At 36.0% G+C, this 576,716-nt stretch overlaps 1 protein-coding gene, 1 non-coding gene and 2 pseudogenes across 3 annotated transcripts; 3 read left to right on the top strand and 1 right to left on the bottom strand.

Annotated features, from left to right (window-relative positions):
• The first annotated feature begins 3,203 nt into the window (after positions 1–3,203).
• Positions 3,204–286,179, top strand: CHSY3 (chondroitin sulfate synthase 3). Of its 2 annotated transcripts, XM_054684568.2 has the most exons (4): positions 3,204–5,446; positions 7,898–8,181; positions 151,560–151,647; positions 283,601–285,994. In XM_054684568.2, the coding sequence occupies exons 1-4, from the start codon at positions 4,645–4,647 to the stop codon at positions 283,618–283,620; spliced, it is 1,194 nt and encodes a 397-aa protein (XP_054540543.2). In that variant the 5' UTR covers positions 3,204–4,644; the 3' UTR covers positions 283,621–285,994. The 2 variants fall into 2 exon arrangements, with proteins under 2 accessions (XP_054540543.2, XP_001160577.3); XM_001160577.6 differs by lacking the exon at positions 151,560–151,647 and having other exon boundaries at positions 283,601–286,179.
• Positions 74,448–74,558, top strand: LOC112209358 (U6atac minor spliceosomal RNA; annotated as a pseudogene).
• Positions 239,101–241,213, top strand: LOC134810106 (heat shock cognate 71 kDa protein-like; annotated as a pseudogene).
• Positions 286,180–493,416: 207,237 nt separating the features above from the next.
• Positions 493,417–493,476, bottom strand: LOC112209320 (U7 small nuclear RNA). Its single transcript, XR_002944063.1, has one exon. It is a non-coding gene; the product is annotated as a U7 small nuclear RNA (small nuclear RNA).
• Positions 493,477–576,716: the final 83,240 nt, after the last annotated feature.

The following is a 576,716-nucleotide window of genomic DNA, read 5'->3' on the forward strand; positions in this document are numbered from 1 at the left end:
AAGGGTTTAGGAAAGACAGAAAATCAGTTTTGTAATTTTCTTTGTAAACTATTATAATTTTAGAAGGATTTTATTATTGCTTTTTTCTCAAAATCCACTATAGAGGTGCTTCACAGAGATTTTATGAGATGGTTCACAAGTATACTTATTGGCACATTCTTGCTTAGATAAGAACAGCAACTATATTAGACATTTTTTCCAGAGTTATTATTATAGAATTACCTGTATTTGTGTATTCTTTCCTCTAACACAGTATATAGATTTTTATTATATTTTGGTATGCAATTATGTTTATTTTTCTTCAATGTTAGTTCCATGAAAATTTCCTCCTCAACAACCCTTACATCCAATTGAAATTTTTAAAAATTATTCCTATAACTTATTACTTAATGTTTTGAAAATAAAAAAGTGAGTTCTTGATAGAGATTTCCCAGAAAATTACCTCCTCTAAAAGTCATGTATCTTCAGAACTAAAGTGAGATGAGAAAATTACTTCACTGACTTTGGGAAACGCCCACAAATAACACCCACAAATAACAGGAATCTGAATACATATAAAATTAAATTTATATAAAAATCTTTTCCAAAAGCTTCTACTTATTACAAATAAGGAAAGGGGCAGACGCTGTGCAGGAAGAAAAAAAAAAGAGGCTTGTTTTTTCCCTTCTATTCTCAAGTGATGAGGTCACTTCAATAAAGATTTAAATGTTTTCTCTAATTCTACCCTTGTCCCACTGCAGTTTATTTTCTCCCCATAGGAGCTAGAATGATCTTTGTAAACAATAAATAAAAACCAGATCACTACTCTACACAACAGCTTCATTGTCACTCGGAATAAAAGCCAAAGTCTTTATGAATGTCTGCAAGGATCTATATATGCACTGTCCAATATGGTAGTCCCTAGCCACTTGTGTCTATTGAACATTGGAAATGTGGCTAGTTTGAATTCAGATGTGCTGTAAGTGATGAGCACACAATGGTTTTGAAAAATTAGTACTAATAAAAAGGATGTAAAATATCTCCCGCTATTTTGGATATATTAAGTTGAATAAAAAGTATGAAAATCAATTTCACCTGTTTTTAAATGAGGCTTCTAGAAAAAAATTAAATTATATGTCTTGCAGTTGTGGTTCACATTATAATTCTATTCAGCACTGACCTAAATTATCAACAAGTCATCCGCTTCCTCCTTTTTCCAATCTACTTTGGCCTCTGCTGCGTCTCAATATGCCATGTCTGTGTCAAAGACTTGTGTTAGCTACTCCTTCTCCTTGAAAAGTATTATTTCAGATATCTTCAGGATTAGTTTCCTCACTTTTTTCTGTTTTCTGCTAAAAGTATCAGAAAGAACTTTCCTGACGCATCAGTTTTAAGTGGCCTCACCCAACACATAATACACTCACTATCCTTCTCTTTTTTTTAAATAAACACTTACACCGACATATTACAGATATTTCTTTATATGTAAAAATACTTCATATACACACATGCATGTGTGTGTGTGTGTGTATGTGTGTGTGTAATCTCCTCTTAGAATACAAGTCCCATGAAGTCAGGACTTTGTTTTGTCTACTTTTTTTTCTCAGTGATAGTGTCTGCCTCACAGTACATACTAAATAAGTATCTGTTAAATAAATGAAAAGATGAAATGTAATAAAAATGAGATGATAGATACCATGAAAGAGACGTTTTAGCATAAGGGAAGGGATTAGAAAATGAGAACATTTCCCAAGTGTTTACAATGAACTAAACATTATGTTAAGCACTTCATATAGTATATTAATAAAGCCTCACAGAAATGAATTTACAGATGAGAAATCAAAAACTTAGAATTTTCACAACTTGCCCAAGGTCACTTGTCTCATATGTAATATCACTTCAATGATTTCATTTTATCTGAATCTTTTCTAGTGGCTTCCCTGACTCCCAGACTAAATTAGATGCTCTTATAAATATTCTGAGTACTCTGTATTTCTATTCATATCATTTATCACCATTGTAATTCATTTCCTAGTGTGATGTTTAATGTGTCTTCTTCAATGCACTATAAGCTTCATGATGGGAAGCACTGAATAGTTTGTTGACATCTCCATGTCCAGAGCCTTCCACCTTGTCTAATGTTTAATCTCTAATATACACTTGTTGAATAAGTGAATGAAATTAACTTCCTCTCCAAATATTCCAAACAGTTGATGAATGGGTTATTTATGCCCAACGAGAATTAATGATTTTGTAGATCAACAATATGAATGGCATCCATTACCATAAAGCCCAGTTGAATACTGCAGGGGAGAGGGTACTGGTGTGTAGGTGGACTTATTTGTCCTTTACTGTTGACCATATGCAATAGGAAATCCTCTGTAAATGTGCTGTCCTACATGGTAACTTACCCCTAGCCACATGGGGCTATTTAAATAAAAAGTAATTAAAATTAAATAAAATGAAAATTCATTTCTTCAATCACACTAGTCACCTTTCAATGCTCCATAATTTTATGTGGCTACTAACTGTCTTATCAGCACAAATAAAAAAAAATTTCCATTATAGCGAAAGTTCTATTGAATAGTACTATTCTAGAAATTTTAAAATGCCTTTGACGATTTAAAAATCAGAAGGGGCCTGTTTGACTAGCTTTGTATTCTAACTAAAATTTAACTTTGAGAGAGTCCAGTAATCTGTATTCCCAAGTGTCTCTGGGCAAAACCTAGACATGGAAAAGGAGCTTCATTGTCCAGCAGATGAAACATTTAGTCAGACGTGCTCATGCACAGCCAGTGACCGGTGTGGAAAGAACCATTCCTCCAAAGGCTCCAGGCAGGCCTAGTGTTCCAGGGACGCTGCCAGCACCTCGCTGGATCGAGCCATTATGTCTAATGCCATTCAATACCATCCCTTTGCGTTTGATGTCTAAAACAGAAGACTGAAATTTGAAGAGAAGGAAGTACTTGGGATGCCAAATGCACCCCAGACTATAGCTTTATGCACAACCTTTAGACAGAAATTTGTTAATGCTCCCTTCTTCAAAAATCATATACCTTCAGGTAATTTCTTCCTAACGTAACTAAGGTACAATGATTTTGGCCAATACAGCTTAACTTTTTTTGAGATTCTGTTGCTGGACAATTTTCCTCCCTCATTGGAGAGGTAAAATTTTCCTGTCTTTGCCTTAGAAAATAAAACGGTTCATAGGCAAGAATAAAAATCATATCCTCCATTTTATTTTTTGATTAAGTTCACTTATTTTGTGGGGGTAAGAATTTCTTTCGTTTGGATCTTCAGGGTATTGGCCCTGTGAATGTGTGCCCATTTCTCCACTATTTGCCAGTCCCACTGAGCCAATCTTCTACCAAGACTGAAAATAGACCATAGTTCTCATTTCTTGAACAGGTATCATCAGGAGAGCCGAGGGGGAGACCATTAGGCAGCCCCACATTTTCCAACTCAACAGGTGGAGGACATGGGATTTTTACGTTCTTTGGGGATTGAACCCCCACACACCACCAACTCCCTTAGCCTTTCAGGATAAGTATTTCCAATCCCTCAGAGATTTTCTTAGGAGAGACCCTAACGACAATGGTGCTTCTGTGAAGGACTGAGGAGAGCTGGTGGAGGATGCAGGTAGGAGAGAAGTTAGGCTGAGAGGAGAGGTGCTGGGATGGGACGTTTGGTTTCCTGACAAGTGACCGACTAGAGAGAGAAGGCGCGGAGTGGCAGCGGCAAGAACAACGTGGAAAGGACGGAAAACGCGAAGAGTGGCGCCCTGGCGGACCTGGGGCGGGGCAGAGTGGTAAGGGTCACGCCAGGACGTACCCGGCTGTGGGCCGGGGGAGGAGAACCCGGAGGGACAGCAACGAACTTGCTGGGGGCTCCCGGACCCGAGCTCCGCCGATGAGGTCAGCGGAGGCTAGGCGCCGGGAGGAGGCCAGTAGAGCCCCCAGACACGAGTGTCGGGAGGCCAGCGGAGGGGCGGGACGGGACGGGAAATGGGACGAAGAGCAAGAGCTGGGGGAGGAGGGAAGAGGGGGCGTCGGCGCTGCAAGCCGGAGGCGGCCCGACAGGGATCGTTTCCTTCCGGAGAGGAGGCCGGCTCTGGACTGAGGCGCGGACGGGGGGCGTCCAAGGGCGGGTGACGGGGAAATACCGCGGCCCGCGCTTCTCTCCGGCTGGCAGCGGTGCCGCCTGCGGCTCCTCCTCCGGGCCAGCTCGGAGCCCGGCGGCGGGGGGAGCGGGAGGCGGGAGTGAGGGCGGGGGCTCGGGAAGGAGGGAGGAGGGAGGGCCCAGGCGCGCCACTGACAGGGTGGCAGCCTAGGAGCGGACGCGTTGCCGCCGCCGCTGCTCCTCCTCCTCCTCCTGCAGCTCCTCTCGCTGCCGCTGCTGCCGCCACCGCCGCCGCCGGGAGAAGTTTCACTCTCGACCCTTGCTCGGAGCCCCGGCCCAGAGCTGAGCGGGAGCCCGGCAGGCAGCTGCAGCCCGCGGCAGTCGAGGCGTCCGCGGCGCTTCGACCTCCAGCCGGTGTCGGCGCCTAGGCGGCCGGCTGCGGCCGCGGCTGGGGGCGCAAAGGCGGAGGAGGGGCGGGTGTGAGCCGGGGAAACCGCGTGCCGCGCCGCGACAGCCCAGCGAGCGTCCGCGCTCGGGACAGCCGCGATGGCTGTGCGCTCTCGCCGCCCGTGGATGAGCGTGGCATTAGGGCTGGTGCTGGGCTTCACCGCCGCGTCCTGGCTCATCGCCCCCAGGGTGGCGGAGCTGAGCGAGAGGAAGAGACGCGGCTCCAGCCTCTGCTCCTACTACGGTCGCTCTGCTGCTGGCCCCCGCGCCGGCGCTCAGCAGCCGCTCCCCCAGCCCCAGTCCCGACCACGGCAGGAGCAGTCGCCGCCCCCCGCGCGCCAGGATCTCCAGGGGCCACCGCTGCCCGAGGCAGCACCCGGGATCACCAGTTTTCGAAGCAGCCCCTGGCAGCAGCCACCTCCGCTGCAGCAGCGGCGGCGAGGACGCGAGCCTGAGGGCGCGACGGGGCTTCCCGGTGCTCCAGCGGCCGAGGGGGAACCCGAGGAGGAGGACGGGGGCGCGGCTGGGCAGCGGAGAGACGGCCGGCCGGGGAGTAGCCACAACGGCAGCGGGGACGGGGGCGCTGCCGCCCCGAGCGCCCGACCCCGGGACTTCCTGTACGTGGGGGTGATGACCGCGCAGAAGTACCTGGGCAGCCGCGCGCTGGCCGCGCAGCGGACCTGGGCGCGTTTCATCCCGGGCCGCGTGGAGTTCTTTTCCAGCCAGCAGCCCCCCAACGCCGGCCAGCCCCCGCCACCCCTGCCTGTCATCGCGCTACCGGGTGTGGACGACTCCTATCCTCCCCAGAAAAAGTCCTTCATGATGATCAAGTACATGCACGACAACTACCTGGACAAGTATGAGTGGTTCATGCGCGCCGACGACGATGTCTACATCAAAGGTGACCTCCCTGCGCCGGCTTTCCAGCCTGCCAGTCTCCCCGACTCCTTTCTCTGTAACCGGTCCTAGCCCCTGCCCAGCCCCTCCGCTGCTTCTCTGCCAGCACGTGCTTCGGGCTCCCACAGGCCCTGGCCCGCCCTCCCCACCCCTTGCATCCGCCCACAATTCGTAGCCCGTTCCTCGTCTTCTGCAATCTGGACCCTCCTCACACCTGCCTGGCTTTATTCGCCTTCCTCACTTGCTGTTTTCGGTGCCGCCTCGCGCTTGTCCCTTAGTCTTTACCTTGTCGGAGAGGTTAGAAAAGGAACCTTAGAGCTAAACCAAAGGCCATTCCCACTCTGCCCTCCTCTGAAAGCCCCTGCTGATGGTAGTTTCCCCAATCGGTCCAGAGGGGCGTGGTCTTTGGTGCAGGAAGGGAAGACGGAGGATGCTAGCTACAACTAGTCTGGAGATCCAGTGTTCTGGCTTTGGATCTTGCTCTTTTGTTTAAACTGGATCTAGCGCACTTTTGGAACTGCTCAGATTGAGGAATCGTCTTCGCTGTCCCGGACCCTTTCCTGTGTGTTCCCTTCCCTTTGGCTCAACTCTCCACATACTGGGAGTCCTTGGCCATCCCCACCGTGCCAGCGCGCTGCTCCTTCCAACCACTACAGTTCAGCACCAAGCCGTCCCCCATCCCCCCGCCACACCTCAATAAAACCCTGAGAGGATGGGCATGTTGTAAGGAATTGGTGGTGGGGGAAAAGAGGAAAGCACCCGCTAATAAGCCAGACCCCTGGGAACAGCAGACTGTACTAGCACACACTAGTATTGGTTCCTTTCCAGTGCATTTTGATGGCCGCGGTGATAAGCAGAGGCTGGAAGTCCTTCCCAGAACCACAGGCAGCCACAGCAAGAAAAAACTTTTTTTGTCAGTTTAAAAGAGGCGCGGTCTTTTCCCCGGAATGTGGGCGGCTCTGGACAGAGAATTTCTAAACTCAGCGGATCAAAGTTCTTTAGGTCAGAGAAGTGAATCTTTCCAGTCCAGCCAGTTGCTGAGATGGGGAGCAACGCAAGGGAAGCAACAGGGTTGTACCGAATGAGGTTTCTCTGTGCTTTCCACATTTCCTTGCTTCCCGGTCAAAGGGGGGCAGCCCTTCCTTATTTTATGCCTTTCTACTCGTAGCCTCATTGCTTCCTCCTGATTCGGATAGTACTTTTCACATAATGAAAGAAAAACGAACAAAAAGCCAAACAATAAACCCAAACTGTTGCATTTTGGCACAAGGAATTAGTGTAATCATAATAACTAGAGATTTCTTGGCTTTGGATTGGAAGGAGGGAAGTCACTCTAGAGCAGGTTGGAATAGAAAATACTGATAATTGGATATAAAAATAAAGAATGGTCTCATTACATTTTTAACAGTGGTATTTAGGATTGACTCAAAGAAGAAAGCTTCCTCTACTTTAAGTTCCTTGCCTTGGATATCTCAAAATTACAAAGGTTTCCTGGCAGAAGTTTGCCACATTTTGCAGGGAATTTATAAAATGCATTAACAGCACCTACTTCTTTCATTTGTTTTAATACTTCGAAAGATTGTCCTTCAGAACATTAAAATGACATATTATTTCAATTTCTATTAAGAATGAAATGTGTTTTGAATTAAGAACCCAATAATAGCTGAAACTCATTGAGATACACGGGGCAAGGCATGGGATCAAGATAATGACTGCAGATGCTGTGCTCATCAAAAATGGTAGTAAAGATGCTGACTGGGAATATGAAGAAGGTGACTCTCTACTTATTCCAGTGTATCACTTAGAATACCAAGTGCTTCTCAACTGTTTTAGCTGCAAAATTTTATTTTTAAACGTTTTTTCTGAACTTAACAAACTGCAAGTGAAACCAATTACACTAATTTTTGACAAACTTTTTTTTCTAAAAAGGTGCCTTCCCAAATTAAATTTCAAGACAGGTTTGAATCAAACATCCTCCAAAACTGTGTGGGTTGTATATGACTGAAGTTTAGTTAATGGCAAAACACTGAACTAAACCAATTATGAGTAAAAATAATTATTAGGTATTAAGAGTCAGCCAAAACAATGCTAAATACCAGTATTTAACATTATTTTATATTCCTGGGAACTTTTTGTTACTTCAAATGTACTAAGAAACCTGTCTTTACTTTCCTTGTCATTATTTCACTTTTTACAGAAAATTGATGATTGTCAGAGCTGTTAAGGTTTTTCAGTGACCTTAACCAGAAGCTGGTACAATTTTAATATGTTTAAATTAATAACTATGAATTAGTCTTTTAAAAATAATAGAGTATTGGAAGAGGCTTTTTCTTCTTTTCAGTTGTGTAAGACTGAGGATTTTAAGCACAATGTTGAAAGTTCTGTCCCTTACCTTGTACATGATAAGTGATTATGAAATAAGGGGACATAGTAATTGTTGCCTTTCTTTTTGTAGGTGATAAATTAGAAGAGTTTCTTAGATCGCTAAACAGCAGTAAGCCTCTCTACCTGGGACAGACTGGCCTGGGGAATATTGAAGAGCTTGGAAAGCTGGGACTGGAGCCTGGGGAAAACTTCTGTATGGGAGGACCTGGCATGATCTTTAGCCGAGAAGTTCTCAGGAGGATGGTGCCACATATTGGTGAATGCCTTAGAGAAATGTACACGACTCACGAGGATGTGGAAGTAGGAAGATGTGTTCGCCGTTTTGGTGGGACTCAGTGTGTCTGGTCTTACGAGGTAAGCATGGAGCTGTGATGAAAATGTTCACATAGTACATATACATGCCATTTTATAATCTAGGGCAGCGATTCTATTCATTCTCTCTGTATCTTTGTATTTACTTGAAAGTGATAGTAGCAGCCCTTAAGGGATACAAGAGTGGGAGATAACTTTCTCATTAGGTGTCAGGCCTGTCTGAGACTTTGTTATTAGCATGCCCCTTAACTTTAAGCAGTGGCCTATACTTATGGCCACATCTCTGGAAGATGCTTATATCCTCCCCTGCTTGATTTATTGGTGCTTATATACATGTGAATCTATTTCCCTTTTCTAACAAGAGGTTTAATTTTACTCTTCTCTTTAGCTGTAGCCTTTAGCATTTGGTACTGTGCCTTTTTATTTTATTTTATTTTATTTTGGTTAGGTGCGTAATGGCATCTCTTTGTTTTTAAATGGTTAAAATCTGAAGTTTCTTTGGATATTTTCCAGTGGAAATTTAACATATTTTTAAAAGTATCAGAAAAGTAAACTAATAGTGTATCATTTATGGTAGATGTATTCACAAAATTCCAATCACTGTATTTCCTTAGGCATACAAAAGGAATGAGTTGTCTGGAAAAAAGCAGAAGTTTAAATGGTGTGCAGTAGCTGCTTAGTATTTTTGACAGGTTCCCTAAAATTTGTTTATGTCTATTCTTATGCTATTTTCTGAAAAGGAACCATTATTTAAATAATCTTAGCTATTTATTTATTGCTGTGATCATTTTTATGAAATACTTAGAGATTTTTTCTTCAGAAATTGATTTTGAAATGTAATAACATTTTATTTAAAATAGATTTCCTAAAAGATAATTTAAGTAAAAATTTATTTAACGTTAAAATAATGTATTGTTTTTAGTATAGTTTGGTTTTCAAGTAGTTGGAATTTAGTATTATTTTAGCTACGGAGTGCACAGCTTTGTAAATTATATCTTAACTCCTTTGCTTATGTTTTCAAATTTTTCATGTCACTTAGTATAGAAGAAACATTTTATGAAAATACGTTCCCTGTGAAGTCACCAAATACACAGTTTCATTTGTTTTTTTTTTGTATTGTAAGTGTAGTCTCACTATAGTTAATTTTGCTTTCTCTTTCATACTTTGTGGTATTTATACTTTGGGGACATATTTTATACATTACAGAAAGTGAAATTTATTAGTCAGTCATTTGAAATAGGCATGAAAATTTGAAATGATTATGTTGCTGATTTCTTTTGATAATAAAATGGTAATTTGTAAAAACTATCCTACAACTACCCTTTAGGATAAAAATTTATGTAAAAACATTACAGTTTAGAGACAGGTAATCTAGAATAAACTCAATAAAATATTTCTTCCTTTGTTATAAAACAAAGTAAAAGACAAAAATATTCAATACAGAGAACACATTCAGTTGATTTTGTTTACATACTGTTATTGTTTTGCAGGTATTTACTTTGCATGGATAAGTAAAAAAATATTTGTGTGGATAAGTAAAAAAATCTCACCTGTAGTTAACAATATAGATGGGAAATTATTGTGTTTTATAGGATACTTTATTACCTTAACATAATATATAAAATTTTAACCAAGATAGTGTTTAGGTGTTCCTCTTTTCAAGTTCTCATTGATTCTGCTATGAAGGCCTAGTCTTCACCTAGCATTCCATTCATTCATGTTCAAGACAGTAAGATATGCACAAAAATTGGGAGCTCAAAAATTGATTTAATATTTTATTTATAATATAGGCCTTTGTTCTGGTTAAAGTGAAGAGAAGTTATATTATAGATGTGCACCCTGTCTATTAGAATAAGTGCAATCTTAGATCCTTTTATTAACTGATGTAAGAGCAAACAAAAGAGATTCCAAGTCTTACAGGCTGTAACCTGGTGAATATAACATTTTCCATAACTTTTCGTAATACATTTGAATTTAGACTGACACTTGACCATCACTGACTTATGAATCCGTATAAAACTAAACTAATTGTCTGAACATGTTTTCCTAGCATTATAAAATATTTTCTAGATAAGTACTGTTGACTTTATGTTTTGCTAAGTTATTATATAGAATTTACTTTGTATTGGGATTTCAGTCATTAAAGGAGCTATTTAAACAGTATTTATTTAAGGGAGGCATTGATTTAATTCTAATAAAAAATCTCAAAAGTCTTATATAGAGAAATGATGGTAAATTTTATTACCAAGAGATATGTGAAAAAGCATTGTTAGCAAAACTAGTAAAGATACATATACAAAGAGATTATATCTAAATTTTAATACTAGATTGTGTTCTATGTTTCATGAGACACCTAAGTACGTAACTTGGGGCACAGCTAAACTGGGTATAACATTCACAGATCCCATACTTCACTTTCTAATTTGGATTTTATGTTAGTGGAAATGGTGTCCATATATGATACTGTTCATATTATATAGAAAGATTGGTCTATTCTACTCCAGGTTGGCATTCTCAGTAAAGGTGAGATTTTACATCTGCTCATTAAAAAAGCTATGAAATTGATCATTACTTTTTTCCCATAGTTCTTTTAAAAGCACTATCTGCGATAGAATTTTGGTAAATTTTAAAATTTCTTTTATCTATGCCTTTCAAAAATTTTAGGATTTTTTTTTTTTTTTGGTTTATCCTCCTAACAAAAGTTCTTTCAGAGTTGAGAGTCCTGTTAAGGTGGCATGTTCATGATTTTTAAGTTTGAATAGATGAAGTGTTCATGATAGAATGTCATCTTTTAAAAATGGTGAACGTGCTTACAGATCTTATAAAAAGAGAATTGAAATAATTATTAAATAAAATATATAATTGTATAGTTTCCTTGAATATAAGTTATATTTTTTAAAAATCCAGGATTGAAGCTTCTAGTATTCTTAACTGCTAAACTGAAATGACTTTCTCTGTGTTTGTATATACTATTAAAAATATGTTGTAAAAGAGAAAGAGAGAGAAAGGTAATAGCGGGATTTGAACTGGGGTTTGAGCCACCATCCTAACACTTACTAGTTTAATTGTCTTTTGCAAGTTACTTCTTTAAGTCTTGTGTAATTCAACTGAAAGTGGAGATTTTAAGAGTGTTTATCTCATACATTTCAGGAAAGATTAGGTGAAATAATCCATGTAAAGCCCTTAATGTAGTGTCTGTCACATAGTAAATTTTCAATAGATGTTAGTTTTTATTGTTCTAATGTTATAGATATCACGTACTATATTATACAACATGGATTCATATATTTCACTTAATAATCATTAGTAATGGATGGGTGATTCATTTACATCAAAAGGGTCAAAATAAAAAATAAATTCTCAGAGAGTTAAGCTTTTTTTGGCAAAGAATAAGAAAGCAGTATGTTGCAGTATTTTAGAAATATGAGGAATTCAGTATTAGTAAAACTTACTATGGGCTGGGTGCGGTGGCTCATGCCTGTAATCCCAGCACTTTGGGAGGCTGACGCGGGCGGATCACTAGGTCAGGAGATCGAGACCATCCTGGCTAACATGGTGAAACCCCGTCTCTACTAAAAATACAAAAAATTAGCCAGGCGTGGTGGCGGGCGCCTGTAGTCCCAGCTACTTGGGAGGCTGAGGCAGGAGAATGGCGTGAACCCGGGAGGCAGAGCTTGCAGTGAGCCAAGATAGCCCACTGCACTCCAGTCTGGGAGACAGCAAGACTACGTCTCAAACAAACAAACAAACAACAACACAAAAAAAACTTACTATGAAATATGGACACCTGTTTTAAAAATGCATTACAAGTATCTGTTTCAGTCTTTGCACCTAATATGTATAAGATATATATAACTGAATTTGAGGATGTTGTGTGGAAAATACTACTTAACAAGTTATTATTTCATATACATATATAAAGAATCCCAAACAGATCTACATAAGGAAAAAAATTACAGTATAGATTTCTAAATTAATTGCCAGAACAATGGCCCCCTTTTTTGAGTTTCTCTGGCATCTTCAGTAGGGAAGGAAGTGAGTAGTATCTCATTCTCCAGTCAACTCATGAACACCCAGGGGCTTGTCTCTCAAGGCAGTGGGAACCTCCTCCTGGTGTACCTCAGGTCTTTGAGGTAATGATCTGCAGCTTCTGGCCTTTCTCACAATAAGGCCCAGGTGGTCTGGGGAAATATGTCTTGCTTGTTGGTCTCTTGCTCTTTTTCTCTGTCTTCTCTGCTCACTTTTTCTATTTCCTTCTGCTTGGTGATAGATAAAATAAATTTCAAATGTATTTTGATATGTACTGCTTTTCACCAGGTTCCTAGTAAATTAATGTGCTCATATAGGCCAATCCAGATATCTTAAAAGATCACTGGATGTGCACCCAGACCACAGTAGATCACAGTTAGGGCTCCAGCATGGTCTGACCTGTTCAGAATAAAGAGGCCTTTGGTTGAGGGTGAGCCTTATACAGACTGGTTCTTTGTGTGCCTGTGATCATTGGAGAGTCTAAATTGAGATTCTCCCTTTCCCACTTAGGATTGAGGCATCTTGTTTTAAGGCCATATGGCAGATGTTAATAACCAACAGACTTCATGGGTTATACCTCAAACTTTATAAGCAAAGATTACTAACTGAATGAAGCATGCATTCTATTCTATTCACTCTGCAAGTGTTAGAATTTATTGGCCTCTCCTGTTGGCAAAGATCACACTTTTGGTTGAGCTCTATCTTGGCTACTGCTTTTCTAGAGCTGCAATCTGGCAGTTTGGGAGGCTGCATATGGCTCTTAAACATTGTTTGGCACATAGAGTATTTTAAGGTTTTTTGCTTTTGTTTTTGTTTTTTGACACCTTTAGCAGAGGCAGGCAATCTACAGTTCCCTTCATGTCCTCTTATTATTTGTAAGACTCTTCTTTCACGTTTATTTTCCCTGCCTGGCTTACACAGGCATAAAAGTTTTGATCTTTTGAACTAGATAATGCACATATTGCAAGTTTCATGATAATATTCTGTAGAAAATGAAGTGATTTTCCAGTGAGACTGAGAGGCATATTTAAAATACTTTAATTTATGGAAGAGTTAATATGTTACAAATTTGGCCATTAAAATTGTATATCATATAACATAGTTACATTTTATTATAGATATGTTTTTAGTAAATAACAAAAATATTCTCACTGTTAAAAATTATTTATACATTCATGTTCATTTTGTGTATTAGCAGAACTGAAAGTTTTGTTTTTTGATTTTGTTTTTAACAAGATCACTTATATTCAATTCATAAAATAATTTTAATTCTGATTATTGTTCTTCTCCCTTTGAAGGAGTTTTGCATTTCTTCTAAGAGTCAGTTTAAGAATAGTTTGTATTTATCATTTTAATGTTTGCAGTAAAATAGAGCCAAAGAAGATATCTATTTCATTCAATTAAATGTTATTTCAAAGACAGTAGAGTTCTATGTTGGTAAAAATATTTATCTGTAGTTTTAAAAATTATTTCATAAGACTAACTAGATTTTCATTAGACTCCTTAAAGTGATAATTTTACACTAGAATGTTTTATGTTCAATCTTAGTTTCTTAAAGTCTGTAAACACCCTAGGAAATTACATTATTTCACAAAAGGATACGTTCTGGAAGTGTTTTCCTGAGCTTGTAAGTAATATCAGAAAGCTGTACCACATGAAACTGAACTATCAATAAGTTCTTAATAACATATTTTTAAGGTTAAAATATCTGTGTTATTCTTATAGGGCTGCTGCACATCCTTCTTAGCTTCCTATTCCATATAAATTTCCCTTTTTTTTGACACAGAGTTTCACTCTTGTCGTCCAGGCTGGAGTGCAATGGTGCAATCTTGGCTCACTGCAACCTCCCCCTCCCAGGTTCAAGTGATTCTCCTGTCTCAACCTCCCGAGTAGCTGGGATTACAGACATGCACCACCACACCCAGCTAACTTTGTATTTTTTTTAGTAGAGATGGGGTTTCTCCATGTTGGTCAGGATGGCCTCGAACTCCCGACCTCAGGTGATCTGCCTGCCTTGGCCTCCCAAGGTGCTGGGATTACAGGCGTAAGCCACCGCGCCCAGCCAAATTTCCCTCTTTTCTAATGTTGATTTTACTCAATCATGAACATGTTTATGCCCCCAAAGTATATTCATATATATGAAAAAGTATAAGACAGGGATTTTGATTTAAAATTCAGTCTTTCAAAATCTTTTCTTGGTCTGATTCAGTCACAATTTAGTTTTTAACTTTACTAAAAGCAGTAAGCTTCTCACACCTACTCTTCCCACTCCCATCCCACTTGTCAGATGAAATCATCATGCATCGATTTTGTAAAACTTCTTTTCTTCCACACTGTTTTCTTCATTATACAAAATAAAATTGCATTCTGAGTTGATGGAGAAGCATGATATGGTAAGCGTTGTAGGCTTAGATAGTTCATTTTTATCACTAACTGATGTCTTATCACCTAAATTGTGACAATTTATGCTTTCCAAGAAGATGATTTACTACAATTATGAAAAATGTTAAGTTTGGAAGATGCCTACAGGCAATTCGAAATAAGCTCTGTGATAACAAAAATACTCATATTAATTTAAAAACTTTGAATATTCTTTCTCTTTAATTGATCACAAACATTCTAATTTCCTGAAATAATTCCAGGTCAGTTTCCTACTTTCCCTTTCTTTGTTTTAGTCTCCAAAAAGCTATGTTTTGGGAAACATTTATTTTAGTCTCTTTTCTATTTAGTGAATTATGCTGAAATTACAGAGAAATATATTCTACTATATAACTATATTGCATTTAATTTTTATTATAGCATGTTATTTTTGCACCAGGTATAGCTGTTAATCAGGCATTTCAGTTAAAAAAATTCATTGAAATTAGAAACAAAATCAGCTGAGTTACATGAGTCATTATCTGATATTATTGAACCACAAAAAAGCCTAAGTAAACTGAAAAATTGAGGAGTTGCAGTTCTTCACAATTCTAATGTTCTCTTAAATACTGTCCTAACCATTAAACAACATTCTAGTTGAGGCTTAACTACATATAAATCGGTTTTAGTCGTGATCTGTGTTTAAAGATACTCTGTCTTAGAAAGTGTATAACACGTTTCTAAATTAACTGAATCAAAATAATGTGTTTAAAAAATAAGCAGGCACAATTTTTGAAGTAACAGATGAACAAAATGCATTTATTAATTTTTTGAAATTTAAAAAGTTTTACTCAACCTTTGTAATTTTGAAAGCTATGCTAATCATTCTTCACAGTCAGTGGTATCTGAACATGTCATTATCTCTTTCAGTTTCATTATTTTTTATTGCAAAGCTATTTGTTTATTTGTAGAGTTTCTGTGTCTCAAAAAGTGGTGGTTTAAAGAAATTAATATGTGTAATATTAATATAGATACTTTATAGTAAAATACAATTAAAATGTGAAGAAATAAGAGAAAAGTATGCAGAAAATATGATAAAACCATAAAAATACATGTTGGGTTCCTGTTTTCCTGGCATGAAAGAGAACTCTAACTTCTTTTGATACTGAGACCTGAGAAATCTCCCCCAGAGAACAGAAGGAAGTTGTGAGGGATGTAGCAGATCACATCCTTAGCACCACTTTTATAAATAGAGTAGCATGGTTTAATTTGGATGTTCCTTAATAATTCTCTCAATAGAAGCCAGGGCTACAACTCAAAAGGGCAATTCTACAAAAGAAATTCAACTTAGAGATAATACAGTTATGGTCATAGTGTACTATTATTTGGTTCCTTGCTTGATTTTGTTTTAAAATTTAGCATACTCTTCAAAGAGCCCTTCAAGGATGTTATGTCTCACTCAAATGTTTTATATGAGGTTGCCCAACAGCAAGTTTGAGATATGCATATTCTCTGGTGAGAACCCAGAGTGTGGCTATTGTATTGTTGATTAACGGCAGATCTATAGTTATGCTTTGCTAATCAAGAGGAGGGCAGACATTAAATATACCAACCACAAATGGAGGAAACCAACTAGGTAAGGACAGGATGGCCCCCCAAACCGCGGAGCACAGAAGAGGTTCAGAGAATTCTAAACAGCTTGGGTTAGAAATGTGGTCACCTAGCTACTGAGATGATTATTTAAAAGGTCTGCTTTTATAATAATAATTTAATTTTAAGGTAAAACTTTCATGTAAAAATTAAAAAATGGAAAAATCGGCATTTTAATTAAAACTGTATTTTAATAATCTGATAACCTATTGTACAGAAATAATGTTATATGAAGTAAGGATATTTAATATACGTGAGTATCTCATAAAATATGAAAAAATATGGTGTTAAAATAAATTGAAAATGTTCTGCCTTAGAATTCAGTCATTTCACATCTTATGTAGCTAAATGATTTTATTTGCTCAAATGTATTTATTGAGCAGTTTTTATCAGCAGTAAACAACACACATGCCTTCCTTGTCTTCATGGAGTGCATAAGAAGGAGGAGTCAGGCTTCCTACTGATCTCTTGGTTTCAAATCTAATATAGAGTTGGGTTTCTCATCTCTGACATCCTTCTAAATTGTTTTTTTTTCATTGTAGGTCATGAAATATCTCTAGTTGGGTCCAACTTTGGTACCTCTCTAAGAACTAGGACCAAATTATTCTTATTTGAGTTTTCTTAAGTAAGCCTCTTCTTTTGTTTATATATCTATCCCTTGAAGAGGAGAAAAATAAAGACATTTTTAGTAATTTTCTTGTATATTAATATATTTTATGCCTGTTGAATCACACAAATAACTAGGATTTTGTATTTTAAGTTTAGCACTAGATTACCTGGCTTCTTACTCTAGTTTTGCCATTCACTAGCTGTGTGGCCTTACACAAGTTATTTAACCTCTCTGTGCCTTAGTTTCCTCATCTGTCTACAATGGGTCAGCCCTCATATCTGAGGTGCATTGTTTCTAAGACCCCCATGGATACTAAAATCTATGGATGCTAAAGTTCCTTATATAAAATGGTGTAGAACAATAGGCCTTCCATATCTTTGGATGTGGATGTTATTACAACAGAGAGCCTGTTGTAATAACAGTGCTTACTCACTAGAGCTGTTATGAAGATTAAACGAGTCAATGCAAATAGCAGCATTCAGAGTAATGTCTCACAGTGTTAAGCATTCTACAACTACTAGCTATTTTTGCAGAAGCAGAAAGGCATGAAATAGTGCCAACTTCACAGAGCTGTTGTGAGGCATAAAAAGGTCAGTGTATTAGAAGCCCTTAGAATAATGCTTGCCACACAATAAACTCTGCATAAAGGTTAACTATTATTACTATTTTCCAGCTTATAATGTTTATATTATTTGTTCCCCTCATGGGAGTGGGATAATGTTGATTGGATAGGTTTTCATTGCTATTTCTTTTTGTATGGTGGGCTTTGCTGTAATAGGGAAGGTGTTCATTCAGAGTGGTTCCTGACAGTGCAATAGAATTTTCAATGGACTTTGAAAAAATTCTGATGCTGGACCCCACCCTTCATCCGTTATGTCAAAATCTCTTACAGGTGAGGCCTGCAGCATGGATAGTGTTTAAAACTTCTCAGGTGACCCTAATTTGGCTTCAGGGTTTCAACCACTGTGTAAATTTGTTTTATCAATTTTCCATATTCAAATATCAAGTCTATTTTAATCAAACTAACTATTTGTTAAAAGTTAGTTTTGCTTTGTTTTCCTTTTGGGGAATCACAGGAGAGTAATGAACACTTCTGCATTTCTGTTCTTGTCTGGCCTGTTATTCGTCTGTTCCAAAGAACTAATCATTGGACTTTAAGCCATCACTGACAACTCTATGTTTTCTCACGATCTGATTTTCATGGTTCATATATTAATTACCCTTTTCTTAAAAAATATCCAAGGTGGATTTTAAAACATTCTCATAAAGATATGTTTTTACTGTAGAAGGCTTAAGGTTTATAGTTGTGTTTATTTATTACATCTCAGTAATACGTAATAAGAGAGTTCTTAAGAGTGGAATGTCTACATTGGCTCGATTGCTTTAACATTGACTTAAATAATTTGATCTCTGATGGACAAAGGTATCAGAACTACATGTGTGATTAAATAATAACTTTTTAGATTTTTTAAAAGCTTAAATGGGTAATTTTGATTCTATGCCATCACTCTCAACAAATAGTTTTGAGCCCACTGCTATAGGTGACTGCTATGATGGCGGAAAGTACAGGATACACAGGAGTTTAAGGGAAGAAATGCCCGAGGAGAGCAGGAAAATGCCTCCTCCAAACTGGAAGTAACACATAGGGGCAATGCCAGGGGAGTGGGGATGCATGGGCAGGCAAAGATGGAAGAATAGTACACTGGATAATGTGTTTGGTTCCAGCATATGTACAGGCGGGAGATGTGAGGCCCAAAAGCTGTAGTTAGAATCCAATTGTGAAAGGCCTTTTATGTAATGTTCAAAGGTTTAGATCATACATTGTAGATCAGTGATTCTCTTTTTTTTTAAAAAAAAAAAATTTATTCTGCTAATATATTTTTTTAGAAGGTAAAATCATGATTCTTGCAAAAATATACACATTGAAGGTCTTATTTATTTCATCAATTAATAAAGAAATAATGCTACCAACTGTTCAGAGAAGAACCCAAAGACAGTTACACATATCAGTATTAGAGAATGCTGGGATAAATGTGCAAATAGATGCAAAGGTAGGAAAACTGTTAATATCTATAAGGTGTTGTCAACTAATCAATTGCACTCAGTGGACATAGTTGGTGTATTAGTCTTTTCTCACACTGCTGATAGAGAGATACATGAGACTGGGTAAATTATAAAGAAAAAGAGGTTTAATGGACTCACAGTTCCACGCGGCTGGGGAGGCCTCACAATCATGGCGGAAGGCGAAAGGCACATCTTACATAGCAGCAGGCAAGAGAGAGAATGAGAACCAAGTGAAAGGGGTTTCCCCATGTAAAACCATCAGATCTTGTGAGACTTATTCACTACCATGAGAACAGTATGAGGGAAACGGCCCCCATGATTCAGTTATCTCCCCCGGGTCCCTTCCACAACACGTGGGAATTATAGGAGCTACAATTCAATATGAGATTTGGGTGGGAACACAGCCAAACCATATCAGTTGGCATTCTGTCAATGACACTGATTTGTATAACTATAATAAAACATTTTTATTCTTATTATATATTAACAAGTTATAGTTGTATATGTATGTATAAGGTAAAAAGTGGTATAATGATTTTTTATACAGTGTGGAGTGATTAAATCAAGCTAATTAACCTATTCATCACCTCAAATATTTGACATTTTTTTCTGAAGAGAACATTCAAGATTTACTCTTAGTTATGTTGAAATGTACAGTATTCAAGTATTAACCATATTTACCATGCTGTGCAACAGATTCAATTAAAAAAACAAACTTTTTCTATCTAATTGAGGCTTTTTAATCTTTGATTGTCATCCCCCTATTTACCCCACCTGAAGTCCCTGGTAACCACCATTCTACTCTCCATCTATGAGTTCATTTGCTTTAGATTCCACGTAGAAGTGAGGACATGTGGTACAGTGGTCCTCCACTAATCCACAAGGAATAGGTTTCTTTTTTTGTTTGTTTGCTTTTTGTTTTGAGACAGAGTCTTACTCTGTCACCGAGGCTGGAGTGCACTGGTGCACGATCTTGGCTTACTGCAACCTCCGCCTCCCAAGTTCAAGCTATTCTCCTGCCTCAGCCTCCTGAGTAGCTAAGATTACAGACATGCGCCACTACATCTGACTAATTTTTGTATTTTTGGTAGAGATGGGATTTTGCCATGTTGGCCAGACTGGTCTTGAGCTCCTGATCTCGTGATCCACCCACCTTGGCCTCTCAAAGTGCTGGGATTACAGGTGTGAGCTACCATGCCCAGCCAAGGAATTGGTTTCAAGACCCCTGGTGGATGCCTGAAACCCTCTGTAGTACAGAACCCAGTTACCATCAGTTGGAACACATTTCTCATTGTCTTCTATCCATAAATTTAACGCCTTTCTATTATAACTAAGCACTTATCACACACTGTGCTTGTAACTTTTACAGTTTGAAGTATATCAGTAAAGCTAGCACTAATTTCTTTCTCCTTCTTTGTAATTTCATGGATAGAAGTGTCATTCTTACATTAGACCTTAGCAACCCCACCATAAGATTTTTTTTTCTTTTTTATTTAAGACTGTGTTTCACTCTATCACCCAGGCTGGAATGCAGTGGTACAATCACGACCCTCTGCAGCCTCGACTTCCTGGGCTCAGGTGATCCTCCAACTTCAGCCTCCTGAGCAGCTGAGACTGCAGGCAGGCACCGCCATGCCCATCTAACTTTTTAATTTTTTTGTAGTGACGTGGTTTTGCCACGTTATCCAGGCTGATCTCCAACTCCTGAGCTCAAGTGATCTGCCTGCATTGGCTTCCCAAAGTGTTAAGATTATAGGCGTGAACCATCGTGCATAGCCGATTTTTTTTCTTAAGTCCAGAACTTTCACCTTTTCACTCCTAGGAGACATTATATGGCTTCTCTTTGGCATACCAAAATTGCCAGCATCGCTACTCTTGCACTTTGGGGCCGTTATTAAGTAAAACATGTACTATGCACAAGCACTATGATACCTTGACACAAGCATTATGATACCTTGAGCACAAGCACTATGATACCTTGACAGTCAGTCTGAGAAGCGAGGTGGCTACTGAGTGACCACCAGGCAGGTAGCATCTATAGCAGGGATCCACTAGATAAAGAGATGACTCATTTCCTGGGCAGGATGGAACAAGATGACTCAAGATTTTATCACTCTATCAGAACAGTGTGCAATTTAAAACATATAATTTGTTTATTTCTAGAATTTTTCATTTAATATTTTTGGACCAGAGATGAGTACAGGTAACTGAAACCCTCCACAGAAAGTGAAATGGTGGATTAGGGAGGACTACTGTATTTGTCTTTTTGTGCTTGCTTATTACATTAGCATAACGTTCTCCAATTCCATCCATGTTGTCACAGATGAGAGAATTTCTTCTATTTTTACTTTAAAACATTTTTATTTTTAATTTGTATGGTATATGTTGTATATATTTATACAGTGCATGTGATTTTTTGATACAGGCATACAATGCCTATATCAACTCAGGGTAATTGGGATATCTGTCATCTCAGGCCTTTTATCATTTCTTTGTGTTAGGAACATCCCAATGTCACTGTTTCGGTTATTTTAAAATATACGATGAACTATTTTCATCTATAGTCACCCTATTGTGCTACCAAATACTAGATCTTACTCATTCTAACTGTATTTTTGTACCCATTAACCATTCCCACTTTAACACACTCTACCCACCCCCAGCCTCTGGCAACCATCATTCTACTCCCCATCTTCATGAGTTGTTGTTGTTTTAATTCCCACATGAGTGAGAACATGTGAAGTTTGTCTTTCTGTATCTGGCTCATTTCACTTAACATAATGCCCTCTTGTTCTATCCGTGTTGTTGCAAATGACGGGATTTCATTCTTGTTTGTGGCTGAACAGTACTCCATTGCATAGATGTAGCACATTTTCTTTATCTGTTCATCCACTGATGGATACTTAGGTTGATCCCATATCTTGGCTATTGTGGGTAATTCTGTAATAAACATGGGTGTGCAAATATCTCTCCATTGTACTGATAACATTCTCCTTTGGATATATACCCCAAAGTGAAAATGCTGGAACATGTGGTAGTTCTATTTTTATTTTGGGGGGAGCCCCCATATTGTTTTTCACAATGGCTATTCTAATTTACATTCCCACCAAAAGTGTACAAGGTTCCCTTTTCTCCACATTCTCACCAACACTTGTTATTTTTGATCTTTTCATAATAGTCACTCTAACAGGCATGAGGTGATAGCTCATTGTTGTTTTAATTTACATTTCCCTGATGATTAGTGATGTCTAACTTTTTTTTTCATGTATCTGTTAGCCATTTATATGTCTTTTCAAAAATGTCAATTCAGGTCTTTTGCCCATTTCTTAATCATATTATTTGTTTTCTTTCTGTAGAATTGTTTGAATTCCTTATATATTTTGGTTATCAATCTCTTACTAGATATGTGGTTTACAATCATTTTCTCCCATTGTATAGGTTGTTTCTTTACACTGTTAGCTGTTTCCTTTGTTGTGCAGTGATCAGTTATTCTTAGAATTACCTGGAGTGATATAATTTGTCTAGAGCCGTGCCCATGCATAGTATTGTTGAAAATCTTTCCGGATGATTCTAATGAGCAGTCATGTTGGAAAATCAGTTCTGTAGATAATGGGGAGCTTTGAAGAGTTCTGAGTAGGTGAGCACCGTGATCAGATTACCTCTTGATGGCTGGAGCATAGAAGGATGTATTGGAGGTTTTTGTTCTTAGAGATTGTGACAATTGACAGCTATTTCCCCAGACCCAGTGAGAGATGAATTTTAAGTCATAGTGGAAATGGAAGTGAGGAGATGGACTTAAGAGCTAAGGAGGAAAGAGAATTTGCAGAACTAGTGATTGATTAGAGATGTAGGAGTGGGATGTGGGAATTTTTAAGATGATGCCTAGGTTTTGGATTTGGATGATAATAATATTCCTAGAGATAGGGTATAAGAGAAGAAAAAGAAAAAAAATAATATTCCTAGAGATAGGGTATAAGATAGGTGGTTGTTGTGTTTGAGCCATTGGGAGAGGGTGAAGAGGAGTGAGTTTTGCTTTGTGAACATCGAGTTTCATTCATTATTCATTTACTCAACAAATACTTATCGAGCATCTAATATGCCAGGCACTGTTCCAAGTGCTGGAGTTGTAGCAGTCAAAAAAAATAGACAAACTTCCCTAACTTATTTTATAATGGGAAAGACAAAATATAAGCAGGGGAAATGAATGCAGGGTGGTAGGTGTGCAGTTTTAAATAGGGTGGTTAGATGGACCTCACTGAGAAGATGATATTCAAGCTATGCAGATGTCTGAGGGAGAAGCTTTTCTGCAGGAAAGAGTAGGTGGACAAGTCCCCTTGGAAACACAATTGGCAGATCAAGAACTAGGCAGAAGGCAAGGGAAACTAGAATTGAAGAAGGCACTTTGGGACAGTAGTAAAACGGGATGAGAGAGGAAAAAACATGGGATATGAGGGCAGATATCATGTATGGCTTTGCAGCCCTTTGTGAAAACTTTTTAGTAGAAAAGTAAGGATCATCTAGCTGAATAACTTTCCCAGATTAGGCAGGCAGGGGTACAAATCCATTGTGAGTATTATCAGACTGCATAAATGTATTTGTTTTAAGTAAATTATATTCAAGGGTAAAGTAGTTAATATTTAAAATTAAAAAATAAATTGTATCACAGCCATAGAATTATAAAGTTTAAGATTTGATTTATTAAACTTAGTAATTTGTTTGAAAATTATATAAAATTTAAGTTCTAGTGACTTGAACTAAATCACTAATATAAAATGGTTCAAACACTAAAAAGCATAAAAATACATACAATGAAAAATCAATTTCTGTTCTCTATCTTCCTAGAGAGCTTCCCCCAACCCCCTACTAACCACTCTTTTTTATATTTCCATAGTTTCTCTCAAACATTAGACAACTTGATACATATGTTACCTCCTCTGCCCTCAATTTTTGTTTATCTCAAGAGGTGACATATTACTCAACATTGTTCTGAATGCTTTTAAAATTAGAATTAACGGCCGAGCGCAGTGGTTCATGCCTGTAATCCCAGCACTTTGGGAGGCCGAGGCAGGTGGATCATGAGATCAAGAGACCAAGACCATCCTGGCCAACATGATGAAACCCTGTCTCTACTAAAAATACAAGCATTAGCCAGGCATGGTGGCATGTGCCTGTAGTCCCAGCTGCTCGGGAGGCTGAAGCACAAGAATTGCTTGAACCTGGGAGGCAGAGGTTGCAGTGAGCTGAGATCATGCCACTGCACTCCATCCTGGTGACAGAGTGAGACTCCCTCTAAAAAAAAAAAAAAAAAAAAAAAAGAATTAACTTTCTGTAGTTATTCTTATGCCAGTACCTAGATATCATCTTTATTCTTTTTTTTTACTTTAATGCTGCCTAGCATTTCAAACCAATTGAATTATTGTTTTAAGAGAAGTGCATGCACTTCTGTGAGAGCAAGAGGAAAATGCACTGCATAGCATCCTCCAATTAACACACAAATTCCCAGCCTTTTTAGACTACTAAAAAAATTTTTAAAAGAGGAGCAAATTCCTCAAATAATGATTATCCCTCTTTAATATGTCTCATTTGTTTATTCTACATTTACTGAGTATGTCTTGGAAAACACATACTTTGCTGGGTGGTGGGATAGGTGAGTTCTCTGTCCTTGTGGAATTTATATTTTCATGGAGGGAGATAAAAAATAAACAAGTAAACAAATAGATGATCACAAACTCTGAGAAGAAATGAGCTATATTATGCAGGAAAGATTAAATGCGGAGGCCACTTCAGAGTATTTCACGAGGGAAGGCTTCTGGGAATAGGTGACATTTGAGCCCAGAAGTAAAGCATAAGAATGAACCTGGGAAGAGTTGAATATCTAGACTAAGGCCTTACTGAGATGTGTGTAGAATTGGTTATGGGCTAATGTGGTTGATATATAAACATTCAGGGAGAAATGACATGAGAGTAAGGTTCCAGAGAGGCAGGAGCCAGATGATGGAAGAGAAGTTTAGTAAGAGAAATGGGAAGGCTTGAAAGATTTTAAACAGCTGAGTGATCTGCCTTATTTATAACTTCATGTTCTTTTTAAAATTTTATTTTTCAGTTGACAAATAAAAATTGCAAATTTCTGTGGTGTACAACGTGGTTTTGATATATGTATACATTATGGAATGGCTGAATCAAGCTAATTAGCATGCGTTACCTTGCATACTCATCATATTTTTGTGGTGAGAACACTTAAAATCTACTATTTTAGTTGTTTTCAAGTATACAGTATATTATTATTAACGATAATAATCACAACATACAATAGCTGTCTTGAACTTATTTCTCTTATCTAACTGAAATTTTCTATCCTTTGATCAAAATCTCCCAATTTTCCATTCCCCAACCTCTGGTAAACACCATTCTACTCTCTGCTTCTATGAGTTCACCATTTATATTTTTTTAAAGAAATGCTTAGTGTGATCTGAAAGGGAGAAATTGTAATATTAAAACACGTTTTAGGTATTCTTGAATATTTCTTATACTAATGTGTGTGTATATATGTGTGTGTGCATGTATATATATATATATGCATTTATATAAAGCATTTATCACTGCATGAGATTGTGAGGGCAGTTATGGATATTCTTTATTATTAAATGGCCAGTAAGAGGTTAATGGACATAAAGGATAATAAATCTCCAGTTGTAAATTTGAGTTTCTGTGTATTTTATGTGATTTACCAGACCTTGAATGCAATATATTCTGTCATTGAGAGTTTCTGAATTAGGATTACAAAACAAATTTGGGGCCATTAAATCATATAGCATGGAACTTGATCACACATTATTATTTGGTCACGAACCAAAGTTCTTTTTATTTCCCTTGAAAATTCAGTTTAGATGGCCAACTTATTGATTATTTACATGATATTATTTGTCAAGCCCACAGGTTATTTTTGTAATACAGAATCATTTAATAAAGTTTCCATCTGAAATGTCTTTATTTTGGTGTGCCAAATCTCTTAAGATATATGTCTTATTTTGTGTAACTGGAGTTTAGATTTATGAACATATAGTTTTATTTTGTGTCTTAATTGAGTTGTAGGTACTTCTACTGTAAATAGACTGAGAGCAGCATAACCTTGGATTAATTTAAAATATAAATCCATGATCATTGATTTTCCACCCATATAATTGGTTATGTTAAGATTCATGTGATTCCCCTACAGTTGTTTAAAATTCTGCATTTCTCATATTTGACCTTCATCTTGTTTTGGTTTCCCTTTTTTTTAAAATAATCTTAATGATTTATGCAGTTGTGGTAAATCAAATTTTAGCAAGAATGTCTTCTGACTTTAGAAAGTCTATAGAAACATTTACCATAATCAAATAACTTTTGTTATTGAGTGTTTGCTCTTCTGATGACATATTTTATAGTTTTGTTTGTGTTTTTTTCATTGGTTATAAGCATATAGTTGATAAATACTCTTGTTGGTATACATATTTGTTACCATAATATTTATATATTCAATTCACTAACTTCTGCATGTCGATTGTCTAACACCTGGTCAAGTGTATAAATAATTTTAAATTTATTGAAATTGATCTGTTGTTTTATTTAAAGAGCATTTAACAGTATACCACAAATTGGTTTTGTTGAAACCTAGGCAACCTAATGAATGATAGCGTATTAATAATAAAACAAACTTACTTGAAACAAACAATAAATGTAGATATTTTCATGAGGTCCTATAAGGCCCTGATTTACGTAAATTTTAGTATTCTGTTTTTTTCTTAACTAAGTTCTAATTTTTTTAAATTTCAACTGAATTTTCATTTTATGTTCTTTATGCCTCTAATATTTCTTTGTTTTCTGGTCTTCATATTGTTCAGTGCTATCAGCAGGTTTTATTTTGCCTCAATTCATTTTAGAAATGGTTCATTTTCTGTTAAATACTACCACATTGCTCTGGAATTCCTGGACACATTATGAATTTCGATTACATTTTTCTTAAAAAAAAACTTTTGACATTTTTAACAAATGGTCACAAGAACTAAGTTTTGTGTTTGGGACACTGTGTTTGTAGATTAAAAAATCAGCCTACCCAAAACCCTTAAAATATCCAAGCTTGTAAAACTTGAATTGCATTTGAATTACACCAAATATCCATTTCATCAAGTATGTCGTTTGCAGAATTGATTGAAACAGTTGATATCAAGTGAAATTGAGTTCATCAAATTTGGCAGACAACTGTAATAATTGAAGGAAAATGTCTGTGAATAATTGAGGGAAAATGCATTTCGTTGTATTTCAGGTTTTATTGTATAGTGGCACATATCAGTTTCATGTGTAAAAAAGTAATAATACTGACAATTCCTGGTTATGTAAAACATTTACACTTGAATTTTTTTTTAAAGAAACTGTATTTTCATTTTATTTTTTTCCCAAAAGATTTGTGGTTGAACACATTACAGGAACATTTTTTTAAAGGATTGGAGTGGTTAATCCCTTTCTTGTTTTCCATTTCTCCATATTAGTGTTAAATTCCAGTTTTTGTGTGTGTGTGTGAGTTTATAGGATATGTAGTTGACCTGAAGCCCCCACAATTCCTAGGAAAAATGAATCAAGAATGATAATTTTATGTGATTCTTATTGGCCAATTCATGTGTTTATTAATCATAAATTTTAGAATAGTAGAAAATTATGAAAATACATTTTTAAAACTTTTAAGTTCGGGAGTACACGTGCAAGATGTGCATGTTTGTTGCATAGGTAAATGTGTGTCATGGGGGTTTGTTATACAGATTATTTCATCACCCAGGTATTAAACTTGGTATTCATTTGTTATCTTTCCTGATCCTCCCTCTCCCCACCCCCCACCCTGTGAAAGCCTCCAGTACTCAACTTCACTGATCATTAGAAGGAGAAAATAAATTTTTTGTTAGTTCATATTTGTCATTTTTTCAGTAGAATAGAATTTACATGGCTTGGCCAAATTAATCTAGAGCTGTATCTAATAGTTTTTATTTTTAAATAAAACAAGTTTTTTTATTTAACAGTTTGGTAGATAATGCTGGCATCATTTTGTACAGCTGCTTTGATTAGCTTTGTTTCTTTTGGATGCTGTATTTACAGTTGAAGTAAATTTAGGTGAGTCTCTGCATCATTTTAACACTTAAGGTATCATGTAACTTGTGGAGGAAATGGCAGTTGGAACAAAGACATTGTAGCATAAAAACAAGTATAGATACCTAACTAAATGCTGATCTGTAGCTCGGTGTGGTTCTATTAATTTCTACCTTCTTTCATTATAGAATTAAAACTATGCTAAACAAGTCTCAAATATCTGGTATTTTATTATGCTGCTGATGAACAATAATCTAAATGAACATTTCTGAGTGTGTAAAATAATGATAGTAATAAGCATAAAATTGATTTATATTGATATGTAGCTAAAACAATATTGACCACATTTATGTACCAAGCTGTGTACTGGGTGCTTTAACACAGTTTTCTGAGCTATAAAGGGGATTAAGTGAGTTCTTTGCCCTATGCCACAAATGAGGGAACAGGCTCAGAGAAATTTAATAACTTGCCCAAGATCGCACTGCTAGAGAGTTGTTAGGGTCTTGCTTTGAGCTCTGGCTTATTTTATCTCAAAGACTATATATTCTTCTCACAATGTTACACTGAAATTCTGCTTATGAATTCAAAGAATGGCATTTCATTTGTATTTTAAAACTGCAATGTCAGATTGGAATAGACAAGGTCAAGTATATATAATATAAGGAAATGGGAAAGAAAAGAGGTAGGTGACAAAGGTCAGACAGTAAAGGCCCAGAATGAACTACTGTCATCCATTTTAGCATTCTCTCTACTAGACAGTTGGAGCTAGAGTCACTTTGTTGTTCTAGGAGAGATCTGTGAGGAGTGAAAGAGATCAAAATTGCTACATTTCTTCTAGTCCTTAGCATGTTTACAGGAAAAATATGTAAGAATAAAGTTTTCATTTTCGGTAGAAACAGAAAATTGTATCTTTTCTGTGCCTCAGGGCAAGAATAAAAATATAGGCTGTCAGTTTTATTTAATGTAATTGTTTTTCTTTCAGCTATACTATTTAGGAACAAAGTGCACATGGGACATGGGCACACACATCACACTAGAATTTCACTTGATGGGCTGTATTCTGAAAACTCATCATTGTAGTGGAACATGTTCCTTGTTCTGGTGATTAGTGTAGGTTAGAATGAAGATTTCTCATTTACTGCTCAAAAATATATACACATAGTGGAAATTTCTCAGGAATAGTTAAATAGCAAAAAAAAAAAAAAAAAACACAAACTAGCTACAACTTTGTTGAAATCCTTATTGCTCCAGGAATTTTTAACATTAGTGTTTAATAATTTTTAATTTCTAGGAGTGTCTTTTACATTTCTTTATATTGTTAGCAAATCCTTGTGAAAATCTCTATGGATAAATGGGGTTATTACCACCTTTATTAAAATTACCATAGTAAGCAAGTTTGTGTTGAATTTAGCCATATGCTTAGCTGTTGATAGAATATGAAAATGATGATGCTCCAGATAATCTCTTTAGAAAGGTACAACTATTTCTCGAGTTTAAACAAAATGTTAAGTCGTACAGTAAAAATATCAGGACATCAGAGTATACCTGAATGAATGTATTGGAAGTACTTACCAGGTATAAAATTCTATGCCTTCGGGCATGGTGGCTTAAGCAAGCATGGATGGAATCTTAGCACTTTGGAAGGCCGAGGCAGGCAGATCACCTGAGATCAGGAGTTGAGACCAGCCTGGCCAACATAGTGAAACCCCATCTCTACTAAAAATACAAAAATTAGCCAGACATGGTGGCTCATGCCTGTAATCCCAGCTACTCAGGAGGTTGAGGCAAGAGAATCATTTGCACCCAGGATGCAGGGGTTGCAGTGAGACAAGGTCTCGCCACCGCACTACAGCCTGAGCAGCAGAACCAGACTCTATCTCAAAAAAAAAAAAAAAAAGCTATCCCTTATTCTAAGCACATAACCATTTTTCTTGAAGAGTGTAGCTATGGAAACAAGATAGCCAAGTAAGAATATGAGTCACATAGAAGCTAACATGGCATTGATAAGTTATACATAGATAAGCACCATAGATGTTTAAAAGGAGGCATCACTGGCGGGGTATGAAGTTTTGCCTGGAGGACTTCATGATAAACTTTCCAAGCATAGAGAAGGAATGAAACAAGGTGAGCTGCACATGATGCCCTGAGGGGAGGACGGTCAGGCTAGTTTCACCTACATCAAAGCTGTAGATGAGGCAGTCACAGAACCAAAAGAGGAAACCCGAGACCCTTACCCCCATAAGGCTGACTGCATCAGTGTCTACCTAAGAGTCCCAGCTGTTGTCAAAAAGCCATGGGAAGACTACAGATGAGATGACAGCCACAGAGGGACCACGAAAAGTATGAAGGAGAATACTCTCCTACTGCTGGGGATTGAGCATCTCTTCTACCCTACCAATTAAAGTAACATCTTAGAATTCTGGGAACACATAGGTAACTAGGTTAATTTCATTTTATTTTGGAAACAGCTTTATGCAAATTTGTGTCTGGTGCACATCAGTCTTTCCATTTCAGTCGGTTTTAAATTGCCTTTGTCTCAGCCTCCTGATTTTATTACAGTCTGCCTATAGCAACAGTTGTAAGGTCATATATCATGCTAACTGAATATTTTTTTTGTCATTTTGAATAATGCACCGAAAATAACTCCTGTTTAGTGTGGCTTTGAAAATAATTTAAAACATGTATATTTGTGAAAAATATATCCGGCCTACACATGTGTCTCCATTCTTATTTGTTAGTGTTGTCCTACAACCATTTGTGCCATGGACAGACTGACATCCTCATCTTGTTTCATGGATCTCAGCTGATTGGAAGGGCTGGTTTCTTCCAGCGTAGCTCTAAATGAGAGCCTATTAAACACAGCCATTATTTAATTATTATAATTAAGGAAATCATTAAGTGCTTGATAAGTTATACGTGGGCTTTGAATAGTTCTATTTTCTTAAAATTATATTTTACTAACCTTTTAATAAGGAAAGAGATATTTACCAGCTGAATGCTATAGATATTTGATCTATAGATATTTGAATAGATGTGTATAAAGACATTATACAAGTTATTGTGGCAGTTAATAATGTATTTTACTAAAGAGAACAGAAAACTTGGCCACAGTGGCTTTTGCTTTTCAATTTTCCAGATGTATAGGTGATGTATAGGTGATGTATAGATATATAGGCCGTTACTAAATGATGCTGTTAGGGTCTCATACTTTTTTGTCTTTTTACTCTGCCTTTTCTTCAAGTGTTGGCTTTTGTTCTCATGCATATAGATTTCAGACACTTTTTAAGTATCTAATTCTAGTTTTAGGTAGGGAAGGGGAAAACTGTTTCCTGGCATGGATTTTGTCTTTTCTGCATGGATGAAAGTCCTCCCCATGGACTTCTCCCTAAATTGTGTCATATAACCAAGTGTAGCTGCAAGGCAGATAAATTGAGTATTTACATTCTAGCTTTCATAGCAGAAGAAGGGAAAGGAGAAGGATCTTGGGAAGTGGTGTTGATAAAGCTAATCTACTCTACTAGTTAGGGTTCTCTACAGAAAAAGAAATAATAGGATGTATGAAAAAACATGTATTTGTATGTAAACAGTAAAACCATATATTTATATATAAACAATAAAACCATATATAATGTAAACCATAAAACCATATATATATATATATATATATGTATATGAGAGTTAGCTATCTATCAGAGTCTCTGATAGTTTTTTTTTTAAGGAATTGATTCACACTGCCGTGGGGGCTGGCAAGTTTAAAATCTGCAGGACAGGCTGAAAGATGGGAAATTCTAGCAGGAGTTGATGTTGGGGCTCAAGTATAACGGCAGTCTGGAGGTAGACCTTCTTCTTCTTCTTCAGGAACCTATCTTTCCCCTTAAGACTTTCAATTGATCGGATGAGGCCTACATACAATATGATGGAGAATAAGATTTATTCAGAGTCCACTGATTTAAATGTTAATTATGTCTTTGAAAATACATTTACAGCCACATCTAGACTTGTGTTTGACCCAAAAATTGGACACCATAACTGGCCAAACTGACACATAAATTTACCCATCACACCTATATTATCTACAAAGGATTAATAATAATCAATGGTTTATAACTTTTGGATACTAAAGTCCAGCATCAACTTCTTAGGGTTGACATCTTCTTGATCCATGTATTAGTTTATGTATATTAAATGCAATAATGTTTCCGTGTTTCCCAGAAAGTTCTTATGCTAATTCTGAATTAGAGTTAAAATATTGACTAATATCCATTTTAAAAAGAGAAATTCTTTTTTTTTTAAAGGCATATTGAGAATTTCTAAGGCTCTTACTTTGTTTTCAGGCAGTAAATGACTTATATAATAACATTTTAACCAATAAGATTACTCTTGCTCAAATGGCCTGGAGAACGTTAGAAGAAATAAAGGAATGTTGACTGGCCTGGAATGAGGAGACATAGGTTTTTATATTAACTCCGACATTAGCTAGTTTATCACCTTGCTTTTCTGAACTGAAGACTGATAATAGATCCCCTACCTTTCCTCCCAGATTGTGGCAGTTACATGAGATAACAGATCTAAACAATGCTTTATGTAGCATAGAGTGATACAAATATATAAAGCAGCACTGGAATATAGAGATAAATGTCTCATCATAACCTCCTCCATGATTGGAGGATGGCATGGCTGATGAGCCATCAAACAAAGGTTAGAACTGAATGCAGACTCAGAAGTGACCCGGTGCAAACTCTGTTAGCCTGGATGGCCGCAAAGAAACATCCATTATCCATCCATTAAAAGTAAAATTCTGTGGAAAGGAGGGCCATTTCTGTCAGCTTGAGGAATATTTTGAAATTAGCATCAGGTTGTCAGGCTTAGTCAGCATGACAGCTCTTCCAATTCATGTTTGTCCAACCCCTTTCCTTGGAAATACACAAGCAGTTACTCTGCTAATGTTGGGGAAAATCCAATGTAAAAAATATTTCATTTTAATAACAAATTTCTAAATCTGAATATTATATTTAAAATACTAAATAAAGAAGGGTGTAACAGAAGTGTTTACTTGATGTATTTATTTTTAAGAAGATCTTTTAGTCAAAGTAATGTTAGCTAAGTTAATTTTACTTGTGTACAGAATCATTAGGTACCACTAAAAGTCATTGACAGTTTTTTAATTCAGTGAGACTTACTCAATCAGCAAAACTTCCAAAAATAGTTGATAATAAGTATACCCCTGGAATGGGATTTATATAACCCTACACTCATTTAACATTATCTCTAAATTCTTTTGTATAATTCTATTCTTTCATGTAATTTTTTCATATAATTCTAAATTATTTCATATAATTCTAATTCTAATTGGATGAATTTTTTAGAAGTTGTACCTAGCATTTAATTTCTTTAAAGATAGTAATTTTGAAACTCTTAAACACCAGCTGTTAACACTTTTTCTTGATGTTCATGTGAAATGGACACCTAAAATTTCAGTGTTGGTTTCAAGTTTTCAGTGTTGCTTATGCATAACCTATCCTTTGACCTAACAATGCCACTTTTAGTTATCTATCCTAAGGAAACTAGAGATGATTGTAGATTTGTGTGAAATTATATTTATTATGTGAGGCAACCTAGACAATAGATGGAAATGGGTAATAAACTACTGTGCATTTGTATTGTAAAATTTCAGACAAAATTATAAAAAAGATCTCAATATTTATTATATGAAATAGAAAAATGCTTATGACATAATATGTGAAAAGAATGAGATAAAATATAATTCAAATCATTATCTTTATTTAAGATATACTTTACAATGTAATTAGGGCTGTGGGGGCACTACCTTGAACTCTCCTATACTTGATCAGATTATGTTAATATGTATAATGGTGTGGTTGCTCTGTTTACTGCAATTTAAAGTGCTTATTTTTAATGTGAGAAAATGAAAAATAAACAAACATAGTGGTTTTATTGCCAGTTGATAGGCATAGAGTAAATATAGAAGAAATCATTTGAATTTAATGCAGTTTATCCTATGTTGTTCAGTAGTGTAGTTCTGTGATTATGATAGCCTATTAGGAAGGTAACCGGAGCAGCAGTCTGTAGAAGGTGCTGGAGGAGTAAGTCTGGATTTGAAAAGGTTAGGAGGAAGCTTTTGTTTGTCTGTCAGGATAGTCTCTTCATTTGCACTGGCATGTGAAAATAAGGCTGAGTACTGGTCCTGGATAGTGCTGGTAATTAAACATAGATACCCCATATTTTGTTTTCCAAAAATAATGCTGACATCTTTTTATTTCCAATAGCGGTCTGTTATGAATAAGATTTGGGAAAAGAGAAGGGAAGCAATGAGAAAACAGATTGCTTTATTAAAAGACGTAGGTCTCACTGAGAGGGACTTTGCAGAGTAAAATCCTACAAACTTAGGAACACTTAGTCTAAATTTGGCACTCCGAAATGCAGAAAGAAATTCTTACTCAAATAAAAACTCTACACTCACATTAAATGAATCAAAACGAGAGCTAGGTTATCAAAGAAAGACAAACTACTTAAAAGAGCTATTTTAATTGCCATACAAGAAGGACATTTCTCGTAAAGATAAACAAAATTTCCTTAGTTACATCATGTTTTCTCTTGGTAGTTATCTCTCATTATTGTGAGAAAATTTTAAGAATTCAAATTCACATTTCTGAGGTAAACATTCTGAAATATTATTTTGTTTTGAGCAGTCCCTTTAGTGTTTAAATAACCTCTCTTTCTGATCACAAACATGGAAGAGGTTTCTTTGTTACGTATCATCTTTTGTCCTAGTAGTCACATATACGTGAAATATGAAATAAGAAGATCAAAGACATTTTTTGTTTAATTTTGGCAGTCTATATTTTTACTCTGTGTCCCTAAATTAGAGTCGCTACAGGGCCTTACCTCAGAACACTCATGTTCTTCTGCCAAATAAATAAGGACAGACATCACTCTTGAGGCCTTTATTAGTCATCCCTTAGAAAGGTTGGTTCTTGACAATGTATCATTTAGACAAAATATTCATTTAGCACAGTTTGTATTTTCAGGGCGTATTCATCCACAACAGGGATAACAAATAGTTGCATAAGGGGAATTATTCACAAATTGAATTGCTTGAACAAAAAGGAAGAATAGATGGAACAGAAACCCCAAAATTGTTCCACTTAGAAATGAGATGTGGCTACTCTTTGATTCATCTTGTACCAAATTCTGAGTCAATCACATGGAAATATTGCATTTTAAAATAAGTGTTACAGCACAACATTTACAGCTCTCAAGCTCTAAACTGAAGCTGCCACATGTCAAGTGTTGACTTGTATGGCTCATAAATCACCAGCTGTTGTTTAGACAGTATCCATCTTCAAAGTTTGTACAGCAAAGGGGTCTATTCAATGCATTTTTAAATCAAATTTCTGCAGAGGAGTTTTGGACTAGACAGATCTGGGAACTACGCTGAGAACAACCTCTTAGTTGTTGATTCAAACACACTTTTGGCAAAATTTAACTCGGGCTGAAAAAAAATCTGAATTTCAAAGCTGTAGTAAAGTACTGATTAAATGGTAATCTATATTTATAGTGTTTTAAACCTTTAATTAATACACATGTCCTTATGTAAAAGTTTGGGGAACTTGAAAGACTTTATGAAATTCATTGGATGATAAAAAGAAATAACACTTCTAAATCAAAGTCAGATTTGGAGAAAACTAATTTGCCTCTAATTCACTTTTGTTTCAATGTATCCTATAAAATAAAGGCCAAGCAATTTTGCGTGGCATGTTAGGATTCTTGGTTGAAAGCAAAAGGAACACCTCTGGTTAATTTATATAGAAGGGAATTTTTTTAAAAAGGATCTTGTGCAATTCACAGAATCCTCACATAGCCTAAGAAACAGATTGAGTTCTAGGCTGACAGGGACAGGGCCTAGAGTTTTGGGTCAGCCCCTATCTAGTGTGATGTCAAGTGCCACTGCAAGGGCACTCACCAGACCTTGGTCACCAGGCACTGACCCTGGAAACATTTTCCCTCCTTGCTGCTTCAGTGGTCACCACTTTTGCAGGGAAGGAGCCTGCACTATTTTTGTTTCTCCATGTCACCAGCTTGCTGGGCAGCTGGGTCTGATGTGGAGATCCCAGGCTAGATTTCTGCACCATAGCTGTAAGGAAGGTTGTGAACATGACTATGTTTCATTTTTATTGTTTCTTTGAGAGACATAAGATAGGGATCTTGTATAGGGCATTCCCCATGTAAGAATGGGGTATAGACGATGACAGTACAGAAAAATATTAAAACATATATGGTATACAAGGTCTTAAACTACCATTCCCATTCATGTTGCCCTGCATTCTGGCCATAGGCTCCTCATCATCCCTTTGGCATTCCTTATGCTTTTCTGACACTGTGGTGCTGCTCTTGTTGTTCCCTTGATCTGGAATGCTCTCCTGCTCCATTTATATAGACTTTCCTTCAAGGGGTATCTTAAAGCTCCACCAAGTCTTCCTCTTTTCCCTAGGTAGAAGAATTAGCTTCCTTCATTTGGAGTTCTCTCTCTTTCTCACTCTCGTTCTCTTTTTGGTTTCTGTCTCATCCACTTGAAGGTAAACTCTTCCAAATGAGACACTATATTTGTCCATTCTCATACTGCTGTAAAGACATACCTGAAGCTGGGTAATTTATAAAGAGAAGAGGTTTAATTCGTTCATGGTTATGTGGGCTGTACAGGCTTCTGCTTCTGCAGAGCCCTCAGGAAACTTTATGGTGGAAGGTGAAGGGGAAGCAGGCACATCTTCACATGGCTGGCAAGAGAGACAGGGAGCTAAGGAACAAGTGCTACACACTTTGAAACAACCTGATCCCATGAGAACTATATCAGGAGACAGCAAGGGGGAAGTCCACTCCCATCATTCAATCACCTCCCACCAAGCCCCTCCTCCAACACTGGAAATTACAATTCAACATGAGATATGGGTAGAGACACAGAGCCAAACCATATTATTCTGTCCCTGGACCCTCCCAAGTCTCATGTCCTTCTCACATTTTAAAACACAATAATGCCTCCTCAACAGTCCCTGAAAGTCTTAACTCACTCCAGCATTAACTCAAAAGTCCAAGTCCAATGTCTCATCTGAGACAAGGCAAGTCCCTTCTACCTATGAGCCTGAAAAAAAAAGTCACTTCTAAGATATATTGGGGGTACAGGCATTAGGTAAATGCTCCTATTCCAAATGAGAGTAATTGGCCAAAACAAAGGGGCTACAGGCCCCATGCAAGTCTACAACCCAGCAGGGCAGTTATTAAATCTCAAAGCTCCATAATAATCTCCTTTAACTCCATGTCTCACATCCAGGTTACACTGATGCAAGGGTTGGGCTCCCAAGGCCTTGGGAAACTCTACCCTTGTGGCTATGCAGGATACAGCCTCCACAACTGCTTTCACAGGCTGGTGTATGGGGGCTCCAACCTCACATTTCCCCTCTTCACTTCCCTAGTCGAGGTTTTCCATGAAGGCTCCACCCCTGCAGCAAACCTCTGCCTGAACATCCAGGCATCTCCATAATCCTCTGAAATCTAGGTGGAGGCTCCCAAGCCTCAACTCTTGCCCTCTGTGCACCCAGAGGCTTAACACCATGTGGAAGCCACCAAACGTGAGGCTTGTACCCTCCAAAGCAACAGCCCAAGCTGTACGTTGGTCCCTTTTAGCCATGGCTAGAGCTGGAGCAGCCACAATGCCAGGAGCCCTGTCCCAAGGCTGCATAGAGTAAGGGGGCCTATGAAACCATTCTTCCACCCTGGGCCTCCAGACCTGTGATGGGAGGGGCTGCTGGGAAGGTCTCTGAAATGCCTTTGAGGCATTTTCCCAATTATCCTGGCTACTAACATTCAGTTGATGTTTACTTATGCAAATTTCTACATCCAACTTGAATTTCTCCCCAGAAAATGAGTTTTTCTTTTGTGCTACATGCCTGGGCTGTAGAATTTTCAAACTTTTATGCTTTGCTTCCCTTTTAAATAGAGTTCCAGTTTCAGATAATCTCTTTGTTCATGCATATGAGCATATGCGGTTAGAAGCAGCCAGGCCACATCGTGAACACTCTGCTGTGTAGAAATTTCTTCTGCCAGATATCCTAAATTTTCTCTCTCAAGTTCAAAGTTCCACAGCTATCTAGAGTAGGGCACAATGTCACCAGTCTCTTTGCTAAAGCATAACAAGTGTGACCTTTGCTCTAGTTCCCAATAAGTTTCTCATCTCCATCTGAGACCTCCGCAGACTGGGCTTCATTGTCCATATCACTATCAGCATTTGATCACAATAATTTAACACGTCTCTAGGAAGTTCCAAACTTTCTCTCATTTTCTCATCTTCTTCTGAGCCCTGCAGCCTGTTCCAGCCTCTGCCCATGGCTCAGTTCCAAAGTTGCTTCCAATTTTCAGGTATCTTTATAGCAATGCTCCAATACTTTGCTACCAATTTTCTGTATTAGTCCATTCTCACACTGCTGTAAACACATAACTGAGACTGGGTAATTTATGAAGAAAAGAGGTTTTATTGGCTCACAGTTCTGCTGGCTGTACAGGCTTCTGCTCTTGGGGAGCCCTCAGGAAACTTACAATCATGGCAGAAGGTTACAGGGAAGTAGGCATACCTTCTCATGCTGTCAGGAAAGAGAGAGAGTGAACAGGGAAGTGCTACACACTTTGAAATAATCAGATTTTATGAGAACTCTATCAGGAGACAGCAAGGGAGAAGTCTGTCTCCCCAACCCCCGATTCAGTCACCTCCTACCAGGCCCCTCCTCCAACACTGGGGATTGCAGTTCAACATGAGATTTGGATGGGGACACAGAGCCAAACCATATCAGATGCCATACTTTAATCATTCTGTGGAGCTTCAAGTCATAATGAAGATTAGGCTGTATTCACTCTTGTCAAAAGAATTTTTAATATGACCCTTTAAAACTTGAATTTTGTAATATTTGTATAGGATTTTACCTTTTCATTTATTTCCTTCAAGTGCCATTTCACATAGAGCCTCAGGTACTATGTTTTATGTATAATTTGAAAAATAAAATAAACTTAGAAATTACATACTTTGGATTTTTCTCTCCAAATAAGAAATGAAAACCTAGAATATGGAAAGTCTTGTCTATCTGAATGATGCTTTGAATTAATGTGATATAGTGAACTTTATTTCAGTGAGTCTGAATTTACATTTGGGATATGAATAATCTTCACTTATGTTGAAAATGATAGGCTGAAAATAAACGTGCTCATAGCTTTTTCATGCAGATCCTTTACTATCAATTAACATAGGAAATCTTTCTAAGTGCTGCTTAAAGTTTAGATGATAACTTAAAGTCTGAGGATATAAAGACATAATGATCAGACATATCTCAAAATTCTGATTATTCAATCTCATATTATATTGGGAGATATTCCCATTCACTAGGGAACATTGTATGTTATCTGAGTTATAGGACTGTTTAAACAGTATAATTTCCATATATTATATTAGATTTTAAGAGTGATTATGCTGATCAAATTATAACACCATTGAAAAAATTCTTTAAAGGCTTGTCATTAAATAGAAATGTTCTAAATTCCTTTTTCCAGTTTGGATTATCTTCACCCCTGAAAATATGAGGACACATATTCTCATTGCCTACATACACCATGCAGTGTCTCTACACAGAGTATAAGAAATTTAAACCCTGCACAATGTGCACATGTACCCTAAAACTTAAAGTATAATAAAAAAAAACAACAAAAAAAAAATAAAAAATAAAAATAAAAAAAAAGAAATTTAAACCTATTATCTAGATCTAAGGGGATATGAGCAGGCATCTACCTAGATTTTCTTAAAAAAAAACAACAACTGAATTCTTTGTTTACTACCTATATGAGTTGAAATTCTGATTATTGAGTTAAGATGTGATGAATCTTTTGATTCTTGTTAACTGAACTCATTCTCAGGATTTGTAGTGATGACTTTCATGTGAATCAGAAATTAAAGTTTTTCAAAAGAGTAATTACCAAAATCATATCATTATATTGTTGTACAAGTATTGTTTTTAGGAATATAACCTGTAGATGCTATGTTAACCTTTAAAAGATAGGCTGAGAACAAATCTACACATTAGTAATTTAATGTAGATTCCTAAATATGTAAAAATATGCTTTTTACATTTTGGAAAATTACATAAAATTGACCTTTTCCCTCTTTTTATAAACTCTGATTTTAAAATTTCACTATTATAAAAAATACTGCAGAGCCTATCTTTATGCATGTGTGTGTGTGAGTGTGTGTGTGTATGCCAATGTATGTATATATAGTATATACAGGTGTATAGATCTGTGTGAGAGTATATTCATGTGTGTAGACTTTATATATACATATATATATGTTTTTTCACTTTCAGGATAATATTCAATAAATTACATGAGATATTCAACACTTCATTATAAAATAAGCATTGTGTTAGATGATTTTGCCCAACTGCAGGCTAATGTAAGTGTTCTGGACGCATTGAAGGTAGACTATGCTAAGCTATGATGTTCAGTAGGCACGGTGGCTCATGCCTATTATCCCAGCACTTTGGGAGGCTGAGATGGAAGGATTACTTGAAGCCAGGAGTTTGAAACCTATCTGGACAACATAGGGAGAGCCTGTCTCTACAAAAAAAATACAAAAATTAGCCGAGCATGGTAGCACAGAGCTGTGATCCCATGTGGTCCCAGCTATTCCGGAGGCTGAAGTGAGAGGATTGCATGAGCCCAGAGATCACTGCAGCCCAGGCTGGGTGACAGAGAAAGATCCTGTCTTAATAAATTAATAAATAAATAAATGCAGTTTTAGCTTATAATGTTTTCAATTTATGGTGGATTTATTGGGATGTAACCCCATCATAAGTCAAGGAACATCCATATCTTTGTATAAACACATGCACAACAAATGTATTATTTAAGTAAATCAATATCAAAATCACAGACTCTTTATTCATTATATTAAATTATATGAGACAGGGCCATATTATCATTTTTTCAATTAATAAGTAGCTTTAATGGTAGACAGATTTATGCCAGTGTCTTAATTATGATTTTTATATGATGTTTCTTGGTATAAGTGGAAATTTCCCAAAGTGGCGTATACTTTTGATAAAGCAAAGCCCATTTAAATTTTCATACTATGAATACTAGCCTATAGAATCCATCTAACAAGTGAAGATTACCAGAGAGTGTCTGTCAGGGGAAAAACTTTCTCAAACCATGTTTTTCCTCTAATCTCATACTACCGTGACAGTCAACACAGAATACTATGACAAAAGCAGCAGACACCAGCTGGGTGTCCTCTAATTCAGTTCTCACGCTCTCTACTTGGAGGTAGTGTAAGATTGCATGGGTTGGAAGCTCAATCCCCAAGACTAACCACACACCCCAGACACCAGTCAAAAGTCCAGACCTCTGGAACTTCTGACCAACTGGCTTCAAGCTGGGGCTCCCACAACCCCCTCTTTGGATTTGATTAATTTGCTAGAATCGCTCACAGAACTCAGGGAAATGTATTTAGTGGTTTATTATAAAGGACACTGCAAAGGATACAGATAAAGGGATGCGTAGGACAAGGTATAAGAAACTTCTGGAACCCAGTCCTCTTGGGTTTTTATGGGAGCTTCATGGTGTCATCATTCCTTCCCCCAGGGTATAGGGCAGGACTCTGGGGAGGATCATAAAATCTACAATCAGAAAGGTGGGGAAAGATTAGAGTCTTGCCTTGAGATAGGTGAAAGGAGGGCAGGAGAGAGATTCTGCTTCCTGAAGCCTGTGACACCCAACATTGTGTCAAAAAACTATAACTAGAGCTTTTGGAGTTATGAGCCAGGAAGCATGGACAAAAAACAGTATATAGTACCACAGTAACACTTGTCAACACTGTAAGAACACTAAATTTGTTTTATTTAAATGAGTTCATTATTTTCTTATAAATGTTGATCCCTAAAATTTCTATTATATATTTGGAGAATTACATTAGTCAACTTTCATAAAATTAATTTTCTTTATATTTTTGAATATGGATTTTATTTAGATGTAATAACATCAAATATTTATCTCTAAATTTTCTTCCCAAAGGAAATAGTACAGATTAGCTAGAATGAAAGAAGAGATTTATATTTATTGTACCAGACACCCTGCCTAACATGATCTATGTTAGCTTGTTTCGTTTTTACAATAGCCTGAGTGTATATTTTATCTCCGTTTTATAGATAATGAAACTGCCGCTTAGGGGAGGTTAACCTAATATTTCTAAAAGTTTTCTGATTTCAAAGCCTATTATCTTTGCATTCTACCTAACCAGATCAAGGAGAGAGTGTACGCTTTGGTTTGAATGTTTAAAACTATGTTTTATTTGGTCATGGATTTGGGAGATAGAATTTACATTTAATGTTTTCTTCACTTATGACATGTTGCAAGTTGAGTAGTTAATGGATATATATGAGAATAGCTTTTATTGACTCATGTGTTTATCCTGCCTTCAACCAAAATTCTTCTTTAGAGTGTTTTCTTGGATGTAAAAGAGTGACATTTGCATTCATATGGGTCTGAAAGTTTTCCACAAAAGTTATTTTTTAATCTTGATGATAATGAAATAATATATATTGGCACATTAAATAGATTCTGCATCATTTTTATGATGCCATTATAACAGTTTTGGCATGCAGTAGTAGTATGCATATTTGTGTCCATTTTTTCTTTCATTTGAACTAAATAGGTCTCTCTTCATTATCATGAGCTAAGGTTAACAGAAGAGAGTCAGACTAATATGGAGCTAATGCATTAGCACCAAATGAGTATTAAAATATCATCAATGCATACTATGAGAAAGGTTTTGCAGTAATTCAGTTACTGAAAACTGCTGGAGGAATTGATTTATCAAATGTTGATCAAAAAATCATGCCGAACTCCAAAGAGCCTGTGCCATTGTATGCAATACTCTAAATAAATTGCAAAACGGCGATTGTCACATTAAATTAATGCTAAAATTTTCGTCAGTTCAAATTTTATTGGTTTGCCATGCTGGCATTTAATTTGTAAATTAAATATGTGTAGATAAAACTATATTATTATTGTCAGATATAAGCTGACAGATTTTGTAATTAGTGATATGTTTGTAGATATTTAGGTAATGTATTAATAATAGCCATTTAAATCAACAATCATGATCCTCGAGAATTTTTTCCCTTTAAACGTATTTCGTACATAAAATTTCATGAAGGGTAGATTAGGATATTCTAACTACTTTGCAGACAGGTACCAGATCTAATTCGGAGCTGTAGAGAATAGATGTTTTCAATAAATTTGTGAATAATTAAATTTTATCATCCACATATAGATAGTATTAAAGAGACAGCTCAAACACATAGATTATAATGATGAGCATTTACAGCTTTTTTGGATTAAATATTAAATATTGCCATAAAATTTGAAAGGCATTAACTGGAAATCTCACCAAATTAGATAAATGCTAGGTGAGTTGCACAAGCTGGGGAACACACAAGTGTGAGTGTTGTAGTAAAGTTGAATGGATGCCCTTCTACTATTCCATGCTGCTTCTCTTCTGTAATGGCAGCTCTTTTATAGTTTGTATCAAATTTAGAGCTTCCACTTGGAAAGTGATAGTTACAGAACTATCATTTTCTCCTGGGCTTCAATGCTAAGTTGACAACGTCCCCTCCTGTGGCGCTTGGCCAAGGGCCAGCTGAAATTAATCTGCAAAAGAGACAGTGCCTCTGACATAAAGGTCTCCTTACTTCAACAGAGATAAGTGACCCATCTGAACATCCATGAGTTTACTGGTAGGTGGAAGAAGGAGGGAGAAGACTAGTTGTTCTAGACTGGTAATGCAAGGTATCCAGAAAGAGATCAGTTTTCATTTGCCTAAACAGGATTACAAGCTGTGTGTAGATGGTCTTATAAATTGCCTGTGATAAAGTCACTCATTTGGGACAATTAACGAATTTTTTTTTTTGAGTTGGAGTTTCGCTCTGTCAGTTCAAGTGATTCTCCTGCCTCAGCCTCCTGAGTAGCTGGGATTACAGGCGAACACCACCACACCCAGCTAATTTTTGTATTTTTGGTAGAGACAGGGTTTCAGCATGTTGGTCAGGCTGGTCTTGAACTCCTGGCCTCATGATCTGCCCACCTCGGCCTTCCAAAGTGCTGGGATTACAGGTGTGAGCCACCGCGCCCAGCCCAGTGAACAAATTTATTATTTTGAACTGTTGACCACAGATATATTTTAACTATTTAATTTTTAGATTAATATATTTGAAAATGTTACATGAAAACAAATTTATAGTGAGTATAGATGAAAATTCCAAGTGCTGTAGTTTTACTTCCTTTTTTATTACAAAAGTAATGCATGTTTCTTATAAATAACAAAACAATGCAAACAAGTAAAAGGGATAAAGTAAATGTCTCTTTTCTCTGTATATTTCACAACGTATGTGTTCGTAGCTTAGACAAACAAAAAATGAGTTTTTTGTTTAAAAAAGGAATGAAACAGAAAGGATTGTCACTTCCTTAACAAATGCTGATATCATATGATAATTTTAGAACACTTATATTCCAGGCTAAGACATCCATTATTTTCTTTTCATTTCTTTGAATTTATCTACGCAAATTAACTGGATTGGGAATTAAAATGAGCCTGTTTGTTGGGCCATTTGTGCTTTAGTAAAAACAGATGTGTTTAAACACCTGGTTACTGCAATATTCAAAGTTTGTGAATCATTCTGAAGGCTTTTGTAATCTACTGCCCTGGATATTGTAGTGAAGATGGACATTAGGAAACTCTGTGGGCAGGAGGAATGTGGAACATGGCACTTGTGCCTGTTGGGAGAAAACAAAAATTGCTAGTCTGTTCTTTTCAGAGTGGCCAAACATCCCAAGAAAAGCCACAGAATAAACATGGCATAACTTCTTGAAGTATCAGCTTTGCTTAAAGTTGTGAGAGGAAAACATTGTAATGAAATAAATAAGGCTATGTTAAGAAACAAAATCAAATACTTAATTTATAAAATTTTTAAAGTTTTAATATAAAACAAAAGAAATTACTCATAAACATTGACTTTATACCATCAAGTCCCTGAGGGTATGTGTCTCATTTCCCCTTCTGTTAAGGGTACTACTTTTTGGGCAAAGTTGAGAAACTGCTAATATGAGGACTTAGGGAAAGAAGAGAGAGGGGAAACTTTTGGATTTTTCCTTCGGACAGTATGGGAGGAGACAGACGGGTAGGTAAAAATTGAGGATTTCTCACTTATTTTTTATTCCCCACAGTATTTAGGATAATACCTTGCAGATGGTAGGGTGGTAGGGCATATAAAAATGTTTGGGATTTTTGATTCTGTTTCTTTTCTTATGAAGGAAAAAAACATGCGTTATTGAACACTAGCTTCCAAGTTTTGCCAATAAGGTTTATAAAAAGTTTTTTAACTGGCTGGTACATTCTTTCTTCTCTTTTTTTTTATTCTGTAGATGTGAGCTCTGACTCAGAGAAAAAAGAGAGATTTTGAGTAAAGTGAACCTATAAAAATATTATTCCAACCACAAAACTTATTTTTAACAATCTTCCCACACTTAGCTGTGACTTGAATAGCAGCACAGAAGCACAACTGCACTAGGTGAAGTACAGTGAGGGTGCTGGGCAGAATTTTTCACCTTTCTGAATATTCTTATTTTGTTCACCAGTTATTTCTTTTGTCCTTAGGTATGTGGCTTGATGTTAAATAGTGCAGTTGAAGAATTTTCTTTTTTGGAAAAAAATAGGCATTTCTAGAAATTTTTATTTCTCATTTCCTAGATGTTTTCTAAAGAATACTTTTAAGGTCAGATTAGGGGATCTTGGAAGTAAGCACATTTCCAAAAAGGATTTCTCCATATAAGGAAATTGTTAGCCAAAATTAGGCCAGAGCAAAATTTCAGATTATAGAATTAGAAAGTTTAAAAAGTATAGGTTTTATACTTAACAATCCAAACACAATCATAAATTTAAGCGACTGTTTTGTTTGGATTGAAATTGTATAAGTATTCATAGATAATTTTGTTTTAATCTATAATTTCCATAAACTAAAAAAACTATAGTTACTATGCTGTACATTAGGTCTCCAAAATTTATTTATAACTGAAGGTTTATAACCTTTGACCAGCATCTCCCCCATTTGCCCTGACACTTGAACCCTGATAACCACGTTTCTGCCATTTCTATGAGTTTGACTCTTTTAGATTCCACATATAAGTGCCTTTCTGTGCCTGGCTTATTTCTCTTAGCATAATGTCCTGCAGGTTCATCCATGTTGTTGCAAATGGCAAGATATCCCCCCTTTTTAAGGCTAAATAACATTTCATTGTATATACTTGACACATTTTATTCGTTCATTTATCCACTAACAGACACCCAAGCCGTTTATATATCTTGCCTATTGTGAATAATACTACAATGAACATGCAGATATCTCTAGACATAGTGATTTAATTTCCCTTGGATACATACCCAGATGTGGGATTGCTGGATCATATGGTAGTTGTATTTTTAATTTTATGAGGAACCTCCTATGTTAGTCCGTTCTCACACTGCTAATAAAGACATAACTGAGACTGGGTAATTTATAAACAAAAGAGGTTTAATTGACTCACAGTTCAGCATGGCTGGGGAGGCCTCAGGAAACTTACAATCATGGTGGAAGGGAAGTAAACACGTTTTTCTTCACTTGGCAGTAGGAAGGAGAAGTGCCCAGTGATAGGGGGAAAAGCCCATTATAAAGCCATCAGATCTCATAAGAACTCACTATCATGAGAACAACATAAGGATAACTGCCCTCATGATTAAATTACCTCCCACCCTTTCCCTCCCACGACATATGGGGATTATGGGAACTACAATTCAAGACGAGATTTGAGCTTGGTGCAGTGGCCCACGCCAGTAATCCCAGCACTTTGGGAGGCTGAGGCGGGTGATTCACTTGGGCCCAGGAGTTCAAGACCAGCCTGGCCAACATGGTGAAACCCATCTCTACTAAAAATACAAAAATTAGCCGGGTTTGGTGGCGCATACCTCTAATCCCAGCTACTTGGGAGGCTGAGACATAAGAATCACTTGAACCTGAGAGGTGGAGGCTGCACTGAGCCGAGAGTGCACCACTGCACTCCAGCCTGGGCACATAGCGAGACTCCATCTCAAAAAAAAAACAAAACGAAACAAAAAAAATGAGATTTGGGTGGGGGCACAGCCAAACTATATCACGTCCATGCTGTTTTCTATATTGGCTGTACCAATTTACATTCTTTCTATCAGTATAAATGTTCCTTTTTCTTCATGTCTTTACCAACATGTATCTTTTGACTTTTTGATAATAGCCATCTTAACAAGTGCGAGGTGAAATCTTGTGGTTTTGATTTGCATTTCCCTGAGGATTAGTGATGTTGAACACCTTTTAATGTACCTGTTGGCTATTTGTATGTCTTCTTTGGGAAAATATCTATGTTCTTTGCCCATTTCAAAAATCAGATTATTTGTTTTTGGGCTATTCAGCTATGTATGTTTCTCATATATTGTGATACTAGCCATTTATCATATAAATTGTTTGCAAATATTTTCTCCAATTCTATAGGTTGCCTTTTAATTTTCTTGATGGTGTCTTCTGTTGTGCTGCTAAACAAAATTGACAAAACTGAACTAGACTAAGAAAACAGAGAAGACTCAAATAAATAAAATTGGAAAAGATGGAAGATATTTTTATTTTTTTTATTTCCATAGGTTTTTGGGGAACAGGTGGTGTTTAGTTACATGAATAATTTATTTAGTCGTGATTTCTGAGATTTTGGTCCACTCATCACCCAAGTAGTATATGTTATACCCACTTTACGGTCTTTATCCCTCACCCCTCCTTCCACCTATTTTCCTGGGTCCCAAAAATCCATTGTATTGTTCTTATGCCTTTGCATCCTCATAGCTTACCTCCCACTTACAAATGAGGACATATGATTTTAGTTTTCCATTTCTGAATTACTTCACTTAGAATAATGGTCTCCAATTCCATCCAGGTCACTGTCACTGTGAATGCCATTATATTGTTCTTTTTAAGGCAGAGTTATAAATATATGTTCACACACACCAAAATTTCTTTATCCACTCATTGATTGATGGGCATTTTGGCTGGTTCCATATTTTTAATTGCAAATTGTGCTGCTATAAACATGTATGTCCAAGTATCTTTTCCATATAATGACTTCCTTTTCTCCTGGTGGATACCCAGTAGTGGGGTTGCTGGATCAAATGGTAGTTCTACTTTTAGTTCTTTAAGGAATCTCCATATGGTTTTCCATAGGGGTGCACTAGTTTACATCCCCACCAGCAGTGTAAAAGTGTTCCCTTTGCACCACATTCATGCCAACATCTATTATTTTTTTATTATGGCCATTCTTGCAGTAGTGGGATTGTTGAATCAACTGGTAAATCTACTTGTGGTTCTTTAAGGGTTCTCTATGCTGTTTTCTATAGTGGTTGGACTAGTTTACATTCCCACCCGGAGATTGCAAAGGTTTTCTCCCACTCTATGGGTTGCCTGTTAACTCTGCTGATTATTTCTTTTGCTGTGCAGAAGCTTTTTAATGATAAAACGACTAGTCCAACAGGAAACTATCACAGTCACATGTATATATGCAGCTAACACTGGTGCTCCCAAATTTATAAAACAATTAGTACTAGACTTAATAAATTAGATAGACAGCAACAGAATAATAGTGGGGGACTTCAATACTCCATTGACAGCACTAGACAGGTCATCGAGAGAGAAAGTCAACAAAGAAGTTGGAAGGTATTACAGCTAATACTGCAAAAATACAGAAAATCATAAGAAACTATGAACAATTATACACCAATGACCTGGAAACCTAGAAATAATGAATAAATTTCTAAAGACATACAACTTACAATGACCAAATCAATAATAAATAGAAAATCTGAAAAGACTAATAAGGAGTAAGGAGACAGAATTAATAATAAAAAAGTCTCCTAACCAAGAAAAGAAAAACAAAAGTTCAGTGACCTGGTGACTTCACTGGTGCATTCTACCAAACATTTAAAGGGGAGCTAATATCAATCCTTGTCAAACTCTTCCCAAAAATTGAAGAAGAGGGAATACTTCCAAACTAATTTTGTGAGGCCATCATTATCCTGATACCAAAGCCAAGATGAGGACACTACAAGAAAAGAAAACTATAGGCCAATATCCCTGATGAACATACATACAAAAATCCCCAACAAAACCAGAGTAAACCAAATTTAATAGCACTTTACAAACATCATTCACCATGATCAAGTAGAATTATCCCTGAGATAACAAGGGTGGTTCAACATACACAAATTAGTAAAGTTGATACAACATATTAACAGAGTGAAGGATGAAGGATAAAAATCATATGATGAATAGGCTGGGTGCGGTGGCTCATGCCTGTAATCCCAGCACTTTGGGAGGCTGAGGGGGGTGGATCACCTGAGGTCAGGAGATCGAGACCATCCTGGCCAACATGGTGAAACCTCATCTGTACTAAAAATACAAAAATTAGCCAGGCATGGTGGCAGGCGCCTGTAGTCTCAGCTACTCAGGAGGCTGAGTGAGGCAGGAGAATCTCTTGAACCCAGGAGGCAGAGGTTGCAGTGAGCTGAGATTGCGCCACTGCACTCCAGCCTGGTGACAGCAAGACTCCATCTCAAAAAAAAAAAAATCATATGATGAATAGTTGCAGGAAAACATTTGACAAAATTCAACATCCTTTCATGACAAAAATTTTCAACATATTAGGTGTAAAGAAATGTACCTCACTACAGTAAAAACCACATATGATAAGCCTGCACCATCATACGTAATAGTGAAAAACTTAGTTTTTCCTGTAAAACCAGGAACAAAGAAACAATCCCTACTCTCATCACTTCTATTCACCATATCCCTGGAAGCCCTAGCCAGAGCAATTAGGTAAATAAATAAAGAAAAGGCATCTAAATAGGAAAGGAACTAGTAAAATTGTGTCTGTTTGCAGATGATATGCTCTTATATATTACAGTTTCTAAAGACTCCACCAAAATACTGTTAGAGCTAATAAATATATTCAGTAAAGTTTCAGGACACAAAATGAATATACAAAAATCAGTTGTTTTCCTGTACACTAACAGTTAAATATCTGAAAAAGAAATTAAGAAAATAATTCCATTTATGATAGTATGAGAAAAATAGCAATAAATTTAACAAGGTGGTGAAAGAGCTGTACACTGAAAACTGTAAAATATTGATGAAAGAAATTAAGACACAAATAAATGGAAAGGCATCCTGTGTTTGTAGAATAAATAACACAGTCAATATGTCTATACTACCCAAAGCAATCTGCAGATTCAATGAAATCCTTATCAAAATTCCAATAGCATTTTTCACATAAATAGAAAAAGTAATCCTAAAATTCACATGGAAACACAAAAAATCCTGAATAGCTAAAACACAAGAACAAAGCTGGTGGCACAACATTTCCTGATTTCAAATTATATTACACAGCTATAGTACTCAAAACAGTGTAGTACTGGCATAAAAGCATACACAAAGACCAATAGGGCAGAATAGAAAGCCAAGAAATGAACCCAAGCATTTATGGTCAACTAATCTTTGACAAAGACACAAAAAATACACGATGGGGAAAGCAGAGCCTCTTTAATAAATAGTGTTAGGAAAACTGCTTATTCACAGGCAAAATAAAAGTGAAATTGAATCCTTATCTTACATCACTCCCCAAAGTCAACTCAAAATGAATTATAGTTTTAAACTTAAATCCTAAGCCATAAAACTCCTAAAAGAAAACAGAGAAGAAAAGCCCCATGACGTTGGTCTTGGTGATTATTTTTTACATACGAAACTAAATCTCAGGCAACAAAAGCAAAAAATAAACACATGAGGCTACATCAAGTGAAACTGATTTTGTACTTTTAATTTTAAAAGGCACATTTACACAAAATATGACATTTTCTATTTGAAATTAAATATGAGTTAAATACCAAAGCATCTTATCTGTAAATTGCTTTTTTTAAATTAATAATGTATATCAATATGAGTAATAACATTTAAGCAACACATGTCATCTTTCTCCCTGGTGATTCTGCCTGTAAAATCACATGGCTGTGGTGGGAAGCTTGGGAAGGCAGAGCCCCACCTGATAGGGATCTCCACCCATTGTCTCTCCATGTGGACCCTGAAGAGATTCTGAGAATTCATGTACATAGAAGCGGTCTAAACCATTGGCCATCTATGTAGATACTTGGCTTTGTAATTTACATTTTCTTAAAATATGATATCCAGATATGAATTGAAAGGCAGACTTCTCCAGGTATGTAATATTTTTTAAAATTATCTGTTTTGGCAAACAATGTAATTACCATTTGTTCTTAACTGTTTTTCAGCTTTACATTACTAGCACAGACATTTATTGAGCATCTGCTAAATCCTGGTTATACTAGAAGGAATGACACAATCAGCCTGGATAGGAAGAGGGAGCATCTATGTAGAAAAATCATTATCACATAATTAGCTTTTAACTTACTACCACATTGGTATAGGCAATAAGAACCCATAAATATTCAAGGCAGGAGGTAAAGGAAAAAGAGCTGAACCAGGTTGAGAGGTTTTAAGGCAGTCAAGAGACTGATGTTGGAGGAAGAGTGGAGCCTCTAATACTCGTTTCAAGTAAAAGTGGAAAGAATGCCTGTAGCTCTTAGAGCAATAAGCAGAGCCCTTGTCCTGCTGGGTTGGAGGGTTTGGATAAGAGCGGTAAGCAGTATCAAGTTGGAAGAGCAATTGAAACCAGATGTAACAAACACTGATTTCTTTTGAAGACCCCTGGAAAGTGTTTAACATCTATTAAAATCTGAAGGTCAAATATGCTTTTTATTAATATAATTGAAATAAGTATTAATATATTTACATAAGCAGCGCCATTAAAACAGAATTGTATTCATTTTGCTTTCAGAAATGAGCGTATAACTTAAGATGCTAATTTGCCTAATAATCTACGTTTTCACCTTATGTTTTAAAATCTTTCTTTGAACACATTTGAAGAGTCATATTTTCTACCAAATGCCTTTAATGAAAATGTCCATTTGATTCTTTAAATTCTGCAATTTCTTCTTTATAGAATTTGCCTAGCCTGTTTCCAGAGAGTGCGTTTTATTTCTACTTTAGTTCAAATTATTAGATGTCTTTTGCATCCACTAGGAAAGCACTTTGGCATGCTGTGGTAGTTGCCTAGGAAACACTAATAAAGATAGGATGAGTGCTGAGACAGGAAGAGAGGAAAAGTAACTTTTAATGTCTACTATATGCCAGGCACTGGGATGGATATTTGGATTATATTGTTTTCTTTAATCATCAAACACTGTAAGGTGAATATTATTGTCCCCATTTTTAAAATTGTATGACAAACTTTTATTTGAGACTTCAGTACACGAACAAATAAGAATGACTGAAAATTGTGTAGTATCCTATATCTTCTTTTTTTAAATTATACTTCAAGTTCTGGAATACATGTGCAGAACGTGCAGGTTTGTTACATAGGTATACACATGCCATGGTGGTTTGCTGCACCCATCAACCCGTCATCTACAGTAGGTATTTCTCCTAATGCTATCCCTCCCCTATCCCCCTACCCCCAACAGGTCCCAATGTGTGATGTTCCCCTCCCTGTGTCCATGTGTTCTTATTGTTCAACTCCCACTAATGAGTGAGAACATGTGGTGTTTGGTTTTCTGTTCCTGTATTAGTTTGATGAGAATGATGGTTTCCAGCTTCATCCATGTCTCTGCAAACAACATGAACTCATCCTTTTTTATGTCTGCATAGTATTCTGTGGTGTATATGTGCCACATTTTCTTTATCCAGTCTAACATTGATAGGCATTTGGGTTGGTTCCAAGTCTTTGCTATTGTGAATAGCGCTGCAATAAACATGTGTGTGCATGTGTCTTTATAGTAGCATGATTTATAATCCTTTGGGTATATACCCAAAAATGGGATCGCTAGGTCAAATGGTATTGCTGGTTCTAGGTCCTTGAGGAGTCGCCACACTGTCTTCCACAATGGTTGAACTAATTTACACTCCCACCAACAGTGTAAAAATGTTCTTATTTCTCCACATCCTCTTTAGCATCTGTTGTTTCCTGACTTTTTAATGATCGCCATCCTAACTAGTGTGAGATGGTATCTCATTGTGGTTTTGATTTGCATTTCTCTAATGACCAGTGATGATGAGCTTTTTTTGTATGTTTGTTGGCCGCATAAATGTCTTCTTTTGAGAAGTGTCCGTTCATATCCTTCTCCCACTTTTTGATGGGGTTGTTCATTTTTTTCTTGTTAATTTGTTTGAGTTCCTTGTAGATTCTGGATATTAGCCCTTTGTCAGATGAATAGATTGCAAAAATGTTCTCCCATTCTGTAGGTTGCCTGTTCACTCTGATGATACTTTCTTTTGCTGTGCAAAAGCTCTTTAGTTTACTTAGATCCGAGTTGTCAATTTTGGCTTTTGTTACCACTGCTTTTGGTGTTTTATTCCTGAAGTCTTTGCCCATGCCTATGTCCTGAATGGTATTGCCTAGGTTTTCTTTTGGGGTCTTTATGGTTTTAGGTCTTACATTTAAGTCTTTAATCCATCTTGAGTTAATTTCTGTATAAGGTGTAAGGAAAGGGTCCAGTTTCAGTTTTCTGCATATGGCTAACCAGTTTTCCCAACACCAGTGATTAAATTGGGAATCCTTTCCCCATTTCTTGTTTTTGTCAGGTTTGTCAAAGATCAGATGGTTGTAAATGTGTGGCATTATTTCTGAGGCCTCTGTTCTGTTCCATTGGTCTATATATCTGTTTTGGTACCAGTACCATGCTGTTTTGGTTACTGTGGCCTTGTAGTATAGTTTGAAGTCAGGTAGAGTGATACCTCTAGCTTTGCTCTTTTTGCTTAGGATTGTCTTGGCTATACGGTTTTTTTTTTGGTTCCATATGAAATTTAAAGTAGTTTTTTCTAATTCTGTGAAGAAAGTCAATGGTAACTTGATGGGGATAGCATTGAATCTATAAATTACTTTGGTCCGTATGGCCATTTTCACAATATTGATTCTTCCTATCCATGAGCATGGAGTGTTTTTCCATTTGTTTGTGTCCTCTCTTATTTCCTTGAGCAGTGGTTTCTGGTTCTCCTTGAAGAGGTCCTTCACATTCCTTGTAAGTTGTATTCCTAGGTAATTTATTCTCTTGGTAGCAATTGTGAATGGGAGTTCACTCATGATTTGGCTCTCTGTCTGTTATTGATGTATAGGAATGCTTGTGATTTTTGCACATTGATTTTGTATCATGAGACTTTGCTGAAGTTGCCTGTATCTTCTTAAATATATATATATTTTTTTGAGATGGAGTCTCGCTCTGCCACCCAGGCTGCAGTGCCGTGGCACGATCTTGGCTCACTGCAACCTCTGTCTTCTGGGTTCAAGTGATTCTCCTGCCTCAGCCTCCCGAGTAGGTGTGACTATAGGCGCATGCCACAATACTCCGCTAATTTTTGTATTTTCAATATAGACGGGTTTTCACCATGTTGCCCAGGATGGTCTCAGTCTCCTGACCTTGTGATCTGCCCACCTTGGCCTCCCAAAGTGTTGGGATTACAGGTGTGAGCCACTGCGCCTGGCCCATTTTTTTTAAATGACTCTTTTGGAGCTATAATTTTTACATAATGACTTTTATTTACACAGATTTTGACCAAATTATATGAAAACTAAGTATCCCCCTCTTTTCCTTGGAGACATCTTCTGGTGCCTTCTACCGTCTTGCCCAAGTTTGGGTCTGTTGTTCCAGAGCCAGCTGCACAACTCTCACCAAGTGATCTGCATTTATTCTTTCCTGGTTATCATTGATTTTTACTTGGTTTTTGTTTTTGTTTTTAATATTTTTTCCCGTCTCCTTTCCTTTTTCCCTTTCTCCCTCCTTTCTTCTTCCCTTCCTTCCTCCTTTCTTTCCTTCCTTACATATATCTTAAGATATATGTATTTATTATTATATATATACATATAATCTTCAAAGTTTATTTAACTTTTAAGTTCAGGGGTACATGTGTAGGTTTGTTACATAAGTAAACTCATGTCATGAGGGTTTGTTGTGCAGATTATTTCATCACCCAGGTATTAGTTATTTTTCCTGTTCCTCTCCCTCCTCCCACTCTTCACTCTCCAGGAGGCTCAAGTGTGTGTTGTTCCCCTCTATGTGTCCATGAGCTTTCATCATTTAGCTTCCACTTATAGATAAGAATATGTGGTATTTGCTTTTCTGTTCTTGCGTTAGTTTGCTAAGGATGATGGCTTCCAGCTCCATCCATGTTCCTGCAAAGGACATGATCTTGTTCTTTTGTTATGGCTGCATAGTATTCCATGGTGTACAAGTACCACATTCTCTTTATCCAGTCTATCATTGATGAACATTTAGGTTGATTCCATATCTTTGCTATCATAAGCAGTGAACCTACACATGTATGTGTCTTTACCATAGAACAATTTATATTCCTTTGGGTATATGGTCAGTAATGGGATTGCTGGGTTGAAGGTTCTCTAAAAAGTTCTCTTTTTAGCTCTTTGAGGAATCGCCACACATCTTTCCACAATGGTTGAACTAATTTACACTCCCACCAACAGTGTATAAGCATTTTTTTTCTCCAAAACCTTGCGGCGTGTTATTTTTTGACATTTTAATAATAACCATTCTGACTGGTAGTATTTAATAATAGCCATTTTGATGGTATCTCATTGTGGGTTTGATTTTCATTTCTCTAACAATCAGTGATGTTGAGCTTTTTTTCATATGCTTGTTGGTCGTATGTAGGTCTTTTTTTGGAATGTGTCTGTTGATGTCCTTTGTCCACTTTTTAATGGAGCTATTGGTTTTTCTCTTATAAATTTGTTTAGGTTCCTTATAGATGCTGAATATTAGTCTTTTGTCAAATGCGGTTTGCAGAATTTATATCTCATTCTGTGGGTTGTGTATTTACTCAGTTGATAGTTTCTTTTGCTGTGCAGAAGCTCTTGTGTTTAATAATATCCCATTTGTCAATTTTTGCTTTTGTTGCAATTGCTTTTGGCATATTCATCGTGAAATCTTGAATTGATTTTTGTGTATGGTATAAAGAAGGGGTCCAGTTTTAGTCTTCTGCATATGGCTAGCCAGTTATCCCAGCACCATTTATTGAATAGGGAGTATGTCCTCGTTGCTTGTTTTTTTTTTCTTTTTGTGAAAGCTCAGATGGTTGTAGGTTTGCAGCATTATTTCTGGGCTCTCTGTTCTGTTTCATTGGTCTATGTGTTTGTTTTTGTACCAGTACCATGCTGTTTTCATTACTGTAGCTCTTTAGTATAGCTTGAAGACAGGTAGTGTGATGCCTCCAGTTTTGTTTTTGTTGCTTAGGATTTCTTTGGCTATTCGGGCTATTTTTGGTTTCATATTAATTGTAAAATTGGTTTTTTTCTAGTTATGTGAGGAAAGTCATTGGTAGTTTAATAGGAATAGCATTGAACCTATAAATTGTTTTGTGCAGTATGACTATTTTAACAATATTGATTCATCCTATCCATGAGCATGGAATGTTTTTCCATTTGTTCATGCCATCTCTGATTTCTTTGAACAGTGTTTTGCAACTCTCATTGTAGTTACCTTTCACCTCCGTCGTTATCTATGTTTCTATGTATTTTATTCTTTTTATAGCAATTGTGAATGGGATTGTGTTCCTGATTTGGCTCTCAGCTTGATTGTTTTTGGTGAATAGGATTGCTAGTGATTTTTGTATGTTGATTTTGTATTCTGAGACTTTGCTGAAATTGTTTTTCAGCTTAAGGACCTTTTGAGCCGAGACTATGGGGTTTTCTAGATATGGAATTATGTTGTCTGCAAACAGGGATAGTTTGACTTCTCTCCTCCTATTTGAATGCTTTTTATTCCTTTCTTTTGCCTGATTGATCTTCATATATTTGACATATAAATGTATGTGGGAGATAAACTGAATGAATTCCTGCAAGTATGAAAGTATCTGTAGTTTTTCCTCACATGTAATTAATATTTTGCTTTAGCGTACAATTTTAGGTTCAAAATATTTTTTCCTCATACTTTGAAGATATGGATCAACTGTGTTCTATTTTTCACTGTGATATTGAAATATTTGATGACGATCTCATCATTTGGAAATCATTACTTCCTTGCCTCTCATGCCTTCAGGAGCTATTAGGTTCTTCCTTTATCCCCAGTGCTGTAAAATTTCATGATTTATGTCTAGGCGTTGTAGGTTCATATTAATTTCAATATAAACACTTGTGTCCTTCAAATCTGGGTTTCTTTTTTTTCTATTGTTTCCTTGATTTTTTCTTCCTCTCCAACTTCATTCTTATTCTTTCTTTTCCAAAATAAATCCCAGTTGGCCATATCTTTAACTTACTATGTTGATCCTCTGTCTGTTTTATCTTTACTTTCATATTTTTCTTCTTCTGAGGTTTATATCCTGGCTGATTCCACTTTATGTTCTAAACCTTCTATTAATTTTTAAAATGTGAATTTTTAAAACTTCTAAATATTTGTAATGTTCTCTGATTGCTTCTTTTCAGAGCATCCAGTTATTTTTATGAATGTGATACTCTTCTTGAATATTAGAGTGTTATTAGTTTGTGTGTTTAACTTTTCTTTGCTATCTTGAATTATCAATTTGTCCTCTTCTTTCCTTGGGAATCTGTTGATTCTTGGTTTTCATCTCATATTTGAGTGAAAGGCTTGGTTGATTATTCTAATTATGCAGTGTGGATTTCTTCTACTGGTATATAACTAGACCTGATTCCAGCTGGGCCTTTCTTGGGAGTAGGGCATCTGACAGGGAACTATGTGTAGGAAGGATATGAGCGTATTTAAAATTATTCCTTGCATTGGGTGCGCAGGGAAGCTGCTGTCCAATGATTGACCCCCAAGCCTGCATTAGAAAGCCCTCCAGGTCACTTTAACATTTTTGTAACTTTTGTACAAAAGATTTTGTAACTTTTGTACAGAGCAAGATGGGGTTTTGCTCTGTTACCCAGCCTGGAGTGCAGCAGTGTGATCACAGATCACTGAAGTCTCAAACTCCTGAGTTCAAGCAATCTTCCTGCCTCATCCTCCTGAGTAGCTGAGACTACAGGCACATGCCACCATGTCTGGCTATTTATTTATTTACTTATTTTTTCCAGGTGGGGTCTCACTTGCCCAGGCTTGTCTCAAACTCCTGGCCTCAAGTGATCCTCTTGTTTCAGCTACCCAAAGTGCTGGGATTATAGGAATTAGCCAGTGTGCCTGGCAGATGCAGATGTCTTCTTTGTAAGAAGACAGAGAAGCAATTTTTTTTAGAGAGAGATTATTTTTGAATGCCATAAATTGGTAAATATTAATCCCTAAAAGAATAAAATGTAGGACTCAGTATTTCCTTGTTAGCCTAAATAAATGACGTATTAATCTAGTTTGTTAGCTAAACATAGCAAACTCTACTATTCATTCAAATTTCAGCTTGAATCTTGCCCTTCTGAATCCCAAGTGAATATGCTCTCTTTAGTGAATTTGCATATTCATATATTTATTTTTCCTTCTCATGATAATTAACGTATTTCGCATTTACTAGTTACTGCTAGACATTAATCTTGTCCTGAATAAGATTTGAATTTTCATTTATCTTTCTTCATTTTTAGATACTTTTGCCTAGTATATATGTAAATAATATTGGTTAGATGACTAGAGAGATGATCTCATCATCATATTCCAGTAGTAATTTGTTACTTGCTTTCTAAGCAAAAATCTTTGCCCATATATCCAGAATGTTGTTTTTTGATGCTTTCACATTTCCTATAGCTACCTATGGGATTGCAGTTTGTATTTTGATTTATGATTTGCATCTTGAAATTTGGATGTTATGAATAAAAAATTTGAAAACAAGGACTCTCCTCTATTTTCTTCACTTTCATATTTATTCAGTAGAGCAGAGATTCTTAATTTGCATGTAAAACTATAAGACGTTAATTTCAATATCGTTAAATAGGGAGGAATAACAATAAACATATATTTATGATCTGGAATAGTTGAGTTTATTGTTATTCAGTTTGAATATGCAGCTAAAGAAGCAAGATTATAAATAAGTGGTTTCCATAGATAGCATGTTTAGACTTATTTGCATTAAGATTTCTATGTCATCAGCATAGGAAAGATGCTGAGAGCTATAATAAATTTGAAATTTTTTTCCGATTACAGTTTTTACTTTGCATGTTCATTTTGTTACAGTTTAAGGTACTGTTTTCTTTTTCCTTTTATTGCAAGTGATGCGTATCTTTTTTTACTTGATAACAACACTTTAAAATTTCTCTGATATCATACTTGATTATTACATTGCCATGAAGTTAAGTGGTGTTGAGTGTTTAAGCATATTTGATACTGAATATATTTTCAGACAAACCTTAGAAAATTCCTAATCCAAAGGACTCTGAATGGACTAAGTTAGTTTTATGACAAGAGATGATGATTTAATGAAGTTAGAAGGCTTTTCTGGGACCCCATCAGTAGAATTTTCCCTCCCTTAAGAAAGCTTCTTTCCATTCCCAGCACACTTAGCACATCTTCCTATCATGGTCCTGATGCTCTTTGTGGGCTTTACAGGATTCTTTCTCTCCCTGTTTGACGTTGTCCACAGAAGGACTGGTAGAGTTTGGCATGAAGCAGACATTCACTTAATGTGGTTGAATGAATAAAGATTGAGCTTATAAAGTTTGGAAGATCTTTGAAGGTTTTTGGCCAGAAATGACATGGTGAATACAGTGTCTCCAAAATATTTATTTCCTGATACTCTTTCAAATGGTCATTGAGGTTGGGATTTTGTCACTGGGTATACTTTTTAATAAATAACTTCAAGGATTAATGTGTTTTCTTGTGAAATGACTTGGGAAATTTAAATTTTTATCATTTAAAAAAGACAACTGTAGTATCATGAGCCAGTCATCATGCTACATTTTGGGCATTTTACCTAAATACGTGAGAAAACGGAAATTACAAAAAAGATTATTAAACTCCAACTTTGATTTTAATTAGATTTATTTGTTTTAAAGTTTTAAGACCCTCAATGTAATAATCTCTGATAATTTGGTAAATATGAAGCTTTGTATCAGCATCTTTTTAGGAAATCATTTGTTTTATATATGAAATTTTTTTTAAAAAATAATGCATGCCATTGTTTAAAAAGTAAACTAGTTTTTATTTTTCCTGTAAAATTAACAGATTTTTGTGAAACATTTTACATGTACCCTACTCCAAATAATAACATAAATAAGAAAGGGCATTATAAAAGACTGCCCTTGTAACTATTTTACTTTGTGCCTAGTGTTCGTAGTTATCAAATTATAATTTATTTTCCAAGTTACTCTGAATGCCGTGTCCACCAGTGGATATGATCAAACCGGTAGACAATTTCCGCAGTATGTTCTGAGTTGAAATTCTTCCCAGAGTGACTTGAATTGGAATGTTTGGTTGATTGCGGCAAGTCTGACTTGCTTTTCACCATAAATGGTACAGACATGAGTTTTCAGAAAACGGGCAATGGAAATTACAGCTAATGCATGGAACACACCAAAAGGGGTAATTGCTTCCTTCCTTCCCTCTTTAAATTCAGTATTTCTGACATTGCTAACGTTGCTCAAAATGCTTACTTTTCTAATTGCAACATATAAAGTCAGTAAAAGCAGGGAAGGTATGTAACAGTGATAAAAAGGGTTTGAATTGAGACAGAATAAAATGTGTGTTCATATTGGCCTATTATTTCTTAAAATAGTTTTATGTGAAATAGCAATATACAGAGAATTATTCCTTGAATTGTGTGAACTTTTCAAATTGAACTCTCATTTGAGAAAAATAGTTTAGACCACTTACTGCCCCCTTTTAAGAAATGATAATCAGTGATGATCATCCATTTCTTTTTATATCTGAGCATATTGTACACAGTATGCACTTAGCCCTAGAAGTTTTTCTCTGATACCCAAAAGTCCTAAACTGCTCCAGGCTTTCCACACCTTTTGTTTCTGATTTTAAACACTACCTCAGATAACCCCTTCTCTGATCACACATTTTTTTTTCTTTGAGCATAATTATTCAACGATTCCCTCCTTTTCTCTCCATTAGCCTCTTTCTTCCTTTCTGATCCAGGATGGTCCACAATTTGAGTAACCTTTAAGCATTAATTTGTTTATGAAATTACAACCTGACATAAACTTGTGCAACAGCTGTACTTTTTTTCCTCTAGTCAATAAACTTTTTAAAAAAAACTTTCAATAACTATTTCAGATCTTCTCTATTCTCATGCTTTTTATTACTCACCTCATTTTCTACAGGTGACTCTGCTCCTTCCATCCAGAATAAAATAAAAGTCATTTGGGAACTCTCATATTCTCTCAGCCCAAACCAGGAAACTATCCATACCTGCAGCCAATCTTTCAACTTTGTCCCTAAGTTACATACATAACAGGGGTCCTACTCATCTCATACCAATCCCTGCTTCTGGGTTTTGTTTCCTGTATCCCCAACCCTCTCAGAAAATTTTCATTATGAATTATTTTCTCCTCTCTTCGGTACCAACTATTGCATCTCAAAAGAATCATTCCAATCAAGACTCAGACTCAACACTACTATGGCTGAACGCGTAACCTTCAGCATCAAGCCTTGCCTTTTCTTCTCTAATCTCAGCAAATGGTACCACCACCAAGCCAATTGAACAGAAACCTGAGTCATTCATGAGATCTCCTCCTCTCTCCCTGAATTCAATCTGTCCCCAAGTCTTGTTGCTATTGCCTCCTAAATATCTCCTTTAAATCCACTTGTTTTCCTCTCTCCTCTTAACACCCTCATATAGGCTGGCATCATCTGTTTCCAGAGACACTGCACAAACTTCCTAATGCATCAAGATTGTTCTCTGATTTGCAGCTGTATTTATCTTTTCTGATTGTAAATATGACCTGTCACTGCCCTGCTTAAAACTATTTGGTTGTTTCCCATAAAACACAATATAAAGACCACACTCCTTTCTGTAGCCCATGAGATCCTGCATGGTCTGACACCTGCGTGCTTTTGCAGCTCTGTCTCATGCTCTCTGCTCTCCAACCACCACAGCCTTCTCTAGTCAAGCAAAGAAATCCTGCTTCCTCCTCTTTGATGGTGACATCAAGTCTCTGGACTCTGGCTTTTTTTGTACATATTAACTTGATGGCTGAATTCCGGCTTCAAGGATTGCATTCAAATGATAACTCCAGCAGAAAGAGCAGAATTATCATCCAGAAGAGCCAGTTGACTCTATGAGAGGTTAGAACACATGGGTTGTGATGTAGGCTGCACCTAACTTTGGTATTGATAGCCCATTCTGGAACAGCCAATTTGGGGGTCTTTGCGGGTTATGTTTTATATTCTGCTCCTGGTGTTCTAGTAACTTCAGGGTGGTTGCTGGGAGCCTCAAAGGTAGATGCCAGGGTTTCAGCTCCAGTGGTAAAGCCGGAATGTTGAGAATTGACTATAACTTGTAATCGGTCTAGCAAAACTATGGTGGAATGGGGAGAGAGGGCCTCTATACTGAGCCTAGATCTAGAATGCTATTGATTATTGAAGAGAGATGTGTACACTGTTTTATTTCCCAGGCTTGGAAAGTGGATAATAGCTATTACAGATATGTTACATCTCTATAGTCTTTTGATGTTTAGGAAACTATTTTCATCTACTACTTTGGATGATAGCTTACTTGATTGTTAGGGTAGGCATGAGAAACATTTTTCAATTTCTTTTTGTATAAATGAAGAAGCTAAGAGAAGGGTTATGACTTGCCCACGACACTTGAGTGTCAGAGTCCAGCATCAGCAGCTCCTTGTTCTGATTTCTGTGCTTCCCCTCATGGGACTGGTATAACATTTAACACTATTCTGGTCACGGTGTGTACTATTAACATATGAGTGAAGTGTGATGCAGTGGGAAAATGACTAGCAGATGACACTGTGGAGTCAGTTTTCAGCTGCTTTTCACAGTGCAGCCCTCTATTCAGCAGTTAAATCGACCTATTTTTAGTTGTGTTTGGGACAAAGCCCAGAGCTGTACTTTACAGAGTCTACAACCTCCTGTTGGGTGTTATTGCCCTTAGTCATCATTTGAATGTTTCTTATGTCATCTGACTCAGAAAGTCCACATTTTCATTTTCTTCCACAGAATTGGTTTGGCTAATCTTGGGTCCTATATAATGTCAGGTTTTTTTTTTCCTTTAAGAGTTTGAAAAAACCCCAGGGATGTGTGTGGGCATGTGTGTGCATATATGTATCTGTGTATATATGTGTATGTGTATATGTGTAGGTGTGTACATGTATCTATATGTATGTATATCTGTATGTGTGTGCACATGTCCTGTAATTCACTTGGGATAATAAATTTCTGAATCATGGTAGTGCTCACTTTCTCCATCCTCACTATTTAGGATGGTATATGCCAGTCAGAAACAGATACAGTGGGCAACCTTTCCCTCAAGCCCATCTGATGGGCATCAAGGAAGTCTGTGCTGGATGAGAGTGGAATAATGGTTTGCCTCCTTACTCTAGGGCCAGGATTTTATGTGGCTGGAAGTTGTTTTTAGAGAAGAAACTCTGATGTACTTGCTGGCTGTGTGATCCTAGACTAACTGACTGGAGGTCTGATTTGACCCTGAATACCCAAGGATACACCTGCTCTTATATACAAATATGTGAGGAAGAGAAGGTGTATCCTTGGGTAAGGTGGAATTCCCACTCCTACTGCCCTAGCATCTTCTGTTTCATCAGTTGGGCTCTACCTAGCTTGGGAGGGAGAGGATAGGAGAAGATGAAGAGAAGAGGGTAATTATAAATACCCTCCAGGAAAGAGAAGAGGGTAATTATAATTTTTCCCGAAGCTAGGGGCTAACACAGCCCAAGTGTGCATTCAGATATAGGACTCCAGTAGCTCTCAATCCATCCCTGTCAATGTTATGTGCCTCTCTTCTATTTGGGATTCCCAGCTGGAAAACAATGCGCAGTCCTATCTCATCTTATTTTAACAGCCACTCTTTAACAGTCTGGGATTGAATTATTCAGGGCAATTTTCCCCCTGTGTATATAGCAAATAGTATGTAGAGAATCTTAATCACTTTAGAAATAATCTTAATTACTGCCATAAGACTGGTTATTAGTAATTCTGGTGTGTTTAAAATTCAAATTAGTATAAAGAGTTTTTATTCCTCACTGTACAAACTCTGGAGCAATGAAGCTGCTCACAGTGTAAATCTTTTCTTTTCCCCCACTTTTAGAGCTATGACTGAAAACACAAAAGGTTCTTGATTTTTTCATTCCCCATCTGTTTTCTGTCATTCAAATACCAGTACATTATTTGAAATATAGTTAGTCTGCAGCCACAGTACATAGGTTGAATCATGTGTAACTTTTCATGTTGACCAATTTAAACTTTACTTTTAATTGAAAAACATTTTCAAGTGCCTCATGACATCAGTTGGAATTTTCTTGGTTTGTGTGTCAGTGAGGATTTGGATTCATGAGTTTTCCTTCCAGGGGGAAGAGGCAAAGAGGTTAGATGGTGTGGGTGCACGTTATTTTGTGGAAAGAGCTCTGAAATGGGTGGTAGAAATCTGGTTTTCAGGTCAACTTCTGGGAAACACTGCCATTTGACATTGGGGAAGTGATGTTACCTCTTTAGAACTGAGATTTTTCACCTGGAAAATTGGCAGAAGTTGCCTAGATATATTCTACCTTACCAGCTTTGAAATCTGTGACACCATCACGTATTACTTTGATTTTATTGCAGAATTTCCAAATTACATTTCCGTATAATACAGTATGATGTGGAGCTGATCAAAAGTTTGCTTTAACTGTCAGTCCTGGTGGTTAAATAAATATTGTACATAGTTCACTTTGTGGACTCTTCAATTCTAGTTATCATATGCTATTTTGGTGCTGCAGTGCACCTTGAGGTTACTCCATTTAGATACACTGTTTAATCCAGTGCTTCTGTGAGTCATTAAAGAAAGGTTTTCATCGTACCTTTTGTTGAAACGAGATAATTGACAGGTTTCAGAAAGGAACCTGGAATCGTGGGGAGGTTACTAATTTCTAACATATAATTGATAAAGGGTAATTGTCTTTTCACATTTGTCAAACTTTTTTTCGGTAATTATTCTTTGCAGCAATAGGAAAGAAATTGTAGAGATGTCTCATTTAAGGTCACCAGAGATTTTATTTTATATTACAGAATACTGGTTCATCAGCTATTTGCCTGTTGATAAACTTGTTGGTATAAAAACATTTCAGTTAGTGAGATCAGAGCCTTAAATTCTTGTTTTAAAAGTTGTTACATGAGGAGTAGTTGACTAACTCGTCTCATACTCCACAGATTCTGGGTTCTGTCCATCAGACACATATTTTGGTGAGGGGAGCTCTGTACACACATGCAAAGATGTAAAGCTCCATCCTAACTTTTCTGACAACATGCTTTATTCCAGGTGATAGTCTGTATTTGTATTATAGGCTGTTAGAGAAAAAGCACCTTTAAAGTATTAGAAATACCAAATGATTTGAGAAGAACAGGTGTTGAAATGTCAAGGAATGTTTGTGTAGTGGAAGCAAAAGTGTGGAGTATTTTTCTTCTGTTTAATCTGTTGATCCAAATAAATTCATCTTTGGCAACTATCCAGTGTCTTGTGCATAACAGGAACTCAGTAAGTGATTGGCAAGTGAAAATAAGGCCGCATTTATCAGTGCACAGCTCAGCAGGTAGGTAGTGCATTGTGTAAAATTTGCTGCACTGCACAAATGTGAACCTGGGCTCTCTAACTACTTGCCAGATAACCGTTATCTCTCTGAGCATTTGAGCACTCATCTGAAAATGGGGGCAATGTAAGATCCATGTCATAAGGCTGTTATGAGCATTAAATTAGATAATATGATGTTAATAAAATGATAAAATTTTTAATGAAAAATAAGTAAATAACAAATACCTTTATTTGTGTCTCATAACATCTCGGAGGTATGAAAATTGAAAGATTCCCAAGACATACTCATCAAATCACAGTTTGGAGTTTATAGACCTCTACAAATTTGGCAGATATTCTTTACATGAAACTTTTGCAGCTCCATGAAAAGTTCTGCTTTTATCCAGTGTCTGCTCGAAGGAAAGACTCTCACCTACTGTTTGTGTATCAGTTTTCCTAAAGTGGGTTTAGTTCTTGCCTTGAAAAGGGAATGAAAAAAGTCACTAAGAAGTAACAATAAGAAGGGAACCAATGCCTGACTTTATTTTCTTTCTTGATGACCAAGTTGTCCCTCCTACAGTACAGATACTGTAAGTAACTTTATACTTAAGGTCAAAGTACTCCTTGTGTAGGGTCTCAATGTGTCTAGTGTTACCTGTGTCTAAAGCAATTTAAGAAGGCCATCATAAGTGATTTGACCATCTTCTATTTATATAACCAATTTAGAGTGGCAGAGTTGTAACAGAAAAAGATACTCAAAATCCAAAGCCCTTGTTTAACATCAGAATTCACTCCTTAACTGGCTTCAGTATCTTCATAAAATAAAAATCATGTACCTTTCTCATAGACTCTGTAGTTTAATATGCCCATGCCACATTTATATAGGGTGAGAAAGACTTTGAAGGAGGGAAGATGGAATTAGTTAATGGAGAGCCTTTTTACATGTCTTAAGAGTCAACATTTGATACAAGAGGAATCAAGTCATGTAAATAAGGACTATTTTCAAATGATTATACTTGATGAAAAGTCTTATGTGGAATACCATTTTAGATATGTGTATATATATGCTTATCTTGTTTACTTTTAAATATCATTTTAAGAGAATTAAACACACTTATTTCTGTAAAATTGAAAAGTCATTTCTAACAGTTCCTTTTCCTGCTAAATATGGCATTTATTTAAAAGATCTAATATTTACCAGTCGCTGCTATTTGGTTCTCTGAAAACCCTCCTAATTATCTGTGAAAGCCAAATGTGATCTGAGCTTTCTTGGCAAAAGGATATTGACTTTCATTAAGACTGAATTGCAGTACAGACCTTTAAGCCTTTATCTGCATCTCATTAATTGGCATGTGATTTGGGAGAGTGGCTATTAATTATACAGAAGACGGTGAGTGAATAGAAAGGATCATTCAAAGGCAAACTATGCTTAAACCTGACCATGTCCACAGACATTATATACTTCATCTGGCAGTCATTAATTTTCCTAAGTGTTTGAAATCAGCCATAGTAAGGGTTTTTAAATGACACATCTAGAAATAACATTAATGTCTAGATTTTTACAATTTAATTTCCTGGTAAGTCATTTTTTTTAAACTTGCATGAATTTTTGGTTGAAGTGGCAATAAGAGAGTATACATAATATGATAAGCTACAGATCCATTTTTAATAATAAAATCTCTCTTCCCCTGACAATAAACTATGGTAGTGTAGTCTTCAAAAAATCCACTAAGTTAAAATAAAGTTTTCAAGTTAAAATAAAGATACAAGAAGAGACAATCCTCATACCTATCTTTAAGATGTCAGCAAGTAGATTGTGCCTTGTTAAATATATACTGTTGGGGAATCTAAATTATTCTTTCAATTCCATTAGAGTGATATCTCATAATATACATCGATAAATCCACACATAAGAATAGACCAAAATGAACTTGCAATTAACTTTATGTGAATTCCCTGTTTTCCATTTTATCTGTGTAGCTAACATTTTTTAAATTTGAACATATATTTTCAAGTTGTCTCTTTTTACAGATAAACACTTAAATCCATCTAATTGTTGCATTGAAAAATCTTGATCATTTTCAATATTAAATTTATTTTTATTAATGCAATTCAGCAAACATATATTGAATATTGAGTACAAAATGTATTGTTCTACACTAAACCATTTAGATGGGGAAGTTGAAACTTGATACTCTAACATTTAACTTGGGAGAAACAGAGTAGAGGATATTGATTCCACTGATGATGTGAACAGTGTTTAGTCATCTCATCTGACTGGTTTCTCACTAGTTCCTTATGAATTTTGCTGTAACTGTAAAGGACAGGTGTTTCTCACACTTTGTTGGGTCAGAAGCAAATGGGAACCAACAGTTTTGAATGAAGGTTTTTATTAAATGGTAAGCATACTGTTACAAGATCTCCCAGCAAACAGGCCAATGTGTGTTTAAAACACTTTTCTTCTTAAGATTATCCAGGCTCAAGGCAGTGTTTCCCAAAGTTCAGGTCACCAGTAGTCTACCTGCATCTGAAATATGTGGGGGTATTTGTTAATGCAGATTTCTTGGCTCCACTCCACAGTTAACTGAGTCAGAATCTATAGAAGTGGAGCCTGGGAATCTGTATGTAACACATTCCTTGGGGGAATTCTTAATCACTGACTTATTTTTCTGACCTTTTAGCTAGAATGGTTAATTTATGTGAAAAATGCTTATGATTAATGGATATCACATTATAGTTAAGTCAGTGTTGTTATGTACTGGTATATATTTTACAGCATTACTGTATCTTTCAAAAGAAATATCTGTGGGTCAATGGAAGTAAATTGATGCTGGTATGACAGATCCTTTCCTATTTTCCTATAAAATGATACTTCAAAAAATTTACTTTACACCTAGACACACACACATGAAGTTAAGAGGTGACGTAGCTAGGGTTAAATAAGTTGGTATAAGTTTGAGACCACATTTCTGGAAGCAATGCATATTCCAATATGTTTAAAGTAGTTGATACCACTTCCATTATCAATGTAATGATTTACTCATTAATGTTTAATATTAAGCATTACTTAATGTAATTAAATAGATCATGTTTTATGATGCATATTTTCTTCAACTAAACATTAGCTAATTGTAGTTAAGGCATTTATATACTGATTGCATGCTAAACACATTTTCTTGCTTTTTACAGACAATTAATTTGAAATACTGCATGAATATCAGTTATTTGCTTGTGACTGATCTCAAGCCTAAAAAGAAACTCTTTTCATGAAGAATTTAATTCAGTTCTTTTTACACTCTTTACAAAGGATATGTAATTTCAAAGCATATGTAAATGATTTTGCTAGATTGTTTGAAGAAATGGGTAGAAAAAATACTTTTCTCCCTGATCTTAAATAGGTTTATCTTTAATTCAGTGGTGGAATAATTTTGGTAAGGTTGTCTTAAGTGCCATTTCTACAATAATTGAAGGGTATCCAGAAATAGAAGCTTGAGAAAAATAGTTTACTTTAATTAATGCAATTAGGCAGTTTCTTTCTGTTGTATCAAAAAGAAAATAAGGAACTTTTCAACCAAAATACTAGTGAAGCATTATGAACATATTTATTTGTTGAATAAATAAGATGAACTCTGTACTTCTTTCAATTTCTCCAAAATTCAAGGCTATTTCCTGAACTGTGTTCTTGCCACATGCTGTCCCTGCTTATAGAAGGCCCCCCAAATCTGCAAAGCTGCCTCTTTCTCATTCTTTAGTTCCCCACTTGAAGGAGCTCCTCTCAGATCAGCCTTGCCTTACTACTACATTTAATGTAGATCTCCAAGTCAGCCTTTTGTTTGCTTCTTTCGTAAGACTTACTGAAATTATTTTATTTGTCTGTTTACTCATTTCTTTTTTGTTTCCCACTGGGCTGTAAGCAACTTGAGATCAGAGAAAATGTTTGTCTTGTAAACATTTGCATCACCAGAGCCTAGCAGAATGCCTGGCACATAGTAGGTATTCAACATCTTTATTTGTTCGACTTTAGGGATGGATAGATGGATGGATGGATGCATGGGCAAATGGGGTGGACAGAGGAACAGATTAGATAGATAGATAGATAGATAGATAGATAGATAGATAGATAGACAGACAGACAGAAAGTGCTTTTGAATTGAAAATGTTTACACAGAGAGAGATCTTAAATGAAGGGCTAACATGGAATAATGCTTACATTTGATCAGTGGTAAGGAATAGATAAAAGTGTAATCTTATATTTATCTAAAGCATTTGAATGGAATAATCAGGCTAGAGAATTTTGTGGATTGGGTTGTTTTTCTGAAATGCTGTATTTCACGTACACTGTTGTGTTTAATTTGATATTGTAGATGCAATTTTCTTTGTATAACTGCATAATTTTTCTCATACTTATAAAGAAGATATGACTTGTGGGTAAATTTGATTAATAATGCTACCAGCTACTCTAGGCTATAAAACTATGCTACCAGAAGCCATGCTGCAATTTGAATTTGGTAAATGTCCAAACCTGATGATATGTGTGATAACATTGGGGAAACATGAGTTACTGTTTATAACTCTAAATTATTATAGTTAAATATCAGTGTAAATGTCTCTACTATGCCAGATAAACGTAAGGTTATAGCAGGTCTTTTTCGTAAAGCTATAATATTAAGGCTTATTATAGTATGTGCCTATAAATGTATGCTCAGCACATTCCTTGGTGTTCTATTTAAAAATATGTGAAACTATTTAGAAGAAAATAGTATATTTGGAATTCAAAGGACATGTACTGAACAGGATGAGGAGGTTGAAAGTGACAGGTTTTCAGGATTATTCTGTTATCCAATTTGTAATAAGATGGAAGTAACTCTGCATGTATTTTAATTTTAATAATAATGTAGGGAGTGTACATTTTACATTTGGTATAATTTTATAGTAAAAGATAATAGATATTCAATTAATTAGTCAAAATATAGTAAGTTATTTTAAGACAGATGCTGTTTTAAAGATATGAAATAATAATAATAAATATGAGGTTGGTTTCTAATTTTATTTCCATGCACTAATTTTATTAAAATTAATAAAATAATTTAATCTTTATTTAGCTATAAAATTCTTCAATCATTGGCTAATAAAAGACTTACATCAGAATACTATGTACTGTAAATTTAATTGCTTAGTACATTTTATTAGCAGGTGCTGAAGTAGGCAAGTTTTTAAAATTTCTGTCTTCACAGCAACTCTGTAAGTTAGTATCATTACCTCTATTTTACAAATGAGAAAATTGTGACTTAGGAAAATTACTTGTCTAATGCTATACTGTTAAAAAGTTTCAGGGTCAAGTTTACCTACTTTCAAACCCCTAATGTGTTATATGGTATATCACATTGCTTATAAAAAATAGCTTTAGCCTTGTAAAATAATATTCAGAGACGTTATTAATGAGAGCTATATTTTTCATTTAGCCAATCAGCAAGCATTTATAGGGAGTGACCAGGCACTGAACTGAGAACTAGAGATAGTCTAAAATTAGACATGAGACTTGTCTCCAAGGACCTTACTGTTGTAAAGTGAGATTGTTTCTGGTGGCTGTAAATTTCTACACATGCTTGGATTCTACTGGGAATTCAGCGATGCTATTTTATACATCTCTTCATCTGCAGCTAATTCAAAAGTGTTGAAGGGCTGCTTCCCCTAGAGCAATTCTAACTGTGCCTTGTTTAACCAACAATGTACTAAATCATTCTATCAAGAGATAGACTTTCCCTTAAGAATCAGATTAGAGTTTTGACTGAATTCAGATAGGTAACTTGAACAAAAAGAACTTCGGTGTTAACTGTTATTTACAGATTAAGTCAAAATTATTTAGAATGACTTAAAATTTATGACATAACCAGTCCCCAAGTTTAAGAACATTACAAATTATCTCCAGATTTTCCACTCTGTCTAAATGGACCTTAGGGTTGCAGAAAGATAAAAGATGAAAAATCATGAGTGAGAAGGGGATGACTTGAAGACCCCTAACAGTTATTCCTGGTATGTTTCCCTTCCCGCTTTCTATTTGTAGTATTCTGGGATGCAGTTATGTAAGCCCAGTTTAGTCCTCTCAGTCACATATAGACATATGTATGTATATGCTATATATGTCTATACATCCTATTATTTTTGTACAATCTAAAATTTTTGATGTTAATAGCCTTTTTTTTTTTTCCCTAAGTAAAAGTCTTAATGTCTGTTTTAGGGACTCTCCAAGAAATCTGCATCATGAAAACAGCTACTGGCCTGATCTCTGCAGTGTGTGTGTGTGTATGTGTGTGTGGTCTGTGTGTGTCTTCATGAATATGGAAAAATGCTCTGCAACTGAACCCTTAAGGTTAACTCCCCCACACCCACTCTCCTACTCACAAAGCTTTCAAAACCAGACCTATAATAGGCAAGAAATGAGTGGGGAAACCATCTTTATTTCTTTTCAAATATCTAATTCTGACATATTGCCATCTTGAGTGCTGTCTGTTGTTGCCTGTGTCTTAGTTTTGTGCCTTGCATCTTCTCATGGCTGTCTTCTCTGTTTCATAGGCCTATCTTGCCTCCTCTGCTCTTTTCTCCCATGCACTGCCCTGTCCCTTCTTACTTGATCTTTAGCCCACAGATAGAGTCTTGTGATGAGTCAATCATGCTTTTTCAACTCATGGTGAGTCTTATGCCTTGTGTTGCTCTCATATTGTGATTGTAACTCTCTCACATGATGCTCCTGCTCCTCTATCCCCTCAATAACTCTTTCATTAAATTGCTTTTTTGTGAGTTATCTTTTAGCTATGGTGTTTATGAAACCTTTGTGTCATAGATTCTACACTGATAATGTGTTATCAGGAATGTAGTCCTATCAGCCATGATTGTTGATTCACATTATATTATTCAATCCAAGATCATAAGCTTTCCAAAAAGAACATATTATCATTTTATTTCTTCTAATTTAATTACACTTTTTATGAAGAATTTCAGAGAATCTAGAATTCTATCCATAGTCTTAACTTACCCACCTCTAACTACATATTCAAATGAACTGAGAAAATTTTGCCTGTTTTTATGTGTCTGAATTATATTCTTGTATGACTAGCTATTTTATGCATATGAAGTTCTTTATTCATATTCTAATGGATATAAAATGTTTCTTTTTGAATTGTTGCCTTTTTTAAAGATAATTAAGTGCAATTCAGTTTCTTCAGAATTTCAAAATGATTATATACATATTTTCTCTCCCTAATACGCCCCACTGTTAAGTATGATTTGTTACAAATTTGCAGTAGTCTATATTGTCATTTTGTGAAATCTCCTTTCCTCAATTTTTACAGGCATTGCCTTGATTAAAGGCCTCATTACCTCTCCTAGAGGAATGATGAGCTGCATCCTCACAGTCCATCCCCTTACCAAGTGATTGTTTCCACAGTAATCTTCTAAAAAAAGTGTATCGTTTTGGAGAAGTCACTTTTAGTCTTATAGTTCTTCAGTGTCTTGACAAAACCCAGACTCCATAGCAACATCTGCCCCTGCTTACTTTCTCAATAGAAATTATCCCACTGTTTATAAACCTCAAACTACTTGTGTTTTCTCCTAGAATGACATGCTATTACACAACCTCATGATTTTTCATAAGTTGGCTCCTAGGTCTGCAATGCTCTTGTTCTGTTTGTCAGTCTCTTGTCTCCCCTGCATTCTTAATAGATTGACCACCTCTGAACTTTCTATAATTGTAAAAATAGCCTATTATCCCAAATAACTGAATATGAAAAGTCATAATTTCATCAAGTCTATTTTGGGGCAAATGAGATTTCTTAGCACATAGCTTATTTCTAATAGCCTGTAATTGGAAGGGATGCCTTTGAGCTGATAAGGCCCTTTACACTGATCTGGTTACATTCCTGCTTGGTCCTCCTGGTGAATCATGTAAAAGGGATGGAATGTGGCAGTCTGGCTGTGCAGGTTATCACCATAGAAAGGATAACTCAACTGACCCTTCTGTGGGCTTACCCTGACTTGGTGATACTGCGACCTTTAATATGAGTTAGACCAGTCAGAAGAACAGTAATTCCAACTGGAATATATAAAATGTGTTTATACTCATCCCTACCCCCAGTGCCCTTAATATAGTTTCTCTTGCTAATCTTTGAAGGAAGATCTAAAACACTGGAATTCTTTGTCTCCACTGAAAATCAAAAATTACCACGGTCGAGAAAAAAAAGCAAAAGCCCCTATGTACTTATAGTTCCTCAAGGCTGTCAAGTGTGGTTGGGTTGCTGGTGCTCTCCACAATTCTAGAGGAACTTCATGGCGCAGTTGTAAGGGCTGGTGCAGAGAATGAGATTCGGGAGCAGAAAGTTGAGCACAGATTTCCTTTACTGAATGTCAAGGTGGGCAGCACAGCACATTGAAAATGTCACAGCTGATTTTACAGATTTCAGGACACCATAGAATGTCTGTTTTTTATCTGTAGAAAGGATCTAAATTGATTTTTACATGAACATATATTATTTGTGTAAGCTATAGTGTAGAGAAGTAACATTAATCATATTTGAAATCTAAGACTAGTGTTGTATGAAAGGAGAGAAGGTTAGCACTCCCCTTGACAAGGATGGAAGAGGCCCTTGGGCCTGACAACAAGCATACGCAAGGACAAAAAACCAAACACCGCATGTTCTCACTCATAGGTGGGAATTGAACAATGAGAACACATGGACACAGGAAGGGGAACATCACACACCAGGGCCTGTTGTGGGGTGGGGGTAGGGGGGAAGGATAGCATTAGGAGATATACCTAATGCTAAATGACGAGTTAATGGGTGCAGCACACCAACATGGCACATGTATACATACGTAACAAACCTGCACATTGTGCACATGTACCCTAAAACTTAAAGTATAATAAAAAATAAATAAATAAATACAATCTAAGACTATTAGTTTTGTTACCTCGGATACAATTATAGTAGCATCTACTCAGAACTTCAGTTTTCAAACTATATGTAATTATTATTTTAAAATGATTACTTTATAATTTATGACATTACAAAATGACTTATCGTTGACTTTCAATTTCTGAAGGAAGTAGCAAGTTGAAGAACACAAAGCGTTGATTGAGAGATGACTGTCCTAATTTTTAATGTTAATACAATATTTTAATACAATAATGAATTATTAGTTACTTCATATGTAACAAAAGTATCTCTGGAAATTTGACTAAGATGGTCAAATATAAAACTTAAATAGAAAGTGCTTTACCTAATGTGATTATTTGATTTTTTAAATTTTATAAACCATTTTTGACATATATTACAATATGTAATTCTGTGAATATTCGAATAATATTTGATGTGTTCCACGTATTCAAGATAGTCAAGAACCAAGGTAATGGAAAAATTACTTTTAAGCCATCTTTACCATGGAATTTCTGTTTGGTGATGATGATGGTGACAATGATGGCATCATAGTTATGTATGAAATTTGAACTCATATTATGGACAAGTCAGTCCTCTTAAGTATTTTGTATAGGGTTGTTGCATGGATAAAATGAGATAGTTTATGTGGTAGGAGTCATAATTTTTCTCTTTATATGGGCAAGGAGACTGATGCATGCAGAGTTGAAGTAACTTGTACAGTTCAGTAGGCAGTTGTGTTCAGAGTTTCATCTTAGCTCTTCTGACCACATTCTGTGTTCTTCTGTGTGAAAAATAAATAAAAATAAATAAATAAAAATAAAATAAAACCAGTCTTATTCAAGAAGATCAGTCGTTTTGCTTTCACTCTACTTGATACAATAGTTGGTTGAAAGTGTCTATATCCTTAGATCCCCACAGACCCTACAGATGTGAAAAATGAGTAGTGGAGTTCTCTCAGAGAAGAAATATGTGGTCAATTAGGACCTAGAATCAGTCTTTGATGAACTGGAAGTTTCCCGGATAGGCAGAAAATTCATAAGGAATCCTAGAACTTGGCCTCAAAGACTATCTATCCATGGCAGTTTAAATACCTGAATGAACAAAATCTGAGTCCAAAGTGAAGAGCTAAGTTAAAAAGAAACCAGTTAATAAATAGGGATTTGCCCCCCATAACCAATCTCACCTTGGTTTCATAGATAATATCCCAGTAAATGTGCACAGATATTTACTGTAACAGAGTGTCCACCTAAAAATACAGTGGATTGTCTTAGGACGCTAGAATAAAATGGTATAAAAGGGAATGACTGAATGAAGGATATCTGGGAACCTTTCCTTTTCATGAATTTGTATTCCTTTAGGAGTATTTAATATAGAACTTCCTGATTGAAAGACTTACATATACCTAAAAAGCTCTTCACATTTAATATTATATATTTTTTAAATGGTGGGATTTTTGGCTGTGTAGGAACTGGCTACTCTGGCATTTTTACTCATGATGAAGAAAACTCTAGTAATCCAAAAAACATTTGTTAAAAAGAGAGTTAAATAAAACACATTGTTTTTCTTATGACAGGCTCTGTCTGGGGGGTGGTTCACTTGAGCAGTTCATAAAATATGTCTAATACTTTGCTTTGTTAAGACAAAGCAACCTTCTTGTTTATTACATATAGAGAAGACATATATATATATATATATGATATTACTATGTATAAGATGTTCATTTTTTAAGTTTTGCTTTGTTTATTTCAATACTAGCCTAAAATTTTCATTTAATTGAATGGCTACTATGTAAGGCACTTCCTGCTAGGTGTTTTACATTTTATACCTCGAATCTGAAAAATAAACTTATGGTAGAAATTATTAACCCTTCTTTACTTAGAAGAAAGTCAGAGCTCACATAGTTTTGGGTAAAGGGATGTGTTCCAAAGGTCCAAATGGCATGAAGGCAATCCAAACCTGAATCTCTGTGCCCCAAAGGTCACACACTTTTCATTACATCACACTGGCTCCCAAGGACAAAATGAATCCAAAGATAGGTATTTCAAGGATAGGTATATTTTCAATTACTGATTAGCAGCACAATTATAAAGCATAAGCAATCCTTTAAGAACAATGCTTTATTTGGGAACAGATTACTTGGGACTATCCGTACCTTTGTGAATCCTTGAAAATCACCACTGTGGAAGCTCAAAACAAAGCAGTCTTTTGTACACATAATATATCTGCATTACATAAGTTGAATATATATTTGTCTAATGTCACCCAAAGTTAGCTTATCTGTAAGATGGTTTTTAAGATGTAGGAAGATAATAACTAAAATATGCTTATGATTCATTAAAATATACTTTAAAAGAATGAGATGAGCATAGCATTGAACGAGGTATCCCATTTCAATGGTAATTATTTCCCTTGAGTAAATTAAATAGTCTTTTATTTAGGGGAAAATAAAACAGTAAAAAATATCAAGTTTTATCATGGCCAAGTTTTATCATGGTCAAAATAGTAATGGTGAGATTATCTGTACTACAGTTTTAATTTAAGGTAAATCTTTTAAGCAAACATGTATGGAAATATTAAGTCATTTTCCAGATTTCGACTTGCTCAGTATGACCATTATAAATATAAGAAGTAAAAAAAAAAAAAAAACTAATAGCTTACTTCAGAACAACAACAACAAAAATAAACCATAGATGGATTTCTGAGTGGAGATTTTAACAAAGCAGAACTGAAAGAAATCAATCTGAAACTTTCACCAGATCCCTTCAGCAGTTTTTCTTTCTCAGTTTCTGTTGTGCTTCTTTTTCACAATCTTCTGCCTTTCTAGAAAGTAAATGTGTTAATTAATTACTTATACAGGAAGTTTACAATGCTGTGAATTAAATGTTAACATAATTTATTTTTAGGTATTCCTTTAGTTCTGAGCTTAGAGTACTAATTATTTTGTTGGCATTTTGGTTATATTTTGCTTTTGAAAAAAAGATGGTCACAATTCGCTTCCAATGACATTTATAAAGTAATATTTATGGTATGTCTTTGATTTCAAAACAGTTTTAACTTAAAATATCTAATATAAATGATTCATTTTAGTCATATCTGTTATTTAATATCCAGTATTTTGCCAATACAAATTATGCTAATGAGTTTTTAATAGCTTCATTCGTATTTGTCCTTAAGTTGGAGGTGTACAAATACATATTTTACATATGTACACATGAGCACTTTAAAATATGTAAATATACAGCTGTTTTGAATGCTCTTACAATTAATAAGCAGTTTAACAGAACTTTGAACACCTGCTGCATCTTATGTTCTATATTTCTTACTGCGTGGATACAAAGATGAATTACAAACAGTTCTTGAGATCAAGGACTTTCCAATATATCATATGTATTTTTATGTACAAATCATAATGAAGATAAGCCTATAATGTTGATGGAATGTGTCACTGACAAATGAGTATTTTGCCTTTTCTTTAATAATTTATATAAATTTTCTACAGTGAGTATATATTATCTCAGTTTATCTAAATATATAAAAGTATTTTAATCTACCTGAAAAAGGAAATATATTTGATAATTTATTTTTCCAGATACTTAGCTTCCCAACTGAAACTGTAATTATTTATTTATACTAAATAATTAAGAAGCCTTAATTAGCATTATACTGTCATTAGAAAAATTGGTACTAATTGGCCGGGCGCGGTGGCTCACGCCTGTAATCCCAGCACTTTGGGAGGCCGAGGCGGGCAGATCACGAGGTCAGGAGATTGAGACCATCCTGGCTAACACGGTGAAACCCCCCTGTCTACTAAAAATACAAAAAAATTAGCCGGGTGTGGTGGTGGGCGCCTGTAGTCCCAGCTACTCAGGAGGCTGAGGCAGGAGAATAGCGTGAACCTGGGAGGCAGAGCTTGCAGTGAGCAGAGATCGCGCCCCTGCACTCCAGCCTAGGCGAGACAGCGAGACTCCGTCTCAAAAAAAAAAAAAAAAAGAAAAAGAAAAATTGGTACTAATTTATCAGTAACAGTGTAATTCAGAAGTTAATCTAATGAAGAAAATATTACATTTAAAAGTTAAAATTGTGAGGTTTAAAAAACTGACAAGATTTGTGGCTTTTTATTTACTAAATATTCACTGTATGATATCATAAAGTATTTAAACTTTTCAACTCATAACAAGTGGTTCAATTAGAGATTCTGGCCTTCCTTTTTTTTAAAGACTATTTTTAGAGCAGTTTTTTCTTCACAGCAGAATTGAGATTTCCCATGTATCTCCGACCTCTACAGGAGCATAGCCTCCGCATTATCAACATCTCTCACCATAAGGTACATTTGTTACAATCGATGAGCCTAAATGGACACTTCATAATTACCTAAAGTCTATAATTTACCTTAGGGTTCACTCTCAGTGTTGTACATTCTATGGGTCTGAGCAAATGTATAATGACATGCATTCATCATTATTGTATTTTACAGAGTACATTATAAATATCCTCTGCACTTGAACTATTCATCCTCTATCCCCCAGTCCCTGGTAACCACTTAGCTTTTTACTGTTTCCATAGTTTAGCCTTTTCCAGAATGTTATATAGTTGGAACCAAAAAGTACATAACCTTTTTAGCTTGGTTTTATTCACTTAATAATGTGCATTTAAGATTCTCCTATGTCTTTTAATGGCTTAATAACTCATTTCTTTTAATGATAGATAATATTTCATTTCCCTGATATATACCTCATTTTATCCGTTCACCTAATGAAAGACATCTCGATTGCTTTCAAGTTTTGGCAGTTATGAATAAAGCTGCTGTAATCATCATTGTGCAGGTTTTATATGGACATACGTTTTTAACTCCATAGGGTAAATACTACAAAGTGTGATTGCTGGATTGTATGGTAAAAGTATGTTTAGCTTTGTAAAAAATCACCAAACTGTCTTCTTAAGTAGTTATACCATTTTGCACTCATCCCAGCAATAAATGGGAGTTTCTGTCCCACCACATCCTTGCAGAATTTAGTGTTATCAGTGATCTGGATTTTGGTATATAGTAGTATCTCATTCTTGTTTTAATTTGTATTTCCTAATGACATATAATGTGGAGCGTATTTTCACATTTGACATTTCATTCACATTCATTTCACATTTCAGATGCTTATTTGCCATCTATCTATCTTCTTTGGTGAAGGGTCTGGTGAGGTCTTCGACCCATTTTTGAATCAAGTTGTTTGTGTTCTTATTGTTGTGTCTGAAGTGTTCTTTGTATATTTTAGGTAACAGTTCTTTATCAAATGTGTCCTTTTCAAATATTTTCTCCCGGTATGTGACTTGTCATCTCATTTTCTTAACATTGCCTTTCACAGAGCATAAGTTTTTAAATTTATCAAAGTCCAGCTTATCAATGATCTCTTTTATTGATTGTGTCTCTAGTGTTGTATCTAAAAGGTCATCACCATACCCAAGGTCGTCTAGGTTTTCTCTTATGTTACCATTTGGGAGTTTTGGAGTTTTGTGTTTTGCATGGAATTCTAGGATTCACGTTGAGTTAACTGTGTGAAGAGGATAAGGTCTGTGTCTAGATCCATGTTTTCGTATGTGGATGTCCAGTTTTCTAGTACCATTTGTTGAAAAAACCATAAAACCATGTTTGCTATATTGTACTGCCTTTGGTCCTTAGTCAAAATCGGCCGGGCGTGGTGGCTCACACCTGTAATCCCAGCACTTTGGGAGGCCGAGGCAGGCGGATTACGAGGTAAGGAGATCGAGACCATCCTGGTTAACACGGTGAAACCCCGTCTCTACTGAAAATACAAAAAAAAAAAAAAAAAAAAAAATTTAGCCGGGTGTGGTGGCGGGCGCCTGTAGTCCCAGCTACTCTGGAGGCTGAGGCAGGAGAATGGCTTGAACCCGGGGGGCGGAGCTTGCAGTGAGCCGAGATTGCGCCACTGCACTCTGGCCTGGGCGAAAGAGGGAGACTCCGTCTCAAAAAAAAAAAAAAAAAAAGATCAATCGACTATATTTATGTGGATCTATTTCTGAGCTTTATTTTGTGTTTCATTGATCTGTAATATTTGTCTGTTCTGCTGCCAGTACCACACTGTCTTGATTACTGTAGCTTTATATTAAATTATTTTATTATATTATATTCTGCAACCTTGCTATAATCGTTTATTATTTCCAGGATTTTTTCAGTATTTTTGGATTTTCTGCAGATGATCATGTCATCTGCAAATAAGGACAGTTTTATTTCTTTCTTCCAAATCTACATACTTTTTATTTTTTATTATTTTTTATATTTAATTTTGGAAACAAAGTCTCACTTGGACACCCAGGCCGGAGTGCAGAGGTGTGATCATAGTTCACTGCACCCTCGGACTCCTGGGCTCAAGGAATCCTCCCACCTCAGCCTCCTGAGTAGCTGGAATTACAGGTGCAAGCAACATGCCTGGCCAGATCTGTATACTTTTTATTTTCTTGTCTTCTTGTCTTAGCAGAGTCCCAGCATGCTACTGAAAAGCAATGGAGTGAGGGTATATCCTTGCCCTGAGCTTAGTGGGAAAGCTTTGAGTTTCTCATCACTATGTATAATGCTGGATGTAGGTTTTTTTGTAGGTATTCTTTATCAAGTACAGTAAGTCCCCCCCTTTTCCTAGTTTACTGAGAATTTTTATCATGAATGAGTGTTGAATTTCATCAAATGCTTTTTCTGAATTTAATATAAGCATGCAATTATTCTTCTTTAACCTGTTGATGTGCTAGATTACATGAATTGATTTTTTAATGTTGAACCAGCCTTGCATGCCTGAGACAGATATGAATTGGTTGTGGCATACAATTCTTTTTATACATTGTTGACTTTGATTTGCTGGCTTGTCTTTTAATAGGATTTGAGTACCATGCATATTTTTTACTTTGGTAACATGTTTGACACTTGCTGTTAGGTTCTTTATAATAAATATACTATTCATTTATGTGATAGAAATTCAGTCTTCACTGATTCTTATCCTCACATCTTTCTATATATAAAACTATATTTTTCCAATGTAAAAAACACACACACACACACACACACACAAACAACCCATCAATGAACTCTACTCTAAAATGGTTGCCTTGGTTTTCCTTATGATTGCAAATTTTTTTAACATAGGAGAAACAAAAAATTCATTTCCATTATCCATCTATTCCATGTAAATTTGAACACATCCTTTTATTCATTTTTTCCCTTTCATGAAAGTGGAATAATATTGTAAGGGCAGTTACATAATTTGATCAAAATTTGTATCTTGAATTGTTAGTTCAGCATATAATTTTCTTTTGTATGATTCAGAACTGCATTTTTTTAAAGGGTGAAGTACAGGTACTATATTTAATACCATATCTTTCATTCAGCTTTCCTAATATATTCTAATAGCCTCATTAAATACAAATATAAATTAAACATTCAATTTCAAAGCTTTAAAATTTATGTTAATTTAATTAAAGAAAGTATCAAAAGCAGCACTCATAGAAGTTATATAAACACAGATAAAATTGAGAAGTATATTATTTTAGCTTTTGATTTAAAAATTAAGTTTATTTCACGTGTTAATTATTTTTTTTATCTAATAGAAAGGGAGAGTGATAGCTACTTAGCAAAGCAGCTTTAAGAGTTACATAAGCAAATATACATAAAAGGCTTAGTAGTATCTTGCATACAGTAATTGCTCAATACATGGTGGTGTTTATTTGTAGTTAATGTTCTTGATAATTTTATGTTTGGGATTTAATCTTATAGTTTATAATTAAGCTAACCGTTTGTAACTTTCCATGTTGTAGTGAAGCATAATACTTCTTTCAAACAAAAATTGAGTTTCTTAGTTATACTTTGAAAAACACTATGATATATCTACTGTTAAAAAATTATAGTATAATTGACGATGTTTGTGTATTTTAACTCGTGTCTTTGCTTCACCTCTCTTCTCTACATTTATCAACGCAATAACTATTTCTAGAATAGGGAGATTAAATCTCTACACTTTCAGTGTCTTGTTCAGGTCTCTTTTAGTGCTGTGGCAGTGGTAATTCTTTAATATTTACACTCACAGAGACAGTGTGATTAGGTCAACATAATTTTTTTCATGGTGTTCTTTGTCCTCCTACATCCATATTTGTCAACATTCCTTATGGTATAAGCAATCAATGTAATACATTACTTATTAAGAAATAAAATGTTTATAATGTATTCCATTTTTAGAAGCATTTTTTTCTACTGTGTACACTTAGATTAAGCTTAAATATTCTTTGATCTCTGAAGAAAGTGAAGAAAGAGAGCTCTTCTTTTTCATTCTTCTCTGATGTGGGCCATGAATGATTTAGTTTAACACATATTTATGGAGCACCAACTACATGGCAAGAGAGAGGGTAGATGCTAATAACAAAACTATGAAAACTGCCTTTAGGATGCTCAGGTACATACAAACTCATTTCAGTGTAGTTTATTAAGTATTAAGATCAATGTATGCATAAAATATGAGGGGAATTGAGTGTCAGAGAAGCATTTAATCCAGCTTCCAGGAAATGAATTCAGCCCAAAGAACCCATTTTAAGGTAGAATGGTAATTATATGTAGAATTATATCTGAATTATCATGAAATTCTTTGGTCATCAGTAAAGATGCACTTGTGATCATAGTAATTCTCTCAACATTGAACAAAACATCCTAATGCATTTTAGCAAAAAATTTTAATTGTAGGAAACAAGGAGTGTTATCTGATGATTAAGTGGAAATTTCACCAGAAACCTCATATATTTTCATTTTCCAACTTTTAGGTTCAAGAGGTACATGTACAAATTTGTTACATGGGTAAATTGTGTGTTGCAGGAGTTTGATGTATAGATAATTTCATTACCCAGGTAATAAGCATAGTACCCAATAGGTAGTTTTTCAATCCTTACTCTCCTCCCAACCCGTACTCTCAAGTAGGCCTCAATGTCTGTTGTTCCCTTTGTATCCATGTGTACTCAATGTTTAGCTCACACTTATTAGTTAAAACATGTGGTACTTGGTTTTCTATTCCTGTGTTAATTCAGTTTTGATAATGGCTTCCAGCTCCATCCATGTTGCTGCAAAGGATATTATCTCATTCTTTTTTATGGCTGTGTAGTATTCCATGGTGTATATGTACCACATTTCTTTATCCAGTCCACCATTGATGGGCATATAGGTTGATTCCACATCTTTGCAACAGTCAGCACTGCTATGACACACACATTCATGTGTCTTTATGGTAGAACAATTTATATTCCTTTGAGTATATGCCCCGCAATGGGATTGCAGGGTCAAATGGTAATTCTATTTTAAGTTCTTTGAGAAATCTCTAAACTGCTTTCCAAAGTGACTGAGCTAATTTACATTACCCCAGAACTGTACATGTTCCCTTTTCTTTGTAATCTTGTCAGCATATGTTATTTTTTCACTTTTTAATAGTAGCCATTCTGACTGGTGTGAGATAGTATCTCATTGTGGTTTTTATTTGCATATGCCTAATGATTAGAAATATTGAGCATTTTTTCATATGCTTGAAGTTATGTATATGTCTTCTTTTGAGAAGTGCCTTTTCATGTTCTTTGCCCATCTTATAAAGTGGTTGTTTGTTTTTTGCTTGTTGATTTGTTTAAGTTCCTTGGAAGTTGTGGATATTAGACCTTTGAGGAATGCATAATATCCAAATAATTTCTCCCATTCTATAGGCTATTTATGCTGTTGATAGTTTTGTTTTGGCTATGCAGAAGCTGTTTAGTTTAATTAGGTCCCACTTGTCAATTTTTGGTTTTGTTACAATTGCTGTTATAGTCTTCATCATGAAGTCTTTGCCAGGGCTAGTGCCCCAGATAGTATTTCCTAAGTTTTCTTCTAGAGTTTTTATAGTTTTAGGTTGTACATTTAAGCATTTAATTAATCTTGAGTTGGTTTTTTAAAATATGGTGAAAGCCAAGAGTCTAGTTTTAGTCTTCTGCATATGGCTAGCCAGTCATCCCAGCAACATTTATTGAATAGTGAGTCCTTTCCCCATTGCTTGTTATTGTCAGCTTTGTTGAAGATCAGATGGTTATAGGTGCGTAGCTTTATTTCTGGGTTCTCTAACCTGTTCTTTTGGTCTGTGTGTCTGTTTTTATGCCAGTATCATGTTGTTTTGGTTACTCTAGCATTGTGGTATAGTCTGAAGTCAAGTAGTGTGATGCCTCAAGCTTTGTTCTTTTCACTTAGGATTCCTTTAGCTATTTGGGCTTTTTTTTTGGTTCCAAATGAATTTTTGAATTATTTTTTCACATTCTGTGAAAAATGTCATTGGTAGTTTGATAGGAATAGCATTGAATCCGTAAATTCCTTTGTGCAGTATGGCCATTTTAACGCTATTGATTCTTTCTATCCATGGGCATAAATGTTTTTCCATTTGTTTGTGTCATCTCTGACTTCTTTGAGCAGTGTTTTGTAATTTGTATTGTACTGATCTTTTACCTCCCTGGTTAGCTCTATTCCTAGGTATCTTCTCTTTGTGGCTTTTGTGAATGGGTTTGTGGTCTTGATTTGTCTCTCAGCTTGGACATTATTGGTATATAGAAATGATACTGATTTTTGTACATTGATTTTGTATCTTGAAACTTGGCTGAAGTTGTTTATCATATCCAAGAGCCTTTGGGGAGAGACTATGGGATTTTCTAGGTATAGTATCATAGTATCATATTATCTGCAAAGAGAGATGGTTTGACTTCCCCTCTTCCTATTTGGATGCCTTTTATTTATTTCTTTTGCCTAATTGCTCTAGACTTCCAGTACTATGTTGAATAGGAGTCATGAGAATGGGCATCCTTGTCTTGTTCCAGATCTCAATGGGAATGCTCCCACCTTTTGCCCATTCAGTATGCTGTTGGCTGTGGTTTTGTCATAGATCACTCTTATCATTTTGAGGTATGTACATTCAGTGCCTACTTTATTGAGGGTTTTTTAACATGAAGGGACGTTGAATTTTAGCTAAAGCCTTTTCTGTATCTATTGAGATGATCATGTGGTTTTTGTTTCAGTTCTGTTTGTGTGATGAATCACAACTATTGATTTGCATATGTTGAACCAACCTTGCATTCCAGGAATAAAGCCTACTTGTATGTGGTGGATTAGCTTTTCAATGTGCTCCTGGATTCTATTTGCAATTACTTGTTGAGGATTTTTGTATCATTGTTCATCCGGGATATTGGCCTAAAGTTTTCCTTTTTCATCATGTTTCTGCCAGGTTTTGCTATCAGAATGATGCTGGCCACATAGAATGATTTAGGGAGGAATCCCTAAATCATTTAAAAATACTAGCCTGATTAGTTTATTAACATTTTCAACATTATCGGAAAAGGTTGCTTTCCTTTATTTTATTCATTTATTTATTTCTTGAGACAGGGTCACACTCTGTCACCCAGGCTGGAGTACAGCGGCATGTTCTTGGTTCACTGCAGCCTCCATCTCCAAGGTCCAAACAATTCTCCTGCCCCAGCCACCCAAGTAGCTGGGATTACAGGCATGTGCCACTGCGCCCAGCTAATTTTTGTATTTTTTGTAGAGACAGGGTTTTGCCATCTTTCCCAAGCTGGTCTCGAACTCCTGAGGTTAAGCAATCTGCCTGCCCTGGCCTCCCAAAGTACTGGGATTATAGGAGTCAGCCAGTGTGTCTAGCCACAAGTTTTCTTATTAACGACTTTTCTTTGACTAAAAACAAATTGAACAAAGTTGAAAAAGAGATATCAAAAAATTATAGCAATATTTTTGTTAATTTTATAATGTTTTAAATTAACTCAAAATTTTGTTTCATTAAAGTTCCTTTTTCTGTGAAGTTCAGTGGCCATATTAGACCTTGATATTTAGAAAAATGAAAATATTAAAATAGAGAACAGAGAAAACAAAGATTTCATTACTACCCTAGAATTCAGCTTGGTGGTAGAAGGAATTGTGTTCATCAGTTTGTTCATAAAATTCTCTAGGCCATATGGAGAAGATTAAATGTTATGTTATTGGTAGAACTATTTGGAAAATTAGAGAGGACACACTATATAAAAGTAAAACATTTCTCATTTAATTTACAGTACTAGAGAATGCCAAATGCTGTCCTTGTATGAATTAGGTACAAAATGTTTATTATGACAGATTTTTAAACAGAACTTAGGACACATTCTGTGTAATTAATAACAGGAGATGTTTCTTAATTTGTGATATCAACTCCTTTATAAGCATATTTTGGAGATTATCTTTTAATGAAAATATACCATATTTCTAGCATAGATGTAAATCACTCATGTTTAAAGGAATGACTTCTACAGGGTGATATGATCTCATTCAGAGATACTAGAGCTTTGGTACTGTTCTGTAGGTTGGTTTTAGTTCCCTTCAAAACAAGATCACATTGTTAAATTTTATTTCCATAACTTGCTCATGTGTGTAACATGGCATATTCCTGTCTTGTATTAGTTGACTATAAATTTAATAAAATAATAGCTGGCCAGTAGAAAAAGTAAGCATAAATATCTTGAGAAGAAGCATATTCCATTCGGACTGTTTTGTTTTTTCATACTAAATATGTTGGAAAAGTTTCTGATTTTTCTCGCTGCAGTTGTGGCTCTTAAGTAATTTCTTTTGATTTACCATGAAGATCATATTATGACTGCCTATTTCAAATCATTCTTAAAATCTTTCCGTTTTTCTTGCAGTGTGCCATGATATTTATAAGTATTAAAATTTGTTAGGTACCTGAAATAATCTACAGATATGCTTGTGTAGTGAACCAAGAAATGCGATAAAATGAATGCATAGGACACTTATAGACATGAAAGGACATTTGCTTCAAAATGGCATTTGTACTCAGGGTTAAAAACAGGTTATTTTCCTGGCCCAGAGAAATGTACTCTCTTTACAATGACATATTGTTCCCTGAATTTGGATGAGTAATGGCACCAGAGCCATTTTACATGTGAATCCAGATCTCTTAGATTCTTTTAATCCTGTTTAATCACTCAGGTGATGAGTATGCAGGATGAAAATATTTTTGATAAAAGGCATAGCTCATTCATCTAAAAAGTTATTAATGTTTTCTTCTACCTTCCTTACAAAATACCTTTTCAGAAACCGACCTATTTATAAACACTGGTAAAGAATCAGACAGTGGTAAGGACTGTCATGAAGCCCCACTCACTGTCATGGTGTCTTCTAGACATATATTTTTCTTTGATGATAGTAAAGGTTGGCCTCTGCCATTTCAGAGCACACAAACAAATCTAATTAGGAGTTCTTATCAGTTGTGTTCACTGCTATATCCCCATCCCCTAAAACAGAGCCTAGCACATAGTAGGCACTCAGTAAATATTTCTGAATGAATGAATGAATGAATATATTGTGCAATAGTATTCTATTAGAGCTGTCACTTATGTGAGTCAGTTTTTATTAGATCATTGGGCTAATCAAGTCAAAGATAGAATCATGTGAAGCTGCTGACTTTTTAAGAGAGAACTCTCTGGTCTTTTGCAATATTTTATTATTTTAACCTAAAATTTTCTAAAATGTGATTTTTCTAGAAGTATAAGTTCATGCTGTAGAATTTAAAGCTGAGAAGGACCTTAAAACCTGTACTTCTGTACCAACATCATCAGAGGGGCCCATTTGTCCTCCTCAAAGAGCAACTTGGAATACTTTCTATACTGCTTCACATCTGGCATATATCTTCAGAAAGCTGTATTCCAGTAAGGGATGCCTCTAGAATGAAAGGAGGTACACAGTGAGAAATTTTGTAAAGTATTCTTTGCTTAGTTCCTGTCTTAGTTTGTTTATGCTGCTATAACAGAATACCACAGACTGGGTAATTTATAACAAACAGAAACTTACTGGCTGATGGTTCTGGTGGCTGGAAAGTCCAAGATCAAGAGGCTGCCATTTGCACAGCCTTCTTACAGGGTCATCCCATAGAGGAAAGGCAAAAAGGATGAGAGAAAGCAAGAGGGCGACAAACTTGTTCCTTTTTTTTTTTTTTTTGAGACAGAGTTTCGCTCTTGTTGCCCAGGCTGGAGTGCAATGGTGGGATCTCAGCTCAGTGCAACCTCTGCCTCTGGGGTTCAAGTGATTCTCCTGCCTCAGTCTCCCAAGTAGCTGGGATTACAGGCATGCACCACTGCCCCGGCAAATTTTGTGTTTTTAGTAGAGACTTGTTCTTTTATAAGGAAACCACTCCCATGGTTTTGTTTTTAATCCATTCTTGAGGGCCTCACCCAGGCCTTAACACCTCCCATTAAGCCTCACTTTCCAACACTGCTGCATTGGGAATCAAGTTTCCAACATATGAACTTCAAAGGACACTTTCAGACCATAGCAGTTCCTTTCTGCTAAATTAGCTTGACAAGTGGTTGCTTAAAAACACGTCTTGCAGCATTTGTCCCAACTCTGCCATCTGCTAACTTTCTGATGTTGGGCAAATTATTTAACTTCTTGATGCCTCAGGTTATTATTCATAAAATGGTGATAATTATAGTGCATGCTTCATAGTATTAATATTACTTTGGTAAGTTAATGAGCAGGGTTTAGGAATCTTATTCTGTAAACAGATAGATAGTAAATACTTCAGGCTTTGTATGCCATGTGTTACCTCTACACTACTTAATTCTATTGTGTCATACAAGCAATATAGGTAATCCATGAATGAATTAATATGGCTCTGTTCCAGTAAAACTTTATTTACTCACACAGACATTCCAGGAGCTGAGGTTTGTGGACCCCTGATCTAAAATATTGCTTAATAGATAATCAAGTTAAAAATGATTAAATCTTTTATTCCCTTTTGAATTTTTTTTTCAGTTAACATATCATGGATATACAGAATTCTTCAATGTATTAAAAAACACACTGTATGTTTGCAAATCTAATTTTTTAACAAAAATACAGATTTATTATAATATAAAAGAATGTCTAAAAACTTCTGGTAGCAAATCCTTAAATTAATCAAGGGATAGGATTAGAAAATGTTTTTAAAGGAATGTAAATGGAATAGGTTTAGGATAGGTTTCAGGGCACTCTGATGTATTTCAAGTCAAGCAGCTGGGAAGCATCAGGAATGGGGCTGAAGTGGTGTGAGTGAGTGTGTGTGTGTGTGTGTGTGTGTGTGTCCTGCTGTCTAGTCTGTGGCCTTTTTACCTGTCAATCATCCATACTGTAATTGAATTTAGAAAGTATATTTACCTCCTGGTCATACAGAAATTGAATATAAAGCAATGTGTATTTGTGAAGATGGATAGGTAATATATTAACAAACCCAAATTTTTATTTTATAGAACTTAACTACACTGTCTTGTTGTATTAATGCTAGAAATATTATTCCAGTAGCATTTATATCAGTTTGATGACTTCAATCAAATTCTATCCATTTATATAGTAGTAGATTGTACTTATATTCAATTATTTCTTAGTTAATTTTTCACTTTATTCATTCATTTGGCATTAATTTGTTGAATACCTTCCCTAGGTTAGAATCTGAGAGTGACAATATGAAAAAACATAGTTCCAGGGATCAAGAAGTTTATAGTAGAATAAGGATAATAGAGAAGCAGTAAGGTGGTAACATGATGGTTGACAAAAGTAGCATAGAAGGACACCCAGGGGGTTGTGAATCTACAGAGCACATAACCCAGCCTATCCAAGAGGTGACACCTAGGATAAGACCTAGGTGTCAGAAGTTATTGTTAGCAAGTTTAAGGGTGCCAGGAAACGCATTTTAGACAAATAGAGCACCAAGGTGAGAGATCACAAGGAGACAGAAAGTAGAACATTAGAACTGAGTAAAATGAGAAGGGGTTGGGGAGGTTGCAGGTCTTTATCTGCATAATTCCTGGGATGGTGACTAAAGAATTTAAGTTGAAGAATAGCATAATTGAATTTATCCTTGAGGAAGAATGATCTAGTGGCAAGGTGGGGAATTCATTGGAGGAAGATGATGTTGGAGTTTGAAACAAGAAGATTCTGTAGTAATCTTGATGAGAGATGATGCCAGTTGGACTTCTGGAGAAAAATTTAGGAGCTAAAATTAAAAGCTTTGAAGATTGATTTCTGAGGGAAATGAGAGTGAAGATATAATCAGGATGACTTCTGGACTTCTGGCTCCCTTTTATACTAATTTATTTATATTCGGTATCTCAGGTATGAAATTTCATCAACACATTATTTGCTCTTTTTATAAAGCAGTGATAGTGCTGATATATTTAAGAGTTTGTTCCTTGATGAGTATAATAGTAAAGCTAAAGAATACGTAGGGTGTTGAGGTCTGATTAACAAGCTTGAGTTTTTTCCTAAAGTTGAGTGTTAACCAGTGTCTGCCATTGTTACAATTATGAAATTCAAATTCTATAAGTAATGTAACTGGCAAGCAGCCATGGGTAGTGCCTTAATAACAGCATAGGCAATAGCTATCACTGGATGAAGAGGAGTAGCAAAAAGAGGAAGAAGAAAAGAAAGAGTAGGGGGAAGAGGAAGAGGCAGAGGATTCCTGTTTGAGATTGGGAATCAGGGAAGCAGATAATTTTTCCCTTAGATTTAAAAGAAAATACGACAATTAATGACGTCCCCAAAAGATTTCAGGGAACATGAAGTTGCTTCTGAGAACTCTCTAGGTCGCTCCACTGTGGTTATGCCCTTTCTCTGTTTATAGTTTATGGATAGGCTCATCCTATAATACAAACTGTTCTTTGTTTCTCCATTTGCTTCTGTCCAAGAAGCACTGGAGATAATCAAAGATGAAGAAAGAACCTTTTAATTAATTAAAGTTGTTTTGTAGCTTGCCTTTGAAGTTTCTTTTCTGGGAACTTCTTCAGCAGCTCAAATCAGCCATGTGACCCTGTAAGGCAGCTTGCTGAAACTGAAGACCTGCAAACAGTCTTGTTTACCGTGCTATACACTTTTGCTAAGGCACACACTTTCTTCACTTTTCAGTCACAACAACAATAAAAGTAAGTTAAAATCTGACTAGAATTCAGTAGTACATTACTTTGGCATTCCAACTAAATGATTACCTTGATTAAGCCAAAGTATATTTTGGAAGGAATGAGTATGTCCCCTACTTTTATTTATTTTCTAATAACATTTTATTTTATACATAGTTTTCAGTTAGGAATCATACACTACTGAATTATTGCTCTTTTTAATTACCAAAGCATGCTGAATTAAACTACAAATACCAGATAAGACAGAGCAAACTGGCACTCTCCAGTACTTAAAAATTTTATTTTATGTTCTTAAACACATTTCACAGATGTTAGATTTTTAAATGGGACCTATTTTTTACATCATTCCAGTAAAGCTGGAAAACAATCTTGATGTCTGTTGTTGGAGGTGCTATGAGTAGAGGAGATGAATTTTTACCAGTAGTCCTGTCCCATCAATATATGATGTGCTTTATGGCAAGAGCAGCCATTAGTAGTGTTGTCACCTTTTGTGGCTTTGACTAAATCCTGATCTGCCTTAAGGTTTTCCCTAAAAGAACCATTGCTAATAGTAACATGCTGGTCTATTTGAGGCAATTTCCTTGCAAATCCTCAGTCATGCCATGTTATGTCAAGTTGTGTACTAAAGCGGTAGTTTTTGATTGAAATTCTCTGACATATCTATTATTATCGTTGTAATTGGTAAAATAAATTTTTGTTCAATATTTTGAGTGTTTGAGTGTTTTAAGTTCAATGTTCTGAGGGTTTTTAATCACAAACTTTTGTTCTGGTGGTTTGGCACACAAAACACTGTTGCAAATGCTTTACCCATATTGTCATTTAATTTTCCTTCTAACTCTAGAAAACGGGTACTGTTATGTGCTATTTCAGATGAGAAAATTAAGCTCAAAGCTTATGTGACATGCTCAAGTTTATATGGCAAATTAATTCATGTTGGAGCCAAGATTCTAGTTCTTGTCATTAGTTCTGAATCCAAAAACTACACTGTTATTCACAGTACTCTGTCTTTTAAGAGTGATGTGATTCCATCTCGTTGATCTGTTTAATGTTGACAGTGGGGTGTTAAAGTCTCCCACTATTATTGTGTGGGAGTCTAAGTCTCTTTGTAGGTGTCTAAGAACTTGCTTTATGAGTCTGGGTACTCCTGTATTGGGTGCATATATATTTAGGATAGTTAGCTCTTCTTGTTGAATTGATCCCTTTACCATTATGTAATGGCCTTCTTTGTCTCTTTTGATCTTTGTTGGTTTAAAGTCTGTTTTATCAGAGACTAGGATTGCAACCCCTGCCTTTTTTTGTTTTCCATTTGCTTGATAGATCTTCCCCCATCCCTTTATTTTGAGCCTATGTGTGTCTCTGCACGTGAGATGGGTTTCCTGAATACAGCATACTGATGGGTCTTGACTCTTTATCCAATTTGCCAGTCTGTGTCTTTTAATTGGAGCATTTAGCCCATTTACATTTAAAGTTAATATTGTTATGTGTGAATTTGATCCTGTCATTATGATGTTAGCTGGTTATTTTGCTCGTTAGTTGATGCAGTTTCTTCCTAGCCTCGATGGTCTTTACAATTTGGCATGTTTTTGCAGTGGCTGGTACTGGTTGTCCTTTCCATGTTTAGTGCTTCCTTCAGGAGCTCTTTTAGGGCAGACCTGGTGGTGACAAAAATCTCTCAGCATTTGCTTGTCTGTAAAGGATTTTACTTCTCCTTCACTTATGAAGCTTAGTTTGGCTGGATATGAAATTCTGGGTTGAAAATTCTTTTCTTTAAGAATGTTGAATATTGGCCCCCACTGTCTTCTGGCTTACAGAGTTTCTGCCGAGAGATCAGCTGTTAGTGTGATGGACTTCCCCTTGTGGGTAACCCAGCCTTTCTCTCTGGCTGCCCTTAACATTTTTTCCTTCATTTCAACTTTGGTGAATGTGACAATTATGTGTCTTGGAGTTGCTCTTCTCGAGGAGTGTCTTTGTGGTGTTCTGTGTATTTCCTGAATTTGAATGTTGACCTGCCTTGCTAGATTGGGGAAGTTCTCCTGGATAATATCCTGCAGAGTGTTTTCCAACTTGGTTCCATTCTCCCTGTCACTTTCAGGTACACCAATCAGATGTAGATTTGGTCTTTTCACATAGTCCCATATTTCTTGGAGGCTTTGTTCATGTCTTTTTATTCTTTTTTCTCTAAACTTCTCTTCTCACTTCATTTCATTCATTTGATCTTCCATCACTGATACCCTTTCTTCCAGTTGATCGCATCGGCTACTGAGGCTTGTGCATTTGTCACGTAGTTCTTGTGCCATGGTTTTCATACCGGATTATAAATTATGCTGCTATAAAGACACATGCACACGTGTGTTTATTGTGGCACTATTCACAATAGCAAAGACTTGGAACCAACCCAAATGTCCAACAATGATAGACTGGTTTAAGAAAATGTGGCACATCTATACCATGGAATACTATGCAGCCATAAAAAACGATGAGTTCATGTCCTTTGTAGGGACATGGATGAAGCTGGAAACCATCATTCTCAGCAAACTATCGCAAGGACAAAAAACCAAACACTGCATGTTCTCACTCATAGGTGGGAATTGAACAATGAGAACACTTGGACACAGGGCGGGGTACATCACACACTGGCGTCTGTTGTGGGGTGGGGGGATGGGGAAGGGATAGCATTAGGAGATATACCTAATGCTAAATGACGAGTTAATGGGTGCAGCACACCAACATGGTGCATGTATACATATGTAACTAACCTGCACATTGTGCACATGTAACCTAAAACTTAAAGTATAAAAAAAAAATTTAGACTTTCACCAGCAGTGTATGAGAGTTAGATGCTCAATCCTTGCCAAAACTTTTATATTAAAGTTTTATCCACCCTAGTGATGTGTAGAGGTCTCTCATTATGGTTTTAATTTATATTTCTTTGATTATTGTTATTAAACATATTTTTATGTTTATTGGCCATGTGTATATCCTTTTTGTAAAATGCCTACTCAAGTCTTTTTGACCATTTTATACAAATGATGTATTTTTCTTATTGATTTGTAGGAGGTCCTCATATTTTCTGGGTATGAGATCTTTATTGGATAGATGTATTGCAAATATCTTCACCTACCCTGGGGTTGGCCTCTGCACATCCATAATCATGTCCTTTGATGAACAGAAGGTCTTAGTTTTAATAAAGTCTAATTCGTCAATAAAAAAAAAGAATGATGTGATTCCAAACCATCTGTGTACTTTTTTTTTCTTTTCTTTTCTTTTTTTTTTTTTTTCTGAGATAGAGTCTCACTCTGTTGCCCAGGCTGGAGTGCAGTGGCTGTGTACTTTTAAGAAAAATAGTGCGCATGTATTAAGGTTCTTCCTTCCTTCCTTCTCTTCTTCCCTTCTCTCTTTCTCCCTCTCCCATGTTGGAGCCAACATTCTAATTCTAGTCATTAGTTCTGACTCCAACAACTACACTGTTATCCACTATACTCTGTTTTTTAAGAATGATCTGGTTCCAAACCATCTGTATACCTTAAACAAAAAAGTAATGCACAGGCATTAAGATTATTCTTTCCTTACTTATCTTCTTCCCTGTGTCTTCTTTCTCTCTGTTTGTCCCTTTCCCTCTCCCAACTCCCACCTATCTCCAATCTCCCATCTTTATCTGTCTCTACCATTTCCATCTCCCATTTTCCATCTCTCTCTTCCTCTCCCTCTCTCTCTCTGTCTCTCTCCATCTTTCAATTTCTAGATATAGAGCATAGGGCTTAGAACCAAAAAGATCTTATTTCAAAGCCTGGTTCTGTCATTTGCCAATGATCCTATTTTTGTTTGAAGTTAGTGAATGTCCCTAAGACTCAGTTTTTCCATCTTAAAAATGGCGTAATAATACACTTGTCAGAGTGATTTTTGTTTAAATTATTTTGTGTCTGGGAAGTGCCTAACAACAGCAGCTGTTATTATGAGGAAATTTTGTTATTATTACTTTAGGTCACCTTGGAACCTCACTTTTAATGCTGCTGTCATCTGTACACCCAGCCAGTACAGCCTGATTGCATTGTGGTCCCTTTAGTGCTTATGGAATAGCTTGCTTATAAGAACTTTTACAGGACTGTATTCATACACCAAATGTGAGTGTCTCAAAAAATGGCACAAGAAGCCCAGTGGGACATGGTGGCATTTGTGCCTCTCGGAACCCTGAAGTTATTTGTATGTGTTGTTTTTACATCATCCAACAGCATTTTAATATGTTGTAGGACTTAATGCCATAAACAGTTTCTGTTTTTCAACAAATGTACTGGATTTCTTGATTTGGTTTCTTAGTTCATTGTCAGAAAGAACTTGTTTTAAAAATGCACGGCAAAGTTCTGTATTGATGAATATCATAAGTTTTGTGTGCTCTAGTTTTTGAGGACAAGGCCTTCTAAATCAGGCTGAGTGCTTCAAAGGAGATCTTATTATCTTTATGACAAACGTAGCAATTCTGAGGTCTGCCATCCTCAATACATAGTCACACACACATACACACACACACTCCTACATCATTTGCATTATTTTTGTTTCTTTATAATAGCGTTTATCATATTTGTAACAACCTAATTTAATTCTTGCTAATTGTGTATCTTTCCCATCATACTCTGAATAAAAGAAGATATATTATTTCACTTCTTTTCAGTTTCATTAGTGCAAAACACAATTCCTGAATTTATACAAGTTTTTTTGAACCAATGAATGAATCCATATAAAGACCAGTGTTTTGTTCATAACTATGCCTTCTGTCAGTACTTGGTTGTTTCGTCCTCATTTTTGGATTAACTTTGCAGAAACTTCTGATGATGAAGTCTACCAAAGTGCATATTTCTCAGATGATTCAAAGCATATTAAAAAAAAACACTCTAGCTCTTCTGTTTCGTTCTTGAGGATGACTTTTTTAAACAAATTAAGTAAAACCTGGTTAAGTCATTTTCTGCACTTTGTCAAAGCCAATATATGACAATATATGCCATATACATGACCAATATGACACCCACCTCTTTTTCTCTCAGACAATAAAGTTATATCAGCAATGCTACCAAGTGTTTAACCTTTTTTTAACCTCATTTTTTAATTTAAAAAGCTATGCAAGCATATAGTTTTTAAAAATCAAAAATCACAGTGCAATGACATGTAAGTCCTCATGCCAACTCAGAATCCTTTGGCTTCCAGACTAGAAATAATCAATAACTTAATTGATAGTAATTTAACAGTAAAATATTTAGAAACATTTCACTCTTTTTTTTAATACTTTAAGTTCTAGGGTACATGTACACAATGCGCAGGTTTGTTACATAGGTATACATGTGCCATGTTGGTTTGCTGCACCCATCAACTCATTATTTACATTAGGTATTTCTTCTAATGCTATCCCTCCCTCAGCCTCCCACCCCCCAACAGGCCCCAGTGTGTGATGTTTCCCGCCCTGTGTCCAAGTGTTCTCATTGTTCAATTCCCATCTATGAGTGAGAACATGCGGTGTTTGATTTTCTGTCCTTGTAATAGTTTGCTGAGAATGATGGTTTCCAGCTTCATCCATGTCCCCGCAAAGGACATGAACTTACCCTTTTTCTTATGGTTGCAAAATATTCCATGGTGTGTATGTGCCACATTTTCTTAATCCAGTCTATCGTTGATGGACATTTGGGTTGGTTCCAAGTCTTTGCTATTGTGAATAGTGCTGCAATAAACATATGTGTGCATGTGTCTTTATGGTAGCATGATTTATTATTCTTTGGGAATATACCCAGTAATGCGATTGCTGGGTCAAATGGTATTTCTAGTTCTAGATCCTTGAGGAATCACCACACTGTCTTCCACAATGGTTGAACTAATTTACACTCCCACCAACAGTGTAAAAGCATTCCTATTTCTCCACATCCTCTCCAGCATCTGTTGAGAAACATTTCACTTTTATGCTAGCCTATATGTATGTGTATAGTTAAATGAATTCTGTGCTCACTGTTATAACACTTCGGTTATTTTTCCCCACTTAAAAGTAGGTATCTTTAAGATCCTTGTTTATTAGTACATGAGGAACTAATTTTATTAAAATTGCTGCATACTGTTTCACTGTGAGGATATAAATCCCTAAATGTAGTGATTAATCTACTGATGAGCATTAAGATTGTTTTGTGTTTTGATATTTAAAAGCAATGCTACAATAATTATTATGGTAAATAATTTTTATATGTACATTTATATATCTATAGGATAAATTCTTAAACTAAAATGTTGGATAAAGGGTTTATGCTTTGTAAGTGAAAATACATCTTGCCAAATTTTCATATAGGTTGATTGCTCAAATTTATACTACTGAGAAGAGTCTATGAAGAATATTGTTTATGAAAAGTATTTTTGATTTTGTCAATCTGATTATTAAAAAAGCCAGTCCTTTTTAAATTGTTTTTGCAGGTTTTTTGACTAAGTAAAAGGCTTAAGATCTTTCAAATCTATGTATTTTTTTTTGCCCAGTTTTCTTTTATGTTTTTGACTTTTCTTACCGATTTGTAGGAATATCTCATTCAGTACAGAAATTTGCTCTTTTTGTGCCATATGTTGCAAAATTCTTTTTTAGGTTAGTTGTTTGGGCTTTTTCTTTTAACTTTACCATGTTTTTTATGCAGAATTTTTAAAATGCAGACATAGTTATTACTCTTTTCTATTAACCCTTTTTAAGGCTTCTGTGTTATTTGACATACAGAAAGGATTTCCTACTCCAAGATTAGGTTAAATATTGTACCATTTTATTCTAAAATATTACAAGTTTTTAAAAATGTTTAAAACCCTGATCCATCTGGAATTATTTTTTTGAAAGAGTGAAATACAGATCTAGCTCCCCCCTCCCCCTTTTTTTTTTTTTCCTGTGTGGCTAGCTATTTGTCCCAACACTAATTGTTGAATAATGTATCTTTTTTTCTATATGTTGAGATGGTATCTTTATCCTATACATAATTTCTATATACATATACACCCAACCTTTTGTGAAAATTGAATGGAAAAAATGAAGAGACTGTTATGATTGAAAACAATGTTATTTCATTGTTCCTTTTTATTTGCAGTTATGCAGAAGAGGCTCAGAGAGGACTATGCCAATTAAAATATCTAAAAACTTTCCATCACATACTATCATGATAGTGTGTATTACAGTAAGAACTGAGATCCCAGAGAAGATCTAGGCAATGATAATGGCAGTGGTGGAGTATTCCATCCTAAGAAATGCAATGATTACACTAGAAAAGAAGGTCCATGAACACTCTCCAGCAATGTTGAGAGGGTGCTGAATTTTATCTTCCAAGTTTCCGCATTATCAGACCCTTCTTTTCCCTATAGTCTCATTTTGTCCTATTCTCTTCCTCATTCAGATAGCTCCAGCTACCCTGGAATTATTTCAGTTTCCTGAACACACCATGCTTTCCTGCCTTTGGGAATTTATTCCTCTAGTTTGAGTAATTTCCCTTACTTACTTAGAAGAATTTGCTTTAAAACAAAATTTAAACTCTACCATATATCTACATAATATTTTAATTTAAATATTAGGTAGCTGCAAGATAATGTGACAAAATAAAAATGTTATAAAGTGGATACCTTCATGACAACATCTAGGTTAAGAATTAGGATACCACAGGCATACTAGAAACCCCCTATTCTTCCTTTCTGATTCCATCCCATTTATCTTCCCTCAGAAGTAACCATTGTCTTTGAGAAAGCTAAAATCTCCTGCTTATTAAGAAACTTGTGATAAATTTCAGCATATCTCAGAAACAGCTAACTTTGAACAGTGGTAAAAAGTATTTTTGATGAGGAGTATTACCATATTTAAAGAACTCAAACTTCTTAGATGAATAGACAGTTTTCAAATATAATGATTATGGATAACATATGTTTTATTTTCTGTGCTTTTTATGAAAGATAGGGACATGCTAAGCATGCTTTTCCTTCTCTAAGTTAAAAATCATGGTAGGATTTTAGTGTAACGTTTTGAAAGGCTGCACTGTAAAAATAACACTTTGTAGCAGGTACAAATAATAAGGTAGAATGAGGGTGCATAATTTTTATTTGACTGTTAGTAGTGGAAGAGTTGATCATTAGAATTATATCTGATTTTAAATTTCAAGTCAGTACACATTTAAACTTTATAAAAAATATCTACTTCATGGTTTAAAAGATTCTTCTAACATGGGTCTATATTCATATATACCATGTCTCTTGCCGATTACGATTTTGTGTTCTTTCTCTCTAACTCCAGAGGTTGATGATTATTTTACAGACTGTAGTAGAAGCTAGGTATATTGTTGCCTTCTTTCACCCACTTTTTTTTTTTTTTTTTTTTTTCTGTCACCCAGGCTGGAGTGCAGTGGCACAATCATGCTTCACTGCATCCTGGGCCTCCTGGCCTCAAGCCATCCTCTCACCTGAGCTCCCCAAGTAGCTGGGACTACAGATGTGTAACTTTTCTTCTTCTTTTTTTTTTTTTTTTTTGTAGAGATGAAATCTTGCTACGTTACCCAGGCTGGTCTGAACTCCTGGGCTTAAGCCATATTCCGGCCTTGACCTCCCAAAGTGCTGGGATTACAGGCTAGGTCACAGCACCAGCCAGCCTGTCTTCTTTTTTTTTTTTTTTTTTTTTCTCCAAGACAGAGTCTCGCTCTGTCACCCAGGCTGAATTGTGCAGTGGAGCAATCTCCACTCACTGCAACCTCAGCCTGCAGGGTTCAAACGATTCTCCTGCCTCAGCCTCCCGAGTAGATGAGTGGTGGCACACGCCTGGTTAACTTTTTGTATTTTTAGTAGAGATGGGGATTCACTGTCTTAGCCAGGATGGTCTTTATCTCTTGACCTCCTGATCTGCCCGCCTCGACCTCCCAAAGTGCTGGAAAACAAGCATGAGCCACCACGCCTGGCCCTGCCTTCTTTTTTATGTGCCTACTCAGTAATTTAGGCAAAGGGCTCCACCTGTCAGTGCTCAGGTTACCTGGAGGTTGAATTTATACTCAAGGGAAAGAAAAGATTATCTGAGAAACAGTCATGATTCATGATGCAAAAAGTTTTAGAATTAGGGGCTTGGTGGAATTCTTTCATTTTAAAATTCTTCTTCCTCCTACTCTTCTTCTCCTTTTCCTCCAGAGTTAGTAGGCTGCTGAAGAAATTACCAGATGATGAAGGTATCACCATGGACACAGTAGGCTTTGCTCCTTTGTGCCTGTGGCAGAGACTGGTACCAAGATCTAGTGAAGGGCCTGGGATGAGAACCAAGATACGCAGGACCCCATGGAGAGTCCCTCCTGTCCTTGCCTTTATTCCATAAGAATAGTACTACGTGAGCATTCTGTGAGAATTTATGTGTTGTTGTTTCTAGTTAAGGAGTAGGATAATATGTAGAGAGTAATTTAAAAGCCTGTGTCTTGACTATTCACAATTATTTCATAAAAATAAGTAACATTATTTTTTAAAGATCTCTATGCTCATAAAAATTGGCATCCCTTATTCTGAACATGCCCTCGCTGATAGTTTCCTGTATATCTAGGTTATGGGAATACAAATATCTATTTTCCTGTAACTGACATTCAGAAATTTAACCCACTAATATAATCCTGTGTGTAACCAAAAGGTAATGGTGGAAGCTGAAACAGTTAAAATTCTGGCTAGTTCCTTTAAGATGTTAATTAATATGTCAGCCAATCCTTATATTGGCTACAATAAGCCAATGCTTATAGTAACTTAGAGTTACTCGCTAAGTCCTTTTTCTGTGTTCTTTTTTTTAACTCACTACTTTAGCAATAGAAGATGAAATTCTGTTGCCTATAAACAAAGGTGGTGCTTGGTGGCCTTCTTCTGTGTCTCTGTGTGTTGTCCCTTGAGAGAATCATTCAGGTTTCCACCTTGTATGCCATAGGGCTCAGGACAAATTCTATGAAGCCTATATAGTTAAGGAATAGGTTTTATTGGGAAAACCTGCATAGCCCAGGATCAAAAAAGAAGAGAAGGTATGGCTGCCTCGGATCCTCCCATCATCCTGTAGAAAACCATGTCCTGGCTAGAGTGCTTCCGGCCCAGCTGATTTGTGCCAGGCAGCCTGTGTTTAGGATGCAAGCTGTTTAAAAGCCTTTTCTGGATGTGCCCCAGTTGCACAGCACTTGGAGGCCTTATAATCCATGGGATATTACAGTTCCCTCTGCAGATGAGAGGGAGCCACAGGAAGCTGAGCTTGCATGGTCCCTCCTGCTAAGATACAAGGCAGCCCCCATCCTGGCTAGCTTATTGTCCAGGAAACCACAGTACTCAGTCATTTTTCAGGCAGTCCTGATGCTAGTGCTACAATGTAGGAGCCACCAAGAGCAAATTAGATCCTAAAGAGACATAGAAGCTAGAGACATAAATATTTTCTAAATGGATAACTATTTGAGATGATGTCTATGTTAATTTGTTCCACTATAGTAAACATTTTATCATGTATGCATCTTATAACATCATGTTGTATACCTTAAATATACACAATAAATATTATTTTTTAAAAATAACAGGTATTAAGCTTGATTTTTTTCCCTTTTTGGGAGGGGCTGGAGGGGGTGGGTAGCTTATTTTAAATCACATAGCCACACTTCTAACCCAACTGTAATTCCAAATGACTTTACATGTGTTCTTGTTTCTTTGTTTTTGAATTACTATTTCTGTTTGTGTTTTAAAAACATTTCCTGTGTTCAGTCCTAGTTTCTTTGGGTTGCTTTGCACATGAATGTTATCAGGACTTCTCAGATGACTTTCCTACTCAAACTGATTTGTTCTAAGCTGTCCTTCAACAGCTGCAGATCAGATATGCCTGTTGTCCTGTTTTTGATGTTGGAGATAGTGTTGTTGCTAATTAATTTGTGAGGACTCGGCTGGAATATCCATGATAGCCCAGGTTCTTGTTATCAAAACCATAATGTGGTAGGAAGCATTATTATTCAGGTAATGAGTTTTTCATGAGGTACAATGCCATGTTGTAATGGAATTTGCTGGTATGTAAAAAGGGTATTTAACGTCTTTGTCTTCTTTTAATGGACAGAAGGCTGTTAAAGGAGCAATAGTTTTAGTTCTCTTTGGGGTTTATTATGGTCAGAGTGATCTTTCAGACTTGGATCTGATACAACCTAAATGGTGAACTAATTTGAAAATAAAAAATATCATGAGTCTTGTTGTAGGGACCTTGAATTGGCTCAAGTTAGGCTCAGTGAAAGGCTGTGCTGTGTTCTTCCCAAGCACAATTGTAACTGGGAGAGGATTCCATTTGTATTCTGTCTTTAGCATGAGCCACATGTTCATGTACTCTGGAGGCAAGACAAAGGGGGGTTACCAGATGGGACAAAGCAACATTTACTTAATTAAAAAAAATAAGAAAGCAGAACAGAAAAATAATCCCAATGAATAAGAAGAGAGGGATTTTAAAGTTCCTCTATAGGCAATTTGAGACCCTGTGGTCTAGTTTTCTCGAAATTTTCTGTTATGAGGGCATTGAAGTATATGACTGCCAAGTTGGTTTAAGCACCTTGAACACGTCAATGTTTAATCTGATGTACACAAAACCTGTTTGTGCCTCATATTTTTTGGGAAAAATCCAACCCTTGTGGTGTCATGAATCAGCGTTTATCATGTATTTTGAATTGTTCTCAATATTTCATTTAACAGATATTTATTTAAAAATTGGTTTGACAGGATATGCATTTTTTGGTTTTGTATTTTTCCTTTGAGAACTTTATTTATTTAAAATCTCTGGAAAATGTTCTGAAACATTCAAAGCCATTGATAAATTAGATATATTTCAGGGTTTATGTGATCTTTAAACTTGCTTTAAAATATTCACATTTTAATTCTTAAAATTTCTTCAGACTATAACTCTTGAAAAGCTAAAATGCAGAAAGGAAGTTGTTTCTCATTTGTTTTTGTATCTTCCATAGAGTGGCCATTCAACCTACTTTTCTTAAATGAAATGATGTTCTTTTCTTAACTGAACCACGCAACATAAAGTTGACTGCTGAGTGGCAAATAATGAATAATGCAATGTCTTTCTTTAAATAAGCTTGTGTTTTTCAACGTTTACGATTTTTATATATTTGAGTATAAGTGATATATTTCTGTTACTTTGAAATTTTTAAACCATCTAGAATTAGAAATATTGATTGGAACCTTGTCTTTATTAATCATGACTTAAAGTAAAAAGTGTGTAAATCCATAGAAGCAATAGTTACCCATTTATTTGCCTGTTTGTCCTGTTTGTATTTGTTGATAGTATCTACTAAATGAGGAAAGAGAAAAGGTGAAGCAAAAATGTAAGACTTGATTTTGGTAATAATTAGGATAGCCCAAATTAATCTAGTTTTAAAAATTGATATTTAGGGGTTGAGTTGGCTCTGAATTATTTGCAGGTTTCTAATAAAAGATTATTTTAAAACAAATGTTCACAAGTGAATGAAATATTGTTTAAGAGACTGGATAAAAAATAATATTTACAAGACTGGAAAATAATGAGATAGGTCATGAGTGGACCTGTCACTTTAAAATTATATTTATGCATATTTTCATTTATTTTTCTTTTCACCAAATATGATTATAATCTCAATATTATTTTGGATGCTGCAATTTTTGTTATATAAATAACTTTATATCATTATATCAAATAAAGTGATGAACTAAGTGAATATTATTCAAACATTTTCCAAAGCTGATAGTTTGTAAGTATGCTTAAAAGTATATCATTTGAGGATCCTATTTCAGTAACACATATTTAAACTCAATATATTAAAGTTTTTCGAGATACTATAAAGTTTAGTTTGGCCAAAAAACCTATTATCATTTAGATAAGAAATCAGCTAATCAGCTGAGATTTTTAAAAGTACCTTCTTTAAAATTCCAGCACTTTGGGAGGCTGAGGCAGGCAGATCATGAGGTCAGGAGATCGTGACCATCCTGGCCAACATGGTGAAACCCCGTCTCTAGTAAAAATACAAAAATTAGCTGGGCATGGTGGCATGAGCCTGTAGTCCCAGCTACTCGGGAGGCTGAGGCAGGAGAATCGCTTGAACCCGGGAGGCAGAGGTTGCAGTAAGCCGAGATTGCGCCACTGCACTCCAGCCTGGTGACAGAGTGAGACTCTGTGAAAAACAAAACAAAACAAAACAAAAAACACATTATAATATTATTGTGTAAAATAAGTTATTTTTAAAAATTCACTCTCTTAGTATGCATTGCTAAACATGACTCAATACAATACTGAGTTTCAGCTTAAGTTTATTTTAATAGTCTGAAGATATTGTGATGTTTTAAAAACTCATGATATTTAAGAATAACTTGTTTCTTTTTAGTTGCATTTTAAATCTGTGGGTGATTCCAGTAGGATGTCAAATTAAAGTACTTGAATAAGATGATTACAATCTTTATTTTTTATATTCGAATCTGCAGTGAGGCAATAATGAATACCTTCTGTCCTAAGCACACTGATACTCTAAATTGCAAATTTTGAATGTCATTCTGTCTGAAATATTTGATTGAAAGAGGAATGTAATTGACATATAATTTCCAAATAAGTTTTGTTTGGCTATATAATACATTAATTCATGCCTTTGTTCTTTTTAATTTATCTTCATTATGCTATCAATAACAAATGTTTATTGCTTCTGTTTAAAGTATTACTACAGATAATGGGAATCCTGGAGGCATAAGATATAGAACTTAGTCTACTGGGCAAATTGTACATGAAAAGATAAACCCACGGAAGCCCATACTAATTTGTGTCAAATTAATAATGCATGTCCCAAAATTAAATAAGCATTGCAGAAAACAGAAGGGTATTTGGTTCACTGGGGTCTGAGAGTAGTCAATGAACTTCACATTCTTGGATTATACTTGCATAGAACCTTGTTTCAACAAAAACAAGGAGGAACATTTTCCAAGCAGTAGGAATCTGGGTAAAGTTGTGGCGTTAGGAATTTGCCTGGAATGGTTAGAATGGCCTGCAATGTTAGGACATAGTAAGATGCAAACTTGGTGTGAGAGAGGATAGACTGTGTAGTGTGGCACTAGGAGATGAGGATGAAGAAGTGTCAGGCTAAAGTGTTTGTATTATGTAGCTCATGAATGTCTTTAAGCTGTGAGCGACAAGTTCCAAAGAACCAGCTGTGTCAGATAATCAGAGGGTGAGCTCTGTGATGATCTGGGTTGAGGTAATATGTTTCAAAATGCCTTATAAAATAAGAGTTTATGCTACATATTTTGATTGGTGAAACTCAGAATATATAAACTATTAATAAAATTTTGTATTTTCTGAATGCAATATTGGATTACTCAAGGAGCAGAGGAAGCATAGGAATAACACATCAGCAAAAGTGGTTACCCTCAACAATATTTTGTGAAATAATATGATATTTTTAAGAAAGGTATCAAAGTAGTCACAAATGGAAGCATCAGAGCTATATCATTTTTAAAATTTAATACGTTTATTTTCAGTTGCATATAGGAAGGGGATATATTTTCAGTGCTTGGGTCCTCTAAAAAATTTATCTAATCCTATGTAGATATAATCTTTAATGAAAGGGCTCCTAGCCTACAATGTGCTAGATGACTAAGAAAATCAATTGACTTTCTGAAGAAACTAGATATTGGTGGCTGTCAAACATTATGCCACACTACCTCGGAATCTTGTTAAAATGCAGATTCTGATTTCAGTTGCTCTGAAGTGGAGCCAAAGATTCTACATTTCTAAAAAGCACTTAGGTGATATTCATGATGTTAATCCTTGGACCACACGTTGAGTAATACAATGAAATTTTCAACAAGTTAGTCTCTTAATGTACGTAAACAAAATATTATACCATGTTGTTATGTGTTGGTTTATACTCAAAGTACTGTTCTAAGATTCTATCCAATATTTTAAAAAAGTGAAGGATTTAACATCCTCTTACACATTTTTATGTTGTTTTGTCACTGCTGTGAATTATAAAAAGTTTTAAAAGATACTGTCACTGCTGTCAAGAAATTTCTATTTAACTCCCTTCACGATGGCTAACTAGACACAGACAGGAAGAGTTTCTCCCACTGAGAGGCCAGACCATCAAAAAGATGCACAATCCAAGCAGATCTTCTGAAGGAAGTAATGGAGAATGGAAGGAGGAAGGACTCAGATCCTGGGTTGAAGGGGGAGGGAGCAGAGAACCCTGCGTGTGGTTACTTAGTAGCAAGACCCATTCTTGGTCCTGTGTGCTTCCTGGAGAAGGGGTGAGTTAAATAGGCGTGGTTTGTGGCCCACATTTGCCACAGACCTCCAGAATCCTAGCAGCAGGAGACCCCATGACCCCTGTGGACATTTAGGCTGGGAGAGAGAGCTGCTTGGAGAGTTTGCAGGGTCACTACTCAGTATTATGAAGCCCAGAGAGTTTGGTGTGGGAACTGCTACGGTGGAGTATTGCCAGTTACACTCACACCTCAAGACTCACCAAACTCCTCTGGGTGGCTTTGGTCTTTGTTGACTGTTGGGTCTGTTCAGAACAGGGCTATCTTGCCCATGGGATTGGGCCAATCTAATCTGAATACCCCCTTGTCTTCCAGCCTCTCTCAGTGTCCCTGTCTGGCCACACCCTCTTGCAGCACAGCCTCAGATGTTCATATGGGGCACATCTTAAAGGCCACTACCATAGCTTTTTTACTGACAGACCTTGCCTAACCATCAGAGAGATTTTGCAGATGGGCCCCAGCCAGTGTGTAACCACATGCAGCCTCCCCCGCACCACTTTGCCAGCATGCGTTCATCTGCAGCATCGCCCACCAGTTTGCCAGCATTTGCAGACCCTGCTGCTGTACCCCCACTGGAGCATGTGTATGTGTGGACCCTGCTGCTATGCCAGCGCTGGTGCACATACATGTGCATGGACTCAACTGCCACCACTCTGACAAAGCACTGTTGCTGCCCACCCCCCATACCCCCCATTGGAGTGTTGTTGCCAGCAGACTGGGGACACATTGGCCCCTCCAGTGATAGCAGGTCAGAGAACAAAGCCATGGGTCTGGTCCCAGCACCTAGGGTTAGAGCATGCAGACCAAGAGTGCTAAACTGAGCCTTGGCCCCCTGAAATCATCGAGAAATGAAGCCAGTTGATGGAACCCAACTTATACCATAGTCAAAGCATCAAAATAATCAAAAAATATAAAAGCAATAAGCTTCATCCAAAGGACAGCAACATCAAAGATTAAAGGAACATCAGCCTAACAGATGGAAAAGAACTAGCACAGGAATCCTGGCAACTCTAAAAGCCAGTGTCCTCTTCCTCCAAACAACCCACTAGCTCCCCAGCAATGGTTCATAATCAGACTGAAATGGCTGAAATGACAGATATAGAATTCAGAATCTGGATGGCAATGAAGATCATTGAAATTCAGGAGAAAGTTGAAACCCAATCCCAGGAATCTAGTGAAATGATTTAAATGCTGAGAGATGAAATAGCCCTTTTAAGAAAGACCCAAACTGATCTGATAGAGGTGAAAAACTCACTACAAGAAATTCATTCTGTATTCAAAGTATTCACAGCAGAGTAGAGGTAAGGTGAGCTAAAAATCTCAGAGCTTGAAGATTAATTCTGTGAATCAACTCAGTCAGACAAAAATAAAGAAAAAAGAATTTTAAAAAAGGAAGAAAACTTCCAAAAAAATATGGGATTATGTAAAGAGACAAAACCTATGACTCATTGGCATCCCTTAAGGAGAGGGAGAGAGAGAAAGCAATGTGAAAATCATATTTGAGGTTATTATCCACAAAATTTTCACAACTTCACTAGAGAGGTCAACATTCAAATTCAGTAAATTCAGATAATCCTTGCAAAATCATATACAAGATGACCATCCCCAAAACACATCATCATCGTATTCTTCAAGGACAATGCATGCAAAAGAAAAGATATTTAAGACACTAGAAAGAAGGGGCAAATCACTTACAAAGTGAACCCAATCAGGCTAAGAGAGGACCTTTCAGCATAAATTCTATAAGCCAGAAGAGATTGGGAGCCTATATTCAGCATCTCTAAAGAAAAAAATTCCAACCAAGAATTTCATATCCAGCCAAACTAAGCTTCATAAACGAAGGAAAAATATAATCCTTTTCAGACAATCAAATGCTAAGATAATTCATTACCACTAGACCTGCCTTTGAAGAGGTCCTTAAAGGACATGAAATCAAAAGACATTACTGGCCACCAAAAAAAAAAAGGAAAAAGAAAGAAAGAAAAAGTAAAACCACTCATTTAATTACACGGGTTATTGATACTATAAAGCAACTACACAGTCAAGTCTAAACAACAACCAGCTAACATGACGACAGGATCAAATACACATGTATCAATATTAACCTTGAATGTACACGGGCTGAACACCCCATTTAAAAGGCACAGAGTGGCAAGTTGGGTAATGAAGTAAGACCCAAATGTATGCTGTCCTCAAGAGAACCATCTCACATGCAGTGACACCCATAGGCTCAAAGTAAAGGGATAGAGAAAAATCCATCAAGAAAACAGAAAACATGAGTAAAGGTAGCTGTTCTAATTTCAGACAAAACAGATTTCAAACCAACCACCATCAAGAAGCACAAAGAGGGTTATTACATAATGATAAAGGGTTCAATTCAAAAAGAAGACTTACCTATCCTAAATATACGTACACCCAACACTGGAGCACCCAGATCATAAAACAAGTAATTAGAGACCAATTAAGAGACTTCTATAACCACACAATAATAGTATGAAACTGTAACACCCCACTGACAGTATTAGACAGAATATCAAGGCAGAAAACCAGCAAAGATATTTGGCACCTAAACTTGACACTTGACCAAATGTGCCTAACATCCACAGAACATTCCATCCAACAAAAAGAGAATATATATTCTTCTCATATGCACATGGCACATACACTAAGATCAACCACACACTCAACCGTAAAGCAATTCTCAACAAATTATAAAAACCAAAATTATACCAACCATACTCTTGGACCGCAGTGCAACAAAATTAGAACTCAATTACAAGAAGATCTCTGAAAAAACTTACAATTACATGGAAATTAAACAACCTGTTCCTGAAGGACTTTTGGCCAAACATGACATTAAGGCATAAATCAATAAATTCTTTGAAACTAATGCAAACAGGGATACAATACACCAGAATCTCTGTGACACAGCTAACACAGTGTTAAGAGGAAAGGTGATAGCACTAAGTGCACATTAAAAAGTTAGAAAGAGCTTAAATTAACAACCTAACATCACACCTAAAGGAATTAAAGAAACAAGAGCAAACAAAGCCCAAAGCTGGCAGAAGAAAATAAATAACCAAACTCAGAGCTGAACAGAGTGAAATGGAGTAATGAAAAATATTATAAAAAATCAACAAAACCAAAAGTGATGATTTGAAGAATATATAAGATTGATAGACCACTAGGTAGACAAATAAAATGAGATGGTTCAAATAAACACAATCAGAAATGACAGGGGACATTACCACCAACCCACAGAAACACACACAAAAAAATAGAGAGTATTATGAACAACTCTAAGCACACATAGTAGAAAACCTAGGAAAAAATGGATAAATTCCTGGAAACATGCAACCTCCCAAGATTGAACTAGAAAGAAATTAAAACCCTGAACAGACCAATAATGAATTCCAAAATTGAATCAGTAACAAAACACCTACCAACAACAAAAAGCCCTGATCCAGACAAATTCACAGCCAAATTCTATTAGATGTATAAATAAGAGCTATTACCAATCTTTCTGAAACTATTCCATTGACTTGAGAAAGCAGGACCCTTCCTAACTCATGCTATGAAGCCAGTATCACTATGACAGCAAAACCTTGCAGAAACCAAACAAAAAAAGAAAATTTCAGGCCAGTATCTCTGATGGGCCTAGATGCAGAAGTGCTCAACAAATACAAGCTAACCAAATCCACCAGCACACCAAAAAGCTAATCTACCATAATCAAGTAGGTTTTATTTGTGAGATGCATGGTTAGTTGAACATATGCAAATCAATAAATGTGATTCATCACATAAACGGAACTAAAAACAAACACCACGTGGTCATCCCAATAGATGCTGAAAAGTCTTTCAATAAAATTCAACATTCCTTCATGTTAAAAACCCTCAGCAAACTAGTCATCAATGGTACATACCTCAAAATAATAAGAGTCACCTATTACAAACCAACAGCCAACATCATACTGAATGGGCAAAACCTGGAAGCATTCCTTTGAGAACTGGAACAAGGCCAAGATGACTGCTCTGACCACTCCTATTCAACATAGTAATGGAAGTCCTAGCCAGAGCAATCAAGCAAAAGAAAGAAATAAAAGGCATCCAAATAGGAAGATAGGAAATCAAACTATCTCTGTTATGTGATTTTGTACTTAGAAAATGCCATGGTCTCTGCCCAAAGGCTCCTAGATCTGATAAACAACTTCAGCAAAGTCTCAGGATACAAAAGCAATGTATATAAATCAGTGTTTCTATACACAAATAACATTCAAGCTGAGAGCTAAATCAAGAACACAATCCCATTCACAATAGCCACAAAAAGAAGAAGATGCCTGAGAATACAGCTAACCAAGGAGGTGAAAGATTTCTAAACAAGAATTACAAAACACTGTCCAAAGAAATCAGAAATGACACAAATAAATGGAAAAACATCCCATGCTCATGAATAGGAAGAATCAATAGCCGTACTCCACACAGCAATTTAAAGTTTCAATGCTCTTTGTACCAACTACCCATGACATTTTTCAAAGAAACAGAAAAAAATATTTTAAAATTCATGTGGATCCAAAGAAGAGCCTGAGTAATCAAAGCAATCATAAGCAAACAGAACAAAGCCAGAGGCATAACACTGCCAGGAGTCAAACTACAAATGCTGCCATAAGCAAAACAGCATGGTACTGATACAAAAACAGACACATAGACCACTGGGACAGGTTAAATAACCCACAAATAAAGCTGCACACCTACAAGCATCAGATCTTATACAAAGCCAACAAAAACAAGCACAAGGGAGAGGACTGCTTATTCTATACATAATACTGGGTAGCTGGTTTGCCATTTGCTGATGACTGTTTCCTTTCACCATTGTTTTAGTCCATTCTCATGCTACTGTGACTTAGACTAGGTAATTTATAAAGAAAAGAGGTTTAATTGATTCACAGTTCCACATGGCTAGGGAGACCTAAGGAAACTTACAATCATGGTGGAAGGCACCTCCTCACAGGGCAGCATGAGAGAGAATGAGTGCCAGCTGGGGAAATTCCAGATGCTTATAATCCATCCAATCTCATAGGAACTCATTTGCTATCATGAGAACACCATGGGGGAACTGCCCCCACAAACTAATCACCTCCCACAAGGTTCCTCGCGTGACACAGGAGGATTATGGGAACTGTAATTCAAGATGAGATTTGGGTGGGGGCACAGCCAAACCATATCATTTTGCTCCTGGCCCCTCACAAATCTCATGTCCTCACATTTCAAAACACCCAAGTGATGCCTTCCCAAAAGTCCCCCAAAAAGTCTTAACTCATTCTAGCATTAACTCAAAAGTCCAACTCCAAAGTCTCATCTGAGATGAGGCAAGTCCCTTCCACCTATGAGCCTGTAAAATCAAAAGCAAGTTTGTTACATCCTAGATACAATGAGGATACAGGCATTGGGTAAATGCACCCATTCCAAATTAGAGAAATTGGCGAAAACAAAGGGGCTACTGGACCCATGCAAGTCTGAAATCCAACAGGCCAGTTATTAAACCTTAGAGTTCTAAAATGATTTCCTTTAACTCCATGTCTCACTATTGCAAGAGGTGGGCTCCCATGGTCTTGGAGACCTCCACCTTTGTGGCTTTGCAGGGTACAGCCCCCCTCCTGGCTGCTTTCACAGGCTGGCATTGAGTGTCCCTGGCTTTCACAGGCACATGGTGTAAGCTGTTGGTGGATCTACCATTCTGGGGTTTGGAGGACAATGGCCCTCTTCTCACAGCTCCACCAGGCAATGCCCCAGTGGAGACTGTGTCTGGGGGCTCCAACCCCACATTTCCCTTCTACACTTGCCCCGGCAGAGATTCTCCGTGAGGGCTCTGCCCGTGCAGCAAGCTTCTGCCTGGATATCCAGGCATTTCCATACATCCTCTGAAATCTAAGTGGAGGTTCCCCAACCACAGTTCTTGACTTCTTTGTACCCTCAGACCCAACACCACGTGGAGGCTGCCAAGGCTTGAGGCTTGCACACTCTGAAACAATGGCCCCAGCTGTACCTTGGTCCCTTTTAGCTGGAGCAGCTGGAGCTAAAGCAGCTGGGATGCAAGGCAGCATGTCCTGAGGCTGCACAGAGCAGAGGGGCCCTTGACCTAGCCCATGAAATCCTTTTCCTTCCCAGGCCTCCAGGCCTGCAATGGGAGGGTTGCGATTAAGTCTCTGACATGCCCTGGAGACGTTTTCCCCATTGTCTTGGTGATTAATATTTGGCGCCTTTTTACTTATGCAAATTTCTGCAGCCAGTTTTAATTTCTACCCAGAAAATGGGGTTTTCTTTTTTATCGCATCATCAGGTGGAAAATTTTCCAAACTGCTATGCTCTGCTTCCTCTTGAATGCTTTGCAGTTAGAAATTTCTTCCAGCAGATACCCTAAATCATCTCTTTCAAGTTTAAAGTTCCACATATCCCTAAAGCACTGCACAATGCCACCAGTCTCTTTGCTAAAGCATAGCGAGAGTCACCTTTGCTCCATTTCCCAAGAAGTTTCTCATCTCCATCTGAGAACACCTCAACTTCTACCTCATTGTCCATATCACTATCAGCATTTTGGTCAAAGCCATTCAAAAAGTGTCTAGGAAGTTCCAACTGTCCCACATTTTTCTGTTTTCTTCTGAGCCCTCCTAACTGTTCCAATGCCTGCTTGTTACCCAGTTCTAAAGTCACTTCCACATTTTCAGGTATCTTTACAGCAGCACCCACTCCTGGTACCAATTTACTGTATTAGTCCATTTTCATGCTGCTATGAAGAAATACCCAAAAGTGGGTAATTTATAAAGAAAAGAGGTTTAATTGACTCACAGTTTCACATGGCTAGGGAGACCTCATGTGGAAGGCACCTCTTCACAGGACAGCAGGAGAGAGAATGAGTGCCAGGCCAGATGGGGAAATGCTAGACACTCATAACCATCAGATCTTGTGAGAACTCACTCACTATCATGAGATCGGCATGGGGGAATCTCCTTGACAATCTAATTACCTCCCATGAGGTCCCTCCAATGACATGTGGGGATTATTAGAACTACAATTCAAGATGAGATTTGGGTTGGGGCAAAGCCAGACCATATCAATCATATATAAAAATTAACTCAAGAGGGATTAAAGATGTAAATGAAAGACCTAAAGCTTTAAAAATCCTAGAAAAAATTCCAGGAAATACTATTCTGAACATCAGCCCCAGCAAAAATTTCATGACAAAGACTCCCAAAGCAATTACAACAAAACCAAAAATTGACAAGTGGGACCTAATTAAACTAAAGAGCTTTTGCACTGCAAAAGAAACTATCAACAGAGCAAACAGACATCCTACAGAACGGGAGAAAATAATTTGCAAACCATACATCTGGCAAAGGTCAAATATCTATAATATATAAGGAACTGATATGGTTTGGCTCTGTGTCTATACTCAAATATCATGTTGAATTGTAATTTCCATTGTTAGAGGAGGAACCTGGTAGGAGGTGATTGGATCATGGCGGTGGATTTCCCCCTTTTTTTTTTACGTGATAGTGAGTTTTTCTCATTGAGATCTGATGGTTTAAAAGTGTGTGGCACTTCCCCCTTCACTTTCTGTCTCTCCTGCTGTCATATGAAGATATGCTGGCTTCCCCTTCACCTTCTGCCATGACTAAAAGTTTCCTGAGGCCTCTCAGCCATGACTCCCATACAGCCTGTGGAACTGTGAGTGAATTAAACTTATTTTCTTTATAAATTACCCAGTATCAGGTATATCTTCACAGCAGTGTGAGAATGGACTAATACAGGAACTTAAACAAATTAACAAGCTAAAAAAAACCTCATAAAAAATGCGCAAAGGACATGAACAGACACTTCATAAAAGAAGACATACACAGGGTCAACAAACATATGAAAAAAAATGTTCAGCATCACTGATCATTAGGGAAATGCAAATCAAAACCACATTGAATTTTGCTCTGACATGAGTCAGAATGCCTATTATTAAAAAGCCAAAAATTAAGGGATGCTGGTGAGATTGTGGAGAAAGGGGAACACTTACACAGTGCTGGAGGGAATGTAAATTAGTTCAGTCACTGTGGAAAGAATTTTAAAGATTCTTCAAAGATCTTAGAACTACGATTCAACCCATCAATCCCATTACTGGGTATATACCCAAAGGAATAGAAATCATTCTACTGTAAAAATACATGCACCTGAATGTTCATCTCTGCACTAGTCACCACAGCAAAGACAGACTCAACCTTGGTGCCCATTAACAGTGGATTGAATAAAGAAAATGTGGTATATATACTCCACGGAATACTACACAGCCATAAAAATGAATGAAATCATGTCCTTGACAGCAGCATGGATGCAGCTGGCGGCCATTATCTTAAGTGAATTAATGCAGGAACAGAAAATCAAATACCACAGATTCTCACTTATAAATACAAGCTAAACATTTAGGACATATTGACACAGAGAAGGGAAAACTTGACAACCTGAGCCTACTTGAAGGTGGAAGGAAGGATGGTAAGGATTGAAAAACTGCCTGTTGTATACTGTGGTCTCTACCTGGTGATGGAGTAATTTTACACCAAACCCCAATGTCACACAATTCACCCATGTAACAAATCTGCATATGTATAAAATTTGGAAGAAACAAAAGAAAAAATAATTTTCCACTTAAAAGGGGAGAGAAGACACATAATTGGGGATATAAGGCTATCCATATTGTATGTAGACAGTGTCTGGAGTGAACAGATAAAGTAATATAACAGGGCTGATGATTTTGTCCATCATTTTCAAATAACATCATTATTAGTAGTAGTAGTTTATTTTATTTTATTATTATTTTTTGAGACGAAGTCTTGCTCTTGTCCCTCAGGCTGGAGTGCAGTGGCACGATCTCAGCTCACTGCAACCTGCGCTTCCCGGGTTCAAGTGATTCTACTGCCTCAGCCTCCCAAGTAGCTGGGATTACAGGTGCCTGGGATTACAGCTAATTTTTTTGTATTTTTAGTAGAGGTTGGGTTTCCCCATGTTGGCCAGGCTGGTCTCGAACTCCTGACCTCAGGTGATCTGCCGCCTTGGCCTCCCGAAGTGCTGGGATCACAGGCGTGAGCCACCGTGCCCGGCCAATTAGTGGTATTATTAATCAAGGAAAGGATAGTCCCTAAAATATCTGAAGTATAGAGGTCATATTACGTATTAATTAGGCATGCAACTATGCTAGATGTGTTATATTAGATCTAGAATTCCAGCTTGGATTTTGTTTAGTGGCAATGGACACCACCACTTTAAATGCTTTTGAGATAGTAGAGGAGAGTGGGAAGGTACTGCTAGAGAGAGGATGATCAACCGACACATTAGGAAAATGGGTCTTGATAGGGGTATGGTATAGGTAATACTGGTGAGAGTCTGAAGATAGTTGGGTTTTTGAGGAGACTGCTGTAAACATCCAGCCATGAGATAAGGACCAGGAAGAATGCAAAGCCGTGGGAATTGAAAGACACTGATACAAGACTGATTTATGAAGGTTCTACTTTTTAAAATTAGTTTCTTTATAGTGGTTTGAAGTGCTTGGACGAAGAGGATACTGCCGGCAGTTGTTTTTTTTTTTTTCCATTTGTTTGCATATTTTATATTCATGCTATGCAGGTGTGGAAGTTCGAGTGTATGGTTAGTGTTCAGGTTGCTGCCAGTCTCAGATATTCTAGAGTTTAGCAGCTGCATGGTGATTGGAATCCTGCTGCTTTTTCTTAATTCCAAACTTGAGATCCCCTGTCAAACTAGTCTCTTCATTGCCCCAGGCTTTCTCAAATCTTTCCACTGCCTCTCCAGTAGGTTTTTAACAGTTTGCAAGCACTGGTGTGGTGGTGGGATGGAGGGGTCTGGGGTAGGGAAGGCTGGGGTAGCGTACTTTCTAATCCTGATGGAAGTGAAAGGTAATGAAAGAGAAAAAGCTACTTGATCTCCCAAGAAGTTCTTATTTTCCTGTTTTCTTCAATATGAAAATTTGACAGGCTTTTAAAAAAATCTCTTTTTGAGGAAATCTCACTCCATATTCCCTGCTCTTAAGTGATGTTTACATTTACTTATTTTATTATTTTCTTTAGACCAGTTGAATATTAACATACTGAAGTAAAATTTTTTAAATGTCCTACTAACAATCTTTTGTTGCAATATATAAAGTTGATAAAATATAGCTTTTAAAAACATTTAACTAAAACATCATGGAGATATTAAGCAGTGGATTTAACATAACTCCAGAAAGCAAGAAAAACAGCTTTGTTTGCATTTTCTTTTATATCTTGAGATGAGAAAACCAACCATAATCCTCTAGAAACCTCTTTGAACAAGGACCCTACTTTTGAGAGAATGAGGTTAAGAGACACGTAATTCCTTTGTAGTAACTGTTCGGTTTCTGTGCCCACTGTCTGGTAATCTTATGTGGATCTTGCTACTGAAGAGAATCAAAGTAGGTTGTAGAGGTACATCTTTAGGTTCTTTTGTTTTTTAACAGACAAATTGCTCCTCACTCAACTATTTTGTTTTTCTCTTTAAAGAGAGAATGTGATTTCACATTCTTATTTGTAAAAAATAAATCTTATTTTCTACAAAAAAGTTAATCTTATTTTTTACAAAAAAAGTCCTATTTTTTACAAATAAGATTTTAAATCTTATTGTTTAAATCTTCTTTCACTATCTTAGTGAAATATAGTAAGTCTTTATTTGTCAAATAAATTGCAGTGCCTCTTGCCCAGATACACACCTCCTGATGTTATAACAAGTATCCAGAAATGTAACTGTTTAAATTACAATCACCCCTGCATCTCCAGCTATTTAACGCACTTCATGAATAACTTTGAAATGGTCCTGGTAACTAAGACAATAAATACTTTTTTAGTTCTCTGCTTCTGTCTCTACCTATGCTTTGCCAATACTGCTATGGCTTTTGTGCTTCTACATATTTTCTCATTACAAAGAATTTTGTCATGGTTATATTAGGTCAAACACATTTCTAGGACTTTTGCTATTTATCAAATGGTTTTATATATCTTAACCATAGGTCAGCCTTGTCGATGTATTGTGGCTTTATCCTAATTCATCACTGCTATGGTTTAGATATGGTTTGTTTGTCCGCACCAAATCTTACGTTGAAATTTGATCCCTAGTGTGGTGATGTTTGGAGATGTTGCCTGGTGGGAGGTTGTTTGGGTGATGGGGGCAGACCCCTCATGAATGGCTCAGTGCCCTTCTAGGTCAGTGAGTTCTCACCCTTATTACTGGCTCAGTTCTAGAGTGCATGGATTCATTTCCTTGAGAGGGGGTTGCTATAAAGCCAGGATGCCCTCAGGCTTGACCCCTCTGTGCATGTGTGCCCGCTTCCCCTCGGACCATCTCTGCCATGTTTTGATGCTGCCCAAAGACCCTCACCAGAAACCAAGCAGATGCTGACACCGTGTTTCTTGTACAGCCTGCAGAACCATGGGCTAAATTAAACCCTTTATTAACTACCCAGTCTCAGGTATTTCTTTAAAGCAACACAAAACAGACTAAAACAATTGTGTAGAAAAAAATTTTTTTTCTAAAATGCATTGTATTCTCACTTAAATAACTAATTTTACACATGCTTGTTTGAAGAATAATTGCTTGCATGATTACCATCAATATGGTAATATTATTAGACCTTAATATAAATTTTAAAACAACTAATTTTCCATTCTCTTTCTTTTCCATACTCTTCTCATGTATTCTTCATCTCTGTGAATGGCAACATCAGGTACTCCATCACCCAGCCCAGAAACCTGGGCAATTATCTTTTGCTTCCTGATACTCATACAGTCCCCCAACACCCCACCACCACCGCCAATTATTTATGTGGTTGATCTTATATCCTTAATATCACTTGGTCCCATCACTAACTTCCTGTGTCACCACTTGGTCCCCTCTTCCTTAGTTCAAGTCTGTATCCCTTCTCCCTTAGATCACTGCATTTCCCACCTAATTAGTCTGCTATGTTTAGTCTCTCTGGTTTTTAAGCAGGCTTACCCCTCAAAATAACAACCTCGTTTATCTTTCCCTGGTAGAATGTATCTTAGTTTTTACAACTACAATTTCATAGGTGCTTCACTTGATGTTTGTATCAGAAAATTTTATAAATTTCTTATTCAGTGTAGCTGCATCAGTTTGAGCAACGACTAAAGGTTTTTGCATCTCTCATGTCACTAACACCATGAGAGGCCCTTTTACTTTTCACAAAACTGTGTGGTTTAGCAATCATATTGTTTGATCAGTAAATTAGAGCTTGTAGATATTTTAGATATGCTTTAGGAAAATGTTAGGGATTTGCATTGATTTATTTTGCATTATAATTATTTACACTTAAAATAATGGGAGATAAGCCCCAATTAGCATTGTACTGAGGAATATTAGAACATCTTACTTTCATGAGTTATTGACATTTAGAGTGAGACTCATATACTTTCTCTACAGTGTTGCCTGTGAGATCTTGCTAAAATGTAAATTCAACCCTCCTATTTCTCAGATTAAATTTTTTTCTCTGGGCCAGGTGCAGTGGCTCACGCCGGTAATCCCAGCACTTTGGGAGGGTAAAGTGGGTGCATCACTTGAGGTCAGGAGTTAGAGACCAGCCTGGACAACATGGTGAAACCCTGTCTCTACTAAAAATACAAAAAAAATTTAGCAGGGTGTGGTGGCTGGTGCCTGTAGTCCAGCTACTCGGGAGGCTGAGGCAGGAGAATTGCTGGAACCTGGGAGGCAGAGGTTGTAGTGAGCTGAGATTGCGCCACTGCACTCCAACCTGGGCAATAGAGCAAGATTTCATCTCAAAAAAAAAAATATATATATATATATATTTCCTCTGGCTCCTCCACATCCTTTTGATTAAAGTTTAAACTCTCTGTTGCTTGAAGAAAGCTTTCTATACCTCTCCTTGACTTTTCACACTGCCCCTTCAAAGCAGTCTTTCTCCGTTCAGGACCATGTGTATCTGAATCGCCTGAGATGCATATTAAAAATGTGAGTTCCCAGACAGTGTCCCAGACATACAGAATCAGAGGTTCTGGGAGTCTAGCCTAGGAATCTTCACCCACTGCATAAGTTATTGGTCAGGACGCTCACCTAAGCAATAACTTATGAAGTGTGTATGTAATTCCTCTAAGAAATCTATTGCCTCTTCTCCTGTCCCCTACTCAGTCTGTCGAGATGCTTCAAATCTGGGCTCATACTTGTCCCTGTGCATGTCTTGATCTAACCCCTTCCACACCATAGTATTTTCAGTTATTTACGTTGTTTTTTTTCTTCTCAACTCTATAGTATATTCTTAAGAGAAGGAGCCATGTTTTATTCAGTGTTGTGTCCTCTGTAATTGGTGTAGCAAATGTCCAAGTATATTTGCCTGACCAATAAATGGGTGAAAGACATCTGCCAAGATGGTAAAACTTGGAGATGGGACCTCTGTTTATTTGATGTTATATTACCAATATTTATGTAGCATCTTCTCTCATATTTTTTATCATATACTTAAGATGATGGGTTTAGTCACCAGAATCTTGTCCTGATTCACAATCCCAATAAGCATATATCAGCATTATTTACAAAGTCTTAGCTAATGGGCCATGGTTAATATTGCACTAAGAAACATTTGCCTGTGCCTACACTTGTTATTTTACTGCCCTTACTACCACCACTAGTAACATGCCCCAAATAGTAATAATACCTAACCAGCATATTGGAGAGTTTTTGGATTACTATTATTTTCATTTATAATGGAATTCCTGTTTTCACTGAATCAATACAGCCTGATCTTTTCTTCATATCCTACCAAATATGAGGAGAGAATAAATAGAAAATTAAAAAGAATTGTTTTTCTTGTCAGTTTCCATGGCAATGGAGCTTTCTATTTGTTTAACCAGTAAAGAATGTTCACACAACCTGTTTTTCTTTTTTTTCCCCTTCTCACACTCTCTCACACACACATACATATATACAAACATCATAAAAGTTTATTCTGTCAAATCTAGCCAAAACTATAATATGTTTTAATGCTTTTTCTACTTTAATTTGTCTTACCCAGTGCTATTTTACTTATAATAAAAAGATAAACACTATGTAAATTCGCATGTGTGATAAATATTTAGAAAATGTGAAAGGAGCAAATATGTGATATTTTCAAAATATACTACAGCTCTCAGGGTTATGAAGACTTTCACTTTTCTAATTGGGGTTTCAATAAAATTAAAAAGGAGATAGTCATCATTTCTATTGTTTACTCATTGTCTTGCCAATATATGTAATTATGTGCCATCTATTGGAAAGATCCATATGTAGTCAGATCCATGGAGTACAGGAGTAATTAACTGAAATCATTATTCTTTATTTGTATGAATGAATTAGGTCATTTGCTGGGAAGGTAGATTAAATTTCTTCTGTGTTCTGAAAGGCCGACATTGCTTTTTGAAATACCCTCCAGGGAGGGCTGGATGAATTCGACAATTTGATTTACAGTATTAATGTAGAAAATAATTTAATTCTATATCCAGGGGATTAATGAATATCTATTTCCACCTATACTAGCTTGTTATTCTCAGTAATTAGGGTTTACCATGGCAATTATTGAACTTTAATTTTCATGTGTTTGTGAGTCACACTATTCTGTAGCATAGTTACGTTGTTAGCATATATTAGCATTAACTACATGATGTTAGTAAGTAGTCATGACTAAGTATTGTACTAAGAAACTCCTTTGGTTTCTATACATAACATTATGTTTGGATTGCTGCTGTTAATACCACCACTAATAATATGCCTAAAATAGTGAATAGTAAATAGTAAATTATATATATGGTTGCATTTGATCCTAGCAAAGTTAAAAGTATCTAGATAAGTCTTTGAGAGTAGTACCAATTCTATTTATTCTGTCAATGACATCTTGCCTTCTTTTTGTGACCCTGTTTGATCAACTGTAACTTATAATTTATTTTTAAAAATACATTTTTGACCAGGGAGTGAAATGATAAACTTAATAAATGACAATATCATCAGATAATTTAATGATTTTACATTTAACCCTTGGTAATTTATTCAGATACCTTCCATGAAATCACATTATTTAAATGTTGCCTTGCTAACTTGCCTGTTATTTTGGAATATATTTAAAAATTAATGGTATATGTACCTTACAGTGAATGTAAGGTAAATATAAAATAGTTATTTCTCTTCTTGCTTTTGTGTGTTCAGTTTTCTAAAAGGGGTCCATGAAACTTCCAGTAAAATGTGAAATTTAATTCACCTAAAATTCGGAGTATAAAAATATGCCCTATATTTGTTATATCTGGGGATGGGGTAAAGTTAAATAATGATAGGCTCATAAACTTGAGATAGACTGAGAACCATAAACAATGACTAGAATGTCCTTGGATATTCCTAGAGAAGACCTCTCAAAATTATTGAAACATTTCATAATAACTTCTAGAATGTTCCAGGTCAGAGTGATTTTCACTCTTAGATAATGAAACCTTCAATTCTTTCTTTAGAAGTGGGAAAAATCTATACAGATGAGTGTATAGTCCTTGAGTTTTGTTTCTTAGGTTTTGTTTTCCCCACAGGAAGGAAAAAAAAAGAGATTATAGTTGCTTACAGATGTTAGGAAACCCAGTTATAGGGAATCTAGTAAATGGTAAGGGATTTTTGAGAATACATTTCTTCTCCAGAAATTACATAAGGAAGAAGGGACCATAATCTAGAGTTTGATTCTGATCATGCTATACTTTTACTTTTTCAGAGGTCAGTTTCCCAGCTTGCCTCACAGTTAGTATTGGGAAGATAAATATAAAGCAAGAATAATAATACATGACAATATAATGGGAAAGAAATTTCGTAAATGTTTGAAGGGTGTTTATGAGAGTTTCATCAACTATTTAAAACTAATGTGTTTAAAGTACAGAGGAAAAGAGCCCAACCAAGGTTCGGGGAGAGCTAATCATTGGGCCTAAATGTCTTCAGATTTACAGTTTTTCAGTAAAATGTGCATAAGAAGTAAATAAAGAATACTGAAGTCTAAAACCATCATCACAGGGTTTTAAAGACAGTCCTGAGAACAGTGCTGAAGAAATTAACACCCAGGGCTTACATGTAACACCCTCCACCCTTTTCTGTTTTTTTTGGTCTCATGTATTAATAAAGTGTACAGAGAGGAAAAATGAGTAAGACAGTTTAGCCTCAGATAGGAGGAAATGCTTGTTCTCTAAATACACAGCATTATAGCACATATTATTTAAACATAACACAGTAAGACCATTTCCCCCCCCCTCAAAATAGCTTTTCAAAGGGAAATACAAGCTTTTTGGCATGAACTACTTATCACATTTTCCTAATACTAGGTATTGGTAGCAACTCTTTAAGTTTTTAAACAATTTATTCCACTTAAAATATGCAATCAATGTAGATACTTCTTCTGGATAGTACTTATATCTCCTATTTAATAATCAGATGTTGTCCTCATCCTTCCCTATGATTGATGGCCAAAAAAAAAAAAAAAAAAAAAAAAGCCTGTCTTGCTTTTTTAAGGGCTTTCTCCTTGCCTGTTTTGTAATTGTGTAACCCCCACCCCCAGGGATAATCTAAATTCTTTCCACATTAGAAATAAAATATCAAGTTCTTTTCTCTAGCTTTTCCATTATTGATATAATCTAATTTAAATGAGTTTGATAAGATTTAAAAATGACAGTTGTTCATCCAAATCTTTTAAATGTAGAAGCCCATCGCAGCAGTCTGTATTTTACTGAGCCTTTACTTGATTAATGTAAGGAAAGTGCCTTTCCTGCTTCGAATTTTCGAGCAATTAGTTTGGGAAGTGTTTATTTGTAGGAAAAAAGAATGTGCAGACTCTGACCCTGACTTTCTGCAGTGTGCTGCTCTTTCATGGTGACATCTAATCTGTTTTAACCCCTATTAAGGACAATACAAGATAGTCAATCAAATTATGTTTTACAAAATGTACTTTTGCTGATTTCATATTGACAATATGGAGAGTTAATTTTCTTCTACGTGCTTAGAGAAGTGGTCAGAGATTAGAAATTACTGGTAACCATGAATAGCATGAAAAAAAATTGGACAAAACATTGAAGCAGTGTTCATAAATGATCTACAATTTGAGATAGACAAATTCAGACTGCTCCCTAATGTCACTTTGTAAACTACAGTGTATAAACTTATGTTGATAATAGGACAATTCTAAAGGTATTTTATATTATTGAGTTATTCTAAAGGCATTTTATATTATAAGTTATCTGAGTTTTAATGTTGCACAGGATCAAAAGTGACAGTGGCTGGGCTGGAATTGAGTTCAGTTTTATTAATCTATTTTTATTGATTCAGCAAATGTTTGATGAGTGATTGATTTATGGCATAAGGCAGGTTATATAGTGGAAAATAGAAAGTTCTTCCCTTGAGAAGTATTTTCATATAACACATTTTTCTCCACTATGTAAAACTTATTTTCAGTGTTGTATTAGGGTCCTTTATGGATTTAGTGTTATGAACATCTCTCAGGCTGGTCAGCCCCTTAATTTGGCTTTGTATGAGAGAGAGTAGTGAAAGGATCCTAATTTGGATTTGGTATAGGGATCAGTGAAATTTTCTCTAAGGAATTAACCTTTAGGTTGAGACCTGGTGAAATTAGCCATGTGAAAAATCCAGCAAAGAGTGTTCTGTGCAAAAGAAGCAACATGCAAAAGGTACAGTGCTGGGAACCAGCTAAGAAAGAAGGCCTGTGTAGTCAGAGAAGGAAGTAAGGAACTCAGACAAGCTGGAGGGCCAACAGGAGGAGCCAGATCAGGTGGGGTTCTGGCTCACAAAATAGATTTGCCCTATAACAAAAGAAGCCACGGAATCAAAGAGAAACAGTGATATTGTCTTAAGTCTGCTTGGGCTGCTCTAACAAACTACCATAAACTAGGTGGCTTCTAAACAACCAAAATTTATTTCTCACAGTTCTGGAGGCTGAGAAGTCCCAGATCAAGCCACCAGTAGATTTGGTGTCTGTTGAAGGCCTGGTTTTTGAGTCATAGACAGCTGTCTTTGGGCTGTGTCCTCCCATAGCAGAAGGGCCAGGGAACTCCCTGGGATGTCTTGATAAATGTACTAACTCCATTCATGAGGGTTCTGCCTTCATGACCTAATCCCCTCTCAAAGGCCCCATGCATGTCCAAATATGATCACATTGTGCATTTGAATTCAGCATATGGAATTGAGGTGGGACACAAACCTGCAGTCTATAGCAGATATCATCTGGTTTGTGCTTAATTCGTTTTGACCACCGTTGAGAATGGATTGAAAGGCCAAGAATGAAACAAGAAGAGGCCAGTTTTATTAACATGGATAGCCCCTTGCAGGCATTTAGGTAAGAGATTCTGGTGACTCTAAGGACCAATACAATGAAGAAGAAAAGTGAAGTGATGTGAAGGAAATTTCATAGGAACTTGTTGCCTCACAAGAGCATGTTACCAAGGAGAGTTACTTGTTTGTATATATTTTTTCTGATATTTCTGATCTCTGCAGCCCACCCTTTCGTTCCTTGAAATTTCTGCATGACCATGGATTCCTTAGCAGTTTCTTATAGCATTCATAGATTGAAATGACTATTTATCTGTAGTATCTCCTCTTAATTAGCAATCCAACATTTTGAAAATCATCACATTTTATTTGGAAAAGTAATAAAATGGGACTAATGAAGTGAATAAAATGTAAACTGCCTTCACCATAATTAAATACTATATAGTAAAGGAAGATAATAATTTTCAAAATAAATTGACTGCTTGTTGAAAACACTGGTAAGCAGGATTTCCTTCAATAGAATTCATTGTTTCACATCAGCAAAAAATATTATTATGGACTCTCAGGTGGGATCTATAAATAGCAGTGATATATTTTACCGGTATTGATGTAAATATATTTTGCCTTGTAATTCTGAACCTAATTTGCATTCTTATAAGAAAATCATGCTTACTTACTTCTCTGAAAATGGGATCTTACTGCCCTTAAAATTGTATGTAATTGTTTTTGGCATTTTATATTACATTGTGTTTTAAAAAGTAAGTTGTTTTAAAACAAATTATCATAAAAATTTGCCTTCCTTCTGCAAGCTTGGCATATTAATCTATTTAAATTTGAATTAAACAATAACATGTAATTAAGTAAAATTCTTGTAACATTTTATTCTGTTACCACATTTTTAAAAATACTGACAAGTTTACTTTTCTGTAATTTGAGATAAAAATATTATTTTTCCCAACGGCCATGTGTGTGTGTGCATTCACACATAAGTACATAGGTAAATCTAATTTAAAATAGTGGGGAGTGGGATGCCTAGTGCTGTCTTTTCCTGTGTTTACAGCCATCATCACTAGGGTGTCGCAACCTCACGTGACTTGCCCTTGCAGCCTCTAGGAACACTGACTAAATTTGTGCCCCAAAGACACTGTAGTAGCAAATGCAGCCTTTCTGGTTCTCTAACACTATGGTACTTCCTGAGACACAGGAAAGGAGTTTCATACTGGCATTAAGAAGCTCTGCCATGGCACTGAGCTCAGCAAATTGTATAATGTGAGTCTAATAAATCTACAGCAGATAAAGGATTTACTCTTTCATTTGGTATCTAGAAATGCCCAAACCCTGAACAACTTTGTAAAAGGAGAATATAGCTAGGAGGAAGAATAGCCACAAGTCTGGGGTAGTAGAGCACCTCAACCTCTGTGAACATTTATGTTACCTGTAAAAGAAATATGATAATAGGCTTACCGTGAGGATTAAACAAGGCATGCACAATATCAGATGCATAATTGTTTTTTACATCTTAATATATATTTTTTAATTTTATTCTTATTATACTTTAAGTTCTAGGGTACATGTGCACAACATGCAGGTTTGTTACATATGTATACATGTGCCATGTTGGTGTGCTGCACCCATTAACTCATCATTTACATTAGGTATATCTCCTAATGTTTTCCCTCCCCCCTTCCCCCACCCCACGACAGTCCCTGGTGTGTGATGTTCCCCTTCCTGTGTCCAAGTGTTCTCATTGTTCAATTCCCACCTATGAGTGAGAACATGCGGTGTTGCATTTTTTGTTCTTGCGATAGTTTGCTGAGAATGATGGTTTCCAGCTTCATCCATGTCCCTACAAAGGACATGAACTCATCCATTTTTATGGCTGCATAGTATTCCATGGTGTATATGTGCCACATTTTCTTAAACCAGTCTATCATTGTTGGACATTTGGGTTGGTTCCAAGTCTTTGCTATTGTGAATAGTGCTGCAATAAACATATGTGTGCATGAGCTTTTATAGCAACATGATTTAGAATCCTTTGGGTATATACCCAGTAATGGGATGGCTGGGTCAAATGGTATTTCTAGTTCTAGATCCTTGAGGAATCACCACACTGTCTTCCACAATGGTTGAACTAGTTTAATGGCCATACTACCCAAGGTAATTTGTAGATTCAATGCCATCCCCATCAAGCTACCAATGACTTTCTTCACAGAATTGGAAAAAACTACTTTAAAGTTCATATGGAACCAAAAAAGAGCCCTCATTGCCAAGACAATCCTAAGCCAAAAGAACAAAGCTGGAGGCATCACACTACCTGACTTCAAACTATACTACAAGGCTACAGTAACCACATGGTACTGGTACCAAAACAGAGATATAGACCAATGGAACAGAACAGAGCCCTCAGAAAAATACCACACATCTACAACCATCTGATCTTTAACAAACCTGACAAAAACAAGAAATGGGGAAAGGATTCCCTATTTAATAAATGGTGCTTGGAAAACTGGCTAGCCATATGTAGAAAGCTGAAACTGGATCCCTTCCTTACACCTTACACAGAAGCATACTTTTTAATAATTATGAACTATTATTACAATTACTATTTTGGCTAAGCATCCAACATGTCACCTGGTACATAATAGCTGCTTAATTAAATTAGCTATAGTGAAAATGACAACTTATTATCTCACATAACTGAAAAGTATAGGGTTGGTCCTAGTCCTGGGCTCATCTGGAGAGGGTGCTAGAAAAAATCTCTGTCTCTGTCTCTCTCTTTCTTTATTTCTGTCATTCTCTCTCTTATTACTTTTTGTATTGTCTATTTTTATCTCACTGTTTCCATATAGTTTCTCTTTTTTCTTTTATCCCTTTCTAAAGCTGTCTTATTATGTTTTATCTCATTATCATTCTCTTGCTGCCTCTGTCTCTCTGCCTCTTTTCTCTCTGCCTCTTTGTCTTTCCCCCACATCTGCTTCTCCTACTGATTCCTCACCACCTCATATCTCTCTCTTCTTTTTCCCTCCTTCTCTCTGTGTCTGTCCTTCTATCTTTGCTTCTTTATCTATTCTGTCTTCTTCCCTCCTTCTTTCCTGTGTGTTGGATATGATTCTTGATAGACTGACATCAGTGTCGGTGGCCCCACAGAAAAGAAATTACTACTTCTCTCTTACCCCCAGCCAAAATCCAGTTTCCCCAATCCTCACAGAAGTGAGTAAAGTGCTATTTGCCGAGGTCTGGAGCCAGAAGCTTTGTTCTACCCAAGTCTCTTGGACTCAAAGGGGATTGTGTGTGACAATAATAACTACTGTAGCTTATTAGATTAATTATTATTTAGCAGGTCTCATGCTACACATTTTAATAATCTTATTTCATCCTCATAACATTTATAAGTATTAAGAACTATGCTATCCTCATTCAACAAATCAGGAAATTGAGGTTTAGAAAATTAAGGGTCTTTCACAAGGTTGTGTATCAACTAAGCAACTAAGCTGGCATTATTAATAGAATATAGACTATCTGCCCCAAGCCCTGTACTGTTAATGCCACACACACAGCACTGCCTCACAAGGAAATTAAATTTACTGGGTCTCCATGTGTTCATGAGGTGTTTGATTTATATATTTATGCTGTTTAGACCTTATAATATTAATTTTGCAATTAACATGCAATATATTATACACACATTTGAGCACCTTCTGCTCCTTCCCAAAAGTTCTCAGCTAGCCCTCTTTTTTTTTTAAATAAAACTTTGTGAGGTTTTCATTTAACATATTGTTTTATATCTACCAGAACTTCAGTAACATAATCTCTTGGTAACATAGCCATTAGAGAGAAAATCAGCATTGGTTGCCTACTGTGGGCACAGAGACAGAATTGATTCTCCTACCAACCCCCATCCCCACTCCATCTTTCCGCTAGAAATGGAGGGGTTGAAGTCCAAAGACTTCTTATATTCAACAATGTGTCAAATTGTATCTCTTTTTTATAGCCAAAAATGTAAGAAGTAGTGGATTATACCTTTTTCTTTGAATATTATAAATGAAAGTTACTACAGACACAAATATTTGCATCTGCCCTATACTTAAATTTTTTTCCTAAATTAGTTTTCTGATTTTTAATTTTTTATTATTTTCTTATTTCTTTTCAAGAGATCCTCCACTTTATCCTCTAGGTTGATGGTATGCTGTTTTTTATTATTTTGTATATATTTAACCACAATTTGAATTATCTCACCTAAAATATCTTTGTCATCTCAATGTTTTGTTCTAATGAACTGAAAAAGAAAGTTTTAAGTGTCATAGTTTTCTGGTTATATGATGTTTTGCCAGTTTTGCACAGGTTTAGAGTTTTAATGACTTTTAAAATTGCTTCCAGTAATGGAAGCAGCATTTTACATTTCCTTTAACCTATGTCAGAGATGATACACAAAATCCTGAATTTAAAAAACTGTATATGCTAAAAAAATTGTTTATCAGGAAGTCAAGTAAACTTACTTTTATTGTTAAAACTGTATTTTGAGGTTAATTTTCCAAAAGGAGCATGTGCCACAACTCTGATATAATACTGGTGCTTAGAACATTATTCAAAAATAGGGAAATTTTAATGTTATTCTTTAGTCATTATTATTTTGGTTTCTGAAAATAACTTGTTAATTCAATAGAGGTTTTTAAATACTGTTTTTGAAAAGTTGATATGTAAATAGTAATTTAATGTGTTTAATTCCAATATCCATTTTTGGAATACTAGTAAAACTATTATCTGAGACCTAATCCCACAGAGCCTTCCAGGTGGACTCTACTAAGTCAGGACAGTTTTAAGAGCTTTGGGGGCTTTAGTGTTATTCCCCGGAGCTAGGTTCTTAGAGTGTTTATGAACCTAGTCCCTTGATCTGAACTTTCCATTGAAGATTTGAGGATGGTCTAAAGAATGGTAATTAAGGCTTGTTATAATACATTTTGTTGTAAGAATAATGAATGAAAGTTTTTGCCTCATTGTATGTCCCTACAAATCAGGGATAGTTTTTACTTTTTTTTTATTTTAATAGCTAGAGTATAGCGGGCTTATCCTAGAAGAATTAAACCTATTACTTATGGAGTGTAAGAAGCAGATGGTGTCATATAAAGAAGACCAAATGAGATTGGCTCATTCTGAGTAGTATGAAAAATAAATAAATAAAACAAAATGGAATTTCTAAGATAAACAGTTAAAAAAAGATGAAGACTGGGATTCTGCTTCTCTGGATGTGTATCCTGATGAGCCATTAATTTCTCTATATTTTCGCTAACACATGAGAGGGCTGAAGATCTGTCCAAGGAGTTATATTATTAGACTCTAATTGTCTTTATTCATCCAAGATATACTTATTTATTTGCTGTTATCTCATACTTTAATGGATTTTATGCATATATGAATTATCTAACTTTGAAATAGTGTGATATACAACATTATTATCTCACTGTGTGCACAAAATATTTACTAGAACATCCCCCAGATTAACTTTCTACTGTTAAAGAATTGGGAAATTTCCAAGATGGGTGGGTATTTGTTTACCTTGTTTACAGTATTCCATGTGGCAACATTGCTTTGGCTAGTACACCAATAAAACTGTCATTGGTAATCAAGATCCCAGTGAATTATACAAGTTTTGAATTGGTTGATATGTGCAGGGGATATATATCTTGCATAAATTGTGAATACAATGTACATTGTTCCATATAATATTTGTAAGCCATGCAAGGTTTGAATAAAGTTATTCATTCAACATTGTAACTGTGTTGTTTAAGATGCAAAGGCACAAAATTGAATCTAATGGACATAGTATCTTCCCTCAGAAATTATGCAAGATAGTGTTACAAATTGACGTTTGGGTAAATATGTAAAAATCTATTTTCAGTTTTAAAAATAAATAATTTCTGTTGAAATTAACTTGTTGTAGCAGAAATATGCCCAAGCCAAACATTTTGATATTTCACAGAGGCAGGCTAGAAACTCAGGAGAAGAAATTATCTTCAACTTAGATGTAACTTGATAAATATGCAATTTGATAAATCAGAGAATGTAGGCATTCGATTATGAATTCAGTAAATCAAAGTAAAATCACAACTTGTATTTCATTTATGGTTCCTCCCTATTCCTCTATTGCTTATTATCAGTAAATACCAACTACATAAATGCATATGTATGGGTTTGGAATGTATCTGTTACATGTCTATATAATATGTTCTATTTCCTGTAGTTATGTTCTGTTATGGCAGCCTTTATGTTTGCAAATCATTTCCCATCACATATTATAGATGTGAGATATCCTTGAACAATAAGGGAATATTTCCCTCATAAATTAGTTGTTTGGAAGAAAGTATTCACAGCACTTAGATTATATGTATTATCATTTCTACTAATGTAAAAATATTTTGTTAGATTGTGCCTGTTTGGGTAATAGGGTGTTTAAATGGAAGCTTTGGCAGAGACACATTATAAAGGTAGATTTTGCTTAGGCTTTCCTCAGAAGAATCCCACTGTGACTCAATACCACCCATTTCCAAAATGAAAAAGGTGCATGTTGCTATCACCTATCCTAAGCCTAGTGAGAGAGTCTTCAAGGAGATTTATTGGAGAGAACTCTGCTATGCCTCCCGCCTCTCACCTTCCCAGGAGTTCTACCTGCCTCACTTCAGGTTAACAGAGAGGAGATTTCAGTAGACCACTCTGAGCGCATAAAATGAGTACCCAGGTTAGACATACGCCTGGGAAATCAAAGCTGAATACGAATGAGAGAGAGGTGTATGCTTTGGGATAAACCTACACTCCTGAAGTTTGTTGGAGTTTCCCAAGATGAATCTCAGAAGATTCATGTGAGATTTAATACCATTAACACCTGTGAAAGGAGAAGGCCCGATTAGTTGGGCCAGGGAAGCCATTAGACAGCCACGTAGACCAGACAGTGTCTCTGCCAGCCCAGCCAGAATGCACATTAGACAAGTCCCATGTTGTGGGGAAGTGGACAGTCCCTCATACCAGTCTTGCTCAATCCTGGGCTGTGGGCCACTCTGAGAAGACTGTGCCTTTGGCTTAAAAGCTGAAGCAGACCCAGATGAAGCCGACAGCTGGAGGCTGCCAACTAACCACACTCCTCACAGATGGACATTGAATGCTTTCTTGAAGGAGAATCTGGTCAGGATATCTCCATTTGTAAAAGTCCTCTAGCAACTCTGTTGATACTCCTATAATCAAAGTATTTTGTGTACTTTTAGTCATCAATCTTAAGTAAACTTTTTAATTAGTTACAGTCTAGTGTAATCATCATTTGGATTTTCTTCAATTATTTTATCCCTTCAACCCCAGCACATATACAACTATTCTCTTTCCTCCATTTGTTCTTTAACTCCTCTTTCCCTCACTTGCCAGAGGTAGCTTCTAACTCTTCCAGTTTAGACCCAAAGAAGAGAGGCATTAGTGAAAGAAGAGATACTGTTGGGGTCCCCTGATCCATAGATGTGCGATTACTGATTCTCTCTCATGAAACTGTCTTGTGATAAATGAATATCATTGAATTATAAAAATATTGGATGATATTGATGTATTTTATTAATAACAGTAACTCCCACTGATTTGGAAGACACTGCCAGGAACTGTATTTACAAACTCTATGTATTTTCAACCATTACACCAATTTTTATGTACGAGAAACAAACCCCACTGATAAATGGAGATGCTGGAGTCTGGATAGCTGAAGATCCCAGAGTTTTTGTGCCTAGGCTGCCCAAACATGGGGTAGACTTTTTAAATGATTTCCACATTATGTACTTTATATTTGCTTTAAAAAAAACTTTTGGCTTAATAAAATTTTTGAGTTTGATTATATTTACCAATTACTGGTCTTTCTATTAGTACAAATCAAGAGAGTAAATACAAGTAACTATCTCAGAACAAATTAAAGAAATCCAATTTGCAATTCTCTGGATGTTTGGAAGGTAGTTTTAAATTGGAAAATCTATTTTTGTTTTAGGGATTTATATTTTAAAATGCAAGTTGCAAAAGAGTGAATTTTGTAGGAAAGGGAGGATCTGCGAATAACATCTTCTTAAACTAAATCTTGCTTTTGACTATTGCTTAAGTTTTTTACACAATAACGTTCCCCAGATGTTTGTTTGCAAGTTGTTTTGGTGTTTATCATATGAAATAGGACAAATATTAATTGTGTCTCTTTCTAATTTTTCTTATGTAAGAATAATACAGCAGTTGTTTTTTTTCTTTTTCAAATAACATACTTGAAATGGAAGCAAATTTCACTTCATTTTACAATGAATATTCTAATAGGCTTTTAGCTATTAATCTTGGATGATTCTCCTATGAAAGACTCTATCATTATAAACTTCCTAAGTTATTCAGAATTCATCTTTTCCATATTTATGAGAGGTACAACTTCACATTTTTAAAAAGAATGGTTCATTTCCTCAAATAGAAATCTTAGCACTGCCAATTTTAGCAACATTTTATTATGAGCAGTTGTCACCATTCTCATCGTTGACATTTAATTGGTTTCCTTTCAAAACCAGGAAAAGATCCATTCAACAGATATTTATGGTACAGGCCCAGCTCTAAGGGCTGTAGATAAAATGGTGAACAAAACAGTCAAAATCCTTCACTTCATAGAAGTTAGACTCTAAAGAGGTGAGATAAACAATTAAAAGTAAGCAATCAAAAAAAATTTACCATACCTCATGGTGATATGTGCTATGTTGAAAAAATAAAGCAGGATGTCAAGACAGGGAGCACTGATGGGATGGGAGAAGACAGTGTTTTGCAATTTTAAATCAGCAAGTTGTCACTGAGAAAATGACACTTGAATAAAAACCCAGTGGAGGTCAGAAAATGAGGCAGAAAAATATCTAGGGGATGAACATCCCAGGCAGGCAGAATAGCAAGTGCAAAGGTTTTGAGGCAGGAGCTTGCTTGAAATATTAAAGAAGGAACAGGGAGATCAATATGGCTAGTACCGAGTGGACAGAGAAGGGAACAGAGAAGAAGATAAGGAAAGAGAACTAATAGGGGAAACAGCAAGTAAGTTCTTTTAAGTGATTTGAGGAACTAGGATGTCTGTGCTGGTGAGATGGGAATGCATAGAAGTATTTTGATCAGATGAGTCACAATGGTCTGACTTCCATTTCAACATACATTAGGAATATACTAAAACAAGGCAAGGGAAAAAGCAGAAAGATGAGGTAGGAGGTTGTTGTTATAATACAAATGAGAGATGGTGGTAACTTGGGCCAGGATAATTATAGGAGAGGTGGGAGAAGGGGCAGTTTTGTGGGTATATTTTTAATTTAGAACCCATGGGATTTCCTGATGGATTAGCAGTAGAAATGCAAAAAAAGAGAGGAATCCAGCCTGCCTTCAAGATTTTTGGTATAAACAGCCAAAAACATGGAGTTGCCACAAAATATGAGTATCTGCAGTCCAAACAAAATCACATATGCATTTGGTATTTATTTGTCAGTAATACAAGGTATTGCAGAGAAAAACAAACTAAATTGGCTACAGTTAAAGTAAAGCAACATGAAGCCTATAAATGCCCCCAGGCTGTACATAGCACTGATAGAGTAAGTAGAAATGAGTGATATGACACACATGCCTCAAGATACAGGAAGCAGAAATGAGCCAACCTCTGTTAGCAGTAGGTAAAAATTACCATGTGAAGGGTGTAATCATTTCTGTTCATGAGAAATCTGATATATCAGATCTTCAGTCACTTTGAAAATGAAAGCTTCTAAGCTAATTTCTTTCCTTTTTCAAATTCAAATGACAAGATCGGTGCAGGTAAGTCCTATGACAATGAAATTAAGAATAAGATATGCAGTTGATCAGGATACTGGCATTCCCAGGGTAATTCTAGGGCACATTCCCAAGTCTGGTCATTCATTTGGTTGTTTTTTGTTTTTGTTTTTGTTTTTTTTAGTGTTGCTTTAGAAAGTAGTTCGTGAGCATCAATGTGTGAGGTATGATCATCAAACTCCTGTATTAAAAAGATGTACATTCTAAAAATGTGGCAAGGCCCTTTGTTCAATCCTGGGCAGCTAAGAGAAGAGCTTTGGTTCCGGATGCACTGACTGTCTCAAAAAAATATGGGAAGATAGAGTTAGCATCTCAGTGTTGCTGAGCACTCTAGTGTAACATGACAGTAATTCTTGATCATTTTCTTACACTGTCTTTCCTGGACATGATAAAGAATTAGTTAAGTAATGCCCATTCTTGAGGGAATATATTGAACAAAAAGGGTAGCAAAAGCTCTTGCATATACTTTATTAATTGTGTCTTCTGTATCTTCTCACTTTGTCTGACAAGATTATCATTTGCATGCATTCTTAAATTACTTATATATTTTTCTAGTATATCTCTTCCATAACTGTGCTAACATATCGTAGCTAATCTAGAGCACCAAATTTAAGTACCTAAAATGCACAAAGATTGCTTTTGAAATGTGTACTAATTTCAATGACATTGGGCTTGGATGCTGTAAATGCTCTCCCTTTTAAACATAAAATGGATTTGTTCATTGCTTAAATATCATGTCCCCTGTTAAACTGCAAAGATTGCTGGAAAAGTGGAAAAACAATATAAGCAGGCTATTGAGAAAAGACCTCAGACCTTGGAGCCCTACAGATCTGGGCTCCAATCCTAGTCCTGCCAGGCTCCAGCTGTGAGTCCTTCCTTCAACTCCCTAAGCCTCAGTTTCTTCATGTGTGGAAAGGTTTTTGTTTTAACATGGATTAGTAAACAAATAACTGAGTAAATGTGGTTTTACTTTGTCCCCATTTTGAAACCAGCTCTGTGTGTGTGGCTATGGGTGGGTGTTTGTGTTATGTGTATTGAGGATCATAAATGTTAAAGATAGAAGAATAACTCCACAACTCCTTGTTAGTGAAACTGGTAAAGAGCCATAGTCCAAACCACAGATGATAAATTCCATGCTAAGTAGACTGAAATCTGGATCAGCTTGAGGAAAGATACTAAAAGAAGAAACAGATCTCCTAACTCATGTAGCGTGTAGATCCTCCAAGAACATATGGTATCCTGAATGGCCCAAAGATGCTTATTGGAAGTAGGATGTATAGGGATGGTAGCTGTCATAAAAGAACGAAACATGCATAGCAAGAGAGACTTCCTTTTACTCAGTGGGATAGCAAGGAGGCAAATTGAAAGAGGCACCTTTGAGACAGGCCATACTTAATTTCTGGAACCCACCTCTTGACCTAGAAAAAATTAGCCCAGAAATTAGACAGAAGGAGCATGGTGAGTTTCACCACCAATGCAGCTGAGGCCCTTGATGGGCAAGTGATACATCTTAGAAAGCAGGATGAGGGACACCCTTCCCACCCTCAGCCCCCTCTTGCCAAGGAAGGTACAGGAAGACAAATCATGATGTGCCCACAGGGCAGAGGCTGTTAGAGTTGGCGAAATAAAAAGAAAATGAGCAGTTGGAAAAATTATTTATAAAACATAAACCAGCAAAATTCTCCATTTCTTATAAGTATTTTAAAAAGCTTTTAAATCAGTAAGAAAAATGAGTGGGGAACCAAGGTAGTTTGAACATACTATGGCCTGACTGTTCCACTTCTATGATATATATTATATAAATAAAGTCTTAATCATGCCTACTTGTCAGAAATGAGATGGAGAGGTGACTTTTCCTTTTTACCTCATAATTTACTATGTTTTTAGAATTTTTAAAATTAACAATGTAATTTATTTTCTTTTATTATTTAATTTTTTAAAATGAAAGGAAAGGGCAATATTCCTCAAAGTGCCTAGTACAGGGCAGCAGCTAATATCCTAGAGCTCAACCACTTGTGTAGTTAGGTTGTTCAAATTCTGCTTTCACTTAAAAGCAGCCATTTGATCACATATAGAGACAAGAATGCAGATTTTTTGAAGTTAAAAATCATTAGTACTGGTAATGAGATATTTATTTTTAGAATCACTTATCCTCTTGACCCTTAATTTGTGGTGCTGTTTGACCATTAAAAATTTGTGTGAGAGGATGGTAAGTGAGATAAATATTATTAACCTGAACTTGATCTTTCATTAGCCCCTGTGGTATGCCGTGCTACTGAAGTCAAAAGATACCTGTATTAGCAGGTTAATTTCTGCCACAGAGGGAGTTGCTGAAATTTACATTTGCTTTGTATTTAACTGACTGTAGGGAGTGACTTTAAATACCTCTGGCTAGGAAAAGGGCAGAATATTAATATTGGGTAATTATCCTTTCCTTTATGTTCCCAGAACTTTTGTTCCTGAAAAAGATTGGGGGACAGTGAAAAAGGTACCTCTTTATGTTTCTCTATTTGAAAAGTTATAAGGCAGCATTGCTCTATTACATTCTAGGAATAACACAACTAATTCTTATTAAGCTCGAAAATAGACTTCTTAAAGTACAGAATGACCGTGTTATTTATTGTTGGTTGTAGTTATGACTTTTTAAATAGAGGCTTGATAAACTTTCTCTTACATGTGATCCATGTGATCATCAGTTTGTATTTAACCAAAAAGAGCAGGTAATGTAGAGATTTTGCATGTGTAGATTCCTACCCTGCACACAAGGATTGGGAAGAAAGGAAGCACATTCAAGCCTTAAAGATGCTATGAGGTAGGAAATTCTTTTGAAGGGAATTTCCACTTTCCTCCATAGTGTATTGTTTGTCTATTTCAGTCTTTTATTCCTTTGCCCAATAATTAGTTTTCTCTGCTTTACATGTGCAACAGAAGACAATTAACTTCCTCCATGCTGGGTAGGGAATGGTTTATCTGCACTGCACTACAAAATATGTGTATTTTTATTGTTATTAAGGGTGAGTGCCTGGTTTATAACAGAATTATAAATAAAGCCATCAGGAAGGAAGAATCCATCATAATTACTAGATTATCTTTATTGGCCAATCTTTTAACCTCTTCCACATATTATATTTACATTTCCTTGCAATTATTAGAAGAAAAGAAACAGAAGCACCACTGAAAGAAATGCTGAAATTCATATGAATATTTCTATATCGTAACAGTTCCTCAAAAATTATTAGAGAAGAAAGAAAATAAAAAATTAATAGATTAGGGTTATAATATTTTCAAGACATTTTTCTTATTTTACTTTACCTCCAATTAAAGCTTCACACAGAACAGGGAGTTCATTGTGTGGCAGATTCCCTTTGTAGGACGTTAGAGTCATTTAGAGTATCTACTAGAGATTCCAGGAACAGGATAATTTGGATTAAAAATAGATGACATCCCAGAGCTTTGGGAGACCAAGGCACGAGGATTGCTTGAATCCAGGATTTTAAGACCAGCCTGGACAAAATAGGGAGAACCTGTCTCTACAAAAAATAAGAATAAAAATGTAACCAGGCATGATGGTGAGTGCCTGTAGTCCTAGAGACTTGGGTGGCTGAGGTGGGATGATCTCTTGAGCCCAGGAGTCCAAGGTTACAGTGAACTATGATCATGCCACTGCACTCTAGCCTGGGTGACAGAGCAATAGCAAGACCCTGTATCTAAAAACAAAAACAAAACAACAAAACCAAGATGATAGATTAATGTGGAATTTTCCCAGTTTGTATAAACTTTTGTTATTGTTTTGAGACAGGGAGTGCAGTGGCACAATAACAGCTCAGATTCTCCTCAGGTAGCAGGCACTACATGCCAGGCTAATTTTTTGTAGAGACTGGGTTTCACTATATTGTTGAGGCTGGTCTCAAACTCCTAGGCTCAAGTGATCCATGTGCCTCAGCCTCCCAAGGTGGTAAGATTACAAGTGTGAGCCACTGCATCCCACCAACATTTTTCCCCTAAATAGCAGTTGTGGCAAATGGCTTTTCCCTGTGAAAACTTCCCCCTAAATAGCAGTTGTGGCAAAGGGCTTTTCCCTGTGAAAACTTTTCTGATCCTCTTATTTCTTTATAATATTTGATTTTCCAGGGTTTCCTTTCAAAAGATTCTGGATGTGTGTCTAAGTTGCTTAAATTTTGACACTGACATTGTCGCTTTAGGGAGGTAAAGTAAAAAACTAAGGTAAAATTAATTTATTCCATGGGGAACGTGAAGGGTGTGACTGTAAACATTTTGAACTTTCGTCTAGGGTTTTGTCTCCATCGACCACAGTATTACTATTGCTAAGCATCTAGGTACTTGGGTGCCTATGTGCAAGAGCTCTAGTGAGGTCTTTGAGTGTCTCTCCATTAAATCTGAAATAAAACTGATTTCAAAATAAATTCCATTTTCAGCCACAAATCAGTGACCATTTTCCTGGAAACACCAAGTAACTATCTTGTATTTAGAGTACACCACGTGAAGACAAATCACAGGGAATGCTGTCTTTGTCCAGCCGTGAGCTTCCAGAGTACCAATTTCATCAGACTTGCAGAATACCAGTTTCAATTCTGAGTGACAAGGTGTCCATTCTAAAATTTGCTCCCCGAAATTGTTCATACATGTAATAATATGTATTTGAGACAGTAAAAATGGTTAAACTGTCAAAACTGTCTTTCTTTGTCCATATTTATTTTTGAGGAGATGGCAAAGGCTCAGCACAGCCAAGAATTTACTCACTTAATGGCCTATGATAAATCCTTTCTGGCTTTAATGCTTTCAATATTATGTCATGTACAGCTGTAAATAATAACTTGCAACTATAGTCGTGGAAATCAGAAAGGTAAACAATTTGAAACTTCATGGGCACTCAAAATGAGCAAATTGTTAGGTTTCAGAGAAACTGATTCTTATGTCAAACACCTAAATGAACAGTTTGCAGCCTATCCATATTGACAGCATTTCTTGAGGAAAAAGGAAAAGCTGTTTTTTCAAGGCTCTTCCTAAACTCTTTCAGTGTCTATTCTATATTGATCCCTTTGTGAGGCCCCTATATGGTTCAATACAAAAAGTGGTCTACTTAATTTTCAGAAGAGAAAATACTGTTTAGTAAGCTCAAGCAGCAAAATTGCTTGGCTGTTTATTTAACAGAGGCAAATTAGTATTGATGAACAGATTTGATGAATAACAAGGATCCTACTTGTCCCAGCTGTTGGAGTACAGCTCAGATCTGCACTTGTGCTGTCGATGCCCTTTAGCAAGCTGCTCTAAGTGTTGGCTGCTAACAGCTTGGAGCTCTTTCTCTGGAATATTGCCCTTGGTCCAACAGGAATTGTCTTACCCCCCAAAAAAGTTACATGCCCCTTACCCACCCAATGACTGACTGATAATGGGATGTGGAAGATGGTCTCTTTGTCCCAAAGTGGAATAAACTCTGCTGTGCAATTGGCATCCATTTCTCCCCAAGCAATCAGGCTGAAGCTAGACACCAGCTGAGACCACATTCTCCTGCAATGGTTTCCTGACACTCTGTTCCAAGAGAGTACTCCCTCAGTAAGACATGTGCACCTGAAGCTGCCTCTAGGCACTCCAGCCCAAAACAAATGTGAATGCTGCATTTCTACAATACTATTTTTACCCTATTACATTAGTAATATCAAATGTAAGAGGCATCAAGACACCAAAAGTGACCAGGAAGCCACACGTTACTTAGGTTACTTAGCACTAGTCAACATATAAACTGAGAAAACGATAAAAGCAATGGTTGTTTTCTCTAAAAGGGTATCCCAATTGTGTAAAGATAATATTTAGTGAAAGAGAAAGAGAGAAATAAGCAAAGAGAGAGAGTGACTATAAAATACTATAAAATGTTCAGGTCATTAAATTTTCCTTTTTTGATCATTTAAAAATATTGCTTAATTTTGAAACTTATGAGGCTACATTTTAACAGATATAAACAATGTAATAATGAGGATTAAATGCATAGTGATCACATTTGAAATGTTTAAAAATGTGAAAGTTTCTCTTAATACATATTTTAGTGATGTCTATGTCTTTATAAATTAGGAAACAGAGAGAAAGGGTAACAATGGTTGAAGTAATAAAAGCTTTCTACATAATTTTAAGGAAGTTTGGAATTTAAAAATCAGCCTGGTACAGTGGCTCACACCTGTAATCCCAGCATTTTGGGGGAGGTAGGAGGATCACTTGAGTGCAGGGGTTCAAGACCAGCCTGGGCAACATATTAAGACCTCATCTCTACAAAATCTGAAGAAAATTAGCTGGACATGGTGGCACATGCCTGTGGTCCCAGCTACTTGGGAGGCTGAGTTGGGAGGATCCCTTTAGCCCAGGAGTTCAAGGCTGCAGTGAGCTAAGATTATGCCGCGGTACTCCAGCCTTGGGGGCAGAGTGAGACCCTGTCTCCAAATTTTTTTTTTAATCTCCTCTGTTACAGGATATCATTGCTACCTTCTAGCTTTTAATTTGCATATAAATTTATTATAGCATAGCAGCTCACTAATATGCATTTTCCCCCAAACAGTAATTATTCAGGCAAATCTTTAATTAGATCAAGGCAAAATAAATATTCATACATTCTAATTTTGAATTGTTGGAACCTTCTATTATAATTTTAAAATGATAAGTTCCCATTACAATATCAATTCCTTTGTCTATTGGTTTTAAAAAGACAAGCACATCATTTTATTTGATAGCAACCTGCACATATGAAACTATTTCAGTATTTGTTTTTTGTTAAAGTATAGAGCATTTATATTCTCAGTTTGTTAAAGGTACACTATAAGATTTTTTTATTTTTTAATCATGGTGCATTAGAGATAAAATCAATTACTTTCTTAACATGTATAGAAATACATAACAATTACAGTTAGCAGGACAGTTATTACCTACCAAAGTGGTCCATTATTCTTTTTAGTTTCTCACTTTTCATATAGGAAATAAACATTAATTCAGTGTTTTGTTTCCAACAGTACCCTAGAGCAGTTTCTGCTTGTTATCATGGTACGTATTACCTAACCCTCATTAGTGTAAACACAAAGATGTATTTGCAAAAGTAGTTTTATTTTTGAGTTCTTCAGTAGGGTCATGATAATAACTCACAGAATTCTACCACAAGAACTGGGATAGCAAAGTTGGGTCACAGGCAGTTAAGTAATTGGCCTCAGATAGCTGGAAATTTTTGCAAAGTTATTGTTGGTCCAAAGAAAAAGCTGAACCATTATCCTTAATTGTGATATCAATGTTAAATTCCATGTTAACAAGGAGCCCTTTGCCTTAAGACTGCCTCTACAAACTAGGTCAGAACACAAAAATCCCCCAAGTTAGAGATTACTTTTGTTGTTTTGTTGTTTGTTTGTTTTTTTTACTGTGCTAAATTGAAATTTATTGTCAAATACATAATTTTTAATAGATATTTTATCTGTTCATTTAAAATTAATAAATAGATATTTAATAAATATATATTGTTAAAGAGAAGTCACTTATTTGTCTAGACTATAATTTATAATATCAGGGGGATGATTCATCAGATATTTCCCTGAGAATAGATTTCAATTAAGGAATTAGAGATTGAGAAGGAGAGATTTGCATGAATTTGGATGTCTGGAGAGGGGAGAACTTAGAAAGTGGAGGTTACTTCAGATATTTGCCCTGTTTCACAGTCTTGTCCACGTGGGTCTGTTTGCATTCTGTTTTGGTAGACAGGAATAATGCAGCAGCATCTCTAAGCAGAGTGTTAGAACATTAGCCGTCCACAATCCTAAATGTAGGACATTGACGATACAGTTATCCTTTGCAGTACTGTTGCCTTCTAGTATGGAACTAAGTCACATATAATGCTGGTTAGTCATTTATTATATTTGATGTCATGTAGCAGAATTAGTTTAAGAAATCATTGGAAAAACACCTGACGTGTGCATATGTTTTATAGTGTTTAAGGTTGTTCTAAAGATAATAGACAAAGACCAGTCTTTAACTTCATTGGAGAAAAAGGTTGACTTTTGGATTTAATTACAATTTAGTTCTAGATTCCAGATCAGATTTTTTTTTATGTTGAAAAACACCATTTCACCATGCAAGGCCTCTATTGTCAGCTTTGTACTTCCATAGATTTGGCCATGCTGAGGTTAAAATGCATGTTAGACATCAATATGGAGACATCAGGCACACAGCCGAATGGAGTCTGAAGCTCAGAGAGAGATCAGAGTTGGAAATACATACGCTGAAATATGTAAATCTTCAGCAAATATAAAAGGCATTTAAAGGCCCAGGGTGAGATAAGTTTACTTGAAGAAGAAGGAATCTACTGAAAAATTTGAACAATTCAAGAATGATTATCTAGGAACTTCATTATTTGGAGGTCAAGTAGAGGAGAAAGAAGGAGTCACTAAGAAAGTAATATAAAAACCATTGGAGCATATTATCATGGAGACCAAGAGAGCAGAGTGTTTCAAGAAGGGGAGAGGAGGTCAGCTGCATCATCTGTGGCTAAAATATGATGGTAGAAGCATCATCGTTGATTTTGATAACATGGGGTTTTGTAGGTGAATTTGGTGAGACTTTTCAGAAGTGTGGCAGATACACATCAGATTGGTGAGTACTGAAGCATGAATGGTAGGAGAAACAGAGGAAAGCAGATGAAGTCAGTTTGGCTTTGAAACAGAAGAAAATAGTTGCTGGAGAGAATATGAAGTCAAAGAAATAGGTGACTCTAAAAGGGATGGTGGTGGGTAGCAGAAAAGTGGATTGGTCAGTGAAAGTCATTATGAAGTAGTAGAATTTTTAAATGTATTTGAGTCAATGAAAAGGATAGAGGAATATAGTCAGAGTGAGATATGTATTATAAAGAAGATGAAGGAGGCGGGATATTTTTCTAAGTGAATGTTAGGACTAGGGTATCATTATGGGAGTGGGAAGCTGTCAAGTAACGTAAGAAAAGCTTACTGGAGGCGACAAAGTCAAGGAATCAGATGTCGGCATATTGGGTGGGTCATTCCCCGGATGCTGATGTAACATAGAAGGATGACAGAAAAGATACTTCAATAGATCTTCAAGGATCTTCAATGAATGACCCAAGTTTTATAAATGACACTAGAGGAAAAAATGGCGGCTAGCATACTTGGATGGCATAAGTAGTTTTTTGTTTTTGTTTTGTTTTGTTTTGCTTTGAGACAGGGTCTCACTCTGTTGCCTATGCTGGAGTGCAGTGGCACGAACATGGCTTAAGTAGCAGCCTGGCCTCCTGGGCTCAAGCAATCCTCCCACCTCAGCCTCCCAAGTAGCTGAGAGTACAGACACACACCACCATGCCTGTCAGTTTGGGTTTTTAATAGAACTAAATGAATTACAAATGGGAAAAGTAGAGTGAAAACACTCATCTTCACCTCCTGGACCTGAGGTACACAGAGTGTAAAAGAAAATTTAAAAAGCACTCACTAGGGAGAGCTAGTAAAACAATGATGTGCTCAGGGTACATTCACATTTGAGTTATGGCAAGGGGAAGGACATATTTTTAAAAGACATTGAGGGTAGAGGAACATTTAGTGATCATAGACATGGGCTTCTGGCAGTAACAAAGTGTTTAGAATGGAGTGGAGATGTGAATGAGGGGATGCACACAGAACGCACAGGGGATGAAAGTCTGAGTCATAGTGAGTGTTATGATCCTGGAGGTCTGGTTGCTAGTGACACAAGGATGTGGGGCAAGATGAAACTAATCCCGAGAGCATCCTGAGCAGAAATAAGACTGATCAGTTCTGTCTGTGTGCCTGAAAAGTTATCTGATGTAGATTTGGTGCTCTCTATGGGAGTACGTGGGGATGCCATTGCCCTGGAACTACTGTTTCTGGTGAAGGATGCTGAAGCTTTGTGGATTCTTCCTCTAATTTGCCTCACTCTTGAGTCCTACCCAATCAGTACATTTTCGGAGATGGAAACTTTGTCAGTATTATATCAGCAAACATGAACACCTTGTGCTTGCTCAGAGTGGGTAAAAGCTCTCAACCCTGCCAAGATGTGCTTCAAACTTGATTGCTATGGTAATTTTCTTGTGCTTAATGACAGGGCAAGGAGTAAAGGGAAGACATTTTCACTGAGTATCTAGATGTGCTGAACTCTGGAAACCCTTGCCTCATTTATTGTGGCTTCAATCTACTCTTCTGCTCATTTTGTAAGCAAGAGTCTCAACTCTAATGCTAGCAATACTTAACTGCAGGAAACGACTATTATAACTCATGTCATTATACCCACGTCTTGAAAACTACCATATTAAAGGGAAAAAGTACTGGCTCGGGGAGGCTACTTTATTAATATCACATTACATTTAAGTCAAAGTAATGCTGCTTTTGGAATTTAGATTTCTTGCATCCAAATCTTTTTGAAGGTTAGGAAGCCATGTAGCATACAAATGAAGGTGAACTACATTATCTATCGCCAAAGTTAGACTGATTTATAACCAAATACTATGTGTGTTATACTATTCTTTTAGTATATGTTAAAGTATAGAGTTAAAGCTTGAGGAGATGCTGAGAGGAATGTTATCATGAAAATAAAATCTGGCTAGTTATTAAGGTGCTTCAAAATTAAATTTTCACCATGGTTTGGGTTTGACCTTAAATTTGTAGGCTAATGGATTTGATCTTGTGATTATCTCAAATATCTGGTGAACAGCTACTTTGTGGGAAGCTGTACTTACAGAGACAGCTTTATTGTTTAGTGGAGACAATATCAAATATCACATACTTGCTTACTTGAATGAGCTTACGATCTTGTAAAACATACAATCAATTGTCAATTAAAATGTGCTAATCATCGGCATTGGAACAACAGGGAAACTAAACGTGGGGGCAGGGTATAAGGGCTCTTAAATAAATGCATATCTAAGCACCAATAAATAATTTTTACAGATACCTTGCATAAAATCAGCATTTCAGTTTTTTAAAATTTACTATTAAAAATGCCTGTATAGAAAATCAGATTATTTTGTGATCTCTTAAATGGCAGCAAGTTAATTAAAAGTTCAGTGTATTCAATTGTCATCTTTTTGGAAGAGATTGGATTTTTAATTAATAAATTAACACATTAAATATAACTTTTCTTAATATAAATTGTTAAAATAAATTAAAATTTAAAATATGGTATTGTTTCTCCTATGCTGATGTAAATTTTCTTAATATAAATTGTTAAAATAAATTAATAAAAATTTAAAGTATGGTATTGTTTCTCCTATGCTGTTTCAGTGGGTACATTTATTTCCATGTCTTCTGTAAATATAAGAAAAATAAATAAAATTTAAAAGTATATTTGATAACTTGTAATATTTGATCCTGCAAAAGTCTTGGGAAAATAAAAATAAAAAGAGGAAATATTTTCTTCATATTCAATAATGTATTGAAAAGACTTTAACTCAGCTCACCTTTTATCTGATATTGTTCCCTAAGATTTTAACTGCTTTTAGGAGTTGAAATGGCTCATTCATCCAACAAACCTTTCTTTTTCACCTACTGTATACAAAGTCCCACATGACCTCTCAATATGTTATCAAGATAAAGCAGACAGGGCCCCCAGCCACAGAATCTTACAAATACACCTTACCAATTGCAAGTTAAATACTACATTGTAGGAAAGAATTGTCTTCTGAAATATTATAGGTTAGTAATTTATTGGCCATCCAGAAATGATCATGGTCCCTTATTTACCCAGAATTTTCCTGGACCAGATTTCTCCTCTATATAATAGGAAAAGTCTATCGGATGCAGTTCACTAGCTGAAATGAATAAAGTTCAAATAATACATATTTCTTATATAATATGTTCTAAAATCCTCAATAACAACATACTGAACTCTTACTAATGCCAAAGCAAGAATAATATCTAATTCCATTTAAAGCATAGAAACCAGGAAATGGAGATCAATATATTTTAATCACTTTTTTCATTATGTAATCAAATCAAATACTATCATTGCATTATGTATATGCGAATATATGTTTTAACGAATTTTGTTAATTCAAATTTTAATATAACATTTCAACTTTTATAATTACTGAACAGAATTATTGTCAGGTTTTTGTTTGTGTTAACTTGGACATCTTAGGAGTATCAACCTTTTTTTTCCTTTTTTAAGTAAAAATAATGAATGGCTTTACCTGTTTTGCACGGGTGGCTGTAAAAAAAGAAGTAAAGAAAAAGCAAGGAAAGAGGAAAAGTTTTAAAAAACGGGAAGGAAAAAGAGAAAATGAACAAATTAGTAGAACGAAGTACGGATTTAGTGTGTATATGTATGTGTGTAGAGATGGGCTCTTCTGAGTTCTACTCTTCTGCCCAGTTGGATCTTAAGTCTAATCCTTATCATTATCATTAGTCCATGCAGGGTGGGCTTTTATGTGTTTAGTTTATTATTTTTACTATTGTGATAAGCATCCAAGAACCCTCCACATCCACAAAATAGTAGGACTTTTAAAATACATATATAAAGTGAAATATATAGCTACTCCCTGAAATACATTCCTGCTCCTTGATGAGTTTTTCTAAATATTTTTAATTTCTTTTCCTTTTATTATTTTATAGTTTGAAACTATGATTTTCAGTGTATACCTTTGGAAAATATTCACTCTTTTTGTATAATTAATACAGCAGGTGCAGCTGTTTTCTTTTTCTGTCTCCTTAAATCTATGGAGTGCAGCTTGGAGTGGAGGAAGAATTTGATAGGGCAGAGCCCTGTCTCTGCAGATTTTTGAAGGTGCTCGTGTATTCAGTTAGGGAAGAAACAACTTCCAGATCTGTGCTAATTACTCTGCTCTCTCTCTCTCTCTCTGCCCCCTGCCTGCATCTTTCTCCACTTCTCTCTATATTTTTTCTTTTTCTTATTTATTCTTGTTATGTATCTTTTCTACAAGTTCTTCTCTTTCCTCAGTCATCTTCCAACTTGTGAGTGAGATGGCGAGGATAAATATTAAGAAAGCAGAGGGTAGAATGCTGATTACCAGAGGCTAGGGAGTTGAGTGGAATGGGGAGATGGTGGTCAAATAATGCAAAATTTCAGTTAGACAGGAAGAATGAATTTTTTGTGATGCACAACATAGCGACTGTAGTTAATAGTGGTGTATTGTATATTTCAAAATTGCTAAAAGAGGAAATTTCAAATGTTGACACCACACACACAGACACACACGCACACACACACAGAATTTTGATGGTGAGTAAAACCTACTTTTCAATCCTGGTTCTTCCCTTTCACAAAGTTGCAGCAAAAGGGATGGGATAGTGGTTACATAATTTACAACATTTATAATTTGGCTCTAAGTCATGAGTTATATTAATACATCTCTAAACTCTCACTTTAGAACTGATGTTGAATTTCTAAATAAAAGATAAAATATGACATTTATTTTATGAGAGTTGAGAATTTTGATTTTCATGATTGAAATTATCACACCAGGAAATTATCACACCAAGAAGATATTTTTAAAAATTCTTTCATTGACAAAAAGAAGAGCTTCTCTTTATGTCAGCTGGGAACATGCTTGTATAGTACAGGCTTCTCTTATGAAAGAAAATTTATTAAAGCTCTTTCCCCTTTTATTTTTCCCACAGATAGCTGGCACATGCCATAGAAAAGAACAAGAAGCCATTCTCAATGTTCTGTTACTTATTGCCCACCATATAAGCAGCTCCTCAAAATTAGGGACCCTAACTAGAATTTCAGGAAAAACCTTTAAATATCTTTTATTTGAAGCAGAGGCTGTCAACTACTCTAGTAACAAGATAAGCTCACTTAACTGGCAAAGTATGAAGATAAAATTATCCTACTAGGATGTGCTTTATAAATGTCATGATAAAATGCTCTTTGATGCACTAATTAATTGGTACATAATTGGGTAGTTTTTTTCCACAGTCAAGAATCAATTATAAAATGTTCCCTATATATCTCCCCATCTTTTTTTTTTTAATTTGAGATTGTCAATAACCACGCCTCTTCTTTAACAATTTAGGGACGGGAAGAAATGAGGCTCTTCTGCTTCATAAAGTTAGTACAATGGGGGAATAAGGGGATCACCATTTTGCTCTTTTCATGAGACAGAAAAATTTCTCTATGGTTTGTACTTCTTTGACTGCCTTGCCAAGCATTTTTAAAGTAGAATCTTGTACCTTAAGACTGTTTTTTCAACACTTTAAAGACACCATGGAGAAACTCGTAGGTATGCCTGTAAGCTGTATCTCTTTAATATTTGAACACTAAGAATCAAAGTATTACTACTAAGCCACTTACTGTTGTAGGGCTTTGTTTACTACTCCACATAGGTGAATACACATCAAACTACAACAATGTATTTAAGTACTTTTCTTTTGACTAGTGCATTCTGTTCTGGTGTTATAAAAATCCTGGCAGTTGTATGTCAATTGTCTTCTATCTCACGTTAAAAGATTTTATGAGAATCACTCAAATTACCTTCCGTTCATTATCTTTACCTGTTCAAAAATAACTTAAATTTCATTTGTGGTATCTTTAAGCAATATGTTATTGATAAAGGGGTGCATTAGAAATGACATCATCTGGCAACTAGAGCAAAGAGTGCTATGTCTACACAAAGAATACAAATTTATGGTTATGTCATGAAATCTGGTTTTGACCAGCTGCTCTTTTTAAATACCAAATTTTATAAGGAAATAATAATTTTGTCTAATATTGTACAACAATAGCTGGTTGTATATAGAATTTACTCTCTATGGAAGATTTAGTAAGCACTCATTTAGGAAGAAAACCTATGTTTTAAAACTTGAAACGTGATATAATGAAAAGAACGTGGGCACTGTAATCACATAGAGTTGGGTTCAAGTTCTAGATAAGAACCTGTCTTAGCCATCAAGGAAATGAGAATTTTCACTAGGCCTATGTAAATGTACTCATCTTCAATATGGGTACTCCTCTACGCATACATATGAGTCAGCTAGACTCAGCAAGGTTTGAGGAAAACCAGCCAGCAGAATTGTTACCACATTCAGCTACACATGAAACACGTTTATTTGTCTTTTTCACTATGGCATTGTTGCTATTGGCCATCAATAAGTTAATGATTGTGTTAATTGGTATATACCCACCTTTGGGCTGTTAATGCAGCTATTACAAAAAATATGGTATATTTAAATGTACTATCATAAAAATATAAAATATATTCTTAAATGGAAAAAAGTTAAAAGCTATAAAGTATTATTTGATTTTTGTTAACAAAAGAAAAACATGTTTATAATTGCAAGTAAATCTTTAGTAAGACATAGGAACAATGTATACCAAACTCTTAACAATGGTCACCTCTGTGGAAGGGAGTGGATGGAGATGAGGATGTGGTGGAGGTGGGCGTGCATGGAGGGAAACGTCATATTATGTTGTGTGCAATTCTATATTGCTTGGATTTGTTTTTAGGGTAAAGATATATTCATTTGTTGCTTCTGTAAGTAAAATATAAAGAATATAATTGAAAATCACTATAGAACTTCTTTTTAAAGGAGCTAAAGTTTTTTAAAGACTGCCTATCTGTCTACCAGATCCACTAAATTTTGATTCTTTCTAGGCTCTTACTTTCTTAACCAAAGAAAAACATGTTTTTTAGACACAGTGGGCCTGCAGTGCTCACAATGTAATCAAGTTATTACACGCTAGGGAAGAAAACTCATACCACATGGTATATATGTAATAGAACCCCAAAGAATGACCTAGAAAATGATCATAGGATGTCATTAATACCTGGGGGATGGGACAGGGACATTTCCTGTGAGGAGGACAAGCTTCATTACTAGAGTGATAAGCCAGAATCAGACATTTGAGGAAAGGAAAAAAACTTATGGGAAAAAGATAGAGATAACATTTAAGGTGTATTCAGGGGACAGAGACCCCGGCAGATGAAATGCAAAACAAGTGAAACATTCTGGGAAAGATAAGGGGAGAAAAGCAAATTGTGGAAATTGTGAATGGACTTGTAAACCAGACGTTAGAATTTGAGTTGCCAGAGAAGGTGACAGGCATTTAAATTAGATGCAGTACATTGAGATGACAGAAAAATATTCAGTGGTAGAATTGGGAATGACAACTGTGTGCATTAAAATTCTTAAAAAAAAGAAAAAAAGAAACTCACCTCGAAAACAAAACTGGAATGTACTAAAATGATTAGGGTACAGCAAACCAAGAACTAAACTTTGCCCCTCTCTTGTTTCTCTGGGTGTATCTGCATCATTCTTTTCTTTCTCTCTGCAGATGAGCTTTCATGAACTCTCAGTCCACACTGCCATAGATGGTCATTCCCACAGCTCCTGCTCTGCATGGTGTAGCCCCATAGACAGAGGTACTGGACTCCCTGTCACCTAATCTCTCTCAGGGGGAGAGAGAAATCTAATTAGCCAATCTGGGCTCAAGAACCCATCCAATAATCTATAGTGAGGAGTAGTGAGCAGTTCATGGTGCAGTCATAAGTCCTGGGAGTTCCCCCCACAGTGGGGGTGTGGTTCCCAGAGCAAGTGAGGGGAAGACTTGTGATCAGGTACCTTCTCTCTCTATTAACTATGTAACTATTAGCTACATAATTGCCATTGGGAAGATTTTACTTTTGGTATTATTATCCGTAAAGATATTGATAAATATTTTGTGACAAAGCATTGGCCCCATGGCACTGCTCATGCCAGTTTACCATCAATAACAATTTTTTTTATTTTGTGAACTTAAAATATTTATGAATGTCTTATTTTATGAACTGCTGTGAGAGAAAATAAGGGGGAATTTTATTCAAAGGGAAAACAGAGACATCTGTCTAATCAAGAAGTGCTGAAACCAAACTTGGGAAATATACTTTTTTTTCTATTCTGGTAAGGGAGCCTATGTCTTTTATCCAAGGCTTTTCACATCTTAATACCATTTAAATATTATAATCAGATAATATCCACAGGCGTTAATTTATCCTTTCTGCCTCTATTTTACAAATGAAAAGCTGAAGCATTTAAATTTTCTCAATGCTACATAAGACAGAAAAATGGACTCAGTAACTTTAAGTACTGGAATATGCTCCAGTACTAAAACAGGAATGCCCAGAAGAGACAGGAAGCTATAAACCATGTTAAGTAAACAATACAAAAACTTAATAATTATGAAATACAGCAAACAAGGAGTGAATTGGATAACAAGCCCATGATGAACTGTTGAGTCAGTTGTATAATTACAGATATTATAAGTTCAGAGGAAGGCAGTATCCTAAAGATTAGACATGGCTCAATAATTTATGTATTCCCAAATAGGAACACTTCTAAATTGAATAATTAAAGAAGAGTTTGTTTTAACAGGAGAAATAGCTGGTCTGTATAGAGTTAGTCTCCTGAAGGAGAAAAGAATCACATGATAGCTAAGTAAAACAAAAACTAGGATGTAATAGATTTTAAGTAACAAACAGAAAATATAGACAATGAGGGCAGAGTCAAAGTTAGGACCAAAATGAGTTTACTTTTAGTTAAAAGTAATAAGGAAGCAAGAACTATAATCAAGCAAAAGCTATATAGGGTGAAATGTAAGAATTAGTGAATTGGAGGTGGGAAGCCCAGGTAGGCAGATCTGTAGAAGGAATCCATAGAGTAGAAATGCATCCGTTAGTAATGATGGTCATTCCTCATGTTTCTGATTCTCAAATGCATACATACTCTCTCAGTTCCAGAACTATCCTTCAGTTCCTAATTGGGAGGCCAAGCTTATGATGTGTCTTGATTGCAGACTTGTATGTGATACCCTTATCTTCATCACATCACGTGTGTCTTACAGTGGCTCCAGTGCTGGCCTTAGTGAGTCTCTATTCTTTATAGCAGGGGAAGATAAAGTAGAACCATAGAATAAATATGGCCAGAAAAGGGAAGAGTTAAAGAAAGCATTGCATTAGGAGCCTGAGTGATTGGGAAAATATCAACATTAATGATAGAAATCATGAAAATAAAAGGGTATGTTTAGATGAGCTCACTTTTAGGTGTATTTTTAGTTATCTTAATTTTGAGGTGCTCAAAAATGAAATATAAATGCCTCATAAATCTGGAAAATTCATCATGAGATATCAAGATATGTTTATTTTACTCATTTTCCCAGCATTCATTAGAACTTCTAAATCCAAGAGCCTAAAACTTTCCTCAGTTTTAAGACATTTTGTTCCATGCTTGATTTACATGTCCTTATGCTTTATTTTCTTATTCTTGGTTTCTGGAAAGCCTATCGTCAAATATTGGAATCAGTCCTTCATATCCTTTGGCTTTACTTTCACGCTTTGTATCTCTTGGTATTTTTAATTGCTTCTAGGAGAATTCTGGCTCATTCTTCTAATTTGTTCTTTCACTGTGCCCATTCTCTTATTCAGCTCATCTATTGAGATTTAAATGTCAGTGATCATTTTAGTCATTTTTCTGAAAATTAGTTGATTTTTATTATGGATATAGCCTCCTATTTCCCTGATGATATTAATCATACTTAATCTAAATTTTTGAGAAATTTCTTCTAACCTTGTTTTCAAATATATTAATATTTATTAGCTGCTTTTCATGGCATTGGCTTTCCTTAAATGTCTATGTGCTCATCTTTAGAATCAGGATTCCTTGTTAGCTCAAGAAAAAGTCTAGTGAAGTAGTTAAGAAGATAAGGCCCAGAGCCCCATGGCCTGTGATGAAATTCCTGCACTACCATGTGCTGGCCCTGTGATATTAATATTCCCTAAGTTACCCTGTGACTAATGTGACTTCACATTTCTGTGCCTCAGTTTCCTCACATATATAAACTCTTACTTCACAGGGTTTCATGGGAATTAAATTATTAACACATGCAGTGCTTTTGGAAGGAAACCTACCACTTAATGGATATTAGTTATTAATGTTATGAGAATAATGAAGTGTTTTAGTATTAATAAATACTAGCTTTTAATATTATATGACTACTGAAACATTTTATTGCATTCAGACTCCACTAGTTATGTGAGTGGTTAGGCTGTGTTGCTGAGCAGAGTTGGAGTGTACTAGTAGTTTGTCCTCTAGGTATGGAGGCTTTCTGATCCTACCTAATGTAGTCAGCCACCTGGGGAATTTACTACTCCAGCAGGGCTAGGTGGGGTCTGAGGATGGTGGTGGAAAATCATATCTCCTTCTCACTCCCTGGTCCAAGTGTATGTATGGAGGTGGAGGACTCCCTGGCTACTCCAATCTTGTATCACTACTCTTCACCCTGTGGGGAGTGTGTCTGGCTGTGGGTCTCTGTCTTCTGATATGTATAGGGATTTTTGATAGGAAAATGAAGTGCAGCATGTACTCTGATCCCCATCTTGAGGCAATTCTGAGTGTTTGTTTTGAGTGTGACTTGCCTGATGTGATTCAACAAACAATTCTGTGTTTTTGACATGCCCTCCTTTCTGCCAATTATGTCTTAGAATTTGCCCCTTGTAAAAAAAAAAAAGTCGTTTTGAACTATGGATATGGAGGTCTACAAAAGTGTTATAAAGATAGCTTTTGTTTTTATTTCATAGTTTATGATACGTGGCTACAATAAGTAAATACATCCATTAATAACTAGTGTATAGATTTTTCCTGGTTTTCATTAATAAGTAGATTGTGAAACAAGAGTTGGAAAAAAGTGGAAAATATTTTAAGTTCTTGGCTTTTTTGTACTGGTGATATGTTAGAAGAGATATGGGAGTTTCTTCAGCTATTAGTTGAGCTGTCTTAATTAGTTTCATGGAATCAAATCATTTCATGATGGCTTTGAGGACATAAAATAAGATGACACATACACCCTAGTAGTATATATATGTCCTCTATACATCCCAAAGATTATTTTGAACAGGAGAATAACAGCAGCAGCAGCTGCTGCTGCTGCTACCACTGCCACCGGAAGCACTGTGGTGGGAAGGGACTCAATTTTCCAGGCGAAATGCCATTGAGTCCCGGACATTTTAACAAGATGATGTATTCAGTGTCTGAGCTCATGCAGGGCAGTGGCAGTGGCACCTTCATCCCTCTCCCTGCAGAATTGTCATTGTGGCTACTGGTCACCAATACCAAGGGACAACGTATGATAAAAAATGATGCTGGTAGAAAGATTTGGAGGGGGATAAGAATTGATGTTGATTCTCTTTCCCTTTTGATCACATAAGTATTAATGTTGCCTGAATCTGATGCATATTAAGATTCTCCTTTGTGGAAGAGGTAAATGCCTATAATGCTGTATCTAAGAATTGAAGCCAGTGTGACATGCCTTGAAAACCTCAAACTGTACTTTCTTTCCTATGTGCATCCTAACTTCTCCAGGTTGGATGCAGTTCATTGACCCAGAAGGTATCTGATGGCATGGAGTTGGCATTTAAACAAACTTTCTGACTCAGGTGGTTCAAGAAAAAAGTTTTGGTTCATCAGAAAGAGAAGTTTGTTAAAAAAAAAAAAACTGGGCAGTTAATCTGACAGCTTCGTGTTCACTTTGATTTAAAATTTGCTTCTCTGTTGTTAAAATGTTAACATTCCATTTATTGTGGTTCCCATCTTTAGAATTTTTCTTTCTCTTTTGCTTAAAGAGCTTTGATAGAATTGCATTAGAATACTGTGGGCTGTTAAATATAGTCGTGATTTGTAAGAAAAGGAATTTCAAAATGAATCAAAGAGGAATCTTCACTGATCTTAGAAAAGCAAAGGATACAAGGAAGCTTGACTTTTCAGAATTGATCTTTTTGTTTTACAGCTTGTTTTCGTTTCAATAAAAAAGACACTACTAAGTCTGCAAATACCTATCACAAAATCTTAAAGTAAATGTCATTTTTATTTATAGCATGCAGTGCACAGAGTAGTGTAGCTTAGTGATTTAGATCATGGATAAAATCCTGACTCAGTCCTTACTAGCTATGTGGTCTTGGGCAGGATTCTTAACTGTATTGGGACTCAATGTCCTCATATATAAAGTAGGAATAATAAGAGTATCTGTTTGATGGGGTTGTTAAGAGGACCATGTGAGTCAATACTCAGAAAGCACAAAGACTATATGCTACCTGGAAACAATATGTATATGTTTATTTTTAGCATTTCTTTCTTTTATCTTTTTTTTTTTTTTTTTTTGACAGAGTCTGGCTTTGTCACCCAGGCTGGAGTGCAGTGTCGTGATCTCGGCTCACTGCAAGCTCCTCCTCCCGGGTTCACACCATTCTCCTGCCTCAGCCTCCTGAGTAGCTGGGACTACAGGCGCCCACCACCACTCCCAGCTAATTTTTTTGTATTTTTAGTAGAGAAGGGGTTTCACCATGTTAGCCAGGATGGTCTCGATCTCCTGACCTTGTGATCCACCCACCTCGGCCTCCCAAAGTGCTGGGATTACAGGAGTGAGCCACCGCACCCAGCCATATTTTTAGCATTTCTTTTTTTAAAAAAACACCTGAAATTATGGGGAAGCTTAAGTTATTGGACTATATAAAGTGAAATTGTTTCTGAAGCTGTTTGTAAACATATTTTGTGATTCTGACATCATGTGTAGTAAATTACTAAGAAAAAACTTCCCTAGTTATAATTAAGAACAATAATCATTCTCACTCTTATCACTGTTTTCTGAAACTAAAATATATTTCTTTCCTTTGTATAGCTCAGTATAAAAACTGCAGAAAACTTAATGTGATGCTTTTAGAAGGAAAATCTTATCAATGATCCCATAATACTAATATTTGTCATTAATAACCTAGCACAGTATATCTTACTGTTTGTAGCATTTTTATTCATTTTCAGAGCTGGTAGCAAAAATCACATTAAATTATATTGTTGGATGACAGTGCCTATTAATGTAAGTATAAAAGGACTAATGATGGACTCATCTATAATTTTTGGCTTGCTTTCTCCATACCTTCTCCAGTAGTAACTCTGTTGATGAAAACATTCGTACCAAGATGTTTACCCAATTTGTGAAATTCAATATGTGCCAAACTTAATTTTTCATCATTCATGCTCAGTTCTCAGACCTTTATCTGTTTCTCCCGCCTCCTTTCAACCTTTCCCTTATACTGCCTATGTCAACACATACATGCACACACACAGAGAGAGAGAGAGACAGAGAGATACAGAGCACCTCTGTTCAACTTTCTTCTCAGATGTATCTTTGTTTCCTATTTCCCCAATCTCAAATATTTAGTTATATTTGAGTCATCATTTCTCTTTTTTAAAAAATTCAGAACACAGTGAAATTGTAATGAATCTTCCTTTAAAATCACTCTTCTTTCCTACCACTGCTGTCATGACTCTAGAGATAGCCTTCAGTGTCTGATTTTCTTCTTTCTGTATTGTCACTATACTTAACAACAATCTGTATTTGTTGGTCATATTGATTTTTATTATCAAATCTAGGTGCAAGGTACTCGTTGCTTTTGAAATGCTTCATTGACAAATTATCCTTTAAGTATGGGTAGGTGAAAAATGGACAAGGAAAGATGATATCATACAATATCATAAAATAATATAATAGAGAATAAATGGCCAGGCGTGGTGGCTCACACCTGTAATCCCAGCACTTTGGGAGGCCGAGGCAGGTGGATCACCTGAGGTCAGGGGTTCGAGACCAGCCTGGCTAACATGGTAAAACCCCATCTCTACTAAAAATACAAAATTAGTTGGGTGTGGTGGCATGTGCCTGTAATCCCAGCTACTTGGGGGGCTGAAGCAGGGGAATCACTTGAACCCTGAGGTGGAAGTTGCAGTGAGCCAAGATTGCACCATTGTACTCCAGCCTGGACTAAAAGAGTGAAACTTCGTCTCAAAAAGAAAAAAGAGGAAATATTTAGATTGATTGGTTAAAAGTATAACGAACATATTAATTTTCTATTTTCAGCTATTAGTTTTCTGTGGCTGTCATATTACCACAAACTGGTTGCCTTAAAACAGCAGAAATATGTTCTCTTATTCTTCTGGAGGCCAGACGTCTGAAAGCAAGGTGTCAGCAGGGCTGTACTACCTCTGTGGCTCCAGGGGAGAATTCATTCTTTGCGTTTTCATCATTCTGGCTGTTGCCAGCTTCCTTGACTTGTGTCCACCTCCCTTTGCTTTATCTTCAAATAGCCTTCTTCTCTGTGTGTTTTTTATGAGACACTTGTCTTTGAATTTAGGGACTATGAAGGTTGATTTTTTGTATGGGTCAACTTGTCTATGGTGTTCAGTTGTTGGGTCAGACACTTGTCTAGATGTGTTTTGTGAAGGTACCTTAAAGATGTGATTAATATTTATGAGAAAGCAGATTACCTTCTGTAAAATGTGGATGGGCCTCATGCAATCAGCTGAGGCCTAAAGAGCAACAGCTGAGGTTTCTTGGAGAAAAAAGAATTTTGTCTCAAGACTGTAACATAGAAATCCTGTCTGAGTTTTCAGTCTGCTACCCTGACCTATAAATGTCAGACTTAGGACTGCAACATCAACTTTTACCTGAATTTCAAGCCTGCCAGCCTGCCGTGTGGATTTCAGACCAGCACTTAGAGTTGTGGGAACTAATTCCTCAAAACCAGTCTTTCTCTGTTCTCTCTCTACCTCTCTCTCTCTCTCTCTCTCGCTCTTCCTCTCTTTCTCTCTTTCTTCCCCCTCTCCTTCCCCCTCCCCCTCTCCCAATCTACCTCCTTATTTCCATCTTTTCCATTGTTCTATTTCACTAGAGAACCCTGACTAAAACAGGATCCAACTTGCATACTCTGGGATGATCTTAACTCAAAATTCTTAACTTGGTTACATCTGCAAAAACTCTTTATCTATCTGAAAAACCCTTTATCCATAAAATAAGAGTCCCAAGTTCCAGGGATTTGATATGAATAAATATCTTTGGGGTGGGTGGACATGTTTTAACCGACTACAACTACCCTATAATTAGGAATTCCTTATTCTGTCTCACTTGTACCACAGTACATTACCAAGTTTCAAAAGGTATCATATACTTTTCAAAAGAGTTATCAACATAAAATTAATTTTATTCACATCAGAAAATGAACATATATGCCAGATGAACTTTATGAGAGAAGACTATCTTAAGGTATAATAAAAATAGTATAGTTAATTATAACTTTAAATCCCATGCATAAAGCTATATTTATTAATAACATCTAGAATCTGAGCCACACTTTTAAAAAATGAAGTGAAGATGTACAAAAAAAAACTGATACCAGTCTTACTGAAACTATTCCAAAAAGTCAAGGAGGAGGAATTCCTCCCTAACTCCTTCTGGAAAACCTGTATTACTCTGCTACCAAAATCGGGCAAGAACACAACAAAAAGAGAAAACTACAAGGCAACATCCCTGATAACACAGATGCAAATCCTTAAGAAAATACTACCAAACTGAATCCAAAAGCACATCAAAAAGATAATTTACCACAATCAAGTGGGTTTTATTCTAGGATGCAAGGATGGTTCAACATCCACAAATCAATAAATGTGATTCATTGCATAAACAGCCGTACAAACAAAAACCATATGATCATTCTAATAGATGCAGAAAAGGCATTCGATAAAGTCCAACATTTCTTCATGATAAAAACCCTCAACAAACTATGCATAGACAGAGCATACCCCTAGATAACAAAGGCCACATACAACAAACCCACAGTTATCATACTGCATGGGGAAAAGTCGAAAGCCTTTTTTTCCAAGAACTGGAACGAGACAAGGATAGCTACTCTTAGCTCTTTCATTCAACATAGGACTGGAAGTCCTAGCCAGAGCAGTCAGGCAAGAGAAGGAAATAAAAGGCCTCCAAATTGAAAGAGAATAAGTGAAAGTATCTGTTTGCTTGTGACATGATTATACACCTAGAGAAGCTAAAGACTCCTCCAAAAGACTCCTAGACTTGATAAACACATTCAGTAAAGTTTCAGGATACAAAAATCAGTGTGCAAAAATCTAGCATTTCCATATACTGATAACATTCAAGTTGAGAGCAAAATCAATAACTCAATCCCATTTACAATAGACACACACACACACACACACACACACACACACAAACAAATAAACACCTAGGAATACATTTAACCAAGGAGGTGACAGATCTCTAAAAGGAGAACAACAAACACTGATGAAAGAAATCATAGATAACACAAACAAAAGGAAAGACATCCCATGCTCAAGGATTAGATGAATCAATATCGTCAAAATGACCGTACTGCCTAAAGCAATCTATAGACTCAGTGAAATCCCTCTAAAATTTCAATATCATTTTTCATAGAAGTATAAAAAACTCCTAAAGTTCATATGGAACCAGAAAAGACCCTGAATAGCCAAAGCAATCCTAAGCAAAAAGAACAAACCTGGAGATCCCACACTGCCTGACTTCAAATTATACTACAAGGCCATAGCAACTAAAATAGCATGATACTGGTACAAAAATAGATACTTTGATCAATGGATCAGAATGGAGAACCTAGATACAAAGCCACATATTTACAACCAATTGACCTTTGACAAAGTTGACAAAAATAAACAGTGGGGAAAGGACACCTTATTCAATAAATGGTGCTAGAAAAATAGGCCAGCAATATGCAGAGGAATCTCTTTTATCTCTTCGCATATACAAAAATTAACTCAATATGAATTAGAGACTTAAACATAAGACCTGAAACTATAAAAGTCACAGAAGAAAATCTAGGTAAAATTCTTTTCGACATTGGCCTAGGCAAAGAATTTATGATGAAGACCCTAAAAGCAAATACAGCAAAAACAAAAGTAGACAAATGGGACTTAATTAAACTAAAATCTTCTGCACAGCAAAAGAAATAATCAACAGAGTAAACAGAAAACCTGTAGAATAGGAGAAAATATTTGCAAATTATGCCTGTGACAAAAGACAAATGTCCAGAATTTATAAGGAACTCAGACAATGCAACAAGAAAAAGACAACCCCATTGAAAGCTGGGCAAAGGACATGAAGAGTCATTCCTCCAAAGAAGAAGTACAAGTAGACAAAAAACACACGAGACAATGTTCAACATTGCTGATCATCAGAGAAATGCAAACTAAAACCGCAATGAAATAGCATCTTACATGAGTCAAAATGGCTATTATTAAAAAGTCAAAAAAAAAACAGATATTGGCATGGATGCAGAGAAAAGAGAACACTTAGACATTGTTGGTAAGAACGTAAATTAGTTCAGCCTCTATGGAAAACAATATGAAGATTTATCAAAGAACTAAAAATAGCACAACCCAGCAACCGCCACTACTGGGTATCTACCCTAAGGAAAAGAAATCATTCTATCAAAAAGACCACTGTACTCATGTTCATTGCTGTCCTATTCACAATAGCAAAGTGATAGAACCAACCTAAGTGTCCATCAACAGTTGATTGGATAACAAAAATGTGGTATATATACACCATGGAATATTACACGGCCATTTTAATAAAGAGTGAAATAATTCCCTTTGCAGCAACATGTATGGAGTTGGAGGCCATTATCCTCAATGAACTAACCCAGAAACAGAAAACCAAATACAAAATATTTTCACTTATACATGGGAGCTAAACAGTGGGCACACATGGACATAAAGATGGAAATAATGGATACTGGGGACTCCAAAAGTGGAGAGGCTGAGAGGGCGGTGAGGGCTGAAAAATTGCCTGTCAGATAAAATGTTCACTATTTGGGTAATGGGTACTCTAGAAGCCTAATCTCTATCAGTATGCAATATACCCATGTAACAAGCAAGCACATGTACCCCCTGAATATAAAATATGATAATTTTTTTTGACTGAACTTGTTTTCGTACTTTAAGTTCTAAGGTACATGTGCATACCTATGTAATAATCTTTTAAATGCAGTGAAATTAAAGTAATTTCAGAGGAAATGCATGTTTCTATAAACAAGAGACCTAATTTTTCAACATTAGGTCCAGAGGCTAATACAAACTATATTTGTTCTATTAATTTGCATATTTGCCAGAGTTTATGAAGTTTTTTTTTAGTAAATAACTTATTCAAGCTATTTATATATCAGACTGAAATAAATATCGAGCATATTTTAAGGTATATATTAACTCACAATTTTTTAAAGCATGTTCAAAAAAATATAGATTTTTTTTACACATGGGATTCAGTGCCCAAATGAAAAACAGACTTCCATTTAAAAGGAAATTTGCATTTGGTGGATAATAAATAGCTCCTGGATTTTGTTGAGTGTGGCTTCTTTTAGCATTCTTTTCTTTCTTGCATTTTAATATCTGTTAAGATTCAGCAGTAGAATTTGGTCTTCTATATTAAATGGCTATGTCTATTTTTTGATTTTTAAATTTATTTTCTTACCATTTTAAAACTGAAGATAAACTTTACAGTTTTTTATTGTATGCATGTAATCTAAGCAATAATTTTGTGAATATATGTCTACTCGCCTGAATCTCAATCAGGTATTTGATTTTGGGGGTGGGGAGAGTAGCCGAAAATGAAGAAAAAAATAAAGGACTCTCAGCATAAACAAGCCTTTTGTCTTTAACTTTTGGAGCCCAACTTTCATTTATAGTTCTACACTGATTGTCATAAAGGTTCACAAAATTGGATGCATTTCAGTAGTGAAACTGTCACTGTACTAGAATGTTCTTCATCTGATTTTTCGTTGTTGTGACATCTCAGATATATATTTGTGTCATAGTTTTATATCTCTCTTCTTGCTTTTTCCCTAAATTTCCATCTTCATTCCTCTTGAGAACCTTTCTTCGTTATTGTTGTCATTAAATAATTGAAGAGAATGTACTCTCTTTTTATAAATTTAGTATTTTCATCTCCCAGGAGTTCTGTTACGTCTTAGTGCATTTGTGCTACCACAATCGAATACCACAGACTGGATAATTTATAAACAATAGAAATTTATTTCTCACAGTTCTGGAGGTTGATAAGTCGAAGATCCAGGTGCCAGTATTTGGTGTCTGGTGAGGGCCTTCTTGCAGCATCCTCACCTGGCAGAAGATGGAAGGGCAAGAAAGCAAGCTAGCCCAATGCTGTGTGGAGCCTCTTTTATCTGGGTCTTAATCTCATTCACATGGAGAGAAGCCCTCATGGCCTAATCACCCCTAGAAGGCCCCATTTCTTAATACTATCACATTGGCAACATCTGGATTTTGGAAGGAACACATTCAAACCATAGCATGATAATTAGTGAAGATAATACTGATGAGGGTGATTTTTAATGGTAATTTTTTTGAAGATGATTTAGGAGGAATTACTCATATGGACTAAGTTTGCCTTCCTATTCAGACTCTAATAAAAAAGTAGTCACAGGAGGCTTTGCAGATATACTAAGGAAGACTCAGGGACAACTGACTTGCTATTTGGGCTGGAGACAATCTTATGTTTTAAAATGTTTTCATCAGTAGCCCATAAGATGATAGACATTCCCAACTAATATATTATTAGTGATTATTTTAGGTACATACTCTATATCCAAAATGCACCAGATGTTTTGCACATATTCTCTCCTGTCCCCACAGTAGTCCTGTCATGTAGATATAAGGTCCATTTTACACGGAAAAATTGAAGCTGACAGAAGTTAAGGAGTTTTTACACAATTATACAGTGGCTAAGGAAGGACTAGAGATAGTTCTATGTATTGCTTTCATTCTTCACTGCCCATCCTTTTTGTGTTTGGATAAGGAAGGTGGTTTTGAAATGACTTTTACTTGCTCTAGGCAAGTTTCAGAAACAAACCTACTTCTATGGCGCATGTTAAGAATTTCAAAAACAGTTCAAATAATTTTGCTCAATTTGGGAAACAGTTGAAAGTCTTGTCTCCTGTTCATTGACTTCACATTTTACATAATGAGTATACGATGTTTAAATCTGCATATGCCTGACTCTTTATCTGGAGCCAAATCTCAGAGAATTCTCAAGAGCAAGGGCTGCTCCCAGAATTCTTCCAAGTGATTTGCAGGGTCTAGAAAGTTAAGTCCAAACAAAGTCATTCACCATGAGAAAAGAGAAAGTCTGGATAGGTTACCAAATAATCGTGCTGCGCATGAAATACGATTTGCTTTTCCTTTTTCTAGAGCTGCCTTTGGATTAGATTTAAGGACATGCCTCTCTGAGGAGCTGCCTAGGGGGAATACTTTTATTGTGAACAGTCAGGAACCCATGTATAGTTTCTACTTTGCACACATCAGTTTGCAAAAGTAGTTTCTTTCTCTTCTTTTTCATTACCCTGTGTCATTGATTTCCTGCATAGGCTGTGAATAGAACTTGGTTTCTGTAACTCATTCATCTGGAAGAAGTCCTTTATTTTGCTACTACGGAGCCAACAGATGCCAAAGCCTCAGAACAGTTAAATTTATTTTAAAGTGTTTTTTTATGGTGGTTGTTTCAATTTTGCCTGTAAAATATGAACTTAGTGTTCATTATTTTGAAAGAATAAATCCACTTTAAAATAAGAAGAACACCTTTGCTAGGTAATAGCAACTTTGACATTTAGAACCAGCTTGAAAAATTCTCTCTTAACAATGTCTGAATATTTATTGAAGATTTAGTGGTAGCCCTTGGCCTCTGTTTAGTACAAAATAAAAACAAAACAAAACAAAAAACGACTCATGTAGGCCATTGGCCCTTCGTCTGCTCCTTTCCTTAGAATTTCTGATTATGGGGATTTTAGGGTACTTCATAGAAAATGAGGTTGCTTCTCGGAATTGTATGGAGTACACTAGGGTCCATCCTCTATGTGACCCTTTCTATTCTCTGGGGTAGCTTCTTGTTCTTGGGAGAATCTGAGAAACTGGTGAAGATCACAGACTACCAAAGACTGTCCCTGAGAACCTTAGTGATCAACTTTACAGCTCAAGGAAAGCTGGTTAAGTGTAAAATATCTAAGATAGCACTACTGTGTCACCAGTTTAAAAGGTTCAGACAAAGTTGTATTTCTAGTCTGACAATGATCCAATTTGTGAATATGCTCCTAAATTTATTGTCTGACATCATTGTTTAATCACAGCCATTCATCGACTTTTCCAGTTTGGTGAGACTCCAGTTTACTAAACTGAAATGTCTGGTTCACACAGTCTCCTCCCCTGTCGTATTGGTTCAGGGCCTACAAGTTTTTAAATTCTGAACAATGTCCTTGTTCATACTGCTTTATATTACATTAAGATCTCCCCAGCCTGCTTTCAGGTCATTAACTCTTTATTCCCAAACACATTTTGGTTTCTACCATGGAAAATAATCCAAAACTTGGAACACACCTTCTTCTGAGACTGCATCAACACAAAAAGCCATGAATCTTTGCCCTCATTTCTCCATGCTTCTTCAAACCAGCATTTTCTACTGTTTGTGACAGAGGTTTCTGCTACTCATTACTTCCTTTTCAATACTCCTGTTCATGTATCTCTTTCATTTGTCATATTCTAGAGGATTATTGAATTCCTGACCAAAATCATCTATTATTATTGATTTTGCACACAACTATGCTGGGTATTATTTCAGAACACTCTGGGGATAATATTTTGCTGCCCCCAAAATAATACAGCATGATGAATCCAGAGAGGCCACTGAGAAAACCTCCCTCCTTTTGAATACTATGAGAACTAAGGAGCATAAAAGTTAAGTGACTCTTCCGGAGGCTCACGATTAATTAGTAGCAGGATGGAATTTGAACTTAGGGCCTCTAGCTGTAAGTCCAATTATTTTTATATTGTTCCATTCTCCAAACAAAATGAAACTGGGGTGTATAGTGTAGTAGGACCTGAATACCCCAAGAGGATTTGAGAAAAAATTAAGCATAGCATCCTTAAGCAATCTCAAGAATTCCACCCAGTCCTTAGGTTAGTAAAGCTTTACTTGGTCCTATCTCTATTGTTATTACTTATTCATAACTTGCATAGCACTTTGACATTAGGTGACTTCATTATGTAATGTAACTTTTCCATGGAGAAAATAAGGAGTCATCTACTCTGAGTATTTAGGCCAGGAAAAGGCGTAAGCTGCAGGACCAGCCAGGGAACACAAAAGCAAGCCTCACTGTCGGATGCTTCTCAACACTCTTCAGGATCCGGGGTCTGTGATAGGCTTATGGTGGCTATTTCAGCAAGAGTGCTGTTTTATCTCATGCCTGGGCTACTGCCAGCAAGGCCAGGATGCTAGATTCCTTTTCAGTGATCTGCTAATGTAAGAAATGTGTTTCATAATAGTGCTTTAGAATTTTGTGAACTAGCACCTCAGTTTCTTCTCCTGTCTGCATTTCATTTTTATTTTCTTCAAGTATATTTATATAACACAGTTTTACTAAAAAATCTGTGGTGACTTTGGGTGGGAAATAATCCTTACTAAAGTTTTCACATCTTAGTTTGCTGAAACTCACAATTAGGACTTTCCAATAACAGTGAAATAGCTCTCTTCCTGAAGCCCTCTCTAATTCCACTGACCAAATAGTTCTCTTCCTTGTATGTACTACAATCATTTTATATCCTGTGTGTTTCTCTATGGATTTGTCAGCATTTTATATTTTCATTAGATGTGTCACCATAGTTCTGTTATGTAACATGGTTTGAAATATTTGAAAATTGTCATATCCTTTACAAACTTAGTTGAAGAGTTTGTACACAATGTGTACACTCAAATATTTTCTAATTGAATGCCTCTTTGAAGTAATGAAATTTTGTTCACTCTCCCAACTTCTCAAACAGCTGTGTAATGAAAGCATGATTCTAGAGTATTTATATAAAACAGACTTTTTAGTGGTAGGAATGTTTGTTTAGCAGAGTTAAAGCAGTAAAGGTACCTGTGCCACCTCTGTACTCTATGGTATTGGACTTTTATAAGAGAAAACAGCCACTCCTAGAGAAGGTCCAGGGAAAGCAGTACACTCAGAATAAAGAGGTTAGAGCAGTAAGATGAGAATAGGTTAGAACAAGAAGGTGAAAGGAATGTTTAGGGTAGAGTTTGAGAATATGAGTGATTATGTATGTTTGTATATCTGCTTTTGTGTTGACACGATTGTGATATCAAAGACATCAACTATATATTTTATTCATCTCTGGGTTCCACACATCTATCACAATAAAGCATTGTTGAATGATTTAATGTTACATAGGTTCCCCAAAATAAATGTAGAACTTTTTACAAAAATAAATCCAAGCCATAGTTTAGGTCTATGAAAGTTTAATGTTTGTTGGTCTATAAATAACTTTCCCAGTGAATAAATGGGTACTGGACTCATAAATGTCCAGGCAGCTGTAAATATGTATTACATGTAACTATCTAATGTTTAAGTTGCCATCACCTCTTCTCACCCCTTCTTCAATGTGGCCTGTTTCAATAATGAATTTAATTTCATTTGTAATTCTTTATTGGTTTTCCAGCCAACAACTAAGTGTCATTATCATACACAGAGCACCACCAATTTCTGTTAATTAGCTCTATAATTGCAAGTGAAAGAGCTGAATACACTTGAGTTTCCCATGAAAATTAAAAAATAAGATGGAAAATCCACTAATTGCCCATTTCAGTTTCAGAGGATTTCATAATTACCAAAGCATCCCTCTGCTGCATTGAATTGATGCCTCTGACTGTACATGATGGTCCACGTGCTCACAGGGTGGGCTGTCTTCAGTTGTGCTGATTTCCTGTTTGTCAGTAGTCACCAAGAAAACACTGTAAGAAAAATACTACTCCTCTAAGAACAACAACAACAATAACAACAACAACAACAAAAACTATACAACAAAATGTCTACTCCCTTTCCTAGTACAGAAACCTTTGTGGGGAATTCACTTAACATCCTGAGTGTGTATTGGGAGGGTTGCCACAGAGCAAATGCATGCCCAAGCACAAAAGTGTGGTAGAAAATATGAAGCAAGTTCATAGGAATAAGTACCGTATAGCAATTCCTTATGAAAAACACCATTTTAAATGGTACGAGTCTGTAAAGACATTTTCTAAAAGCTTTCATCAATCATGCTGGTACATGATGCCTGCAGTCAACTTATTTACAGCCTGCCACTGTCAGGTTCTGGCTCGAAGAGCTGATCTTTCACTTTCACACATTTATATAGGTAGTTCAATAACCACTAGAAAGCAAATTTGTCAAGGAAAGGGATTTGGTTTTGCTCCTTTTGGCATCTACAAAGTCTAGTAGCAGAGTCTATTGCCAGTCTAGAACTCAAAAATTGTTTTGTGCATGAATGAATAAATGGGTGGAGTAGTCAAAATATATATGTATTTCATTGTGTTGTAAACATCTTGTCATAGAAAATCCATATTTTCTAATAGGTTACCCAGGGTTCAATTACCTGTAAATCACATTAGCTGAGGTTGAAAACATAAGCACTACTTAACTCCTTGGATGGAGAATGTTACTGAAGAGGCAAAACAGTGCAAGTTCAGGCCTGTCATCATAGCCTCTGTGGTCATCATACCTAGCCTGTGGTCGGTCATCTTCTTGGACATGGGATGTAAATGCATTTGAAGCTATAAGACTATGTAAACAGAAAATTACTGTGAATATTGATCTATGACCAATAAAATGAGCAGAAATGAAACATACATTTCAATCTTATGAACTTAAATAAACCAAGATAGAAGAAGAGTGTATGACCAGGCATGGTGATTCATGCCTGTAATCCCAACATTTTGGGAGGATGAGGTGGAGGATCACTTGAGCCCACGAGTTCAAGACCAGCCTGAGCAATATAGTGAGACCCCATCTCTGTTTTAAAATATATATATTTTTAAAATAAATAAAAATAACTTACGTGGAACAATTTTCTCACGTAATTATTTTTTTGACATGCCATGGCCTATTTGGTAAATGTATACATACAAATCTTTGCTGTCTTAGCTACTTAACATTTGCATAATCTTATGGCTTTATTTACATATTATATCATATATGATTTGAATCTTCACTATCGCTATTTTTATTGGATTGAACTTCTAGGAAACATAGCATATTCCAGACTGTGCTCTAGATTCATCTAATAGGTAGAAATCTCTGATAACATGGAAAACAAAAGATATTTCTCTTACCTTTATGTTTCTCCTTCTTCTTACCAATTCTTTCTCTTCTAAATTAAGATTTTAGAGAATTCCTCTGTCATAAATTAAATGATTAAGTACATTTGATAATTTTCATATCTCACTAGGAGGTACTTTATTACCATTTCTACTGTAGCATTTGCATTTAATATTGACATTTATCTTAAATAACATTTTTAACGAAACTTATAGGCATATATTTCTATTTCTTTGATGATTATAGAATTAGAAACACAGAAAAGATCACATATCTAAGAAAAACATACCAACAATAGACATAATGAAAAATCAGATCTTATAGCTGTTTTACAAACACAGTCCACTCTTTAGAACTTCAGAAACATATTTACCCTTACTATTAACTGATAGGAGTACTACCTATGAAAATACTTCTCTTCATGAAAATTCTAAATAAGTTTGTATTATTTCATTTGGATTACTGTTATGTATTCATTGTCAAAAGAAATGATAGACATTATACTGAATCAAGCAATTTGAGTTGTTCCCAGAATTGATTATATTTGATTGCTAGTGAATGCTGGGATATCTGGTTTTCAGACCAAAACAAGCTAAGATCAGGACACAGTGATTGAAAGGCAAAGAGCTTGGATAAATGAATCCACCACGTCCAGCTTTCCCTGGTACATCACAGTAAGTTTTATGTGGATTTTGGTGTCAGAAAATCATGAAATGAAATATCTTCTTAAGTACAAATGTTCAATTAACTATAGAAATCATAATGCAGTATTGAAATATTGAAATGGTTAAATGCGATTGGTTTTATCGGATGTTGAAACTGGAAATAATTTTAAGGTTAATACTCAATTATTTGACTAAAGGCCCTATTCCTCATTTATTTATTACAGTCATATAAAAATAAATTCAACTTTTACTACTTTGATAAAATATACAGATATTCAGTACTGTTGAAGTGTTAATAAAAGTAAGATGAATCTTAATAATGTTAAAGCTGTTTTCAGCAGCCAAAATAAAACTCACTAGGAATAAACACAGTAAGAACAGTGATATTTTGACTGCTTTAAGACTCAGATTTGTTTTATTGATGCTTCAGAAAGATTGGAAGTCATTTTTATGTTCCTTTTTATTTGTAGAGAGAAGGGTTTGTAGCTTTCATAGATAAAACTATATAGATTCCTGTGTTCATTTATCTATATAAGTCTATACCATTTAGATAGATTAGATAGATAGACAGAGAGACGGATAGTAATAGATAGAGATGTTTTTTCGAGATTATATCAGTTTAGCAGTGTGGTATCCAATCTAGTGCCCAACACTGGCAATAAAGGAACCCAACACTCTCTCTATAATAAGGCTGCTGAGCTCCAGAGAGCTTCATAAGCACATCTATTGTTTTGTAGCTAACTTTGAAATTAGTAAATGCACAGTTTTATAACCATGTATAAGAGAGAACATTTGTCACCTAAAATATTAATTAGTTCTTGGTTGCCTGGACTTTTACGTTTATATGTTTGCATGAAAATGAAGGTTTCACATGCAAAATAAATTTTCAAACCTGACATTTGTATTCTGTCAAAAGAAGAGTTGGGTCCATCCTCTGAACAGTTTGGATAGTTTAAATAAATGAGTGAAAAGACTCATATCTGTGGGAGAAAACAAAACAGTTTATTTTGCCTCATAAAACTGCACAAAATATAGCTGAGTAAAAAGATGACATTATTGTAGTTCATTGTGTGTGTGTGTGTGTTTGTATACACATATCACATTCTCTTTATCTATTTACCCCTTGATGGACAGTTAGATTTCTTACATATATTGGCTATTGTGAATAATGCTGAAATGAACATGGAAGTTCAGATAGCTCTCTGACATAAAAATTTCAATTATTTTGGATATATACTCAGAAGTGGGACTGCTAATTCATATAATAATTATGTTTTTAGATTTTGAGGACCCTTTGTATTATTTTTCAAAGTGACTGTACTAATTTACAATCCCAGGTTCCCTTTTCTCCACATTCTTACTAACATTGGTTACCTTTCTCTTTTTGATAGTAGCCATTCTAATAGGTGTGAGAGGATATCTCATTGTGGTTTTCATTTACATTTCCTTGATAATTAGAAATGTTGAGCATTGTTTCATGTATCTGTTAGCCATTCATGTCTCTTTGTTTGAGAAATGTCTGTTTAGATCCTTTGCCCATTTTTAATTAAGGTTATTTGTTTTCATAGTATTGAGTTTTTTTGAGTTCCTTATGTATTTTTTATATTAACCCCTTATCAGACATATGGTTTGCAAATATTTTCTCCCAATCCATGGTTGTCTCATCACATTGTTGTTTTCTTTGCTATGCAGAAGCTTTTTAGTTTCATGCAATCTACCCAAGAAATCATTGCCAAGAGCAATGTTTTGGAGATTTTCCCCTGTGCTTTCTCCTTATAGCTTTACAGTTTCAGGTCTTACATTTAAATCTTTAATTCATTTTGAGTTGATTTTTGTGTGATGTGAGAAAATATTTTACTTTTATTCTAATGTCATTCTTCGGCATGTGGATATCCAGTTTTGCCAGCATCATTTATTGAGGAGACTGTCCTTTCCCCATGTGTGTTCTTGGCATCCTTCTTGAAAATCTATTGATAATAAATACTTGGGTTTGTTTCTAGGCTTTCTATCCTGTTCCATTGGTCAGTGTGTCTGTTTTTATGCCAGTACCATGCTGTTTTGATTATAATAGTTTATAATATATTTAAGTCAGGAAGTATGGTATGATGCCTCCAGCTTTGTTATTTTTGCTCAAGATTGCTTTGGCTATTTGGGGTCATTTGTGGTTCCATGCAAACTTTAGGATTTTTTCCTATTTATATGAAAAAATGGCACTGGAATTTTGATAAGAATGCATTGAAATTGTAGCTTGCTTTGGGTGGTGTGGACATAGTAACAATAATAATTCTTCCAATCTGTAAACATGGAATACTGCACAGCCTTTAAAAAGAAGGAAATTCTGCCATTCATGACAACATGAGTTGAACTGGTGGACATTATGCTAAGTGAAATAAGTCAGACACAGAAAGACAAACACTGCATGATCTCACTTATATATGGAATCTGAAAATGTCAGTCTCCCAGAAACAGTGTAAGTAGAAAGGTGGCTACCAGAGGCTGGGAGAAGAGCAGGATAGGAAAAGGGAAGATGTTGATCAAAGGGAACAATTCAGTTCAGTTAGACTAGAGGAATAACTTTTAGTGATCTATTGCACTTCCATGTGACCACTGTTGTTAATAGTGTGTTGTACATTCAGAATTGCTAAAAGAGTAGATTTTAATGTACTCATGCAAAAAAAATAAGTTGATTGGATGATGTATATGTTAATTAGCTTGATTCAGTCTTTTTACAATGTATACATAGATCAGAATGTCATATTATACCCCATAAATATACACATTTTTGTTCAATTAAAAATAAACTTTTTTTTTTTTTTAAGACAGAGTTTCACTCTGTCGCTCGGGCTGGAGTGCAATGGCATGATCTTAGCTCACTGCAACCTCTGCCTCCCGGGTTCAAGTGATTCTCCTGCCTCAGCCTCCTGAGTGGCTGGGATTACAGGCATATGCTACCATGCCTGGCTAGTTTTGGTATTTTTAGTAGAGATGGGGTTTCACCATGTTGGCCAGGCTGGTCTTGAACACCCGCCCCAGCTGGATCAAAAAGAGAAAGATAACAAATGTTAGTGAGGATGTGGAGAAAATGGAACCATTGTATACTGTTGGTGGGATTGTAAATTAGTATGGTCACTTTGAAAAATAATACATAGGGTCCTCAAAGTGCTGGGATTACAGGCATGAGCCCCTGCACCTGGCCAAAAATAAATTTTCAAAATAAAAATGTCATCATTGGCTAAACTTTATTGAAATCAACTGAATCTTACATTGTCGTATTAATCTATTGTATATAGTTTGCAGTGCATACTTATGTTTATTTCTTATCTGATTTTCATAACAGACTTTAGTGACAGGCATGGTAGAAACATCACCCTGTGTCACAGACTTGAGAGGTGAGATACAGAGTTTGAAGTGACAATCACAAGTTCATAGAACTAGTATGTAAAGAGCAATATTCTTCCAAGTGGGCATCAGACTATCTTTGTTTACCTGACTTTTTCTTTTCTTTTCTGTGTCCTAGTGAAATCATATCACATTGGAAGATTTAACAATTATCTTTCAGCTAGAATACAAGTTTTTTGTTGTTGTTGTTGTTTGTTTTTTTTGAGACAGAGTCTCGCTCTGTCACCCAGGCTGGAGTGCAGTAGCACGAACTCAGCTCACTACAACCTCCTCCTTCCAGGTTCAAGTGATTCCTGTGCCTCAGGCTCTTGAGTAGCTGGGACTACAGTTGCACGCAATGATGCCTGGCTAATTTTTGTATTTTTATTACAGATGGAGTTTCATCATGTTGGCCAGGCTGGTCTCAATCTCCCAGCCTCAAGTGATCCACCCGCCTCAGCCTCCCAATGTGCTGGGATTACAGGCATGAGCCACAGTGCCTGGCCATACAACTTTTTTTAATAGTGTACCACACTAGAAGATATGGCACACATTCCTAAGAGATAAGGTAACAGAGTAGAATAAAACCGTTAAAACATAGGAAATGAGAGGATGAATTTGATATAACCAAATGTGCTCTCTTAATATTTAGGAACTGCTGAAATTAAAATACTGATACAATGTGGAATTTCTACATGACTTCCACAATGTCTACTTATGAAAGATACAACTATTTAACATGGGAAATATTTGGAATACTTTTATTCATTGGTTCTGAAAATAGGGGACAGTTTTCTACACAAAATGCTCTTGAGAGAAGAAATAATTTATTAAAGATTATAAGACTGTTCATTCCTTCAGTTTTTACATTGACATAATGTTCAATACTGACAGAAAAAATTACATATTTAGGATTCAATACTTGTTGAGTGCAATTGGAAACCTTGCTTTTATACCCAATAAAGAGGAAAGTTGATTTTTGAGAGTAAACAGTTGGAGTTATATAAACAAATACATTAATGATAGTAATAATTAAGCTTTTTAACTTAATTGCCACATGACTTCAGACAAGTTACCCCTTGTTCCTGAGCTGTATTTAGTTCTATCATCTGTAGATGAAATAAAAATTCCTCTCTTACTGGAATGCTGTCAGGATTAAGTGGAATAGAGGGCTTTCAGACTCCAGAGTCACACCCATTTACGGAGCTATTTCTGTTTGTTTTTTAAAACCACTATTACTTTTTTTCCAAGAACAGAGAAGGGCCATTGCGGTCCACCTACCTTAAATGTGCTTAAAATGTTTCAGGCTTAGAGAGGGGTACATCCAACTCATTATTCTCCTTGCTTTATAGGAAAAAGTCAAACACCTTCTTTTTATAATCTTGGGCTTAAAATTTAAGAAAAAGAATCCTTTTTAGAATGTTCTAGTGCTCAGAATATTTTTAAATGAACTGAGATATAGTGATAATACAATAAAGCAATATAAAATTCAAAGAGATGGGTCTCTAGTCATATATTATATACTTTAATTACTACAGCTTATGCAGTTGTATTCATTCCACCAAAAATATTCCTGTTTGAAAGTACCCAATGCCTTTCTGTTCATTTTTATTTAGGTTTTATGGGAGAACTTTTTTCCTTTCCCATTCATTCAAACTCTTATTTTTCAAGTGGCTGTTACACACATAAGACATTATGTAGGCACTATGAAAATATAAAGACAAAATATTTGTAAATCTTGACCTCGGATTGCTTAGCATCTAGATGGATAAAGGTAAATCAATTTCATATGTATAATAAAATGCAAAAAGCAAAGAAGCTGTGAGTGCCTTGGGGAAATGAAGTAATAGTGCTTAATGTGCCATCTCCATGGAAGAAAGGGCCATGTCAATGGCGTGAGATCAAGTAAGGCAAGTGCCACCTGAGTTTTCATATAGGCCAATGTAATTCATTCATATTTCTGGTGATAATTTCTGTTGCTATCCCAGTACCTCAAATTCAATGATGTACCAGAATTTATCATGTTTTCAAAAAGTACTGTTTCCTCTTGACCTAATTTTCCTTTTTAAGGGAATTACCACCTTCTTAGCTATCAAGGCTTAAAATCTTGGTTATCTTTGACCCTTCCCTCATTCTGCATACTCAAATCCATAGGAATAGGGATCCATGTCTTCTTTGAAACTATACTTATCTATTGCCTTTCTGGTCCCAGCCTTGCCTTAACCTGACTACTCTCCACTGTGTCAATTTACCCTACGCCATTGTACTTCTATGCGCTTGCATATATATTTTCCTCTACCTGGAATGCCCTTCCTCAATTATTTTTTGAGAGCTATAAGCATCTAACTAAGATGCAGCCTTGTCCATGAACTTTGTCTGTCCTCTTTCTTATTGCATACCTTCACTTCAGGACACCCTGTCCTCCCAGCTAAAACTGAATCTTTTTTCTTTCTTTTTTTTTTTCTCCAAAATCCACAGCCCTCAGTTTCTACCACTTTTGCGGTCTTATCACATTCTATGCCACATTATAATTATCTGAGAATATACTTTTTTTTGTAATTAGTTTATAAGGCCCTAAAGAAAAGAAACTTTTTCCCCCCATTTTGGTATCCTGCATCTTATACAGTAAAATAGTAGTAAATGTTTGTGTATCAATGACCTAACAGATAATTTCAGGCAAATAATTTAACAGCATTTCCTTGAGATTAATATTTTTTTAAATATTCCTACATGCACACTTCATATGTTCTCTAAAGAAAAAAAATATGTTAAGATACATACACATAGGGTTTTACTTTTCTTGAAATTTTCTCTTATTATTAAAAAAGGACATCATTTTAATAATGCTACATTACTCCTAAAATTTAAACGTAAACTTTTGGGAGTAGGGGGTAGTCAATGGTCTTTCATTGGAGTTAAAAGATTTTAAACTTTCCAATGTTTAAAATCTTTAATCGTCATTCTCAGTAAACTATCGCAAGAACAAAAAACCAAACACCGCATATTCTCACTCACACGTGAGAATTGAACAATGAGAACACATGGGCACAGGAAGGGGAACATCACACTCTGGAGACTGTTGTGGGATCGGCGGGGGGAGGGAGGAGGGATAGCATTAGGAGATATACCTAATGCTAAATGACGAGTTAATGGGTGCAGCGCACCAGCATGGCACATGCATACATATGTAACTAACCTGCACATTGTGCACATGTACCCTAAAACTTAAAGTATAATAATAATAAAATAAAATTTAAGAAAAAGAATTTTTTAAAAAAAGATTTTAAACTACGAAAGAGAGTGACAAGTATAGTTGGAAGAGGCATAAATGGTGCCCACATGTGGCCAGAAGAAGTATGAGGCCTTCTTCACAATATCTTTAAAGTTCTACCCACTCCCCACACCCTCAGTGATTCTGGAATTTGTTTTAATTTTAACCATGTTTACGGTAGTAATGTATATAGACAGTCCCTTCTCCTTTTAATTTGTAGTACCTGGATACCATAACGTGACTAGAGTGTGGCAGAAGCCCAAACAGGAATTTATTTTTCAATTGCCTGGTCTCTGTGAACCTAAGGATGGGCATTTTAAAGGAGGCTGATAGAATAAATATAGGACCTTTTCATTATGGAGATGTTGGACCGCTAATATCCATATATGTTTTATGCAGAATTAATATTCTCCACTATTCAGGGCAGTACATTTATTTCAGCAAGCTAACAAGGAAGAAGAGTTTTAAAGTTATTTCTCAATGCATATAATATTTTGTATACAAGCAGGTGTTCTATACTAGTAAATGGAAATTTGAACTTATCAGAGAAGTCTGAATATCAAAAGCGGATAATTCACAATTACTGACTAGCAGATCCTGTATCTCTTTAAATTACTGTGTCTAACTTTTTAATAAACCTTCTTGTAGTTCTGACATATATATGTGTATATATATATATACACACATACACACATATATATGCACATATACATTTATATATATTTTTTTGTGAGAATACATATTGAAAAAAAGTTTTATTTTATATAACAAATAGAAATCTCCTAGGAAAACTATTTCTAAAGAAAGCTAAATGTGAATATGTAGCCATAATAACTAACACCTATTGAGCACTTAATACTTGCCAGTCACTGTGCTAAGCAATGCATTTTCTCTGTTGAACTGTATTACAATACTTTGAAGTATTATTTCCATTTTATGGATAAGAAAACTGAGATTTGGAGAGTTAAAATAACTCATGCAAGGTGAAATATCTTATAAGTGTTGGTGATAGGATTTTGAATCAGATTGTCTGATCCCAGGTTCCAAATACACCATGTTGGGGGGCCATCCGTACAACTTTACCTGGCAGTATCTGTGTTTCCTGAATCACAAATGCCTCTCCGCCAGCCTACCCACTTGGGCTTCAGAAACACCAAATATAATTTTCATAAATTTTATGTGATCATGATGCTGAGATGCTTTTATTCCATGGGTGTGTGTATTGTTTCATGAAGAAAACAGTGAGTACTTGCCTATAGAACTGCCACATAAAGAGATACATATCCCAGTCCCTGCAAAGCAGCTGCCACATCTTGCTAATGTGATCACTCTAGGATTAAAAGGTAATTCATTTTTGGAATCATTTTTAAAATATTTTAAAGACTTACACGTCAGTTTTGTCATTGATGGGAGTTGACTATTGGATTTTTTTATTAGATATTCAAAACCCTCAGCTATTATTTGCATTTATTGCTCTAACCAATTGTTGCTAAGCTAGAATGCTCTCCTAGTCACTATTATGTTTTAAAGACCATTTGGACATAGGATGCATAGCTGGTCCTTAAAAACACAAAATACAAAGTGCCAAAATAAATTCCTATTGACTTCATCAAAGCAGACCTTATTCTTTTGCTCAGTGCTTGAACCTTCAGTGATGCTCAGCTGGGCTCCGAAGGAGAGGGAAGAAGACAGGCAGCTGTCGAGAAACAGCTGTGCCTATTGGAGAGGCTGTAAACAGCAGTGGAGAATAAGGCCGGATCCATTGCTACATGTCTATTATACTCAGTCTCTCTTTAATCACCCATCCCTCTGAGCTCACTTGCTCAATATGCTATAGTCGTCAAAGCAAGACATTAAGTATATACTGAGATTTCTTCTCCTCCAAAGGTTATTATGAGGATTGATGAGATTATATTTGTGAAAGATTCCAGCAAATATCAAATGAAAGGCACTGCCTGCATATCAAGAGCTCCTGTATTTGAAGGAAAACATCGTTCTTCTCTGCTTTTTTCTCTTGTATGCCTCAGAGACCTATGACAACCTCCATTCTTCCATTTTCCCAGCCTGGATATAGGCTGTAAAAAGGACAAAGCTCAAAGCTGAGGTCAGAGCTTCTTTCCTTAGAAATTTAGACCTGACTTGTATTGCTTTTACCTCTTCTATGTAGAACATTTCCTTTCAAATATATTTTATACACTTACAGATGTATTTAAATAAATGGAAGTTTCTTTTATTAAAGACTTGAAGCCAAATCTTATAAGGAAAGCTTTTTCTGGCTATTTTTCTATTTTTAACATTGGGATAAACTTCAGGATTTTTGTGGAAAATAGAATCTTGTTAGGTTTAAAAGCAAATATTTTTGCCTCTTTCCTTTATGATTTCAGTGAATGCTGTCGTATGTAGAGTGGATATCTTTTCTAATATCTAAAGAAAATAGTTTCAGGGACAAGAAGAATAGAATCACAGTTAAGAACACAGAGAGGGTTCTTACAGACTGGGTTCAGGTACTGGATCTGACACTACCTGCCTGGCTTAAGGCAAATAATTAAAACTTCCCAAGTCTTGTTCTTTTATCTGCAACAGTAGCATAATAATCATACTTATTTCATAGAGATGAAGAAACCAGATACTTGTAAGAAGTATTTGGCACAAGTTTTATATGTGCAGCAATTACTGATTATTTTAATATACTTTTTCAATCTATATCAGAAACAAGGAAGTTTGTGAGTACTACATTAGCATGAGAACTTATCAATAAAAGGCTAACATTTCTCTCTCTGGCTACCTTCTAATGATCCAAGGGTCCTAAAGAAGTCATTACATTGTTTTTTTGTTTGTTTGTTTTCTGCCAAGCTCATAGCTATCCTTGCTTAGGAAAATGTTTTCAGTCCTTCAGAAATACACCTGAACATACACACACACACACACACACACACACACACACAGAGACACACACAGAAAAACACACATACATACATACACATACACGCATACACTTAAATATATACATAAAATGTATATCTATCATGCTACTGTTTCTGCAAGCTACAGGTAATTCAATCAATCTATACTATACTATATAATATAAACTACTTCAAGGAAGTAGGTCAGACCTCCAATACACACTTTCATTACACCATGTACCCATCTCTCTGTGTGACCATGGCTTCTCCATGGGTCTGTGGCTCCTGTAATTATTCTGCCCGTCACTGATACCTAGCACAGTAGGTATTCTATCTGCATTGATTGTAGCATTGGTTTATAGCTGAGGACTGATTGCTGTAAGCTGTCATATGAAGCCCACTAGGATGTTTTTTCTCACAGTGTATTTCTGCAAGCAAGGTATTTTGTGATAAGTTTATTACTTTGTTTATAATTTGTTGGCTCCATTCTTAGGATATTAGGTAAAACCTGGGAATGTAAACAAAATTTTAGTAATTGTTTAATGTAACTCTTGGAAAATAATCAAGATCAGAACTCAGGGTGGGCTCAGCTGAACAGAATGACCTCTCTTTTAAAAAGACTATCTTCATTGCTTCATTACTTAAATACCTAAAAATTATGGACAGCACAGAGAAAAAGCCTGAGTGGATTTGAGGGAATAAATATGCTTCACTTACTGTGTGATCATAGTCAATCTTTTAGACTCTCTAAGTCACTGTTTCTGAATTGAAGATTATACCTTTAGGGGCCAAGAGAAAACTTCCCTTTCACCCTCAAAAGGTTCACAGAAAAAGAAACTCAAAAAAGACACATTAATAGGAGAAAAGGCATGCAAATTTATTAGCATGCACAGGGAGAAAATTATAGAGTGATTACTCTGCCACACAATGGGGTACAGTTGTTCTATACCATCTTCTTAGAGGCCAGGGAGATGGGAAAATGTGGATGATTTTAGGGAGGTAGTAATTTTTTTAGGGGAATTCAATGGGCTTGAAGAACATACAATGGCTGGGAACAAAGTCTGTTGGGCCTGCAGAGCAGGCAATGGTTTGTGACAAAAATCTATTCAGATGTGTTGACAGATTTCGGTCTTTCTTCCTGTGATATGAGTTCAGTTAATGAAAACTCGGGGAGGATTCCAGAGGTCACTGTTTTCTTCCTTGTTGGATCTGGACTTTAGTCAGATAAAGGGACTTCAAGAGAACAGCTTCATTCTGTGCTTTGGGTGGGACAGAGGATTGTCAGACAGGATAGAGAGGTGTGTGTGTTGGTGGGGTGGGTGGGGGTGCTGCAGGACTTGGGGGAGGGGAGGTCAGAAAGACCTTGAGGCTTCTTCTTCAGGTCAGCATGTGAAAGTGCCATATTTGGGAGTATTGGTTTCTGAACCCCAACATACCCCATGAACATAGTGTGATGATTAAATTAGATAGGTTGTGTAATATCTCAAACCAGTACCTGGCTCCCTGATATCGTTTGACTGTGTCCCCACCCAAATCCACTCCTGAATTGTGGCTCCCATAATACCCACATGTTGTGGGAGGGACCTGGTGGGAGGTAATTGAATCATGGGGGCAGGTTTTCCTGTGCTGTTCTCGTGATAATAAGTCTCATGAGATCTGATGGTTTTATAAAAGGCAGTTCCCCTGCACAAGCTCTCTTGCCTTCTACCATGTGAGATGTGCCTTTGCTCCTCCTTCACCTTCCGTGTGATTGGGAGGCCTCCCCAAGCATGTGGAACTGTGAGTTCATCAAGCCTCTTTTTCTTTATAAATTACCCACTTTCGGGTGTTTCTTCATAGCAGTAAGAAAATGGACTAATACATTCCCAATCTATATATTTTTTCCTTTCTTTTTAAATATCTGTCTCAAAGATTTAACAGAGGAATTAAGGAATGTTATTTTGAATTATTGCTTGAACTAGAAATTTTCCTTACTTATAGCTCTATAATTAAAAGTAAATCCTAAAGACATTATGCGTTGAACATAATCTCTCTCCTGGAAATATCCACAGACTGGTGTGCACATTATGGGAGTACAATGAAAAAATTACGTTTCCCATCTGAATCCAGGTTAACCAGAACCCAAATGTTAGCATTTGTCCCCAAACCGCATCTCCAGTGGGGTTTCATGGAATTGTGATTATTATGGTCACAATCTTAAAAGGCCAGCAGAAATGACATTTAAAGTGGACTGCTGAATTTTTACTTATATAAAACGAGCTTTGATTTATAAAAATAATAAGTGATTGATAAATTCAGTATGATTAATAACTTTTAAAACATGAATTCCTCATAGAAAAATTAATACAAGGGATTCTGAAATAACAAATTGGAGAAGCAGCTACTAATATGTTTTGTTCAGAGATAAGAAATCCAAATCACAGTGTAGTTTGTTTCAAATCATATGTTTGATCCAATAAAACATTTTCTTTTAATGATTTCTCTTAAGGATGTAAGCACAGAATTCATTTTCCTCTTATATTATTGCAAGAGTTTATCTGAATAAATATCATTAATGCTAATCTCTGGATTAATCTGGCCAAATTCCTTATATAGTGATTTTTCTTAATGAATATTTTCCTATTGGCCATACTGTGTTTTATTCCCAAAGGTTATGTATGGTTAAGTCGGCATGGAGCAAGGATAGGAAGGCATGTTGGCATGTGTTTGTGCTTTTGAAAAAAGCCTTCAACAAACACATGAGAAACACTATTTTCACAGTGACAGAAATGGAGTGTATCTAATTACTTGTACATGCTTAAGTGACAGTAGTCCTCCTGAAATGTTGGAGCACTATATATATGTGTGTATATACATATATATGTATATACACACATATATATAGTGCTCCAACATATATATGTGTATACACACACATATATATATTTAAATATATATGTGTGTGTGTGTATATATATATATATACATATATATGATGGGTTGATAGCTGCAGCAAACAATCATGGCACACATTTACCTATATAAAAAACCTCACATCCTGCACATGTATCCCAGAACTGAAAATATAAAATAAATAAAATAAGGAATTGTATTAGTAACAGGAACAGAGGTAACAGAAATGAGGAGCTTCAATCATTTCCAATGTTGTAATTTCCCATTGAATGCAGAGAAGAAACATACTTTTCCAAGACCTGAACTTTTTTTCTTTCCTTCTTAATATAACAAATGACTGCTGTGATTCAAAAGCACTATTTGGTCTCCTATCAATTATTTTATTTTACATTTGGGGTTTGTACATTTGATCAGCAGTAAAGCTAATTCATTTCTCAATTCATCTTCCTACGTAGGTATATATGTGAGAACGAAGCAAGTACTGAGCTGGCAAAGCATCTTTTTTCACTGGATCCTCTTCTGTTACTTTTTGAATGTATCTCTCTGTGTTAGCATTTTATGGAAATGTATGCATAGGAAAATACACCCTATTTTTCTCCTTTCTCAAGACTCATTTCCACTGCCCTAAGGCTAATGATTCCATTTTATAAGCAGGCTTCATTACCTAGCCGTAAATATGACAAGAAAAATATTAAAATCAATTTGAGTCATCACAGGTGGTAACATCCAATTTATCTGACATTATTAAAGAATTAGATGAGAAATAGAAATGAATGTTTGAGATAATAAGGGGTCTAGTTCCTTATGTGCTTTTTCATTTTAGCAAGTTTTCTCCAATGCGTCTTTCTAAAGTACATTATACTTCAGTGAATTCTTGACATACAGTGTTCTGGATACCAGCAAACATTTTTATGGTAATTCAGGGTCATTATCATAAACAAATGCTGGTTTTTGTTTTTTTTCTGTATGGAAATACCTCAGAAGCCTTTAAGAAGTATACTTTTTTTTTTGGACTTTTAATAAACAGATGTACGCTGGTCTTTCTGTTTTCTTTTTTTCCTCTTCTTCTTTAAATGGGAGATTGTATTTCAGTTTTTTCCTCCCTCCAAATAAGAAATATGCATTTTTTTCAAACAGTTTACTACCCACCATTTACCTCCCTTCCTTTTAATCAGATAACTAATCGTGTTAAACCATTTAATGTAATTTAGCCACAACTAAAGTTTCCTGTCATCTGAGGGATATTTCATTGTCTCCTTAGGTAATTCATATTAGTTCTATGATATCCTTCAAGAGGCACTTTTCCACTTGCTATTGGGTTTATCATTATATTTCAAATATCTGAAATTGCTAAAAATCTACTGTCTTCAACAAGTGGGAATTTCTAATATTGAACTTTTAAACAGTGACTATAGCTACTAATAATGCATATTTCAAAATAACTAAAACAGAAGATTTTAAATTTTCTCACCACAAAGAAATCATAAATATTTAAGGTGATAGAAATGCAATTAGCTTGATTTGATCATTCCACAATGTATACATGTATGTGTTGACAAAGATTCAAACTCTGTAAAATATTTGAAAAAATTTATTCAGAGCAAAATATGTGTGACCAATGACCTGTGACACAGCCCCAGAAGACCCTGAGAACATGCGCCCAAGATGTCAGGCTACAGCTTGGTTTTATACATTTTAGGGAGACATAAGACATCAAGAGACTAATTGATCTTTTAATTAATTAATTTATTTATTTATTTAATAAGACATCAAAAGAATAATTAATCTTTTGCAGCATTTTGTTTCCAGTTGTGCTGTTCTGATCCTAAATGTAAAGACAATCTATTAATGTCTTATGTCTCTCTAAAATATATAAAACCAAGCTGTAGCCCAAGTGAGGTTGGGAAGGTACTTTCAGGTAATTGAACTCAAAGATTTTCTGATTGGCAATTGGTTGAGAGACTTTATCTAAAGACCTGGAATCAACAGAAGGGAGTGTCTGGGTTAAGATAAGAAATTGTAGAGACTAAGGTTTTTATTATGCAGATGAAACCTCCAGGTAGCAGGCTTCAGAGAGAATAGATTGTAAATGTTTCTTATCACACTTACAGAGTCTGTTCTATCAATTGTAGGATTTATGTTTTCATGTTAACGCTGGTCAGCTATACCTGAATTCCAAAGAGAAGAAAGTATAATGAGGCATGTCCTACCTCCACTTCTCATCATGGCCTGAACTAACTTTTCAGGTTAATATTGGAATGCCCCTGGCCAAGGGGGATGGTTCATCAGTAGTTTAGAGGATTAGGGTTTTATTTTTGGTCTACATGTTGAAACATTGCATTGTACCCCATAAATATATACAATTATTATTCGTCAATAAAAACTAAAATTTGTAAAACTTTTTAATTGGAATATGTAATAAACATATTGGATCAAATAATGATATGAATATGCGATTTCAAAAGCAGCCTTGAAAATATTACAAATAGGTAAAAATGATTAGACTCAGTGTCAGAAAAAATAGTCTATAATTATGATGATTTTTGAACCAGAGCATCTTCTATCTTGTTTGATATGAACTTATTTTAAAGCACAGAAACTTCCCCTTTATCATTTTTTATTGTGTCTATTTGATTCTTCTCTCTTTTCTTCTTTATTAGTCTTGCTAGCTGTCTGTCAATTTTGTTGATCCTTTCAAAAAACCAGCTCCTGGATTCATTAATTTTTTGAAGGGATTTTTGTGTCTCTATTTCCTTCAGTTCTGCTCTGATTTTAGTTATTTCTTGCCTTCTGCTAGCTTTTGAATGTGTTTGCTCTTGCTTTTCTAGTTCTTTTAATTGTGATGTTAGGGTGTCAATTTTGGATCTTTCCTGCTTTCTCTTGTGGGCATTTAGTGCTATGAATTTCCCTCTAAACACTGCTTTGAATGTGTCCCAGAGATTCTGGTATGTTGTGTCTTTGTTCTCACTGGTTTCAAAGAACATCTTTATTTCTGCCTTCATTTTGTTATGTACTGAGTAGTCATTCAGGAGCAGGTTGTTCAGTTTCCATGTAGTTGAGTGGTTTTGGGTGAGTTTCTTAATCCTGAGTTCTAGTTTGATTGCACTGTGGTCTGAGAGACAGTTTGTTATAATTTCTGTTCTTTTACATTTGCTGAGGAGTGCTTTACTTCCAACTATGTGGTCAATTTTGGAATAGGTGTGGTGTGGTGCTGAAAAAAATGTATATTCTGTTGATTTGGGGTGGAGAGTTCTGTACATGTCTATTAGGTCCACTTGGTGCAGAGCTGAGTTCAATTCCTGAGTATCCTTGTTAACTTTCTGTCTTGTTGATCTGTCTAATGTTGACAGTGGGGTGTTAAATTCTCCCATTATTATTGTGTGGGAGTCTAAGTCTCTTTGTAGGTCACTCAGGACTTGCTTTATGTATCTGGGTGCTCCTGTATTGGGTGCATATATATTTAGGATAGTTAGCTCTTCTTGTTTAATTGGTCCTTTTACCATTATGTAATGGCCTTCTTTGTCTCTTTTGATCTTTGTTGGTTTAAAGTCTGTTTTATCAGAGACTAGGATTGCAACCCCTGCCTTTTTTTGTTTTCCATTTGCTTGGTAGATCTTCCTCCATCCTTTTATTTTGAGCCTATGTGTGTCTCTGCACGTGAGATGGGTTTCTGAATACAGCACACTACCAATCCCACAGAAATACAAACTACCATCAGAGAATACTACAAACACCTCTACGCAAATAAACTAGAAAATCTAGAAGAAATGGATAAATTCCTCGACACATACACCCTCCCAAGACTAAACCAGGAAGAAGTTGAATCTCTGAATAGACCAATAACAAGCTCTGAAATTGTGGCAATAATCAATAGCTTACCAACCAAAAAGAGTCCAGGACCACATGGATTCACAGCCGAATTCTACCAGAGGTACAAGGAGGAACTGGTACCATTCCTTCTGAAACTATTCCAATCAATAGAAAAAGAGGGAATCCTCCCTAACTCATTTTATGAGACCAGCATCATCCTAATACCAAAGCCGGGCAGAGAGACAACCAAAAAAGAGAATTTTAGACCAATATCCTTGATGAACATTGATGCAAAAATCCTCAATAAAATACTGGCAAACCGAATCCAGCAGCACATCAAAAAGCTTATCCACCATGATCAAGTGGGCTTCATTCCTGGGATGCAAGGCTGGTTCAATATATGCAAATCAATAAATGTAATCCAGCATATAAACAGAACCAAAGACAAAAACCACATGATTATCTCAATAGATGCAGAAAAGGCCTTTGACAAAATTCCACAACCCTTCATGCTAAAAACTCTCAATAAATTAGGTATTGATGGGACGTATCTCAAAACAATAAGAGCTATCTATGACAAACCCACAGCCAATATCATACTGAATGGGCAAAAACTGGAAGCATTCCCTTTGAAAACGGGCACAAGACAGGGATGCCCTCTCTCACCACTCCTATTCAACATAGTGTTGGAAGTTCTGGCCAGGGCAATTAGGCAGGAGAAGGAAATAAAGGTATTCAATTAGGAAAAGAGGAAGTGAAATTGTCCCTGTTTGCAGATGACATGATTGTATATCTAGAAAACCCCATTGTCTCAGCCCCAAATCTCCTTAAGCTGATAAGCAACTTCAGCAAAATCTCAGGATACAAAATCAATGTGCAAAACTCACAAGCATTCTAATACACCAATAACAGACAAACAGAGAGCCAAATCATGAGTGAACTCCCATTCACAATTGCTTCAAAGAGAATAAAATACCTAGGAATCCAACTTACAAGGGATGTGAAGGACCTCTTCAAGGAGAACTGCAAACCACTGCTCAAGGAAATAAAAGAGGACACAAAGAAATGGAAGAACATTCCATGCTCATGGGTAGGAAAAATCAATATCATGAAAATGGCCATACTGCCCAAGGTAATTTATAGATTCAATGCCATCCCCATCAAGCTACCAATGACTTTCTTCACAGAATTGGAAAAAACTACTTTAAAGTTCATATGGAACCAAAAAAGAGCCCGCATTGCCAAGTCAATCCTAAGCCAAAAGAACAAAGCTGGAGGCATCACGCTACCTGACTTCAAACTATACTACAAGGCTACGGTAACCAAAACAGCATGGTAGTGGTACCAAAACAGAGATATAGATCAATGGAATAGAACAGAGCTCTCAGAAATAACGCTGCATATATACAACTATCTGATCTTTTGACAAACCTGAGAAAAACAAGCAATGGGGAAAGGATTCCCTATTTAATAAATGGTGCTGGAAAAACTTGCTAGCCATATGTAGAAAGCTGAAACTGGATCCCTTCCTTACACCTTGTACAAAAATTAATTCAAGATGGATTATAGACTTAAACGTTAGACCTAAAACCATAAAACCCTAGAAGAAAACCTAGGCATTACCATTCAGGACATAGGCATGGGCAAGGACTTCAGTCTAAAACACCAAAAGCAATGGCAACAAAAGCCAAAATTGACAAATGGGATCTAATTAAACTAAAGAGCTTCTGCACAGCAAAAGAAATTACCATCAGAGTGAACAGGCAGCCTACAAAATGGGAGAAAATTTTCGCAACCTACTCATCTGACAAAGGGTTAATATCCAGAATCTACAATGAACTCAAACAAATTTACAAGAAAAAAACAAACAACACCATCAAAAAGTGGGCGAAGGACATGAACAGACACTTCTCAAAAGAAGACATTTATGCAGCCAAAAAAACACATGAAAAAATGCTCACCATCACTGGCCATCAGAGAAATGCAAATCAAAACCACAATGAGATACCATCTCACACCAGTTAGAATGGCAATCATTAGAAAGTCAGGAAACAACAGGTGGCAGAGAGGATGTGGAGAAATAGGAACACTTTTACATTGTTGGTGGGACTGTAAACTAGTTCAACCATTATGAAAGTTGGTGTGGCGATTCCTCTGGGATCTAGAACTAGAAATACCATTTGACCCAGCCATCCCATTACTGGGTATATACCCAAAGGACTATAAATCATGCTGCTATAAAGACACATGCACACGTATGTTTATTGCGGCACTATTCACCATAGCAAAGACTTGGAACCAAGCCAAATGTCCAACAATGGTAGCCTGGATTAAGAAAATGTGGCACATATACACCATGGAATACTATGCAGCCATAAAAAATGATGAGCTCATGTCCTTTGTAGGTACATGGAAGAAATTGGAAATCATCATTCTCAGTAAACTGTTGCAAGGACAAAAAACCAAACACTGCATGTTCTCACTCATAGGTGGGAATTGAACAATGAGATCACATGGACACAGGAAGGGGAACATCACACTCTGGGGACTGTTGTGGGGTGGGGGGAGTGGGGGGGATAGCATTAGGAGATATACCTAATGCTAAATGACGAGTTAATGGGTTCAGCACACCAGCATGGCACATGTATACATATGTAACTAACCTGCACATTGTGCACATGTACCCTAAAACTTAAAGTATAATAATAATAAAATAAAAATTCAAAATAAAAAAATTTAAAAAGTAAAGTACAGAAACTTCATTTTAATAGATTAATTAAGCATCAAGTAACCAAAAAAAATTGCTGCTTTCAAGTGAGTAGTAAAATTTTGCTCATCAATAGTTTCAATTGGCAAATGGTACAAAATGTGTTCATTGACTTAAATTTTCAGCATCTGATCTATTTGTGACAGGAGAAACACAAATATTGGTTGAAAAATATTTGTTAAATTTCTGTTAGAGGACTAGGCATTGCCTGAGAAACATGATACATGAAACATGATCACTGCTTGATCATGCCTGTTTGATTTCTTCTCATATGTTTAGAAAACTGGATTTCTCTTATTTTGTTGTATGTGTATAATAATACACATTTCTCTCTGGATAGACATTTGTAGGAAGATAGATAAAGGAATTGCAGAGCTCTGTAAATTGGCATCCCTGAAGTCCTGATGACAAGGGAAATGGAAGCTTATTACTGTCAGCATGTGTCCAGATAACAACTGGGGACCAACAAAGGTTGTTCATCCAATATTTACACTTCAGTGTGAAAATGTAGTTGTAACTGATTGATTGAACCAGCTAAACACAGTAGGGGGAACGCATCTTTATTCTTTCACATTTCCTTCTTTCCTTCATGCTCCTAGCTTCAGCCTTTATCCCTTATATTTCCCATGGCTTGCCTTCACTCCAGGTACTAATGCCAAAACTTCAGCCTCTTAAAAAATTCAAAGTTTCTGTCTTCCCCTGCTCAGGCCTGCTTTAGCTTCTTCACTATTTGCCTTCCTCTTCCACTCACTAGGCTGCCTCTCCATTGGAGAGTTACAAGAGAGAGAAGAGGTAATGGGGCAGAAAAGGCTTAGGATGGTGTTAATGCCTTCTGAAAGAGCTAGGTATCTAATTGCAGATTATTTCCTTATGAGGTATGGAGAGTCCTTTACTGGAGTCTTCCAATTCCCTAGCATGCTGAAGACCCCTCCAGTGGGCTCCCTACAACTTAAGTCTCCCACAGTACCTGGCTACCAGTGCTTCCACACTAGTCACTTCTCCAGTCCACATGGTCCACACAGGTGAGGTCACATTCAGGAAAACAAGGCTGGTGCCCTTTTTCAAGGATATGCGTCTGGTGTTTCACCTCTCACCACTGTTGCTTGCTTCTTTCTGTGCACACTCCAGGTGGGCTCCTGATAATTTAAACATTTTTACCTGTGAGCACACACCAATCCCTGCATTCTCCAAATTCTGGAGAACATGTATCACGTTGTTGCATTACTCACTCATTTTTCTCCTCATTGGTTAATGCACATATTTTATTTACTCAGGATACACACAGATAACATGAGTTTGTTTCCCATTAAGACTGTCTTGCCCATTCAGTGTGATATCATCAGAAGGACAGAAGGAAGCAATTACATAATGTGAAGTGCCTCCTCTTCTCAGATTAATACTTCCCAACACAGAAACATTGTAAATCTTTTTTGAGAAGAAAGGGGGAACTTTGCCTTTGCCTATGAAATAAGTGGATGAATATGCTATTTAAAGCATGTTGTTAGTTTAGCTGGCTAGAAGCTATCTGTCTGACAAAAACGTTTTCTTTCCTTTCAAATCTGTGTTTTTTTTTTTTGGGGGATGTTCTGTTTATGAATTATTTATATCTCTTATTTACCAGAAATGACTTTGGAGCATTGCCAAAGCACCAGGTCTGCTGTTTCTGAACTTAAACGCAACACACACACACACACACACACACACACACACACACACACACACTTCTTTACTTTTGTTCTGTTTAATTATGGAGGCTTCTGCTTTCCTCTTATCAGGGCCATGATTCAGTCCTTTTAGTATGTAATTATCCCAAGTGTCCTCGATTTAAAAAAGTGAGACTCTGTATTTTTGTCAGAATGCAGTGTTATTCAGCGATGGAAATCTTTTGTGGCGTTTTGTTTCCAGTTGTACCATTGTGATTCTAAATGTAAACACAAGAATTTGAATTTCTACTTGGTAAAGAGAATTCATCTTGACATAAACTAACCAACAAAAAAGTGAAGGAAAATTCTAAGTACTCATTGCCTTATCTGCAAAACAGCTATGGATAGCTTAAATGTTGGGTGGCAGGACTGTGCCTAATGATCTTTTCAAGATCCCTCTAGGTCAAAGTACCATAATGTAGAACAAGAACATGAATTGCTGAAAAAAATCACTTTTCAAATTTCTGGGTTCCTCATCTGTAGGATTAAGATAATTACACTTCATAAAGTTAATAGGACCATCATGTGATATAACAGTACCTGAAACAGCAGGCATGACATAAATGCCTGTTCACTCTAGCAATGCATTATATTTAGATGGGGGAAATGGCATTTTTAAAAACTGCACTCAAAAAGCACTTCAGGAAAATTTCTAAAAATCTCAATTTTAATGACCTCTTTGCAGAGTTAATTGTTATTTCTTGGTACCACAGGCTTCATAAGGTTAACTAGCCTAGAGTTCAAAATGAGATTCCATTAATGGTGAAGATCCCTGTTTTGCTAACTCCTGCCCAAGTGAGATCACCTACAGTGGTACTGGGGAGTCCACAGAGAGAGACAATCCCTCTCACTTGTTCTCAGTCAGAGAGCATTTGGGGGGTCTGTCAGTTTCTTCCTCTCTGTCCCTGCCATTTTGAGTGAGGTCAGTTGCTGAGCCCTCTGAAGGCCCACAGTGTTTACTCATCCTCCCTCTTGCCCTCTGTTGCTGGACCCCACTATGCACTGCAGCAGACAGCTCAAGGAGGCAGATGGGCCTATGCTCTGAAATCCTAAAAACACTGGGTCTGCTCTAAATTCCTCATGTGTGACATGGGAGAATAATTTTCTCTCTACCCTGCTACAATTTATCACACTGTGGAAAAGGGTTTAGTTTTGGGGACAAATCTTGAGTTACAGATGCCATATACAGAAAGCATTGGCAGGCCTACACTACTAATAAGCTAGACCTGCATAAGTGGGCCGAAACCCACTGTGAATTCATCATAGTCTTGAGTTGGAATGATGATGTTTAGGTTCACACCTCTTTATAAAATACTTAGAGCTTTGTTTACTGTATAGACTCAAAAGAACTACATATTCCACTAACCCTAAAATTAAGTATTCTGATTCTCAAAGTACCAAAATATGGACAATTTTAATGTACCCAAGAAGTTTCCTGTCCATCTTTCGCTTTAAATATTGGCCTTTGCTATAATCTGAACATAATCTGAATCTAATTTTTTAACCAAAATACCAGGGGTTTGGTATAGGTCCTGCTGCTTGCATTACAGAAAACCAATTACTGACACAAGTATTGCCAGGAAAGAAGGCTTTAATCAGGTGCTGTGGCAGAGGAGATGGGAGATCAGTCTCATATCCATCTCCCTGACCAACTAAAATTCAGGGTTTATATACCAGGGAAGAAATGGAACCATGTGTAGGAAAACAGGAATTAGGGAGTGGTAAGAAAGAGGAGTTGATCAACAGGAAGCAGGTAGTCAGTTAGGCAATCATAACAGCCAAGGTGTCTGGCATCTCATTGTTGAAATCCAATGGTCTGGTGAGTATCAGCTCCTAGCTACTATCTGGGAGGCCTCATGGTTGGTTTCCTTAGAAAGGAACTCAGATAAAACAAATGTGACTTTCTCAAGTTTTAAGACTGGGAGAATCAATTTATGTGTTTATTCAAAAAATTATAAATACCATCTCTATGGGACAATTGGGTTAGTTTCAATCTAAACAATTCCATTGAATTTAGAGAGTTTTCTTATGACTACTTTTGGAAATTCCTAGAAATACAAAGATGAAAAAGGTATGAGTCACTCTTCCAGGACCTCCACAGACTATAAGAGAATTAAACACAGATAAAAATTTAGATAGATCATGTCTTGTTGTTTTTGAATATACAATAATGCATATTATCTTGTTTTGGAAGCACAAGTACTATTTAGTTTATTTGAATGATATAACCACATTGAAGTTTTTTGGAATTGTGGTTATTTTAAGAAACTATATATGTTTGGTTGTAAGTATTAAATGCTGCTACTCTTATATAACCAGATTTCCCTATCACATAAGAAAATACGCACAAATACTACTAATAATGATAATAGCTTTTATTGCTGTTGCATACTTATTTATACTAGATGCTTCATATGCTTGAATTTGCTTACTTATTACAACAACCTTGAAAGTTATGTATGATATAGTTTATTTTGCATTGAAAGAAACTGATGAGTGATGTAGTCGTTTGCACAGAATCACACACAACTTGCCAGGGCAACTGTAAAGTCAATACTTTAGGCTTTACCTTCTCTGCTTGATTATATCTCAAGAACACAGCATCTTCTTAAGAATGGGCTCATTTTCATCCTTTAATTTTTTTACCCACTTATGGTAACCACCAGCAAGCTTGCTTTGAGAAATTGCTATTTCAGCATAGAAAAAGTCCATATAATGGTGATCAGAAAAGATTTTAATTTTTTTCTGCTGCATAAAAAGTACCACATCTCTTCTATTTCCTTCTCTTAACATTCTGGTGATCACTTGCCTTCCATCCCACTTCACCATTATCTACTATTATGCACAATAATAACAAAATATCATAATGCATACAAAAATGCACAAGCACTTTCTGCATGAGCCATTTGTTGTCAGCACACTCAGTAAAGGGGCTCGGTAGGGATAGACAGTGGCAGCCCTTCTAGTAATCTTTGGCAAGTACTGGATACTTCTCCAAGAAAGCACCACCTTCTTCTATTAGGTGGAGGAGGGAGAGAGAAGGCTGGTATTTTCATTCCTTTTCAGTGAATAGATGGTGCTGAACTATAGACTTCTTAAGAAACTCTAAATGTAAGCATTCAAAGAAAGAAAAATTACCCCCTAAAAAAATCTACGGTGTAATTTTATATATATTTAGACCTAAATAGTTTTAAAGACCAAATCTGAACACTAATGTATTATAAAACAAATGGCAGTTTGTAGCTTTACCTGTTGGACTTTTTCTGTGTACTGACCTTCAGATGCATTTTTACTATAGCATAGTTAAAATGCGCTATTTAATTCTAATTAATTCCAAACCATATACAGGATATTGAAGTAAAAGCTTGTTTTTGTCTGGTGTCAGGAGTGAAGAGTTTCCTATACAGGGGTAGCACAGAGAAATTTTGGGGGTTACAAAACTGTTCTGAGTGGAACTGTGGAGGTGGATACATAGCTCCAGGCATTTGTCAAAATCCATAAAACTGTACAACAAAAAAGTGAATGTTTTTCTTCAATTTAAAAAGTCCATTAGGAAGTGGCAGGGGGGTAGAACACAGACAGTAACAAATGAATCTTAACTGTATTACACAGTGAACCACATAACCACATTGGGGGATGGTAGGAAGAAAGGAGCTGACCTTCCGTCATTTGGAAAATGATGTTTAGACTGGATACTATAAAATAAAGATAAAAGGAACTGTATATATGCATATTAGTGAGGAATTTTGAAAGTAATATATTTGTATACTAGGATTGAACAAATAGCTATTATATCATAGATAATGGGAGCTAGGAGTCCCACTGTTAGAAGTTACAAAAGAAAGGGGAATGCTAGAATGAGCCCTGTGGTCCTGAATGAGAGGTGGAGGTATTAATGTGGATATACTAAAAAATTGTATATACTATAATTATATATACATACATAATATGTATACATATACACACACAGAGGAATAGAAATAGACACAGAAATATAGATGCTTACATATGCATGAGTTAATATACATACCTATATTTCCTAGTTCTCTTCACTCAGGAGACTAGAAGCAGTGATTTCCCCAATAGCAATGAGCATGTTCAGTGCTTATAGCTTAGTAGTTTCTAAATACAGTTCTGCAGTAAAAAATACTCGGGGTCCTTGGAGAACTGTTTGATTCCAGGGCTGGGGCAGGGAAAATACAAGTTGCATCTAGAGCATCTTGCTATACTGGAAAGTGCCAGGTGCTAAACATAAGGGAACTGGGGATGAAGCCTAGTGAAAGGAGCACAGAGCCAACCTGAAAGAGCTTGAGCAATAAAAAGATTATAGTAGTGGATTATACTCCAAAGAATGGAATAAATATCCATGGCCCCATGCCAATATAAAAAATTGAATCAATGAATAAGGTGGTTAAACAACAGTGCTTTGCAGAAGAATTCCAATTTTAAGTGTAGAAGAAGGGACTATATTAAAATACAAAATTATAAATAGAAAATCACTATTAGAATATCACAGTAACAATTGCTGCAAGGCAAGATCCACCAGTGGAGGCTAAAATTAATGGGCAAAAGTATAAGCAAAAACAGGATATTTGCATAGTCTCAAAGTATCTCTTTCAAACTATTTAATAATTACAAATGAAAAAAGTAGTAACTTGACAGTGGACAACCTTGGCAGACATTATCCTAGCCGAGGTTAACATAACCACCAATACGTATAGTCATAATGAACCCCCGATATGACGCACGGCGGAGACTACATCACCTGCGTGGTATCGTTCCAGATAATGCATGGTCTCAATACAATTATGAGAAAACATCAGACCAAATGAAATTCAGGAACAATCTACCAAATAACTGACAAGAAGTATTCAAAGTTCTCAAGGTCATGAATGATAAGGAAGATTGAGAAACTGTTACGGACTCAGGGTGACTAAGGGCATGACAACTAAATGCAATATGGGATCTTGAATTGGATCCTGGAACAAAAAAACTGCATAACTAGAAAAACTGGAGAAATATATATATATATGTATTTTTAGATGGAGTCTTGCTCTGTCGCCCAGGCTGGAGTGCAATGGCGCAGTCTCAGCTCACTGCAACCTCCTTCTCCCGGGTTCAAGCAGTTTTCTGCCTCAGTCTCCCGAGTAGCTGAGACTACAGGCGCATGCCACCATACCCAGCTAATTTTTTGTATTTTTAGTAGAGACAGGGTTTCACCCTGTCAGCCAGTGTGGTCTCAATCTCCTGACCTCATGATCCGCCTGCCTCGGCCTCCCAAAGTGTGAGAAATATTTTAAAAGTTCTATCGTGCACTTTGGTTAGTAGTATTGTATCAAAGTGCTTAGTTTTGATAAATCTTCCATGGTTATGTAACATGTTAACAGAGGGGAAGCTGTGAAGGATGTATGGGAATTTTCTGTACTATTTCTGCAACTCTTCTGTAAGTCTAAAGTTATCTCAAAATAAAGTTTTTTTTTTAATTTGCTTTGATTTTTTTCACTACCATTGGTTCTTTTCTAAATATGATGTAAGGTGTTGCCAACCATTTTTTTTAGTATTTTTTTAAATGAGCAACCACCACCTGCAGTTGAAAGCAGTTGTACCAATTTTTATTTGCAGCAAAATTCAGCCTCTTTATCCCAGTATGGAGCTGGTTACTTCCAAATGGTCTTAAGGAGGAGGAGAATCTGGAAGGAGTAGGAGCCTGAATTGTCCAGAAATTATTATTTTTATTCTCTTATCCTTATAGTATTAACATTTTATTGCTATGACTTTCTCCTACTATATTCGTTTTGTGATCTATAATACTTTGATATTTAAATATGATATTTTAGTATTTGATGTGCTGCTTCCAAGTGTCTAATTTGCTTTTTGCTCCCCTTGTGGGTACACACATACAAAGTAGAGCAATTCTCTTAGATAATTCTACGACAGCTCTAATTTTGCTAGGAGATTAATAATTTTTGATTATCCAGACTGTTAGATAGTATGTAAATTATAGTACAGTAAGCACTCACTTCTGCTTACAGAATCGCCCCTCCAGGGCCCCTAGGTAACCCACTGTGTTTGTCATTTTCTAAGTAATTCTTCCTATTTCCGAAACCAGGCATTAGATACACCAATATTAGGCTGACCAGAGCAGCCAGTCAGCCAGTGTGGACAGACAAAACTTGAAGAAAGACTTCTACCCTGTTTTTTGCCTCCCTCTGTGAGCAGCCTCAGGGAAGAGCAGTTCAAACACTGACTGCCATGGCTTGTATTTCTACTCTTAGGATGTCACAGATGAACCTCCAGGAGAGGCTGGGACTCTCTTGCTACCTGTGAGAATGACTTAATTGACAAAGTGCTACTGCAGGATTCCACTACCTACTCCTGCCTATCTTTTGGGCTTCCCTCTTGTGTTTGGATTTTTGAAACACTGGTCTGACTTTTTAGTTCTTTGGTTTACCTTTCAAACTAATTAAGTGTAACTACGTGTTAAGATGTCTACACTGTTTTTAAGTAAATGTTTTTATTTTGAGATAATTGTAAATTCACATGCCATTGTAAGAAATAATACAGGAGGCAGGACACGGTGGCTCACGCCTGTAATCCCAGCACTTTGGGAGGCCGAGGCGGGTGGATCACAAGGTCAGGAAATGGTAGCCATCCTGGCTAACACGGTGAAACCCCATCTCTACTAAAAATACAAAAAGAAATTAGCCGGGCGTGGTGGTGGGCGCCTGTAGTCCCAGCTACTCGGGAGGCTGAGGCAGGAGACTGGTGAACCCGGGAGGCAGAGCTTGCAGTGAGCCGAGATTGCGCCCCTGCACTCCAGCCTGGGTGACAGAGCCAGACTCCATCTCAAAAAAAAAAAAAAAAAAAGAAAAAAGAAAGAAGTAAAACAGGGAAGATGCCGTGTATCCATTACTCAGTTTTCTTCCAATGGAAAAAAAAAGCCTACAAAACTACAATGCAATGTCACAATCAAGGTATTGATATTGGCACAGTAAGGATACAAAACATTTTCATCCCTTGAAGTATCCCTCATGAGAACCCTTTATAGCCTTACCTTCTTCCCTCCTGCCTTACCCCCTCCTTAATCTCTGCCAACCTTCAATCTGTTCTCTGTATCTATATGCAGTACTTTAAAAAATCATGGTTTGTCTGCTTATCAGAGAGGAACAGTCTTTCTCCTATAACTTGGAAGGTATACACACCCACGTTTATTGATATCTGCCAAACCTTAATCTGTCTAGTTGGGTGTTTGTGGGAGCTGGTGCACTTGGTTTGGCTTCAGTGCCTGTGAATTTACTACCAAATCACCAAGGATTAAATTCTCACTCTCTCTGCCCCGTGCTGGCTGTGTGACCTTGGACAAATAAGACTTCTCTGAAACAAAGTTTTCTTACCAAGGGGAGAAAAAAAGTGGATAATGATAACGTTTACCTTAAAGCATTTGGGGTGAACTACATGAGATGATTTAAGCCAATTACTCACTATTACCTGATAGAGTTGGTTCTAGAAGAATTTAGAATATGAGGAAAAGGCAAGTGATATCTATAGACCCAGTTTCCTAATTCCACTTTCTCAGGCTCAGGAGAAAACTAAAAGCAATAAAATTCATAGAAGGTTCTTGACCAAAGGGAATCATTAAGAATCATTAAGATATTCAGAAATTATGAAAAATGAATTAATATTAGAAAGTATCCATGATTAATATTTCAACTTTGAATAACAGTTAATGACAGTTGCCTTTAATTATTAGTATTTTCTAATTTTTTTTAACTGTGTTAGAATTTTTCCCTAAAAAATGCCTTTACATTAATGTGTGGGTTTGACTTGCAGCACAACCCTAAATATGCACCTGGACAGATTTAAATTCATTCTCCACTAAGCATGCAGATCCCAAAAGCAGTTGGGCAGAGCAGTGTCTGTAATTGATATAACATATTGGTAAATCAACACATTTATTTCTCCCCCAGTGACTCATGCAGCTGTATACATCTAAAATAAACTGTAATTCTACCTCCCACAAACCAATTTGAAGACTCTCTGCTAATGTTTATTTGGTGGTTGATAAAAATGGAATAATTACGTGGAAGTTGTTTTTCTTTCTGGCATTTCCAGTGCTCCTTTCCAAACAGATCTTTCTTTGAGAGAATATTTGGAAGGCAATGCTTTCCATTCTCCAAACCTCTTTGATATGCTGGTAGCAATATAGAGAGGCAAGTAGATGTGTTCGTTGTTAGTAGTGTGTCCTTTTACTAGAGCTGGATAACATTTTAGTACAGATGCCAAGGATGTAGTGACTATGGAAAGTCTTATATAATTCTCAAAAATTAGTCAAACAATGACAATGAGATGGGAATATCCCCCATCTTTATAAGTGAATTAATACGTATGTCTGTACACGAATGTGTGAGAATGATTCTATTTTGAATGGAATTTATTCCTTTTACATAAGAGTCATTACCCATAAAAATGAAATTCAGAATTTCATCTTTTCATTTATTTTGCACTGGTGTGAGGAGCTATCTACTCTTATAATTGCATTTGTGAGCACTCTTATAAGTGCATTTGTATAATTGGGGCAGAGCCAAATAGTGAAACATTTTCATGGGGTCTACTTTGCACAGATTCTCAGGCTAAAATCATGAAGTAAGCTATGGCACATAATATGTCAGTCCCTTAAAGCCAACCTCTACCGAGCTTTCAGAGCTGACTGTTCAACGTAGCAGAATCTCTGGTGCAGTTGTTTCTAAATGAGGCTCATAGACTGAGCAGAGCCTAATGTAATGAATGTGTCTCACCTCTGAGTCCCTGGGTATCTTGTCTCCACTTTATTTTAATTGTAGTGAATACAAAAAAAATAGAGGAAGTTTTGCAGAGAGAAATTTAGAAAATAGACACTGTATTTTGGAAAGCATCAATGCTTTCCAAAAGCATTAATTAATGAGGGAATATTTTTATGAGCACAGAGATGAGGTATGGGAATATTCATAGAAGGGCAGACATAAAAAGGAAGCTTTCAATGTACTCTATTTGAGGAGTTAGATTTCTTTTTTTTGAGACAGAGTCTCGCTCTGTCGCCCAGGCTGGAGTGCAGTGGCGTGATCTCCGCTCACTGCAAGCTCCGCCGCCTCCCGGGTTCATGCCATTCTCCTGACTCAGCCTCTCAAGTAGCTGGGGCTACAGGTGCCCGCCACCATGCTTGGCTATTTTTTTTTTTTTTTTTTTGTATTTTTAGTAGAGACGGGCTTTCACCGTGTTAGCCAGGATGGTCTCGATCTCCTGACCTTGGGATCTGCCCGCCTCGGCCTCCCAAAGTTGAGGAGTTAGATTTCTAATGCATCTGTATCCTTGATGCTCATACATACCTATTTATCAAAGTATCCGATTGTCAGCAGATTATTGATTTTTCCCTAGATTCCACCTAAAGTTGAAATGAGAAAGTCAAATTTAGGTCCCTTAGTGACAAAAGTTAAATAATGTAGCTATCATTAACTGAGTAATTATTATGTTCCAATTAATAGGATAAGAGCTTTACATGAATTCTATCATTTAATCCTTAAACTAACTTTATGAAGTTCATTTATCTTTGTAAATGTTACCAGTCAAAGGAAAATGAGGCTTAAAGAAGGTAAGTAACTTACACAAGTTGTTAGTATTCAGGAAATCTATACCTGTAAATTTGTAATTGCCATTTCAACCCTCTTAAGTCTTAGAAAAGGCACAATTTGTTGACTTTTTGATCTAATCAAACATAAACTGTGCAAGAAATGAAAAAGCTCACCTCAACTTTGCCTTGAAATATAAATGTTTCACTGATCAAGTATAATAAATTTCTCCAGTTGGGTCGCCCCAGAGGTATAAATTCTCTCTTTACATCTAAATGTATTAAACAGTCCCTCAAGTACTTTTTAATTGGAAGTGAAAACTGCTAGCAATTGTCTAACAGCTGGAGTATCCGTGAAGAGCTGGCATTCAGTGGACTATTTCTTCATACTCTTATTTTCTCGTGCATGATCACACTGCTACAAAATCTTGATAAACCATCCGAGTATTTTTTGTTTTTGTTTTTGTTGTTTTTGTATTAATTTAACATTGTCAAAGAGCAATCACAATCAGTTTAATGATCAAATAAATGCTGTCTTTTACTGTATCATTTCCTTCATAGAATAGCATAATGCAAATTTCTCAAAATCACCATTGATTCAGCAGTTATTACAAGCTTCTCAGAAACATCACAAAGCACAAGTTTTTTCTAAAAAATTACCAAAAAGATATGATTATGTCAGTTAAGACTATAAGATATTTTTCAACGTATCCTGTTTTTAAATGACAAATAAAAATTATATATATTTATAGTGTATAACATGATATTTTGATATATGTAGACATTGTGGAACGGCTAAGTCAATCTCGTTATCATATCCATTACCTCAAATAAATTTTTGAGGTGAGAACACTTAACATTTATTTACTGTCTTAGCAATTTTCAGGTATACAATATATTGTTATTAACTATAGTCACCATGTTATACAATAGATCCCTTGAAATTATTCCTCTTGTCTAACTTATATTTAGAAATTTACATTTAGGTAGATATGTATGTCATGATATCATAAAAGGGACACTGGGAAATCATTTGATTCCAAAAAATTTCTTTCAATACTTCGATTCATAAAGTATTTGAAATCTACCATAGGTTAAAAATTACACCACAATTTTGTATCATTATTCAGTTTTAATCAATCTTGTCAAGATTCACTTGCTCCTTTTGTATTACGTTTAAAGGAGTAGATTATTTCCAAGCATTGTTGTACTTTTGTATTTTGTTGCTTGTAATGGATGTTGATGCAAAAACTGTACCATGAAAAACAACATTGTTTTGTGGTGGTGTTACATTGGAGTGCTTCCTTTTGGAAGATGTCAGTTGTATTTCTTCCACCAATTATTGGGCTTGATATCTTTCACAAGTTTAAACCTGAATATATTATCCTTGTATATTAACATTGTTTACACATTGACTTTAACATATTTCAATGGTATATTAAAGAACAAAACATCAAGATTCTGGCAGTAAGACAGTGCTATAGCTACTAAGTTCCAATAATAACAGCCAGGTAGCAACAAGACAAATAATCACCTCTACTATTAACTAATTTTGAAAGAGGATATCTTCAGGGTAGAGTTGATTTGCTGCATTAATTATGTGTCCTTTTTGTCATTAGTCTTGAATACTATTTTAATTAAACAAAATTAAAATTCATACTGTTTAATAAATCAATGTAATTTGAAAACCTTACTGGTAGTTAACTATTGAGAAAGATCTTGTTTTTTAACTACTCTCCTTCTACAAAAAAAAAATGACTAGTGAGCAATAATATTTCTGGTCGTTTTTAGCAGTAACCACATTTGCCTTACGGTGTAGAGCAGCACAATGATTTCACTTTCAGATGGGGCTAGTCACATTACCTCTATGTAAACACACACATAATATTCCATCTGCTAGGTATAAGAGCATGATTAATTGGATGAGAAAATGTTGATAACCATAAATAATCCTTGAACCTAAAGCCAAATTATGAATATGGCTTAATTGAAATTTAAATTCCTACATATTGGCCTGGTTGTCGAGAAGAATAAGGGAATGGGGTACCAGGAATCTTCTGGTCCATGTTATTTCAAAACTGTTTTCTGCTACTTTATTTATACACCTTCTCTCCTACACATTTTTTCTAACAGCTTGTTCTCTAAGGAAAGACCATATAATTACTCTAGTACTGTGTTTCACTTGAGAATGAAAGTTGTTTATCAAGTAACTCAAGGAAGAAAATATGGGTTATTTATTTGCCTAACAACAAAATAAAATGAATCACATGCCCAGCTAAAAAGAAAAAAAAAATAGGACTACTTAGTCTCCTTGTGCCTAGAGGCTTGGTGCTTCCTGGGATGCAACTATGGATTCAGCCAGACGAACATATGGCAGAGACTAATTACAAGACTCCTACTGGGAACAAGCCACTTTCAGAACCATTTCTAGAATGTTGAAAATTTCTAGCAACAGCATACTTTGTGGTCTTGTTTAGCCTTGTGGCCAAATTTGCAAGTTCTATGACAAACCTATTAATGCAGGAGACAGGTCATACACAATCCAGAAGTAAAGGGATCTGTGGAATTCTAGAATTGATATATTATGAAGTTATATTAGAATTTCTATAAGTAAGTTATCTGTGGCATTGTACCACATTGAGAGCAGAAAGTAATATAAATGTATGACTGTTAAATGTGACTTATAAGGTTGGCCTAAATGTTCTCTTTATATGCTGCAGTTTTATTTTTGTTATAATTATCTTCTTTTTATGTTTTGTTCCATTAAAGTTTCATCTTTTTGCTGAGCATATGCCAGACCTAGGGTAGCATTGTGTTATCCAGTATTTTAAGAGAGGAATATCTCACTGTTGGCGGAAAAATATAGAGAGAGATATATGTATGTGTGTACATGTATGAATTATCTGTTAACTGACAATGAAATGTTTTTCTGTATTTAAAAAGCACATAAACGTTTTACTACTGCATATAGCCAACTCTTAATGTTATATATAAGTTTACCTGAGAGCCTTGACTCCTTGTTTATAGCCAGGCCTTGTATTACCTATCAGCATTTCACTCTGAATAAAATATTACCCTAGTTCTGGCTATCCTTTGCTTTATACATGTCTTGATACACATTTCTTGAGCTGGTGACCATACATTGTTTACTCTGGGATAATTAATTCTCCTAGTATCTTATATCTTAAAAGTGTCTTATATCTCAAAAACAGTCCCTTGTTCTAGCCAGAGACTATGTATTGATGGACTTTAAACATTCATTTTTTACAAGTAGCTAAATGGATCTGCTAGTTTGGTTGTTAGCCCAACCCATTTTTATGTTACCTTTAGTTTAGTTTTTTGGCATGTTTATAAGGTTGATTCTTGCTTTGGTAGGCTTACCTTTTAGTGTTTGTATCACCAGCCCGTAAAACTCAGCAGAAGCACAGAGTTATAACAAAACAAAGAAAAATTGATTATTCACAATAAAAAAGAATGCGTCTATGAAAATTTCTCAGAGGATTAAAATTAAAGCTGTTGATTAAACACACATTTTAGCACATCTCAGCCGTGATGTTTTCTCATGGGAATCCTTTCTCACCGAAGAGTTACTTTACACGTGGTTTCAGTAATGAATTAACACCCTTGGTCAAATTAACTAAATGTGTTTTCAGATACCTCCTTCCATCACGGTAATGTGCTTTTGTTGATGAAACAAAATATGACTTAAAAAGAATAAAACTGGAAGGTTCAGAGTTGGGGGGAAGAGATTACCTATTTTTAGGAGAGACTTCACACCAAAAGCCAAAAGTTCAGGGCTTTTGGTCTCATAACGTATTAGGTAAACAGAGAGAAGAAGGAAGGACTGGAAGAGCAATGCCATAAGCAAAGGCATGAGGACATTTCTTTAAAGGTGCTATTATTGGCACTAATGTGAGACAAGTAGCGTAAGGCCTGTCATACTTGTTAATGTTTCGACTTGTTAATGTTTTTTGTTAATGAATGTGAATTAACAAAAAAGTGCAAGTGCATGACTGTAATAGATCCACTTAAGTCACTACAGAGCTAAGCATTGTCTTCTTATGCTAATGAAATAAAAATATCATGCAGTTTATATGACTAATTAAATGTATCATGTGGTACAGTAAAATTATGTAATTGGCAACTGCTTTCTGAAAGGAGCCTGAGACTCTTATTCTCATATCCAAATCCACTTGACCGTATATGCTTGGAGACAGTTAGGGTTTGGGTTAGACTGATAGACAGTCAGGGTTTAGGTTAGACTTATGAAGTCAAGGAAACCATTACTGGTGTTTGAGCCAAGGGGCCCCAAGTAGTTTTTAGGGATGAGTAATGTGATAACAATATGGTGATTAATTGGAGGTGGAAAGTATGAATATGAGATTAAGGCAGTTTCACCTTTCAGCAATACAGCCCTGTGCACATCCTTTCTCCCTTTCTTTTTTCTTGCTCCCTTTCTCTCTTCCCCTGAAAATAATTTGGACACAAGAATTTAAGAACTTCAAAGTATTGTTTGATTTTCAATATCTAATGTTTAAACATATAATTTAGTCTCACTACCAGAGTGTTTCACTGAGATAGAAGTGGCTCCTAGGTAAGTAAAGATCGCTATTCATTTAATGCTTCACACTGACATTTTCACTGTGGCATAGTTTATAATTCTCTGAGTCAATCCAGATCCAACTATATAAAAAGATGACAGAGAGACTTATTAGTCACTTCAAGAAAGGCCTACATGAAGTAGTAACATTCTCAGAACAAAGTGGCATGGAATTTAGCATTAACTTTTCATCATAGGCCCTGTTTCATTCTGGAAATAGTTAGGAGTTATGCTGTCATATTATGCACATTCCTATGCAGTGGATACTAACTAGATATTGTAAAATTACATTTACATTTATAGCAACTTGACTTGGGTTTTAATTTTGTCAGAGTTCACTGAAGTAGCCCATCCTCAATCATTACTTTTCAGATGTATTAGTGCCATTGTCATGAGTATTGAATTATCTCCAGATTATTTTATAAGAAGATCCTATGTAAAGCAAGATTTTAAAAATATATGTGGACATAAAATTATTCTTGAAAAAGTGATAGGCAGCAATTCAGATACTCTGTTCTCAAAGTTCCAATAATTGATCAATATGGGTAGTTATAATTGAGTCAAAACTATTTTTCTCCAGTATTTCCCCAGAGAACTAGGTTGCTGTTCTTTTTTTAAAAAAAATTCTGATAAACAGGGTTTTGGTTTTTGTTTCAGATATTTTTCACTGTGAATATGTGAAAATGTTTTACTCTAATATCTTACTTAACCTCCCCAAGCACACAGGTTCAAGTGGATTTGGATATGAGAATAAGAGTCTCAGACTTCTTTCAGAAAATCATTGCCAATTATGTTATTTTACTGTACCATGTGATATATTTGTAATATAAATTCCGTGATAATTTTATTTCATTAGCATGAACAGGCAATGCTTAGCTCTGCAGTGAGGTAAGTGGACGTATGACAGTCATGCGCTTACACTTTTTTGTTAATTCATATAATTTTGCTGCTTTTGGATGGTGTAAAAGACCAATCTTGTCACTAAATCCATTAATTTGTGTTATGGGCGTATCACTCCCAGCAGTACAGGAGAAGAAAACACACTCATGGGCAAACCAGTTACGTAAAACACCTACTTTTGTGTGCCAGGCATTGGGGATACAGCAGAGAATAAAATAGATCAAGTCTTTGCCTTTTAAACCAGCTTTTATTCTACTGTAGGGATACAGACAATAAACCCATAAAGAAATAAATATGCTTCAGGTGGTGACAAAGTTCTATGAAAGAAAATAAAGTGAAGTAGGAATGAGAAAGTACTGTTGGTGGGAAGGCATTGAACACAGTTTAACCTGCCCTTGAGATGACTTAGCATCATCTATTATAAATATTCATATTTGCATGACTCATTGTTATGTTGTCTGTCTCTAAACTTAAATTTATAATCTCAGCTGTCACTGTTCTAGAAGTCATTATACCTACCTCTAACTGCACCACTTATTGTATTTATTACTTGCATATGCAAGGAAACATGGAAATTAGGCCAGTTAGAAAAATTATGTTAAGAAACAATCCAGGAATGCTAAGGAAGGTTCATAATTTTAGCTTAAGCAGTTTTTATGTGACATGTGCTGCACAGTCTCAGTTACCTTTTTGACAATTTGTTATGCTTTGAAGAGTTGAGAATGAATGACATTTAATTAACAATTCTCATTTTGTCACTGTAAGTCTCCATTTCTGGATTTACTCTCAATTTATTGAGAATCTTAGTTTGTTTACTAAAATATGGGTAACTAAGTTTATTAATATGATTATTTAACATAACATTGATAACAATTGCTTCAGTTAATGTTGTGCTTTTCAAAGCAAAATGATTCTTACTTGTATAATTTTGTATTATTTGATCAGAGCCTTCATTCTTTACTCTTCACCTGTAAAAACAGAAATAAAACTGATCTAATTTGCAGTTTTGCCATCCAAGCATTATGTAAAGGGTAAATTCTCCTGACCTTCTTCACAATGTTACTATAGCTAACGTTAACAATAGTAATGTGGAGTTCCACATTACTCAGCAAAAAGAGTAGTATATATTTAACAACGAAGGTGACTTGCTCTGAGTCTCTTTTACTGAATAATTAAGTATTCCTTATAGGGCTAGTGTGTGTGTGTGTGTGTGTTCGTGTATATATATACTTTTTCAAATTTATTTTAATATATGTAGAGGAAATGGTACTTATATTAAAATAAATTTGAAAATGAGTTGTTTTCCCTCTGCTTTGTACATACATATACCACTTTTGCAAATGTGCTGTTAGCTTAGACAGCCCTAACTTCACTCTTTGTAGTATTACATGTTTATTGTCAAAATCTGTTCTGCCAACTTATTGACAGGCCCTGGCAGGCAGGCCTTTGACTACACAGAATAGATACAAAGTAAAACTTAGTGGTATTTGATCAATCAAGTCAGTTCAGTTTAATAATTAGGTCTAATTATTGGTATCATGCCTGCAAAGCAGCCTCTATCCTCTCCACCCTGCCCCACAATCACTCAAATCAGTTGGCTACTTAATTCTTCTCTCTTCTAGCTTATTACCTCTTTTCAGAGCAGAATAGCTAAGGGGTTATATTTGCTTCAGTGTCTAACACCCTCTTTCATATGGCTGATAGAATCCTTCAGTATGTTACAACGAAAAACATTTTTATTATCAAAATAATTTATCAACCAACTATAAGCATAACACATCTGACAATTTTATAATTGCTTATAATTTACAAACCACTTTCATATATATTTTTAATTGTGGTGCTACCAATGGTCTTGTAAGGTAGGTGGGGCAGGAATTAATATTCTTGCCTAACTCTATAATTTATACACTCTAGTTGATGGCAATTTAATCAGTTTATGATGCAAAACTTTTTACATCATGAAAATACACATATATAAATACTTAAATGTTAGTGTTATGTTTGAAGTTATCTAAACATCGAGCTCATATTGGCATTTCCATGCATAATTCCAGAGAGCCCTTTCAAAAAATTATCCTCCTGCGTTAGTGTTTTATATTTTTATATTATTGTATATATCACATATTATAAATTGTATAGGGCCATCCAGAGTCTATGCAAAGTACTTAATACAAATAAATAACTTCTCCTTTGGCTAACTTAAGTGGCGATTTGCCATTTACCTAAGATTGAGGTTTTATTCTTTCAGAAATAGTTGTAATCAATATTTCATGAAATGATAGAAAAATGCAAAACTGACAATCATTTGGATTGTAATGCTTTGTCAAAAAGTTATATTATCATAAAAGCACAATCACATATATGCGGTTATGATTAGTTAATGGAAGGTTTTATCAAAGATGAGGTTGAATTTATTGGTTTTGATTTAAAAATGTGATAAAGGTTTTACAGCATTTAAAAAAGTGACTGCATTCACACTTAGGCTTTTCATTAGAACATTCACATGCTATATTATCAACTTCAAAGCAGATGCACAAATGGAAACAATAGTTAAGCATTTTATCCACAAGTATTTTTATAGGTTTATTAATTGAATAACATGTCAAGCACCCAGAATAGTCCTTTTGTATTGCATCTATTAAATATAAGGCAAATACTAATATTTTATATTTTGTATACCATTTCTTCTGAAAATGGACCAAAATAGTCTAAAGCATGGGTATTATCCATTTGACTATGAAGACATATGAAGCCCTCAAGTTTCTTAAACAGAAAGAAGATTGCAAATTACTTCAGTCATGTTCTATAGTTTACATTTACAGGCACATCAGTGTCTAAAAATAAGGAAATGAAATAAAAGTTCTAATGGAAAGAGACAATAATTTGTGAATTAGGATAAAGGTCCAAGAAACTTTAAAACCGTTAATATATTCTTATGCAAATAGGGACTCATTGTAACTTAGAAATCTTTGTTGCTTACAAAATTGCCTCTTTAGATTTTGCTTGATAGTATTAATATCATTTTAAGAGACATAGATTTCCTTTAAATTTTCACTAGAGAAGCACAAAAATGCCATACTTTCTACTGCATTTCCACTAGGGGGTGATCTCCTATTGAAAGTAGCAGAGGAGGATTGAAAACACTGTCACCCTACCAAGGCAAAATGGATACCTTGGTAGGTTAGAAAGTTCTCAACTAAAATGTTGTAAGTAAGAGAGAAAAAAAATAATACATTAGAAGCTAATTTCAGCAAGGAGAACCTCTAAAATCTTTACACATCTACAAAACAGAATTGTTAGGCTTAAATTTTTTCTCAATTTTAAAATTTCAGGAGTTCTAGTATTTTTCTCATCAATATAGAATATAAGGAGCATTTCATGAGAGAGAGCTGCACCTTTGCTTCTTCCTTAAAGAATACACTTTCCTATTCTGAGGAGAGTAATTTTTTTTAAAGTGCATATTTACTACTTTGAAGATGAATATCGGGAAATATTAGGTGGGGATTTGACATGGGGTTGGAATCTGACAATTATCAAGGGCTTGCCCAGAGCTGGATATTGTCCTATGTAGGTTTTATACATCGTCTCATGTAGTCTTCACTGTCATCTTGTTTAAACCAAAAGTGACTTGAAAACTCCACAGATCTCCACAAGGGGAAGTGAATTGGAGTTTGGGTATTAAGCAAGGGAAAGAGATGGGATAGAGAATGGAGAGGTTCAAAATTACTAGGAAAAACTATGGCTTATAATTAATTACTAAAGAAAAGGCTTATAAGTACTGGAAATGGTGATGCTGAACAATCTGCAACTACTCTGATAAAGAAAAATGTTGGCAGTTCATGAGTATGAAGAGCAAACCTGGCTGCTTCTGAAATTTTTTCCTGGGATTTATCTAAAAAGTATGCTCTAGAACCTTGTTTTTGTAGTGACTTCAGAAATGAGCTTGGCTTCTACTGAACATGGGTTCTTATATAGTCACCATTGTTTTTTCTCATGTAATTTCCTGACAACAAAATTTGACTAAAGCTTTGCCTTTAGTCAAAATTTCAACCACAAAGAGCTCTGTGTTAGATGCAATGGTTAGCTAAATGTACTAAGAAATAATATATTCCCACCTGATTTTCTTCATCTTACTGTCATGTTCATAATAACACACAGGCAGAGGCAGCTATTGAAAAGTGTTGTTTCTTTAGTATTTGTAATTCATAAGAAATGTGTTCTGACATTTCTCAAAGGAGAGCACAGATAAACCACAGTCTAATCTTTGGCTTTCATTCTGCCCAGAGGGTTTTGTGCTGACAGTATGTGAAGCCCAGACCTCATAAGATCTGTCTTGAGCCTTAGGGAGATAATCTTCATAGTGGATGGATACTTACATGCAGGTTTTTTTTCTAACTTAGATGAAAACTACTTCCAACTCATTTTCATTTTCATGTAAAAAGCATAGAGAATATTAATGATGACATATAATACCTTTTTACATTTCATTAACTTGGGGATTAAATCTAAATAAACTGTGCAGCATTATAAGATAACTTAAAACTCTGTGTATTATATCCCTAATAAGAGAAATATTTGTAAGATCTTTAGAAATCTTCATGTTTGGAAATGTAAAAATGTTTGAACAGTCTTTTGCTTTTGCTAGGAATTGAATTTTGGCTGTGAATTTTTAATAATTTATTTTTATTAAAATAAATTTATTTTAATAAAAATTGAATTTTTATTGCTAGCTCTTCAACTTTCACCAACATTTAATTTCTTATGTTGGCTGTTACTCATTCACAAACCTCCATGTTTGTATCATTGAAAAAAGGTTGTATGATCATATGAAAGAATGCTGCCTGTAGGCTAGGCTCACTGACGAGCACAGCAGCTCAAATCCTATTTGCCAGCCCCATGGCATGAATCCTTCAAATCTGTGTTTCAGTCAAGTACAAATCCCCGTAGCCATGGATCTTCAGGATGAAAACTGATTAACATTAAATCCTCGCATGCCAATAATCTGCTCTACTGTGTTTTTAACCATATTGCTAGAATTGAAGTATCACCTCTTTAATCAGCCAGTTGTTTAAAATTCTTTTCACATTGATGGTGGATTATCTGAAACTATATATTTTATGACCCTGAATATATATGGCTAATTTTACCCTAAGTCCTCAGATTCATTAAAATCTAGCTGTTGTTAAGTTTGTGAGCACATTATACAATCAGCCCGATTTTAAAAAGCTCTAGGCAACAGAGCTTTGCACTATTCAGTATGATTATTTATTTGTGTAACAAAAGATCCCAAATATGACCAACATGTTCTAGAAACATACTGCTTATTTATAAGTTAAGGCAATAATTTCCAATCCTAGCTGAATATTATAATTGCCTAGAGAGTATTTAAAGTATTCTAGTACCAAGGCTTCAGCCTACATCAAATAAATCAAAATAATGAAATAGTAATTTTTAAAAGCTTCCCAGGTGATTCTAATATTCTGCCAAGATTGGGAACCAATGGGTTAAAGTGATTTTTTTTTTCAGCCACCTGGAAATAAAATGCTGACAGAAATATGCAGGTGCAATGAGGTGACTGTGGGTAAAATATAACAGATGCAACTAATTCCACACAATTTATTTTAACACACACATACCGGACTTACTAGAATTCAGGCAGGGTTTTAAGTGGTTGACTCATTTAACCCTCGTATCATGTTTATGAGGAATACACTAACTCATCCCCATTTACAGAAAAGAATTGGATTAAACAGTTTTCTTAAAGTTATACAGTTGATAAGGGGCTGAGCCTCACTTCAGAATCTATGTTCCAATCCGTTGATTCTCAGACTGTGGTTCCCAAGTCAGCTGCATCTGTGTTTTTGGAAAATCATCACTTCAAACTTACCAGAGAAAAAGGTTTGTAAGTACTATAATTGGAGATATCAAACAACTTGTTGTTCTCATGATAAAGATATGGATATCATAGATCATGGATATCAATAGCACACCTTGCTACTTCTGAATATTTTCCCGGAATTTGTCTAAAATAAATGCTCTAGAAAGTTATTTTTGTAGTGACTTCAGAAATGAACTTTGGTTTCTAGTGGGTTTTAACAAGTTCTCAGCTGGGAACTTGTTAGAAATGCAAATTCTCAGACCGGATTTCCACAGTTTCCTAGTCAGTAAACCTGGAGTCTGGCCCGAGAATTTGCATTTCTAAGTTTCAAGTTTCTGCTGCTTCTGCTGGTGGTCTGCTGAGCACATGTGGAGAACCACTACACTGTCTACACCACCTCTCTAAATTAGCCAATGAATTTTACTGTATTGTCCAGCTACACTCCCCTATAGAATAGTCTTTTTAATTATAAGAACAATATAAGTGTAAAAGTCCAAGCCTTGGTGGACATAAATTGTTTTTATTACTCAGAGTCACCTTTGTTTGTTTGGAGAGATATAGACTGGAATGGCTTAAGTTGATGAATCTGTGTGTAAAATGTACAAGCTGCTGCTGAGTTTCCTATTAGGGATTGAAAAAGTGACATTTAACAAGCAAAAAGGCAATGAAAGAAATGAGATTATAGATATAGAGTATCCTCATTTCACTATGCCTTTGACCACAACCCAACTCATTTTCCCTTTTAGATCTTTTATTTCATGCCATTTTCACTCCGTTTCCCTTTGGCTAAATAACTCAGTGATTAACAATATAATGCAGAAAATTACTATTACATAGTCATTTGTAGCTTATATTTAAAAGCAATTAGAAGTCACATTTTAAGATAGTACTATTAATCTTTTGTTTCATGTAGTCTGTGTTGGAATGAGGGGTATATTTGGAATTTTGTGATCATGAGTCATGTTGTAAAAATGATATAATAAGTGTGTGTGTATATATACTATATATAATGTATCTGAGACAAATAATTTCTGGAAAGAATATGAGACAGAATATCAGCTAACATTTATAACAAGGAAGATAACAAATGATGAATTCATATATTATCCTTCCAGTAATATTTCAGCTGCAAAATCTCAGTTTTTGTGTAAATCATGCATAATGTTCCAATTTATTTTTGTCAGAGCATAGACCTTTAGTTGGCCCTTGTCAAATACAAGTGTATATCTCAATCTCTGTAGGAATGTATTTTAAGTACAGTTCTATGTACTTTGTAATCTCTCCATTTATAAATGTCACAATATGTATTTAAACTCAGAAACAAAGCTATTAAAAGAGCATTTTTAATTCATTCAAAAATTGTGTTTGTGTTATAGACGGGAATACAGAATTTAAAAATATAGACGTAACAGTTAGAAAACACTAATAGAGTTTTATTCTGGGACTTGGCACAGAGTAGGGGTCTGCTGAGTTCCACTCCTATTGCATGATTCCTTTGTCTATTACAAGGCCCAGTCTCTCCACTTGCAATCTTCAGTTTGATACATTCCAGGAGTGGCAGGAAGACAGGTCTACATGAGAGACCACACCATCAGAGTTGTTTCACCAGCCACATTCATCACAAAATGGAATCATTTTTGTAGTGCTATTTTACAGATACGTAAAAACCAACTATATTCTACAAAAATATGCTCCATCCAAAAATACTGCTACAAACCAGGAGACTGCTAAAACTTCTATTAATGGAGGCAATAAGAATTAGATAAATAATTCCTTAAATTATACTCCCCTTTTGTCATTGCCACCATGAGAACTATGTTATGTTTTGGAATGTGGGAAAATGATACTACTTTTCTGCTTTATGCCAAATCATTTTGAGACTCAATTTTTATTCATATTTTTTCTTCATTGTTTCCATAAAGGATTTGCGTGAAATGACTAAGCAAACATGTTTTTATTACGTTATTATTACAGGTTTGAAAATCTCACATAATAGTTTATCCAAATGCAGTGATTATTGAGCCTTGTTTTTGTCATTTTAATTGTGGTTCTTGATATTAGCTTATAAGGATAACAAAACAACCAGAAGTCTGGTGAGGTTTTCAACTTGAGAATTATGAAAAAAGTTCATGTGATGGTGGTTGCTATAGATAAGAAGGCATGGAAACTATGTATAATAATGAATAATACAGTGAAAGCCTTTTGGATATTGCTGTTATCCTAGTTTCTGAAAACTCTAAAGCCCCTAAGTGAAGTTAGAATTGTGGAAAAAGTCTACGGCCATACCACCATGAACGCGCCCAATCTCGTCTGATCCTGGAAACTAAGCAGGGTCGGGCCTGGTTAGTACTTGGATGGGAGAAATGTGGTAAAAATACTTTTAAAATCTCTGCATACTATGAGTAATAATAGTATCCACCTCATGGAGATATTGTGAGGATTAAGTAAGGTAGTATATGTAAAGTTCTTAGAACAGCGTCTACTACACACTGTCATGGAACTCTGAAAAATCGGTAATGAATTAACCACCAAAAGAGTCACTTATAGTTTCTTTATGTGGTATGCCTAAAACAAAAAGCTTTTTCCTCTGAATTTTCCTTGCCATTTTCAAAATATCTGCAAGTAGTGTTCAGAGTGTGTCCCTTCCAAGCTGTCAGTTTAGGACGTCATCTGGCACTCCTAGGCTGCATGACACGATCTTTTTTGTCCCTTTCCTGGTACCTGTTTCTGTTCCTGTCTGTTGCCTACAGGACCATCTGTCCTTAGCTGACTCCTGAAGATGCCACTCAACTATTGAACAGTCCTCTCTAAATTTGTCCTAGGTCTTTAACTATTAATGGGATCTATAGCTATCACTTTGGAATGTGCAACAGAGATGGGTTAAAATCCAATTTTAAAAAATTGCGTGCAGGGCATGATTACAACTATGGAAAAATAAGCAAATTGTTCAAAGGCTTTTTTTTATTGTAGGTAATTTTATTTCTTTTCTCAAATTTTTATAAATCTTCCACAATGAGATTGAAAGATTACAGTATGAATGATTGCAGAGAGTATTTTGTTTCATCCCCCTAACACTTCAAAAAGAAAGGTTTATAGTTCTTTTTTCCCCCCATTTTTTTCCTCCATAAATACAGAGAACATAATCATCTTGTGAACAAATAATTATGTTTAATGTTTTAATGGTAATATATTTATATAATTGTAATATTAGACCTGAAAAAGTCACTTCAAAGCAAGGCATAAATTTCACAATTTCACAATTTCCATATAGTGTTTCTCCATCTTGTCAACGTTTTCTAATGTTTTTACTTATGTTTTATGTCTCCAGATTACCATAGCTAGAACTCCCATTTTTTCCTACTTATAATGCTTGCTGAAGATGAATGCTGTGATCATTCTACTAGAGCTAGAATTTGACATTATACTGTCCTCTTGAAATGTATTTATTAAACAAACGATTCAGCCATTCTCTTTGTTTCTGTAGTATCTTATACTTCCACAAGATCTTCTGTCCAAATCTGTTAACATTTTACTAATTTAGGGCCCAATTATTCACTTCTTACTTGGGTTATTGTAGCATTGACTTCTTGTCTGTGAATTTCAGACAACCAAAAACAAAGTGCATGTAATCATGAGTGCTAACTAACGTAGTCTGAGCTCAGCCAGATTACATACTGACACTTACAGCAGAGCTTTTCTTGTGAATGGCAGTGTTCTGTATTCTTCTTCCAGACTAGCAACGGAGGGGAGCCCACAGTGGCCCACCATCCCTGGAGTCTGACTGAGCTCACGTCGACCTCCTTCTATGATGGCTCAAAGACTCCTCTCCTTGTCTTCAGTTCTCTCACCACACGGATCACACAGGAGGTTCTCCTTTCTTGTCATTTTCATCCTCATTCCATTCTCCATCCCAAAGTGACCAACCTAAGTGCATTATTGCCCCTTTCTTCTCCAGAATCCCTCTGGCAATTTCTTCACTTGCCTCCCAGAATTATTTCTGAAAAATCCTTTCTGGGAAGTTTTAAGATACTTGACCCAAATAGCAACAACAATAACATTTCCAGCAGTAAAAAGAGGAGATTTATACTCCCACAGCCTTAGGCAATCATACTAATTATCTTAGAAGAGTTCACAAAAAAACGTGGCAAGGATAGAGTGCTAATTGTAATGTTCACTCTTTGACACAATTAAGCTATAAATAGCATCTTCTGCATCAGAGTAAGCATGGTGCTTTTAAATATGTTATCAAAATAAGTTTGTCATTTTTTATATCCAGTATTCAATTTTTCTGTCATTCTTTTCCTATGGACTATACAAGAATTCAGATGAATCAACTATTAGAAAGATTTGTGGGCAGTATTAATGCTGTAACTTTAATAGTCTGAGCAAGAAGCTTAATTGGCACTCACTTTTCTTTATTCCTGATGTAATAGTCTCTGTAGTTGGCTGTGATGAATTATTCCACCGTCGTGGGTGCCAAGTGGAGCGATTCCTGATTCATTAGTCCATTGCTCCTGAAATGGAGAGTTCACTACTTGTATGGATGGATCTTGTGAGATCCCACAGAGCCCATCTGTGTGCTACTCACAGAAATGCAGACTTGAAGGCAGTATCAGCAACCAAAGGTCAGATGATAAATTGTGGCTCTCCAAGCCAAGCTTATGCAGCAGTGTAGTAAGAGACTTGACAAATTCTCCTGAAGTGAAAAATTGCCTTTCAGCTCTAGCTTTGTCTTTTTTTTTTTTTGAGTAAATAAGTTATTGCAATAGAAAGAGAACTTTTGATTAAGTGTTTAATTATTGCCACTTGTGTAGAAAATGTGGCATCATTTCAAGGGGACCTGGGCTTCTTTTGGGGGAGAGAGTTGAGACTGGAATGCAGAGCATCCTAATTCTTGCAGTGTATCCTTTCAGTACCTACCAATCTCTTGTCACCCAGGTGAAGTTGGATGGGAGCATGCCATGGAGAACACAGAGACTCACTATACAGTGGTGTGAGGAGGAGCAATTAGATACCTGTATTTGGACCAGCAGGGTCTGGGAGCCCTACAGGTGGTGCTGGAGCACAAGGAATTGGTGGGAGTGGGAAAGTGATGGTCTTGAATTGACACAAGGATGCAGAGGAGCCCAGAAGATGTGTTGGATGTTACTAATCTCTACACTAAGGAACCATGGGGATCATGGAACACTGTTGATAGAAGAAATGTTGGAACTAGAGATTCCAGACCATTTAGTTTATAGCCAGTGAAAATGAAGCCCAAAGAAGTTCCATTTGAGATCTCATGGTCAGGTTGTGGCAGAGCTGAAAATAAAAACCAGTCTTCTGATTCCCAGTCAATGGCTTTCTCTCTGAGCTCTTTGCAGCTTCATTAGAGACATTCTGTCAATAGTTACACCATGTCTACTTTCTGGGTAGCTGTTTTTGTTTCCCTGTTTTTTTGTTCATAAACAAGCTTAGAGCATAATAAACAAATTTTTTTTATTTTTCCTTCATATTTTCAGTGTGACTACAAAAGTTTGTAAAGATGTTAATTTTTCTAAAATTTCTAAATGTTCTAAAATTTCACCACCAAAAGTTTCTTCAAAACTACAGATGTCCAGCTACTTATCTGGTATCAAACACATCATAAATCTTAAATATTGATGCTTCCAGATCATTTTTCTTGATGCTCAGAATAACACTGCTGCATTTCCATTAAATTCTCAGCATTAATGTTATGCTTTGGATGTTTGTCTCCTCCATATCTCATGTTGAAATATGATTCTCAATGTTGGAGGTAGGGCCTGGTGGGAGGGGATTGGACCATGGAGGCAGATTCCGTGAATGGCTTAGCACCATCCCTTCGGTTAGTGAGTTAGCACTCTGAGTTCCTGTGAGATCTGGTTGTTTAAAAGAACATGCCACTCCCCCGGCCCCTCTTGCTCCCTGTTTTTCAGGTGACATGCCTGCTCCCTCTTCACTTTCCGCAAGCACTGGTAAGCTTCCTGAGACCCTCACTAGGAGCAGCTGCCAGCACCACACATCTTGTACAGCGTGTAGAACTCTGAGCCAACTAAACAGTTTTTCCTTATAAATTACCCAGCCTCATGTATTTCATTTCAGAGAGGTAAGAATGGACTAACAGAATTAGTAACTAATATTTTAGCTTTGTTTTCAATATTTATAAGTCAGGACATTTATAATGTTTTAAATGCAGATAAACTTAACAAAACAATCAGAATTTACCCAGTTGTTTTTATCAGTGAAGCAGGTTATTCTAAGTAAGCAACTGATTGCACATCTACAATTACTACATCTCTCTATCTGTCTATATATACACACACACACACATATACACATACATATATATAATGTATATATGTGTGTGTGTGTATATATATATATACAGACACATATGTGTGTGTATGTGTATGTATTATATAATGGTGATTCTCATTAACCTTAGGCTATTTTTCTGTATATGCAGAGGATAAACTGGAACATCTGCTGTCGAGTATGATACTTTTCAGTAGTATTTTTGCAAACTATCATCGATTTCCTTTTTCCACATGTAATCTTAAAATGAAGAATTTTGTCTTTTCTTTTAATGGAGGTGAAATTTTCTTCCTTAGATTACCCTCTGTAAAGCAATTTATTAAAGTGCTTTACCTAAGTGTCCATGAAATAGGAATGCTGGGTGCTTTTGTATCCCAGGTGTGTCATTAAGCGAGGCTACAGTAATGATAATTCTGCCAAATTTTCCTCTTTCTTTCACATACTGATAGGAGGAAGGAACATGATGACTAAAAGCTCAATGCTGGCTTTACACACATCAAATCATTTAATATCCTTATGATGAGGAGGGAGCATATAATTTTTTCAAATTGGGACCATTTTAGAATGAAAGGGAACACTGTTAATGACTTAGAGGCAAAGGATATAAACAAACACTATCCTAGGAAGTTGAGGAAATGTGGTCATTCTACCTTAACCCTTAGATGAGTGTATCAAACCCTCTCATTGTACAGGTAGGGGAACTGAGGTGCAGAGAGGATATATAGTAGGCCCGAGGTTGCATTTAGAAAGTAGATATCCAGAACTCCAACTCAGGACTGACTGACTTCAAAGCAGATGCTCCTTCCTCTAGACTGCCTTTCTATGCAGTTCAGCATTTCCTTCCTCTAGACTACCTTTCTGTGCAGTTCAGCATTTCCCAGCCTGTTTCTACAAACATGAAATTTTGTAGCCATGATTGCAGGAATAAGAAGGGTGCCTGCTTGAGGAAGACAGAGATGTGCTAAACATCCTGTTTCTTTGTATGCTTGATTCATTACGCGTGTATTTAGTGTGCTAAACAGCTTTGAGGGGCCTCAGGTCGCAGGGAGGAGCTCCCCATGGCCACTTTTTCCCTCTCCCACTGGCAGCAGCACCTGGTCTGTATTCCAGGCTTCTCCTTCACATATTCAACCTGAGACTCTCAACTGAAGGGTTTATCTTCCCTTCGTAGAGGTTCATTGCTTATATTCTTGACTCAGCATTCATGTCATTTCCTAAATTCGAAAACTCCAGGATCAATAATTAATTATTGAGTAATGATTACAAAACTAAAGGAAAGACAGGCTTTTCCCCTAACTTGATAGAACATTTTATTCCTTTTGTTTTCTTTTCTACTTACTATCACTCCTCTTAATATCATTAGACTCAAAGGGAAATTTTAATCTATGCAAAAAGGCAAATTAAAATAGAAAGCATGTTTTTATACCCATGAAAAAATAAATAAAAGGTAGTCTATCTATTTAAAATTTATTTCATTTGCTAAAAATGTTAAAGGAGTAACATGACATTGTGTCTGCTTCTTTTTCCTTTTGTTCTTTTTAATTCCACATTCACTTGCTATCCTCAGATTACTATACACATTTAAACATTAAATTTAAAAAGCATAAATTAAACTATCAAACCCATCCATATAACCTTAAAGAACATAAATATAAAATTTTAAAAATCTACTAAAAAAGAAAATATAAACTTTCACTTCTCCTCTTCTCACCCACCTGCCCATTTATAGGGAGAGTCTTCCAGCCTTGCTGCTTGGGGCCCCCCACCTCCTCCAGTGCCTCATTATCTCTTGCCTACATAGTTTTAGGGACTTCCTTCAAACATTCCTGCCATTTTTTTTCTTTTATTGCTACCAGGGTCATATTCCTGAAAATTAAACCAGATAATAGCACGACTTGGACAGTTCCTGTAGTGTTCTCTGTAGCCTGTAAGATAACACTCAGGCTTCCCAGAATAATATACGATCAGCTCCTTAGGGAAAACAATCAGTCTCTCAAACAGACAGAATGAAAGGTGGCATGCCAATTTCTGCAAAAAAAAAAAAGACAAAATTATAAGGTCTGTCTTCATTAACACTAGTTGTGAACAGAGCTGACCCTGACCCAAACTACCTGTGACTGCATCCCCCAACTACCACTTACTGGTTGTATGTGTGACCTATGGCAAGTTATTTAACTAACTTCTATTCCTCAATTTCATGAGTGTGAAAAATGTGTAATAATAATGCCTACCTCATAGATTTGTTGTCAGGATTAACTGAGTTAAGATTAATAAAAGAGCTTGGAACAATGAAAAACAAAAAAGAGAGAGAGAGAAGGAGTGAGGGAGGGAGAAAACATTACTATTTCAGGGACACACCGTAAAAGCTGGTGGTTGCACAGAGGAACCAAATGTTAGAATGTGGCCTGCACACCGCTTTCCATATCCCTGAGTCTAGGTATGTGGGATGGACCACCTTGAAGAAGAGACTCCTTTTTCTAATTTGTACAAAAACTCCTCCACTTGCCAGTGCATGTGCCCACAGGGCTTCCTCCATCTGGGGATCGGCATCTTTTCAATGTGTGCCCTACTGTTCCGTTTGGGCTGGCTGTGGCCCTGACTGTTTCCTGTGATAGACTGTAAATCTCAAGGGTAGGGCTGTGTCTTTATAGTGGTTCCCCAACTTTAATGTGCATATGAGTCAGTGGGGGAGTCTTGTTAAAATGTAGGTTCTGATTCAATGATTCTGGGTACCGATGCTGCTGATCCATACTTTTAATATCCAGGTTCTAAAATCTAATCGTGTTCTTAGCATATAATAGGGGCTGCATGAATAAATGCTGACTGGATGGGTAAATGGAAGCATGAGAAAGAAGGATAAAGCTGTATTTCATACACACTAGAGACCTAGAAATCCATTTTTCTAATGTATTTAGAGAAATGATGCCAAGTAAAGGTAAAATGTTGAAGAGTTGTGAATTGTATTTTTCCATAGGTAAACATTTTTAAAATTCAGGGCCAGAGTATAAATCTATTAAAGGAGCTTCCTGCACTTCTCCTGGAGCTTCCTTGTAGCTCTAATAATAAAGCATGACCTCCACAGTAGCACAGAAACATAGATACTTGGGGCACATCACATATTAAATAACTACTCTATAATATTTGTGTACTCTGAGATTTATGTAATTTGGGGGGTAATTTAGGGCAGCAATATTGTTTAGTATACTTGAAACCATTCATTTCAATGTTTTCCCTTAAAAAACAAAAACAAAAAGTGTATCCTTCATCATTGGTGATAGAAAAACAATGAGAGCAAGCACATTATTGCTTTATTGAGCCAGGTATGTCTCCAAATTGCTTATCTTTTTTTCAGAAATAGGAAAGTGAGGCTGCTAAGGAGGATGAGGCTGGGCATAATAGAACCTGTAATGGGCTGACCACCAGAGACTGGCCCTCCTGATTCATGGCTGAGTGATCCTGGACATGTCCGTCTGGGCTCAGCACCCTCAGCTGCACAGTTCACCAATCCAGCATCTATTTATTGAGTGCTTACTTTGTGTAAAGGCCCTACCCGAGGCAATATGAGTGAGTACACTGAATTAGGTGACCCCATGCTCCATTTGTTAGTCTATAAGTCAGTAATATCTGTGACTTGCCAGAATATACATGAATACATGAATTAATAAGTAAACAATTGATATAATAGCTCAACAAATACATACATATATACATACATACATGCATACATGTAGAAAATCAGCCTGTGATAACAGCAGATTTAGACATTCTTCAATTTGTTCCTATATTTGTTGTTTTCCTGTCTTTATGTAATTATTAGAGTAAATTTCTTCTTAGTTGAATTAGACATTTTTTCAGACTTTAAGATAATATTTGGGCAAAATAAGAGATTAATCTAATCTAAGCCAAACTGTTGATTTGTGTGGCTCTTTACTTCTTAATGATGAGTATTATTTCACACTTAGGCTTTCTTTTGATGCCTTTCTGGAAAGGAAAATAAAAGAAAAATAAGTACACATTTTTGTCCTCTAACAGCCTGTGGCAAGTAGCACAAAGGCGGCACTCAGCTTTCTAACAACACCGTCTTGAAGAAAGTGTTTGTATCACTTTGGAAGGGAGGTGCTCAGACAGTCCCATAGTCAGGGATGCGCAACAGCCAGTGGTTTTGTGCTGTTAGGATAAGGGTAGTGTTGCTTATGGCATTTCCAAAATGAAAGCGGTTTTTGTTTTTTCCAGGTAAACGTAAATATTTTGGTTTGCCTAAATATTTAACAATTAAAAAAGAAAATCTTATCGTCAGCCAGGAATAAGCTTGTTAAAGCCTAAGTGTGTTTTTCTTCGTTTCATTTATAAATGTTCTTTCATAACAACACATATTAGAAGCTATGTATAATGTGAGAAAATGACTAAAATAGGGAGTCCATTTCTGGGGTCTGTTTGCTCTCACTTCAGTTGTCCAGAGAGATGATGTTAATTGACCATATGGCAAAGTTTTAGTGATACTAGGTATTTCTCATCTTTACATTTTATATTCTTGAAACAAATATTTTAGAATTCATCCTATTGGCCATTTCTTGAATTAGGAGGTATGACCCCTGCCTCCATAAGGTGCAAGAAAAAAAAAACGCAAGTTAAATAGAGCCGTTAGTTAAAAACATTTCCATCGGATATTTATAAAATAAGAGATTAATTTTATATAGTTGCCACTATGTAAAAAATAAAACTATAGTAATTTGGAAACATTTCTATTGAGCCCCAAATAGGGAGACTGTTTCAGAAAGAGAGTATGTTTTAAATTCACCATTTTCAATCTAATGAATATGCTGATTTTTCAAATAAGCCTGTTAGAATGGCAGTCACCAACCTTTTTGGCACCAGGGCCCAGTTTTATAGAAGACAGTCTTTCCATGGACCAGTAGGGGAGATGGTTTCAGGATGAAACTATTCCACCTCAAGCATTAGATCCTCATAAGGAGCACACAACCTAGATCCCTTGCATGCACAGTTCACAATAGCATTCCTTCTCCTATGATAATTTGATGTCACTGCTGATCTGACAGGAGGCAGAGCTCAGGTTGTAATGCTCACCTGCTGCTCACCTCCTGCTGTGCGGCCAGGTTCCCAACACACCTTCCAGTCTGTGGCCTGGGGTTTGAGGACTCCTGTGTTAGACCACATCAGCTTCTGCTCTTACTCTGTTTCTTTTGTGCATTTGTGCGTGAGCTGAGATCACGCCATTGCACTCCAGCCTGGGTGACAGAGCGAGACTCCATCTCAAAAAAAAAAAAAAAAAAAAAAAAAAAAAAAGAAGTAAACAGTTCTAAGAGCAATGGAGGAAAAGCATAAAATTGACTATATAATATAGGATTAAGAAAAGTTAAATGATAAAATAGAAAACAGAATTTTTTGGATAGCTCTTAAGTGATAACAACAGGATGTGAGCCGTGGTTGCAGGACAGTATCTTAAGGGCCAAAATAGCTCCACATTCTCTAAGCCCACCTTGTCCTGTGAGCTTCAACTTGCATTGTCTGTCTTCCTTCTGTAATCTCTGCCCCTGAATCTTCTTCAGCTATTATTCTGAGAATGAATCAACAGTAGTTATTTTCATAATGTTGTCTGTAAAATAGGGCAAACTATTTTTGCATCTTGCAAATTTATCTGCACTTCAGTACAAATACCAAAAACATACAGAGCGAACTTTTTTTTTTTTTCTGAGACAGAGTCTCACTCTGTTGCCCAGGCTGGAGTGCAATGGCGTGACCTCAGCTCACTGCAACCTCCACCTCCTCAGTTCAAGCAATTCTCCTGCTTCAGCATCCCGAGTCGCTGAGATTACAGGCGCCCACCACCACACTTGGTTAATTTTTTGTATTTTTATTAGAGACGGTGTTTCGCCATGTTGCCCAAGGCTGATTTTGAACTCCCCAGCTCAGGCAGTCCACCCACCTTGGCCTCCCAAAGTGATGGGATTACAGGCGTGAGCCACTGCTCCCAGCACATAGTGAACTTTTATTCCTTAACCATGGCACATGTATTCCTATGTAAAATTGCATGTTTTGCACATGTACCCCAGAACTGAAAGTATAATAATAAAAAAAGAGTTAAAAAAAATGCAGCTCTTCAAATTTGGCTCCAAGTGTGATTTCTCTCTCCTTATTCTTAAGGCACCTGTCATATTTTGCTCTCAATGCCAGTAAAAATTCTAGCAGAGAAAATGCTTGTTAAAAACTAAATGTATTGGCCGGGTATGATGGCTCATGCCTGTAATCCCAAGCCTTTGAGAGGCCGATGGGGGAGAATTGCTTGAGCTCGGGAGTTCTCGAACTCCTGCGGAGATTACAGAAGGAAGACAGAAAATGCAAGTTGAATCTCACAGGACAAGGTGGGCTTAGAGAATGTGGAGCTATTTTGGCCCTTAAGACACTGTCCTGCAACCATGGCTCACATCCTGTTGTTATCACTTAAGATTGGACAGATTGAGTCCTCATCTCTCCAAAAATTAAACAAATCAGCTGGGCATGGTGCTATACACCTGTAGTCCCAGCCACTCAGGAGACTGAGGTGGGAGAATTGCTTGAGTTCAAGAAATTGAGGCTGCAGCGAGCTGTGATCATGCCATTGCACTCCAGCCTGGGGAACAGAGTGAGATCCTGTCTCAGATAGATAGATAGATAGATAGATAGATAGATAGATAGATGGATTTAATATTAGTTATACTGCAGTTTTCTTCCTTTTCAACTCATCACTGGAGAACAAGAGTAAGGGTTGGAAATGAAATGCTGAGCTATACATGATAAAATTTCAGCATAGAGATAATGATGAACTCCAAGTTAATACCTAATTAACATAAGAATAACGGAGTCAAAATTTAGTCTCTTGATCCCTATTCTGAACCCAAATCTATACATGACTGTGATGATCACTTGGAAACAGGTTTGTCTGCCTGTACATCTGTTGACTTGATGGTGGCAAAACCGAAAGCAAAAGAGGTAAGTGATCCCAGAAAGCTGCTCTCATAAGAATGGCTACTAAGATTTCCTTGGATAACAAGCCTGAATTTTGTATTTTATGACTCCATCTCTTATGATTGTGCAAACTGGTCTCAGGAGTGCCATCCTTTCCACTCCATAATAAAATGGTCACAGTTCATTAGACCTTTTAAATGAAATGTAGCTTCCCAGCTCTCAATTGAGTGTTTCCTTTACATACTTGCTTGACATACCTGGTATTGGTCATTATAATAATACCTAGGATATGGTTTTTGCAATGCCTTTTTATATACTTTTTTATTGCTCCTTGATGAATGCTATTCTAATTAATAATCACATTTTGAGGTTGCATGAGTACCTATTTCATGTCTGCCCCGGGAGAGTTTTCTTATCAATATGGAGTCCCTAACACATGGTTGGTACTTGATAAGTATGTGTGTATTGATTTCCTGCCGAATGGCCTCTGATGGGCTTATTAACCTTACCTAAGGAAAAAAGACCAATGATTATTGCTTACATAGGCTGAGTTAAAAAAAAAAAAAAGGTAGGTCTTAGGCTGTAACATTAGATAATCTTACTATTCTGCTTCCAAATCTTTGTGCAATATGATGGGCTTGTGTTTACAGTCATTCAGTTAACCAACTCTGAATAAATAAAGACATAATTATACTCATGGTATTAGGTGGAACTTCTTGGTAAGAATAGTGTCCATTTGTCTTTTTTTCTCTGCGTTGATAAGATTGGCTTGAAATTTTGTTATGGTAGAGAGAGCAAGAATGAGAAGAAGCAACAGAGAGAGAAAGAGAGAGAGAGAAAGAAAAAAGAGAGAGACAGAAACAGAGAGACCTTGCTCAGTCTATAAACTGAAAAATGCATGTTGATCTTATAATTTTATGTTTTTCTCTAGTAGACTAAAACTTGAATGGTCAAATCATTCTCATTTCATTTTTGGAGCTTTTCTGTCACATAATTTAGTGGTAGCATGACTATATAATATCATATAAACCAAGACACTTTAAGAATAAAAGAGGCACCTCTATAATTATCCAAGAATGAAAAGCATAAACCCAGACTTTATGGTCACATTGTCATTGTTTTTCTTTCCTTTGGTTCATACCCCATTAATGAGCCACCTCTGTCTGACTCTGAACAGATGCAGGCAAGGGCCTTGCTGAGTTTCTGGTGCTCATGGCCTGTGTGGCTATGCTAATGCTTTTTGGCTTTGCACCAAGTGAAACATCTTTCAGAGACATGAAAGATATTGGCATCTCCTGGGAAAGGCTGTATCTATTTTCCTCTGATACATATGTGGACACCATTGGGAATCTAATCTGAATCAAACAGCAGCTTTGTTTTCCAAGTGTATATTATCAATATACTGTAATGGACAAAAATGCCGTAACATGAGTTAGTGTAGATCATGCCACATTTTTCTCTTGAGCCAATCATCATAGACTTAGCCTTTCTTTCTCAATCTCAATCTGTGAGTAATTATACCAATAATATTTCCAAATTAAGCCCCTATTTCATGCCATGCTCTGTGCCAGACACTTCCCCACATTATTTCTAAGCATTAAAACAACCTGCAAGTGAAGAAGCATATCCTCCTGTAAAATCTGAAGAAAAAGGAAAGGAGAGAGGCTAAGACACTGGCCTAGTTAGTAAATGTAGATTCTGGGTTGCATCCTGGGTCTGTCTGACTCTAAGCCCATGTTGTTTCTGCTAAACCCTAATTTCTCTTTAATAATACCATAAACGTTCTAGAACATATCTTGCTCTCAGTTATGATCTGATAGCAGTCATTTGCTGTAAATATATGGATAAAGGCACTTTGTTTTATTTTATTTTCATGTCACTTAGACCATTGTTAAGTCATAAATTAGGAAAACTAAACAGTCACAAAAGTAATAAGAACTCAAACTTAGGTCAATCAGAAATTCCTGATGTTGAAACTGCTATCATACCATCAGCTTCTTAAGGATTAAAACCTGTTTCTGGTGCTTTTTCTCCATGAAGATGAATTAACAAGGTTTTGTTCTATTCTAAAGAATATTATTTTAGAGTGTGGGATGCTTTATTGTGATTATGCACTATTAGAGTTCTCAATTCTATAAATATATGCTTTAAAATATAGCAGCAAGGTACAGTTTCAGCACCTTATCAACCAAGTAAGGAAGTATATACCTAAATTATTACTGCTTCACTGACAATTTGCAACTTTAATTTATTCACAAAGTTTGAAGGAAACATATCCCAACTTTATATTTATGGATATTTTAATACAAAAAGTAATGTTTTGTGCTTGTTCCAAGAAAATCTTTTCATTTCTAACAATGAACACATACTGAGTAATGAAAATAGCAAAATCTCATGGAGAAAAACAAATATATCTCCTTCAAAAATTCTCTCAAGAGATGAACAAGATTAAAAAATATTTTTAGTAGCCAAGATGTGGAAGAAGAAAATGTGGTGTGTGTGTGTGTGTGTGCGCTCACATGCTCAGGCATGCACATCTACGCATATATACATGTTATGATGTATGTGTGTATGTGTAAATAATGAATAGTATACAGCCTTAAAAAATAAGGAAGTCCTGCCATTTGTGCTAACATGGATGGACTTGGAGGACATTATGCTAAGTGAAATAAGCCAGACACAAAAAATAAACACCTAGTGATCCCACTTATATGTAGAATCTAAGTTAAATAATATAGGAGCAAGTAGAATGATAATTACCAGAGGCTGAGGGGAGAGGGAAATGGGGAGATGCTGGTCAAACAACATAAACTTTATTATGCAAGATAAGTGGAGATCCTTTATGCAGCTTAGTGCCTATAGCTAATAATACTATGTTGCATACCTGAAATTGCTAAGAGTACATCTTATAGTAAGTGTTCTTAACACAAAAAATGATAATAAAAGGAATGGTAGGAAATTTGGGGAGGTCATACATATGTCTGTGGCCTTGTATAAGTCTGTGGTGGTGGGGATGGTTTAACAGGTGTAGACTTATTCCCAAACTCATGGAATTGTATACATTAAATATGGACAGCTATTTACATGTCAATAATACCTTTATAAAGTGGGTTAAAATATTTCTGTAATGAACTTTATTTCTCATCAAAGTAAGATCATGGGCATGTGTATGTTGACAAAAATGTGAGTTTTTTTTTTTCCTTTTTTTCAACAGGTCTGCATAGAGAATGCTCAATGTTATGGCTATTGTAGTTAGCCAATACAGTAGGAAATGTGCTCAGGCAAACATTTATCTGCTCAATTCTAGTGATGCACATAGAAGCTAGGGTGGACACAGAAAGTCCTATGTGCCAAGTTTCCTCAAGATAATCAGCACCAATTTGTGGATGGTGTACAAGTCTTTGTTGTATTATTCTCCATTACTTAGTATGCCCAAAATATAACATTAATACAAGATAGCATCATCAATTTAGCTTAGATGGAAGGTCTCATTTCCATCTAATGAGCAACATTTGGCCACTCCAAAATGTGGAATTGCTCTAAAAGGATTGGTTTCACAAACATCTCTACTCATGATGTGCCATGGTGGTAACATGATGTGCCAGAATCTCTACTCATGATATGCCACTAGTTGCACATATGTAAGGTGCAAACTTTTAGGTGAGCAACTGGATCACTTAGCTTTGTTGGAAATACTTCCTCTTCATATGGCACAAATTAATTTATAACACACAAGACATTTATTATCCTGTTTAGCTTTCTAAGTAGCAAGACAGGTAATTTTCCCTTATGTGATTATACTGTGCTATTTATAAAACTAATAAAAATTTTAGGCCTTTATCCTACTTTAGAGACACAATAATATGAATATACATAGCAATTTAGAAAATGAATATTAAATAATTTTAAATTTTGTCATAAAAACATTGTAATGGAAAGAACAATGGACCATCTGTCAGAAGCTCTAATTCTGGCTCTCGCACTGCCCGTTACTAGTTGTGTGTTCTTGTAGGAAGCTGCAGACTTGAAGTCTCATTCTCCTTATCAGTAAAATATGGATGAAACCACATTGCCTGAGTGACCATAAGGACCCAACGAAAGAAAGCACATGAAAGTTCTCTAAAAGCCGTCAAGCACTGTTTACATATAAACTAGTATTCATAAAATGTAACATTTGACATACTTTTCCTCTGAATCTTAAGTAAAATGAAATTTGCTTTTGATAGGAAAATATCGTTACAATTATTTAAAATAACTAAATTTCACAAATTTTTATGCCAAGGAAATTTGATAGGGAACTAGAAACAGATGAATGTAACTATCTTAAATCTAATCTAGCTTTTGTAAACTGTTTATTCTATTAGGATGTCAGAGTTTATAGACAAATGGCCAAATATATATTTTTAATTTGCATGATTTAATTTTTAAAGGTACTACTGTCAGTAAATATTCCCCCTTAAGTTCTCTTTCTCTCTCTCCTATTTTTCTTCCCTGACATCAGATGTACACACAATTAAGGCAAGATTTTTTATAGTTTATGCATTTCTGACTTCCAAACTTTTCTGAACCATCCTCTCCTAGAATTTCTTGCCTTGTAATCATTTTGAAATCCATATACCTAAATCTATGGTGTATATCTGGAATTCTGATCTCAGGTTCCTTCCCTAGCTTTCACAATCTCTAAGATGCCACAGACATTTTATCTTCAGGTTCTTATTACTTCACTAACCCATTCCTTTTCATCTGCCACAATTAGGTTTGCAGGAGCCCTTCCTCCAGGCACATCTCCTTCTTGGGAGTCTAAAACTTCTCCTAGTCTTTGACCAAGTCTTACAGAAGATGCCCCAACTGTTGATGTTCACTGTCAGCATTACTTCCTGCACTTCACTTGATCATAGACATCAGTCTCTTCTCCAGATAGCCTGAGCTGTTGTAGCTGGTTCTGCAGTCATCATAATTCTGTTCCCTTTTCTCTTTGTCCTTCCTTTCATGTTCCATACTGCCTTTACTCCCTCAGGTCCACAAACCTCCACAGAGGTGTTCATCTTCTTTTAATAAGTACTTCTGTGAACCACTTGTAGCAGAAATTGTTTGTAAGAAATGATACATTCCCTGTATCATGTTTCCTGCTTTCCCTATGTCAGTCTCACAGACAGGTTCTGTTTTCATGATTCTATCTGGGTATGATTCTCCATAACCTCAGGATTCCCTGATCCATTACTAAGGGTGCTTCTCAGAGCTTGCTTTTCATCTCTATTCCTTTTTATCTCCACACATCTTCCTAAGGAATATCATTTACTCTCACCACTTGTATAGCCCAGTGCTTACTCATCATCTACTCACATATTCCCAGAAAGGACTGAACTAAAACAGTTAATATTACATTCTAGAATATCTGCCCAATTTTGTTTCTTCAGAGTCTTCTCCACCTTAGGAAATCACTGAATGAGTCAAGTTGGATACTACAGTGTGTTCTTGGATTCTTCTCTTTCTCTCACTTTTCACACTCAATTTCCCCTAAAGTATCTAAAAGGCTAAAAAGCCTTTTCTGTCTAGACACCACTGTTGCCTCTTACTTGGGCCTTCTGCAGTAGCCTCCTGACTCTCTCAGCTGTTTCCACTCAACTTTCCATATAGAAGGAATAGAGCTCTTCTAAAATTGTAAATCAGATCATACCACTCGTCTGCTTAAAACCTTGAAATGCCTTACATTTTCACTTAAACTTAGCATTATTACCAAGCCCAAAGTTAATAATCAATATTTGTATCTATTTATTTAATCCTACCATCCTATATGGTAAATACTACTAATATAGTCATTGAATAGACAAGGAAACTGAGGCACAGAAAATGCAGGAAACCTGTCCAAGTTAATCCAGGCAATAACTACTGACTCCAAGATTAAAACCCAGGTAGTTGCTCTCAGAGCCTGTATGGTAAACTATCACAGGTTGCAGTTCAAAGGCCCTATAGAGTTGGTCATTGCCAACCCACCCGTTCAACCTCATGATATCCACTAGAATGTAAGCTTCATAATAATAAGGATGTTGTCTACTTGTTTCACTACTGTGCCCCAGAGCCTGGAACAATGTGTGTATGTGAGAAGCAAACTCTCCTCTTCTTGTGGACTGCACATACAGGTCCCAGAGAACCCAGAGAACACTTCTAAATTGTATCATAGAGAGTGCCTCCTTGTCTTTAAGGTCTTACCTAAACTGTGATTCCCTACTCTCAGTGCCTCCCTCCACCCAAAGGCCCCCACTGGCCACCTTATTTAAAGCAAGCCCTATGTGACTATTCTTACAGCATTATTCAATTAATTTCCTTCCTACCATTTAGCCCATTTTGAACTTACTGTTAACTAATATACTCTTTTCCCTTTTGACTTACACCAGAATGTAAGCTCCATAGAGGCATAGACATATTTACTCTTGTAAACCCAGAGTGTCTCATAGCAAGCATTTAAGAAATACTTGAGTGAATCAGCTTTCCATTTTCAACTTTAAGCTCTCTTCAAGATCAGAGATAATCTCTGAAAAAGCATGGTTATTCCTGGTGCATTCATAAATTCAATAAATACTAAGTGATTTATCATGAAACTAAAACTACCGTAGGAACTGGAGATGCCGAACTGAACAAGTTAAACGTGATCACGGACCTCAGAGAGCATAAAGTCTGGAACAAGAAGAAATAATAAGTATAACAAAAACCACAATAACAAATTATTGCAATGTAATATGATGGGCTAAGTTATTATAGAATCACACATTATTCTTGGTACCTTAAGCCACAGTGACAAAATCTCAGTTGATATAAGTAGTTAGACCTTCTGCTTTCTAACAGTATCCTCTCTCTGTTTTAGCAACTGGATCTGATTAGGGTAGCAAGAATGACTTGATTGATACAGATAGCCCAGTGGTTCTCAACAGAGGGCAATTTTGTCTCCCACCCAGGAGATACTTAGCAATGTCTAGAGATATTTAGCAATGTCTAGAGATATTTATTATTGTCATAATTGGGGGACACCTAGTCAGTAGAAGCCAGAAATGCTGCCAAACATCTTGCAATAACCAGGATGTTTCTCTTCACACACACACAACAAATAATTTTCCACCCCAAACGTCAATAGTACCAATGTTGAGAAACCCTGAAGTACCCTAACACTGGCCTCACAATCAGACTTCTGTAATCTTTCACCAAAGACATCATAAAAGCGATAGTTAATATTTTCTAAGCCTCTTCAGTAGGCATAATTCATTCAGAAAGTATTTATTTATTATACTATTATACTATAGGAGCATAAGAAATGCCATGCCTCGTTGGAAATCTGTGTAATATGGGTGGGCATGCTGGAGAGATGTGTCCTGAGATGTTTATGTAAAAGGTTGTATACTAATTTACAAAAAGTTCTCCATCATAGACATAAAAAGGACTCAGAGTCTCAGCACCATGAGAAGGGCAAGAGGCAGAAAATTTTAATGACATTGTTTCCATTACATTCTCAGTCATCTATGAGACAATTGTGTGGATTACTTGTAATGCATTTTTTTCTTCTCCTAGTCAGACTTGGAATTGACCCCTTGGTGTGCATAGATACTCATGACTACCGGGTAGCCATGTGGGATGCATAATTTATACTTTTAGCTTTCATAATCTTGAAATTAGTGAACCATTACAATCTTTTTTATGTCCCTAAAAGCTGATTTTCAAAAGAGGTTAAGCATCAAGATAAGTTTACAAGGTAAGGCCTGGCGTGGTGGCTCACACCTGTAATCCTAGCACTTTGGGAGGCTAAGGCAGGTGTATCACTTGAGATCAGGAGTTCAAGACAAGCCTGGCCAACATGGTAAAACCCCATCTATACTAAATATACAAAAATTAGCTGGGTGTGGTGCCATGCATCTGTAATCCCAGCTACTTGGGAGGCTGAGGCACGAGAATTGCTTGAACCCAGGAGGCGGAGGTTGCAGTGAGCCAAGATCACACTACTGCACTCCAGCCTGGGCGACAGTGTGAGACTCCGTCTTAAAAAAAAAAAAAAAAAGGGCTGTCAACCTAAGAGGGAGAGCAGCAAAGAAAGCTGGTTTATGTTTGCTCCCAAACATACATTCCCTTTATTATGATACCCACTTTCCTCATGTTGCTTAACTCTAATTTTTTATTTTCAGTTATTTCATAAAAACTATACCAGATTATTCTAACAACAGTTATTAAGTATTGTTACTATAATATTAATTGTATTTTCTTGACTTGACTTAACGTATTATTTACATTTTTCCACTAATTTTTTAAGCAACTTGGTGAGATATGTTTGCCTTGTTATTTAAGGGGACAATGAGGCTTACAGAAGTGATGTTGCTTTCTCAGGGTCACAGAGTTTGTAAATGGCAGATTTGGATTCAAACCCAGGTTTGTCTGATTCTGCATGCAGTCCATGCTTCTAATCTTCAAGTTATTACTACACTGGTATGTGTGGTGATTTTTTTGCAAATGGTTGAACAATGTGATTCATTCTACTTTTGGTTTCCATTTGAAAGGTCATACATTTTAAAACTTTAGAAGAGGAGCCTTAGACATCAAAATATATTATAAAAGTTAGATATTTTGGTAACACACAAAAAAAGTTTAGGATCATTTCTTTGACAATGGCAGGTAATAATCAAAAACATGTAGCATTATTCTGAATCCTGTGACATTCACCAATTGTAATATCTTATCATGATCTTATATAGCATTCCATATGCATATGTTGAACACATTTACTCTCCTGAGCAGGGACTTTATCTCTTGAGAGGAGAGACTTAGTTTGGTTTAAATATGCTATTCCTAAAAACCATTGATCATCTTGAAATTAGTAATTACTGTTGTTACTGCTACACTGATTATTTAAGATTTTGAGATAGAAGGTTTCGATTTTTTAATGTAGTTTTGTTTTGTGTTTGCATCATTTTTCTACACACAAAGTGTTTAGATGGCAAAGAAAACTGAAGCACAGAATTTTTAAAAATAAAATTAATAGTTAAATTGCACCATCATCTCTGGTTTTATTTACTTGCACTCTCACGTTTTACTTCCCACCCCCCCCCCCAATTTTTATGCTTCATATGTCTAAAATTGACAAGCTACAAAAAGGTAAACAACAAGAAGTGTATTTTTCTCCAATATCAGAATCTTAAAGCTCACTCCCCAGTCACCCATTTGTGAATCTTATCTTTCCAGACATATTATTTGAATATAGGTACACAGGGTACCCATATACTTTGAATACCTTGTGTACCTATAGTGTAGATATAGATATAGTAGTATAGATACAGATATACACACACATATATACGTGTCTATATTTTTAAACATACATACAGTTGTATATGTGTGGTCCCTTCTTTATGGCTGTATATGAAGGTATATTAAATATATGTGTGTATACATACATACATACATATATGTATATACACACAAACATATATGCATGTCTGTGTATATAATATGTATAAGTTTAATAAGTGTGTATATATATATACACACACACACACCCTGTGCTGTACTTTAGTTTTCTTTCACTCAATCACATCTCTTTAAACTTACTGTACACTAACAAATAGAGATTTACCTCATTTACCTCATTATTTTAAGGACTGCCAAGTGGAGTCACTGAAAAAATATTGAGCTTTATCCTTAGAAAATCAGACTTGGGAAGCATTTTAACTGTTGGAAATAAAATTTTAATTCCTTTCTCTTATATTTTCATTTGTTTAATTTAACTTTAAAGCCCACACCAGTCATGTTCCTTCATTACTTCTCACAGTCTCAAACTCAATTTCCTTTGTTCTTTGTTACCATCATTTTTCTCTGCCTCTCCATATCACAATGAATGGGCTTCCCTGCATGTCAAAACTCACTGAAATAATGTTGAGAAAGCTTTCAGGCTTTACCAGTCATGTTGAACTCATGACTCATACCTCTGGAAATAACTCAGTGTGTCTCAGTGGGGACCACATCTTGATTATATATTTCCTAATAAAGGTAAAAGAGGTAGAAGATTGTTTTGCTACCCTCACTAATCTTCAGTCTCAAAAGAAATAAGTAAAATCCATTATTATTTTGTGTATATAATTGTTTAGAGACTGTATATAACCAATAAACCAAAATTAAGAATGTTAATTTTCCTTTTCCAAATATTTATTGAAGGCCCTTCATTTCCTAGGCATTATGCCATGTGTTTAAAATTCACTAAGAAAAGTCCCAGACCCTTGTATTCGTTAAAGCTGTTAAAGGAAACAAGCAAAGTGTTTAAGACAAAGTGTTGAATAATTAAGGTGTACACTGGATACAGTGGAAATCCAGAAGAGGTTATCTACCATAGCTAAATAGGAGTCAGAGTGAGAAAGGCTTCACCAAGGAGGTAATGCTTGATTTTAATTTTAATACGGGAAGATATTAAGCCAGCTAGAGAAGTGGAGTGGTTGCCAGAGGTAGAGAAGTGGGAAAAGGTCCAGGAAGAAAGAATAAGTCACTCCAAGGCAAAAATCAGCATAATGTATTTGGGAAACTGTAAGTAGTTTGGTAAAACTGGGGTGTACTGTGCATGGATGGTTGCAAAGAAACCTAAGGGACAGTCATGAAGGCTGATACCGAGGAGCTTTGAGTAACTGAAGTTTTGAGGCAGGGAGTGATATAAGTGAATTTTAACTCTGGCAGCTGCACAGCAGATGGAGTTGAGAAAGAAGAGAGTGGACCCATTTCAAAAGCTACTGAAATAGTCCAGGCATGAGCTGATGAGATACAGACCTAAGCACTGGCAGGAATAATGGAAAGAAAATAATAGTTTAAGATTTCTCTAGAAATTAAAAAGACAGGACTTTATTCACTCCTGAGTCATTCAACAAGAAGAAAATCCTATGAAGTAGAGATTTTAACTACCAGTAGATTTGAATCAGAATCTCATGCTTTGTAACACTTGAGCTACAAAATTTTTGATTTTTTAATTTTTGTGTTATTTTATGCACCAGTATTCCTGGTGGGTAAAATATAAAGATTTATTTAAAATATAAAGCATATAATAAATGTTATTGAATTCACCACCCAACCCAAGAACCAGATCATCACCAATAAGTGAGTCTGTTTACTTCTTCCCTATTTTAATCTCAGGTTCTCAAAGCTTAATAAGACTTAAAAGGCCTCATGTGCCTTCAAAATTGTTAGGGGTTTCTTGTCTCCACTGGCTCCAAACAATATCAGATGTTCAAAACTGTTTCCTACCTTTGTTCTTTCTGTATTTTCCCTTACATGTAAATCTCTAGTCTTCAGAGAGAACTAAGAATAAAAAAATCACTCCTCTCAATATATTGTCTTCTACTATTTAAAAATGAGACATAATAGGGATGAAAGAAAATTAGATTTCCTAGATGTTTTGTAGGTTCTGTTTGCACATCTCCGGGAATGAAGATCTTGTATCCTGTCGTTTTCCATGCTATTTAATACAACCAAAATACATCTTCCTACAACTCTTTTCCTTTATCAGTCCTGTGGAACCACACAGAACATGTTCACTTTTTTTCTGACAGCTCATCTGGTATGTGAAGATTATTATGACCTTCTAAGTTTTCTCTTTTCTAACTAAATAATCAAATATTTTCAGTATATCTTCTTGGTTTTCAATCATTTTGCCATCCTGATCCTTTTTCCCTGAAGCACTATATTATATATATTGGTTAAAAGCTTAAATGACAATGGGCATAATATAAATGTGTGAATTTAATTGAGGGTATGTCAGAAATGTTGCACATTAAACATCTAAGAATAGTCTTCTCTTTCACTAAAACATATACTCTCATTTATTTATTAACATGTATCTAGGTCAACTATTTGTTTTCCTACTTTTATTAGAGTCAACAGTAAAAGGATATATTAACTTAAGTCTTAGATATAAAATTTAAGTATTTTTCTCTTAAATATTCCCTATGAAAAAGGCAACAGGACAAACATGATGATCAAGATCCTGGAAATTTGGCTACAGTGTGAGAAGGAAGACAGTTGTTTACAGTAGCAACTGTAACGTCTGGAGAGAGTTTATACCCAATCTAAAGAGTCCAAAATGTTGCCATATGGCAATGTGGACCCAACATTGTTACAACTTCTACCTTCAAGCCAGCTGGAAGTCTGTTTTTGTTTTTTTGGTTTTTTAATGTGAAATTTTTTGATTTGTAAATTTGGTAGCCAATTGAAATAAAGAAGGAAGGAAAAGAGGAGAGAGAGAGAGAGAGAAACTCTGTGTGTTAATATTGTGCTAGCCAAAAAATACAAATACAAAATACAAAAAAAATAAAAATTCAAGAAAAATATTTCTGTAGGACAGACAGCAATTTTGTAACTCTTGCTTACCAATCCCTGCTACAGATGTTGTTTAAGAATAGAAGCTCCTTGGGCAGAAGTGTGGAGCAAAAGAGGCACGGCTGGGCTAAGGAAGCCATTCGAGGGCTGAGCCAGCACCAGGAGCCAGGACAACATCTAGCCAACCAAGGACACATCTCCTCAGGCATCTAAGGGCAGGCTGTGACCTGAGGTAGGCATAGGCTGTCAGCAAGGTAGGTCATACAGGGTAGGCAGGCTTTGTCCAGAATGCCGGTGGAGCAAGCCTGGAAGGACCACAGGGCCACATGGTTCTGGTGATGGGCATGGCTTAGATGTAGGGAACTCAGAGGCCAACCAGCTAGGTGGGAAATGTGAAACTGAAGCCAGTTAAATGGCAGGGGGTGGGCTACAGGCAAGAAGGTTAGACAGAAAGCTGATACTAAAAGAATGGCAGACAGCCAAGACGGCTGAATTTTTAGCCTAGAATACATTTCATTCTTTATGCCCAGAAGCAGTGTTGGCTCAAGAGCTAAAATGAGGCTGGGAATTGGCAAGGATAATATAAAGATAATAGAGGCCACATAGAGAATAAACCCTTAATCTGATTTAGCAATCAGCAAAAGATTGCTAAAGTGGTGATAAATTATGAGATAAGGATATATTAACTGAAGAGCTCATACTGTTCCAGTAGGTTGGACCCAAATCCCTTTTGTTAAAGTAGAGCAATGATGAGACTATTAAAAATAATATAGTCATGTGTCCCTTAAGTGAATGCATCATTCTGAGAATATATTCTGAGAAATGCATTTTTGGTGAATTCATCATTGTGTGGTTATCATAGAGTGTATTTATGCAAATATAGATGTTACAACCTACTACACACATAGGCTATATGGTATAGCCTATTGCTCCTAGGGTTATACACCTGTATAGCAAGTTACTGTACTGAATACTCTAGGCAACAGTAAGACAATGGAAAGTATCTAAACATAGAAAAGTTAATTTGTTGCCCTACAACATTACAACAATTATATCACTAGGCAATAAAAATGTTTCAGCTGCATCATAATTTTACCAGACCACTGACCATATATGCAGTCCATCATTGACTGAAACATCATCTAAAACATCAATTCAGCCAAGGGTAGAAATTGGCCCAAGGAGGTCCGTTTAGCAAGACACATTGGAATGAACCTTGAAGAGAGAAGTAGAAATTACAGCAGGTGATTATTTTTCCCATCATATGAAGTTCAGAAGTTCAGAGCAAGCAGTGTGGGCTCTGTCACACTTTAGCCGGACATGAAGTCTATGTGAGCTCCAGATTACAGTATGTATGATAACTTTACATCTTTGTCACTCATAAAAGAGGAGAGCAACACTTTGTTAGAAGATCGAACAAAAGCAATTTTTTGAGAATAGGAGCTGCTTTATTTTAAGTTAAAGTTCTTTTCTTCTGTGCTGCTAATGAGAACATGTGGCTGCCCTCTTGGGATTTTACAACATGAAATCAAAACCATACAGTTCCACTCTGAATATTCTACCTTTAAAATATGGTGAAGAATATTCATAATAATCATTACAGGTGCCATTATAATAGGTATTGATTATTGTGGAGAAATTGGAAACAAAAGCAAATATTTTCAAAGCTTCTACAATATTAGATTGCTTAGTAGTATGATTATAAAACAAATTTTTAGCCAATTATTTTGTTAACAATAGCTTACCTCGAATAATAGATCTTACCTCAAAAGTAGAACTACTTCCTACTACAGCTAAATTTGGCTATCAAGTCAAGTACACTGATGGAATTTTGAAGCATTTTTTTAAAAATTCCTATAATGGCTCATGGAATATTGTGACAGCTTTTGGGATTCCTGTGTCTTCACAATCCATGCCATGACTATATGCAAGCAAACATGTCTAAAGGACCTGCAGTTGGTATTGATCTTAGCACTACCAACTGTTGTGTGGGTATTTTCCAGCATGAACAAGTAGAGATAATTGCCAATGATCAGGGAAGCGGAGCCACTCCAAGCTATGTCATCTTCACTGGTAGTGAATGACTGATCAGTGATGCCACAAAGAATCAAATTGCAATGAATCCCTAACAACATGGTTTTTGATGCCAAATATCTGACTGGATGGAGATTTGAGGATACTGTTGTCCAGTCTAATATGAAGCATCAGCCCTTCATAGTGGTGAATAAGCACAACGTCCAAGTAGAATACAAGGGAGAGACAAAAAGCTTCTATCCAAAGGAAGTGTTTTTTATGGTTCTGATAAAGATGAAGGAAATTGCAGAAACCTACCTTGGAAAGACTGTTACCAATGCTGTGGTCACAGTGCCAGCTTACTTTAATGACTCTCAGCATCAGGCTACCAAAGATGCTGGAACAATTGTTAGTCTCAATGTACTTAGAATTATCAGTAAGCCAACTGCTGCTGCTACTGCTTATAGACAAAAAGGTTGGAGCTGAAAGAAACATGCTGATCTTTGACCTGGGAGATGGCACTTTTGATGTGTCAACCCTCATTGTTTAGAATGGAATCTCTGACGTTAGGTCTACAGCCATAGCCACCCACTTGGGTTGAGAAGACTTTGATAACTGAATGGTTAACCATTTTATTACTGAGTTCACACACAAGCACAAGCACAAGAAGGACATCAGTGAGAACAATAGAGCTGTCTGATGCCTCCATACTTCTTGTGAATGTGCTAAGCATATTCTCTCTTCCAGCACCCAGGCCAGTATTGAGATCTATTTTCTCTTTGCAGGAATTGACTTCAATACCTCCATTTTCCATGCCTTATTTGAAGAATTGAATGCTTACCTGTTCCATGGCACTCTAGACTCCATAGAGAAGGCCCTTGGAAATGCCAAACTAGACAAGTCACAGATCCATGATATTGTCCTGGTTCATGGTTCTATTTGTATTTCCAAGATTTTGTAGCTTCTCCAGACTTCTTTAATGAAAATGAGCTGAATGAATATCAAGCCTGATGAGGCTGTTGTTTATGGTACAGCTGTCCAGGCAGCCATCCTATCTGGAAGCAAATCTGAAAATGTTCAAGATTTGCTGCTCTTGGATGTCAACTCCTCTTTTTCTTGGTATTGAAACTGCTGGTAGAGTCATGACTGTCCTCATTAAGCATAATCCCACCATTCCTACCAAGCAGACATAGACCTCATTACCTACTTTGACAACCAGCGTGGTGTGCTTATTTAGATTTATCAAGGAGAGAGTGCCATGACCAAGGACAACAACCTGCTTGTCAAGTTTGAACTCACAGTCATTCCTCCTGCATCCCATGGTGTTCCTTTGATTTAAGTCACTTTTGATATTGATGATAATGGCATCCTCAATGTCTCTCTTGTGGCCCAGAGTAAGTAAAGGAGAACAAAGTTATTATCACTAATGACAAGGGCCATTTGAGCAAGGAAGACATTGAATGTATGGTCCAGGAAGCTGAGAAATATAGAGCTGAAGATGAGAAGCAGAAGGACAAGATGTCATCCAAGAATTCAGTTGAAAGCTATGCATTCGATATGAAAGCAGCTGTTGAAGATGAGAAACTTCAAGGCAAGATTAACGTTGAGGACAAACAGAAGATTCTTGATAAGGGTATTAAAATTATCAACTGGCTGGATAAGAATCAGATTCAGAAGAAGGAAGAATTTCAACATCAAAATCTGGAGAAAGTCTGCAACCACATAATTACCAACCTGTACCAGAGTACAGGAGGCACACCAGGAGGAATGCCTGGGGGATTCCCTGATGGTGGAGCTCCCTCTCTCTGCTGGAGCTTCCCCAGGGCCCCCATTGAAGAGTCTGACTAAGTCAGCTCAAGTACAGATGTAGCATTGTTCCACAAAGTTAAAACATTGAAGGACTCAAATTTGTAGCAAATTCTGTGGCCATCTTAAAGTTGAGCTGCAGTAGTTAACTACTGGCCAATCTCAATACTCGAATATGGAACATGTGCACAGGGGAGGTACATAACATTGCACTTTATAAGTACTGTATTATAAGTGGAAAAGGTAATGTCTTAAACAACTGTATTTAAAATTGGCACCAAAAAATTCTATAATAATATGGTTTTCACATAGCCAAACTAGCAGTCAGTATCTACTGAGGAGATGGGGATCTTCAGAGTACTTTGAAACTCACAAGTGTGCATATGCAGTGATTATGTATTTAAAATAAATTGTGACTATTTGGTATCTGTTTCAATTGGTGGAACATTTATTCTCAGTCACTCAAACATTTATTCTCCAAAGTAAGAGTCATGATCTTCTGTTCATAATTTTTCTTTTCCAACTGGAAAACTGAAACCTCGCTTTTTGGAAATGTTGCTTTTAGCTAACAAAGAAATAGAATATTCCAATTTGATTATGTTTTAGGAAATTATTTTAAAGTAAGGCATCAAAATCAATCTCTTTTTAAAGGGTTTTCATTTTTATTATTGTTGTAGGAATTAATTACATAATATCAAAAGATAAATGAGAATATAAATTCAAGATCCTCAAAGCCTTTCCTTTGCAATTGTTTCTAAGCAAAAATTATCCAGACAGTTTCTGTTATTAAATGTGTAGGGAGCTCCTAGGCTATTTGATCAAGTCCCAAATTTCCACTTTCCAAAGACAGAGAATCCATGGTCTTCACCTTAATAGCTGCTTTAGTGAGTGTTCAGTGGGACTGGAAGGGCCAAGGCTCAGAAAATAGGGCAGAGTCAAAATCCCATATGGGTGATCTTGAAGATTTCCCTCAATCAGAACACAGGAGATAGTGGAAAGGAGGAGCGAGCCAGAGGAAAGGGAGCCACTTCTAAAGAGACATTAATAATGTATCTGGTACTCATTCTTCATTCTGTCTTCTGTAAGAGTATGGAAGTATGTTATGGCCTTACTTAACACATTGATCTACTGTTAATGCTATCTTTTCACCATAGCGCATTGCTAGCATTTCAGTGTATCTATTCAAAAAATAAATCCTTAATTACAACAGACAAACTTTTTTGTGTGGATAAAAGCCTAGTGATTGCCTTACCCATAAAGAGCTAGCTAGTTATCTCTCCAGACTATTTGTTTCCTTTGATCATTGTCACAACTTGTCTAATAGAAGTAGTTTGAGTTCATCATTTGAAATAGAAAGGCAATAACCCTCCAGAGTAGGTTGTGATTACAAGACATAATATTGAATTTACTAGGAAAAAGAAGCAGACCATGAGACAAAGGGATTTTTAAAAGCCCACTAAGGGACCAGAGTTCTAAGACAGGCCAAATTAATCTATGCTATTTGAACTGAAATATATGAATTTATATATAGTAAGTGCTACTTTGTATCTGGCTTCTTTCACTCAAAATTAGGTTTGCCAGAGTCATCTGTGTTGTTGCATGGAGCGATGGTTTGCTCATTCTCATGATATATTCATTCATTCTACTGGTTGATATTTGGGCCATTTCTAATTCAGGGTTATTGCTACTATTGGGGCTATTGCATACTATCACTACTATGAAAATTGTTGAACGTGTCTTTTGGTGAACATATGTACATTTATTTGACATACCAAGGAGTAGAAATCATACCCATAGGGTATATATATATATATATATATATATATATATATATATATATATGCCTATTCAGCTATATTGGATACTTCCAAACTATTTTCCAAAGTAGTTGAATCAATTGTATACTTTTACTAACTGCATATGAAAGTATTACTTTATATTCAGGAAAAAGTAAATATTAAACTTCAGAGTGGCAAACTTCAGCTTTACATTGCTGTCTTCTTTTTATTAAGTCGTTCAATCTAGGGTGTCTAGAGATTGATTGTAATGACTTGTGGGTGGCCTTAGATTTCTATGCTTAAAGGGTTTAAGAAGTGTTTCTTCTATAAATATATCTTTCCAAGCAAAAAAAAAATTCACAAGTATTTCCATGTTTACCAATGACAAAACATCTAATGACTTTTGATATAAATAATAGTACTTTAGAACGCAGAAAAATCTTCCTAAAACTCCAAGTGGAGCAAGATGGCTGACTCCAGTTTCCTGCTACTTATCCCCCCCAAAAGGGACTAAATAACAAATATATGGTTATTTGCTGGATACAAAATCAACACACAAAAATCAGTAGCATATCTAAACACTAATATTACACTGTCAAGTAAAAAAAAATTATTTACAATAGCTGCATAAAAGTAAGGTATCTAGGAATAAACTTAATCAACAAAATAAAAGATATTTACACTAAAAACTATAAACCATTAATGAAAGAAATTGAAGGCACAATTAAGTGGAAAGAAACCCCATGTTCATAGGTTGGAAGAAATAATATTGTTAAAATGTCCATACTACCTAAAGGAAAGTACAGATTCAATATAATTATTATCAAAATACCAATGAAGCTCTTCAGAGAAATGGAAAAAAAATCTTAATTTTTTTAATGGAACTAAAGACACCAAATAAATAGCCAAAGCAATCGTGAGAAAAAAAGAACAAAGCTGGAGTCATTCCACTGCCTGACTTCAAAATATAGTACAAAGCTATAGTAACCAAATGTATTAGGCCCTTCTCTCAATTGCTATCAAGAAATATCTGAGATGGGGTAATTTATAAAGAAAAAAGGTTTAATTGGCTCACAGTTCTGTAGGCTGTAAGCCAATTACAAAGAAGCATGATGCTGGCATTTGCTTGGCTTCTGGGGAGGCCTCAGGAAACTTACAATCATGGTGGAAGGAAAAGGGGGAACCAGCACTTCACATGGCTGGTGTAGGAGGAAGAGAGAGGGAAGGGCAGTGCTACGCACATTTAAACAACCAGATATTATGAGAACCCACTCACTATCGTGAGAACAGCACCAAGGGGCTGGTGCTAAACCATTAAAGAGAAACCACACACACAACCCAGTCACCTCCCACCAGCCTCCACCTCCAACACTGGGGATTACAATTGAACATGAGATTTGGGTGGAGACACATATCCAAACCATTAACATCAAAACAACTGGTGCTGGCATAAAAACAGATAAATAAATCAATGGAACATAATAAAGAGCCCAAACATAGTTCACACAGCTATGTCTAACTGATTTTTGACAAAGGTGCCAAGAACACAGTTGGGGAAGAGATAGTATCTTCAGTAAATGTTGCTGGGAAAATTGGATATCCACATGCAGAAGAATGAGGCTACACCACTACCTCTCACCATATACAAAATCAACACAAATTCTAGACTTTAAGGAGAATATTAAAGACTTAAATGTAAAACCTGAAATGATGAAACTACAAGAAGGGAAAATGCTTTATGTCATTGGCCTGGGCAAGAATTTTTAAACCAAGACCTCAAATGTGCAGGCAGCAAAAACAAAAACAGACAAATGAGATTACATCAAACTAAAAAGCTTTTGCACAGCAAAGGAAACAACAGAGTAAGGAGACAATGTAGACAATGGGATAAAAATATTTGCAAACTATACATCTGACAGTGGGTTAATATCCAGAATATATAAGTAATTTAAACAACAGCAAAAAAACTAAATTACCCCATTAAAAAATGGACAAATGATATTAATAGACATTTCTAAAAGAAGACATACCAATGGCAAGTGAATACATGAAAAAAAAAGTTCAACATCACGAATCATCAAGGAAATGCAAATCAATACCACAATGAGATACTATCTCATTCCATTTAGAATGGCTATCATTAAAAAGACAAAAGAAAAGTGTTGGCAAAGATATGGAGAAAAGGCAACATTTATACACTGTTGGTGGTATTGTAAATTAGTATGTCTATTATGGATAACAGTATGGAGATTCCTCAAAAAATTAAAACTAGAACTATCATATGACCCAGCAATCCTACTACTTAATATATATCCAAAGGAAATATAATCAGTATGTTGAAGATATATCTACACTCCCATGTTTATTGTAGCACTATTTATAATAGTCAAGATGTAGAATCAACCTGTGTCCAACAATGGATCAATGGTTAAAGAAAATGTGGTGTATATATAAACAATGTAATATTATCTAGCCATAAAAAAGAATGAAATCCTTCATTTTGCCAGGTGATGGTTGAATCAGGAGGATATTGTGTTAAGTGAAATAAGCAAGCTACAGAAAGACAAATACTGCATGATCTCACTCATACGTGGAAACTAAAAAAAAAGATGTTATCAAACATACCAGAGAGTAGATCAGTGATTACCAGAGACTGGAGAGGGAAGGGAGACGAAGGGGGAGAGGCTGGTTAATAAGCAGAAATTACAATTAGATAGGAAAAATATGTTCTTGTGTTCTATTATACAGTAGAGTTAACCATCACTAGATGGTTAACAGTAAGATATTATACATTATGAAATATCAGAAGATAGGCTTTTTAAAATATTTTCTTCACAAAGAAATGATAAATGCATTTATCATTAAGGTAATGGATACTACATACACTGATTTCATCATTATACGTATATATTGAAACATCAAATTGTACCCCATGAATACCTACAATTATAGTGTGCTAATTTTAAAAAAAAAGCATTTTCATTTGTTTTTTGTTTTGTTTTGTTTTGTTTTGTTTTTTGAGACAGAGTTTCATTCTTTTTGCCCAGGCTGGAGTGCAATGGCACAATCTTGGCTCACTGCAACCTCCACCTCCTGGGTGCAAGTGATTCTCCTGCCTCAGCTTCCCCAGTAGCTGGGATTACAGGTGCCTGCCACCATGCCCAGCTAATTTTTGTATTTTTAGTAGAGACGGGGTTTCACCACGTTGGCCTGGCTAGTCATGAACTCCTGACCTTAAGTGATCCATCCACCTCGGCCTCCCAAAATGTTGGGATTACAGGCATGAGCCACTGTGCCAGGCCTTCATATGTTTTTATCTCATGGCAGTACTGCTTGCCTTGTTTCTACATGATATATCTGAGATCCAAAGAAGTTAAAAGGTTAAAGCATTTGTATAAATAGCATCGTTCCATATCAGATCTTGGACTATGATCGAGATGTGAAGACTGCCAGCCATGATATCATTCTTCATGGATACAGATGTAGAATTGTGAGCCAAACTCTTTAAAGCATACGTGAGTTGTGATTGTATCAACTGAGCTTTATTTATTCCAGGTAGACAATACCACTGCTAATTTGCATGGTTGCTTTATGTTAATTAATGCATTTGTTTCCTTTTGTAAAAAATTAGAAATTGAGTCATAGAAAGATTAAATGCCTGGCTTAACATTATCAGAAAATGACATTCCTTTTATGAACTTCCAGTCAAAAAGGTCTCCAACTTCTATAGCATCAAGCATTTTAACAGCATATGTGTATTAGGCCATTCTTACATTGCTATAAAGAAATACCTATGACTGGGTAATTTACAAAGAAAATAAATTTAACTGGCTCCTGATTCTGTAGGGTATAGAGGAAGCATGGTGCTCGGCATCTGCTCAGCTTCTGATGAGGCCTCAGGGAGCTTACAATCTGGCAGTAGGCAAAGTGGGAGTTTGCATGTCATATGGAAAAGCGGGAATGAGAGCGAGTAGGGGAATGAGAGCGAGTAGGGGTAAGATAATACACAATTTTATTTTATTTCATTTTTTGCTTTTTACAACTTTGACTTTTAAATTGAGAAGTAATTTTTTAACCTCAAGTTTAAGGGAACATGTGCAGGTTTGTTACACAGGTAAACCCGTGTCATGGGGGGTTGTTGTACAGATTATTTTGTTACCCAAGTATTAACCACAGCAACCATGGTTATTTTTCCTGATCCCCTCCCTCCTCCCACCCTCCATACTCCTGAAGGGTGCTGTTTCCCTCTATGTGTATATGTGTTCTCATCACTGTTCCCCGTGTGTGTTGTTTTCCTCTGTACGTACGTACATGTGTTCTCATCATCTTGCTCCCACTTATAAGTGAGAACATGTGTTATTTGGTTTTCTGTTCCTGCATTACTTTGCTAAGGATAATGGTCTCTAGCTCCGTTCATGTTCCTGCGAAGTACATGATCCCATTCTTTTTATGGCTGCATAGTATTCCATGGTGTATATGTACCACATTTTCTTTATTAGTCTATCATTTATGGGCACTTAGGATTGATTCCATGTCTTTTTTTTTTTTTTTTTTTCTTTTTTTTGAGACGGAGTCTCGCTCTGTCGCCCAGGCTGGAGTGCAGTGGCGCGATCTCGGCTCACTGCAAGCTCCGCCTCCCGGGTTCACGCCATTCTCCTGCCTCAGCCTCCCGAGTAGCTGGGACTACAGGCGCCCACTACCACGCCCGGCTAATTTTTTGTATTTTTAGTAGAGACGGGGTTTCACCGTGTTAGCCAGGATGGTCTCGATCTCCTGACCTCGTGATCCGCCCACCTCGGCCTCCCAAAGTGCTGGGATTACAGGCGTGAGCCACCGCGCCCGGCCGATTCCATGTCTTTAGCATTGCTAATAGTGCCGCAGTGAACACATGCATGTGTCTTTATGATAGAATGATTTGTATTCCTTTGGGTATATACCCAGTAATGGGATTGCTGGGTAGAATGGTAGCTCTGCTTTCAGGTCTCTGATGAATCACCACACTGTTTTCCACAATGGTTAAAGCTAATTTACACTCCCACCAATACTGTGTAATGTTTCTTTTTCTCCTCAACCTGGCCAGCACCTCTCATTTTTTGATGTTTTAATAATAGCCATTCTGACTGGTATGAGATGGTATCTCCTTGTGGTTTTGGTTTGCATTTCTCTAATGATCAGTGATGTTGTTGAGCTTTTTTCATATGCTTATTGGCTATATGTATGTCTTCTTTTGAAAAGTGGCTGTTCATTTTCTTTGCCCACTTTTTAATGGGGTTGTTTGGTTTTTTATTGTAAATTTGTTTAAGTTCCTTATAGATGCTGGATATTAGACCTTTGTCAGATGCATACATTGAAATTATCTCCTATTCTGTGGGTTGTCCGGTGACTCTGTTGGTAGTTTCCTTTGCTGTGCAGAGTTCTTTAGTTTAATTGTATCCCATTTATCAGTTCTTGCTTTGGTTGCCATTGCTTTTGGCATCTTCATTATGAAATCTTTGCCTGTTCATATGTCCAGAATGGTGTTGCCTAGGTTACCTTCCAAGGTTTTTATAGTTTTGTGTTTTACATTTAAGTCTTTAATCCATCTTGAGTTGATTTGTGTATATGTTGTAAGGAAGTGGTCCAGTTTCAATCTTCTTCATATGGCTAGCCAGTTATCCCAGCACCATTTATTGATGTGTCTCTTACCCAATTCCAAAGTTGCTTCCACATTTTCAGGTATCTTTATAGCAAGACCCCACTCCTTGGTACCAATTTTCTGTATTAGGCTGTTCTTGCATTGCTATAAATAAATACCTGAGACTGGGTAATTTATAAAGAAAAGAAATTTAATTGGCTCATGGTTCTGCAGGCTTCACAGGAAGCATAGTACCAGTATCTGCTTCTGGGGAGGCCTTTGTAAACTTATAATTATGGCAGAAGGCAAAGCAGGAGGTTGTACATCACATGGTGAAAGCAGGAGCAAGAGAGAATGGGGGACGGGAGGTGCCACACACTTTGAAAGACCAGATCTTGCATGAACTCGGAGCAAGAGCTCACTGTCACAAAGACAGCACCAAGCCATAAGGGGGTCCGCCCCCATGATCCAAACACCTCCCACTAGGCCCCACCTCCAGCATTGGGGATTAAAATTCAACATGAGATTTGGGCAGAGATAAACATCCAAACTATATCAACATATGGTGGCAACCCATTATGACAGATTATTATATTAAATGAGACTGAGTATCTAAAGAGTGAGAGTTGCATTAATGACTAAAATTCTAGTATAACAAGGGTCAGCTACCTTTCTCAGAACTGGGCAGATTTGCCACTGTGCATTTGTTGGTTAAAAACACCAGTATCTGTATACAAGTTTCTTTAATGAAATGTAAAATTACAGTAATTTTTAAAATATGAATTATGCTTGAAAATTTTATTCAGCCATTAAAATGATGTTTATAAACTATTTGAAATAACCAGCTTTAAAAGTAGACTAAGAAATTGCATATGTCTTACGATCACAACTATGTACAAATACATACAAAAAGACTGAAAGTAAGTATATAAAAATAATGATGGCTCTCATGTGATTTTAGATCAGGGGTGTATTTTGACAACTTTTAAAATATTTTCCAAATTTTGTAAAGTAAATATTTATTACTTTTTTTCACAAAGAATGAAAAATTATTAGAAAGTTTGACTACTAGTGAGAGAGACAAATGGATAGAATTTTTCAGCAGTAAACAGAAGATACACAGTGTATTCCAATAACGGGGAAAAATAAATAGCAAAGTTTTAGGTCTAACAATATCATTAATTTTATGAAAGCAGAAATTCAACAGGTCATATCTTTTAGGACACTAAAATGGCAGTAGAAATTATAAATTGTAATCAACAAGTAATATCTAGCCACACACAAATTTTGTTTCTTTTAATTAATTTATAAAATAAATAAAATACTCAACAAATTACTTTTAAGAGGTCACAATATTTATTACTTTAAAATGAAAAAATGTAAATAGAAATAATATTGTACTGGAGAAATCATTTAAAATATTGATAAGTAGAGCTGTGTTCAACCAACCAGTATTAATTAATAACAACATGAACACATTTGAATATATACTATTGATAAAAATTTTATGATTATATGATATTTAGGCCTGAAGCAGTCTCAAAAGGATTACGTTCCATCATGGTGCTAAGAGTACTGTAAACTTTTATGTTAAGTGTGCTAACTTACAGGATGAATTACTAAGGACATTAGCACCGATGTCCTTACTAATGAAGGACACATTCAAAATAGTACAGGATCTGCTCCCTTGGTTAATACCATGTATTTTCCATCTTTTCTGAATCTCCATGAAGGAATAAAACTTGCAGTTATATTTGTTTCTTCCTATGAGTTTTATGTAACTTTATGATTTCACAAAATATTTTTATGTGCCCTAGAGAAATAATACAATATTTCTTAAAAGAAATCATGTGTTTGTGTGGGTCTTCCTGTCCATTCCCTTTAGATCTAGTTGAAACATCATCAGACCAAGTTTGTTTCAAAGCATGACAACTAACACAGGCACATTTTGTAAGCTCATAGTGTCTGAAAAAGAAAATAGGAACTCTGTAGTTCAGCATCGTTAAGAACCACATGGATATTTTGTGGGGATTATGGGTGTCATATTTCTGTGATAGGTTATACATTTGGAATGTGCATGCTGATTTGTTGTGATCCACTAAGGTACTGCAGCCCTTTACAGGTACACTTTTAAGTTTTGTAGGTCAGAAAATAAAACTCAAAAATTACACTTTCAAGACTGGTAACTTTGCCAAATGTCATTACTGTGAGGCCCAAAATGCCACTTTTGGTGAGCAAATTGGGGCATGCTTGACACAAGTCCTTTGCCTTCTGATAGTTAGTGTGGGATAGAAGATCCAGTGAAGAGCATGAACTTCAGAAAGCAAGTACTGACATGCTCAAATCATTCTTTCACACATCCATTCAACAAATAGTTATTGACTCTGTGCCAGGTGCTAATCTCAGTGCTAGGAACATGGCTGTTGTGTTAGCCTGTTCTCATGCTGCTATGAAGATATACCCCAGACTGAGTAATTTATAAAGAAAAGAGGCTTAATTGACTTGCAGTTCAGCATGGCTGGGGAAGCCTCAGGAAACTTACAGTCATGGAAGAAGGGGAAGCAAACACGTCCTCCTTCACATGGTGGCAGGAAGAAGTGTCAAGCAAACGGAGAAAGCCCCTCATAAAACTACCAGATCTTATGAGAACTCACTCAGTATCATGAGAACAGCATGAGGGTAACCGCCCCCATGATTCAGTTACCTCCTACTGTGCCCCTTCCATGATACATGGGGATTATGAGGTTACAATTCCAGATGAGATTTGAGTGGGAAAACAAACCCAAACCATATTAGCTGTGAACAAAACAGGCAAAATTCATCCCCTCACAATGCTTGCATTCATCAGCATTCAACAGCATTGTCATTGTAGATACATCTCAGAAGTTTTTAATTTCTTTGAGGACATATCTATGCCAGGCACTAGGTGCCCTTGAGCCAGCCCAACATTATTCAAAATTTAATTCAGAGACACCTGCATCAGAATCACTTGGAGACACATTTTAAAAATCAGAATTGGACTCTTTTAAGAAAAAGTCTGAAAATCTGCATTTTTGACAAGCACCCCAGCTGCATCTTCACATGAAAGTTTAAAAGCCACTGTTCCAGCATTAACGTCTAATATTTACTATAAGGAAAAAATAATAGCAAAATAGTTGAAGCCAAAGTAATTTGCAAACCTTGTGACCATAATCAAAATTGTTGACTTTCCATAAAAGCTGTGGTCTTCCCATTCTAACACTATATTCAGTAAGAAACAGCTGCAGACTGACTATTAATGATTTCCAGAACACATATTGAAAAATTAAATAAAAAGTGCTTCACATGTTTTGATCCTCTACTTTCATCATTTCTCTTCTTCCTGTAATTTTTGTAGATATTTTTATGTCGACTTTTTTTCCTTCACCACAGAGTATTTAAAACTTTTCCTATCAGTTTTGTGAGGGTGAGTAAGAGGGCGAGAGTTATTTAAGCTTCTAATCAGTGTTCTCTTGCTAAAATTGGAGGTAAATAAATAATTAAAATTCACATATGGAATACCTATAATTAAAACTATACATATAGCAATAGAAACAAGTTTCCTTTGAAAGCAACAGATAAGAGAATCACAGCTGTTGTTAAAAGCTGTTTTGCAAAGAAATATGAAGGAAGCTTGACTGATAATATGTAATGCCCTTGGAACATCTGTAAAATGGCCTTCTTTCAGTTTTTGGTAATTTTTGAAAACTGAAGAAATTATTACAAACCATTTGCTAGCCTAAGCAGCACTAGCTGTATAATATTCTTACTTCTGTGTACATCATCTCTGTAGCCCCAGTCAAATCAATGGCATGTTACATAAAAGCAACTACTGATAGGCTAAGTGCAGCGGCTCACACCTGTAATCAGTCCCAGCATTTTAGGAGGCTGAGGCGGGCAGATCACTTGAAATCAGGAGTTCGAGACCAGCCTGGCCAAAGTGGTGAAACCCTGCCTCTACTAAAAATACAAAAATTAGCTGGGTGTGGTGGTGCACACCTGTGGTCCTGGCTACTTGGGAGGCTGAGACACGAGAATTGCTTGAGTCTGGAAGGCGGAGGTTGCAGTGAGGCAGTGAGCAGAGATCACACTACTGCACTCCGGTCTGGGGACCTGGGCAACACAGCAAGACTCTAAAATAAAATTTAGAGTCCTATTTTTCTTGCCCCAACCTGGAAAATTACCATTCTTGAGAAAAAAAAAAACATAGGACATAATTCACCAACTGCTTAAAACTACATAAATTTGTTGCCTTTGTATACCCTTCTCCTAGCCATTCTGACCTCTGATGTTTTCTCAAAACATCATTCTCTCTCAGCCTTTAAGTTTTGCAAGTTGAATCTTACCTGCTTATAAATACCTTCTCCTATTACCTCTCTTTCCATTTTTTTCACCTTTGATCCTTTAAATCTCAGCGCATAATCCCCAATCTGGGAAGCCTTTTTTCATTGCTCCAACAGGTAGTCCCTTTTTAATTTACAGCTCCTTGAAGGCAGGATTCCACTTCAGCATGCATCACACTGTGCTTCCTCCTGATGTCGCCTCTGCAAGTGCCACAGCTGGTCTTGATCATCGTGGAGCCCCCATTGTGAGCACTGCTGCCAAGCCTCTGTTGGGTCAAAATGCTAGAGTTTAGAGTTTGCAAACTACTGGTTCTTGGCAAGCTCTTAGTGTTATTTACTTGGTTGATTGTGCATTTAGTTTTTGTTTTTCGTTTTTTTGTTTATTTTTTTTTCTGTAATCATTACGTAAACATTAGGAAATTGCACATACCATAGAAATTTGGATTTCTGGCTGTTTTTGTTTGTTTGTTTGTTTGTTTGTTTGAGACAGAGTCTCACACTGTTGCCCAGGCTGGATGCAATGCCACAATCTTGGCTCACTGCAACCTCTACCTCTCAGTTTCAAGTGATTCTCCAGCCTCAGCCTCCTGAGTAGCTGGGACTACAGGTGCACGCCACCACACCCAGCTAATTTTCATACTTTTAGTAGAGACAGGGTTTCATCATATTGGTCAGGCTGGTCTTGAACTCCTGACCTCAGGTGATCCACCCACCTCAGCCTCCCAAAGTGCTGGGATTACAGGCATGAGCCACCGCGTCTGGCCCTGGCTGTTTTTAAAAATCACAAGATATGCTAACATCAGTCCCAGTAGACAAGAATTTAAGGAATAGCTCTTCCTTTAACATAAGACAAATAGCTTTTCACTTAATCTCCTTCAACTCTTTGCCCCTGGCCTCTGGAGTATTAGAATGTGTGTGTCCCACTTGCTAATTTAAATTTCACATGTCTTGGAATGGAGGACAAAACATTATGATAGCTAATCCAATATTATCTTAAACTATCTCAGTGAACCATCCCATGATCTTATTTTCTCCCATTCAGAAAGACTCGGTGCCTTCTTAAATGCCATGTTTTTCTGTGTCTATCCATCCAGCGTTGTGATTATTCATTTGCGATTATTCATATGTGTCTAGACATTATTAAATCATTGGGTTGAGAGTGTGTCTTCTTCAATTCTGGTGGTTATGTAGCACATAGTGGATGTTCATTAATAGTAATATGTTAATTAACTTTGACATGGAGGTGTTTATATGTTGTTGCTGTGTGACTCTCAGATGAAATTCTTTTCAATATTATATTGTAAGAGGAGAAATTAATGTTATTGTTAGGAGTGTGAGATAATTACAATAGAACTACTAAGGGAGTTAAAGATCTTCCTAGGAAGGTAGAGTGTTAGATAGAGACTGGCAAACCCTGTACCACTAAAACTTTAACTTGCATCCAGATCACCTGGGGATTTTGTTAAACTACAGCTTCTGATTCACTAGGTTTGGGGTGGGGCCTGAGAGTCTTCATTTCTAACACACTCTTTGATGATGCCCATATTGACACCTCGAACAGCAACTCCAACAGATTTGAATCTTCAGTAGGAATTTGGTTTTGGTTACGTGGTAGACCACTACTCCCTGGGACATACTGTAATCTGAAGATGAGGTCTGTAGGAGGCATTTCCTAGAGTTAACCTTGGTTTTAATTCTTCAGTATGCCAAGAAAACTGAATGCTGGATTCTGGATAGATAGCTTGTAATGGGCCAGCAGATTTTCTTTGTATAGTAAACGTGGGACCTTTACATATTTAGGAAGCCCCCATTTGGGGAAAAAATGTGCACGTAAAAGAAGGCCCTTTGATTTCAGTTGAAGGGCAAGCCATCTGGCCCTCTTTTTGTGCAGTAATCAGGCTAATAGTGCTAGTGGCTTTGTTGGAGAAAGCATAGAATGGTACTTTAAATCTGTTCAAGGCCCTATTTTTAGAGTCGGGCAGCACAGGAATGAAGTGTTTATTTCATGTTTAATGCAACCTTCCACTTCAAACTAGAAACGTTTCTTTTCCTCTACTGAGTTTCTATCAAGTCTCCCAAGAAACACTGCCAGCTTTGCATATCCGTATCCTCTAAGATGATTAACTGTTTAAAATTGAAAAGCCTTGAAAATGCAAATCCTGCCACAGGCTCCTCGTGGGGTAAAAAGACAACTCAAATAAAATGTTTCCAGATGGTTTAGGCATTATGTTCTTTATATCCTCAAAGCAAGGGAGAGATCCTAAGCTGGACGAGTCGGTAAAGAGTCATATTGAGGAATATTTAGCAGCTTCTTTTTCAGAAGCTGAAGAAGGCCACTGCATAGTTCCTGGAGTGGCATACATTAGTGAGATTCTATTAAGCAGCTGTTCAGCTCTAGTAAGAGCTGCCTCAGTAGAAGGGTAGGATGGCTTGTGTAGTCTTGTTTTTTAATCATTGTACATTTGTAATCTATTTTGCAATCTCAAAACATTTTCTTAACCTGACAGTTTAGCATTTGAGAGCAGCTGTATCTGCTAATCCAAATCAATAGATCTTATGGAATGAGGAGTGCAGTTATAACTTTATTAGTAATACTGAATTTTTACAGAAAGAACTGTCAGATTTCTTATCATAGCATACACTACCTGGAGTAATTTTTTTCCCCTGAGCAATTTAGTTACTTGTTTTTCTGACAGTCACTTAAAGTATATCCTCCACCTTTTAAAGAGAGACGTTCAAGTTACTGCTTATTTCTAACTTGCAGTCACAAAATCCATAAAAATTTTGTTGCTTCAAAATAGAATGAGAGAGGAGTATGGATTTTGAGCAGGTGTCAGGCTGTTTATTTGGTTTCCCCCATTTTGTGCAAGGCATTTCATCATCTAGGCTACCTTAATGCCAAGGTACACTTGTCATCTGTTGAATACACACATTTAGTATTTAAACAGCAATTTGCATTTTCAAAGTGTTTTGTCTACTATTAATTAGCATTTCTTCGCAGCATACCTGTGAGATGGGTCAATATCACCATTTTACAGATCAGAAAAGTGGAATGACAAAGGCTGAGTGATTTTATGAAGGACTATAACAAGTCAAAGGCAGCCAAGGATGGATTTGTGGCACCAGCCTGGGAGTTCAAACATATCATGCTCTCTGAGCATCAACACCCTTCCACTCAGTGCTCAAAGAGGGCTTAATATTAGTAAAGACATAGATAGTTTTGCTTAAGCAGCAGATAAACAAATTACTGGGGTTTAATTGATTAATACATGGACTAGATTGACTATGGGCAAGCAAGCTACATCCTACAGACAGCTACTGGCTGAAACCATAGGATCAGGCTTTTTGACACCCATCTCTATGACAACAGTATGGAAACTTTTTTAACAGCAAGAAAACACTTTTTATTGAGTATCTATTCTGTGTGAAGACTCTCTTAGAATCTACAAATATCATTGTTATGGCAGCTGTAAGGATATACTGTCATTCCTAATTTGTAGATTAAGAAACTGGGGTTAAATTCCTTTTCTAAATCACTTGGCTGGTTTGAGGTGAGGCTTTGATTCAAACACAAGTTTACGAACTACTTAGTTGTGGTCCCCAAATGTGCACATGTTGAGGTTAAGTATCAGTCTGGACCAGAGAGCCACACAGAGTTGACTTCTCTCTCCCATTGTTATCAATGACTCAGGTAAATTTACAGACAGCAAGCAAGCACATCATGTTTTAAAACCTGTGAAGATTAATAGAATAAATGTTAGTTAAGGGAATAATGATCTACTGTATTTTTAAAAGGCCAAAACAATGAGCCAAATCTGGTGCTCAGATACTGAGGCCATACCTGGAGTGCTATTATGTGTTTACTTTTGGTTATTATACCTTAATAGGACTGCAATCCAGTAGAAACATATTTAAAGGAGAGACACTAGGGTGCTAATAGGAACTATTTAGGCTGCATAGCAGCAGACCTAAGTGACCCTAGCTATCTATAACATGAAGACATGTCATATGGAAGAAGGAATAAAACCTGAGTTTGGCAATGTTAGATGTTAGAATTAATACCAGTCGCTAAGATTTAAAGGACCAAAGATTTTCGTTTAGTAGAGAAAAGTTTTCTATGGGTCACATCTGTCTAAAAAAGAAGGCAACCGAACAGAGAGGCACTGAATCCCAATCATCATATCACCTGAAAGGGCTCCCGATCCAGACCCCAAAAGAGGGTTCCTGGATTTCGAGCAAGAAAGAATTCGAGGTGAATCCATAGGGTAAAGTGAAAGCAAGTTTATTTAAAAAGTAAAGAAATAAAAGAATGGCTACTCCATAGGCTGAGCAGTGGCATGCGCCACTGGTTGCCCATTTTTATGGTTATTTCTTGACTATATGCTAAACAAGGGGTGGATTATTCATGAGTTTTCCAAGAAAGGGGTGGGAAATTCCCAGAACTGAGGATTTTTCCCCTTTTTAGACCATATAGGGTAACTTCTGGATGTTGCCATGGCATCTATAAATTGCCATGGCATCTATAAGTTGTCATGGCATTTATAAATTGTCATGTGTCTTTTAGCATGCTCTTGCATTATAATTGCATTTTAAAAGCAGTGGGGACGACCAGAGGTCACTCTTGTTGCCATCTTGGTTTTGATGGGTTTCGTCCAGCTTCTCTACTGCAACCTGTTTTATCAGCAAGGTCTTTGTTACATGTATGTTGTGCTGATCTCCTATCTCATCCTGTGACTTAGAATGGCTAACTCACTGGGAATGCAGTTCAGCAGGTCTCAGCCTTATTTTACCCAGCCCCTACTCAAGATGGAGTCGCTCTGGTTCACAAACACCTCTGACAATCAAAGTTGTCTGGCTGGTGTGGTGAGTGGCAGGAGCATGCCTTTGAAGCCAGACATGCCAGAGTTTGAATTTCAACTCTACCATTGCACTGCTCTGAATGAAGAACAATGGTAGAGGTGCTGTATCCTGTTCTTAAAGAAGCAAGTAACATCTAGCTATACCCTACGTTAAGTTTCCTAGAGTACTTCTTAGCCAACAAGTGGTACCTGGCAAATACTTAATGTCAATTTCCCAGTTTAAAGAGATCAGATAAAAGGCATTTATCATCAAATGTGGGTCTAGACAAGATGTGTTTTAAAGTGCCCAATATTATGCTGTGGACAGCCTTTGATTCTAAGTCAGGATCAGCCATTAGTCAAGGGAGAATGAATTTTCTAAGTGGTGACCTTTTATAAAGGAAAGTATGGGTGAGCTGAAAACTTATTCTAGAGTTTTTGCAGCAAGTTTCTGAAAAGCATTACGTAAGTATGAACAGACAAAAAGAAAGTTGTCCTCAAGGGAATTTCCATTATTTTTTATTTGTTTGTTTATTTATTTATTTTAGAGACAGGATCTCCATCTGTTGGCCAGGCTGGAGTGCAGTGCTATGATCACAGCTCACTGCAGCCTCGACCTCCTAGAGCTCAGGCGATCTTTTCACTTCAGCCTCCCAAGTAGCTGGAACTGCAGGCATGTGCTACCACGTCCTGCTAATTTTTCTATTTTTTGTAGAGACGCAGTTTCACCATGTTGCCCAGTCTGTCTCGAACTGCTGAGTGCAAGCGATCTCCCTGCCTCAGCCTCCCAAAGTGCTGGGATTACAGGCATGAACCATGGCACCAAGCAGAATTTTGGTTTACTAAAAAACATTAAAACATTTATTTCTTAATTCTGCATTAAGATTTGTCTTTTTTTTTTTTTGAGACAGGATCTACTCTGTTGCCCAGGCTAGAGTGCAGTGGCACAATCATGGCTCACTGTAGCCTGGACCTCCCAGGGCTCAGGTGATCCTCCTACCCCAGCCTCCCAACTAGCCAGGACTACAGGCGTGCGCCACCACACTCTGCTATTTTTTCTGTTTTTTGTAGTGACAGGGTTTCACCGTGTTGCCTAGGCTGGTCTCAAAATCCTGGGCTCAAGGGATCCGCCTATTTTAGCTTCCCAAAGTGCTGGGATTACAGGCTTGAGCCACTGTACGCGGCCGCAATTCTGCATTAAGATTTTTAAAAGCATGTTTTATGTAGTACTTGAACCACTTTAAATTTAGTTTTAAGCACTTTTCTTTTACTTATTGTGCAGCCTCTTCTTACTGCTTTTTTTCATTTTTCCAATTGAGGCTGTATAAATAAGTGAAGTAAAAGTTTGAATGCAATATCTAGTCATTGCATTTTCTCTGTAATATGCAAATTAAGTCTAATACCTTTAAATAAGCAAATTAGCATATATTAATTATTCTTATCTTAGATACACATGACTAGAGGTATGAGTGATGAGATTAGGATATTGGTAACAATTTAAAGGGCAAGAGCAAGGATCAGCATCAGTGATCACTGTAAATTAGCCAAGAAATGCGTCCAAGGCAATCAGTTACTGACAGTACTTACCATGGAACAGCTTCTTGGTAGAAGTGCATACCTAATGTGACAAAGAATATTTCTAACTAAAAATCCCTAATAGTAGCATTTTTTTTTTTTTGAAGAAAATCAAAGGCAACACAGTGGTTTGAATGGAGTTTGAAGGTGTCACCCAGGTTACAGAAAAAGAAAGCATATGTTACTGGAGATACTCTGTTTTGAGACTGTTAGCACGATTTAAAGATTATTCCATCTGAGAAGACGATTTCTGTCAAATTTTGCATTCCAGTTTGGATCTAAATCTGGAGCAGATTGAGTATTTGCATTCTATTTTTATTCATAGAAAGATTATGTAAATTGGAACCACAGATTTACCCATTTCAACCAAGCGGAGTTAAATTGAGAACAAGCAAGTTCCTTGTCCATCTGACTCCCAATACTTGCCTTACTTAGAAATCATAACATAGGAAGCTTCTCATCTCCTCACTACCAAATCCTCAGTCCTGCTTTCCTCCTTGCCCACTATCTTTTCAATCCCCCTTACTATAACATGGGATGGCCCTTTCTCCTATCAAAGGCCCATTCATTTTCTGATGCTTTGGACCTCATTTCTTTCTCAGAGACCTATCTCCTTCCCTTTTTAAATCCATCCCTTTGCCCATTACTTCTTTATTTCCTTTGAAATCCACTAAACAGTTTACTGAGCTCAGCAGTTTACTGAGCACAGTTTACTCTGTGCTTTCCTGGTGTCCTCGGCATTTGGAGATGCTTTCTGCATCAGAGCCAAAGAATTTTGATTCTTTTATTCTCACAGAGGGGAAGAGTCTTTCTCCCCAATTAAATGCAATGTTCTAACATTAGCCAGAAGGGACCTATGCTGCTTTCAACTCTTTGCCTAACTCTAGGTTTAGGACAGTTCTAATTTAGATGGTGTTACCTACTTGCCAAATGAGGGTTCAGTGGAGGATGAAGGGTGTGTGACCAGTAAAGGGGTTTCACTACAACTACAGATAATCCTTTGGAGGGAATACCAGGGAACGGCTCCAGAAAGTGATGTAAAATACTGATCATTTTTATTTATTTATTTATTATTTATTATTATTTTTTTCTTTTTTGAGACGGAGTCTCACTTTGTCGCCCAGGCTGGAGTGCAGTGGCGCGATCCCGGCTCACTGCAAGCTCCGCCTCCCGGGTTCAAGCCATTCTCCTGCCTCAGCCTCCCTGGTAGCTGGGACTACAGGCGCCTACCACCACGCCCATCTAATTTTTTGTATTTTTAGTTGAGACTGGGTTTCACCATGTTAGCCAGGATGGTCTCGATCTCCTGACCTCATGATCCACCCGTCTCTGCTTCCTAAAGTGCTGGGATTACAGGCGTGAGCCACCACGACCAGCCGATAGGTAATTGTTTTAATAGCACTTGTTGAATGATTAATCCTTTGACCACATATTAGAAATGTTACCTTTTAATTTTTTAAACTTCTGGAATGTGTAGTGCTCTTTCTGGATTGTTCATTCTATTCTACTGATCTATTTATCTATCCTAGTACTATTACCACTCCCTTACATTACTCAAATAAATTGGATGTCCTTCTTTTCAAGACTTCTTTACCAGTTTTGTGCAAACACCATAAGTTTTAGGAAAAGCCTATCAAGTTCTAAAGTTTTAAAGGTTAATATACTTTCTGGAATTGCATTCTATTTAAAAAGGGATTATATTTAGTTAATGTAGACATTAACTTTAAGGAATTATATTCTCATTCAGAATTGTGGTTACATTTTGCAATTTATTCAGAGTTTGCTCTTATGTTAGCATAGCTATTTTACAAGGTATATCAGTCAGTCCTACAACCATTGTAAACGTGTTATAATAAAGAATGTTTATTCTATCTTATCACTACTTTAATGTTTGACTTCTTCACTTCAAAAATAGTTGAAAACTTAGAACTGGCCAGGTACAGTGGGTCACACCTGTAATCCTAGCACTCTGGGAGGCTGAGGCTGGTGGATTGCTTGAGTCCAAGAGTTCGAGACTAGCCTGGGAAACATAGTGAAACCCTGTCTCTACTGAAAATATAAAAAATTAGTCAGATGTGGTGGTGTGCACCTGTAATTCAAGCTACTAGGGAGGCTGAGGTGGGAGAATCACCTGAGCCTGGGAGTTCGAGGCTGCAGTGAGCCAAGATTGTGCCATTTCACTCCAGCCTGGGCAACCAGAGTGAGACCCTGTCTCAAAAAAAAAAAAAAAGAAAGAAAAAGTTAAGACTATCCTTGTGTAGTGTTTTAATTTAATTATTTGGTCAATTAATTTTACCCCTCAATAAACCATTTACCTATTGACATTTTTGTGATGTAAAAAAGTCATTCCTCGATTTGTTGGAATATTTATTTTAAAAATGTACACTTAACCAGAGATCCATTTGTGTCTACTGCACATTTAAATAATGTATGATATATAAATATATTTTAATGTTTTCACATAACTGTCCTCTTTTGACCTTCATACAAGCATTGTACATTTGAAAAAGCAATGATTTTTCTCCCCATTTAAAAAAATGAGAAGATTGACATAGACAAATAGTGTGCTTTGCCCACTATCACAAAGCTGATCAATGGACTCTCAGTACAATGACCTTCCTTATGAAATCAGCTGCTTCCTAATATTCCTTTCTGTAAAGCCATACAGCAAACTCCCTAGATTCCTATATTTATTTATTTATTGACTTATTTAAGAAACGGGGTCTTGTTCTGTCACCCAGGATGGAGTACAGTGGGATGATCATGGCTCACTCCAGCCTGGAACTTCTGGGCTCAAGAGATTCTCCCGCCTCAGTCTCCTGTGTAGCTAGGACTACAGGTGCCTGCCACCACACCTGGCTCATATCTTTTTTTTTTTTAATGTTATTTCTCATTATGCTCTCTCCAACTAGAAGCATTGGAGCAGAACTGTGAGGAAGGACACCCTAAGAAGTGAATCTTGAAGGATGGTAGAAAGGCCACATACCAATTGTACTGTGGCTGGCACAATGCAAATGGAATAAATTACATAGCCGCAATCAACTCAGATCTAAACTCAGGTGATGTGAATGTAGCAATATTGTGCTTTCTCTGTGTAATTGCAATTACCTCCGAGTTTATTTGTCACCAAACAAGCACTTTTTCAATCAGTGCAACTTGTGCAAATCAGCACTCTGGGATGTGAATGATTTAATTCACTCATCATGCACTTCGTGATGCCCAGCCCTACCCCACCCATGAAGAAAATAAATAAAGTTTAAGGAGAGATTACATGGAAAGCAGACATGTGGGGCACAAAAGTAATGTCTAAGTTAGTTATCATTCTTAAAAAAAGTTAAACGTGAGAAGAGTAGAATAAAACTATTAGTGAGATACATAGTTTTATTTAACAAAGAAACACAGTATTGATTAAAATAAGAATAAAATGAAACATATTTTATTAACCAAGAATAAAGCACATTTTATTCTTGGTTAATTTTCCTTCTTTTTAGAGAAATTAATAGACATATATATAGTAATTGTTTGTTTTGGCAAAGAAGACATTTAAGCAGAAAGAGGATGCCTTCACATTTCATTTCTTTACACAAATGACATATGCCAGACCCATGGAATTCACTCCCAACTAATAATGACACCTTCCCTTCAACTTCTGGACCTTTCTTAACTTGAGGTTTCAAAGAGTTGCTCCCATTTCTTCTAAATTATTCTCTGAGGAAAAAAAAATCTATTTTTCTCGAGAAAACCTATTTTTTCTTCCTCATTAAAAGTATGGTCATTTATTAAATTTTGCCATACTGAATTATCTCAATACTAATCACAGTGAGTGAAATGAAAAATTTGTTATTACCTTTGCCAAAATAAACTTAACAGTTTAACTGTGGATGGGGGAGGATTGAAAATAATAACTAAGCTAGCTAACTAACATATAAATCTCTAATTGATAGAGGAATAAATTAGAACGTAAAGCATTATAGTAAACCCCAAACTATGTGATATATTGAGCTCTGTGATACCTTGCAAAGAAGAGTCAGGGTGTCCTGGAGTTGACAGAGGATGCATCTATATGATAGGCATCTAGCAAGATTTAAGGAATGGGTAGCATTCAGATTAACAGAGCTATGCAAGTAGGTGAAAACTCAGGTGATAACAGCGATTTTTCCCAGTTGACAGAATTTTCTCTTCAAGTGAACGACTACTTGGAAACCTAATATGTAACAGCTTAAAGCAGAACTGCCGTGATTGAAGGGAGGAGAAAAATGGGCTCCAGAGCCCTGTTAATATGTCCTTCTGGTTTTTCCTGGGCCTCTCTCTGATTTAGAATGTTAAAAACTCTCTATCTGTATTTCATTTGATCTATATCTTCCTTGAGGATTAATATCGATGCCCTACAATAAAGATACTTGTAATAATTCAAACTTGAGCCAGGGTCCAGGTAATAAGAGGGGAAGAAACAACAGGATAATTAGGGAGCAGTTGTAAAAAAGAAATAAAATGGATTGACTAGGACGCGGGAAGAGGAAGAAAGGAGGAGTCTACAACATTGTAGGAGTAAGAAGTCTATATATCAGGAAGGAAAACAGTTGTACAAGGTAGAGAATTGAGATGTCAAGAGAGGAAACTATATTTGTTTCTTTGTTTTAGTATATATATGTTTTATTCAATTTCATTTCCCCCTCTTTCAATATATCACTGTATTGAGATGGCTCTAAAGTAGGAACATAAAGACCAGATTTATTCTGGTTGGATCCATAAGACTCCATCTTTTCTGAAAATCTAGAATCCATTCATAGGCATGTGATGTGCATTGAGTCTCTCTTCCCAGACAGCTCTGCCCTGCACCATTTACAGGATGTCAGGCACTGGAGATAGAATGGTGAAAAAAAGACACAGTCCTATCCTTCAGAAAATTCCTGAGTTTGTTAAGAAGCCAGATGTATCTAGATCAATAAACAAATGTAAAATTATAATTTGATTAAATAGTGAGGAATAAATGGCACCTAGTACCAGGAGACATATACCAGTCTTGATTTAGTCAGAGAAAGTGTCCATGAGGTAGCTGAGTAAGAGTTAAATAGGAAAAGAAATGGTATTGACAGATGGGAGAACACCCTAAGTAGAAAAAAAAGGCATATGCAAAGGCACTAGGAGAGAAAGAAGCCAGTATTGGTGGAGTATAGAGGGTGAAAGGTAGCAGAGAAAGCTGGAGAGGAATGCAAGGACCAGACCATAAGAGCTTTTTATTCTACAGTGATCTATTCCATGGTCAGTGGATGGCATTGACAGAAGGGAGAGTCATATGATTACATCCCGTCTTGGAAAGATGCCTCATGTTGCATCATGGAGAACCGATTGGAGAGTGGCCGGATGAGATGTAGGCAGACCGGTAGCTATTGCAGACAAAGTTCTTGGGATTTTGGACCAGGATGGTTGCCCAGAAGATATGAAGAAGAGAAGCAAGATTCAAGAGATCGGTAAAATAGATTGGAATTAGTAATGAGGCTTAAAGGAGAGCAATGATATAATAATGATTTATAATGATATATTAGGGCTAACTCTTGACATGACATCATTATTGCAAAATCACTTTCCCAATTTGTCTTTTAATTTTATCTTTGTTGCTTTTGATATAGGAAGCTTTTAATGTTAATGTACTATTAAAATCCATTATCGTGTCCTTTATTTTCTTGTTTATAGTTTTGTTTTTGCTTCAAAAGAACTTCTCCATGTTTAGAAAAGGTAAATATTTACCTACATTCTTTTCCCATTAGTTTATGGTATTTTTTTTTCTTATAGGAGAGGGTCCGAGTAGGATTTAGATCTTTTATATATTTGAGATACATGCACATATCTATGTGCACACATATATCTGAACACATATACAGGTATATGTGTATATGTATTTACTGTATTTAGTGTAAGATATGAGGTAGGTATGGATCTAAATTTATTTTTCCCTTATAAATGGCTAAGGGCCCTATAAATCATATATGAAATATGATTCTGAGTCATTTGCCTTTTTGTGAAATATTTTCTCAATGAATATGCCATTGAGATTAGCCATACAATATATAAAGAATTGGAGATGGTATTCACGTGAATATTTTGATTACACTGATCTGTTTTAAACAATTCTGTAAACAGTATGTAAAATAAATTTAAATGTCCATTAGTATTAGGAGCAATAGTAGTGAAAACAGAGCCATGAAAACAAATCCAAAACCTAGTGAGATTTGGAGTGTTTAGCTTTGCTTCTTTATAAAATATAGTTATTTAGCTCATCGATTGTACTAATTATAGTTTTATTCCTCAAATCTCAGCAGTTTTGCCTTAGCATCTTATATCTGCTTTATAGAATTAAAAATAATTCATTTATTTTATTTTATCTGTTCAGAGAGAAAAATTTTAAAACTCCATTTAAACCATTTTAAAAGATAACTGTGCAGACTTGAAACCCAAATTGTTCTTTACTCTTTTACCAAAGCTATTATGGTGACAGTGAGTCACTAGGACACTTACTGGGTCTCATGAAATCATTTTATTAATCTTACCCTTTTCTGTTATGTAAATTACTCTTTTTGTGGTGACAACTTTATACATAAGAAAGAAAGGTAAGTTATACTTAGTCTCCAGTAAGGATATATCAATGTAATTAGATCAACGTGACTCAAGTCATTGTATCTTCATTTCCGGAAAACTTGACTTTAAAAAGATTAGGCTTTACTTGATTTTTGTTAGCACTATCTTATAAATACCTACTTGTTATTTAGCACTGTGATTACCATCCATTCCCACAGCAGTGTTGTGCCCATGCAGAAGTCCACAGTACTATAATTAGGATATTTTTTCCTAAGAAAAATATTATAATAGACATCTTGCCATGCTTATGTTATTTTAATTGGATGTTTAGCTCTAGGGATCTTCATAATTTATCATAAAGCTTTAATGTTAATAAAATCAGCTGGAAGGAAACACTACTAATCTCCTTGATTGCACCACAAGGAGTAGGATCTTAATTTGAGCCTTTCCTTCTTTTTTTAAGCTAATGGAGAAAGAGTTTTAAGTGGATCATGGGATCTAAGCAATGTAACACAATGCTTCATTAAGTATTGCCCATGATCCACATCAAAGAAAAATTACTAAAGGTGGAGGTAAACAGGCCAGGAAGACTTATTCAAGACTACTACAATAGGGAAGAGAGATTGAACTCAATTCCCCTGAAACAAAAGGAAGGAGAGTTTTTTGGCTTGTTTGTTTTCCTTTTTTTTCCCCTGCTCCTTTTTTATTGTGTAAATTTAAGGTATACAACTGATGTTTTTATATATATACACAAAGTAAAGTGATTACTACCTGGAGAGTTTTTAAGTGCTGGGGTGAGCCAGTGGAAAAGTACTGGAAGACATTAGAGGGGAAGTTGGCTGGTATGATCAGGCCTTCCGTGTTTGCTAATTGGTGTTTATCAAAGTTAGGCTTCTACCCTCCCACAGAGACTAAGAGATGGAGGGCTGTCTTTCTGGATGATTACATTTTGAAGGGATAGCTAATAGTACCTTGAGAAAGCCATTTCTAGATTGTAAAACTGGCAGGCAAGAAGCTGGAAGATTTACATCTCAATAGGGCAGAAAGGAATTTACAACAGCAAGTTTTATAAAGTAAATCTTCTAAGAAAAAGGAGATCTGGAATCTATAGTCAGGAAGAAACCTAAGTTATTTCAAGCTGAGGGAAATGTTAAGGCCATCTTGGCCACGCATTGATGGGTATTGGATTTTACTTGATCTGGAAACTGATCTAAAAGTATAAGCCCTTTCTTACTTTACAATATATAATACAATCTTAAAACTTTTAAGTATTATGTACAACTAAAGGTTACTCATTAGAAGACTAATAAATTAGATATTCAGGTGCAGAAGGGATGTCTTTGAAATGTGCTTTAGAGTGCAAGAGATTTCACTGTTTAAAGTTTACTAAATAATAATAATAGCAACACCTATTGAGTATTTACCCTGTGTCAGATACTAATTTATGCATGTTTCAAATAATGTAGAAAAAAATCTAGGAGCTCTTCTTTTCCTAGAAGAAAATTTAATCCAATATCAGACTGGGAATGGAAGAGCAGGTCTCAAAACCAAACCTGTGACTCCAGAGAGTGAATCTTGGCCTGGAATAGACACACATGCACACACACTGATAGAATAACAGGTGAATATGCTGAAGAGGTTCTTTTTTCTTTCCTTTAAGTAGTTGAAAGGTCCCCAAAACCCAGGTCTAACTCCACCATTTTAAAATTTCCTACAGAAGCCCTAGTTTTGTGCTATTTCTTGAATGAAAGACTACCTTGTTTCCATGCAGCTGGCAAACGCCTTCATTGGGCTTTGCTGTCATTCTCATTTACTGTGGTCTCTCAGCAGCACTTCATTTATTTGTGCAGAAATTATTAATGTGATGGAGTGCAGCCTGACTTAGAATCAGTTTAGACTCCTACAGTCGTTTCACATCCCAGTGCCACAAAGCAGGAATGATGATGGCTGTCTTCGCCCTTTCTCCCTGCTTGGATGACTGCATCAATTACGAAAATAGTAAAGAGATGGAGGACTCCCATCAGTCATGCTACAATAGTACTGGCCTGTGAGTCACTACTTAAATAAGATATAAAAGCTCTAAGATATGTGCCAAATCTTTTGCAGCACAGATGTGTAAAGTCTTAAGTTACGTTTTATTTTTTAACTTAAAGAAACATTTAGAAGCTTGGGAAATACTGCAGAATTCTGAGAATTGTCTTTTAGACAAAGTTCTTCCAGTAAATATTTTGCTCTCTGTTTTGGTTATCAGCTAGTTTTGGAGGGCATATATTACTTTATTAAAAATTAATTATAAATATATTCTTAAATATTAGGCCTAGGCTACCCTCTAGGAGCTGGTCATCTAGAAAGGCATGCTATCAAACAAAGCAGCAAGTACAATATAGAATAATTAGTACAATGAGCACTGGCCAAAATTACACAGCTGTATATGAATGAGTATAGTTAGTGCTTGTCTCCTTCACTAAATAGTTAGCTCCGTGAGGACAAGGACCATTTTTGTTGTTGTTGTTGCTATATCTATAGTAACTGATGCATTTTAGAAACTCAGGAAATATTTGTAAATGAATGAATAAATATAGCTGCAAGTAGGAGAGGGAGCCAAACTGTTAGGGAGGATGGAATCAAGAAATGTTTGTTCAGGCAAAATTACTGAAATGATCATATTGTCATAGAGTATAGTATGACATCTTTCTCATATTTTCCATTTTTTTTGTCAATTAGATTTCACTAACCTTCTTCAGCATCTACTGTATACACGGCAGTGAACTATGTTCTCCTCTGTACCTTATTACTCTGCAACATACTGAGAGCTGAGATCCATTTCATACATAATGAATATAAATTTTTCACTCTTAAATATTGACAATGTGATACCTAATTTCCATTTCTGAGTATATCTGAATATAGACCAAATGACATAAGAAACTCCGTAAAAAACAATTAACACTGAACACTGCACAATGGCCCTCCTATTTGTTGGAAGGTGGTCACATTTTAGCTCCTTATACAGCATTCCAAATTTCCCTGAAGATTACTACAGAAGCATAAATGATGATCACTGGCAATTATCATGTAGCCGAAGCTGACACTCACAGAAGTATATGTTATCCTTCAAACAAAAAAATCCTAAGTTTGTCCTAACTTTATCTGACCCATTTTTTAATGCTCTCTAACATTAGTGAATGATATAATGTTTATGCAGAATTAGATAAGCTTATGTTAAGCTTTTCACAAGGCTAAACAGTTGGTTGCTTGAATTTTGGGAGCACAGAAAAAAAACAAAACAGTAATTACAACCAATCCAACCTTTGGCTTTTGCTTTAGCACATTAGTTAAATAAGAATCTACTTGGTATTTGAAAGCGTTCAAAACTGGAATAAAACATATGAATTAGAAAGAAGGTAATTTCCTCTTTTTTATCTGAAAGGGAGGTATGATTTTATGCATGATCAGTGACATCATACACTCATATTTCCTCTGTGGATACAATACATTCATGAATTGGGTTAATGTCTTCTGAAATTTTGTAGCAACTACCATCTTTCTTTTTATTTTTTAAATTTTTAAATAAAATATTTTATTTTAGATTCAAGAGGTACGTGTGCATATTAGTTACATGGGTATGTTGTGTACTAGTAGGGACAGGGCTTCTAGTGTACCCGTTGCCCAAATAGTGAATACTGTATCCAAAAGATAATTTTTCGACCCTTGCCCCCTTTCCACCTCCCTGATTTTGGAGTCCCTAGTATCTATTATTTCCGTCTTTATATCCATGTGTTCCCATTGTTTAGTTCTCACTTATAAGAAAGAACATGTGGTATTTGGTTTCTTGTTTCTGAGTTAGTTCACTTAGGATAATGGCCTCCAGCTGCACCCAGTGTTGCTGCAAAGGACATGATTTCATTCTTTTTTATAATTGCATAGTATTCCATGGTGTGTATATACCACATTTTCTTTATCCAGTCAACTGTTGATGGACACTTAGGTTGATTCCATGACTTTGCTATTGTTAACAATGCTGTGATTAACATACAGGCACAGGTATCTTTGTATATAATTATTTATTTTCCTTTGGATAGACACCCAGTAGTAGGATTGCTGGGTATAATGGTAGTTCTGTTTTTATTTCTTTACTATTTTAGTTCCATACTGTTTTCCACGGAGGTTGAACTAATTTACATTCCCACCAACAGTGTATGAGCATTCCGTTTTATCTGCATTCATGCCAACATGTTGTTTTTTGACTTTTTAATAATAGCTATTCTGACTGGTGTAAGATGATATCTCATTGTAGTTTTAATTTGCATTTCTCTGATGATTAGTGATGTTGATCATTGTTTCATGTGTTTGTTGGCTGTTTGTATTTCTTCTTTTGAGAAATGTTTGTTCATATCCTTTGCCCAGTTTTAATCAAGTATTTTTTTTTCTTGTTGAGTCGTTTGAGTAACTATTACTTTACATTTTGTTTTTCAGAGGTCTTGAAAGCCTAGTTTGGAAATGATAACTTCCCTTTGTCTATTGTTAGTTATGCTCTGAACCAATCATTTACAAGGAAATGCAATCACTAGTGAAGGGAGTCGTTATGTTGGTATTACATGAATAAAGGGTGTGTGCGTGTTTGCAAAATGGCAACTTGCAAACCTAATATTCTTCTTTACCTCTTCTTTGTAATAAATACTGAGTACTTAAAATGTTTAGGGAAAAAATAAATGTAAAATTCTACTTGAAAGTTTACCAAATTTTTTAAAAGTATACAGAGGAAGAGAAATGTATAGATTTTAACAATCATCTAGCGTTATCTTAACTGTATCTCAGGAAATATCTATATAGTCACTCTGAATATGTGTATGTCAGGCTAAATCAGGCAGATAGATGAGCAGTTAAGTTCAGTTATCATTAGATTTTTTTTCTTATTAGAGTAATATTTTAGTTCTAAAAGGGTAGTTTTAATTAAGGCATAAGTGTTTATTTAAACTAACAAATGATTATGTGTCATTATACCATGATAAACAAACCTGATGAACTTAGTGATTTCTTTAAGATTTTTAATCTCTTTGGTATTTGTCTAAGACATCAGGTGTCCAGAATATACTCTGCTGAGAAATCTATATCAATGATTGAGAGTTAATATCTATGAGCTATTTTCCATGTTGTCTGAAAGTGTTTTTAAGTTGTATAGAATATATCTTTGAGAAATCTTTATCACATATAAGAGTTGCTATCTGCAAGCTATTTTCTGTGTTGTCTGACAGGTTTTCTAAAAACTAAAATAGCTAAAAAAAAAGAAACAGGAAAAATGTGTCAGTTTTAATGGTGCAGATTACCCATATCAGATTGTTACTTGGATTTCAACCAAGACTGAACTAACTAATTAAACAGAAGGCAAACCTTCTTCAAAATCATACAGAGCATTAGTACAGAGCTGAAATTGCAACTTCACTTATCAGGTTGTTTTTGACAGGATGCTTTGTGGTGCAAGTGACAGAACCACAGCTAACTAACTGGAAAAAAGAAGAAACTATAGTCCTAGGAAGCCAGAAAGTCTGAGTGTGCTTTGGCCTTAGGCATAGCTTAGTGCTGTGTTCAGTGCTCTCAATAGCACTCAGTTTTTCTTATGTCACTTCTCTGCCCTGTCTGGGTGGTGAGGTCTGCTTTTCTTTCTCTAGGATTATAGTGTGCAAAATATCAGCCTGTGGTCAAAGGCAACCATTTTTTTTTCCTTTTACGAGAGAGATCTTGCCCATGAATAAAGCTAATCCGGAAGGAAACATTTATAACGAAGTATATTAATTGGCCAGAGAGTGATATGCATTCACTTTTAGGAAAAGATGAAAGTTGTGTAAAATAAAAACTGAAGAAAAAGAATAGTTTATTATTTAACTCTTTTTTTTTTTTCTTTTTTTTTTTTTTTTTTGAGACAGTTGAGACAGGGGCTCACTTTGCCACCCAGGCTGGAGTGCAATGGCACCATCTCAACTCGACCTCCCAGGCTCAAACCATCCTCCCACTTCAGCCTCCCAAGTAGCTGGGACTACAGGTGTGTGCTACCATGCCCAGCTAATTTTTCTATATTTTGTAGAGATGGGGTTTCGCCATGTTGCCCAGGCTGGTCTCAATATTTTGGACTCAAGCAACCTGCCTGTCTCAGCCTCTCAAAGTGCTGGGATTACAGGTGTGAGCCACTGTGCCTGGCCACATGTAACTCTTTTGAAGTGTACAATTCAGTAGTATCAGCTATATTAATGTGCTATGCAATGTTTCTGTAGAACTTTTTAATCTTGCAAAACTGAAACTCCGTGCCTGAACAGCAGCTCCCCATTTTCTTCTCACTCCAGTCCCTGGCAACTGCCATTCTATTTTCTATTTCTATAAATTTGACTACTTTAGATATTTCTTATAAGTGGAATCATAGAGTATTTGTCGTTTTGTGACTGGCTTATTTCACTTAGTGTAATGTCCTCAAGTTTCATCCATATTGTAGCAAGTGATAGGATTTCAAAAGGAAAAGAAATTTTAAGATTTTTAAAAGTTACTTTAAAAGGATATTCACAAACTTAAAATGCTTTCAGAAAACTTATATTTATGACAACCTAAATTTATAACAAACATGGAGAAATTTGATGGGACTGAAAGTAACTTGAAAATGCACTGCTCGCTTATTATCTTTCAAATTCAAATGTATTCAAAATACTGGACTCACCAAGAAAAAAGGCAGCAACAAAAATTACGTCTATAGCCTTTGGACTACACGTTTTCAACACTGCTACTAATACATTTGGGGAGGGATTTCCTTCAAAACAAAAAAGAGAGAGAGACAAGAGACAAAATATTTTATTTTTTGCATCATAATTTTTTAAATTTAACCTTTTGTTTGGAAATAATTATCAATTCACATACAGTTGTAAAAAAAAATACCAAGAGATTCCATGTGTCCTTTATCCAGTTTCTCTCACCGATAACATCTCGCAAAACTATATTCACAACCAGGATATGGATATAATCCACTGATGTTATTCAGATTTTCTTAGTTTTGCAAGTACTCTGTGTATGGGTGTTTGTGTGCATGTATACACACATGGATTTAGTTTCATGCAATTTTATCACGTTGTATAGTGAGTTTAAAAGCAGAGTTTATAGATCAGATGTATCTATTATCAAGGTGTTATTATTTTTAGAAATCTTAGTAGCAAACTGTTCTTATTTTATATGAAAAATATGCATACATGATATGAAGAAGAGTGTACCTTATTATTCTTATACCAGATCATTGCTTTAAACAACTTATTCAAGCTATATACACTCTTTAACATGTTTTCATTCTTTCCATAATTATAGAATGAAATATGTATGTTTATTTTCCCTCAAGTTATTTGTTTTCTTTAATATTGAGAATCATGCTTTTTTTTTTATTTTACCATTATTACCAGAGAAGTAGGGCACATTTTAAGAATCTTACTGTTAATATCTGCAGACAATAATTGAGGGCAAACAATTGTGTTAATTTGAAAATTCACTATTTTACCTAGAATTTTTATATTCACGAGTCTTAGAAAGATTATTAGTCATTTTCATTAAGGACAATAAGACTCTCCATTTAGTTACATAACTAAATCATCAACAATAAAATGGTTTTAAATATTTGTAAAACAAATTACTGAACCCATAGGTACATATTCACCATTATATTGCACACCACTTGAATGATTTTTTATTTTCTTACATGCCTTCATAATTTTTCTAATTTGCAGAGTCTTCACTTCCTGGTAAAGAAATGCCTCATTCTCCCAAATCCTCCTTAATCTCATATCTAAGAAGATATACAAACAGATTTTTCCAAGTTAGAGGATCCTTTCTCGTTAAAAAAGAAAAAAATGTAGTAGCATAATGAAAACAAAATAACTTTCAGATTGAAGTAACTTCTTTACATAAGTAAATTAAGGAGACATTTTTCCTTCATAGAGAAGACCAAAGATGTTCACAGACAGCTTTACCCATAATAGTATGGCCTCTTATTTATCTTTCAACAGAGATAATTTAGTTTCATAGTTCTCAAATTATGATCTGAAGTCAAATGATAGCTATTGTAAACATATTTGAATCATTTTCCAAGGCAAATTTAATCAAGAGCATTTTCATGTACTCATTTATTCAATACCTACATTAATAATAATATAAAAACAAATTTCAACAACTACAAAGATAACAACTACAACAATAATAACTAATTATATACAATAATAATAACTAAGCAGTTACAATATGCCACATTCTTTTCTACATGTTTCAAATACAAATACTCATTTAACACTAAGAGCCACCCTATGAGGTATATACTATTTATTGTATTTCTTATTTTACAAATAGTTAAACTGAGGCACAAAAAGTTAAAAGATTTGTCCAAGGTCATATGTTTATTAAGTTTTAGAGCCTGGCTCCATCCATGGCATCTGGCTCCAGAATCTAAGCACTTCGTTGCAATGCACATGCACCCCCCTGAATTACAATGAGACATACATGGAAAAGAGACACACATGGAAAAGATATAATAGTGGGGTGTTAAGTCTCCCACAATTATTGTATGGGAATCTAAGTCTCTCCATAGGTCTCTAACAACTTGCTTTATGAATCTGGGTGCTCCTGTATTGGGTGCATATATATTTTGGATAGTTAGCTCTTCTTGTTTCAGTGATCCCATTACCAGTATGTAATGCCCTTCAGCAAAGTCTCAGCATACAAAATCAATGTGCAAAAATCACAAGCATTTCTATACACCAATAATAGACAATCAGAGAGCCAAATCATCAGTGAACTCCCATTCACAATTGCTACTAAGAGAATAAAATACCTAGGAATACAACTTACAAGGGATGCGAAGGACGTCTTCAAGGAGAACTACAAACCACTGCTCAAGGAAATAAGAGAGGACACAAACAAATGGAAAAACATTCCATGCTCATGGATAGGAAGAATCAATATGGTGAAAATGGTCATACTGCCCAAAGTAATTTATAGATTCAATGCTATCCCCATCAAGCTACCATTGACTTTCTTCACAGAATTAGAAAAAACTATGTTAAATTTCATATGGAACGAAAACAGAGCCTGTATAGCCAAGACAATTCTAAGCAAAAGAACAAAGCTGGAGGCATCACGCTACCTGACTTCAAACTATACTACAAGGCTACAGTAATCCAAACAGTATGGTACTGGGACCAAAACAGATATATAGACCAATGGAACAGAATAGAGGCCTCAGAAACAATGCCACACATCTACAACCATCTGATCTTTGACAACCCTGACAAAAACAAGCAACAGGGAAAGGATTCCCTATTTTATAAATGGTGTTGGGAAAACTGGCTAGCCATATGCAGAAAACTGAAACTGGACCCCTTCCTTACACCTTATAAATTAACTGAAGATGGATTAAAGATTTAAATGTAAGACCTAAAACCATAGAAACCCTAGAAGAAAACCTAGGCCATACCATTCAGGACATAGGCATGGGCAAAGACTTCATAATTAAACACCAAAAGCAATGGCAACAAAAGCCAAAATTGACAAATGGGATCTAATTAAACTAAAGAGCTTCTGCACAGTAAAAGAAACTATCATCAGAGTGAACAGGCAACCTATAGAATGGGAGAAAATTATTGCAATCTATCCAGCTGACAAAGGGCTAATATCCAGAATCCATAGGAACTTAAACAAATTTACAAGAAAAAAAACAAACACCCCATCAAAAAGTGGGCGAAGGATATGAACAGACATTTCTCAAAAGAAGACATTTATGCAGCCAACAAATATATGAAAAAAAAGCCCATCATCACTGGTCATTAGAGAAATGCAAATCAAAACCACAATGAGATATCATCTCACGTCAGTTAGAATGGTGATCAATAAAAAGTCAGGAAACAACAGATGCTGGAGAGGATGTGGAGAAATAAGAATGCTTTTACACTATTGGTGGAAGTGTAAATTAGTTCAACCATTGTGGAAGACAGTGTGGTGATTCCTCAAGGTTCTAGAACCATTTGACCCAGCAATCCCATTACTGGGTATATACCCAAAGGATTTTAAATCATTCTACTATAAAGACACATGCGCACGTATGTTTATTGCAGTACTATTCACAATAGCAGAGACTTGGAACCAACCCAAATGCCCATCAGTGATAGACTAGATAAAGAAAATGTCACACATGTACATCATGGAATACTATGCAGCCATAAAAAAGGATGAGTTCATGTCCTTTGCAGGACACGGATGAAGCTGGAAACCATCATTTTCAGCAAACTGACACAGGAACAGAAAACCAAACACTGCATATTCTCACTAATAGTGGGAGTTGAACAATGAGAACACATGGACACAGGAAGGGGAACATCACACACCAGGGCCTGTTGAGGAGTGGGATACTAGGGGAGGGATAGCATTAGGATAAATACCTAATGTAGGTGATGGGTTGATGAGTGTAGCAAACCACCATGGCACGTGTATACCTATGTAACATGTATCTGCACATGTATCCCAGAGCTTAAAGTATAAAAAAAGATTGAATTTAAATACTTATTTTGATTACCACATCTCTAATAACTTCCTTGCGTTTTTTTCTTCATCTTTCAGTTTTAGTCATTTTCTATTGACTTAGTTAACTTTCCTTTCCTACACAATCACACATGTGTATCCTGTCCTTGACTCCCTATACTTCATATGGGGCATATAATAATTTTTCATACATATATATATGAATATATATATATATATGAGTGTGTGTATATATATGTGTGTGTGTGTGTGTATATATATATATATGTTTTGTATTCTTCACTAACTGCTTCTCCAGATTCACTGGGTTTTCTGTCAATTTATTTTTCTGAACAATCCCTTCCTTCTGCCTTCTGACCTGCTGGAATATCTATTGGTTGCCCTTTATGTTCCTGTTTGCACCATGTTTTCTCTTTCCTGATTTTCTCTCTGCTTGGGAATAACAAATCTATTAATAGTTCTCTGAGAAATGAGCTTGAAAGATAGTTCTTTGAGGTACAGCAATGACCTTATTTTCTAACACTTCATTGATATCTTGTTTAGCTATAGAATTCTAGGTTTGAAGCCATTTTCATCATATTTTGAAATGACTATTTGATTACTTTTTGTACTTCCAGTTTTCATTGAGAAGTCTATAGACATGCTGCTTTTTGAGCCTTTTATCACTGTCCTCCCAGGAGGCATCTAACATATCCTCTGCCTCAAGGCTCTAAAATTTCACAGTGGTGTGCTTCATATGGGTCTAATTTCATCGGATTTAGCTTTTATAGAATAAGCCCTTTGAATTTGGAAACTCAAGCCCTTCATCTGTTGCATTTTGTGGAAATTTTCTTGAATTATTTTGTTGATAATTTTTTCCTCTCTGTTCCTCTGCTCACTCATTCTGGAACTACTGTTATTTGGATATTGGATCTCCTGAACTGTTCCTGTAATTCTTTAAACTTTTCCCACAAATTTTCTTTTTTTGTCTTTTTGCTTAACTTTCTAGATTTTATTACCTTTATTTTCCAACTCTTCTTTTGCATTTTAAAATTTCTGTTACATTTTAATTTTGGTGCATTTTATGTTTTGGTTTTTCTACATGTGTACTTGATATGTGTGATTATGTGTGGATAGATGGATATAATAAAACATATATAAACATGGATAAATATGGATATAGTTGTGGTCTTTTTTTTTGGTGTATATATATATATATATATATATATATATTTTTTTTTTTTTTTTTTTTTTTTTTTTTTTTTCTGAGACGGAGTCTCACTCTGTCACCCAGGCTGGAGTGCAGTGGCAGGATCTCAGCTCACTGCAAGCTCCGCCTCTCGGGTTCACGCCATTCTTCCTCAGCCTCCCTAGTAGCTGGAACTACAGGCACCCACCACCACGCCTGGCTAATTTTTTGTATTTCTAGTAGAGACGGGGTTTCACCGTGTTAGCCAGGATGGTCTCCATCTCCTGACCTCGTGACCCGCCCGTCTCGGCCTCCGAAAGTGCTGGGATTACAGGCGTGAGCCACAGCACCCGGCCGTGGTCTGGTTTTATGTTCTCAGTATCTTCCCTCACTTTTCTGAAGACAGTAATTCATTATACATTTTTTTGTCTTCTTCTACCTGAATATTCTCTATTTCTATAGAGATGGCTTCTATCCTTAATAAACTGCTCAAGATTGAGCATAAGGGATGAAAATCTGATGAGAAACTTTGAAAAAGTGACTTGGTTTTGTCAACAATGACAAGGATATCCCTAAATTCAGAGATGATGGAAAATAAATATTGAATTTGTTAACATTACTTTTTTGCTCAGAGAGGGTCAGTTGTCTGGCTGCACAATCTGACTGATTATTTTCACTCAACCAACTTTTACTCCTATTTCTGGAGGTTCCAGTAAGGGTTTCTAAGGTTCAATTTAAGTTTATTCTTGGTTTTGCCCATTGCAAGTCTACAATTCAGTTTTCTACAATTTGCTAGATCTATTACCACTTATCTGTGTGCAGTCAACTTCCACAATTATAGCGTCCTCCACTTCTTTTATTCCCTATGTTTTTGTGTATACCTTTAAAGATTCACTTTATTACTGTCCTCATTGAGTTCAATAAATAGTAAATGTGGAAATTACTGTTAAATCTACCATTTTTATTCAGAAGTTGACTTGAACTTTTTATCTACCTTCCAAAGGATTTTGTTCTTTTATTGAACATTCCGGGTTGATTTTATCTGGCACACGCAGTAAGACCATTTAATATAGATACTATACTCCTTTTATTTCAATAAGTTTCTTAAATTGTATCTTTATGTCTTCTGTTTTTTTTTTTTTTTTTGCAGTCACTCTAAGCATGTTTTTTGCTTTTCTTAGCCTACCCTCCTATCAATATGATTTCTCTCTCGTCTGTCATTAACTCTTTATTTCTATTTCACTTTCCTTAGCTTTCCTAATTTCTGCCGTTCTATCCCTTAATAATAGCTTTCCACAGTGCCTATTTTTTTTCTGATTTTATTTTCATGCCTGTGGTAGAGTTTATTTTTTAATCATTTCTTTATTTCTTTGTTCTTTGAGCTGACATTTAATTTTACTATCATATCCCTGAGCTCTTATATTTCCCTTTGTTGTTTATGAAGATAGAGGCAAATGCTTCATATGTTTTCAAAAACAGGTGCCTAATGTTTTTCTCAATTTCATGGCTTTTTTTCTGGGGGCAAAAGGAAGTGGTAGTTTTTCATCTAATTTTTTTTTTGATACTTTGTGTCAGTGTTACACTATTTTTCTTTTTTAGATAAATGACTCATCTCTGAAAAAAATTACATTTTTCCTGGACAAGCAATTCAGCATAGATTTATTTTGGTAGGAGTGTTTGCTATAATTTTTGGCTTGCTGATTTCCACAAAGAAAAGACATAGATTTTCTCTGCTGCTTCAGATTAAACGTGCTTCATGAAACTAGGGTTTAAGTGTTTAATTCTTTCTGTACCTGTGTCTTTTCTACTTCTCTGAAACCAAATGTTGCCATCAGGGTTTATTCCACCTGTCCAGCTCACCTGAGTTCCTGAACTTAGAGTTGTAAATGCAGAGTAAGTTTTATGCCCTACATTTTCAGGCACTGTATTTTCTTGGTGCTTTCTGAGATCTATTACCCTTGAACCCTTTGGGCACTGACACTGATCTGCTTAGCCTCTCATTTCCCCCTGTTTCCAAATGATCCTGCCCAACCTCAGAAGCTTTTGGAAATTCTAAACATATTTTGGTGACTAAAGGTATTTTGGTGACTATGTATTATTCCATCTCTTCATTTTTAAAGCTAGAGTTAGAGGTATTTTATTTTTATTCCCTATTGTTTTCTAAATAGCCTCATCAGTGTATAATTTACATTCCACAAAATTTTCTCCATATATATATTATATTTTACTGATATTTGGTAAATTTATACAGTTATACAATCATTACCACAATCTAGTTTTACAAATTTTCCATTGCTCCAAAAGTTACCTTGTGCCTATTAGTAATCAACTCCTGTTTTGTTTGTTTTTGTTTTTTGTTTTTTGTTTTTTTAATATTTTAAAGTTTCTCATTTAAGACTGGGCACGGTGCCTCATGCCTGTAATCCCAGACCTTGGGAGGCTGAGGTGGGAGGATCACTTGAGCCAAGGAGTCCAAGACCAGCCTAGGCAACATAGTGAGACCCATCTCTACAAAAGAAATTGAAAAATTAGCCGGGCGCGGTGGCATGCACCTATAGTCCTAGCTACTCAGGAGGCTGAAGTGGGAGGATTGCTTGAGCCCAGGAGCACTGCAGTGAGCAGAGATCAGGCCACTGCATTCCAGCCTGGGCGACAGAGTAAGACCCCATCTCAAGAAAACAAAAAACAAAAAAGTTTCTCATTTATATAGCTATGATTATTTCAGAAATGACCTATGCTATGTTTTCATTATTAATAATTCTAAGAAAGGTAATGAAAGTTTAATGCGGTAGAAGAGTAAATAATTCAACATAAAACTACCTCTTGGCATTTATTCTTCTTCTGTTAGGTTTTTTGAGAAGATTTTCCTAGAGGCTCTCAGATAATCTTTCTCAGAGGGTGAGATCATGTGTGATACGCTTAAAGCACTGGGGTCGGTCGGGGCACACTGGTGTTCATTGCTGCTGTGACTTTGTTGTTGTGAAATGATTTTTCTTTGCAGTGTAATGTTCTGGAGGTTCCATGAAATCCACTGATAATTCTTTAAAGGAGAGGAAGCCAGCTTAAACTAAAGGTTCTTAATTATTTCAAGCAAATTAATATAATTTTAAAAATAAATTTTACACATATTTTTCTTAGAACAATTTCGCTATGTTCAAAATGTATCATGATCTATAGAAAAACTGAAAATCATGAGAATTCTAGTTTTAATTTTATTCTCATCATTCTCAATAGACACTTGGGTGAATAACTCTGGGAAAATCTCTCTGATATCTTCTCTCTCTCTCTCTCTCTCTCTGTGTCTCTCTCTCCAGGCCCACATATCCACACATTTATGAACATAGATGTCAGAAAAGCATATCTAATTCTATGTGCATATATATGCATACTTTCAAAATAAAGTCCTTCATTATTTGGAGTATAGCAGATAAATATATCTTAAGCAGCAGTTCAGTGAATGTTCACATATTAAATGCACACATATGACCACCACCTGGATAAATAAAAGAACATTACCAGCACTCCAGAAGCTTCCCTCTTCTTGATTCTTGATCATTATTCCAACAGCAAACCATATAGGTTAGCTTTACCTGTTTCTGAATTTCACATAAATGGAATAATACAAAATGTATATGGCTTCTTTCATTTTTTGTGAGATTCATCCATGTTGTTGCAAGTAGTATTTCAAGTATTTAATTGATGTATTGTTTTTCATTACATGAATATACTACATTTATTCTGTTCTTGATGTAAATTTAGGTTATTTTCAGTTTTGGAGTATGAATAATGCAGCTACGAAAATTCTTCTATATATATTTAGGTGTATGTATGTATATATATATGTATTTCTATTGGGCATATATCTAAGAGAGAATTACTGACTCATAGGGAATATGTATGTTCATTTTAGTTGATACGGGTTTTCTCAGTGATAGAACCAAGTTATATTCTCACTAGCGGTGTATGAGAGTTCCAAATTTTCCACTGCCTTCACAATGCACAGTATTATCTATCTGTTTTTTTGTGGATCCATCACGTTATCCCATAGTAATTTTAAGTTGCTTTACCTTGATGATGAATAAAGTAGAGAATGTTTTTATATGTCTATTGAGTATTTGCATACTCTTTTGTGAAGTACTCATTCAGGTTTTCTTTCTCACTTTTCTGCTAGGTTTGTCCTTCCTTTTTTCCTTATTTGTATAAGTTTATTATATGTTCTGGGAATTGGTTCTTTTTCATAAAATCTATTGAATTTTTTTTCTCCTGCTCTGTAATTGCCCTTTATTATTTTCCTAATGGTGTTTTTAAAGAACAAGGTTCTTAACTTTAACATAATGTAATGTATTAGTCTGTTTTAATGGTTAGTGCCTTATGCCCTATTTATAAAATCTTCACATACCCAAAAGTCTTGCAGATATTTTCATGTAAGTTCTAGAAACTTTTTAAAGCCTTTTTCTAAAATAAACCTTTATGTTTACATCAACAGGTCATCCATTGTAGGATGTAGGGGATCCATTTTTACTTTTTTCCCTTATATGAATATCCTACTGATCTGGCACTAATTACTTAAAAGACCACCCTTTCTCCAAACTGTAAGCTCTATTTTATATTTCTATTACTTTGATAATTTTTTCAAGTCTCTTCTTCCTACGTTTTTCACAAATCTCTTTTTATGCTTCTTGCAATATGTCTATCAATGATTTTATTTTTTTCTCCCTTTTTTCCTTAGCCCTGCCAGTTTACTTTTTATCTTTTTTAAGCTTATTTGTCTATTAATTGAGTTTTTTTCAAGAGGCTGTTTTTTTAAATTTATGTACAATTTGTACCTGCTTCTGATGAGTATTCTTAAGTTTGCAATATTTCTTTCTTCTTATTCATCAGTATATTTGCAGACATGATGCTGCTGGCCTTTTTTCTTCTTTTTCACCTCCTTCTCCTCATCCCCTCTTTTCTTCCTTCTTTTTCTTGTTCGTAATCACGTATCTTGAGTGGGTATAATGGAGGTGTCTTAATCGACTGGCAGAAAAGGAAGAATCAGCTGGCGGTTTGAACTTTGTCCTCATAACTACATATTTTTTTTCATTTTTGTTTCTGCCTGAACTAGTGAATTTGTTCTAGACTAGCAGAAAGTCTTTTTGTTTCATAAGGATGTCAAGCATGTCTATTTTGGGTATGATACTTTACATCAGGAGTGTAGATCAGTATAGTTTCCGTTTCACCTTATCTTACCAAGAACTTACTCGGTAAAAATAGTATATCAGGATGCTAAATGAAATTTACGACTCCCCTGGCAAATAACTTCTTATTGCCATTCCAAACAACAGGTCATTGGTTTTCCTCCTTAGGGTGAATCCTTATTTTGGAAGACTCATGCTGTGTCCATTCTGTCTCTCTCCTTCTCCGTGATCTGTTATGGGGTTATGGACACAGTCAATTGTTGTTTTATGTATAGCTAGAGGTTCATTTGCAATATTTGAGCCTATGAACCTGACATTTGTGCTCTCACTCATATATAGAAATCAAAAAGTTGATTTCATAGGACTAGAGTGTGGAATGTTGGTTACCAGGGGCTAAGCCAGCTGGAGAGAGGGGTTGGGGAGATTTTTGTCAAATGATACCACATTTCAGTTAGATAGGAGGAATAAATTCAAGTGATCTATTGAATACATGATGACTATAGTTAATAACTATATTATATACTTTAAAATGCTAAAAAAAGATGATAAATATTCTCACCACAATAATAACTATGTGAGGTAATGAATACATCAATTAGCTAGATTTACTCATCCCACTATATGTATATTCTATATATATTATATATATATACTTCAAAACATGTGGTACATGATAAGTACATGGAATTTCATCTACCAATTACAAATAATAAAACTATTTTAATTTTAAATAATATAAATATTACAAACCATTTTTGTTATGAAATACCATACCAAAAATTTATTAACATTTTCATTTAGATGCTTTAGTTTATCGCTGGTTTTCTTTTTAAATAAATCTTTTAAAATTAACCCTGATTTTTTTAATTTTACTTTTCAGATGCAACAACTGTTCCATGAAAATTATGAACACAATCGGAAGGGTTACATCCAAGACCTTCACAATAGCAAAATCCATGCAGCCATAACACTTCATCCCAACAAAAGGCCTGCATACCAATACAGGCTGCATAATTACATGCTTAGCCGCAAAATTTCTGAACTTCGCTACCGCACCATCCAGCTCCACAGGGAAAGTGCCCTGATGAGCAAGCTCAGTAACACAGAAGTGAGCAAAGAGGACCAGCAGCTGGGAGTGATACCTTCTTTCAACCACTTCCAGCCTCGGGAGAGAAATGAAGTGATAGAATGGGAGTTCCTGACAGGGAAGCTCCTATACTCAGCAGCTGAGAACCAGCCCCCTCGACAGAGCCTCAGTAGCATTTTAAGAACAGCACTGGATGATACCGTCCTACAGGTGATGGAGATGATCAATGAGAATGCCAAGAGCAGAGGACGGCTCATTGACTTCAAGGAAATTCAGTATGGCTACCGCAGAGTTAACCCCATGCACGGGGTGGAGTACATTTTGGATTTACTCCTTTTATACAAAAGACACAAGGGAAGGAAACTGACTGTTCCAGTGAGACGTCATGCCTATCTTCAGCAGTTGTTCAGCAAGCCTTTCTTCAGAGAGACCGAAGAGCTAGATGTCAACAGTCTTGTGGAGAGTATTAACAGTGAAACTCAGTCATTCTCCTTTATATCTAATTCTTTAAATATATTATCTTCTTTTCAAGGTGCCAAAGAAATGGGAGGGCACAATGAAAAGAAAGTACACATTCTCGTTCCTCTCATCGGAAGGTATGACATTTTCTTGAGATTCATGGAGAACTTTGAAAACATGTGTCTTATCCCAAAGCAGAATGTAAAGTTGGTCATTATCCTTTTCAGTAGGGATTCTGGCCAAGACTCCAGCAAGCATATTGAGCTGATAAAAGGGTACCAGAACAAGTACCCCAAAGCAGAAATGACCCTGATCCCAATGAAGGGAGAGTTTTCCAGAGGTCTTGGTCTTGAAATGGCTTCTGCCCAGTTTGACAATGACACTTTGCTGCTATTTTGTGATGTTGACTTGATCTTCAGAGAAGATTTTCTCCAACGATGTAGAGACAATACAATTCAGGGACAACAGGTGTACTATCCCATCATCTTTAGCCAGTATGACCCAAAGGTAACAAACGGGGGAAATCCTCCAACTGATGATTACTTCGTATTCTCAAAAAAGACTGGATTTTGGAGAGACTATGGGTATGGCATCACCTGTATTTACAAAAGTGATCTTCTAGGTGCAGGTGGATTTGATACCTCAATACAAGGCTGGGGACTAGAAGATGTAGATCTCTACAATAAAGTCATTCTATCTGGCTTAAGGCCATTCAGAAGCCAAGAAGTAGGAGTGGTGCATATTTTCCATCCAGTTCATTGTGATCCTAACTTGGACCCTAAGCAGTATAAGATGTGCTTAGGATCCAAGGCAAGTACTTTCGCCTCAACCATGCAACTGGCTGAACTCTGGCTTGAAAAACATTTAGGTGTCAGGTACAATCGAACTCTCTCCTGACAGTCCAGGCAACACATTTTGCCTTTTTTAAGGGGAGTTTACCTCATTGTTGGTTGTTGTTATTTTTATTGTATTATTGTTATTTTATTATTATTGTTATAATTTTATTTTGTTGTCCTGGTCTTAAACTACTCTTGGTTGTCTTCCTAAGGGTGTTTGTTGACCTCAAGCAAGAAGAGTCTGCAGTTCACTGATGTTTCAGATTTCTACTGAAGTCAATATGTGTTATTACTTTTATATACCTTTATTTGAGATTGAGTTAAATCATAGCAATCAAATGACTTTTGAAACGCATTCATCACAAGAGACAGCTTAGAAGAATGTTCTCTTGGGGCTTAAAGATGCAATATCGACTTTTATTTGGTTTCTCAAATTCAATGTGATACAAATATTTACTGGTGAAAGGTACCACAAAAGTGCTTTATGCTTCCTATGGGGAAGGGACTCTGTAACATAAACTTGAGTTTTGTAATTTATACAAGGACTTAAATATATAGACAATAATTTTCTTCATCTTTAGAATTTTTAAAGTAAATGAATACCTATGATTGTATGTTTATTTTTTAAAAAAAGTTTTAAAAATTGAGGAGTTTTGTTCCACAAGCAACCGGTACTGGCTACCCTGGTCTTATGACAATTATGAGCTCCTCACAACTGTCTGCTATAAATGCGAATGAACTTTATTTTCTCAAGGAAATATGATTTAATTAAATATTCATGTACATTTTAGAAGCTTTATGAAACAATGTCCTTCATTTGCTGGCAAGAAGATAAAATATGACAGAACCTGTTTATTTAAAATAAAACACAGGTATAGCAGTATTCTTTTTCAAAAACACTGACAAGGTTTTGTTGTTTCCTTTTATTCACACTTGATATGTTTCTGTTCATATTCACCAAAACATGCTTGCTGAGCAGGCTTGAAAAGTTAACAAGGGATTATGGTATGCTGTTTGTATTATTATACTGGAAAACCTAGCCTTCATAAGTGATTAAACTGAGCAATTTCTTTACTCAATAATTTACCATCTGGGAGAAACATCCTTCCTCAATCTCTTCAGCTTTGGGATCAAGCTGACCCAAGAACAGTTCAAAAATTGCCTTTAATATGGGTTGGTAGGTATCTCAAAAGTCACTGGAGAAATTATTAATATGACATCAATTTTATCATTATTAAAAATACGTCAGGAAATATCTCATTTAGTTTTACATATCATTCTTTCTTTGACCTGGATCAGTGGTGTCCAGTTTCTAGAAAAGCATAATTGGATTACAGAAGTGTAAGAGAAAATGAACATCCATGCAATGGAGTGTCATTAAGGCATATTATAAAATCTTATTTTGTTAATAGGTAATACATTTGCATGGTTCCAAAATCAAACAAAATTTTTAAATGCCTAAAGCTGTTGGCCTCACTCCCCATCCACCCATATCTGTCACCTGACTACACATGACCATTGTTTGGGCTGTGTGAGTGTTTTGTGCATGTCTTTCTAGAGTTTCTGAAGCACACATTTTATTTTTTTAACCCTCTATACACAAAATGCAGTATATTATACATATTGTTCTGCACTTTGATGTTCTGTTTCTACTTAATGGAAAAATAATTTGCATCAAAATTGATTTGAAAGTGATTGTTGTAAATTGTTGCCATTATTTTTAACTGAATGCCATGAGGCCACATATCATTTGCCTTGGTGATGTATTCCTTACATGTTGACAGCCTCTTTTACTGAAGACATTTTGGGAGCCTTAACAAATATCATTGCTTAATATTGGGACAAACAGGATGGCAGTATCCTTGACTATAACTTGTAATCCTAATAATGTCAAATTCATTAGAAAATAATTAGTGGCATTTTTAGATGTTAAAATGCTCATCTTGACAGGGCCAACAATTCAAAATTGATCTCTGCTCTAATATTGTCTCTGGCTTTCACAAACCCTCACTCTAATAACTTATTTTCCTATATTACAAGACCTCGCTGTCTTGCAGGTTTTATTTTCCTGAACAGTAAATATATTAGCATTCAGTAAACATAGTCATTTGGGAAGATCTATTACCAAATAATAAGTATTAAGTATTTTGTTAATGAAGAAAGGAAATCAGGGACTGATCTTTAACTCAGACAAATGAAATACGAAGGAGCTTCACAGAGGTAATAAATGTAAAGGCCTAGTTTAAAACATTCCAAGACTTAGAGAGTTATGAAGCAGCTGCCAGGGGATGAAGTGGCATTCTGTATTATATGATGAAACCATGCTGATGAACCAAGGGAATGCGGAGATCTCATTTGAACTTAATCACACATGTATACACTATACTGCTAGTATATGTGCATTTTAAATCTATTATATAATTTTGCATTCAGCCTTCATATAATCTTCTTCAGGCAATGCAGTATTACCTGACTGAAAATATGGGGAGAATGATGATAGTAAAATTGAGTGTTTTTCTGTCCGTGTAGTATCAATTACCTAAAGCCTTTAAGTTTGAAGGGCAACACACTATGAATGCAACCAAAAAAGCACAATATATGCATGTGAAGTAGTCCATACATTGTAGTGTTACCTTATTTGGATGGCTGTAGATGTTCTGTTTCAATGTCACCCCAAGAATAATTTCATCAGCATTCAATGTCATCTTACTGATCATCTGCCGTCCACTCAGCACCACACTATGCATTTTATTTTTAAGTGTAATCCTCAGAACAGCTCTCAGAATATCGGTATTACTTTCTTCATTAAACAGATATGGAAACTGAAGCCACCATGGTTAAGTAACTTGTCCCGGGTTCACACAGTTGGCATGCTGTAGAGGTAAGATTTAAGCAAAAGCGTGTCTGAATGAAGCACCTGTTTTTTCACTCTACCCCATGGTTTCTCAGTTGCTGGAGGGATGTAGAAAACAACGGAGGGGGGAAGGGCCTCCTGACATCATGCACATGTGAGATCCACTAGTCAGCTTGCTCCTGCTGAATACTCTTTCTGGACCGAGCTAAATTTGCAGATATTTGCTCAGTTAAAGCCTCTTCAGGATTTAATCTCAAGCGTCTACCATTTTGCTAGATCCTTCTGTGCACCACTGTGTCAGGGAAGGTTAGGGTTTTTCTGTCTACCTGCTCAAACATCACTGAACTTCAGCAAGGAAAAAAACTTTCCAGAATTTCTAATGCCAACAATATCCCTTCTATATCATCTCAGCCCCTGAGTGTAGAAACTGTTCATACTGATGAACACCACCAAATAATTGCTTGACTGTTTCTGTCACTTTACTCATACAGACTTGGCATAAGCAATGTTGTCAGTGCTGAAATAGTTCTGAATTTAAGAGTTGAGCCCATTATGGCTAGTTAATAGACACGGAACTACAGGAAGGAAACACCCAAATGTGTAGACTGATAGTCCAACCAAGAGAATAAATATTCCCTGGAAAGGTAAATTATGAAGTCGCTCTGTTTTTAGCATATGAAACCTGGAGACCATCTCTAGACAGCAGCCCCATGGCTGCGCTACTCTCATTTCATTTTCAGAGGAGCCCTGTAGAAAGTTCTTTCTTCTAGGAGTAGGGCTTACCAGATGAGGTTCCCTTCTAATGGTTTCAGATTGCTCAGATGAGAGGCTGTGGGCCTGCCTGCCCTGTTGAACCCTCAGCTAGGACTTCCTTGTCCCGGGGACTATATTCTAAGGTAGACCTGGATCTAGAAAGAGATTGCTGTCTCTCTTCCTTTCCTCTTCCACCCCAACAGAAAATATGCTTATGCTGGTAAAATATAAATAACCACAAAATATTTGTAGCTCCATATTGACCTGAATGATAAGATTTATATGGGGAAATAAAGATTTCAGCATATTTTACATTATATGGCCAAGCTACCTTTATTTCCCTGCTACCTAAGTCACTGCACCTGTGGCCCTACAAGTTACAGGAACCTTGTGTGCCTTATCCTAGCAGTATCTCTATCTAAGAGGTGACTACTGGTAATCTGAAGAATGCCCACTTAATCTCTCATTTGTGCTTAATTATTGATGGCACAATCTCTTCAGGAAGTAGCCTGCGATTGTGGATATTACAGAGTGAATGAGAAAAACGGTGTCCTTAGGGACAATAAAAGAATATGCTATCAGTTCTTAGTACTGTTGACTTGCCTACCTTCCCCATCCATATTCTTATTAGCATCTTAATCCCTGTCAAACATACAGTGTTGGAGTATCCTGCCTGTGCTGAGGCCAGGAGCCTCCTAGACATTTGTTTTCAACCAGCGGCAATAGTGGTGCCAGGTTGGAGCCTCCAGATATGCCAGTGTGGTTCTGCCTCTGTCTGCCCCACAGCCTCCTTCACATGCTGGCTGTGCTGCCAAGCTTGCCGCGACAGATGGTGGGAATGATGTGAGGAACCGGCAATGACTCATGCTCCCAGGTGGTGATACAGTCAGCATCTGCATCAAGCAACAAACTACCTGGCACTGGCACAGAGTGCCAGGATATTCTATTGTTGACTTCAATTTGACACCCTGTTGTCCATTTCCCTCTTCCTTTCTGATCTCAAAAGCTGCAAAGGTCTAAGACATATTTGGGATTTCACTCCATGCAGGATTTTATTTCGATCAAATTCAATCAGTATATATTGTATTCATAGGTTGGTGTCAATGCTGAGATTCTTCAGTTTTGTTATCCATTATGCATGGTTATACATTTTTGCTATTCCTTTACCATCCAACCCCCATCTTCATAGGCTTAATTCTGGAGGATTTGGTAAACATCATATTAGAATGATAAAATTGTATATTAAATGGTCCTGTTGTAAAAAGACTTCCAACAGAAAAAAAAAACCACAGTAACAACAACAACAACAAAGAAACCACAACACTTGCTCATATCTGTAATGTTAACTGATTAGCAAATATTTATTGGAACTTGTTTGGGAACAATACTCTCAAGTGGAAACTCCGAGGCTGTGGAAAACATGCATCACCTGGAAGCAAACCTCTCAATACTATTAGGCCTCCTTCCTTGGGGCTGTTTTCCATCTCTTTCTCAGTTCTCCTGCAGCCACTATCCCTCAGTCTCCCACAAACACGGTTTCTTATTTTGTCCAAGTGGGGGTAAGTGTGTGTACATACCAAATGGAATGTAAGTCCTACAGTCGAATTTCAAATACAGATGTGAATCTACCTCAGTTGTTGCATTTTGATTTTTGCAACAAAGGTTCAAATTGACATTGGTCAAAAATAACTAAGTTAATATAAAAATGAAAAATACCTTCAACCATAGGGTTTGCCACCACCCCAATACAAAGCTCATATAAAAATGAAAATAATTACCTCCAACCGTAGGATTTGCCACCTGCCCCAATCATTTTTAATATCTAACCTATTAAATGCTCTATCACCACAATGACTCTCAAGCTCTTTTCCCTTTCACTTCCATACCCTTCCAAAGTGTATCCAACACCTACTTCTAAAAGAAGTATCTTTAATAGTAAATAAGCAAAATGTTAAAGACATGGTACTAAGAAAATGCATTATTTTCTTCTTTTTAACTTGACTCCTAGTTTTCCTACCATTCTAATATGTTGATGACCTACTTTAAAAATATTTTTTTCTTTTTTTCCTGCCATTAAGGTCTTCCCTGTCTCTCTTAGAAACTAGATGATACAAACTACATGCTGTTTAGACTACAAGTTTTTAGTATGAGTATTGAGAAGTTACTATTATATAATTCATGAGCTTGAAGTACAAAGTTAACATACATTTTTCAACTATTTTTCTTTAGTCATTTTGGCCTATTTCAAGTGTGCTGGAATATACTTCTTCTTTTTAGTTGACTGGAATCCCAGAGGCTTTTCTATAGCCTCTTGAGTTTTTAGACTAGAAACTGAAGGAAGAGAAGTTTGATCCCCTTCAAGTGCTTCCATTTCTCAATTAATCTTTTCAACATTATATTCAGGCTTGTGCTATAATAGAAAAAGGATTGCATGAAAATATTTACTGAAGTAATTATTCATTTATTTAAAGAAAGAGACTTCATGAATAAATATAATGTGTATTTTTAGAAACTATTTTGCCTCTGAAAACTAAATAATTCACAATGAATTATATGTTTATATGTATTTTATAATATATTTCTGATAATTCATTATATTGAATGAGGAATATTAAATAATTATGTTTTAGTTATCACTGTTTTCTCTATCAATAATGTTCATAATTTTATATTCTACATAAGACAAACAGATTTTTTTAAGAAGCCTAAGAGATCAGAAAGGGCATGTGATAAAAATGGAAATAAATTATTATTGCTCATAATCATCATTCTTTTCATTTACACCTGTTTCCACCCAATGTGCAGTCAATTTAGAGAAAGGTCATTTTGTTTTCAGACACTTCTATTTGTTACTTCATACAAGAAGCTACTTTAATAAGGGAGGAGAAAAAGCAAAATGCTTTTATTGTTAGTATTTTAGTAGTTACTATTCATTAAGTGCTTACCTATTCTGCACTGTTACTCAGAAAAATTATCTTCTTTGAGCTTCATCAGCTCTAAAGTAGGTATCATTATCCCTATTTTACAGGTGAGCAAAATAAATTTCAGAGATTCATTTTGCTCTCAAAAATGAAAATGCCTGAATTTGTGCTGGGACTCAACCCTGCTCAAATGTGTTTGGTTCATCTGCTGCAGATGGACCCAGAAAGTCCATCTGTGTCCAGAGCACATACTTTCCCCAATACACAGTAAGACAGATGGAATAGAGTATCTACCCATCTACCTTCAGAGATTCTTTAGGGGGCTCTTTAAGCAAGGCTGGTATGCATTTATATTAGTGTCACGTCATTGATGGGATATTTCTGGCAGCAACATTTTCTTCCTTCCATATTTCTTTTACTGAGCTAACATACACCAAAGCCTTATTTGAGACAAAGTGCCAGTATAACATCTCATTTTGTTCAAACTACTGTCTTAACAGCATCAATCTACAGTAACTAACTGGATTGTCCATAATGCCACAATTCATAATTTTGCCACAATAAAACATCCTTAAAAAGATCGTATATTATGAAAATGAGACTCACAGATAGTGGGACATATTTCTGCAAGAAAGACTTCAAAACTCCCCAGACTACATACCTTTTGGAATAAAATCACATGCTTATATGTTTTTTAAATGTATAATTCATTGTGCTTACTTTTCACCTAAATATAAATAAGTTGAACAAACCTATCAGTTTATGCTTCTAAGATGTATGATTCATTGTTTCTACTCTAAAGGCTCCTGTATATTTTCTTGATTTATTAGTTTATTATTTAATGAAGTAACTTTTGACCAAATCATATGGAAAAATGTCAAGTTCATTTTTGAAAAAGCAGATATTATGGGACAATTTATGACAATATTTTGTTAAGAAAAAAAAGTTCTAGGCCAGGAGCAGTAGCTCACACCTGTAATCCCAGCATTTTGGAAGGCCGAGGCAGGCGGATCACCGGAGCTCAGGAGTTCCAGACCAGCCTGGCCAACATGGTGAGATCTGTCTCTACTAAAAATACAAAAATTAGCCGGGCATGGTGGCACGAGCCTGTAATTTCAGCTACTTGGGAGGCTAAGTCACGAGAATAGCTTGAACCCAGGAGGAAGAGGTTGCAGTGAGCCAAGATCGTGCCACTGCACTCCAGCCTGGGTGACAGAGTGAGTCTCTGTCTCAAAACAAACAAACAACAACAACAAAAAATTCTATTGTGAGTCAGTTGCAGGTACTATTCTTTGAGCATCCTTTATTCGACAAGAAATTTGAACTTTACGTTTCTTTACAAAAAAAAAAAAAACTGCATAGAAATTGAAGTCCATTAAGAAGAATTTCCTAATAAGAAAATTAGTCCCTTTCTCCTTTTGTGGTTTTATGTATTTTTCTGTATTCTCTTTTTTTCTTGACTTTTTTTGATACTACTGCCTTTATCTTTATGGAGAAACTTGTTCCTACACCAGCAACTCTAACTTGTAGCTCTTTTATTTTCCTTGTTCTATGTAGCTGTCTCTCCTCCACATGGGCAGAACAGCTGAATTCATTTCTCATTCTAATTGGTTTCTTCGGAATCTTTAGAAATTGAAGATATTATAATAGCATAATATTTGGCTATACATTTAAAATGTTTTTTCCATGGATATTTCATCAAGTTTTTTTTTTTTTTTTTTTTTTTGAAACCAAATCTCGCTCTGTAGCCTAGGCTGGAGTGCAGTGGTGCGATCTCGGCTCACTGCAAGCTCTGCCTCCCGGGTTCACGCCGTTCTCCTGCCTCAGCCTCCCAAGTAGCTGGGACTACAGGCGCCTGCCACCAAGCCTGGCTAATTTTTTTGTATTTTTTTAGTAGAGACGGGGGTTTCACCGTGTTAGCTAGGATGGTCTCGATCTCCTGACCTCGTGATCCACCCGCCTTGGCCTCTCAAAGTGCTGGGATTACAGGCGTGAGCCACTGCGCCTGGCCTCATCAAGTATTTTTTAAACATTGATTTTTTTAAACTGTATCTCAAAATAGATCAAAGGGTCCATATAAAGTCAAATAATATTTTAAAATCAATATAGTTTGAAAAACTGGGAATTGCCTTACAAATCATGGGATTCATTTTGTTTCAAAATAATATTTAAGAATATTTAGTCTCCACTGATTTTTGAAGACTCAACTTGTTATTTGAATTAAGATGTTTTAAAATTCCAAAAAGAAGCAGGATTTGGATCATAGATAGTTTCATGATTGATGCTTCTCTTCTTAAAAGTCTCTAAAGCTTTCCAAATTTACTTAGGGTAACATCTAATCTCCTTTCCTTGGTGTATAAAACCTGCTGCACGGGACTTGCTCCTGTCTCCTCTCTGTTCTCTTCTCTCTCACTCCACCTGGTTCATTCTGCTCCCTTCATACCAGCCTCCGTTAAGTGTGCCAACCTGGGTCCCACCTTTGTGCCTCTTCCCAGGTTATTCCCTGAGCTTGGAAAGTTTGTCCTTGAAGTCTTCTCAGTTGGTTCCTTTTTATAATTCAGGTCTTACCACATGTTTTACCTCAACAGAGAGGCTTTTCGGACCACCCAATCTTTAATAGCTTCGTCTGCCACCTCCTCCAAGTTGTTTTCATTTAATTCTCTTTTTATTCTCATCACATAATCATTACCATTGAAACAGCATCTGGTATATTCTGTTTACAATGAATCTGGAATATTCATTATTTACTTTTAAAATAAATGTCCTTGTCCTTCCTTCCTAAAATAATGTGCTTTATAAGAACAGGGACCCTCACTATCTATCTTGCTCAGTGCTGTGCCCTCAAGTGCTAGAATAGAGCCTTGCTCAGGGATCCCAATGTCAAGAGCATGAACCTGATTGGAGAGGGCATCTCAGACTCAGTTCATTTTTCCTTCTCTCCATTTATGTCTTCTCTACCTCATACCTCCTTTAATCTCTCTTCTCTCTTAATAAGCCATTTTCATTCATTTCAGCCTTATGGATTTGGAGCTTCCTTGCACATTGTGTCATTTATTATTTTACCCTGTTTATTTCTTATACATGCATTAGCAAGTCTTCCATCTTTTGCCATAAGCTGAATATTTGTTAAATACCAGGTAATGCAGGAAAAAGTACCTTCCCCACATATAATAATAACAAAACACAAAAGACCAAGCCCCAGATTAAAAGTATCCTTCAGGATATCAGTAAGGATACTATGACTTATATCTTTCTTCTCCCTATTCTGCACAATTATGGCAGATTCTCTTTAAAAGATTTTTCTTCCAAAATGTGAAAATAAACTGTGTCTCTGGATGTCCTTGTATTGGCATCTAATGTTTCCATTTAAATCTCTCCTATGTTTGAAGTTTCAGCACTGTGACAGAAGTTCTGCATTTTTGTGGAATCTGGACAGCTCTGGCATCTATCAGTGACCCTTGTGGGCTCAGGGGTCCACTTTGTCACAGGGTTTAGAGCAGATTCTGATACTAATTGATCTGCATTAGTAAATCTTACCAGGTACAGAATTCCAATAGGGTCCTTAATACAAAGATAGCAGTTGCCGGTTAATTCACAAAGACATATTCATTGTCCCCATGTTATCATCTTTCCAATATCCAAAGCCTTCTTAGAAGCAAACAGCAAAAAATGGTTGTTTGGTTAAGCACAGGTTTAGAATTAATCAAAATGAATGACTTTAATGCATATTGCCATCAAACTATGTGGCCTGGATAGGCAGAGGAGCCTCTACCAAGATGACTCCAACTAGATGACTGTTTCCCAGCGTCAAGGACCTTCTTTACTCACACTTCCATTGCTACAGGAAAATGTAGGCTATTCACCCAATGTGTGTTACTATATTCTGGTTTTAGTCATAAATGAAATTTAAATCATAGTGTTATGTGCATGTATCAGTCATGTTCTAGAGGGTATAATATTCTAACCTATTTCATCTATAGAATTTATTAAACTATGTTTAGTAAAACATCAACTAGGGCAAATCTAAAACTTGCATTCTATGCAAAAGCAATTATGAAAACCTGCATCTTACCAGTGTGCATCAGGGACTAATGGTCAGGCAAAAAAGACAAAAGAGAATTAAAATGATCACATGTCTGCAATGTCTTTATCTCACTCTAGTTACACAGTTGTTTTTTAAAGTCAACTATTTGAACTTTGCAACTAAATGAGAACTAGTACATAAAGGCAGCATCTTCTAAGTAATCAATTGAAAAGTGACTAGCCACAGCTAGTGACTAATGGCTATTGATATATTAAATCCATCACACATGTATATATAAATAAAAGAGAGTTGGGTTATACAAAAGAAAATTGATATGTGACTTTTACCTTGCCATTTGCTAGCCTCCAACCAGCTCTGGCTTCTTCAATGTAAGCATGTGAAGAACTATGAAACAGCCCAGACAACTCCGGTCTCCCAAAAGTTGATGAAATGTGTCTTCTTCTTGCTGCCTTTTTACCCTCCATGTTGACCATTATTCTTCTATTACAACAGCATTCTTTCATGATGGGTATATTAAACATGGTTATAGGTTATGTTAGTTTCATCATTACATTAAAATCCATAATGAAATTTGGGGATGATTCTCTGATATCAGAAGCCACACACATGCATACTTTGTCTTAAAACAAGCTACTTCTATGATTTATTCCCATTAAAGTTTACTAAGAACTACCTAATGCAAGACACTGTTCATGGTTGGGGATGTCAAATTGGCAAAACCTCATCCACAACAATCTCATCCATTTCATAAAAGTGAGAGAAATAATTTTCTGCTTCGCTGGCAGCCACTTGGCCCTTGCTCCCAAATTCTGGTAATGCACAGAATTTGGAGTTTAGCTAAAGTTTTTATGCAATTCTATTTGTTAAATAAATGCTTAATTTTAATCTTGAGTGATATTTTTAAACAAACAGCACTAACTCTAATAAAATATTTTTATTTGAGGAGCATTAAGAAAAAGGATGAAGACAGAAACCTGATTAACAGACTCAAGGAGCTCCAAACCCCAACACACATTGCATTCACTACAAGATAGGATATTTTACCCCATAGACCACTTTCCTGAGTTGTATATCTATCTTTACTAGTCTTGACAGAAAACATGAGGTTTCTGACATAGAAAACAGAATGATTACCTACAAAAAAATCTTGTATTGGTTTCCCACACCCCAATCCCCTACAGGGTGATGTGATGAAAGTCAGATATACCCAGTTTGTGCAAGAAGAGAGAGGTCTGTTCCACAGGAGAGGAATCCCCCGAATTATATATTTCTGAGCTTTCATAGAATGGCTGTCATAGTTGCCCATCCTCCCTTCAGAAGAAAGAGAAATCATATCTTCTAATATAAACAAATTATCTCGGGGAAGAGAAAGAAAATGTCTCCAGAATCACTACCCTTTGTCATCTAAACAAATGGTTCCAGGGGAGAAAAATCTGAATCTCTCCAGGACGTATCTGAATTTAATTTTCAAAGGGTTCTTGCCATTCGTTCATGTTTGAACCCAGGTTGCTAGAACTCAGAAAGCTCACATCATGAAGAAATATGAAAATATTTATGAGACATTTCCTCCTGACAGTCTGCTGTTATCCCTCTTCAGATCACCTTTTAGTAATTGAACATTATGTGGTGTGCTAAGGGAGTGTCCAGAGCATGAAACTGCTTTACTGTCCAGGCTTGAAATCAGCCATACTTTCTGTTAGTTCCTGTTCCAAAATGCTTCATTTTCTGTTAATCTTTGGTTATCAGAGTGAGTATATTTCTCCTTTCCTCACAATTCTCTTACCTGTCAATAACTCATAAAATTAGGTTGAAAACTCTTGTTTATATCAATTCAAAAAACTAAAGGAAGAATTATAATAATTATTTCAAAATTAAAAATCAAGTCTGACTCAATGTTTTTGTCTAGAAAATTCTTAGAAACTTTCTACTAAAAAAAAATAATGCCCACCTGTATATATCAGTTATTCAGTCCCTCTTGTTTCACTTTGCTGTCCATAACCATTCATTGGAATTGTATAGGAAGAAATGTGATATTTTAATGTTAAATATCCATACTTAGAAGTTTAAAAATAATAATTTCATCTGAAGTTACAGTGTGGTTATCAAAGGCTTCTTTTCAATTAAAATGGAGTTTTAACATTAGGATTGTATTTGGCTTATCCCTTCAATGAAAGGTTTTCTCCTGACAAAGTGATTAATGTATCCCCTAATGACAAAATAATTTGTCTTTTTTTTTTATGAACTTGACATCCTTTTCTCATTATTTCCCAACCAGGTCAAAAAGGCAGAAACAGTTCTGCAGAATTTTTTTAGGTGGTTGGAAATGTTGACATTTTATCATTGCTTGAGGGAGAATTAAGAATGGACTTAAGAATATCCATTTTTTGTTATTACTGTTATTTCTGTGATGGAGAGTTTGATTTTGGTTGCACACTCTCTCAGAGAACTTATTACATGCTAATATAATAACTTTTATTGCCTTTATAATTTATTATTTTAGTATTTATTTAAATGTTTTACTAATATGTTTCCCTGATCAAAATGCTCAAGTAGAAAACAAAGTTGATCTTACAAATATATTTCAAGTTTTTGCTAGACTTTCATTTGTTCTGATTAGTTATTGCTGCATAATCTACTACCCCCAAAACTTAATGGCTTAAAACAAACATTTTTTATTGTTCATGATTTTTTGGGTCAGGAATATGGGAAGGGCTCAGCTGATGCCCATGGCATCCTCTGGAATAGCTGAGGCTGGATGATCCACTCCAAGATGGCATCTTCACTCTCTTGTCTAGAGCATTCGTGCTCTTCATCCCCTCTCTCTCTCCACAAGGTGTTGCATCCTTCAGAGCCTCTTCATGTAAGGAGCTTCTCTTAGCTTGGCTGCCCAAGGGTACCTGAGTTTCTTCACTTGGCAGCTTAAGTCGCCAAAGCCAAGTGTCCCAAGAGACCAAGGCAGAGTCTGGAAGCCTTCTTATAATCCAGCTTTGGAATTTGAACATATTCTATTCATGAAGCCAGTCATGGAGGAAAGAGAGTTCCATTCTACCTCTCAATAGGAATTATTGCAAAGAAAGTGTGGTCCATACATTCAACATGCCCAGAAAATGGCTTCATCTCTGCCTCTCCAGAAAACTGGGTAGTAAATCAAGAGAAAGAAAGGCTGATTCTCATCACAGCTTGAAACTTTAATCTCAGTATTAGACCCATTTGAAACAAACAAAATGATGTACTTAGCTATAAAGAAAAAAGATCAAGAATTGTTAACTTTTTTCTCAAGAAGAAAGCAGGTGAGCTAATGGAAAGAAGGTTTAAAGGGCACTTTACAAAACACTTTTTATAAAATTGCCTGTTAATCTCTCACAGAAACAAAAAATTCCTGGCATGCTGCAAATGACATGGTGATGTATCAATCAAGACTTTCGATTAGACAAGTGTTAAATCTTCAGGGAACTTAAATCTCAAGTGTTTAATTGGCTGTTTCATCTCTCCAGCAATTTTCAAGAACTCTGAAGAACTTAGCACTTTCACACAAGTAAAACCAGCAGTTTTGTTTATCAGTGGTTCATAAAATAACCTAATAATTTAAAATGAAACCCTCTTTTAAAAAAGACTACATGATTCCTATAATACCTGCGTAAAATTTTCCTATAACCAAACAAAATTATGAATCCTCCAACAGGCAACTTACACACGTTTTTTGTAAATCTAACAATTTTTCATCTTGTCATTGTTTCCTTGTTATCTGTATCACCTTCTTCTCTTCCCTGTTTTTCATCCTTTTTGTTTTTTATAATTCATAATAGTGCTGATTTATATGCATTTTAATATTTCTGATGCCCAAACATTTTAATTTTCAAAACAAGATTTTAGAATTTGTTTTCTTTTTCCTTTCCACTGTAGTAAAAACATTAATGATAATAATGTGTTTTTAACATTAAGCTATTCATACTTTATCAAAAAATATTTTTCTTAAGAAATCTTTGATAAATGGATTTAAATAGTCACTTGTTGCTCTGTAGATAATAAATGAAAATCTGTTGCTATATCTTTATTTCTCAATATTCTTCCCTTAGGCAGATGCTGACTTCCCTGTCCTTCATATATATTGATTTGAAGAATGAATATTTTAAATAATTTTAGCCAGCTGTGTGTTCCCTGATTTTTTCCCCACTGTCTTCTGTTAATTCTAGACTCTAAAATAGTTATTCATTCTGTAAATGATTTTGGTGTGTCTACTGTATTTCTCTTATCATTGCACTAATTTCTGGTCAAAGTTGATTAAAATAGGGCCGTTGCCCTGAAGATACTTATAGTCTAGCAAAAAAAAAAAAAAAAAGGAAGAAGAACCATTAACTATTACAAAATACGTGAAATACCGCAACAGAAAAATGTATTATGGGTTCAGTAGAGTCAGAGCAGATTCTTCTTGGAGACAAAAAGAGCAGGCAGGAAACATCTTCTCCAAACAAGGCCAAATAAAGATCTATTTATTCATAGTAAGGACTTTAGAATTTATTCTATTAAAAAGGGTTAAATAGAGAGCAATAAGGATTGTATGCATTTAGAATATTTTTATAATTAAACATTAAAGTCCATGATCTTTATCTTCAATCTTGTAAAAATTTTCCACATAATTTTATAAAATTATCTATGAATGCACATAACTGTAAAAAGTACTCTCATTTTCTCAAGTCTTTCTACAGAAGATATGTGAATGAGTTTGCCTCCCAAAATACATACTCTTTTAAGAATTAATTCCCAGAAATATTTTACTATAAAATAATTATTACTTCTGACCTGCTTAAAACAGATACATGGGCTATTTTTAACCAATATTGGTAGTTAAAATAAATATGGGTTGGAATAATACTACAAGTAACAATAATAAACATTCATTGAGGCCCATTCATTTTCCAGGCATTCTACTAATTACTTTATAGATATTTTCTCATTTTGTTCTACAATAATCCTATAAAGTAGGTATTATTATTTTCTCTATTTTACAGTACTAACACAGAAACACAAAGATTAAACTACTGGATCCAGGTCTCAAGCCAGGAGGTGGAGGATCAAGGATTCTAATAAAGGTGCAAGGATTCTAGCATGTTAAAAACATTTAAATAAGAGACCCGCAAATTATGGTACCAGAAGTCAATTAACAGGTATTTTCCTATATTGTGATCATTTCTAAGCACATAATACTGATTATTTTGTTATTAGTTTAAATCTTATGACCTGTTTTTGAATTAGCTATATAATCCTGAAAATCTCCAAACATTTTTTTTTGCTCTAATAACCCACGCTAACATGTACCTCCTTTTATTTATTGTGATGTAATTTGCATACACAAAAATGTACAAATTTTGGTGTGCAGCTTAATGAAATTTTACATGTGCATATATATACATTACCACCACCCAGATCAAGACATGTTCCTTCTCCCCAGTAGTTTCTGTATGCCACTTTCCAGTAAATAACTGTATTAGTCTGTTCTCAGGTGGCTAATGAAGACAGACCTGAGACTGAATAATTTATAAAGGAAAGAGGTTTAATTGTCAAACTCACAGTTCCACGTGGCTGGGGAGGTCTCAGAATCATGGCGGAAAGTGAATGAGGAACAAAGTCATGTTTTACACGGTGGCAGGCAAGAAAGCTTGTGCAGGGGAACTCCCCAGTATAAAACTATCGGATCTCATGAAACTTATTCACTATCACAAGAACAGCATGAGGAATACCCACCCCAATGATTCAATTACCTCCCACCAGGTTCCTCCCACAACACATGGGAATTATGGGAGCTAAAATTCAAGTTGAGATTTGGGTGGGGACACAGCCAAACCATATCATTCCATTACTGACAACTCCCAAATCTCATGTCCTGACATTTCAAAACAAATCATGCCTTCCCAACAGTCTCCCCAAAGTCTTAACTCATTTCAGCATTAACTCAAAAGTCCACGGTCCAAAGTCTCATCTGAGACAAGGCAAGTCCCTTCTGCCTATGAGCCTATAAAATCAAAGGCAAGTTAATTACTTCCTAGATACAATGGAGTACAAACATTGATACAATGGAGTACAGCCATTCCAAATGGGATAAATGGGCCAAGACAAAGGGGGTACAGGCCCCATGCAAGTCCAAAATCCAGCAGGGCAGTCAAATCTTAAAGCTCCAAAATGTTCTTTGACTCGTATCCAGGTCATGCTGATGCAAGAGGTGTGTTCCCATGGTCTTCAGCATCTCTGACCCTGTGGCTTTGCAGGGTATAGCCCCTCTCCTGGCTGCTTTCATGGCCTGGCATTGATTGTCTGTGGCTTTTCCAGGCACATGGTATAAGCTGTCCATGGATCTACCATTCTGGAGTCCAGAGGATGGTGTCCCGCTTCTCACAGCTCCACTAGGCACTGCCCTAGTGGGGACTCTGTGTTGGAGCTCCAACCCCACATTTCCCTTCTGCATTGCCCCAGCAGAGTTTCTCCATAAGGGCTCCACCCCTGCAGTGTACCACTGCCTGGACATCCAGACATTTCCATACATCCTTTAAAATCTAGAGGGAAATTCTCAAACCTCAATTCTTGACTTCTGTGCACCTGCAGGCCCAACACCATGTGTAAGCCACCAAGGCTTGAGGCTTATACCCTCTGAAGTCATGGCCCAAGCTGTACGTTGGCACCTTTTAGCCACAGCTGGAGCATCAGAGATGCAGGGCACCAAGTACCTAGGCTGCACACAGCAGGCAGGCCCTGGGCCCAGCCCATGAAACCATTTTTTTCTCCTCAGCTTCTAGGCCTATGATGGGAGGGGCTGCTGCGAAGACCTCTGAAATGCCCTGGAGACATTTTCCCCATTGTATTGCCAATTAACATTTGGCTCCTAGTTACTTATGCAAATTTCTGTAGAAGACTTGAATTTCTCCTCAGAAAATGGGTTTTTCTTTTCCATCACATTGTCAGACTGCAAATTTTCCAATTTTTTATGTTCTGCATCCTTTTAAACATGAGTTCCAATTCCAAAGCATATCTTGTGAATGCATAAACCTGAATGCTTTTAACAGTAGCCAAGTCACCTTTTCAAAACTTTGCTGCTTAGAAATTTCTTCCACCAGTTGCCCCAAATCATCTCTCTCAAGTTCAAATTTCCATAAATCTCTAGGGCAGGGGCAAAATGCCCCCAGTCTCTTTGCTAAAACATAACAAGAGTTACCTTTGCGTCAGTTCCCAATAAGTTCCTTATCTCCATCTGAGGCCACATCAGCCTGGACTTTATTGTTCATATCACTATCAGCATTTTAGTCAAAGCCACTCAACAGGTCTCTAGGAAGTTCCAAACTTCCCACATCTACCTGTCTTCTTCTGAGCCCTCCAAACTGTTCCAGTCTCTGCCTGTTACCCAGTTCCAAAGTCACTTGACATTTTCAGGTATCTTTAGAGCAGTTCCCCAGTACACCTGGTAACAATTTACTGTATTAATCTGTTCTCACACTGCTAATAAAGACATACCCAACACTGGGTGATTTATAAAGGAAAGAGGTTTAATTGATTCACAGTTCCACATGTTGAGGAGGGCTCACAATCATGGTGGAAGATGAAGGAGGAGCAAAGTCACATCTTACATAGTGGCAGGCAAGGGAGCTTGTGTAGGGGAACTCCCCTTTATAAAACCATCAGATCTTGTGAGATTGATTATTCACTATCACGAGTAAAGCATGGAAAGACCCACCCCTATAATTCAATTGCCTCCCACCGGTTCCCTCCTACAACACATCAGAATTATAGGAGCTACAATTCAAGATGAGATCTGCATGGGGACACAGCCAAGCCATATCAATAACCAACCACACCCAGACGTAACAAACATCCTAAACTCTGTCACCGTAAATTAGAATTTTTCTCTTTCTAAATTTCATATAAACAGAATCAAACAGTAGATACATTTTAGGTCTTTGTCCTTTCACTCTACATGTTTTTGTTATTATTTATGTAGTTACATGGAGTAGTATTTTTTATTGCTGTATGATATCTCATTGTATGAATATGACACAATTTTTCATCAATTATATTATAGGTGGACATTTGAGTTGTTTCAGTTTGGTGCTGTCATGAATAAATCTTCTACATCCTTTTTGTGGATGCATGCTCTTGTTTTTCTTGGCCATATAAACCAAGGAGTGGAATTGCTAGAACAAAAAATATGTCTATGTTTAATTTGATTTAGTATGTGCAAAGTCTTATTTAAAGTGGTTTACTATTTTATTTACACTCACCAGCAATGTACGAGAATACTTTTTCTTTACAATCTCTCTGTCACATGCAAATCTTTCTAATTTTAGTTTTTCTGATATTTAATTTTGGTTTTAACTTCCATTTCCCTGAGCTATCGTTGGATCATAATGTAACAGTAGATTGGGTAATGCAGAAGGAAAAAAACCCTTGGAATTTTAATTTCTGTTAATGAGTGTCTAAGATCTAAAATTTCTACTTAGTTCTATTTGTTTTTCTCCTGAAGTGTTCCATATTTCCACCAATTATACTTATCTTTTCTTTTAAATTGTATAATATGTGTTTATTATTGTATTAAAGTCCTTGCCTGCTAATTTAATAATTTGCTTTATCTGTGAGCCTGCTTCTATTGACTGTTCCTCTTGATTCTAAGTCACATTTTTCTGGTTCTTTGTATGTTTTGTAATGATTTCATTGTATTCTGGGAATTGTGAATAACAGAATGTTGGAGACTAAATATACATGTTTTGTTATTTTCCACAGAGTGCACACCCTTTCCTGTGCCTAGCAGCTTAGCTGAGGGTTAATCATTCAGACTCCTTCCAGCATATGTTGAGCTGGCACTCAAGTGAAGCTACAAATTATTGATTTTACCTGTGATAAACTTTAATTCTCCCAGATATCACCTCTTTGATACATTAATTATTTGTGCAGGAACAGGATTGGCAGAAGGTTTACATATTTTTAGTTCACCTTTATATTCAACCCTAGCTGGGCTGCAGAATCCAATCATCTTGACAATGTACTATATGATTTATTTCTGCTCATCAGCCCCTCCTATAAAGTTTTCTGAGCAAAACTAAAGGATAGAGAAAAATTATTGACCCAGTTGTTTGTCCATCTATTTGACTTTTTTCCAGATGCAATCCACCCTGCCAATTTGTGCTGTTGTCAAAAGCCCAGAAAATTTTCTCTTTTGCATGTACATTTTCTCCATGTATCCTGACCTATATTCAAACCAGGCATGTTTCTTCAAGTGTGAATGCTGATATGGCTCTGCTTACTTATAAAGATCTTGATTTACTCCAGAATTTACTACCTCCTTGCCAGTTACTACCATCTGCAATATTCAGAAATACAAAGATGAAACTTATTTCTTTATAAAATCAATTATATAGATCATATACTTCAATTTCTGCTAATGATAAAAAAGTTAAACATGCCAATTCAAGTAACTCAGTCATGTGCGTTTAGAATTCAGTCATTTTGGATAACATCCAGTCTAACCCAGATTTCCACCCTCCTCCTTCTCATTCCATCTCCTTGGTTTTATACCCAGCATCTAATGTACCAATTACCATACTGGAACTAGGAGACAGTTATTACACCACCATACCACAGTATGGCCTTGCTTCTGGCTTTTGTTGAGGAACAGCATCTTACCCAGTCTCTGTCATCCTAAACCAGTAGATTTCGCTAATAATCTACAGGGATCAGATCCTTGTAACCTGTATTCTCTTTGCTCTCCTTGCTTAGCGGTATCTGTTTCTCTCTTAGAACACTGGTCTGATGCTCTCTTTCACTACTGTGAAGTACATAGGACTCTAGGAATCTACTCTGTGAACCATTTGCCTAAACCATTCCCTCAGCCATTGCTTGGGTACTGGTTAGATGCACTTGCTTCTAAGGCACAAGAATCTTCTTAATTCTACACAAAGTGAAGAACAAACAAGTCTGTCACTTCTCAGATTCACCCAAATGTATGTGATATTTCAGCCTGACCCTGGGATCTCAGCCCAATGGAGAGCAGAACCTAGAAATTTCACATTTGTATTAATGTTCTTTTCTACTTCCAGCAGAATTCTGTCTCCTAGATACCACCTCCTCCTCCTGTAATTCAACAAAAGTTTGCCCCGCTCCACACTGGCAGAAAAACTTCTGAAATTCTCATTTGTAATATTTTTATATTTTATAATTTATGTTATTAACCCTATATTTATAGATCTCCTGGCTTTGAAATTTCATATGAGAAGTCAATCACATGGAATTCAAGAAACCCTTTTCTCTGGCTCTTGAAATTGAGAGCTGTGGTTTTTAAGAGTGTCATTTCTATTAAGGGTTTAATTAACTTCTTTGTTCTAGCCATATTTCCCTTTCCAATCAATGCATATACAAAGCTATGCTCCCTGAATAGTGGGATAGATTAACAGTGTAAAGAAGCATGAGAACACGATTAAAATCTCAATACATAGCCCTAACAATCAGGTTTCTGACAGGAAGGAGATGGCACACTCAGAATGCAAGAATGAAAAATGTTTAAGGAAGGAACTGTTTACCAAATATGGACATGGTTGAGGTAAGCCCACTATAGGTGATGATGCAAGGGGGAATTATTATCTCTAGGTAAAGGGTGAAGTGATTGGTTTTTAAGGAAGAGAGAGCAGCTATGCTATTTTAATAATTGTAGGAATGTTCACAAATCACAGGTAGGTCACAATAGCTAGAAATGGGCTTTGTGAACTACTAGCATTATATTCAGACTTTGAAAGAGCATGAACACAGGGTAAATATTAAGGGATTCATTTTGAGATCCTCAAATTCTCTAAATTTGTTTTTATAAAGCTGATGTGCCCAAGATAGTGTTTTTTTTTTGTTTTTTGTTTTGTTTTGTTTTGTTTGTTTGTTTTGAGACAGAGTTTTGTTCTGGGATGGAGTGTAGTGGCGCGATCTGGGCTCACTGCAACCTCTGCCTCCTGAGTTCAAGCGATTCTCCTGCCTCAGCCTCCTGAGTAGCTGGGATTACAGGTTTGCACCACTAAGCTCAGCTAATTTTTGTAGTTTTAATAGAGACGGGGTTTCACCATGTTGGCTGGCCAGGATGGTCTCCATCTCTTGACCTCGTGATCCGCCCGCCTTGGCCTCCCAAGATAGTGTCTTCTTTAAAGGCCTCAAGGCGGATGAAGAATGAGGCAATTATTGCCTGTGTTGAGATGTTCTAAATTCCAATGTATTATATAGTGAGGCAAAAGTCATGACAAGTTTAATTTAAAAATCTTGCCACTTCTTCTTTTATCAGTCTTTATAAAAATCTATCACTCTGAAGGAGAGAATGGTAAGAAGTGGCTACGGCCTTAGATAGAAGAACATAGCCATTGTCAAACCATATCGTCACAGGGAGGGAACTACGGGACTAAATATTCCCCTAATTATTTTCTGCCACTACCCAGACTGATGCTAGTTCCTGCTATTGGTTGAAACCTGCCAAAGACAGAAGGAAAGAAATATAGTTGTAGCACCTAAATGTCAGCTTGTGGTGGAAAGACCAGGAAGAGAAGAGCAGAATCCTAGAGGAGCAAAGGGAGAATATAGAGCAAGCACAACAACACATTGTTTTCTATCTTCCTTCCCAATTATTATTCATGTTAATTTAAAAACAGTATAATGCTTGCTTTATTATGATACCCATACATATATATATATACACTTTCATGTATATATATATATATATACACTTTCATGTATATATATATATATATATACACTTTCATGTATATATATATATAGATAGGTGGGGGAAAGAGTGGAGTCAACTGTATATAGTTCAAGAGTCAACTGTATACAAGTACATATGTATGTGTATACAGTTGTATGTGCATACAGTTGACTTGAATTATATGAAGTTGACTACGTGTGTGTGTGTGTGTGTGTGTGTGTATACAGTTGACTCTTGAACAACACAGGGGTCTAGGGTGCCAACCAGCCACACAGTCAAAAATCGATGAGTAACTTTTGACTCCCCCAAAACGTAATTAATAGACTACTATTGACCAGAAGCCTTATTCATAACATAAAAAAGTCAATTAATACATATTTTATATGTTATATGCATTATAGACTGTATTCTTGTAATACAGTAAGCTAGAGAATAGAAAATGTTATTAAGAAAATCATTAAAAAACCATCTTCTATTCATTAACTCAAAGTAGATCATCCTAAAGGTCTTTAACCTCATCATCTCCACATTAAGTAGGCTGAGGAGGATAAGAAGGAGGGGTTGGTCTTGCTGTCTCAGAGGTGGCAGAGGCAGGAGAAAATATCCATATAAGTGGAACCATTTAGTTAAAAAACCCACTTTGTTCAAGGCTTAACTGTATATAGATTTTTTCCTGTCTATAATTTCTTTCTCAAGCAATTCGTCCTTTTCTTGAGGGAGTAAGTTAGTCAGTAAACTCAATCCATCTTTATTCCAGCTACTTACCAAGTGACCACTTAACCTTTTCAATTTCTTCTTTCCTTCATTGTCTCCTAAACAACCCCTATTCATTCTTCAAGATGCTATTAGGAACTATCACATGGAATTGTTAAATATTGAATGAGTTAGTAAATAAATGGTGGGGGGAGACTCTTAAAAGCTATTTTTGTTCTTTCCAATTTGACCCACTTTCCTTCCTATCTGATCGTTGTTTGTTTTCTTAAAGAATCACAGTCCCTTTGGGCTGCTATTATAAAACACCATAAACTGGGTGACTTATAAACAACAAATTTTTTTCTCTGAGTTCTGGAGGCTGAAAAGTTTAAGATAAAGGTGCTGACAGACTTTGTGTCTAGTTAGGGCCCACTTCCTCATAGACAGCTGTCTTGCCATTATAACCTCCGTGGGGAAAAAGGTAGGGCAGCTTTTTGGAGTCTCTTTTATAAGGGCATTAATCCCTGCCCTCATGACCTAATTGCCTGCCAAGGACCCCACCTCCTAATACCATTGCCTTGGGAGTTAAGACTGCAACATATGGATTTTGGGAGTCCATAAACATTCAGCCTATTAGCAAATAACCCTATGCATTAAAATTCTTACATTTTATTTCTTTCTTTACTCTTAGGATTTAGCAAAGGGCCTAGTGCATAGTAGGGACTCAGTGAAAGTTTGTAGAATGAATTAATTCTTCACTGTCCTAATGAGGTATATTGTATCCCTAATAAATAATTTATGGATTATAAACTTGTTATGTTGATCCACTGAACAACATATCTATATACAATTATTCATCTTTCCATTCCCAACATCCCAGCTTTCGATTCAATATAAATACCCACTTATTCATTCTCACCATTTAAGTTGTCATCTGAATTCTCCCATTTCTTCGTGGTTTCTCTCCTTTTCTTGAGTGTTTTTTTTTATCTATACAAGAAGTTACTGCAATTTTATGCTTCCCCTCCATTGATCTCTTTGAATGCCATTCCTTTCTTCATACATTTCTTTTTCTCTTTTACTGTCCTCAAACAAGATTGTCTCTCATCAGGAGCTTTTTCTTCTAGCCTCCAAATGAACAGTTTAATATTTTATACATAGTTATTGTATACTTTGTTTAACCTTACAATTATATCTCTCCATAATCTTTCTTCTTCCTCCAGACTGTCTCCATCCTACACTGTATTTTATATTCTTTACTTTGAGGCATCTCTAAGAAGATTCTTTAGACAGGGTCTCCCTCTCAGCTCTGTCACACAGGCTGGAGTGCAGTGGTTGCAATCATAGCTCACTGAAGCCTCAAACTCCTGAGCCCAAGTGATCCTCCTGCCTCAGCTTCCCAAGTAGTTGTGGTTACAGATGCAAGTCACTGTGTCCAGTTCTAAGAAGATGTTTCTTGTAATCTAAATCATGACAGCTGGCATTTACTCTTTCATGTGTCATGTTCTGTCCTAAATGTTTATATGTAAGTTACTTAATTGTCAATACAACTCTACAAGGTGCATACCATGAGTATTTCCATTTTTATAGTTAACAAATATGAGATCCAGAGAGTCAACAGACCCATGTTATTCAGCTATTAAGTGATTGAGCTGGGTTGCTCTGCCTCTGTGGCTCACATTTTAACTGCTTTTTGGCACTATTTCTATATTTTCTTACTACCCTGGAACTCATATAGTCAGATGGACAAATGATACCAGCCCGTATAACTGTATTTCTATTTTTCCAAAGCCTTGTTATTGTCTCAGGTGCTTGTACCTGTTTTATTCTATATTTTTCTGTGTAGTTTGCAGAAAGGTTTCATTTACCAGAAGAAATGGTCTGCATAATCCTTCTAGAAAGCACTGGTATCCTTTGATTCTCCATTCTAACATTTCCTCATATTATTTACAAGTACAAGCTTTCATTGCCTATGTCTTCACTGTGTTTTGGGTGTGTTCTAATAAAATCTAATCTTTATCTTCTCCCAAATGAATGAAAATTACTTTTTTTAAAACATTTTACTTTTCTAGCTAGAGTTATTTTAAGCCTCTGAAATGTCCATGTTTTATTAAAATGATTAATGCATCATAGTATCTTCTGACCTGTCACCATATCACTGAGAGCTTTAATATCTAAAATGATAGACATAATTATTAATATTGAACTGCATTTATGAAAAATCCCAAGCTTCTATTAGTAATGTAGCTGACTTTATCCAGAGATGGAAACCAAATAATGTACAATGCAAATATTTGGAGAATAAACTAATTGTTTTATTACTTGTACAAATTAATTAGAAAAACAACTAAAATACAAAATATCTTACTATAGAAATATATGTTAATAGAATTTCCCTAATACTATGCAGTAATCTCTCCAGGTAGTTTTAGGATTTCTACACTAAAATTGTTATTACATATTACTGCCAACTGAACAATTCCTTCATTTTGATTGTACTATGTGCAAAACGAATCATAAAAAACTCTAACTGGGAGTCTCACTATCTATTTTAGGTAAGTGTAATTAAGTCCTGTTACAGAGCAATAGCTGAACCAGTTGCTTTCTTGTCCAAGGTCCAAATTTTGGGATCTACATATTTGTTTAAACTCATCTTCATGTGACTTATTATTTTCCATATAAGATCTAGGCTGGGTCTGATCCATTCCTCCAAGTATGTTTACAAATAGTTGTCATGAAACTCCCCTGTTTTTTAGATCTTATCACTGGACAGCTATTGGGAAGATTCTAACAGCAAGATAAACAGGCCTTTTAGGATTTACGATTATGTTACATTTGGGAGTTTAGAATTATCCATATCAGAGGTGTCTGTGTTGAATATCTTGAGCCTCTCCAACCCAGAATGAGCTGTCACTTAGGAACTTTCCATCTTAGTTTTTTGTTTAGGTTCCCAATAAATAGTTTGGAGACAAAGATTTCAGGAAAAAGTAGTTTATTGCAGAAGTGAAAGTAATGACGAGTTGGAAAGTAACACAGGAAGAAAAGGCAGATAAATAAAGAATGAGATATTCAGCCACCTATCTCTGGTGACTGGAACAGATTCTGGTAGTTGGACATCAGACAGGAATGACCAGGTTTGAGAAACACAAATGGAGCACTCAGTATTGACTTGTATTAGTCCCTTCTCGCAGTGCTATAAAGAACTTCCCCGAGACTGGATAATTTACAAAGGAAAGAGGTTTAATTGACTTCCAGCTCTGCATGGCTGGGAAAGTCCCAGGAAACTTAACAATCATGGTGGAAGGGCAAGCAGGCGACAGGAGGGAAGAGAATGAAAGAGGAACTTCCAACCACTTATAAAACCATTGGATCTCATGAGAACTCATTCACCGTCATAAGAACAGCATCGGAGAAAGCACCCCCATGATCCAATCACCTCCCTCCCTTGACATGTGGGAATTACAGTTCCCTCCCTTGAGACGTGTGGATTACAATTTGAGATGAGATTTGGGTGGGGACATAGAGCCACACCATATCAATACTCTCACAGACACATATTTAAGATTAAAAGAAATGGAGAGTTAAGTAAGTTAAAGTTAAGAAGAAAAGCTGCAATTTAAATAGCTAGAACAATATAGAGGTGAAAATAAATAGTAATTGGAATTGGAAAAGAAATGGAATAATTATAACATTATGTCCTCATTTTTATATGTCAGTTGTTACTTTCAAAGTAAAATTAATTAATTAAATTATTTTCCACTTTTTAGTAGATCATCAGGGATATAGCAAACAAGATATTTCAAAGTTCTCCATCAGATCTATTCATAGTATTGAATATGGGTGGCTTTACCAAATTTTCAGCAGCATACACGTTATAGGAATAATTCTCCATTGTTTGTTATTCACATTATAAGATGTCAAACAGTATCATTTGTTAATTGAATTTTATCAATAACACTTTCAGTATTCTCTCTAAGCAGAAAAATTTTTCATTCCAGATGTGCCAAATTAGTAATTTCTGTATTTTGCAGTAGCCTGGTGCATATTGGGATATTCCCTCCAGAATAAAAACCAGGTTGCTTAATCTTGCATACCCCGCTGTAAATAGAGGCACAATGCTTGGCAGGTCTTTTTGGGTTTTGGATGTTGTATTAGTCAGGGTTCTCTAAAGAGACACGACTAATAGGATATATGTATATATGAAGGGGAGTATATTAGGAGAATTGACTCACACGTTCGCAAGGGGAAGTCCCACAATAGGCCGTCTGCAAGATGAGGCACCAGAAAGCCAGTCCAAGTCCCAAAACTTCCAAAGTAGGGAAACTGATAATGCAGCCTTCGGTCTGTGTCTGAAGGCCCAAGAGCCCCTGGCAAATCACTGGCGCAAGTCCAAGAGTCCAAAAGCTGAAGAACTTGGAGTCTGATGTTAGAGGGCAGGAAGCATTCAGCATGGGAGAAAGTTGGAGGCCAGAAGACTCAGCAAGTGTGCTCTTTCCATGCCTGCTTTTATGCTGGCAGCTGATTAGAGGGTGCCCACCAGATTGAGGGTGGGTCTGCCTCTCCCAGTCCACTGACTCAAATGTTAATCTCCTTTGGCAACATGCTCACAGACACACCCAGGAATAATAATTCACATCCTTCAATCCAATCAAGTTGACACTCAATGTTAACCATCAAGGATTTTTTTTTTTTTTTTTGAAATGGATTCTCACTCTGTCACCCAGGCTGGAGTGCAGTGGTGCGATCTTGGCTCACTGCAACCTCCGCCTCCTGGGTTCAAGTGGTTCTCCTGCCTCAGCCTCCTGAGTAGCTGGGATTACAGGCACCCACCACCACTCCTGGCTAATTGTCTTTATTTTTAGTAGAGACAGGGTTTCACCATCTTGGCCAGGCTGGTCTTGAACTTCTGACATCGTGATCCACCTGCCTCGGCCTCCCAAAGTGCTGGGATTACAGACATGAGCCACCATGCCCGGCCCAGGGATGTATTTACACAACATTTGGAATACTGATCATTAGTGAGTAACTCATAAATAAAAACTCTGTCCTTTAGCCTCATTATTCAAACAAAGTAATATTGCCTAAAATGCCTGTGTCAGTTAAGGACAATATAAGTACTTAAAGAGAATTACATCATAAGCCCTTAGAGTTTTGAAATCAAGCCATGCTCTCTTAGGCATGTAACTATTATATTTCTGAGAAATGGCTCCTAGCATGCTATTGGGCCTTACTCATGACAGAACATCGGATCAGAGTACAAAATATTCATGCTACCTTAGCTGTCCCTCATGAACTAGGCTCTATCTTTTCCATTAAGCTACGAAACTCACCACCAAGGGCAGCATTCAAGGAGGTGATGGTGGAGGGGTGGGGAGTAGTGGGGCATGTAAGATTGGCCTTAAGCTGATCCTAAGGTAAACCACCTGAGGAGGTGATTGATACTCTTAGCACATGTACTCCCACACCTCTCCACACATCTCCCTTAGCAAATACCAATGGACTCATGTCGGGATCTCTGAGACAGAGTTGACTGAAGAAGGTTTGCAGGTGAGTAGGCAAAATATGCTGGTACCAGCCAGAAATGAACGGCTATATAATGTAGTTATCTCAGGGGTATACTTGGAGAGCACTCCTTTGGCTATGTCTTCAGATGATATATCTGGAGGGGCTAGAAAAAAGAAATGGCAAGAAGTATGAATGTGAACTGATTCGTGAATAGTAGCAAAAATTTGGATGGAATGGTCTAATAATCTGAAGAAACAGGACTGGAACACATTTTAAGTATGGTAGTCTCAGAATTGGCCCAGAGCATAAGAATATGTGTGTCCTATATGAATTATTCATCAAGGGCACAGACTGAAGACAATGCTTTCAATAATCAGATGTTCAACATGACACACTCTAGGGATGTTTGTAACCTGCTCTCCCATTACTTCACTGCTTATTTGCTCAAAAGTTAATGAGAAAAGTGGCTACAGAAACCAGGCTGGAAGTTATATGTTTGCTCAACAACCTTGTCTTTCCCTCACTAAAGCTGATCTGGCGCACCCACTGCTGAGTGCCTAGTCTATTATCAGGAGCAAAAACTGACCCTTTCTCATGAGGTTAGGGGAGCATGACAGACAGTCATGTCATTATGGATGGGACAAAAATTTGCCCCCACAGGAATAAATATTTATCCCAAATGTGGATTTCTCTTTTTTGGACAATGTGACAGCCCCAAATGCCTTATTTGCCATCATTTTATCCCTTTTACTTTGCCTTTAACAAAGAATGTTTATGGTGAAAAAGTGAGAAAACAGGCTGATTACTTAGGAATTCATTACAACATGGTGCAACTGTCAATAAATCTTAGGTGTGACACTGGCTGGGTGACAACAACTTGCAAATTTGAAGTGCTATTCTACAGGATGCTTTATGAGCTCCAAATCAACAACATTATCTGGTTTTTCTTTTTTCCAAAGTCAGAATATAGCAACTTAGAGCACAGTACTATTTCTCTTAGGAACAATCTTGAAAAGATTTTGCTTTCATTTTTCTCTAGTTATGCTTTTAGCTGATTAGAATTCTTGGTTTCCAAGGGACAAATGCTTAACAAAGGCACAAAATAATCCATTGACCTGGATGCTGAGGCTGCCAGCTGGCCTTTGGGGCTCCTCATGTTCCAGTACCAATGAGCAAAGGAGATTGATAAAGTATCTGTGGTGACTGATCTTAGAGTGGGTATGACTGATGTTCCTACAAAAAAGGGGCAGCATAAACTATGTCTAAAACCAGGAGTTTCTCTGAGAGGGGATACCTCCTAGCACTTCCACATCCAGCTGAAAAGGTTCATTAAAGTTTCAAACCAATCAACACAATAAAAATGACCATGGCTCATCCCCCATTGGGAGAAAAGTATAACACTCAATCAAACAAAGCTGAAGAACATGGAAATTATAAATACCAACTATGACCTCATGAACAACAGTAGAAACAACTAGAGCAACCACCCATGGTTGTTAGTTTATTTATGTTTTTGTTATTTGTATTTTATGTATATTAATCTATTTTTCTTGTTCTTCTTTTTCCTTACTATTATTTCATTAAAATGAGTTGGTAGTGGTTACATTTATAATTTTATCCTTAGTTTTCAGAATATTAGAGTAGGACTATAATTAAATTTCGATGACTAAAAACACTTAGCTAGAGATGTAGTTACTAATGGGATGACGAATGTATTTGGATATTTAGGAAAGTAGTAGCTTTGTAGATGAGTTTTTCTCAATGCAAAAACATTTAAAAGGAGGCACCTTTAAAAGATGAAGCATGCAATCTTAAATAAAGATATAATTTTCTAACATCTTTACTCACCAACTATCACAACACCAAAATACATAAAGCAAAAACATTAGTAGAAAGTCACAACGGTTGTAGGTGAATTTAAATAAACTGTCAGTTATGATTGATGAGGTAGACCAAAATATGTAAGAGTGCATGTAATATAATAAATCATACAGTTGACCTAATCAATATATCTCAAACACAATACCCTGACAACAGAGAACACTTTTTCTTTATATACTCCCATGAAACTCTTCAAGAATTGATTATTTATTAGGCTACCAAGAAAACCTCAGCAAAATCAAAAAAGTGGAAATCATGTAGATCATATTGATTTGCTTTCCAATATAATCGAAATATTTGCTTTTGTTTCACAATCATGTAACTCCCAGTTTTTCTTTTAGCAATCATTTTGCTGTTAAAGCACTTAATAGAGAACTTGGAGAAAAAGAATGGAAATGCTTATGAGGAAATTGCTTCTGGCTTCTACGCTGGAAAGAGTAGAGTCAACTTGCTGCATATTTTCCCCCCAGGGAATAAAAATCATACATTTCTACTCTTACTTAAAACAAACAGAGCCATTTACAAATCTTTCATTTTTCTCTTAATAAGCTTTCAGCTCAATTCAGGCCAGTACTAACAAGCAGAACTTTCCCTTGGGAAAGATATCTGAAAAAAAAATGTTACTTTATTCTATTTTCCTTCCAAATTACTTTACTCATTATAAACCAGGTCTCAGAATATCCTAGACTAAATCAAACAGGCCTCTGTAATAAAGACGGAGCATCCCAGCTACTAAGGTGAAGCAGATAAAAGAAAGAAGAGTTTACTCAAGTTCCCCAAATTTCAATATATTTGAAAAGTTATTGATGACCCTCAATATTCTAGGTTACCCAAGTGGACAGAAAATATCTCTTTATATATTTGATTTCCCCACAAATTGTTCATACTTTATTTCTCTAAACATACTCTTTTTAAAAAATCTAGTAACGTATCTTGTTTCTATGCAATAATATGTAAATGTTTATCATTCAGTACTTATATGCTTATATTGTTGTTTTGTATAATCTCATGACTCAAAGATAGAGCAATGTAATATACAAAAGAAACCATGTATGAATGTGAACTTCAGTGCAAGCATCAGTGTAATGAGCAGCTCAGGAATAGTACCAAATGCCTTAGGAATTCGATCTTTCTGCAAATATTTAATGAGGACATACTAAGTGTCAGGGACCATTCCAGGTGCCAAGGATAAAGCAATGGACACAACAGTGTAGGGGAAGTAACAGAAAAGTAAAACATGCAAGTATGAAATATGTCAGAGTATATTACTTGTATGTGCTATGAAGAAAATAAAGCAGGGGGCTGGGTGCAGTGGTTCACACCTGTAATCCCAGCACTTTGGGAGGACAAGGTGGAAAGATCACCTTAGGTCATGAGTTCAAGACAAGTCTGGCCAACATGGTGAAACTCTATCTCTACTAAAAATGCAAAAATTAGCCAGGCATGATGGTGGGCTCCTGTAATCCCAGCTACTCCAGAGGCTGAGGCAGGAGAATCGCTTGAATCCGGAAAGCAGAGGTTGCAGTGAGCTGAGATTGCACCATTGCACTCCAGCCTGGTGACAAGAGCAAAACCTCCTCTCTCTCTCAAAAAAAAAAAAAGAATGACAAAAGAAAGAAAGAAAAAGAAAGAAGAAAGAAAGAAAGAAAGAAAGAGAAAGAAAGGGAGGGAGAGAGGGAGGGAAAGAAGGAAAGAAGGAAGGAAGGAGAGAGAAAGAAAGAGAGAAAGAAAGAAAAGAAGAAAGAAAGAAAGAAAGAAAGAAAGAAAGAAAGAAAGAAAGAAAGAAAGAAAGAAAGAAAGAAAGAAAGAAAGAAAGACCAAAAGAAAGCAGGGTAAGGATGATAGGTAGTGCCAAATTGAGTAGAGATTGCTATCTTACCCATGATAGTATGGGAAGGTCTCTAAGAGGGCAACAGTTGAGCAGAGACTTGAGTAAGCAAGAATTGATTCACAATGATGCACGGGGTAAGAATATCTTTGGCAAAGAGAACAGCAAGTGTAATATCTCAAGGTGGGTGTGTACTTGACGTTGGAGGACCAGCAAAGAGGCACATGTAGTGGTAAAGCAGCAGTGGGTATGGAAAGTGGTAAGAGATGAGGCCTTGGAGGTAGTGAGGTGCCAGGCCATGTAGGGCTTGTGCCAGTTAATGACATTGGCTTTAACTGTTAGAGAGATGGGGAGACTTTGGAGATCATAAGCAAAGCAGTAATATAATCTGACTTAGATTATAAAAGATTACAGAAAATCTCAAATATGTGGGAGCATAGATACTTCAAATTTGGCTGAATGCTGTCACATTCAGTGGAAAAAAATCTATAAAAGACAGAAAAAACAATATAAATAATGTGTGGCCCATAGCCGTTGAACAGAACTGATAAAAAATATTGAAAAATGTGCAGTAACCAAAGTCCTGATTCTAGGGCTGGAAATCAGAACTACAGAAGTGGAGTTTGTGGTGATGCCCTATTATAGGATGCTCTGGCATGAGTTCCCAAGCGGGACCAATCAGGGGGTTTTACTTCCTAAATCTTCCAATAAAGACATATTCGATCAATCAGCTACATACATGAGCAGATGGAGGACTAATTTAAAAAATAAACTTGGATAGGACATGGAGCCTAATATAGGTGAAATTATTGTGTGTGGTTGATGAAACCCAGGAAAATAAAGGGGCCTTATCTTATTAAAGCTGTCACCTTAGGTCAGGCTGGGGACATCTCTCTGTAACTTTCTCCAGCATCCCCACACTGTATACAACTTGGGAAATAATTTTGTTCTATATTTGCATTCCCACATTTCTACATATATTTTTCTGGTTTTCTATATATTTTGCAATAATGCATTACAGTTATTTACCGATATGTCTGTCTTTCTCACTAACTTGTGAGCAGTTAGATACTAGGTATCATGTCTTTTTCATCTTTGCATCTCACAGTCACTAGGACAGCATTTGGCATGTAGGATTTACCAAGTAAATAGTAATTTAAATATATCTCTGGAAACAAGGAAGCATGTATAACTTTTTCTTGCTCTATCTAATTTTTAAAAAATCAACCTCTTAGTTTCCCACTCCTAATTGGAGAAAAATCTCTCTGTTGGCTTTTCATTTTTGTCATTATGGAGGGTTTACAGGTTTGATTTTCCCAACATTTTGAATGTGAGAACTAAGATTTCACAATGAAAGTTAAGCTTTCAATTAACAAAGAAGAAAGAGAAAGGCATCTTGGTCGGCATAAATTTAAAGTCACTTGATTAAAAATGTATATATATATGTGTGTATACATATATAATGATATTGAATAGATAGAACTACAAATAAATCTATAGCACATCCAATTAATAGTTATATTGTAAGTTTTATTTAGCACTTACTCCATGACAGAACTGTTCTAAGCTCTTTATAGGCTTTTTATTAAACTTCTTCACAATATTATTTTCAATTATATGTGTCAATTAATTTGGATGTAGAGAAGAAATAGATAATTTTCTACCAAAATGGACATAATAATTTCTATTTTCTGGATTCATAAGGATGGTATGAGAATTTGGAAAGCTAGTCAGACATGTAACTGCCAGCTTTTAACTAGACCCAGAAAAGTGAGTTTTACTCAATTTCTAGTGAACGGATAATAATTCCTAATTCAAACTGTTCTGATAAAGAAAACAATTGAAAGGTTTTCAAATTATTTTATGAAGCAAACAAAAATCAGGCAAGGACATCACACAAACTGAAAACTACTCTTAATTTCATGTATGGAAACATCTGTAAATACCCTAAATTCATGCAAGAGATATCCACAGAATATGAGGAGCAAATGTGTTTAACTGTAGAAATTTAAAGATGGCTCATTATTAGGAAATTTGTTACTATAATTGGCTATATTATCAATGTAAAAATATTGTGATTATATGGGAAGATTAATAAAAACTGATGAAATACAGTAAGTTTTAACTTAGCAAGTTAAAAGTAGAAGGTAACTGCCTTTATAAATGGTGCTCTGCCAGACATCTACAACAAACACTCTAACTAGACATAAAGCATTTGAAATATTTCCATCAAAGCTAGGTATAAGCAATGAACACGGCTATTGTACCACATCATATCGCCTTGTAGCCACTGCAGCAAGACAAGAGAAAATGATGAGGTAAAAATATTGGTATAAAATATTTCACTGCTGAAAGTTTTTAAAGTTATTATCTAATCCACATGTCACCAAAGTAAAATATGGAAGCGTGAATATTAATATCCACCTTATACTGTTTTAAAATATACTTGAAGAATTTTTTCCTGTAAAGCTTTTAGCAGAGTCTTACATAAAATAAGTACTCAATTACCTATCATCAACATTATCATCATTATCATCACCATTTACTCCCTGAGCCTGCGAAGTTAAAGGCACAACCAAATCCATGACAATTTGAATACATTTAAAAGGTTTGAGCTGCAACTCCTAGTTAAAGGAGGAGATTGAACATATCCCTTATTAAAAGCATAAACTCACAAAGACACGGAGGATGAAAGAAGAGAGAAATAATAAAAATTACTTAAACAATTACTTAAAGATTAAAGTAGGTAAAAAAGATAAAATTACTTAAATAAGACTTAAACATTTAAGCAAAATAGAAAATTCTCCCAAAATTTGGAGTTATTGGCTCTAAGAACCTCTAGAAGAGATGAGAGGTGTAGAACTGAGTTAAGGAGACTTAGCAGTCTTTTTTAAAGAAGATTTATAGATCCCCTCCCCTTCCTCTCCACCCCTCCATACTCCCCACAAGACGCTGGATAGTTTTTATTTGGGGGGGTAATTTACTTGGGAGATATCACCAGACACCACCACCAGATTCATGGTAAAACCTTAATGTCCAGGGTAAAAAAGAATATAATTTTAACAATTTTTTCCATATGTAAAAAAGGAGTACTACTGTGGAATGCATTTATGTAATTTTTAAGTTAAATTATTGTCTAAGTATTTAAAAGCATTGACAGATGTGGGTATCTATGAATGCAGAAGAAATGGTGAATCTGAAACCACAAATAATATTTTCTTAATTTAATTCTCCCCAGAAATACTACTCATCAGCATGTTGAAGGTTTAGCTGATAATTTCCAGAACAAATTGCATGGGAAAGTCGAATCATTTGTGGGTTTTTTGTATGGTGAGTATTAGAATCCAGATATAGACATCTAGATAATAGTATTTATTGGGAGAGAATTTTTGCATGATTAAAAAATTTATACATGATGCCTATGACAATTGCAGTATTAGGAACTGATTAAATCTTTTTATTTGGGGAGTGTCTAAAATCTCAGTTTCTACTTTTATTATGACTGCTTCTTTTTTAACTTTTAATTTAAGTTCAGGGATACATGTGCAGGGTTTGAAAAATAGGTAAACTTGTATCGTGGGGGTTTGCTGTACAGATTATTTCTACCAGCCATGTATTAAGCCTAGTCCCCACGAGTTACTTTCCTGATCTTCTCCCTCCTCCCACCTTCCACCCTCCAACAGACCCCAGCATGTGTTGTTCCTCTCTATATGTCCATGTGTTCTCATCATTTAGCTCCCACTTATAAGGAAGAAGATGCAATATTTGGGTTTCTGTTCCTGTGTTAGTTTGCTGAGGGTAATGGTCTCCAGCTCCATCCATGTCCCTGCAAAGGACATGATCTCATTCCTTCTTATGGCTGCATAGTATTCCATGATGTGCAAGTACCACATTTTCTTTATCTAGTCTATCATTGATGGGCATTTAAGTTGATTCCATGTCTTTGCTATTGTGAATACTGCTTCAATAAACATACATGTGCATGTAGTTTTATAATAGAATGACTTATAGTCCTTGATTTAACCTTTGTTTTGGAAAGAATCATAAATTTTAATGAAAAACTGGTCAAAATTGGTAAGAGTATCTACAAATATTGTAGCCAACGAATGGTCTTTCTAACACTGTATCTGTTACAGAACTTATATGTAAGTGGACAACATTTTACAATGTTGAATGAACATAGATTAATTAAATCATTCTACAGGATGGAATTGTTCAAAAGCTCAAAGTGAAACCCTTCACATATCATAGAAGATTCTCTCAGCTGCAAGGAATAGAAAATTTCCATTTCAATTGGCTTAAAAATAGGAAAAATATTAATGTTACATGCAGAAAGTCCAGAGAAAGAGGTTTCAAAGTTGGTGGCTTTAGTATCTCAATGTCTCATTAAATATCATAGGAATCCTCAATGCCAGTTTCATACTCAGGCTTTAGCAAGATGCCTGATGGATGTAGTGCTGAACACAATTTTTAAAACACTTTAATATCCAGAGGAAGATGAGAGACCTTTCCTGGAACCAATCACTGGAAAGGGGAAATACATTTAAACCAGTGTAGCCTGCCCTGAAAGCTTGAAGTTGGGTCATCTTCCTCTGAGATACACGGAGAGGAGATTTTCTAGAAAAAAAAAAAAAATCAAAGTTCTATCAAGACAGAAAAAAGGAAATAAATGCTGGGTAAGAACAGACATTGTTGTCTTAGATGTGTTTTCTTGGCTTGAACTGGAGACAGTTTAGTCTCGATTGATGAACTGCAAGCACAATATGTGGTTGGCACCACTAAAATGAGGTTAGGTGGTTTGGTATGAAGTGGTGCTGAATCCTTTTATGGAAATTTTTAAAGAGTGAAAATCAGCTAACTGATGAAGACTGGATCAAAAACATTTGGATGAACATTATTATAGCCTTGAATATTATAGCCATTGAATTCCTTTGAATATTTCTTGGCAAGGACTTCAAAAGAATTTACACCAACATATGCTTTGATTTGCACATTCCTAGTGAGACTGTGACTCAGAAATTTATTTGGCAGAGCACACACTGGTCTTTCTGGAGTTGAAGTTCATTTTCAAAATGAAAGCAATGGTCTGGGCCAAGTTCTACAATTTTGAGATTAAGATTCAATTTTCAAAATAAGGATTTCTTTGATTTTAAATTTCATGAAAATAAATTACAATTTCCCAGTTCATTTTCTCTTAAAAATTTGACAGCGTGAATGAAAAACTGCAAGTGGATGCTGTTAAATTATAAGACTACCTAATACTGCAACTAAATGGGGCAATATTAGAAATCAGAATTCTACAAATATCTTAGCTGCTTCCCTAAACATACAAACCAGTCAGCAAGATTTTATCCATGTTCATGAGTACCTGTATTTGTGTACTACTGTCTTCAACTAAGAAACTGCTTAAAAACAAACATTGCCCTAAGTTAAAGGATCAAAACTAAAATAATTTCTGATTTTCATATTTTGGTGCAATAGAAATATGTTAGATTTCAGATTGCAAATCAAAGTAGTAACATGTCGGTAAGGAAAAATTTAAGAATATTTAAGAATTAAATATTTATATATTTAAAATTACAATGTCTAATGTTACTTATACTTTCTTTTGCTAAATGTTTACACTGAGATTATATTTATGGTAGCTGGAATTTTTTTCCATATGCTCTGATTTTTGCAATTGAATTATCTGCCTGTAGGTATTTTCCTTCTGTCTCTGTTTTAGATCTAAATGAGTTATTTTGTCTTAAAACCAGCCAAAAACTGTATGTAGGACTGTCAAATGATTCTGCCTTGATCTTTTGAGGATTGGCTTTTTAATCCCAGGACTGTGTTGAGGCTACTTCTTTAGTGATTTACAGTTATATTTTGTGATGCAACTACTTTCATTTAGTTCTATTTATTACCGGATTTGATAGTTAATTTTGTCAGTTGTCTGGGCCACAAGATGTGCAGATACTCAGATGTTATTCTAGGTGTGTTTCTGAAGGTGTTTCTGGATGAAATTAACATTTAAATTGGTAGACTGAGTAAAGCAGGTTGCCCTCCCTTATGTGAATGAGCTCCATCCAATCCATTCAATCCCTTGAAGACCTGAACAGAAAAAAAAAAAAAAAAAAAAAAAAAAAAAAAAAAAAAACCTGAGTAAGAAGGAATTTTCTCTGGCCTGAGTGTCTTGAGCTGAAACATCAGTTTTTTCCTGCCTTTGGACTCAAACAGAAACATCTGCTCTTCCTGGTTCTCAGGTCTATCAGCTTTTGAACTGGAACCTACCATTGGCCCTCCGCAGTTTCTAGCTTGCTGACTGTAGATCTTGTGATTTGTCAGCCTTCATAATCATATCAGCTAATTCCTCCTAATAAATCTCTTTCTATACATCCCCCCAACACATACACACACATCTTATTGTTTGTGTTTCTGTGGAAAACCTTGATGAATACATACACTGGAAATCAGATTTATTATCCCCTTGCTTTCAGCAAAAATTACATTAGGTAGATGATTGCTTTCATGCTTATTCTCTTGACTTCAACTGGGCCCAACATTTCTGAATAGTCTATTAAAGCATTACTTCTCAAATTTGGGGATCATTGTTAAAATGCAGTTCTGGTATAGTAAATCTGCATTTCTAGCAAGCTGTCAGCTGATACCAATGCTGCTCAATAGTAAGGTGTCTGAGAATTGTGTTTTCACAAACAATTCACTTATCCCTAAACTTCGACAATATATTGAAGATCATTTTCTGGAGCCTTGGTCTACAGAATTGCCTCTTGACATCTCAACACAAAAGTTACCTTAAATGAGACTGTATCTTTCAGAACCATCTATTGCCATCTAATGATAGTTTAGAAGGCAGTGAAGACTTATTAGGAAGGCATACCATACTCATGGAATAACTGTATCATACTTTCAAAGAAAATTATCAAAACTGATTTCTAGCAGTTTCCACAGATATTTATGACTTCTCCAATTCAATTAAGTTAAATATTTTAACATTTTCATTTGCTCCCCTCACTTTATTTTCATTTACCACATGTGGCATAATGAAATAAACATAGGCTTTGGAGTGAGACACAACTTCTTTCAAAGTTGTGATTTCAAAGATTTCAAAGTAATCTAACTTCTTTGGACTTCAATTTAATTATCTGTCAACTGAAATACACTCCTCATTACCAAGTGAGTCTTCTTTTTATTTGAAGCTCCTACTAAAAGTATAAATCTACAAAGCGGAGGCAAGAGGTTGTAGAAAACTTTAGTTGTTTTTATTTCATCATGGAATTACCAAATCCATGGAAGTAAGGAAATGTCTTAGACCCAACCTGACTTAGAGAAGATGTCCTAACAAGTACTCTTTTACTACAGTATAATTCCTTAATTCTTATTTCACTCATTACTTAACCCTCTCAAACAACATTATAACCACCTAAATCTACATGAGGGGAACATATGGGAGGAAGAAGAAATGGTTCCTTCTGAAACCTTTCCAGAAGATTGTTGCTATTTATGTTTTTTTCTGGGGACTTCTGTTGTATCTGATTCCTGTTGGAATCACAACACTTTATAATTTTCAGCATCTGCTCATAATGTTTGAAAAATTATGGCTTGTTAGATATCCTGATGCCTTAAGTCAAATCTCAGAAATCTATTGCAGTACCATTCCTCACTATAATTAATATTGTTTAAAACAATAGAGATGTCTTTGAAATTTAAAAATATAAGAAATATTTTTAAAGAAGAATAAATTAAGGAAACAGATATTTATACAAAGACACAGTCTGTTTATCTGTCTAGCTAACAAATTCTAATTGTATGTATAATTTTTGTTTTATACATATATAATCTTTGCTATAAAAATGTACAATTGCTTGTAGATATGTGGTATTATTTCTGAGGGCTCTGTTCTGTTCCATTGGTCTATATCTCCGTTTTGGTACCAGTACCATGCTGTTTTGGTTACTGTAGCCTTGTAGTATAGTTTGAAGTCAGGTAGCATGATGCCTCCAGCCTTTTTCTTTTGGCTTAGGATTGTCTTGGCAATGCAGGCTCTTTTTTTGTTCCATATGAACTTTAAAGTAGTTTTTTCCAATTCTGTGAAGAAAGTCATTGGTAGCTTGATGGGGATGGCATTGAATCTATAAATTACCTTGGGCAGTATGGCCATTTTCACGATATTGATTCTTCCTATCCATGAGCATGGAATGTTCTTCCATTTGTTTGTGTCCTCTTTTATTTCGTTGAGCAGTGGTTTGCAGTTCTCCTTGAAGAGGTCCTTCACATCCCTTGTAAGTTGGATTCCTAGGTATTTTATTCTTATTGAAGCAATTGTGAATGATCTTTGACAAACCTGACAAAAACAAGAAATGGGGAAAGAATTCCCTATTTAATAAATGGTGCTGGGAAAACTGGCTACCCATATGTGGAAAGCTGAAACTGGATCCCTTCTTTACACTTTATACAAAAATTAATTCAAGATGGATTAAAGACTTACATGTTAGACCTAAAACCATAAAAACCCTAGAAGAAAACCTAGGCAATACCATTCAGGACATAGGCATGGCCAAGGACTTCATGTCTAAAACACAAAAAGCAATGGCAACAAAAGCCAAAATTGACAAATGGGATCGAATTAAACTAAAGAGTTTCTGCACAGCAAAAGAAACTGCCATCAGAGTCAACAGGCAACCTACAGAACAGGAGAAAATTTTTGCAATCTACTCATCTGACAAAGGACTAATATCCAGAATCTACAATGAACTCAAACAAATTTACAAGAAAAAAACAAACAACCCCATCAACAAGTGGGCGAAGGATATGAACAGACACTTCCAAAAGAAGACATTTATGCAGCCAACAGACACATGAAAAAATGCTCATCATCACTGGCCATCAGAGAAAGGCAAATCAAAACCACAATGAGATACCATCTCACACCAGTGAGAATGGTGATCATTAAAAAGTCAGGAAACAACAGGTGCTGGAGAGGATGTGGAGAAACAGGAACACTTTTACACTGTTGAAGGAACTGTAAACTAGTTCAACCATTGTGGAAGACAGTGTGGCGATTCTTCAAGGATCTAGAACCAGAAATACCATTTGACCCAGACATCCCATTACTGGGTATATACCCAAAGGATTATAAATCATGCTGCTGTAAAGGCACATGCACACATATGTTTATTGCAGCACTATTCACAATAGTAAAGACTTGGAACCAACCCAAATGTGCATCAATGATAGACTGGATTAAGAAAATGAGGCACATATACACCATGGAATACTATGCAGCCACAAAAAAGGATGAGTTCATGTCCTTTGTAGGGACATGGATGAAGCTGGAAACCATCATTCTCAGCAAACTATTGCAGGGACAGAAAACCAAACACCGCATGTTCTCACTCATAGGTGGGAATTGGACAATGAGAACACTTGGACATAGGAAGGGGAACATCACACACCGGGGTTTGTCGTGGGGTGGGGGGAGTGGGGAGGGATAGCATTAGGGGATATACCTAATGTAAATGATGAGTTAATGGGTGCAGCACACCAACATGGCACATGTATACATATATAACAAACCTGCACGTTGTGCACATGTACCCTAGAACTTGAAGTATAATAAAAAAATAAAATAAGAAAATGTACAGTTGTTTCTGTCTGAGTATTCTAGAAAGTAGAGCTGGAGATAAAGATAACATTGGCAATAACTGGGGGGTTGAGGTGGGGCAAGTACAAAGCCTAAGGTATTAAGAGCAAGGGAAAATGGGAATGAGGTAAAAGATATAATGTGATACTGATGGCAGGTCACAAGCCAGATTTGTTTACTTGGTCTATAGGGCTTCTATGGAAGAAATACAAAAGGAATTACACTTAGAGTAATCTATAGAAAGTATTATTTAAAGGCAATTTGTCTGTTTAATTCCTTCCTCTTTCCCAATTCCCATTGGTCAAGATTTACCACAAGAGAGGCTAAGTGTTCTCTGGATTGCATCATTTGGCCCTCTATCAACCATTCAAGAGACAAAGACCCATACCCTGCTGTGTGATGTTTAATATAAGTCTGAAAACAGCAGGGTCCAGGTGGAACACTGATGAAACAGAGAAAGAAGGAAACTTTCTTTTCTCCTGCAGCAGGAGGCTGCAGGAAACCTACTACGAACTTTACATTCGAATATCCAGGTACTATAGATTCGGTTTTGCATAGCAATGTGTATAGCAGTCTAGTAACTTATCCAGGGTTTTACTTAAAATCAGGTTTTTAAATAATAAATCTTAATGCCATTTGCTTACCAGTCTTAATATTTTCATTACAACAAATGTATTGATAAAGTATCTACATGATTTCAGGGGGTAATTTTACTTAAAATGTGTTCTGCAGAGAAGTATGGAAATCTACTTTTGGTTTGCAATGTACGGCAAATAAAAGTAGTTTTAAAATCCTTTACATAAGAATGATGAAAGTCCTTTCAAGTATGGAGTTTATTATCTGGCAGGTAGATACTTGTGCAGGTTTATACGTCAGCATAGGTAATGTGGTAATGTAGAACACAAAAGCTAACCTTGAGGTTTTGTTTCTGGGGTTTGTTTATTTGTTTGTTTGTTTTTTAAGAAAATGATCAAACAGAATGGCAGATAGGACCACACTAACGAAGCTTTCAACCTATCTAAAGTCTATGTCATTTTAATATCTATAAAACATCTGGCTGAATATATTTTGGATACTATTCGGATTCTTGATGAACTAGCCTCAGATTTTAATAGGCATGTGTGTTTGTGTTTTCAAAAAAAAGGTTTAGATTGAAGGACTGGATTGTCACTGTATTTCAGATAGTGATCACAGTCCACAAGACAGCTCTGAAAAATAAAATAAATGATGTAATGCAGTGAGACAGACAATCAGTATCCATTATGTGATTAAGGAATGAAACTGTTTTCAAGAACAAATCAGAACTTTTTGAAAAATGTATTAGAGATACAAACTTTTATGAAATAAAATATATAGAATTAGAACCGCTGATAGTACTGTCACATACCAGCTGGGAGAATATTTCTGCCAACTTTGGAATATGCTCAAAAATAAATAGCGCTAACTTTAGAAAAAGAAATTTCAGGCCAGGCACGGTGGCTCATGCCTGTAATCCCAGCACTTTGGGAGGCCGAAGTGGATGGATCACGAGGTCACGAGATCGAGACCAGCCTGACCAACATGGTGAAACCCCATCTCTACTAAAAATACAAAAAATTAGCTGGGCGTGGTGGCACGTGCCTGTAATCCCACCTACTCGGGAGGCTGAGGCAGGAGAATTGCTTGAACCTGGGAAGTGGAGGTTGTAGTGGGCCGAGATCGTGCCACTCACTCCAGCCTGGTGACGGAGAGAGACTCCGTCTCAAAAAAAAAAAAGAAAAAGAAATTTCAAACATTTGAATTTAGTGTTCATCCTGGGTAGAGCAAATATATGAGCTTTATTCTATCAAGGAGTTTAGAAAATTAATCACATGATCTGCTTCTAACAGAATGGCAGATTTGGTTGAGGAAACTCACCACAGAATGTACTTTTAAGGAAGAGGAAAACTCTGAAATGTAAAGGAACTGGTGAGAAATAAAAATAGAAAATGTATGTGAACCTAAATAAACATCATATAAATGCAGACAAAAGAACTAAAATTCAAAACAACAATGGCATGTATGCTAGGTGGGGCATGATTAGAGTTAACAGAGAAAGAAGAAGGATTGTCTTAAGAGTCATGTATTATTCTGAAAAAAGTTTAATAAATTGTTCAATATTATAATTTTTTCATAAAGTTAAAGGATAAAGATAAAAGAAGTATATGATGTACATTTCTAAAACAGTAAAGAGAAAAGTAAAAACAGTAGTATGAATAATAGGACAAATAGGAAAAAAAATAACATAAGTGATAAGGTTTGGCTGTGTCTCCACCCAAATCTCATCTTGAATTGTACTCCCATAATTCCCATGTGTTGTGGGAGGGATCTTGACATATTTGACTCCATGTTTAACGATGCTGTGAACTTAGAAGAATTGTTAAAGGAAGCCTAGCAAGTAGGTCAAATGTGTGTGTAGGTGAAAGTGTGATAGTGACCTCAGGTATTAAGACAGCAGCTTGAAAATTGCAAGAACCTAAAGATGAAGTAGGTAAATGGATCATGAGAAGGGACTTTTAAAAGAATGAGGAAGAGCCTTTTTGGTTTGTACTTTTCCCACTAACACATCAGGAAGCGAAGGTACAAAATGATGACTACGGTTAATGACAATGTATTGTATTCTTGAAAAATGCTAGGAGAGTGGATGTTAATTGTTCTCACCACAAAACTGATAACTAAATGAGGTAATGCACGATATTAGCTAGATTTAGTTATTCCACAATGTACATATACTCCAAAACATCACGTTATACATGATAAATACATATAATTTTATCTGTTGATTTAAAAATTACATTAAAAAGAAGTTAGAGAAGTAAAGAAAGATGGGCCTACTTAACACCATTTGTCAGGATGGATCCAAAGTGAAGGAGGAGAAACCAGTTGCTCCCACTGTCAAAGAAGCTGTTATGCATAGGAACCAAAAGGAATTAAATGTGACTTCCTGTGTCAAAGAAAACATTTATGATCATGGGGCAATCAGTGCAGAACTCACATTGACAAGACCTGTATGATCAGGCAGCTTTTCATATGAAAAATATGCCATAAAAATCAACGACTGTCCCTAGATACTAAGAGCTTCTTTCTTAATTTAAAATTTAGAATTTAGTTATTTTACTTGTCCAGCAAGTGTTCTATAGTGGCTTTTATTTTGACTTCGTAGCATGCATAACTGAGTAATTTTGGCAAATACTATTTAATTTAAAGACACAGAAAATGATACATTTTTCTAAAAGCTAGCAATACTACTGTCTTCATTGTGTACTTGGTAGGCAGCTGTTCCTGCCAGTTATAGTCTTCTCTCAGGAAACAGTGATTGATACATTGGAAAATAGCTTTGACAACAGCCTAGAGTAAAGCATGTGAAATTGAATTGCCTCTGTAATTTTCCTTTGTTGTTCATTTATTATGTGTTTTCCAGGAGATGGTAGGGTAGAAAAACAACTATTAGCCAATGATTAATAAAAATTAAAATTTAGTCTATTTTAAAGAGTCAGAATTAAAGTATCCTCAGGGTTTAAGTTAATGTAAAAATGACCAAACATATTGAGCCTTAATACAAAAATAAAATAAGCAATGTAAATATTTATTTTTATTTTTGAGACAGTGTCTCGCTTTGTCACCCAGGCTAGAGTGCAGTGGTGCAATCTCTGCTCACTGCAACCTCTGCCTCCCAGGTTCAAGCGATTCTCATGCTTCAGCCTCCTGAGTAGCTGGAATTACAGGTGCACACCACCACATTCAGCTATTTTTGTATTTTTAGTAGAAATGGGGTTTCACCATGTTAGCCAAGCTGGTCTCGAACTCCTGACCTCATGTGATCCACCTGCCTCGGCCTCCCACAATGCTGAGATTACAGGCGTGTGCCACTGCATCCGGAAAACAATAAAAATATTTGTATTTCTCTCAAACCACATATATCTGAAGCACAAGTATATTTGTAAAAATATGTTTCTAGTTCACAAGAAAACAAACTTAAGTATCAAATTTAGTATATTTTGACTTGATGTGCAATGCTATAAATGAAAAGAAAAAAATCATGTAAAAATACTCATGAGTTTTAGGAAGGCTTTTCTCATTTTAGTTAAATGTTATTAGCTTGAAAATACTAGAAAAGTAAAAGCTTTCTTTATTTTTTAGCCAATCATTCATTTTAATCAAGGCAAACATATAAAACATCGTAAGTGAAACCTCATAATGAGAAGGAACATCAGAAGTCATCAGAGCAGCTACTCTCTTTTGGGGAGGCAACTGTATTAGTTTCCTAGAGGTGCCATAACAAATTATCACAAACTAGGTGGCTTAACACAACAGAAAATTACTCTTTCACAATCCTGGAGGCTAGAAGTACAAAATCAAGTTGTCAGTGGGGCCACACATCCTCTGAAGCCTCCAGAGAAGAATTCTTCCCTGTCTCTTCCTAGCTTCTGTGGTTGCCAACAACCCTTGGCATTCCTTGGCTTATGACTACATCACTCTTAATTGCTGCCTCTGTCTTCACATGCTCTTCCTTGTGTGTGTCTCTGTGTCTTTTCGTGGCATACTTATAAGGACACCAGACATTGGATTTAGGATCCTACTTCAATATGACCTCATCTTAATTACAAGGTCAAAGACCCTATTTCCAAAATAGGGCCATCCTCTGAGGTTCTGTGTGGACATGAACTTTTGGAGGATATTATTTAACCCAGTACAGAAACTTGAGCTGTTGTAGTTTATTTATTCACTTAAAACTCTATATGTATCTCTTAGTTATGGCAAGTGCCATACTGAGCACAATAATATGTAAAATCCTATATGACTCTGCCATCATGAAGATTGTAGTCATTCAGAATTTTTTTCTGAAATGCAGTTACAAGGTGGTATGATAGAAAAAGCACTGGTTGGCTGGGCACGGTGGCTCACACATGTAATCACAGCACTTTGGGAGGCCGAGGCGGGTAGATCACGAGGTCAGGAGTTCAAGGCCAGCCTCACCAACATGGTGAAACCCCGTCTCTACTAAAAATACAAAAATTAGACGAGCATGGTGGTGGGCGCCTGTAATCTCAGCTACTCAGGAGGCTGAGGCAGGAGAATTGCTTAAACCGGGGAGGCGGAGGTTGCAGTGAGCCGAGATCGCGCCATTGCACTCCAGCCTGGGCGACAGAGGGAGACTCTATCTCAAAAAAATAAAATAAATCAATCAATAAAAAAAAGAAAAGAAAAAGCACTGGTTTGGCAGTTGGAATGCCTAATTTATAGATCAGACCCAATACTGATGAGTTCTGGGATATGAGGTAGGCCAAATAACTGCTTTGTAATTTATAAGATGTTATGGATGAAAAATGTGGCCCCAAACTACAGCCATTTCTAACCTATATGCATTTGTACCCAGATTTTGCTGTTTGCCCTTTTAGAGTCCATGGTACCCAGGTATCTTTTGGAGTCCTCAAAGCAATATATCAATTTTGCTCCATGCCCACTTTCTATGAAACTGCCTGTTCAGTCCTATCTTTCCTCTCATCAATCCTTGGAGTCAGCATTACTCAGATGATGGTCTACCACTCTTTACAGACAGCCATTGCCCCCCTGCTGTGTCCCATCTCACCTGTGGCTCCATGGGCATGGTATACTTTACTGCTGACCTCTCAAAGCAATGTGGTAGCCTGTACCGGAGTTGAGAATAGCTTTCTCTCCTTCGAGGCATATTCTATTAAAGAGATCTGAAAGCCACATCTCTTTCTCCCACATTGTGTTTTATAGAAAGGGCTTTTGTTTTTACTCACTAACTATGTATGCCCCCTAGGTACAAGACAAGTGTCCAGGGAACTGAGGTTGGCAGATTCATTTAATAAATATCATTCTTTATTTGGACTGCCAGTTCCTGAGTAATCTGCTGTGGTGGTTTTTATCATGGCAAATCAGCCAAGCTAAAACTACTTTTCCCAGAATTCCCTTCCACCCATGGTTCTGGATGAGGGTTGGCCACAGGGAAAATTGTGAGAGTTATAGAGAGGAGAGATTCAGCAGACATTAGCTCCTAAGGTCGTTGTAAGGTACCAGGTGCCACCATAATTAGCACACGTTGCCACTGATCTGCTGGCTTATCTCATTGGGATGGGGTGGCAATTTGGCCTCACTAGCTTCACTCTAGTCCTTTGCATGACTTGGCCTCACTAGTTTTATTCTAATCCCTGTCAGATATTGTTTTGTCTGTGAATATTAATATTTTATTCACCATAAATTTTTGGATACATTTTGACTTGATGTATTACATTAAATATTATTTATCTTGATTACTAAGTTGTTTGGCACTCCATAAATTTTTGCATCAGTGACTGTTGTCTAAAGGACTAGTGTTTCACTCATTTCTCAGCCTTGTATCCAGCTCCTGCTGGATCTCTTCTGGCTTCTCTAAATTCTGGAACAGATGTGCAGCACTGGGACAAAGAGGACCAGTTTCTTCAGAAGGTCTCCCACATGATTGAGGTTGGAGGTGATGAGAGACAGATGTGGGTTAAATATTAACCTTGCAATTCCTGTTTGATATGATGGGTTTCATGTTCTAGTCTGTCCTCGCTTCCCTGCTTCTCTCTGTGCCTTTCATTCCAATTGGGCCCTGCGGGCTTAACAGTGCCTTCAGGCCTACAATCAGAAGCAGAAGCAACAGCTTTTCCTAGGCTTCTTCGCCAGATCCCACCATTGTGTCAAGTCTGATCCCTAGTGTAAACTCCACATTCCATGTCTTCATAGAGGTTCCACTTCCCAGCTTGAGACTTAGTTAATGCACCCTCTGAGTGCCTGGTCCCTCTTTCTTCAGATTTTTTTTTCCCTTGGAGGTTCTTTAGTAGTCCCCGAAGATAGAATTTTTTTTGGTCCCACCCTGCAAACTTGCCAGAATGTACAGAAGTGTTTGAACTTCAGCAGCAAGTAACGCTTGACTTCTTTGCCAGCAGAATTCTCAGTTTCATTTTACATAAGGATCTGGCAGATTATCTCTGGCTGTTCACCAGATGTGACCAGACATATCTGGTTTTCCCTTTCTCTAACTGTACCTCAGACTACCTAATATTTTATGACCCCTAGAAATATGTTTCCAATTAATATAAAACCTAGGATACGGCCTCCAAAGCTACTCCAGTTAGTATAAAACCTAGGATATGGGCTCCAAAGCTACAGGCATTCTTTTCCCTGGGTGAAAGATCTCTGGTATTCCTCAAAAGTACGTGATTTTCTAGACGTACCATCTGTATCAGTTTCCTGGGGCTGCTATAACAAGGTGCTGCAAACTAGGTGGCTTAAAACAACAGAAATTTATTGTCTCATAATTCTAGGGGCTACAGGTCCGAAGTCAAGGTGTTGGCAGGGTCATCTTCCCTCTGAAATTTGTAGAAAAATCATTCTTTGCCTTTTCCTAGCTTCTTGTGGTTTTCTGGCAATCTTAGGCATTCCTTGGTTTGCAGCTGCATAATTCCAATCTCAGCCTTCACCCTCACATGACATTTTTCCTCTGTGTGTGTGTGTGTGTGTGCATGTGTGTCTGTACATGTGTATGTGTGTCTATGTCTATATGAACATCTTATAAGATCACCAGTCATATTGGATTATTGGATTAGGTGCCCACCCTACTCTCCAATATGACCTCATTTATGTTAACTAATTACATCTCCCATAATCCTGTTTCGAAATCAGGTCATATTCTGAGATATTAGGGGTCAGAACTTTATTATAACCATTTTATTGGAGGGGCACACTTCAACCATAACACCGCCATTGTTAGCCTCCTTACCAATATCTTTACCTTACCAATGTCTTATAAATGTGGTGGTAAGTATTAAACAAAATAATCTAAATCAGATTTGATTACAACAGAATATAGTGAGATTACTACTTTCTTCTGCTACTCACTTCCTTACTTCGTTTATCCAATAAATGTTTATTGAGTTTCTATTCTATGCTTAACATTCTGCTTGTACTAGGAATACACTAAAGTGGAAAAGAGACAAGGTCACTATCTTTATGGAGCTTACATTCTAATAAGGAGATGGAAACAATAAGCACATACTTTTGTTAGAATTTCGATTAGACTGGATTAAGGAAATGTGGCACACCATGGAATACTATGCAGCCATAAAAAATGATGAGTTCATGTCCTTTGTAGGGACATGGATGAAGCTGGAAATTGTCATTCTCAGCAAACTATTGCAAGGACAAAAACACCAAACTCTGCATGTTCTCACTCATAGGTGGGAATTGAACAATGAGAACACATGGACACAGGAAGGGGAACATCACACACCAGGCCATGTTGTGGGGTGGGGGGAGTGGGGAGGGATAGCATTAGGAGATATACCTAATGTAAATGACGAGTTAATGGGTGCAGCGCACAAACATGGCACATGTATACATATGTAACAAACCTGCACATTGTGCACATGTACCCTAAAACTTAAAGTATAATAAATAAAATGAAATTAAAAAAGAATTTCGATTATCTCAAGTGCTATGAAGAAAAATAGACCAGGGTAATTGAAGGAAAGTGATGGGTGTTATCAGAAAAAGGATTATCTTTGAGAGATTAAATAAATGGGCTTGGAGGTGGGAGTGTTTATGGGGAGTTTAAGGTACAGAAAGAAGGCCAGGGTGGCTGGAAGGCATGAATGAACAGTGACATGGAAAGCAAAGAGGCAATCATGCCCCAGGAGGCAGAGTTGTGGATGTTATCCTGGGTGTGAATTTAGTCAAAGGCTTTTGAGCATCCGAGTCATGTGGTATAACATATTTTGGCTGCTGTATTGAGAAATGAGTGTTGTAGAACAATAGAGAAGCTGAAACACCTATTTAGGTGCCATTTACAGTAGCAAAGGTGAGAGATAAATGGTAATATGGACCAATGTGATAGCCAGAGTTGTGATGATGGTCAGATTTAGGATGCAGATTTGGGACAGAGGCCTTCATGATTTGCTGATGGATTGGAGTAAGAGAGAAAAAATATGAACTGTAAGATGCTCTAGTACTTAGAAGTTTAGAAGTAGAAAGAGAACTCCATAAAGGATATTGAGAGGAAGTGGCCTGTGATGCAGGAGAAAAACAGAGCAAAAGAGAGAGAGAGATCCAAATGCCAAAGAAAGTATTTCAGAAGAAGGGAGTAATCAAATGGGCAAATACTGATAGGTCAAGTAAGATAAGGGCAGAAAACTGACAGTTAGAGGTTGTTGGTGAGGTGGCATTGAATGGTCTCAGTGGAATTTCAAGAGAAAATGAGTTGAGGTAAAATTGTGAATTAAGACAATTCTTATCACACTCACTATTCCAAGCCACATATTATTGAAACACATACCCCCCATTTTATTTCTAGAAGTTAACTCCTTTCAAATTGTTTCACCAGCTGTTTCTGAGGCTTTCCAGATGGTTAATGGTCATGTTCCCAGAGGCAATTTCCTAAATATTTGGACATTCAGCCTCCTTATTGGTTCTCTGCTAACTAGTTATAAATATTAGTTTTAATAAAACTAGCTGAAATACAATATTTTTCAAAATTTATGTGAGTTTGAATAACACCTTGAAAATGAGATTGGATTCCATTTTTATTTTCCTTTGTTTTTTCAAGATTACTTCACAGATTGGTATCATGTGCTTCCTTCCAAAAGTATACGCTATTTGGTCATTTCTTTGTTCACAATGCTAGTAAAAATATGTTGAATTTGAGTTCCAATTACATTTTATTTTCATGGCTGTATATATATTCAAAAATTTTGTTTCAGTGCTGAATTTCATTTTCACTCCTGTTAAATTTTGTTTTATAGTTCAAGTTTGTCATTCTAGTCAGTTAAAGCTTTGGGTATATCAATAAGCCACACTTCTCTATTTTGTCCCAAATTCTCAGGAGAAATTTTTACAAATTATTTGGTAAATTAAGATGAAGTGTTTCAAAAATTTCCCCTGATTTAGATACCCTAGCCACAGTGAGTCCATGGTGGTGTTCAGTGATAATGCATTATTTTAAAACAGTTTTAGAGCCAGTCTGTTGAATAGTTCTAGAGTTCTTCTAGGGATCAGCAACTAACATGTTAGCAAGCTAACACTTTTTTAAGTGGTTTCATGAAACATCAGATGTGTTAGTTGCTGATCTTTGAAAGAACTCCACTTTTTTAAAGTGGTTTCATGAAAGTTTTGAACAGATGTCTGGAACTTCTTTATCTTTATATAAATTCAAAAAGTAGCTAATGATTTGTGATTACATCTGCAAATCTTTCCACCACTCTGAAATATGATTTTGGTGGAAGTTCACTTCTCTGTGACTTCACATCATCTGAGCTATAACTTCCTCTTTATAATGTATTCTGGAGCATTTCCAGTTTTAATATGATTCTTTTTGTAGACAAAAGAAGGAAACAAAACAGGAACTGAGTGGTACTTTTCCCTGTCCACGCACTTAAATTTTAATGTAGGGAATTTTCTTAGATATGCATTCGTTTATGGTCCGCTTTGCTCACCACATCCCTCCCTTCCCCTTCACCCAAGATAAGTGTCCTGAGTATAGGAAATTTGCTTCATCCCTTGCTGTATTCTTAGAATCTGGTTCAGTTTCAGCCACCAGTAGGAGCTCAAAAAAATACGTGTTGGAGGAATAGCTTTTTGTAGCCTTTTTGTGGTGCTTTTAAAATTTTTATTTTAGCTTTATGTATATCAATCTATCTAATCGTAGAGAAATTTGACAATAATATCTCCTATTTCCTCTTTGTTGAGAAGAAACCTTGAAACTTTGTACTGTCATTTCTAATAGTTCCATTTCAAAACGTTTACATGTGAATTTTCTCTGTCTTAGTTGATATATTTTGATTTTAATAATTATGTACATGTTATCATAAAAATTAATTCATAAGAACAACTTTTAGATGTTAAACATTTAATAGTTTAATCCTGTTTTACTTAATATTTCAAGAGAGCTTTATAAAGCACATACTTAAGTAACATTGCAGAAAAGAAGTTTAGCTGTTCATCATGAAAAATATTTAATCAATTCTAATAGAATAATAAAAACATTTTTATTTCAGATTTCTAAAATTTCAGGAGAAACTGGTGTTCATATCTATCAACTCTCAAATTTCAGGTGAAACTGGTGTTTCCAATATCTCTCAACCCCTTTCAAATTCTGTGTTTATAAAACTCTGTGTTTATAATCTATAATAAATATATCAACCACTTTCAAAGGGGTTGATATATTATCTATAAATTATTTGTATATTTTTATTATATTATTTATATCTTATGATATAGTATATAATTATTTGTATTATTTATATTATTTATATATTATGATATAACCAACTCCTTTGAAAGGGATCATATCTATCAACCCCTTTCAAACTCTGTGTTAATAAAATTCTGTGTTTATAATCTATAAAAAATATATCTTGCATCAAGACAATATGCATACATGTATGTGGCTGTATCATATATAGAGAGATATATATCTCATATTTAGAGATATATATGAAGCTTTTGCTTATATATGAAGCTTTTATATATAGATACATATGTGAAAGCTATATCTGTATATGAAGCTTTCGTTTCTATATCTATATACATTTTTTGTTTATATAGAGAGTGATATATATATACCTCTATAGATATCCTTATTAGATGAGATACATATTCTATTTTATACTATTTTATTCTATTGATCTAATTCATTAAAAGATAAAAAGTGATCATTATAGGCAATCAAACAACACAAATATTGATAATTTTCTTAGAACAGCCTCTACTTAAGAAATCACCATTGTAAGAGTTCAATTCAGTTTAGCAGTTACTGATTATGCCTGACCAATGTATCCAGTGCTGGGTTAGACATCGATGAGTTTACAAAAATTGGACGAAATGCAGTTTTAGCACTTGGTAGATACCATCAGCTTTATTTTCCTCCTTCTTGTCATCATGGTTTGGTACATAAAGTCCCTAGAATCTAACTCTAACTTCATTATTCCCATTGATATCTTCTGACACTTCACAATTATAGAACTCTGCACCTTATTATCAGATATTCTGACACCTCTGAGATGTGTACCAGTGTTCTTTCATACAAAAATATCCTTACCTCTTTTTGTATAACTAGTATGTTACAGATATTGAAAATAAGTTGTTATCTGGGAGCCTAATCTACTTGTAGTATTTTCTTGGCCTCATTGATCACTGCCTTTAAGGAGATTACTTTATTTTATATCATGGGTTCCCAAATGTTGTCACGCCATAAAGTTTTCACAAGAATGCAATGAAATGAAAAATAAGGACGATATAATAAGTTTTGGATAGAGGTAAATTCATCCAATTTAAGGAAAAGTTCCTTACATTGAGGATATTTTTATTATCTTGTTAGATTTTTAAATTATTAATTTAAAAAAACTGGTAAGTGGTATAAAGTGTCTTTTTCTCAACTTTTGTTTTGGATTCAGAGAGTGCATGTGCAAGTTTGTTACATGGGTATATTGAGTGATGCTTAAATTTGGGGTTCAGGTGATCCCATCACCCAGGTAATTAGCATAGTACCCAATAGGTACTTTTTCAGCCCATGCTCCCCTCCCTCTTCTCTCTAGTAGTTTCCAAGGTCTATAGCTCCCATCCTTACATTTGTGTGTACTTAATTTTCAGCTCCCATCTATAAGTGAGAATATGTGGTATTTGGTTTTTTGTTCGTGTGTTAATTTATTTACTTAGGATAATGGCCTCCAGCTCCATCCATGTGGCTAAAAAGGACATGATTCTGTTTCATTTTTATGGCTGCATAGTGTTCCGTGTTGCATATGTTTCACATTTTCTTTATCCAATCCATCACTGATGGGCACCTAGGTTGATTTCATATCTTTGCTATTGTGAATAGCACTGTGATGAACACATGAGTACATGTGTCTTTTTGGTAGAATGATTTATATTCCTTTGGGTCTATACAAAGCAATGGGATTGCTGAGCTGAAAGGTAGTTCTGTTTTAACTTCCTTGAAAAATCTCCAACTACTTTCCACAGTGACTGAACTAATTTTCATTCCCACCAACAGCGTATAAGCATTCTCTTTTCTCTGTAGCCTTGCCAGCATCTGTTATTTTTCAACTTTTTAATGATCACCATTCTGACCAGCGTGAGATGGTATCTCACTGTGGTTTCAATTTCCATTTCTCTGAGGATTAGTGATGATGAGCATTTTTTCATATGTTTATTGGCCACTGTGTATCATATAAAGTGTCTTTAATAAGCAAAAACAAACCAAAAAGCATTTTTTTAAAAAAAATAAAGATCAGTCACCTTAAATTCACTTTACATTTTGAGGGTGGGATGGCTGTGGATATGATTGCTCCACTTATATAGAGTAACATAAAAATCCTGAAATGTCAAAGTTTACGTTTCTGTCAAAAGTCCCCAGTCTCCCATCTTTGACATAAGGTTATCTCCAATATGGGCTATATGTGCTTACTTTTCTCACTAGGATTTAGTTTCAATCTAACCTAGAACCCTAATATGTAGAGGGTCTTTGGTCAAAGTTCTCTGAGGATTGTCATTTTGAGTTTTAATTCTGATATTAATTCATTTCAGATGCTTATTTCATCACCTCTTCTCAGACAACTTTTTGTGAGCCAGATATTCAGTAGTTAGCTGATTTGGAAATATTTTCAATGATTTAGACATTTTATTCAAAGGAAACTTGAGTGGCACTGGACAAACCCAACAGTGTTTTTCCCATTTCATCCATTTCTTTACATGTGGAAACAGGAGTAAGAATAGTGTTTATCTAAGTCCTATCCTTGTTGTACAGATTTTATTTTCTTTACTTATACTCAGACAGCTAAAATGTGCTTATTTTTATGTTATTTATTTATTTATTTATTCATTTATTTATGTATTGGGTAGCATTTGGATCTCACCATTAGCCCTGGCTGGTCCTGAAATCCTGGGCTCAAGCGATGTTCCCACCTCAGCCTCCAATAGTGTGGGGATTACAAGCATGAGCCACGACACCTGGCCTCTCTATTTATTTTTATAATCACTATCTTAGAATTAATATATTATTACTGATTTTAAAATACAGGTATCTCTAAGTTGAATTAATATGGAGGAAAAAACCCTACAAGGATGCGTAAGAAACTTCAAAGCCAGTGATTGTGAGGAAGAGGAGTGGGAACCAGCAGATGGAGAACAAAGCTGAGAGGGATACCTTTTGCTGTATACTTTTATGTGCAGTTTTTGCTTTAAGTACCGTGTGAGATTATTACATTTTCAAAAGTAAAAAGAGGCAAGGCACAGTGGCTCACGCCTGTAATCCCAGCAATTTTGGAGGCTGAGGCGGGCAGATCACTTGAGGCCAGGAGTTCGAGACCATCCTGGCCAACATGATGAAAACCCATCTCTACTAAAAATACAAAAAATTAGCTGGGTGTGGTGGTATGATCCTGTAATCCCAGCTACTTGGGAGGCTGAGGCAGGAGAATCCCTTGAACCCGAGAGGTGGAGGTTGCAGTGAACCAAGATTGTGCCACTGCACTCCAACGTGGGTGACAGAGTGAGACTCCCTCTCAAAAACAAAAAAAGAAAAGAAAAATAAAATAGAAGTAAAAATTTAGAACAAACTAATAAATGTAATAGTTTAAAATATCCTTGTCTAAGCTCTTAAAATGTCATAATAAAAGAATTAGATTGGTAATACTGAGGAATTTAGAGTCTAAAGAGTTGATATAGGTTAACATTGGAGGTATATCAGACCAGAGTTCTGACCCAAATAATAATAAACATTAACTCCGAAGAAGTGGCCACTCCTGGAAAAGACCTCTAACAAAGCTGTGCCAGCAGACACAGCAATAGGCAACAAAGCTAAAGCCAAAGCTCAGGTTCTGGCCAGAGCCACTCTAGAGGTGGTTTAGATCCACTTAGTAAACCAGAGCAGACCCCCAAGAAGCTATCCAAGAGTCAGCAGTCATGGCCATGCATCCCGCTCGCAGAACCAATTGTTTCTAAGATTGATTTATAACATTTAAAGGGGTTTGGATCACAATCCCAAAAGAGACAGTTCCGTCCATAATCCTGAATGTTGAAATCCCGGAAAGATCAAAATCCCTAATGTCTAAAATTCCAAAAATCACAATTCCAAAAGGTTAAAATACCAAATGTTGAAATCCTTAAAGCTGAATTCTGGGGAAGGGATTAGTGTGTTTTTTATTGTATATAGTAAAGTTGCATCTTATTAGGCAAAACTATAACCTTGTTATCATCTTTATTTTGGAAATTAAGTACGGTTTAAAGAGATGCATCTGGATGCCAAATTGACAAGGGGTGGACTTGTGGAGTTAATTCTAGGTGTCAATTTGACAATATTAGGGAACACCTAGGAAACCTGTAAAGCATTATTTTGCGTGTGTTTTTGAGAGTGTTTGCAGAGGAGATTAGTAATTGAGTCTGAATAAAGTAGGTGGGAAAGATCTGCCTGCAGCATAGTCAGGCACCATCCAACTGGCCAAGGACCTGAACAGAACAAATACAAAACGTGAACTTGTCTCTCTCTGTGAGCTGGGACAGACTTTTTTTCTGCCACCTTGGACAGAAATTTGATTCCACAAAAGTGCATTGTCACAACATTGACTTTGTGTGTAAGCCTTGTGTGTATATATAAAAACATAGAAACTTCCTCAGTAAATGAGGAGATGTCTTTTTTGTACATGTGCATTTGTAAAAGATAAAATTTCTTGGCTTCTAGGGTGGCTGCATATGTGGTGGTGGCCATCACGGTTTTAGATCCATCTTGTGAAAAGACTTGGGTTGTCTCTTAGCGTATTTCAGAGAATTGCATTATTGAGCTGGTTATACACAATTACCAACCATAATGACATACATTTATATATTTTGCTTTTTCACCTATTTCTTTATGAATATGAATATGGTTTGTCTGCTTATAACTTTATGCCTGTGCTACTGTTATTATACCTGAGTGTTTGTTTGCAAAAATATACGCTATTAGTTACCTATTTTATAATGTAAAGTGGCCTGTGAAGTGTTCTGTCATGCTTTCATATGTTTCTCAAATAAATATATTTTAGAAATGTAAATAAATATCTTTCAAAATATTCTTATAATTGTATTTTTGGGATATTGATATTTCAGAATTTCAACAATTGAGATTATGGCTTTCAGGACTGTCTTCTGGGATTATGATCAGCTCCCGATTTAAAGATTTTTTTGATGGCAGGATACAACACATTGATATTCCAAACCAGAGAAAGCTGCCAGGCAGGGCCCACAGAGAGTTGCATCCAGGAACAGGGTAATAGCAAGCTGCAGCTATAGGGGGCAACTTGCATATGTCAAGTGGGGTGAGGTTAGCTAGGTTTTGCAGGATCCCGGTGGATCAGCTAATTTGAATGATTTCACAAGGCTCCAGGGCAGAGGGATTGTCTCTAGTTTTCTGGTACCTACAGCTGGGGCAATTAGGGCAGGTGTATAGTGGCCCAGACTGTGATCACCCATAAAGGAAGTTGTTGGAGTATACACATACCTGTTCAAGAAGGGGAACTGACCTACCTCTAGTCAAGGCCTCAAAACTGGGTCAAGAAAACATTAAAAAACAAAACAAAATGAAACTTTATTATACTTGTTAAAAAGACACATTCCTAAACCCCTCTCGAAACCTCCTGAATTGACTTTCTTGGTCATGAGGCTTGGGAATCTGCAGTTTTAAAATTTTCTCCAGGTGAATTGAATTTACAGTAAGTTTACAGAGAGCTCAGGTTGGGCTCTGGAGTTAACCTGTCTCCAGATTAACTCCAGATTAACTCTAGTGGCTAGAACCGCCAGTTGTAGCCCCTGAGCCCCTCACTTCACTTCTTTAGTTCCCAGATTTCTCACTGTAAAATTGGATAGAATAATAGCACCTACATCCTAAGGTGGTATGAACATTAAATGAAATAACATATAAAGTAGAGTGCTTGCCACATCCAAGTGCTTGTGTTAAGCTTAAAAAACTTTAAAATTTCTTTGAAAAACTAGAACTAGGCCAGGCATGGTGGCTGACACCTGTAATCCCAGCACTTTGGGAGGCCAACGCGGGTGAATCACATGAGGTCAGGAGTTCGAGGCCAGCCTGGCCAACATGGTGAAACCCTGTCGCTAATAAAAATACAAAAATTAGCTGGGCATGGTGGTGCATGCCTGTAGTCCCAGCTACCCAGGAGGCTGAGGCAGAATCGCTTGGACCCAGGAGGTGGTGGTTGCAATGAGTTGAGATCGTGCTGATCCAGCCTAGGCAATGGAGCTAGACTCAGTCTCAAAAGAAAAACTAGAATGATAAAAATCCAATATCTTAAAACATTTCCTTTAAAAGGATTGTGCTAGTTGCATGTCATTTAGGAAATACTAATGCAGAATCCAATCAAGCATATTTCTCAATAATTTTTAATTTTAGGATTCACTAATCAGGGTAGCCATGAGAAAATTCTTTTTCCATCTAGTCCATCTTCATTTGAAATGAATCATCTTTATTTTTTTGCAGCATTTGTATCTTTCTGAAGTCTTTAAAATTTTGTTGATAGTACATGTTTCATAGCCAAAACAATAATAATAATAATGAAGCAACAAAGAGAGAAAGAAAAAGAAACACTTTTTAAAAACACTTTAATCTTCATTCCATCATTCCTTCAGGAGAGAATTGATTACTACTTGCTTGCAACTTTAGAAGCACATGAAACCTTATTGGCATCTCCAAGATCTGTTTTGTCCTTTCACCTCTTAGCCACATGAAAGCAAAATTGGCTGTAATGTGATATTAGTGGTCTGCAAGAAAATGTGAAATGTCTTTTTTTCAGTTTACAAGAAAATCATATTCCATTCTCAAAAGATAACACTTCCATGACAATTAAAAGGGAACTAATATTTTAAAAAATTAATTTAAAAAATTTTTCCAGTTTTATGGAATCAAATACATATTGACAAAATGGTATATTTTAAGGTGTACTACATGATGTTTTGATATCATCTCCCATTGTTAGTTGTTGGGTGTGGTGAGAACATTAAGATCTACTCTCTTAACAAAAAATTAATTTTAAAATATTAAGATTTATACCTCTTTTCTGTGAGCAAATGGTTTCACAGGCTTCTATCTGTTTTATTACTTTTAACTTGCACTTTGAGTTTACTAGAATGTGATTATTCATACAAAAAGCGAGTTTTATACACTAATTTTATAAAACTCTCACTGAATAAAATATGTAGAATGCCACATTTCTTCCTATCTAATTGGTTAAATGATAAAGGATTTTAAAAATAAGAATCAATTTAGCCGTACTATTAAAATCAGGAAAGTGTCTATTCAGTTATGCTACTCATTGAAATTATAACAATAAGTAATATTTGCTTTGTTAAATCTTCAGTAACTTCAGATTGTTGATTAAAGTTGAAAGAAACTCTTAACTTTTAATGAGACCATCTTTATTTTCTTATTGGCCACAGTTTATAAAACTTAAATTTTATAGACACTGTAGTTTTAAAGGATTTTTTAAAATATACTTTAAGTTCTGGGATACATGTGCAGAACATGCAGGTTTGTTACATAGGTATACATGTGCCATGGTGGTTTGCTGTACCCATCAACCCATCATCTACATTAGGTATTTCTCCTAATGCTATCCCTCTTCTTCCCTCTACCCCTTGACAGGCCCCAGTGTGATGTTCCCATGCCTGCCCCCATATGTTCTCATTGTTCAACTCCCACTTATGAGTGAGAACATGTGGTATTTGTTTTTCTGTTCCTGTGTTAGTTTGCTGAGAATGATGGTTTCCAGCTTCATCCATGTCCCTGCAAAGGACATGAACTCATTCTTTTGTATAGCTGCATAGTATTCCATGGTGTATATGTGCCACATTTTCTTTATCCAGTCCATCATTGATGGGCATTTGGGTTGGTTCAAAGTCTTTGCTATTGTGAATAGTGCTGCATTAAACATACCTGTGCATGTGTCTTTATAGCAGAATGATTTATACTCCTTTGGGTATATACCCAGTAATGGGATTGCTGGGTCAAATTGTATTTCTAGTTCTAAAATCTTGAGGAATCGCCTCACCATCTTCCACAATGGTTGAACTAACTTACACTCCCAACAACAGTGTAAAAGCATTTGTATTTCTCCACACCCTCTCCAGCATCTGTTGTTTCCTAACTTTTTATTGATTGCCATTCTAAATGGCGTGAGATGGTATCTCATTGTGATTTTGATTTGCATTTCTCTAATGACCAGTGATGATAAGCTTTTTTAAATGTGTTTGTTGGCCACATAAATGTCTTCTTTTGAGAAGTGTCTGTTCATATCCTTCACCCACTTTTTGATGGTGTTGTTTTTTTTCTTGTAAATTTCTTTGAATTTCCTGTAGATTTTGGGTATTAGCCCTTTTTCAGATGGATAGATTGCAAACATTTTCTCCCATTTTGTAGGTTGCTTGTTCACTCTGATGATAGTTTCTTTTATGGTGCAGAAGCTCTATAGTTTAATTAGATACCATTTGTCAATTTTGGTTTTTGTTTCCATTGATTTTGGTGTTTCAGTCATGAAGTCTTTGCCCATGCCTATGTCCTCAATGGTATTGCCTAGGTTTTCTTCTAGGTTTCTATGGTTTTAGGTCTTACATTTAAATATTTAATCCATCTTGAGTTAATTTTTTATAAGGTGTAAAGAAGAGGTCCAGTTTCAGTTTTCTGCATATGGCTCACCAGTTTTCCCAATACCATTTATTAAATAAGAAATCCTTTCCCCATTTCTTGTTTTTGTCAGGTTTTCAAACATCAGATGTTTGTAGACATGTGGTGTTATTTCTGAGGCCTCTGTTCTGGTCCATTGGTCTATATATCTGTTTTGGTACCAGTACCATGCTGCTTTGGTTCTGTAGCATTGTAGTATAGTTTGAAGTCAGGTAGAGCAATGCCTCCAACTTTGTTCTTTTTGCTTAGGATTGTCTTGGCTACAGAGGCTCTTTTTTGGTTCCATATGAAATTTAAAGTAGTTTTTTCTAGTTCTGTGAAGAAAGTCAATGGCAGCTTGATGGGAATAGCATTGAATCTATAAATTACTTTGGGCAGTATGGCCATTTTCACAATATTGATTTTTCCTATCCATGAGCATGGAATGTTTTTCCATTTGTTTGTGTCCTTTCTTATTTCCTTGAGCAGTGGTTTGTAGTTCTCCTTGAAGGAGTCCTTCACATCCCTTTTAAGTTGTATGTAGCAGTTGTGAATGGGAGTTCACTCATGATTTGGCTCTCTGTTTGTCTGTTATTGGTGTATAGGAATGCTTGTGATTTTTGGACATTGATTTTCTATCCTGAGACTTTGCTGAAGTTGCTTATCAGCTTAAGCAGTTTTTGGGCTGAGACAATGGCGTGTTCTAAATATGCAGTCATATCATCTGCAAACAGAGACGATTTGACTTCTTCTCTTCCTATTTGAATTCCCTTTATTTCTTTCTCTTGCCTGATTGCCCTGGTCAGAACTTCCAATACTATGCTGAATAGGAGTGGTAAGAGAGGGCATCCTTGTCTCGTGCTGGTTTTCAAAGGGAATGCTTTCAGCTTTTGCCGATTCAGTATGATATTGGCTGTGGGTTCGTCATAAATAGCTCTTATTATTTTGAGATACGTTCCATCAATACCTAGTTTTTTGAGTGTTTTTGGCATGCAGGGGTGTTGAATTTTGTCGAAGGCCTTTGCTGCATCTATTGAGATAATCACTTGGTTTTTGTCATTGGTTCTGTTTATGTGATGGATTATGTTTATTGATTTGCATATGTTGAACTAGGCTTGCCTCCCAGGGATGAAGATGACTTGATTGTGGTGGATAAGCTTTTTAATGTGCTGCTGGATTCATTTTGCCAGTATTTTATTGAGTATTTTCACATCAATGTTCATCAGGGATATTGGCCTGAATTTTTTTGTTGTTGTTGTGTTGTGTCTCTGCCTGGTTTTGGTATCCAGATGATGCTTGCCTCATAAAATGAGTTAGGGAGGAGTCTCTCTTTTTCTATTTTTGGAATAGTTTCAGAAGGAATGGTACCAAACTCCTCTTTGTACCTCTGGTAGAATTCGGCTGTGAATCCATCTGGTTCTGGGCTTCTTTTGGTTGTTAGTCTATAAAGTATTTCTTCAAAATACATGAGTTCATTTCTCATTCCTTCATCCTGGACTGCTCTCAGGGATCAGATTTGCTATTAAAAATAAAACAACAGTTGACTGGGCACTGTGGCTCATGCCACCCAGCCTTTTGCAAGGCCAAGGTGGGAAGATCATTTGAGACCAGGAGTTCGAGGCCAGCCTGGACAACATAGCACAACCCCATCTTTACAAAAACCTAAAAAGCCAGGCATGGCCGTGCATGCCTGTGGTTTTAGCTACTCAGTCAGCTGAGGCAGGAGGATTGCTTGAGCCCAGGAATTCAAGGCTGCAGTGAGCCATGATCACTTCACTGAACTCCAGCCTGGGCAACAGAGTGAGACTCTGTCTAAAAAAAAAATATATATATATATATATATATATATATATATATATATATATATATCCTTAATGCATCCCGAACAACAGTTCCTGGTTATCCAGTAACATGTTCACTGTACATTTTATATTTTCCATCATCCCAAGTGTTTATCCTCAATTCTCACCATCTAATCCCTTTAAGTGTCTAGTTATGCATGCCAATAATCACAATAAGCAGAATATCAAAAATATAGCTACCATGGATTGGTGTACCTGCTGTGTAACAAGGCAACAGCCTGAGTTCTGTTACATAGCTATTATTTTATTTATTCCGCAGAACATTCCCAGGATAAAAATAACATCACTTTCATCTTTTCACATGAGAGAAGGGTGCAGAATTAGAGACATTAAATAAATTGCCCAGGACCCCAAAACTCTTAATTGGATGACACAAAATTCAAACTCCAGCCCCTTTAACTCCAAAGTCCATTCTCTCAACCATCAGCTAAGTGTCTTCCCTCTGTTGAGAAAGCATCACACTCTCCAGTCACACACCTACGACAGAGAGGTAACATTCTCTATTTGTTCTTACTATGGAAAAACTCTCTTCTTTCTGGGCTCAGACTGAGTGGACATGACTTAGCACTCTGCAATGGAAAGATAAGTCACGACGTGTGTATTTTTAAATGTATTAGTACACATTTAAAAACACATTAAAAATAAGAAACAGGTGAAATTTTTTTAATAATATATTTTAACCAACCCAATATATTGAAAATATTATCATTTCAGCATGTCACTAGCCCATTTCATGGTCCAAATAGCCACTTGTGGGACAATGCAGGCTTAATGTCTTCAAATTAGACTATCCATGGGATCATTTATTTAAATATAAATATTGTCTTATCACAGATATTAAAAAGTCTAAATTATAACATTTAAAATAATAAAAAATCCATTAGTTTTCATAAAGAATATCTAATGAGTATTTACTATACAATCCACTAATGAAGATGAGAAATTATCTCTCCAAGTCATTGAGGTACATAATCAGGAGTGGTATCTTGGACTATGAGTTATGAAATCTCATCATATTCTTCTATTTTTTAAATTCTTATTTTAGATTCGGGGGTGTGTGTGCAGGTGTTTTACATGGATATATGTGTATAATGATGAGTTTTGGGCTTCTAGTATACCTATCACCCAAACAGTGAACATTGTACCCAATAGGTTATTTTTCAAACCTTCCATTCTTCTCCCTTTTAGAGTCCTAGTGTCTATTGTTTCCAACTTTATGCCCATCTGTACCAGTGTATAGGTCCTGTTTATAAGTGAGAACATTCAGTATTTGATTTTCTGTTTCTAAGTTATTTCACTTAGGATAATGGCCTCCAGCTCCTTCCATATTGCTGAAAAGAATATGATTTCATTCTTTTATATGGATGCATAGTATTTCATGATGTACATATACCACATTTCTTTATCCATTCTTCTGTTGATAAACATTTAAGCTGATTCCATTACCTTGCTAGCATGAATAGTGCTGTAATGGATATGCAAGTACAAGTGTCTTTTCGATATAACAATTCCTTTTACTTTCTTTCAACCCAGTAGTGGTATTGCTGGGTTGAATGGCAATTCTATTTTTTGTGTTTTGAGGAAGCTCCATACTATTTTCCATAGAACTTGTACTAATTTACATTCCCACAAACAATGTATAAGCGTTACATTTTTTTCATATTCACACCAATATATGGTGGTTTTGACTTCTTTTTTTTAAATTTTATTATTATTATACTCTAAGTTTTAGGGTACATGTGCACAACGTGCAGGTTTGCTACATATGTATACATGTGCCATATTGGTGTGCTGCACCCATTAACTCGTCATTTAGCATTAGGTATATCTCCTAATTCTATCCCTCACCCCTCCCCCCACCCCACAACAGTCTCCGGTGTGTGATGTTCCCCTTCCTGTGTCCTTAATAGCCATTTTGAGTGATAGAAGATGGTGTCTTATTGTGGTTTTAATTTGCATTTCTCTGATGATTAGTGGTGTTGAATATTTTTCATGTTTGTTTGCCACTTGTATGTCTTCTTTTGAGAAACATTTGTTAATGTCTTTTGCTTACTTTTTAATTAAGTTATTTGACCACCTTCAGAGTAAGCCACTGTGGGGCCTGAGCAGGGTAGGGTAGCGTCATTGTCATTGGAGGTAACATTGTCATTACTCAGGTTTATAAACCACTGGCTTTTCAACATTTGCAGCTCAAGCCTTCACTGTTTGGTTATCTTTAGAAATAACTTTTTGTGTAATTAGCAGAGTTGACATTGGGCATGAGCGTCTTAAGGAGGGAGTTTGTTTTCAGAAAATATTTTATGTGGAGTAATCTTACAGAAACATCTTATTTTTTTTTAAAGTACAGAAACTCCAGATGGTTTCACCATCTTTAGTTTATTCTTTTGTTATGTGGCACTTATTAACCCCGTCCAAAATGCTGGCTCCAGTAAACCTCGCCAAAGCTTTAAAAGTAAAATGTTTTATGAAATTTTACATTTTTAAATTATGCAAGACTGCTCTAATTTCACAAAGTGTCCTTAATGGCATTTATTATTATGATCTATTGGTTATAACTAATTAAAACTGAATTACATTAAATATAATTACTGTATCACACTTGATTTCTAGTGTCGGCTTGCATATTTTCTTTATTCTCCCATCTCTCCCCTTAATAATCCGTAAAAGTCAGCAATCAACTTCATGTACCTTTATTGCTTAAATTTAAAAAGGCATGTAGGTGGAGCCAACTCATTTTAAAAATTTTAAAATGGACATAAAATATTTTCCCTGCTTTCGTGTATTATAAATTTGATACAGAAGGAGAGAATATAAAAGGAAATGCTTTTTAAAAAGGAAAACACACACCTTATTTGTGAAGATTATCCTATTTTACTCTTTATGGCACTCACACTTTGGCTTTGGAGTCCCTCAGCTTTTCCTTACTTCTACTTGTCCCATGGATTTATTTTTGAAATTTAACAAAATAATGCATATAAAGTGCTTGCACATCTCTGATAACACAAACATGTGTCAGATTGATTTATCTCCTTCCTCATTTTTCTTCTTCTTTATCATAATGATCATCATAATTACAATGAATTCTGCCTATTTGCCTAAGAGCTGGTTCGTGAGTATTCCACAGCTAGCTTGCAAGAGCCAACTGTTGAATTTTCAGGAATTTTATGAGCTGATTCTTAAACATAGCCATTATTAAAACTTAAACTATAAACTTACAATTAAATAAATTACATAAAATTTAATAAATACTGAAAACACAATCTGTAATTATTTTGGCACATTTTATATTTTCTATGCTCTTGAGGTTATTTGTATCCTTTGTCTCAGTGTGGTAGAAATACTTTATACTGTTGAGCTACTGTACATCTCTTCTCAACTCTGCATTCAGTGACATCATATTGGTGGCTTGAAACTGCCCATGGTGGAATATTTACAGTGCAGAAATCATCAAATTCCAAAAATTGAGGCTTTTTTTCCCCATTGGAGAGTCATTTGTTAAAATTTACCTGGGGCAGAAAATATACAAAATAATCCTGGAGCATCTTGTAATGCCAAAAACAAGTAAGTTCTAAAAAAATTAAAAATAAAATAAAAATAACCCGCTTTCCAATGATGGGGATATGTCAAAGTGACACAGGCACCAACTAAAAGAGCTCTCAATGGCCAAAGGTGGAACAATTTGAGCAACACTATAAAGAATTTCATTAGTAGTGTATTATAATCCCAATTATAAAATGAATATTCATAAATCCATACTAATATAAACAAATAAATTGAGATGGGAAAGAATAAGCAAATCTCACGTGCAGAAGAATTCCAAATAAACTATGTAGTCACTCAAAACTGAAGGAGATGAAACAGAATCCCCTATTCCTTAACTATGAGCTTTCTCCTTCCAAAGAAAGCTTACTAAGAAGAAGAAAAAGAATAACTTTAGAAAAACCTGACAAGCACTACCTTAGCCAGGTGATCAAGACCAGCATTTACAGTGGTAAGTCATTGATAGTATTCATTATGTGGTATGATGTGTTTAAAATGGCCCTTTACTTCTATGGTCTTTCTCTCAAATCCAATAACCCCAATCTACTCATGAGAAAAGCTCAGACAAATCCCAACTGAGGGACATTTTCCAAAATACCTAAGCAATACTCCTCATAACTGTCAAGATCATCAAAAACAAGGAAACTCTGAGAAACTGTCACAACCAAGAGGCAGATAAGATGTCATGACCACTGAATGTAAAGTGGTATGCTAGATGGGAATCCTGGAGCATGAAGAGAGCATTAGCTAAAAATTAAGGAAATCCAGGTAAAGTATGAATTTTAATTAATAATAATGTATTGATATTGATTAATTGTGACAAATGCAGCAAACTAATATGTTATTAATAGGGGAAACCGACTCTGAGATATATGGGAACACTCTATATTATCTTTAAAATTTTTCTGTAAATCTAAATTATTATAAAATTGAAAGTTTTTTTTTTTAATTTACTAACACAGAACTGATCAATTTCTACCCTAGATGTCACTTACTGAAGTCCTATTCAATGCTCAGTAACTGTGGGTGGACATCAAGCTGTTTTGCTGGTATTGCACTGGTCCTGGGCCTGTCCCCTAAACATCTCCATGCTAGGATGGGGGTGAAGGTAGGAAACTTGATGAACAAATAAAAAATTGTTAATAATTTACGTTAAAAATTATATATCGACATCACATAGCTTGCATTCTTGTCAAATCATTATTAATCTGTAATATATAACCACAGGATGGCAAATAAGAAACAAGAGTTTTTAATTAATCTATTTCTTCATTCATCAAAGACAGGTTAAAATTCCCTGGCTGTGACCTGCTTTTTATCCAGTATAGCAAGAACAGAGTTCTAAACTCTGTTCCCAGGGATGGAAAACTCAAAACCTTCAGGGTTAGGCCAGCAAATGAGTGGATTTCCTGAGTGAAAGACAGTAAGAGATGGTGGGTGGATTGCCTGGGTCAGAGAGAGTAGACATGATGGAGATTTTCATCAAACTGGAGAGCACAAGCTTGACCTAAAGCAGTTAGTGTTAAGTATTTGTTAAACTGCTATTGCAGCCCAAGAAAAAGTTACCGGTTTGGCAGGAACTTCTGTTCTAAATTGTCAATTAAATCCCAAAGAAATTTCTTTGACAGACTTGAGTGAAATTGAGGTGTTTCATTCAGCTTATAGTTCGTCTCGAGATGTAGACGCTCAGAAATTTTAATACATATTAATGAATTACTTCAATTTATTTTATTTTTAAACTGGATAAATTCTTATTTTTTATTTTTAAATTAAAGAAATTCACTAATATTGATAAGTAATATATGTTTTTACACCAAATAACTGGTAAAAAGGAAACAGGCTGCTTTCTGTGTTTTTGTTGAGGTCTGTCTGTAAATAATATACTTTTAAAAATCAATAAAATTTAGGATATTTTTAGCTTCATATTATTGGAAAATCAATCATGTTATTGTTTGTTCTAATCCTGAGCTCCTTTGAGATTAGGTTTTCAAATAATATATTAATATGAGAGTTCTTTTATCAGTAAGTTTAAAAATAGTGAGGAATTTTACTATCTCCTTAAAACCCAAGCACACATCTAGTGATTTTTTCACACAGAAATGCTGTTATTAAAATTAGTCAAGGGCAATGGGTAAGTTCAATATAAGCCATTATTAGAGAGGACTACAGGTATGACTTCTAATGATAGTTTACTACAAAAATATTCATAGAATAAGAAAATTAATTGGCTAGATTCCTTTGAGATAAAGCAATATTTTCTGTTATAGGAGCTGCAGAGGATATACAGAAAGAATAATTTAAGTCTCATGCAAAAATAAATTCCTCTTAATGCTTATATTGAATTAAATTCTTTGTTTAAGGGAGTACTAAAGCTAAAGTATCGTTCTTTCCTAGCCTCAAGATAATTTTTAAATTTCTCAGCAATTTAACATAGCCATAAAATGCACTAAAAATCATCAGTGACCTTGTTGCTAAATTCAGTAGATATGGTTCAGTTCTTTTTTTACTTTGCTTACAGTAGTTGTTGATGGTATTGTTCATTTTCCTTCTTAAAAATGCCCAAATCCACAGCTCTTACTTGCTTCCTACCTCTCTTCTTTCTCTCACCAATAAATTTTTTACTTGATGCACAAAGCTTGAACATATTCCTGAGGTACATGTGACATTTTGATTCCTGCATAAAATATATAATGACCAAATCAGAGTAATTGGAATATTCATCACCTCAAACATTTATTATTTCCTTGTGTTGTGGAGCATTCCAAATCTTCTCTCCCAGTTACTTTGAAATATACAATAAATTTTTGTTAACTATAGTCACCCTACTGTGACTAGAACTCATTCCTTCTATCTAACTATATTTTTGTGCCTATTAACCAATTTGATTTCATCTCTCCCTCCCCTCTATTATTCCCAGCTGAGAATACCATTCTACTCTGAGAAACACCATTCTACTCTCTACCTCCATGAATCCACTTTAGCTACCACAAGAACATGAGATATTTGTCTTTCAGTGTCTGGCTTATTTGATTTAGCACAATGTCCTCCACTTCCATCTGTGTTGTTGCAAATGACAGGATTTCATTATTTTTTATGGCTGAATAATATTCCATTGTATAGACATACCACATTTTCTTTATCAATTCACCCATTAATGAACACTTGGGTTGGTTCCATATCTTGGCTATTGTAAATAGTGCTGTAGTAAACATGAGATAGCTCTTCAATATACTGATTTCCTTTATTTATGTTTTTGGATATACACCCTGTGGTAGGATTGCTGGACCATATGGTAGTTCTTTGTTTTTCCTTTTTTTTTTTTTTTTTTTTGGAGATGGAGTCTTGCTGTGTTGCCCAGACTAGAGTACAGTGGCACAATCTGGGCTCACTGTAACTTCCACCTCCCGGGTTCAAGCAATTCTCTGGCCTCAGCCTCTTGAGTAGCTGGGACTACAGGCACCCACTACCGCGCCTGGCTAATTTTTGTATTTCTTGTAGAGACAGGGTTTCACCATATTGGCCAGGCTGGTCTCGAACTCCTGACCTTATGATCCACCTGATGCAGCCTCCCAAAGTGCTGGCATTACTGGAGTGAGCCACTGTGCCCAGCCAGTAGTTCTATTTTTAGTTTTTTGAGGAACCTCCATATTATCTTCCACAGTGTCTGCACTAATTTACATTCCCATGAGCAGGGTACAAATGTTCAGCTTTCTGGGAATCTTCACTAGTGTCTTTAATTTTTTTATCTTTATGATAACAGACATTTTAACTGGTATAAAATGATATCTCACTGTGGTTTTGATTTGATTTCCCTTGCAATTAGTGATGTTGAGCATTATTTCATATACTTGGCCATTTGTATGTCTTCTTTTGAGGAAGGTCTATTCAGATCCTTTGCCCAATTTTTCTTCCATTCTATAGGTTATCTCTTCATTTTGTTGAGTGTTGTCTTTGCTATGTAGAAGCTTTATAATTTTATTAGTCACATTTGTCTATTTTTTCTTTTCGTTGCCTATGCTTTTGAAGTCTTAGGCATAAAATCTTTGTCTAGACAAATGTCCTAAATCATTTTCCCTGCATTTTCTTCTAGTAGTTTTTAAAGTTTTGGGTCTTACACTTAAGTCTTTAACCCATTTTGAGTTGACTTTTATATATGGTGAGAGACAGAAATTTAGCTTTATTCTTCTGCATATGGAAATCCAGCTTTCCCAGCATCAGTTACTGAAGAGATTGTCCTTTCCCCAGAATATGTTCTTGGCACCTTTGTTGAAAATGAATTGGCTATAAATGTGTGGGCTTGTTCCTGGGTTCTCAATTCTGTTCCATTGGTCTATGTGTTTGTTTTTATGCCAGTACTATGCTGTATTGATTACTATTACTATACTATACATTTGTAGTATAATTTGAAATCAGGTAATATGCTTCCACCTTTGTTCTTTTTGTTCAATACTGCTTTGGCTATTTGGGGTTATGTGATTCCATGTGAATTTTAGAATTGTTTTTTGTATTTCTGTGAAGAATGTCATTAATACTTTGATAGTGATTACATTGGATCTGTAGTCCACTTTGGGTAGTATGAACATTTTAACAATATTAATTTTTCCAACCCATGAGCATGGGATATCTTTTCATTTGTGTGCGTGTGTGTGTTCTCTTCAAGTTCCTTAATTAGTGTTTTATAATTTTCATTGTAGACCTTTTTCACTTCTTTGGTTAAGTTTATTCCTGGGTATTTTGGGGTAGCTATCATAAAATGGAATTGCTTCCTTAATTTCTTTTTAAGATGGTTTGCTGTTTGTGTATAGAAATGCTACTGATTTTTGTATGTTGAATTTGTATTCTGTAACTTAGCTGAATTAATATGTCAGGTATAGCAGGGTTTTTTTGATGGAGTCTTTAGTTTTTTCTAAATATAAAATCATGTTGTCTGCAAAAAAGTATAAATTGACTTCTGCCTTTCCAGTAGTGATGCCTATTATTACTTTCTCTTGCCTAATTGATCTGGCTAGGACTTCCAGTTGATCAGGAGTGGTGAAAGTGGGCATTGTGTCCTATTCCAGATCTTAGAAGATAGCCTTTTAATTTTTTTCCCAGTCAGTATATTAGTTTTGAGTTTTTTATACGTGGCCCTTAGCATTTTGAGCTTTGTTCCTTCTCTATCCAGCTAATTGAGAATTTTTATCATGAAGGAATGTTGAGCTTAAATGAATGCTTTTTTTTACACCTATTAAAATGATCATATGATTTTTTTCTTGATTTTATTGACATGATGCATCATGTTTATTGATTCATACGTGTTGAAACAACCTTGTGTCTCTGGGATGAATCTCTATTAATCATGGTGAATGATCTTTTTATTGTGTTTTTGAATTTGGTTTGCAAGTGTTTTGTTAAGGACATCCAGGTTATTTGGTAGGGCCTTACAAAGGCATGAAACATAAGCCAGTAATATGGACACTTAGGCATTATTACCTATTGCTGGATTTTTAAATACTATATCATGGTTGAAAACGATTATATTTCTAAACATATTCTCACAGAATTAGAACATGATATCAATGGACAAGAGGGAAGAATTAACCATAATTAAATAAAGCAGATTTTCTAAGCTTGAAGATACTATGTTTCCAATTAAATTTGGGGAATACATTTGTCCTGCATTTATATGCATAAAATTTTTCTATTTTTCAAAATAAAATGTAGTGTAATTTGTTGAAATTAGGCCAGGTGCAGTGGTTCACGCCTGTAATCCTAGCACTTTTGGAGGCCAAGGAGGGTGGATCACCTGAGGTCAGGGGTTCAAGACCAGCCTGGCCAACATGGCAAAACCCCGTCTCTACTAAAAATACAGAAATTAGCTGGGCATGATGACACGTGCTTATAATCCCAGCTACTCAGGAGGCTGAGGCAGGAGAATTGCTTGAAGTCAGGAGGCAGAGGTTGCAGTGAGGCGAGATCACATCATTGCACTCCAGCTTGGGTGACAGAGTGAGACTCTGTCTCAATAAATAAATAAATAAATAAATAAATAAAATAAAAATTTGTTGAAATTAGCAGCCAAAGAAAGAAAGCTATTAGCCCACTTGTATATGAGGGCTTCAAGACCCTATTAAAGACTTAATATATCTGGTATTTAAAGTAAAATCCACGACATTCAGATAAAGCTAACCGACTGTGTCATATGCATTTGATTTGAATGAGTAAATAATCAGAAAGTGTTTGACAAGTAGCAATTAACAGGAAACTTTCATTTGAAGGAAAAATGAGAATGGATTTGTAGCTGCCAATAAATTTCTCAGTAAGCTTGAATAATGCTGTTTATTCAATGAGTCTGAATAAATTTTCAAGAACATTTCAAGCATTAACTTGCCTCTTTTATAAGTTTTTTAAATTTGAAAATGTAGTATGGATCTGTGAGAAGTAAAATTAGAATTTTTAACTTTTTCATACTTGATATTATGCAAAACATGCAAGACACTGATGTATGAGAGTTCTCCCCAAGCATTTTCTTTTACTGACAATTCAGAGGGCCTGCTTCTTAGAGTTTAGATATTTACTCCCTGCTTAATACAAGCCTTGGAAAATCTCACTCTAAATAGATAGGCAAGACACAGAACCTTGCCATGAGTTTGTCACTAGGAGAAAATAAGGCTCTGCTGTCTTCAATATTTCTTACTAATTCTCTTCGTCAGAAGTGATACATTTTTAGAAAATTTAAAAAGAGAAGCAGCAAAGTCTTAATAAGAAAATTATCATCATTCCTTTTGCTCAACTACATAATAGATTGGAATTTAGAATATTCCAACACAGGCCATGATACCCCAATTCTCCAACCACAATGGGGTCTTAAAGAAAGGTACTTTCCTAGACACATCAGTTTAATGAAAACACATTTAGAGAATTGAGGATCTGGAAATAAATCCCTTAATATTTACCATGTGCACATGTGCATTCAAACTCTAAATATGCTACCAGCTGTGTGCAAATCAATTTTTCTGTCCAATGTGGTAGCTATAGTATACCATTTGTAGTTTATGAACATGCCTATCTGTTACCAATCACTGTGTAAAAGCTGTTCTTTCTGCTTTAAAAACCAATCACTTTACCCTTTACCTCTAACTTCATCTAGCAAATTTCCTTTCTCTATGTATTTAGCTCACATATTTTCTGTTGTGAAATAGTCTCTTACCTTGGGGCAAGAGGTGTGAGAGTGTCAGTCAATTTCATCTTCCTCAGTGATATCAGTACTCTCTGCACATAAATCTATATGTGGTTACCATTAGTATATTATAACTGTTTATATTCATGTCTTTCTCCTATATTAGATTCAGAAAATTTCTGTTGTGGAGACGGAATGATACATGTGTTCCTATCCCCAACATCGTGCACAATTCCTATCTTAATATTAGTGTTCAATAGCTTAATATTGGCTTCATGAGTGTTCATGGCCACACACAGCCCCCAGACTTATCTAGTTAAATTGCTCATCAATAAAAAAAAAAATCTCTTTCAAAGCACTCTAACATAAAGGTACCAAATTTTTGCCCAAAGGTATTCAGGTATGGTTATGTTAGCACTTTTTGTGATGGCCCTTACAATCGTTAGAATGCTGTGTCTTTATTTAGCACCCAAGTGTGTATCTGCGCAACTTCAACAATGTCTGAATTCTCCATCCTGAAGAAACAAGTGTATAGACTGGTACTTTTTCATGCCAGTTTTGCCTTATTCTTCTTGTTCTCTTTTTTAAGGTAAAATGTGACTTACCTATTGCGAATATCCCAAACATGAAATAGTTTTAAAACACTTAACATTTCTGGGCAACTGTTTTTATGTATTTTAATGTCTCTTTTGAAATACAACAAAAAAACAGAAAACACTAGATATAAAGTGATCAGCCTAAAGCATGCCAGTTACATAGCATGAATAATTTCAATTTAATAATTCTGTAATAGAGCCAAATGATGAATATTTAACTAATGCTACTTATTGCTTAAAGTGCTATCACATCGAAACTATGCCATCTGTGCCTGTGCTGATGCCCGTTAAATTAAAATGTTGTTGCTTCTTTGGAGCCAAACCCTCCTCTAATCCACAAGCCCTGGCAACTATTGATCATTTTCTCTTCCTATAGATTGCCTATTTTAGAATAGCATGTAAATGGAATTGTACAGAATTTAGACCTTTGAGTCTGGCTTTTTTCTTTGCATAATGCATCTGAAATTCATCTTTGTTGTTTCTTGTATCAGTAGTTTGTATCATTTTATTGTTGAGTTGCATTCTGTCATATGAATACACCACAGTTAGTTCATTAATTCACAAGCCAAAGGACATTTGGATTATTTCCCATTTATAGTGATTATGAATAAGCTTTATTAACATCCACTCATGGTTTTTCTGTAAACGTAAGTTTTGTTTCACTTAGATAAATCTCTAGGAATGAGATTGATGGGTTATGTAAGTGTGTATTTAACTTTATAAGAAACTGCCAAGCTGCTTCCACTTGTCCTTCTGTCAGCAATGTTTGACAATTCTAGTTTCTCAGTTTTAAGAATTCAAGTGGCACAGAGCAGCCTAACACTGGATATTTATTTCACTAATCTTATTATAGTTATTCTAATATGTATGTAGTGATGTATCATTGATTTTTGACCTATATTTCCCTAATATTAAATATTATGAAGCACCTTTTCTAGTGCTTATCTGTCATTCATATTTTTGTCTATTCCCATGTTTTGCTCATTTTTTGCTTGAGTTGTCTGTTTAATTATTATGGAGTTTCGGTAATTCTTTATATATACTTACTTGTTTTAAATATGTGCTTTGCAAATATTTTCTCACATTTTGTGGCTTGTATATTCAGTTTCCCAAGAATATATTTCTTTTCTTTTCTTTTTTTTTTTTTTTTTGAGACGGAGTCTCGCTGTTTCGCCCAGGCCGGAGTGCAGTAGCGCGATCTCGGCTCACTGGAAGCTCCTCCTCCCGGGTTCATGCCATTCTCCTGCCTCAGCCTCCCGGGTAACTGGGGCTACAGGCGCCTGCCACCGCGCCCGGCTAATTTTTTGTATTTTTAGTAGAGACGGGGTTTCACCGTGTTAATCAGGATGGTCTCGATCTCCTGACCTCATGAAGAATATATTTCAAAGAGGAGAAGTTTTTAAGTTTTCATGAAGTCCATTTTATAAATTTATCATTTTTTTCTTTTATAGATTATGCTTGGGGTACCAAATCTAAGAAATAATGTTTCCTTCACTTTTCTCTAGAGGTTATACAGTTCAGTTTTAAATATACATCAGAAATTCATGGATAGAGGTTCATTATTTTTCTACCTAAAAATTCAATGTCCAGCACCATCCGTTAAAAATTATTTTTGAACATTGAATTGACTTTGTCCTTTATCAAAAGTCAGTTGACCACAAATGTTTGAGTTTTATTTCTGGATTTTTTTAATTCTGTTCCATTTATCTATGTATCCATTCTTTTGCCATTATCACAGTCTTTATTATTATAGCTTTAGAGTAAGTATTAATATCTAATGATGTCTTTCCTCCACATTTTTTCTTTTTCAAAATTGTTTCTGTTATTCCAGATCACTTAGGTTTTTTGTTTTGCAAATTTTAGTATTAGCTTGTTAATTTCTACAGAAAAAAAATCTTGCTGGAATTTTTTGTTGGGATTGCATTACATCTACAGATCAGATTGGGGAGAAATTGACATCTTAACAATATTGAGTCTTCAATATGTGAACATAGTACATCACCTACTTAGTCTTCTTTGTTTATTTTCATCAGTGTTTTGCAAGGTCCGAATACACATTGTGTGTAAGCTTTGTCCCATTATGAATCAGAAAAGATAGATCACAGTATTCATAGGCTCATAATTAATATAAAATAAGAAAAAAATTTAAAGTGGTCTTATATGGGTTCTCTATTCTGTGGAAAAAAATTATTTTAAAAATGTTGTGAGCAATAAACTCTCATAATAATGTTAAGCAATGACATTATAAGTGACAATATTACCCTCTGTCCCTTACAAATGGCTTTAAACAATATACTTTGACTACTAAAATAGATTTTTATAATATTAAAAGTCTATTACTTCATTTATACATTCTAATTGGATAACTATGAAATTGTCTTTTTTTTTTTTTTTTTTTTTTTTTTTTTTTTTTTTTTTTTTTTTTTTTTTTTTTTACAAAGAAAAGAGGTTTAATTGACTCATAGTTCCACGTGGCTAGGGAGGCCTCAGGAAACTTACAATCATGACAGAAGGCACCTCCTCACAGGTGGCGGGAGAGAGAATGAGTGTTGAGCAAAGGGGGAAAAACCCCTTATAAGACCATCAGATCTCAGGAGAATTCACTATCATGAGAACAGCATGAGGGTAACTGCCCCCATGATTCTATTACCTCCCACTGGGTTCCTCCTATGACATGTGGGGATTATGGGAACTATAATTCAAGATGAGATTTGGGTGAAATTGTCTTTAAAAAATACAGATGTTTAAAAACACTACTTTTGCCTTAAAATGTATCTGGATATTGGCTACAAAATTTTACTCCACATCATAAATATTGTCACAGAATATGGACTTAATTATTGAATTAAACACACATTCGAACTTCTGAATCAAAATTTTAGAGGCCGTACTAATGTTTTTTCTTCTTTATTTTTTTTCTCTTTTATTTTAGGTTCAGGGGATACATGTGCAGGATTGTTGCATGGATAAATTGCATGTTGCTGGGGTTTGGTGTACAAATTAGTTTTCCACCCACGTAGTGAGCATAGTATTCGACAGGTAGTTTTTCAATCCTCACCCTTCTTCCACACTCCACCCTTCAGTAAGCGCCAATGTCTATTGTTCCCTTTTTTGTGCCTATGTGTACTCAATGTTTAACTTCACTTAAAAATGAGTGCATGTGGTATTTGGTTTTCTGTTCCTGTGTTAATTCACTTAGGATTATCGCCTCCAGATACACCCATGTTGCTGCAAAGGACATGATTTTATTTCTTTTATGGCTGTGTAGTATTCCATGGTGTATATTAATCATATCTTCTTTATCTAGTTCACTGTTGATAGGCATCTAGGTTGATTCCATGTCTTTGCTATTATGAAAAGTGAAGCAATGAATGTATGCATGTATGTGTCTTTATGGTAAAATGGTTTATATTCCTTCGGGTATATACCTAGCAATGGTTCAGATGGCAGTTCTTTGGAAAGTCTGCAAACTGCTTTCTGCAGTGGCTGAACTGATTTACACTCCCACCAACAATGTATCTGCATTCCATTGCTCCATGACCTTGCCAACATCTGTTATTTTTTTTGACTTTTTAACAATAGCCATTCTGACTGGTGTAAGATGGTATCTCACTGTGGTTTTTATTTGCTTTTATCTGATTATTGATGATGTTGAGCATTTTTTCATGTGCTTGTTGGCTGTATGTATATCTTTTGAGAAGTGTCTGTTCATTTTCTTTGCCCATTTTCTAATGGGGTTGTCTTCTGCATGTTGATTTGTTTCTTAGAGATTCTGGATGTTACACCATTGTCAGATACACAGTTTGCAAATGTTTTCTTTCTTAGGTTGTCTGCTGGCTCTGTCGTTTATTTCTTTTGCTGTACAGAAGTTCTTTGGTTTAACTTGGTCTAACATGCCAATTTTTGTTTTTGTTGCAATTGCTTTTAGAGCCTTTGCCATTAAATCATTGCCAAGGCCTATGTCCAGAATGGTATTTCCTAGGTTTTCTTCTAGAGTTTTTATAATTTTAGGTTTCATGTTTAAGTCATTAATCCATATTGAATTGATTTTTGTATATGGTGAAAGAAAGGTGTTCAATTTCAAATTTCTATATATGGGTAGCCAGTTCTCCCACCACTACTTATTGAATAAGGAGTCCTTTCCCTATCGTTTGTTATTGTCAACTTAGTAAAAGACCGAATTGTTGTAGATGTGCAGCTTTATTTCTGGGTTCTCTAACCCTTCCCATTGGTCCACATATTTGCTTTTTTTTTTATTTTTTATTATACTTTAAGTTTTAGGGTACATGTGCACATTGTGCAGGTTAGTTACATATGTATACATGTACCATGCTGGTGCACTGCACCCACTAACTCGTCATCTAGCATTAGGTATATCTCCCAATGCTATCCCTCCCCCCTCCCCCCACCCCACACCAGTCCCCAGAGTGTGATATTCCCCTTCCTGTGTCCATGTGATCTCATTGTTCAATTCCCACCTATGAGTGAGAATATGCGGTGTTTGGTTTTTTGTTCTTGCGATAGTTTACTGAGAATGATGGTTTCCAATTTCATCCATGTCCCTACAAAGGACATGAACTCATCATTTTTTTATGGCTGCATAGTATTCCATGGTGTATATGTGCCACATTTTCTTAATCCAGTCTATCATTGTTGGACATTTGGGTTGGTTCCAAGTCTTTGCTACTGTGAATAATGCCGCAATAAACATACGTGTGCATGTGTCTTTATAGCAGCATGATTTATAGTCATTTGGGTATATACCCAGTAATGGGATGGCTGGGTCAAATGGTATTTCTAGTTCTAGATCCCTGAGGAATCGCCACACTGACTTCCACAATGGTTGAACTAGTTTACAGTCCCACCAACAGTGTAAAAGTGTTCCTATTTCTCCACATCCTCTCCAGCACCTGTTGTTTCCTGACTTTTTCATGATTGCCATTCTAACTGGTGTGAGATGGTATCTCATTGTGGTTTTGATTTGCATTTCTCTGATGGCCAGTGATGATGAGCATTTTTTCATGTGTTTTTTGGCTGCATATATGTCTTCTTTTGAGAAGTGTCTGTTCATGTCCTTTGCCCACTTTTTGATGGGGTTGTTTGTTTTTTTCTTGTAAATTTGTTTGAGTTCATTGTAGATTCTGGATATTAGCCCTTTGTCAGATGAGTAGGTTGCGAGAATTTTCTCCCATTTTGTGGGTTGCCTGTTCACTCTGATGGTAGTTTCTTTTGCTGTGCAGAAGCTCTTTAGTTTAATTAGATCCCATTTGTCAATTTTGTCTTTTGTTGCCATTGCTTTTGTTGTTTTGGACATGAAGTCCTTGCCCATGCCTATGTCCTGAATGGTAATGCCTAGGTTTTCTTCTAGGGTTTTTATGGTTTTAGGTCTAACGTTTAAATCTTTAATCCATCTTGAATTGATTTTTGTATAAGGTGTAAGGAAGGGATCCAGTTTCAGCTTTCTACATATGGCTAGCCAGTTTTCCCAGCACCATTTATTAAATAGGGAATCCTTTCCCCATTGCTTGTTTTTGTCAGGTTTGTCAAAGATCAGATAGTTGTAGATATGTGGCGTTATTTCTGAGAGCTCTGTTCTGTTCCATTGAACTATATCTCTGTTTTGGTACCAGTACCATGCTGTTTTGGTTACTGTAGCCTTGTAGTATAGTTTGAAGTCAGGTAGTGTGATGCCTCCAGCTTTGTTCTCTTGGCTTAGGATTGACTTGGCGATGCGGGCTCTTTTTTGGTTCCATATGAACTTTAAAGTAGTTTTTTCCAATTCTGTGAAGAAAGTCATTGGTAGCTTGATGGGGATGGCATTGAATCTGTAAATTACCTTGGGCAGTATGGCCATTTTCACGATATTGATTCTTCCTACCCATGAGCATGGATGTTCTTCCATTTCTTTGTATCCTCTTTTATTTCCTTGAGCAGTGGTTTGTAGTTCTCCTTGAAGAGGTCCTTCACATCCCTTGTAAGTTGGATTCCTAGGTATTTTATTCTCTTTGAAGCAATTGTGAATGGGAGTTCACTCATGATTTGGCTCTCTGTTTGTCTGTTGTTGGTGTATAAGAATGCTTGTGATTTTTGTACATTGATTTTGTATCCTGAGACTTTGCTGAAGTTGCTTATCAGCTTAAGGAGATTTTGGGCTGAGACAATGGGGTTTTCTAGATATACAATCATGTCATCTGCAAACAGGGACAATTTCACTTCCTCTTTTCCTAATTGAATACCCTTTATTTCCTTCTCCTGCCTAATTGCCATGGCCAGAACTTCCAACACTATGTTGAATAGGAGTGGTGAGAGAGGGCATCCCTGTCTTGTTCCCGTTTTCAAAGGGAATGCTTCCAGTTTTTGCCCATTCAGTATGATATTGGCTGTGGGTTTGTCATAGATAGCTCTTATTATTTTGAAATACATCCCATCAATACCTAATTTATTGAGAGTTTTTAGCATGAAGGGTTGTTGAATTTTGTTAAAGGCTTTTTCTGCATCTATTGAGATAATCATGTGGTTTTTGTCTTTGGCTCTGTTTATATGCTGGATTACGTTTATTGATTTGCGTATATTGAACCAGCCTTGCATCCCAGGGATGAAGCCCACTTGATCACGGTGGATAAGCTTTTTGATGTGCTGCTGGATTCGGTTTGCCAGTATTTTATTGAGGATTTTTGCATCAATGTTCATCAAGGATATTGGTCTAAAATTCTCTTTTTTGGTTGTGTCTCTGCCAGGCTTTGGTATCAGAATGATGCTGGCCTCATAAAATGAGTTAGGGAGGATTCCCTCTTTTTCTATTGATTGGAATAGTTTCAGAAGGAATGGTACCAGCTCCTCCTTGTACCTCTGGTAGAATTCGGCTGTGAATCCATCTGGTCCTGGACTCTTTTTGGTTGGTAAACTATTGATTATTGCCACAATTTCAGATCCTGTTATTGGTCTATTCAGAGATTCAACTTCTTCCTGGTTTAGTCCTGGGAGGGTGTATGTGTTGAGGAATTTATCCATTTCTTCTAGCTTTTCTAGTTTATTTGTGTAGAGGTGTTTGTAGTGTTCTCTGATGGTAGTTTGTATTTCTGTGGGATCAGTGGTGATATCCCCTTTATCATTTTTTATTGTGTCTATTTGATTCTTCTCTCTTTTTCTCTTTTTTAGTCTTGCTAGCGGTCTATCAATTTTGTTGATCCTTTCAAAAAACCAGCTCCTGGATTCATTGATTTTTTGAAGGGTTTTTTGTGTCTCTATTTCCTTCAGTTCTGCTCTGATTTTAGTTATTTCTTGCCTTCTGCTAGCTTTTCAATGTGTTTGCTCTTGCTTTTCTAGTTCTTTTAATTGTGATGATAGGGTGTCAATTTTGGATCTTTTCCTGCTTTCTCTTGTGGGCATTTAGTGCAATAAATTTCCCTCTACACACTGCTTTGAATGCGTCCCAGAGATTCTGGTATGTTGTGTCTTTGTTCTCATTGGTTTCAAAGAACATCTTTATTTCTGCCTTCATTTCGTTATGTATCCAGTAGTCATTCAGAAACCCACCTCACACAAAATAACCTATTACTTTCTATCATTTTTCTTTAATTTTATTTTGTTGTCAGCCTTTATCTGTTTTAATGCTGTAGGACCTGTATGACTTTTATTATATCTATTAAGCAACTCAGTCCTATTTCCTTGCAGTGGAATATTTTTACCTTCTCCAAAGTTTGCAAAGCTTAATAAAAAAAGAAAAGTGAATCATTGTTTTATGTGACCATAATTGACTGGTAATAATAACTGTTATTAATATTGATTCTTATATTTGCATTTGCATATATTTTGTCATTTGCATATATTATTATTTTTAGCGATTCACTACATAAGCAATCAGCAAGTGCTTGACAAAGGAATGAATGAAATGATGAAGGACAACAGTTCAGAATAGCACTGCAATTATTACCTCAATTCCACAGATGGATGAACATCCATAAAGAAAATAAGAACACATGCATGTGTCTTACATGGCTTTCAGTTTAACTTTTATTACTTTATGGTCGTATTTTGTAAGGTGCTCAGTGTCTACTGAAAGTTAGTGGATTACTCGAGACTGACGTCATTGTCTCCTGATTTTCAATTCCAGATTTTATTTTGCTTTGTTCTATTTAACCTCAGTAGGCAACACTGTCACTTGGGAAGCTGATTTTGGAAATACAAAGAAAACTTTCTTATTTCATTGGTTCCCCAATTAATGAATATTTACTGATTATTTTCTATTTGAAAATCACTACACTCAGCCCATGGAGAATACAAAATTAAGTAGACATAAAACCCTACTTAATATGTATGTATTTATGAAAATAGAAAATCTAACACTGCAGCCATCAAGGTTTACATAAAATTTCTTAAAAAGACTACATTGCAGAGATAGCCTCTAACAGCGCAGGTGTGGGGTGGCAGAGCAAAGAGGACTGAAAAATAGCATAGGGAATCCTTAGTGAGTTTGCTTGATGATTATGAATATATATGGGCATATATATATATCTTGGTGCACTGGATATTCTGTTCAAATGCAGACTTTGTTTCGATATCCTTTGATGGTAGGCTGCTTTTAGAGAAGTGCCTAATGTATTACGTGTGCCCATCAAACTTGTTTATTCCTTCTACCCACTTCCTGTGATGCAAGTATCACAGGAAGAAGGAATAAACAAGTTTGATGGGCACAGGTAATACATTACACACTTATTCACAAAGGCTGGGCAGAGACCTTGGGAAATGTAGCAAAAACTTCTTAAAATAAAAACATGACAGCTTACATTTGAAGTTAATAAACATCAACTATACCAACCCTGTTCATTCATTTGAGTTCAATGCCGGGAGACTTGACCACTTATCTTAACCTTTTGTACAAAGAAGAAACAACTGGAATATTACCCAAAAATGTTTATATTTGAAATATCATTGAAATTAATTCTGTAGGGAAAATAGTCTGTCAGTGCACTGGCAAGGGCAAGCCCTCTATAAATGGGATTGTCAATACTCTGCCTTCAGCATACATCACTAAGTGTGACATTTGAATTAAACTTCGTAAAAAATTAATAAGAGGGTATTCAAAGAGGCTTTGTACTGTGAATCTAAAAAGCTTTCAAGAACACTGCACAATTATAGCCTTTTTATAATTTATATTATCAAACACACTTTAAACTATCCTAAAATATTATTTGCATATTAGTTATTGCTCCAAGCTTGTAAAGGATTGCACCACAGACCTTTTGTATAGCTATTTATCCTTCTACTTTGTTATCCATATACAAGTTGAAAGCCAAAATGCTTTCAAGCATTATCAAATACCCATGCATTTACTTCCCTCAAAAATAAGGCAAAATGGTGAAATAATACAGAAGTGTAATGACAAAATTTAAAAATGGAGGATAGAGTAGTTTCTCATGTGCAAAACCATCTTTAATTAAAACATGTATTTTAAAATAAACTCTTTACTTTTGAATAATTTTAGATTTACAGAAAAGTTGCAAAGATAATGCAGAGAAATCCTTCAGCTAGTTTCTCTTCCTGTTAGCATCTTACATAACCACATTATATTTATCCAAATTAAGAAATTAATATTGGCACATTACTATTGACTAAACTAAAGACATTATATGTATTTCAGCAGTTTTCCAACTACCATCTTTTCTCTGTTCCAGGATCCATTCAGGGGACCACATTGTCCTTCCTTTAATGTCTCTTTAGTCTTCTCTGATTAGTTACAATTCCTCAGATACCTTTTTTTTGTTTTTCATAGCCTTAACAGTTTTGAAGAGTCAAGCAGGTTTCCTTGTTTTTTGAGCTGGGCAGTTTGAAGAGTCACCTTTGTAGAAGGTGCCTCAATTTGATTGTCTGGTGTCTTTGTTGTGAATGGACTGGGCTGATGATATTTTGGGGAAGAATACCACAGAGGTGAAGTGTCCTTCTTTTTACACCATATTTTGGGATATGTGATATCGCTGGTGATGCTACACTAGTCACTTGGTTACATTTCTTCAATTCCCTTAGCAAATTTCTGAGAATATGGTAAAAATTACTAAAAAAATAGAAGTTATCACATGCATTTTTCAACCATAAATTACCCATAAGATAATCCAAAGTATGAGTTATTTTATAAGATGGAATAATAAGAATTCATTGGTTAAATGATTTGATATTTTACCTCATTTTATGTTCTTTTTGTGAAAACATTGTCTAAACTGAAACTGTGATTTAAATAATTGTTTATAGAATTCGGTAAAATTAATAATCTGCAAGATTTTTGACTAATTCTAATATCATACCAAAGACATACTGTGAGCTAACTGGTCTCAATGATAACACATGTAACTAATGATGGCTTTCTTATTTCAGTATCTTGATAGGTAACAACTGTTCATAAACGTTGAATTGCAGCTGTTCAAATATACAGTACCATTCCCTTACCATGTACTAAAACAAAAATCAGTGAGAAGGCTTCCAGAAGCTTTGTAATTGTTGATCTATTTGATAATTAAGATACTAAAGTTCTAAAAATATTACTATAATGCATTTTAGTGCTTCATTAAGTGAATTATTTGTGTGCTGGATGGAAGTAAGAGAATTGGTCAACATATTCTGCTTTGTTCAGGTCACATCTAAAATATCAGGTGTTGGCTTTAGATCATTATGAGAGGAAAAGATAAAGTAATTTTCAAACCTGTTTAATTTACACTCTCCTTTTTCTGAAAACATTCCCACTTTCAAACCATAGGTGAAGATCTGCTGTCAAGTTCATGCAATGTGACCTCAACTAATTGCTTGAGTCAGTAGGCATCAATCCACAGTCTAGACTAAGATAATTTATATGCTTGCTTCATCTCCACCCCGACCACAAAATAATTAGTACACAAAGACTAGTCCATTTATTGGTCACATCAACAAGGAAGTGATGGAAAGTGGAGTCTGAGTTAACCATATTGGTCCATGAGTAAGAGGACCAGAGAAAGCAGTTCTTCAGAGAGAAAGGAGACGGAATCCAATCCACGGCAAGAATCAGAGGTAAGAAAAATACCAGAAGTGAGAAAAAGACAGACAGCACAGATATCTCTCTTCCTGGTGACTTTTACTTCCTCTCAAAAATCTCTGGGGGAACTTGTCTGCCCTTCCCAAGGAGTCTTAGATATATCCCTGAAATTTTTCTAAAACTCTAACCTTTCTTGTTTAAATTAATTAGATTTTGTTCTATTATTTGCTACAAAAATGCTGTCTACACAGAGGAAAAAAAACGGACCAATTTATTTATTGAATAAAGAATGGAATGTATATAAATCAGAAGCAAGAAGAGGGAAGAGATTGTGATAAATGTACTCTAATAGCTAAAAGGCTTTCTATGTTGCTTCAGACTTGGAAAAAAAATTGAAACAAGGGATGGAAGTCCCAGTTAGATAAATTCAATCTTAACATAATATAAAAATATGCAAATAATTTTCAAAAAATACAGTAATTTAAAAATGCAAAAGGATTCCTTTTTATCCCCAGATTTGTTCCTCACTAGGAGTCATCCAGAAAAGTCTGCATGCAGCCACCTATGAGTATTTTACATTGGGTAAGAAGCTTGCCTAGGTGCCCTCTAAGTATCCTGTAATTGTAAGTGATAATAAAATGATTAAACTGTTTTGGCGGGCATTTCTGAAGGATGTTTAATGATGTTGTGGAAGATATATCATGGTACTGTAAAAATGAGAGACCTATTTTACAGGTAAGAACTGACAAGTAAGAAAAGATTCTTCCTTCTGAAAGCATACCTTCCATTACAGCTGCACAGTGGAAACGTATTAATTAGAGCAAAGATTGCTCATACTAAAACACTGAGGCCAGAGAGTCAGAGCTGAAACAGTGGAGTCATTTCTGGTGTCAACAAGTAAATCTTTTGTTCCATAAATCTGTCCTTAAGCAATCTAAGAATTATCTGATATAGTAATAACAGCTATGAAGAATGAAATATTTATAGATCAAGATCTTTGTGAAACCTCTTACCCCTCCCCAGAGGAGAATCTGCAGACTCTTCACTTGGCCATTTTGATTAAGAATTGTCATTAATGTCTTGGTGTAAAATACCTGGATGCTGATATTAGAGTCTATTGGGTATTCTTCATAGCTTGATCTACTTAGTATGTATTATAAAACCTATATAGCTTTTCTTGCATAAAATGGGTTTTATACATCTAATTAAGTCTTCATAGAATTCTAAATCAATGAGCCATTGTAAATTTTGTTTTAAATATTATCTAAGTTTTCTGGACCTTACCTATCTGCTAAATTCAATATGTGGTTTCCAAGGGTGGCCTAATCATGTCAGCATCCTTGTGGGCCTTTGGTTCTGTCTGATGTAAATCAAAAGACAATTCCTAAAAAAATATATGAGTTAAGCCAAATTATTAAACTAATGGGTTACAAGGAGGAGGTTAACACTAAAGATGGCATTTCCAAGGCTATTTCACTTAGAAATGCTGATTTCTTCCTTAGGCAACTCTTCTTTTGAGAACCGGTTCTTGAATGAAATTCTATTGTAGTAGGCTCATTTTTTTGTTTTGTTTCGTTTAATTTGTTCCTGATAATATTAACCCCACTTTCTCCAACTTCCTGATAAAACATGTTACACATCTCATAGACACTTGACTTCACTAAGTTATGACAGATTTGATGTGACTGTTAGTAATTTATTGCTTATATATTATAATAGAGGTGTTTTATTCAATTTTCTGAAAAAAATAGATAAGTTTGGTGCTGTAAAAGAGTTAGAGAGTGTCAGTGGCTCCCTAAATCACTGATTCAAAAAATCAGAGAATAAGAGACCATTTTTGTGAGTGTGATGCATAGGTATATCACCAGATTACGTTTAAACTGACCCAAGAACTCCCACTGATCTTCATGAGGTTCCTAACTTACAGCCTTAACTTTTCGCCTTTTCACTACTCAAAGTCTCTGTGAATTTCAAAATCCCAGCTAACTGCTTTCCTTTCTAACCCAAATTGTGTTGCTTCAGGCACTCTGTGAGAATGCTGAATAACAAAAATTGTGTGTCACAAGAAACAAGTAATTATTTAGTTCCCAACTTGCTCTAGGCTATAGTTCAGGCACAAAGTTTTAGAATAGCCTTTGCAAGGTGCATACAGACTTCAGCTCTCAAAATCTAATAGTGATTGAACTCACACTTACTAACTTTCAATTGATATTGATGCTTTATGTCATCAGTTTTTAAGTATTTGTTTGTAAATATTTATAATTATTGCTTTTTAATAAAAAACCACATTGACCATTTAGTATGTCATTCTTTTTCAGGCTTCCTTTTTTTTTTTTTTTTTTTTTTTTTGAGACGGAGTCTCACTCAGTCGCCCAGGATGGAATGCAATGGTGTGATCTCGGCTCACTGCAACCTCTGCTTCCTGGGTTCAAGCAATTCTCCTGCCTCAGCTTCCTGTGTAGCTGGGATTACAGGCATGCGCCCCCATGTCCGGCTAATTTTGTATTTTTAGTAGAGACGGGGCTTCTCCATGTTAGTCAGGCTGGTCTCAAACTCCTGAGCTCGGGTGATCCACCCACTTTGGCCTCACAAAGTGCTGGGATTACAGGTGTGAGCCACTGTGCCTGGCCCAGGCTTACTTTTTAACACATTTATTTACATAAAAAAATAGTTTGTTTCATAACCTTGATTTGACGTCCTATAATTTACACTATATTTACACTTCTTTCAAAATTTCCATCTTCACAACATGTTGTATTATAGGACAATGTGAATAAGAGAAACCAAGTCTGAATGTCTCCTAAACAGCCTATGAGGAGAGTCTTTAGAGCAGAATACATTTTTCTTTTATATTTTCTCAGAATCTGGTTGAAGTCCTACTACACGGTAGGCTTTTATTAAGAATCTTATTAATGAATATCAAATGAATCATATCTATTGCCATTTTATTTTATACATGTAAATGATCAGAAGTGTCCATTTTTTGTGGATTTTTGAATCCTCTTTCAACTCTCAACTCTTGTTAGAACTGTATCTTAAAATTTGATTGCTCTTACACATTAGGAGTGAAAAAAATAGTAGCATTAACACCAAAATGGAAATGAGTCTTTAACTGGGAAAATGACAAAGCTTTATAATTGTTCTGAAGTGAAACAATGAAAAGAAAGCTGACAGAAGCCAACAAGGAGAGGGCAGATGAAACAAGTATGCCATAGCCTGGACTCCAGCAGTTTCTGTCCAGAAAGCTGCCGAGTCTCTAATTGAGAAAACAAAAGCCAAAATGTCTTCATAGCCTGAAAGGGTGGCCGTTTGTCACCCTGTTTTTAGAACAACTGTGGTAGTTGCTGCTTGTGCAGACTTCCTACTAGTAACCAAAGATTGGTAAGTTCCATGAACATACCTGGATTTTCCAATTTGAGTAACTGGCATATCTTGACCATTGGGGCATTATTGCAGCCGGTGCGATCTCTTCTTTAGGCATCGCCACATAAGAAGAGTGGGGTGGCAATATCTTTTACCTAAAATCATTGACACCTTTTTACTACTTTATTAGCTCAATACATTACCCAGAAATGATTCCACTGGTTTGTATTTGTGGGTATAATACAATTTAACTTACTTTATTAATTATCTTTACTCCCTTCTTGAGTTGTTTGAGTCAGTGATTGTTTTGCAGAATGTTGACAGTCGATTTCTCCAGAAACCCACCAGAAAAACCTGTTGATCAAGAAAGAGTATATTAGACCCACTGAAGCAATGGAGAATGCTGTTTTGACAAAATTTAAGAGGATAAATTAAAGAGGATAAATTAAAAAAGAGAATTTACAGGGTACTGGAGCCTTGACTGGATGATTTTTTTTTCAACTTTTATTTTAGAATCAAGGAAAACATGTGGATTTGTTACAAAGGTATATTGCATGATGCTGTGGTTTGGAGTATAAATGAATCCATCACCCAGGTAGTGAGCATAGTATCAATAACAATAGGTAGTTTTTCAACCCTTTCCCCCCTCCCCCTCCTTCTGTTCTCCAGTGTCTATTGTTCCTATTTTTATGTCTGTGTGTACCCAATGTTTAGCTCCCACTTATAAGTGAGAACATGCAGTATTTGTTTCTCTGTTTCTGCATTAGTTTGCTTAAGATAATGGCTTCCAGCTGCATTCACATTGCTGCAAAGAACATGATTTCGTTCTAGGCAAGTTTTGGAAGATAGAGTAATCAACTGTCCTGGTTTGCCTGGGGCTAAAGGTTTTCCCAGGAGGTGGAACTTACAGTGCTAAAACTTAAGTCTTGAGAAAACCAGGACAGTTTTCCATTCTAGATTGGGAACGGGCAGAGGTTATGAAATAGCCTAAGAAATTTGGACTGGTGGTCATTGAAATGAGTTTTGATACCCCAAGCTAATGGTTTTGATAAATAAGCTAGTGAGTGGGCTTAGTTTCATTTGCAGAAGCAGGTGTGTTCTAGAGTAGGGAGCTGTTATTTTTGCTTGCTCTCCATACTGATTTAAATAGGGCCAAAAAAGTATGCCTAGTCACCATATTATTAAAATGAGAGTGCGGAAATTATGTTGATTTCCATTCTAAAGATTGAATATAATCTATTTGAATGTGACTAGATTCTGGGTTTAGTTTTGTTACTTAAACATTTTGCAGAAGCCAACATTTTAAATTCTACTTTCAATGTCCTTGCATCTTAAAACCTAAGTTAGTTAATACTACAGTCATCCTCAAAAGAAAAATTATATCTTGGTTGTAGAGATATTCATATGAATGAATCATTTGTCTAAACTATAATGAAAAGAGAAAATTTTGCTATATACAAAAAACTAAAAATCTCCATTGTGATCTAACCTGCATTATGATGGAAGTAGGAGACAAAAGGGAAAAAAGCAATATGTCTAAATCCCTAATATGTGCAAACATTGCTCTTGAAATACTTGTAAATGAATTATGTTAGGGAGTCATTATTGTGTCTATTTTAAATATGAGAAAACGAAAACTCAGAGAACTAAAGTAATTTACCAAAGTCCACCAGACAGTGAAAGGACAGTTCCTGGATTCTAGAATAGTCCTGTCTGAATCAAAGGCTTTACAATTTCCAAAGCACATCACTGTAATAATGTGATTGGCCACTCTTCCTGCATTCCAACTCTCCCTTCTCTTTATACCACCGCAAAGATAAGCTGAAAAGTTACAGTAGGAACATACATTTAAAACAACCTTATCTAGTTGCTGTCATATGTAAACTAAATCTAAAATTTGCAGGTAAATTTGAACTTATAATCTAGAGATTACCAGAGTAGTATAAGGCTAAGACAAATTTTGATTGTATACAAATACAAACCTGTAGCTTTTGGATAGTCATAAAATAAAGCAATTTATTTTTTCATAAAATCAAAATAGAACTAAACAGCTATGCAACAGTAACCTTTAAGAAGTAAATAGAAAATGTGTTCTACAGCCTTTCTCTTGTTCTAAAGGAAGATGTAGATTTAGATTAGAGTTCCAGAGAAAGAATGGCCAGAATTAGAGTGAAATTTAGGAGATAGTGCCAATAAAGTCAAGACAGTGAAGATTCAAGAAGAGTTGCAGTAAGTGAAGAACTCAAAATCATCCACTGGTTTTTGTAATAGAGTCTAAAGTTGTGCCATATATCTGAATCTGAAAGAAAGGATATTAGAATGGAGATACAAAATATTTTAAAATGGAGGAGTCATGCAGTTGTAGTTCAGACTTGATGGGTGTACACTCACATCTAGTAGTGTGCTGAAGAGTGAGGGGGTGGAGAGAAATGGCAAAGATTTAGCACATTCTTGATGAGGAATGGGATTACAAACAAGACAAGGATTGTTTCTTAGAATCAAGGATCCCCTTACAACTGACTACAATTTGTCTGTCACTCATATGCATGATTGTGTGATTTTCTTTTGCTGTGCTTGACAGTTTGAGCAAAAGACTGGAGGAGGTGTCATGAGATCCTTGGGGTGTCACTTTGCCATCCAGAAACCTCTATAGCCAGTGGCACCTTTTGCCAGAGTTTTGCTAGGGGCTGCTGGGCTCATTCGGCCCACTCGGCCTGACAGGCTGTGCTCAGCTTGCTCTACAGGCCCAGATCCCACACCTGCCAAGGGCTAGCCAGGTGCAGAGTGGTGAGGGATGCGTGAGCAGGCGAGCATGGGGTCTGGCCACTGCACACAGCCAGGCATGCAAGCTGCAGTGGCTGGACCAGGAGTACTACAAGCGGCTTCCACTGTGGGCACAGCGGAATGGGGTGGCACCTGGAAGTTGGAGATTCCAGGAACTGCAGAGTCCCAAAGAGGGTGTCACAGCCCTGGCTTAGGGAGCTCCTAGGTCTGGGGTCCCCAGAGGGCCAAAACTACTCTCTCCTCATCACCTGCAATGTGTCAAGTGGGGTGGGAAGGGGCATGTTTCAGCTGTTTGTGTTATAGTTCTTTCAGTCCTGCCATTTGGAGGGTCCTGAGCTCTTGTCCTGTGTCCAGCATGAATGAGATACGTGGACAATGTGGACAACTGGAGGGTGCTTTATTGAGTAACAGTACAGCTCCCAGGCGACCAGAAGTAGGTAGCTCCTTTCCACAGGCAGGTTGTCCCAACATCTGTGCAGCCCTTAGCAGAGAGGAAACCCAGAGTGGGTAGCTCCTATCTACAGGCAGGCCACAGGCTGTCCCAGTGAGTGTACAGTTCTCAGCAGAGAGGAGACACAGAGTGGGTAGCTTCTCTCCGCAGGCAGGTAGTCCCATCATTTGCCTGAGTCTGGCTGAGTCCAGGGGTTTTTATGGGCTTCAGAGGGGATGAAGTGCATGCTGATTGGATTGGTGGCCATGGGCTGGCCCAGAAAAAGCATTCCTAATTTTGCACTCCAGTCTGTGGGACTGGCAGCCTGGCCCCCAGGCTTCAGGCTGTCCCTGGCTTGAAGGTGGAGTTTAACCAGGGACCTGCTCCTTTTGGCCCAGGAGTCCGTCTGTCTCCTGCCGCTGTTCATGGCACCCAGGCGGTTTATGCCGAGGGGTGCCTGCAGGCTCACACCGAGCCGCCCTCAGCCCCCTACTCAGTCTCCCTCCCATACTTGGTGTTCAAAGTCCAGACGGGGCTGAAGAGGCAGGGAGCTGGCATGTCAGTGCCACCCTGAGCATGTGTACACCCAGCCAGGTTGTGACAACGCCTAGACTCGGCCATAACTTTGCTCTGAAATCAGAGCAAGGGTGCTGACAGCAAGGAGAGGCCAGGCAGCAGGAGCAGCACTTCTGAGCCTGTTGGGGGCAGGAGAGTTTCCCAGGCCCGCAGAGCGCAGGGATGCCTGTGTCCGCAGCCACAGATGGGTGGCTGCGGCTGTGTCCAGAAGCACAAGGCTCCTGCCCCAACAACTCACAATGGGATGGGGCTCCTGCCTGATCCTGGCTCCTGCTGGCTCTGCAGAGCACGCAGCCCTGGCTACACTTCTCTGCTGTAGCTGGTGCCTTGGCAGTGGCCACCCCAGACGGGCCACTGCTGCCATTAGAGACAGCTTATGGGACTGGGTCAGTTTTGCCTTACGACTATGTACTGTCTAGGAAGGGGCATGTAATAGTAAAGAGTGTTTGGCAAGGAGTGATTCATCTTATTGGTGTCAGTAAAATATGTAAAACAGAGAGAATAACCAAGAGATTAGGAGAAAATAGAGAAAGGATAGGAATAGTGGTCAACATGATATAAAATGTAGAGTAAAATTTGGGTCACAAGAGAGCTGGAAAGATAGGAAGTGATAAAAATAATGAGATCTTGGAATGTAGGCAAGATATTGAAATAAGGTTTCCTCATATGATGTGATTATGTATTTATTTATTTAATAACCACTTAGTTAAGTACCTAATATGTACCAGATACTTTATTGTTGAAGACAGCGTTTAACCCCAGAGAAACTGTCCCCCACCTCAAGGAGCTTATTCTGCAGGGTATTCTGTGTAAGAACCAGAATGAGGTAATAACCAGAGTGCAGCTGTATGTGTGAGTAGCTACAATAGTGAGCTTGAGAGTGGACATTGTATATGTTATTCCATACACACAGCAGCAATAGGGAATAGAGGGGAGTTGAGCCAGCATCCAAAATATAAGGTGTATCCAGGACAGGAATATAGAAGGGTGTTGTGCTGTTTAGTCCATTAATAGGATCTCAGATATCTAAAAATGTTAGCGTGAGGCAAAGAAGCAGCAGTGTTAAGCAGCAGTGTTAAGCAAGAAGTCTCAAAAGAAGCAGTAGTGTTAAGCAAGAAGTCTACCCATCTAGTTTCAACCTGACCCCTAGGTAACTAGGGTGTAGAAGGTTGAGAAGCCACTTCTGCAGAAAATTGCAGAGTAAGTCATGTTCAGTGAAGGCAAAGGAGAGCATGAAACATTCAGTGACATGAATAAAAATGGCAGAAAAGGGAAGATAGACAGCATAACTAGAGAAAGACAATGTCCTCTCTCCTCCAAAAATGGAGAGGTGCTGGATTTTTTCCCAGTATATTATGTTTTTGGTATTAAACTATGTGAGTATATCTAACTGACTCAGTTATGTGAGTCACAACTGAATTGACAAAAGCTGAATTGTCTTCTCTGTAAGAGAGATTTTTCTTCTTAAATTAAGAAATATGTCGTATACCTCTATCAAAATTTCTGTCAAGCACATCGTTAGCATTTAACAAGTGAAAATACAATTAAAGGGCTCTACACTTCTGGAGCCTAGCTTATATTTAAAACTTTGTGCAAAAGCATAACTATTTTAGCTATAACAAAATATGCCTTTGACCTTTTGAATATTTTATTATGTCCTTGTCCTTTTCAAAATGACAACCCATTTTTAACTCCAAAAGTTTGCTGGAGCAGAGCTATAATCTTGTGTAATACACCCCACCCTTGTCAGGATAAGCTTAGAAAACATTGTTTCTTCTAACCAGCAAGGCACTATAGTGACTGATTAAAATTAAAATACCATGACAATTTGTCTCTAGTTTAGGCCACCTCCCAAAATAATTTTAGGACAACAAGCAGTTTAATCTACATGGTTTTTACTTTTCTAGATATTTTTTCTAAAACAAAACTGTTCTGTTAAGGGGTGCTACAGACTGAGTGTTTATTCCCCTCCCTCCAAATTCATGTGTTGAAACCTGGTCCCAAATATGATGAAAAGTGAACGTGCAGCCTTTGGAAAGTGATTAGGTTGTGAGGGTGGAGCCCTCATGAATGGGATTAGTAACCTTATAAAATAAACTCCAGGCCGGGCACTGTGGCTCAAGCCTGTAATCCCAGCACTTTGGGAGGCCGAGGCGGTGGATCATGAGGTCAGGAGATCGAGACCAGCCTGGCCAATATGGTGAAACCCTGTCTCTACTAAAAATACAAAAATGAGCTGGGCCTGGTGGTGTGCACCTGTAGTCCTAGCTGCTTGGGAGGCTGAGGTAGGAGAATCGCTTGAACCCGGGAGCCGGAGGTTGCAGTGAGCCAAGATCACGCCGCTGCACTCCAGCCTGGGTGACAGAGCAAGACTCCATCTCAAAAATAAATAAATAAATAAATAAAATAAAAATAAACTCCAGAGAGTTCATTTATGTGTTCTGTCATGTGAGATTACATTGACAAGGTGGCTTTCTATGAGCAAGGAAGCAGACCCTCACCTGACCCAAATCTGCCAGTTCCTTGATCATGGACTTCCCAGTCTCCAGAATTGTGAGAAATGAACATCTGTTGTTGATAAGCTACCCAGTCTGTGTTATTCTGTCACTGCAACCTGAATGGACTAAGGGGAAATAAGTGCAAGTATAAATGGAAAAACTCTTGAGATTATTTTAAATTAATTACAATCACATTTCTTTTTAATTAATAAAATAGATTCCTTTTTTAAAAGTTGTGTTTAAAATTCATTTTAACTGCAATGAATCTTTGCCATTAATTAGCAGCTGGGCATAGTGGTTAGGAGGACATATCTGGAGATGCGCTGCTGTGTGTTACAACCTCAGCTTCATTTTTTTTTTTAACTTGCTGTGTACCTTATTCAACACCCTTATTTGCGGTTTCCTTCCCTGGTAAAACTATTCAACATCTCTATCCCCAGTTTCCCTCACTATTAAATCATGGTACCAGCCTCCTTGATCTCTTGCGAGGCTTTAATGATTCATTTTTAATAAACCACTCAGCGCATCACTTGGTGCCTACTGAGAGCTGTAACAATATTACTGTGTACACACACACACAAGTAAGTGTGAGTTTGTTATTAATATAGAAAGCAGTTTAAAACTTTAGGAATTGAAAGCACATATCTTTCAAAAAAGTGCGTAATACTATATAAACCGAAGTATACATAAGAAAATAAAGAAAGGAGCCAACTCCTGGCTGCTTAGCATGTGTGAATCATATGTTATATTGTTTAATCTTTGGAGCCACCTTTTAATTACAACTATCTCATTTAAGAAATCAGAAAACTGAGGTCGTTTTAAATATTTTTCTCAAGGTCACATGCTGGGCAGTGGCCTGGATAGAATTCAAATCATCACATGGAAGATAGCAAAATGTATGCTGTTTGCACTTTTGCACATTAACAAGCCTTAGTTGTATAAAATGAGCCATTTACAAATGGTATTTATGGAACCTCAATTAGGTAAAGTATCACAGGGTTTCTTGTTCATTTTTTATTTCATTCCAGTATTTTTACAATACTGAAGATATTCACAAACAGGAAACGTTTATTTCCTATTCTCCCATTAACCTACTAACAGAACTACATTTTTCAGTTTTTCCCTTTTATTTTCCCCTAGATCTGTAGTTCTAGCCAGGTCAGGGCCAGAGGGATATAATGGAAACAGCTTGCTTTCCTGCTTCAGTGTCACCTTCAGGGTAAAGTAGACATATGCTTGCAGAAATCACTGGCTGCTAAATAAATTGGATACATTGAAAGAAATTCATCTTATCAAGAGGTAGAGAATATTTCTCTTCCCTGTGAACCTGGGGTTGGTCTTGTGACTAGGTGTGACCAATAGAGTATTAGCAAACATGACATGGGCAGAGGAGTAAAAAGTGCCTGTGGATTGGCTTTTCTCCTCTCTTGGGGCTGAGATGATTTCTGCTACCATGTGACTAAGTCTGGACTAGCCTTCTGGGGGTTGAGAGACCACAGGAAGAGAGATCAGCCATCCTGGCCATCTCAGCTGAAATCCCGTGGACCAAGTAAAACATGTGGAAAACAAGACATGAGTCAGCCATTCTAGACCAAGCCAGCACAGAATGGAAGAAATGCCAAGTCGACTCACAGAATTGTAAGAAATAATAATAGTTTGCTGTTTTAGCCACTAAGTTTTGGGCTGGTTTGCCTCCCACCAAAGGCTTTATGAGAGATACAATAGACATGTACCAGAGACTTTGAAAAGCACTTTGGGGAGTTCAAAGATGAGTAGGCCTTAAAAAGTGTAATTGGAATGTTTGTAACACCAAGAAATGATAAATGCATAAGATGATGGATACCTCATTTACCCTAATGTGATTATTATGCATTATATGCCTGTATCAAAACATTTCATGCACCACATAAATATATACACCTACTATGTACCCACAAAAATTAAAAGAATAGAATTGTTGATAAGATCATAAAAAAGATAGGTCCTTGTCACTATCTTGTCACTAGCTTAAAGCAGGTTATAGTTGAGACAGAAGGTGAAGATACAAATACATTATAAAACATCTCATAAAAACAAATGACCAAATAACATTGCATCCAAATACTAGAAAACGTATCACAGTAAAAATCCTAAAATTCATTTGGGAGTTAGGGAGCTATGGAAAACCATTCTTCACACCAATATCAAAATCAATAGAAGGAAAGAAGAATGTTTTCAAAGAATTTTAAAAATAAATTTTGGAGACATAAATAACCTTAGCCTAACTCTCACACTTTCTGGATGAGAAAACAGAAAATTAGGATAGTCATGGCCATGAGGGACCCTCACCCATCTAACCACATAGATTTCTGCATGTGACAGCATGCCACCCCTCCTGGATCTAATCATAAGCATTACATTTGATGGCTGCCTTTGGATGAAAAAGGAGATCTTTCTCTTTTTTCCTACTCCTGATTTCTTGAAAGCACAATTAATTCACTCCTTTATTCACTTATTTATTCTTTACCTTTCATCCTATTCAAATTATTTACCGTGGATTACAAATTTTTACATAATCATCTGGTTCCTGCTCTCCTCAGCTCATTTCTTATTACGCTTTCTGTTGGACATCAGAATAATTGTGTTACACTTGCTGTTTCCTTGGCCTGGAGCACACTCCAGGACACGAACCTTTGACTGGCTACCCCGAGGATGATTTACCATGAAACTAGTGGTCATTAAGATGCAGGACTCCACATATACACAAACTTATTTCAAGGAACTGTTACATAATATTGAATTTATAATTCTATCCTCTTTTTCCTAAAGAGGACTCTAATAATTGATAAGGAAAGTATCTGACATTATTGCTCCTGCTGACCCCTTGGTGTCCCAGCCTAGGAAAGGCAAGAAGCTACAAGGTCAGTCATGGGCAGGGTCAGCTGTGAACACAGAAATGAAAGGTAGGAGATGTGAGATGGAAATTCAGCCTTTCTGCTGTGTCTTCTTGCTACAGCATTCTGGACACTTACTCTATGCTGTAAATCTACAACTATTTATTTTATTGTTCTGTAATGTTTTCAATTTTGAATAAAAATGTTCAGACAGCAGTAAGTTTAATAAAACAAAAGCATTTCATTTAAAAAGAATACAGCATTTTTGTTTCTTAAGAATATAAATACTGTATGTTTTAATGTAAAATGTTTATGGACATTTACCATCCACCAAGGGCACAGGAGTAATACCACCAACAATGTGAAAACCAGAAAACACCAATCAGCTTAAGAAGCTTAGCCATTTTAAAATTTATTAGCTATTTTAGTACTGTGATCAAAGACAATAATTTAACACATATAGCTACAAAAGTTAATTTGCATATCACTCTAGAAACAAGACCTTTTATTTAGATTGATTGTTCTTCATCTATATTAATTTTGCTCATTACAATTTCAGATTTTCTTACGTAAGTGCAAAGAATAAAGTGGTGACTATTAATGCATTAGCAAAAGAAGAATTGCTCAATGATGTTAGTTTTACGTTAATATCATCAGCTGCTGAAATAGAATTTAGTTAATCATAATAATGATTTATTTATGTTTTATTCAATTTATGGAAAAAGTAAAGCTTCCACAAGTTAATTCGGTCAAAAATGACATTATTGAGAAAGATGTTATCAATTCATTCAAAAGTTAAATGAATACAATAGTATATTGGTACCAATTACATAAATGAAGTTTTTGGTGGTTCAGAGCATCATAGTAAAAAGCAATGTTCTTAGTAAGTGAAAGCACCTATAGAACAGAAATGTATGTAAAATTGGTTGAGGCACACTCACAATTCACAGTGTACCTAAAACAAACTGAAACGCTTTGCCAATTTACATAGAAGCAAAAAAAAAATTAAAACGTACAAGTAACTATATATATATATACTTGCTGTTTAAATATATAAATGCACACATAATAATTCTAATAATGACTTAATTATATATGCATAGAGAGAAAGAATGAAGGAGAGAAAATGGACTTCAATTTATTTCCAATTTTTTGAATAGAAACAAATACTTTAGCGTAACAGTTGGTTTTTCTCTTTTTGCTACCCATTTTCAGACAGACTTTAGAGATGCTGAGGCTTTGGAGAACAATTTTAATCTAAATGTTCAACAGTAGAATAGATCATTACTGGAAAATAGTTCGTGTTCCTTTTTTAATCAGATAGAAATTTTAATAAAAGTATTCAAAAAATGGAGTAACAAAAATGCAACCTTTATCAAATTAAATAATTGAAAACAAAGCTTGCAGATAGAAATTGAAATTTATATCTGCAAAAGCAAGGCAAACTAAATAAATTAAACAATGAGAATTCAAATAATGTATAGGTTGAATTTTGAAGTCCTCTACCTGTGCTTTTAAATATCTCCACTTATGAGAAAAATATTTGATTAAACTCCTATCTATAGCTGTATAAATTAATATTGTGTTCTTGAGTAGATTCAAATTTAGAAAACTTATGATTTTTTTAACATCCAAATTTAGCAAAGACATGGAATCAACGTAAGGGCCCATCAATGGTAGAGTGGATAAAGAAAATGTGGTACATATATACCATGGAATACTATGCAGCCATAAAAAAAGAATGAGATCATGTCTTCTGCAGGAATATGGATGGAGCTGGAGGCCATATCCTCAGCAAACTAAGACTGGAACAGAAAACCAAATGCTGCACATTCTCACTTATAAGTGGGAGCTAAATGATGAGAACACATGGGCACAAAGAGGGGAACAAAAGACACTGGAGCCTACTTGAGGGTGGAGGGTGAGAGGAGAGAGAGGATCAAGAAAAATGAAACTACTGGCTACTAGACCTAGTACTCAAGTGACTAAATAATCTATACAACAAACCCCCATGACATGAGTTTACCCATATAACAAACCTGCCTTGTATCCCTGAACCTAATAACAGTTAAATAAATAAATTTGATGAAACATCTTAAAAATAAATATTTTGGTGAGTTTTTCTCATCTATAATTTCATAAAACTAATTTATCTGGCAACACAATGTTTCAAAAATTACATAAAATTATTTTAATGCCTCCTTTCATTCTCAAAACTATCCTGATACAGATGATAAATTTATGGTCACCCTATATATAATGTCGTGGGAGGTTGCCTGATTTCTTCCCCTAGTGTGATGCAGTGATATTCTTCAAGGCACTGGCTTAGATACTGGAAACAGAAAAGTAGTATTAAAACGATCTCTGCCTCCCAGAAGCTCACAGTGCAATGGAATGAAAAATATCCATTAATTAATGTTATGGGTTCCTGGTTGGAGACATACAAAAATCTCCAGAGAGAACTCCAGTGAGAATGGCTAGCATTGATATTGCAAATATTTTGGCAATTTGATTACTGAGTGGAATGTATAGCTTTTAGAAAATTGACCGTCCAGCAATATATTTCTGAAAGAATTTGTTCTGTGGTGTCAAAGAGAAATTGTACCAGAGTTAAACAGGCAAGGAAGACTTTATTCAAAACGATTACAGTGAAAGTCAAGACTACTGTAATAGGAGTGAGAGATCAAATTCAACTTCTACTGGGAAAAAATGCAGGAGAGTTTTTAAGCACTGGGGTGAGCTAGTGGAGAAGTACTACAGGATGTTGAGGGGGAGGTTGGTCCATGTGATTAGGCCATCTGCGTTTTCTAATTGCGCTTATCCAAGTTTGACTCCTACCCTCCCACAGAAACTGAGAGAGAGGGGCACTATCTTATTTTTGAAAAAGGGGCACCTTTTTCAAAGGGGTGGCTCCCAGGTCCTAGAGAAAGACATTCCTCGGGTGTAAAACGGCAAGAGGCTGGGAGATGTACATCTCAAAAGGGAAATAGAAAGAATCTACAATTGCAAGTTTCCTAAATTAGATGCTCTCAGTAAATGGAGGTCAGGGGTTTATAGTCAGGAATAAATCTGTTTAAAGTTTAGTCAAGCTAAGGGGAATGTTAAGGCCATCTTGGTCAGTGGATTTCTGAGCATCCATGCATATTTGACTCCAAGTTAGAGGAATACAAGGAAAACTCACTTGCCTGGAATCTCTCCCTACTGCTTCTCTTGCTGGTGAAGTTTATTCTTGTCTGGCAGGTTATAATCCTGTTGGAGTGTATATGGCCACCTAAAGACTGATCATAGGTCTTTAAGATTCAGTTTGAATAAATAAATACTTTTAGTGTTGCTATATAGTCAGCTTGGGAATAGGCTCTTCCCCTTGGACAGATAGCTTCCAGGGTTCCTGTATAGGAAATATTTCACTTTTTCACACTTTAGAGCCAATAAAAATGTACTTTTCTGCAAAAATGATGACAATGACAGGATATAACATCTGCTTTATAAGAGACAGCTGCATACAGTAGCTCCACACTAAATTTAATCTAGTCCTTAATTCTTAGCTGTGTTCCTGAGGGAGCATGACTAAAACCATTGCGTTAGCTTGTTCCCAACGATGATGTCCAATAAAGATGCCAAAAATATTTTAGCATTATTTTTATCTTTGACATTTGAAAGCAAACCACACTTACTGGTAAAATTTTGTTTAACATCTTTACTAATTGCCTTCAGTATGTTAAAAATGTAACCCTTTTAACAGTCATCTTTCCTTTTTGAGGTATTTTGTGCTAATTTAAAATACTGAAAAGGAATAAAATGCACAAGAATAAAATGAGGCAATGTGGTATTCAAACCACGCTCCTTTCTTCTCTTGCTGTGTGAATTTGCTCAAGTTTCTTCATCTCTATGAAGCTCAGTTTTCTACCTGATAAAACTGAAATAATAAAAACATCTCCTCTGCATTCTTGTTTTGAAGGTTGAGGATTATGTATGATAAGTTCTTGAAACATAGTAAGTACCTAACAGTATGTTATTATAGATCTGAAAGCTTCATATATACAGTGTGGCTGTAAGAAGGGACTACTATTGTTTCAAAACTGTAAGGCAGTTTTGAATATACCCATGAGGTATTCTGAGCCCAGATGTGGTTAATTGTTTTTCTTATTCTCACTTTCTTGAAAGAAAAATTTTTTTGAAGATTATAGTACCAAACAGAGAGCTAGAGAACAAATGCACTGCTGGATAATTGATTTGGAGGTAACTTTCATTTATGAGTTGTGAGACCAGGCCCCTGGATTCTGGACTCCAAATCCGGTATTTTTTCAAGAGTATCCAAAGAGACAAGGTCCATTCTTTGATGCAGGACCAAGGTAGCACTAATCCTTGGCTAGTTTTTGGAAGGCAATCTCAAAGCTGGATGTGATACAAACAGAATAGGTATTGGGATAACTCCAGAAAAATTTAGTCTTTCATTAATTCTTGCATGCATGCATGCATTTATTCAAAAAATATTTGTTGAGTACCTCCTACCTAGCCAGCACTATAGTAGGTGTCAGGAATAGACAAAAATAATAATAGCTAATTCTTATTATGCCCTGCTGGTACTAGGAAAGAGTTTAAATACTTTATTGCTCTTTTACTCATTTACACCTCAATAACTTCCCGAAGTCTATATTGTTGCTTTCCCCATTTTATAGATAAGAAAATTGAGTGAAAGAGAAGTTAGAAAACACATATGGTAACATAACATCGTGAAGTCAGAACCCAGGCTTTTGAACACCACTTCATAGTGTCTCCTCTAAAATAATAGTGAGCTAAGCAGACATGGTACTTGACCTTGCCTAGTGAAGGAAAAGAAATTAATCAAATAATCACAATAAGTATATGATTATAAACAATTATAATGGGGCACATCCAAGTGTAGGAACATTACATAGAGAGAATCTGGTAAGTGTGAAGGCACAGGAAGAGCATGAGAAACTGAATAAAGGCCAGGGTGGCTGGGGCACAGAGATTCACGGGGGAAAACAGTGCAAAGTACCACCAGAGAGGCAAAATGTTTAGATCCTGTATAAGCCTTAACTTTGGGGTCCAGAATACCTGTGTTCCAATCCCAGCTCCGCCACTTTTTTGCTCTGTATTTGCAGCAAAGGACTAACATCTCCGAGCTTATGTCTTTATTTTTAAAATAAGGATAATAATAAGATCTACCTCACAAAGTTACTGAAGTCAACAGATGAGTTATTTTATGTCTGGTACTTAGCATAGTGCCTGGCACATTATAAAACTAAATAAAGATTAGTTATTATGATGATTATATGAAATTATAAAAATACTTTCAATTTTATAAATTATAAAATATACAATTTCAATTCACTTACTGAATCTGATTCTTTTCTTTAGCCTGAATTAATTCTCTAATTTATAGACTTAATATTTATAGAGCAGGATGTGAGCTAAACTGTTCTGCTTTCTTCAGCAGACCCTAGACGAGAAAAAAATTTTAAAAGATAGTTTAAAGTAACAAATGTGTTAGTTGTTATAATAACCCAACTCCATTACCTTACATATGCACAGACACATGCTCTGGCACAGGCATTTGTGTGTGTGTGTGTGAGTGTGTATGTGTGCACTGTAGTTCAGACAAGCTTTCCATATTCCAGTTGGATCAAGCCCGTAAATCTGACATAGTCCAGGTCCCCAGGTAATTCCCCAGAGCGCAATTATGTTGAAACCCCAAATCACTGGCACTACTGCACCACAGTTGTTAAAACAACCCCAGAAAAGCTACACAAATGAATCAATTTCCAAATTTAGCCTGAGTGATTGCTTAGAGCAGTGACTATCATTCTAAGGAATGTAGCGGGTTAGTGCAAGGTATTGCCTAAGTAGGTGGCGGATTTCCTCCTTACACAAAACTATGATAGTTAGTGGGTTTGTAAAAACTCAGCAGAAATAAAATTCTTCATTTATTTTGTTTCCACGAGTAGAAAACAGGAGAATTTCTCTTTTTCTCTTTGTGATCAAGAGGAAGGTAGCAGTGATACCGGAGTCATCTCACAAAATGCCAAGTGAGTGGAGCTGATCCATTGGCACAGGTGACAGAAGCCTGCTTCATTACCCCCAAGCAACAGGTTTTTGTCAGCGGAAGGAATAATCAAAGAATTTTCTGTATAGGTTATCACCTTAATAAGCCCACTGTAAAAAACACCTTAGGAAGAATTTATTGATAGTCAGCATAACGCAAGTCTAAACAGAGGCTGCAAACTGAGTGGGTGTGGAAGAGGCTTGAGGAAATAGGCTATTCATAGAGAACAGGGAGGTGCTTGCAAACCGGGAAGTTGGAGATATTCCATAACAAGATTTTTCCTAGGGCTGTGTCATTTTGAAAAAATTTAAGTGCCTCTTTAAGCAAAAGATTGTTGGTTCCCAATCCCTGCAATAAGCCATCTGGCCTTTGGTGAGGCTATTGCCATATGGACGGTCATTTTATCTGAGGAGCAACCAAGAGCACCATGAAAGAAAAAAACATGTAGTAATGATCTCTAATTGACTATATAGTCTAATTTTTAAAACTATGGCAAACTCAAAGACTTCAAAGTGCTACAGGGAAAATTTGCACATGGCTGATGCCTTATCTCCCTTCCTACTCTCTACATCTCAGTCTCAGCATGCAGCTGGTCACATCTGCTTGCATGGGTCTTTATGCTGCCAGTCAAGCTGTGTGGAGAAGAGGCAGCATGACTGGGTACATGGCCGCAGGTGCATCAGTAACTCCTCTAGGTAGGAACAAATAAAGTTTATGTTTGGAACAACCAACTGGAAACTCAGGAAACCCTCTTTAGTAAACATTGTAAGAAAACTTGGCATAGTTCCAAAGACAGTGTACTGTCATTTACTTTGTTTAAGGAGAAAACTTATTTTCCCAATGTGTTTTCAAAAATTTCTGATCATTATATTTAGCTATCCAAATAGTCGAAGAAGTCAAACAAATCAGTCCTGTGCTACAGTTACCATCAACGGGATACCAAGAAATGGATATTATTTTAATAGCCAATTGCTTTCCAAAGCTAGTTGAGGAATAAATATGACTTAACGGAAAATATTTGATGTTTCACTAAATTAAAGATAATGGATATCCTTGTTTTTATAAAGGGCTCTAAGTCTATTGAAGATTTGAGCTGCATTCTTTCTGAAATGTGTGCATACTGATTCATTCAATTTTGAAGTAATTTATCACTTTTACAAATTAAATGACTTTCCTCTGCTTCTCACACAATGAAGTTATGTGTGAAAATTAACTAGGCCAGGCGCAGTGGCTCACGCCTGTAATCCCAGCACTTTGGGAGGCCGAGGCTGGTGGATCACGAGGTCAGGAGATGGAGACCATCCTGGCTAACACGGTGAAACCCCGTGTCTACTAAAAATACAAAAAATTAGCCAGGCGTGGTGGCGGGCGCCTGTAGTCCCAGCTACTCGGGAGGCTGAGGCAGGAGAATGGCATGAACCTGGGAGGTGGAGCTTGCAGTGAGACTAGATCACGCCACTGCACTCCAGCCTGGGCGACAGAGCAAGACTCCATCACAAAAAAAAAAAAAAGAAAAGAAAATTAACTAATGGGCTGGGCGTGGTGGCTCACGCCTGTAATCCCAGCACTTTGGGAGGCCCAGGCGGGTGGATCACGAGGTCAGGAGATTGAGACCATCCTGGCTAACACAGTGAAACCCAATCTCTACTAAAAATACAAAAAAATTAGCCGGGCTTGGTGGCGGGCGCCTGTAGTCCCAGCTACTCGGGAGGCTGAGGCGGGAGAATGGCCTGAACCCGGGAGGCAGAGCTTGTAGTGAGCCGAGATCCTGCCACCACACTCCAGCCTGGGCGACAGAGCAAGATTCAGTCACCAAAAAAAAAAAAAAATTAACTAATGATTCTGCAATTTAATGCTCTTTCTTGAAAGAACACTCTAGGGAGTTTTATTCTGATATGCTGCTAAAGTTTAGGATATGTTTATTAATTTACAACATCCATATAAATGATTTCTGAAATTAAGAAGGGAAATGCACTCTAATTTGCCAATGTGATTGGCTTTTGTAAAATTCTTTCCAAGAAGTCACTTGAATATCCTTGATATTATACAATGAAATATCTTTAGAGACTCTTACCATAACTCAGTGTTCCTGATGATTTTGTCTGATTATTAAACATTTTACTATCACAAAAATAGAAAAAAAATTGAAATTCCTATGAAACCACAGAAAACCCCAGATATTTAAAAAAAAACTTGAACAACAACAACAAAAAAACAAATTTGGAGACACTACCCCACCTGATCTCAAAATATATTACAAGGCTATAGTATTCAAAACAAGATACTGGCATAAAAACAGATATATAGATGAATGGAACAGGAAAGACAGCCCATAAATAAATCCATGCATTTACAGCCAATTGATCTTTAACAAAGGTGCCAAGAACACAAACTGAGAAAAGAACAGTCTTTTCAATAAATGAGATTGGGAAAATTGGAAATCCATGTGCAGAAGAATGAAATTAGACCCTTATCTCACACCATACACAAAAACCAACTAAAAATGGATTAAAGACTTAAACATAAGACCTGAACATGTAAAACTACTAGGAGAAAAACAGGAAAAAAATACTTTTTGAAATTTAGTCTAAGCAAAGATTTTTTGAATATGATCCCAAAAGCATAAGTGACAAAAGCAAAAACAGACAAATGGGATTGCAACAAACTTTAAAAAGCTTTTGCACAGCCAAGAAAACAATAGAGGGAAAAGAAAACCTACAGAATGGAAGAAAACATACAGAATGAAAAAAATATTAACCACTGGTAAGGGGTTAATGTCCAAAATATATAACAGGCTTGCTATGGCTTTGATGTTTGTCCTCTAAACCTCAAGTTGACATTTAATTCCCAGTGTTGGAGGTGGGGCCTAATGGGAGGTGTTTAGGTCATGAGGTGAATTCCTCATGAACAAATTAATGTCCTCCCATGGGGGTGAGTGAGTTCTCATTCTTTTGCTCCTGAGAGATCTGGCTGTTAGAAAGATCCTGGAAACTTTTCCCTTTCTCTCTCTCCTGCACCTCTGCCCAAACACTCCCCTGTGCCTTCCACTGTAAGTGCAAGTGGCCTAAGATCCACACTAGATGCAGATGTCCAATCTTGAACTTTCTGGCCATCAGAATAGTGAGCCAAATAAACTTTTTTTTTCATAAATTACTCAGCCCCAGGTATTCCTTGATAGCACACAAAATGGACAAGACCAAACTCAAATAACTCAACAGCAAGACAAAAAATTACTCAATCTAAAAAGTGGGCAAAGAACCAAAAACAGATATTTCTCAAAAGAAGACACACAAATGGCTAACAGGTGTATGAAAAAAAAAAGTTCAACGTCACCAAGTATAAGGAAAATGCAAATTAAAAACACAGTGATATCACCTCATACCTGTTATGATGGCTGTTATCAAAAAGATGGAAGATAATAAGTATTGCCAAGGATGTGTAGAAAAGATAACACTCACATACTGTTGGTGGGAAGGTAAATTAGTACAGCCATTTTGGAAAACACTGCTGTGCTTCTTCAAAAAACCAAAAACAGAACTACCATATGATCCAGAAATCCCACTACTGGGGATTTATAAAATAAAAATGAAATCAGTATGTCAAAGAGATATTTACATGCCCATTTTCATTGCAAACATTATTTACAACAGCCAAGATAGGAATCAACCTAAGTTTCCCCCAACAGACATATGTATAAAGAGAAAATGTGACACACACACACTGATACACACAGACACACACACACACACACACAGTGGACTACTATTAAGCCTTTAAAAAGAAGTGAGTCTTGTCATTTGCAGCATGGATGAAACTGGAGGACTTTGTGCTAAGTGAAAAACCAGACACAGAAAGACAAATATTGTGTGATCTCACTTGCTTGTGAAATCTAAAAAAGTTGAACTCATAGAAGCAGAGAGTAGAGTGGTGGCTGTCAGAGGCTGGGGGGTAGGAAAGGTGGAGAATGAGCGCTTTTGGTCAAAAAGTACAGTCTCAGACAGGATGAATAAGTTATGAAGATCTATTATATGGCATGATAACTATTGTTAATATAATGTATTGCATACTTGAAAATTGCTAAGAGAGTAGACATTAAATTTCTTACCACTAAAAAAGACAAGTATGTGAAGTAATGGCTATGTAATTTTGTTTGATTTAATAACTTCCCATTGTATGCATATGTCAAAATATCACATTGTACAGTGCAAATACATACAATTTGTATTTGTCAATTATATCTTAATAAAGCTGGGGGGAATGTTAATAATGGCAATGATGGTGACAATTGCTGAGCAATTGCTTTATGCTAGATACTATTATTTGGTAGTTGATATAGAGTAGTATTTAAGTACATTGGCTTTCAATTCATAGAAACCTTGTTTTCTATTACACCTTTAATGAGTACATTATTCAGCAGAAGGTAGCTTATTCATGACTGTCAGAGAAAGTCTTCTATGACCTCTTGGAACTCAATTTCTCCATATGAGAAATGGAAATAAAACACCTACCACACAGAATTGTTACTATAGCAGATAATTTATATACAGCACTACACAAAGTTTTGAAGAAATAAAATTCATCAAAAATATACTGAATTTATATATCTTTAAACTTTGAAATTAAGGTCAAATACCATCATTTGTGAATAAAGATCAGAAAAAATGGTATTTGGGCTTAAACTGCTTCAAAAAATAACACTTAACTTCCATTTAAATTTTTTTACATGTGCATGGAATTTGGCAAATACGGAATTTTAAAGTATTAAAATACTTGCTAGAGTTCATTTGTGCCTAAAGATATGCCTCCTGGGTTCAAGCAATTCTCCTGCCTCAGCCTCCCCAGTAGCTGGGATTACAGGCATGTGCCACCATGCCCAGCTAATTTTTTGTATTTTTGGTAGAGATGGGGTAGTTCTCCACCTTGGTAGGCTGGTCTGGAACTCCTAACCTCAGGTGATTCACCCTCCTCGGCCTCCCAAAGTGCTGGGATTACAGGCGTGATCCACCACACCCAGCCAAATTCTTCTTAATCAACATGAGGTGGGACTTCTATCTGTTCTAATTTATGTAGTCAAGTTTTCCTATTTTCTTTCATTGAGACAGAAAGAAAACTAGAAAACATCAGTTTTGATCTTTGGATCACTTTAAGTTTGTGTTGTTTCATCTCAATTCTTTTTTAGAAAATACCCATCTAAAACTACTAGAAGAAATAATACTCCTACTTAAAATTCCTTTTGATATGGTTTGGCTATGTTCCCACCCAAATCTCATCTTGAATTGTAGTAATCCCCATGTGTCAAGGGTGGGGCCAGGTGGAGATAATTGAATCATGGGAGCGGTTTCCCCCATACTATTCTTGTGGTAGTGAATAAATCTCAAGAGATCTGACAGTTTTATAAATGGGAGTTTCCCTGCACTAGCTCTCTTGCCTGCCACCATGTAAACATGACTTTGCTCCTCATTTGCCTTCTGCCATGACTGTGAGGCCTCCCCAGCCATGTGGAACTGTGAGTCCATTAAACCTCTTTCCTTCATAAATTACTCAGTCTTTATTAGTATGTCTTTCTTAGCCATGTGAGAACAGACTAATACACCTTCTAATGTTTTAATTTCTCTGTGCCATCTCTGAAAACTTTAGCTACTTTATATGCATATACGCACTCATACCCATCATTAAGAGACAAGAAGTTTCTTTGCTTGTGAAGACTCTCTGACAGTCATGTGCTCTAAGAACAATTTCTGTGGTACCCTTGAAATAAACATTCTGGTGAAGTAGAAGAAACTTCAACAAGAGCAGCAAACAGATCAAATTTCAGCAAATGAAACAAGGTTCAAAGTCTAATTACAACTGAATTCAAATTGTACCAGTGGTACCAGTGACATTTCTTTGGCCTGTTCTGAAAGACAGTGGGTGTTTCTAGCACAGATTGTTAGTTTTAATTTGCTCAAATGTGTTTTTATTACCAATTGGTACAGAGGTGGCAAAAGGAAACAGTCTCTGGAGGCAGAACAAATGGGGAAATGTGTTTTGAGTCCCTTTTGGCAGCAGTCAGTTTGATATCCCCAAGGAAATGTTTCTTGACAATAATTATAAGACAAACATCAATATTTGGTTTCTAAATATTTGACGAAATGGAAACTATTTTTGCCAGGAAAATGGAACCAGTGGATCCCTTCAAACTCAGTATTTAACGGAGGCTTAAGAAAAGGCTATAAAGGAGAAAATATGGAAAGTATGTGATCTTTAACCCAAATAGGCTGTAAAGTCAATCTAACACACACTCTAGATTTATCAAGACCTACATATTCTGTTTTTTTAAAGTTTTTAGAGTTATTTTCATTTGTTTCATTTTTAATCTTTCGTGCCTTTTACTAACGCATTGAGTTTTCTTTGTTCTTTTCCCTTGATTCTAGGTTTTTTTTTCTTTTTCTTTTTTTGGAAATTATGCATTTAAAAATCTTCTAATGGTTACTAGAGACAATTTTAAGTATATTAATTTTGCTATTAAGTTAGCCTAGAATTTTAAATTTTCCGAACAGTTCAATAAAATAAATTTAACACATGGAACTAAAATTACTATTGCCAGGTCTTACTTGGATTCTATTCTTTTTCCAAGTAAATGTTAATGAGAAGAGTAGCAGGAAGAAAAGTAACCATAACAATTGGCAGATATATTTATTTCTCTAGCTTTTAAAGTTTATTTTAAACACACAAGGCAGAAATATAGGCCCCAAACAGGCACCACCCAACCAATAAAGAATGTTTTATAAAACTTCAATGGCCTTGTCATCTGTTATTTATTTTTATTCATCTTTGCCCCATTTTCTTTCTTTTTCCTTCTCTATCTACAGTTAATAATAAAAAATAAACAGGATATGCTAAACGAATGTAACTCAAGGTGAAGTTTTTTTCTGTAATCAGAAATTATATAACATTATTCTAGAGAGCTTCTTCATTTGCTTTATCTAATTAATATATAACTGGAAATTTCCACTTCTAAGTCTGATAAGTATTTGAGATCAACAGAAAACTTCAGTTTGAATTTTTATTGCATCAGAAATTAGCAGTTAACCAATAGTCATTTATCTGGGCAATTTATAATTATTTCATTCATTTCACATTAGGAATAATATCTAAGTAATCATAAACCCAAGTTCTCCTGTACCCAAGTTTCTTGACAAGCCTTTAAGCTTTGCTAGTGCTTGTTACCAAAGTGATCTCACAGTTCACCTTTTCTCCTCTCAATGTGATATAAAATCCAGCCATGGCCCTCCTTTGTTTTTAATACCACATTGGGTGATGGTTCTGTGAGGTAAAGAGAGCCCGAAAAAAACAAATAGAACATTCCAAGATGTCATTATTAATTCCACATGATGAATATTTACTGCAGTTGCTATTTAGATGTCTCAGAGGGTATCCAAATTCATTTGATGTAACATGAGGAAACTAGCAAACAACATCATTAGCCTTGGAAAAAAAACACTGGTTAAAATAACTAAAAACAAACACAAGCCAAAAAAAAGGGGGACAAAAAGGGTAACACTTTCTCACAAACTTGTTTTGGGAATTTCTATAAAACCATTCTGACCATTAGTCAGCATAACAGTGTTTTTCAGATTTTTTGGACCCTTATATATTTACTCAATAAAATCATGACTTTATTTGTTTTTTAAAATTGGTACATGATGACAGGTCTGTGTGTCTGGCAGGAACAATATCTTTCCGGTGTCCATGCTCCTTCACCTCTTGTTACTGTCATTTATAATTATCAAGGAAGTACCAGGTAAACAAATGTGACTTAAAAACAATTATAAAGCTTGTGGAATCATACATGGACATTTAAAATATATGAATTAATTTGTAGGGCCAACAAACTGATAATAATTTTGAGCCACTGCCAAAAAAGGTAAATAAGATTGTTTCCCACCTACTTAAAATTCAATGCAAATGTTGAAAATATTCAGCTTTATTTTCATTCATTTAACTAATAGTTCCTAAATATGTAAAAAGATCTTGTCACTATGCATACCTTGGAACTAGTGAAATAATAACATACAGCTTCCATTTTTGAAAAATTCAATATAAATGCAGGGAATATCAATCTTATTCCATTTTAGTCTAAGTTGAAAATTTGATACCTCACTCTTACAGTCACTTTTATTTGCAAAACATCAATTTTACTTTCTATAGAGCATCACATGTTAAACAAATTTCATCAAATGTCTTTCAAGAAAATAAATACTACTATGATGGCCTGTCCTTAAACCTACCACCAATAGCTAATTTTAAAAATGTACAGTGAGAATTACTCAAAATTGTATTTAATGATGCTCTGATGAAGATGGCAAACTGAAAATGTGGTATTAGTGTCTCTCTTCATCTCCCATTTTTTTTGAAATCAAAACAACAACAATAAAGATTACTTAACAAAATCCCTTAACAACAACAAAAAAAATGAGAACCAGAAAATTTGCCCTTTGAGGGCCTTCTGGAAAATAGCAAAAAATGATTTGAGATTGACAGGTAAATTTAAAGCAAAGTCAATTATAACAATATACACAATGTGCATCCTCCTGCAGGGATGATAATTGGTCTTCCTAATAAGTCCCTGGAAAAATCCCAAATCTGTAGTCTGTGGGTGGACATGGTGACTGGTCTTCCTGCCGTAGTGGGCAAGGCATGCCAATCAAATTCTTGGAGTATAGAGACGTTCAAGGTGGGAGACTGGGCTCAAACTCAAGTGAGAAAGGCAGATGCATTTTATGCCCTTCCCAACATTAATCATTCTTCTTTATCAATCATAAAAACCCAACCTTGAGTATTTGCCCTCCACCTACCTACCAAAAGGAAAGCCCAATTGCATAGAACCCAAATTCATTCCTCTCATTCATAAGGAAGGCTACTGTGAAACAATTTTTTTCACAATTAAGAAGCCCATGCTAGCTGTGTATATGAATCCTTATAATCATTATAATTCTCCCTTTGTAAATCAAGTAATTTGCCTGATAGAGCTTTTATTGAGTCCATGGGATGTGATAAGCACTGATCAAATAATGAGATACACTGAGGTGAACAATCCAGACAAGGTTATTGGCATCATAAAGTTAACTCTCTTACAGAGAATACAAATGGTAAATGAGCAAATAAAGAAACCTATTTAAACAAGCAAGTAAAGAAAAATACAGATTATGGTAAGTGATACAAAAGTTTAAAAGTCAGGTGAGGCGCTAGAAGGTAATAAGAGAGTCCCTTTATAAAGGAAAATCAAAAGACCTCCTGTAACAATGTGAGATTTCAGTAGAAACCTGAAAGAGGAGAATGAGCCAAACATGTGGAAAGTTACAGAAAAGAACATTTCAGGCAGAGGGACAGTCATAAAAAGGGGGGCCTGGATACATAGTTGGGAGGAGGGCAGCATCTTTGAGAAAAACAAAGGAAGCCAGTGCGCCTGGAGCATAATGAGAAAGGTGACGATTGATTAAGGTGAGGCAGTGTCCATGTCAAGAAGAGCTTTGAAGAACACAGTAGAGCCTGGATTCTTTTTCTGACTCATGAGATAGCATTAAAGGTTTTACTCAGAAGGATGGCATCATCAGCTTTACTTCTCAAACAATCACTACATTAGCTCTGAGGAAAATAATTGAATAAGGGCAAAGTGGAAGAAGAGAGACCAATAAATGGTCTCTGGTGGTAGTCTAGGCAAGAATGATGTCATCTCAGACTAGGTAGAGGCTTTGGGTATGATTCCTGGGTTTTTGGTTTGAGCAACAGAAGGACGGTGGTGATATTTAGTGAGATGGGAAATATTAGGGAGGAATAGGATTTAGTGGGAGATAATCAAATTTTACTATCTAATATGATATGTTTGAGATGTGTAATGGTATGTTTGAAGGTGTTAAAGATGTTGTCTTTTTCAGTGAGAGATCAATGTTTGACTATAATAATAAAATATGCTTACATTTTCAACATTTGATAACAATTCAAGGGTAACCAATAAAATTTTAGATATATAATTTATAAATTTCAGGTAACCAGAAGAAGAAAAGAGTTAATAAAATGCCAGAGAAATATAAACAAAAAGGAACGTGTAAGAAAAAAAAAATAAAATCCTACTATAAACATAAAATAAGGTGGTGGGATATATCCAAATGTCTCAATAAATTTAATACCTGCCAGATCACCCATTAACTATATCTTCTTGGAGAGTGCAGGGAATACTCCTGTCACCTAGGGTTTGAGAAATGCGTTGGTGAGAAGAGCACTGCTCTGTAGTGGCTTCTCTGGAGGCCAGAAATGACAGCAGAAAGTACTGCTATAAAAACGGGTTCTCTGAACTGAATAGAATCTATGAGATCCTATATTTCAGGGATCAAATGCAAGCATTAAATGGCCAAAGACAACATGTGCATGGTTACCTTGATGGGCAGCAGACTCAAAGCAGTAATAGAAAACGGTCTGACCCACAGAGACCTTTGGCATTGGCTAATTAATCATGGAGACCCTATGGCTAAAATACATATATAGCCTAGTAACATTATAGTTGGTATATATCAATAAATGGCCCTAGGTTTGGTGAACAGAAGTTCGACTTGAATTGCTCAATATGGAGTTATGGCCCATTTACATCCCCAGATCCTCTTTACTTAGGCAGTGCTGGGTGTATTTGAGAATTATACTGCCCAAAACTTATGCCCTAAATTTCCTCCAGCTTTCCTCAAAAGAACTTGTGATCATCCAAAAGAATTATTGTTGATGGGAGAAGGGAAAATAATCAGATTTTTCAGAGATTATTGATCACTGGCTGTGAGCAGTGGTTTATGGAGAGCAGCGGGTTAATGGGGTTTTAGCGTGAGTCCATCTCACAGTTGGCTTGGTAATCCCTCAAACTCATGCTGTGATTATTTTCTCAACCCTTCTGGGCATAATTGGAGTAGGCATACTCTCAGAGCAAAGTTTAAGTGGAGACCTCTAGAGCTTCCTTTGTCAAAATGATAATTCAAAATCAATACTGCATTTCTTAAGGAATTACAAAGATTAGTGCCACCAAAATGTGCTTGAAAGATATCAGAGTGGTGATGCTACTGCATTCCGATTTAACTAACCTATTTAGCTTGCATAGAAAACAAATGAATTTTGGAGAATAACAGTAGATTACATTAACTTGATCAGATGGTGACTACAATTGCAGCTGTTGATCCAGCTGTTTTTTCCTTACCAACGGAAATCAACAAATCTTCTGTCACCTGATATGTAGTTTTGATCTGTTGAATGTTTTTCTGCCCTCTATATCTTTTAGTAAATACTGCCAAAAGAGGTGATTTAACTGGCAGATTTAGCTTTAAAGTTTTCACTTTCATTATCTTACTTCAGGGCGGTTTCCACTCTCCAGCCTTATGACATAATCTTCATAATTGTTTCTTCATTTCATAGAATATCATGTTGATTGATAATATTATAATATGAATATTTTGCTTATTGGGCCTGGTGAATAGCAAGTAGCAACCACTCTAGATACCTTGGCAAGACAAATGCTTATCAAACGATAAGTAAATCCTACCAAAATTTAGGGACCTGTAATCTTGCTATTAGGGGCTCAGTGGTCTGCAGGAGGCTGAGATATTATTTTTAAGATGAAGCATAAATTACTGGATCTGGCCTATTATACCACTAAGAAAGAAGTACAATACCAAGTGATAGTCTTTGAATATTGGGTATGATAGTCATTGTTTTTTGAAGAACACAAAAGAATGTCATTTTTAAGTGGTCCTGCAATAAGAGAAGCCTCTCCAACAGATCCAGGCTGCCATGCCAGATGCTCTTCCTCTTGAGACATATGTTCCATTAGATCTGATGCTGCTGAAGTATTTATGGCAGATAAGGAGTCTATAGGAAGATTTTGGAAAGTCTCTATAATGGATCACAGCACAGAAATTTATGTAAGTCAGATTCATTCCTTATGACCTCAGTCTTTCTACAAGGGCTCATTGACAAAGTATTAATAAATGAAACGACTGGTTGACAGTCAGTTAAGTTGAGTTGCTGCCACACAATGCAGTCTTAAAAATGATCTACCAAATTTTTACTCCAGAAATACATCAAATGTGATTGTAATAAATGATTCTTTTTTTGTATAATGCTGAATTATGTTTGTAATCTTTCATTTAGGATATTTGCATCTCTGTTCATGAGATATGTCAGCTTTTAATTTTGCCTTTTTATAATATATTTTTCAAAGTTAAAATTAATTTGGCCTAAAAATACAAGATAAAAAGCGTCCTCTCTTTTTCTATTCTTTGTAAAAGCTTGTGAAAACTAGTGCTATTTCTTCATTAAATGTAAGTAAGATCAGTCTCATGCTGGGAAATATTTAACAGCTGGCTTTTCAAAAATATTATATATATTATACTTTATGTTACACATAACATGCAAATATTATATATGTAGTATATACTGCATGCTCATTGTGAATTTTTACTGCTACTGAGGATGTGTAACACACAACTTACTAATAAAGTGTACGTTCTTTACTGTAAACTCTTTATTGCCAATTGAGTCTCATATAATACTTTAGTGGCTTTCTTTCTTAACTCTTGTATCCACACTCAGCCTAGAAGAGCAATTTAGCCAATTTGATAAATAGATTTTCATCCTAATCTATTAAATATCTTCCTTTTGTATTTACTGTTATTAATCATATATGTGATCTACTGATCAACTAATTCTTACCTTCATACAAACTATATTTTTGAAACTGAAGCCTCTTTACATTTAGCAATAAATCAAGCCCTCATATACATTGCTTAATAATTTCTGTGGCGTTAACTCTCCCACCCTGGCTGATTTCATGCTATCAATGTGATATCACTGAAAACAAAATTGAGAAGAGGGACACAGTAGAGCACCAGTATAAGTATTTGCACCCTGCAGATACAACAGATGTTAATAACCTCAAGAGCAGCTAATAGTAAAATGTAATAAAAAATAATGAGGAAGTGGCCGGGCGTGGTGGCTCAAGCCTGTAATCCCAGCACTTTGGGAGGCTGAGGCGGGCAGATCATGAAGTCAGGAGATCAAGACAGTCCTGGCTAACATGGTGAAACCTCGTTTCTACTAAAAATACAAAAAATCAGCTGGGCGCGGTGGCGGACGCCTGTAGCCCAGCTACTATGGAGGCTGAGGCAGGAGAATGGTGTGAACGCGGGAGGTGGAGCTTGCAGTGAGCCGAGATGGCACCACTGCACTCCAGCCTGGGCGACAGAGCGAGACTTCGTCTCAAAAAAAAAAAAAAAAATTATAATAATAATGAGGAAGTAATGAGTTTGGGATATTGATTTTTTTCAATATGATTTATTTAGTTGTAATTTTAAATGTTTTAATTTTTAATAATGACTGTGTTAAAGAACTAGCTTGCAAAATTTCTGAAATTTTAGCAGTTGTCAGGAACAAGCCATCTCCAGTACACCACCATTGAAGTCATCAGATAATCTATCTGTGCCAAGAGTTTTATTTAAGGTAAAGTATTCAATTATAGATTTATTTCATTTAACAGTTTTAAGACAACAGAGACTTTTTATATCTTCTTGTGTCAATTTTGGTAAGTTGTATTTTCCTAGAAAATTGTCCTTTTCTTCTAAATTTAAACATTTATTGGCATAAAGTTGCTCACTAAAATGTGTCATAAACCTCTTAATTCCTATTACTATTGTCCCTTTTTAATTCTTGTTATTTGCTTTTTGTTAGTCTTTATTTCTTGACCCATCACACCAGGAGTTTATCAATTGTATTAGTTTTTCTCAAAAAAAATTTAGCTATTGATCTATTTTATGTTTATTGCTACTTCATTAACTCTTACTTTGACTCTTTCCCTTCTACTTTTTATAGATTTAAATTTACTGTCATTTTTCTAAGTTCTTGAGATAGAAGCTTAGATAATTGATTTCCACCTAGCTTTTCTAATCATAAATGTTCTACGAAATGATGTATGTATGATAGCTATAGATTTTTCTTTTTTTTTTCTTTTTTTTATTTTTTATTATACTTTAAGTTTTAGGGTACATGTGCACATTGTGCAGGTTAGTTACATATGTATACATGTGCCATGCTGGTGCGCTGCACCCACTAAATCGTCATCTAGCATTAGGTATATCTCCCAATGCTATCCCTCCCCCCTCCCCCCACCCCACACCAGTCCCCAGAGTATGATATTCCCCTTCCTGTGTCCATGTGATCTCATTGTTCAATTCCCACCTATGAGTGAGAATATGCGGTGTTTGGTTTTTTGTTCTTGCGATAGTTTACTGAGAATGATGGTTTCCAATTTCATCCATGTCCCTACAAAGGATATGAACTCATCATTTTTTATGGCTGCATAGTATTCCATGGTGTATATGTGCCACATTTTCTTAATCCAGTCTATCATTGTTGGACATTTGGGTTGGTTCCAAGTCTTTGCTATTGTGAATAATGCCGCAATAAACATACGTGTGCATGTGTCTTTATAGCAGCATGATTTATAGTCATTTGGGTATATACCCAGTAATGGGATGGCTGGGTCAAATGGTATTTCTAGTTCTAGATCCCTGAGGAATCGCCATACTGACTTCCACAATGGTTGAACTAGTTTACAGTCCCACCAACAGTGTAAAAGTGTTCCTATTTCTCCACATCCTCTCCAGCACCTGTTGTTTCCTGACTTTTGAATGATTGCCATTCTAACTGGTGTGAGATGATATCTCATAGTGGTTTTGATTTGCATTTCTCTGATGGCCAGTGATGATGAGCATTTTTTCATGTGTTTTTTGGCTGCATAAATGTCTTCTTTTGAGAAGTGCCTGTTCATGTCCTTCGCCCACTTTTTGATGGGGTTGTTTGTTTTTTTCTTGTAAATTTGTTTGAGTTCACTGTAGATTCTGGATATTAGCCCTTTGTCAGATGAGTAGGTTGCGAAAATTTTCTCCCATGTTGTAGGTTGCCTATTCACTCTGATGGTAGTTTCTTTTGCTGTGCAGAAGCTCTTTAGTTTAATTAGATCCCATTTGTCAATTTTGGCTTTTGTTGCCATTGCTTTTGGTGTTTGGGACATGAAGTCCTTGCCCACGCCTATGTCCTGAATGGTAATGCCTAGGTTTTCTTCTAGGGTTTTTATGGTTTTAGGTCTAACGTTTAAATCTTTAATCCATCTTGAATTGATTTTTGTATAAGGTGTAAGGAAGGGATCCAGTTTCAGCTTTCTACATATGGCTAGCCAGTTTTCCCAGCACCATTTATTAAATAGGGAATCCTTTCCCCATTGCTTGTTTTTCTCAGGTTTGTCAAAGATCAGATAGTTGTAGGTAAGCGGCGTTATTTCTGAGGGCTCTGTTCTGTTCCATTGATCTATATTTCTGTTTTGGTACCAGTACCATGCTGTTTTGGTTACTGTAGCCTTGTAGTATAGTTTGAAGTCAGGTAGTGTGATGCCTCCAGCTTTGTTCTCTTGGCTTAGGATTGACTTGGCGATGCGGGCTCTCTTTTGGTTCCATATGAACTTTGAAGTAGTTTTTTCCAATTCTGTGAAGAAAGTCATTGGTAGCTTGATGGGGATGGCATTGAATCTGTAAATTACCTTGGGCAGTATGGCCATTTTCACGATATTGATTCTTCCTACCCATGAGCAAGGAATGTTCTTCCATTTGTTTGTATCCTCTTTTATTTCCTTGAGCAGTGGTTTGTAGTTCTCCTTGAAGAGGTGCTTCACATCCCTTGTAAGTTGGATTCCTAGGTATTTTATTCTCTTTGAAGCAATTGTGAATGGGAGTTCACTCATGATTTGGCTCTCTGTTTGTCTGTTGTTGGTGTATAAGAATGCTTGTGATTTTTGTACATTGATTTTGTATCCTGAGACTTTGCTGAAGTTGCTTATCAGCTTAAGGAGATTTTGGGCTGAGACGATGGGGTTTTCTAGATAAACAATCATGTCGTCTGCAAACAGGGACAATTTGACTCCCTCTTTTCCTAATTGAATACCCTTTATTTCCTTCTCCTGCCTGATTGCCCTGGCCAGAATTTCCAACACTATGTTGAATAGGAGCGGTGAGAGAGGGCATCCCTGTCTTGTGCCAGTTTTCAAAGGGAATGCTTCCAGTTTTTGCCCATTCAGTATGATATTGGCTGTGGGTTTGTCATAGATAGCTCTTATTATTTTGAAATATGTCCCATCAATACCTAATTTATTGAGAGTTTTTAGCATGAAGGGTTGTTGAATTTTGTCAAAGGCTTTTTCTGCATCTATTGAGATAATCATGTGGTTTTTGTCTTTGGCTCTGTTTATATCCTGGATTACATTTATTGATTTGCGTATGTTGAACCAGCCTTGCATCCCAGGGATGAAGCCCACTTGATCATGGTGGATAAGCTTTTTGATGTGCTGCTGGATTCGGTTTGCCAGTATTTTATTGAGGATTTTTGCATCAATGTTCATCAAGGATATTGGTCTAAAATTCTCTTTTTTGGTTGTGTCTCTGCCAGGCTTTGGTATCAGAATGATGCTGGCCTCATAAAATGAGTTAGGGAGGATTCCCTCTTTTTCTATTGATTGGAATAGTTTCAGAAGGAATGGTACCAGTTCCTCCTTGTACCTCTGGTAGAATTCGGCTGTGAATCCATCTGGTCCTGGACTCTTTTTGGTTGGTAAACTATTGATTATTGCCACAATTTCAGCTCCTGTTATTGGTCTATTCAGAGATTCAACTTCTTCCTGGTTTAGTCTTGGGAGAGTGTATGTGTCGAGGAATGTATCCATTTCTTCTAGATTTTCTAGTTTATTTGCGTAGAGGTGTTTGTAGTATTCTCTGATGGTAGTTTGTATTTCTGTGGGATCGGTGGTGATATCCCCTTTATCATTTTTTATTGCGTCTATTTGATTCTTCTCTCTTTTTTTCTTTATTAGTCTTGCTAGCGGTCTATCAATTTTGTTGATCCTTTCAAAAAACCAGCTCCTGGATTCATTAATTTTTTGAAGGGTTTTTTGTGTCTCTATTTCCTTCAGTTCTGCTCTGATTTTAGTTATTTCTTGCCTTCTGCTAGCTTTTGAATGTGTTTGCTCTTGCTTTTCTAGTTCTTTTAATTGTGATGATAGGGTGTCAATTTTGGATCTTTCCTGCTTTCTCTTGTGGGCATTTAGTGCTATAAATTTCCCTCTGCACACTGCTTTGAATGCGTCCCAGAGATTCTGGTATGTTGTGTCTTTGTTCTCGTTGGTTTCAAAGAACATCTTTATTTCTGCCTTCATTTTGTTATGTACCCAGCAGTCATTCAGGAGCAGGTTGTTCAGTTTCCATGTAGTTGAGCGGCTTTGAGTGAGATTCTTAATCCTGAGTTCTAGTTTGATTGCACTGTGGTCTGAGAGATAGTTTGTTATAATTTCTGTTCTTTTACATTTGCTGAGGAGAGCTTTACTTCCAACTATGTGGTCAATTTTGGAATAGGTGTGGTGTGGTGCTGAAAAAAATGTATATTCTGTTGATTTGGGGTGGAGAGTTCTGTAGATGTCTATTAGGTCCGCTTGGTGCAGAGCTGAGTTCAATTCCTGGGTATCCTTGTTGACTTTCTGTCTCGTTGATCTGTCTAATGTTGACAGTGGGGTGTTAAAGTCTCCCATTATTAATGTGTGGGAGTCTAAGTCTCTTTGTAGGTCACTCAGGACTTGCTTTATGAATCTGGGTGCTCCTGTATTGGGTGCATAAATATTTAGGATAGTTAGCTCCTCTTGTTGAATTGATCCCTTTACCATTATGTAATGGCCTTCTTTGTCTCTTTTGATCTTTGTTGGTTTAAAGTCTGTTTTATCAGAGACTAGGATTGCAACCCCTGCCTTTTTTTGTTTTCCATTTGCTTGGTAGATCTTCCTCCATCCTTTTATTTTGAGCCTATGTGTGTCTCTGCACGTGAGATGGGTTTCCTGAATACAGCACACTGATGGGTCTTGACTCTTTATCCAACTTGCCAGTCTGTGTCTTTTAATTGGAGAATTTAGTCTGTTTACATTTAAAGTTAATATTGTTATGTGTGAATTTGATCCTGTCATTATGATGTTAGCTGGTGATTTTGCTCGTTAGTTGATGCAGTTTCTTCCTAGTCTTGATGGTCTTTACATTTTGGCATGATTTTGCAGCGGCTGGTACCGGTTGTTCCTTTCCATATTTAGCGCTTCCTTCAGGAGCTCTTTTAGGGCAGGCCTGGTGGTGACAAAATCGGTCAGCATTTGCTTGTCTGTAAAGTATTTTATTTCTCCTTCACTTATGAAGCTTACTTTGGCTGGATATGAAATTCTGGGTTGAAAATTCTTTTCTTTAAGAATGTTGAATATTGGCCCCCACTCTCTTCTGGCTTGTAGGGTTTCTGCCGAGAGATCCGCTGTTAGTCTGATGGGCTTCCCTTTGAGGGTAACCCGACCTTTCTGTCTGGCTGCCCTTAACATTTTTTCCTTCATTTCAACTTTGGTGAATCTGACAATTATGTGTCTTGGAGTTGCTCTTCTCGAGGAGTATCTTTGTGGCGTTCTCTATATTTCCTGAATCTGAACGTTGGCCTGCCTTGCTAGATTGGGGAAGTTCTCCTGGATAATATCCTGCAGAGTGTTTTCCAACTTGGTTTCATTCTCCGCATCACTTTCAGGTACACCAATCAGACGTAGATTTGGTCTTTTCACATAGTCCCATATTTCTTGGAGGCTTTGCTCATTTCTTTTTATTCTTTTTTCTCTAGACTTCCCTTCTCGCTTCGTTTCATTCATTTCATCTTCCATTGCTGATACCCTTTCTTCCAGTTGATCGCATCGGCTCCTGAGGCTTCTGCATTCTTCACGTAGTTCTCGAGACTTGGTTTTCAGCTCCATCAGCTCCTTTAAGCACTTCTCTGTATTGGTTATTCTAGTTATACATTCTTCTAAATTTTTTTCAAAGTTTTCAACTTCTTTGCCTTTGGTTTGAATGTCCTCCCGTAGCTCAGAGTAATTTGATCGTCTGAAGCCTTCTTCTCTCAGCTCGTCAAAATCATTCTCCATCCAGCTTTGTTCCGTTGCTGGTGAGGAACTGCGTTCCTTTGGAGGAGGAGAGGTGCTCTGCATTTTAGAGTTTCCTGTTTTTCTGTTCTGTTTTCTCCCCATCTTTGTGGTTTTATCTACTTTTGGTCTTTGATGATGGTGATGTACAGATGGGTTTTCGGTGTGGATGTCCTTTCTGTTTGTTAGTTTTCCTTCTAACAGACAGGACCCTCAGCTGCAGGTCTGTTGGAATACCCTGCCATGTGAGGTGTCAGTGTGCCCCTGCTGGGGGGTGCCTCCCAGTTAGGCTGCTCGGGGGTCAGGGGTTAGGGACCCACTTGAGGAGGCAGTCTGCCCGTTCTCAGATCTCCAGCTGCGTGCTGGGAGAACCACTGCTCTCTTCAAAGCTGTCAGACAGGGACATTTAAGTCTGCAGAGGTTACTGCTGTCTTTTTGTTTGTCTGTGCCCTGCCCCCAGAGGTGGAGCCTACAGAGGCAGGCAGGCCTCCTTGAGCTGTGGTGGGCTCCACCCAGTTCGAGCTTCCTGGCTGCTTTGTTTACCTAAGCAAGCCTGGGCAATGGCGGGCGCCCCTCCCCCAGCCTCGCTGCCTCCTTGCAGTTTGATCTCAGACTGCTGTGCTAGCAATCAGCGAGATTCCGAGGGCGTAGGACCCTCCGAGCCAGGTGTGGGATATAGTCTCGTGGTGCGCCGTTTTTTAAGCCGGTCTGAAATGCGCAATATTCGGGTGGGAGTGACCCGAGTTTTCCAGGTGCGTCCGTCACCCCTTTCTTTGACTCGGAAAGGGAACTCCCTGACCCGTTGCGCTTCCCAGGTGAGGCAATGCCTCGCCCTGCTTCGGCTCGCGCACGGTACACGCACCCACTGGCCTGCGCCCACTGTCTGGCACTCCCTAGTGAGATGAACCCGGTACCTCAGATGGAAATGCAGAAATCACCCGTCTTCTGCGTCGCTCACGCTGGGAGCTGTAGACCGGAGCTGTTCCTATTCGGCCATCTTGGCTCCTCCCTTAGCTATAGATTTTTCATGAATATTATTTATATAGTTGAGGAAGATCCCATCTATTCCTAGTTTCCTGAGCATTTTCATGAGGAAATTTAAGATTTCGTATGAAGCACAGCTTTAACTGCATCACATAAATTTTGATATGTAGTGCCTTATTATCATTTATTCCAAAATATTCCCTAATTTCCTTTGTGATTTCTTTTTTAACCTATGAATATTTCCATTTACAAACTTTGGAGTATTTTCTAATTATCTTGTAGTTATAGATTTCTACACTAATTGTACCATGGTAAGATTACATAGTATATGATATAATCTTTTAAAAGTTGGCTAAACAAATGGTTAATTTTAGTAAACAAATGTGTATCTTGTGATTTTGGCACCACATGCAAAGGTATGTCATTTGGACCAAAAATATTATGTTTTTAATAATACTCATATTGAGATGTGTTTGTTTGTTTTCTAAATTAAAAAAAAGATGGCAAAATCTCCCCCAAATAATGTAGATTTGTATATTTTTACTTTTTAATCCATCATTTAAAAATTAATTATTAGATGACATTATTAACATGATTCAGGTTAAAATTGTTCCATTTTCCTAGTAAATTTAAACATATTATTATAAGGTATATCTCACAATATCCAGTGTTTCTTTCTGTCTTACATCTCATTTCATAGGTCTGTAAACTTTGAACATTATTTATAAGTTGTATATTTTTCACTTTTATTTATTTTCAGTTTCTGTATGTCCTTTAGATATGCTTTCTAAATAGAACATGGTTGTTGCCATTGATGTTATTATTTTTATAAAGTCTGAAAATATATTATATTTACATTAACTTCATTTACACTTAACATAATCACACACACATCCATCCATTTGTATGTATGTACTCAGTGCATTTCATCATTAAGTATGATAGCTGTAGATTTTTCATAAATATCCTTTATATAGTTGAGGAAGATCCCATCTATTCCTAGTTTCCTGAGCATTTTCATGAGGAATAGATGTTAAATTTTTCTTAAATACTTATTTGCACCTATTGAGATAACCAAAGCATTTTTCTTTTCTATTCTACTAATGTGATAAACTATCATGCTACATTAATATAGTGTATACCACAAAATTGATAGTTCAATGCTAAGTGAGCATTGTATTTATGGAATAAATCCCATTTGGTCATGATGTATTATTCTTTTTGGATATTACTGGATGCTGTGTTATGTTATATCTTGCTGCATAATAAACTCCCAATAACACATTTACTGAAAACATGATTTTATTATTTCACAGTTTTCATTGGTTAGGCATATGAGCATGGATTAACTTGGTTCTCAAATCAGAGTTTTACAGCTGTAAGCAAGGTGCCAAATATGATGGAGTTCTTATTTGGAGCTTAGGGTCTTCCAAGCTCATTCAGGTTGTTTTATGTAGAATTAGCTTTCTTGAGGTTGTATGACTGAAGTATTCATTTTCTTGCTCTCTGTCAGTCAATGACTACTGTCAGATCCTAGAAGCTACTTTTGGGTTCATATCATGTGCAGCTCATAAGCATTTCACAACGTGGATATTTGCATTCTCCCAGGCCAGCAGGAGTGTATAAATATAACTTTCTCCTCTGCAACTAGCTAGAAGAAACTCTCTGTAAAGATCCTGCCTGATTAGATCAGGCTCACCTAGGATAATTTCCCTTTTAGATACATAACATAACATAATCATGAGAGTGGTAACTAATTACAATTATAGCTTCCACCCACAATAAAAGGGATTATATAGGCACATACACCAGATGGTGGGAATCTTGAGGATTATCTCAGAATCCTGCCTACGAGAGATTTTATTTGATTGAATTTTGTTTAAAAATGTATTTAAGAACAAAGCAAAGAGACAACCTACAGAATGGGGGAATATATTTGCCAACTATGCATCTGACAAAGGTCTAATACCCAGTATACATAAGGAACTTAAACAAATTTACAGAGAAAACCCCATTAAAAAGAAGGCAAAGGACACAAACAGACACTTTTCAAAAGAAGACATACATGTGGCCATCAGCATATGAATAAAAGGTCAATATCACTGATCATTAGAGAAATGCAAATCAAAACTACAATGAGATACCATCTCTCACCAGTCAGAATGTCTACTATTAACAGATACTGGTGACATTGCAGAGAAGAGGGAACACTTATGCAATGTTGGTGGGAGTGTAAATTAGTTCACTCATTGTGGAAAGCAGTATGGCAATTCCTCAAAGAGCTAAAAGCTGAGGTAACATTCAACCCAACAATCCCATTACTGGGTATATGGCCAGAGGAATATATTAATAAATCATTCTACCATAAAGACACATGCACGCGAATGTTCATTGCAGCACTATTCACAATAGCAAAGGCATGAAATCCACCTAAATGCTCATCGAAGACAGATTGGATAATGAAAATGAGGTACATATACATCATTGAATACTATGCAGCCATAAAAACGAATGAGATAATGTATTTTGCAGGAACGTGGATGGGGCTGCAAGAACAGAAAACCAAATACAGCACGTTCTCACTTAAAAGTGGGAGCTAAATGATTAGAACTTATGAATACAAAGAAGGAAACAACAGACACTGGTGTCTACTTGAGGGTGGAGAGTGAGGAGGAAGAGGAAAAAAGAAGATAACTATTGGGTACTAGGCTTAATACCTGGGTGATGAAATAATTTGTACAACAAGCCCTGTGATAGGAGTTTACCTACGTAACAAAATTTCACATGTACTCCTGAAAATAAAGTAAAAGTTATTTTTAAAAATGTATAGAGTAGAATACTGGCTACTAGAGGCTGGATAGGGTGAGGGTGTTGGGGAAGGTTGGTCAAGGAGTACAAAGTTACAATTAGATAGAATGCACAACGTTTCGTTGCCAAGTAGAATGATGTAGTTAACAATAATATATTACATATTTCAGAATAGCTAGAAGAGAGGATTTTGAGTGATCTCACCACAAACAAATGATAAATGTTGGAGGAGATGAATATGCTAATTATCCTAATTTGATCATCACACATTGTAAACCTATATGAAAACATCACACTCTATGCCATAAATATGTATAGTTATTATATATCAACTAACAATAAAATGAACTTAAAAAAATAAAAAGAACTAAAAATAAAACTACCATACAATCCAGCAGTCCCACTACTGGGTATATACCCAAAAGAAAAAAAAGATCATTCTATTAGAAAGATGCCTGCACTTGGATGTTTATCATGGCACTATTCACAATAACAAAGATACAAAATCAGCCTAAATGTCTGTCAATGGATGAGTTGGTAAACAAAATATAATCTCTATACGCCATGGACTGCCACTCAGCTATCATAAGAATGATATCGTGTCTTTTGCAGCAAGATGGATGGAACTGGAGGCCATTAAACTAAGTGAAATAACTCAGAAACAGAAAGTCAAATACCCCATGTTCTCACTTATAAGTAGGAGCCAAACAATGGGTACACGTGGACATACAGAGTGGGAAAATAGACACAGGAGACTCAGAAAGGTGGGGTGGGGGTGAGGTTGAAAAATTACCTATTGGGTATCATATTTACTATACATAAAAATACATACTAAAAGCCCAGACCTCACCACTATGCAATATACCCATGTAACAAAACTGCACATGTACCCCCTACATCTTTAAAACATGTTGATTCTGTGTACCGAAGAGATTTTGGTGAGTAGTTTACAGTTTTATTTTTCCCCTTGTAATGTCTCTATCTAGTTTTGATAGAAAATACTGCTATTCTCATGTGGAGGGTGTTTCCCTCCTCTTCAATTTTCTGGAAGAGTTTGTGTAGAGTTGGAACTATTTCTTTGTTTAGTGTTGGGCATAATTGACCACTGATGCCATCTGCGCATGTGGTTTTCTTTGAGGTTAGGGTATTTTTAAATTATACTTTAAGTTTTAGGGTACATGTGTACAACGTGCAGGTTAGTTACATATGTATACATGTGCCATGTTGGTGTGCTGCACCCAGTAACGCGTCTTTTAACATTAGGTATATCTCCAAATGCTATCCCTCCCCTTTCCCCCCACCCCACAACAGGCCCCAGTGTGTGATGTTCCCCTTCATGTGTCCATGTGTTCTCATTGTTCAATTCCCATCTATGAGTGAGAACATGCAGTGTTTGGTTTTTGGTCCTTGCAATAGTTTGCTGAGAATGATGGTTTCCAGCTTCATCCATGTCCCTACAAAGGACATGAACTCATCCTTTTTTATGGCTGCACAGTATTCCGTGGTGTATATGTGCCACATTTTCTTAATCCAGTCTATCATTGTTGGACATTTGGGTTGGTTCCAAGTCTTTGCTATTGTGAATAGTGCCACAATAAACCTATCTGTGCATGTGTCTTCATAGCAGCATGATTTATAATCCTTTGGGTATATACCCAGTAATGGGATTGCTGGGTCAAATGATATTTCTAGTTCTAGATCCCTGAGGAATCGCCACACTGACTTCCACAATGGTTGAACTAGTTTACAGTCCCACCAACAGTGTAAAAGTGTTCCTATTTCTCCGCATCCTCTCCAGCACCTGTTGTTTCCTGACTTTTTAATGATCGCCATTCTAACTGGTGTGAGATGGTATCTCATTGTGGTTTTGATTTGCATTTCTGTGATGCCCAGTGATGACGAGCATTTTTTCACGTCTTTTGGCTGCATAAATGTCTTCTTTTGAGAAGTGTCTGCTCATATCCTTCGCCCACTTTTTGATGGGGTTGTTTGTTTTTTTCTTGTAAATTTGTTGGAGTTCATTGCAGAATATACATTCTTCTCAGCACCACACCGCACTTATTCCAAAATTGACCACAGAGTTGGAAGTAAAGCTCTCCTCAACAAATGTAAAAGAACAGAAATTATAACAAACTGTCTCTCAGACCACAGTGCAATCAAACTAGAACTCAGGATTAAGAGACTCACTCAAAACTGCTCAACTACATGGAAACTGAACAACCTGCTCCTGAATGACTACTGGGTACATAATGAAACGAAGGCAGAAATAAAGATGTTCTTTGCAACCAACGAGAACAAAGACACAACATACCAGAATCTCTGGGACACATTCAAAGCAGTGTGTAGAGGGAAATTTATAGCACTAAATGCCCACAAGAGAAAGCAGGAAAGATCCAAAACTGACACCCTAACATCACCATTAAATGAACTAGAGAAGCAAGAGCAAACACATTCAAAAGTGAGCAGAAGGCAAGAAATAACTAAGATCAGAGCAGAACTGAAGGAAATAGAGACACAAAAAATCCTTCAAAAAATCAATGAATCCAGGAGCTGGTTTTTTGAAAAGATCAACAAAATTGATAGACCGCTAGCAAGGCTAATAAAGAAGAAAAGAGAGAAGAATCAAATAGACACAATAAAAAATGATAAAGGGGATATCACCATCGATCCCACAGAAATACAAACTACCATCAGAGAATACTATAAACACCTCTATGCAATAAACTAGAAAATCTAGAAGAAATGGATAAATTCCTCGACACATAGACCCTCCCAAGACTAAACCAGGAAGAAGTTGAATCTCTGAATAGACCAATAACAGGATCTGAAATTGAGGCAATAATTAATAGATTACCAACCAAAAAAAGTCCAGGACCAGATGGATTCACAGCCGAATTCTACTAGAGGTACAAGGAGGAGCTGGTACCATTCCTTCTGAAACTATTCCAATCAATAGAAAAAGAGGGAATCCTCCCTAACTCATTTTATGAGGCCAGCATCATCCTGATACCAAAGCCTGGCAGAGACACAACAAAAAAAGAGAATTTTAGACCAATATCCTTGATGAACATCGATGCAAAAATCCTCAGTAAAACACTGGCAAACCGAATCCAGCAGCACATCAAAAAGCTTATCCACCATGATCAAGTGGGCTTCATCCCTGGGATGCAAGTCTGGTTCAACATACACAAATCAATAAACATAATCCAGCATATAAACAGAACCAACGAAAAAAACCATATGATTATCTCAATAGATGCAGAAAAGGCCTTTGACAAAATTCAACAGCACTTCATGCTAAAAACTCTCAATAAATTAGGCATTGATGGGATGTATCTCAAAATAATAAGAGCTATCTATGACAACCCACAGCCAATATCATACTGAATGGGCAAAAACTGGAAGCATTCCCTTTGAAAACTGTGGTTAGGTTTTTAACTATCAATTTAATTTATTTAATAGGTATAGGGCTGTCTGGTTTATCTGTATCTGCTGAAGTAAGCTTCAATAGTTTATGTCTCTCAAGAAATTTGTCCAGTACACTTAAGTTTTGGAATTTATTGACATAAAGTTGTACACAATATTCCCTTAGTCTTTATTATTCTTTTAAAAGTTGTAGATTTATAGTGATAGTGTTTCTCATTCTTGCTATTGTTAGATTTTGCCTTTTTTTTTCTGATTAGCCCAGGTATATATTTCTTCAAAGAAAAACTTTTGTCTTTATTTTCTTTGTTAGTTCTCTGTTTTCCATTTTATTGATTTCTGGACTGATCTTTATTATTTCATTGTTAATGCATATTTTAGGTTTCATTTACGCTTCTTTTTTTTGTTAATAAAGGTAGAAACTGAAGTTACAGTTTTCTTCTCTTTTCATATATGTATTAGTGTTTAGTTGTATAAATTTCCCTTTAAGTGCTGTTTTAGGTGCATACCACAAATGTTGATGTGCTCTATTTGTATTTTAAAAATATAAATAGCTGAAAATGTTTCCCATTCTACTTTTGATATCTTATTTGACCTTGGGTTATTGAAAAGTAAGGCTTTTTTTTAGTTTCTGAATATTTGGAGATATCTTTTTGTTACTGGCATCTTAATTCTATTGTGGTCAGTGAACATAGTTTGCATGATTTGAATTCTTCAAAGTTTATGGAGACTTGTATTGACCCTGGATGTGAATTATTAGTAAACGTTTCATGTGCTGTTGAAAATAACATGTATTCTATTGTTGGGACAGTAGTGTTTTAGATCAACTATTTCAAGATTGTTGGCAGTGCCATTTAACTTTACTTATTTCCTGCCTATTAATTCTATCAGTTATTGAAATAGGATTATTAAGACTTCTGACTTATAAATTTGAATTTGGCTATTTCTCTTTATACTTCTATTAGTTTTGCTTCATATGTTTTGAAGCTCTGTGATTAAATGCATTAATTTATAAAATTATTATTTTCTTCATGAATTAACTTCTTTATTATGAAATTACCCTTTTTCCAAGTAATATTTTGCTCTAAAATCTACTTTATCTAATATTAATATAGTCTTTCTAGTCTACTTTGATTATTGTTAGCTTAGCAATAAATATAATTTTCATCCATTTTCGAACTTCTTTGTGTCTTTATATTTAAAGAGTGTTTCATGGACATCAGATAGTTGGATGTCATCTTTGTGTCCAATCTGACAATCCTTGCTTTTTAATTGGAGTGATTATAATATTAAAATTTAATATGATTATGGATGTGTTTGGGTTTAAATTCACCATCTTGCTATTTGTTTTCTATTTTCTCACCTGTTTTGTTCCTTTTTGTCCTTCTCTGACTTCTTTTGAATTAATTTAATATATTTTTATTATTCCATTTATCTCCATTGTTATCTTATTGGCTATAACTTTTTTGGTATTATATTAGTGGTTACTTTGGGATTATATAGTATACATTATTAGTCATTATCAACTTTCAAATGATATTATGCCATTTCATATATAGTATAAGAACCTTAAAATTGAATGCATTCACTTTTCCTTGCCTGGCTTTTGTGTTACTATTGTCAAATATTTTACTCCTCCATATGTTATAAACCTCACATTGAGTTGTTATTCCTCTTGCTTTATATCCTCAATTATCTGTCAAAAATATTTAAATGATAAGAAAAAATGTATCTTATTTATATCCATACAGTTATTATTTCCAGTGTTCTCTCTTAATTTATGTAGATTGAGATTTCCATCTAATATTATTCTTTTTTCTGTGCCTGAAGGGTATCATTAAACATTTCTTGAAGTGCAAGTCTTCTAATGATTAATTCTTTTGGGTTTTGTACGCTTAAAACATCTTAGTTTTCTTAATTTACTAAAAAAAAAAAATTGCTGGGAATATTTGTATAGGTTGGCAAATTTCCCATCTACCAATACTTTAAAAATATTGCTTACCATCTTCTGGCTTGCATTGTTTTCAGTGAGAAATCTGCAGCCGTCTGTGTCTCTCTTCATCTACACATGTTGTATTTTTTCTTCTTGCTGATTTTAAGATGATTTATTTGTCACTAGTTTTAAGCAATTTGATTCAGATATGCCTTGATGTAATTTTATTTGTTTCTTGTGCTTGGGATTATTTGAGTTTTTAGATCTCTGGGGTTTGTAGTTTTCATTACATTTGACATTCTTCAGCCATTATTTCTTCATCTATATGTTTTTTCTCCTATTTCTCTATTCTCGTTTCTTTACATACTCCAGGCATATGTATATGAGATCACATGAAGCTGTCCAACACCTCACTCACACACCGTTCATTTTATTTTCAGTTATTTTTCCCCTATGTTTCATTTTGTAGTTTTTACATTGGTTTTCCAGTTCACTGATCTTTTTTCTTTTCTTTTTTTTTTTGAGATGGAGTTTCACTCTGTTGCCTAGGCTGGAGGGCAGTGCAGTGGTGAGATCTCAGCTCACTGCAACCTCTGCCTCCCAGGTTCAAGCAACTCTCCTGCCTCAGTCTCCCAAGTAGCTGGGACTACAGGCGTGTGCCATCATGCCCAGCTAATTTTTTTATTTTTAGTAGAGACTGGGTTTCACCATATTGACCAGGCTGGTCTGGAACTCTCGACCTCGTGATCCGCCTGCTTCGGCCTCCCAAAGTGCTGGGACTACAGATGTGAGCCACCGTGCCCAGCCTCCAGTTCCCTAATCTTTTGGGAATCAATGTCCAATCTGCCATTAATCATATCTAATGCATTAAAATTTTTTTGACATTATTTTCATTTCTAAAAGTACAATTTGGGTCTTTTTTATATCCACTCTCCCTCTTTTTAACAGGCCAATATTTCCTATAGGTTTTTGAAACTATGGAGTACAATTATAAGCTATTTTGATGTCCTTGTCTGCTAATTATACCTATTTCTAGGATAGTGTGTTTTGATAGAATTTTCTCCTTATGATTACATTTTCCTTTTTTCTTTTCATGCCCGGATATTTTTATAGGATAGCAGAAATTGCAACTTTTATCTTGTTTGGTGCTGCATATTTTTTGTTATATGTTTGTATTTTATGTATTTTTTATATGAGATTTATCCGTTTGTCTGGAGGGAGCCCAGTGCTTGTTCCTTCTCCTTTTTTGCAGTGTTTTTTTCTCCTGTCCTCAATTTCCTCATATACGTGTGCTGATCAATCCTCAGCTGAAGACTGAGGGGAAACCTCTGCACATATTCAGAGTCTCTGTTGGAGCAGCCCTGTCTTCTCTGGGATTTTGCCCTATATACTACAGCTGTCTAAGAATCCCTAGACTCCAAGCTCTGTTGCCTCACCTCAGGGAACCAAGATCCTACCAAATTCCCACTTCCTATGAAGTAGCCTTGTTGTCTGAGGTATTACCCAGAGTTCTTTGTCTCATGACCAAGAAAAATAAGGAGCATGGACACCAAAGGTGAGGTTGGAGTGAAAGTTTAATAAGCAAAAGAGGAATCACTCTACAGCAGAAAGGGAGCCCAAAAGAGGGTTGCCAGCTATAAGGCTGAGTTTAAGGACTTTATGGACTGGAATGGAGAGGAATAAGCTGACTGGTCTACAGGTCATTTTGGAGAAAGCACAAGTTAGAACGATGTATGATAGTGTAAAGAACCAATTGGAGGCAGAGGTGAAGTCTTGGCCTGGCACCTTGGCCCCAGACCAATCAGGTACTGAAGTGATGACTCACCCTATGTAAATGAATACTTAGCCCACAGCCAATTATAGAAAGGTAGGCATATGTAAAATAGGTGAAAACTAAGAGACCAATAGGTGAAAAGTAAGAAACTAAGTCATGCCAAGGAGAGACAAATGTGTCCAAAAAGAGGTTGAATTTGTTCATCTCAATTCACAGGGCAAGCATTTCTATTCAAGGACATGGGCTCTTTCTTTTCTGGGGCCTACTGCTTGATTTTCAGGCTGTTCTTTGTTTGAAGGAATTTTACCAACAACCCACCCTAACTGCCTGCCTGACTGCTTTCTTACTTTCTCCTTTTTCACCTATGCATGGCCTCTTTCCAGGCAGTAAACTGTGGTAATTATAGGCCTCAACTTTTTTATTTCTTGCCTCTCAGGAATAATTGTCCTTCATTGCTGGATGTCTAACATATTGAAAAACATTCTCGTGTGTTTTATGCCAAATGGCAAATTTGTTCTCTGTAATTCTATATTGGCTGGAAATTTAAGTCCAGTGTGCTTTTCTTTTGATTTATCCTGTTTTAGGGTATATTGCTCTCTGTAATCAAACTTGATTTTTAAAAACAATTTACTTTTTTTTCACCACTTCCTTTCTATTTCTACTCCTACCCATCTGTTATTAGTAGCTCCTCTACCTCTACCACTCCATTACCCATATACATGTTCTACCTTTTCTCTGTATCTCTTTTATCATCTTTCTGTACATATGTATTCTTTTCTTTTTAATCTCTTTAAACTTACTTCTGAAAATTTTCTTCTGACATGTCTTTCAGTGCCTAATTATTTTTCTAATATGTTATTGAACCCATATTTAGAGTTCTTACTTTGGTTTTATATTTCTCAGTTCTAGAATTTAGATTTATTTTGTTTGTCTAGTTTTCTGTTTTTAGGTTTCCAATTTTCTCTTATAAATCTCATTTTCTTTCCATCTCCTTGAACATAGTAAATGTACTTAATTTGAATTATGTGTGTCATACTTCCATTAGCTGTATTCCCTGAGCATTCATTTTTATTGTCTGTTGTTTCTCTTGGTTTATGTTTATGTTATTATATTCCTCATCTTCTACTTTCATTTTGAATGATAGATACTGAATACGAAAAAAAGTTTAGAAATAATTTTAAGCCTTGGATAGTGTTCTTCCTTCAGAGAGGAATTTATTTGCTTCTGCTAGGAGGCTATCAAGGTACCAGCAAGTCAAAATTATAGAGCTGGTATGTTTCCAAAGTCACTCTTACTCCCAAGGTATTATCTTTTGTGATATAACTACAGAGAACAGAGAAATACCAGGTGCCTCCTTCTGTATGTTCTGGAATCTAATATTTTTCCACTAGCACAGGATTGTCAAAATGATCACTCAACTCCTTAGTTTCTCATCCTCTTCTCGATTTAGCAAACAATATCTTGAAAAATGCAATGCCAGGGTGGGGCCTACCTTACTGCGATTCTGCCTTCTTTTGGATCCTAGCCTAAACATCCTTCATAGTCTTATTAGATGTCTAATATAAGTAGATATTTTTAATATTTTTTTCAGATTTATTAATTGTTTCAATGGAAGTGTTGGTCTGGATTGCCTTGCTTCTGACTACTAGAATATAAAATTCCATTGTTATTCTCACATTTTTACATAAGTACATGCATTTGTTTGATAAAAGTAAAGTCAATCAAAATTAAATGCATTCTGAAATAAGTAAATTTTATTTGATCAGCAGTAAGAATCCACTATAAATTCTGGTTGAAGGTAGAGACATGAAGGCAATATTATTGGAGAAATGGATAGAATTAGAAATTTTTAAAATAATAATTGACTATAAATGTCCATAATTTCAAATGGGGCTAAATTTTCATAACTAATTATTATATTAGTAGAACTTTGTTTGACCTAATAGTAAAAATAAGTTAGTGTCCTAATTAATTGTTCACAGATTTTCTATTACAATGCTAGTAGCAGAGATTTTACTTTGAGCCAGAGTCAAATCCAATGTAGGGGTGGAAAGCTATTTGTGTGTATGTGTGAATGTGTTTGTTTGTGTGTGGTCAGTGTAAACTTAAAGAGATTTGGGTGAAATTAAGTTTGGGAGAATGATCAAAATTAGAAATATATGATATAAGAATTACTTAAAGTTTTTTATTTTTATTTTTATTTTTATTTTTATTATACTTTAAGTTTAGGAAGAATCAATATTGTGAAAATGGCCATACTGCCCAAGGTAATTTACAGATTCAATGCCATCCCCATAAAGCTACCAATGCCTTTCTTCACAGAATTGGAAAAAACTACTTTAAAGTTCATATGGAACCAAAAAAGAGCCCGCATCGCCAAGTCAATCCTAAGCCAAAAGAACAAAGCTGGAGGCATCACACTACCTGACTTCAAACTATACTACAAGGCTACAGTAACCAAAACAGCATGGTACTGGTACCAAAACAGAGATATAGATCAATGGAACAGAACAGAGCCCTCAGAAATGCTGCATATCTACAACTATCTGATCTTTGACAAACCTGACAAAAACAAGAAATGGGGAAAGGATTCCCTATTTAATAAATGGTGCTGGGAAAACTGGCTAGCCATATGTAGAAAGCTGAAACTGGATCCCTTCCTTACACCTTATACAAAAATCAATTCAAGATGGATTAAAGATTTAAACGTTAGACCTAAAACCATAAAAACCCTAGAAGAAAACCTAGGCATTACCATTCAGGACATAGGCATGGGCAAGGACTTCATGTCCAAAACACCAAAAGCAATGGCAACAAAAGACAAAATTGACAAATGGGATCTAATTAAACTAAAGAGCTTCTGCACAGCAAAAGAAACTACCATCAGAGTGAACAGGCAACCTACAAAATGGGAGAAAATTTTCACAACCTACTCATCTGACAAAGGGCTAATATCCAGAATCTACAATAAACTCAAACAAATTTACAAGAAAAAAACAAACAACCACATCAAAAAAGAATTACTTAAAGTTTTATACTGGAAAAAATAAAGTGATTTACTAGCAAAAATTAATTAGGAAATATCTATGTGAGCTCACTATTTTAGTAAGAGATATATATTTCAGCACTGTCACCAAACAGACCCAGCAGGGAGTGAATACCATCAGTGAACATGGAGAAAAAATAAAATATTTATACCTAGTGCCTATATTTAGACTCTATTTCACTCTAAATTTAAACTTTTATGTGAAGAGTAACTGATTTCATGTCTTTGACCAGGAAAACATTAAAAATAAAAGGTGTATGAAATATTGCTAGAAAGCAAAGATGCTTTTAAAATGTCTGGGGGAGTATTGAAATTAAGGCATTTCCATAAGCTAAATTGTTACCAAGTGAGACTGAAAAAGAGACTAATAATCATGGCCAATAGGCATTAAAAGAATGAAATCATGTCCTTTGCAGTAATAGAGATGGAGCTGGAGGCCATTTTCCTAAGTGAACTAACTTAGAAACAGAAAATCAAATATCACATGTTCTCACATATAAGTGGGAGCTAAACAATGGATACATATGAACATAAAGATGGAAATAATAGATACTGGGGACTCCAAAAGTGGAGAGGGTGGGAGGGGGCTGAGGTTAAAAATTACCTATTGGGTACAATGTTCAATTAAAAAAAAACTATGTGAAAGAAATGGAGCTAAAAGTCCTATTTATATAGTAAGTGATGTATAATTTTTAGAAATGTTTTAACTCAATGTATGTTAGTTCTAATTTGAATTACCAGTTCATAATCAATATCAAAGAGTTAATAATCTAGATGCTATAACTTTCTGCTATCTGGTTACATTCTTTTTGTTAGATTACCTTTACCATGGAAAAGTATCAAAATAATATCATTACCTTTGTGAGTATCAGAATAATATATATTACTGTACAAAGAAAGTATAAGAATCAATATAGAATAAAACTCATGGAGTTTAAATTTTAAAATAGGTGCAGTTGGAACTCTTTTGTTGAGTTTGTGAGTGCTGAGCTTCTGTATTTTTTATCTTCTGTTTAAGAGGTTTGATGTATTTTTTAAAATACAATAATAAATTCATAATTTTATTTTAAATTAATAAGATCATTTAATTGATTAATCTTAGCATTTAAAAACATATTAATCAAAATGTAGGTCTCCTAAACTGAGCATGAATTAAAGCAGGAGAAAACCCCCCTCTGTATAAATATCCCTGAGACATTCAAGATATCTAGGAATTCTGAATTTTAACATGTCTGACCACGTCTGGCCAACTGTTAAAAGAGTCAAGAGAGGACCATGTGTAAAGGCTTTCTATAGGCAAAAAGAGGCAGGCCAAAATATCTTTCCATTACAAAGCCTTCATCATTACAAAGGTGGTAATAATTCTCACTACACCATGGTGGTTTTCAACAGCCTGGGCTAATAGCCACGTGTCTGAGTCCTTATGAAAGAAAGTGATATAAGTAAAAATAATAGGGCTGTGGCAGGCCAGGTCTCACTAACAGCTGAACAGGCAGGCCTCCATGACAACTTTTTTAGCACTGACTGAGTGGTTAAGTTAAACATTAAAAGCTGATAGGGCCAGTGCCCTTATACAAAGGCTGGAATGTAACAAAAGCCCACCAAGGGTTTTGCCAAGGCTTTTCCTGGGCCCTGAAGCGTGACAAGATAATGAGGGAATTCTTAACAGGACCCGTTTAAGATTAAACAAGTTTTATTGGGGGTCTGAAGAAACTCTGCAGACCTCCACAAACAAGTTTTATCAGGGAACTTCCCAAACCTCCATGATTTCACAGGAGACAAGATAAGGGTAATCACCCCTATCACCTGGACCCATCAAGATTAAGTAAATTTACTGAGGCTCCAGAGCAAGGCCTTAAGGACTCAGACCTTAGTTATAGATTAGAAGAAGTTAATCATTTATGTCTTTAGATGAATGCACACTTACAGGTAGACATGTAGCTTAGAAGGTATATAAGCGCTGGAAAACTTTGTAATTTTGAGTTGGTCTGGTAATATTTTCTCGGCCTTCTCCTTGTACCCAGTAACAGAAATAAACTCTTCTTTCCCAGTTCATCTGCATCTCGTTATTGGGCCACAAGAATAAGCAGTCTGACCCTTGGTTTGGTCTGAGAACAGGGCCATAACGCAAGAGCACACAAGCAGCAATTCATGTCACATAGAATATACTACAAAGGTATATTCAACTCGCAACACATCAGTGAGTAGCTTTGATGCCATGAGGGCATTGGTGCCTCAGTGGTGATGCCTCAGGTTAGCTCCAGATGGAGCAATAAGTTGCTTAGCAGAAATCCTAGTGCCTAATAGAGTACTTGTAGGCCTGCCAAAACCAAGGTGGCTGAAAGAGTACCTGGAAGATCTGAAGACACAGCTGGGTAAGTGCAGTGGGATAGTTCATGGACAAATGTCAAACATGCTCTAGAAACACTTGGGCTGAGCTTGTCAGGGATGAAGATCCTGCAAGATGCGATTTGGAAGAATGGCAGCAGTAACAATAAATGTCACTAATGTTAATGTGACCTAACATACATAAATGCTCTTAATATCTGGATAACTTGTATTTCATACTTATTACAATAAATTCTGAGGGTATAAAATTGTAACATCATTGTTCTAGGGGAAATTCTGGCTATGTTTAAAAATAAAGAATCTTTTAATAATTGAAATTTTAAAACTCTCAAGTATGAATATTTCTACTGTGGTAATTTATAATACAAATATAGTTTTTAAATGTTGAAGCATTTGTTGAAATTCATTTTATTGCCATGACCAAACACAAATAAAAATAATTTCATTATAGTTTTATATAAATGAGCTTAGTGGGAATGCAAATTCTCATTAGCTGTGATGAAAAGACACCTATCCTATTAACAAAAGACCATCTTTGAAAATTTGTTAGCCTCTGCTACTTTTTAGGCAGCATTCTATGTGCTCAGCTTAAAGCAGTGAACAAGACAGAGAATGTCTGTGCTTCCACAGAGACCTACAATGTCAGGGAGGGAGGGAGAAATATCCAAACAAGAAACAAAAAGGATAACGCATTGGTAGGTATTGTACCTCTACTTTCTTTGGGAGCAACTGTCATATATAAAAACTCTCAAGGACATTGGACATTGCCCCTTTATAATGGTGACCATATAACTTACTGCTTGAACCAGGGCACTTCAGAGAGTAAAAAGTAATGCTTAAAAAATTAAATAATTTGGCTGAGCATGGTGGCTCATGCCTGTAATCCCAGCACTTTGGGAGGCTGAGGTGAGTGGATCACTTGAGGTCAGGAGTTTGAGACCAGCCTGGCCAACATGGTGAAACTCCGTATTTACTAAAAATACAAAAATTAGCCTGGCATGGTGGCATGTTCCTGTAATCCCAACTACTCAGGAGGCTGAGGCAGGAGAATTACTTGAACCAGAAGGTGGAGGTTGCAGTGAGCCAAGATTGTGCCACTGCACTCCAGCGTAGACAACAGAGCAAGATACTGTCACAAAAAAATCAAACAAATGAAGTAATTTAATTTTTAAATATTTATTGACTGATAAATTAGTTTGATTATATTTATTGACCTGCAAAACACTTTTGCTAAAAAATTACATTCAAAAATAACTTTCTTAAAAATAACATACATCTGTACATATTAAAGCAAAATTTTAAAAAATCCCATTCATTATCTAAAATTAAACATAGACTAAGTAAATTACTTATTCTTGGTACATAATCAGTTTTTAAACTTTATTATCTTCTAATACTTTGTCACTGATATTTTTCTGAAGCACTTAGATTTTTTTCAGCTGGTCTTATTTTTATTTTTCCAAATAACTCCAATAATTTTTAAAGTTATATTTTATACTTAGTAACTTTAAAACAGTTTCTAATTCTTCTCTAAAGAAAATATTAATGGAGAAAATATTCTTTCTACATGTGAGGTACTTGGTAATCTCAAAAAATTTTTTTGATGGGCGATATTATCAATTTTTGTTCTTTTCATATTGAAATGTGTAAAATTTTAAACCCATGTATTTTTCCAGTTATTTTCTTCTTTTTTCTCCTTTAGAAGACCTTTCTTTGATAAATATTTTTAAGCTAAACTCATAAAATAAATCCTATTTATTAACTTTTTGAATAGTTTACATTTAGATACAAATTGTAGACCTTCTTAATTTAATTTTATCCTAGTATAGAGTGTAAATTTATCCAATTAAAAATAGCAGTTATGTCAAAAGATTCTTTCAAGTTAAAACATCACAATTACAGGATTTCCAAATTAAGTCTTGTGAACTGTTTGATCTTTCATTTTTCATTCTGTTCAGTTCCACACTTTATCTGGTAGAAATAATTTTAGTATTTTCTGGTTTGTAAGCTTTGACTTCCAAGTCTTGATATAAATTTAAAAAGTGGCTGAAGATTGACTAAAGGAGTCAATAAGAAATTTCCAGGTGTGATAGAATCATTCTATACCTCAGTGGTGTAATGGTTACATAAATGAATGCTTTTAGGAAAACTCATCAAAATACACATTTAAGATCTTTATATTACACTGAATGTAGATCTTACTATGATAAAAAATCAACTGAAAAAATAAAAAACTCAGAGCTTATGTGAGAAAAGTTAAAAAACAAGATGAAATAAGCTATATAATCCAATATCATTTATATAAACTAAAAATATGTCCACACAAAATAACAATACATGTTTCACAAAACACATACCTGGTGAAAAAACATAACATTCGATGGTATAGAATGGTTGCTGTGGTTGGGTAGGGGAGAGGGGAGTAGGGGAAGGAGTGGTGCAGAGGAAAAGTGAGAATAAACAAGTAAAGTGGAATTTGCTTCCATGGACCTTTCACGTACGTATTCCTTTCAAATACAACTTTCTGACCTAAAATGCAACCTATGCATTTGACGAAGGTCTAATTTCCAGAATCGATAAGGAACTTAAACAAATTTACAAGCAAGAACCAAACAACTCCATTACAAAGTGGGCAAAGAACATGAACAGACACCTTTCAAAAGAAGACATACACATGGTCAATAAGCATATGTAAAAATGTTCAACATCACTACTCACTAGAGAAATGCAAGTCAAAACCACCATGAGATACCATCTCACACCAGTCAGAATGACTCTTATTAAAAAGTCAAAAAATAACAGATGCTGGTGAAGTTGCAGAGAAAAGGGATCACATATACTGCTGGTGGGAATGTAAAGTAGTCCAACCACTGTAGAAAGCAGTGTGTGGATTCTTCAAATAACTTAAAACAGAATTACCATTCAACCAAGACATCCCATAATTGGGCATATACCCAAAGAAATATAAATTATTCCACCGTAAAGACACATATGTGCATATATGTTCATCACAGCACTATTCACAACACCAAAAACATGAAATCAATCTAAATACCTATCAACAGTATACTGAATAAAGAAAATGCAGGCTGGGTGTGGTGGCTCATGCCTGTAATCCCAGTACTTTGGGAGGCCAAGGTGGGTGGATCACGAGGTCAGGAGATTGAGACCATCCTGGCTAACATGGTGAAACCCCATCTCTACTAAAAATACAAAAACAAAAAAAATTAGCCATGCATGGTGGTGGACACCTGTAGCCCCAGCTACTCAGGAGGCTGAGTCAGGAGAATGGCATGAACCTGGGAGGCGGAGCTTGCAGTGAGCCAAGATCATGCCACTGCACTCCAGCCTGAGCAATAGAGCGAAACTCTGTCTCAAAAAAAGAAAAAAAGTAAATATGGTACATATACACCATGGAATGCTATGCAGCCATAAAAAAGCACAAGATCATGTCCTTTGCAGCAACATGGATGGCGCTGGAAGCCATTATCCTAAGCAAATTAATGCAGGAACATAAAACAAATACTGCATCTTCTCACTTGTAATTGGGAGCTAAACAATGAGAACATATGAACATAAAAAGGGCAACAACAGATACCAGGGCCTACTTGAGGGTGGAGGTGGAGGAGGGAGAGGAGCAGAAAAAATATGTACCATGCTTAGTACCTGGGTGACCAAATAATCTGTACAACAAACCCCAGTGACCTATATAACAAACCTTCACATATACCTGTAAATCTAAAATAAAAGTTTAAAAAATTAAAGAAAATATGTTATCAGAATTTTATGAACAGTCTTGTTAAAGGAAATTTTACATATTTACATTGTGAATTTGTTTCTTGGCTAATCCAGTCTACTTAAGAGTAAAATTTCATTAAACTTGGACAATGAAAATTCTTCTCCCTATAGTCAAAAGTAATAATAGATCAATATAATTTGACTCTAAAAATTCTAAAATGCACATGACTAATTTTTTTTAGTATGAAGGAAGAATGAGGGGAAATAGGTCTGTGGCAAAGCAAATTAACTCTGATTCTATTTTTCACACATTTTGAATAAGAGATTCACACCTGCCATTTATAGAAGTGTAATTTTCACAGTCCTGAGGGTGAGTATCCACCTTCTTTATGGAAAGTTAAGGTATACAGTTTTGCAAATAGAATATTGCATTTGATTTAAGATTGTTGATTTAAGGTAAATATTTGCACAAGCATCATAGTCCATTTGTTAAGAAAAAATGATAATTCCTTAGGGCCAAGCTCATTTTCAAGATAGTGTTTCAGATACACCCAATCAGAGAATTTGTTGGTTCCAAATTAGATAAGATTGTAGATTTTAATCTATGGAATCAGTATCGCAAGGTTAAAAACATGACATCACAAGATGCGAGAATGTTAGAATGTATTATTGAACCAACAATGAACACCATTTGTAGGCTTTTGGCTGTAGTATGTAAGAAAAATTATGCATTGTGTGTTCCTGACATGCTCTCTTCAGGCTTCATAATGTTGTTTTGGTAGCAGTGTAAAGTATTCTTTATTATTGTGTAAATGTGCCCTCAAAATAACAGGTATTATTTTGGTATAATTCTAGTTAAGTAAAACTCTGGCAGAACTGTTAAGTTATAGAGTAAAAGACATTTCTACAGGTTGGTTAAACACTTACTTATAGCTCCTATATATTACTCTTGTGAATGGCTGCTGATACCAAGCAAAGATTTTAAGGGTTATTAATTTAACTTCTTCTGATGTACTCAACAACACTTTCTAAAAATCACATGCAGTAATTTCCTCCTACTTACTTCAAGCATTAAGTGAAAAGATTTGTATAATTTTGTATGCATAATTGTATTTTAATCTATAATGTAGGTGTCATCACTAAGTTCTGTTGAAGAATTGATTACTACAAATATTTTTGTTTTCTTTAATTTGGAATATATATATAAAATCTAGGATACAAAATGCTGTATAATGGAATCCAAACTTTTCATTTTTTGTATTTATCCTTTAGAATATTAAAAGTTCATGCATGCCTTTAGGACAATATTAGAGTAAGTTAGTAGAAAGAAATGTAGAATAATGCTATTAGGTTTTCTGTGTTTTTTCACTTTCCCATATAAAATGTGGTTTCCTAAGGTTAGATGGGAAAGCGACAGTTGTTTTCTAATAATCTTAATTTCTAGTTCTGTTCTCAATGTCTAGCTCTGCTCTCTATAAACCATTATTTTCATTCTTTTTTATTTAGGTAGTAATTTGATATAATTAATACACTCCCACCCAAGGCACAGATAAAATAATTATAACAATTCATTCTAACATGTGTTCTCCTTTAATATTGTTTCACAATGAAAATATGGACCTTTGGTAAAAACATAATTTCTCCTCTTCGTTTCAAAATGTAAAAATCATAGGTAGCTTTTGTGATACTAGGTGCTCAAATACTTGTAGTATTTTATGATAGAAACAACTCTGTCAAAGATTGTGTTAATCTTCTTAAGCAACAAGAATTCCTATTGGTCTTTTCCTTACACATTAAATTGAACCAAATAATTTCAAAAGTCTCAAAAGCTGTGAAATTATTATAATAATTGGAAATGTGTCAAAGTGTGGAGTATTTATATGACAATTTCATTTAAGCTTTCAGGGCACTATTGAAACACATTTCAACCTTAAATGGCCATCCAGGCAGAGGCTTTAGAAGTAAATTGTTTACATTGATTCACAATCCCATAAGCCTTTATAGTAAACTATCCTCTTTGAATTTACAACCTTGGTTAATTCAGCAGAAAATTGCTTTCTATTTCTGAGACCCGCTTAGAAGGCTTGAGCAGATTTTTTTTAAAAAATTGTCCTGTGATGATGATGAAGGGAGACTTGAGAATCCCTTTGAAAAATAGAATTGACTACACACCGAACAGCCTGTGTTTATGGATAACTGAGCTTCACACCTCTCACTGAAGGTGAGAAAGTCCTATTGAAGATGACAAAGTCCTTATCACAGTGCCTGGTACAAGGTGGGTACCCAAATGTGTGTCCCTATAAAACAGCAGCAAAGAAACTGTTACTCCTCAAAAACTCTCATCTCCACTGAATGGATATAGGACGTAGAATCTTCCTGTACTTAAGCAACTTTTAAATAGCACTTTATACACTCTCAAAAGATCAATTACATCAGAGTAGCTATGGCTTGTGAAAGTAAAAAAGGGAAGTGAGCAATATCTTAAGAATACCTGGCAGATAAGAAATGCAGCTGTTATGATTGCCTAACTGACCACCTGTTTCCTGTTGAAGGAGCCAGATTTACTAGTGGAGAGATTTTAAAAGGAATTAAAATACATTCTTCAAATTTACATCAAAATGGATATCGTACTATCTACTGTTTCATGATTAAGAACATATACAAAGCCCTTCTTTTATCATGCCTATAGTTCCTGGTGTTCCTGAAAAGTTATAGTGAGACTCAACTATGTACTGAAAGAAAGGAGAGGTAGAAATCATACTCAGCAGCAAATGGGATGCCTGAATCTGAATCCCAGCTCTGCAGTTTACTAACCGTGTGACTGTAGAAAATGTTCCAATCTCTCTTATTTTTCTCATCTCTTAAATGGGGATACTAATAATAGTTACATCCTAGGGTGTTGTGAGAACGAAATGAGTTAATATATGTTAAGCATTCAGAACAGCCTGCCAAATAATGAACACTATGTAAGCATTGACTTATTAATATTTTGTTATTACTTTATAAGCACGAATTTTCTGTAATCAGGGAAAGAAAGAGAAAAGCAAAGAAACCTTGATGTTCCAAGCAAGTAAATACTCAAGTTCATCCAGTTGTGTTTCTATCAAATGTGAGGGGTTTAGGAGTAGACTATCTTCTTTATTTTATACCTGATGGAACTTAGGCAAAAGGGAATAACTGGCTTGTATCAGATGATGTCAGTCATTGATTCAGTCACTTTCAGAGCTTTTCTTTTTATTTTTCTTTCCATGATGAGCATTTACTCTTTCAACAGCCAAAGATCATTTCCACGTTCTTCTGGTAATGAAACTGAGCAGGTGTCCCACAGAGCTGATGTTCGTGGTTTCTTTGAATAAACATAGAAGTTGGCCCTCCCAGTTTTAAAACCTGAGAAAATTGCATTTGTCTTATCTGAGTTCCTTTCCAAGGAAACCAGCCATCAGGCCTCCCAGATAGTAGCAAGGAGCTGAAAGTCACCAGATCACTGCATTTGGACAATGAGATGCCAGACACCTTATCTGTTCTGTTTGCCTAACTGACCACTTGCTTCCCATTGACCAGCTGCTCTTCTTTACCCCTCCCTAATTCCTGTTTTCCCACACATGGTTACATTTCTTCCCTGCTATATAAGATCCTAATTTTAGTCAGTCAGGGAGATGGATTTGAGATCTCCTGGCCTCTTGGCTGCAGTACTCTATTAAAGGCTTCGTCTTTGGCAATATTTGTTTCAGTGATAGGCTTTCTGTGAAGCAAGAAACAGGATCTAGACCGAACATCTGCTGTTTTGGTAACAGTAAGTGAACACAATTTCCTTTGAAAGTTGTCCCTCGCTGACAAGGATGCCAGTTGTATTTCACCAAGCCCAGTAAGGGTCATTGACCTGCGCCTGGCCAGGCAGCCAATGTATTGTTGGATGAATGTTACAAAAGAAGGGCTGCTGATTTTTTATATGGCGCTTAATATATAAATACTGGATAACAGAAGCACACTTTACTCTGAGATCAGTGGGCTGACATCATGTAAACTTAAGGCTGTCTACAAATATGGCATTCCCATTTTTATCTTCCATCTGGGGGAAGCCCAGCAGCAATGGAGGAAATGAGGCCAACACATAAAGTGAAGCAGAGCTAATGGATGAAAGAAGAATTCTGATGGTATCATTTAAGTATGTGGAGTCTTGAGACCTTTCCTACATCTGGATTTCCAACATATGTAAGCTAACGAATTGCTTATTTTTTTGCTTAATCTATTTTTACTTGAAGTTCTGTCAATTGTGATGAACAGAGATCCAACTAAAACAAAAATACTGCAAATGGAAAAATCCTAAAATGTAGACTTGACAGAATAGAAAAGGGAGTGAAGGGAAGTATGGATCTTACATTTTACAATAACGCAATAGCAAAGCAGCTGGTAGATCTATAACCTATTATACCTTGGGTCTTGAACCATATATCAACCAAGGGTGGCACTTCATGGGCATGGTAGAGAAACATCATGTTGTTAATGTGCTTATTACCTCTTGTAGCTTCCAGTAACATCCAAATGGAAAGTGCTAAATGTTTAGTCTAAGCCGTTATATATGAGAGCACATAGAGAAAAATATACATCTTTAGGAAAGGTGGCTGAACTGCAACCAATGACTGGCAAAGATTAGATAATCATAAGGTTTGCAGGATTAAAATTCAATTCCCTTTTATAGACCAAGTTGGATTATCTTTCCAGATTAATTAGTTAATCTAAAATGGCAAACACTGTGAGAAATAAAGTTGGAAGTTAGGATTCAGGGCAATAGGTTGGGGAATGGGAGCATGTGTGATCCTCCGGGCCTCTTACAAACACCTGGTGCTTTGCAAACTCTTACGCAACACAAGTATAATTTCATACATTAAAATGTGTGTTTTAAGCCTTGTACCCATTAGTTATTTTTCCTGACCCTCTCCCTCCTTCCTACCTTCTACCCTCCAAAAGGCCTCAGTGTGTGTCATTCCCCTCTATGTGTCCATGTGTTCTCATCTTTTAGCTCCCACTTATAAGTGAGAACATGCAATATTTGAGCTTCTGTTCCTGCATTAGTTTGCTAAGGATAACGGCCACCAGCTACATCCATGTCCCTGCAAAGGACATGATATTTACAACAAACCCCCATGACACAAGTTTACCTATGTAACAAATCTGTACTTGTACCCCTGAACTTAAAATACCCCCATGACACAGATTTGTTACCTATGTAACAAATCTGTACTTGTACCCCTGAACTTAAAATAAAAGTTTAAAAAGTGTGCTTTTTTACTAGACTGAAGCTTGGAGGCAAAGGGAACGTATATCCATCAACATCCCTGCCTTTTTATATTTTCTATTGCTATTAGACAAACACCAACACAATCTTTTAAGTTGAAAATTAGGAATAAGGACAACACTCACATGCCAATTACTAAGGGTCAGAAAATACTCAAATGCTGCCTCAATTTGAAATTCTGACTGGTAAAAATTCTGGCCTTGATTACTAGCTAATGTAATTAATAAGAACCAGCCAATTACAGTTTTATGGAAGTTGAATTGTCAGAGAAATCTAATTTTGGCATCCAGTAGCTTCTGACTGCCCAAAACTTAAGTTAATTTTTCTTTTAGGTTAACATTTATATGGAATGGAAAAGGATGTTTGAGACAAAATAATAAGGTCAGAGATCATTAAAGGGAAACATTATAGATTTGACAACATTAAAATGTGAAAAAATGGCATCTCAGAAATGAACACAAATAAAATGTAAAAGACAAACTGAAAATATTAGTCACATAAGCCTTAGTATATTTCATAAATCAATATAAATTGATGAATGCACTAATAGAAAAATAGGAAAAAGTGACAAATATTCAATTCAGATCAAAGAAAAACTAGCCATTAAACATTTAATAAAATAAAATGTATTTAATAAAATAAATGCATTAATGGGATAGTTTTTTATCTATCAAACTAGCAAAGGATTTAAGGAAATGAGCACCTTTATACACTGTAGTGTGGGGCAGAAAGAAATTCTTTAAACATTTTCATCAAACAACTTGTCAAGAGATTTTTTTTGAAACTTTAAAGTAGCTATAACTTTTAACCTAGTAAATCTTTTCCTACAAGTTAATGCAATAAATAGCAAATAGAAAGATGGGCAAAAATCTATGTACTTAATAAAATATATTTCTCTGCATTGTTTACAATCCTTTTTAAATTTTTTTATTATTAAAAAGTTATGAACACATATAGTTGTACATATTTATAGGGTACATGTGAAATTTTGATATAAGCATATCGTGTGTCATGATCAAATCAGGGTAATTGGGGTATCCATTACCTCAAGCATTTATTATTTTTTCTTCCACTTCTACTCTTTAAGTTACTTGGAAATGACCAATACATTTTTAACTATAACTATGTTAGTATACCACCAAACACTAGATCTTATTTACTAACCATCTCCTCTTTATGCCCTCCTCCCCACCACCAATTTCAGCCTCAGGTAATCATCATTTTACTCTCTGTCTCCATTAGTTCAATTCTTTTTTAGCACTTACATGTTACAGAGAACATGCAATATTTGTGTTTATGTGCCTGTTTTACTTCACTTAACATAATGTCTTCAAGTTCTATCCATATTGTAGAAAATGACAGAAATTCATTATTTTTATGGCTGAATAGTATTTCATCACAAATATGCTCCACATTTTCTTTATCCATTCATCCCTTGGTGGCCACTTAGGTTGATTTCATATCTTGGCTATTACGAATAGTGCTGGAATAAGCATGGGAGTGCAGATAGCTCTTCAATATACTGATTGCCTTTATTTTGGATGTATATCCAGCAGTGGGATTGCTGCTGGATGATATGGTAGTTCTATTTTTTGGTTCCTTGAAGCACATCTGTATTGTTCTCCATAGTGGCTGTAATCTCCATTCCCACCAACAGTGTACGAGGGTTTCCCTTTCTCAACATCATCACCAGCATTCATTATTGCTTGTCTTTTTTATAAAAGCCATATTACCTGGGGTAAGATGATATCTTGTTGTAGTTTTAAGTTGCATTTCCCTGATGGTTAGTGATGGTGAGCATTTTTTTTCATATGTCTATTGGCCACTTGTAGGTCTTCTTTTCAGAAATGTCTATTCATAACTTTGGCTCATTTAAAAATTTGATTATTCGTTTTTATCCTATTGAGTTGTTTGAGCACCTTATATATTCTGGCTTTTAATCCTCTGTGAGATGGTGATACAGTTTGGCTCTGTGTCCCCACCCAAATTTTATGTGGAATTATAATCCCTAGTGTTGGAGGTGGGACCTGGTGGGAGGTGATTGGATCATGGGGGTGGTTCAAATGGCTTAGGACCATCCTCTAGTGTTGTTTCATGATAGAGTTCCCATGAAATCTGATTGCTTAAAAGTGGGTAGCACTTCCCCCTTTGCTTTCTCCTTCCTGCTGCCATGTGAAGACGGCTTGCTTCCCCTTTGCCCTTCTGCCATGATTGTAAGTTTTCTGAGGCCTCCCCAGCCATGCCTCCTACACAGATTGTGGAACTGTGAGTTAATTAAACATTTTTTTAAAATAAATCACCCTGTCTCAGGTAGTTCTTTATAGCAATGTGAGAATGGACTAATACAGAAAATTGGTACCAGTAGTGGGGTATTGCAATAAAGATGCCTGAAAATGTGGAAGCAGCTTTGGAACTGGGTAACGGGCACATGTTGGAACTAGTTTGGAGGGCTCAGAAGAAGAAAGGAAGATGAGATAAAGTTTGGAACTTCCTAGAGACTTGTTGAATAGTTGTGACTGATATGCTGATAGTAACATAGACCATGGAGTCCAGGCTGAGGTGGTCTCAGATGGAGATAAGTAACTTATTGGGGAGTAGAGTGAAAGCCACTCTTGCTATGCCTTAGCAAAGAGACTGGTGGCATTGTGCCCCTGCTGTAGAGATCTGCGGAACTTTGAACTTGAGAGAGATGATTTAAGGTATCTGGCAGAAGAAATTTCTAATCAGCAAAGTGTTCAAGATACGGCCTGGCTGCTTCTGAAAGCATATGCTCATTTGCATAAACAAAGCAATGACCTAAAACTAGAACTTATTATATTTAAAAAGGAAACAGAGCATAATGTTTAGAAAATTTGCAGCCCAACCATGTGGCAGAAAAGAAAAACCCATTTCTGGGGAGGAATTCAAGACTGTAGAAATTTGCATAAGTAAAGAAGAGCCAAATGTTAATAGTCAAGACAATGGGGAAAATGCCTCCGAGGCATTCCAGAGACCTTCACAGCCTGGAAGCCTAGGAGGGAAAAATGTTTTCATGGGCCAGGTCCAGGACCTGCTGCTCTGTGCAGCCTTGGGACATGGTGTCCTGTGCCCCAGCCGCTCCAGCTCCAACCATGGCTAAAAGAAGCCAGGGTACAGCTCAATCTGTGGCTTCAGAGAGTGCAAGCCCCAATTCTTGGTGGCTTCCATGTGGTGTTAGGCCTTCAGGTGTGCAGAAGGCAAGAGTTAAGCTTTGGAAGCCTCCATCTAGATTGCTGAGAGCGTATGGAAACCTCTGGATGTCCAGGCAGATGTCAGCTGCAGGGGTGGAGCCTTCATGGAAAACCTCTACTAGGGTAGTGCAGAGAGGAATTGTAGGGTTGGAGCCCCCACATAGCATCCCAGCTGGAGCACTGCCTAGTGGAGCTGTGAGAAGCAGGCCACTATCCTGCAGACACCAGAATGGTAGCTCCACTGACAGCTTGCACTGTACACCTGGAAAAGCTGCAGGCATTCAACACCAGCCCATGAAAGCAGCCATGGAGGCAGTATTCTACAGAGCCACAGGGGTGGAGCTGCCAAAGGCCTTAGGAGCCCACCCCTTGCATAGCATGCCCTAGATGTGAGACATGGAGTAAAAAGAGACTATTTTGGAGCTTTCAAATTTAATGACAGCCCTGTTAGGTTTCAGACTTGCATGGCACCTGTAGCCAATTCGTTTTGGCCAATTTCTCCCTTTTGGAATAGGTTTATTTACCCAATGCCTGAACCTCCATTGTATCTTGGAACTAACTAATTTGTTTTTTATTTTACAGTCTCATAGGCAGAAGGTACTGGTCTCCGCTGGGACTTTGGACTTGGACTTTTGAGTTAATGCTAGAATGAGTTTAGTCTTTGAGGGACTGGGCCAGGTGCAGTGGCTCATGCCTGTAATCCCAGCATTTTGGGAGGCCAAGGTTGGCAGATCACAAGGTCAGGAAATCAAGACCATCCTGGCTAACATGGTGAAACCCCGTTTCTACTAAAAATATAAAAAATTAGCCAGGCTTGGTGGCAGGCGCCTGTAGTCCCAGCTACTCAGGAGTCTAAGGCAAGAGAATGGCGTGAACCTGGGAGGCGGAGCTTGCAGTGAGCCAAGATTGTGCCACTGCACTCCAGCCTGGGTGACAGAGTGAGACTCTGTCTCAAAAAAAAAAAAAAAAAAAAGACTTTGGGGAACTCTTTGGAAGTCATGATTTTGTTTTGAAGTGTGAGAAGGACATGAGATTTGGGAGGGACCAGGGAACAATGATATGGCTTAGCTCTGTGTCCGCACTCAAATCTCATGTTGCATTATAATCCCCCAATGTTCAAGTGGGGCCTTGTGGAGGGTGATTGGATCATGGGGGTGGTTTCTAATGGTTTAGCACCATTCCTCTAGTACTGTCTCATGATAGAGTTATCATGAGATCCGGTTGTTTAAAAGTGTGTTGCACTTCTCCCTTTGTGCTCTCTCTCCTGCTGCCATGTGATGACATGCTTGCTTCCCCTTCTGCCATGATTATAAGTTTCCTGAGACATCCCCAGCCATGCCTTCTATACAGCCTGTGGAACTGAGTCAATTAAACCTCTTTTCTTTATAAATTACCTAGTCTCTGGTAGTTCTTTTTACAGTGTGAGAACAGACTAACACAGATGGGTAGTCTGCAAATATTTTCTCCCATTCTGTGAATTGTCTCTTCACTCTATTGATTGTTTCCTTTGGTGTGCAGAAGATTTCTAGCTTGATGTGATCCTATTTGTCCATTTTTGCTTTGGTTATATATGCTTTTCAGGTTTTACTCAAGAAATCTTTGTCTAGACCAATGTCCTGGAGTATCTTCCCAATATTTTCATAAAACTGACATGAACAGCAACTGAATTGCTGGACTGCTTTAGTCACCAGAAGTGGAAGTCTTCGTGGCGTACCTTTGAAGTATTGTAGTGGAGACAACAAGGAAGAAAGAGCCTACAATGAGCAGAGCTCTGGGCAGCAAGATTGGCAGAAAAAAGAACTTACATAAAGTTCAAGGGGTAGGAAAACTTCTTCTACCCACCTGGATATGTTACGGACCAGAAACCACTATTGCCAGTACCTTTTCCTCTGTTTCTAAGTGGAAAACACTTATAATCATTCCTCCCACTATGATTTGGATAAGTTAATCGCATTTTATAAGATCCCAAAAAACCAGTTCTGAATCTTATCAGAGATCCTGCATTTGGAATTGGATAAAGGAACGAGATGTTATTGGATAGCAACTAGATGTTTCTGGAGAAAGAAACTAGTTGTTTTCCTTTAGTGAAGGAATATTTCCACTTCCATTTATATAGGGAAGAGCTAATTGGGGCTTCTCTTTTTTTTTTTTTTTTTGAGACAGAGTCTCACTCTGTTGCTCAGACTGGAGTGCAGTGGTGTGATCTCGGCTCACTGCAACCTCCACCCTCCCAGGTTCAAGCAATTAACCTGCCTCAACCTCCCAAATAGATGGGACTACAGGTATGCACCACCACACTGGCTAATTTTTGTAGTTTTAGTAGAGATGGGATTCCACCATGTTGGCCAGTCTGGTCTTGAACTCCTGACCTCAAGTGATCCACCCGCCTTGGCCTCCCAAAGTGCTGGGATTACAGGCATGAGCCACTGCGCTTGGCCCTAGTTGAGGAATTTTTGAAATCAGTAGTTTCCCTCTTATCTACAGGGGATATGTTCCAAGACCCCCATTGTATGCCCAAACCACTGATGGTACCCAACCGGATTGCCATCAATTGGAATACATTTCTGTTTACATATTCCACCCGCAAACTTAATATCTTTTCCATTTTAACTTAGCACTTACCACACAGCCATAACTTTTCCAATTTGAAGTGCAAGAGCAAAACTAGCACAAATTCCTGTTCCTTCTTCACAATCTCATGGATAGAAGATTTGTTCTTACTGTAGATCTTAGCAACTTCAGCATATGATTTTTTTTCTTTATTAACTCAAAACTTCTACATCTCCACTTAAATGGAGCACTTTAGGGATTCTTTTTGCCATATCCAAATTGCCAGGATTACTACTGTCATGCATGGGCCATTATTAAGTAAAATAAGGGTTCCTTGAACATAAGGAGTACCCATACCTCTATGGTCTGAAAGCCAAGTCAGCTAATAAGTGATGCAGGCTAGTAACTTCTACAGTGTGGATACACTGGACAAAGAAATGATTCATGTCCTGGGCTGGATGAATCAGGATGCGTGAGATTTCATCATGCTACTCAGAACAGTGTGCAATTTAAAACTTAACAATTGGTATTTCTGGAATTTTCTACTTCATATTTTCTAGAATGTAGTTGATCTCAGGTAAGTAAAGCAAACCACGGATAATATAGAGCAGAACCACAGATAAGAGAGGATATATGGTTCAAAGACTAAATAAAAAGGGAAATTGGAAAGATCATAATCTTAGACAATTTGACATTTCAGATATAGATACGACACACACACATATAAAGAACATAGAGTCAAAGTGACAAATATTGTCAGTTCTTTCTTATATTACATCATAAATCAGTAGAATTCAGATTTATATTCCAATAGGGATTACAATAAAATTTGACAAGCCGAATCTAAAACTTAAAATTAAAAAGTAAAATATGTGAAAATCACCAGAACAAATTTTACTTCATTAAAAAATTAATAGCATTATTGAAATATAATTGACATACAGTAAAGTGCATATATTTAAGTGCATACATTTTGATAAATTTTGACCCTACAGTTAAGACAGTGAACATATACATCATTCCTAGAAGTTTCTTTGCATCCTTTGTAATCCTTCCCTTCTGACTCTCCCTACCCCTGGATGGGTATAGATAGATTTGTAAATTAATGTTTTTTTGTCTTTCATTATTTTAAGGATGTTGCTCCACTATCTGCGGGTTCTTGTTGTTTTGGATAAGAAATCTGATGCCATCCTTATCTTTATTTCTTTACGTTATGTAATGTCTGTTTTTCTCTGCTTTTAAAATGTTGTCTTTATCACTAGCTTTAGGCCATATGATTATGATATGCTTGGTGAAGATTTTAAATTATGCGTCTTTCACCCTTTGGGTTTGTTGAATTTTTTTCATACTGTGCACTATAGGGTTTTTTTTTTTTCTGTTTTTAAAATCAAATTTGTAAGATATTTTAGTCACAACCTCTTTAGCTTTTTTTTTTCTGTACCATTTCTCTCCTTTCCTCCTGGGATACTAATCACACATAAGGTAGGCTGCTTGAAGTTGTCACACTGTTCACTTATCTTCTCTTCATTATTATTTTTTAGGTTTTTGCTGTTTCATATTCTATAGTTTCTATTTCTATGTGTTCAAGTTTATTGATTATTTCTCCTGCAATATCCAATCAGCCATCAAATCCTTCCAGAGTATTTTTTATTTCTGTACGAATTTTCAGTTTTGGAATTTTGATTTGGAGTATTTTTTAATCTTCTATGTTTCTACTTAACATGCTCAATCTTTCCTCTAGCTTTTCAATCATGTGAAACACAGCTATAATAAGTGTTTTAATGCCTGTTAATAATAATGTATGTGTTAATTCTAGTTTGCTGCTGATTGGTTGCTTTTCCTCCTAATTTGGGGTTGGATTTTCCTGCTTTTTATATGGTTTTTCTATAGAATGCCAGCCACTGTTGATTTTATCTTCTTAGGCGCTGGGGATTTTTTCATTGCGATAAATACGAATGACCTTTGTTCTGAGATGCAGTTAAGTGAAGTTATTTAGGAAGAGTTCCTATTTCTGAGATTTATTAGGTAGTACCACAGCAGTATGTATACTACAGTAATTAGAGGTGTCTTAGGTTCCTTGGATTTCCAGCTTTATCATCTCAAATCAGGAAGTCTACCAGGCTGTGTCTGGGTCTTTTCTTCCTGCTCCACTGGCTGGAATACTGAAGGCAGTAAGCTGTGGCAACTGCAGAGCTAAGCTTGTTTATTTCCTATTTTTCAGTGATCATTGTCCTTTTTTCCTTATATCCAATATCTTGAAAACTATAGTTTCATATATTTTACCCTGATTTTCATTGTTTCTGCTAGCAGGGTAAACCTGGTCCTTTTTGTTCTGTCTCAGTTGAAAGTATAAATAAACCAAGATGATTTGGAGCAAAAGATGTGAGAAAATTTGCTCTATAAGAAAATACAGTCATGTATCACTTAATTACAGGGATTCATTCTGAGAGCAGTAGGTTAGCTTACACCAGCATCATCACAAACACATGAGTAATGCACTGCACTATAGTGTTAGGATGGCCATGATATCACTGGGTGAGAGGAATTTTTTTCAGTTCCATTATAATCTTATGGGACCACTCTCAAACAGACAATTCATTTTTGACCAAAACAATGGTATGCAGTCAGTGCATGACTAATTAAAATACTGGTTATTTGGTGTGAAATTAAACAAATTCTACTGGAAAGAAAATGACCTGTATTTGTATGGAAAATTAGCACTGAGTTATTGTAACATTTTGACTTAGTTAAGAACCTATAGATTACTTAAAAATGGTATTGGAAACATTGACAAGTATTTGGCAAAACTAGAATTATATACCTTCTTCACTTCAATCACAAACATACAATTCTAATTGGATTAAAGATCTAAAATAGAATATGCAAAATCATAAAATTTGTAAAAGAAAATAATTTCAGAACTGTGAGTTATTGAAGCTTTCTATAAACTAAAATTATAAGCCATAAAGCTAGATTAACAAATTTCACTATGTTAAAATTAAAAATGTCTCTGCCATCAAAAAAACTTCACCATTAACAATGTTAAAAGATAAACGACAGATGAGAACAAGTGCACATAAAACAGCCATTGGATTAATATTAAAATATGTAAAGGTTTACCAAATAATAAAAATAATAGGCCAATGGAAGACAGAGCAGAAAATATAAACAACTGTAGCATTTAACAACAGAAAATACATATAACCAAGGACATATGAAGTAGAGTCAAGCATTTTAAAAATACACATTGGTGGCCGGGCACAGTGGCTCACACCTGTAATTCCAGCACTTTGGGAGGCTGAGGCAGTCGGATCATGAGGTCAGGAGATAGAGACTATCCTGACCAACATGGTGAAACCCTATCTCTACTAAAAATACAAAAATTAGCTGGGCGTGGTGGCGTGTGCCTGTAATCTCAGATACTTGGGAGGCTGAGGCAGGAGAATCACTTGAACCAGGGAGTTGGAGGTTGCAGTGAGCCAAGATCGCGCCACTGCACTCCAGCCTGACAACAAAGTGAGACTCCATCTCAAAAAATAAAAAAAAAAGAAAGAAAGGAAGAAAGAAAGAAAGAGAAAGAAAGAAAGAAAGAAAGAAAGAAAGAAAGAAAAGAAAGAAAGAAAGAAAAGAAAGAAAGAAAGAAAAGAAAGAAAAAATTGGCAAAAATTAGTTTGTTAATATCAAATGTAAAGCTACGGGAAATAAGTAGCCCCCCCCCAAATTTAAACATTACGTGTCTAATGACCGGTTTTATTTCTTATTATTATACACTCAGATTTAATACCACGGTTAAGAACAAGAGGAATAAACAGAGATTTTCATGGCAATATTGTTTATTATAAAAAATTTGAAATCAAATTATATTTCCATCATTGGGAAAATAACTAAACTACAAATAAATTGCATGCATAGTATAGCATACACTATATAAGGTTAAAAAGTGACACAGAAAAGTCTCCAAAGGGATTATGATGGTGAGAGAAGGCAGTAGGAAGCAATTATCATAATAAAGCATTTAGCATGATAAAGTATCCATCAGAAACACAAACACACACAGCAACACTGTACACTTCTCTAAATAGTTGCTTGTATGAGTACATGTGTATTTAACACATTAAAAAGCCTAAAAATATACCTGTTAAATGATAATCCGGGATAAAAAGAGGTATTACATGTAGTAGTCAAAAAGCATTTTACCTTAACCTATAATATTTCATTTTTTATCAATGACAATGCATTCTACATTGCTTGTGTAATTCTATAAATATTACTATACAAACCAGTGCTAAAATGAATTATAATATGGGAATAAGCATGCATATGGGGTCTGTATATGCATGCTAGGAGGCCACTTAGTGGAATGTAGTGGGTGCCTCTTATTTTTGTACACAGCATCCCTTTCTCCTTTTCCAGTTAATAGGACAATTAAATTCCTTTTTATAGTTTTATTTTGCATAAACTAATTCAAATTGGGTTTGTGTCATTTGTAACTGAACAAGTCCTTATTTTCTAACACATTTTCGGTTTTGTTGTCATTGTGTTTTAAAAATGTAAAAAAAGCACATTACTATGCAACTTCCAGTTTATCTTGAAGAAATGAGTCACTACCCAAGTATGGAGCATGAGCTTAATCTCACGGGATTGGAAAGGCAGACTGGGAAAGGAATGACACTTTGGAAATTTACTTTGAGAAATGTCTGTATTATTAAACAGAATAAGGTTTTCATTTCTGTATTCTTTCAGCGAAGCTACTAATCTGAGCAACGTGGAATTAAAATTGTAGACTAATAAAAGGTAAGATATATAAGAGTAAAGTATATAAGATTCTAACAATAGAGATTTTGATAATGGGTAGTTGTTTCTTATTTCCCTTCTGTCAACAGCCACACCTTGAGAGCCCAGCTCTGGGACCCTGGCACCAGGGGAAGCTCCCATGACAGATTACCATGGTCTCTTGCATGCTGCTATAGATTGCAATACTGAGACCATGATAACCTGCCACTCCCCAAAATATTCTTGTCTTGCCTACTTGCTCAAATATTGGAGGATCTGAAGAAATTACAAAAAAGTTTTGATCCTTAGTAATCAGTTAGGATTGTCCAGAAAAATAGAACCAATAGGATGTGCATATATATATGTAAATGAAAGAGATTTATTTTAAAGAATTGGCTTATGAGATTTTCCAGACTTGGTGTGTCCAAATTCTGATGAGGAAGCCTGGAAGGCTGAAGACTTAGGAAAGAGTTGCAATTTGTGTCCAAAGGCAGTCTGCTGGTGAGCCAGGAAGAACTGATGTTGCAGATGAAATCTAAAGGTAGGTACTCTGTTGTCAGAATTTCCTCTTGCTTGCAGGAGGTCAGGCTTTTAGTCTACATGGGCCTGCAACTGATTGAATGGGGCTTGCCCACATTGTAGGGGATACTCTACTCAAAGTTCACCACTTTAAAGGTAGATCTCATTGAAAACACCTGCACAGAAACAATCATAATGTACAACCACATATCTGGGCACTGTGGCACAGCTGTGTTGACACATAAAATTAACCATCACACTTAGTCTAACATCTTTCAAGCATTTCCAAATCGGTTTTAATTTACTGGTGGACCTATGACTTATATTGAAAATTTTAAATGAAAATAATAAAATTCTTTTGAAAAATAAAGATAATATAGTTATGTACATTAAAACAAAAACTTTATATGACTATCTGATTATGAAAAATGGTATTAATTAAATAATTATTTTTGGTACATATTTGGAATTTTAATCTTTCCTGGCCATATCTCTAATATTATGTCACTGGAGTTCTTTAGAAAAAATATATATTTTTAGTATGGTCCTACTTTTTCTTTTTCTTGTAACATTCCTTCAGTATTTTTAAAATTGTAATGTCATGGCAAATCAATTTCTGATAATCTCAGAGCAAATTCTACAAACTGGAAAACACAGTCAATTGTAATTCTTTTCATAAAGAAATACATAAATATTTTAACAGAAGTATTGTCATAAGTATAGTGTTTTTGTCTCCATGTAGACTACCATGTTGACAAATATTTTTAGAAGACATCAAATAATTTGCCACCATTTATGATTGTGTTTAATATTTTGTCAGATGTAAATGCTGCAAGTACGTAGGGCTTCTGAATGTTATTTCATTCAAGTGGAGGATATAAACATATCCAATACAAATAGAAGTTCTAATTTTTTCATAAGTCAAGATATTCCAAGATGCAATTAAATCTCAAATTTTAATTTCATATGCTCTTTGAGCTCTTGTTTAATTTGATTGGTTCCCGTGTGGCTTTTTAAAGTAAAATTTTGTTGTATGGCATACATACTGAAAAGTGAACGAGTCATAAATTATACAGGTTGGCGAAATTTCACTAAGTGATCAACACCAGTGTAACTACCATGTAGATCAAATCAAGAAATAGATTATTATCAGGTTCCCAGAAAGTTCATCCTCATATCTCCTTCACATCAGTGACTATTGCCTAATGCAGTGACTATTTGCATTCATAGTTGTTGGGGGGTTTTTCAGCTCAGAAAAATAATTATTGCCCATTATCTATATTATTAGGACATTATAATAGTGAAGTAGTTCAGTGTGTGTGTGTGTGTGTTTGTGTGTGTGTGTGTGTGTGTGTAAAAGAGAGACAGATAAAAGACAGAGAGACATAGTACCTTCAATTTCTTTTGGATTATGTGTTGCTACGTCATTCATTACATGTTGCTATGTCATTCACAGAAACATCAGGAGTAGACAAGACTGCCTGTTACTGTGTAGCACTCGATCCATTTCTGTTTTGATTTGGAGATGATAAATTAAGCAAACTCTTCTTGGTATGTTCATTTGTGAGGATGGTCAGTGTAAGAATTAGATGCCAGTGTATGTGTAGATCCTTCATACAAAGCCTAGAACAACCATTTGGAAAATTCAGTGCCAATTTCTCGCAGAACAATGTAGTGAAGTGGGTTCCCTGGGTGCCTGGCTGTAGGATGGCAGGTGCCTGGAAATCTAACCAAGAGAACAAAGGGAGAGGCAGGAGGTAAAGGTACTGGGTTGGGAAAACCAATAAATTATACCGTTTTTTAATTCCTGTCCTGAATTTAAAACCAATTAAGAAATAAAACATGGAAAAGACACTGATGAGGACCAAATATTGGTTTTAATAATGATAAAGCTAATTGGAGAATTTGGCTTTAGTTTTCATAACAAAGGACCTGCTAAAACTCAACCCAGGGAAACTTTGGGTCTGCTAAGCAAATATATACTGATCTGGGATGATGACCTTAAATGGGTGGAGAAGAAATAAAAGAAGATTAATCCCCAGGGCTTATAGATGTTTAATAGATGAGGCTTGTTAATTTACAAACATGTTTCAATGGTGTCAGACCCTTGCCAACCAACAACAAATACTACACTTTCTATATGGAGAGGAATAGGAAAGGGATGAAGAAAGAGGCCTGAACATTAAAGGATCATTGTCACTCTGCATGAGAAAACAAAACCAGATAAATGAAGGTTCCTTCCTAATGTTAGTCATCACATATAACCTTTTTACAGAGACTAAATGTATATGTAAATGCTGCCTTGTGTTATGATCAAGATAAGTTTAATGTAATGGTTAAAAACTATGGTAATCACATATGTCTGTATATAGAGAAATTTAATCATCCTCAAAATTTAAAAATGAATTATTTGGACAAACTAGTCAATACTTTGGTTGGTGGTCTATATGTTATATTGAAGTATAAATTATTCCAGCCTTTCAAATATATAGATAAATTGTGATTAGTAATGTGATGCCAGAATTCCAGGGATTGTCCATTTCACCCATTGATAATGCTAAGCAACTCTAAGGGACTATGCAGAAACTAAAAAGGCAGGAAAAAGTCATTCGAACAACAAAAGTCATTCGAGCAAGAAAACATGACCTTTATTCCAGACTAAAATTTAGCATACATTATTAAAAGGTTGATATGCGAGCAACTGTGAAAGAAACTAGTGATTATTAAAGCCAGCATGTCCTCATTAAACAAGTTATGTCACAATAACTACTTTTTTTATAACAAGGTTATAAGATTAGTAGGCTATGGAAGTTCTAAGGAAAAAAATAGAAATAATAAGTGCAAGGGTAACAACAGTGGCAGTAATGTTTACTTTAATCTATTAAGTCTAAGAGTTAATAGACTTAATTCATAGACTTAAAACAACTGGAATGCTGCCTGATACATGGTAAGAGCTTAAAAACAAACTATTTTTATGATTGTCATTATTTTTTAAGAAACTTTAGTTGGGTTAAAATATAACATGTATTCATAAAAGATTTTGGAAACGTGTTAAATATTGTCTAAATTGATAAGTTGGAACAGATTGGAACAGATTTTATTGTATATAGGTGAATTTGCAACTGGGTCATAATATTGAAAGAATTTAAGATAAAGAAATAACTTCAGTGGCATAATAAAGGTCTACAATTTAGACTCTTCTCACTGAGCATTTTCATTAATGACTTCAGGAAGGCAAAGTTATTAGATAGAAGACAAAATAATGCTGAAGGGTAGCAAATCAGGAATCCAAGAACTGTTTCTTTCTAGAAAAACAGGCTGAATGGAATAAAATTAATTATAATAGTGAAAATTGAAGAACAGCACACTTAAGTAAAACAAAAACCCAAAAAGAACTGTCCATGTGCATTAAGCATCAGTATTAGTGGGGAGAAAATATTTGTCAAAAAGCAAGCTTATTATGAGTCAAAAACTAAAATAAATCTTCAATAAAATAAAGCAATTCTGAGCTTCACTAAATTCTAATTTGTTCTATGTGTCAGAGGTATTGAATAAACATCAATTGATAGAAGATGGGGGAAACCATTTTCACTCAAGCTCTAAACTCACCCTGCCCCAGTTTCTTGACCAGGCTAGAGTGCAGTGTCATGACAGCTTTGAATTCCTGGGCTCAAGTGATCCGCCCACCTCAGCCTCCCCAGAAGCTAGAACTACAGGCGTATGCCACTAAGCCTGGCTAACTTTTTTTTTTTTTTTTTTTTGGCTAGTGACAAGGGTATTGTTATGTTGCTCAGGCTGGTCTTAAACTCCTGGCCTCAAGTGATCCTCCTGCCTCAACTTCCTAAATAGTTGGGACTAGTGGCATGCGCCATTGCACCCAGTACTAAAGTTAAACTTTCTAAAGATTAATTGAAACTATCCAAAGTGGAATGCCCACGTTTGGGGAGCAGTTTATTCTCAATCTTTAGAGTACTTTGAGCAGTACCTGGAAACCTTGTATAGCCAGAGTTTCATAATCTAAGGTCAGAAATAAATAAAGAGGTTGTTTAGAAAATAAGGATGACTGGAACCTACTCCTTTATATTCTGATCCAAGAAGCCTGAAGTGGATACAAGCTTCTCATCTGCTTTCTTTTGTATTTACTATTTACTTTTTTTTTCTTTTTACAACACTGTTCCTGTTGATAACCCAGGAGTGGAAATCTGACCTGGATTGTGGATCAGACAAGGCATTCCTAAAGCACTTAACATGATAGAGATCTGAAACATATGTAAAGAGGGCTTATAAGGGCGTTCCAGGCAGATGGAACAGCATGTGCAAAGCCTCTGTGGTAGGCAAAAAGCATAATATGATGAGTAATTAAAAGACAGCGGGAGTGGCCAGAACAGAATGTGAAAGAGAAAATGGAGAGATGAGACTGGAGAGGTCTATATTACTGACAACACACGGCCTTGTAGTTCATGTTCACAATTTTGACCTTTGTCTAAAAGCAATAAGGAAGCCACTGAACAGTGTCAATTAGGAAGGTGACATGACTGGATTATGGTTTTGAAAGGCTTGCCCTGTCTGCGGGGTGGTTAATAGATTGGAGAGGGACAAAAGATTATACCAGAAATTCAGATAGATGTCTATCTCAGTGGTCCAGTTAACAGATTAATGATCATTTATTTTGATAAGGTGACAAGGGAGATGAAAAAATTGATGAAAAATTGATGAAAAAGTGATGAATTCAAAAGATATTTGCAAATTAATATCAATAGGACTTAATGAAAGGTTGAGGATGGGATTGGAGTAGAAAAAAGTTTCAAGGCTCTGTTCTTTCAGGGAATATTTATGAAACCACTACTATGTGTTGGGTACTGTTGTAGGACTTAGGGGTACACCAGTGAACAAGATGAACAAGGTCCCTGAGTTTGTGAAGCTTACTTATCAGTGGAGAAGACACGTAAACACATAAAGAAATAATAAAATAACAAAAAAATCACATGTACTTTGAGGAAAATAAAATGCTGTGACGTGATAGTCGTTGAAGAAATGTTTAAATTAGTGGTAGCTAGAGAGCATCTCAAAGAGTAGTTAAGTGTTAAGCTGAAACTTCAATAACAAGAAGGAACTCATCATACGAAGAAATAGAACTGGAGCCTTCCAGACCAAACCAAAAATTGGCAGTGCAGATGTCCTAATGGAAGAACAAGTCTAATGTCTTTAAGGAAAAAAAAAAGGCTACTTTGTTTGGAAAGGAATGAGGAGGGGTGCCATGGAAAGAATGACGGTTGGAGAGGCAGGGCTAGATCATGTGGCGCCTGGTAGATCATGATAAACAGTTTCAACTTCATGCAATGCCTATGTAAAAGTATAAAGGTTTTTTTTTTGTTGTTTGTTTGTTTTAATAGGAAGGTCATCAAGATCCTATTGCAGCAATTCAGAAGGTAAGCAATGATAGTGATTTGGACTAGTGAACCATTAGTGGAAAATGGAGAAAATGAATACAATTGGGATTATTTTGAGGGTAAAAAAGGAAGAATTTGTTGTTGGATTAGATGTGGGGGTTCAAGAAGGACAGCCCTCTTTCTCAGTTTTTAGTTGAACAACTGAGAGGATAGTATCATATCCTTAGAGGAGGAAGACTTAGGAGAAAAATGTTTTTCAGACAGGGAAGGAAGAATAAAGAATTTCAGATCATCCATGTTGTTTAAGATGTCTATTATACACCCAAGTGTACATAAAACTTTGATCAAGACTAGAGATATTATCTAGTTTGCATATCTAGATAGATGGTGCTGCCTTTTATTGATATAAGAAATCTTGTCTGAAGTGCTACTTAATGAAGTGTGTGGTCCAATGAGATACTAAGCATTACAAAGGTAAAGTAAGTATACTGCTGAATTCATTAGTAGCAACCTTGCAATGGTGCTATTAGCTTTCCTAAATAAAGAAGGCTGCTGGGTTTTTTTGTTAGTCTGTTTTTTGGAGATGTCAGCAGGTACAGGAAATGGGAAGAATGTGTCTTATTTGTTAATCTCATTTTTTTCAGTAAACTAGCTTAATTTCAGAATTTCAATTAGGATCATTCCTCCTCTGCATAATCAATTTCTGATTTGGAGTCTTTATTTATTTATCTATATTATAAATAATATAATAAATATTTATTATAATTATCATAGTAAATGTACGGTGGCATCTCATTATGATTTTAACTTGCATTTTCCTGGAAACTAATGATGTTTGTCATTTTTTTCTGTACTTATTGGCTATTTGTATATATTCCTTGGAGAAATGTCTATTCAAATTTTTACCCATTTTTAAATTGGGTGGTATTTTTGTTGTTGAATTGTAACAGTTAATTATGTATTCTGGTACTAGATCTTTATTAAATTTATGATTTTGAATCATATATTTATGATCAGAATTATGTATTCTGATACTAGATCTTTATTAAATATATGATTTGAAAATATTTTCTCCCATTTGGTGAATTGTATTTTCACTTTCTTGATAGTGTGGTGGATGCATGAAAGTTTTTAATTTTGATGAAGTTCAGTGTATCTATTTTTCTTTTGTTATTTATGCTTTTGATAGCATATCTAAGGATCCTTTGCCAAATCAGATTCATGAAGGTTTACTCCTGCATTTTATGCTAAAAAATTTATAGCTTTACATCTTACATTTCACTCTTCTGATCCATTTTGAATTAACTTTTGTATATGGTGTAAGGAAAGGGCCTAACTTGATTGATTGATTGATTTCGCAAGTGGTTATCCAGTTCCAGCATCATTTGTCAAAAAGACTATTTCCACTTTGGATGGTTTTGGCACACTTGCTAAAAATCAGTTAGCCATATATGAATAGATTTATTTCTGTATTCTCAATTACATTCCATTGATCTATCATAGCCATTATCTTTGTTTTTTGTTTTGTTTTTGTTTTTATTTTGTCTTTTGTGAGGCGGAGGTGTGCTCTGTCACCTAGGCTGGAGTGCACTGGTACCATCTCGGCTCACTGCAACCTTCGCCTCTGAGGTTCAAGCAATTCTCCTGCCTCAGCCTCCTGAGTAGCTGGGGTTACAGGCATTTGCCACTACGCCTGTATTTGTTTGTTTGTTTGTTTGTTTGTTTGTTTTTGTTTTTGTTTTTTAAGTAGAGATTCGGTTTCATCATGTTGGTCAGGTTGGTCTTGAACTCCTGACCATAGGTGATCCACCCGCCTCGGCCTCCCAAAGTGTTTATACCAATACTACACTGTCTAAACTTTGCTTTGTAGTGAGTTTTGAAATCAGGAAGTGTTAGCCATTCTACTTCTATTCAAAATTATTTTAGTTATTTGGAATTTTTGAAATTTTAGAGTCAGCTTGTCTTTTTTTTTTTTTTTTTTGAGATGGAGTCTCGCTCTGTTGCCAGGCTGGAGTGCAGTGGCAAGATCTCGATCACTGCAACCTCCGCCTCCCGGGTTCAAGCTATTCTCCTGCCTCAGCCTCCTGAGTAGCTGGGACTACAGGCATGTGCTACCATGCCCAGCTAACGAGGTTTCACCATTTTGGCCAGGATGGTCTTGACCTCTTGACCTCATGATCCACCTGCCTCAGCCTCCCAAAGTACTGGGATTATAGGCGTGAGCCACCACGCCTGGCCCAACTTGTTAATTTTTAAAAGAAGTCATTTTGATACAGATTGCATTAAACTTGAGATCAGTTTGGGGACTGTTCCCTTCTTAACAATATTATGTCTTCCAATCCATGAACATGGGATATTTTTTCAATTATTTAGATCTTCTTTAATTCCTCTCTACATATTTTGTGGTTTTCACAATATAAATTTTTCACAGCTTTGTTAAATTTATCCCTAAGTATTTTAATTCTTTGGATGCTCTTATACACAGAATTATTCCCTTAATGTCATTTTCAGATTATTCATGGCAAATGTATCAGAATCTTTGTATATTGATTTATTTTGTAACCTTGCTGAACTCATTTATTAATTGTAATAATAGTTTTTAGTGCATTCCTTAGGATTTTCTATCTACAACTTCATGTCATCTATGAACCAGGATAATTTTACTTCTTCCTATCCAATATGAATGCCTTTATATTCGTTTATCTTTCCTAATTTCCTTAGCTAGATTTCATAGTACAATATTTAATACAAGTGTCAAGAGCAGGTGTCTTTGTCCTGTTCCTGATATTATAGGGAAACCATTCAGTCCTTCACAATTAAGTATGAGGTTAGCCAGAGGTTTTTTATAGACCTTCTTTATCAGTTAAAGATATTTCCTTCAATTTCTAGTTTGTTGAATTTTTTAAAAATCATGAAATGGTATTGGAGTTTTCTGAATCTATGATCATATATTTTTCTGAATCATATGCTCTTCCCTTTTTATTCATTCATATAATGTATTACATTAATATTCAGTTGTTAAACCAATCTTGCATTACTAGAATAATGGTCCTATATGGTCATGATGTAAAATTATTTTTTATATATTGCTGGATTCAGTTAGCTAGCATTTTGTAGAAGATTTTTGCATCTTCAGTCATAAGAGATATTGGTCTCTAGTTTTCTTGTGATGTCTTTGCCTAGTTTGGTTACCAGGGTAATACTGGCCTCATAGAATGAGTGGAAAGTATTTCCCCTTCTTCTATTTTAGGGAAGAGTTTGTGAACAATCGGTACTACTTTAAAAATATACCTGGTGGAATTCAGCTTGAAGCCACCTGATCCTGAGCTTTTCTTTGAGGATAGTTTTTTTTTTTTAATTACTACTTTAATACCTTTACATAATATATCTCCATTCAGGTTGTCTATTTCTTCTCAAGTCAGTTTTGCTAGCATGTGTCTTTCTAAGTTATCTAAGTTATCTAATTGGTTGACATACAGTTATCATAGTATTAATTTATAACCCTTTTTATTTCCTGTAGGTTCAGAATTAATGTCCCCTAATTTGAGTCTTCTATCTTTTTCATCAGTCATTTAGCTAAAGATTTGTCAATTTTATTGATCTTTTTAGAAAACCAACTTTTGGTTTATTTTATCTATTGCTTTTTTATTCTCGAATTCATTAATTTCTGCTCTAACTTTTCTTATTTCCTTTCTTCTGCCTGCTTTAGGTTTAGATGGCTCTTCTTTTTCCAGTGTCTTAAAGTAGAAGGTTAAGTTATTTATTTGGCTCTTTCTTCTTTTTTAATATAGGCATCTTCAGCTTTACATTTTCCTCTAAGCAGTGCGTTAGCTGCATACGGTACATTTTTATATGTTGTATCTTTGTTTTAATTATCTTTGTTTTAATTCATCTCAAAGTATTTTCTGAGTTCCCTTTTGTTTTTGTCTGTTTTTTAAAAGTCATTTCAACTTTTATTTTATATTCAGTGGGTGTGTATGCAGGTTTGTTATATGGGTATATTACACGATGCTGAGGTTTGGGGTATGGATAATCCCATCATTCAGATAGAGAGCATAGTACCAAACAGGTAGTTTTTCAGCCCACAGTCCCCTCCTTCTCTCTCCACTCTGGTAGTCCCCAGTGTCAGTTGTTTCTATCTTTACATCTATTTGTACTAAATGCTTAGCTCCCACTTAGAAGTGAGAGCACGTGGTATTTGATTTTCTGTTCCTGCATTAATTTGCTTAGCATAATGGTCTCCAACTGCATCCATGTTGCTGCAAAAAACATGATTTCTCTTTTTTAATGGCTGTATAATAGTCCATGGTGTATACATACCACATTTTCTTAATCTAATCCACCATTCTTGGGTACCTAGGTTGATTTCATGTCTTGTTATTGTAACTAGCACTGCAGTGAACAAACCAAGTGCATGTATCTCTTTTGTAGAATGATTTGTTTTCCTTTGGGTAGATACCCTGTAATGGGATTTCTGGGTTGAATGGTAGTTCTGCTTTAAGTACTTTGAGAAATCTCCAAACTGCTCCCCACAGTGGTAGTACTAATTTACACTGCTACCAACTGTATATAAGTGTTCTCCTTTCTTTGTAGCCTTCCCAGCATCTGTTGTTTTTAGAATTTTTAACAAAGGCCATCCTGACTGGTGTGAGAGGATATTTCATTGTGGTTTTGATTTGCATTTCTCAAATGATTAGTGATGAGCATTTATTTCATATGCTTGTTGGCTGCATTTGTGTCTTTTGATAAGTGTCTGTTCATGTACTTTGTCCATTGTTTAATGGGGTTGTTTTTTCCTTGTTGATTTGTTTAAGTTACTATAGCTTTTGGCTATTAGACTTTTGTTAGATACATAGTTTGTGAATATTTTCTCCCATTCTGTAGGTTGTCTGCTTACTATGTTGACAGTATCTTTTGCTTTGCAGAAGTTATTTAGCTTAATTAGGCCCCAGTTGTCAAGTTTTGTTTTTGTTGCAATCGCTTTTTGTGACTAAGTCACAAATTACTTGCCAAGGCCAGTGTTCAGAATGGTATTTCCTGGTTTTCTTCTAGGATTTCTATAGTTTAAGGTTTGAGTTCCCTTTTATTTTTTGACTTATTGGTTATTTAGGAGCATGTTAATTTGCACATATTTATGAGGTTCTCAAATTTCCTCTTGCTATTGATTTCCAACTCCATTCCATAGCAGTAGGAGAACATACTTTATATTATTTGCATCCTTTGAAATATATTGAGCCTCAATTTATGGCCTAGCATATGGTCTATTCTAGACAATGTTTTAGGTGAACTTGAAAATAGTATTTGCTGTTGCTGTTGTGTGTTCTGTAGATATCTGCTTTTTAAAAAAATTTTGACACATAAAGATTACACATATTTATGGTGTATATAGTAATGTTGCGATACATATATTACATAGTGATGAGATCAGGGTAATTTGCATATCTTTTTCTTTTATCTAGTTGTCTATAGCTGTTCTCGCTTGCAAACTAGCTAGCCTACATTTTAGCTAGTATCCTGAATCTCTTCCTAATATGCTTTTACTACAACCTGCACTGTTTCTGAGAGTGCCCTTAAGCTTGACTTTCTCCCTGCTCTGTCGCAAATGAAATCAATTTCTTTGAGAATAAATTAGGAACTATCTGTTTCATGGCCCACTTTTCCCTCCAGGTGAAATCTGTAAACCAGGGCTCTAGAGCTGGAAGAGGGAAAAATAGCAAGCTTTTCTCCAAGTGTCTACCTTTCCCTAGGAAGTGAGTGCTTCTGGAGTGGGGTTAGGGGGCAGCCAGAGGTCCTTTCCTTTACCTCTTCTGCCATGAACAAGGGCAAAGGTGATCGGGGCCTCAGGCTTCTCACATCACTATGCCTTATGTAAAGCTTCCATTCTATGAGTGGAGGCTCTGAGGCAGCATCTCAATGACACCCAGGACTTAGCCTCAGCAACAGGTAGCTGAGGGCAGCATGAGAAATGCTGATGTCCTACTCCTCCCAGGATACATATACAAAAAAATGATTTCTGACTCAGAGCTTTGGGGAGAGGGAGCCCTGTGCTTTTGACTGCAGCAATCTAGAGTGAAGTCTTTACCTTGCTGAGCTGGGAGGGGGTAGTAAGGGAACAGTCTTGCTTCAGATACCACAGATGCTCACCTTTTAAAATAGATTTTCTTTAATTGCTGTTTCTCCATATGCTATTTATCCTTACAACCATTTCCAGAGGCTTTACATGGTTATGTTTTAAAATTGATTTCACCAGTTTCAATAAAGGTGGGTCAGTGAAGCCTCTCACACTGTCATTCTGGCAGTCAACGCCTAATATACGGTTCTAAACACTTTACCTCTGGTATTCAGTGTTTATGATTATAGTTCTATAAGAGTCATTTGAATAAGTGTTACTTGGCCCTCAAAGGGAATAAGAATTCTCTTTTGTCTTAAAAAAAAAAAGAAATGAAATAAAACAAAAAATAAAACAAAATCTGTCTTGGGGGATTTTATGTTACATGAAATTCTGCCTTAACAATTTAATGAAAGGGCCCGGCACGGTGGCTCAAGCCTGTAATCCCAGCACTTTGGGAGGCCGAGGTGGGAGAATCATGAGGTCAGGAGATTGAGACCATCCTGACTAACATGGTGAAACCCCATGTCTACTTAAAAAAAATACAAAAAATTAGCCGGGTGTGGTTGTGGGCACCTGTAGTCCCAGCTACTCGGGAGGCTGAGGCAGGAGAATGGCGTGAACCTGGGAGGTGGAGCTTGCAGTGAGCTGAGATCGCGCCACTGTACTCCAGCCTGGGCGACACAGTGAGACTCCGTCTTAAAAAAAAAAAAAAATTAATGAAAAGATATATATCTGCTTTCATTTAGTGTTGGTATGTAGGTTGGTAAGAGGTATGCAAATTGCATACCAAAACAGACCTTTCCTCCCACATTCTAAAACTCCTGAGATTGACTCGTCTTTCTAGATTTTTGTAGTTGGTTCTCACAGTGCTACTGTAGGCAAGTGTCTACTTTAGTCCTTGACCGTAAACGCTAGGGCGTAAATAAAGAATATATTTAGATTGTTGGTAATATATCACCTCTATCAAAAATGTGGCTGAATTGCAAGCTCTTGTTACAGAATGAACAGCAGTCTTTACAAGAAGCAGCAGCACAATATTAACATCATCATAATCACTGTGTGCTCTACCAAGGAGAATCTCCTTCACACAAAGGGATCATCACTGAATACATGGGGATGACTCTAGCTTCAGAGTGTGTGCAGCACAGTAGAGAGAGCACTGGAGTAGGTTTTCACCCTAAATGTGTTGTTAATTAACTCTGTGACTTTGAGAAAGTTATCCAAACCTCTAGACCTCAGTCTACTCATTTATGGTTCGAGGGGATTGAATGAGATGATCCTGTTCATCTTCAGTAATCTATGACTGCATGTGATATTAGGTGCACTTGTGGGACATAGGAAAATAGAACCAATAATTCCTGCCCACAAATTTTGAAAGATACAATATGATAACCAAGAAAATATTTAAACATGTAAGGAATTGGTATGGCAAATGTTAAACAGTATAGAAAATAATTCTCTCATGGTCAAATAAGGATATTTTGTGGATATAAATCACCTATAAATTCTAGGTATCTGTTTAGCTTTCAATAACTCTAAATAGCTAAACTGTGGGAGGGCAAGGTCCTTTCCCCAACAGCAAATTGTGAGTTCCACAGAAATCTCAGCAATAGGGGGAAAGATTCATAACAAACTCTAGTATTTCAGAATACATAATAAAATTAAGATATTTAATTACAAAGTCTAATTTTAATTACAGAATCTATTAAATACAGTGAAAAATCTAGCTGCAGTGCAATACTGACACCTTAGCCAGTAACAGGCTTAAAATGAAACAGCAGAAAAATTGATTTCTACCTGTAACTACCTTTGGTTTCTTTTATTGGCTCAATGATGCAGGTACAACAGAATCAAACAAGTAATTGCTGATGGCTCCTATCAACTCCTGCCTGTATCTCTAAGCTGTCAGAAGTGGAAATAGTTGCTCTTATGGGTAATGGCATATATGGGACCATTTGTCTGTTTTGAAAGCTTTATGAATCATTTTCAAATTATTTTCCTTGATACATTGTAGTATCAGCTATTATAGCCCTCTTCTGCTTTCCTTGTTTAGTTGCACCTCCATGCTCCATGTTCTTACTCATTTTGGATACAACTAAATGTCCCATAGTGAGTCACTTCTCATAATTAGATAGCTTAAGGGAATAGGTTTTATTTTTAGTGGTTTTCCCTATAATTTATTTTCTGCGTAATAGAGGAAAGAGATTTGAATGTGCTGTAAAATTTGTAGATGCTAAAACTCATTTTAGTTGAGTCATGCAGTTAGAACAATTTTAAGCTAGAATTTGATGTAACTGTTTTTATTGCACCTACACTATGATTTCCTTAACAAAAACGTTTTGTTGAACTATTATTTGCATTATAGTATCCTATGAGTTCAAAAGCAATTAGGCTATGGCTAAGAGAAATGAGCTAGAAACAATAAATAAAATCTATCTCTTTTAGTCAAAACTTGCCTACAGCTAGATTTTAAAATTTGGCATTATATCATACAGGGGAAAAAACAACTTACTTGGGAGTAAAAAAAATTAGCCAAATTAGACATCCACTATTCAGTGGATTTTTAAAAATATTGTTTTAAATAAAATTCAGTGGGTTGAATTCAACTGAGTTAACGTGTTCTCAATATGAAGGCATAGTTTTTGTGTTTGCAGAAATTCAGAGTGTATAGTTCCAATAGTCTGCAAGATTAAATGTCTAAAGGTGGAATTTTACATATTTTATGATTAAGGCCCAGCCTGCCTTTCTGCAGGCAACTGAATCTAGATGTTTTCAAGGAACTCTCATTTTACATCAGTAATTTATTGGCCAAATTTAAATTTTAAGTTTTGCATGCCTTTGTTAAATTTATTTCTACATATTTTATTTTTTCGATGCTACTATAAATATTTTTTGTTAATTTCTGGCTTGATTGTTCACTGAGAAGGTATAAAATGCAATAAGCTTTCGAATATTGATCTTTTATACTGCAACCTTTCTGAACTTACTAGTTCTAATAAATTTTTACAGAATTCCTTAGGATTTTCTATATACCAGATCATGTTATCTGCAAATACAGATAGTTACTGCTTCCTTTCAAATAGGAATGCCTTTAAATTCATTTTCTTGTCGGATTGCTTGGTTAGAACCTTCAGCACAAAGTTGACTAGAGTGGACATTCCTGTCTTGTTCCCGATCTTAGGAGGAAAGCACTCAGTCTTTTATCGTCAAGAACGATGTTAGCTCTGGGCTTTTTGTACAGGCTCTTTATCAAGTGAAGAAGTTCTCCACCCCCTATTCCTAACTTGTTGACCATTTCTATCATAAAAGTATTTTAGATTTTGTCCATTGCTATTTTTTTTGCATCTATTGAGAAGATGCATTTTTTGTCTTTTGTTCTATTGATAAGGTATATTGCATTATATGATTTTTAGATGTTAATTAAATCCACCTTTGTCATAGTGTGAAATCTTTTAAAATATTGCTGGATTTGCTTTACTAGTATTTTATTGGAAGATTTTTGCATGTATATTCATAGGAGATACTGGTCGATAGTTTAGGGGTTTGTGTGTGTGCGCTAATTTTTTTTTTTTTTTTTTTTTTCTGATGGAGTCTCACTCTGTCACCCAGGCTGGAGTGCAGTGGCTCTATCTCTGTTCACTGCAACCTCTGCCTCCCTGATTCAAGCAATTCTCCTGCCTCAGCCTCCTGAGTGGCTGGGATTACAGGTGTGCACCACCATACCCAGCTAATTTTTGTATTTTTATTAGACACAGGGTTTCACCACGTTGGCCAGGCTGGTCTCAAACTCCTGACCACAAGTGATCCACCCACCTCAGCCTCCCAAAGTGCTGGGATTACAGGCATGAGCCACTACACCTGGCCATGTGTGTGCTGTTTTTGAGTAGTTTTTGTTTCAGGTTAATATTGACTGCATAAAATGAGTTGAAAAGTGTTCCTTTGTCTTCCACATCTTGAAGGGTTTATGAAGGGTTTAATGAATCTTCAAATGATTCATTAAATTTACCAGAGAGGTTACCTGAGCCTGGGCTTTCTTTGTGGGAAGTTTTAACATAATATTATTAATTCAATCTGTTTATTTATTATGTGCTTATTCAAATTATTTTTTCTTCAGTTTATTTTGGTACTGTATGCATTTTTATCAATTTGCCCATTCCATTTAATGTGTCTACTTTGTTGGTATATAATTCTTCATAGTATTTTTCAATAATCTTTTAAATTTCTGTAAAGTAGGTTGTAATGTCTGCTCTCTAATTCCTGATTTAATAATTTGAGTGTTCCCTTTCTTTTTCTTGGTTGGTTTTAGCTAAAGATTTGTCAATTTTGTTGATCTTTCTAAACAACTAACTTTTGGGTTTGTTGATTTTCTCTTTTATTTTTCTATACTTTATATCGCTAATTTCTGCTCCAACTTTTAGTATTTCCTTTACTTCTTGCTTTAAGTTTAGCTTACTCGTCTTTTTCCAGTGTCTTAAATGATAGGTTAGTTCATTTAATTTTATATCTTATCTTTTTAAAAACATATAGATGTCTGCAGATACAAATTTTGTTCTAAGCACTATTTTACCTGTGTCCCATAAATTTGCTATGTTGTGTCTTCACTTCCTTTTGAATTACTCTTTAAAAATACTTTTAAATATTTTCTAATTTTCTTTGTGATTTCATACTTAACCAGTGGGTCAGGTAGCAGTGTGTTGTTTAAGTTCCAAAAATTTGTGACTTTTCCAAATGTCTTTCTGCTATTGGTTTCTAATTTAAATCTATTGTAGTCAGAGAATATTCACATCCTTTGCATGATTTCAAACCTTCTAAGTTTGTATACATTTGTTTTGTGTTTTATCATATTGTCTCTTCTGCAGAATGTTCCATGTGCACTTGAGAAGAATATATATTCTGCTGTTTTGAGTTAGTGTGTCCTATAGGTGTCTGTTAGATCTCCTTGGCTCATAATCCTGTTCAAGTCTTCTGTTTCCTTGTTGACTTTTCCCTAGTTGTTCTATCCATCTCTGAAAGTGGAGACTGAAGTCTCCAACAATTATTGTTGAACTATGTCTTCCTCCAATTTTTTTAGTATTTGTTTCACACATTTTGGAGCTGTGACATTAGGCACACATCCATACATTTCTAAACAAACTCCTAGCTGTTTATGTTAACATTACATTATCTTTCTATAGACATCATTTAATTATGTTTCAAATTTCTATCTGAAGATATGTATTAGGTACAATGGCCTAGCTTACTTAATCTTCATTTCACCCATCTTCCAGAGTACATTAGTCTACTTCAGAGACCAGAAATCTAAAATCTACATTTGTCAGAATTCTTTGCAGCTACAGTTCTGTGGAAATTAAATTTTACATACATAAAATTTGGAAGATAGAGGTACACAGAAGCAGAGCTTCTCTTATTCTTCTTACTGTCTATTTTTGCTGATAAAATCATGAAAGCATAAGGTTTTTCTGCAGCTATTTTCCATTCACTGTTCTGTAGATTTCTGGTTGTCCAAAGGTAGTTTAGGAGGTATAAGCAGAGTTGTTGGAGCTTTAATTCTATCTTCTAGTCCTTAAATCATAATGTGGAGGTGTGTTGAACCCAATAGTTTTAAAGGTGATCTAGTAAACAGCATCTCTCAGTGGGTCATTTCTGCACTGCTTGGAAAGTCATATGTAGAGACTCATCTTAGATCCCATTCCTCTAGCTTTTCCAATCATTTTAAGCACCTAATTACACCCTATTTCCGCTTAACACCTAAAATAGTTTCTATTTCATGCACAGAGACTTTACTGATAAGAGTATTTGGAGCCAGAAGAGGTTACTTGCAACAGAACTACAAGGATGGGAATCTTAGATCCTTTACCTAACTTATTTAGAATTAAAGGCAGTGATGTCCCTATTAAAACAGGAAATAAGAATACTACTAGTCCATGCCACATGATGACAAAACCGCACCTTAAAATTTTAACTTGATGTCATCTGCAACAAAGTAGCTACTGAGAATAAGGCTATGGCAGATGGAGTGATTCCTACAACAGAAAATTTTGGTGGTACTTTTGATGTGTGGTTTGAGAAGCTGAAGGTAACTGCTTGCTCTGTTGACTGAAACCTAGATTTAGAAGCAATTAAGATGCCAGTTTTTTTGTTATAACATGAGTATTAACACATTTAAGAGATAGGAATGTTTAAGATTAACTTTATAATATATACTCCCCTCACTTTATTTGTTCAAATGAACAACTAAGTCCTTATTTGCTTAATATAACCTGTATGAGTGTGAAGAATAGAGTCCTAATTTAAGCCACCACAATGGAGAGCGAAATCCCAGACCTGAGTCAGCATAGACACAGCAATGCTTAAATAAATTGGAAATCAAATGTTCTTGAGAAAGTTCCATGACATCATTCTTCAAGTATATACTTTAAATATTCTTCCTAGTCTTTTCCAAAGAAATCTTTAGCTATTTCCCATGGTTTTTGTACCTTAAAAAAAGAAAAATAATCAAAGATTTTGAGTATTCATGCTCTCAGTCCTTCAAAGTACCCAGTCTCTGCAGGCACAGTGTTCCACTGTGTCTCTCAGGTATGACTGAGGGCTTATAAGGGTAAGGTGAGAAATGGAGATTTGACGAAACTTTATCCCCTTGTGGCTCTCTGGGTCTAGAAACTCATTTTCTTGCTATTTCCCCTGTTTTGAATGAAGAATGGAAAAATACTCTTAGTAACTGGAAGAATTTCGTTAACTTTCAGAGGACCATTATGATAGGAAAAACCAACTAGAAGCCAAATAACTGCCTCTCCCTTCCAAAAGAGTCATTCAAAAGCAATAGCACATCTTGAAGGGAATTAGTGCCACCACTATGTAGTAGATTGCTGGAAGCATAATCAGGTGATGACAACAATTGTAGCTATCTATCCAGGTGCTGTCTCTTTACTGGAGCAAACCAGTTTGTTTTCACCACCACTAGAAGTAGGACACCTATACTGGTTTACCTCAGGTAGTGTCAAATCTCCAGTGCTGTGTAATAAACTCAAGAAAATCTTCATTGTCTTACCATACTACAGATCATCACAATGATATTTCCAATGTTGATGTCAGAATGCCACATGGACCTGGTGGGCCAGAAGTATTTGCTATCCCAGTTGTCTTAGAAAGATACAAGTGCATTAGAATGTGGAAGGTAACCCAGTGAAAATATAGGTGCCTGCTACCTTGGTGAAATACACAAGCACATTATCAGTATGCTCATTTCACAGTGAAACACAGTTGGCTGCACATTCATGACCCACTTGTGTTGGTAGGCATTTCGGGATTTTGGATGCTGCATACATTATATTTAAGGGTGCTGCTCTGACCATTTACTAAGTAACCTATAAGGCAACTGGCTTAGAATGGGGCTCAAAGTAACTAATTTAAGCTGCCAGTCAAGCAGATACGGTATTACATAACACATTTTTATGACCAAGTAGATATAGTCACTGTTGATGTTTCTACGGTAGATTAGGACATTGTATAAAGGACCTGGAAATCTTCAATAAGATAATCACACCCCTATAATTTTGGAACTAAGTCACAGAACTCACCAAATACTATTGTATTTCACCTTTGAAAAAAATAGCTTCTGGCTTGCTAGTTAGCCTCAGAGGTAGAAACACTATGGGGAGTTTTTATTATTTTGGGAGTCATCCTTGGAGGTCTAGCTTAGAGCCAGATCTTTGAGTTCTTTTGATGATATTTTAATATCTTATATTAAACCTCTTTCTGCTTAAGTACCTTGAGTACCTTCAATTCCCTCTACTGAACTCTGACTTATTGGGGATGCCATTATTGGGTTATAACTCATGATTGACATTAGATTAACATGTAAGTGTAGTGAATGCTTATAACATTATATTGTCTTGGCATCCATTTTAAATATAAGTTAGAAAAGATATAGTATTTCACAGCACAACGTGGTGGCTACAGTCAGCAATAATTTGCTGTACATTTTAGAATAACTGAGGGAGTACAATTGGAATGTCTTTAACACAAAAGAATGATGAATGCTTGAGGTGACGGACACCCCATTTATCCTGATGTGTTTATTACACATTGTATGCCTGTATCAAAATACATCATGTGCCTCATAAATATATACATGTTCTGTGTTCCCATAAAAATTAAAAATAAATACATACAAACATACATAACTATAAGTTGGGTTTTCTCATACCAAGAGCAGGGCTTAGTCACCCTTGATGGTTTCCAGTTCTACACAACACACTCCTCTTCCCTCAGTTCCTCAATATAGTAGATCCATAAACAACTGCTCCCTAGTAACCACTTTGCTAGAAAACAGCTAGGTGCAGCCTGCTTGACTGGCCCCGCTGACCCTCACACCTCACATGGGCTGTGCACAGTGACTACCTCTCAGTCAGCATGTGACTTCCTGGAACTCATGCCTCCTTGTTTTAAACCCACCAATTAATATTCCCCACAGGAAACCTGTTTGGAAAATGCCCTGGGCCTATTTGTTTGGCGCACAAGTAATTGCAGTTTTCCCCATCACTTTTAATGGCAAAAACTGCAATTACTCGTGAACCAACCTACTAGTAAAGGCATTGGCTCTCTCTCCCTACCTATGCTCCCTGAACTCTCTTTGTGGCCTCCAGGTGTGCTGTGACCCCACCCAGGGCCTGTAAGTATTAAAAACTCATAAACCGATACGTGGACCATAACATCCAGCATCTACAAGGAATTTAAACAAACTTACAAGAAAAAAAAAAACCATCATAAAGTGGGCAAAGGACATGAACAGACACTTCTCAAAAGAAGACATACATGCAACCAAGAAACGTGAAATAAAAGCTCAATATCACTGATTATTAGGGAAATGCAAATCAAAATCCCAATGTGATATCACCTCACACCAGTCAGAATGGTTATTACTGAAATGTCAACAAACAGATGCTGGTGAGGTTGTGGAGAAAAGGGAATGCTTTTACACTGTTGGTGGGAGTGTAAATTGGTTCAACCATTGTGGAAGACAGTGTGGTGATTCTTCAAAGACGTAGAGGCAGAAATACCATTCCACCAATTTTTGGTATATACCCAAAGGAATGTAAATCATTCTATTATAAAGATGCATGCATGTGTATGTTCATTGCAGCAGTATTCACAATAGCCAAAACATGAAACCAACATAAATGCCCATCAATGAGAGACTGGATAAAGAAAATGTGGTACATATACATCATAGAATACTATGCAGCCATAACGATGAACGAGATCATGTCCTTTGCCAGGACGTGGATGGAGCTGGAAGCCATTTTCCTCACCAAACTAACTCAGGAACAGAAAACCAATTACATGTTCTCACTTATGAGTGGCAGCTGAATGATGAGAACACATGGACACATGGAGGGGCACAACACACACTGGGGCCTATTGGAGGGTTGGGGGCGGGAGGAAGGAGAACATCAAGAACAGCTAATGGATGCTGGGCTTAATACCTAGGTAATGGGATGATCTGTGCAGGAAACCACCATGGCACACATTTACCTATGTAACACACCTGGACATCCTGCACATGTACCCCTGAACTTAAAAGTTAGAAAAAAAAAAAAAAAACCTCCTAAACTTTTAACATTGTGGTTGTGTCACTGAAGATGTGTCTGCATTCCAGCCCCCGATGGCAAGGCTGCCCTAAGTGACACAGGCACATGGAAGCCCTGCTGGTGCTCTTTGGTCCTGGCCTGTGGTGGCTGCTGAGGGCAATAGCTACCAGCTAAGTTGATAAAGAAACTCAAAGGGTTTCATTCAAAAAGTAAAATATGAGAAGATGTGACCTTTAGGAATTTTTATTCTATATCACATATGACATTGAGAAAATAATCAATTAATTTCATACATAAAAATAGAAATTTTCCTGGAAGATATGTAAAAAAAATTTATTCTCTAGAAATAAAATAACAACTATTTAAACATGTAAAAAACATTACACCATGTCAAATCACTGGTAGTCTATCGAAGTGTTCTAAAATTGACCTAAATTGGAAGAAGTTAATCCTGTACTATCTGTTCCTATATGTTCCATTAATATAAAAAAGTTATTTTTACTCTTTGATGTTTAGAAAGATAATGGGTGCTGCAAATTAAAGGCACTTGATCTTATAAATAAGATTGAAGAGCTGACTCTACTTGAAGATGTTTGACTATTAGAATAATTTGAAATCTCCTACTTTATACTGCCCTGAAAAAAAGGAGAAAATATAAAATTAAAGGTTACAAATTTCAAGATAAATTTTATTCAGTTTTAAAAAATCTTCCAGGCAAGAATATTAAACTAACAAAATTGGATCATATTGCTTTCAGGGGTCTTTTTAAGAGATTTAATAGACAGAATAATCACTCAAATTCTCATCAAGTGGTATCAATAGCTGACATTTTATCATTTATATTGTTTTTCTTCTTCATTTAAAAAATGTTGATAAGATTCCTGAGATTATTCTTTAAGTTGCACACTAAAATTTTTATTAAAATACATTCTAAATAAATAGAAAACTCAGTTATCAGTCTTAGTATATCAGATGTTACTCAAAGGAAAATAATAAATCTTACAAGAAAACTTTTAAAAATACGGACCAAAGTGGTGTAATATACGCTTGATTATTATACCACATATAATTCATCAAAGATATGATTAATCTGCCTATTTTAACAGGAGTCACAAAAGTAAAGAACATAAAGAGTTCACTGTGTTCAATAAGCATAGGAGCTATATCATCTTCTTGGCCCACTGACAATGCGAGTAGGAATATAAGCTCCAGTTCAGTTTGCATTTGAGAACTGCTTAATTTTAGATGATATTACTTTTACCAATTGCTTTGTAGCATCTCCTAGATTCTATATTCATATTTTCATAACAAAAATTTATTATTTGAATAAAAATAGATCACCAGAGAAAGAAAGTCTTCATATGTAAATCAATTGGCCAGAAAACTGTCAAGTATTTTAATACATTCAAATCACCTATGTGGAAAGAACACACTTAAAACAACCTGTAAAAATTCTAGTATAATTATATTTCTCCATATGCTGCTTTATCCCACATCCATTAGTATAGATACAAAAGCAAGATTCATTCCCAATCTTATTTTTCTTATTTGTATCCCTCTACCCAGAGCAGCAAAACAGATTTCTAAGATGTAATCATGTTTAATCTTTTTCTTTGCCTTCCCCTATTAAAATATCTCTTATTCTTTACATAATTTTTTTTTTGCCTTTGGAAACTCATTCTAAATAATTTTCTTTCAAGATTTATGTTTGCCTCTTTCTTTCTCCTATATATTGAATCCGAAACATTTATTTGATATTTATTATTTGTTATATACTTTCCTGGGCCCAGGGACATCATAATGAGAAATATGGTACAGATTTCTATGTTTTTCATAGACTTAAAAATAATGAATATACAATAATAATATAAATATAATATAATTATAGGATTTAGAGTTAAAAAGTAGGGATTCTCCTTTACCAAACTTCTCTCTAATCCCATCCCATGGACCCTTAACCACTTTTTCAAGTTTAATGTGCACCCTTTCAGACATCATGTGTACATTCATACAAATATATGTGACCTTTTTTAAAAAATAGAAATTTCGACCTAAGTAAAATCATGCTACTTAAATGTCTTTTTATTGTTGACATGGTGACTTAGCAGTCTCTCCATTTCAGAGCATCTAGATCTTATTTAACTACTGTATGAGTTTTTACGAAGGTGTCTTAATGCATTTAATAATTCTCCTACTGATTAACATCTAAATTGTTACTAATGTTTTACTAATACAATCAATCCTATAATGAATATCTTTATACATGTGTGTAGATATTTTTATAAAGAAAATGTATATGTAGGTATATATAGATTTTTTGTGAAGCATATTCCAAAATTGTACCTCTGTGATCAAAATAATACTTACAACCCTTATTTCAATACATAATTCCAAAACACACTGCACAAATGTATATTGCTATCAATAATTGTATTAAAATTCCTATGCCTAATTCTCACATACCATCCTCACAATAGTCACTTTAATTTTTATGAATCTGAAATATATTGCTGTGTTAATTTGTATTCTCTGATTTCTGGTGAAGTAGAATATCATTTCATATGAATATAGGCTATTTTTACTCCTTTTGCGAATTACTTAGGTATCTTTGTCCATTTGTTTGTCATTTCCTTTTTGCTTATTGATATGCAGGCATTATTTATGTATGATAAGTATTTAACGTTAGTGTATTTTACATATGACATCTATTATTTAATGTATAATTAATATGATCAAATCCTTTACATTTCTACTATAATAGTTGCTAAGGCTACTACAACAAAGTATCATAAACTGGGTCGCTTAAATAACAGAAACATGTTGTCTCAAAGTTCTAGAGGCTAAAGTCTGAAATCAAGGTGTTGGGAGGGTAAACTCTTTCTGAGAGCTGTGAGGGAAGGATCTGTTTCAGGTCTCTCTCCTTGGCTTGTAGATGGCTGTCTTCATGTTCACATGATATTCTCTCTGTATCTTCATATTATCTTCTCTCTATACATATCTGTGTATATCTGTATCCAAATCTCCATTTTCTATATAGACGCAGGTCATATTGTATTAGAGCTCATCCCAATGACCTCCTTTTAACTTCCATTACCTCTGTAAAGATCCTATCTCCAAATAAAATCATATCCCAGGGTACTGAGGGTCAGGACTTCAACACATGAATTTTGGAGCACAATTCAACCTGTAACATTTCACCCTCTGTATCCTCTAATTTGTGTCCTTCACATGCAAATATATTCATGTCATCCCAATATCCCTGAGAGTCTTAACCAATTCCAGCAGCAACTCTATCTAAGTCCAAAATCTCATCTAAATATCACCTAAAGCAGGTATGCGTGAGATTGGAGGTATGATTCATCTGGAGGAAAAATTCCTTTCTAGTTGTGAACCTGTGAAACCAGACAAGTTAGCTGCTTCCAAAATAAAATGGTGGGACAGCTATAGGATAAACATTCCCATTCCAAAAGGAAGACATAGGAAGGAGGAAAAGGATCACAGGTTCCAAACAAGTCTGAAACCTAACAAGGCAAATTCCATTAAAATTTTAAGGCTTGAAAATAATCCTCTTTTGCTTCCTGCTCTGTCCTACAGGCCCACAGTAGTGGTAACCCCACTTTCCAGGCCCACCGTGTTGGCAATCCCACCCTTTCTGGTCTGAGAAGAGGGCCAGTCCCTCTGAACCCAAGGAGATGACCCCACTCTCTGGAACCAAGCAGGAGATGGTCCCATACACAGGTTTGTGCACTCTGAGCTGTGGTAGCAGTGGCAGCCTGACATGCTCTGAACCACCTTCCAGGTGTTTGTTCTCTTTTCTGGAAGGACAATTCATGTTAGTGTTATTGGCCTATTTCTTTCCTGTAGCATTCTAGAAGTCTGGCAGCCTTCTTCCATTTTATCCCATCTCTGTTCATCTCCGTTTACTCTAGCAGCATTTCTGCTTGTATAAAATTTTCAGAAACCTATTGGCCTCCCCATGCAATTCATGGGGTCCAGTCCATCAGATAAGTGGATCATTTACAGATCTTTCCTGGTTAACTCATCTCTATTCCTGGCTTCTGCTGAGATGGTTGATTGGATCTGTGGGTCACATGCCTAATCTCTTCAGTAAGGGATCATCCAACCACACCCTGGATATTCTCTATAGAATGTGTTTTCTCATTTTGTATAACATGTATAGGCTGAGAATTTTTCAAGTCTTCAAGTTCTAGTTCCCTTTTGCTTACCAATTTCTTATACAATTTCTTATTCAATTTAGCTGTCTTCTCATATTTTACTATAAACAGTAAGGAAAAACCAGGCCATACTTTCAACACTTTGCTTAGAAATGTCTACATTCACCTACTTTCTACAAAACACTACAACACAATTCAGCCATGTTCTTTGTCCCTTTATAGTAAGGATTGCCTTTCCTCAGGTTTCTCATAACATGTTCATTTCCATCTGAGGCCTCAACAGAAGCACCTTTAATGTTATTATCTTTACCAACAGTCTCCTCAAGACAATGGAGATTTTTTTCTATAAAGTGCCTCAAAACCCTTCCAGCCTTTATCCATAATTCAAATCCAAAACCACATCCACATTTTTAGGTATTTGTTATAGGATCTGCCATTTAAAAATATTATTATTATTTTTGTATAGACAAGTTCTTACTATGTTTCCTAGGCTGGTCTCAAACTTCTGGTCTCAAGCAATTCTGCCATGGCCTCCCAAAGCGCTGGGGTTAAGCGTGAGCGACTGGACTCAGTCTCCTCCCAGTTCTTCAGTGAAAAAACTCTACAGCTGATACACTTGCACTTCTTTTTTTGCTTATTCAGATATTCTTCTAGGGATGGGGATAAAGAAATTACCAAAGAAATTAAGTTCCTTCCCTCATGAGGCATCATTTCTATTGGGATGAGATAGACAAATGGATGAATAAATAAATAAACATATAATGTCAGCTTATGATACAGGATCTAGACAGTAGAAGTAGGGCAAGGACGATGGGTGGAGAGGCTGCTATGTAACACAGAGTGTTCAGGAACAACTTTCTCTGATGAAGTGACATTTCAGCATTGACTTGAATGAGGTAATAGAATATATCATAGGATACATGGGGTAAGAAAATTTCAGACAGGGAAACTGGGTGTAAAGGCCCTAAAACAGAAGTATGGTTGGCTTTGTTTAATGAATAGCAGAAAGGGCAGTGTTGGTTAGAGTGCCTTGAGAGAAAGCTGTGGCATGTCTGTATTATGGCATTAATTCTAATGATGGCTTTCTCATGGGATCCACACAGAACCTCATCAGGTGCCATTCTCAGATGTAACTGACATGCTCACAACTATTTTTCTCTTCAAGAATTGCTTTTTTTAATCAATATAAACTGCTGTACTTAAAGCTTGCCACCTTGAATTTTAGTTTATCTGATATAATTATCATTACAGATTTTATTGTGCTTGCTTATGACATATATTTTTGTATCTTTTTTAAACATGTTTATATCATTTTATTTAGATTTATTATTTCAAGTAAGATATAGATGGAAGTATTTTTATGAAATTTTAGAGTCCCAGACTTCTTTTTTAAAAAATTTGAGACAGGATCTCACTCTGTTGCCCAGGCTGGAGTGCAGTGGTGTGATCACAGCTCACTGCAACCTCAACCTCCCAGGCTCACTCATGTGATCCTCCCATCTTCACCTCCTGAGTAGCTGGGACTACAGATGTGCAATCACTTAATATTTGATATTTATTCATATAATTTTGCTATATGGGGCTAAATGCATAATTATTTACTTATTAAAAAGTAAAAATAGGCCGGACACGGTGGCTCACGCCTGTAATCCCAGCACTTTGGGAGGCCGAGACGGGCGGATCACGAGGTTAGGAGATTGAGACCATCCTGGCTAACACGGTGAAACCCCGTCTCTACTAAAAATACAAAAAAAAAAAAAAAAAAAAAATTAGACGGGCGTGTTGGGGAGCTCCTGCAGTCCCAGCTCCTCGGGAGGCTGAGGCAGGAGAATGGCGTGAACCCGGGAGGCGGAGCTTGCAGTGAGCTGAGATCGCGCCACTGCACTCCAGCCTAGGGGACAGAGCGAGACTCCGTCTCAAAAAAAAAGGTAAAAATAATAAGTTTGCTTTTTTAAATAAACACAGGCATTTAAAATTTGGAGTTTGGGGCAATAGTTTAATACATGCTTCTAAATCCCATTTACATCAGCAAGTAAGTGGTTATGGTAAAATATTTTTAGCAGTTTGTTTTGAAATCTTAGGATATTCTTCAGTTAAACAGAATTAGCAAGAAAAGATTTTCTCCTTGAAAACAGCATAAATATGAAGAAATCTGACATAAAATTAGCATCCTTGATCGTCTTTAATAAGCTAAATTGTGGTACATAATACATATGTGTTTAAAAAAATTTTTTTTAATAGTATAAAGGTTCTTTGTGAAATTTGAATTATTTTTTGTGAAATCCTGAACTACCACTAGAAACCTAAGAGCCATTTGAATCGTTGGCTTAAAAACAGTCATCCATAAAATACTGAAGCAAATACCATACATATAATTTGTAATTAGTCTGATGGGGCTAAATATAGTAGTTCTCTTTTTGGGGGGCTTTCAAACTAATTTTTAAACCACTTAATATATTCTTTTTTAATTTTAAAACTTATTTTTAATTGAAAAATAACAATAATATATTTATGGGGTTGCAGTGGGATGTTTTGATATATGTTTATAGGATGATTAAATCGGACTAACAAATCCATACATTATATACTTATTTTGGGGGGGAACATTTAAAATCTAATCTTGTGGCAAATTGGAATATACAATGCATTATTATTTATTATAGTCACCATTTGTGCAATAACTCACTAAAGTTTATTTTTCCTATTTTACCCTTTGATCAACATCTTCCCTTTTCCCACTTCAGACTCTCCCTAGCCTTTGGTAATCTTCATTCTAGTCTCTACTTCCTTGAGTTAAAATTGTTTAGATTCCACGAGTAAGTGAGATCCTGCAGTATTTGCCTTCCTGTGCCTGGCTTATTTCACTTCGCATGATGTCCTCCATGTTTGTTCATCTTGTTGCAAATGACAGGATTTCCCCCCTTTACAAGGCTGAATAGCAGTTTATTGTGTAATTATAAATCACATTTTCTTTATTTATCTGATGAGGAACTCCTAGGTTGTTTCCATATCTTGGCTATTGTGAAGAATACTGCAATGAACATGGGAGCGCAGATATCGCTTCATCAGCAAGATATTTTAAATTAGACTCAATACCTAGTTTGCTTTCCCAATTTCCTTTAACTGAACACATTAGTTAATATTTTAGAAGATTCAAAGAGGCTTTCCAAGAAATTTAGCTTGATAACACCAACTAAAATAGCTATGTCTTGAGAGATTGAGCAATTAAATCACTTTGATAAGAGCATATGAGGTCTTTTGTATGATTAAATGTATCGAAATCTGGCTCTTTGAAAATAATAAGACTCAGAATTAGAAAAAACTCTATTTTTTTGTGACATCAAAACCATGCAAGATGTGACAAAGCAGAGCTTTAAAATGATCCTGTTGATGCCTAGAGGGTATTTCTTAATAACAGCCTTAACCAGAGGAAATTTTACACACACACACGTGCACACACACACACATATTTTAGTTTTCTAAACTCATTGCTTAAATTATTCAATCTCTACAAAAATAAGAACTTTTTTTTTTTTTTTTTTTTTTTTGAGGCAGAGTCTTGCTCTGTCGCCCAGGATGGAATGCAATGGTGCGATCTCAGCTCACTACAACTCTGCCCCCTGGGTTCAAGCGATTCTCCCGCCTCAGCCTCCCGAGTAGCTGGGATTACAGGTGCCTGCCGCCATGCCCAGCTAATTTTTGTACTTTTAGTAGAGATAGGGTTTCACCCTGTTGTTCAGGCTGGTCTTGAACTGCTGACCTCAGGTGATCCACCCACCTCAGCCTCACAAAGTGCTGGAATTACAGGCGTGAGCCACCGCACCCAGCCCAAAATAAGAACATTTTAATCTCTTCATGATACACTCTGGCTGGAGATTTAGGCACCTTTAGAGTATAAAGTGATTAGCATTCAGACAATTTTCATTCCCAACAAAAGCTTCTGGACAAATTGATGGGTAAATTGAACAAACTATCAGTTCTGTCTCATTATTAAAGAACAGCATTTTGGCAATTTCTCTGCCAGGGCCTTTGTTTTAATTTTAAAACATGGCTTACAATTTGTGATAGACGGGTCCACTGGATTTTGCAATGCTTTCATCAAGTTCCCTGTGTCTCTTTGAGTCCAGCTGAATCTCATTTGCCTTCCATTTTGGATTATACATTTGGAGCACCATGTAAAGGCTATATGAGCAGTAGCAGAATGATTCCAGAACTGTTCCAACCATTGCTTTCAGCTTTAATTCACCTTTTTAGTCTTTGATTATGTGGACAAGACCAAGATGTGAGTTTGATTATTAATGCTTCTATAAAGTCTTGGTGCTTATGACACCATTAGAGCAAGAGAAATCAGGGCTTTTATCTTAACTAGACATATTATAATTTAAAGTGATTTTAAATTATCTAGTAATAGTGCGATTCCACTTTTAGATCAATCAAAAGATGACACTTCTGCCACAGCAAATAAAAAGAAAAACTTTGTATATGCTAACATCATGGTTTTGTTCAATGAGAGTTGTATGATTCAAAAGTGTCTGGTATAGAAGTAGGATTAAAGAAAAAAGGATTCCCTTTGGAAAACATTTAGGCAACCAGTATTAAATAATTCTGTATTTTAAAACATCTTACCATTCAATTACCTCCAGGTTTTAGTTTCAGTCACTCTGTTAGGCATATGGTGAAATCATATTGATGGCCACCAGAAGTTCCTGAGAGAATTGTTAAAGACTTTTTTTCTACTTTCAGTGAATAAAATTTTAGGATAAAAGTAATTTTTTAAAAATTACTTTGGGGGGACTATGATGACATTTTAAAGTGTCATTTAGCTAGGCTGAACTAGATTATGCAGAATTCCCTTTTTTATGCATTTCCAATTAGGGTGAAGCACAAAGGAGATTCTTGCAAGATTTGGAAGACCTAGGGAAGGAAGTGACATTTTATAGCTGACCTATGCTATTGCTGATCTGCTGCATCATTTCAATGGCATAAAGCAGCATCTAGATCTGTGGTTGTTTAGCCTTTTCTGGATTCATCTTCAGTTTTTTGATCCCTGGGCCAGGTAGGTGTTTAGCTCTGAGATAAAGACCTTTGCAGGATACCCTTTTAACCAACGTCAGAGGCAACAAGAATGGACATGCATTTCAGTTTATCCTTGTGGGGTTTCTGACATGCTTGCAATCTTCCCTTCCTGATTCCTTGCCTGTGGACTTCAAGCTCCAACATAAGATACAGAGACATAGTTTTCAAAAGACTGCTTAACCAGCCCTCATAATAGTGTAAGTCAATTACCAGTATCAAACACACATATGTATATATACAGGAATGTATACCTATATAAAATATATCTTGCTGGTTCTGCTTCTCTAGTTCAACCCTGAATGGTACAGAATTCTTCACTAAGCACTGGCTCTCATTGAAAGAAATTGAATAGGTTCTATATTTGTTGTGGAATATATTACTATGTTGTGCTCAAAGATGGAGGAATGGTTGTATCTGGAATGGAAATAGAGTGTAAGGGGCTATAAGATTGTAGATAGTAAAAAGTATGGGAAATCAATATACAACATTCTCCTGTTTTGATTTTTAACATTCTATTTGTCTTTCTCATCTTGAGACAACCCAACATACTTGCTAACAAAAGACTTGTATAGTTTACATTTATCTTCACTTATTTTTCTCATATCCAATAAAATTCTATTTCTGTAGTTACAATATCACAGCTTGATAGCCAATAATATTATTACCTAGTTATATAAACAACTTAACCCCAAAGAAATTAGAAGAATCATCATAATCAATATAATAATTACAGTCAGTGTTTCAGCAATTAAGTGCTGGAAGAAAATGAACCAATGTCTTCACAGCTCTGAGTTAAAATAACTTTGAATCTAGAATTCTATACATAGCCCAACTTTCAATCAAGTACAAGAGAAGAGTGAAATTATTTTCAGTCATAAAGTTTTTCCCCATGCACTCTTTTTGAGAAAATAAGAGCGCACTCTGAAAACAAAGGAAATTCAATAAAGAAGATACATGGAATCCAAGAAATAAGACAACTCGACCAAAAGAGCAAATGGAAAGAAATCTGAGGAAGACAGCTGGGCAGTAAACCTGAAAAATAACTAGTCTACAATTGATGGGGGTGTTCTTAGGATTTCAAGAAGAGTATCCTTAGAAAAAAAGTATTCTCACTGCAACAAATAATATGATGAGGATGGTGAACAATTTTAGAGATAATATTTATTATTGTCCTATTTATCTTATCTTTTCTCAAGAAGAAACAGAAAAGTCAATACAAACTTCCGGGATAAGGGTACGGAGAGTTGTACAAGAAATTCATAATCAAAATACATAATTTTGAGTAATCTTGAATAATAATTTTGTTCTAGAAAATGGTATCTACAGGAGACAAGTATTATGCTTTTTTGTCTACCTAAAACCTTTTTAACATCTCTTCTAGGCTAGGAGAGTTTTTGTCCCTGGTTTTGTTATCCCTAAGGCAGAAAGTCCACAATCACTTCTCCAGCCTCCCTTCAGTCATGTATGTAACCCAGCCTGTGCCATTCAGATGCACCTTTATGAGACATTAATTCAAAAGTAGATGATGTGAAGAAGCAATTACCATTCTGACATGAGTTCAAATGAGAGAAGAGGCAGAAGTCTAAACATCAAGTGCTCAGAATAAACAGTTTTATTCTAGGGACTGTGTCTTTGCAGGCAGCAGTGAGTCTTCACTGGATTCTGTCTATGTTGTCAATGTTTCTCCTTACATTGTCCCCAGACTTGATTTTCCGTTGTGACATAGAATCTACAAATGCAGGTGATTTTTGTTGCTGTTGTTGTTCAAACTACCTAGCCTGGGTTATGTCATTTAAAATTTAAAAATTGACTAACAGTAATTGGGACCAACAGTGGTTAGAGAGAGTAGGATTTCAAGAAAATTAGTATTAACAGTAATTATTTGACATTAGTAAAAATCTCACTATCATTTGGGGATGCAGCTCTGGCAACCGATAACTGGAAGAGATAAAATAGTTAATTGAACTATCAAGCAAACTTACCTAGAATCAAGTATAGACTTAAGGCAAGACTTCTGAGACCTTGTAGTCACTGCCTAAGAATAATAAGGAGGACATAAGCCTTCTTCTCTTTGTGCTGGAGAGTTCAAATAAACAGATTGACTGGACTGATGTCCCAAATCTTTGCTCAAATCATGGTAAAAGGACCAAGGATTTTCTATGACTTTACTACAAAAACCTCTCATCTATTGCTTTCACAGTGTTGAAATCACTTTAAAAAATCAATTATAATTTTGACTTTGTAAATTACTCCTGGTTTTGGGGGTTCCACTTAACATTTCTTATAGAAAAGGGTTTATGCTGCTGAAAAGTTTGAAAATTGATGTCTTAAACTATATTAATTTTAAATAAGCCACATATTTCTCTTTGAGCTCTAGGGCATAATAAAAGCTTTCCCAGGTTCCCTGTGCATTCATGGCAATGGTTATATCCTCTGCAACGAACTATAACATCCTTTAGAGCTATGTAACAAGTAGGCCAACTAACAAGGGTTAGCAGATAAGCTCAGAATAACTGAGACCTCCAGTCAGAAGGGGGGAGCCATGTTCACTAGAAAGGTCTTTTTCATAGGCCTCCACCCAATGCCCACAAAAAAGCAGGCGGTTGTAAAATTGCCACCTCTGTGATGCAGGTGCACAGGTAGTTTTCAGCTGCTCCCTGGGTCAGGCATCAAACATCAACTGCTTTTCTGGGCACTACTCTCATACAAAATATAAAGACACACTGCTTCGTGGCCAGGTGCGGTGGTGCACGCCTGTAAACCTAGCACTTTGGGAGGCCAAGGCAGGTGGATCACCTGAGGTCAGGAGTTTGCAACCAGCCTGACTAACATGGTGAAACCTCATCTCTACTAAATACAAAAGAAAAAGAAAAAGAAAGAAATTAGCCGGGCGTGGTGGTGCATGCCTGGAATCCGAGCTACTCTGGAGGCTGAGAAAGGAGAATCGCTTGTACCTGAGATGCGGAGGTTGCAGTGAGCCAAGATTGCACCATTGCACTCCAGCTTGGGGAACAAGAGCAAAACTCCGTCTCAAAAAAAAAAAAAAAAATCCACTGCTTCTAGGCAAGGGTAGAAGCAGAGGCCCTGTGGCCCAGTGGAGGAGCAGAAAAATCACTTGGTCCAGGCTCCTTCATGGACACCAAATAGAAATTGGCTACAACTGGGGAAGGAACAGGAAGCTCTCCTGTCCAAGACCCAACAAATACATAGGCAGAGTCTGACTGCCAAGTAGAGGAGGGGCAGGGGTGCTTAAAAGACCATTTATCCAAGGCCCAGGATCACAAGCCCTGCACAGTATTGAAGCTGAACAAGTAAAACTGAAAACATCTTTGCTGCACCACCATGAGCTCAACAATCTATCAATGAAGAAAGAATGAGAAAATGTCCTCTCTGTGGCACAAACATTCAGAAACTACTGAAAGCTGAGGAAATTGGAAACACTGAGAAAAAATACCCTGGCATCTCAGGCCATATACTGGGTACAAAATAACAGAAGCCGAGAACTGGAGGAATTTGAAGCCAGTGAGGCACAGATAGCTGTGGGACAATACCAAAGACTTTAACATAGATGTGATTAAAATCCACAAATAACAAGACAGAATCAAAAGAACAGCACAGAGGAATATTTGAAGAGGTATTGGCCAAGAATTTCCAAAGTTAGTGAAATAAAAATGGACCATATATTCAAGAAGCTTAGAACTCTCTAGCAGAATAAACAATTTAAAAAGAAAATAAACCAAACCAAACCAAACGTCACCTAGATACATTATAGTCAAACTTCTGAACATCAGAAATAAAGAGAGTACCTTGAAGGTATACAGAGAATAAAAGTATTACTAGATACAAAGGAACAAAAGTAAAAATTATAGCATACTTTTCATTAGAAACTATACAAGTCAGAAAAAAGAGCAATATCTTTATGTTCTGAGTGAAAAAAACTCGTCTAGATTTCAATATGTAGCAAATACATATTTTAATAATGGCAAAGTAAATAATTATTGGAAAAACAAAAGCTGAGAGACTCAATGCAAGCATACCTGCAGTGCAAGAAGTAAATAAATGTCTTCAGGCATAAGAAATAGTATAACAAATGGGAATCTGATCTACACAAAGAATATGAAAGCACTGGAAAAGGTAAAGTTAAAGATAAAAATAAAAGCCATTTTTTTCTTACTTTTAATCACTAAAAGATAATTGACAATTTAAAGCATAAAGAAAACAATGTATTTGGTGGTTATGTAACATCAGTGGAGTCCATTCTCACACTGCTATAAAGACTACTACCTGAGACAGGGTCATTATAAGGAACGAGGTTTAATTGACTCACAGTTCTGCAGGTTTAACAGGAAGCATGGCTAGGAGGCCTCAGGAAACTTACAATCATGGTGGAAGGGGAAGCAGGCACCTTCTTAACAAGGCGGCAGGAGTGTCAGCGAGAACCAGAAAGTGCCTCATTTAAAACCATCAGCTCTTGTGAGAACTCCCTCACTATCATGAGAACAGCATGGGGAAAACTGCCCCCCAGTCCAATCATATATATATCCAATATATATGATTGGATCATATGTGTGTGTGTGTGTGTGTGTGTGTGTATATATATATATATATGGAGAGAGAGAGAGACATAGATCAGAAGGGATTTATTAGGGGAATTGGTTCATTTGATTATAGAGGCTGAGAAGTCCCATGATAGGCCATATGCAAGCTTGAGAACCAGAAAAGCCAGCCAGCAGTGTGACTCAGTTCAAGTTCAAAGGCCTCAGGGCCAAGGAAGTTGATGGTGAATCTCAGTCTAAAGCCAAAGGCCCATGAACCCCAGGGGAAGAGGGTTTTTTGGAGAGGAGGCAGCACAGGTGCAAGTCTCAAAGGGTGGAGGATATGGAATTCTGTTGTCCAAGGGTGGAATAAGGGTGTTCAGGCTCTGGAAGAGACAGTAAGAATTCTCCTTTCCTCTACTTTTTTGTTCCATTCTAGCTGGCTGATCAAATGATACCTGCCCACAGTAAGGGCAGATCTTCTCTACTCTTTCCACTGACTCAGATGCCAATCTCTTTTTGAAACACCATCACAGACATACCTAGGGCAGCTCAATCTTCTAATCTAATGCCAAACCACCTGGCTTATTTTTAACAGAAGAGGGACAGGCTCAGTGCCTACAGAAGCACTGAGAATATTTAGTGCCTTTCCAGCTACCCAAGTATCCCTTAATCCAGTCAAGTTGATACCCCAAATCAGCCATCATGGTTAGTAAGAGGTAAAATGTATTTGCTAGTAGCTCCATCCATGTAATTCCTCAACAATTAATATTCTGAGCCAGAATTTAGATGTTAGATGGGTTTATCAACCAGTCCTCATTTGTCATATGAATGACTACAGTCCTTAATTACTCTTTCTTGAACTTCTTTCTCTGAAAACACAATCACTTGGACATCTTCAATATAGTATGTAATTCTTGATAATTATTGATTCCAAGTTGCTCCATCCTTGATTATGACAGTGCAATGGACTTATAGTTTATATCCCGCTAAAATTCATATATTGAAACCTAATCTCCAATAGTGATGGTATTAGGAGGTGAGGACTTTGGGAGGTGATTAGTCATGAGTATGGAGCCATCGTGAATGGGATAAGTTCCCTTATAAAAGAGACCCCACAAGGCTCCCTAGTCCTTTTACTCAGGCCTCTGAGCCCAAGCTAAGCCATCATATCCCCTGTGACCTGCACATATACATCCAGATGGCCTCAAGCAACTGAAGAATCACAAAAGAAGTGAAAATAGCCAGTTCCTGCCTTAACTGATGACATTCCACCATTGCGATTTGTTCCTGCCCCACCCTAACTGATCAATTAACCTTGTGACATTCCTTCCCCTAGACAATGAGTCTCAGAACCTCCCCGAGTACCTTGTAACCCCCACCCCCGCTCACAAGAGAATAACCCCCTTTAACTGTGATTTTCCACTACCTACCCAAATCCTATAAAACTGTCCCACCCCTATCTCCCTTTGCTAACTCCTTTTTCGGACTCAGTCCGCCTGCACCCAGGTGAGTAAAAAGTTTTATTCCTCACACAAAGCCTTTTTGGTGGTCTCTTCACATGGATGCACATGACAGTTTTTGCCATGTGACAATCCAGGCAGGCCCTCATCATACACCAAATTGCCAGCTCCTTGATTTGCAATTTCCAGCCTCCAGAACTGTGATAAATAAATTTCTGTCATTTTTAAGCCACCCAGACTATGTTATTTTTGTTATAGCAGCTGAAACAGACTAAGGCAAATGGTGTGCTGATGAATTCAAATATCCCTGTGGCAAAAAAACACACATGTATATTAAATGTCATCTTATAAAACGTAAATTGTGCCTGACGGGACTCTGAGACAGAAATGAAAAGGAAGATAATTGCCATGCCTATCATAGCAAATCAATTGACTTTCCCTGTTGTACTTTTTGTCCTGTCTTTACTATATGAGTATAGCTGAAGTAATAGGGGAAACATTATATGTTTCTTCCCCATAGTCTACTCTGTCTCCAGAAAATCTGCCTTGAGTTCTGGACTGACAGGACTATTAGAGAGTTTTAGAATCAGTACTTTACCCTCGACTATTTTCCTAATCAGGGCAACTATCCCTTGTTGCCCTTCTGCAAATCCATATTGCTTGTGAGGAAGTCAGAATAAGATCATTAGCATGTTTCCAGGAAGATATGGAGCCCCACATATTTGCCAGCGTTAATGCCTAATGCACACATCCCTGGTTTATACTTTCTTCATCATTCTTTTTTTCTTTCTCTCCTCTCCTCTCCTTTTCTCCTCTCTTCCTCTCTCTCTCTCACATCAATTTCATCATCTAGTCCAGCCCAGTGGGTATTCTTTGACCTATCAGGCTGAAGACCCTAACAGATACAAGGAAATTTTACCAATGTTCTATAATCAAGTGATGCATATGCATGAAGCTATGTTTTTGCCCTTGACTGTCTCTTTTTCCTCTGTAGGTGGAAGGATTATAACAAATGATGCATTTTTCATATAGCAAGAACACAGATATTTTTCCTTTTTATTTCTCTCTGCCAAATATACTGCCTCTCTCATAAATGCTGGTGTAATTTTTTTTTGGCAAGTTTATGCTATTCCATGCACTTAGTCACAAACTTTCAAATGCATTTTTGTCACAGAAATGTAGTTCCGCTTTAGAAGGACCATCAGTCCTGTGATCAGGGCCTGGGATCAGAACCCCCTTTGCCTACTCATACTTCTTTCTGGACTTTTTTTAGCAGCTTTATTTCCCAATTATTATTGGTCATGTATTCTACCAAGAGCTTTAGAAACAGTTTTCAAAAATTTGTTTAAACCTTAGATGCCTTAGAAAGTACTTAATATCATTTCCATTTTACAATTGAAATTGAGGCTTGGGTGGGCTAAATAAGTTGCCCAAGATCACACAGTAAATTGTTGTGGGATGAAAAATGGCATTTTCATCACCAAGAATGTATTTATTAAATTTCTAATAATAATCATCAATTTTTAGGGCAACTGTTTCTCAAGCTCTGTTCTACAAGCCCACTGTCTTCCTGGCTGAACATCCCTATGATTGCTCCTGAGAGAAGATGGAGCTATAGCCATCTCCCAACAAACTAATAAAAATCATGGCATGGAAGAGAGAAGATCATGCCAAGAGACGGGGAGAAATTCAGTTCTGATCATACAATTTGATCCTTGAATTTAACTCTACCTGAATCCAGATTCCCCTGAAATGTTAATTATATGAACAAATTCCCATTACTTGCTCAAGCTAGTTTAAATCATGTTTTCTGTCACTTGTAATGATACGTTAGTGGAGCCAAACTTTAAATCCAGCTCTGCATAACTTTAAAGTTGATGTAATAATCTCTACATGAAAGTGCCTTTCAATGTTTATTATACTGAGGACAGAGGAAGTTCAAGGGAATCTTCACTAATATCTAGTGACTTATAAGTAAAAGATACTGTAATTTCCTTCTTCTATTAATAATGAGAAAATTGTCTTGTCAGAATTCAAATGCATGCAATGTGACAATTTACTGAGGAAATGCAAAAGTAATAGCTGGCTTTCTCAAAATGATAACTTACATTATATATGAGTTTTTCATTACTAATGCCATTATATATTTTCTGTAGACATGAGGCATATTTTACTTGAAAGTCTCCAGTAAAGAGAGATCTCAATGTTATTATTTCCCTTTTTCCAAAAGCCTATCCTCTAATAGGTGACATTTTCCCCTGCTAGCTTGAATCATGTAAATGTTTCTTAATAGGAGTCACATAAAGAGCCCATTTGTTTTACTTCTCTTCTTTATAGTGCCAAATCAATATATTCTAGTGATGGGACAGATAACTCTGTTCTCCTCCTGCCTCCACTCAAAAGGAAATCATTTCACTGATTTAGACTCTTTGAACCTGACCTCATATTTAAGCCATCAGGATGAATTGGAGCCAAAGGAAAAATGACTATCCTGAAAGACATAACCCTTAGCAGGGCTGATGAAAGATTTCTCACTTGGCACATGGGCAATTTGCTACTCCTTGTGCTAGATGAAAACATAGTGTGTGTTAATTTTTGAGTAATACTTATGCTCTCTGGCTCTGAAATGAATAAAATTCTGCAATTGTTTGTCAAGTATCCATTTAAAGACACTCATTCATTAATGCCCTTGGCACAGAAATACTCAATAGCAAATCTTGTGCCCCGTGTACTATACCTACCTTAGCCTGACTGCTGGATAGTTCCTATATATGACTTTTATGACTTCTTTTTTTTTTTTTTTGTGACAGAGTTTCGTTTTTGTTGCCCAGGCTAGAGAGCAATGGCACGATCTCGGCTCACTGCAACCTCTGCCTTCCGGGTTCAAGTGATTCTCCTGCCTCAGTCTCCCAAGTAGCTGGAATTACAGGTGCCCACCACCACACCTGGCTAATTTTCGTATTTTTAGTAGGGTGGGGTTTCACCATGTTGGCCAGGTTGCTCTCAAACTCCTGACCTCAGGTGATCCGCTGCCTTGGCCTCCCAAAGTGTTGGGATTACAGGCGTGAGCCACCGCGCCTGGCCCATGACTTCTCTGAAGTTAGTGCCAGCGATTTACTGAGCAATGGGTAAACATGGGAACAATTAACAATTATGTATAAAACATGGCAGCAACGTAAAGCAGATTTAGTGAGCCTGCAGAAAAAAATCCCAAGACACAGAACTGCTTGATAAAATAGGCTTACCAACTAGCTTTGATTTCATTTGGATTCTTCATTTTTCAGGCTTCCAAATTATTGCCTCATTGCTGCTCTGAGTACCAGTGCTGCCTCCCATAGGCTGGGGGATGCAAAACAGTATTTTTCACATGTAAAGACTCATTTTACTGTGAGGTCCCTTAATTATATCAGTTGTCGACTTAGACCTTTATGAGGTATGGAATTGGGAGGGAGTAGAGGGAAGCTATGGAAACTTTACAGGGTTGGGTAGAGGCCAAGAGGCCAAGACCTGTTTATGCAAAAGACCAATGGGCAGTTAATTGCCTAGAGACCTCTGACTCAATTTTTTAAAATTAATTAATTAATTTATTTATTTATTTATTTTAACTTTGCATCCTTGCCTAGGGGAAAAGGAGTATAGCATTCATTCATCAACCTATTTATTGAGAGTCTGTGATTATCAGTCACTCTAAGTGGTAGTAGTAAGGTGGAGGTTTAGGGAGGTAGAGTGGAAAGAACAACATTGAAATATGGTTTTTATCCTGAAGAAAATCATACTGAGTGGAAAATTAAAACATCATTTTTTTTAAGTCAATGGCATAGAAATACATTCAGGGGAGCTGAAATTTCAAAGGAGTCTCTCATCATTTCTCCCCATTACTCCAACTCCATCACACACATTTTCACCCACCATGACTTTTCCAGCTTGGATTCATAACAATCGTGTTTTCAATATGCTCCCTGACTCAATCTCTGTCTTTTTCAGACTCAGAGTTCACCTCCTCCAGGAAGCCTTCCTTGAGACGCCATTGCTCACCTGGCTCTACTTGCTTGACCAGAAGTACTTTAAAGATTATATCTTTACATTTTGTATCTGCAGGACTTGAAATATAATGAACATTCCAGACATAATTGATGAATAAAATAACATCCAATCCCTCCATTTTATAGATTGGTTGATGAAGACCTTGGACTTTTGGCCAAGATTGAACATCTACAGTGGAGATTATTTAGTGCTGTTTTCTATTCACAGGCCTAGCCACTCCAACCTGTCTGTTGTCTTTACATCATAGGACTTCACCCAAGGTGCACTCTATAATACATGCCAGTCCAAATATACATTCTGACAGACAATCTAGCTGCCCACATCTGTCAGATGGCTCTTTCTGTGACAACTGAGGATAAGAATTTTTTTCTTTAAGAATTAGAGCTAAATATTATGAAATATAATCTAGACTTCAAGAAACTTTGACAGTTACCTGTATCACCGTCTGTGGATGAATAAAAATCTCTTTGACATCTAAGACAAAATGGCCATTCACCATCTATCTGAAAATTCTAGTGAGGACAGCCATACTTTCTGAGGCATGTTGAATGGCTAACATTTTAGAATTCTTCCTTACATTAGCTGAAATACGACTGAAGTTTCACAGATTTACCCTTATTCCTCATGATAAAAGTACAGAAGTTTGTTAAGTGTCCTTGGTGACAGGTTGGTCAAGATTGGACCTTCCATAGGATTACTTAGTCTCACATCCCCTCATGGCTACGGATCTCATAAGGATGGGTCTGAACATCAAAAATATCACTGTTTTTATTCAGGTACTGACAGCGCCATATAAATATGGCTTAAAGCTTGGCTATAAGAAGAATGAATATTCTAATGACCTGTCTTGAGTGAAGCTGATGAGACTGTATTTTGAGTCTTACTGTACCTGTTAAGGCTATGCAGCGAATTTAGAGAGAAATGTGGAATTTGTTATGTAAAGGTAAGTTTAAATAGAGTGCTAATATCTACGAAGGTCAACTTTGTTAATTCAACACAAATAAAAATCCAAGCCATGGTCATTCAGCACACATAAAGTCTAAGTAATTTCAAATAAAATTACTGCTTGGCTGAATGCTTAAGCAATTTTGGATTGCTGGAGTGAATCAAAGAATACTCATAAAGTAAGCTCATTAGATTCACAGAGAGATATGCTGATTTAATTCAAGTGTTCTGCTGTCCATTTAAACTTCACCTTCTTTTCTTACTTTGGATTACTAGATGTTTTTGTTAATCCTATCTGACAAGCTGCATCTAGTCTTATGAATTTAACCTTTTTGTGAATTGTCTTTGCTATTAAAAATTCTGTAACTGTCAATCACTTGAATCATGTGGAGTCATGAAAAATGTCTGATCCTTGAATGTATATCTTTTCTCTCTCCATCTGTAATATCTTACTATGTACAGAATAAATTAGAAACTTATCTGTGATGTTAATATTTCTGATAGCTTAAATATGTCACTTTACATATGATTTATATGTAAAATGATTTCTAAATATGATAAAATGTATCCCAGACTTAATAGAGCTTTAGCTGATATTTTGGCTCAGCTTTTATTTTTTATTTATTTATTTATTTATTTTTGAGACAGAGTCTTGCTCTGTCACCAGGCTGGAGTGCAGTGGCACGATCTCAGCTCACTGCAACCTCCACCTCTTGGGTTCAAGCGATTCCCCTGCCTTAGCCTCCCAAGTAGCTGGGATTACAGGCATGCACCACCACGCCTGGCTAATTTTTTGTATTTTAGTAGAGACGGGGTTTCACCATGTTGGCCAAGATGCTCTGGATCTCCTGACCTCGTGATCCACCCACCTCGGCCTCTCAAAGTGCTGAGATTACAGGCATGAGCCACCACGCCCGGCCAGCTTTTATTTTATAGTTTGGTGTTTCTGTGGGAGATTTAGGGGGAAACCTTAGTTTCTTCTTTTGTCACATAATGTTTCCCGCCATATAGGAAAAGATAATATTTTTAAAAATTACAAAATTACTCTAAAAAGGGGTTCCCTTTTCTTAAGATACGTACAAGTTTTCACTCAGAAAAGTTGAATATTTTATATATATCTCCGGGATTTTAGATTTTTCACTTCATGGACTGCATGATAAATCTCATTAAATCCATTTGAGAAAAGGTCTGTTCCTCTGTTTAAGAATTGTTTGAAGACTTTGCAGGAAATGATAGTGTGGTAGTAGATAAATTCTGTCCCCTGCTTCACCTCTAACCACTGCACTCTTAGACCACGGACAACTTATAAAAATAAACTATCACGTTGTATTCAATTATTCAGGCAAGTGGAGGTTGTAAACCACCCTCTCCCTAATTTCTCTGCCTCCAACATATTAAAACTACCACAGCTTGGCTCCAAGGATTCATGGACTGTTGAATTTGCCCCTACCAAGCAGAGATGGTGGACAGCATTATGAATAATAGCTGATTTTATTTTAATTGGGAATAAAGAGAACTATAAAAATCCTTTAACTGTTCCCTCCTACTTATTAGTGTCTCAAAATATTTGACTCATAACACATAGAAAAATCACAAGATTTGCTTCAAAACAAAAATACTAAAATATTAAAACCCCAAGTGCATGGTTTTCTATAATGTAATTCAGTTATTGTAAACTCTGCTTTGTCTAATAGGAATACAGTTATTCACTAAGAACCTTCAGAAGAAAGGAAAAATAAACATATAAATGTTAAGATTTGTCCCATTTCATACCTCATCTAGCATGTTTTTTTTTCAAATTACAACAAACATGGCCCTTTTTTTTGCTAGAACTCTTTCCCCTGGAGATTGAATTGTAGAGATAACACAGAATGGAATGATTTTTATTTTATAATTAAAGACAGCTTCTTGGGTGTTATAATAATGGTAAAATATAGACTGTGTCTAAAGCAAAATGCAGCAAACAAATGCAATATTGGGGCTATCTGGGCTTAAAATGCATTTTCTATTGTAATTACCTAACCATTTCAGCAAAAAAGGGAATTTTATTAAGATTTGAGTTAACTCATTTAATCTGGCCATCTATCGTTGTCATTTTAAATATCCATTTCATTTTGAGTATTTGGGCACACATTTTGTTTATAGGTACATGGGAAAATCTAGCACATAATTAATATATTAAACTGGCTGTCTTTATATCACAACACAGTCTATTTAATCTATTATGTTGTTTAACCAAAACCAAACTATAAAAAGCAAGGATGGATATAGTAGATTTTTTCTCAGAAAAAAAGCTTGACTATTATTTTTATGAAATTGCAAAGAATTACAATATTCTTTCACACTGCGTTTCAAGAAAATGAGCAAAGGATATTTATAGACATGTTTTTGATAGATACCCCAGTGACAATGGAAGTCACTTTTAAATTATAAGGTAAAATGTGAAACTAATAGATAAAATTTGACATGTTAAGAGTTGCATCTTCCTCAAATATAAAGATAAGAACCAATGTAGTTTGAAAATAGCAAAAGCGCTTTCACTATCCTATGGACAGATATTTTGGAAAACCTATTACTTTTACCAATTAAATTTAAAACTGCACTGCCTGGTTGTTTCTTTGTTTGTATATTTGTATTCCATCTTATTTTAATAAAGTTTTGAGAGGAAAACATCTGTATGATTTACATTAAAATATTTTTCAGGGGGATTCAGTAGGCTACATATTACTAAATCTGTCCTAAATACACTTATTTTTCAACAAATATTAATTATTATGCAACAGGAACCATGCAAGGTAATGGAAATCCTTTAGTAAATCAAACAGACGTGGTTCTCATTCTGACAGAATAAGAGAGATGAACATAATTGCTAGTAGAAGAATAAACTCTGTAAATTTGGGTAAATGCTATGAAAGACATAAAAAGGAATGGAGAAAAATGTGTGTGAGTAGGTGGAATGAAGCTACATTATATGTGGGAACATCTCTTTGAGAAATGGATATTGAAACTACGAATTGAATAATTAAATGGTGGTAGCCACGTAAAAACTGGAATAAAGTGAATGACAAGCAGAAGAACTCAGTGAAGAAAAATGTGGCAGAAGTATAAAGAGCAATGAAGGTATTGTTATAAGGCTGGAGTAACCCACCAGGGAGAAAGCAAGAAGGATCAGATGCAGGAAGGCACTTGAATTTTTATTCCAAGTGCAACAGAAAGGCTTTCAGCAGAGAAGGGATAAGAGCTGCTTCACATTTTAAGATGATGCATAAGGAAGGATTAGAGGCGGCGAGGGTGGAAGCAGGGAGATCGCTTGAGAGACTGCTGCAGAAGTCCATATGAGGAATGACATGATAGACAAATGTGGTAGCTTTAGACAAGAAAGGAAGATAAATTCATAATATACTTAGAGGAAAATTGACTGAAACTTGAATCATTGAAACTTTCTGACAAATTGGACATCATGGTAAGCAGGAGGCAAGAACAAACTGGAAGGAAAAATAGCTTCTAGGTTTCTATCTTAAGAAATTGGGTATATGATAGAACATTTACTGCTATGTGGAAAATTGATATTTGACAAACAAAAGGTTCTGTTCTGCATGTTGAATTTGGCATTTTTCAGGTATCCAATTATGCATATTAAGAATTAAATTGGAATTTAGAACCCAGAGGAGAGATTTGGGCTATAAATATACATTTTTTATATTATCAATACATGGGTTTTATTTGGGGCAACCCTTTTTTCTACTGATAATATGATCATATGTTCAGGACTAAGTACAGCCCCAGTCACAATTCAAATCATTGTAATTAGTGGGAAGAAATATTTAGGGACTGATAGGTTTCTTGATACTTTCTCAATGAAACTAGATCATGTCCTTTGTAGGGACATGAGAGGATCTGGAGACCATTATCTTTAGCAAACTAACACAGGAACAGAAAAACAGACATGGCATGTTCTCGCTTTTAAGTGGCAGCTAAATGATGTGAACACATGGACACATAGACAGGAACACCAAGCACTGGGGCCTATCACAAGGTGGAAGGTAGGAGTAGGGAGAGGATCAGGAAAAATAACTAATGGATACTAGGCTTAATATCTGGGTGATGAAATAATCTGTATAACAAACCCCCATGACACACATATACTTGTTTAACAAACCTGCACATCCTGCACATGTACCCATGAACTTAAAAGTTAAAAGAAAAAACTGTATCTGTGGTTACTTAGCATTTTCACAAGAACAAATTTACACAGAGTTACACAGAATAATACAAGACACAGTTTCCACAAAATAGTATAAGACACACACTAATGAAATTTTTCCTTTTACTATAATGGTCAAATCATGCTATCAAGTATGAAGTCTCCATGGATTAGCCTACAAGACAAACTTTCATTACACCATTGCATTTATTTCTATTAGCACTCATCCTTTTGATTTCTGACTACTTGAGTTCAACAACTGATCAGAACTTTTTTAAATTATAAATATTATCATACTTCTTACCATTTTCTCTTGTACTTAGATGACAATTTAATGGATAGAATATCATGTCAATGAAAATACCACTTGTTCCAGGAGATACATTTAAAATAGCAATTCCACAATGACAAGAATATTACACAATAAATGCATTTGAGTAACCAACTGAATAGCTGATTAGAATCCCAAATTTTGTTTGAATAGATAATATGTTATCATTATTTAGTTCAAAGAGATTTACTAATGCCCATCATATGATAATTTATTTTATGCACTGGAGAAGTCAGTAGGGATAAAAAAAATTTAAAAAAAGTTGTCAGCATTCAAAGGCTCAGATGGGAAATTGAAAGGTAGCAAAAAAACCCAGGTAATATCAAATGACAAGGGCAATAATAGTAACGTGTGTAACTAATAGTAACATGTATAAATAGTAACATGTAATAACATATTAGAAAAATTAGTGTTGTGCCTAAGTAAACCAGCCTTGAAAGATAAGTCAGGATTCACCAGGAGAGTAGGGAGAATATCATATGGAGAAAACAGTGTGAGCAAAAATGCAGATGTGACCACAGGAGGAAAGCCGGTCCACGGGCCACCTACTTTCTCTTCCCAAGCTCCATTCTCTCACACTTCTCTTCTTTGGCCACTCATATGAGCTAGGTATGGTCACATTGAACATGTAATCTAAATTCATGAAGGTGAAACTGGGAAGAGGCTGGTACAGTACTTGGATGTGGGTTGGCACCATATAGTGAAGGAATTGTAGGGTCTCTGGTGCCACGAACATGGTTCCAGGCCATGTTCCTCTGGTGCCAGGAACCTGGGGGAGGCACACATTATCCCAGTGAGCTTGTCTCTTGCCCTGACTTAAGGGTGGTACTTTCTCTGCTTATGGGATATACTGGTGTAAATTCAGACTCTCAATCCTCAAGATATTTTTTTCAAGTGCTAATATTGGTTACAGTATTCTCCATAATAGAATGATCAATGATGGTTGCCTCACTAAGACAATGAAGAATGAATAAAATTATTTAAAATAAGTGAGGAGAATGTAGCTTTGCCAGCAGTTTATCTTCATTTTAAAAATAATGCTTAGTTTCCTCTTGTAACTTAATAAAACTAAATGTAACAGGATTTTTTTCCTAATTTTTAGCAAGAATGCAACATTTTTCTCTAAAAGTTTTGATAGGTGATACTGTCTGCGGCCTTCTTTGTGGGAAAACAGTTCAATTAACTGATGTATTGAAAAGTCATTTGCTACAAGAGAAGAACTCTCATTTTGATTCTATCTCATTTTCATAATCCTTTGAAACACCTTAAACATAATGGAAAACAAATAAATATGCCAGACAATTTATCGAGTTACATAGCAGTCCGTCCCCTTTTCTTGCATATATTTATCTTGTCATTTCTGGTTGAATGTTTTATCCTCGGGTGAATGCAGTATTTTCTAATTATTTTGAGGAAAGCTTAACAGAGATAGGAATAATCCATTAAACATGGTCTTGTTCCTGCAGCATTGTTACCTATTGTAGAAATGTAATTCTTGCCATAACTTCAGTTGATAAACATGTTAATAAGAAATTTAACCGAGAAAAATAAAAGCATAAGAAAGAGATATCCCCTCGACACAATAGTGTCCTCTACAAATGATACTTTCTTACAATTTTTCTTCAGTGAAAATTCTAACATGTCTTCACTGATTAAATTTCATGGTCCCCTAATAAACAATCTTATCTTTACTTTGATATGAATAATCACAGAAGCCCAGCCAATGTAATATCTATAAGGATTTTTGTCCTCTCCGTTGGCATTTACTTTTCCAATTGTAAACCAAAAATAAAATTCTAAGCCCCTCAGCTAACTGAATGGAACCCACCTCCTGGCCAAGAAGAACCCAAAACAGAAAAACATTCAGACCCTGACAGGAAGTGGGAGTCGAACATGCCTCATTATACCCTCCTCCCTATGTTGCTTCCCTTTAAGCCTAACTGCTAACATGAAGGCCCAGAACTCCTGGCAATAATAGGGAGCACTAGGTTGCCATTCTTCAAAACAAAGCTGCTGAACCATCTATGAGCTCTGTCCTGGCAAAAGGTGTTGTGAGAGGCAACACAGTTTACATTTCATTAGGTTTATTCCCACATCCTTGGTGAGATTTGCCCATGATTTCAGACTTTACCTGGGGAAATAAACCCTATTCCTGGTTCACAATGTGATGGATTTTGAGAATTTATAAATCAGGAAAGACTTATAAATGCATTCTATTTTATTTCATGGGCATGTAGCACAGGATAAAGTGGCAAGAATCTTCAACTGCTACATATTTTCCATGATTGTGAGAGCTAAAGCAGAAGGAAAGTTTAATGTTTCTCAAAGAGCAAAGACAAACAGAAAGCAGAAGGCCTGAGGATCAGCATCACATAAACAACAAGCTGAGGAGCAGGGGATCCCCGAGAGAGTCAAGAAACTGAGGGAGGAAAGGTTTATGGGAAGGAAGAAGTGATGAATGGTGTGAAATGTCACCTAGTGGTCAAGCAAGAGGATCTGAAACATTTTCCTTTGTGTTTATGAATTTGAGAATTTGGATGACTTTATAGAGAAATTTAAATAGAAAGATAAATAGCAAATATAGAACTTCTCAGAGGCTCAAATGAGAAAAATTTAGAAGGAAAAGAATGCATGTAAAGAGAGCGATTTGTTCTATAAACTTGAGATTGCTCTCTGAGAGGATTAGTTGCATCGTCTTTGTGTGTATATTGGCTGGGGAGGGTTTCGCTAAAAAACCAAAAACCTGCTAGACAAATTCTAAAAGAGCTGTAACACTACTTCATGTCTTTTTGTAATCTACTACTTTAAATTTTTAAAGAAAAATTGTAGGTAATTTTTACATAAGTTTTACTTTATTTTACATAATTAAAAAATACCATAGGCCAGGCACCATGGCTCACGCCTGTACGCCTGTAATCCCAGCACTTTGGGAGGCCGAGACGGGTGGATCAGCAGAGGTGAGGAGTTCAAAACCAGCCTGACCAACAAGGTGAAACCCCGTCTCTATTAAAAATACAAACATTAGCCAGGTGTAGTGGCAGGGGCCTGTAGTCCCAGCTACTTGGAGGCTGAGGCAGGAGAATTGCTTGAACCCAGGAGGTGGAGGTTGCAGTGAGCTGAGATCGCACCACTGCACTCCAGCCTGGGTGACAGAGGAATACTCTGTCTTAAAAAAATAAAATACTATAAATAAGCCATCGTATTTTTATTCAACTTTAATAAGTTTATTTTTTAACAAGTTTTTTTCTTACACTGATACTGTTATCCAATTTAATGAAATATTTAATAAAATTTCAGTTTAACACATAACTCTGATTCAATGCTTATGATGATATTAATATAGTAAAAATCCTAAATAATAATGTGTTTTAGCTAGCCATACTTTTTATGTGTAGTGTACTCAGAGTTGCAGACATTGGCAGTTCCAGAAACTCATTTCAGTGTACCAGTTTTTCTTAACACAGATGAATAATAGAATTTTCCCCCTACTCACAACTCCAAAAGCTTTCTACTGTTTAATTCTATTCATGTGTTGTAATCTATAGTTATTCACTCGAATTCTGTTACTTTTGCCTTAAAAAGTGATAAAAAACATAATTCTAAAACATAACCTAGACCTTAAGTGCTGAAGAGTTTCTTGGCTTCCATTATATGCCTTCCCTGTATTTCCATATATTAAATTATTTCACAAAGTCAAGGTCCATACATTCTCATGTTAACATCATTGATACATATGGTTTGGAAAAGAGAATACGAGAGGGAACAGCTAAGGTCATCTGTGAATTCATTCAATCTGTTTATGTCTGAGCCCATTGAGATTTATTGAGGAAAATAGTCATGCTCCTTGAAACTAAAGAGTAATCTCTGGAGCAAAGAGCCCCAAGTGGTTTGATAGCAAGACTCACCCCTTATTCTCTCAATAGATGTTTGCACAGAATAACATGGGTGAGGAAGTGTAAAAATTGATGGTTTTGAGAAAAATGTACTTTTCTCATGAAAAGTTTTCAACATATTGTGACGTAGAAGGAAGTAGAACAGATAAAGAACTAGATATGTGTTGAGTGAGTACTAGATAGGGATATATGGACAAAATAGAATGCCAAGTATTTACATTTGGACAGTATTACACCGTAAATAAATATATGCAAAATAAGTTATTATGCAAAATTAAAGATGACAGGTTTCATCAGGTACCCAGATTTTAGGTTGAAGGTCATTGTTATCTCCCATTTTTCCAGAGTCACAGAGTGAATTCATCAAAGGGCATTGATTCTTGGGTGATTAGCACAGCCATGGAATTTTTCAAAGATGCTTTATATTAAATTTCTATATGATTTAGGCCACAATTTTGTTCATGTTACTTTCTTAAATTTTATATGCAATATAAATAATACTACCTGTTACTTAATTGTTACTGATGTTTGTCATTATTTCATCTAACCTAAATATTTATATAAGTGAAAACGAGAAGCTCTATAATATGGGAATTGAATGAAGCCACTACATGGAGAATGATAGGCATTCCTCAGAAACCATGTGTAATCAAAGAATTTCCAAGTTCCTACAACTTAAGCTTCCTAGAATTTGACTCTGATCACATACTGAAATCCATAATCTTACTGCCACTTCTTTTTTCCCTTAATTTAAGGAACCAGCATAAAAACACAATTCTATTGCCAATCAAATTTTGGTTTTCTGAAATCCTAGTATAAATAAGATTTTAAAATAAAGCAAAAACAAGAATAATGCATATGGCTTTGTACTTCTCTTCAATAGGCCTGGATTTCCTGAGGAACTTTATAATTTGTCTTCAAAATTTGGGCTCTGCTGCCTATTATAGACTGAAATCTATATACACAGAGTATACAGACTACTTCTTATTGTTGTATCGCCATTTAATAACAATAAATCATTTTGGAAGCTCAAAGTGTTGAGATTTGAGAGAGCTTAACTGTTCACTGAGTATAATGACAAGATACAATGCTTGGAAAATCGTGTGTGTGTGTGTGTGTGTGTGTGTGTGTATTCATCACACACATCATAAGAAAATGAGTATTTAGGCCGGGCACGGTGGCTCATGCCTGTAATCCCAGCACTTTGGGAGGCCAAGGTGGGCGGATCCCCTGGGGTCAAGAGATTGAGACCATCCTGGTCAACATGGTGAACCCCCATCTCTACTGAAAATACAAAAATTAGCCGGGTGTGGTGGCACACACCTGTAGTCCCAGCTACTCAGGAGGCTGAGGCAGGAGAATTGCTTGAACCTGGGAGGTGGAGGTTGCAGTGAGCCAAGATCATGCCACTGCACTCCAGCCTGGCCACAGGAGCAAGACTCCATCTCAAAAAAAAAAGAGAAGTGTTTAAGTGGCATTATCATTAGTGTTCTAATTGCAACAGATTTCTAGCCTTCCAGTATTACCTGCTAGCTTTTAGCTTTTGTTCTCTTTTAAGAAAATTCACAGTACAAGACCTGTGGAAAATTTAATTGATTCTCAAATACTCAGTTCTCTTATAATTTCCTGTTCATGTCATTCTCCTGAACATGGACAGTATACTAAGTATAAACAAGGTGATTTCTAAATTTGAAGTAAAGGGCATCACGAGATACTCTTTCACACTGAATGTGGGTAGAAATCACCCAGCTCTCAGGATGTTTGAGGCATAGACAACTGGTAGCTGATAAGAACACTGAAGAACTAGGAATTTATCTAGATCTTATTTTAACTGCAGATTCAGGTATAACTCCTCATGATGAGAAATATCTATTTTTACCAATTCCTCAAAATTTTTATCTTTATATTTCTATTCTCTGTATGTCTGAAATAATGGTTTTAAATGAGAAAAATAATTTTTAAAATTTAATCACTCATGTAAAAAGTAGTTTTTCTTGTCTTAGTGATATTCGTTGATTTTCTAGATCCTCGCTAACTTGCCCAGTAGTCATATGGGTCATTCAACAGATACACTCAACTGCCTTTATTTGAAAGGATCTATAAAAGGAACCCACTGCTCAGAGAAGTGCTCTCTGTATCCAACCTCAAAGTAACATTCCAAAAGAAACCACTGCACAGCATCAATGCTGCCTAGCTACAAAGAAAAGGATCAGGAACTAGGATTTCTATGCTTAAAAGAAACATATTAAGTTGTAGTTTAAGAAAATGTTTCTGCTGTTTTAGTTATGTAGCTATTCCTCTAGACTATCTTTTCATTAGATTTTAGTTTGTTGTTTAGCAGCTGTGTTCTTAGAAAGCTGACAATATGTTGAACATAGTTCAAATTTATTATATACAGCTCCAAAATTCATATTGAAAATTTTGGCCTTTTAAATAATACGATTCTCAAATAAGCTTTACTCATTGTGTTATACCAAATGTTGATACAAGTTATGTGTGTTTGTTGATACAATTATCAGATAATTCAAAACACAGCAATGTTTTTTATTTTTCAGGGAGTAACTTCTCAAGTATATTCCTTAAGTTGTTTAATATTGGAGGAAGAAAAATGAACCCTAAAATTTTCCTAATAGGCAGATTTTACCTTAAAGGTAATCTATTACTTAAAACAATGTGATCAAAAACAGTTGTGTTATTTGAAGTAAGAGTAAAGTTAATAGTGACAACATAATACTATTTTAATTGTAGTTGAGGGCTTTTTTTTGGTTTATTTTCAAAATATTTTCTCATAATGACTCTTCCAGGATATTTTAAGCTATTCCATATAAAAGCACAAATTTCTAGGATACAGTACCAGCTAGTTACTAATAAAGTTTGAATTGTCATCTTTATTTCCCATTGTAACATTCATAAAAATGGACATACATATGCAACATTATTAGAGTTCTACAAATTCAGTTTAGATTTAATTATCTAAAAGATATCAAAGGGATCATCACTAAGCAAATCACAAAGAAGCTTTAGAATCCAAACAAAGAAGAAATAAAATATTTCCACTACCTCTTGGAGAGATATGGTCTTCAGGGATGAAAAACTAACAGTAGCATCCTTTAAATTGGGATCTAGACAATAATTTTAAAACCTAGTAACAAAGCCTAGTAAATAAAAATTCCATCTAAATAATTACTGTATAAATTTTTAAAGACATAATTTAAAGATAATAATGATAAAATATAATACTTAACTGTGTATAAAATCCCAGATTTTTAAAATCAAAATGTAAAGTGAAGTGGCTGAGGCCAAATAAAATCATGCTTGATTCTTCCTTTTATTTAAATAAAATATAAATGGATAAGTTATTCTTTATGTTGTTAATTAGGGAAATCTATTTTTCTTAAAAAAATAAATCCAACCACTAAGCATGAAAAGACAAGAATATTTTCTGAATACTTACAGCAATAAAAACAAAAATAGCTTATAGAGAAAAAAGCCAAAATGCAGTAAAAATCAACAACTAAAACTCAGACAGAATGGTGGAAATGTCCATTACAATTATAAAATAAATGGATTAAATATATAAATATAAAAATATGTAGATTGTATACACATATAAATATGTAGAAAAAACATAAAATTTAGCTTTGATTTAAAAATGAAATCTTGGTAGATTTTCACGGGAAAAATACAATTAAAAAGTTAAACATGAAAAATATATAGAAAAAAGCAAAAATTTGAGAGCTTTGTAAAAATACCTTTTCAAGGATAATTGTATTAATTTTTGCTTTAATCTGAAAATTGTTAATGCAAAAATTAGGAGGGGTCTTTGGTGGAAATAATGATTTTTTTTCATTACAAGTGTTGTACTACAAAATGTAGTGTTATAGACCATATAGTCATAATTTTCTAGGCACATCTAAAACAATTTGTTTTAAAACCGCACAACTAAATGGAAATTGAACAACCTGCTCTTGAATAAATACTGGGTAAATAATGAAATTAAGGCAGAAACAAATAAGTTCTTTGAAACCAATGGGAACAAAGACACAATGTACCAGAATCTCTGGGACACAGCTAACACACTGTTTACAGGGAAATTTATAGCACTAAATGCTCACCTGAGAAAGTGGGAAAGATCTAAAGTCAACACCCTAACATCACAAAATAACTAGATAAGCAAGAGCAAACAAATTCCAAAGCTAGCAGAAGACAAGAAATAACTAAGATCAGAGCAGAACTGAAAGAGACAGAGACTCTTTCAAAAAATCCTTCAAAAAAATCAATGAATCCAGGAGCTGGTTTTTTGAAAAGATTAACAAAATCGATAGACTGCTAGCCAGACTAAGAAAGAAGACAAGAGAGAAGAAACAAATAGATACAGTAAAAAATGATAAAGGGGATATAACCACTGATCCCACAGAAATACAAACTACCATCACAGAATACTATAAACACCTCTGTGTAAGTAAACTAGAAAATCTAGAGGAAATGGATAAATTCCTGGATACATACACTCTCCCAAGAATAAACCAGGAAGAAGTTGAATCCCCGAATAGACCAATAACAAGTTCTGAAATTGAGGGAGTAATTAATAGCCTACCAACCAGAAAAAGCCCAGGACCAGACAGATTCATAGCCAATTCTACCAGAGGTACAAAGAGGAGCTGGTACCATTCTTCCTGAAACTATTCCAAACAATAGAAAAACAGGGACTCCTCCCAATTCATTTTATGAGGCCAGCATTATCCTGATACTAAGACCTGGCAGAAACACAACAAAAAAAGAAAATTTCAGGCCAATATCCCTGATGAACACTGATGCAAAAATCATCCTCAATAAAATACCAGCAAACCGAATCTGGCAGCACATCAAAAGGCTTATCCACCACAAATGAGTCGGCTTCATCCCTGGGATGCCAGGCTGGTTCAGCATACACAAATCAATAAATGTAACCCATCACATAAACAGAACCAATGACAAAAACCACATGATTATCTCAATAGATGCAGAAAAGGCCTTCAATAAAATTCAACACATCTTCATGCCAAAAACACTCAATAAACTAGGTATTGATGAAACGTATCTCAAAATAATAAGCTATTTATGACAAACCCACAGCCAATATCATACTGAATGGGCAAAAGCTGAAAGTATTCCCTTTGAAAACCAGCACAAGACAAGGATGCCCTCTCTTACCACTCCTATTCAACATAGTACTGGACATTCTGGTCAGGGCAATAAGGCAAGGCAAAGAAATAAAGGTATTCAAATAGGAAAAGAGGAAGTCAAATTGTCTCTGTTTGCAGATGACATGATTGCATATTTAAGAAACCCTATCATCTCAGCCCAAAAACTGCTTAAGCTGATAAGCAACTTCAGCAAAATCTCAGGATAGAAAATCAATGTGCAAAAATCACAAGCATTTCTATACACCAATAACAGACAGAAAGCCAAATCATGAGTGAACTTCTATTCACAATTGCTACAAAGAGTATAAATACCTAGATATCCAACTTACAAGGGATGTGAAGGACCTCTTCAAGGAGAACTACAAACCACTGCTCAAGGAAACAAGAGAGGACACAAACAAATGGAAAAAAATTCCATGCTCATGGGTAGGAAGAATCAATATTGTGAAAATGGCCATACTGCTCAAAATAATTTATAGATTCAATGCAATTTCCATTAAGCTACCATTGACTTTCTTCACAGAATTAAAAAAAAAAAAAAAACTTTAAATTTCACATGGAACAGAAAAAGAGCCTGTATACCCAACACAATCCTAAGCAAAAAGAACAAAGCTGGAGGCATCACGCTACCTGACTTCAAACTATACTGCAAGGCTACAGTAACCAAAACAGCATGGTACTGGTACCAAAACAGATATATAAACCAATGGAATAGAACAAAGGCCTCAGAAATAATGCCACACAGCTACAACCATCTGATCTTTGACAAACCTGACAAAAATAAGCCATGGGGAAAGGATTCCCTATTTAATAAATGATGTTGGGAAAACGGTGAGCCATATGCAGAAAACTGAAACTGGACCCCTTCCTTACACCTTATACAAAAACTAACTCAAGATGGATTAAAGACTTAAACATAAGGCCTAATACCATAAAAACCCAAGAAGAAAACTAGGCAATACCATTCAGGACATAGGCATGGGCAAAGACTTCATGACTAAAACACCAAAAGCAATGGCAACAAAAGCCAAAATAGAGAAATAGGATCTAATTAAACTAAAGAGCTTCTGCACAGCAAAAGAAACTATCATCAGCGTGAACAGGCAACCTACAGAATGGGAGAAAATTTTTGCAATCTATCCATCTGACAAAGGACTAATATCCAGAATCTACAAAAAAACTTTAACAAATTTACAAGAATAAAACAAACAATCCCATCAAAAAGTGGGCAAAGGATATGAACAGACAGTTCTCAAAAGAAGACATTTATGTGGCCAATAAACATATGAAAAAAAGCTCATCACTGGTCATTAGAGAAATGCAAATCAAAACCAGAGTGAGATACCATCTCATGCCAGTTAGAATAGCAATCATTAAAAAGTCAGGAAACAACAGCTGCTGGAGAGGATGTGGAGAAATAGGAACACTTTTACATTGTTTTGGGGAGTGTAAATTAGTTCAACCATTGTAGAAGACAGTGTGGTGATTCCTCAAGGAACTAGAACCAGAAATACCATTTGATCCAGCAATCCCATTACTTGGTATATACCCAAAGGATTATAAATAATTCTACCATAAAGACACACGCACACGTATGTTTACTGTAGCACTATTCACAATAGCAAAGGCTTGGAACCAACCCAACTGCCCATCAATTATAGACTGGATAGAGAAAATGTGGCACATATACACCATGGAATACTATGCAGCCATAAAAAGGATGAGTTCATGTCTTTTGTAGGGACATGGATGAAGCTGTAAACCATCATTCTTAGCAAACTAAGAAAGGAACAGAAAACAAAACACTGCATATTCTCACTCATAAGTGGGAATTGAACAATGAGAACACATGGACACAGGCAGAGGAACATTACATACCAGGGCCTGTCGGGGTGTGGGGTCAAGGGGAGGGATAGCATTAGAAGAAATACCTAATGCAGATGACGGATTAATGGGTGCAGCAAACCACCATGGCACATGTCTATCTATGTAACAAACCTGCATATTCTGCACGTGTATCCCAGAACTTAAAGTATAATTTTAAAAAAAGAAAAAGAACAATTTGTTTTAAAAGATCTCCTTTGCATTTAAGCATTCTTTTTCACTCTTTCTTCTTCTGTTTCCAAAATAACTTAAAAACATTCTGCCAAAAGAAAATAATCTTTAAAATAAATAACAATAATTGAGTCTAGGAATATGTCCTCAGTTATTGCAACCATTTTACTATGTGAAGGTCAAGAAATCTATCTAACATCCTGTTTATATCAAAGAGTTTATATATTTTTCTCATCAATCTTGTATTTCTATATCTTTCTTATGAAGCATGCAACTTGTATAGGCACATATAGACCATAATACAAAAAATAATATTTTCTATCTTTATCAAGGGAAATGAAATGTTCTCACTAATTACTTCCAGGACATAGCAATCTGACTGAGAATTGAAGATGGCCATGAACATAACTGGAAATTAAGCACATAAGGTCAGAGTTCAAAATTATCATACTACAGTAGAAAAAACAACAGACTACAACTTATGAGAATTTAGGGAGGTTCTTTTAGGAGAATTTTGGGACAATTTGAGAGGTAAAATCCTTTTACCTCTCAACTTTCCCAGGTCTCGTATTCCAAAATTGCATGATACTATGTAACTCCAAGGTATTGAACTTAGTCCAAACTTAAGGTTTTTCAGTGGGTGTCACCATAAGGAAATTGTATAAACTTTTGAAGGTATTCTGTCATGTAGTAATAAATATAGCTTAAGAAAGTGCTATAATCATTAATTTACATGGAATTAACAGTTAAAGTACATATTTGTTAATGTAGGGTGAAAAAACACATTATAATATCAATTGTAGTTGAGGTTCAAGGTTATTTTGTGAAAATAATAAAGAATAAAGAATTAAATAGAATAAAAAGTTATTACATATAATAAAGGCTAACAGGGAAAGAGATCTTACAATTGATAATAAAGAAATTAAACCTATTGTAAAAAGCACAGGTTGGCAACCTATGGCCCAAAAACCAAATCTAGGCCACTTCCTGTTTTTGAAATAAAGTTTTATGCGAACATAAATACCTTCATTATATATTGTCTATGGCTGATTTTACCCTACAGAAATAGAATTGAATAGCTGCCACAGATAATATATGGCCCACAATGCTTAAAATATTTATTATCTAGCCCTTTATTGAAAAAGTTTGTCAACATCTGGTAGAGGAATTTCAAGATGAAAATGCTAACTAATGCCATACTAAAAATACAACCCAAATTAACTAAACTTTAGTTTGGAAAGAGTCTTTGGACTTCATAAAAACTGAGTAAATAAAGCCCTTATGATGTAAAAGATACAAGCATCTTAATATAGTTTTAAAGATCACAAATTTGAATCCCTAATAATTAGTAAAAAAAAAAAAGGGGGGGGTTTATAGAATTCACCATATTTCACATTTAGAACAAATTTTTATATCTCACTTGATTTTTATCATTAAAAGTCAATGTTTTACATCATTAATGGTATTCATAATTGAATACACATGGCACACACTTGGGACACTTCTGAAATGTTTCATAACCGTTGATTAAAATAAAAATGTATTCTTTGAATTACAAAGTCTTCACTGGCATTTCTTCTCCCATAGAAAAGCCTTCCACTCAGACAGAGGCCTAGTATTTTCAGTGACTAGTCTGGCATACAGCATGTGCCCTATAAGTTAAATAAATAAATTTTTTCTGAAAAAAAAAATGTAAACTTTGTCTTTTGTTACCTATTGGATTATGAAAGGAAGATTTTGGTTGCTGTTCATTTTTCTGTAGACATTTACAGGGAAATGAAAACAGGCCATGTAAATTATATTAATCAAAAGCACACAATTTCCAGAGATTGCCTTTCACTTGAAGATAATGAAACAGCCATGGCTGGTTAGCTTCCGATTTACTTTAAGTTTCTATAGCTGATATTTCCACTTAAATAGATTTGTAAGTCTCTTCCTTAAATATTGAATTTATCCAGAAACAGTCTTTCTTTCCATTGCTTTAAATGAATATTGATTTTTCTTTTAGCTTTAAAAGCCATCAGTTGAGCCTTAAAATGTATCAGTAATTATTATGAGAATTAAATAGTGCAAGTAAAATGACCCACTTTAATTAATCTAGTTGAGCAGCTAATGATCACTTTTTTTTTTTTACATAAAATTGTATTCCTTTCTGTAGTTGGTGCAGTGGCATTTCATCAGGAAGAAATACAGTAAGAAGAGTGCAGCTATCTCCATCCATACAGAGCTGATTATAATATAGAAGTCCTGTAACTGGTCATTTCATTTCAGAAGCTTATTGATACAGCTCAGCTGAATTATGTCTCCCAAATGTCATCTTGAATTATGTCTCCCATAATTCTCATGTGTCATGGGTAGGACCCAGAGGGAGATAACTGAATCATGGGGGCGGGTCTTTCCCATGCTATTCTTGTGATAGTGAATGAGTCTCACAAGATCTGATGGTTTTATAAAAGGGAGTTCCCCTGCACAAGCTCTCTTTGCATGCCCCTATGTAAGATATGACTTTGCTCCTTCTTCACCTTCTACCATGATTGTAAGTACTCCCCAGCATGTAGAACTGAGTCAATTAAACCTCTTTTCTTTAAAAATTACCCAGTCTCGGGTATGTCTTTATTAGCAGCATAAGAACAGGCTAAAACAGTAAATCAGTACCACTAGAGTGGGGTGCTGCTGTAAAGATACCCAAAAATGTGGAAGTGACTTTGGAACTGGGTAACAGGCAGAAGCTGGAGCACACTGGAGAGCTCAGAAGAAGACAGGAAGATATGGGAAAGTTTGGAACTTCCTCGAGACTTGTTGAATGGCTTTGACCAAAATGCTGATAGTGATATAGACAATAAAATCCAAGCTGAGGCAGTCTCAGATGGAGATGAGGAACTTGTTGGGAACAGGAGTAAAGGTTACTTTTGCTATGCAAAGAGACTGTTGGCATTTTGCCCCCACCCTAGAGATCTGTGGAACTTTGAACTTGAGAGAGATGATTTAGGGTATCTGGTGGAAGAAATTTCTAAGGGGCAAAGCAATCAAGAGGTGACAGGCATACAAGTTAGGGAAATTTGCAGCCTGATGATGCAATAGAAAAGAAAAACCCATTTTCTGGGGAGAAATGTAAGCCAGCTGCAGAAATTTGCATAAGCAAGGAGGAGCTGAATGTTAATCACAAAGACAATGGAGAAAATGTCTCCTGGCCATGTCAGAGACCTTCATAGCAGCCCCTCTCATCACAGACCTGGAGTCCTAGGAGGGGAAAATGCTTTCATGGTTGAGGACAAGAGCCCCCCTGCTCTATGCAGCCTTGGGACATGGTGCCCTGCATTCCAACTGCTTCAGCCCCAGCTCAGCTAAAAGGGGCCGATGTACAGCTCAGGCCATTACTTCAGAGGGTGCGAGCCCCAAACCTTGGCAGTTTACATGTAGTTTTGGGCCTGTGGGTACGAGAAGTCAAGAATTAAGGTTTGGGAACCTCCGCCTAGATTTCAGAGGATGTATGGAAATGCTTGGATGTCCAGGCAGAAGATTGCTGCAGGGGTAGGGCCCTCATGGAGAACCTCTGCTAGGGGAGTGTGGAATGGAAATGTGGGGTTGGAGCCCCCAAACAGAGTCCCCACTTGAGCACTGCCTAGTGGAGCCATGAGAAAAGGGCCACCATCCTCCATACCCCAGAATGGTAGATCCACTGACAGCTTGCACCATGCGCCTGGATAAGCCACAAACACTCAATGCCAGCCCATGAAAGCAGTCAGGAGGGGAGCTGTACCCTGCAAAGCCACAGGGGTGGAGCTTCCCAAGGCCATTGGAGCCCACTTCCTTGCATCAGTGTGATCTGGATGTGAGACATGGAGTCAAATGAGGTCATTTTGGAGCTTTAACGTTTAATGACTGCCCTATTGGATTCCAGACTCAAATAGGGCCTGTAGCCTCTTTGTTTTTTCCACTTTCTCCCATTTGGAATGCATTTACCCAATGCCTGTATCGCCATTGTATCTGGGAAATAACTAACTTGCTTGTGATTTTACTGGCTCATAAACAGAAGGGGCTTGCCTTGTCTTAAATGGGACTTTGGACTGTGGACTTTTGTGTTAATGCTGAAATGAGTTAAGAATTTAGAGGACTGTTGGTAAGGCATGATTTGTTTTGAAATGTAAGAACATGAGATTTGGGAGGGGCCAGGGACAGAATGATATGGTTTGCCTGTGTCCCCACCCAAATCTCATCTTGAATTGTAGCCCCCATAATTCCCATGTGTCATGGGTGGGACCTGGAAAGAGGTAATTGAATCATGGGGGCAGGTCTTTCCCCCTGCTATTCTCATGATAGTAAGTCTCACGAGATCTGATGGTTATATAAAGGAGAGTTCCCCTGCACACACTCTCTTTGCCTGTCACCATTTAAGATGTGACTTTGTTCCTCCTTCACCTTCTTCCATGATTGTAAGGACTTCCCACATGTGGAACTGTGAGTCAATTAAACCTCTTTTCTTCATAAATTACTTAGTCTCAGGAATGTCTTTATTAGTAACATGAGAACGGACTAATACACTGATAGAAGAAAGGAAGAATGAAGACAGTGGCTTGGCCCCTTAAAAATGATTTATAAATCAAGAGGCAAAAAATCAGGTTATCTGTCTTCTTACCCAAATGTTTTAACATTTGAAAATTTTAAGGAAAAATTAGACAATCCCTGAGGAATATGTCATAATTATTGCCATTTAAATGAAATAAAATATGCTGTTAATTTTACCTTTTCATATACTCTGTTACTGATATTTTAAAATACTTACCCCTCTTTTTTCCTGAGAATCAGATTTTCTTGCCTTTTCACTTATTTAGCCATGGAAATTGGTTTAAGTCCATAAAGTATGAGCTGTAAAGGGCTTTTATTCCAAAATCTACATGAGATCCCAACTACAGATGCAACTATCAGCCTCTCTGATAAGACCATGGAGAAATTTAAAGAGATGGCTCCTGTAAGTTCTCAGCTAGACAAAAGAGTTTCTAAGAAGTTGAATGGAATTGTCTCATCGCTCTTTGATTTTTAAGCCCAAAGTAGAAACGAACCTGGATTGAAGGTATACATAGGTGTGGTTTTGTGTAACAGAGTGGTTTATAATCTAATCTGCAAGAATTCCATGCAACTTTTAAAGGATTTGTGCCATCTTGTACTGAAAGGGTAGCAATTGTGTAAAATGAAAAGAGGACTCCTTCCCTAAGCAGTCTGAGGGAACTACTCAAATGCAAATATTTGCCATTTTTCATAGAAGAGCAGTGACTCACAGGATGGGACCAAGATTACAGGAGGCAGGGCCAAAAGCCCTGGAGAACAATTCTCAAGGAGCCAAACTGAGTTCTAATCAACAATATTTCATGCTCTCAGAGCATGGGGAATTGGTCAGCATAATAGATGCAGGCATTTGGTAAATTCAGTATGCAATTATAATTCAAAAAAAGTAAACATTTATTAAGTTAGAAATAAATGAGAACCTCCAAGGCCTAACAAAAAATTTCCATAAACATCTGGAGCAAACATCTTAAATATGTTAACAATGAAAACAGTTTCTTAAAAATAAGGGACAACTCAACGATATATACTACCACCACATCTATTCTATTTTATTGGCAGTCTTAAGTAGTATAAGAGGAAACAAAAAAGGTATTAAGGGTATAAGAGAGGAAAGCAAAATTATTAGAGATAATTTTTATCATTTACATAGAAAATGCAAAAGAATCCATAAATCTTACAAAAGGACTGAATATAAAGTCAGTAGCATTTATATACACCAGAAGCAAATACCTAGAAAACAAAAATAAAGAGAAGAAAAAATTTTCAATAATTTAAATACAGCAGTATTTACAAGAATACAAGAATAATATATCATAAGATATAAAAAATCTCTACAGGTAAATTATAAAACTTTTAGAGCTATTAAAAATAACTGTAAAATGCAGAGAAACCATATTTACAAGGAGAAAAACTTTATATTATAGAAAAATCAATTTTCCCTAAGTGGAACTCCAGATTTAATAAAATTTCAATAGAAATTTCTGTTTTTTTAATGCAACTTGTTCAGATTGTTATAAAATTTATATAAAAGAACAAAAAGAGCTAATAAATACCCTGAACTAATCTGAATAAGTGAAGGATGGGTAATTTGTCCTACTAAATACTTTAAATCTGTAATAATCTAAATAGTATGTTACAGCATCAGGGATAGAAAATATAGCTTATCTGATAAATAAAGGTGCTAAAAAGTACCCAAACATTAATGGAACATTGTTATATGACAGAGATAGCATGCCAGATGGCTGGGTGAAGTTGAAATTATTTAATAAATAGATAAGTTGAAATTATTAAATAGACGTTAAGAAACATGGTTAGCCAAGTGAATAAAGACAAAATTAAATCTCTACCTCATAGAATATAAAAATAGATTCCAAAAGCATTAAGGACTTAAGCTTCTTAGTAGAAAATATAAGTAAATACCTTTTAGACTTTAGAGTGAGAAAAGTTTCTTAAATAAGTACAAAACACATTGACTATGAGAAAAAAATGATACATTTGGATTAAAACTAACATTAGTTAATCAAAACAATAGATCAAATTGGGAGGCGATATGTGTATTACAGACAAGTGCCAAAGCATTGGTATGGATAATAAAGTGCTTCTATAGGTCAATAAGAAAAGCAAAGTAAAAATTAAACAGAAAATTGTTGAAAGTTATAACTGGCATCAGGCGCGGTGGCTCACGCCTGTAATCCCAGCACTTTGGGAGGCCAAGACAGGCGGATCCTGAGGTGCCAAGCATGGTGGCGGGCGCCTGTAGTCCCAGCTACTCGGGAGGCTGAGGCAGGAGAATCACTTGAACCCAGGAGGTGGAGGTTGCAGTGAGCCGAGACCGTGCCATTGCACTCCAGCCTGGGCAACAGAGCCAGACTCCGTCTCAAAAAAGAAAAGAAAAGAAAATTATAAATGGTAATTTCAAAAATAAAATCCATGAATGGCAATAAGCATATAATGAAATATTTAAAATTATTAATGGTTGCAAAAATAAAAATCAAAATTGCTGAGATACCGCTTACATTCATTTGTTTAAAAATAAAAAGAAGGGACCTATAATCCCAGCACTTTGGGAGGCCGAGGCAAGCAGATCACCTGAGGTCGGGAGGTGGAGACCAGCCAGACCAACATGGAGAAACGCCGTCTCTACTAAAAATACAAAATTATCTGGGCGTGATGGAGCATGCCTGTAATCCCAGCTACTCAGTAGGCTGAGGCAGGAGAATTGCTTGCACCCGGGAGGCAGAGGTTGCGGGGAGGTGGAGGTTGCAGTGAGCCGAGATCGCGCCATTGCACTACATTCTGGGCAACAAGAGGAAAACTCCGTCTCAAAAAATAAAAAATAAAAATAAGGAATTAGACAATAATTAAGTATTGAAATTGACATACAACCGGAGGATATCTTACATATTGCTGAAGGAAATGCAAATTTGTGCATTCACTTAGAAAACCAGTTTGGCATTTTTTCCTAAACTGGAACATTCTATGCCTTATGGTACAGAAATTTCATCCCTAAATATAAAATCAATATACTGCAATACGGTTTAAAATAAAGTAAAAATATACTTCTTCAGAGAGTATCTAAATGCTATAAGAAATTACAAAGGAATGACAATCATAGAATCAGAAAAAAAGTTTGTTTAGACTGAGGTAGGTAGGGAAATGAAATACAGAATCAATTTTAAAATTATTTTTAAAAAGAGAGAAATACTTTACATTGCCTGACATTTCATCCTCTGCGAGTATGCCTTAGAGAGTACAAGACATTGGAGGTTAAAAAAAAGGGGGATTCTCTCATGGATATTTTTCCCCAAGAACCTCCCATGATGTGAGAATCCAGCCAAACTGAATGTGATTGTAGTGTATAAAAATTAGTAATTAGTAGCTTCGTATGCTGTGGCACCTTAACTCAAAACAAGCACCTTTTCTGAAACTTACCTGGAGAGCCAGACTGTAGTCACTCCCTACCCACACCCATCACCAAACCCGCGGTTCCCCACCTGTGGTCCGTGGTTTGTTAGGAACCAGGCTGTACACCAGGAGGAGAGCGACCAGCCAGCATTATCCCCTGAGCTCCACCTCCTGTCAGACCAGAAGCGGCATTAGATTATCAAAAGAGCATGAACCCTATTGTGAACTGTGCATACAAAGGATCTAGGTTGTGCGCTCCCTATGAGAATCTAATGCTTGATAATCTGAGGTGGAACAGTTTCATCCCAAAACTACCCCCACAACCCTATCTGTGGAAAAATAGTCTTCCGTGAAACCAGTCCCTGGTGCCAAAAAGGCTGGGGACCACTGCCCTAGAGGAAGCACTGAACTTATTGAGTGATGGCATCTCATCCAACAGGACACTTTCCTAAGATATATTTGGTGGTAATTTCACTACTTAAAGTTTTCTTATTAAATTATTAACAAATATGCTCACATTATATTCTAACTTTGTGTAAATTAACAATTTTGCATTAAACCTTTCCAGTTTTCTTTACCAAAAAGTATTAAAAACTTGAAGTGAATTATAATTTTATTTATAATAAGCAATTTCTGTAAGTGATTTTTACATATCTGAGTTTTTTACATATGAGTACTGTACACATAGTAGGCACTCAAGACATTCTTGCTGAGAAAAGGAGTAAATAAATGAGAAGGCAAATTTACATAATGACTAAGATTATAAGAACCCAAGACCTGGGTTTGGGTCCTCCTTCCTCCTTTACTAGCAATGTGAATCTGTAAATTTTAGTCTTTTTTATTTGCTGAGTAAAAAAGTGGTTTATAATAGCAATCACCACCGAGGGCTGTCATGATGATGAAATGACATCATGTATGTAAAGTGCCTAACAGTGTGCCTGGCACATGTAAAATGCTCAATAAATTTAAGTTATTACTTTCACCACCATCATTTTATATATATATATATGGAGAGAGAGAGAGAGAGAGAGACGATGCTCACCTAATCAGACTTTCTCACTACTTGATGATACCTAATTAAGAGAATTTACTGTAATACCTAAAGCTCAGTAAATTTATTGCATTCTTGAAGCCATAAAGACTGAAATGTTACATTAAAACTTTATTATGCACTGAAAGATTTCATCATAGCAATGATCTTTATGTTCCAGAAAAGGTCATATAAACCACACCTTTGATTTTTCTTTTCTAAGCAGGGAATGTTGAATGTAGAATAAATGTTCAGTTTATCCCTTCCTTTCTTCACAAAAAATTAGCCAACTCTTCTAATGAATTGAACAGTGCTAGATCTTTCCAAAATCCTCTCCTTATTGCAAACTTGTTTCAAGTACTTTCTAAAAGCTCCTGATTAGCCTTAGAAGAAGGAAACATACATACAGCATCCTGAATAATAGTGCCAGTTATTGCAACTTGGAAATTTTTTTCCTCAGGTTCAGTGTTAAGCAAGAACCAATGGGAAATGTTTGATAGAAAGGGCAGTTCTAGAGTGGCATGATGGCTCCATTCTTTGGTTTACTAAACAAATGACATGCGTGGTGGCTAATGAAGCCATGAGCATCCCTAGCCCTTGCCTCAATGTTTTCCTCTAGACAACCTGCCAAATGGGGCCAGTGTTAAACACTGAAGGTCATAATGCTGTCTACTAAACAATTCTGATTTTTAATATCCTGTAGTTTATTTGAAATTTCCAAAGAAACATATAAACTCAAGCCAGCGTAATTTACCCAAGTGATAAGAGTGACAGGAGATAAAATCAGAGGAATGGTCAAGAGCATCATGAGGTAGGGCAGGCTGATAAAAAGATTAAACGATTTTTTAATCCATAGATTATTTTTGAAAAAATGAGATAAAATATATATATTATATACCGTGAAATACACAGATGTTAGGCATTCTGTTTGATGATCTTAACAGACATCTACACCCATATGCTAACAATCCCAATGAAGATACAGAACATTTTCTTCACTCCAAAATGTTCCCTCATGCCTTTGTTCAAGAATACTCATGCCCATAGAAATAATTGCTTTGACTTCTATCACCGTTAATTAGTTTTGTCTGTTTTTGAGCTCCGTACAAATGGAATCATACATTGTTAACAGGCTGTACTATTTTGTATCTTGCTTCTTTCTCTCAACCTACTGCTTTGAAGATTTATTCCTATTATTGTATGCATCAAAAATTTGCTTCTTAGTATTACTTAGTATTATTTCATTGCATGAAGGCACCATGAATTGTTTACCATATCTCCTGTTGAAGGACATTTGGATTGTTTCCAGTTTAATGTTGATATGAATAATACTGCCAGAAATATTATTGTAAAAGTGTCTGTGAGGACATACGTTTCTATTTCCCTTGGATAAATATTAAAAAGTGAAATTTCTAGGTATCAGGGTGATGTAGAATTACATTTAATCCCAGCTACTTGGGAGGCTGAGGCAGAGAACTGCTTGAACCCGGGAGGCAGAGGTTGCAGTGAGCCGAGATAGCACTATTGCACTCCAGCCTGGGCAACAGAGCAAGACTCTGTCTCAAAAAAAAAAAAAAGTGCATTTTTCAAAGTGGTTGTTCCATTTTGTACTCCCACCAAAAATGTATGAGAGTTTCTTATTAACATTTTATTTTGTCTTACTAATAATTTTATTTGTCCATCATCTTTTTAATTTTAGTCATTCTAGTGGATTTGAAGTAGTATTTCATTGTGCTTTTTAATTTTCATTCTCTGAATATTAATAATAATAATTGTATTTGAGTACATTTATTAAACATATAAAATAACTTTTCAAGATTTTTGTCCATTTTTATTGGGTTATTTGTTGTTCATCATTAATATGTAGTTCTTTGTATATTCTAGACGCATGTTCTTTGTTATATAATGTACTGTGTTGTGTAAGCAGCTTTATTGAGGTATAATTGGCAAACAATAAACTGTACATATTTGCTATATAGAAGTTGATATGTTTGAAGCATGTATGCACTCATGAAACCTTAATGACAAGATAATGAATACATCCTTCACCAAAATATGTCCCTCATGAATTTCACTCAATTCCCAGGCAATCACTACTGATTTGCTTTCAGTCACTACCAGATTAGTTTAATTTTTAACAACTTTATGTACATGGAATCATACAGTATATGATATTTTGTGTCTGGATTCTATTACCAAATATAATTAGATATTCACATATAATATTATATATATCATTTGTTCATTTCTTTTTATTGGTGAGTAGAATTTCATTACATTAATATACCACAAAGTGTTTATCTATTCATATGTTGATGGACATTAGGTTATTCTTAGTTTTCTGCTATTACAAATAAAGCCCATTCTGCCTCAGCCTCCCGACTAGCTGGGACTACAGGCGCCTGCCACCACGCCTGGCTAACTTTTTGTTTCCTTAACTTTTATTTTAAGTTCATGTTTGTTATACGAGTGAACTCATGCCGTGAGGGGTTTGTTGTAGAGATTATTTCATCAACCAGGTGTTACACCTAGTACCCATTAGTTATTTTTCCTGATCCTCTCCCTCCTCCTGCCATCCATCCTCAGGTAGGCCCCAATTACTGTTGCTTCTTTCTATGTGTCCATGAGTTCTCATTATTTAGCTTCCCCTTATAGGTCAGAACACACAGTATTTGGTTTTCTGTTCCCGCATTAGTTTGCTAAAGATGATGGCCTCCAGCTCCACCAATGCTCCTGCAAAGGACATGATCTCTTTCCTTTTTCTGGCTGCATAGTATTCCATGGTTACATATCACATTTTCTTTATCCAGTCTACCGTTGATGGGTATTTGGGTTGATTCCATGTCTGTGCTATTGTGAATAGTGCTGCAAAGAACATACACATGGATGTCTCTTTACAGTAGAACAATTTATATTCCTTTGGGTATATATCCACTAATGGGATAGCTGCTTTTAGCTCTTTGAGGAATCGCTATACTACCTTCCATATGGTTGAACTAATTTAAACTCTCATCAACAGTGTATAAATGTTCCTTTTTCTCCACAAACTCATCAGCATCTGTTCTTTTTTTTGACTTTTTAGTAATAGCAATTTTGAATGGTGTGAGATGGTATCCCATTGTGGTTTTGATTTGCATTTCTCTAATGATTAGTAATAATGAGCTTTTTTTCATATGCTTGTTGGATGTATGTATGTCCTCTTCTGAAAATTATTTGTTCATATCCTTTGCCCACTTATCAAAGTGGTTGTTTGTTTCTTGTAAATTTGTTTAAGTTCCTTCTAGATGCTGGATGTTAGACCTTTCTCAGATGCATAGTTTGCAAACATTTTCTCCCATCCTGTAGATTGTCTGTTTACTCTGCTGATAGTTTATTTAGCTGTGCAGAAGCCCTGGAGTTTAATTAGCTCACATTTGTCAATTTTTGTTTTTGTTGCAATTGCTTTTGGCATTTTCATCATAAAATTGCCCATTCTTATATCCAGAATGGTATTGCCTAGGTTTGTTTCCAGGGTTTTTATAGTTTTAGGTTCTACATTTAAGTCTTTAATCCATCTTGAGTTAATTTTTTATATGGCGCAAGAAAGGGGTCCAGTTTCAATCTTCTGGATATGGCTAGCCAGTTATCTCAGCACCATTTATTCAAGAGGGAATCCTTCCCCCTTTGCTTGTTTTTGTCAGCTTTGTCAAAGATCAGATGGTTGTAGGTGTGCAGCCTTATTTCTGGGATCCCTATTCTGCTCCATAGGACTATGTGTCTGTTTTTGTATGAGTAACATACTGTTTTGGTGACTGTAGCCCTATATCAAAGATTGAAGTTGGGTAGCATGATCCCCCAGCTTTGTTCTTTTTTCTTAGGATTGTCTTGGCTATTCGGGCTCTCTTTTGGTTCTATATGAATTTTAAAATGTTTTTTTCTGTGAAGAATCTCAATGGTAGTTTAATAGGAATAGCACTGAATCTACAAGTTGTTTTGGGTAGTATGGTTATTTTAACAATATTGATTCTTCCTATTTATGAGCATGGAATATTCTTCCATTTATTTGTGTCACCTCTAATTTCTTTGAGCAGTGGCTTATAGTTTCCTTGTAGAGATCTTTCACCTCCCTAGTTAGCTGTATTCCTAGGTATTTTATTCTTTTTGTGGCAATTGCAAATGGGAGTTTGTTCCTGATTTGGCTCTTGGCTTGACTGTTGTTGGTATATAGGAATGCTAATGATTTTTGTGCATAGATTTTGTATCCTGAGACTTGCTGAAGTTGTTTATCAGCTGAAGGAGCATTTAGGTTGAGACAATGGGGTTTTCTAGACATAGGATCACGTCACTGGCAAACAAGGATAGTTTGAATTCCTCTTTTCCTATTTGGATGCCTTATGTTTCTTTCTCTTGCCTGATTGCCCTGGCCAGGACTTCCTATCACATATTGAATAGGAGTGATGGGAGAGGGCATCTTTGTCTTGTGCCAGTTTTCAAGGGGAATGCTTCTAGCTTTTACTCATTCAGTAGAATCTTGGCTGTGTGTTTGTCGTACATGGTTCTTATTATTTTGAGGCATATTTATTCAATACCTAGTTTATTGAGAGTTTTTAACATGAAGAATGTTGAATTTTATCAGAAGTTTTTTTCTGCATCTATTGAGGTAATCATGTGGTTTTTGTCTTTAGTTCTGTTTATGTGAAGAATCACATTTATTGATTTGCATATGTTGAACCAACTTTGCATTCCAGGGATGAAGCCTACTTGATCGTGGTGGGTAAGCATTTTGATTTGCTGCTGGATTCAGTTTCCCAGTATTTTATTGAAGATTTTTGCATCGATGTTCACCAAGGATATTGGGATGAAGTTTTCTTTTTTTTGTTATATCTCTGCCAGGTTTCAGTAACAGGGTGATACTGACCTTGTGGAATGAGTTAGGGAGGAGTCCCTCCTTTTCAATTTTTTGGAATAGTTTCAGTAGGAATGGTACCAGTTCTTCTTTGTACATCTGGTAGGATTCAGCTGTGAATCCAGCTGGTCCTGAGATTTTTTTGGTTGGAAGGCTATTTATTACTGCTGCAACTTCAGAGCCTGTTATTGGTCTGTTCAGGGATTCAATTTCTTCCTAGTTCAGTCTTGGGAGGGTGTATGTGTCCAGGAATTTATCCATTCTTATTAGGTTTTCTAGCTTATATGCATAGAGTTTTTCATATTATCTGATGGTTATTTGTATTTTTGTGGGATCATTGGTAATATCTCCTTTGTTGTTTCTAATTGTGTTTATTTGGATCATCTCTCTTTTTTTCTTTGTTAGCATAGACAAGTCATTCTGAAGACATATGCTTAATTTTCTCTTAGGTGAATGCCTGAATGTACAACGACTGGGTCATATATAGTGCTAGGTGTACATTTGATTTTTTAAAGAAAGTGCCAAACTCTTTTTCAAAGTGCTTTTACCATTTTGTATTCCAACCAGTAGTGAAAGAGTGTTCCAGTCCAACATACTCTTGCTAACACTCTGCATAATCCTTTTAAAATTTTGCCTTTCAAGTGGGCATGCAGTGGTATCTCATTGTGGCCACATATATAATCATGCACAAAGTAGGAGAAGGAGACAAGAGAGAATGAAGCAGAAAAAAAATTTTTTTTAAAAATTGGCCAAAAACTTTTTAAATTTGATGAAAAGCATTTATCTATTCACACAAAAATCTCAATGAACTCCAACTGGGATAAACACAAAGACATCAACACCTAGACACATCATAATCAAATTGATGAAAGACAAAGATGAACAGAAAATTTTTAAAGCAGTGAATGAAAAACAAATCACAATGTGGAGGGAAACAATATAATTAATACCTAACAACTTATCTAAAGCATGGAGGCCATAAGGCATTGAATTGATACGTTCAAAGTGCTAAAATAAAAAAAAATCTGATTGCCAGGGGTTTTATTCAGAACAAACCAACTTTGAAACATAATGACATTCCAGAATAAACAAAATTTTCAGAATCCATTGCTAGAAAGGGTAGAGGCAGGAGTTTGACTCTTACAGTCTGACTTCACAGCCCATGTCCTTGGTTCTTAGCGCACATTGGTTATCACTGAGCATTCAATGCCTAATGGTTTTCCCTCAGGGATGAAGTAAACCATCTGACTGTAACTTCTTCAAGTATAGCATTGGAACATAAAAGCCTAATCTTCTCATACTTCTAAAAGATGCTGTGAGCACTTACATGTTTTTTAAGACTCTTCCTCCAAACCCAAACTCAAGCAAATACTTTTAAAACCAGCTGCTTTACATTAGACTGAAGATCCATTGAGCTCTCTGGAAACTGTCTTATGTAACGACCTGTGTTTTTTTAATTAGATCTCAGTTGGGTCACCTATCATTTGAGATTACATAAAATTGTTTCAAATACTCTATTCCATATTTTTGTGGAAAGTAAAATGTTCTTCTCATGATATCTGTGAATTTCAGGAGGTTTAAATTCTTAAAACTTTTTCTTGCACTGATGTACTACTGCTTTTGACTTATTTATTTATTCATATCCACAATGTGTGGCTGTTTTCTTCTCTGGCTACACAGGCCATAGAGCATGAGTATAGGTTTCCCAGGTCTCCACACACCACCAAGGCACACTATTCATTTGTGCATGGCAGGTTTTAATAAAGGTGTGGTATAATAGAAGAGAAATGGTATTTGTGCACTTAAAAATATTTTAGCCATAGCCAACAGGGTTCTGGAGTTAGGCACAACAGTCTCTGTTCCACAGTCAAGTTGTTAATCATCTCCCTTTCATTTTTCTTGTATTTTCAAAGTTCATCTCCTTTATTCCTAGTGTCTTCTTAATTGTGAACAGTGAGAGTATCATTCTGTTTTGCTGTCTCCTTTCAAAGCATGTGATTGTGTCTGCTTATTCAGGTATTCTCTCAAAGGCCCATATTGTGTAGAAAGAAACAATGCCATTTCCAAGGAGTCAGAAGCTGCAGCTATTATTTGTGATTTTAAAATAGCAATTATTGATGCTGCACTTTAAAATGTGGTGCATTTCACTTCCTGTCCATTTGTCATACGCAATAGACAAATATCTTTATATTTGTCATTATTTTTATGTGACCTCCTAGCTTTCATCAGAGTAAGCATATTTTAGAAAACATGTTTCTGTGGCCAGGTTATGTACCAGGTGCTGGAACATCTAGGTTCATGGCCAGTTAGTATTGCCACTTAAACTGAGTTTCACACCTGTGACCTACAGATAGCAATGGTTGAAAGAAAGTTTGTTTTGTTTCTCAAACGTGCAAACTAATGTGATTTATTGAATATGTATTTTAAACATTAAAATGTCATCTAGGTATTAAGTATTGTTATATTTTCCATTCATTCTTTTATTTTAAAATATTTAAGGAGTGCATGTAATGCTGCAGTGACCTTATCGGTACTAGGAATGAATACAAAGAAAAGTTCTTACCCTCATGGGCCTTATATTTCTGACATGTTTAGGAGAAAGTTTTTTAGGTAAAATATATGGTTATTATGTTTTCTCCTCTTCTGAGCAAAAACATTGACTACTGAACTTCATTCCTTCTATGAGATTTTATCTAGTCGGTAAATCCTACAGATTTCAGATAAAAGTTGATATAACATTGAAAAAACACCTTATTTAACATTCCAACAATAAGGACATCCACAGAATGCAGGAGACAATAGCACATTGTTTAACTCCACTAGTCCTAGGAAAGAAAGAATGATGAGGTGAATTATGTATAGGTTTTTGTCTCTGAGATTTTCACTTCAAATGTATTCCTTTTAAAGACATTCCATTTATTAATGATCATAGAAATGGAAATTTCAAAGCAGGGAACTAAGATTGTAAAACTGAGAGATACAAATTGCCTTATAATGAATCAGAACCAAACCTTTAAGCCAAAAGATATAAACACAATCTTTATGACTTATATTCCCATGAAATGCCAGCACTACATATTTATTACATTGGGACTTCAAAATTACAGCTTGTGCTAACTGCCCAAATGATCCCAGAAAATCTTCATTCCAGTTTACATTAAGAAAGGATAGTTTATGAATGAGAAGCCAGAGAATATGATTCTGTTCAACCTATGGCACTGATGCTATTATCTCTCACATAAATCAGATGACAGTTTCTTCATTAGCAACCACAGAGTCAATATTTAAAGCTCTTTAATTCTTAGGCCCATGGAGATAACACTAGCCTTCCTATGATCCTTATGATAGTGGAAATAAGATACACATAATTCAGTTGCCACTGCAAGAACCATTAGCAACTAGGCAAATTGTGACATTTGGACTGTTGTTGAAGATAGAAAAGTAAATTCTTCATGCTTTGGCTTGAGAAAAACTGAATGCAGCAAAGGAAATGAAAACAGAGAAAAAAATAAACATTGCCTATGAAATTAGGAGAAAGCCACACTTCCAAACCATAATCTGTGAAACACTGTTGTCAAAGGGAATTAAAGATAAACAAAGTTAGAGAAGAGCAATCACATGCATCTGCAGATAAAAATCAATATGCAGAATTCTCCAAGAGGTGAAAGCACAATTTAAATATCTGAGTCAGTGATTCCTTCCTTGTAACAATAATATCTAAATGTGCCAACAAAATGTAATTCAGGTTACCCTTTATAAGAGGTAAGCAAGTCAGGTCTTAAAAACAACACATGCACACACACACACATACCCCTCACTGCAATGATCAGACTGTTAGTAAAGTCATATGGTGAGTAAATGGGAAATGGCAATTAGCTCTGCAGCTGAAATTGGTCCACTGAGAAGAAGCAAACATTAAAACACTCCACAAAGTGCCTGTGGTATTCAAGGCTTCCCTGGAAGCCAGGCACACTTCCTGCTGGATCATGGAAGACCATTTTCCCAGAGTGGAGTGTTAATGAAATACACTAACTTCTATTAAACCAAAACTTTCTACCTCATGGAATTGAGTACCAGTTGTTCACAGAAACAACCCACCCACTAACACACCCACTCCCTGGAATACAGCCTTATGGATTCAGTCCTGGTAAAATACCACAGCCAAGAGATGTGTGCTTCCTGATTCTGGGCTCACCATTCCTGGATTGAACCAGCAGGCCTCATCTACTGCTTTATGCATTTGATGTTCTGTTCCAAAGTCAACTTTTAACTACTTCCAAAGTTTCTGTAGCTTCCTGAGGCTGCAGATCCCTCCATCAGAGAACATAGCTCTTTTGGGGGAAAAATTCATAAACAGTATCATTTTGACCACATAATATGAAATTAAATCAGTTTTATTTTCCCATTAACCATTATTGACCACATAATATGAAAATAAATCAGTTTTATTTTCCCCTTAACCCTTTTATCTCATCTATTTACAATGATCTTCATTTCCTCAAGATCCATATTCCCCAATCAAGCTTATTATTCTCTCTGGTTTTCCGCCTTGAACATTGCCCTCATATTTTCCTTTTGGGACCCCCTGCTGGTTTCCTATGGCTGCTGTAACAAATTACCACACATTAATGGCATAAAACAACAGAAATTTATTCTCTCACAGTCCTGGAGGTCAGAGGTCTAAAATCGGTTCCACTGAGTTAAAATCAAGGTGTCATGAGAACCACAAGCCCTCCATAGGCTCTAGAGGAGAATCTTTTCCTTGCCTTTTTCAGCTTCTGATGGTTGCCAACATTCCTTGGTTTGTAGCCACATCACTGCAATATCTGCCTCTGTCTTAAAATAGCCATCTCTGTGTCTGTTTCAAGTCTCCCTCTGCCTCCCTTTTATAAGGATGCATGTGATGGCACTTAGTGTCCACCCAAATAATCCAAGATAATCTCCCTATCTCTAGATTCCTAACTTAATCACATCAGCAAAGACTGTTTTCCTATAACAGTCACAGCTTCTAGGGATTAAGACTTGATACCTTTGGGGCCACCATTCAGTCTACTACAGAGCCTACAGGTCTAAATCTAAGTTCATTGGTCAAATGTCAGGCAAAGTGTTAGTCTTTATCTCTGCTTTAAATCTTATATACTTGATAAATTAACATACTCCAAATTCAATCCAGTATGGTATTCATGGAAGAATTTGCCCATTGTTGAAAAAAATCCTTTCCACCACCAACTCCATGGAAAATTATACCCAGAGATCTAGACTTTCAACAGCCAACATTTTAAACCAGACTTAGTGTGGTCATGCTAGACTTCCTTTTACTTCACATCATGTGCCCTAAGCCTTCACTTAGATTTTTGACTCTATAAATGTCCTGGTCATGCTTCCCTACCTAAAATAACTACTATAATAAAATACATTGTATAAAGCAGCATCTATTCTTCATTAATCTTCTTGGCCTTTTCTTTTAACTCTGTTAAAATGGTGTGCTGACACTACTTACAGCTATATGTAAACTGTCTTTAAGGGATTTTTTCCAATAGCTCATGTCAGTGACTTCCTATTTAAATCTTTATGTTGCTGGCTTTCAAAGGTTTCTTGAACCTGATTTCTTTTGGTGGTTAACAATTTAATAGATTCTGGATACAAGTTTAACTTTTGTAATATGTTCTCTTTTTTCTTTTTAATAAGGAATAAATTTGATCTCTAAGATCTTAAGTCCCCTCTTAGTCATCTCCTTTTCTACTTTTGTCACCAGGTAATCCTCCAGTGTGCTCTTGTATCTCTCTGAAGTTAAACTGCCCCCTGACACTAGTTCTTAATTCATGTTAAATACTGTCCTGTTGCCAAACATCTTAGTATCTTGCTAATCAAAGTGTCATCTTTGGGTTGACAAACTTAGTATAACATGGACATCTGTTAGAAATGAAAAATTTCAGATCTATTGAATTAGATCTACTGAATTAGGACCTGAATCTTAGCAAGATCTCCAGGTGATCTCAATAAAATTTACATTAAAGTCTAAAAAGTGCTTTCCTAACCAAAACAATTCTAATTTCACATTTAAATGGACAATCTATAAGTTTAATAATTGTTTTTCTATTTACATTTGTAATAATTTCATTCGGATTTTTTTTTTCTCCATCTCAATCCAGTTGGCAGTCACCAATTACACCAATCCCCAAATTATTTATCTTAATTTAAGGAAGAAAGACAATAATGGGGTAAAGATACTAGCAGTTTCCTTCTAATACTCCAGAGATTGGGAGGAAAATGATTTTGAAGGATGCCAACTTTCATATTGAATAAGTAAATTAATATAAAATCTATAGCAGATGATGGATTTGTAATAAAAATATGTAAGTACATTAAAAACCAGCTACTTATTGAGACACGATGAACATAGTACAGCAAATGTCAGTTTAGTAACATATTCACTCATTGTTTTCTCATATTCTTAAATGACTACATCACTGTATCTTCTGTTTTAGTTATTAGCTCCAAAGTATTTTTAAAATAAATTACCAAAGCTTGATTAATAAATGGATATCATTATCAGTTGCATTAAAATATTGTCTGGGACTTTTCTTTAAAAATGTCTCCAAGGACTTTGTTTACAAATAGACTATAAGAGTCTGTCATCAATAGAACATTACAAACCATCTTATTCTCAAATAAGTGAACAAGAAAACAAACTCTATATTATTATAACATTTGAGAGAAAGCACCTGTGGTTTGTACCTGATCGTATCTTTTCCCATGCTGTTTAAGTCAACATCAGTTGCTCTAAACAGAATAGAGATGGGAAAAGAGATGGAAACTGCAAGCATTTTTAGAGACCCCACTGAGAGTATAATGTTTTATTTCTTCTCCATGCAAAACCTTTGTATGTTCCAGTAGCATTTTTAGTCAGAGTTGGTGAGTCTGAATCAGAAAAACAAGAGTTGAAAAGAGTTGAAAATATTCTGCAAGACTTGCTTGTAACTCATAAATAATGGGCTAACCATTAACACCTATAAGCATATGTTTGATTTTTTTAAATGGTGACTAAGGCTGAGAAGTTAATCCCACTTTTCTATCTTTATCTTATTTTAAAATTATTTTTACTCCTACATAGTAGGAGGTGAAGTTTTCATGTGACCATCTAGTATTAAATCCTTTAAAAATACACTTTACATTATTTATATTCTATAGAAATAATTTCTAATATTGAGTGTTTACTGTGGGCCAAACACCTTTTAATATATTCTCCTTATAACTTTATGAGTTGTAGGTTATGTCACCGACTTTCTTTTATAAATGATGGAACTGAAGTAGAGAGATTATATCACTTGACAGTAAGTGACTAAGTGGAATTCAATCTCAGGCAGTATAACATATGCTAATTATTTAACATAAACTCAAATAAAACAGAAGAGTGTAGTAAACAAAAGATTTTCTTAAATTATTTGAAGCAATAAGTCTCCCAGCATTTTCTGAGGGGATGTATGTGTGGGTTAGGGCATGACTTCAGTATTCTGGCAGGCAGTCAGTAACTCTGCCTTAGCCTTCATGTCCTGTTTATGCAGAGTCTCAAAATCCAAGGTGAGAGGAGAGATAAGGTCTTCTCAGGCCTTTCCTAGGCATGTACACAGTCCTACACATGTGCATAACCTTCTGCATTCTACGAAATATGTTACAAGTTCCTACAGACTTCTTACTCCCCAGGGTTTTTTTTTAAGTTTTTGTTTGTTTGTATTTTTAAATTTGTCCAGCATCCTGTTAGCTGTAATGGGTAAACTGTGTCAGACAGCTGTGATGCTACAGAATGACCACTGACTTTTTTGAGAAATGTCCTGGTGATAGGGCTTTTGCATGGAGTGAGCTCTTAGGTCAAATCAAGACCTGAAGAGAATCCCAGAGAACAAAACAACTCAGGTAGCTTCCAGGTAGGTAAAATGCTCATAATTTTCTGAGGATGGGACTTTTGTAAAGTTGTATACCAGTTCTGCCTCCTAGAGTGGTAGCTAGACTGATGGTTTTCATAGCTACAAGAGTTGCAAGGCTATTGGTTTTTTAGGCTACCTCAGAGGTGGAAAAGGGGGATGGGAACAAGGAAAGTTAAAATGCTACAAAACTTGCTGTTCTTACTATTCTCAAACTGATTGATCTTTAGGTAGTCACCAAGTTTTCAGCATATTGCTATGTGAACTATTCTCATAGTTTTATCTTGGTACATGCTCTGTCAGATAGTTGGTAAAGTTATTGAGTCAAAATTTTTTACATACTAGCTATTGAAAAATACTACTAATTACCTTCTAAATGTGTCCCCTCATCCTTGAGTGTCAACTTTACCAGTAATTATTCTATTGCCCTTATTTTTACTTGAATGAAAATTTTATGAGCCAATCATTGAGTACATAAACAAAGGTAAACACCTCATGATAATGGACTAGACCCCTAAGAAAAACTGTGTTGTGAGAAATAACATTTAAAATAACATAATTCAATGATCCTGTGTTTACATTTTGAGCACTTTTTTCATCACTCTGATTTTTTAAAGTATATATATGTATATATATATAAACACACACATATATATACATATATATATGACTTTGAGAGTTTCTACTTTCAAAAATAAATTTGTTAAAGCTTAGGTAATTAGCTACTCAAAAAAAACAAGCTGATGCATTCCAACTAGTAAGGTTGATAGAAGTATGGAAATGGTTCTTAAGAGTTTGACCTTTGGATTCAAATATGGCAAACTCCTTAGATTTGAAACCTACCTCAATCACTGCTAGTTGTACAGCAGAAAGCATGTATGGTACTTAACCTCTTCATTTCTCTGTGCGTTCAATGTCAGTAGGGATGATTATAGTGACAAACTCATAGGGTTGATATGATAAGAACAGAATATATGCAAAGTAATTAGAATAGTGCCTGCCGTATAGTAAACATAAAATAAATGTTCATTTTACTGTTGTTACATGTAACTCCTATGGTATTTGCATTGAAATCACTTTATACCAATAAACTAGATAAGGGATCAACAGACTATATGTTCTGTGGGGCAAATCTGGTCCCAAGCCTGCTTTTGTAAATAAAATTTATTTGGAATATAGCCATTTCCATATGTTTATGAATTGTCTATGACTCCTTTTGTGCTATAAGGTAACTATTAAATAGTTGCAACAGAGATTAGGCAAATATCAAAGCCTAAAATATTTGCCATCTGGCCTTTAACAAAAAAGTTGCTAATCCTTCAATTATATCACCCAATAGAATCATAGAAATCATATTGCTGGACTCTGAGCTTCCATTGGGTACTGGTGAGATAAAGGAGCATGGCCAGGAGGGCCAGTATACATTCTTGATTGGAAGTCTTAACATGGCAGTACCATCAAGGTGGGGTCCTCAATTCTGAAAACTCATGAGCTTGATTTTTATATGGCATTCAGAATATTCTGAATGATATATTGGGAATAATCACACCAAGTTCTCAAGAGACTGATAATTAAAATAGAATATGAGTAAATTAATTTGTAATAAATATTGGCTAAGTAAAGCAGGTTCTGTTCTTTCTTATATAGCAGCTTACTTGGGAAGATTAATAAAATTAATACAAAAAGTATGAAGAACCCAGAAAACAGGGAAGAAGCTGGAAAAAGTTTTCAAAGATATAACTCTGAACTAAGCAAGTTTTTTTCTCAATCTTTACATTGAGTGGTTATTAATCTTAAGACTGTTAAAGAGGAAAAAATGGAAACTAAAAATCTAAAACAAATACTAGTAAATTGAACAAAACAGTATGCTAAAATAAGAGTTGACCAAGATTAGATACTTCCTTTCCAGGGAATCAAGAAATGTTGAATATTCAGAAAGCTATTTAAGGCACATGACTATATCAAAGAAGAAAATTACAGTTATCTTAATAGATGTCAAAAATATTTAACAAAATTAACAAAATAGATAGACCGCTAGCCAGACTAGTAAGAACAGAGAGAAGGATCAAACAGACATAATGAAAAAATGATAAAGGGGATATCATCACTGATCCCACAGAAATAGAAACTACCATAAGAGAATACTATAAACACCTCTACACAAATACCTAGAAAATCTAGAAGAAATGCGTAAATTCATGGACACATACACCTTCCCAAGAATAAACCAGGAAGAAGTCGAATCTGAATAGACCAATAACAAGTCCTGAAATTGAGGCAGTAATTAATAGCCTACTGAACAACAACAACAAAAAGCCCAGGACCAGATGGATTCACAGTGGAATTCTATCAGAGGTACAAAGTGGAGCTGGTATTATTCCTTCTGAAACTATTCTAAACAATTGAAAAAGATGAACTCCTCCCTAACTCATTTTATGAGGCCAGCATCACCCTGATACCAAAACCTGGCAGAGACACAACAAAAAAAGAAAACTTTAGGCCAGTATCCCTGATGAACATCAATGTAAAAATCCTCAAAAAAAAAAAAAAAAAACTGGCAAGCCAAATCCAGTAGCACATCAAAAAACTTATCCACCATGATCAACTCAGCTTCATCCCTGGGATGCAAGGCTAGTTCAACATACACAAATCAACAAACATAATCCATCACAGAAACAGAAACAAAAACAAACACCACATGATTATCTCAATAGATGCAGAGAAGGCCTTTGATAAAATTCAACATCCCTTCATGTTAAAAACTCTCAATAAACTAGGTATCAATGGAATATATCTCAAAATAATAAGACAAACATACAGCCAATATCATATTGAATGGGCATAAACTGGAAGCGTTCCCTTGAAAACCAGTACAAGACAAGGATGACCTCTCTCACCACTCCTATTCAATATAGTATTGGAAGTTCTGGTCAGGGCAATCAGGCAAGAGAAAGAAATAAAGGTATTCAAATAGGAAGAAAGGAAGTCAAATTGTCTCTGTTTTCTGACGACCTGATTCTATATTTAGAAAACCCCATCGTCTCAGCCCCCAAACTCCTTAAGCTGATAAGCAACTTCAGCAAAGTCTCAGGATACAAAATCAACGTACAAAAATCACAATCATCCTTTTACACCAACAATCGACAAATAGAGAGCCAAATCATGAACGAACTCGCATTCACAATTGCTACAAAGCGAATAAAATATCTAGGAATATAGCTAACAAGAAATGTGAAGGACCTCTTTAAGGAGAACCAGAAACCACCGCTCAAGGAAATAAGAGAGGAAACAAACAAATGGCAAAATATTCCATCCTCACGGATAGGAAGAATCAGTATCGTGAAAGTGGCCATATTGCCCAAAGTAATTTATAGAATGCCATTCCCATCAAACTACCATTGACTTTCTTCACAGAATTAGGAAAAACTACTTTAAGTTTCATATGGAATCAAAGAAGACTCCGTGTAGCCAAGACAATCCTAAGCTAAAAGAACAAAGCTGGAGGCATCACCCTACTGACCTCAAACTCTACTACAAGGCTACAGTAACACAAACAGCATGATACTGGTACCAAAACAGACATATAGACCAATGGAACAGAACAGAGACCTCAGAAACAACACCACACATCTACAACCATCTGATCTTCGACAAACCTGACAAAAACAAGAAATGGGGAAAGGATTCCCTATTTAATACACAGTGCTGGGAAAACTGGCTAGCCATATGCAGAAAACTGAAACTGGACCCTTTCCTTACACCTTTTACAAAAATTAACTCAAGATGGATTAAAGACTTAAATGTAAAACCCAACCATAAAAACCTTAGAAGAAAACCTAGGCAATACCATGCAGGACATAGGCATGGGGAAAGACTTCATGAGAGCGCCAAAAGCAATTACAACAAAAGCCGAAATTGACAAATGGGATCTAATTAAATTAAAGAGCTTCTGCACAGCAAAAGAAACTGTCATCAGAGTGACCAGGCAGCTTATAAAATGTGAGAGAACGTTTGCAATCTACCCATTTGACAAAGGTCAATATCCAGAATTTAAAAGGAAATTAAATTTACAAGAAAAAAAAACCCCATCAAAAAGTGGGCAAAGGATATGCCTTCTCAAAAGAAGACATTAATGTGACCAACAAACATTTATTAAAAAAAGCTCAACATCACTAATGATTAGAGAAATGCAAACCAAAACCACAATGAGATACTGGCAAACTGAATCCATGCCAGGCAGAATGGTAATGATTATAAAGTCAAGAAACAATAGATGCTGGAGAGGCTATGCAGAAATCGGAATCCTTTTACCCTGTTAATGGGGATGTAAATTAGTTCAACCATTGTGGAAGACAGTATTGTGATTCCTCAGGGATCTAGAACCATAAATAACATTTGACCCAGCAATCCCATTACTGGGTATATACCCAAAGGAATATAAATCATTCTACTGTAAAGGCATGTGTATGTTTATTGCAGCACTATTTACAATAGCAAAGTCATGGAACTAACCCAAATGCCCATCGATGATAGACTGGATAAAGAAAATGTGGTACATATACACCATGGAATACTATGCAGCCATAAAAATGAATGAGAGTATGTCCTTTGCAGGGGCATGGATGAAGCTGGAAGCCATCATCCTCAGCAAAATAACACAGGAACAGAAAACCAAACACTGCATGTTCTCACTCATAAGTGTGAGTTGAACAATGAGAACACATTAACACACAGAGGGGAACAACACACAGCAGGGCTTCTTGGGGGTTGGGGGCGAGGGGAGAGAAATTAGAGAATGGGTCAATAGGTGCAGCAAACCACCGTGGCAAATGTATACCTATGTAACACACCTGCATGTTCTGCAAATGTATCCTGGAACTTAGAGCAAAAAAAAAAAAAAATTAACATCTTCAACTGAAAAAAGAATTCTTGATAAAGTTATGAAAAAATAATCCTTCTTAAAAAACATTGCATATTCATATTATGCTTATTAATGATATACCTACAATTATAATTTTAAATTTCAACAGCAAATTAAGGTTGCACAGTATGTTGAAAATTATTTTGGTATTTAATACAATGCAATAGTTTAAAAAAATTGAATTGCACTGTAAATATGTAAAATAGAAAATATATTTTAATTGCCTACCTAGAGAATCCGGTAGAACCAACTGAAAATACACACACACACATACACACACATACACACGTATATATATATACACACACATACATATATATGTATACGTATTAATATTTATGTATCATTTATCAGTAGCAAATGGGAGAAAATGGTATTTTTAAAGTTATTTGCAATTAAAAAAATATATAAAGTCTCATGAGTAAACTTTTCAAGAGATGTATTTAAGATTACTCTTCTCTACTTTCAGCTACATCCAAGACATTTGTTTGACAGTTACCTCCCTATCTATCAGAACCATGTACAGCCAACAACTATGAGAACTACGTTGGCCTGTACTTCTAGCGGAAGCCCTCTGCAGTCTAGAGCTGGATTCTATTGGGGTCAAGCTGTCTCCTTTCTCAGAGATTCTCAAAACTATATCACTTACTGTTTCAATCATTTACCAAAAGTTTAAACACCTTTATCTATCTTTCAGTTTACTACCAACCTCATTGTCCTCTGTATTTCTTTTCCTCTTAATAAAATGCACCATTTTTCACCTTCCTAACAGCCCTTTCTCCTATCTTCTGTAATTCTATATTTCATCCGACATTTCCTCTGTTTCCTGCTTCACATATGAAGTCATTGCTTCCCCCAAAGCCCTTTTAGGTAAAGGCTGTGTCGTCTCTCACATCCTACCTACTTCTGTTCCTCCCACCCAGTGCCACTTTAAAATAAAAATGGGAAAAAATCCAAACAAAACAACTTGCTTCTTTGAGCTTATATCATACAATTAAAATTTTAATTTCCTTCCTCATCGCTTTACTTGTTGAACTTCAAATGACTCTTTCTAGTTTACTTAAGATATTGAAAACAAGAGAGCAATCTTCTCCTTTGTTACAACTTGTTAACAAATTATAACTTGTCCTCTAAGATGTTTCCCAAGTGTTTTGGTAGCAGATGTGTTGGGTACTGAACTAGGAATCAGAAGTTCTCCACCCCTTTCAGGAATTCTTTAAGAGACACCCCATCTTGTAGTGTATAGGATGGGGTTGAAACCTTTTTATGATATTACATATGGTGTGTCTTTAAAGATGAAGCTCTTAGAATAACATGGATTTGATTAATACATAAAATGGGATGGTGTGTTGAACCAAATGTTCTACAAAAAAACCTTTAGATTTTAAATTCTGTGATGGAATGAGTTTTCAAAATCATCCAAATTTAGGTTCCATTTTAACTGGATAGAACCCTTATTGAGAAGGTACTTTCAGAAGTACAGAAACATTATTGGGCTGTGATGGTTATTGGGCCCACCTTGCACATGGCAGGATGTAACTATGGAGTCCTGGTTGCCTGGACTAAGCAGGTTTGTTGAAAATGTATACACTTGCAGGTTAAAGCTTTAAAAAGCTTTTAAAAATATTTTAGCTGTTTCTTTATGACACTTTGAAAACTATTTTTATCCTTCTTGGATCAAGATGGTTTATAAACAATAAAAAATTAACAAGGACTGTATTATGGCATTTTATAGATAGAAAATTGAAACATAAAGCAGTTAAACTATGTATTTATCTGAACTCACTGCATAAGAGAAAACATAAGGAGACAAAGAGGACTTAGGCTCTCTAGCTTCTGAGAATACATCCTAATTCTAAAACCACTCTTTCTTCACAGTGATATTGTAGTTATTATCCATTTTCTTGCATTTGTGATTTTCTGTGACAGTGTTATCCTGATGAAATGGTCACACAAAATATACTGCATTACATTGTCAGGTCATCATATAATGTAGTCATTTCATCCTGCTAGTATTTAATGAACATAAAACCTCTCCTTCAATTTCTATTTTATTTCTTATCTCTTTATTTTGGGAGATAAATATATTCAAATACACATGCAGAACTATACACATACAGAGACACGCACATATGTGTGCATTAATGTATATTTATGTGTCTTTAATGATATATGTGTATTTTTACATATTGTTTGTAGTTACATAAACATATCTAATTTTATAAAGATATATTTGTATACATTATACATGTGTATTTATATGCACCTATTAAACAAACAGAAACATCCTCAAAATGTAGATGCACAGATCAGTGATTTCTCACAGAACAAATGCACATATCTACCAGGTAAACAAAAAGAACATTGGTGGTACCTCAAAAGCCCCTCACCTATACCCCTACCCTCCAACTGTCACTCCGTTCTTCCCTCCAAAGGTCTGCCCGGTTTTTTTTTTCACATGGTCCTAGAGAAACACTAACTTGTACATTTCCAAAGTAGAGGATATTCCAGGGGCCATATAGCACAGACTCAGTGAATTTTATATTGTTTGGGAACGATGCGTGGGAAGATGGGAAAATAGCTTTTGTTATTCAGTTCATCAACTGAACATTAAAGCATTGGGGTGATGACAGAAGAACCAATGTCAGCCTGCCCTGGAGTGGCCTGTCACTCAGGCTGTAAATCAGCGTCCTTGGCTCTCACTGGCACTCACATGTCTCTCCCCATTCTGACCTAGAAGAGCCTCGTTTCCTTTGTTCTGTCACAGTTCCAGGGCAGGAGGAGAGAACAGTTTCCAACCCAAATTAGCTTGTTTGCAACATTTATGCCCAAATTAAAAACAGGCTGCCTGGCTGACTAAAGAGTTCTCATTTTCTTCTCAAGTTTTGATAGAAAATATGTCCTGAAGGGAAAATAAGCAGGGAAAAAGGATTAGAAAACAAAATCATCTAATGATGAAAACTACCTTTTCCATTATTTAGACAGATGGCACTCAGAATAGATCAGATCTCTAACTACCAGTGAGTAACCACCAATCCTTCCACAGGGTGACAGAGAAGCTACACAGAAAATGTTTTATTCTTGAATCAAGGTAAACAGTTTTAGAACACATTAGAAAGTGTGTAGTTGTATACTCATCATGAAGAAATGTGTTATGAGGAATTCTGTTGAGATAATTATGGAAATAAGACTTTTAATGGGTGAAATGGAGAGAATTTAGGATTTTCATAAATCAATATTCAACATAATTCTAATTGACACTATTAATAATAAAGGAGATATCACATATGATATGAGTTGCAACTTTTTAGAAGAAACAGTTATGTTCCTAGGCATAAAGTTCAAATTCCAGATTGAAATTAAATGAGTAGTTATCACATAGGGCAGAACTCCCTAATTTTATAGCCTAATGCCAAGGGAAATTTGGTTTATTATGCCATGTTTTAACCAGTTCTGTCAAGCGGCCATATAAATACATAAGTCTTATAATAAGTTATAATTCAAAAAGCATAGATTTTGTTTGATGAGTAATTACTTTTATCCAGGTTACTAATGGCTAGTAAACAAGGATTTTTTAGGGAAATAATATTTTTCATGAAGTACTTTAAGGGTTAATTTCTGGCCATGACTAATATAAGCCTGCCTGAGAAAATGAGCTCAGAGTCCTGTTTCTTTAGAAATTACCAAATGAAGATAACTGTAGAATATGCTATTTGTCTTGCTCTCTGAGAAACCTTTGAGCTGTGGGGCTTCTGGTCTAGGGGAGCTCTGGTTGCCATGCAGACCTTGGGCTCACATGCCTAGATCTGTACCTCTGTGTCATGGTGACCCACACTCACTCTGCCACTCATCTGCGGCAACTGCATTCTCTATGTGGGTGAATGCACACTGTGTGACACTAGTGTTTGCAGTGATGGGTAGAGATCAGACAGCCTCATTAACAATGTGTTTAGAAGCCTGCAGCTTCGTAAAGCAGTACACTGTAGGACGAGGCTTATTTTGTTGAGGCCATTGCCAATACTTGATGCAAAATAGGAGAAGCTGTTGCTAATTGGTGAGTGTTGCATAATACAGAGGGAGGGATGGTAAACCAATGACATCAGTTCCCCTACTCCAATTCCCCAAAATTACCTCTTTTAATTTCTCCTTGTGTGCCACTGATTGACTTAGGAAAGAAAAAAATCAAGAAAATTTTTCCCTGAAGGAAGGCATTTTTATGTGTTGTGGCTCAGATCCTCTTCTAACACTGCTATTTTTGTTAACATGCAAAACGTAGATTCAATAGATGCAAAGTGAATTGTGTTAAGACATTTTCTTATTTTTATTTTATTTATATTGTCTGTGCATGCGTTTTTTAAAATTTAGTTGTCTAGCATACCTTTTTGTTTATATTTTACCAATGTTTGTACTTTACAAACATATCTGAAGGCCCAATGCAGCTATTTTTAAGGATCAGGTGTGAAATGAAAAGTTTCTAGGCTTGGGTCAAAGGAAAATTCTGATAAGGTTAAAGATGAGGGAGGAAAGCCATCTTGTGGATGCTTTCACTGCATCAGTACAACATGGGGTGTAGATGAAGGTTATTTATACGATGAATGTCACCTATTAATATTAATAGGCTTTAAATAAGTTGGTAGCTTAACCTGTTTTCTTCTATTGTGCATCATTTGTGGCAAATTCAAGTGCAGCAATGGTTCCAGCAAAATTGAAAAGACACCTGCACAATTATATGATAAGAAAAGTTGAGAGTTATATTAAAAGGTGATTACCACTGACAAACAAATGGAGCAAAGCTTTCATTTAAAAAAAAAAGAACACTTAACAAAAGGTTCAGGGCACAAGATTTTTAGTAGTATATCTTATTATTCAGAAAAGGAAAACTCACAATATTGATGAGAAACTAATAATGTCAACATGACAAATTATAGTGAATAAATCCTTGAACGGGATGTAAAAAATAAATAGAAGAGGATCCTCTCTGTCAGAGTACAGTAAGTTAATGTACAACCAGACTCTGTATTTATGGGTTCCACGTTTGTGGATTCAACCAACCACAGATAAAAAAATATTTTTTTCAAATTGCTCTCATACTGAACATATACAGACATTTTTCTTGTCATGATTCCCTAAACAATATAGGATAACAATTGTTTACATAGGATTTACTTTGTGTTGGGTATTTTAAGTAATCTAGAGGTTATTATAATATATGGAAAAATGTGCAAGGTTATATGCAAATACTACATGACTTGTGCATCCTCAAATTTTGATTTCCACTGGATGTCCTGGAACCAATCCCCCGAGATAGCGAGGGACAACTGTATCGATGACATGTCACATAATGCCAAAGCTCTTTCATGTAAAAACTCAAAAATCACAGCTTCTGTATTCAGTTATGATTAGTCAACATATTTTAATGATATGTATTATGTTGAAGCAATGGTAAGATTGGTAAAGGGTGGTAAAATTGAATAAAACATTTTCTGCCACAAAGAGCTGCCTAAAACAAGAAAAGGCCATGATCTACATAATGTTTTTACTTCTACCCGGAATTCAGATCTCTCAGAGAGACCGTGCTGACATCTATTCCTACTGTGTTCCAGCAGCAACTGGTTCAATGGCAATTTTTCTTCTCCTGTAAGAAGAGAAAAGGCTTTGTTTTCACAATACACTGCTTTCTTCACAGGGAAGTGATCATGTCAAAATCTCTTAGAAATGACATTTAAAAATTATGGATGATGCCAGAGAAATGGTCAATGTTATTAAACAAAGGTCAATTCATCTGAGATTTAAGGAAAAAAAATGAGACAACCTAGGCAAAGAGCACATAAATCTCCTGATACATTTCCAAAATCTGGTGATTTAGCAGGGTAAGAGTTTTTAACAGCGTGTTTGAGTTGAAGAGTAAATTAAAGATGGTCAGATCCAGTGGCAGAAAATCAGTAAGGACACAGCTGAACCCAACAATGCTATCAATCAGCTGGATATAATTGGCATGTATAGACTACTTCATTCAACAACAGCAGGAATACACATTCTTTTCAGGCTCCCATGGGACGTTCATCAAGCTAGGCCATATTCTGGGCGATAAAACATACCTTATCCAATTTAAAATAATAGAAATGATACAGTGTCTGCTTTCAGACCTCAATGGAGTTAACTAGTAATCAATAACAGAAAGACAACATAAAAATCATAAAATACACGGAGATTAAACAACACACTTCTAAACAATAAATGGGTCAAGGAAGAAATATCAAAAGAAAAATTAAAATATTTTGAACTAAGTAAAAATGAAAACATGACATCAAAATTTGTAGAATGCAGCAGAAGCAGTGCTTAAGGGGAAATTTGTGTCATTGAATGCAGATGTTAAAAAAAAGCAATATCTGGCCGGGTATGGTGGCTCATGCCTGTAATCCCAGCACTTTGGAAGGCCAAGGCGGGTGGATCACCTGAGGTCAGGAGTTCAAGATCAGCCTGATCAACATGGTGAAACCCCGTCTCTACTAAAAATACAAAAATCAGCTGGGTATGGTGGTGGGCGACTGTAATTCCAGCTACTTGGGAGGCTGAGGCAGGAGAAACACTTGAACCCAGGAGGTGGAGGTTGCAGTGAGTTGAGATCATGCCACTGCACTCCATCTTGGGAGATGGAGTGAGACTCCATCTCAAAAAAAAAAAAAAAAGCAGAAATACCTAAAATTAGTCATGTAAGTGTCCACCTTATAAAACTAGAAAAAGAAGAACAAACTAAATCCAAGGTGAGCAGAAAAAAAAGAAATAATACACATTAGAGAATAAATTAATGAAGTTGAAACCAGGAAATCAATAAATAAAGTTGACAAAACCAAAAATTGGTTCTTTGAAAAGATCAATATATGTGATAAGTTTCTAGCCAGGCTAACTACTTACTGGCTAGAAACTAAAAGCACAAATTACTAATATCAGAAACGACAGAAGGGACATCACTACATAAGTGAAAGTATCATAAAGGAATAACATTAACAACTTTATGGCCACAAGTTTGATAACTAAAATGACATGGACAAATTCCTGGAAAGATACAATCTGCAAAAACTCACACAAGAAGAAATAAATGATCTAAATCGATCTACATTATTAAAGAAATTGAATCAAGAATTAATAATCTTCCAAAACAGAAAATATTAGGCCCAGATAGGTTCGCTGGTGAATTCTACCAAATATTTATGGTAGAAATTATATCAATTCTCTTCAATATTTTTCAGAAAATAAAAACATAGGGAATGCTTCCTCATTTATTCTATGAGGACAGAATTTCCCTAACACCATAACCAGACAAAAATTACAAGAAAACTATAGACAATGTCTCTCATGAACATAGATGCAAAAACTCCTCAAAAACTTTAGCAAATCAAATCCAACAATGTATACAAAGAATTGTACACCATAACCAATTAGTGTTTATCCCAGGTAGGTGAGGCTGATTCAACATTCAAAAAGAATTAATGTAATTCATCACATCAATAGGCTAAAGAAGAAAAATTGGCTGGCACCGTAGCTCATGCCTGTAATTCCAGCACTTTGGAAGGCCGAGGCGGGCAGATCACGAGGTCAGGAGATCGAGACCATCCTGGCTAACACGGTGAAACCCTGCCTGTACCAAAAATACAAAAATTATCTGGGCGTGGTGGCGGGCACCTGTAGTCCCAGCTACTTGGGAGGCTGAGACTGGAGAATGGCTTGAACCCAGGAGGCAGAGCTTGCAGTGAGCAGAGACGGTGCCACTGCACTCCAGCCTGGGTGACAGAGAAAGACTCTGTTTCAAAACAAAACAAAACAAAAAACTATTTGACAAAATTCAACACCCATTCATAATTTTTAAAGAAATCTTAATAAACTAGAAATAGAGGGGAGCTTCCTCAACTTGATAAAGAATATTTTTTTAGAAACTGACAGCTAACATATTTAATAGTGAGAAACTAGAAACTGTCTCACCAAGACCACGAACAAGGTAAGGATGTTCCCTCTTACCACACCCTTTCAACATTATACTGGAAGTCCTGGATAATGCAATAAAACAAGGAAAGGAAGTAAATGGCATATAGATTTAGAAGGAAGAAATAATCTTTTTTAGCAGATGATTGCATATGTCAAAAATTTGAAAAAATGACAAAAATTCTTCTGGAACAAATAAATGGCTATAACAAGACTGCACAATATATAAGGTTCATTTACTAAAAAAAAAGTTGCTTTTCTACATACCAGCAATGAATAAGTAATATTTGACATTAAAAACACATAAAAGAAAAATTACCAAACTCTGTTGAGAAAAATCAAAGAACCAAATAAATGAAGAACTATTCCATACTCATAGGTAGGAAGACTCAATATTGCCAAGATGTCCTGACTTTCCAATTTGATCTATAGGTTCAGTACATTCCCAGTCAAAATCACCCCAAGTTATTTTGTGGATATTGAAAAACTAATTCTAAAGTTTATATGGACAGGCAAAAGACCCAGGATGACCAACACAATATTGAAGAATTTGTGTTGGAGAATTGACACTAACTGATTTCAAGACTTACTATAAAGATACTGTAATAAAGACTGGGACACTGTTAAAAGAACAGATAAATATATCAGTGAACGAGAATAGAATAGACCCACGTGAATATCATCGACTAATCTTTGACAAAGAAGAACAAGTGATATGGAGAAAAGATAGTTGTTTTAACAAAATGGAACTGGAAAATTTAGATATTCATGTGCAAAAAAAAAAAATGAATCTAGACATGGATCTTAAACCCTTCACAAAAATTAACTTAAAATGGGTCGCAGATCTTTATTAGTAATTTCTGAAAGTTAGAGGCAGCCAAGATGTCCTTCAGTAGGTAACCTAATAAATCAACTGTGATACATCCAGACAATGGAATATTATTCAGTGATTTAAAAATGAGCTATCAAGTCATAAAAAAGACATGAAGGAAACTTAAATGCATATTACTAAGTGAAAGAAGCCAATCTGAAAAGGCTACGTACTGCATGATTCCAACTATATGACACTCTGGAAAAGGCAAAACTGTGTCGACAGTAAAAAGATTAGTGGTTGCCAGGACTTGGAGGCTTGGAGTTATGAATATGCAGAGTACAGAGGATTTTTAGGACATTGAAAATACTCTGTATTTTATTATAGTGGTGGATACATGTCTTTTAACATTTGTCTAAGCTCAAAGAATGTATAACACTACGGGTAAATCCTAATGCAAACTATGGACTTTAGGTGATAATGGTATGTCAACATAGGTTCATCAACGGTAATGCATGTACCACTCTGGTGGGGGATGTTGATAATGGAGGAGGCTATGCATGTGTGGGGAAATGGGGTATATGGAGTATCTCTTTATCCTCCTCTCAGTTTTGCTGTGAACCTAAAACTACTCTTTAAAAAATATTTTAAGTGAATTAAAATAGTACCTTCAAAATATGGGAGGCCAGATTTTGAACAAAATATCTGTGAAAGCCAGTAACTTAGCAGACTTTTTTTAATAACATGAGCCAATTGAACAAGTTTTTGCAAACCACTGAAGAAAATGTTTTGACTTCACTTAACAAATTTGTTAGCTCAAAACAAAATAGAATCTTTAGGGGAAAAATGCAGCAAAAGGAAATCTTAAAAGGCTTCCACAGCTTCTTGGGATTGAGAGTGGGAAAGATACCAGCAAGTCTCAAGTCATATAAAAAAACCACCTGGAAAAACTGAAAAACAAATCTAGATGGTGGTTTCCCTCACATTCAACATAAATGTATGGTTAGGTCAGGGATCATTTTTCTTAATCTTATGCTGATACTGACTTTGAGCAAGAGAAAGCACTTTATGAGATGCAGATAATCACACATTCAATATAAGATTTCTTGATTTTTACCCTAGATGAGTTCTAGATTTCTGTGAAAGAAGCATGTCTTGCCGTTTGTAAGAAAACAGTGGACATTTTTGCTGTGGTTTTCAACCTCTTTCATGTGGGAGGAACAGTTTGCTTACTTATAAAAATCAAGAGCAAGAGCAGAATAAACTCATTTCAGTAGAAAATGAAATCTTTGTGTAGTTGTGTCATGTTTGATTCATAATTGAATGAAATAAACTGATCATTAACTATGTACAGATTTCATGTGAAAGAGCAACATATTTTAAGTTTAAATTTCAGAAACAGTGTTTTATATGCATGTATAAGTCAAACAGACATCATTTAAAGATACATATGTTAACATCACACAATATTAAAATATTTAATATTATTAACCCCGAGGTACATATTTGAACCTCATCATGTTACTCACAAAGATATTATTTTTACAAAGTCCTATATGAAATTTTGTTTTTGGCCACATTTAATTCATATTTATTTGCTTACTATTTATTAGCATTACTATTTATACTTTGCCAATACATTTTAATGCAATAAATCAATTTATTTTAAATCTAATGGGCATAATTGTAAAAACTAAAATTTCACTTTGGCTTAAGTCAATTATTTAACAAATTTATTTGTCTTGTGGATTTTCAAGTTTTATGAAAATAGAAAGATTTCATGAAAGTAAGCTAAGTCTCCAATATACATAAAGCAAAAACTGAAAGAATTTTTAAATTGACAACTCAACAGTATTAACTGGGGACTTTAGTACCTCATTCTAAATAATGGGTACACCAAAAAAAGGATACAGAAATAACATCCATCTTTATAGAGCATTCTAGGCAATAAGCGGAATTTATATTCTACTGAAGCACAACTTGAACATTCTACTTGGATAGACTACATGCTATGCCATAAAATAAGTTGCAATAAATAGAGGACTAAAATCAAGCAAAGAATATTTTCCAACCACAACAGAATTAAATTTGAAATCAACAACAGAAGGAAATTTTGGAAGTTTGTGAATGTGTGGATATTAATAACACAGTCCTAAATAACCAATACAAAACAGAAGAAATGATAAGATAAATTAGAAAATACTGTAAGATGAATTAAAACAAAATTACAGCATGCTAAAAATATGAGATACAACTAAATCAGTGTTTAGATAGAAATCTGTAGTTTTAAACACTTATATTTAAAGAGAAGGTAGATCTTAAAATAACTTCTACCATATGAAACTGGAAAAAAAAAAGAAGAGCTAACTAAACTCAAAGCAAGTTAAACAGAGGATATACTAAGGACAAGAGAAGAAATAAATGATACAGATAATATAAAAAGAATAAACTTTTAAAAAATGGTACTTCTAAAGATCAACAAAACTGATAAAACTTCAACTAGATTGACCAAGATTAAAAAAGAGAAAACATGAACCACTAAATTAGAAACAAAAGACAGGAACATCACTAATTATCTTAAAGAAATAATAACATATTAGTAACATGTTACTATGAACAACTATTTGTCAACAAATTAGATGATTCTGATGAAACGGTCAAATTTATAGAAGGACACAAATAATCTAAACGGACTCAAGAAGAAACAGGAAATCTAAATAGATCTATATAGCAAGTAAAGAGATTAAGTAATTATATATATAACAGCAAAGAAAATTTTAGGACCAGAGGACTTCACTGTTGAATTCTATAAAACACAAAAGACTAATGAATAGCAATCCTTCCAAAACTCTTCGTCCAAACAGAAAAGGAGGCAACATATCTCAAGTCAATTTATTGAAACCAGTATTATTCAAATTCCAAAAACAAAGACATCACAAGAAAGCAAAATACAGATTAATTTCTTATAAATGAAGTGCAAAAATCCTAAATAAATTACTAGCAAACTCAATCCAGCAACACATAAAAACACCATGATCATGTGGGATTGATCTCAGGAATGCAAGACAGCTCAATATATGAAAATCAATCAATGTAATATATCACCTTAATAGAAGCAAAGGATAAAAACCACCTGATTAACTCAAGAGATACAGTATTTTACAAAATTCAATGCCCTTTCATGATTAAAACAACAACATTCAACAAATTAGGAAAAGAAGCGAACTTCCTCAACCTAAAAAAAAGAAATATGTGGAAAAGCTACAGCTAATATCATAATTAGTGGTGAAAGAGTGAATATTTTTCACAAAAGATCAGAAACAGAACAAGCATATTTCCTTTCACTACTGCTATTAAACTTGTTTGTTTGTTTTTTGAGATGGAGTCTTGCTCTGTCTCCCAGGCTGGAGTGCAGCGGCAGGATCTCGGCTCACTGCAAGCTCCACCTCCCGGGTTCACGCCAGTCTCCTGCCTCAGCCTCCCGTGTAGCTGGGACTACAGGCGCCCACCACCACGCCCGGCTAATTTTTTGTATTTTATTAGAGACAGTGTTTCACCCTGTTAGCCAGGATGGTCTCAATCTCCTGACAGCATGATCTGCCTGCCTCAGCCTCCCAAAGTGCTGGGATTACAAGCGTGAGCCACCTGCCTGGCCTGTTTTTTTTTGTTGTTGTTGTTTTTTGTTTTGAGATGGAGTCTCGCTGTGTCACCCAGGCTGGGGTACAGTGGCATGGTCTTGGCTCACTGCAACCTCCGCCTCCCAGGTCCGAGCGATTCTCCTGCCTCAGCCTCCTGAGTAGCTGGGATTACAGGCTAGGCACCACCACACGTGGCTAATTTTTGTATTTTTTGTAGAGACGGGGTTTCGCCATGTTGGTGAGGCTGGTCTCAAACTCCTGACCTCGTGATCCCCCTGCCTCGGCCTCTCAAAGTATTGGGATTACAGGCATGAGCCACCGCGCTGGGCCTGCTGTTAAACTTTTTAACTGGAGAGCCTAATCACAGCAATTGGGTAAGAAAATGAAATAAAGGCATCCATTGTCTTGTACACAGAAAATTCTAAGGAATCCACAAAAATAATTACTAGAGCTAATAAACCCATTTGCCAAAGTTTCCTGACAATATACAAAAAACAGTGATATTTTTATACACTTGCAATGAAGCATCCAAAAATAAAACTAAAAACACAATTCCATTTATAATGGCATTAAAAGGATAAAAGACTCAGGGATAAATTTAACAAAATAATTGTAAAATGTGTCCACAATTAAGAATTAAGTTTTTTAACTAATTAAGGATTAAGTTTTAAAAATATTGTTGAGTTTTAGGGTACATGTGCACAATGTGCAGGTTAGTTACATATGTATACATGTGCCATGCTGGTGTGCTGCACCCATTAACTCGTCATTTAGCATTAGGTATATCTCCTAAAGCTATCCCTCTCCCCTCCCCCCACTCCACAACAGTCCCCAGAGTGTGATGTTCCCCTTCCTGTGTCCATGTGTTCTCATTGTTCAGTTCCCACCTATGAGTGAGAATATGCAGTGTTTGGTTTTTTGTTCTTGCGATAGTTTACTGAGAAGGATGATTTCCAATTTCATCCATGTCCCTACAAAGGACATGAACTCATCATTTTTTATGGCTGCATAGTATTCCATGGTGTATATGTGCCACATTTTCTTAATCCAGTTTATCATTGTTGGATATTTGGGTTGGTTCCAAGTCTTTGCTATTGTGAATAGTGCCACAATAAACATACGTGTGCATGTGTCTTTATAGCAGCATGATTTGGGTATATACCCAGTAATGGGATGGCTGAGTCAAATGGTATTTCTAGTTCTAGATCCCTGAGGAATCGCCACACTGACTTCCACAATGGTTGAACTAGTTTACAGTCCCAACAACAGTGTAAAAGTGTTCCTATTTCTGCCTGGGAACAAAGAGAGAGCCCCATTGCATTGTGGGCTGTTGGCCAGATCTTGCAATAAAATTGGAGGACTCAAACTTCCCAAATTCAAAACTTATGTCAAAGATAGAGTTAATGAAGCATAAAGCATACATAAAGCACAAATGAAAAAGAAAAAAAACTAGATAATTTAGATAAACAGAACTTTGTCAAACTTAAAACCCTTTCTGTTTTAAAGGACAATATCAATACAGTTAAAAGACAACCCACAGAATGGGACAAAATATTGCAAATTATATATCTGAGAAGAAACTTGTATTGGAATGTATAAATGATTCTTGCAACTTGGCAATACAAAGACAATCAATCCAATTTTAAAATGGTCAGAGAACCTTACTTGACATTTCTTCAAAAGAGATATGCAAATGGTCAATAAACACAAGAATGATGCCCAAAATATTACTTGATATAGTTTGGATGTTTGTCCCCTCCAACTATCATGTTGAAATGTAATCCCCGGTGTTGGTAGTGGGATCTGGTGGGAGGTGTTTTTACACTGAAATCAGCTATATTTATTTTTTATCCACTTTTCATGAGCATGAAAAATTGTCTGGTTCTTAAATGTTTTCTGACATTCAATTTTGGTGATACATTCAATATTTCTACCTGGGTAGCAACATAACATAATTAGAATAGATTACTTTTTAATGTTTTGAATTGAATACATAATACAGAAAAGTATGTATAAGATATGTCAAGTATAAAGAAACATAATGGAAAACATTCACATGCCCATCCTGTTTTTTAAAAAATATTTACATAATCTTTAGAGTCCTTGCATTCTTCCTCATCCTATATTTCATCTACAATTTTTGCAGTATTTTTTCAAGTTTTTGTGTAGTGTTCACATTATAGTTCCCTTCTGTAAATTCATAATCTCCTGTATTAACTTTCAAAGATTGTACAATTTTTTGTTTTATGTTTAAAGGTTTATGATTTATGTTTAAATCTCCAATTGCCCAAAATAGTTGTTTGTATATTTTATGTAGCATGGGACTTGATCTTATTTTTCCCTACCCAACTAACCATTGTTTTACTAACATTTATTGAAAATTCCATTTTCCACTTATCTGCAATATTAGCTATTTTCTAAATCACTTCCACATTCATATTTAATCAGTCAATATGTTTATTCCTATACCAACACTACATTCAATAGTTATATTAATATACTTCATAGAGTTTTTTAAATATCTGATAAAACAAGTCTCCTGCTTACACATAGCTTATTGGTTCACATTCAAGAATTGTATTGCCAATATCTTTGGCATGTTGATTTCCTTTCTTTTGGATATACACCCAGCAGTGGGATTGCTGGGTCATATGGTACCTCGAATTTTAATTTTTTGAGAAAACCTCATGCTGTTTTCCATAGTGGCTAAACTAATTTATATTTCCACCAACAGTGTACAAGGGTTCCCCATTCTCCAGATCTTCATCAGCTTCAATATTGCCTGTCTTTTGGATCTGAGCCATTTTAACTGGGGTGAGATGATATCTTAATGTAGATTTGATTTGCATTTCTCTGATTAATGATGCACTGTTCATAAACCTGTTGGTCACTCATATTTTTTTTTGAGAAAAGTCTATTCAGATCTTTGTCCATTTTAAATCAGATTATTTGATATTTTCCTATTGAGTTGTCTGAACTCCTTATATATTCTATCAATCCATTGTCAGATGACTAGTTTGCAGATATTTTCTCCCATTCTGTGGGTTGTCTCTTGCCTTTAATTGTTTCCTTTACTGTGTAGAGGCTTTTTAAATTTATGTGAGTCCATTTGTCTATTTTTGTTCAGTTAACTATGCTTTTGAGGTGTTACACAAAAAATCTTTGCCCAATTTCCTGAAGAGTTTCTCCAATGTTTTCTTTTAGTAATTTTATAGTTTCAGGTGTTAGATTTAAGTATTTAATCCATTTTGATTTGATTTTTGTGTACAGCAAGAGACAAGAGTCTAGTTTTATTCTTCTGCATATGGATATCCAGTTTATGCAACATTATTTACTAAAGAGACTGTCCTTTCCCCGGTGTATGTTCTTGGCACCTTTGTTGAAAATGAATTCTTTGTAGATGTGTGGATTTATTTCTGGGTTCTCTATTCTGTTCCAATAGTCTATGAGTCTGTTATTATGGCAGTGCCATATTGTTTTGATTACTATAGCTCTGCAGTATATAATTTGAAATCGAGTAATGTGTTTCCTTCAGTTTTGCTATTTTTATTCAAGATGGTTTTGGCTATTCTGGGTCTTTTGTGGTTCCATATAAATTTTAGGATTGTTTTTCCTATTTATTTGAGGAATGTCATTGGTATTTTGATAGGAATTGCACTGAATCGGTAGATTGGTTTGTGTACTATGGACATTTTAACAATATTGTTTCTTCCAATCCATGAACATAGACTATCATTCCATTTGTGTGTGTGTTTTCTTCTTTTCTTTCATAATGTTTTATAGTTTTCTTTGTAGAGCTCTTTCATTTATTTGGTTAAGTTTATTCCTTGGTATTTTATTTACAGCTTTCATAAATGGTATTACTTTCACGATTTCTTTTTCAGATTGTTCACTGTTGGCATATAATATAGAAATGCTCTGAATGCCTGGAGATCTGCCTGGTTGTGCAGCAGAGAAAGACCCCTTGCACCCTCTCTGCACAGAAATGGTAGAGGGCCTCATGTTGCTAGTCCATGTGAATGTGTGCTTCAAATGCCTGGAGATCTGTCTGGGTGTGAAGTGGAGAGGGCTCCACTGCACCATGATCTATGCACGGGAGGGGTGGATGGCTTATGCTGCTGATTTGAGTGAGGGAGTGCTCCAAATGCCTGGAGATCTGCCTGGGTGTGGAGTGAAGAGGACATCACTGCACCACAATCTATGTATAGCAAGAGTGGGACAGCTCAGGCTGCTGTTCCAGGGAAGTGTGCGCTCCTAATGCTTGGAGTTCTGTCTGGGGGTGGAGTGAAGAGGGCCTTGCTACTCTACCATATCAGGGGAGCAGGCTGAGGTACCCAGCAATGACACATGCAGATCAGTTTCATATCTCCAAGCTGGCCCTGGCTGCAAGTCTCACCTCTGAGGAGAAACTGCAGCCATTGCAGCACTCCTCCTGTCCCAGGCCTGAGATAGGAGAGAGCACAGTTCCAGTGCCTACTGCTGAGGTGCTTTCCACAATTCTGGCTGTGCAGGCCCCTAACCCGCTCTAGAGCAAGTGCTCCCGTTTCTGGCCCAAGACAGAATGCCTGCATGGCCATTCTTTGTCTGGGATGCCAAAGAGCAACTGACTTTTTATGTCCCTTGGATTAACAATGGCACACTGCTCTAAATCCTGGGTCTGGGAAAATGCCTGCACCTTTTCCTGGTGTCTTCTTCTCTCAATGCCTCCAAGCCTCTCACCATGTTATCTCTCCAAGCCTTGAGAGAAACAAAATGCTCTCCATAGGCCTAGGTTGCTCCAGATCCCCAGAAAGAAGGTGAGTCACAGAGGAAGGCTCTCTGCCTCTCTCACGTACTGGGACTTCAACCATTTTTATCAGCCAGATGCTGTGATGTGGGTTGTTTGCCTGGGTTCTGTTCCTTGGGATCTGGGGTGTCGTCCACAGTTCTGGTGGATTCTCATTTTCCATCCTGAATTAAAGCTCAAAGTGATCTTTATGCAATATCTTGCTATTTCCAAGTGTCTGAGGCATGCTAAAAACCTCTAATCAGCCATCTTATGGAAAAAAGAAAAAAAATAAACTCTCTTTCCTCCTTCCTTGCTTCTTATCATCCTTTGTGTAAAAGTGATTTTCTCTGGTAGTGTTTTAATTTCTTGCTTTTTATTTTTAGTGTATCTGTTTTACGTTTTTGATTTGAGATCACCATGAGGCTTGCAAATAACATAATTGACTACATTATTACTGATTACGACTTAATTCTGATTATAAAAAAACAAACAAAGGGAAAACTAAACAAAAAAATCTATACTTTTCATTCCATGCTCCCCCCACCATTTTTTGACTTTTTGTTGTTTCTATCTTTGTGCACTATCTCTCTCTTAAAAAGTTGTAATTATTTTTGATAGGTTTGTCTTTTAGTCTTCCTACTCAAGATATGAGTGGTTTGCACACCAGTTACAGTGTTAGAGTATTCTGTATTTGTCTATGTACTTATTGTTAACAGTGAGTTTTGTATCTGTGAATGATTTCTAATTGCTTGTTAACATCCATTTCTTTCAGATTGAAGATGTCCCTTTAGCATTTCTTGTAGAACAGGTCTGGTATTGACAAAATCCCCCAGCTTTTGTTTGTCTGGGAAGGAATTTTTGCCAGGTATAATACTCTAGGATAATTTTTTTTCCTTCAGCACTTTGAATATGTCATGCTACTCCCTCCTGCCTATAAAGCTCCTCTCTTTGTCTTCTTCTGCATTATCTTTTAAAATTTCTCCATTAATATCATAATGTATATTCATTTTTTAAAAAATTTAATGGTCACTATTGGTTTTATTGTCTAAAATCAATAATAATTTTATCTTTCTTTTGAAAATCTTAGAACACTGTTGTTCCTGAACTCTTTATCTATTTACATGCTATCTTATTGCTGTTTGTGTTTGTTGCAAATTGGTTTTTATCTCTTAAGGTGTTTTATGTTTTTATTTTATATTTAGATATCAATGTTTATATATATTTTTCAACATATTAACCACTTTCTCAACTCTTCCTTTTATATTGTGTCTCATATCTCCCATCTGGGAATCTCTTTTCTTCTGACAGAAGTGTATGTTTAAATAGTCTTTTAATGAGAATTTTCTACTGGAACACAATTTTTCTTTGTCTGATAATTTTTTTTACACTTACAATATTAAAAGATATTTTTGTTGGATATAGAATTCTGTGTAGACAACTACTTCTCTCAGCATGTTGAAGGTGACATTCCACTGATATTTAGCTTCCAATTGATGTTTTAAATTAACTCATCCTTCATCTCTAGCTATATTTTATACCTTATATTTGCATTAGAAATTTGAAAGTTTTATTTTTAATGACTTTATTTTTATTTTTCTAGCTTTATATAATTAGGCTTAATTCTGTAGCTTCAAAAATATTCTTAGCTGTTGGCTCCTCAAATATTGCTTCTACTTCATTTTCTCTCTCTTCTCTTTCTAAAACTCCTACGTGGTATTGGGCAACCTACAGTCCATAACCACTGACAAAGATTCTCTCCTTGAGGCAACTAATCACAATCCTCTGGGCTCTTTTACAAACTAGGCCCCGTCCTTAAGAGTCCAATTTTAACAAGAATTCTGTTAAGTCCATTTAGCCAGAATCCCTTATCCTTGACATCTGATCACTCTCATTATCTGACCAAATTCCTCATACCCTACCATCTCCAAGGTCTGATCACACTGGCTTGCCTTGAGCAAGTATCATGCTAGATAGGTTTAGCAGAATCCCCACCCCCAACCTTACCCTGTTGTTTCCACTTAGTAATGACAACTCCCTCCTGCTCACACCTGCACACTCTGCTCCTTGGCTATTAATTCTCATTTTTCTTTGTTGTACTCAGAGTTGAGACCAATCTTTCCACCCTACTGCAAAGCCCCATTTCAGTAGTTTCTTTAATAATGATAGCCCTGAATAAAGCCTGTCATGCCATTTTAACAAGTATCAGAATAATTTTTTCTTTCACACCACCTATGTAGTGTGAATTTTGGTAGCACTATATGTGAGGAGCAGCTTGTAGTTATGAATTCTGAGAGTTTTTTTTCCTCCTACACTCAGTGCCAGAGTCTGAGACAGGAAATTTTCTTTAAGGGTAAAATTTACATTTAGACTGTATGTGTAGCACTTAGAGGTATCATTTTAATGGTGATGATCTTCCACTAGACACCTCAAATTTAGTGGGCCCTGAGCTTGGCTTTCTAACCCCTGAATTCTAAAATGCTTCAAACTAAAACTCGATTTAAATTTATTTGGTAAATGTTCTTAACAGAAAAAAAATCAGCTTTCATGTTCCATTTACCTTTATCAGCATCTTATTATTGCCTACTTTTTTGACAGTTCTTGGATTTGTATAAAATGACTATAAAATAAATTTTTTTAGCATTTTTAGTTGCATACAATTGTTAGATCTGTTCAGAGAATATGCTGCTATACTGTTGTCAGGTCATTCATAATAAGATTGTAATTTGGTAAAAGAAAATTGTCTTATTGCCCACATCTTTGATATAGAATGCATTGAAATACCACATATGTTACTTTGTGTAAGTAATACCATATACATTGTTCTCACAATATGTAGACCTGATACTGTCAGTTTGTCGTTGGTCTTGCATCTCAAATTCTATTTTGTTTTTATCAGTGTTTTGGGTATTTTAGTACTCTTCACCAACCCAACCCAAATATTTACTAGTTGTAAGATCTTAGGAAGTTACTTAACTTTGTGCCTTGTTTTATTTGTAAGACAATAATCATAATGCTATATAAGCCACAGAGTTATTCTGAGGATTAAATGAGTTAATATGGTTAAAGTGTTCAGAATAATGCCTGGCACACAGTAATGCTAAATAAATATATAATATTATTATATTTTCAAAAAAGAGGATTTAAACTCCCAAAGCATAACTTTTTAAACCTTGAAGCATAAAAAGAATAAAAAAATTTAAACTAATAACTTAAAGAATGTTTTTGTCTCCCTTCAGATTCATTATTCATGACTGCTCTTCCCAATAACAAACACAATCAAAAGTTAACTCTTGGAAACTGTCTTATATTTGTTTTTCAACTCTTTCCTGGTAATTAACATAAAGAAATGACATGTTTTGCTATTAGAGATGCTATTGGAAATTATTTCATTATTCAACTTCCAAATGTGGGAACTGCTTTCAGAACACCCATAAGAAATAACCATTAAAGCTTCAAATTTGCTGTGATACTTGAAGTAATGGGAATAACACCCCTTTTAAGGTACCCATTTGTTGTTGCTGGAAAGCTATAATTTATGAAGTTCTATTTCATAATGTACCCAAATTACTCTCCCTCAAACTTCTGTGCATTGTATTTTGTTCTGCACCCTAAATAATGTATCTACTCCATCTTTCTTTCGAAATGAAAATGTACTCTTCCTCCAAAAATGAAAAAAAAATCAAATATTTTTTCAGCATGTAACAAAGTTCCTAGGGAAAAATAGGCATTAAAATGTTAGGTCCTCTTCTTTAACCTTCGTCTTTTCAAAACATATCCTTTCACTTATTCCTCTCTCCTTATCCATCTCCCCTTCCTTTCATTTCTCTCTTTTCCTTCCTCCTTTCTTATTCCTGTCACAGCCCTTAGAAAATATATACCACATGTTGGCTGGGCACGGTGGCTCACGCCTGTAATCCCAGCACTTTGGGAGGCTGAGGCAGGAGGATCACGAGGTCAGGAGTTTGAGACCATCCTGGCTAACAAGGTGAAACCCTGTCTCTACTAAAAATACAAAAAATTAGCCAGGCATGGTGGCAGGCACCTGTAGTCCCAGCCACTCGGGAGGCTGAGGCAGGAGAATGGCATGAATCCAGGAGGCGGAACTTGCAGTGAGTGGAGATCGCGCCACTGCACTCCAGCCTGGGTGACAGAGTGAGACTCCGTCTCAAAAAAAAAGAAAAAGAAAATGTATACCACATGTCTTCAAGTCTTTCTTTCCTTACAACTTCCCTCAAGCCTTCCATTTATGATGTGGTTTCACAACTTTTCATCACTTTGATCATTTCTTTTATCATTTCCATTCTCTAATTGCATCTTACAATGTAGCACGAAGTACTAAAGAAAGCACTAATTCCATTTCCTACATTGCTCTAGCTATCATGCTGCTAACATTATAAACCTTCACTGAGATTTTATGTACCAAATCCAGGTTGGTTTACAATGAGCTTGAGGTTCTTCAAAATCATCATGGGCTTTCTACATTAATTGCTTCTAATTAAGGACTCCAGCATTCAGTGATTGCAAATGTGCAATCACAATTATTCTAATGTCAGGATTTTAAATTTATTTTTATTAGATTGTATCTTAGACTTTCTGCAGTTTATTAGACTTTCTGTAATTAGATGTATCTTAGACTTGTCTATAATTTGAGCCTGTCAAGATGTTTTTCATCTTTATTTGACAATTCATCCCAAGATGTGCCAGCAGAAAATTTGAAAAATCTGTTTTTCATTCTTTTGTCCAAGTTATTGAGCAGGTTTTTCACATATCCTTTTACCATTCCCCCAATACTAACCTATTATGACTCTCCAAACTTTGTTACTATGTGAACGATTACTTTTCATGACTTGATAAAAAGGCTTTATCAAATATCAAAATTTACATACGTGTGGTTCATCTGATCTGCCAATCTGGAAACTACGTTTACAAAACAAATTATTTTAATTTTTCATGACATTCTAAGTCAATTCATCCTCATTCCTAGAAAATGCATTTTTATTTAAAGTTCATAAACCATCTGCACAAAAATCTTTTTCTGGAATTTGCCTAAATGTACTTTAAATGTATTTAACAGTAGTATATGAAATCCCCCTCTTCCATGTCTGAAAATCTGGGACAACATGTGCTAGTGTTTAGATATCTGGTGGATGTTTTATAACCAATGGATTCCTCAAACCTACTAAAAATGCTTGTGTTCAAATCTGATGAATATATTTTCTTGATACTCCTCTGTAACTAACTTAAATTATCTGAATACAGGTGCTTTGAATTCATTTACAAAGTTGTACTATCTCACTGTTCTATATAGTATCTCATGTTTTAATCATTCCAAAATGTTTGTAATATCTGTTCTATTCCTTCCAATTTGAAGATAATTCTACTAGATGGGGAAGATAGAAGTAAATACAGCTTGTACAGTAGTCCTTTTTACTTCTCTGCCTTCACCAACTTTATAAAACATTGAGTTGGTCCCTTCTGTTTTATTTAATTCACTAATATACTATAAATCATCTTCTGTTTCCTTAGTTTTTTTTCACATGCTATAAAATATTTTCACCACTGGTCTAATGAATTTTAACCTCAAACACTGAATGTTTGCCTCTAACATTGGTGATGCTTTTTAATGACGTGCCTTCTATTTCCTAATTTTAAACCTTAGGTTATCAGCAATTTTCTCATTTGGGCAATTTTTTAAAAATTGTTTGCTTCTTCTCCTCATGTGTGTTTTATAAAACTTTATTTTAAGACTTTAGAGGTTTTTGTCATTAGAAAAAAGATAACTTTTCTCATATTTAAAAAAAAACTGATTTCCTAACACCTAGTATACATGTACCCATATCTGACTGTGTTAATTACTCAATTAACTTTATGGTCAGAATCATCAAAATTCTATGTTTATTTTCTCTCAAACTTTTTATTACTTTCACATCATTAGCCATTTCTTCTTTAATTCCAGAAATAAGTCCAGATTAACAATAACCCTTGCTCCTTTTTCTAATTTCTAAAATCAATTTTGGTTAAAGATTACCATTAGATGTCCAGATAATTGGCACTTTTTAGTCACTGTTTTGTTTTGCTGCTGTAATTATCCATATTCTCTAAGTGTCTAGAATATCTGTAGCCTATTTATTTCCCCAACATTATTACTTCTTTCTTCTCAGTGTATACTTGCCTGTAGGCTGTCAGCCCCTTCCTCTATGCTTCCCAACAAGTTCTTGAATTGTCGTGCACATTTTTTTAACCTCTAGTGCCAATTTATTTTCAATTTTTATATTCAATCCATAAATAGTGCTGCAAAAGTCTCAAGTATACTCATAAAAACTTGAATTTTGTTATTTTAAAAATCAATCTTACTCCATCACGTACAATCCATGCAATGAAGTTCAAATATATCTATGACATAGGTATTGTAAGTATATATCTATGGCATATATATGACATATGAACATTGTCCTGTTCATCATCTTTAGTTTCTCCCTGATAATTACTAAAGTTTTTTCTACAATTTTTTTATTGCTATTTACAATACAATCTTATCCTATATAGTATGTGGTTGTCCAGTATAAGTCAAGATTGTGTTCTTCTCTTGGATTCATATTTCACTTTAATGCTTTGATGAATTCAATATATTGCCTGCCAAATGGTAATTATAATTTTCTAAAGAGCACCTTGACTCTTGGCTGTAGACCACCACTCAATATTTTAGTCATCATCTATGAAATAATCTTTTCTGCAATGTCAAGTATATATTATTTGAGTTATTAGTTCAACACCTATGAAATAGTTTCTGGGGATGAAGTGGTGCCAACACTCACAGGGTTTCTACCCTCATGGTGGGCACACTACTATGAGGGAGACAGTAAATGACTAATCACATACAGTAATTACAGAATGTGACTAGAGCTATAAGAAAATATACAAGAAGATGTTACAGGGAGAAACTGAAAAAGAAGAAATTACATGAGACATGGATATAACTGCAAAAAGTAGACCTCAAGTAGAATAAAATATTTTTAAAAAATTATTGTTCTTCATCCACTCTGTTTCCTTTCCACTGTTTAAAGATGACTAGGGATCCATCAGGTCAGCCCAAAAACTCCTTAACCTGATAAGCAACTTCAGCAAATTTCAGGATACAAAATCAATGCGCAAAACCCACAAACATCCCTATACACCAACAACAGACAAGCAGAGAGCATAATCATGAGTGAACTCCCATTCACAATTGCTACAAAGAGAATATAATACCTAGGAATACAAATTACAAGGGACATGAAGGACCTCTTCAAAGAGAACTACAAACCACTGCTCAAGGAAATAAGAGAGGACACAAACAAATGGAAAAATATTCCATGCTTATGGATAAGAATAATCAATATCATGAAAGTGTCTGTATTGCCCAAAGTAATTTATAGATTCAATGCTATTCCCATCAAGTTACCATTGATTTTCTTCACAGAATTAGAAAAAACTACTTTAAATTTCGTATGGAACTGAAGAAGAGCCTGTATAGCCAAGACAATCCTAAGCAAAAAGAACAAAGATGGAGGCATCACACTACCTGACTTCAAACTATACTACAAGGATACAGTAACCAAAACACCATGGTACTGGTACCAAAACAGACATATAGACCAATGGAACAGAACAGAGACCTCAGAAATAACACCACATATCTACAACCATCTGATCTTTGACAAACCTGATAAAAACAAGCAATGGGGAAAGGATTCCCTATTTAATAAATGGTGCTGGAAAAACTGGCTAGCTGTATGCAGAAAACTGAAACGGGATGCCTTCCTTACACCTTATACAAAAATTAACCCAAGATGGATTAAAGACTTAAATGTATAATCCAAAACCATAAAAACCTTGAAGAAAACCTAGGAATAACATTCAGGACATAGGTATTGGGAAAGACTTCATGGCTACAACACCAAAAGCAATTGCAACAAAAACCAAAATTGACAAATGGGATCTAATCAAACTAAAGAGCTTCTGCACAGCAAAATAAACTATCATCAGAATGAACAGGCACCCTACAGAAGGGGAGAAAATTTTTGCAAGCTACACATCTAACAGAGGGCTAATATCCAGAACCTACAAGGAACTTAAACAAATTTACAAGAAAAACAAACAAACAACCCTATCAAAAAGTGGGCAAAGGATATGAACAGACACTTCTCAAAAGAAGTCATCTGTGTGGCCAACAAACATACAAAAATAAGCTTATCATCACTGGTCTTTAGAGAAATGCAAATCAAAACCACAATGAGATACCACCTCACTCCAGTTAGAATGGCGATTATTAAAATGTCAGGAAACAACAGATGACGGAGAGGATGTGAAGAAATAGGAACACTTTTACACTGTTCGTGAGAGTGTAAATTAATTCAACCATTGTGGAAGACAGCGTGGTGATTCCTTAAGGATCCAAAACCAGAAATACCATTTGACCCAGCAATCCTATTACAGGGTATACACCAAAAGGATTATAAATCATTCTACTATAAAGACACACGCACGCATATGTTTATTGCAGCACTATTTACGATAGCAAGACTTGGAACCAACCCAAGTGCCCATCAATGATAGACTGGATAAAGAAAATGTGGCACATATACACCATGGAATATTATGCTATGCAGCCACAAAAAAGAATGAGTTTATGTCCTTTGCAGCAACATGGATGAATCTGGAAACCATCATTCTCAGAAAACTAACACAGAAACAGAAAACCAAACACCACATGTTCTCACTCATAAGTGGGAGTTGAACAATGAGAACACATGGACACAGGGAGGGGAACATCACACACCAGGGCCTGTCAGAGGGTGGGGGTGGTGGATGGGGGAAAAGGGGAGGGAGAGCATTAGGATAAATACCTATGCATGTGGGGCTTAAAACCTACATGATGTGTTGATGGGTGCAGCAAACCACCACAGCATATGTATATGTAACAAACCTGCACGTTCTGCATATGTATCCCAGTACTTAAAGTAAAATAACAACATAAAAATAATAATAAAGGCCAGGCATGGTGGCTCATGCCTGTAATCCCAGCACTTTGGGAGGCCAACGTGGGCAGATCACCTGAGATCAGGAGTTCAAGACCAGCCTGGCCAACATGGAGAAACCCTATCTCTACTAGAAATACAAAATTAGCTGGGCATGGTGGTGCATGCCTGTAATCCCAGCTACTCGGGAGGCTGAGGTAGGAGAATTGCTTGAATCCAGGAGGCGGAGGTTGCAGTGAGCTGAGATCATGCCATTGCACTCCAGCCTGGGCAACAAGAGCGAAACTCCGTCTCAAAAATAATAATAATAATAATAATAACAACAACAATAATAAAATTTAAAAGACTAGGTATATCTTTTTGTTCCCATAGGAGTTAGTTGAAGCCAAAGAGTTTGAAAATTTTAGTAGAGTTCTTGAACACATCAGTAACAAAGACAATAACCACCAGTGATGAATCTACATATATTTCCATATCTACATTAGAGACTCAATAGTCATGAAAATTCATTTTTCTCCATGTGGCTGTTAGAAGGAGTCACCCATTTTTAATGTGCACCCATTTGCTCATCTTAAGCTTACATTGGATACTTTTTGATATTATTTCCTCAGAAAATCCAAATTTACTGTCCTGTTCAATGGGTAAAAATTGGCTCAAATAGTGATTTTTTCCCCTTCTCTTTTTTCTCCATTATGTTATTTCATTCATCAGCCACTTGACACTGACTTTGACACTTTTTTTATTCCTTTAGACTCCTTCTTTTGTAAAATCTCTTCCATCTTGTCTAGTAAAACTTATCATGCTTTTTTAAAAAGTAAAAAATAGACAGGCATTTTTCAAGATCAATAATTATACTCACAGCATTTAGTAATTCTCCTCCCAGTCTAGTGTAGGAAGCTCATAGAAAAACATCTACCCTGGCCAGGCGCAGTGGCTCACATCTATAATCCCAGCACTTTGGGAGGCCGAGGTGGGCATATCACGAGGTCAAGAGATCAAGACCATGTGGCCAACATGGTGAAACCTTGTCTTTACTAAAATTACAAAAATTAGCTGGGCACGGCCCGGCGCAGTGGCTCATGCCTGTAATCCCAACACTTTGGGAGGCCGAGGTGGGCGGATCACGAGGTCATGAGACCGAGACCATCCTGGCTAACACGGTGAAACCCCATCTCTAGTAAAAATCCAAAAAATTAGCCAGGCATGGTGGTGGGCGCCTGTAGTCCCAGCTACTCGGGAGGCTGAGGCAGGAGAATCACTTGAACCCAGGAGGCTGAGGTTGCAGTGAGCTGAGATCGCACCATCGCACTCTAGCCTGGCGACGGAGCAAGACTCCGTCTCAAAAAAAAAAAGAAAAGAAAAGAAAAGAAAAACATCTACCCTGATACTTCCATGCATTCAACCCTCCAGAGGACAACCAGTCAAGTGATTGAACAAGGACTAAAATTAAGTCTTAGAATTCCAAGTCAAGTGATCTTTCCAATATACAACAGAATGAAATGGAAATTTTATAAGTTGCCAGGTTGTCAGAGTTCATACTGAAACTTGATGTTCCCTCTACTCACTTTTATTAGTTTATAGGCAAATTGATCAAGTACAATGGTGATTTCCAAACTTTATAAATTTTATGCAATGTAGGAAGAGTCTCGGGCTAACAAAAAAAATGGGATAACATGTAACAATTAAAATAATTAACCAAACATTTAGTAAGTGTTCTAAAATTATTATGATTCAACAAATACTATGTCAATGTATAGTTTCAAGTAGTTGATATGATCATAAATGAAAAGGCTTAATTATCTGTCTTAATGTCAATGCTTTTATATTTCATACTTCTTACAGCTTTTGTTAAATATCCCTGGAGATGGATGGGTAACATGGAATTATGCACTCGAAACATAAAGCCTAATATGGTTTGGCTGGGTCCTCACCCAGAATCTCATCTTGAATTGCAATCCCCACAAGACCTATGGTCCCCAAGTGTCAAGGGCAGGACCAAGGGTGGAGGTAATTAGAACATGGGGGTGGTTTTCCCCATGCTGTTCTCATCATAGTGAGTGAGTCTCACAAGATCTGATGGTTTTATAAGCATCTGGCATTTCCACTGCTTGCACTACTCCGTCCTGTCATCCTGTGAAGAAGGTGCCTACTTGTCCTGTGCCTTCTGCCATGAGTGTATGTTTCCTGAGGCCTCCCCAGCAAAGTGGAACTGTGAGCCAATTAAATTTATTCCCTTTATAAATTACTTAATCTCGGTTACTTCTTCATACCACTGTGAGAAGGGAGTAATACAAAGCCACAGTGGTTTTTCCCAATCTATCAATATTCTACCCCATATCTAAAATAAAAGTTGAAAATTTAAAAATTAAGTAACAGGTATAAATATTAGGAAAACATTCCTTCAATATTAAACTATTTTATATTTTACCAGTGGAAATGTGAAGTTCTATAGATAATGAGCTAATCATTTCTTTCCTATAATAAGTACTAGGGAAATTCACTCTTTAACTGCTTAGGAGATTTTGCATAAAATCTTGATAGCTATGATATAACTTTGCTCTTATGTATATTATTTTCTCAGGTTATGTTTTCAAATTATTTGGGGGGAATTTTAGTCATAACTTTCAGTAAAATAATAAAGTAGGTTATCTACTATCCATAGATTAATAACAGAAAGTTATAAAGTTTAATGTTTCTCACTATGAAGGAAAAAAATAAACTTAATTAGCACATTAAATTGTTTTTGAAAATTAATTAGCGAACTAATTTGCCAAAGGCTTTCCCATCTTTTCGGAAAATCAGGCATTATGACAGGTGAATATATACCTGTAGAAAACTTGATTTTATTATTTATTTACATGCTATTATCTCTCCAAATTCCCCCCATTTTAGAATAGCAAAACAGCAAAAGTGACTAGTGTTCAACTTAGTGGCATGTCAGGATGCTTAATGGAAAAGACAGAATGACAGGGGCACAATATGCAAGCAAGCTTTCTAGAGGCCTGTATAAGTCCATATTCATGCTGCTGATAAAGACATACCCAAGACTGGGAAGAAAAAGAAGTTTAATTGGACTTACAGTTCCACATGGCTGGGGAGGCCTCAGTTCATGGCAGGAGGTAAAAGGAACTTCTTGTATGGAAGCAGCAAGAGAAAATGAGGAAGCAAAAGTGGAAACCCCTGATAAACCCATCAGATCTCATGAGACTTATTCACTATCATGAGAATACCACAGGAAACACTGGCCCCCATGATTCAGTTATCTCCTCCAGGTCCTTTCCACAACACGTGGGAATTCTGGGAGATATAATTCAAGTTGAGATTTGGGTGAGGACACAGCTAAACCATATCATTCTGCCCCTGGCCCCTCCAAAATCTCATGTCCTCACATTTCGAAACCAATCATGCCTTCCCAACAGTCCCCCAAAGCCTTAACTCATTTCAACATTAACTCAAAAGTCCACAGTCCAAAGTCTCATCTGAGACAAGGCAAGTCCCTTCTACCTACGAGCCTGTAAAATCAAAAGCAAGCTAGTTACATGCTGGATACGATGAGGGTACAGGTATTGGATAAATACAGCCATTCCAAATAGGAGAAATTAGCCGAAACAAAGGGGTTACAGGGCCCATGCAAGTCCAAAATAAAATGGGGCAGTCAAATTTTAAAGCTCCAAAATTCTCTCCTTTTACTCCAGGCCTCATATCCAAGTCACGCTGATGCAAGAGGTGGGTTCCCATGGTCTTGGCCAGCTCCACCCCTGTGGCTTTGCAGGGTACAGCCTCCCTCCCAGCTGCTTTCACGGGCTGGCATTGAGTGTCTGCAGCTTTTCCAGGTGGAGAGTGTAAGCTGTCGGTGGATCTACCATTCTGGGGTCTGTAGGACGGTGGTCCTCTTCTCACAGCTCCACTAGGCAGTGCCTGAGTAGGGACTCTATGTGGGGGCTCCAACCCCACATTTTTCTTCTGCACTTCCCTAGCAGAGGTTCTGCATGAAGAACCTGCCTCTGTAGCAAACTTTTGCTTGGGTATCCAGGCGTTTCCATACATCTGAAATCTAGGCGGAGGTTCTCAAACCTCAATTCTTGACTTCTGTGTACCCACAGGCTCAACACCATGTGGAAGCTGCCAAGGCGTGGGCCTTCCACCCTCTAAAGCCACAGCCCAAGCTGTATGTTGGCCCCTTTCAGCCACAGCTGGAGCAGCTGGGACACAGGGCACCAAGTCCCTAGGCCGCACACAGCACAGGGTCTCTGGGCCTGGCCTACAAAACCACTTTTTCCTCTTGGGCTTCCTGGCCGGTGATTAGAAGGGCTTCTTTGAAAGTCTCTGACATGGTCTGGAGACATTTCCTCATCGTCTTGGGGATTAACATAAGGCTCCTTGCTACTTATGCAATTTTCTGCAGCCAGCTTGAATTTCTCCCCAGAAAATGGGTTTTTCTTTTCACATTGTGAGGTTATAAATTTTCCAAACTTTCATGCTCTACTTCCCTTATAAAACTGAATGCCTTTAACAGTACCCAAGTCACCTCTTGAGTGCTTTGCTGCTTAGAAATTTCTTCCAGCAAATACCCTAAATCATCTTTCTCAAGTTCAAAGTTCCACAAATCTCTAGGGCAGGGGCAAAATGCCACCAGTCTCTTTGTTACAACATAACAAAAGTCACCTTTACTCCAGTTCCCAATGAGTTCCTTATCTCCATGTGAGACCACATCAGCCTGGACCTTATTGTCCATATTCCTATCAGCATTTTGGGCAAAGACATTCAACAAGTCTCTATGAAGTTCCAAACCTTGCCACATTTTTCTGTCTTCTTCTGGACCCTATGAAGTGTTCCAACCTCTGCCTGTTACGAGTTCCAAAGTTGCTTCCACATTTTTGGGTATGTTTTCAGCAACACCCCACTCCCAGTACCAATTTACTGTATTACTCCATTTTCACACTGCTGATAAAGACATACCCCAAACTGGGAAGCAAAAGATGTTTAATGGACTTACAGTTCCACATGGCTAGGGAGGCCTCAGAATCATGGTGGGAGGCGAAAGGAATTTCTTGCATGGCAGCAGGAAGAGAAAATGAGGAAGAAGCAAAAGTTTAAACCCCTGATAAACCCATCAGATCTTGTGAGACTTATTCACTATTATGAGAATATCAAGGGAAAGACTAGCCCCATGATTCAATTACCTCCCCCTGGATCCCTCCCATAACACATGGGAATTCTGGGAGATACAATTCAAGTTGAGTTTTGGGTGGGGACACAGCCATATCAAGACCACTATTTGTGAGTATGCACGAACAGCTTGTATAAACTCTCGGACTTATTTTTCTTGCTCTACTTTATTCAGATAAGTTCTACAAAAAGAATATGATTTCTATAGGTCAAAAATGTCAAAAGCATTAGGATCCATCAGGCTAGTAAGTACACTGAAATATAAGGTTTCTTGAGTACTGACAACTTTTTTCAATATTCAAACAAATGTTAGTAAACAATTACACATGCTTTCTTCGTCCATTTTCATGCTGCTAATAAAGACATAACCAAGACTGGGTAATTTATACAGGAAAGAGGATTAATGGACTCACAGTTCCACATGGCTGGGAAGGCTTCACAACTATGGCAGAAGGCAAGAAGGAGCAGGTTACATCTTACATGGATGGCAGCAGGCAAAGAGAGAGCCTGTGTAGGGAAACTCCCCCTTATAAAAACATCAGATCTCATGAGACTTTTCACTATCATGAGACCAGTATGGGAAATACCTGCCCCCATGATTCAATTACCACCCACAGGGTTCCTCTCACAACACATGGGAATTTTAGGAGCTACAATTCATGAGATTTGGGTGGGGACACAGCCAAACCACATCACATGCAAATTAATCTTCATAATTTTTATGATTTATAATTATATCACTAATAATGCTACATGCTCCTTATGGATAATTGGAAAATATACTATAGGCAAAATTTAAAAACTTAAATCACTTAATATTACCAACTAGAGATATCATTTTAGTGTATATTTGCAATGGACTGAACAATTATATCCCCCAAAAATTCATAGTTTGAAATCCTATCCCCCCCGCCAAGGTGACGGTGTGAGGAGATGGGGCCTTTATGAAGTCTTTAGAAAATTATATTAGTGCTTTTATAAAAGGAACCCTAGATACATCCATCGCCCCTTCCACCACATGAGGATGCAATGAGAAGGTGCCATTTGTGAACTAGAAAACAGGCCCTCAAGACACTGAATCTGCCTAGGCTTCAATCTTGGACTTCCCATTCCCTAGAACTGTGAGAAATAAATTTATGCTCTTTATGAGCTACACAGTTTATGATATTTTATTATAGCAGCTTGAACAGACTAAGATAATATTTTTTTCTATTTTGTGAAATATAATTTAAAATTGTCACCATAAAGTGTTGTTTTCTTTAACCTCATTCTTGCTCCTCTTTTTCTCTTTCAGTAAAAATGTCTGTGCTATGTGAAAAGATAAAAAAAATAAATGCAGGTAAGAAAATCATGTTCCATGGTTGACGATAGAACATAAAGCATTTTTTAAGCCACAAAATTGTGACAACACTTTCTGAAATGACATTTGATAATTACTCATCAGAAACCTCCTACAAATAGGAGCCAATCAAAAGTCCATGCACTTAGTTTATTGTCTAGTCAAACTTGAGTCAATAAAGTTTTGGAAAACCTTTCTGAAATTAATTGCTCTAAGTCTTTTCTATTTTAAACCCATCAAAATGATGACGGTGGTGATAGTAACTTTACCAGGCAATAAATGTAAACCATGGTTTGTTTATTTTACTTATAAATAATAAATGCCTTCCTTTGTAATATAATTGTCAGTATGGGGCCATTTATTACTAAGCACTGAGATACAAAAGTTTTGTGAGGCAAAAGCAAAACAATCTGTGTGCTCTGCTGGTCAAATTACTTTTGAACATTCAATCGATTTCCTTAAATTTCAGAAAGCTTGATGAGTTATCAGAGTTATCAGAATCATAAAATGAACATATCCATCCAATTGCAAATATAATTTAAAAATAGAACCTTATCTTCACTTCACAAACCTCATGTCCCTTCCCAGTAACTAATAACCTTACAGCCCTTTCCGTTCTTCAATTGTATTCTGACATCTGACACCAAAAATTAGTTCTGAACTTAATGTCAATGGAATCTAACATGTAGTTTCTTCTTCTTTTTCTCATATTATATGTGTGAGTTTCATCCAAATTGCTCTACATAGCAGTAACCTATTCAATTTCATTGCTGAGTAGCATTCGCTTATATAAATATGCCACAATGTACATATTAATTCCAGTATGAATATGCTGCTGTAAATATTCTAGTATATGTCATTTGACCCACACATGCACTCATTCTTTTGAATATTTAGTTAAGAGTGAAATTGTTGAATCATAGGTTATGTTATATGCTCAACTTAGTAAATTCTGACAAAAAGTTTTCCAAACTAGTTGTACTAACTTACACCCCCAACAGCAGTACAAGAACGTCTTAGTTGCTTGACATATTTACCAAGATTTTTGTCAGCATTTTAATTTTATTTTTAAAAATGCATTGTCAGTATTTTTAAATCTTAGTGATTATCAAGGGTGTATTTCATTTGAATTTTAATTATCATTTCCTGATAACTATCTGGGTTGAGAATGCTTTCACGTTTGTTGGCCATTTTGTTGTTTTTGTAAAGTGTCTGCTCATATATTTTTCTGTTTTCTATTGGGGTGTCAATCTTTTTTCATATTGATCTGGAAAAAGAGATTATTGTGGATTGTATGGTTTGCAAATATCTTCTCCCATTACACACCTTGACTTTTCACTGGTTTAATGGTGGCTCTTTATGAACAGATTTTCCTAACTTTAATGTAGTTCAGTAAATCAGTCATGATTTTTATATGTTTTATGCTTTGTATGTCCTATTTAAGAAATTTTCAGACATCCCCAAATCAAGGTTTTTTGTATATGTTGTGTTCGAGGTGCATTATTATTTCTCTTTTATATTTAGATGTATAACTCACCTGCAATTAACTTTTGTATATAAGTAATGGGTAATATTTAATACTTTTTTCTTTTTGGATGTCTAGTTTATCCAGGCTTTTATTTTTTTAAGAATTTACTTGATCCACTGCCTAGCAGTACCACCCTTATCATAAATCTAATGTTTATAAATGTGTTAGTTTATAATTAGAATATATTCCATCCTGTTGGACAATCTGACTGTCCTTATAGAAACACCAAAATATTTTTAAATAATGTGGCTTTTCAATAAAACTTGCTATCCAGTAGCATGCATCTCTAATTTTGTTCTCCTTTAAGAATATATTTACTATGCTTAGCTCTTTATATTTCCATATAAATTTTAGAAATTGTATGTTAGTTTTCACCAAAAGACCTGCTAAAATTTTGAATGAGTTTGCATTAAATTTATAGATCAATTCTGAGACTTTTTTTTTTTTTTTTTACCATATTGAATCTTTCATTTCATGAACAAGGTAGTCTGTCAGGTAAAGCCCAAAAATGTCACCTGGGCTAATTTTCTGGGCCATCACCCTTCCTCCACTGTGTACTAAAAATTATTCCGTCATAGGCATTTGTCTTATGGTCAGGACTGAAAATATAAAAATGCTAAAACTGAGCATATTCAGCCACTGTTCAATATAATTGTGTTTTTAAGAAAACTTACAAGGGCAAACATCAAGTTACAAAATCTGTCATTTCAGTGGGTTAAAGGCTAAGAGAGTTTCAGATTTGCAATAACACAGTAATTTTCCCTGTTTTAATTTTAAATGTGAAAGGTATTCGTATAGTTCAAAATGTTGAACTATAAAAAGCAAACATCACTATTAGGTAATCAGTTCTCTGATTACACAAAGCTTTTGATCAGGAATTATGGACTCAATTTTTCTACCACCATAAGCAATACAGCGTTAGCATAGTGCCACTTATCAACTCTGTTATCCATTGAAATGGCAAACACAGACAAAGTCATTGGGGCAAAGCAACTTTGTTTCAAATGAAACATTTTTCTTAACATATTGTTAGCTTTTGATCTTGAAGTGTTATTTCATGCATATATTCAACAAATATTTATTGACTACTTACACCAATTCTAGCAACATGTCATAAAATGAAAACACAGTTACTAGTTTGGCTGAGAAGATAAAATTCACAGATGTGAACTTTATAAACATGAAAAAAAAATCATGGTTTTCTTTGATTAAGTCACCTCACATTGGTCTCCTCCTTTTTTATTATTTAGGCTGCTTTATCCACTGCCATGGAAGTATGTTGTAATCATGCTTACCTCTATACTTGTACACAATGCCTCTCATTTCTACTTCCAAAAACAAAAAAATAATCCCACCATCATGTCTGAAATAATGAGTTCAACGAATCCACTTATAAGCATCCTCTATGCTGAGCTTCATTTCCCCATAACCACATACCAGAATGAGCTCATTATATTTACATGTAGCCTTGCCTACATTCTACGATTTCTATGTGGGTGCATAAGAAAACTCTACAAACCAGAAACGCAAAATTGAATACGGACACTTTTTATCATCTTATTCCAATACTACCTCTCTAATGGTTTTCACCTTCACCATTACTTCTTTTTATCACCGAGTGATATGTATGTAAACAGAAACTGATACAAAAACTAGAGAAAGTCTTGACACCATGCTTTTTTAACTTCTGGTTCTCATTCCTTCCAACATTCAAACTGCATTTTCATTAATGGACACTGGGAGACACCTCGGTCTTTGACATAGACTAGCTAAGGATGATTTCTGTTATTTAAAATCAAATAATTCTACCTACTCTATGTTTCAGATATACTGAACTATAGTTTTTCTCTATGACCACTGTTTTTATACAAATGCATTATAGCACCTATAAAAGAGTTGTATTTTTCTTTGTTCATGATTCTCTATCCATCATAAAATTCTACTGAATTTCTTGAGGAAAATGATTAAGTCTGGTTAATTTCTGTGGCTTCAGCATATGCCACAGAATTCAGCAAATGTTTGTTTAACTGATGAATGAGTGGGTAAATGTATACCCACTCAATTTAAACTATTTTTACTGCAATCTTTCCTGATGTTTTTATAATGTTTTACTCTATGATTTGAGTAAAGAATATGTATCATCTGTTGTCCTCATCAAATAATATCTCGAAACATTTTTTTCTTTCATTGTATTTCCTCTTCTCTCTTTTCACTTCTTGGGCAAATACAAGTACAAAATATTTCCATCTTTTACAGGGATTCAAGCAGTGTTATATACAGAGGAAATAAACATATGGAATTTATCAAATAATTCTTAGATAATTAGATAAGAACCACTGGATTTAAAACTACATAAGTATATAGTCATAGTTTAGTTATTTATAAGCACTTGAATGGATTCCATAAACTGCCTTGTCTAAGAAAACAGAGCTTATTCATAGGGTTGAGCTAAGATCAATAATCAGCCAAACTCAACAATTATAATCAGCGGAATGAGGGCAAAATATAGGCTTTCTTATAATGTTATTTTCAGTTGGTAGCTATGCTTTTTGCTTTAACTGTGCTTCATGTAAGTTATGCTTGAAACTTAATTTATGGCTTGATAGGTGACATGGTTTGGCTGTTCCCACCCGAATCTCATCTTGAATTCCCACATGTTGTGGGAGCAACTCAATGGGAAGTAATTAATCATGGGGGCAGGTCTTTCCCATGCTGTTCTCATGATAATGAATAAGTGTCATGAGATCTGATGGTACTATAAGGGGAAGTTTCCCTGCACAGGCTCTCTCTCTTTGCCTACTGCCATCCATGTAAGACATGACTTGCTCCTCCTTGCCTTCTGCCATGATTATGAGGCCTCCTCAGCTATGTGAAACTGTAAGTCCATTAAACCTCTCTTTCTTTTGTAAATTGTGCAGTCTCAGGTATATCTTTATCAGCAGCATGAAAACAACTAATACAGTAAATTAGTACCAGTAGACTGGGGCACTGCTAAAAAGATACCTGAAAATGTGGAAGCATCTTTGGAACTGGGTAGCAGGCAGAGGCTGGAACAGTTTGTAGGGCTCAGAAGAAGAAAGAAAAATGTGGGAAAGTTTGGAACTTCCTAGAGACTTGTGGAATGGCTTTGATCAAAATGCTGATAAGAATATGGACAATGAAATATAGGCTGAGGTAGTATCAGATGGAAATGAGGAACTTGTTAAGAACTGGAGCAAAGGTGATTCTTATTATGTTTTAGCAAAGAGACTGGTGGCATTTTGCCCCTTCCCTAGAGATCTGTGGAACTTTGAACTTGAGAGAGATTATTTAGGGTATCTGGTGGAAGAAATTTCTAAGCAGCAAAGCATTCAAGAGGTGACTTGGGTGCTGTTAAAGGCATTCAGTTTTAAAAGGGAAACAGAGCATGAAAGTTTGGGAAATTTGCAGCCTGACAATGTGATAGAAAAGAAAATCCCACTTTCTGAGGAGAAATTCAAGCCAAGTGCAAAAATTTGCATAAGTAACAAGAAGCCAAATGTTAGTCCCCCAAACAATTGGGAAAATGTCTCCAGGGCATATCAGAGGTCTTCATGGCAGCCTCTCCCATCACAGGCCCAGAGGCCTAGGAGGAAAAAATGGTTTCCTGGACCAGCCCCTTGGTCTACGACTATGTGCAGCCTAGGTACTTGATGCCCTGAGTCCCAGCTGCTCTAGCCGTGGCTGAAAGGGGCCAATGCAGAGCTTGAGCTGTGGCTTCAGAGGCTGCAAGCCTCAAGACTTGGCAGCTTCCACATGGTATTGAGCCTGCAAGTGTACAGAAGTCAAGAATTGGGGCTTGGGAATCTCCACCTAGATTTCAGAAGATGTATGTAAATGCCTGGATATCCAGGAAGAAGTTTGCTGCAGGGGCAGGGCCCTCATGGAGAACCTCTGCTAGGGCAATGTGGAAGGGAAATGTGGGATGGGAACCCCACACAGAGTCCCCACTGGGACATGGGGCTCTGGGTCCTGGCTGCTTCAGCTTCAGCTGTGGCTAACAGGGCCAACATACAGCTCAGACTGTTACTTCACAGGGTGCAAGCCCCAAGCCTTGGCAGTTTACATGTGGTGTTGGGCCTGTGGGTACACAGAAGTCAAGAATTGAGGTTTGAGAACCTCAGCCTAGATTTCAGAGGATGTATGGCAATGCCTTGATGTTCAGAGAGAAGATTGCTGCAAGGATAGGGCCCTCATGGAGAACCTCTGCTAGGGGAGCGTAAAAGGGAAACATGGGGTTGGAGCCCCCACACAGAGTCTCCACTTGGGCACTGCCTAGTGGAGCTGTGAGAAGAGGGTCACTGTCCTCCAGACCCCAGAATGGTAGATCCACTGACAGCTTGCACTGTGCATCTGGAAAAGCCACATACACTCATCACCAGCTCATAAAACCAGCTGGGAGGGAGGCTGTACCCTGAAAGTAAGAGAGGCAGAGTTGCTCAAGACCATGGGAACCCACCTCTTGCATGAGTGTGACCTGGATGTGAGACATGGAGTCAAATGAGGTCATTTGGAGCTTTAAGATTTGACTGCCCTGATGGATTTTGGACTTATGGAGGCTGAAGCCCCTTTGTTTTGGACAATTTTTCCCATTTGGAATGGCTGTATTTACCCAATACCTGTACCCCACTGTATCTAGGAAGTAACTAACTTGCTTTTGATTTTACAGGCTCATAGGCAGAAGGGACTCCAATGTCTCAGATGAGACTTTGGATTGTGGCCTTTTGAGTTAATGCTGAAATGACTTAAGACTTTGGGAGACTGTTGGGAAGGCATGATTGGTTTTGAAATGTGAGAACATGATATTTGGAAGGGGCCCAGGGCAGATGATATGGTTTGGCTATGTCCCCACACAAATCTCAACTTGAATTCCCACATGTTGTGGGAGGGGCCCAGTGGGAGGTAATTGAATCATGAGAGCAGGTCTTTCCCATGCCATTTTCATGATAGTGAATAAGTCTCATGACATCTGATGATTGTATAAGGGGGAGTTTCCCTACACAAGCTCTCTCTGTCTTTGCTTGCTGCTGTCCATGTAAGATGTGACTTGCTCCTCCTTGCTTTGTGCCATGATTGTGAGGCCTCCACAGCCACATGAAACTGTAAGTCCATTAAGCCTCTCTTTCTTTTGTAAATTGTGCAGTCTCAGGCATGTCTTTATCAGCAGCCTGAAAATGGACTAATACAATAGGAAACATGAAATTAAGCTGCTCTTGTTCTGGAAAAGGAGGGAGACGGTGAATATCCAACAATGAATTGTCTCAACTAACACAAAAGAAGAGAGCAAAAAGAAAGCGGAGCTTATAAAAGGAGGAACTCAGATAACTAAAATCTGTAAAAAAATAACAAATTAAAGTCAAGAAATAATTCTCTCTTAAATGGATTAAAAATCACAGTTAATGTGTTCATAAGTAGTCCATGGAGATTTGACCATTGTCAAGAACTGATTATTAATACTACTTTGAGATAGGAAAGATTCAAAGGGCCCTGAGGTTGCTGCTTACAATAAATTGAAATAAATTTCCTATATATTCTTCACAACTTATAAATGAGCATAGTCCTGCAGGCCAAATATGAGAAAACATTAGGTCAGGCATAAAAAAAACCAAATTGCAAGCATGAACAGTTTTCAATAATAACTGAAAACGCAATTTAGTAACAATCCTTTGGGCTACTGATGCTTGCTGCCAAATTATGTGTCATTTGCATGGATCTCATTTTTTTATTGGAAGAGCTTTTTTATTGTTGATTTTTACATGGTAGAAGATAGATTTGTGGGTAAAGTTTAATTATTAAAAAAAAGTGTTGGAAAGGGATAAATGCTTAAAAAATAAGCTATCCAATGTGTCATGTGGGCATTATGAATATCTTAAAATGTACATTTGGAAAACCAGGAATAAAAGACTGGGGACAAGCATGATCAAAGGAATTTTACACTGAAATTTCCTATGAGGGCCTTATGTTTTCCTTTGTACTCAATATTCTTCATATATCTGCTATTTACAGCTGTGGGATCTGTGGGATATTATCAATGTTTGTTATTTGACCCTTCTTCTGGTTGCCATATTGTCAGCTATACTATTAACTACTACTACTAAATGACCTTACATGCCCCCAATAAAATATAATAAAAATGAAATATTCTGTCACTTCTCACCTCATTGTCCTTCTTCATCAATGTCTGCCATGATTAATGTGGTTCTTCTGCTTTTCTTTTATCCTGCCTTCACAGTCATACAACCTGGTTCATCATGTTTCCTTGGGGCTCAACCCAGGATCTGGAACAGAGCACATGAAGATAATAAATATGAATCCTCAGATTAAGATGATAAACTCAAGATTTAGATTAGATTAGATTAAGATGATAAGCTCTTCCTTCAGCACAAATTCCTTTAAAATATAAGAAAAGGGAAGATAAACAAAAATAAATAACATTTTATAACATTATTAGAAGAAAAGACAGTGCTGTCCGAGGAACAGAAAATGTGTAGATTACTGGAAAGATAGAAATTTAATAGATCGCTTTCAGTTTTGGCAACATGGCTGATGAAGCTAATGTGGAATTCCTTAGAATGAACTGGACCCCTATGTTTCACCATATAAAAAAATTAACTCAAGATGGATAAGGAATTAAATATAGCACCTCAGGCTATAAAAATTCTTGAAACAAACTAGGAAATACCATGTTGAATTGGCCTTGGCAAAGAATTAATGACTAAGTCCCCAAAAGAACTTGCAACAAAAACAAAAACTGACAAGCAGGACCTAAACTAAAGAGTTTCTGCACAGGAAAAGAAACTATCAACAGAGTAAATAGGCAACCTACAGAACAGGAGAAAATATTAGCAAACTATGCATCCAACAAAGGTCTAATATCCAGAATCTATAAGAAACTTAAACAATTTGACAAACAAAAAACAAAGAACCCCATTAAAAAATGGTCAAAGGACATGAACAGACATTTCTCAAAAGAAGACATAAATGTAGCCAACAAATACGTGAAAAAAAGCTACGCATCATGAATTATTACAGAAATGCAAATCAAAACCACAATGAGAACCATCTTATACCAGTCAGAAAGGCTATTATTAAAAATTCAAAAAATAACAGATGTTGGTGATGCTGCAGAGATAAAAGAATGCCTATATACCACTGCTGGGAATGTAAGTTAGTTCAGACACTGTGGGAAGCAGTTTGAAGACTTCTCAAAGAACTTAAAACAGAACCACTATTTGGCCCAGCAATCCCATTACTTGGTATATACCAAAAGGAAAATAAATAATTCTACCAAAAAGACACATGCACTCACAAGTTCATTATAGCATTATTCATAATAGCAAAGACATGGAATTAACCTAGATGCTTATCAATGGTGGACTGGATAAAGAAAATGTGGTATATATATACCAGAAAATGCTACACAGCCATAAATAGAAAGAAATCATGTCCTTTGCAGCAATATGCATGCAGCTAGAGGTCATTATCCTAAATGAATTAATGCATAAACAGAAAACAAAATACTGCATGATCTCACTTATAAGTGTAAGTTAGACATTGAGTACACATGGTCATAAAGACAAGAACAGTAGAAACTGGTAACTACCAGAGAGAGGAGTGTGGGAGACAAAGGTTGAAAAACTGCCTATCACTACCTATCAGGTACTATGCTCTCTATCTGAGTGATGGGATCATTCATACCACAAACTTCAGTGACATGCAGTTTGCTCACAAACCTGTACATGTCCTCCCTGAACATAAAAGTTGAAATATATATGGTATATATATAGACAGAGTCATTAAAATATATGTATTTATAAAATATATAATATATATTATAAAATGTTTATAATATATATTATATATTATATTTACATAAATATATAATTTACAGTTATAACATATAATACATAAATAAATATGTATTACATATAACATGTAATATATATAAATATATATAGAGAGACACAGTGGTTAAAATATTTCTAAACAACCCAAATGTCCAACAATGATAGACTGGATTAAGAAAATGTGGCACATATACACCATGGAATACTATGCAGCCATAAAAAATGATGAGTTCATGTCCTTTGTAGGGACATGGATGAAATTGGAAATCATCATTCTCAGTAAACTATCGCAAGAACAAAAAACCAAACACTGCATATTCTTACTCATAGGTGGGAATTGAACAATGAGATCACATGGACACAGGAAGGGGAATATCACAATCTGGGGACTGTTGTGGGGTGGGGGGAGGGGGGAGGGATAGCATCGGGAGATATACCTAATGCTAGATGACGAGTTAGTGGGTGCAGCGCACCAGCATGGCACATGTATACATATGTAACTAACCTGCACAATGTGCACATGTACCCTAAAACTTAAAGTATAATAAAAAAAAAAATTACGTATGTCCATCTGGGCATAGTGGCTCACGCCTGTAATCCCAGCACTTTGGAAGGCCAAGGTGGGTGGATCACGAGGTCGAGAGATCAAGACCATCCTGGCCAACATGGTGAAATCCTGTCTCTACTAAAAATACAAAACTTAGCTGGGTATGGTGGTGTGCACCTGTAGTTCCAGCTACTTGGGAGGCTGAGGAAGGAGAAGCGCTTGAACCCAGGAGGCGGAGGTTGCAGTGACCCAAGATCATGCCATTGCACTCCAGCCTGGGTGACAAGAGCATGACACCATCTCAAAAAAAAAAATTATATATGTCCATAGCTCAGATAGCTCAGCTCAAAAAACAAAACAAAAAAAAAAAAGAAAGAATTTCCAAGTGCTAGAATAAAAGAAGACACTGCTAACAGGAGAGTTCATCTTTTTTTCCATGATTATCCAATCAATGCACAGGGATTTTAAGAAAATATTATGAAACAATATAATACAGTGATTGAAAAATCCCTATTATTCCTGGTCATCAGAAATAAATTCTTTTGGCAGTTTTGGAAATATTCCATTTGATCTTATTCTTTCCTGCATTTGGTAACATTTCTATTTATTTACTCACATACAATAATGCATGATTTATAATTCCAGATATGTAAAATTTGTAAATAGACAAAACCTAGCCTAATTACAAAAACTAAAAACTGATTCCAAAAATAGCTCATGCAATGTACAATTCTTTGCAACTTACTTTTTTCACTTAGTAATTCTTGGATTTCTTCTATATCTGTCCCTATAGAACTACCTGATTATCTTAACTGTTATTTAATATTTGCAGGAAAGATTAGGAATCAACTTTTCATTTAATTTAAAACTCACAATAGATTTCCTGTGCAATACTTTCACTGGCCAAATTAGAGTTAATGTTCTGAAAATTATTCAGCAAATCATTTCTCATTTTCATATAATTACATTTATCACTTCAGTTATCTCTTGTGAAGTTTTCAAGTGAAACAACTTCTCGGAAGGCATATGTAAAAATTTAAATTTTATATACTTTAAAGTTCTTTTTAAAATAAACTTTTTATGAAAGTAAAATATACATACATAAGAGTACATAAATTTTAATTTTCAGTGAAGTGAATATTTTTTAACTTTTAAGTTTAGGGTATAAGTGCAGGTGTGCTACATAGGTAAACTTATGTCATGGAGTTTGTTGTACAGATTATTTCATCACCCAGGTATTAAGCTTAGTACCCCTTAGTTATTTTCCTGATTCTCTTTCTCCTCTCACCCTCCACCCTCTGAAAGGCCCCAGTGTGTGTTATTCTCCTCCATCTGTCCATATGTTCTTATTATTTAGCTTCCACTTATAAATGAGAACATGAAGTGATTTTTTACCATGTAAACATTATCATGAAAACTGTCATTCCTATAAAGAAATAGAATATTACCAGCACCCTCAGAACTCCTACCCAGTTACCAGAAAGTTAACTATGAAAGTAAAAGCACTCAATTAGTCTTGTCTGCAATCATTTTTAATTTGAACATCTGGGAACAGAAAGCAAAAGGAAGCTTCTGGCTGCATTTCTATTTTGATATACATACATGAATTAATGAATAGCTTTTAAAATTGCCTGGAAGAATTATTCTCAGGGCTCACTATAAAGTAGGAAGAATCACAGTAGCCACAGCGAGAGAGAGAGAGATGCCAGACCCATGAGGAACAACCTATGATATAACATTTTAGAAGCAAGAATAGGCATGTAGTCTAATAATCTTCAAGCAGTTTTAGTTGATGCACTATCCTTCCAATAAAATTGTATTATATGTGTAGAAGATGAGATACAGCATTCAGTTCAAGATGGTACATGGACTACATGTACATCTGTCTCTCATTACTTCTGCAATTATCTTAATTCCACAATAAAAGAATTAAAAAGGAAATGAAAGCCACCCATTTGGAAAACTTTTCTGTATCTGCACAATGTGAGAGCTGAACTAGATGTTCTCTAATATCCTATCTTGCTTTAATATTGAATTTTATTATTTTTCTAATGCTATGATTAATATTCATATTGCTATGGAAAATAAGTGGGGATTATTTTTTGTGAATAGGTAAAAGCATTGGTGACAAGGGAAAGGTGTGAGGAAATATTGTGTTGAATCATTTTATGGGCATGGTCAAAAAAATCTTATGAGTAAGTTTTTCACACATTAAAATCAAAATTAAAAGCATTCATATTTACCTGACAATGAAAGTAAAATTTCTAATTTTCAAAGTAGCCTGAATCTATCTATCCATTTATCCATTAATTACCGAAAAAGAAATCTCAGTGTTGACCGTGCAGGGAACTTAACGATACAGATAAGAGAGGTCAATTGGGAGAGTAATGAAGGGAAATGAGTGAGAGAGAGAGAGAAAGGGAGAGACAGAGAGAGAGACAACTTCCCTAAAATATATTTTAAGTATGTGTCAAATGCATTTATTCTAGTTCACAGTAGAAAGTGTGTCACGATCTAAAAATCCTATGTCATTCTCTCTTTTCCCAGTAATCTGTATACTCATTGCTTTATAGGAATTATATAATTTATTCATCATAAGGGCCAATGAAATAGCTTTTGCATTTCATTGTTGAATAAACTAGAGGAGTACCATCGACAAAATGGCAGAATAAAACTTTTCAACATTTGTCCCATTGCAGAAACATAAATTTGAACAATTATCCATGCACAAAAGTTAAGGAATGTAGGTGAGAGATTACAGCACAAAAAAAAAGAAAAGACACATTGAAGAGGGCAGAAAGTACACATTGACATTACCTGTGTCACCCCTCCCCCAAGCCCTGGCAGCCGTATGGTAAGAAATACTCTCCATGTGGGGGATGGAGAGTAAAGTCAGCACTTCACTTTGCCAGGAACTCCAGCACCAGGCCCACACAAGTGAATCTTGATGTCAGTCTAGCCCCAGTAGACCCAGTCTCCAGGCAAGCTCTTGCAGCCCCAGACTCCAGAGAGCACCCACAAACACAGACTGGAGGCCAGCCCCCATGGATACAGGTTCCAGCCTGCCCAGGCTCCAAGCTGCCCCCTATGGCCCCCATTTAGTAGACCCAGGTTCCAGGCCTGCTCCAGTAAACAGTGGCTATAGCGTGCCAATATAGCCACTGCAGACCCAGGATCAAGGCCTGCCACATCACCAGGCTGGCTCCCAAGTCCCAGACTCCAGACAAGCCTTCATGTTCCAGGTCCACTCCAGCAGATCCAAGATTTGGTCCACCTGATAGACTCCAATACTGGTTTAGCCCCTGTGGTCCCAGGCTCCAGTACTGCCCCTGCAGATCTTGGCTCCATGTTGGCCCCTGTGGACTGAGGACCCAGTCTCAACCTCTATGGACTCAGGCTCCAGGTCAGCTCCAATTGACTCAGGATTCAGGCCCAATTCTGTAGGCCTAGGCTTCAGGCCTACTCCCATGGTTCCAGGCACTAAACCTACCTGCACAAACCCAGGTACTAGGCCAGTACCTTGTTGGACTCAGGACCAGGACCATCCCTGCGCCAGAGTGACCTTTATAGAGTCAGGTTCAAGTCCTACACCAACACCAGGTCAGTTCCTATGGATCCAGACCTCAGGCCAGCCCCCATAGACACAGGTTCCAGGCTCACCCATGCTGACCCAGCCAGAAGGCCCACCCTACTGGACACCAGAGCCTTCCCAGCCCTAAACCAAGGCTTCAGACATGACCCCACAGACCCAGTCACCAGGCTAACTCCAGTGCATCCAGGCAACAGGACTGCTCATCTGCTAACCCAGATAGCAGGCCAGCCTGCCCAAGGACTTAGTAGCAAGCTTGCCTGCAGATCACATGAGATGGCCCACCAAGAATCACTTCACCAAGCTGACTGGTAAAGAACGTTTCCTGAGAAAGCCAGTCTGTAAAGTGACTACTTTTTCAAATGTGCAGACTTCAATGCAAGGCCACAAAGGTCATGAATAATCAGGGAACATGACACCATCAAAGGAAAAAAAATACGAACAAATAACCCTATAGAAATGAATATCCATGAACATCCTGACAAAGAATTTAGAACTGAATTACTCATCTTAAAGAAGCTCAGTGGCCCCCAAGGGAACACAGACAACTAAATAAAAACAGGAAAATAGTGCACAAATAAAACTAGAAGTTCAACAAAGAGATAGAAAAAATAAAAACAAACCAAACAAATTCTGCAGCTAAAAATGACTGAACTGAAAATTTCCATAGGGAGCTTCAACAGCAGGCTATATCAAGCAGAAGAAAGAATTAGTGAACTCAAAGACAGATTATTTGAGATTACCCAGGCAGAGAAATAAATTGAAATAATAATGGAAAAAAGTGAAGAAAGCCATTGGGACTTATGGGACATTATCAAGCAAGCCAATACAAATATGGAATTCACAGAAGTATTAGTCAAACAGAAAGGGCAAATATCATATATGAAGTAATAATGACAGAAAACTTCCTAAATTTGGAGAGGAGAATGAATGTTTAGATCTATGAAGTCCAAAGAATCCCAAATAGATTAAATATCAAGAGATTTTTACCAGGACACATTATAATCAAACTCTCAAAAGTCAAAGACAAAGAAAGAATTTTGAAAGCAGCAAGAGAAAAGTCATCAAATACAATGGAACATTCATAAGACTATCACGGATTACTCAGCAGAAACCCTGAAAGCCAGAAGAGAGTGGAATGATATGTATGAAGTACTGAAATTAGAAAAACAAACAAACAAACAAAAACTGCCAACAAAGAAAACTACTACAAGAAAATGTAGAAAAAAATTCTTGACATTGGTCTGGGCAATAATATTTTGGATATGACACCAAAAGTACAGGCCACAAAAGCAAAAATAGGCAAATGGGATTGCATCAAATTAAACAGTTCTGCATGACAAAGGAAGCAATCAAAAGTGAAGAGACAACCTACAGAAGGGAAAAAAATGTTTGCAAATAATATATCTGATAAGGGGCTAATATCCAAAATATATAAAGTACCCAAACAACTCAAGAGCAAGAAAACAATCCAATTTAAAAATGAGCAAAGAACCTGAATAAACATTTCTCAAAAGAAGACATACAAGTGGCCAACAGATATATTTAAAAATGTTCAACATACCTAGCCATCAAGGCAATGCAAATTGAAACCACAATGAGATACCACCTCACACCTGTTAGAATGGCTGTTGTCTAAAAGATAAATGATTTTAAAAAAATAGCAAAAATGTGGATAAAAGGAAACCCTGGTATACTGTTCGTGGAAACTTAAATTAGTACATCTATTATGGAAAACAGTATAGAGGGTTGCCAAATAATTAAAAATAGAATTACCATATGATCCAGCAATTCCCTTCCTGTGTATATACCTAAAGGAATTGAAAACAGTATGATGAAGAGATATCTGAACTTCCATGTTTATTGCATCATTATTCATAATATCCAAGATTAGAAATTAACCCAA

Source organism: Pan troglodytes, chromosome 4, assembly GCF_028858775.2.
Source record: "Pan troglodytes isolate AG18354 chromosome 4, NHGRI_mPanTro3-v2.0_pri, whole genome shotgun sequence".
NCBI classification, from domain to species: domain Eukaryota; kingdom Metazoa; phylum Chordata; class Mammalia; order Primates; family Hominidae; genus Pan; species Pan troglodytes.

Coding starts and splice junctions, on each gene's coding strand:
- CHSY3 (XM_001160577.6), top strand. CDS start 4,645: ATGGCTGTGCGCTCTCGCCGCCCGTGGATGAGCGTGGCATTAGGGCTG. Junction 5,447..7,897: donor CGACGATGTCTACATCAAAG/GTGACCTCCCTG, acceptor TTCTTTTTGTAG/GTGATAAATTAGAAGAGTTT. Junction 8,182..283,600: donor AGTGTGTCTGGTCTTACGAG/GTAAGCATGGAG, acceptor TTTACTTTTCAG/ATGCAACAACTGTTCCATGA.